Source organism: Chiloscyllium punctatum, chromosome 16 (assembly GCF_047496795.1).
Source record: "Chiloscyllium punctatum isolate Juve2018m chromosome 16, sChiPun1.3, whole genome shotgun sequence".
Lineage (NCBI taxonomy): Eukaryota > Metazoa > Chordata > Chondrichthyes > Orectolobiformes > Hemiscylliidae > Chiloscyllium > Chiloscyllium punctatum.
The window spans coordinates 12,217,946-12,636,089 of record NC_092754.1 but is presented as its reverse complement, the minus strand read 5'-3'; the positions used below and the strand labels follow the sequence as shown (position 1 = coordinate 12,636,089).

Here is a 418,144-nt window from a genome sequence, read left to right as displayed (position 1 = left end):
TGCAGCAAGACCTGGACAATATCCAAAGTTGGATGTTATGTGGAATGTAACATGTGAGACATGCAAGTGCCAGACAATGTCTTTCTCAAACAATAGAGAATCAAACCATCTCCCTTTAATGTTCAGCGATTCCCTGCAATCAACATTCTAGATCATAAACTGAACTGAATCAGCCACATAAATATTGTAGCTGTAAGAGCAAGTCAGAGGTTAGGAATTCTGTTATAACTCATTCCCTGTCCCTCCAGTATCTGTTCACCATTGACAACGCACAAGGCAGGAGTGTGATAGAATGCTCCCCACTTGCCTAGATGAGTGCAACTCCAACACGTAAGAAGCTCAACAGCATCCTGGACTAAGAAGCCTGCTTTATTTGCATGCTATTCATCACCTTTAACAATCACTCCCTTCATCAATGATACTAAGTAGCAGCAGAGTATACCATCGATAAAATGCACTGCAATAACTCACCAAGACTCTTACGGCAATGCCTTCAAAACCTATGAGCTCCAGCACCTAGAAAGACAGTAGCAGCACCTGCAAAGTCTCCTACAGTCCACACACCATCTTGACCTGGAACCATAGCACTGATCCTTCACCTTCACTTGGCCAAGATCTTGGAATTCCCTTCCAATATTGAGAATATACCTACACTCCTAAAATATCAGTGATTCCCCACCTTTTCAAGGGCAATTAGGGATGGGATGGTTTCTGAGCAGAAAGTAGCTATGCCAGAATACACTGGACTATGGTAAGTCACAATGAACAAGCTACCATGTGGAAATGCATTTATCCAAATAGCCCATTTTTCATTACAAACAAAATACAATTGTATGTTCTCTAACTCACCTACTCATGGGATGTGGGCATCTCTGCCTGGGTCACCATTCATTGTCCATTCCAGTTGCCCTTAAGGAGGTAAATGACGAGCTGTCTTCTTGAACTGCTGCAGTCTGTGTGCTGTGGGTAGACCCATTATGTCATTCAGGAGGGAATGCCAGGATTTTGATTCACTGATGTTGAAGAAATGGTGGTGTATTTCAAAGTCAGGACAGTGAGTGTCTTGGAAGGGAACTTACAGATGATGTTGTTCCCATATATTTGCCTTCCTCATCCTTTGAGATGGTCATGGTAACGGATTTGGAAGGTGCTGACTCAGAATCTTTGGTGAATTTCTGCAACGCATTTTATACACACTGCTACTGCACAGTGTAGGTCAGTAAGTGTTTGAATGCTTTGGATATTGTGCCGATCAGGAAGGATGCTTTGTCAAGTTGAAAAGCTTCTTGAATGTTTTTGGAGCTGCACTCATCCAGGCAAGTGAGAAGTCCTCCATCAGCTCCTGACTTATGCCTTGTAGATGCTGGACAAATGTAGTATTCCCATCTTCTAACCACTTTACTTAAATGGCTAGTTCAGCTCAGTTTCTGGTCAACAATAACCTCCAGGATGTTATTAGGAGAGGGGATTTGGTGATGATAATGCCATTGAATGTCGAGGAGTGGTAGTCAAATTGTCTTTTATTGGAGATGGTCATCGTCTGGCATTTGTGTGATACACATGCTGCTTGCCACCTTCCAGTCCAATCCTGGACATTGTCCAGGTCTTTCAGCATTTGGACACATTTGGGCTGCTTCAGGATCTGAGGATTCACGAATGGTAATGAATATTGTGCAATCATCAGCAAACATCCCCACTTCTGGCTTTATTGTGGAGGGAATGTAATTAGACTAGTTAGTGGAGATAGCTATATGGTCTATAACAAAACGTATCACTTTGAACAAAACTGCTCATTCCAGTATATCCCACTGTTGCCTGTCCCTGCATAAATATTGCTGACAAAATCTTAAAATGTTCACATCTTCTAAAGGTATGCATGGAAGGTGTTGTTAGTTGCTCATCCAGTATCTGTTCATTCTTTGCATGATTTTTCATTTCTGGGTATGTGACAAGCGTTGCTATGGTAACTATTATTGCTGATCCATTTCTCCTGTTAGGGACGTTGGAAATGTCCAATTGATGGTTGTTCTATACTCTGTGACATCATGTCTTCCTCATCCATTGCCTCTGCAGTAAAGGAAATCTTTTGTTAAGAAAGATAGAGTTGGGCACTTGTGAAATCTCAATGAAATTATGCAGAGTTAATTCATAAGTAATGTACATAAAGGAGAATGAAAGCAAAGTACCATGGATGCTGGAAGTCTGACACCTGGCACCAGACTGTTAGCTTAGAAAGTTATAGAGTCATGGAGATGTACAGCATGGGGAAGGTTGGACAACTTGTGCATGTATCCTTTGGAGTTTATAAGAATATGATGTGATCTTATTGAGAAAAATAACATCCTGAGAGGATTTGACAGAGAGGTTTCTCTTTCTGGAAAAAACTAGAACCAGGAATCACGTTTTAAAGTAAGGGACCTTGCATTTATGCGGGAGATATGCAGAAATATTTTCTCTCAGAGTGTCATGGGTCATTTCAACTCTCTTCCTACAGAAAAGTGCAAACAGAGTCATTGAATATTTTCAAGGCAGCATTAAATAAGATGATTGATGAACAAAGAAGGTAGATGTTATTGGGGGTTTATGGAGAAGTGAATTTGAAGCACCAATCAAATCAACCATTACCCTATTGAATGTTCTATGCCTACTTCTAGTTCAAATGTAGGCCTATGTTCCTGCACTTAGGGGGAAAGAAAGATGAATTTTACCAGGGCAATGGTTGAAGTGAGAGAGTAATAGTTTTAATGGAGAATATGGCATCAAAGGTGGAGGTGATGGTATGGTGGAGCAAGTCAATAGTTTCAAAGATATGGTGAATGGAGGGCTATAGGCTGGAAGGATAGAATTTTCAAAGCTATATTAAAGTTAGCTATGATTAAATGAGAGATTGCTTATAGTTAGGCTGAATATGGAACGTAACATTAAGGCATGATAATAGGGTCTGGACTGAGATTGACATAAAGAAGTGATGACAATATCAATGATTGATGCAATAGGAATAGTGAAAGCTTGTGACCCTTCATGAATATCAATGTTGTGTTTAGTTTTGTATGACTAAATTGAAAACTAAGAGGATTTGTGTTTCAGTTTGCAATGGCAGCCATCAATAAGTCAAAATTTATATTGTCCCGGGGCAATATTCCACTCACGAGAATTCTTATGATGTCATATTACTATCATTATCACTCCAGAGGATTCATACTGACACTAACTCAGTCTATAAATGAGTATTGTTCTTTTGTGCTGGTTTCTGGACTTCAGAAAGACTCACTGTTAACTCTCACTATACAGAACAAAATATATTTATGTTCCTGGTGAGCATGCAAATTAATTCAACAGTATTTCAAAGGAATGCACACAGAATTCTACACAGATGTTCATATCTTGTACGTTTGCCTTAATAAGTTTGTATTAATGTTACAGTTTAAAAAATAGATCATGCAGATTGATATTTATGTGGATTTTGTCTGGTTTGTTCAACCTTTTCACATTAGGCGCCACATTTCAATTTTTTGCCACCTCCAGTGGCCTAAGTGAGAAAATTTAGAAGGGTAAAGTTTGACGCAATATTAAACATGAACTTCAAAATAAAAGTCAAAATTTGAAGGAAACAGAACTTGCTTGAGCAAGAAAAGAAATAAAAGCAATGAATTGATAATTTTAAAAAGGAATATTAAGCATCAACAAAGATGACCATTACAGAGTGACAAGCAGTAGAACTAATAAAACTCTTGTGTCTTTTCATCTCAGAAGCAGAGGTGGAGAGAGATCCATTCGGCTCAAGTCCACAATACCAGGGAAGGAGGAGGAGAATGGGCTGAAAATGTGTTGCTGGAAAAGCGCAGCAGGTCAGGCAGCATGCAAGGAACAGGAGAATCGGCGTTTCGGGCATCAGCCCTTCTTCAGGAATGAGGAAAGTGTGTCCAGCAGGCTAAGATAAAAGGTAGGGAGGAGGGACTTGGGGGAGGGGCGTTGGGAATGCGATAGGTGGAGGGAGGTCAAGGTGAGGATGATAGGCTGGAGTGGGTGGGGGCGGAGAGGTCAGGAAGAAGATTGCAGGTTAGGAAGGCGGTGCTGAGTTCGAGGGATTTGACTGAGACAAGGTGGGGGGAGGGGAAATGAGGAAACTGGAGAAATGTGAGTTCATCCCTTGTGGTTGGAGGGTTCCTAGGCGGAAGATGAGGCGTTCTTCCTCCAACCGTCGTTTTGCCATGGTCTGGCGATGGAGGAGTCCAAGGACCTGCATGTCCTTGGTGGAGTGGGAGGGGGAGTTAAAGTGTTGGGCTACGGGTTGGGTTGGTTGGTCCGGGTGTTCCAGAGGTGTTCTCTGAAACGTTCTGCAAGTGGGCGGCCTGTCTCCCCAATATAGAGGAGGCCACATCGGGTGCAGCGGATGCAATAGATGATGTGTGTGGAGGTGCAGGTGAATTTGTGGCGCATATGGAAGTGTCCCTTGGGGCCTTGGAGGGAGGTAAGGGGGGAGGTGTGGGCGCAAGTTTTGCATTTCTTGCGGTTGCAGGGGAAGGTGCCGGGAGTGGAGGTTGGGTTGGTGGGGGGTATGGACCTGACGAGGGAGTCACGGAGGGAGTGGTCTTTTCAAAACACTGATAGGGGAAGGGAGGGAAATATGTCCCTGGTGGTGGAGTCCGTTTGGAGGTGGCGGAAATGACGGTGAATGATACGTTGGACATGGAGGTTGGTAGGGTGGTAGGTGAGGACCAGTGGGGTTCTGTCCTGGTGGCAGTTGGAGGGGCGGGGCTCAAGGGCGGAGGAGCAGGAAGTGGAAGAGATGCGGTGGAGGGCATTGTCAACTACGCCTGGGGGAATATTGCGGTCCTTGAAGAAGGAGGCCATCCGGGTGGTACAGTTTTGGAACTGGTCCTCCTGGGAGCAGATGCGGCGGAGACGAAGGAATTGGGAATATGGGCTGGCGTTTTTACATGGGGCAGGGTGGGAGGAGGTGTAGTCTAGGTAGCTGTGGGAGTCGGTTGGTTTATAATAAATGTCTGTGTCGATTCGGTCACCCGAGATGGAAATGGAAAGGTCCAGGAAGGGGAGGGAGTTGTCTGAGACGGTCTAGGTGAATTTGAGGTCGGGGTGGAAAGTGTTGGTAGGGCTAAGCTAAAAGGTAGGAAGGAGGGACTTGGGGGTAAATGGGGTCAAGCTGAGAATTTGGATTTCACCAACACCGACCTTCAATTTGTTTCTGATACCAAACTCACTGAAATGGAATTGATGGATATTCATTGAATCCCTACTGTGTGGAAACAGGCCCTTCGGCTCATCCAGTTCACACCAGCCCTCCAAGGAGCATCCCATCCAGACCAACCCCTTTACCCTATCCCTGTAACCCTGCATTTCCCATGGCTAACCCACCTAGCCTGCACATCCCTGGACACTGTGGGCAATTTAGCCTGGCTAATCCACTTAACCTACACTTCTTTGGACTGTGGGAGGAAACCAAAGGAAATGCACACACACATGGGGAGAAAGTACAAATCCCACACAGACATTCCAAGGCTGAAATTGAACAGAGGTCCCTGGCGCTGTGAGGCTGCAGTACTAACCACTAACCACATTAGTTTCATACAAGTGCGGTCATCGAAACAGGTTACCTGGCAGCCTAGGTATTCCTCCTTCCTGGCCCAGTGTGCGGACAGGTTTTTTGACAGAACGCAGGAGAAAGGAGAGGCTGTGCATCTCTGCATTTGTCTGTCCATTTCAGATACTCACACAAATACACAGGGACTCAACACAGAAAATATCTCTCACTCACACAGAGGATAGAATGTTCTTGGCTCATTTAGCAAGTTGAGAGGGGGAAACTTAATTGACAAAAATTCAGATTCCCGATGTCAGATTAAAATTTTGGTTTTAAGCTCTGAGAATCTTTTGAGACGGTCTAACTTATAATCAGGAACCACATTTTCATTCATTAGTATGCCATGAAAGCATTCATGGATGCAATTTTGTTGGACAAAAGGAAGAAAAATACACATACACAAATCTGACTATACAAGCCATTTACCTGATAGGGTAAGCTTCATCCTAGAAGCTCTGGTGAGTAGACACTTCTTCTGTAGCATTGGTCTTTTATAACTAAAGTGTCTCTTTGTTTAAATTGTAACAGTGTAGATGCAGATATAACATATGCAGACTGCCCAGTTCACTCTGCTCTTGAAAAGTATCATACATAACTTGTCTTGCAAGGCATAGTTGTTGTCTACCACTAACAGAATAAGTGATGTAATTACACCGGCACCACTCCCCACCTCTTCCTCCGCTACATTGATGACTGCATTGGCGCCACCTCGTGCTCCCGCGAGGAGGTTGAGCAATTCATCAACTTCACCAACACATTCCACCCTGACCTTAAATTTACCTGGACCATCTCTGACACCTCGCTCCCCTTCCTGGACCTCTCCATCTCCATTAGTGACGACCGACTTGACACTGACATTTTTTACAAACCCACCGACTCCCACAGCTACCTGGATTACACCTCTTCCCGCCCTATCTCTTGCAAAAATGCCATCCTGTATTCCCAATTTCTCCGCCTCCATCGGATCTGCTCCCAGGAGGACCAGTTCAACCATAGAACGCACCAGATGGCCTCCTTCTTTAGAGACCGCAATTTCCCTTCCCACGTGGTTAAAGATGCCCTCCAACGCATCTCGTCCACATCCCGCACCTCTGCCCTCAAACCCCACCCCTCCAACCGTAACAAGGACAGAATGCCCCTGGTGCTCACCTTCCACCCTACAAGCCTTCGCATAAACCAAATCATCTGCCGACATTTCCGCCACCTCCAAAAAGACCCCACCACCAGGGATGTATTTCCCTCCCCACCCCTTTCCACCTTCCACAAAGACCGTTCCCTCCGCAACTACCTGGTCAGGTCCACACCCCCCTACGACCCACCCTCCCATTCTGGCACCTTCCTCTGCCACCGCAGGAACTGTAAAACCTGCGCCCACACCTCCTCCCTCACCTCTATCCAAGGCCCTAAAGGAGCATTCCACATCCATCAAAGTTTTACCTGCACATCCACTAATATCATTTATTGTATCCGTTGCTCCCAATGTGGTCTCCTCTACATTGGGGAGACGGGGCGCCTCCTAGCAGAACACTTTAGGGAACATCTCTGAGACACCCGCATCAATCAACCAAACCGCCCCATGGCCCAACATTTCAACTCCCCCTCCCACTCTGCCGAGGACATGGAGGTCCTGGGCCTCCTTCACCGCCACTCCCTCACCACCAGACGCCTGGAGGAAGAATGCCTCATCTTCCACCTCGGAACACTTCAACCCCAGGGCATCAATGTGGACTTCAACAGCTTCCTCATTTCCCCTTCCCCCACCTCATCCTAGTTTCAAACTTCCAGCTCAGTAACTGTCCCCTTGACTTGTCCGGACTTGTCGAACCTGCCTATCTCCTTTTCCACCTATCCACTCCACCCTCTCCTCCTTGACCTATCACCTTCATCTCCTCCCCCACTCACCCATTGTACTCTATGCTACTCTCTCCCCACCCCCACCCTCCTCTAGCTTGTCTCTCCACGCTTCAGGCTCACTGCCTTTATTCCTGATGAAGGGCTTTTGCCCGAAACGTCGATTTCGCTGCTCGTTGGATGCTGCCTGAACTGCTGTGCTCTTCCAGCACCACTAATACAGAATAAGTGATGCCTAATCATGAGAAGAGTCATTCGTAAACAAGGTTGGAAGGCATTGTTGTTAAATATCACTGCCAATGTAAGGAATGCAAACTGTACAACACTCCCAACCTGCCCGAACAAGGCAGGCACACTGGCCAATGACAGTAAACCTGACCAGGAATGGCATAGAGTAGAGTAGAGTAATACATGGAAACAGGCCCTTTAGCCCAACTGGTCCATGCTGACCATGGTGCTCATTCAGCTAGTTCCAATTGCCCTCATTTGGTCCATATCTCTCTAAACCCTTCCCATCCATGTACCTATCCAAATGTATTTTAAATGTTGCTGGGGTATCTGCTTCAATCACTTTCTCTGGCAGCCCATTCTATATATGCAGCACTCTCTGCGTGAACAGGTTGCCCCTCTGATCCTTCTTAAATCTTTCCACTCACCTTAAACCCACGAGCGAGGCAAAATCAAAGGGTCTAAAAGCAAAAGGGTATCCACAGAAGAGGCTCAACAGAAAATCGACAAATAAAGGTGGGAATGTATAGGAAGAGTTGAGCTCAAAAGTTGTGGCTATTAGGGGAGTCAGAATTATCCTGGGTAATGCAGGTAGATAGCTGGAGAGTCATTGCGGTCAGCCCAAGGAGATAAAGATGAATGAGAATTGGATATTGAGAGTGAGGAAGAGATTAGGTCATAGAATCATAGAGTCATAGAGATGTACAGCATGGAAACAGACCCTTTGGTCCAACCTGTCCATGCCGACCAGATATCCAAACCCAATTTAGTCCCATCTGCATGCACCTGGCCCATATCCCTCCAAACCCTTCCTATTCATATACCCATCCAAATGCCTTTTAAATGTTGTAATTGTACCAGCCTCCAGCACATCCTCTGGCAGCTCATTCCATACACGTACCACCCTCTGTGTGAAAACGTCGCCCCTTAGGTCTCTTTTATTTCTTTTCCCTCTCACCCTAAACTTATGCCCTCTATTTCTGGACTCCCCAACCCCAGGGAAAAGACTTTGTCTACTTATCCTATCCATGCCCCTCATAATTTTGTAAACTTCTGTAAGGTCACCCCTCAGTCTCCGACGCTCCAGGGAAAACAACCCCAGCCTGTTCAGCCTCTCCCTATAGCTCAAATCCTCCAACTCTGGCAACATCTTTGTAAACATTTTCTGAACCCTTTCAAGTTTCACAACATCTTTCCGATATGAAGGAGACCTAAAATGCATGCAATGTTCCAACAGTGGCCTAACCAATGTCCTGTACAGCTGCAACATGACCTCCCAACTCTTGTATTCAGTGCTCTGACCAATAAAGGAAAGCATACCAAACAACTTCTTCACTATTCTATCTACCTGCGACTCCACTTTCAAGGAGCTATAAACCTGCATTCCAAGGTCTCTTTGTTCAGCAACACTCCCTAGGACCTTACCATAAAGTATATAAGTCTTGCTAAGATTTGCTTTCCCAAAATGCAGCACCTTGCACTTATCTGAATTAAAATCCATCTGCCACTTCTCAGCCCATTGGCCCATCTGGTCCAGATCCTGTTGTAATCTGAGGTAACCCTCTTCGCTGTCCACTACACCTCCAATTTTGGTGTCATCTGTAAACTTACCAACTGTCCCTCTTATGCTCGCATTCAAGTCATTTATGTAAATGACAAAAAGTAGAGGACCCAGCACCGATCCTTGTGGCACTCCATTGGCCATAGCGCTCCAGTCTGAAAAACAACCCTCCACCACCACCCTCTGTCTTCTACCTTTGCGCTAGTTCTGTATCCAAATGGCTAGTTCTCCCTGTATTCCATTAGATCTAACCTTGCTAATCAGTCTCCCATGGGGAACCTTGTCGAACGCCTTACTGAAGTCCATATAGATCACATCTACTGCTCTGCCCTCATCAATCTTCTTTGTTACTTCTTCAAAAAACTCAATCAAGTTTGTGAGACATGATTTCCCACGCACAAAGCTATGTTGATTATCCCTAATCAGTCCTTGCCTTTCCAAATCCATGTACATACTTTCCCTCAGGATTCCCTCCAATAACTTGCCCACCACTGAAGTCAGGCTCACCGGTCTATAGTTCCCTGGCTTGTCTTTACCGCCCTTCTTAAACAGTGGCACCACGTTTGTCAACCTCCAGTCTTCCGGCACCTCACCTGTGACTATCGATGATACAAATATCTCGGCAAGAGGCCAGGCAATCACTTCTCTAGCTTCCCACAGAGTTCTCAGGTACACCTGATCAGGTCCTGGGGATTTATCCACCTTTAACCGTTTCAAGACATCCAGCACTTCCTCCTCTGTAATCTGGACATTTTGTAAGATGTCACCATCTATTTCCCTACAGTCTATATCTTCTATATCCTTTTCCACAGTAAATACTAATGCAAAATATTCATTTAGTATCTCCCCCATTTTCTGTGGCTCCACACAAAGGCCGCTTTTCTGATCTTTGAGGGGCCCTCTTCTCTCCCTAGTTACCCTTTTGTCCTTAATATATTTGTAAAAATCCTTTGGATTCTCTTTAATTCTATTTGCCAAAGCTATCTCATGTCCCCTTTTTGCCCTCCTGATTTCCCTCTTAAGTATACTCCTACTTCCTTTATACTCTTCTAAGGATTCACTCGATTTTTCCTGTCTATACCTGACATATGCTTCCTTCGTTTTCTTAACCAAACCCTCAATTTCTTTAGTCATCCAGCATTCCCTATACCTACCAGCCTTCCCTTTCACCCTGACAGGAATATACTTTCTGTGGACTCTCGTTATCTAATTTCTGAAGGCTTCCCATTTTCCAGCCATCCCTTTACCTGCGAACATCTGTCTCCAATCAGCTTTCAAAGGTTCTTGCCTAATACTGTCAAAATTGGCCTTTCTCCAGTTTAGAACTTCAACTTTTAGATCTGGTCTATCCTTTTCCATCACTATTTTAAAACTAATAGAATTATGGTCGCTGGCCCCAAAGTGCTCCCCCACTGACACCTCAGTCACCTGCCCTGCCTTATTTCCCAAGAGTAGGTCAAGTTTTGCACCTTCTCTAGTAGGTACATCCACATACTGAATCAGAAAATTGTCTTGTACACACATAACAAATTCCTCTCCATTTAAACCTTTAACACTATGGCAGTCCCAGTCTATGTTTGGAAAGTTAAAATCCCCTACCATAATCACCCTATTATTCTTACAGATAGCTGAGATCTCCTTACAAGTTTTTTCTCAATTTCCCTCTGACTATTAGGGGATCTTTAATACAATTCCAATAAGGTGATCATCCTTTTCTTATTTCTCAGTTCCACCCAAATAACTTCCCTGGATGTATTTCTGGGAATATCCTCCCTCAGTACAGCTGTAATGCTATCCCTTATCAAAAATGCCACTCCCCCTCCTCTCTTGCCTCCCTTTCTATCCTTCCTGTAGCATTTGTATCCTGGAACATTAAGCTGCCAGTCCTGCCCATCCCCGAGCCATGTTTCTATAATTGCTATGATATCCCAGGTGATGAGGTGTATCAGCATCAATAAGTGTGGTGCTGGAAAAGCACAGCAGGTCAGGCAGCATCCAAGGAATAGGAGAATAGATGTTGTGGGCATAAGCTTTTCATCAGGAATAATGATGGGCTTATGCTCAAAATGTCAATTCTCCTGCTGCCTGACTTGCTGTGGTTTTCCAGTGCCACACCTATCGGCTCTGATCTCCAGCATCTGCCGTCCTCATATTCTCCTCATGAGGTGTGTCAGTGTGAGTAAAGCAGCAGGTGAATGAATAAAGAGCAGTGAAGATCACAGCCAAACAAAAACAGAAAATGCTGGAGAAACTCAGCAAGGCTGGCAGCATCTGTGAGGAGAAAACAGAGTGAATGTTGCGAGTCCAGTGATCTGGCTCAAGCCTAACCTTGATAGATTGCCCACCATAATGATGGTCTCTACGCTAATCAAGGGTCAGGAGGAACATTATGACAGTGCATCCCAGAGGGTACGAATCCTTCCTTCCCTGAGGTGGTGCTAGTGGTATTGAAAGAGATGCAGCTGTGATATAGAGCTCTTCCTCTTTTTCTCCTGGATTGCAAAGTGTGATCTGGAGGTAAAAGAGAAACAAATAGAAACATTTGTTATGTAATGAGATGCCACCCTAATTCCAGATGTTTTAGGACATTGTTGTATCATGTACAGCTGTGAGGACCCGAAAGAGGAGGCTACCTCACTTGGTGGGTTTATATATCCAATCTCCCCTTCAGCATAGACACACGCCCCTTGTTTTCCTGCCAGTTCTACTGCCTGAACCTTGAAGTGAGTGGGAATGTTGTGTTAAACATATACTTGCTGAAAATGTGTTGCTGGAAAAACGCAGCAGGTCAGGCAGCATCCAAGGAGCAGGAGAATCGATGTTTCGGGCATGAGCCCTTCTTCAGGAACCGAAACGTCGATTCTCCTGTTCCTTGGATGCTGCCTGACCTGCTGCGCTTTTCCAGCAACACATTTTCAGCTCTGATCTCCAGCATCTGCAGTCCTCACTTTCTCCTTAAACATATACTTGCCCTTCCCACCTAACAAATCCACACACATTTGTGCGTATTCACACTTCCTTCTCCTGAAGAGAAAAAGAAACATTAAGAGCTATTAGCAGGAGTACTTGAGCGCTCTCCATGCATTTATAGATGAAGATTGAGATGTCAACTCCCAGAGCTGTAAATGGTTCTCTTCCTGGTCAGAGGAATATGGTTTGAGGCATCTGAGGAGTTAAGGGTTTGAATAAAGAGTGCTTCTGCTTCATCAAAGAATTAGAACATGTGAAAGACATGTTGTGAGGGAACTTTAAAATGATAGCTTTTCTTATTCATTAACAGGATGAGGGTGTTGCTGCATTCATTACCAATCGCTAATTACCTACAGGCAATCAAAAGTCAATCATATTGCTGTGGGTCTGGAGTTACATTTAGGCCAGACTAGCTAAGGATGGCAGTTTCCTTCCCAAAAGGACTTTAGTAAACCAGATGGGCGTTTCCCTGCAATGGCTATCGTCGGACTGTTATTTCCAGACTTTTATTGAATTCAAATTCCACTGTTTGCCATGGCAAGATTCAAACCCAAGTCCCAGAATGTTACCTGGATTTACAGTTCTGCGAAAATACCACTACGGCATTGCCTCCCCAATTAGCCTCCTTTACAGGTTGGGACATGTAAGGGACTTTTTTTCTCTTGGAATATAAACTACAAAGTGGAAAGTAGATATTGTTCAAAATACCTGGAGAGATTTTCAACTCAAAAATCAAATGAGATTCTCTGATGTACACTTCAGCTACACAGGATTATATTACTTTTCGGACAAGTTGAGAAACACATGCAGCAGAGTTTGAAAAACTGCAGAACAACAGCTTTCTGATTGGCTCAGCTATCGTTTGTTATTGATCTGAGTGCCTACAAAGAGGAATCATCTCTGTCCTTTTTCTTCTCAATCACAGAAAGTCTGAATGAAGTGAAAGAGATGGAACAATTACAAGCCAAGCAAGACATACAATAAAAGGGATTCAAGAGAAAGAATTCTAATTAGGAAAGGACTGAGGTCCAGCCAATTGGTTAGTGAATTGGAGATTGACTATTCCTCTGCAGACACCACTACATTAGATTAGATTACTTACAGTGTGGAAACAGGCCCTTCGGCCCAAGAGGTCCACACCAACCTGCCGAAGCATAACCCACCCAGACCCATTCTCCTACATTTACCCCTTCACCTAACACTACGGGCAATTTAGCATGGCCAATTCACCTAACCTGCACATTTTTGGATTGTGGGAGGAAACCGGAGCACCCGGAGGAAACCCACGCAGACACGGGGAGAATGTGCAAACTCCACACAGTGAGGCGGGAAATGAACCCGGGTCTCTGGCGCTGCGAGGCAGCAGTGCTAACCACTGTGCCACCGTGCCGCCCACATCATTACTAACAATCCAAATAACTGTCGATGATACCTTCCACTTGTGATAATTGTATTGAGCCATCTGTGTTTTTCTGTCTTGAACAAATATTTCGTGCAATTCTATAGGTTACCCTTCTGTAGGAAAGATGTTGTTAAACTTGTGAGGGGGCAGGTAAGATTTACAAGGATGTTGCCAGGACTGGAGGGTTTGAGCTCATTGGTACAGGCTAAATAGGCTGGGACTTTTCTCCCTGGAGCATTGGAGGCTGAGGCATGGCCTTATTAGAGGTTTATAAAATCATGAGGGGCATGGATAGGGTGAATAGCCAAAGTCTTTTTCTGAGGTTGGGGGAGTCCAAACTAGAGCGTATAGGTTGAAGGTGAGAGGGGAAAGATTTAAAAAGGAATCTGAGGAGCAACTTTTTCAATCCAAGGGTGGTGCATGTATGGAACAAGCTGTCAGAGGAAGTGGTAGAGGCGGGAACAAGTATAACATTTAAAAGGTGCCTGGATGGATATATGAATAGGCTGGGTTTAGAGGGATATGGGCCAAATGCTGACAAATGGGACTTGATCCTATTGGGATGTCTGGTCAGTGTGGGAGAATTGGACTGAAGAATCTGTTTCCGTGCTGTATGATTCTATGACTTTATGTGTGTTCCTATTAATGACAAAACCTGGTGTGAATTAATTGTGAATAATGAGTAGCAATCTGGCACACAAGTAGATCATGTTAACAAATTACTTTGGATGCTGTAAATCTGAAACAAATGCAGAGAGAATGCTGGAGAAACTCAGTAGATCGGACAGCATCTGTGGAGAGAGAAACTGAGTTAATGTGTGGAGACTGGTATGACTCTTCTTCAGAACTGATTATCTTGGTGGTGACACATTTGAGATGGCTTGTGAAATATTGGGCTTTATTTATCAGTGCACTCTTCCCAATTGAGCCATGACAAGAGATTGGGGGTTCACCAGTAGATTGTTGAAACATGGCCAATGTAATATATGGTGTGGACAAATGGTAATTGATAAAAGATGAAAGGACAGATACCAAGTTTTACATATTATAGCAGCCAAAATCATCTGCAGTTGGAATAGATAGCCCTGACGAATTTTCAAGACTTAACAAAAACCAAGGTAATAGAATTGGTAAACAACTTAGGTGCAGAATCATCTGTTTGAGCTAAGAAGGCAGAGGAAATTGAAATATTGACAAAACATATAGAACTTATATTATATACTTCACAGGAACTGCTGGAGGGACCAGGGAAACCAAGTGGTGAGCCAATTACTGTTAAAGCAGCTTGAAAGTGAGAAAACATTTGAGGAATCTTGAGATACAGGAAGAACAAACATTGTAATCGAAGAGATTGGAGATGAAATTCTCATTGGCAAATCTGAACCTACTTTGGGAGGGAGCTACTACAGTTGGAATAGAACCTGTTATAAAGGCTTTTATAACTGATCACCAACATTGCTGAGCAACTTTCATTCGGTACTCTCTCACTCCAAGATGAAACTGAAATCTCATCACTGATTAAAACTGTAACTGATGAAGTATGAGTAGGCCAGATAAGGTTACAGTGAAAGGTGCAACAGAAGTTAACTTAAGCCACTAGAAACCATGAGGAAATACTGTCAAGTACAACAATGAGTGGAAAGTTCTACAAAATAATTCTTTGACTGAACATTACATTAACAATGCCAAATGGGGATATTTCAATTGTCATTCAATTGACAGACAGTTTATTTTACAGGCTTTGTCTGATTTAACTTGTTGACAACTTCCCAGCCAATGATCAAGGGTGTCACTCATCATTACAGAACAAATTTCCAGGAAATTACTTGAAAGAGTTTGATCAAATGAAAACCGGAACTGATGGCCAATCTGAGAAGTTGGAGATCACACAAGTAAAAGTGAAGCCCAAGATGGTGCCTCATTTCCCAGGAATGAAGAAGTAAGGAAAGCTTTAAATGATGTGGTTACAAACATTTTCAAAACCAATACTGCTCCAGCAGAAATGCTGAGAGAGTAAGAAGAAGCACAAGCATCATCAATGTGTCAGTAAGTAGCAGAAAAAATATTCCCCTCTCCCACTGGAGAAGGTGGCATAGGAAAATAGTTGCTCCTGCTGTTAGAATTGCCACCAGTGGCTGGAAGCACTGAAACATCTAAAGATTTGGCTGCTGCTGATGCTGCTGATATTGCATAGATTTCAGTAATTCCAGAAAAAATAAAAATCAGACAAATCCTTTATTACTCCTTTCACTGTAGCTGAATGTGCAAATGCAGTCCCCAGTAGACTTTTCTGTCAACTTGTAAGATCGAATACAGGATGCTGCACCTCAGGCCTGGTTAACCCTTTCCTGTTTTCTTTTTGCCTTTTTTTTTCTTCTGATTCTATAACTGCATTCACAATGTTGACAAAAGCAGTGTTAATCTTACACAGACTCAAGTTCTGATAAACACAGATTTACAAACATCCTTTGTATTAATGGAAAATGCAATAACAAAAAGCAGCAGATGATTTTGAAGAAGTCCTTCCTGTTGATGAAAAGGTACGAGTGGAGCTAAAGTTTAAAGAGTCACCAGTAGGCAGACTGGACTTTGTTGTTGGAAGTCCAATCTAATATGAAGTTGGTCAGTGTGTCGAGTCAAATTGAAGTAAATTGAAAGGGACTACACACCTTTGTTGAAGAATCAATACCAGAACAAATCAAAGCAGATAAGAGAGGATTGAAGATTAGTGAGGTCATGGGAATACATACCATCAGTTATCAGATGACGGGCGAGTTGAAGTGGAAACAAATAAGTGAGGAATAATTTCGGTGTAAACTGGTGCATATGTTACCCTTAGAGAAACTTGTTGAGGAAAAACAGTTGGTGCAGGGCATATTAATGGATTCTAATAAGCACACTATAAAAACGTGATCTTAACTTTTGATATGAGGACATTTTGGTAATAAAGGAGAGAAACGAGCTCAAATCTTCTGGTTCAGCATTAATCAGGCAGCTGTTATTGATTCTGATACCAGTAAATCCATTAATAATGTAACTGATAAGTCTGAGAGCAATGTGGCTCAAGATCAGAAAGCTTCAAAGGACCCATGTGAAATCAAAGACCCAATAGCAGTTAAGGCAGCTGGAAAGCAGGTCATGCAGACTTGGAGGATCTTGTTGAAGATACCACTGAACAAGATTAAAAAAAACTGGCTCCAACTGATGAAGTACATTTTACTGTTTCATTAGTTCCGAGTGAAGCTCTAACAGGCATGACCTATGCTACTTTGATTCTTACATAAAGTTCAGTGACATCATAACTTCAAATCAAACTGCACTAAGTTTTGCACCATACCATTTACAATGATACCAAGTCATCAGGATTAATAGGATCAGTAATGACTGAAGATGTGTTTGATATACCCATATATTCTTGATATGCTCAAGATTTTGAAAATCAATTTGAACTGCTCTTTTGCACATCTGAAACTTTTGGCAAGTCTGAGGGAGCACAAGATTTAACAGACACCTATAACAGTATAGAGAAAACATTTTGATAAACAGAACAGAATTGTTCAACATACAATGTAAATGTGACATGTTAATGACATGTTTACCAGGTAATGGAATGCATTTAAAACAGCGTTTAGTTTCCTTTACAGGTGGAGGCATGTAAGGGGCTTTTTTTTACCTTTTGGACTAAAAACTAGAAATTGAAAGCTAGACACTGCCAAATAGCTGAAAATATCTGAAGAGTTTTGCAACTTGAGTATCAAGTGGTATGGTGCACAGTTTGTCAGAAATTCATAGAATTCCTACAGTGCAGATAAGAGGCCATTTGACGCGTCAGATCTGCACTGGCCCTCTGAAGAACATCACATCTAGACCCAGTGCCCCACCCTAACCCCATAACTCCACATTTCCCATGGCCAATCCACCTGACCTGCACATGTTTGGACTGTGGGAGGAAACTCACAGAGACATGAGGAAAGTGCAAACTCCACACAGAGAGTCATCCAAGGCTGAAATCGAACCAGGGACCCTGACTCCGTGAGGCAGCAGTGCTAACAGGCCCACCCTTTTTTTTCAGCTGACCAGAGCTGAATCTTGTTTTTCTGACTAAGTCTGAGTTGCAGTGAGGTTTTGGAGGGATTTCCTCAGTGACGCCTAACAGGTTTCCAAGCACCAATGCCCATTGTTGACCCTCAGTCTGTCATTGTCCAGTAGGGGAATATCACATAAAGGCAAGCAATAGGAAAAATCCAAACATTGGTAACAGTGATTATAAATCACCTGAATACTAATGGAGTAGAAGCCCTTCCTTTTGATGAATGTTGCAGCATTGTGTAACTAGGAGTACCTAAGAGAGAGTGAGGACTGCAGATGCTGGTGCAGTCAGAATCGATTAAGTGTGGCACTGCGGAATGAGCTGGTGTGATCTTGCTGAGATGGTGTGGGTCGCTGTCCAAGTATCTGTGGCTTCATGGAATAGAACCCCTTCCTTTTGATGAATTTTGTAGCATTGTGTACAGCCCTCTCAGTAACTAGGAGAGAGTGAGGACTGCAGATGCTGGAGGAGTCAGAATCGATTAAGTGTGGCACTGAAAAAAGCACAGCAGATCAGGTAGCATCTGGGGAGCAAGAGAGTCAATGTTTTAGACATAACTTCTTCAGGACTTCTGATGAAGGGCTATGCCCAAAACGTCAATTCTCCTGTTCCTCAGATGCTGCCTGACCTGCTGCACTTTTTCCAGCAGCACACTTTATTGACAGCCCTCTCAGTAGAAGGAGCAGGAGAGTTAACATTTTGGGCATAACCGTTCAATAGGAGTCCTAATGAAGAGCTCATGCTTGAAACAATGACTCTCCTGTTCTTCACCTGCTGCCTGACTGGCTGTGCTTTTCCAGTGCCATACCTTTTGACTGACGACAGCCCTCTGAGGACCATGTATGTCCAGTCAATGCTACCCTATAGCTGAAGGATCCCAGCTGAATAACCCTACTACCCAGGGTGCTGCACTCACCTCACCATGAGCAATGAAATGAGCTGGTGTGATCTTGCTGAGATGACATAGGTCGCTGTCCAAGTATCTGTGATTTCATAGAATCCCCACAGAGTGGGAACATGCCATTTGGCCCAACAAGTCTACACCTACCCTCCAAAGAGTATCCCACCCCTACCCTGAATTTACCCCTGACTAATGCACCTAACCTACACCTCCCTGAACACTATGGGCAATTTAGCATAGCTAATCCACCTAACCTGGACATCTTTGGACTGTGGGAGGAAACCGGAGCACCCAGAGGAATCCCACGCAGACACTGGGAGAATGTTCAAACTCCACACAGACATCACCCAAAGCTGGAATTGAACCTGGGTCCCTGGTGCTGGGAGGTAGCAGTGCTAACCACTGAGCCACAGTGCAACTTCATGACAGATAGCTGTCACACAGGTCACCTGCTGCTTCCTGGGAGGAGCCAGCAGCAAAGAGGTTTACAGCAGCATTCAGCATCACTGCCACCCAAGGACTGGATGGCCTCCTTCAAATATAGGTCATCGAATCAGGATGAATTACCTCGGGACCTCCCGCCCATTCCAGGAGGAGCCCTGAACCAGTGGCCCCTTCCTCCACAGTGGTGGGCTGTTGCTGCTGCCAATGGAGTTCATGTTGGTCCTGATCCCCCTGTATCTGCCTTCACTTTCTTAGGTAGGCAGCCGCAGTGATCAACCTCCCACCAACCACAGTGCACAGGACTGGTGGAAATGGCCTACGTTAGGTAAAGAAGGAGAAAAAGAGGTTATGAGATCTCAGAAAAGTCATCAGTAGTTTATCCTGCAAGCGAGGACTGAACACATAGTGAGTCATACTGCTCCCTGAGAACAAGGGACATGCCTCCATCAATCAACCACCTCGTGGAATGGGAAATAATTACTGGCCTTACCAGCAACATCCACAATCCGAAAATAACATTTTTTTGAAACTTCGCCCCAGTTGCAAATGTTAGCTTTACGCCGTTAAAATGAATGAAAAATGAACCGGATTCTGGTGGAAATTGCAGCTCACGTGAGTTGAGGAATACTCAAGTGTATTGCTGCGTTAACCAACTATGAAATTTGAAGTTAATAAGGGGACATACAGGATGAGATGATAATTTTAATTTTTATCCACCGCCGCCACCCCCCAATGACTTCCACTGCGGCCCTGAATACCTCCAACGGCTACATACACCCAGATCGTGAGTATCTGCTAATTATTTGAGTGCAGATCATCCTGCTCTCTCCAACTATCGACACACAACTTTCCCAAACAGTGGTGCTCAGCATTTGATTCCCTGCTGGATTTCATGCTCAGCAGTTCCTTAATAGCTCATGGTTCCTAAGGTCATTCATGGCACTACATCTGACATCAGTAATGTCACCACAGGCTGAGCAAAGGCTGGTACCCACTAAGTGTATCATAGTCACATGACAGGGGAGCTGAACATGAATATCCAAAATTGGCAATATGAGACCAGTCAGCCTTTTATATTCCCTTACCCTCTCCCCAAATCCGGGGGAGTTTAAAAGAATAGATAAAAACCAAATACCATTTAGAAAGAAAAGAGACTTGTATTTATAGACATTTCCATGACTTAAGGATATCTCAAAGTGCGTGCAGCCAATGAACTAATTTTGAAATACTATTGCAGGACATGCAGCAGCCAGAAAGATTCAACAATCAGCAAGGAGAGAAATGATCAGAAAATGTTTTTGCATTGGTTGAGAGATAAATATTGGTCAGACATGGGACGATTCTCTTGCTTTCCTTTCAAATTGTGATGTGCAATCTTTCACATCCACCTGAGAGAGAGGACCAGCCTCAGACTAATGTCACAGATGAAACTCAACAGCTCCAGCAATTATAATGCTTCCTCGATACTACACTGGAGTCAACCTCGATTTTGTGTTCCACACACTGGAGTGGAACGTGAACCTCATACGATTTGACCAACAGTTGAAAATGCTATTTAAAGATCTAAAAAAAATCCTCATTGACTTCTTTAGGAATTTGAAACATGTCTGAAGACAACTCTGATCTTGCTGCTATACACTGCACTCACTCTCTTAGTCAATGTGCTTAAGTGAATTATTACCTGTTGCATAGAGTGAACAACCATGGGGCCTTTCGTACAAGCTAGACTGTAAGATCACAAAAGGATCACATTTTATCTGCTTCTCAGCTCGGGACCAGGTGATATATTATTGTACAAAATTAATTTACAAGATAAAACAAAATCTCATCACTGATGCATTGAAATTCTAAGAATTATAGAAAACTCTGAGTTCTTAAACACCACTTCAGCACTTTAGCTTCAGCTAATCAAATCTATTACCAACACAATACTAATGGTCCACATGGGATAGCCGAGGAAATCAGAACTGAACTCAGGATTACCAGGCATTTGGCAGCCAAACAAAAATAAAATGCATATAAAAGCTTTGCTGTTCCAAAGGAATTGCAACTAGAGAGTGCTGTCAACAGCTCTACTTTTGAACTGAAACACCTAATTTAGGCAAATGTTTCAGTGCAGAACAGAGACTTTTCCACATAGCTGTGAGTGCTGTCTTCTGGATAAGGTACTAAATCAAAGCCATGTCAATTGTAGATAGGTATGAAGATCACAAGCACTATGCAAAGAGTTTGGAGTTCTCCCAGCATCCAGTTCAAGTCTCTCATTTTAACTGATGCTGCCTTAAACACTTGATTTGATTGCTCATCCCATTCTTGTGTACAACATGCTTGTTTGCTAACATGATGAAAATCATTCCTCTTCAAAGTAATTCATTATACATGGAGGTTTTAAATTGCTCCTGAGAGACAAGCGAATTTTGTTTCCCCTTTCCTGATTAATTTACTTCACTATGAACTGAAAGTTTAAGGAAATAGTTAACTCTATCGCTCTCAATTTTCACTGTTTACGTTTCTCATGGTGACTCCTTCACTCATCTCTCTTCAATGAGACCTGGCCATTTCTTCGTACCCCAATCAAATGACCCATTCTACAGGTACAACTGTGTACTGACGTGAGGAGAAATTTCTTCATCCAGAGTATGATGAGTCTGTGGAATTCTCTGCCACTGAAAGCTGTTGTGGCCAAAATATTGCACGTTTTCAAGGAGTGAGATAAAGTCCTTCTGGCTAAAGGGATTAAAGGTCTACGGAGAATGGAGGAACAGCTACTGAGTTAGATAATCAGCCATGATCATACTGAATGGTGGAACAGGCTCAAAGGGCTGAATGGCCTACTCCTATTCCTGTTTCCTATCAGTAGGCTATTGAACCACAAGGAACAGCACACTCAAGCCTGATTTTGTCCTCCAACATGTGGATGCACGCTATCGAACAGGAATTGGTGGATAGCTTTCAGAAGCAGCAAGGCATCATTTTTTTCTGTCTTTTCCCATGTCCTACCCCTTCCCTTCCTGTTTCATTGTTGAGGAATTGTTGAGGTCAATTTTAACACCCCTGCAGACCCACCAGAAAACTGCAATCGGAAAATTCAGCTCCAATGAGATATTGTACCTCTCAACCTTATGCTGGGCTCAGCAGAACATCAGGTTGGGTACAATGCCCAATATGCCACTGGGAGCACTAGGAGCCGTCACCTTTTAAACAAAAGTACACTGAGCAAGATGCATTATTGCTTTTAAAACAAAAATGAATGAAGCGCCTTGACAGCAAAAGTAAACATGAGACTGCTGCAAGAGAAGATACATGCACAAGAAATTATAATATTTATTCCCCCCAGATTCTTGCTGCACTGTAACCAATTTGCAGCTAAATAATTTTTAACATTCTTTTTCATTTGCCTTGCTGTCCCCTCCCTGCAATAGGCAGCCTGGGAAAATATTACTGTAATATATGAGCTCGTAAAATAGTAAGCATTATTTTTCTAGCGTGCATCTGTATTCATGAACCACCCCTCCCCCGGCTATCCATCTTTTTTATAGTGTGGCTGGAGAAAGAAAATCTGCACTCGTCTAATGGAGTTTAGTTTATAAACCACCGAGTGAGTGAATTATGAAATGATCTAACTTTCTGAAGAGGAGACTAATCTCATCCAGTTCCCAAGTTGGACGATAACATCATACATATGGATATGTAAGCGTTACCTGGGTTTTTGTGAAGATTCATTTCATTTTAAGTGCAAAAACCATTCAGAACTAGATCAATGTTTAAGGCAATGATTAAATTTATGACTTCTCTTGTTAGTCTGAAATAAAACTTGCTTTATTTAGTAATTGCAATATGTTTTCTTCTTGGTCAAGAGATGTGGTGGTGTGGTGAAGTTGGATGTTGTAAGTGTGCAAACTGAAAATATGTTTCAATTATAGGCAGTGTATCATGAGAAATAGGATTAGATTAGAATCCTTACAGTGCGGAAACAGGCCCTTCAGCCCAACAAGTCCACACTGACCCTCTGAAGTGTAACCCACCCAGACCCATTCCCCCATATTTAACCCTGACTAACGCACCTAACACCATGGACAATTTAGCATAGCCAATTCACTTGACCAGCACACCTTTGGACTGTGAGAGGAAACCTAAGCAAATCCATGCATACACAGGAAGGATGTGCAAACTCCACACACACACACACAGTTACCCAAGGTGGGAATCGAACCCAGGTCCCTGATGCTGTGAGACAGCAGTGCTAACCACTGAGCCACCATGACCCCTTAATAAGAGTGAGATGAGAATAGCTTTTTGAGAAGAACAAAGGTCATTATGCAGGAGCGGGAAGAGAGGTAATTGCAGGTAATTCTTTAGTTACAATTGTGCAGATAACAATGGACTGGACAGGTACAGATCCACTCATCTGCAAAATGGGTGGAGAGGCATCTGAGAGGAATTATGTGGTTAATTGCCCAGAAGCTGTGGAGAGGTTATAAAGGACAAGGAAACATGGTTTACCTTTATCACAGTCACAAGGGTCTTTAGGTTCTTTGACATATGCAGAAACCTGATTGACATTGCCTGAAAGAAAAACATGGATTTGAGAACTGACAGCATGTCCAAGGACATTGAAGAGGAAAAGATGAGAGTATTTGTGGTTTAGATTACCAGTAGCTTGCAAGGATAGTGAAGGAGATAAGCAGTATTCAAGGAGGGAGAAATGCTAACAATATCAGCCAAAACAGGAAGAAGGAATTAAGTTGGGAAGTCAGCAGTTTTGAGAATGGGATCGAGGAAACAGGAGGTGAGTCTCATGAACAAGTTGAATTTTGCGGGCATGAGGTGAGCTTGGAAAGAAATGAAAGAAAGATCTGAATTTGGAGCTCGGTCAAGAGTGAGCTTTAGATAACAGTGAGAGAAAGGGAAGTGACGAGGGTAGGTGACTAGATTATTTCAATCTTAGAGTCAAAAAAAGCTTTTTGTACATTTGTACACATGAGCTTTTTGTGCACGATTGGAGGTGAAACTGGAGGAGATGGAAAAGAAGGGGTTAAGTCAATGGTTTATTGATGAAAAATAGGCCTGTATATCATGGAATAGTAAGCAGTTTTGGCAACAAAGATGAGAAACAAATAGTGCCCTATCTGATCCAGTCAGAGCGAGCAATGAATAACCATATCTGCTTAATCCATTCAAACCTGCATTTTATGGTATTAAGGGAATAGAGATGAAGGGTTATGGACTAATGAAATAGGAACTGAAGAAGGCCATTCCACCCCTCTAACTTGCTTCGCCATTCAATAAGATCATGGCTGATTCGCACTATATATTCCCCTAAACTTTGATGCTCCTGCCTAACAACAATCTATTTACTTTGTCTTAAAAATATTCAACAATCCTGCCCCCTGCTGCCTTCTGAATCAGAGTTCCAAAGTCACACAATTCTCTGAGAGACCTTTGTTCTCCTTATCTGTGTCCTAAATGAGCTACTCCTCATCTTGAACCAGTGCCTCTTAGCTCCGGACTCATCCACAGAAGGAAACATCTATTCACCTTGTCAAGATCATTCAGAATCGTGTACACTTCAGTTAAGTCAAGTACCATAGTAGGGCAATGGTCAGGGTGAGGGAGAGGAAAGGTTTTGTGGAGACTCAAGTATTGTTGCAACTGAGTTTTTTTCAGGGTGCATGGAGAAGTAAGTAGGATTGGACATGCAAGAAATGGCTGTCAAATGACAGATATAAAATGGCCTTCTCTGTGATTGAATGCTTGTCACCTTGCATAAATATGATCCCAAATTCATGTATAAGTTTGTACTTGGGAGAGTTCAATAAAAGAGTCTCCCTTAACATTTCAAGAGTTGCCATTAGTGTTTGAAGGTTCTTGTGATGGTCATTATGCTAACATTATTTCTGCAAAGATTCCATACAAACACGAGCTTCCTTTAACAGAGTAATATTCTTTTATCCTGGTTCTTGGACACGGCAGAAGACACACCATTAATTCACTACATACATATATACTTATATAACGCACAATGTGTTTTATTCCATCTGAGCCTGCTGATGGATTAGATAGCGTTTGAAAGCACAGAAGTTCACTTGCTTGCACATTTGAAGCAATAATTTGCTGTTATATAAAGCCTGAGTATGCTAAGTGATATTTACATAGCTAAAATTCTAGAGGCTAAATCAAGGGAAAATTCTGTAAATACTATGAGAGAGTCAGTGCAAGTGACTGAAAGAAAAGACTGAAGGTTTGAGGTGGTTAATCCTTTGTCAGATTTGGGATTAAACAAATCATTTTAAGAGGTGGAACAAAATGAAGGAAAGAAAGAAGAACCACAAAAAGAAGTCAAATATTGGGAATGTTGCCTTCCATTTCAGAAACCTGTTAGTGAATGGAGTAACTGGTTTTAAGCTCTAACAGCCGAGGCCAGTTTTGGATCACAATGCTGCTGTGTCTGTCATTGCACCTAGCTTCCTGGAAGTGGCCAATTTAGAATTGTTCTGTTGCTTTTTTGTTGCTTTCATACACCATTCTCCTTTCTTTGTCAGTTTCTGAGCCCTTTATTATATTGTAATATAAACAGATAACAAATCAATCTCTAGGCTAAAGGTAGGCGATGAAGTTATACTGAACAACATTGGCACGTCACATTTCAATTGATTCCCAATATGATGATGTCCGAGACCTTTATTTCGTCAGGTCACATGTTATGATACAGAGATGATACCCTGGTAAACTGACATTCTTACTGAGCTATAACATATAATCCCTTTATTTCCAAGAAAAAAGAATTATCCCAGTGAATGATAATAGGAGAAAGTGAGGATTGCAAATGCTGGAGATCAGAGTTGAGGGTGTGGTGCTATGCTTATCCAGCACCACACTCTTGACTCTGATCTCCAGCATCTGCCGTCCTCACTTTCTCCTGCCTACTTTGTGGTTGCTTATGTCTTCAAATGGTTTGCCAGTGCAATTGTCTGACATTACCCAATCCAGTCGAAAAGATTGAAAATAATGTACATCATGTCAACAATGTAAGCACTTGTTATGTTGCACTGAACATTGGAAAATGTAGAGAAATAATCCACCACAAGGATGTAATCTTTTCCATGCACTGTGAACAGGTCTGATGGTACTTTGGTCCAAGGAGTGGAACATCTTGTCAATGTAGAGGTTGTCTCTGCTGTTGAGGTTGATATATTCAGCACACCACACATTCATGAGTCATTGTACATCCTGATTCTATCCTGGTCAGTCCACAGACTCACATGCTAGCTGTGTGGTTTGCTTGATTCCCTCCTGGTCTAACGTGGACATGACGTGGACATTTGTTGTGACGTAGTAAATTTATCTCAGTATTGTCGAAATGAATGATTCCTCACATATGCTTCTTTAATACAGCCAGACCGACAATAAATAATGGTCTTTTGTAACTCTTGTAGAGGTTCAGCTTGGCAGTTTCTGATTGCAATTGTTCACACTGGCTCTGGCCAAAATGTAACAGACCAACATTAAGAACGTCATCAACTTTGTTTTCCACAGCATCAAAATGTAGATTAAAAGTATTATCTTGACTTTTGTATGAATTGGTTCATCTGCTCAGCATGTACAACAAAATCATCTTAGTACTTGATTTATATCTGACTTCTAAGTCATATCTTTGGAGATCATTGCCTGTTTCAGTTGCCTCACAGGTTGTCAGTTTCGCTATATTAGATGCAGTTTGAACCTCATCAATTGTGCCTACATTGAACTTGGTGCATACTGTGCATAAGAGCTCTTTTCTATCATTTGATTTGCAAAATAGAACTGCTTATATTGTTTGAGTCGCTGTACTTTAGTAATGGTGACACTGGATGTCCAATTCATAATTAAGTGTTTGCCTTTCAATTTGTGGATTGTTTGTATATTTCTTTAACTAGTTTTGCTTCCCTCTCTTTTTATTTTTCATTTTTTTGCTCCGGTTTCCCTCTATTATTCTTGTTGCTGCTCCTAAACTGGACCTTGGTCTCTTTAAGCGGGATGCTATAAGAACTGTAAGTTTGTTATTTAAAAGTTCCAGACCGGTGGTCCCAGGTTTCTGCCTGTAAGCGTTCATACCAAATAAGAAGTGAATCATATTACATGGGCATCTTTTTTTGCCTTTTGATACAAATTTGAAAAAAAATGTCAGAACCAACCAAACCAAGATAATCCCAGTGGGTGTGAAAATCTGCTCTTCTATATTTTGTGGCTGTATTTGCTTTTGGTAAAGATTTTTAGATATGCTGTCAGGATCATTTAATTGCTGCATACCAGCAGGTTCCTTTAGAATTGCACTTGCACTTTGTATTGCCTCTCAGCATTCTTCTTATCACCTCTCTGCATGAAATTACGTCTGACAAATATCTGTCCATTTCATCAGTCTATATCGTCCTGACGTTTAACATGACCCTCCTCACAGTTCACAATATTTCCAAGTTCTGTGTCATCTGCAAATTTTGAAATTGCATCCTGTACACACAAATCTAGGTCACTAACATATATGAATACAAATCCTCATGAACCCCATTAGTTGGGACAGCATGTTGCGATTATGGAGGATGCTGATGAGTCACCTTTGGAGTGGTGTATAATTATGGTAACTCTGCTACAGGAAAGATATTGTTAAGTTGGAGAGGGTGCAGAAAAGATTAAAAGGATGTTAATGGGACTGGAGTATTGAGTTATAGGGACAGGCTGGATAGGCTGGGACTCTTTTTACTGCAGCCACGGAGATTCAAGGGTGACCTTATGGAGGTTTATAAAATTATGAGGGCATATGTAAGATGCAAAGCAAAAGCCTTTTACCCAGGGTCGGGGAGCTCAAAACGAGAGGGCATAATTTTAAGATGCAAGAAGGAAGACTTAAAAGGGAACGGAGGGGCAACTTTTTTCACACAGAAGGTGGTTAATAGGTGGAATGCACTGCCAGGGGAAGCGATAGATGCATGTAGAGTTATAACATTTAAAAGACATTTGGATGGGTACATGAATAGGAAAGGTTTAGAGGGTTATGGACCAAACTCAGGCAAATGAGACTAGTTTAAAATCACACAACACCAGGCTATAGTCCAACAGGTTTAATTGGAAGCACTAGCTTTCGGAGCGCTGCTCCTTCATCAGGTGGTTGTGGAGGACACAATTGTAAGGCACAACCTCCACAACTTTGATGCTCCACAACCACCTGATGAAAGATAGTGCTTCCAATTAAACCTGTTGGACTATAACCTGGTGTTGTGTGATTTTTAACTTTGTACACCCAACCCCAACACCAGCATTTCCAAATCGAGACTACATTAGCTTTGGAAACTTGGTTGGCATGGACGAGTTGGACTACAAGGTCTGTTTCAGTGTTGTTTGGCTGTATGACTCTATGATTCTATCCTCTCGTCAACTGATAAAAGCATTCATGACTATTCAATGTTTCCTGTCAATCAGGCATTTTTAGGTCCATGTTGCTACTGTCCTTTTTATTCCATAACCCTCATTTTTCTGTCAAGTCTGTTTAGTGGCGTTTTATAATAAGCCTTTGGAAGTTCACGTACACTGCATTAACTGCATTGCCTTCATCATGCTCTCTGTTACATCATAAAAAGTCTCAGGCAAATTAGTTGAATACACTTTGCCCTTAACAAACAAATATTGACCTTTCCTTAATTAGTCCATATTTTTCCAGCTGCCTATTAATTTTGACCTGAGTCATCACTTCTATAAACTTGACCACCGCCAATGTTAAACTGATGACCTGCAGCTGCTGGTTCATCATTATTCCATTTTTTGAACAACGGTTAACATTTAAATTTCGCCAGCCCTCTGACACTATTCTCACATGGAAGAAGAATTGGATAATTGTTAATGGTGGCTTCACTGGATTATTGGACAACATGATTACTCATCAGTAGCAACTAATCCTTTTTCTCAAACCATTAATAGTTCATGAGTATTTCTGGCTGTCAGAATTGATTATAAGACCATAAGACCATAAGACATAGGAGTGGAAGTAAGGCCATTCGGCCCATCGAGTCCACTCCGCCATTCAATCATGGCTGATGCGCATTTCAGCTCCACTTGCCAGCGTTCTCCCCGTAGCCCTTAATTCCTCTAGACAACAAGAACCTATCAATCTCGGCCTTGAAGACATTTAGCGTCCCGGCTTCCACTGCACTCCGTGGCAATGAATTCCACAGGCCCACCACTCTCTGGCTGAAGAAATGTCTCCGCATTTCCGTTCTGAAATGACCCCCTCTAATTCTAAGGCTGTGTCCACGGGTCCTAGTCTCCTCGCCTAACAGAAACAATTTTCTAGCATCCACCTTTTCAAAGCCATGTATTATTTTGTACGTCTCTATTAGATCTCCCCTTAATCTTCTAAACTCCAACGAATACAATCCCAGTATCCTCAGCCGTTCCTCATATGCTAGACCTGTCATTCCAGGGATCATCCGTGTGAATCTCCGCTGGACACGTTCCAGTGCCAGTATGTCCTTCCTGAGGTGTGGGGACCAAAACTGGACACAGTACTCCAAATGGGGCCTAATTGTCTATCTCTAATTGCTCTTGAGAAGGTGGCATTAAGCTGTCTTCTGGAACCACTTCAGTCTACGGAGTGTAGGTACACCTTTACGATTCCAGCTGATATTACAACTGGACGAGTCAAATCCCAGAATTAAAACCAGTTTGCTTGAACTTTTTAAACATTTTGGTTATCATGTTGGTCAGTCTATGAAATATAATCATACATCGTTCCAGAGTTTGTTACATAAAAGGACAAATACATAAACAAATTTAACTAAATAAATATTAATGCTAGAAAGATATTATATAAAAAGAAACAAAATAAAGTTTCATCATATTTTTTAATTGAAATAACTCCACAAAGGCTGGTATCCCGTCACCCTTTATTTAAGCGTCCTTAGTATGTGACACGGACCCAGCAAGCACAGAGCTGCTCCTAGAGTGAGGAGAACCCCTGAGTCTCCTGTTCTTTTTTATTTTTACCCCCACACTACCACCTAACTGCGGTAGTGCTTATTTTTCCCCAGCAGCTATGTGTGTGTGCAGATGTCAGACACAGTGAAAGACACAAGGTGTACAAATATTTATTCAATTTCCACCACCAGAAGAAAAGAAACACCCAAGTGGCCAATGACAAGCACTGCCCTTCACATCAAAGGGCAATGCTGTGTGATCAAACAGTGAAGGGGAGGGCAGGGATTAAATTAAAATAGAGTTGGACGGGGAAATAATACACTCCACTCCCTGCGGCGCCCAGAGTCTCCTGTTTATTTTTTTTCCCTCTTTTTTAGAAGTGGAGGGGGAAATAATGCACTCCAGATCCCTATTTTTTTCTTTTTTTCTTTTTTTTCTTTTGTATAACCCCCACACTACCGCCTAACTGCCATTGTGCTTATTTATTCCCCAGCACCCATGGTGTGTGTGTGTGTGCAGGTGTGAGACACAGTGAAAGACACAAAGTGCACAAATCTTTATTCAATTTCCACCACCAGAAGAAAAGAAACACCCGAGTGGCCAATGACAAGCTGTGCCCTTCACATCAAAGAGCAATGCTGTGTGATCAAAACAATGAAGGGAAGGGTAGGGATTAAATCAAAATAGAGTTGGACGGGGAAATAATACACTCCACTCCCTGCGGTGCCCAGAGTCTCCTGTTTATTTTTTTTTAGTGGTTTAGGTGGGCCTCTAATAGCAGCAGCGGTGGAAATCCTGGGAGGGGCCCAAGGCGAGTCCCAGGCAGCAGCAGTGAGGCAGTACCCAAGCAGTAGCAGCTGAGGCAGGTCCGGGTGGGGTCCCAGGTCAACAGCAACACTCCCTTGATCTGCGTGAGGCCCAGGCTGCAGCTCCAAAAGCAGGCCCAGGACTCAATGCTCTCACCTACTTCTGCCTCTGCCTCATCCTCCTTCCTCTTCCCCTTCCCCTTCCCCTTCCCCTCAGAGCTCTCTGGATGTGGGGCAGCTGGTCCAGGGACAGTCCCCTTCCCCTCTGACACCTTCAAGGAGGAGAGTCCTTGCGCGCGCACACATATCCAGCTCTCTCAGAGTGAACAATACCTCTGACCTAGTGTTGATTTTTTTCTTTTTTTTGTTTATATTTTTTCTTTTCTTTTTTTAATTTTTGACCCCCACACTACCACCTAACTGCGGTGGTGCTTATTTTTCCCCAGCACCCATGGTGTGTGTGTGTGTGTGTGTGTGTGTATGTAGGTGTGAGACACAGTGAAGGACACAAAGTGCACGAATCTTTATTCAATTTCCACCACCAGGAAGATATGAAAAACACCCGAGTGGCCAGTGACAAGCAGTGCCCTTCACATCAAAGGGCAATGCTGTGTGATCAAAACAGTGAAGGGGAGGGTAGGGACTAAATCAAAAGAGAGTTGGAGGGGGAAATAATGCACTCCACTCCCTGCGGTGCCCAGAGTCTCCTGTTTATTATTTTTTTCTCCAATTTTTTCTTTTTTTTTGTTTTTTTTTCTTTTTTATCTTTTTTTTCCCAGCACCCATGGTGTGTGTGTGTGCAGGTGTGAGACACAGTGAGAAAAACAAGGTGCATGAATCTTTATTCAATTTCCACCACCAGGAAGATATGAAAAACACCTGAGTGGCCAGTGACAAGCACTGCCCTTCACATCAAAGGGCAATGCTGTGTGATCAAAACAGTGAAGGGGAGGGTAAGGACTAAATCAAAATAGAGTTGGACGGGGAAATAATACACTCCACTCCCTGCGGTGCCCAGAGTCTCCTGTTTATTTTTTTAAAGGGCAAACACTTCTGTTTATTTTCTTTTTTTTTTCTTTTTTTTCCACACTACCGCTTAAGTGCGATAGTGCTTATTTTTTCCCCAGCACCCATGGTGTGTGTGTGCAGGCGTGAGACACAGTGAAAGACACAAAGTGCACGAATCTTTATTCAATTTCCACCAGCAGGAAGATATGAAAAACACCCGAGTGGCCAGTTACAAGCACTGCCCCTTCACATCAAAGGGCAATGCTGTGTGATCAAAACAGTGAAGGGGAGGGTAGGGACTAAATCAAAATAGAGTTGGAGGGAGAAATAATGCACTCCACTCCCTGCGGCGCCCAGAGTCTCCTGTTTATTTTTTTTTAAAGCTGTGTGAAAATTCCCTGTTTATTTTTTTTTCCCACACTACCACCTAAGTGCGGTAGTGCTTATTTTTTCCCCAGCACCCATGGTGTGTGTGTGTAGGTGCGAGACGCAGTGAAAGACACAAAGTGCACGAATCTTTATTCAATTGCCACCACCAGGAAGATATGAAAAACACCCAAGTGGCCAGTGACAAGCACTGCCCTTCACATCAAAAGGGCAATGCTGTGTGATCAAAACAGTGACGGGGGAGTCTCCTGTTTATTTTTATTTCTTTTTCTTCTTGTTTTTTTTCCCTTTTTTTTTACCCCCACACTACCGCCTAACTGCGGTAGTGCTTATTTTTTCCCCAGCACCCATGGTGTGTGTGTGTAGATGTGAGACACAGTGAAAAGACACAAAGTGCACAAATCTTTATTCAATTTCCACCACCAGGAAGATATGAAAAACACCCGAGTGGCCAGTGACAAGCACTGCCCTTCAAACCACAGGGCAATGCTGTGTGATCAAAACAGTGAAGGGGGAGTCTCCTGTTTATTTTTCCTTTTTTTTTCTTTTTTTTATTGCAGGGAAGGTTAGGGACAGCTCTGATTATTTTTTTTATTTAACCCCCACACTACCGCCTAAGTGCGGTAGTGCTTATTTTTTCCCCAGCACCCATGGTGTGTGTGTGCAGGTGCGAGACACAGTGAAAGACACAAGGTGCACGAATCTTTATTCAATTTCCACCACCAGGAAGATAGGAAAAAACACCCGAGTGGCCAGTGACAAGCACTGCCCTTCAAACCACAGGGCAATGCTGCGTGAGCAAAACAGTGAAGGGGGAGTCTCCTGTTTATTTTCTTTTTGCGACGGTGGAGACCTGCCCCAGGTGACAACGGTGGTGGAGGCAGGCCTCAGGCGAGTCCCAGGTAGGCCCTCGGTCGCTGTGGTGGGGGGCAGACCTGTTGGGGAAGGCCCCCAAGGCAAGTCCTAGGCAGCCCCAAAATAGAGTCCCAGGCAGCGGTGGTGGAAGGCAGGCCTCAGGCAGCAGCAGCAGTGGAGGCAGGCCTCTAGTAATTCCTGGGCAGTTCTCAGTCGTAGCAGTGGGGGGCAGGCCTGTTGGGGAGGGTCCCCAAGGAAAGTCCCAGGCAGCCCCAAAATCGAGTCCCAGGCAGCAGTGATGGAGACAGGCCTCAGACAACAGCAGCAGCGGTGGTGGAGGTCCTGGGGGGTGGCCCCAAGGCGAGTCCCAGGCAGCGATGGTGGAGGCAGGCCTCGGGCTGCAGCAGCAGTGGAGGCAGGCCTCTCCTCAGGCCACAGCAGCAGCAGCGGTGGTGGTGGTGGAAGTCCTGGGGAGGGGCCCCAAGCAGCAACAGGAACAGTCCTTGCACGTGTACACACACAGAGTCACAGTCGCAGTCACACACTGATCCAATTCTCAAAAGGGAAAACACCTGAGTGGGCAGTGACAAGCAGTAATCCTTCACATCAAAGGGCAATGCTGTGTGACCCTCAGTTCATTTTTTTTTTTCTTCATTTTTTTCTCTCTTTTTTATTTTTTCTTTTTTTTCTTTCTCTTTTTTTTTTCCCATGGTGTGTGTGTGTGTGCAGATGTGAGACACAGTGAAAGACACAAAGTGCACAAATCTTTATTCAATTTCCACCACCAGGAAGATATGAAAAACACCTGAGTGGCCAGTGACAAGCACTGCCCTTCAAACCACAGGGCAATGCTGCGTGAGCAAAACAGTGAAGGGGGAGTCTCCTGTATATTTTTTTTTTTTTCTTTTTTTTTTGTTCCTTTTTTTTTTCGGTGGACACCGCGTGCTCCTTCTCCAAGGACACCCGGGCTGAATCTCCTGATTAAATTTTTTTTTTTTTTTTTTCCTAACGTAAATCTCCTGTTAATTTTTTTTTCCTCTTTCTTTTTAATTTAACCCCCACACTACCGCCTAAGTGCGGTAGTGCTTATTTTTTCCCCAGCACCCATGGTGTGTGTGTGCGCAGGTGTGAAACACAGTGAAAGACACAAAGTGCACAAATCTTTATTCAATTTCCACCACCAGGAAGATATGAAAAACACCTGAGTGGCCAGTGACAAGCACTGCCCTTCAAACCACAGGGCAATGCTGCGTGAGCAAAACAGTGAAGGGGGAGTCTCCTGTTTATATCTGTCAGCCAGGGCTTCCTGATTGGACCAGGTTAACAGCTTCATTAAGGGAACTCATATTCTATGCGATCCACTTGACTGACCTTGTTCCAATCACTACACTAACACTATCTGTTACAGAGACATCAATCTGAAAACAACTAGTCCTTTATATCAAATCTTTAACTTCAACTTAACTGATTCTCTCCAGTTGCTATTTTATGAAAAAGTGGTGTCTTCTTACATGAATGCTCACAAAGCTGAAAGATTGAACTTTCTCAAATTTAATACCCTGAATATTTCGAATCAAGCCTTCTTGGTTTGGAAGTTGCACAAACTAAACGTTTTGACTGAGACTCCACAAAGTACTATACTCACTCAGTGCAAATCTCACATCTTTTATTATAACACCACCGTGTTGTTAGGAAGGGAATTCTCAGATGTAACCTAATGACAGTGAAGGAACAGTGATAAAGTTCCATTTCATGGTCATTATTTGACTTGGAAGGGAACTTGCAATCAGTGGTCTTCCCTTCTGGGGTGGTCAAGAGATCATAATTTGTCGAGCCATGGAGACAATTGAAGACAAGGATGAGAATTTTAAGATCAAGACGTTTGTTCGGGAACTAATGCACATTATCAAACACAAGAGTGCCTAGGTAAACAAAACATGGTGCATGCTAAGGCAAGCAACAGAGTTTTGGCTGACCTCACATTTACTGCAGTGGGGAATTTGGGATTCCTGTCAGGAGTGTGCTGGAGTAATAATGCAAGAAATATGACAATAGATTTGCTCACAACAAGTTACCACAGACCGCTATTAGGTGAAAATTACCAGTTAATTTGTGTTAGTGAGATTGTTTGAAGTTTAAATATTGTCCAGAAAATGGGGGAAGCTGTCCTGCTTGTCTTAGAATAGTGTCCTCGAATTTCTACACCTGAGATAACAAACCAAGGAACTTTAATTTATGGTCTCCTCCAAAAGGTGACACCTTCGGCTTCACTGGATTTTCTAGCTCAATCTATATATGACTCTGAAGTGGATCACAAACCTACAATGTCCTGATTCACAGCTAAAATTGCTAATACCACTGAACCATGGCTGACAACTCAATAGTAGATAAACGTGTTCTGGCCATACTTATTGTCAGCACATATGCCAGCCCTGTAGTTGATGGCAAATTACACTGTGAGATTTGGGTAGATAAACATTAATCCATATATCTGAAATTACACTATTATTTTTTGAGGAGACATTAAACTGCTGAATGCTTCTCCAAAGACAGCAAACAAGTAGATTTCAAGTCGTGTTAGTATCTCATAATATAATTTCTGAGTTATTTAACTTAGTTATAGTTGGATTTGGTTAATTAGAACATTGAAGGAACTGTAGTCCAGTCTCACTTCTAACTATAAATGAGGCTTTGTACACAGCCATGTTTACACAGAATGATATTTCTACTCTTTTGAAAAGTAATTATTGCTTGGGCTACATGGCTAGATTTGCTCCATACACATTTAATAACTTAATCATGAATTTTAACTCCCCTAACCTGAACTGGCTCCTTATATCTATGTCTTCAATTTAAAATCCTCATACTTACATTTAAATCACTTCACAGCCTTACCCCTTTTAAACTATATATATTTGTACAATTCCCTCAAATTCTGCTTTCATCTAACTCCTGTCTCATGTGCATTCTTTGTTTGTACATTCCATAATTGCTATGATGATAGATTAGGACCCCAAAGTATTTATAGACATTTTTATTTTTAATTTCAAAGTGCATTCTTTTTTAAAACTAAATTGTGTAAGTAAATTCCAAGGAAGTCTGGCAAAGTCCTGTGTGAAGCTGACAATCTCCCTCTCAACAGAAAGTTGCCTCTTGCCAACATGCATATTGCTGAAGGGGATAAGAGACAAAAGCTGTAAAAGGCAATGTCATGATGTTCCTGCTTTCTCATTATAGAGCGATGTCTGATGGGGAGTTCAACCTGAGGATCACCGCACCTTAAGCAAGAAGTGAGGTGCAGAAGGCAGTGAAGGAACAGGGACAAAACTCCATTTCAAGCTGGTTATTTGACTTGGAACAGAACTCGCAAGTGGTGACTTTCCCGCCTGGTATGGTCAAGAGGCTAGAATTTGATGAGCCATAGAGACAATTGAAGACTGGATGAGAAGTCAGTCTTCCGAGTGACTTCAGGAATTGAATTGCCCATTTTGGCATCACTCTGCATTGCAAACCTACCGTCCAGCCAACTGAGCTAACCAATGCCCCCGTACAAAAACTGTAATTTAAAACTGACTGCAACACTCGTCTCTGTGTGTTATTGGGTGAATGTCCTAGGGCGGGGACTGTGTAGGCTACAGTTTTGGGAACAGGCATTTTAAAAACCCTTGCACTTCAGTCAAAACAGAGCAGAAAAAAGAAATATCTTATTCAGTTACAGTTGAAAGAAATCAGAACAACACTATTCCCCCAATGTGAAAAATCAGCAATCTCAGAATCAACTGCTGACCTGCTAACATTAACAGTACTGTTGCCAACCAATAATGGCCGCAGCATCAAATTATCTACTTCCTATAAATAATTCAGAGCATGATTTGTATATCTTATTTTTACTATTTTTGTGGACCGACCACACTCTGTGTTTCATTCCTACTTCTTCTTGTGTTTGGTAAATAATAAAGTCACTGTTCTTGTTGATTCAAGAAAGTCTGTTAAGTCTCACTCCTACTTAAATATTAGTTCATTGTGGTTTTGGAGAAAAGCATTCACAAGGCCTTTTCTAATCATCATTGCTATGACCAACTGAGGAGATAGCTGAACAACCAAAGTGTAGCCAGTTCATCCTTTCGAACTCATGAGCTGTAAACAATTGGCAAACCTTGCCGAAGGTGTGGTTCCAACACTTTTCAGAGGCTCTTCCCATCCTAAGCATTACCAACTCTCCAACATTCTCTCTCCTTTAAGGAGCTAATTAAAATTCATATTTTTGAACAAGCAATTGCATAATTTAACATGGCCTTTTAGGGCAGTGATCATTTTATAGAGTCACAGAGATGTATAGCACGGAAACAGACCCTTTGGTCCAACTTGTCCATGCCAACCAGATATCCCATTCTAGTCCCACGTGCCAGCACCCGGCCCATATCCTTCTAAACCCTTCCTATTCATATACCCATCCAAATGCCTTTTAAATGTTGCAATTGTACCAGCCTTCACCACTTCCTCTGGCAGCTCATTCCATACCCATACCACCCTCTGTGTGAAAAGGTTTCCCCTTAGGTCTCTTTTATATCTTTCCCCTCTCACCCTAAACCTATGCCCTCTAGTTCTGGACTCCCCGACCCCAGGGAAAAAACTTTGTCTATTTATCCTATTCATGCCCCTCATGATTTTGTAAACCTCTATAAGGTCACCCCTCACCTCTGATGCTCCAGGGAAAACAGCACTAGCCTTTCAGCCTCTCCCTATAGCTCAAATCCTCCAACCCTGGCAACATGTTGTAACTCTTTTCTGAACATTTTCGAGTTTCACAACATCTTTCCGATAGGAAGAAGACCAAAATTGCACGCAATATTCCAACAGTGCCCTAACCAATGTCCTGTACAGCCACAACATGACCTCCCAATTCCTATACTCAATACTCTAACCAATAAAGGAAAACATACCAAATGCCTTCTTCTCTATCCTATCTCACTGAACTCCACTTTCAAAGAGCTGTGAACCTGCACTCCAAGGTCTCTTTGTCCAGCAACACTCCGTAGGACCTTACCATTAAGTGTATAAGTCCTGCTCAGATTTGCTTTCCCAAAATGCTGGACCTCACATTTATCTGAATTAAACTCCATCTGCCACTTCTCAGCCCATTGGTCGATCTGATCGAGATCCTGTTGTAATCTTTGCTATCCACTACACCTCCAATTTTGGTGTCATCAGCAAACTTACTAACTATACCTCTTATGCTCACATCCAAATCATTTTTTTAAAAGATGAAAAGTAGTGGACCCAGCACTGATCCTTGTAGCACTCCACTGGTCAAAGGCCTCCAGTCTGAAAAACAACCCTACGTCACCACCCTCTGTCTTCTATCTTTGAGCCAGTCTGTATCCAAATGGCTAGTTCTCCCTGTATTCCATGAGATCTAACCTTGCTAATCAGTCTCCCATCGGGAACCTTTTCGATCGCCTTACTGAAGTCCATACAGATCACATCTATCACTCTGCCCTCAACAATCCTCTTTGTTACTTCTTCAAAAATCTCACTCAAGTTTGTGAGACATGATTTCCCATGCACAAAGCCATGTTGACTATCCCTAATCAGTCCTTGCCTTTCCAAATACATGTACACCCTGTTCCTCAGGATTCCCTCCAACAACTTGCCCACCACTGATGTCAGGCTCACCGGTCTATAGTTCCCTGGCTTGTCCTTACCACATTTCTTAAAGAGTGGCACCATATTAGCCAGCCTCTAATCTTCTGGCACCTCACCTGTGACTATCAGTGATACAAATATTTCAGCAAGAGGCCCAGCAATCACTTCCCTAGCTTCCCACAGAGTTCTAGGGTACACCTGATCAGGTCTTAGGGATTTATCCACCTTTATGCATTTCAAGACATCTAGCACTTCCTCCACTGTAATATGGACATTTTTCAAGATGATACCATCTATTTCCCTACATTCTATATCTTCCACGTCCTTGTCCACAGTAAATACTGATGCAAAATACTTGTTTAGTATCTCCCCATTTTCTGCGGCTCCACACAAAGACACTTTTGTCCTTAATGTAGTTATAAAAACCCTTTGGATTCTCCTTAACTCTATTTGCCAAAGCTATCTCATGCCCCCTTTTTGCCCTTCTGATTTCCCTCTTCAGTATACTCCTACTGTCTTTATACTCTTCTAAGGATTCACTCAATCTATCCTGTCTAAATCTAAAATATGCTTCCTTCTTTTTCTCAAACAAACCCTCAATTTCTTTAGTCATTCAGCATTCCCTATACCTACCAGTCTTCCCTTTCACCCTAACAGGAATATACTCTCTCTGAACTCTCGTTATCTCATTTCTGAAGGTTTCCCATTTTCCAGCCATCCCTTTATCTGCAGTCATTTACCCCCAATCAGTTTTCTTGCCTAATGCCATCAATGTTGGCCTTTCTCCAATTTAGAACTTCAACTTTTAGTTCTGGTCTATCCTTTTCCATCACTATTTTGAAACTAATAGAATTATGGTCGCTGGCCCCAAAGTGCTCCCCTATTGACACCTCAGTCACCTGCCCTGCCTTATTTCCCAAGAATAGGTCAAGTTTTGCACCTTCTCTAGTAGGTACATCCACATGCTGAATCAGAAAATTGTCTTGTATGCACTTAACAAATTCCTCTCCATCTAAACCCTTAACACTATATGGCAGTGCCAATCTATGTTTGGAAAGTTACAATCCCCTACCATAAACACTCTATTATTCTTACAGATAACTGAGATCTCCTTGCAAATTTTTTTCTCAATTTCCCTCTGACTATTTGGGGGTCTATAATATGATCCCAATAAGGTGATCATCTCTGTAATGTTATCCCTTATCAAAAACGCCAGTCCCCCTTCTCTCTTGCCTCCCTTTCTATCCTTCCTGTAGCATTTGTATCCTGGATAATAAGCTGCCAGTCCTGTCCATCCCTGAGCCATGTTTCGATAATTGCTATGATATCCCAGTCCGATGTTCCTAACCATGCCCTGAGTTCATCTGCCTTCCCTGTTAGGCCCCTTGCATTGAATTAAATGCAGTTTAATTTATCAGTCCGACCTTGTTCTCTGCTTTGTCCCTGCCCGCCCTGACTGTTTGACTTGCTTCTGTCCTCAACTGTACCAGTGTCAGATTGATCTCTTTCCTCACTGTCTCCCTGGGTCCCACCACCCTCCCCCCCACCTTACTAGTTTAAATCCTCCCAAGCAGCTCTAGCAAATTTCCCTGCCAGTATATTAGTCCCCTTCCAATTCAGGTGCAATCTGTCCTTCTTGTACAGGTCACTCCTACTCCAAAAGAGCTTCCAATGATCCAAAAATGTGAATCCTTCTCCCATACACCAGTTCCTGAGCCATTTATTCATCTGCTCTATCCTCCTATTCCTGCCCTCACTATCTTGTAGCTTAGGAAGTAATCCAGATATTACTATCCTTGAGGACTTCCTTTTTAAATTCCTGCCTAACTCTCTCTAATCTCCTTTCAGAATCTCAAACTTTTCCCTTCCTATATCATTGGTTCCAATGTCTACAATGACCTCCTGCTGGCCCCTCTCCCCCTTGGGAATATTCTGCACCCTCGAAAATCTGATATGCAGTTTAGAATCTTATTAACGTATATCTAAAAATATTTATTCAATCTCATCTATATATATTTTGGCTTTACCCCAGCTTATTTCAAAAGTAAGACACTGGCTACAAAACACTTTGGTACCTCCTCAGGTTGCAAAAAATGTTCGATAATGCAAGTGTCTTTCTTTCTAAAAAAAGAGACTATTTCAAAGCATATTATGAATAAATTTGAGCCTGTTGATTGGAACAAGACAGTGGATTGAGCAATTGTGCCTCCGTAACTCCTGTCCCTGCCCCAGCTGCCTTGGTTTTCAATTATCAAAACAACACAAATGAATAAACTTTACTCTCAATGTTGTAGAATGTGTCAAAACTGAATGCATGAGGTTCTTGAAATAGGTTCTAGATTAGAGTGGTGCGGGAAAAGCACATCAGTTCAGGCAGCGTCCGAGGAGCAGGAAAATCGATGTTTCGGGCAAAAGCCCTTCATCAGGAATACAGGCAGAGTGCCTGAAGGGTGGAGAGATAAATGAGAGGGTGGGATGAAAGTAGCATAGAGTACAATAGGTGAATGGGGGTGGGGATGGAGATGATAGGTCAGAGAGGAGGGTGGAGTGGATAGGTGGAAAGGAAGATAGGCAGGTAGGACAGATCATGGGGACAGTGCTGAGCTGGAAGTTTGGAACTGGGGTGAGGTGGGGGAAGGGGAAATGAGGAAACTGGTGAAATCCACATTGATGCCCTGGGGTTGAAGTGTTCCGAGGTGGAAGATGAGGCATTCTCCCTCCAGGCATCGGGTGGTGAGGGAGCAGCGGTGAAGGAGGCCCAGGACCTCCATGTCCTCGGCAGAGTTGGAGGGGGAGTTGAAATGTTGGGCCACGGGGCGGTGTGGTTGATTAGTGCAGGTGTCCCAGAGATGTTCCCTAAAGCGCTCTGGGGAGACTGGACGCCTCCTAGCAATGTAGAGGAGGTTATGTAGAGGAGGAAATAGATTATGTGACAAAGTCTGTAGACTTCCTCCATCTAATCATTCTAATCTCAACATTGAGTTTCAGGTTGTAGCTAAAGCTCGCACATGTCCTCACTCAGAAACTGAGCTCCAGGTCATTGTCAACTCCTTTACTGGCTCCAGTATCCTTGAATGTTTTGCCTTGCCTTGCCCTGACACTTAACTCTCATCTTTCTCTAGTTTTTCTCCATCTCTATCCATGTCCTCGCTGAGTTCAACTCATCCATGACACCCAGCAACTGTTGGGATATACAGTCCTAGCTATCACTTCACAATTGGGATATCATATTTAATTTGGAGATGAATTTCTGATCTCAAGTTCATGCCCTCTTAAAGTCTACCCATTTCCAGTTCCGCAACATCAGTTGTCTTTGCCTTGTTTTAAATTCATCTGCTTCTGAAACTCTTGTTCATGCTTTTATAACCTCTAGACTCAACTATTCCATCATGCTGTTGGCTGATTACTCACATTCCAACCTCCTGTTATAATTCACTGGGATAATGTACTGGAAATCAAGTCCAGCTATCACGTCATCACAAAAGTTGACGATTTTAGAAGCTTCACCTGATTTAAAGGCTCAGGTAGATAGAAAGTATTGTCAGATTTCTGTACTTAATATTAAATCACAACTTACTACAAGTGATTAGATTTTAGATACAGGTAAACAATTAAAATAAGTTAAGTAAATTCTACAAATTAAATCCCTAAACCTTATATTAATGATCCCTCATATATATACAGACAGAAAAACATAAACTGGGACAAAAAACACATGGTGGAGGGAAACTTAACTGGCAAAACAGATTTCTAGACTTCATTCCCAAGAACCTGGTTGATTCTCAGTGACCTGGAAATGTCTCCTTGATCTTCATTTTCCTGAATGCTTCTGATGTTTGCAAGAGGCACAGGGTGGCTGCTTCATTTGAGAAAGGTCACTGACTAATCCTAGTCACTACTTGCAGCATCTGCTGAAGGAACGATAATAACATTTTCTTCAGGTTTAAAGTGGCTTACTGCAGAGAACTGAAACAGGGTGTGTTTAGCTGCTACTGAACTACCAGTTTCTCAATAGATCAAAAAGATTAAAAGTACTGCAGATACTGGAAATCTGAAACAAAAACAGAAAATGCTGGAAAATCAGAGGGTCTAGCAGCATCTGTAGACAGAAATCTGTTGTGGAACACAGTCCCTTAAGATATTTTAAGAAGGTAGCTGAGCCCCTAACTTTTCTTATTTTAAAGGCAGAAGCAAGTGTGCGTTCTAGATGTGATGTGACTGGTCAAACCACTCGAGATTAAGCAAAACACAATTCATTTAAACACTATAGTTCAAGTACAAAGAAAAGAAAGAGACATTTAGAATATCGTAACTTTTGGAAAATTTAACCAAATAATAGATACCGTGCCTAATACTAATTAACTGTTCCAATATATGAACATTCCCTGAACACAGCCCTTGGCAAAAAGGTAGATTTAGACACCAATTCTTACATTCAGTTCTCAGTCCAGGAAAAAAACATCGAGAGATTTCAGAGAAACTAGTAGTTAGGAATCATTTACTGATGCTCCAACTCTTTTGGGATCCAAACAGCTTCTGACTGCTACAGCTAATACTCTAGAGAGCCTGATCTGGGAGAACTGGCCACTCTGCTTCCATTGTTACAACTGTTTTGAAAAAAACCTAAAGGCCTCCTAAGTTATGACTTAAGTCATCTGCAGTAGCCACTTCGGTCCCTCTGCCTTTAAACATCTCTTCAAGAAAAAACCCTGAACAAAATAACCTTTTTAAAATGACAGCATCATCACAAAGTGAAGAAGGAACGTTGGACCTGAAACATTAACTCTAATTTCTCTCCACAGGTGCTGCCAGACCTGCTGAGATTTTTCTGCAATTTCTGCCTTTGTTTCTGTTAGTTTCTCTTCTGGTCTAACTAGCATCTCTCTGTCTTGCCCATTGCCCAAGCTGTTTAGCTGCCTGACAATCAATTGCTATTAGGCAAAAGTGAGGACTGCAGATGCTGGAGATTAGAATCAAGAGTGCAGTGCTGGAAAAACACAGCAGGTCAGGCAACATCCAAGGAGCAGGAAAATGTACGTTTCGGACAAAAGCCCGGGACTCAAGCTCTGAAGTACCCTTCTCACATCTCTGTGCCTTGTCACTTTCCTTGATTAAGACTCTCCTTAAAATCTCCCTATTTGGTCAAGCCTTTGGTTATTCAAGGTAATACCTGCTTATGTTTCTCTTACTTTGCTTCATAATGATACTGTGAGCCAATTGCTATTGTCAGGCAGGGCAGTATTGTAATTTTTAGATTAGATTTCATTACAGTGTGGAAACAGGCTCTTCGACCCAACAAGTCCACACCGCCCCGCCGAAGCGCAACCCACCCATACCTCTACATTTACCCCTTACCTATCACTACGGGCAATTTAGCATGGCCAATTCACCTGACCTGCACATCTTTGGACTGTGGGAGGAAACCGGAGCACCCGGAGGAAACCCACGCAGACACGGGGAGAACGTGCAAACTCCACACAGTCAGTCGCCTGAGGTGGGAATTGAACCCGGATCTCCGGCGCTGTGAGGCAGCAGTGCTAACCACTGTGCCACCATGCCGCCCATTGATAATTGGCCCCGGTCCACGAACCAATCAGCTTCAATGTAATCAATTCTTCAGCTCCAAATCACCCTGCTGAAATTCACAGTTACACAAAAAGGGTTAACATTAGGGACCAAAACATATCCATTCTTGTAAACCCTTTGTTTTCATTGATTCTTTCTAGTTTAAAAAAAAATACATGGTCTTTATATTCCATATATTTGAAGTCATCTAAATCTCTGCTCACCATCTCCCAACTTGCACAAGTCCCAGTCCCCTATTAACCCGATCAACTCTGGCTCATGGTCAAGAAAGGTCCTGACATTAAACTTCTCACCCAACCCCATAACCGTTGAGATCTTTGTATTCAGCTAATTCTGGCCTCCTGAATAACCCAACTTTAATTGCCTCACAATTTTTGGCTGTGTGTTCAGTTGCCCAGGACTCGAGCTCTGAAATACCCTTCCCGTATCTCTGTGCCCTGCTACCTCACTTTTCTCAATTAAGAATTTCCTTAAAATTTCCCTCTTTAGTCAAGTCTTTGGTTATTCATGGTAATATATGCTTATGTTTCTTATACTTTGTTTTATAATGATACTGTGAAGCACCTTCTGACATTTCACTACATTAAAGGTGCTATATAATACTGTAGGCTAGTTCATGAAGGAGTAACAGTTGGCCCATTGGTAACTTTTTGCAAAGTGGGGGAGGTGTGGAGAGAGAATTTACCATCGATTGAGGTACTGCTCTGTAATTTCAGAACTACTGAATGTAAAACCCAGAGCAAATCTTTTAGTGACAGCAAACATAAAACTTTTGCACCTATAGTTGCATTTTTTTAAATAATTCACTTCCTTTTATTCTTTGCCTCCTGTATCATTTCCAGCGTAAAAGACTAGCGATTTAAGAAGGCCATTAAATCAAGTGGCCCCTCGTAAATCTGACAAACACATGCATATATTTAATAGCATCTGGGCACCATAAACTTTGCACATAGCTGAGAGTCTGGTTTAACGATGGACTAACATAAAACTCCACCATACAGCAGGTTTACATGCATCTTACAGACGATTGTTAATACTGGATTAGGGTTTAAGTAACTTATTACTTCTTTGCTTTGGCTGTTTCAGGAAACAGACCCCTCAGCACTTTCCTAATGCAGTCATTCCAACTGGTAAGTAGTTTGGATTTATGCAAATACCTACATGTGTAGCAACTAGAAATGGCCCATTTTTATCCCATCCTATTTTGGTTATTTTCACATTGATATATAGACTTATTTTAAAGAATCCAAATTTTAACAGTTGAGTAGAATGGCTAGACTGTAAATTCAATGTAAATTAGTTGTCAATCATCACACATCATATGTTTTTTTCTATCTTTTTCTGTGTTCACTGCCAAAAGTCAAAGCATTCAATAACAATAACTTGGATTGTATCCTGCCTTTAATATATGTAAAATATCCCAAGGTATTTACTCACTCCTAATTGTATTCACATTGGAAAGATCAGGATTTTATCCAATTCTTTATTTAATTCTACAGTTGCGAGAAAAGTGACATATATGTCAAATTATTCGTTTTTCAAAAGTTAGTAAAATACGGGTTTAAAGGGTTAAATTATTTGTATGTATTTGGCTTATATTCCCTTGGTTTTAGTAGGTTGGAGAGTAGGTGCAGAGACATAGTGACAGAAACTTACGACTCTGAAGGTACAGAAGATACATTTTTACATGAAGTATAGTGAAAATTTGGAACCCCTTACCAAATGCTTCAGAAGACAAAGCAATTGAAATTTTCAAGTCTTAAATCAGTGAACGTTAGAGTAAAGTTGGGTAAATGACTTTGAGATACAGACCAATCATGATCTGATGGAATGGCAGATGATTCAAAAGACTAAATGATCTACTCCTTTTCTTATGACAATGTTGCAAGATCTGCAACGTAATTGGTGACATTGGTTCATTTCAATATGATAATGTGAGGCTGCAGTGAAGAAAAAAATTCATGCTGTTTTAGTTTTGTACCACTATAATGCCAGCCGGAGCAAAGGAATTTTTGCAGTATCTAAAATCTATTAAAAGTTCAAATTAAAACATTTTAGGGCATTCATCTGATTATTTGGATAAGCTTGATCATTTCTCCCACTGTGTCTTTCTTGATGTTTACATTTTCTCTGGCATAAAGATGCCAGTGCCCACAACTCTGCAAATCTATGAGTTGAATCTCAGCGGAAATTGGTTAAGTGCCAATTTTGGAGAAGGAAGTGCGGACTGCAGATGCTGGAGATCAGCGTCGAAGAGTGTGATTAGATTAGATTACTTACAGTGTGGAAACAGGCCCTTTGGCCCAACAAGTCCACACCGACCCGCCGAAGCGCAACCCACCAATATCCCAACATTTACCCCTTACCTAACACTACGGGCAATTTAGCATGGCCAATTCATCTGACCTGCACATTTTTGGACTGTGGGAGGAAACTGGAGCACCCGGAGGAAACCCACGCAGACACGGGGAGAATGTGCAAACTCCACATAGTCGCCTGAGGCGGGAATTGAACCCGGGTCTCTGGCGCTGTGAGGCAGCAGTGCTAACCACTGTGCCACCGTGCCGCCCTCCTGGAAAAGCACAGCCAGTTGGGCAGCATCCAAGGAGCAGGAGAATCAACCTTTCAGGCAGAAGCCCTTTACCAGGAAACTGCCATTTTTGGCAGGTTTCATGGATGCGTTTGTCTCTGTAAGACTGAGTGAGTTTTCTTGCTGAATTTCCCAAACTCGCCACAATAGCCAGCACCATGGCATGTTTACTACAGTAGTCCCCCCATACCTGCGGGGGATATGATCTAGCACCTACCACGGAAGTTTGAAACCACAGAAAGGAACGAATCCATCCAATTAAATGGGAAACATACTTTCACAGCAGCTTCCTGGTCCCTGGTTCTGGAACATTCCCGGTAATATGTTCAGGCCACAGGAAACTGCGGGTAACTGAAACCCTGGAAAATGATTCTGTGAATATTGGGGTCACCCGATACAGGCATGACATTGACATTGCACAGTGCCATCAGGCAACATGTCCACTCCCTTGATTGTTCACTGCTGACCACTGACAACCAGGTCAAGCTGCTTGGCTTTGTGTCTGTGCTAAACAGCAAAACAAGCTGGAAGTACTTTGAACCTTTCAGAACTAGTTGACGTGGCAAATGCAGGGCAAAGCAGGAACATTATTGAACATCCAAGTAGGTGCCAGGTGAGTCAGTACCAAAACAGCAAGCAAACAGCTCTGAGATGCATCCATGTCAAATCCATGAGATGGTTGCATGAAAATTGTCCTGGCAGCAATGCGACAGAAGGTGCCAGTGTTCTCCAAAGTGTTGAAGACTGGATGGTAAGTGGATCACAGATGTACCATGAGGGTGTTGTAAGGCTTGGGTGTTTTGGATACTCATGTATGAGGCTATGTCTGGTCACCGCCCATAAAGTGCGCCCTGAGAAATTAGCAACTGGTGTCCAGATGGACTCTAGACAATCAAGTGGCAGGCTGGGGTAATCAGTTAAATCACTCTGACTTTCATGTTGGGAGTTGGCACCATCTAGGTGGAAGAGTGGAAACTGTGTTTAAATGAGGTGAGATTAGGTAATAATGAGATGGCAATGCATGCTAAAGCTGGCAAATAGACGGCTCACTAAGAGAATCTCGCCCAACCATTTAACATTTGGCTGGAAACTGAGACAGTTGACTCTTGAAGTCCGGAAGCTCCTTATCAGCCGTTTCGCATGATTTTTCAACTTTCCCACCAATGCCCACAAAGGCACAGCAAAATGTGTCAGCACAGGCCTGGAGAGCCAACGGACCTGTTCCTGTGGTGTATTGTGCTTTGTTCCTTTTTCAGAACCTGGAAGATTCTGCTCGATGTCACAAAGCCATGACCTCCTCCACCTTGAGGGATAAAGATGGTAGTTTCATGAGAATCTAATCTCTTGAAAGGATACAAACGCCTCGAGATCTACAGCACAGGAAAAAAAAAGACCCTCCTGTCACTGAGCCTGAACGAGTCAAAGTCAAGCCCCTAATGATTCTGGTCCTACATTCCAATACTTAATGCATAGCCTTGAATGCCTTAACATTGCAAGTGAGCATCTAAAAACTTCTTAAATATGATGAGGGTTTTCTGTCTTTACCACTCTTACAGGCAGTGAGTTCCAGATTCCCCACCACTCTCTGAGTGAATAGGTCTCCCTCAAATTCCCTTTAAACCTCCTGCTCCTTACAACTGATCCCTCCACCAAGGGGAAAAATATCTTCTGATCTATTTTATTGATACTCCTTATGATTTTTTAACATCTCAAACATTTGCCGCTCAACTTCTTCTGCTCCAAGGGACACAACTTGAGTCAATCTAGTCTTTCTTCATCATTGAAATTCTCCAGTTCAAGCAGCTTCTTGGTAAATCTCCTCTGCACCGTGTCAAGTGCAATCACATTCCTCTCAAAATGTGGATTCTGGAACTGCACATAATACTGGAGTTGTGGCCTAACCAATTTTTTTATATGGCTCCAGCATAACCTGCCTAAATGTTAACTCTCTGCCTCACTGAATAAAAGCAAGTGTTCAACCTGCCTTCTTAACCATCTTTTCCACTCGTCCCACAACCTTCAGTTTTTTGAAGAAGTAACAAAGAGGATTGATGAGGCAGAGCGGTAGATGTGATCTTTATGGACTTCAGTAAGGTGATCGATAAGGTTCCCCATGGGAGACTGATTAGCAAGGTTAGATCTCATGGAATACAGGGAGAACTAGCCATTTGGATACAGAACTGGCTCAAAGGTAGAAGACAGAGGGTGGTGGTAGACGGTTGTTTTTCAGATTGGAGGCCTGTGACCAGTGGACTGCCACAAGGATCGGTGCTGGGTCCTCTACTTTTTGTCATTTACATAAACGATTTGGATGAGAGCATAAGAGGTATAATTAGTAAGTTTGCAGATGACATCAAAATTGGAGGTATAGTGGACAGCGAAGAGGGTTACCTCAGATTACAACAGGATCTGGACCAGATGGGCCAATGGGCTGAGAATTGGCAGATAGAGTTTAATTCAGATAAATGCGAGGTGCTGCATTTTGGGAAGGCAAATCTTAGCAGGTCTTATACACTTTATGGTAAGGTCCTAGGGAGTGTTGCTGAACAAGGAGATCTTGGAGTGCAGGTTCATAGCTCCTTGAAAGTGGAGTCGCAGGTAGATAGGATAGTGAAGAAGGCATTTGGTATGCTTTCCTTTATTGGTCAGAGTATTGAATACAGGAATTGGGAGGCCATGTTGCGACTGTACAGGACATTGGTCAGACCACTGTTGGAATATTACGTGCAATTCTGGTCTCCTTCCTATTGGAAATATGTTGCGAAACTTGAAAGGGTTCAGAAAAGATTTACAAGGATGTTGCCAGGGTTGGAGGATTTGAGCTATAGGGAGAGGCTGAACAGGCTGGGGCTGTTTTCTCTGAAGCATTGGAGGCTGAGGGGTGACCTTATAGAGGTTTACAAAATTATGAAGGGCATGGATAGGATAAATAGACAAAGTCCTTTCCCTGGGTCAGGGAGTCCAGAGCTAGAGGAAATAGGTTTAGGGTAAGAGGGGAAAGATATTAAAGAGACCTAAGGGGCAACCTTTTCACACAGAGGGTGGTATGTGTATGGAATGAGTTGCCAGAGGAAGTTGTGGAGGCTGGTATAATTGCAACATCTTAGAGGCATTTGGATGGGTATATGAATAGGAAGGGTTTGGAGGGATATGGGCCTGGTGTTGGCAGGTGGGACTAGATTGGGTTGGCATATCTGGTCGGCATGGACAGGTTGGACCATGCTGTGCATCTCTATGACTCTATGACTCTATAACCAGTGTATGTGCGCACCGAGACCTATGCGTCCCAGGGACCTAACAGTCATCATGCATTCCTATCTTATGTTTGTCCTGCTCAACTGCATCACTAGACACTTATCTGGATTGAATTCCATTTGTCACTAACCAGTCCATCTGACCAACCTATTTATACCTGATTATAATCTCAGGCTAGCCTCCTCACTATTTGCCATCCCGTATCATCTGTGAACTTACTAATCAGCCCTCCTACATTTGAGCCTAAATCATTTTTATACCACAAATAACAAGGGCCCCAAGACTGATCCCTATGCAAATCTCTCTGGACACAGGCTTCCAGTCACAAAAACACTCCTCCAACATCACTGACTGCTTCCAGCCACTCATCCAATTCTGGAACTAATTAGCCAAATTTCTTTGGATCCCATGGGCTCTTATCTTCGCTATCACTCTCGTGTTGTACCTTATCAGGTTGACTATGTCAAAGGCATTGCTCTCATCTACACACACAGTCACCTCTTTGAAAAATTCAATCAAGTTGGTCAGACATCACCTCCCCTTAACCATGCTGCCTGTTCTTGATTGATCCCTGCCTCTTAATTGCAAGATAATTCTAATCCTCATAATTGCTTCCAATAGTTTCCCCACCACCGAGAATAGACTGACCAGCCTGTAATTTCCAAGTCAATCCCTTGCTCCATTTATGAACAGTGATGCTACGCTGGTTGTCCTCCAATTGTCTGGCATCTCTCCTGTGGCCAGAGAAGAATTGAAATTATTGCCAGCACACCCGTTATTTCCTCCCTGGCCTCTCTCAATAGCCTGGGATTCACTTTGCCTGACCCTGCTTTTAAATCAGCCAGATCACTCAGAACCTCTTCTCTCTCTATGCCAATTTCTTTAATTATATCACAGTCCTTCTTCCTGATTTCAATTATCTGTCTTACTGGTGAATACCAACACAAAGTCTTTATTTAGGTCCCTACATATATCCTCCAGCTCCATGCACAAATTACCACTGTGACCCTTAATGGGCTCTACGCTTTCCCCATATATCCTTTTACCATTAATGTATGTGTAAAAAAAATATAATTTCCCTTCTTTTACCTGCCATTATCCATACATTCTCCTTTTTGCTTTCTTAATTTCCATTGAAGGATTTGCCCTTCCAAGTCACTCACTTTCCTGAGTTGAAATGGATCATCATCTCACTGTCCTACCTGGGACAAATCATTCCATGAATCATAACAGCTGAAAGATTTCACAACCTGCTCAAGGGTAATTTGCAATGCTTGCCATTGCCATCAATATCCCAAGAATGTGTCAAGGAAAAGAAACATGGATGCAAATCCACAAGCAAATTCCTGCAGATGCTGGAATCTGTACTGAAAACAACAAATACTATAGATCACAGCAAGTCAAGCAGCATCCATGGAGAGAGAACAAGTTAACGTTTTGAGTCTAGAAGACTCTTCATCAGAGCTGAAGTGTGCAGGGGGCAGCATTTATGCTTGAGTTGGGGGGGTGGTGTATGTTAGTGTTGTGGTGTAGAGTGCTGAGGGGAGAAAGGATGTTAATCGTTCACATTGAATGATCGGAATGTGAGATTGGCAGAACAATGGTGTACCTATCTGCCAGGCTGAAAAAAGAAGACAGTAGAAAGTGAGGACTGTCGATGCTGGCGATCAGTCGGTTAAAATCAACCAGTAGAAAGTGAGTGTTAAAATGGAAAGAGAAGACAGTCCACTGGAGTGGGGAGAGGGGAGACAAGACCTGATAACAGAGAATGTAACAAGTAAAGCTAAAACAAACGGTAGAAATGGAAGAATATAACAAGTAAAGCTAAAAGATCACATAATCTGTAAGAGGGTATTTGATTCAGGACCAATATAGATGGAGCTTGGACACTGCTAACATTTTGAACCTGAATGAATGAGTGAAAATGTCTTTTTAATCAATATTGTAACTAATTCTTGATATAAATCCTAAACATGCTTGTAAAATCCATTTCTGAAGCAAAAATTAACGTATCTGATCAACTGAAGGTCTATTTATGACCATTCACTGAGGATCATTTCACAGTATCATGCACATTAACGGGCTCAGTGTGGTAATTTGTGAAATTCTGAACATCCTTGTTGTATCTCTCAGCCGCTGAAATGTGTTTCTCAATAATTATCATTCCAAACAGAATATTGCACTAATCAATGTTTTGTAAATTAATTCCAAGTCATTCTTCCAGATGCTGTTGAGGGTGAGCTGAGTCTGGCAAATGTTCATTTCTAAAAAGTTATTTGGAACCCATGATGTTGTACACAGAAAAGGAATAGGAGCAGTGGGAGAGGGTGGGGTTTGATGAGGAGAAGCATAGAAACATGGAAGGTAGGAACTGGCTTCAAGCCTGCTCTACCATTCACTATGGTCATGGCTGATCATCTAACTCAGTACCCTGTTCCCTCTTTCTCTTCATACCCTTTAGTGCTAAGAACTATATCTATTTCTTCTTGAAAAGATTCAATGCTTTGGTCTCAACCTCTTTCTGTGCTAAAGAATTTCACAGGCTAACCACTCCCTGGGTGAAGAGGTTTCTCCTCATCTCAGCCCTAAATGACCTATCCTGTATCCTTAGAGAGGCTTAAAAAAGGCCAGAGGTGACCATGTGAGATCAAGAATGAGAAACTGTTAATATTAATGGTGAAATGTCCAAAGGGAGCCAGATGGGACTCAGCTTTCATGCTGAATTACAGTGTCCTGGGAACGGAGAAGATTCCTGAGAATAATTTATTACTAGATTGAAAGGCACTTTTGAAAATTTGTTTTGTGAGGAGTCACAATGTTTGTGATGTGTATACAAAACAAGCTAAGCATTAGAAAGAAACTGGTTGACAATTTGCCCATTGTCATGACAACCCCTTTTCCATTTATCTATTGTGTTCTTCACCAATCTCCACCCTACTACATATCCTCTACCACCATATTCTCTACCATCCTATCCTCTACCACCCTATTCTCTACCACCCTAAACTCTACCACCAACTGCTGGCTCACCCTGCAAATCATCCCGTTCCATTCACCACCCTCCTCTGCACTTGTCCTCCATTACGGTGTCTCAACCACAGTCCCCTTCCTCTTCTCCTCACACTACCTTGTTTACCTTTGTTATTGTGAAGCCCTGAGATAACAATGGAAGTGCATACACCCCAGTCCCAACAACAGCCTTATTTCAGGACAGAGAACTCCCAAAGGATATAGAGCACCAGTCTGGCAGATGCAGGCATGCAGGGGCAAAGGTCACAAATAGACCTTAATAATGTTATGAGACCATTGGACTTGAACAATAACAAAGAAAGCTTAATGTTCTACCTTGTGGTTTCTGCGTGGAGTTTTGTCCAATGGAATCTTATAATGAAAATTAAAGCTCAGTTAATGTTGAATTTTCAAACCATGTTAACAAATGTTTGGAAGGTCTGGCACAGTGGAAGCTGACAATCCAATATATACTCAGAGAATTACCTTTATGATCTACAAAAGAATACCAAGTGCAAATCAATCATCTTTGACAATATAATCTAGTTTCACAGTTTACAACAAATAATGTGTTAAGTAATTTTAGTAAGTATATTTATCTTGCATATTTTATTCACGTAACTAATTTGTACATATAGATGTACAGAGGAAACAAGTGCAGTGAATGAGGAATAATGATTCTCATATAGTCAGGTACTTAAAGTGATTTATCATGAAACATGAATGGATGCTGCAAACTGTTTGACAAGGAATATAAATATAACATCGAGCAAATGCAGTGATATGGGAATCTTCAGTAATATAAAATTGATCTGCTGGATTTGAACAGGTTCCAAGCAGCCGCAGAAAGGTAAAGAGTGTGATTGCTATAGTCTACAAGCTTTTCTAGGGAGATAGTAATAGATTTCATTGGGTTCTAAGGAATCATTTCACCTACTATTCAAGCACTAAACACACTCTGTTCCTCGGAAACAGTGAGGTGTGCAGATGCTGGAGATCAGAGTTGAGAGTGTGTTGCTGGGAAAAGCACAGCAGGTCAGGCAGCATCCGAGGAGCAGGAGAATCGACGTTTCAGGCCGGAACCCTTCATCAGAAATGGCTGATCTTAATCTGACAGTGAATCTACCAACAGCTTTTCAAAGAAACTTACTGGACTATTTGTAATTCCTGAGGAAGGGCTCCGGCCTGAAACATCGATTTTCCTGCTCCTCAGATGCTGGCTGACCTGCTGTGCTTTTCCAGCAACACACTCACATTCTGTTCCTAAATTAATATTCACTCAGTTTGATCAGTTGTGTGGACCTGATAAAAGGAATCACCCCCACAGAACATTCAAAGTCATTGAATCAAGGTATAATTGTCCAACCACACTATATTCACAGACAATATAATAGATAGAGCAAATTCATTTACGACTGTGTAGCCTAAGTACCTGAAAGGCTTTCAATTGCTGTTCAACAATTGCTTGAATTTATTGAAATGATTTCAATGTTGTAAAGCATCCTCTGATGCTTCACTGGAGCATTATCAGACAAAGATTGATACTGAGACAAACAAGGAGCTAGTAAGACAGATGACCAATGGGATGGTTGAAGAGGTAGGTTTATACAGCACCTGAGAGGAGGGGAACAGCATTAGGACAAGCATTCTTCAGTTTAGTATCTAAGTGATGAAAATCAGGCATGCGCAAGAAATCAGCACCAGAAAAGTGCAGAAATGTTGACAGGCTGTGGGACTGGGAACCAACACCAGTTACTTCTAATACTGCAAGTAAAAGTCATGAAGGTAAAAGAACGTAACTTTCAATCTTGGAGTATCGTAAGCTGCAAGCCTAGATATAGATGTGTAACAGAAGCATGACAGAAGTCCAGCTAACACCTTTTAAGGAAACAATTAGGTCACCTCCTGCTACTGTACTGAAAACTAGCACAAAAGTAATTTATGTAACAAAAAAACTTAATCTGACAGTGAATCTGCCAACAGCTTTTCAAAGAAACTTACTGGGCTATTTGTAAAGCACAGCTATGGTCAGTGAAATGACTTGAGGTGTGAGCAGTTTGGACATCAGCAGATGGTTCAGATCAGGCTGCAATCACAGAACTCATGGATAAGATGGGCTAAATTGAAAACAAAAGCTTCTGATTAGTATTCTTTATTAACCCACAAAATTGACACAGTGTGCTGTGAGGGTTGGGAAAGGACGGATATTTGGGTCAGTTCATTTAATACAGATTCAAAGAGGGATTTGTTTTGAAGAAACCTCTAATGACTAAGTCAAAGAGCATATGTGTTTTTTTCTTGCTACCCATTTTGTCAGAGATGGAACGGAGGGGTAGTAGTTTCAACTGAAGTTGACAAGATGCAACTGAGATCCAGACATTCTTAAAATAGAAGCCAGAATACACATATTTTTGTTAGACTCGATAGCTATCATGCTGAAGGAGTAGCCCAATTTAGAGTGTACAGTGAGATGAAGTTCAATGACAAGAGCTCACTCCTTTCTGCGTAACTGCCAAGTACATCCCAGACAGTCAAGAATTCCATTAGTCAGGCAGGTAGATTACTGGATTCTCAACTTGCCTTCCCTTAACTAACTCTTGTTATAAACCAGTGATCCATATCCTCTTCGAGATTTTACTATCACCTTAAGAAAATAGCCTTGAATCCTGCCCCTCAGCTTAGTGCCTGATATCATTTAATACATTTTAGATATTCCAGGTTGAGAGTTAACCATACTTATGGACTTACTAAATATGTTTTAGATCTGGAATTCCATACCTAAACTGAAAGGTTAAACTCACTGATATTATGTTCCCAGTAGCAGTGTTTAAAGGGACCCTACTTCTAGTGGATTTCTGGCCCATATTTCCTTTATATACTGCTTCTTTCTGGAGGTGAATTTAATTATTTGAAATGTCAATTTTGGTTGTAAAATTTAAAAGCGGTCCATAGCTGGGAAAAGCCTGCAAAGAAATGACACAAAGTGAGAGACAATGGATAAGTCATAATTTCAAAGCTGGTGATGCTGAGAAGATATGAACATTTTCTGAATTTACATTGCTATGTGAAAAAAGAAGGCAGGTTAGGCTTGAGCCAGGAAATTATTTGTTAACTCTACACTTTCAAGGAGAAGAATAAAAGTGAAACAAAACAAACACTATGGACAGATTGTTTCAAAAAGTACAAATAAATGTAAAGTGGAAGGGAAAGCTGAGGAGATTTTCTTTTCCCAGACCAAAGTTTGTTCAATACTGAATGCTTTGTCACAAGGTGCTACTGAAATCAAACTAATCGCACTATTTTAAATAAAATCAGATAAAGATTTGAAATATATTAAAGATAAGGAAGTGCAACAGAGAAACTTGAGTAAGCTTATTTGACATTGAGCTGAATGACCTTCTTCTGGCATTTTTATGGTTTTGTGATGTAAAATAAAAATGGCGAATGCTCAGATTTGCTGTGCATCATCCAAGTTACTTCTCACGTTGTTCATTTTTTTTCTCTCATTAAGCTGTGATCAGGAGGCTTGCTGCAGTAGAAGTGCAGAGTAATAGGTGTGTACATCAGATACACAGGAAAATCCATGGCCCTGGTTAAAAAAAATAAACAAATCTTACTATGACAAGCAGTCAATCACTGTTAATTTCAGAGGAAAGGATGACACATGCTGCAAATTCTTTGATGTGCAATATATTGTTTTGCTTCACAAATCGACACAGGGTAGGGCTCACATGAATAATTTGAAATCTCTTACTCTGAGTAAATGTATAAAACAAGATTCCCCACTGAGAGTAAAATAAATACTCTAGACATTGACAGCATTGAGGAGAAGAGTTGCTTTCTTTCACATAAGCCTAGCAACTGTTGGCAGCACATACATGAGATAATTCATGGATACATAATAATGCTACATAATGATACCTAGCCTTTGAATCATAGGATAGTTATAGCAGAGAAGGAGGTAATTCATTTCATTGTGCCCTTGCAAGCAGTTTGGAAGAACAACTCACCCAGATACACTCAACTAACCTGCAAATCTTTTTCACTTCAGATAATTATCCAATTCTCTTCATAGTGTCTTGATGGAATGTGTCTCCACCATAAGCACAGACAAAATAATCTAGATCTCAACCATGTGCTACAAAAAGAAGTTTTTACATCTTTTTCCAATCATCGATAATTGGTGTCTTCTGTTTCTCGAACAGGAATAGCTTCCCCCATAACTACTCTCTTCAGACCTCTCATGATGCTGGAGTCAGTACTGGATTGCACTTTCACAAGTGCTAATCACTTAGTCACTCTTGCTCTAACATTGCAGTTACTCCATTTCTACATCTCACTGCCTGTAGCTCAGGAAGCAGTCTTTTCTGCCACTGGTTCACTCCTTCTGTCACCCCTGGCCCTTGTAGGCACTCTCCTGCACTCTCCTTCGTCCCAAGTACTTGGAGCCCTCAACAAGTTGTGGTTTGGCTTCCAGCTATTGCAAGCTGTGGTATTTTGGGGTTTTGTTCACACCCCTTCGTTTCATTCCATTGCTCTGTAATCCAGTAAATATGAAAAAATATTCCTTCGACTCATGGTGAGTTCAATGTAGCTGGACAAGAAAACACATTAGATGAGATTCCATACAGTGTGGAAATAGGCCCTTCAGTCCAACAAGTCCACACATACCCTCCGAAGAGCAATCCACCCAGACCCATTGCCCTACATTTACCCCTGACTAATATACCTAACACTATGGGCAATTTAGCACGGCCAATTCACCTAACCTGCACATCTTTGGACTGCAGGAGGGAACTAGAGCACCCGGAGGGGACCCACACAGACATGGGGAGAATGTGCAAACTCCACACAGATAATCACTCGAGACTGGAATCAAACCTGGGACCCTGGTGCTGTGAAGCAGCAGTGCTAACCACTGAGCCACCGTGCTGCCCATCCTCTAATTAAAAGACCAGTCTTCTGACATTTTGGAATTTTTAGCAAAGTTTTAACACTCCACGTAAACCGCTGTTATAAAGTACTACACAAACGTTCCTGAAAGAAATGACATGTTACTTTTCTAAGTATTCACCATTTTTTTTACAGGCATAAAATATTGCTGGTGTGGACGTCCCAGGCAGTACAACTAATATGCACAAAGTGCGCCCTCTGCAGTTACGGTCCTTTCCAAATCACCACACTGGTTCACTGTTCCTCGTCTTTTTAAATCCAGGTCCTGACTCTCAGGTCCCAATGTTTTCAAATCTCAGCTCTGACTTTGGCTGTCTTTCCCTATTCCATTCTTCTTTAAATTTTGCGCAAAATACACTGCACGGCTCGTTATTTTTGCATGATATATGATATTTTGAATTTGTTTAATGCAGTTTCAGAGTCTGAAACAGCAATTTTTTAATTCATTTACGAGACATGGGCATCACTGGCTGGTCAGCATTTTTATTGCCTGTCCCTAGTTGCCCTTGAAAAGGTGGTGGTGAGCTGCGTTCTTGATCCGCTGCAGGATCCAGGATTTTGACCCAATAACGGTGAAGGAACCATGATGTATTTCCAAGTCAGGATGGTGAGTGGCTTGGTGGGGAACTTGCAAGTGGTGGAGTTCCTACATTTATCAAAGAAGTGTCCATTTGAACTATGCTACATTATGGTATATATTGAGCAAAGAAACTCTTTCTTTTTTTTATATTTATCCAATTACCAAAGTGAGAGATGCTGGCACGAGTTGGGCAATTAAATGCTTTTTCAAATAGGCATCTGGAATCTGTACTACACACACCCAGGTCAAGTACAATGAAAAAATCCTCACCTTATTCGACCCTGACAACATCAGAAAAGTACGTTCACCAGTATCAGTATGTCATTTTGCCATTTCCCAGCCCAGATATCCCACACCTCTTCCACAGCGATTATGAAGTTACGAACTGCTTGGGTGCAGTTTGCTGCTTTGGACGAACATCAACTCCTGAGTTGCTTTTGTCCAAATTCATTTCAAGTAGACTATTGCAGACAGATATGAAATTTACCCTCAACATTAACCTTCATTTCATACTTCCTCACAGTCTAAGTATCCACATGTAGATAGAGCCAAAGCTGTTTTTACCCCACTTCGTCCTATATTTACAATTTGAAATCAACGTCCATGTATTTCTGATATTTGTGCAGTTGGGACACAGGCATGAGTTTCTCAGGCAAAGAGATACAGTTATTCGTATCTACACCAGAATGAATGGATATATTAGTGCAAATGTCAGTTCTAATACAAAGAGACCGAAAACTACTGGTATGGAGCAAAATATAGGAGCAGGGAGAGCCATTGACATAAGTCTGAAATTTTTCAGTCAGATTATGAGCTCAGTATTGATTGGATTAGCAGGTTGCAAACCCAGACCTCGACATGGTGGGATATTGGGCACCATCTTCATGAAAGAGGCCAATTGGAAAACTGCCTCTGGTTGGCGATCAGCCTGATGTTGAGATAGGGCTAAACAGAATACCCAAAGTGAAGGATGTAGTGATTGGAATGAGGTCAACCAGGTGGACCTTACAGGATATAAGGATCAGGTTAACAGTCCCAATTCATGGAACTCATATTCTATGAGATCCACGTAGCTGACCTCATTCCAATCACTACAAAGGGCACTCAGCAGACTCATTCTGAAGACCGTGTGTAGTTGAAGACCATGGAAACAAAGAGGGTGACACTAGGTGATGTACCATATTGTTGATTAGAATACCAGCCAATGCCTTACTATCTGGCAGATTTATCTGCAAGTAACAAGCAAACAATTGAAGGATTCGCCTATGTGTGCCATAAGGATTGTTGATTTTCCTCTTTAAAGTGACTATTGCGTGGAAATCTCATGCACTCCAGCCTCTCCTTCTCCTCACACAAATATAACTGGGTCCCATACACCTTGTAAAATTCCACAGCCATATATTCCCAAAATATTGACCATCTGCCTCTATATTACCATCATGTGCTTTCTAGGCAGGTTACTGTCACCAATCTCAAGCTGTCTTCAGAAAAAGTGCAAGGGACCAAGAACACACTGCGGGAGGCTGACCAAATGCAGGTTCTTTTGTGTTTATTATATTAGATACCTTACAGTATGGAAATAGGCCCTTCAGGCCAAACCAACCCTCCAAAGAGAAACCCACCCAGACCCATTCCCCTACTCTATATTCACCTCTGACTAATGCACCTAATACTATGGTCAACTTAGCATGGCCAATTCACCTGACCTGTGACTGTGGAAGGAAACCAGAGCACCCAGAGAAAACCCACACAGACGTAGGGAGAATGTGCAAACTCCACACAGACCCGAGGCTGAAATTGGACCTGGGTTCCTGACACTGTGAGGGAGCAATGCTAACCACTGAGCCACTGTGCCAAAGCAGTTTATTCCTGCTGCCCCACTTCCAAATTTACTTTTAAAGAGTTGGGAAAATGTTTCCAATAGTTTGAGATGAAGAAACCCATTTACCTCCTTCTTCCAGAGTAACAATCAGACTGTCATTCTGACTTGATATTCTATTTCTAAACGAGACCTGTACCCAAATCTCAGCTACCACTTATCTTTAAATCAATCCATTCAGAAATGTTATGATATATCTCTGTAGTAGGTGAGGCATGAAGCCAGACGTGGGGATAGTGTCACAGCATGACCATACCTTCCCAGCCACCCTTATTGGTATCTGATCTAATCATCATGCACCTTTACAAAGCACTACATTCCCATCCCTGTTCTAATCATGCCCACACAGCTTTGAATTTGTGCCCTTTTACCCTGAGATATTGGAGAGATTGAGCAATAATTTACTTTCTATATCCCCTTAATCGTCCCAGATAATTCCATCAGGCTCTCCCGAAGTTAACTGTTTGCAAAGTTAAAAAAAAAACCCTAGGTGTTCTAAACATTCTTACCCACGAGAAAGAGCATGGGAATATAGGACTGAATATTCCTGGCCTTGCAAAGTTTAGTTTGATCAGGCCACTTATTCAGTGCTTACCTGTCTCCAAGTAATCTTGCTGGATGTAGGGTCAAGTGCATGCAGCTAATTATACGACCACCATAGGCAGCCAACTGAAATCATTAAGGAGTTAATTTGGGATATGTCTCGAAGCCACCAGTGTTTTCCTGATAGAAGAGAGACACATTGAAGAGGCTAGAGCCTGCCAAGTAAGTGGAGGTGAAACTCTGATTGCAGACCATGCTGTATGACTATGGTGACCACATCTCCTTGAAATCTCCCACTCCTGGGGCCACTTTGACTATTGGGCCACAGCCATAGCTGCAGGCCATCCTGTGAAAGAGTTCCACCTTCACACTGATCTCTTACCAGCTGTTTTCTCAAAATGTCAAAACTTTAGAGAGAGTACTTCCATCTGCTCCCAGGAGGACCTGTTCCACCACAGAACACACCAGATGGCCTCCTTCTTTCAAGACCATAATTTCCTCTCCCACGTGGTTGAAGATGCCCTCCAACACATCTCATCCACATCCCATACCTCCGCCCTCAAACCTCACCCCTCCAACCGCAACAAGGACAGCCCCCACCCCGGTCCTCACCTTCCACCCCACCAACCTCCACATAAACCGCATCATCCACCAACATTTCTGTCACCTACAAACAGACCCCACCACTAGGGATATATTTCCCTCCCTACTCCTATCCACTTTCTGCAAAGGCCGTTCCCTCCATGGCTACCTGGCCAGGTCCAAGCCCCCCAACAACTCACCCTCCCCTCCTGGCACCTTCCCCTACCACTGCAGGAATTGCAAAATTTGCACACACATCTCCCCCCTCACCTCCATCTAAGACCCCAAAGGAGCCTTCCACATCCATCAATGTTTCACCTGCATTTCCACAAATGTCATTTATTACATCTGTTGTTCTTGATGTGGTCTCCTCTACATTGGGGAGACTGGATGCCTTCTCAAAGAGCACTTCAGGGAATATCTCTGGGACACCCGCACCAATCAACCCCACCGCCCCGTGGCCGAAAATTTCAACTCCCCCTCCCATTCTGCCGAGGACATGCAGGTGCTAGACCTCCTCCACTGCCACTCCCTCATCACCCAAAGCCTGGAAGAAGAACGCCTTACCTTCCGCATCAGGACCCTTTAATCCCAGGGCATCAATGTGGACTTCACCAGTTTCCTCATTTCTCCTCCCCCCACCTTACCCCATTTCCAACCTTCCAGCTCAGCACCATCTTCATGACCTGTCCCACCTGTCAATCATCCTTGCCACCTATCCGCTCCCACCTCCTCTCCGACCTATCACCTTTACCTCTTCCTCCATCCACCTATCGCACGCTCACCTACCTTCTCCCCAGCCCCAACCCCTCCCATTTATCTCTCCACCCCCGAGGCTTTCAGCCTTATTCCTGATGAAGGGGTCCTGCCTGAAACGTTGATTTTCCTGCTCCTCAGATGCTGCCTGACCTGTTGTGCGTTTCCAGCAAACACTCTAATCTTGACTTTAATCTCCAGCATCTGCAGTCCTCACTTTTGCCTAGTCTTCTATAGGTATGACAGGAATAAAAGAATGACTAGGGTAAGATTAGTTAGGCAAAAGTGATAACTGCAGATGCTGGAGATTAGAATTGACAGTGTGATGCTGGAAAAGCACAGCAGGTCAGGCAGCATCCAAGGAGCAGGAGAATCAATGTTTCAGGCAAAAGCCCTTCATCAGGAATGCTCTTCAAAGGGCTTTTGCCCGAAACATCGATTCTCCTGCTCTTCGGATGCTGCCTGACCTGCTGTGCTTTTCCAGCAACACACTCGAGAGTAAGATTAGTGCCTGTCAAGGACAGTAGTGGGAAGTTGTGCGTGGAGTCCGAAGAGATAGGAGAGGTGCTAAGTGAATATTTTTCATCAGTATTCACACCGGAAAAAGACAATGTTGTCAAGAAGAACACTGAGATACAGGCTATTAGACTAGACTGGATTAAGGTTCAATTGGAGGAGGTGTTAGCAATTCGGGAAAGTGTGAAAATAGCTAAATCCCCTGGGTTAGATGGGATTTATCCTAGGAATCTCTGGGAAGCCAGGGAGGAGATTGCAGAGCCTTTGGCTTTGATCTTATGTTGTCATTGTCTACAAGAATAGTGCCAGAAGACTGGAGGATAGCAAATTAGATTAGATTACTTACAGTGTGGAAACAGGCCCTTCGGCCCAACAAGTCCACACTGACCCACCGAAGCGCAACCCACCCAGACCCATTCCCCTACATTTACCCCTTCATCTAACACTACAGGCAATTTAACTTGGCCAATTCACCTAACGTGCACATTTTTGGACTGTGGGAGGAAACCGGAGCACCCAGAGGAAACCCACGCAGACACAGGGAGAACGTACAAACTCCACACAGAGAGTCGCCTGAGGCGGGAATTGAACAGGGTCTCTGGTGCCGTGAGGCAGCAGTGCTAACCACTGTGTCACCGTGCCGCCCACCAATGTTGTTCCCTTGTTCAAGAAGGGGAGTAGAGACAACCCTAGTAATTATAGACCAATGAGCTTTACTTCAGTTGTGGGTAAAGTATTGGAAAAGATTATAAGGGATAGGATTTATAATTATCTAGAAAGGAATAATTTGATTAGGGATAGTCAACACAGTTTTGTGAAGGGTAGGTCATGCCTCACAAACTTTATTGAGTTCTTTGAGAAGGTAACCAAACAGGTGGATGAGTGTAAAGCGGTTGATGTGGTGTCTCTGGGTTTCAATAAAGCATTTAATAAGGTTCCCTATGGTAGGCTATCGCAGAAAATACGGAGGCATGGGATTGAGGGTGATTTGGATCAGAAATTGCCTAGTTGATGGGAAATGTTCATCCTGGAGTTCAGTTACTAGTGGTGTCTTGCAAAGATCTGTTTTGGGGCCACTGCTGTTTATCATTTTTATAAATGATCTGGATGAGGGCAGAGTAGGATGGGTTAATACATTCGTGGAAGACACTAAAAACAGTGGAGTTATGGATAGTGCGGAAGGATGTTGCAGGTTACATGGAAAGGTGTCAGGTGATTCACTTTGGAAGGAGTAACAGGAATACAGAATGCTGGGCTAATGGTAAGATTCTTGATAGTGTAGAAGAGCTGAGAGATCTCGGTGTCCATGTACATAGATCTCTGAAAGTTGCCACCCAAGTTGAAAGGGCTGTGAAGAGGGTGTACAGTGTATTAGGTTTTATTGGTCGGGGGATTGAATTTCAGAAACATGAGGTCATGTTGCAGCTGTACAAAACTCTGATGCGGCTGCACTTTGAGTATTGCGTACAGTTCTGGTTGTTGCATTACAGGAAGGATGTGGAAGCATTGGAAAGGATGCAGAGGAGATTTACCCGGATGTTGTCAAGTATGGAGGGAAGGTCTTAAAAAGAAAGGCTCAGGGACTTGACGTTGTTTTCATTAAAGAGAAGAAGGTTAAGAGGTGACTTAATAGAGACATACAAGATGATCAGAGGATTAGATAGGGTGGACAGTGAAAGCTTTTCTCCTAGGATGGTGATGGCTAGCACGAGGGGACATAGCTTTAAATTGAGGGGTGATAGATATAGGACAGATGTCAGAGATAGGTTGTTTACTCAGAGAATAGTAAGGGCATGGAACGCCCTGCCTGCAACAGTAGGAGACTCGCCAACTTTAAGGGCATTTATAGAGTCATAGAGTCATAGAGATGTACAGCATGGAAACAGACCGTTCGGTCCAACCTGTCCATGCCGACCAGATAATCCAACTCAATCTAGTCCCACCTGCCAGCACCCAGCCCATATCCCTCCAAACCCTTCCTATTCATATACCCATCCAAATGCTCTTAAATGTTGCAATTGTACCAGCCTCCACCACATCCTCTGGCAGCTCATTCCATACACGTACCACCCTCTGCGTGAAAAGGTTGCCCCTTAGGTCTCCTTTATATCTTTCCCCTCTCACCCTCAACCTATGCCCTCTAGTTCTGGACTCCACAACACCAGGGAAAACACTTTGCCTATTTATCCTATCCATGCCCCTCATGATTTTGTAAATCTCTATAAGGTCACCCCTCAGCCTCCGAGGCTCCAGGGTAAACAGCCCCAGCCTATCCAGCCTCTCCCTGTAGCTCAGATCCTCCAACCCTGGCAACATCCTTGTAAATCTTTTCTGAATCCTTTCAAGTTTCACAACATCTTTCTGATAGGAAGGAGAACAGAATTGCACAAAATTCCAACAGTGGCCTAACCAATGTCCTGTACAGCCACAACATGACTTCCCATCTCTTAAACTCAATACTCTGACCAATAAACAAAAGCATACCAATCGCCTTCTTCACTATCCTATCTACCTGTGACTCCACTTTCAAGGAGCTATGAACATACCCTCCAAGGTCTCTTTGTTCAGCAACACTCCCTAGGACCTTACCATTAAGTGTATAAGTCCTGCTAGGATTTGCTTTCCCAAAATGCAGCACCTCGCATTTATCTGAATTAAACTCCATCTGCCACTTCTCAGCTCATTGGCCCATCTGGTCCAGATCCTGTTGTAATCTTTAAATGATCATTGGATAAACTTTTGGATGATAATGGGATAGTGTAGGTTAGATGGGCTTCAGATTAGTTTCACAGGTCGGCACAACATCAAGGGCTGAATGGCCTGTTCTACATTTGATGAGGCACTGTCTCAGTCACCTGTGTACCTCAGCAGTACCCAGCACTTGCAGTGAGCTGCTATTGCTCCTCCCATAGGGTCTGCTGTTCCTCTGATCCACCTATTGTACTTAATTTTGAATGTTTGTGAGATAACTTTTTATAGGCTGCCTCCAGAAAGATTCCAATATCATTCAACCACCAGTGTAATCGAGATAAGGATCTGCTTTTGTCCCCAATGGCAGAAAGCTTTTAAGCAGAGGATGATTGTGTCGTTAGGTGCGGGGACAACCAGAGGACAGGTTTATCCATCTCAATTCTCTTTCCAAGGACTTGCTTGCTGCCTTTTATACAGGGCACACTGATAAAAAAACCTACTCGACACATTCAATCGACATCTTGCATGTAACCCCAAACAATTTATCCTTGACACAACTAGCGGAATATTTCAGGTTTCTCTCTGGCCATCTTTAAGTGTTTTTATTCTTTTTGGCAACCAGAAGTGCTTGAACGTATTTCCAATGTGATGAGATTGAAAGTGCATGTATTTATGAAATTTTCAATATGTTTCTCATACATTCAGCCAAGCAGCGCTGTCAATCCAAACTTCTATGATTTGTCTACAAGCCTTTTACATTCACATCGTGCTGTGTAACATAGTGGAGAGACCATTAAAAATGCATTAATGACATTGTTTTCCCTGTCCTGTTTGTTCCTTATAGGCTTTTTTGCAATCTGCATTTCCCTTTATCTGGGTAAAAAAAATCACATTTTTCACTTGTTTCAATATTTATGCATAGAAAAAAATGTTGTAAACATGCAAAGTTCATTTATTATTTACTCTACCTGTCCTTAATAATATGATTTTTGTTCCGTTTCTATACTTTCTGCACAGTTTTCCTCCATTAGTCACCTCTTCAATGATTAAGTAGTGCTTTTGTACAAATGACTATCTATAGAAACACCAGCAAAACTGCCTGTGTCAAATCAATATAAAGGAGCTGAACTCCTCAAGTATGTGTCATTCTCAAAGTTCTTCTATTTTTCTACAATTTTCTCTGTGAGGTTGGGTGGATGGCATGGCGTAACTATAGTGAGTTTTCGTGAAATTGATTTCCGATGATACAATCCACTGTTGTTTCTTTTTAGGTGACTGTCTCTGACTTTTCCCAAGTAAGATAACCCCCTCAAAGTCTGTAACAGACAAACTAGTGATAGAATTTTTGACCTCTATTCATCAACTTGCAAGTTTTAAACACTGGCTGAAAGGTGACATTTGACCCAGTGCTGTAGAACAGAATCCAGGCCTCCATTTTGCAAGGTTGCACTTCACCTGATCTGACAAAGGTATTTTCAAGCAATTAAACTGCAAATTCTTCTTCTTTCTTAATGAAATGAATTCAATTAGCTTTATTGTCACATGTACTCACATGAGTACAGTGAAAAGTTTACAAGTCACCACATTATCGCACCATTTCAGGCACACAGGTATCTAGGTACAGATTCTTAAGAACAAGTTCTGAGGAAAATAAAGTGAGACAAGTAAAGAAATAAAAGGTGCAGCATTATGGATCGTAGGAATAAATTAGAAAAATAAAGAAATAAAATCTTCAGAATAACACTCTTTCCAACCCAATCCACGCCCAGCCTCCAGTAACTGAAGAGAGACTTCCATAACCTCACTCCAGCCTGTGTCAGACCCATTAAAATTGGAGTCCCACATTTCAGGTGCTATCTCTTCACCACTGGGCCCACCTCTCTGGCATGTTGAACCCACACTCACCCCACAACTTTGGGTCTACTGCCACCAGGAGTCCCTGGTTTTGCTGCCAAGCCAGGCCAGACCAGGCCAGGCCGCCATGTCAAGAGTCCCACTGCAGCAGCAGATGTCACATTGCCAGCACCGCCATCTTGAGGTGTCTGCTGCAGCCGTCACCCTCCCCTCGCCCAATTGCCCACCTTCCAGAAGGATTGAAAAGAGGCTGTTCTCAAGCAGTCATGGAGTTATAAAGCAGGGAATCAGACCCGTTGGCCCAACTCGTCCTTGCGAACCAGATATCCTAATCTGAACTAGTCACATTTGTCAGCATTTGGCCTATATCTCTCTAAACCCTTCCTATTTATACACCCATCCAGATATCTTTTAAATTGTTATAATTGTACCCGCCTCCACCACCTCCTCTGGCACTTCATTCCATATACATACCACCTCTGCGTGAAAACGTTGCCCTTCAGCTCCTTTTCAAATCTTACCCCTGTAACTTAAACCAATGCCCTCAAGTTTTGAATTCCTTAGGAAAAAGACTTTGACTATTTATCCTATCCATGCCCCTCACGGTTTTATAAACCTCTATAAGGTCATCATTCAGTTTCCAACACTCCAGCACAAAAAACCTATTCAGCCTCTCCTCTGACTCAAACTCTCCAGTCCCAGCAACATCCTTTCTTTTCTGCACCCTCTCAAGTTTAACAACATCCTTCCTATAGCAGGGTGACCAGAAGTGTACACAGCCTGGAGGAGGAAGCAGGGAGGCTTCCATTTGCCTTAATAAGCTCATTGCTATCCATTGAATAGAAGATAAGGCTCCAGCTACAGGTCTCCCCCGCTATCCAAAAGTACAGCATTCCTACGAAACCTTTTTGCAAGGCGAAATGGCATAAAGTGAAGAAGCGTTCATTTATATGAGAAACATTTCGCCATTTTGCATAAAAACGAAAATCCTCTTCAGATTTCTTTTGGTTAGCGAGAAAAGGTACTAATGCAGGTCTTTTGTAAAAGTGAAGTGGCGTAAAGCCAACTTTCAAAAAGCGAGGGATACCTGTATGAATTTCTTATATCTTACTTCAGTGTTGGACTGGCTTGTCATTTGTGACACAGGTAACTCAGTGACCAGAAGTGAAACAGTCTTCATGAGAAGTCTCAAAATAGCATCTGTATTTGCATGATCTGCTGCTAGATATTGTACTCCTTCCTTTGAACTCAATACAATCATACATTCTTACTGGGCAGTTAACAGAGTTAATTTCCTACTGTACAAGGAGTTGTGGAACTTATTAAAGCTATTTGAGATCATTAATATCATTTCCTCATCTTATGAGCAATTTTGTTCTGACTTTTTTTTGTGTGTTTCATTCTTCAAGTGATCCCGGGTTAAGATAGAATATGTAACTATTCCCATCAAGTCACATGACATGATGCATTGATGATAACACAAATATGTCTCTTAAAGGTACATTAATATACTGACAATGAGACATAATACAACACCACGCTACACCAAATTCCCATAATACCAGAATTTTGCAATAACACCTAATCAGTTTCACATCTATTTCTACTGGAGCGCTCCGAAAGCTTGTACTTCCAAATAAACCTGTTAACTATAACCTGGTGTTGTGTGATTTTTAACTTTGACCACCCCAGTCTAACACTGGCACCTCCATATCGAAAGGGAATGTGACTTAGGGATTTTGTGTACTCTGTCTATTCCCTGTGTTGTCTAACATAATGGTTCTGTAAGAGTTAACATTGAAGTTGCAATCACTCCAACCAATCTGATGATGTTATATATTGCCTTGGGTAGAGACAAGGAGTTCGACACTAACCTTAAGAGAGAGCATATATATTTTATACCCCTTACAGAAGTCCTGAGTAGTTATGCCTGACTATTAATGTGGGTTGCACTTCGTTCAGTTGGCTTAGAGAGCACTGGGATGCCAACAGCATGGGTTCAATTCCCATCGCTGGTTTGAGGTTACCTTTAAGGACACTTCTTCTCAACCTCTTCCCTCACCTGAGGTCTGGCGGCCCTCAGGTTAAATCACCCTCAGTTGCTTCTCTCTAATAAGAGCAGCCCCTGTGGTATGGTCAGACTATGGTGACATAACAATAACTTATTGTTTTCAATGCAATAAACTGCCTTATTAAAGAAGACAAATGCCTCTTCAGTTTGGAGTCACCAGTGGTCTATCTTCTACCACTGTTAATTAGACAGGCCCTTGACACAGTTTGGATAAAGGAGGATTAATGGCACCAAACTAACTTGCATTATGTACTGGCAGGTCTGACAGATACCACAAGGAGCCAGCAACCAAGTTCTGAATATTTGATTTTTATTTTTTACTATGGGTGCCAGAATGTTATCTTCAGCAGCAGAAAAGATTTAAAACAGACATAAGAGGTAAATGTTTTACACAGAGGGTGGTTCGTGTGTGGAATGAACCTCCTGAGGAAGTGGTAGATGTAGATGGATACCTAAATGGGAAAGGTTTGGAGGGATATGGGCCCAGGAGCAGACAGGTGGAACTAGTTTAGTTTAGGATTATATTCAGCATGGACTGATTAGACCAAAATGTCTGTTCCCATGCTGTATGACTCTATGACTCTAAATACAAGAGGGGCCAAACCAAAATGACTCTTTTTTTTTTACTGGCAGTCTTCTCCCCTTCCTTTCCCCCCTCTCCTTCTCTGCCCTCTCTCTTTGCTTTGCATTCCTCCTCCACTGCTCCCTCCCTCCTCCCTCTTCAAGCCAACCAGTCTAGGGCAAGGAAAATTCTCAGCAACATTAACAAATGAGCCAGAATTTTGTTGCGTGACCAAGATTACTCACAGCTCTCTTACTCCCCCTGGAGTGAATCAGTATATACAAGTTTTTAAACTGGAAATTCACTGATCACTCAACGACTTGTCAGCTGATAAAGACAGGAGTAGGTTTTATGAACTCGCACTCCCAGCGTGAAACTTTACTTGACATGAGGCTATCTTTTGAATAAAAATGCCGAATCAAAAAAACCTCCTCAATTTTAGTCAATTAAAATTAAATGAAAGATCGTGTCTGTTGTCAATCTTTGTCTCTCACAGTCTCGATATACACAGCCATTGTGCAAAACTCTGTTTGAAAAATACTCATAAAACTTAGTCAAGAGTGAATTCCCTTAGACTCATATCCTTTCATTGTAATCATGACAAAGGAAGTCAGCTGAAACAGTATTGTGCATAAATCTACAGAAAACTGGCAGTTTTAAAAATGTCAGTCCACAGTATTGTCCCCATAAAGCACAAATAAAGCCTTGGTGCTGTACAAGACCTTCTGCAATGAGCTTGGCTTTTAAACCAGAGCTTTCTCTGTTAATGAGAACAATTAACAGCACAAAATAGGCAATTAAGAGGCACATGGGACATATAAAGGAACTGCATTCTTCATCGTCAAATCGACAGAATCTCCAATAAAATACTGCAAGCTGGACACTGGCATTAAAACTGCAGAATTTAAAGTGGTCAGAGAGAAACAGGCTCTTTTTCTACAGCACAGTGAAGTTTGATTTTACAAGAATGATTTAGTCCAGTGCTCCCACAATAGCCATCATTTCCCCTTATCGCTTGCCAATAGCGGCTCAAGTTTGCAATAACTGAACTTATCCTTAGCTGCAATGCAAAGCAGCTTTCACTGTATGCTACCTTTAAAGCTATATATATTTGGAATCAGCTCAGATCAGATTCCTCAGTGGAATGGAGGGATATGGCCATGATGTATGTATGCAGCGGGGAATAAACACAGAAGATTTTGAAGTTTCCAAAAGCCGGTTTGGCAGCATCCGTGGAAAGAGAAACAGAATGGGACGATTTTTACCAGGTTATTGCAAATGGCCTGGGAGGTGGGAGGGCAGCAATATAATGAGGGCACATAACAGTGGATGACGTCTGATGGTCTTCCTGCCACATGCTTGTGGCCCAAGACAGGCATACCACCATCTCGACTGTCTGATTTCTGTTTCACTGCTGCTGGTCGATTCATACATATTAGTCAGAACACTCCAATTTTAATAAAATGGAAAGCACCAGACAGACTTTGCAACAAATTGTTTGAAATCTCAATGTAATCTAGAGTGCATTGATGGAATTCAAGGGACAAAGGAGTCTATCAATATAAAGCAAAGTTGCCATAGCCTCACTCCCTCATTACAGAGACGGATGACTGGTGGTGACTTAACTTGACGGTCACAACACCTCAGGTGAGGGGTGAGTTTGAGAACGAGGGATCTTCACAGTAACCTCAGCTGGTCTGGGAATTGAACCACCCTGTTGGCATCAACCTGCATTGTAAGCCAGACATCCAAGCGAACAAACTCCCTGATAGTCTACCCATACAATAAGTTGTTAGCAATATGTGCAAGGTCTGGAAATGCTAATCTCTGAGTTGACCCATGCGCTGTTTGTCTCAAACACCAGCTTTATAAAAATATGGACTGAAAGGGTGACATATTCAGCATGGGCACTTACCATTCACTTATGATGACCTCTGATTATAATTATGTCAGACTAATGGAATGAAAGCATCCTTCTATACTGTCTGTGATGATCTGATAAAAAATGAGTTTAGGTAGTTTCAGATTAATTATAAGTGACATCACAAGATGGTGGAAAATGGAAGAAACATATTCTGATGCAATAAGCGGGTACTGCTTGTTGATTGTCACTAAGGTACAATTTTTAGACACAGTAGACAGAGTTTTTTTCCTGTGCATAACTAACCTGGCAGGACTTGCTGCTAACACGGTGCTAAAACTGAAAAGTCTTTCCATAACCCAATGAAAATAGCACTTTGTCTTAAAAAAAAACAAAAATCCACAGGCCAACTTTGTCAATTTATTTTGTTTTCTCCGTATTGTTTTCTTCTCTTTATTTTCAAACTCTGTGCCAATGCTGCAATAAGGTCGAAAGAAAAGGAGATTCAAAAAGAATCTCTCAGAGAGAAAAATCACTCAGCAGACAGCGAGCAAATGACAATGCCCGTAATTTCACCTTTTTGCAGAGTAATTTTTTTCATAAGTAGCTTCATGACAGGCAGACAAGGGTCGCCTGTGCATTGTGAGATTTATCTAATGGCTTGCTGACGAGCTGCTGGGACTTGGGTCCTTTAATGAGACCCACAAGTCTCTCTTCCCTCCCAGAACCACCAACAAATCAACAGAGTTTGATGGCAGTCATCTGTTAACCTTAAATTTAACTGTCACCTTGCATTTTGTATTCATAACAGCTGATTAACATTTTAATAAAAATCAATACGAATGCAAACTTTCCTAGAGTATTCCAGATTAAACTGCAGGAACATGATCATCAGAACGGCATTGCTGAATTAAAAACAGCTTGGCAATGTTACCAAAAGCTGGCAAAGGGGTGAGGGTGGAATATTATTTTTTGAGTCTACATGAAATCATAGTGTTATAAGCATCAACACTGCAGATTAACATAAATCTGTCATAGCCCATGTCATTTATCTGTCAGCCAGCAGAAAATTAAAGTGAATGTATTCAAAGTCCATAATCATGTGCAAAGGACAGTCACATAAGGCTGAATAAACACTTGACAATGTACAGTACAAAGTTCAGTGGGCCATAAGTCCATAAGTACAAATATCCATACATAAGATCACAGAATCTGCACTGGCTCTCGAAAGAACAATTCACGTTGTGCCACTGCCCACCTTCTCTGTGTAGATCTGCACAACCTCTCCAATCTATCTACCTATCTGAAGTTCCTCATCCCGGGACCATCCACATGAATCTTTTGTCTCTAATTGCGTCCATAACTTTCCTACGTTGCCCAGAGCTGGACATAATACTCCCAAACTTACAGTGTAGATCAGTTTAATATAAGTTTCACGCTTTTATACTCTATTCCCATTATTAATAATCCATTGGGTGCTGCATGCCTTATGACCGTTGCCCTGTACTTCTAATGATTTGTGCACCTACTTACCCAGGTTAATATCATTTTTTGTGCACCTACTTACCCAGGTTAATATCATTTTTTGTGCACCTACTTACCCAGGTTAATATCATTTGCAGAATGTTGGAAGGAACCAGATTTGAAGAAATTGAAGGGTGACTTTAACAGCCACCACAATGCGTTTCCATCTGATCAACTTGTCTTCTTCCCAAATGATTACCTGCTGGGAAGCTCTGTGGTGTGTAAAGATTGCTTTCACAGTGGGGTTAGGAGGGGAATAACACTGGAAAGAACAATGATTCCTGCTTGGTCACCAAGATGTGGATATTTTAGCATCTACAAAGGACCATTTGCAATCCTCATTGGTGGGGGTCAATATCCTGCACTTCCAGGAGATGAGGAGCCAAATAGGAGGTGGCCCACTGCACATCTTGGCTCTTTCCACTAAATCATGGGCTTGTTTACTCCTGGAATGAGAGCAAGGTAGAGTTTGAGTGTTTTGAAATTGGGTGGCATGGGTGCAGGTGGTGGGAAAGTGATTTGATGTCCCAAGTGAGTGAGTAAGCACAGGGTGACTGAAGAAAGTTCCTGCCTGCAATAGTGGGAGTGGTAGTGCCTGGCTGGTAGGTGGGAGCAGTAACCTGAGATAGAGTGAGTTCAAGGTAGCAGACAGAATTTGGTAGCATTTCGACTGGCAGAGCAGAGAAAACATTAGCCTCCTTTTGGCGTTGCTGGGCCTTTGTCCAGGAAACTGGTGCCACACTGGCTACCCGAACTGGGGAATTGGACCTAAGGAAGAGGACAGCACTCCTCTGCAGCACCTCCCTGTCCACCAGGATCTCCAGGTCCTTGCCTATAAAGACACTCCAATTGTCTCTTGTCTGCCATGTCCAGGTTAAATGACTGAAACTGTTGCAAGTTGATTTATACATATTAGTCAGATCATTCCAATTTTAATAAAATAGAAAGCACCAGCCAGACTTTATAATCAGGTGGTTGCTATCTCAACATAATCTAGAGTATATTGATGGAATTCAATGGACAGTGGAATCTACCAATATAAAGTCACCACCTCAGGTCAGTGTCACAACTCACTGGGTTTAGTGCACTGGAAATTGGGCCTTGCTTTCTAGGAGTCATCACAAAAGTTAAAGATTTCAAAGAGTATTCAAGTTTCCTGTCAGGTTGACAGAAAATATAGACCAGGTTTCTGTTCTGAACAAAACTATTTTTTATTTGAAGTAAATCAACTTTAACTGAAGGAAAACACTTGTGAACCATCAACACATAATTCAATGGATTGAATCTAAAGTCCTCTGTTAACTGTAATCAGAGTTGTGAATGCATGGAATGCATTGCCAGCTGTGGTGGTGGAAACAGAGTCATTGGGGACATTTAAGCGACTGCTGGACATGCACATGGAGAGCAGTGAGTTGAGGGGTGCGTAGGTTGTTACTCTATTTTACACTAGACACAACATCGTGGGCCTAAGGGCCTGTTCTGCACTCTACTTTTCTATCTCTTCTATCTATCTATCTCTAACTGCCTTTAGACTCATATATACACACACTTACAAACGGACAGTTGGCGGGGTTGGGGGGGGGGGGGGGGAAGCATGGGTGTTATGGACAGATGGAACACTAGGAAAGCATTGAGTGTTCATTACTCACAGGATGTGTTGAGATGTTTCTTGTGTGGATCAGAACGTTGCTTCTTGGTCTACATCTTTCCAGATGCTTCCATTACTTTCTGGCTAGCTCGCCGATAAAATGTCTCTAACTTATTGAAAGTGTAAAATAACCACTAAAGGAAAAATAAGCTGACTTTCTTCAAGCTTAAAGTGTTTTTTTGTGTGTGTGGAGAATAAAAAGAGCTCCTGGGCTCTTCTCCGAATCTTGCTCATAGCTCCAAGCTGTTCTCCTGCTAAGAACCAATCATGTAACTGTTGGCAGGCAGAAGACCTTCGTCACTGGCAACTGGTTATGAGAGCACAAATCAGTCTGTGGCATGTTGCCAACTCAAGTCTGATTTGTACACAAATTGGGGGGGAGGGGATGGGGTGGCGTTGGTTAGCACTGCAGCCTCACAGCACCAGAGACCCGGGTTCAATTCCAGCCTCAGGCGACTGTCTGTGTGGAGTTTGCACATTCTCCCCGTGTCTGCGTGGGTTTCCTCTGGGTGCTCCGGTTTCCTCCCACAATCCAAAGATGTGCCGGTCAGGTGAATTGGCCATGCTAAATTGCCCATAGTGTTAGGTGCATTAGTCAGGGGTAAATATAGGGTAGGGGATTGGGTCTGGATGGGTTACTCTTTGGAAGGTCAGTGTGGACTTGTTGGGCTGAAGGGCCTGTTTCCATCCTGTAGGGAATCTAATCTAATCAACCCTTTGGTTCCAGCTCATCTGCAGTCACTGCTGTTATCCACAGATGTGCAGTGTTCACAATGAGTATCAAGTTACTTGCAGTCAAACCATACAGTTATCCTTGATTTTAACACAGTTCTTTTTTCATGTCAGTTCACAAATTAACAAAGAAACAAAGAGGCATAGTCTTTAAGAGCAGCTCCAGACTTCCAATGCTTTTCCTGGTGCAGATTAACCTTCCAGATATGGCACACTGGGACGAGGGATCCCGGAATATCACAGTAGCAACGAATGGGAGAATTGAGGTTAGCATCGGATGAGTGGGATGCTGCAGGCAGACTTAATGAGGCGGATTTGGGGTGAAAGTACAATAACACTAAATTGCCCATAGTGTTAGGTGCATTAGTCAGGGGTAAATATAGGGTAGGGGAATAGGTCTGGGTGGGTAACTTTTCGAAGGGTCAACGTGGACTTGTTGGGGCTGAAGGGCCTGTTTCCACACTGTAGGTAATCTAATCTAATTTAATCTAAAAATGCTCGGTCTTGTGAGGTGAAACCCTCATAAAACATGACAAAAACAACACTTAGCTGATTTCTGGTAAGACTCAGCCCAAAGTCTCTGGAGTTAAGAGAAACAGTGCTAGACATACGTTTTCAGCAGCTACAGCGGGAGAGAGTAGGAATATTCAGACCCTGCTTCAGATCCGGCAACAGGTGAAGAAACTGGTGCTGGCCTTTAACTGTCAGATTGAAGAACAAGAGCAGATTTTAGCTTCAGGGGTTCGACTGCACATCAACCAGGATGAAGTCAGAAACCTGCTACTGTAAGCCACTGCAGTCTGTCACTGGAAACATCTATTTCTTTAGTGAACTGAAAGGAAATCACAGGTGTACAATGTTTCAACACTGCATCACAAGGAAATCAAAGGTGACAAGGCAAATTTGGACTCTCAAGACCCAAGAGCATGCTACCTCTTCTATGATGTGCGTGTATGTGTGTGTATGCGTGTGTGTGTGTTTGTACATGTGTGTGATTGCACACATGTATGTGTGTTTTCACGTATGTGTGTTTGCACATGTGTGTTTGCATGCGTGAATGTATGTTTACATGTGTGTGTGCATGTTTGCGCATGAGTGCATGTTTGGACGTGCATGTGTGTTTGCATATCTGTGTGTGTGTGTGTGTTCCATGTGTGTGCGCGTGTGCATTACAAATGCATTGAGATGTTCAGTATTAAACATTGATGATTTTGTAAAACTTATGAGAAAATATGTCTGTAGGCTGTTATTGAGACACAGTGCTAGAGCTATTAAAACACTTTGTCCCTTTACAAAAGATCTCTCCAGTCAATCAAGAGGAATTTGGAAAAAGAAGAACAGTCCAAACTTCACTCCCATTGTCTGTAAAACTCAGAGCAGGAGCATGAGCAAAAGCTTTTCACCTTGGTAAGACAGCAGGTGAGGTACCCCAGCATTGAAAGCATTTCCTGTTTGTCATTTATGCTGTTTCCTCAAATGCCACTGACGATTTGCTTAACTTCCCTGGCAAGTTTCAAAATGCCCGGGAAACCTATGTATCCACCATCAATATTTGAGTCCTGAGTAAAACCAGCATCAGCATTTTGCATAATATAATTGCAAACTGACATGACACGTAACTGAAGGTCATGGTCAGGTGAAAGGTGTAAGTTGACAGATTTCTGACAGATTCTTATTGCTTTGATACTTTTACTTACCCATACACTGGCAAATCCACCCATTTCATGCAATTAAAACTTCTCCCTCCTGTTACATGAGATAATGGTTCTGAAGGACTATAGAATCATAGAGATGTACAGCACGGGAACAGACCCTTCAGTCCAATTCGTCCATGCTGCCCAGATATCTGAGATAAATCTAGTCCAATTTGCCAGCATTTGCCCATATCTCTTTAAACCCTTTCTTTCGTGTACCCATCCAGATGCCTTTTAAATATTGTAATAGTACCAGCCTCCACCACTTTCTCTGGCAGCTCATTCCATACATGCACCACCCTCTTGGTGAAAATGTTACCCCTTAGGTTCCTTTTAAATCTTCCCCCTCACACCCTGAAACTATCCCTCTAGTTCTGGACTCCCCTACACCAGGGAAAAGACCTTGTCTGTTTACCCAATCCATTCTCCCCACGATTTTATAAACCTCTAGAATGTCACCCCTCAGCCTCTGACGCTCCAAGGAAAATAGCCCCATCCTATTCAGCCTCTCCCTGTCACTCAAACCCTCCAACCCTGGTAACATCTTTGTAAATCTTTTCTGAACCTTTTCAAGTTTCACAACATCCTTCTCATAGAAAGGAGACCAGAACTGCATGCAATATTCTAAAAATGCCTAATCAATGTCCTGTACAGTCACAACATGACCTCCCAACTCCTATACTCAAATCACTAACCATTAAAGGCAAGCATACCAAATGCTTTCTTCACTATCCGATCTACCTGCGACTCACTTTCAAGGAACAATGAACCTGCACTCCAAGGTCTCTTTGTTCAGCATCTCATATTTATCTAAATCAAACTCTGTCTGCCATCCCTCTGATCAAGATCCCGTTGTACTCTGAGGTAACCTTCTTTGCTGTCCACTACACCTCCAACTTTGGTGTCATCTGCAAACTTATGAACTATACTTCCTCTGTTCACATCCAAATCATGTATATAAATTACAAAAAGCAGTGGACCCAGCACCGATCCTTGTGGCACACCGCCCGTAACAGACCTCCAGTCTGAAAAGCAACCCTCCACTACCACCGAAGTTCATATTACATCAAGCTCTATCAAATCTGTTGATGCTACAAAGAGAGTTAGAGTGGAGACAACTGAGATCCACACAAGTACCCAAAAGGGAGCAGGTGTATTCTATACAGCTCCCAAGAATCCTCAATAAGTACGGTGAGCATTTAGTGTAGACTCTCGTTTTGCTAGAAGGTAACAAATTACGTTGTAACCTAAGACAAGTGCCTCCTCTGTTTGGATTCATCGGTAGTTTATCCTCTAACATTGATAATGAGATGGGCCCTAGGGTCAGTGTAGAAAAAGAGGCAAACCACCAGGCTGGTAGAGGTAGTATCTGACAATATGACATCTCCCAACAACTATCCCTGCACTCAGAATAGGTTGAAATCCCACCATAATAAGCCATAGAAGATAATGCAATGGTCATGTGCAGACAAAGCATACAGATTGCTGCCATGTTTTTAAAACCCAACTTGCATCCACTCATTACTGAAGAATAACTGTGCACACGTTTTCTAACCAACATATTGGATGACGTCATTCTATGCCTATGGACTAATTGAAATGCTAGCCTATGATCACCGGGCTGAAAGGGCAGGGACAATGTTACTGTACTGTAAGAGCTAACCATAATGATTCTATATGCTCTGAGGGAAATTAGGAATAGAAAATAAATACTGCCTAGCTGTTCCTGCCAGCATGCTCAGAGTGGGCGGCACGGTGGCACAGTGGGTAGCACTGCTGCCTCACAGCACCAGAGACCCGGGTTCAATTCCCACCTCAGGTAACTGTCTGTGCGCAGTTTGCACATTCTCCCCGTGTCTGCGCGGGTTTACTCCGGTTTCCTCCCACAGTCCAAAGATGTGCAGGTTGGGTGAATTGGCCATGCTAAATTGCCCATAGTGTTAGGTGAAGATGTAAATGAATGGGTTTGAGTGGGTTGCTCTTCAGAGGGTCGGTGTGGACTTGTTGGGCCGAAGGGCCTGTTTCCACACTGTAAGTAATGTAATCTAATCATCCTACATACATAGGGTTATTGAATGCATTTTACATTGTTGGTCCCCAGGTTATCCACTGTCAAGAGTATTTGTTAATGTTTAAAGCTTTCAAAATGTTCTGAGTAGCTGTTACTTTCTTTAAGCTAATATCAGACCAGACAGCAGTTATACTATGGTGCATAATGCCCAATCAGTGTACAATGAGTCTCACAAATGATTGACAAGGAAGCAGAAGAGGGGAATTGAGAGGGTCCAATGAATGCAAGCAAGGGATGGGTTAAATAAAAGGCAAAACAAATGAAAGAGTTGGAGAATGAGAGACTGATCAGCCAGAAAATATAATTCCAAGTATGAGGTTTGGTATTTAGAAAAAGTGAAAGATATTATTGCAACTAAAGGGATTAAGATTCTGGCCTGAAGTCATACAGCACCAGTATTATCATTTAGATATTTAATTAAGATAATAACCCTGTAATCATAATGTCATCAGTAAATGTCATTGTAAAAACTACAAAGGAGCTAGTAACCCTGTCTTAATGCTGGTTTTGATCAGAATCACTCCAGAGTAGAAACACTGAAAGAAGTCCCAGATTGAACAATGTTTGGATCGTCAGGAATTTTGACCCAATTTACATCCTTTTGTTCATAGATGGGACATAGTACTTCAGGAATCATATATTCACAAAGCATGGTTTGCTGTATTTGAACTCATGGATTTGAGCAAGAAGGTAGAACACAAAACCCAACAGTTTATTTCTATCATAGGCCCTTACAAAAAGATGGTCATTCCCTTTCTTAATAATATATTCCCTCCCTAATGGCATTGTGGGTCAACCCACAGCAGATGGACATCAACGGTTCAAGAAGGCAGCTCATTGTCACCTTCACAAGGGCAACTAGGGACGAGCAATAAATGCTGGCCCAGCCAGCGTCGCCCACATTCCACAAATGAATTTTAAAAATTACAAATAAGATGTACCCAGTAACTTTATTGTAAGAATATCTCATACCCTTCTGAAGTAATTTTCAGGAGTATAGATGCCAAGCATAAAAGGGAAAGATTAGGAGGAATGTCGGAGCCATCAACAGAAAAGCACAGCTGAGGGACCCCAGTCTGATTCATTCGTAATGGATAATACTTTAGATTTGAAGGATTATAATGTTAGTCATCTCTATTCAAAGGTTCAACAACTAGAAAAGTTAAACATGGAAGTTAAACATTTTGGAAGATAGACCAACATTCACCACTCACATTAGTGTAATAAAATTGCCAACTAACCCCAGCTCAAGTATTTTTCTTAATCCCACATCTAATTCCAGAAATCGTTTTGCAAATCATACAAAAATGAGAATGAAAATTATAAAATGGAAACAAGAGAAAATTAATACCAGTTCTACCTTCACATTTCTGCAGCTCTCAGCACACAAACAAATTCCAAAAGTCCACATTGGGTTGCTGCTCAACTATTGCTTTCCCTTTCCTCATTTTTTCCCCAATTTCTTCGATAATGCCCTCTTATGGAGCAATGTAGTGTTCCTACTCCTAGACCAGGAGGTCCGGGTTCAAGTCTCACCTGCTCCAGAGGTGTGTGATAGTATCTCTGATTAGACAAATAGATTAAATTTTAAAAAAAGAAAATGTTTTTAATCTTAGCATACTGGTAGCCAGCTAAATACCTGTGAACCTTGACATCAGCTATAAAAGACAATATTTACACCCCTACTGAAATCTCATTACTGCATCATTTCTACTTGAATTGCAAACCATTCATCCACTCCTGAGAGCCACATCATGTGTTTTAACTCAGTACGCTTAATTTGATGGGTTTACCTATTTCCAATCTCCCACAAAAAAAAACAATATTTCAGGCTTGTTCAAAAGGATAATGCTTGCAAGGATGTTTTGGCTCTATCCTGACCTTTTTCACTATCCCTGAATTGTCAATAGTCATGACCTTTCTCTAACACTGCTAGTTTTCTTTCCCTCAATGTGATGACTATCCTCTGTAATCTCCTCTCTGATTAGTTGTACCGTCAGACAGGCACTGATTTCATGAATGCAAGTAGTCTCAGTTGGAGAGACATTTTCTGTAAATGTGCAAGTCTGATTTAACATCTGTTATTCAAAACTTTCATAGCCTGCAGGAGTCACACATGACTATACCTTCCTATCGTTCCATTAATTATTACAAAGATTATATAAGCTTATATACTTAACTGTTCACGTTTTAATTAAACTACAGTACAACTTCTTCCTCCCTGCACTGAATTCCCACTCTTATGGAGTTCATTCGGTGTGAATCCCACTTCCTCACGGACTCACAGCATACTGTATTCTCAGCTAATTGCATTACTAAATATAAACAATGTGGATGCTGTCATCCAAAACCAATACAGAAAGTGCTGGAAAAACTCAACAGCTCTGGCAACATCCGTAGAGAGGGTTAGCAGAGTTAACATTTCAAGTCCAGTGAACAGGTAAATTTTCCATAGTCCCACTCTCTCATTAGCGAGATGACTGGTGGTAAGTTTAACCTGGGGGGGCAAAGTTAAAAAGGTGGGACTGTCATGGTGACCTCAACGGGTACAAAAATTGAATTCACACTGCTGGTATCAGTCCGCATTGCACACCAGCATGCAGCCAACAGAGCTAACTGACTCCCGTGAGTGTAGCATGACCTTTCCTATGAACTAATCACATTGCTGTTTGTGTGCAGCAAGGCTTCTGTACTTGCTTTGAACAGTCACTGCACTCTGGGTTCACATCTCACTCTAGGACTTGACCAGCTGGACAAGATACATTCGTAATATGGCCTGACATGCAAATCATTTCAACGTTCACAAGTGACGGAGAGAGACTCCTGGCCAGTCACCTGTGGAAGCTAACAGCAAACTATTGCACTACATGACCTGGAACCCCCTGGAATCCATGGATTCAGGGCATGTTATCAGTCCAATCCTACAGGAAAGGTGAGTCAACCTGACAAAGAGCTAAGAGGTCACCTGCAGTGGCGGATGGTTGGACCAGTTTGAGACAAGGTAGAGTATGGTCTACCAGGGTATGATAGCTACACAGCAAAGACAGGTCGTTGGCTGCAAATAGGTCTCACATCCTACATCAATATGCGCAAGAGGCACTTTCTATAAGCTATAGGATTTAGATTGGATTATCTACAGTGTGGAAACAGGACATTTGGCCCAACAAATCCACACTAACCCTCTGAAAAGTGGCCTATTTCCCTCTGACTAATGTACCTAACGCTATGGGCAATTTAGCTTGGCCAGTTCACCTGATCTGCACATCTTTGGAGTGTGGGAGGAAACCCATGCAGACACAGGGAGAATGTGCAAACTCCACACAGATAGTCACCTGAGGCGGGAATCGAACCCAGGTCCCTGGCACTGTGAGGCTGCAGTGCTAACCACTAAGCCAACATGCCAAAGATGCCTCTACTACTGGCTTGCATCAATGTGGATGGCACTGAAAAACCATGTTGTTCTCTGAATGTGAACATTTTACCCACCCAATATAAAACTAACAAAATAGCCTGGATGACCACCGGCACTTTTGAGACGTGGATCAGTAAAATATAAATATGTATCAATAAAAGAAAAGGAAGATCATTCCAGATAAATATCTGTGCACTCCGTCATTACTGGCCCCATGAGCATCAAGCTGATGGTCTTTCCTTGCGATACAATGTCCAATCATCAGACAATGGATCGGGGATAACCAAGGGATGCAGAACAGGATGTGCTCATTTAGCCTTATGATGAGGCTCCTTTTGCATTCTTCTGGGATGCCAGCGTGGAAGCTCCAATACAGGCAAACATGGAAACTGTAGAGGTGGATGGCACCATGTGCTGCATAACAGAACTGACAGCTGAGGCAATCATGGAGACAGCACATTCTTCAGCTGAGGAGGCTGTTGACCCTGAAGAGTCTGATGAACGCCCACGTACTCACCTACCACCTTCCTGAACTGAAGCCGCAAATGGCAGAGAGGAGTTATGGGATTTCCCACTTCAGTGTATAAACACAGGAAGACGTGTCTGACCTGCAGTGACAACTTGGCAGACTGGACTGCACTCATGTGAAAACAGCAGGCTAAAATTAAGATTAAGAGCAAGGTAAACTGAGATTTTCAAGGGCCAATGCCTAACACTAAGATATGAACAAATTGAAAAATAAAATTTAGTTTTCACTGTGCTACTGTGATTTTTCATTTTTCTTTGAACTAGAGTGAGATTGTCGGCAAATCAGGTCACATAGCGATCTCTTTGGCTATCTTGAAGCTCCACTTAACATAAATTAGTTGCAGGCCCTTATGCTTTGACTTATCCTAATTTTGTTGCACAGTGAAGACAAATGTAAAATACCTGTGGGATGGTTTGTGTGGAAAATCACAATAGAATGTGACACTGATGCAGTAAATCTAGCCTCCTAAGGCTGGCTTCGACTGCATTCTTAGGACACATTAAAAGGGGTTTAACACAACATCCAACAGTGCTGTATCTGCCTTAGGATTGCTTAATACTTGGGGCTCAGTGATAGAACGTCTTTTGTTTCCCAGTGCTAAAGAAAAGCAAGCTCTTGCATTTATACAATACCTTTTACTACCTCAGGACATCCTAAAACACATCACTATAAATTAAGTACTTTTCAAAGTGTAGTCACTTGTTGAATTGTACAGAAATCCATCATTTTAATGAAAGAAAACTTCCACAAAAAATCAGAAATTGAATTATGTATGTAGATTTGGCAAGATTGAATTCTAAACCATTATTCAGTCTATAGCACCTCCAACAAAACTTATTGAAAATTTTAAGTAACCAAAAAATGTAAATTTAAGGTATTTTTGACATTATTTCTTATTGAAAATAGAAAGCACTTATTTTACTAAGCTCACCAGTTTAGTATAGTAGTAGTATAGTATAGTCATCTGTAGTTTAGTAAAACAAATTTCTTTAAATCATTCACCAAAATTGATGTTAATGATTTAGAATGATCGATACTCCTGAGTGATTATTTTGTAAATGTTTGTAAATGTTTGTCAAATAAATTGCTAATTGATTTAAAATCATTCCTAAGAAGTGTTTGATGTGCTGACAATATTAGCTGGTGATCTGCTGATTGATTTGAAAATCAATGCAATGCTTACAGTTCAGTGTTGTGAGACTAATGGGAAAAAAGTCCGCTGTCAGAAATCCGGGCTGGAATTTTCCTGCTCTTTGAAGTTGTGGGGTTGGGGTGGAAGCAGAATATTGGAGAGGAAGTCATTACAAAGCAAGGTTGATGTTTCCAAGTCAGAACTGAATATTCTAAGGGAGAAAGTGAAGACTGCAGATGCTGGAGATCAGAGTCGAAGAGTGTGGTGTTGGAAAAGCACAGCCAGTCAGGCAGCATCCGAGGAGCAGGAGAATCGACGTTTCAGGTATAAGCCCTTCATTCCTGATAAAGGACTTATGCCCAAAATGTCGATTCACCTTCTTGGATGCTGCCTGACCAGCTGTGCTTTTCTAGCACCACTTCCTGACATTGGATATTCTAAGGCCCTCTTGGTTTCTTGGCAGAATACTGATGCCACAAAAAAAGCCAAAAAAAAATTACATTTTCAATTGGAAGAGTTTTACTTTAAAATTTCCAGGAAGTGGACAGGAAACAAGAGCTTTGTCAAGTGCATGAAGGTGACAAGCAAGTGAGATACTGGCTTTGCTGGGCAGTAAATCAGGTGAGTCAGTCTAGTCTGATAACTTGGGTGGAGCAATAGGCATTACATATCACTGCCAGGGTAGGGGTGGTGCTGTTGAGCCCTTAGGCATGCTGCCAGAGCACCATCTAGAAACTGGCACTTGTTTGGGTTAAATGGGGAGGAAGTTGGGATTGTTCTTCATGAACATGAAACCTTTAACTCGCTCAGTGTACAAGTGGTCTGCAAATGGATCCTAAATGTGCCCATTCAGAAACTTTGATACGCAGACCCAAGCGTTTCAGTCCTCCCATGCACTTTAAGGATGGATTCTAGGAGATAAATGGCTAAACATATAGCTCCCTACTCCTGTGAGAAAGATACAACAGAGACCGCAGAACAGTTGGGCCCTCCATCAAGTTGCCTGTAGGTTTTTTGAAGATGCGATTCAGGTGTCCTTTAATATGATGTTGCATATATGAGGGAGTGTCAGCCATTGTCAGTGTGGTCTAATGGCCAATGTGCTGTGATGTTGCTGGTGAGAGGCAACATCAGATTGCTAAAGTTTGTCCAGGTACACTGTGGTCCTTCAAAGATAGTGCAACGGTCTTTGAGCAGATATTCAGTGAATGGCATGTTGTTCCAGGAAAGGTGCATGGTAAGATGTGGCGGAAACAGAACTTGAGCATTACCATAGGGGTGGACAGGGCAATTAATGTGGCGAGTTTGGTAAGGTATTGTGAGAGAGCTCATTAGACCTCGCAGCAACAAACCCTCCAGAAGCCTCAGGCTTAACCAAAAGAAAGTTTTAGCCCCCAAAGATCCAATAGAGGCCCAGTCATGAAGAAGAAGCACATCATTTTCCATCACAATGACGGATCAATGATCAAGGTCTATGACACAGGGCACTAGCAAAGCTAATTAAAAGAAGGTCGAGATGAATCAAAAGCAATGAGCAGACAGCAGCAAGATTAGCTTTTGAATATCTGCTGAATGCAGGATGAAAACAATATTGAGAGTTGAAAAGTTCCACAGTTAGGGCCTCTAGGACAGATAAGTGTGGAGTAGAGATGGTGTATTGTGTGTTAATTTTAACTCTCTTGCAGAAAGGGCAACTTAGAATGAGCAGAATGTAGGAATAGTGAAATACTGACATAGTAACTGGGCATGGTCGAATTGAGAAGGGTTGTGATAAAGAGACTAAACAAAGAATATCACTCATTCAGTTACAAAGCTTTACTTTTAAATATACAAGCTTTCTAAGCAGCCAAAAATGTATTATGTCTTTCTGTATCAAAAATCCAGGCATCATGTATAAAATAGTTTACATTTTCACAACAGCTAATGGCAGTCACATCACACTGAGTTAAGTAAATATAATGTCACTGGAATGTCTAGACTTCTAGATCAGTTTTTGATGGAATACAAATGACACTGTTTGGTAATGCATGCATCGCTTTCTTTTCCTTTGTGTTGCTTTTTGCACTCGGTACCCTCACCTTCGAGTCGGCCATATGTATAATTAAACTGCATCGTGCAGAATGCACAGTCTCATGCTATCTAATGCTATCAAGAGCTTGTAAAGGAAAATCCATTCTCTATAATGTATCTTAGCTGTACAACACAGTTCATTGGTCTCTTGATGAATGTGTTGCTGCTTAGTGCATGAAGGCTGGTTTCTTTATTAATGGTAGTTTTACAGGCTGAGATAGGACTGAGGACAACAGCTCTATATTCCAGTTACATACCAAACCCAGATGAGAATAAACTCCACTAACCCTTTCAGAACTGAGATGTTGGTGGCTCAAGCAAACTTCAATCCTTTTTTAAACACTTAGATTAGATTCCATACAGTGTGGAAACAGGCCCTTAAGGCCCAACCAGTCCACACTGACCCTCCGAAGAGCAACCCACTCAGACCCATTCCCCTACATTTACCCCTGACTAATGCACTTAACACTACAGGCAATTTAGCGTGGCCAATTCACCTAACCTGCACACCTTTGGACTGTGGGAGGAAACCAGAGCACCCAGAGAAAGCCCACCCAGACACAGGGGGAATGTACAAACTCCACACAGACAGTTGCCCAAGGCTGGAATCAAACCCGGGTCCCTGCCGCTGTGAGGCAGCAGTGCTAACCACTGAGCCACCCTGCCTCATATTTAAAACTTCATAACTGTACTGAAAGACACGTGTAATATGACAAGATACAACCTTTTCAGATGAAGTGAAGTTACACCGGTCTGTTCAGGCAGACATTAAAGCTTCCATTGGCATATTAGAGGAAAAGCTGAGAGTTTTTCCCAAACATCCTGATCCCCTTCCATTAACTCCATCAATATAAACAGATTAGTTTGCTATTTAGCTTGTTGCTAGTCGTGGGACATTAATGATACAAGATGTATCATTATATAATATAAAACTTCATGTCTATAATATTTTATATGAACATTCTTCAGTCATTGATCGTGTGAAGAACTAATATATGCTGTTCGTGTAACATGTTATATGAATGCAATTGATTTTTATTATATAAAGCAAATTTTGAGTACTCACAGGCTCTAATATTATAGCGTAATTAAGTTGCTAATTGATGTTTAGACAATGTGACATACGATACAATACAGCACAGACACAGGCCCTTCAGCCCAACAAGGCTGCATCAATTCCTAGTCCTTATTTAGACCAGCTACTTATTGCCTGTGAGTAGTTTCTAACCTTCTGTTCGCCTCCCATTCATGTGTCTAGCAAAATGCATCTTAGACGTTGCTAACATGTCGGCTTCCAATACCTCCACTGACAGTGTGTTCCTGGTACTCACCACCCTCTGTGTGAAAATCTTTCATTGCACTTCACCCCTAAACCTTGTCCCCTCTCACCTTGAGCTTGTACTTTGTTGTAGTTGACCTTTCCATCCTGGGGAAAAAGTCTCAACTATACATCCTGTCTCCACCTCTCACAATTTTGTAGACCTGTATAAGGTCTCCCATCAGCCTCTGTCTTTTCAGTGAAAATAATCCAAGTTTATCTAAACTCTCCTCATCACTAAATCCCTCCAGTCCAGGCAACATCCTGTTAGACCTTCTCTGCACCCTCTCCAAAGCATCCACGTCCTTCGGGTAGTGTGGGGACCAGGTCTGCACGCAATATTCCAGACGTAGCCGAACAAAAATTTTTTACAGCTGTAAACAAACTTGCAAACTTTTACATTCAGTACTCCAGTCAATGAATACAGGTGTCCTGTATGCCTTATCCACCTGTACTCCCAATTCACATGCTCCAATTCTTGCCTAATTTGCTTATAGTTGGCCTTCCCCCAATCAGGTCCAGCATGGCCCCCTCCCTTGTTGAACCATCCACATACTGTTTCAAAAACCCTCCTGGATACACCTAACAAATTGCTCCCCATCCAAACCCCCAGCACTAAGGGAGTCCCAGTCAGTATGGAGGAAATTAAAATCATCCACCACAACAACCCTGTTACTTTCACATTTTTCCAGAATCTGACTACATTTCTCTTCCTCAATCTCCTGCTGGCAGCTGGAAGGTGTGTAGCACAATCCCGGCATTGTGATTGCATCCTTCCTATTCTTGAGCTCTATCCATAATGTCTTGATACCTCCAGGGTGCCCTCCCTCAGCACAGTTGTGTATTGCTCCCTACCCAGTAATGCAACTCCTGCACCTCTTTTGCTTCCTCGTCTCTCTTGTTTAAAACATAAATATCTCTGGATGTTAAAGTGCCAATCCTGTCACTCTTCCAACAATACCTCTGTGATAGTAGCAACATCATGATCGCATGCATTAATCAGTCTCTAATTTCACCCGTTTTACCTAAACATGACTCAGTTGGTGGCACTCTTGTCTGTGAAGTTCAAGGTTCAATGTCTAAGGTGCACTCCAGATTTGAGCAACAAAAGTCAAGACAGAATCAACTCCAGTGAAGTACTGAGGTGCACTGTTGTATCTACCAAACAGTTGGTATTCTGAAGAAAGGCAGGGGAGTCACATTTGGTGTCTGGGTCAATGCTGATCTCTTAGTCACCATTATAGAAAATGGCTGTATCATCTTTCTATTTGTTGGTCACATTCCTTGCATTACAATACTGGCTACCCTTAAAAGGGATTTCATTAGTTGTAAAGCACTTTTGATACATTTAGTGGCTGTGAAAAGTGGCATACAAATGCGAGTCTTTGTTTTTTACTTTGATGTGAAATATAGATATAATCTTAGACAATTATGACATAGATATCGGACCAGACAAGCTTGTACCACTAATAAAGCTACATGATATTTCAACACGTGATGCCCAGGAATAGCAACATAGGAGCAGGAAGAGGCCATTCAGGTTCGCAGCCCTGATCCACCATTCTAGATCATGGCTGATTATCTATCTCAATGCCATTTTTTTCTGTGGCAATCCTATATGTTTGACATCATGAGTAACTTGAAATCTAGTAAGCATGAATGTGCATAATTGGGTAGAGAATTCCAATGATTTACCACCCTAGGTGAAGAGATTCCTGCTCATCTTAGAACTAAATAATTTGCATTTTAGTGTGAGACTGTACCCATTCTTTCCTGACCCCAGAATCTTTACAAGCCCTCTGTGAGTTTTACACGTTCCTATGATACTGCTTTTCATTCTTCTAAAATTTGGAGAATACATGTCAAATCTTCTTTATGTCTCCACATTAGACAGTCACATCATTCCAGGAATCTGCTGCACCCCCACTATGACAAGTATATCCTTCCTTAGGCAAAGGTAGGAGAACTGGTATTAAGCTAATCCTCAGTCATCCTCAACATATAATTGACACAGGGCAAACATTCAGAAGAATGTATGTAAAGAACAACATCATCAGCAAGAACACAATCCAAACTATCTGTTTAAGACTGTGATATTGTAGCCTTCTCAATAGTTGGTGTACCGAAGGGATAAGAAGAATAAAATTCACTAGTATTTCTGATGATGACCACACAGATCGTGACAATATTTTTCAGATGTTGTAAGATCAACTTATATTTTGAATCACTTTCAGGATGAGTTCATGCCATACCAGGTGAAACAATTCATGGGCAAGTTTTGATGCAACATTTCTGAGCTGATTTCACCAAAGCTAACTTAGATTAAAGGTTTATGGAACTGGAACTGGTTACTTGTCTCTACATCCATTAGATCCTTCTCGACAAACTCAAAGAATGTCTCTTTGATGATGCACTTTCAAGGACATAAGTCAAAAGCAATTGTAGCAAGGCAGCAATATCAGCAAGCATTTGACTCTAGAAAATATATTGCATATATTAAGAGGTTCAGTGGAACATCCAAATCTTGCATGAGATGTAGCCTGACTCAACCGTCTAGACAGTGTCCAGTATTTCACAACATGTGCAAACTGTGTCCCACAATAATAAATTTGGCTCAAATTTGTCAGAAATCCAATCACACAGGAAGTCCCAAATTGCAGCACAATTGTCCACAACAGCATATGGAGAACAATCAACAAGGACCAATGCCAAAGAAGCTCCAAGCATTCAGTCCAAGAAACATAAGCAGGCCCATGAAAGCTAACTACAATGTTACATCCTGGAAACCCTACATGTGGTAAACTTGATGTACCAAATGAACACTATAAGAAAAGATGAATCCATTATTTGTATCCAATTAGTATATTGCTAGGGCAAATATCATCCTTTTAATGCATCTTTAATTAAATTTATGCAGGAAACTGGCCGAGCATGCTGCAATCAACACAAAAGAAGCTAAATGGTTATAACAGATCTGAAGTATTGGCATTGGTATTATTCATCTTAAATGTCAATATAGATCCTTGTAGAGGACTCCTGAAATCTTCCACATTATTGAAACAGGCAGACCTCCTATCATTGGCCTACCAATGTGCACAGATCTACATGTTATCAGAATCCATGAGATAACAAATCCATCAGTTGCAACACAAGTGATTCTAGATCACAACATCAAGTCTAACCTTCACCCAAGCCATTTTGAAGATATCAGCATCTTTAATGGTGGTGCAGTGTTATAGTTAAAGGGCTGGACAAGATTCCTATTGTGTGAGAGCTTAATCCCAAGTGCTCAGGTACCAAGAGTTCACAAGTTTCAAAACTTGATGCCAAGAATGGATATTGGTCCATGCATCTGTCCCAGAGTTAAAGAAACTGACAACTTTTAGAACACCCTTCAGTAGATACTATTCCTTCAGATTGCCATTTGGATTATCCATCAGCAAAGGAAATATTCCAACAAATATGAATCATATAACCAAGAATTTACCATGTTGCCTGTGGACCACAGATTAAATTGAAGTTCTCAGAAAAATTAAACATAAGCATGAAACAAGTCCCAACCACATCATGACAGCGGCAAAGAAACATAGTCTTGTTTTCAACAGTAAAATGTGTGAAATCATCATAAGCCAATTTCTTCATCAATCTACTCATCAACTTGCATTAGTGCTGATTCCACCAAAATAGAAGATATTTAGAAGATGTCAGCATTGCAAAACAAAGGTGACTTCCAAACATATCTATTTCTTCAACTTTTGTGTCCAACGTATCTCCTTTTCAAGCTGTCCTCCACAAAATCACACCATATATGAAATAGGAAGATCACTAGTTTATTTTTTCAGTCTGTCAAAAATGATTCATGATCTAGTAAATGTGTACTTCAATATTATGATCCCACTAGACCCACCATGATATAGGTAGCTGTATTCCAGAAAGGCATTAGATTGTCAACATTGTCAAGCCTCTTGTGTTTCGATCTAAAGACCATATGACAGCTCAGGTTAACTACACCAACATTGAAAGAGAAACTCTTGCTCTGGTTTTTCAGATGCACCAGTTTCATGCGTACCTACCCAACAAGGGTTTCATTGTTCATACCAAGTACAAACTGTCAAAAACCAATCACAAGTGCACCTCCATGACTACAACATCTACAGTCGGTTCTGCTATAACACAGGTTTCTTCAATGCAAATTGACTTAACACGATTGAAGAACTTAGACCATTATTTGTAGAACACAAATTTTCCCTGCCTGTATTGGAAATTCCGGCCCCATTAGTTTAAATGGTGTAGCTATTGTTTGATTACTTCTAACATGGGATCGCACACAAATGGAAGTATCGTATTATATCAGAACTGACTGTACTTGTCAGAAGAAACAAAAGTATGATTTAGAAGTACCATTAAAACCAGGTTCCCAAATAAATACTTCCAGTGCTCTCAGCCAACTTCTGAACAGATAATCCTTTAGACCTAACAGAGCTGGAAAATAGAATTAACATACATTTTGGTAACAGCAGAGTGGAGTAAATTCAGCAAGTTACATGAAGTGATGATTAGTTGCAATATTTCAAGAAGATTACCATCAATGGGTGACCTTAACACATCCAAAAGGTTCCCAAGCTAGAATCCTCATTTTGGTCATTCAGAGATCAATTTGGGCTCTCCAAGAATGTGCTCTTCAAAGGCAAATAAATTGTGACCCATCAAGCTCTATGTCATGCCATGTTAGACCACATAAATGCAAAAAATATTTAAGCGATTGGCACAAGAATTCTTATATTGGCCCAGAATTAATAAGAGCAATTAATTAAGTTGTGTGATACATATCAATTCTATTAATCGTAACAACAGACAGGACCTCACCTTTCACATTAGGTTCCTTCAGAGCCATGGTGCATGATTGTGGCTGATTTTATATTCGAAGAGTGTGGTGCTAGAAAAGCACATCCGGTCAGGTAGCATTTAAGGACCAGTTCAGTCAACATTTCAGGCATATACCCTTCAACAGGATCTGCAGTCCTCACTTCCTCCTCTCTGATTTTTATGTTCCTATGTCCAAGGATATGATTACATTTTGGTGAAGACAGTTTGACACATTTCTTCTCTCCTACACTCAATCCACCCAAAAACACATGCATGATACATTGTTTTTAAAGAAGGGAGAAAATTGCACATTAAATGACCAACAAGCATGAAGTCGGTTATCCCAACTTGAACCAGGACAGTAAGATACATGTCTGAAGCTTTCACATAAACACACGAGTTAATGGAAAGATACTACATCATTATGTACAGCCTAGGTCATATGGCAATGGCCAAGTCCTGTGAAGAAATAGATACTGTCCAAATTGCATTTCATTAACCACTCTATGTAACATAGAATGGCAACTTGGGTGATGAAGGCAGCATGGCAAATAATAATCACGCATCTGCAACAACTGTTACACATTCCATCTGCAATGACAAATATCACACCCCACAATGTATGTATTCCACCAAATTGTGAATACTGTACAAGGACCTTGTCTGGGTCATGTTGTATCCCACCAAGATAATAGCTGAAAGAATGGAGACAATGTATCCATATGCATCCTTGTACATGTTAATGGGTAAAAGATTCCCATTCTCTTAAAGAAATGGGGCATTTTTGATTATGGCAGCCTGGCTTGCTGTGGTTTTCCAGCCCTCCTCATGCTGCCTGGCTTGCTGTGTTCTTCCAACCTCCTGCCTGTCTACTTTCGATTCCAGACCAGACAGACCTGTACCTCCATGGTACATACATAACACCACAACATGCATTGTTCTGCTATAAAAATACCCATCCGGGCTTCAGTCACTCTCAATGTCAGTGTAGTTAGCCAGTTATATCTGTATAAGCACATAACCCAGACTATATATGTCGGTCTATGACATCTTACTTTGTAAATAGTTAGTGTGGTGAATTACCTTTAAGATATCAGCCTCAAGAAGAGCCCAAGTTTCTCATACATATCACATCAACTAACATGTAGACACACTTAAAACCAAAGGCTGATCTAAAACATTGGAAATTGTTATGATGTTAATTTGCATTTACATGCTTTTAATTCAAAAATAAATCCGAAAGTACTTTACAGATGACTGTCAAAAACGAATGTCAAGCCAGAAGGGGAAAGACTTGGGAATGCCTAAAAATTTGGCCAAAGGAATAGGTTTTTGAGCAAGTTTTGAAAAGAGAAGAGGGAAGTGGAGAAATGAGGTTGTTTGGTGCGTGTGTCCCAAATGTTTCAGACAACATCTCCGGGAACACTCACATCAAACAACCTCACCACCCTGTTACTGACCACTTCAACTCCTCCTCCCACTCCACTAAGGACATGCAAGTCCTGGGCCTCCTCCACTGCCAAGTCCTTGGGACCCTACACCCACATGGCATCAACATTGATTTCACCAGTTTTCTCATCTCCCTTCCCCACACCTCATCTCAAATCCAATGCTCCAACTTAGCACTGCCCTCTTGAACTGTCCCACCTGCCCATCTTCCTTCCCACCTATCTGCTCTACCCACCACACTGATCTATAACCATCATGCCCCACTTGCATCTACCTATTGTCATGCCAGCTACATTCCCCCTTGCACCACCCCTCTCCCTATTTATCTCTCAGCGCGCACACACACACATACACACACACACACACACTTATCTGCTGTGATTTTCCAACACCACACTTTTTGACCCTTAACTCTGCACAGCCTACTGTTTAAAATTACACAAGGACTGCAATGAAATATTCATCACTTGTGATAGAATAGTCAAACCAAGGCTTCTTGGGCAGAATTGCCCAAACTCACACATTCTGAACATACAGCCAGGTGGCACATTGAAACATCACCAAGTCTCTCCAAATCACAGAATTTCCCCTGATTTGGGCATAAATTGGTGTTTATTCATTTTATTCGGGTCAAAGTCTTAGAACTCCTCACCTACCAACATAGTGAAAACATCTTCACTACGCGGAATATACCTGTACAAGAGGAAAGCTTCCCTAGGACAATTAGGAATGGATAATAAATGCTAAACTTTCCAGTAGCCCATACTACAAAATTGGGTAAAAACAATGACTGCAGATGCTGGAAACCAGAGTCTAGATTAGAGTGGTGCTGGAAAAGCACAGTAGGTCAGGCAGCATCCGAGGAGCAGTAAAATCGACATTTCGGGCAAAAGCCCTTCATCAGAAATACAGGCAGAGTGCCTGAACTGCTGTGCTTTTCCAGCACCATTCTAACCCATACTACAAAATTGATCCTATTTTCCCAAACAGTCCAATAGTCAAAACATCTTTCAGCTTAAGGTTCACGGTATCTCTATACATTAGTGTGGACTGGATTTGAACTCAAGTATGAAAGTTCAATATTTTAATGTTTCAATCATTAAAGAAAAAAACAGAAATAAACACATTGAAAATTGATCAGAATAACTTTAAAACAGGCAGTGCAGTGAAATATATTACATTTAAAGATGCTGATGGGACAGGAACCATCTAAAATATGGTTATATTTCAGTTTACTCGTACTTTATAGTTCCCATGCATATTTATATTTAAATATTTATAAAGTTTCTATTATTCTATTAACTATTTATTGATTTATTATTTAAAAGATTTATGCTCAACCATTAAAAATGACGAGGCTGGATTTCACCTATAAGAGATGTCACATACCATATATTGCAGGGAATGTCTAATGTGGCTTTTCTCTTCAGCACAGTGTGGCAATCAATCAGAGGCACTGGGTTTATTTTTTAAATCGTGTTCTATACGATTCTACAAGAAACACAGCACCATATGAATAGAATGTTGAGGTAGCTAACTTTTCATTTTAATTGTTGGTTTCTTTTCAACTATTTCACGTATTAATCTATTCCTTTAACCTTTTTATAACCAATCCAATAATTTTGAATGGCACAAGCCATTACGATGGGTTTTTGCTCTGTGGTGGGAACAATAATTCTAACATAATCAGATACATTGCCTTCTATCTGAAACTATAGGCAACTTTGCTACTGTTTCAGTTTGCATGTGACAATCCTGCTGAAAAATTTCCAGATAATTTACCTAATTGAACCTGTAGGTAATTCTACTAAGTCATTCCCTAAGTATCCCAGACTTCAGCTAACAGTCTACATCTATGCTAATTGCACCATAACTTTCATACAGCCTGAAACTCTAGACAATGTTCCTATTATGTTAACCTCAAGTCAACATTTCTCATGTCCCAAAAAAGAGGTAACTTTATCACTGTCCCAAACTTCGGTTAAGTTACTTACCGTCCCAAACTTGAAGTAATTTCTCTGCTGTATCAAATACAAAATAATTGTCCATTTGTACTAAACTGTAGACCATTCTTCTACTGCTCCAAACTGCAAGTAACGGTGCTACTGTCTTAATCTCCATGTAATCATGATCATCTCAAGATCTAGGTTACCTTCCAAAAATAGAAATTGCTGGAAAAGCTCAGCAGGTCTGGCAGCATCTGTGGAGAGAAATCAGAGTTATCGTTTACGATTGAGTGACCCTTCCTCAGAACATACTCTCCTTCTGTCCCAAACTCCACTTAACATTTCCACTGGCCCAATCTGCTGGAATTCCGTGACTAGATCTGCAAACCCCAATATTTGGATGCCAGGATTAAATACAATATTCCCGAGTTTGCAAATGACACAAAAATAGGTAGAAACTTGAGCTGTGAGAAGGGTGCAAATATGCTTCAAAGGGATTTGGAGATGCTCAGTGAGTGAGCAAAAATCTTAACAAATGGAATACAATGTGGGGAAATATGAGGTTACCCGCTTTGGCAGTAAAAACAGAAATAGAATGTACTTCTTAAATGGCGAGAGGCTGGAAAGTTTTGAACTTCAAAGTAACTTTTGTGTCCTTGTTAATGAGTCATTAAAAGCTAATATGCAGATATAGTAAGTAATTAAGAAGAGCAGCATGAAGAGAAGGAGTGGTGAAGCGAGGGCTGCTGGGAAGGGTGAGTTTTCCCGCATTAAAAGGGACTTACCTCGGGAGTCGGGCCTCCATTTGCCAAGAGGTGCAAGGGGGGAGCGAAGGACTTCTGGGAAGTCCTATATTTGTATGGTTGTGTTACCCGAAACACTACTCAGGTAGGGTCTCCCATCCATCCTCCTCCTCTAACCAAAAAAAAAGGACCTGCGCACCAGATTGGTAAGGTAACGAGTTTATTTTTTATTCCTTATTTTTCAACCGACTCTTTGGGAATTTAGAATAGTGGAAATGGAGGTTGGGGCAGGTGAAAGTTCCTCCTGCAGAATGTAGGAGGTAAGGATCACCACTAGTGTCCCTGCTGACTACATCTGCAGGAAGTGCTCCCAACTCCAGCTTCTTGAATACTGCGTTAGGGAACTGGAGCTGGAGCTGGGTGAACTTCAGATCATTTGGGAGGCCAAGGGGGTTATTGAGAGGAGTTACAGGGAGGTAGTCACTCCTTAGATATAAGAAAAAGGCAGATGGGTTACAATCATGGGATGGAAAGGGAACCGGCAGTGCAGGGATCCCCTGTGGCCATTCCCCTGAACAATAAGTATACCATTTTGGATACTGTTGGGGGTGGGGGGGGGGGGGGGGGGGGGACTTACCAGGGGAAAGCAGTGGGGCACAGGGCTCTGGCACAGAGTCTGTCCCTGCTGCTCAGAAGGGAAGGGGGAAGAGGAGCAGAGCAGTAGTCATTGGGGCTCCATAGTTAGGGGGACAGATAGGACGTTCTGTGGGGACAAGAGAGACTCACGGTTGGTGTGTTGCCTCCCAGGTGCCAGGGTTTGTGATGTCTCTGATCGTGTTTTCGGAATCCTTAAGGGGGAGGGGGAGCAGCCCCAAGTCGTGGTCCACATAGGCACCAAAGACATATATCGGAAGAGAGATGGGGACTTGAGGCAGAAATTCAGGGAGCTAGGATGGAAGCTTAGAGCTAGGATGAACAGAGTTGTCTCTGGTTTGTTGCCCGTGCCATGTGCTAGTGAGGTGAGGAACAGGGAGGGGGAGGAGTTGAACACGTGGCTACAGGGATGGTACAGGAGGGAGGGTTTTGGATTCGTGGATAATTGGGGATCTTTCTGGGGTAGGTGGGACCTCTACAAGCAGGATGGTCTTCATCTGAACCAGACGGGTACCAATATTCTGGGGGGAAAATTCGCTAAGACTATTGGGGTGGGTTTAAACTAATCTAGCAGGGGGATGGGAACCAAATTTGTAGTTCGAATATCGAAAAGTTGAGAGTAGGGAGGTCCGAAATCAAGTTTCAGGGACGCAAGGTGGCACCGGCAAGCAAGAAGTTGGTTTGAAGTGTAACTACTTCAACGCCAGGAGCAACCAGAATAAGGTGGGTGAACTTGCAACATGGGTTGGTACCTGGGACTTTGATGTTGTGGCCATTTTGGAGACATGGATAGAGCAAGGACAGGAATGGTTGTTGCAGGTTCCAGGATTTAGATGTTTCAGTAAGAACAGAGAAGGTGGTAAAAGAGGGGGAGGTGTGGCAACAGTATTACAGTTGCAGAAAGGATGTTTGGGGACTCATCAACTGAGGTTGTATGGGCTGAGGTTAGAAACAGGAAAGGAGAGATCACCTTGTTGGGAGTTTTCTATAGGCCTCTGAATAGTTCCAGAGATGTAAAGGAAAGGATAGCAAAGATGATTCTAGATAGGAGTGAGAGAGACAGGGTAGTTGTCATGGGGGACTTCAACTTTCCAAATATCGACTGGGAACACTATAGTACGAGTACTATAGATGGATCAGTTTTTGTCCAGTGTGTGCAGGTGGGCTTCCTGACACAGTATGTAGACAGGCCAGCAAGGGACAAAGCCACATTAGATTTGGTACTGGGTAATGAGCCACTTGGAAGTAGGTGAGCACTTTGGTGATAGCGATCTCAATTCTGTCATGTTTACTTTAGTGATAGAAAGAGATGGTGTATACCACTGGGCGAGAGCTACAGCTGGGGGAAAGGCAATTACGATGCGATTAGGCAAGATTTAGGAAGCATAGGATGGGGAAGGAAACTGCAGCAGATGGGCACATTAGAAGTGTGGAGCTTATTCACGGAAAAGCTCCTGAGTGTCCCAGATAAGTATGTATCTGTCAGGCAGGAAGGAAACTGTAGAGCGCGGGAGCCGTGGTTTACGAAGGAAGTGGAATCTCTGGTCAAGAGGAAGAAGGCGGCTTATGTTAGGATGTGATGTGAAGGCTCAGTTAGGGTGCTTGAGGGTTACAAGGTAGCCAGGACAACCTAAAGAGAGAGCTTAGAAGAGCCAGGAGGAGACATGAGAAGTTGTTGGCGGATAGGATCAGGGTAAACCCTAAGGCTTTCTATAAGTATTTAAGGAATAAAAGAATGACAAGAGTAAGATTAGGGCCAATCAAGGATAGTAGTGGGAAGTTGTGTGTGGAGTCAGAAGAGATAGGGGAAACACTAAATGAATATTTTTCGACAGTATTCACTCTAGTTGTCGAGGACAATACTGAGATATAGGCTAGAGACTAGGTGGGATTGAGGTTCACAAGGAAGAGGTATTAGAAATCCTGCAGAGTGTGAAAACAGATAAGTCCCCTGGGCCGGATGAGAGGAGATTGCCGAGCCTTTGGCATTGATCTTTAAGTCGTCATTGTCTACAGGAATTGTACGAGAAGACTAGAGGATAGCAAATGTGGTTCCCCTGTTCAAGAAGGGGAGTAGAGACAACCCTGGTAATTATAGACGAGTGAGCCTTACTTAAGTTGTTGGTAAAGTGTTGGAAAAGGTTATAAGAGATAGGATTTATAATCATCTAGAAAAGAATAATTTGACTAGGGATAGTCAGCACAGTTTTGTGAAGGGTAGGTCGTGCCTCACAAACCTTATTGAGTTCTTTGAGAAGGTGACCAAACAGGCAGATGAGAGTAAACTGGTTGATGTGGTGTATATGGATTTCAGCAAGGTATTAGATAAGGTTCCCCACAGAAAGCTATTATACAAAATGCAGAGGAATGGGATTGTGGGAGATATAGCAGTTTGGATCAGTAATTGGCTTGCTGAAAGAAGACAGAGGGTGGTGGTTGATGGGATATATTCATCCTGGAGTCCAGTTACTAGTGGTGTACCACAAGGGTTGGTGTTGGGTCCACTGCTCTTCGTCATTTTTATAAATGACCTGGAAGAGAGCGTAGAAGGGTGGGTTAATAAATTTGCAGATGACACTAAGGTCGGTGGAGTTGTGGTTAGTGACGAAGTATGCTGTAGGTTACAGAGAGACATAGATAAGTTGCAGAGCTGGGCTGAGAGGTGGAAAATGGAGTTTAATGCGGACAAGTGTGAGGTGATTCACTTTGGTCAGAGTAACCGGAATGTAGAGTACTGGGCTAATGGTAAGATTCTTGGTAGTTAGATGAGCAGAGAGATCTCGGTGTCCAGGTACACAGATCCTTGAAAGTTGCCATCCAGGTTGACAGGGTTGTTAAGAAGGTATACAGTGTTTTAGCTTTTTATTAATAGAGGGATCGAGTTCCGGAACCATGAGGTTATGCTACAGCTGTACAAAACTCTGGTGCGGCCGCACTTGGAGTATTGTGTACAGTTCTGGTCACCGCATTATAAGAAGGATGTGGAAGCTTTGGAAAGGGTGCAGAGGAGATTTACTTGGATGTTGCCTGGTATGGAGGGAAGGTCTTACGAGGAAATGCTGAGGGACTTGAGACTGTTTTCGTTGGAGAGAAGAAGGTTGAGAGATGACTTAATAGAGACATATAAGATAATCAGAGGGTTAGATAGGGTGTTCAGGGAGACCCTATTTCCAAGTATGGTGACAGCGAGCACGAGGGGGCATAGCTTTAAATTGAGGGGTGATAGATATAGGACAGATGTCAGAAGTAGTTTCTTTACTCAGAGAGTAGTAAGGGTATGGAATGCTTTGCCTGCAATGGTAGTAGATTTGCCAACTTTAAGCACAGTTAGGTTGTCATTGGACAAGCATATGGACGTACACGGAATAGTGTAGGTTAGATGGGCTTCAGATTGGTATGACAGGTCAGCGCAACATCGAGGGCTGAAGGGCCTGTACTGCGCTGTAATGTGCTATGTTCTATGTGTTGGCCTTTATTTCAAAGGATTTGAGCATGAAGCAACAATGTATTGCTGCAATTATATAGAGTGATGGCGAGACAACACTTGAAATATTGTGCACCATTTTCATTTCTCTTACCTATGGAGAGATTTACTTGCACAGGAAATGCAAAAAAAGGTTCACCAAACTAATTATTGGGATGGGGGACTGTCCTTTGAGGAAAGATTTAATATTAATGACTCATTGTCATCTCTTTTGATAAATGATACTCTTTACGGGTAGCACAGTGGCTCAGTGGTTAGCACTGCTGCCTTACAGCACCAGGGTCCCAGATTCGATTCTGGCCTTGGGCGACTGTCTCTGTGTAATGTCTGCATATTCTCCCCATGTCTGTGTGGGTTTCCTCCCACAGTCCAAAGATGCGCAGGTCTGGTGAATTGGCCATGCTGAATTGCTCATAGTGTTAGGTGCATTAGTCAGAGGGGAATGGGTCTGGGTGGGTTACTCTTCGGAGGGTTGGTGTGGACTTGTTGGGCCGAAGGGTCTGTTTCCACACTGTAGGGAATCTAACACAAAAATTATACAAGGTTTGAATGGGTAGATACAGGAAGGATGTTTCTCCCAGTTGGAGATGTTTAAAACTGGGGACATGGTTGGAAGAAACAATTTATGGCTGAGATAAAAAAGAATTTCTCCTTTCAGAAAGGAGGGGCAATAGAGTCTTAGCTGTTGTGCACGGGATTGATAGATTTCTACAGCTTAAAAACATCAGTGATGTCTTATAATGCAGAAGGAGGCCATTTGGCCCAAGCTTCTCTACTTTCTCTTCAAATGAGCATCATAACCTAGTGTCATTCTCCTGCATTTTCTCCACACCCTCTACATTATTTGCCTCCAAATAACTGCTCTGTCCACCTTTGCTACCACCTGATGATCTGTCCTCCGCTGTCCCTCTGCTACTGTAACTCCTTCAGAATTGTGATCCCTCTGCTACATTGGCTTTCAATGTTCTTCGTCCCAAAATGCATCACCGCATTTTTTTTATTGAAATTCATCAGCCACCTATCCACAGACTCAAACAATTTGCTAATGTCCTTTTGGAGCTCTGCATTGTCCTGCTCCCAATTTACAGTTATTCAATTGTCGCACCATCAACAAGGTAGGGGGATACTGCAAGAAAATGATGTTGAGGTAAAACATAAGCCTTGATCTCAATAAATGGTGGAATGGGTATGAGAGGCTCTTGACCTATCTCCTGCTCCTGTTTTGTATGTTCTTATATTCTCACCTTTGGAAAGATGCATTTGCTTTGGAGCAAGTTGTCAGAATGATATTTGGACTCCAAGAATTAAAAGATAGAGGAAGATTATTTAAAAGATTGTATTCTCTCAAATTTAGAAAGTACATTTTAAATTTACTCAGTACGTTCATGATGTTTAGAAGGAACAAATGAGGTAACAACTTATGTTAGAGTCATAGGCATAGAGTCATAGAGATGCACAGCGTGGAAACAGACCCTTCTGTCCAGCTTGTCCATGCCGACCAGATATCCTAAGTTAATCTAGTCCCATTTGCCAGCACTTGGCCCATATCCCTCTAAACCCTTTCTATTCACCTACTCATTCAGATGCCTTTTAAATGTTATAATTGAACTAGACTCCATAACTTCCTTTGGCAGTTCATTTCATATATGCACTATCCCCTGCATGAAAACGTTACCCCTTAGGTCCCTTTTAAATCTTTCTCCTCTCACCCTAAACCTATGCCCTTTAGTTCTGGACTCCCCCACTCCAGGGACGAGACCTTGTCTATTTAACTTATCCACGCCGCTCATGATTTTATAAACCTCTACTAGCTTGTTGTGGTTCTGTTCACCGAGCTGGGAATTTGTCTTGCAAACGTTTCGTCCCCTGTCTAGGTGACATCCTCAGTGCTTGGGAGCCTCCTGTGAAGCCTCTACTAGCTTGGGTTTTATGACTCTAAAATCACTTTTTAAGTCAGACTTTCACAAGTGAAGTTCAAAACAAACTCAAACATGCAAAGGGTGATAGACATTTGGAACTCTCTTTTCGCAAAATGGAAATTGATACAAGTTTAACTATTAATTTCATATTAGAGTTTAATAGATTTCTGAGAATCTGAGGCACTGTGGAAAATGAAGCAAAAGCAAATAAATGTAATGGGGGTCATGTATTTCCCAGGATCTCATTGAATGGCAAAACAATCTGAAGAGTTTAATCAACCCCTTCCTGTTTTTTATGTTCCTACCGACTTCAGTCAAATCTAATACTGATCCAATGTCTGCATAACTTTCCTGCTGACCCAAATCACACCTGTAGGATCAAGCTGTTTAGTTGGAAAATAATTTTTACTATTTATATTGAACATCTTAAATAAACAAATTATTTCTTTTCATCCCTAGTGAAGCTTACTCAAGTCTTCCAAAACAACTTATCTATGACTGTATAGTTATGGCCATTCATTTCAAGAAAGTAAGACATAAATTTACAGACAAAAAAATAAACACCAGCTAAATCATTTAGGTGATCAGGATCAATCTGTGACTTTGCAGTTCTGTACCACAAGTTATTTGGGTGCACAAGTCTATTTTTCTTGCTAAATTTTCACCTTGCCAGTCGGAACAGATAGAAGGGTTTAAAGAATTAACTTCTTACCACTTAAGATAGAGATCAGGCAGACTCCAGGACTTGCATCTTTAAAGAGCAGAAGACTCCCCAAGAGGGCCTGGTGACAGACAGATGCCTGATGGGACCTGTCAGCACTAATGGTCTGTAAAGTGCACAGTACTATCTGGGAGAGACACACTGAGTGTTTCCCTGTGGCAATAGTTATACCTGCATGGCTAATATCTTGGGAAATTGTCTGATCTGTCACCAGATGTTAGGAAGTCACTCTTCACAACCTGTTGAGGTTTAGTCATTTTCAAGCGAGAGAAAATGTTACTGCTGGTTATTATACAATGCAAGAATGACTTTTCATTTTATTTAAATTATTACTTTATTGTTGAATTATAATTGATAATTAAATTGAAAGAGACCCCTGTGAACTAAAAACTTCACATTGGGAAAATTGCTTGCATCTGTGCTGCATATTTGTATGTAAAGTTTCTTATTCCAACTTCCTGAATTACTTTCCTCATTATTGCTATCTCTTATCCTTTCATGTCCTCTCCAACATACATTTGTTCCCTTACCCCATCATTTGGTCATGTCCCTTTGTAAAGTGTAAAATGCCTAGAAATGCCATTTTTTTCCATTTAAGGAATAGGATATTTTTCTTTGTGAAATTGAACTAAGTACTGCAATTCATCAAGAATGGATTAAAGTGAAATTAAATGAAATTGGTAAGTTTAGTTTATTCATTGTTCATGAGAGGCAAGATCCTTGTGACGGCAAGCATAATGTGGTATTGTGTGCAATATAGAAATGTTTAATGTACATGAACAAAGCTCAGGGACAGGAATAATAAAAGTGTAGAAGTGGTTGTATGTCCCCTAATTACTGCCTAAGATCTATATTGGATCAGGACAATGGTTGGACTGGGCCAAAAGACTGAATATCTTGGCAAAATTAACTTTGAAAATAATTTCATGCTTTTGGGGAGTGGGAGAAATAAAATTTAAAAATGTGAAATATCATTTGCAGGATGATCTTTGGACTGAAATATTGTAATATAACTACAGGATTCTTACAGACAACTCAGTTTTTTTGCCAAATTCTACAATGCAAGAAATACATCAGGAAAATAATCTTTAATGAACAAAATGTCTGTATGAAAGGTTCATAAATTGAAAGCTAGAAATGACTTGTTGTCTTTTTGAAAGTGCCAATGGATTTGAACCTTGCTGCTTGTGATTTATCTGCCATTAAGTGACTCTTCACAGTGTGCAATGTCATGTCTGCTTGAGCTGTCACTCCAATAGACGATGAAAATATAATTGACTGTCACTGAATCCAAGAAAAAGTCAGCAATATGCCAAATATCAACTTCATATCAAGTTATTCACAAGGAAACTGTTCATGCTGCTTTTCTCCCTTTCTGTCCAGAAGAGACACACTGTCACCAGCTGCACTGTTCCTCAACCAAGCTGCTGCTTTTTCATCTTTGAAGTGGGACAGAGAAAATTTGGCAGGCTAAATGAACATTTAAGGTGTCACTATGGACCATTTATGTCCCACACAGACTCTTATGAGCAGCAGTCATTAGGTGACCATCAGGAATGGGAACGCAAATTGATTTTCCACCTCTTCATCCCGGCGGTTCACTTGAGTTCAACTATCTTGGAGTTACACATAAGACCCTCACACCCAAAGTTATGTCTCACACAACACACATATATAGTGCATATACTGGTCTCAGGTTACTCAATACTGGTACTTATATCAGTCACATATTCCAACTTCTGTCATTTCATCCTCCACAGGATATTCATTCCTAATATATCTACTAGTCACATTTTACATAGGGTAACCATAGAACAGATCACTAACATCTCAAGGTGGGTATCCACACCTGGTGACTGAGCCAACTGTGTCTCACACAAGGTATCCACACATTACAGTAGAAGAAAACTGACACTGGTTTCTACATGAGTCATTTTGCAGTGTCTAAAATGATTGTGTCCAATTCATTCTCTTGGTTGGGGAAGGTGTACAATGAAATAAATTCAATTTTAAGTAAAGCTTATTAAAATATAAATCTGTCCTCAAAACATCAACTACTCAAAATTAAATCGACTTGCTAAGGTTGATTTCAAAGTCAGATTCTCGACATTCAGTCTTTGTAACAGAAACTTCATTGACTACTAACATATACTTGCTATATATTCTTTAAAAGGGCCCTTTCAGAAACAATGTACTGATCACAATAGCAGATGTTCATTAATTCTGATATTTCATGGCTGTATAGCTTTTAGGACTCTTTAAATTCATTGGGAAATAAATCCTGCATTTTTAAAGAGATCGATTCGAATGCTGTTTTTTCAAAGTATTGAACAGTTGCTAAATTAAATTAAAGTTCAATCACCACAATAAGGCATGAGGGAAAGGAGAGGGGGAGCTTGGCTTATTTCCAGGATCTTAATAGAGTTAATAGGAAACAATCGTGTAATGTACTCTGACTGCGATTGCACCTAACCATGCGTGGAAGATTGAACTTGCTGGCCTGATCTATGCTGTGTTGATGGAATTAAATAGTGTGAACTTCAACTGGAGTTTTATTTTGTTGTTTTGTGCTCATTAAGGTGCAGATGTTGGTAATGGAGAGTAGAACACTTTCCATTTTCAGGCACCCGGGGGGCAGAAATTGACATGCACTGTTCTTGGGTTTCAGCTGTAGAACCAGTTTAGTAGTGTCCACTTCACAACAGTCTAGAGTCACATTAGGCTAGTCCTCTGAAATTGCAATGCAAGGTCAGCATGGTGCAAAGAGGAAATCATCTCACCCAAGACTAAAGGGAGAATCTTCAGTCTCTTCTATTCAAGAAACTTCACCTGTTGCTAATGTTTCAAGAAATTTCCAGGTCTTATGTACAGACCTTCTCTATTGGTGGGCATGTATTTGAAATTAATCAGTTTAAGCTTTCAGTGTAAATTCACTGTACTTGCAATTTGCAAATGTGTTTCTAAACTTAAATTAACTGAATATAAAGGACTAATTATATCCTTTTGAGTACCAAAGCTATACACAATGATCTACATGTCACCTCACAGTAGTATTTCAGTTGACATTTCTCCAATTTTTTTTATTTCTCTTGGATGAGTCAGTCTTGCTTGGGTTGGATCTATTCAGTCCCTCCTAAATTTCTTGAGATGTAAGTCTGGACGTCAAGTATGAGTTGGCTGTTTGACTATCGAGGGTGCATCACAGTTCACATTGCTCCTGTCATCATGCATTATCCACAATGCAGAAGCCATTGCATAGCAGCTCGGAATAAAAAGACTCGGGCTGATTTATTTCGCCTTCTCTGTCTCAAGGACAACAAGCTTCAGCATTATTATTTTGGCTATAAATCAGCATCCTGCAAATTCAAGTCCTACAATGAGTGTGGGAAGTGCTGGAGAATACAAGTTGTAAAATCAACAACTCTGGTATTGTGTAGCACAGGAAGAAGGAAATGACCATGAATTCTGCTAAATCACCATTTAGAAATCTTGTTGGGTCATTCACACCCTTCAGAGAAAGGATCCTGCCACCCTACTGAATCTGACCTCCCCATGACTGCAATTCTACTCTATCCAACTAACTCCAATGTTCTCAAGTAAGATACAATCACTGTGGAGCAGATAATCCACCATCATTTTATCTGTAGAAGCTCTTATATGGTCAGCAAGGTATTGCTAAAAAAAAATTAGCTCTTGTCAGCTTTATCCATGTCCTGAAAGCAATTTTTAAAAAAAATTATAGCACTTCTACCATCGCCCTGGCTGACATTCGTCTGTTGTATGTGATGTGCAAGGGCTCTGAAAGGGTGAACAGTGAGGACTGCAAATGTCTATGGTATCAATGTAACCTGTAGTTAGTTGTTAACATGAAATTAACTATACCTTGTTAACTATAAAAGACTCTTCCAGTTAGAGCTAGAAGTGGTTTTCCTCTCCCACAATAGACTAAGCATATCCTGTGGGTTTTTTGTGCTTAAATAGGATGGTGAGCAGTCTTCATGAAGTACTGCTGCTCATACAATGTACTGAGTTGGCATTCCATACAGCGTGGTAAACAATGATGTGGAACTGCTTATCCTAAATGGGGAGTGGCATTGTGAGATCTTAAGAGTCATCTTGGAGTTGCCTGCTCATATAGCATGGTCAACAGCAGGGAAGAACTGAAGAGTTATGATCATTACAGAAGAGAACCCTCATGACAGTCCTCAATCAGGAAGTATACTGTCATAAACGATAAAGGCATTTCAGGCCTGGTACGAAAAGCACTGCAACAGGACAGTTAGCAATTCCCTGAAGAAGGAGAATTCATAACCCCCTACACAGAAACAAGTTGGGTCATGAGGTGATGGTCTGTGGAAGCAGTCCCAAGTCAAAATTCAGTCATGAGTGAACAGACATCAGAGGTTTTGAGGGTAATGGTTGAAATTCCCAGTGGGTCAGGGAAAACTTTAAAATGGCACAGTAATAGAGATAGAAAAGTGTGAAGTTAAAAATTTACGTATCGCTCAGATGGAGTGTCACTGCCATAGAGATCAGACAGCACGAGGCACGACTACAAATGGAAGCAAAGTGCACAAAAGAAATAGTAATTTGAGATCACAGACCCAGGAAATTGTGAAGACATTAATTAAAGCCAAAAGATTAGGCAGCTTAAAGACTTGCAGCATTACACAAAGACCATTCCCTCTGCAATACCCTCGTTAGGTCTATGCCCCTCACCAACCCACCCTCCACTCCCAGCACCTCCCTTTGTTGCTGTCAGAGGTGCAAAACCTGCACCCACACCTCCCCCTCACTTTTATTCAAGGCTCCAAAGGATCCTTCTACATCTGGCAGAGATTTTCCTGCACATCCAAACATCTCATCTACTGTGTCCATTCCTCTCAATATGATCTCCTCTACACTGGGGAGACAGGACATGCTGAACATTTCAGAGAACATCTCCATGACAAATGCACTAAACAACCCCACTGCCCTGTGGCCGAATACTTCAACTCCTCCTCCCACTCCACCAAGGACATGCAAGTCCTAAGCCTCCTCACCACCAAGTCGTAAGCACCCGATGACTGGAGGAAGAGCATCTCATCTTCAGTCGTGGGACCCTCCAATGACACGGAATCAATGTTGATTTCACCCGTTTCCTCATCTTCCCTCCCCTGACCTTATCCCAGATCCAATCCTCCAACTTGGCACTGCGCTCTTGAACTGTCCTACCTGTCCATTTTCCTTCACACTTATCCGCTCCAGCCACTGCTCCAACCTATCACCATCACCTCCATTTCCATCTATCTTTCACCTTCCTGGCTATCTTCCCCCAGCCCCACTCCCATCCCATTTATCTCTCAGCCCCCTTGGGCCCCCACATTCCTGGTGAAGAGCTTATGCTCGAAATATTAACTCTCCTGCTCCTCAGATGCTGCCTGACCGGCTGTGCTTTTCCAGCACCACACTTTTTGAATAGACACTAACTAAATGTCCTTTTCAATGCTGTGGACCAAAGAAACCTCAGAAGTATGGACAGGGTCCAGCCACTCAAAGTGAATGCTTTATATATCACACAATAGGTCACTTTGAGAAAATATACAGAAGTGGGACACAGTTTCAGAAAAGCAAGATCTGAAATAGCTACTCAAGCAAAGAGGTGAAGATGGTAGAACTATTCGTAAGGGGAGAAAAACCTAAAGTATTTCAAAGAGAGAATATGTGAGTAAGACCTTACATTTTGCAAGCTGATATTTATGTCATTGGGTCATCCCAGCAATTTCATGTTAAACACTGTGTGGAGAGTCACTATATTATCAGATAGTGAACGATGATAAAAGTAACAGCATCAATAGCTGACAACAGTGCAATTATGTTCTCCAGGATCGTAGCACTTGAGAAGAAAGTTATGCAACAAATAGCTCTCCAGTATAGGCCATTAAATGATAGAAAACCTGTACATGTTTCCCAATCAGAACTTCTCACACTTGAGTAGAAAGGCTTGTCTTGACCTCAATCATCTTCAAATGACAGAAAGAAGTAAACTGCATAAAGTTAACAAGCAGCCAGTCAGGGAACAGGGGTCAAAGGACATCTGGTAAAACTTTCATTAGTATCCCAAGGCTCATAATAGAACTGAAATGGAAATAGAAATAGAATTTATTGAAATTAATTATGTTGGCACAAAAGAATTGCTTCATACTGTCAACAAGGCAGGAAGTTGTGACTTCATTGGATTGGCACTAATATTTGTCACTGCTATCAACATTGAAGAATTAGGTCTCAACAGTCAGCAAGCCTTGCAAGGAAAAACCAGCAAGGAAATATAAAGTGAACATGTGCCAAGATATAACTGAACTAACTCAGAATGCAGCACAACTTGGTGAACAAAGCTATGACACATTCAGGAGAAAGTGAGGACTGCAGATGCTGGAGATCAGAGCTGAAAAATGTGTTGCTGGAATGCTGGCATAAGCCCTTCTTCAGCTTATGTCCGAAAAGTCGATTCTCCTGCTCCTTGAATGTTGCCTGACCTGCTGCGCTTTTCCAGCAACACATTTTTCAGCTATGACGCATTCAGGTCTGATATTTGGTATTGAGTTGATCCAGAAAAGACAAGTTCGAGCTGAATATTTTAGTCCTTATTTTCCCAGGAAGTATCCTCAATAATAATAACAGAGACTGTGCCAAGCCTGAAGCAAACCCCAAATAGCAGAACTGAGGAAGTGAATGCCTAAACAATGGCTGAGGCCATACACGGAGAGTCCAAATCAATCCACAAATTGGACTAGTACATTTCTACAGGGACACTGAGAATAAAAGATCGTCAACACAGCTTGAAGATGAGGTGCATAAAACTCCACTGGAGTCACCATTGGAAAAGTGCAACCAATGTCCAATGATTCAAGATGCAGCACGGAAGAAATTGTCCTTTATAAAGTTTCAGGATCCTGCAGTGAAGAAACTGATGGTTTCAGTGGGGAGGATGTCCCCTATGAAAGAAATCCAAAGGATCAAATGACCTCCAGTTTAAAGGGAACTTTTTTCCTCAGGAAGAGAGTCAAATTCTTTCACCCAGCAAACTTTGTCTTTCAATTCCGAAGGCAACATGTTTTGGCAGAGATGTGAAGCCTCTAGCTTGCTCGAATTTATAAATTTAAAGACTTAGACAGAGAATGGGGTAGTGGTAAATGCAATTACATAAACAAATGCACAATACTGAAAATGATTAATAAGAAGCTTTGAAAGAAAATGTCATATATGAGTCGAAAAGGCTTAATGCTGAGGAGCGCCATAAGGACCACCCACTATAGTGACACCATATTGGTCTGTAGACAAAAGAATATATGATCTCAAACAGTACATCGGATGCTCCTCAAAGGCTCTACCAATGTCTATCATATCAATATAACCTGTAATTAGTTGTGAAAATTCAATAAACTATATTTTGTGAACCACAAAAGACTCTTCTCATTAGACTAGGGTCTGTTTTTTGGTTATTCATTCACAGGACATGAATGTCATTGGCTAGGCCAGCATTTATTGCCCATCCCTAATTGACCAGAAGAAAGTTGAGAGTCAACCACATTGTTGTGGGTTCAGAGTCTCACGTAGGCCAGACCAGGTAAGGATTGCAGTTTCCATCCCTAAAGGGGCATTAGTGAACCAGATGGCAGTTTCTCTGACATCAACAATGGATTTGTGGTCATCGTCAGAGTTTGAATTCCAGGTTTTTAATTAGATTCAAATTCCACCATTTGCCAAGGTGTGATATTAACCCAGGTCCCCAGAACAATACAAGTCTCTAGATTAATAGTCCAGCAATAATACCATTAGGTTATCACCTCTCCTACTTCTCCCATACTAGATGAAGCAAGCCTTGCAGATTTCTTATTTAAAGAAGATTGCTCTTCAAATTCTTTCGTGACCTTATACTTCCCATTCTGCAATCTCTTCTTGTTACTTAGCCTTACAAAACTCAGCATTCCTCCAATTCTGGAATCCTTACTTGCTTTTTCTCTACTATTGACCGCTTGCATTTACAGCCGACACAAAGATAGATGGAGAGTAACGCAGTGCGGAGGAAGCAGGGAGGCTGCAGAAGGGCTTGGACAGGCTAGACAAATGGGCAAAGAAATAGCAGATGGAATATAATGTGGGAAAGTGTGAGGTTATGCACTTTGTTAGGAAGAATAGAAGCATAGGCCATTTTCTAAACGGAGTAAGACTTCAGAAATTAGATTAGATTAGATTACTTACAGTGTGGAAACAGGCCCTTCGGCCCAACAAGTCCACACTGCCCCGCCGAAGCGTAACCCATCCATACACCTACATCTACATCTACACCTTACCTAACACTACGGGCAATTTAGCATGGCCAATTCACCTGACCTGCACATCTTTGGACTGTGGGAGGAAACCGGAGCACCCAGAGGAAACCCACGCAGACACGGGGAGAACGTGCAATCTCCACACAGTCAGTCGCCTGAGGTGGGAATTGAACCCGGGTCTCTGGCGCTGTGAGGCAGCAGTGCTAACCACTGTGCCACCATGCCGCCCACAGGCATTAAGGGACTGGCAATTCTAGTTCAGGATTCTCTTAAGGTTAACATGCAATTAGGAAGGTAAATGCAATGTTAGCATTTGTTTCAAGAGACCTAGAATACAAGTGCAGACATGTACTCCTGAAGCTGTATAAAGCTCTGGTCAGACAAATTACAAATATTATGAGCAGTTCTAGGCTCCTTAGCTAAGGAATTGGATTGGAAGAGTCCCAGAGGATGTTCACAAGAATGTTCCTGGGGTGAAGGGCTTGTCATATGAGGAGTGTGCAAAGAGCACTGGATCTGTACTTGAGGGGGTTTAGAAGGGTGAGGGTAAATTTGCAGAGTTCTGTGACACTGGGTAGAGTGAATGTGGAGAATTTGTTTCCATTAGGAGGAGAGACGAGGACTCCAGGGCACAGCCTCAGAGTGAAGGAATAACACTTTAGATGAGGAGGAATTTACTCAGCCAGTGGGGGCAGTGGGGGTGGGGGGGGGCGATGTTAAGCTGGGGAATGCACAGCTGCAGAATGTTGTGGAGGCCAAATCATTGAGGCTATTTAATCCAGAGATAGATAGGTTCTTGATTAGTCAGAGGATCAAGGGTTATGGGGAGAAGGCAGAGAATGAGACTGAGAAGCATATCTTGCCATGATCGAACAATGGAACAGACCCAATTGAGTAGACCTACTTCTACTCCTCTGTCTTATAGCCTTATGGTCTAGCATCAATCACCTGGGCTGGATATCCTTCCCTCATCCTTCCTTCCCTCTATGCTTACTACTTTACTTTTATGTTGCTGTTAAAGAACTGTATATTTGACCAAACTTCTACTCTTATCTCCTTCCATGATTTTATGTCAAACTTTCTCCAATAAAGTACCCAGCAAGCAGATTGGGACAGTTTCCTCCAGTAGTGTTGCGACTGAGAGATTTGAGTCTTTGCTGAACGTATCACTGACTGCTGCTTCTACTGGTTTATCAGCTTAACTCTGTTCCTGACCCAGAATATCATCTTTACTGCTTTTAGATTTTCTGGCATCCTTTAACCTCAACATCATCTCTCCATCTTGTAACTCTGGAAACCTCCTGGAGCCATAGTCCTACAGAGTGCCTCCCTCAATGCATCCTCCAAAACCCTAATTACAAACATCTTCTGGATTTCACTCACTTTCCTTGTGTCCAAACTTGAACAGCAGTTCATTTATGCTTATGCTCATTCCACACCCCTAGCTCATCACAAAACCTCCAGCTTTAACTCTGGACTCTAATCTATTACCACCATCAATTTCCTATTTTCCACTTCGTGTATTGTCTTTATGCAACTAGAGTTATGCAATTTGAGCATTCAACACAATTCAGCCACGTGCTTGTTTTGGTTGCCTTTCTGGTCCTGAGTCAGAGTTTCGATTTTTTACTCTTTATTTCATTGTTCTCTTTACTCAACTTGGATGTCTTTCTTTACCATGCTTCCTTTAACTTCACCTCTCTCAGATACAGTGTCCCATCTAGATCCTACTCCAACACCTCGGTACTCCTTTCCTACTCTCTTGCTGATGCCTCACTTATGATTCCCTGTTACTTAAGCACATAGCTTCCCTCTGGACCTTCCTTGGAATTATCAGAGAGGCACTGGTGTTGGTCTTCCAATCTTGTGTGGGTACCAGGGTCTACATTGCCCAAGTCACCTCCCACAGTTTAGAATTTTTTTTATCCCTACAGTGTGGAAACAAGCCATTTGGCCCAATAAGTCCACACTGACCCTCCAAAGAGTAACCCACTCAGACCCATTCCCTTACCCTATTATTCTACATTAACCCCTAACTAATGCACCGAACCTACACTTGCCTGAACACTGTGGTCAATTTAGCATGGCCAATTCACCCAACCTGGACATTTTTGGATTATGGGAGGAAACCAGAGAAAATGCATGCAGACACGGAGAGAATGTGCAAGCTCTACACAGACAATTGCCCAAGGCTAGAATTGAACCTGGGTGCCTGGCGCTGTGAGGCAACAGTGCTAACCACTGAGCCACCGTGCTGCCCATAATTGACCTTGTGCACTCTGCCAATGGATCAGCTCTCACCACTCCTCAAAGAATCCCTTTCCAGAGTTAACATTTGCCTGTTAACTAGACCCCTGTCATCTATTAACTTATTTTGGGTAATCAATATTATGGCCCAAATAGAAACTTGGCTGAGAGATGTTGTTATCTTACTCCTTAATGAAGCCTCCTTCCTTGTCTACATCATCTACCATTGCCTTCAAAACGATTGTTACAGTGGTATTGAGGCACTTATTGCCTGATCACAACATTGTCTTAAAGTTATAGAGCACAGAAAAAGGCCATTTGACCCATTGAGTCTGTGCCAGTCAGAGACAACCATTCCAATCCTTTTTTCCAGCACTTGATCTATATGCTTGTATGCCAGGGCATTGGAAGTAAACAGCTAAATACTTTCAAATATCTATATCATGTCCAAACCTCCTGCTCCCCAACATATTTTTCTTCTTTGAGCACTTGCATTATTCCACCCCTCTTACCTCTCTTTCTAAATCACTATTTTCACAAACAAGACAGCAGTTTTCTCACATAGATGTAATTTACTGCTTTCTTCCCTCATCCTCATCAACGTCTCCCTCATCTGACTTTATTGGCCTTTTATCTTCCTGAAATCTCTCCGTGTAAAATCCCCAACTCATATTCCTGGCTACCTCCTTGAAGTCGAGTGAACTTGCTGGTCCTATGATATCAATTACAGATGAATACATCTCTGATAACTCCCACATAACATCTGCATCCACATTACCTTTCCATTCTCCAATCTTACCTTTTTCTGTATGTGATCCTAAAAAGAACTCCAACAAATCGCCACAACTACACTTCCAAGTCTGGTTTTGACCCTCCAATTGCCACATTTCTGATTTATTCCACCTCAACCTCACTTCCACTTTTGACAACCTAATCTCCAATAAGACCATTTATCTCTCACCTTTGCTGTTCCACTGATATAACCCTCATTTGACACTCTTAAGCACAAGGGATGTAGATTTGAAAATATGTGGTAGAGCATTGATTTGCCATCCATCATCAGCAGTGGACTACTTAAAACACTACCAGGTTATATACTTGTTGGCTGAAACTTTTTGCTATTTCACAAAAGCCAAGTTAAATCCTGGCTTCTTTTCTCTACTGCAAATCACTTTCTTAAATCTCTCACACTGTACAACAAATGTGAGAAGCTCAAGGACTTCTTGGTCACTAAGATGATTAACAATCCAGTTGACTGCCTCTCCCACATTCCTACTGTTCACAACCATACCTATCCATACTTCCAAATGTTCTTTCCTGCTACCCCCATCTTATCCCCAAACCCAAATTTTTCTTTAGTTTCTCTCCTACATCCCCTTATGCCCTGTACCCATCCTTCAAAGAAAATCACCTCTTATTCTCCTGATCCTAGTCTTTCTAAATTGCTGACTACCCAATTCCTCTTCCTGGTCCCATATCAGTGAATATGGGACAATGGGTTTCTTTTGTTCCACTGGTGTCCCTCTCGTCTTTGGATTTGCTGTCATCACCCCTCTTCTCATGAACAGCCTGGCCCGCACCATCCTTCCAAGTTACTATCCCTTCTCCAACCTCCCTTTCCTCTCAAGTGTTCTTAAACTATCTCCCAATACCATTCCTATCTTTCCCAGAATTCCATGTTTCACCCCTCCCAGTCAGGTTTCCACCCTGTCACATGACAGAAAGAACTCTTCCCAAATTCACAGGTGACATGATATGTGATAGTGACAAAGGTAACTTTTCCGTGCTCATCCTTCTCAACCTGTCTGTACCATTTGACGTGGTTGACCATCTATTCTCTGACGACATCTCTCTTATCAACCAGCTGAGTTGGACTGCTCTCCCTGGTGCCATTCTGATTTACTTAAGTATGATAATTTGTCATGGCTTCTCTTACTATTCTATCATTGTTACCTCTCACATTCCCAAGAATCTTTCCTTGGTCACCTCTTAGTATTCTGCATTCTGCCCTTTGGTGACATCTTCCACATAGGATTTATCATGTACATTGATGACACTCAGATTCATCTCACCATTACCTGTCTCAATGTCCTTAGCATTCCTAAAGCTTCAGGCTGATTATCTGATATTCAGTATTAGAGCAGCAAAACTTTCCTCAGTTAATTACTGGGAAGAATGAAGCCATTGTTTTCACTTCTCAGTCTAACTCCATTCCTTAGCTACTGACTCAATCTGGTTCCTGGCAGTGTCTGGAACAAAGCCAGTCAGTTCACAACCTTATTATTGTGTTTGGTCCCAAGTTGAGCTTTCAACCTCATTATCATATCATTAATAAGACTGTTTATTTTCACCCCTATAACATTGCCCAGTGCCACTGCTGCTGAAACCTTCGCTCAGACTTTTGTTACCTCCAGACTCGATTATTCTAACAAACTGTTGGCTGCTTTCGTCTAAATCTGAGGTCACTCAAAACTCTTCTGTTCATGTCTTAACACGTACCAAGTCCTACTCCCCGATAACCCCTGTGCTCCCTAATGTATTTTGGCTCCCAGCCAAGCAATGTCTTAAATTAAAATTCCTACTCCTTCTTTTAAAATTGCCCACAATGCACCAACCCCCTGCCCTCCTCTTCCAACCACACACTCTGACATACCTGGGCTTCTCTAATTCTGGTCTCTTCTGAATTCCTGATTTTAATTGCTCCACTATTTGTAGCAATATCTTTAGTTACATAGGCCATAAGCTCTGCAACTCCTCCCTACACTTCTACAATTCGTTTTAATCCTTTATGACCCTAACCAACCCTAGTTCTTTGACCAGCTTTTAGTCATTTGACATTCTTCTCCTTAGATGGATTGGAGTCATACTTGCCTTTCACAATGGTCCTATGAAGTGGTTTGGGATACTTATTACATTAAAAGAGCTATTGATATGACCATAATAGTCCAGCTCACCTATGGACTCATCTAACTTTTACATTCCAACATGTTTATTAAATGATAACTGATGCAACCAAAATGATGACAGCTGTAAATCCAGTAGCTTGATTCCTCTAAAGAGGAATTCTGGAATGTTATACCTGCAGGTGTCAAAGAAGCTTCAAAAACAAAAATATATTCCAAATCGAATTGTAATCCCTGTAAGTATCTCACACTGTGAAAATAACTGTTTAAAGAAAACACAGTCTGAATGAAAGACATTTGTATTTTCTTTTTCAATCATACACAGATACAGGAATTAAAAGTAAGATTCAACTCTAGTCTATTTGTGTTATTGGCCTCACATCCTGGTGCGAGGACTAGTTTGACTACATTACAGTTTTGGAAATATCCATTAAGCATCCATACGCTGCAGGTAATACAGAGAATAGGCTCTCTTTCACTCTGAGTGCTTCCAACCAGTTGCTATCGAAAGCAATCACAATAAAAGAATTCCACGCTAAACAAAAAAAAACCAAAAGAACTGTGGATGCTGGATATCAGAAACAAAACAGAAATTGCTGGAGAAAGGGAGCATCTCTGGGCAGAAATCAGAGTTAATCTTTCAGGTCCACTGACATTTCTTCAGAACCCTGCTGAGTTTTTCCAGCAATTTCTGTTTATGTTTTAAAAGAATGTCATTCAACCTCCAAAGGCATAAATTTCACAATTGATTGTTCAAAAACACACCGATGTTACTGGCAATATCCACTGCAATGACCACAACATTCTGCTATGCACCCATGATGAATGACTCAAGAGAGAAATGTGTGTCTCTTTTAACTTTTTTTAGACTCACTTCTTATCCCTAATTTGTGTGTTTTAATACTAATATTAACATTTCATAGGATCCTTATAGTGTGAAAGCAGGCCATTCAGCCCATCAAGCTCACACGGGGCCCTCTGAAGAGCATCCCACCCAGACATACCCTATCCCTGTAATTCTGTATTTCCCATGGTTAATCTGCCTAACCTGCACATCTTTGGACTGTGGGAAGAAACCAGAGTAATTGGAGGAACCTCAAGCAGACACAGGGAGAATGTGCAAACTCCACACAGCATGTCGCCCAAGGCTGGAATCAAACCTCAATCCCTGATCTGTGAGGCAGCATGCTAACCACTGAGCCACCATACTGACCCATGCTCCTGCTTAAGAATTAATAATCTCAACGTTTTTTTTAACTCAAGAAAGCTGAGTTAAATTGGCTCCTCATAAAGCATGAATTCAATTGGTCTTGGAGAAAGGCATTCAGAAGGGAGGGATCTATTTTATTAAATTAACCTCATTGTGAACAACTGAGGGGGTGGGTAAATAAAGAAGGGGAGCCAGTTTATCCCTTTACAGCCAAGAGCTTAACAATTTGGGGTATTCCATCTGGAATCACTATACTGTGGGGAACCGTGCCCAGGGTCTGCTTGTAACACTTTATAAATGTAAGCTGTCGTTGTTTTACTGTATAAATTACACAACATAAATGCAAGTTGTTGATCTATCGAAAACACCCATAGTTAATGTAAATAGGCAATTGAGAGTGCAATTGGACCGTGCAGCACGTATAGCTTATTGGGTTAGCTTTACACTATGTTGCCTATGAAGAAGCTTTTCTTCCAAGAACGCACTTTGAAAAATTAGCCACAAGTGTGCTTGTGATCTCCCAATATAAGCACACGTCGATAAAATTAGCTTTTGTATTTGCAGTTTTCCATTTATTCTCAGAACGACTGCAGGTATAACAGTACTGAAAATCGCAGCATTGTGAAAGCCAGCCTCTATCGGCCAATAAAGAGACTTTGTGTCTTTAAGATTTGCACTGAAATATGACTCAAGCCTGTACTTCAGCTCCTAAACTGACTCTAATTATCTGCTACCTTCTGTTCTGTGGTCCCTGCTGTGATGAAAACCAGCAACGCTAAAGCAAACTAGTTCTTAATTTTCCCTGACAGCCTGCCTTAAACATAAAGGCAAATCTCTCCTCTAATTAAAAGCACATTCAAAGTCCAAACAAATTAAGTACAATTAAATCCTCTGAATTATGAGTATCTATCACTTGGAAATATTTTTGTAAAAATTACCACATTTAGATCAAAGTCTCCTGCCTCCTAGTTTAATTGCATCATTAGGAGCATTGCAACAGGCTTCATAAATATAAAGCCTGCTCGTTTCTCTGGGAATACTGAAGGGACAGCCCTCAAGCTAATTGTTTCCATATTTCCATAAGAGGCTCATCTGTTTGAGCGAGCATAATGGACAGACTGAGAGTTTCACCTAATTTGGTCCCCTATTATTTTACACGTTGATTTATCATTTTTCGAGGGTGCTTTTCTTTTATTTTTATGAACTGCATTCATCTGAACAGCCTCCTGGTTTTTCGAATTCCATCAAGTATCAGGCTGAGCCCATCTGTGAGATTACAATTTTCCTGTCTCAACGAGCGGCAATCAATTATTGATAAAGCAACAGTCTTTCATTATGTCAGCTTACTCAGCCTGCATCTTAATCAAACAACTGATAGTGCAGAGTGTTGCAGAAAGTACAACTATATTAATTGCCGTTGAGGAAATATTTAGCCATTTGCTCGGCTGGTATCTTGAATCGCTCAAGTGTTTATGCAAATAGAAGGACTGCAGATTAATTCAGAAAACCCACCCTTACTCTTTCAAAATCCAGGCTCTTTGCTCAGCCTGACTTTGTTTTGCACGGCGAGTTGCAATAATCAGGAACTCGCTGCCAGGAGCAGATTACTTACGTATTTTAAAAATGTTTTCCTAATTGTATGATCTGATATGACTGGGGAGAGTTTAACTACAACCCTGTAACAAATGATTCTGGATAACACTAAAATAGCTCTCCATTAAACCATGCAGCATATTTTTCTTTGTTTGATTCAGAATGCTAGTAGACACCCACCAATCCCATTCCAGAGAGTAGTTTGTGACCGTGCAGTCTGCAAATACCTGGCAGGAGGTGCATATCAGCTACATGGAGTGATATGAGCACCTCTCCCCATCTCGAACTGACATTTTCTCCCATTCTCCCATGGGATGATTATGATGAGAGTCATCAATTATATGGAGTCAATGAAGGAACTTAGCCATTTGTCCTTATATGAAAGCAAGTTAAGAGTAGATTTAATGGAGGTGTTCATAGTTGTGAAAGGTTTTGCTAGTGTGAAACTGTTTCAGCTGGAGTTGGTCATGACAGAGTGAATATTCAGATAATAGACAAACAAATCAGACAAGAGATGAAAATGTTTTGATCCACTGTGTTCCTGTGATCTCGCATTCACTGCTAGAAGCAAATCCAGCAGTAACTTCCAAAGGGAATTGATGAGTAATTGAAAAGAGAAAAAAAATTGAAATGTAATGGAACTAATTAGATGAATCTTTCACAGGCAAGATGGCTATTTCTGCTGTGTGGTTCTACAGCTCTGTCATTAACACGGAATTTCTTGTGAGTCCCACCATCTCACACAGCACCTCTTATGGAAACCCAGATGCCCAATCCAAAATATCGCAGCATCACTCTCAAAGTTCATGATCAACCTTGCACGGTACAACACCCATCATCCATATCTTACAAGGTCAGTAATATCAAGGAGATAAAGCCAATGGGAGACACTCAAGGAGCTTCAAAGACACTTCAGCCAGAAGAAGCCATGTCATTTCTGGAAATTAGTCTGCAAAAATAGCTGAGGCATTTCTCAGATACATGTTGTACATTGGTGGCATCATTGAAGGCACAGTTTTGGTTTGACATGTACTCAGATGTCATCCAGGTCTGACTCTAACAATATTTTATAGGCAGAAAATTTTTCCAGTTAAGTATATGGAAGACTGAAGTCATTATTTTCCAGCATTGCTTGTTTTCTGCTTGCTGATCTCTCTCTCCCTAGTGGCAATCCTGAGATTAAGCCAGTTACTTTTCAGCTTCGCTAGTACATTTGATATTGAGGAGAGCTTCCAGATTTTTACCATGACTAAGACCTCCTAGTTCCACCTCTATAACACACTCAGTGTTGCCCCTTTTTAAGCTCACCTTCTGCTGAAACCCTCATTCATGCCTACATTTCCTGTAAAATTGACAATTCTGTGACCTTGAGCCTGTTGACATACATTGACCTTAAGACCATAAGATGTAAGAGTTGAAGCAAGCCATTAAGCCCATTAGGTCTGTTCCATCATTCAATGAGATCACGGCAGATCTGATAACCCTCAACTTCACTTTCCTGCCTTTTCCCCATAATCCTTTATTCCCTTATTGATTGTCTCCTGGTCAAGTGATATTTTGATTTTAAAATTCTCATCCTTGTTTTGCAGTCCATGGCCACATTTCTCATCTCATCCAAACATCTGAGATCACTTCAGTTACCTAACTCTGACCTCTTCTGCACTCCCAATTCTAATTGTCCCACCACTGGTAACCATGCCTTCAGTTATCTGGGCCCCAAGCTCACTGCACCCCTCCAGACATTTACCAAAAATCTCCTTGAATATGTTTTGGGTCAGCTGATCTCATGAGCCGGATTGTAGTTCTCAAAGCAGGCTTGGCAGAGTTCCCAGGTTCCCAGGTTCTCTGCACCTCAGAGATATCAGGTCCAGAAGCAGGATCCTTATTGTGAAGGAGTGGAGGCCAGCCAATGACAGAAGGGTTTGGACTGCCAGCTGACGAGGTGGGAGGTTTACAAAGCTCTCCTTGATGCAATGGGACTTTCTCCCAGCCGCAAACAAAAAATAAGTGACCATGCATCCCTCACCCCTCACTCCTCCTCACCCTCCACACACTTCCCATGCCATAGCCATGCTTATGCCTCAAACACTCCCATGATCCCTCTTGCCCCCATGCCAAGGTATGTCTTTTATCGAGTCATACAACACAGAAACAGACTCTTCGGCACAACCAGTCCATGCTGAATATTATCCCAAACTCAGCTAGTCCCACCTGCCTGCTCCCTCTAAACCTTTCCTACTCATGTATCCATCCAAATGTCTTTTAAATGTTGTAATTGTACCGCATCTACCATTTCTTTAGGAAATTTATTCCACACGCAAACTACCCTCTGTGTAAAAGATTTGCATCTATGGCCTATCATGCTCCACATGCCTTTGAAGACATGCCTTTGAAACTCCACCACCTCACCACAACCTCCATTCCACCCTCCTCAAACTCCTCATGTCTCCTATGATAAGATATGGCACTTACATGCCTGAGCACAAACTAGACACTGGATACAAGCAATGAATCCTACAGTGACTTCTATACATGTAAAAAATTGATTTTTTTGAATAGCTTTTCAACGTGGTAAAACAACTGGACCAGAAAAACTCAATTCACTACAGTACAATAAAAGTCTCAATCTCCTATTCTCTGCAAAGTTTCAATACTTGAAACCACAACACACTTGAAACCACTGAAACTTACTTCAAGAAACATTGTGAAATTGACAAGGCTCAGATAGCTGGAAATGTCAGTAAAGCTGAGGAACAGTCAGAGATGCACAATAAGGCCTGGCTGAGAGAGAGAGAGACAACCATTAGAGAGCTGAAATACCTGAGCCCCTGCTTAATTGACTGCTCTGGCTGTCTGATCTCTATCATTTTCTTACGGCCAACCCAGTTATGTTTGTATCAGTCTGAAAGATCAAATACGACCTCTACCAAAATACAAAAAATGGAACTCCCCAGAGCCTTCAGTCTGTCTTTTTTACAGTCCAGATGTTTTTACCCAAGCTCGATATCACTCACTGCTAATTTACCTTCTCCCCTCTCTTGCTAATTTGATCCTTGCATATGTCTTGCTTTAGAGCCTTTGTTTTTCACTTGGGATGAAGGTCAATTCTTAATGGGGCTTCCCACATTCTTAGGAAACATGCCACAGACCCTAGTTATTCTCCAGTGCACCATTTTGCTTCAATATTTATTCAATAATGTTTCACTGAGGGCTACAAAATGAATCTTAGCCAGAACTGTCTGATGAATGCTCCAACTTGAAGGAACAGAACACAGATCCGTTCCCACAGCTATCACATGCTGAATTCTCAATCTCAGTCATGCCCATAATGAAGAATATAGTTCATGGGGCTAAAGGTATTGAAGGTTACATGGAGAAATCAGGAACAGGGAACTGAGTTGAATGGATTCTGGATTAGTGGTGCTGGAAGAGCACAGCAGTTCAGGCAGCATCCAAGGAGCTTTGAAATCGACGTTTCGGGCAAAAGCCCTTCATTAGGAATAAAGGCAGTGAGCCTGAAGCGTGGAGAGATAAGCTAGAGGAGGGTGGGGGTGGGGAGAAAGTAGCATAGAGTACAATGGGTGAGTGAGGGAGGGGATGAAGGTGATAGGTCAGGGAGGAGAGGGTGGAGTGGATAGGTGGAAAAGGAGACAAGCAGGTAGGACAAGTCCGGACAAGTCATGGAGACAGTGCTGAGCTGGAAGGTTGGAACTAGGGTGAGATGGGGGAAGGGGAAATGAGGAAACTGTTGAAGTCCACATTGATGCCCTGGGGTTGAAGTGTTCTGAGGCGGAAGATGAGGCGTTCTTCCTCCAGGCGTCTGGTGGTGAGGGAGCGGCGGTGAAGGAGGCCCAGGACCTCCATGTCCTCGGCAGAGTGGGAGGGGGAGTTGAAATGTTGGGCCACGGGGCAGTGTGGTTGATTGCCTGGAGGAAGCTCCTCGGATGCTGCCTGAACTGCTGTGCTTTTCCAGCACCACTAATCCAGAATCTGGTTTCCAGCATCTGCAGTCATTGTTTTTACCTAACTGAGTTGAATGGTCAGAGTGAATGGTGGAGCAGGCTTGAAGGGCTGAAAAACCTCCTCCTGTTCTTATTTTCTATGTTTCTATTTTTAAGATAGGCATAAACATTCTAAACCTCATGAAATCGGGTCAGTACATGGTTCAATTTACTTTCACTATGGAATCTAAGATAACTCCAGTTTAATAATATTCATTTGGTGTCTCTCATTAAGTAGAAATGAGTAAAGGAAGCACAAGTCCAAGCAAGCTATGACTCAGGAACTTTGGAAGGTCCCATATGTAAGAAATGGGGCATATGTTGGACCTGCCCTTTGGTTATGAAAAAAAGGAAGAGCAGCGTTGTCCCACTCCCTCATTACAGCAAGACAGAGAGATGACTAGTGGTGTGCTTAACCTCAGGTCATCATGCCTCAGGCAAGGGACAAGGTTGAGAAGCTAAGACTTTCATGATGACCTCAGCTGCTATGGGAACAGAACCCATGCTGTTGGCATCATTCTGCATTGCAAACCAGATGCCCAGCCAACTGAGCTAACCAACCAATATCAGTAATCCTTCATTAACATTGCCCCATCTGATGTTATTTTGTTTGAATGTTGTGTTGTTTTTAGGGCTTGTTTCTCTGAATTGCCAGTTTATTGTCATTGCCTCCATCACAGCCTTGGTTCTGAGAAATGCTTCTCCCTGCCAATGCCTGGTCTTACACCTCCCTCCACAGCAACCCTTCATTCATGTCCCTTCCTGGGGCACACCTCCCAGTGTTATCTCTTCCCTGGCCTTGGTATTGCCTCCTTCTGCCCTTGTCCTGGTCTCCTTGTCTCTGTTCTTGCTTCTGGCCACACCCTTCATCCTTGGTGCTGCTTCCTTCTCCTGGCTGTGGCTCTGAACTCACATTGAACAACACCATTACAGGTGGAGGCGACTGGGTAAGAAGTTGGTTGGTGCAGGCAATACTAAGATAGAGTGGTTCCCGGAATTGCCTGACTTCTAGGTAGAGATTGGTCAATCCAAAAGTACAATGACTTAGTGGTGCCGGTGTTGGACTGGGGTGGACAAAGTTAAAAAATCACACAACACCAGGTTATGGTCCAACAGGTTGATTTGGAAGCACTGGCTTTTGGAGCGCTGCTCCTTCATCAGGTGGTTGTGGAGAATTCTCGTCAGGTAGAAGCAGCACTTCGAAAGCTAGTATTTCCAAATAAACCTATTGAACAAAAATACAATGGTTTTTTGAGTAGGTGTGGTTACGCCAAGTTTGGTAGAAAGATTCCCATCGAGTAAGTCTTCCTCACTGTATCTGACGAAACACGTTGCATTAATTAGTATTTCATCCCTCATGACGGGCATCATCCGATTTCCATCCCTATCTAACCATGTTCTGCAGCAACTACTCACCAGAGACCCCAGCATTAATTGGCATCCCTGGTGCTGGTGCCATCTTTAAAAGCCCATTGTGCACTCAGACCTGCATAGTTAGTCCAGAACTGACCTGCATAGTTGCTGAGATTTGGTCAGACATGATAGGAAGGGGAATATCAGTGCCTCACTGTGCAGATCTGCTCCTGCAGGTCCTGATGGACAGGGTAGTGCAGAGGTGGGATTTTCACATCTTCAAGACCATTGACTGAGGCCATGACACCAGACCAAGCCCAGCCTCGTCCAGGCCTGGCGCCCAGACTGAAGCAGTCTCAGCCGTCTGGAGGAAGTCTGATTCCGCATCCACTTCCCGCCAAGATTCAAGCTCTATCATTCTCACTTCTGCCTGCAACATCATCCATACTCACCCTTACCCACCCCAACTCCCGACAGCGCTAACCTTGCATGGTCTCTCCGCTGCTTACTCAGTCTGGAAACCACTCCAGCTGCGGTGACGGTAATTGCCAAGCCACACACATTCACCTCCCATAATGCCTTTCCCTCATTCCATGAGCAAATCAACCCACAAATGGGATAGAAAGAGTCAAGGCAAATGGTGTACAGCCTATCATTCAGCTCCTCCCCTCTTCGGAGCAAAGGATTGTGACTCTGACAGCTGGAGTTGGGTCTGGACTGGTATGGACGATTTCTCTTAACTTACTGTGCTGGGATCCACTGAGCGAATGCCATTCCCCTTGAAGCCTGCTGACCATACTAGCAAACTTTGTTCCTCTGTGTCAGTGTCAGATGTAAGGCAAGGCAGAAGTAACGTGAGCCTGGTATCTCTAGCTTAAGCTTAAAAATGTAAGGCAAGGCAATCCAAAGCAATGATGATGTGAATATCCAGGTCAGTTCAGAGCAAATGAGGACTATGACACTTAGTGAAGAGCCTGGAGGTGCAGGCTGGTCCAGTCCATAAGCTGGGTGCATGTCCATGAGCACACTGTGTCCTTGTTGCAACATTACAATGAGAGTTATTGGGGCAGCCTTGAGATACAGCAATGAAGTGGTCACAGCCAGAGTGTTATGTGCAGTTCCAGAATCCACATTACAGGACAAGTGAGATTGCAAGAGTGGTGCAAGTGGAAATGGTGCAGAAAAAAATTGCCAGGAAGTTGCCTGGGTTGGTGAAGTTCAGTTATAAAGAGAGATGGGATAGACTTGAGTTATTTTCTTTGGAGCTGAAGAGACTGCGGGATTAATGATTGAGCAGTATAATGTTATGAGGGCATTAACAGTGTAGATGGGAAGATATTTTTCCCTTTAGTGGCAGTCTCAATGACCGGGGGCATAGATTTAAGGTAAGGGGCGGAAGGCTTGGGGGATTTGAGGACAGCCCTTTTACATCCAGAGATTGTATAAATCTAGAACTCACTACCTGTTAGGGGGGTTGGAGGCAGAAACCATCCAGACATTTATGTAGTATTTAGATGTACACTTGTCATGCCAAGGTATACACGGCTATAGGCCAAGTGGTGAAAAATGACATGGGACTAGTTAGGTGGTTGCTTTCTTACTGCAGACTCAATGGGCTGAACGGCCTTTTCTCTATGTGTGCCCCATAACTCTATGACTCCAAGTGTCCTGTAAGGGGAGCAGACATCAGCCAATAGGGTTCCTAGAGGCTGGCACATATTGGATGCCAATGTCCATGGCCATTGCCTATGTTGTGTGCCCAAAATATTGGAGCTCAGTCTGTAAAAGAGAAGTATTTTGGAGCAATTGGCAAGTTGAACCCACCAAGAACCTGCTCTGTTGTCCATGACGGGTTTTTTTGACAATTAGTTTGTAAGGTACGTATAGGATAATGGGTAAGTCCCTATGAAGTTAATGAAGAGCATATGTTGTCAGTGAAACCTGCTGATATGAGGGGCATGTGCCTGCAGAGTTGTAGGAATGTTTTATCCCTACCCAATTTTCCACATCATATAAATCACTGATAAAGATTGCTGTTCATCAGTTAAAGGACAGACTCACCTGTACCTGTTACCTCAGTATGATCTTACTGTGGTGACAACAGTAGCAGTCCCCTCATTTGTTAAAGCTTCCTAGATGTTCCACATGACAGCAGGAACATTCAAAGCAGTCAGCATCACAAGACAAAACTGAAACAACAAGGTACACTCAGGCTTAGACAAAGTTATGGATGAGAGATCTCCCAGAAAAGTGAGCCTGATGGACAGTCTACCACAGGACGTCCACAGCAGCAGAACACCTAGATGACTCCTAATCCAGGCCCCAGAAGGTGGTAAGCAAATGACAGTTGAAAAGACACTATTTGGTGATCACACACAAATGCATTAACTCACACTCTTTCTCAACTGCAGAACACAGAGTCACCCGTAGTGATGGATAAATCCCCAACCTCTACTCGACCCTATGAGGCTGGCCCAGACCATACATCTTAGCGGATGAGTTGTCACCAACAGATTATCTGATGTATAATACCTCAGACCGTGTCTATAAATTTGAACAAGTCAGTGGCATCAGTCACATTACTGTTGTAGCTATTGCCCAACTTTGAATAAATAGAAAAATGGCAAAATATAGTAGTCTGAATTAGAGCTCTCAACACCTATTTGGGTCTAAGGTATAACATAGTTATCTACTGCACTCAGCTTATTCAGAATAGTCAGGGACTGTGGAGAATATAGATTATTTCATGAATGACCTCTATTATTTACCAGACCACTGGAAGGCTGGGAACCTATGAGATGAGCTTAAACAAGACCACATTTGTAAATTGGAAGCCTGGATGAGGCTCGATCAGATCAGTCTAGAGAAGACCACACATTTTCCAGACCTATTCAAGTAGCCAGGCGATCAGAAATCCATACACAGAGCGGGTTCCTTCTTCAGAGAGATGGAGGTTTTCCCTGGGTACCCACAACTGAGTGTGTTCAGTTTGTCATTGTGTGAATTGCCACCAGCCAGGCCATTTGGAATTCCAAAGCAACGAGAAGAGAGTGTGGTCGCTGCTCTCATTCATGTCGTGGCAGGAAATGTTGGCCTTGCTACAAATGCAGAGTGCCTGACCTGTAACAAGAAGTAGCCATTTCCAAATAGTCTGCACTGGCAGCAGCTGTGGAACAGAATGACAAAAATAAATCACACCAGCTTATCCCTGTCTCAGAAATAGGTCTTAATGAAGACCAAGATGTACTTTTCTTCTGGAGGAAGTTATAGAACCTTGAGATGGTTTTTGGGACTCAATTGTTTTGTTAATGGCAAGAAGACTTATTTTAAATTAAATACTGGAGCCAGTATGTCTATTCTTTCTGATACTGTACCTTCTTGAACCCTGTAACATCCAATTGCGAGGTACAGGTGGTACTTCAATGAAAGTTAAGGGACAGCTGTGTGCAACACTTGCGCTGTAATTGGTGTCACCTTAAGGACCTATGTGATATTTCTAATCAACAGTATTCCTTCCTGAATGAAGAAGTTTATCTTGTCCTGTACCTTCCTTATTCTGGAGTAGCAGATCACTAAATCCTTCCCTTCCTTTGGACAAAGTCAAACAGAGATGTACCAGGGGTGAGGGGGCAGACAGTGTTAGAAAAGTTCAATGAATTGAATGTTTTAAAGGTAATATTCATAAATGATAATGATTCAGAGGGATAGAACAATACATGTAGGAGAATGTGTAGAAAGGGGAGTAATTCCTTTGATGCTAATGAATACCACACTGAGTGTACAAATAGCAGAGAGATTCCTGCTGACTTGAGGCAACATGGAATCAGGACTGAGCTTGCACAGATCTAGAAATGTTCGCCCCTACCACTTACGGATATAATGTAACCACATTATGAAGGTTGTTGCTCACCAGCATGAGACCTCTGTCCACATCCTCAGTATGATCTCACAACAAACCACACAATCTAACAAAAGCTGCAATTCAAATTAATAAAGCCATACAAAATAGCAAACCCAACACTAGGATTTGATTGTAAAGAAAGGAATTGACAGCAGGAAATGGTTAGACCAGACTATAGTTCTAGTTGCATATTAAACAAAGCATATGGAAGAATACAAATAAAGATTCACAAGGATGATACCAGAAATGCAAGATTCTTATTGATGTGGAGGTACCGGTGTTAGACATGGGTGGACAAAGTCAAAAATCACATGACACCTGGATATAGTCCAACAGTTCCAGACTTCGGGGTTGAGAGTGTGGTGCTGGAAGAGTACAGCTAGTCAGGCAGTATCCGAGCAACAGGAGAGTTGACGTTTCAAGCATAAGGAATGAGGATGAAGAGTTTATTCTCAAAGTGTCAATTGTCCTGCTCCCCAGAAGCTGTCTGATTGGCTGTGCTTTTCCAGCACCACCCTCTCGACTCCGATCTGCAGTCTTCACTTTCTTCCAGTTCCAGGCTTCACCTGATGAAGGAGCAGCGCACTGAAAGCTTGTGATTTTAAATAAACCTGTTGGACTATAGCCTGGTGTAGGTGTAACTTCTGACTTTGAGAATTATTATTATCAGGAAAGAATGAAAAAGCCAACTGTGTTACTTTGATATCATAGACACTTCAACCTGTAGGAAAGAGCACATCTACAGGCCAGCATTATTGTAGAGATGTAAGAAATAAAATTGTGAATTCAGAACAAACTTCTTCTCCTAGGAAATGCTGAGAATGTGAATTGGCTAGAATGGGAACTGTGAGGCAAATCATGTAGCTACACTTAAGTGAGGCTAGATAAGCATAAGAGGGAGAAGGGAATTCAGGGTTACACTAACAGAGGTGAACAAAAAAGGATGGACTGATGCTCAAGTGCAACAAAAATACCAGCGTTAACTAAGTGGAGCTGAATGGCCTGTTATTGTGCTTAACTCTGTATATAAGTCAGTGTAGCTAATGTAATGTTTTATCATAGATATTCAGCCAAGACTCACCACCACCACGCCCCCCCCATCTTTCTCCAGCTTTTCAAATGTGTGTGTGTGTGTATACATTTTGATATTAAGTGACCACATTTATAGAACTGTTTATAATATTCAACATAGAAACAGGCAATCTGTGCCTAACTGGTCCGTGTCTTGTTCATGTTCCCACAAGGGACCATCTGCGACCTCACATTATCTAAATTCATCAGCATATCCTTCTATTTCTCAACTTCTCATGCATTTAGCGAGTTTAATTTTGAATCATCTATGTTATTCACATCAAATGGCCACATGGTAGCACCTACTCTCTGAGTAAAGAAGTTTCTCCTGAATTCACTAAGAATTTTAGTGATTTTCTTATATTTATTGACATCAATTGACTGCGATGCATTCCACAGTTGAATAAGCTGCTCTAACACACTCATAAAACTTTGATATGAACAATAAGTCATCTAGGCAAGGTGACTGAGGGCAAATGGTGCATGCACAAACAATTTTCAGAAAAGATGGAGAGAAAATTGGAACCACAGAAGAAATCAGCAAACTGGATGGAAAATGCTTCCAGATGATCTTAAACTACTGTTACTATGAGTATTGTACATTGGTACATCTCTAAACGTACTGTTAATTGGCTTTTGTTTCCTTATGTGTTTCCTCAGAGATTATTTATGCTTACACAACTCTTCAAACACCCATGACTAGTGAAAAAGTAAACAGAACAAAAAGTACTTTCAAAATTGCTCATTGACCTCTGAACCATTTAAGTGCTGAGTTTCCTGAGCAATGTTTTGTTAAAAATATACATCTTTTCTACATAACTTCTGTAAAATTATTTTCTCTGTGTCTTTTATGATAAGCCTTAATTCATTTATTTTAAAAGGATTAAACCGAATGCTAAAACACAGCCAGAGAAATAACATGAAGGTGTTTTAACTCCTCAGCTGTACACTTACCATAGTGATTTCTAGGTCAATATTTATCTTTCAACCATCAATGTTGTCACATTGTCATTTGTGGGATCTTGCTGTGTCCACATGTGCTGCTCTATCACCATATATTACAACAGTGATCACAGTTCCAATGCACACCATCAGTTTATGAAGATCTTTTGGGACATTCCAATGTTCTGAAAAGTGCTACATCGATGCAAGTTCTATCTTTACATCAAGAGATTTAAATCTTTTGGAAGAATTTAAGAAATGCGCAACTTTATGATTCATTTTCTTGGTTTCATAAGACCATAAGACATAGGAGCAGAATTTAGGCCATTCAGCTCATCAACTGCTCTGCCATTCAATCATGGCTAATAGGTTTTTCAACCTCATTTTCCTACTTTCTCCATTACCTTTGATCCCCTTGGCAATCACAAACTTATCTATCTCTGTTTTAAATATATTCAATGATCTGGCCTCTACAGCCTTCTGTGGTAATGAATTCCACAGATACACCACTCTCTGGCTGAAGGAGTTTCTCCTTATCTCCATTCTAAAAGGTATTCCCTTTACTCTAAGACTATGCCCTTGGGTCGTCATCTCTCCTACCAATGGAAACATATTTCCAATGTCCACTCTGTCCAGGCCTTTCACTATTCTATAAATTTCAATCAGATCCTCCCTCATCCTTCTAAATTCCATCAAGTATAGTCACAAAGTCCTCAAATATTCCTTATATGTTCAGCCTTTCATTCCTGAGGTCATTCTTGTGAACCTCCTCCAGACCAGCTTCAGGGCCAATACATCCTTCCTGAGATGTAGGGCCCAAAGTTGCTCACAATACTTTAAATAGTCTAACCAGAGCCTTATAAAGCCTCAAAACTACATCCCTGTTTTTATATTCTAGTCTTCTCGCAATGACTGACTACATTGTATTTGTCTTCCTAACTACCAACTCAACCTGTAAGTTTATCTAAGAGAAACCTGGACTAGAACTCCTAAGTCCCTTTGCACTTCAGATTTCGAATTTTCTCCCCAGTTAGAAAATAGTACATGCCTCTATTCTTTGTAACAAAGTGCATGATCTCACACTTTCCCAAATTGTATTTCAACTGCCACTTCTTTGCCCACACTTCTAACCTGTCTACATCTTTCTGCACCCTCCCTGCCACCTCAATACTACCTACCCCCCCCCCCCCCCCCCACCCCAGCTATCTTTGTATCATCTGCAAACGTAGCCAGAATGCCCTCAGTTCCTTCATCCAGATCGTTAATGTATAAAGTGAAAAATTGTGGTCCCAACACTGACCCTTGTGGAACATCATTTATCACCGGTTCTCATCCTGAGAAGGATCCCTTTATCCCCACTCTCTGCTTTCTGCCAGATAGCCAACCTTCTATCCGTGCTAGCACCTTGCCACTAACACCATGGGTCCTTGTCGTACTCAGCAGCCTCCTGTGCAGGACCTTATCAAAGGCCTTCTTGAAGTCCAGGTCCTTGTATCTCCTGCCAATGGAAACATCTTGCCAACATCCACTCTGGCCATTCAGTCTTCTGTAAATTTTAATCAGATCCCCCCTCATCCTTCTAAACTCCATTGAGTATAGTCTCAGAGTCCTCAAACATTCCTTATATGATAAGTTTTCATTTCAGGAACCATTCTCATGGACCTCCTCTGAACACAATCCAGGGCCAGTAAGTCTTTCCTGAGATATTGGGCCCAAAATTGTGCACAATACTTCAAATGTGATCTGACCAGGACCATATAAAGCCCGGGAACTACATCCCTGCTTTTATATTCTAGTCCTCTCGAGAAGAATGACAACATCTCAGATTTTCATTACTCTACCTTTTCAACTCCTTAGCATTTATCCCTGCCCAACATCACTCTAGCTTCCTGTTTAATTTGCAGTCACCCTCCGACAGTACCGATCCCTAACACAATCTGCTCCACATAGTCATTGCCAATTTTGGTCAGAGCTGAAAATGTGTTGCTGGAAAATCGCAGCAGGTCAGGCAGCATCCAAGGAGCAGGAGAATCGACGTTTCGGGCATGAGCCCTTCTCCTGCTCCTTGGATGCTGCCTGACCTGCTGCGATTTTCCAGCAACACATATTCAGCTCTGATCTCCAGCATCTGCAGTCCTCACTTGCCCCTCGCCAATTTTGGTCAGTCAAATCTAAGTTGTCTATTTATTTCCCCTTTTCTGATAAGTTGTTTTCAACTGGTTCTTATTATATTACAAGAACGAAGGTTCTGTTTCCTGATTCTGCTGGATTTTCAATCTCCATCACCTTGCAGACACAAGGTGTCTGCCAAGTGCAGATAATATTCCTGAAACAGAATGAGGTTTCAAAATTTTCAATGAATGCTGAAAATATTACTTGTCTTTCAAGTTGAGAATTCAAGTCATGTTCATGTGAATGTCCATCTTTTGGTGAGGGATTTGAAAACTGAACCAGCCAAAATGTAAAAGGGATTGAAACAGGCATGTAACGTACCTTAATAACTTCTTTATCCAGATTGCGCTCAGAATGTGGAATTTCATAACAGAAGGAATAGCTTAGGCAATAGCAAAGATTCTTTTAAGGTGAAGGCAAATAATCATAGGAGGAAGAAAGGAATGAAAGGACATGTTGATAAAGTGAGCCTTAGTAAATAGGCCAGATGAAATTGCATTAGAGACAAAAAAAAACTGCAGATGATGGAATCGATAGTAAACAAACAGGAGGCTGGAGGGACACAGCAAACCAGGCAGCGTCAGGAGGTAGAGAAGTCAATGTTTCAGATATAACCGTAAACCTGAAGAAGGGTTGTACCCATAACTCTGACTTCTCCACCCCCTGATCCTGCCTGGCTTGCTGGGTGCTTCTAGTTTCCTGTTTGTCTAGATGACATTGCATGATTAGCCATGATCATACTGAATGGTGCTGCAGGCTTGAAGGCCTGAATCGCCTACTCCTGCAGCTACTTTCTATGTTTCTATGATGGCTCAGGTAGAGCATGAACACTAGTTTTGACCAACCAGTCTAAATGGTCTCTATCACTGCTGCAGATTCTCTGTAAACTTAGCAGTGAGATTGGTGTCACCCCAATATACTAACATTGGGCCATGGCTAAATTAATCTGGCACATTTCTGGGCATCCTACCATCCAATAATCATCATTAGAAGAGGATCCACAGGCACTGGGACATTACCTGAATGTTAACAATGAAGTCTGATGATCAAATTCAGGCAGTCTCACACCTATTGGTTGATTCATATGATGTCAGCACATAAATGGGTATATATGCCACAAAATACCATGACACTATTTTGAAGTGAACAATAGCTCTCCCCAGTATTCATCGAACACTAATCCAAGAACTAATATCATTGAAACAGATTATCTGGTCATTTATTTCAGTCTTTTGCAGTCTTCAGAATTTTGCAGTCTGCCAACTCCCTGCCATGTTCCCTGCATTACAACACTGACCACACTTTTAAAAATATCCCACTGCGAAGATTTTTGGGACATCCTAGGGCTACAAAAGATTCTAAACAAATGTAATTTCTTTCTCTGCTTCTTTTCTTATACGAAATACTACCTCCTGCCTCAGCTGCCATTGTGGTCTCTAACTGTTTAAATCCTAACTTGCGGTCAGTTTAGCTGAATTGAATTAAGACTGCCCAAACTCATTTCATGTGGGGCTCTTAACAATGAACAGATGGAATAAACTTCATTCCATCAGTGCAGCTGGATCCAAACCAAAGATTCAATGTCGGCGTATTATCCCATTGCAGGACTCCGTCTCGACTGCAATATTGATTTCTGACAACAAATCTTCTTAGGAGAAATAAGTTGCAACCCAAGATATCTGGATGCAATGACCCACATGGAAATGTGGTCAGTTGACTTCAATAGAAAAAATATTTGGGCAAGTTTAAGACAGATGGTCAATACACTAGTGTTCATTTTCTGACCAGCAATGATGGCACCTTTGTAATCATTAAAAACATAGAAATAGAAAACACACACCGGATCATCAACGCCACACTCACAGGAATCCGATTCACTAGAGAGGAAGAAAAGGACAACCAACTCCCAATCCTAGACGTGATGCTACAGAGAACACCGAACGGAGAATTCACCACAAAGGTATACAGGAAAGCCACACACACACAGACCTAGTCCTTAACTACGAAAGCAACCACCCCAATACACACAAAAGAAGTTGCATCAAGACACTGTTTAAAAGGGCCACAACACATTCCAGTACACCAGAACTGCAAAAAGAGGAATAAGAACACCTATACAATGTGTTCGCCAAAAATGGTATACCCCCACAATTTCATCAACAGATGCCTAAGGGAAAGACAACGGAATGAGGACATTCCACAACCCAAAGGACTAGTCACGTTACCATACATCAAGAACACTTCTGAACTGACAGCCAGACTACTACGACTGCATTACTAGGACTCATAACAGCACACAAACCAACAGCCACTCTCAGACAACAACGCACCAGGACAAAGGACCCGACACCCAGCATGAGCAAAACCAATGTAGTGTACAAAGTCCCATGCAAGAACTGCACAAAACACTACATAGGACAAACAGGAAGACAGCTAATGATCCATGAACACCAACTAGCCACAAAACGACACGACCAGCTATCCTTAGTAGCCACATACGCAGATGACAAGCAACATGAATTCGACTGAGACAACACTACTATTATAGGACAAGCCAAACAGAGAACAGCCAGGGAAATCCTAGAGGCATGGCACTCATCCACAGATTCTATCAACAAATACATCGACCTGGACCAAATATACCGGCCACTGCAGTGGACAGCTGGAACTGACAACCGGAAGAGGTAGGGACAAACCACTATAAATGCCGGAGGAAACAACACAGAAGCGCTTCACAGGAGGCTCCCAAGCACTGAGGATGTCACCTAGACAGGGGACGAAACGTCTGCAACACAAATTCCCAGCTTGGCGATCAGAACCACAACGACCAACAATAGATATGAAAATTCTCCTTCTCAGGGCTTCAGCTCATTATTTTGATGTACATGGATGTAACTCAGGTTACATCGAAACATAGGAGATAGGAGCAGGAGGAGGCCATTCAGCCCTTCAAATAAATTTAGAATGTATTTGATGCACTCAGAGGTTATTGGTTATTGCCTGATTTTGGTCTTGCATTCAATTCCACTTGAAAAACCATGTGTTCCAAGCAGAAGGTTCAGCATGATATTAATAATTAGTAACCTGAGTAATCAGCGAATTGCCAACATACTAATTAGGAGGCAAACCATAGATAGGTTGATCCTTTTTAACCTAAAAAACCATGGCAAATTACTAGATTAAAAAAAATCCAAAAGAATTATGGATGCTGGAAATCTGAAACAACAACAGAAATACGTGGAAACTCTCAGCAGGTCTGTGGAAAGAAATCTGAGTTAATGTTTTGGGTCTCGCGACAGTCCTTCAGAACTTCAGAATTACTGCCACTGTATCTCCCTCAGGTTTTTTTTAACATTTTACATTCTCAGGATAGGGACAACACTGACAAGCTTAGCATGTATCCAATCCTCCCAAGTTGCCCTTGAGAAAGCCTCCTTCGTTGTAGTAGCTTGATACAACCTGATTCCTGAGCAGTTTCCCAGCCTCCAAGAACCTCAAGGTGAGGCCAGTAAAGTCTGGAGTCAGGCACGGCATGGACTGGAAGCCAGGTGTGGGTGTGAACTGGGTTGGAAGGACTGTGGTCCTGAGCTTTATTATTTCTCTATTTACCATTTTATTCCTATACTCTGTTTATTTGTTTATTTTTCTTATATTTTTTTCTTCAGAATTTGTACTGAAGAATGTACCTAGATATCTTATAGCTAAGAAGGCACATTTGAGTACATGTGACAATAAAGTTGATTCAATTCAAAACCTCATAGCCTGGTTAAGTGGCAAGAGACTGGATAGTCACATGAAGGTCAGATTGAGTAAGGACCAAGTCTTCCTTCCCTAAAGGACATGAGTGAACCAGTTGAGTTTTATAATCATCTGATAGATTCCTGTTCAGTTTTACTGGTACCTGCTTTTTATTTCTTGCCTTTTGCAATTTTTAAAAAAAACTAAATTTAACTTTTCTCTGTGCCATGATAGATTTTGAACTCATGCCCTCTAGAATATAAATCCTTGTCTGTGCATTCTTAGTTCTATAACATAATGATAACATGCACTAACGTACCCCAGTTTCAGAAACACTGAGTGATTGAACCTTGGATTACAGCGTCGTATGGTTCAGTCTGTCTCCCGACTGAGACCTTTTCCATGAGTTTGTGCAGAAAACATAGAGACATTGTCTGAGGTTTAACATATTGTTTTAATTCAGAGTCACTCTTAATTTGCAATAAATTCAAACAAAGCAGCTGCTGGAAATACAGTAGAGTGATTCATTGCAGAGAGAAGTCAACGCAGAAATTAAAAAGTGTCCATCTGCTAGCAAGGATTAAGATTGAACACACTTCAAATTTAATCTGAATGAAAGAAGGGTAGCCAGGTGTGGCTGATTTCCAGGAAATATACATGTATGTTGGAAGCAGAACTTCCGATGGTCTTTCTTACAGGGAATGATTCTTTCAGTGGTACAGTTCCCCAGGATATTCTTCCTTGTGTGAAGCCAAGCTACTGAGCAATAGCTAGCTATTTGACCAAGTGAGGCATCACAGATTTGTTCAATTCTGATGTCACCGCAGATCAAGACCTCCTGACTGGATTAATGATCAGGAGCAGGATTTGTTACCTTAATCCCATTCTCAGAACAGTTTTGTGTTCCAATTCTTGTCCAAAAAAGACTAACTAAGGCAAAGAAGACCAAGGAACAACAGGGAGTGTTATTTCCTGACACAGTCCAGCTCCAAACTAACTCCCTCAATCCATAATAAGCAACACCGAACCTTTGCTTCATTCACATATTTATCCAAGAACTAAAATACACCTTGATTATTACAACAGATAATCCCTTCATTAAAGCTTTCTCGAAATGGTATCAAAGGAAGCTTCGTAGTTATGCTTGTGGTTTCAAAGGCAAGATTTCTTTTCTATGCCTGAGCGGCACAGTTCATGTTAAACTGTTAAGCAAAAGATGGAATAAATCTTGCACTGGTTGTGACTTGGACAGTGAAAGCTACAACAGAGAGGCTCCATTGAGATGTAAAGATGACTGATAATATGGTAATGTTGTGACCCACTGCTGTGTTATTACCCTCCAGTGCTCTCTACCCAACTGTCTCTTATCTTACTCTGACAGTGCTAATAGAATATGCATAGCACTATTAGCATATTAGCTAATAGCACCCTCGAGGAGCAAAGCCATAAAACTTTAAGTAGAGATCAAAACAGAAGGATGAAAAAAAAGAACATTGTCACAGGCAAAAAAAAACAGGGCCTAGGGCGATGTTTGTGGGAGCACATGGAGTCATAATTCGACTCCTAATAATAATGCAAATAGAAATAGTAAAGGAGAAACAAAGTCCTTTTGAAAATTAAGGCTAACAATAATCATTGAGATGGGCTATGCTTCGAAAGAGACCATATGCTGCGAGGCTTTTGAATTTTGTTGTCAGATATAACTCTGGGTTTAAACCGGTGACTGTTGATGTCATTAGGATTTCGTTACAGGATAGGAATTGTAGCAAGTCATAAAATTCTCTAGAGGAATCGACGGTACCTAAACAGAGATTCTGAAGTGGAGGAAGGATTTGTCCTTTTGGAAGCTATCATTGGCCTCGATAGGACTGAAGGTCACTGAAGCTGTACATGCTGCTGGGTTAATTTGTTCATTAATTGGTCATCAAGTAAACAGTCTGTGACCTGAACAGATGTATTGTCTTTTAGAGTAGATGAGTTTGATCAAATGAACCATGTCCCTATTTCCCTCTGATATCTAATTTCTCTGATTACACGACTTGTTTCCTGCCATTTTAGCTTCTCCCTGTGGAAGTGAAATAAATCAAAAACTTGTTTACATATTCCTGGCATAAAAATAATAATAATTAAACTCATTATTAAAACATTGTAAAAAATCTAATCTAATCACTCAGGGTGGGGAAAACCAAAGCCTCAGGAAGGGAGGAAAATAATTCACAGGATGAATTACTCCAAACCTCTTTTTTTGCAGTGCCTGGATATAGAACTACCTTCTGGATTAGAGTGGTGCTGGAAAAGCACAGCAGTTCAGGCAGCATATGATGAGCAGGAAAATCGACGTTTCAGGCAAAAGCCCTTCATTAGGAATACAGGCAGAGTGCCTGAAGGGTGGAGAGATAAATGAGAGGAGGGTGGGGGTGGGGAGAAGGTAGCATGGAGTACAATAGGTGAATGGGGGTGGGGATGAAGGTGATAAGTCAGAGAGGAGCGTGGAGTGGATAGGTGGAAAGGAAGATAGGCCGGTAGGACAGGTCATGGGGACAGTGCTAAGCTGGAAGTTTGGAACTGGGATGAGGTGGGGGAAGGGGAAATGAGGAAATTGGTGAAGTCCAAATTGATGCCTTGGGGTTGAAGTGTTCCGAAGCAGAAGATGAGGCATTCTTCCTCCAGGCGTCAGATGGTGAGGGAGCGGTGGTGAAGGAGGCCCAGGACCTCCATGTCCTCGGCAGAGTGGGAGAGGGAGTTGAAATGTTGGGCTACAGGCCGGTGCGGTTGATTGATCCGGGTGTCCCAGAGATGTTCCCTAAAGTGCTCGGCTAGGAAGCATCCAGTCTCCCCGATATAGAGGAGACTGCATCAGGATCAGCGGATACAATAAATGATGTTGGTGGATGTGCAGGTAAAAGGACATGGAGGTCCTGGGCCTCCTTCACCGCCACTCCCTCACTACCAGACACCTGGAGGAAGAACACCTCATCTTCTGCCTCGGAACACTTCAACCCCAGGGCATCAATGTGGACTTCACCAGTTTCCTCATTTCCCCTTCCCCCACCTCACGTCAGTTCCAAACTTCCAGCTCAGCACTGTCCCCATGACTTGTCCTACCTGCCTATCTTCCTTTCTACCTATCCACTCCACCCTCCTCTCTGACCTATCACCTTCATCCCACCCCCAGCCACCCATTGATCTCTTTGCTACCTTCCCCCACCCTCCTCCCCGACCTATCACCTTCATCCCCACCCCCATTCACCTATTGTACTCTATGCTACTTTCTCCCCACCCCCACCCTCCTCTCATTCATCTCTCCACCCTTCAGGCACTATGCCTGTATTCCTGATGAAGGGCTTTTGCCCGAAATGTTGATTTTCCTGCTCCTCGGATGCTGCCTGAACTGCTGTGCTTTTCCAGCACCACTCTAATCCAGAATCTGGTTTCCAGCATCTGTGGTCATTGTTTTTACCTATAGAACTACCTTCATCAGCTGAGGTCTGGAAAAATACTAACTAGTGGTTGAGGTGGACAACACAATGGACTTAAAGTAGAGGAGCGAAAACTCTGCTCCCTTTAAAATAAGGCCATAATCTTGGAATGGAATTGAGTCAGAAACAATGCAAGAGATAGTAAATGGGTCAGGGAGGTGACATTGTGTTATAATATTTTCAAGAGGGCCAGTCATTGATTTGTGTTTAAATATTGGGTGGGCTGTGCTTCTTCATTTCATTTCTGTTCCGATTGCATTGGAATGTCCGTCAAAGGGCAGTGAATGAAATGCAATGTCAGACAAGTTGGGATTTTAGCCCAAGATACTAATGATGCACCACACTCCGATCAAGTCTCAAAGAGTCACTTTTCAGTTCTGTACTCTGGATTTTCACAGAGGACCAGTTTGAAATCTTGCCCAATGTACCTAAGTGGAAGGTAAGTGGTGAATTCCAATGCTGACTGGCAAGAAGCCAATAATTGATTTGAGGAACCCACGGTGATGACAAGGAACTGGCAGTGAGGTCAAAGGTCCAGCAGCAACAACTGTCTTCCAGTTATTCACACATGAGGTTAGTGCTTCCCGAAAATTGCAGATTTCTTTAGATATTAGATTCCCTGCAGTGTGGAAACAGGCCCTTCAGACCAACCAGTCCACACCAACCCTCCGAAGAGTAACCCACCCAGACCCATTTCCCTCTGACTAATGCACCTAACACTATGGGCAATTAAGCACGGCCAATTCACCTGACCTGCACATCTTTGTGACTGTGGGAGGAAACTGGATCACCCGGAGGAAACCCATGCAGACATGGGGAGAATGTGCAAACTCCACACAGACAGTCACCCAAGGCTGGGATCGAACCTGGGACCCTGGTGCTGTGAGACAGGGAATTAGAAAATTACATTTAAATGTAAGGTTTTAAAACCATGCATGCTATCTAGATGCTAAATACAGACACACGATATTCAAAAGTTGCAAGTTTGATGTGCATAAGAGTATGATGGATTGTTAATTCTTGTATATCTAAAAAAAGTTTGAAGGTACAATACAACTGTACTGGTTTCTTATTCACCTTAACTTGCTTTGCTGTTGTAAGAAGCTGCCACTTTCACAAGGTCAAAGAATGAGAAGGATAAATCCTCCATGACATAATCTGGCAACCACAAGATGTACTCTTCACGTAGAGTAAGACAAATAGATTCTTGTTCCTGTCTCCCTTCTCTATTTCAAGGTCTCCTCGTGCATTTCTACAGACAATGCATCCATTGCTGAAGCTGAAAGCTTTTTAAACTCTTCCAGTGCTTAATCACAAGGGTCGACATTAGTGTTAGTGTTATTCACAAGTAGCATTGTAAATAGAATAGATTCAGAAATGATGTCACAAATCATGACTGGATATCCTTGAGGTGTTATCGGCCATTAACAGTAAGAGAATTGGATTCAATGACAATCTATAACCTCTTGGTCTGACAAGTCTTTCACTCTACCATTACTATCAAGCCAAGGGTGTAGTCCCTGGTTTAAGACAAAGTGCAGGTAGACCAAGAACAAAACTAGACATTCCTAAAAATAAAGCGTTGGCCTCACAGCATAGAACTTAAAAAAAATGGAAGCAACATGTAACGTACAGAGCTACATGATTCTACAACCTATGAATTGTACCAAACTTTTGCAGTCCTATAACATTTAGTCATGAATGGTGATGAACAAATAAACAATTAACAAAAGGAGGAGGCTCCACAAATATTCTTGCCCTCAATGATTAAGGAGCCCCAAACAAAAGGCAAGGCAGATCCATTTGCAACAAGAACAAAAATTACTGAAAACGCTCAACAAGTTTGGCAGCATCTATGGAGAGAAATCAGAACTGAAGAAGGGTTACAGGGCCTGAAATGTTCAATCTAATTTATCTCCACAGATGCTGCCAGACCTGCTGAGTTTTCCCAGCAATTCCTCTTTTAGTTACTGATTTCCAGCATCTGCAGTTCTTTGAGTTTTTATTCAGAAACATTTGCATCTATCATCAGCAAGATTCATCTCGGCCTCCTCCTGAGGTCCTCCATATCACAGATGCCAGTCCTTAGTGAATTCGATTTACTCCACGTGTTATCAAGAAATAGCTGACAGCATCAATACTGCAAAGTCTGTGATCCTGACAACATAACAGCAATAATACTGATGACATGCTGTAAAATGAGTTACATTCCTCTCAAAGCTATTGTGTTAAAGCTACAAAATCGACATCTACCCAATAATATGGAAAATTAGTAAGGTTTATCCTATGTCCAGAAAGCAAGACGAATCCGTTCAGACCAATTACTACCCATCAGCCTTCTCTCAACCATTATCAAAGCAATAGAAGATGCTGTTAACAGGCTATCAAAAGGCAATTACACAGCAATAACTTGCTTGCTGATATTTGGTTAGATTCTCTAAGGGTATTTGGTTCCTGACCTCCCTAAAACCGTAGTCCAAACATGGACAAGGGCTAAACTCAAAAGCTGAGGTAAGGATGACAACTTTTGACATCAAGTTAGCATTCTTGGGACCTGGAAAGTTGAAGTCAGTGTGATGTGGGGGAACCTTCCTACAGGCTGGGCTCATGCCTAACACAATAGAAGACGGTTGGTATCGTCGGAGACCAATCATCTCATTACCAGGATTTTGCTGCACAAGTTCCTCAGTGTAGCATCCAAGACCCAGTCATTTTCATCTACTTCATCAACGATATTTTGTACATCATAAGGGCAGAAATGAGGATGAATGTTAATGATTTGGTATCATTTGCAACTCATTAGATACTGAAGCATTCAGCATCAAAGTGTAAACTGGACAATTTTCAGGCTTGGGCTAAACAGTATCAAATAAGATTCACAGTTTACAAGTGCCAGGTAGTCTCCAAAGGAATTGTGATCCTGGCAAACATATCTATGTGAAGAGTTCACAGCTGAAACAACTTCAGCTGAGTTTATGAACTCAACATCAGATGACCGAAAATGTGACGGCCAAAAATGTGGAATATTATCTGGATATTTTTTACCAGGAGCTGGCCATACCTCTTAGCATAGGGTCAGTGATCAAGGAAAGTAGGGTGTGAATGTGAACCAGGAAAGTAAGGGAACAGAGATGGCAGACACGTAGGAAGCTCAGCTTTTGTATTTGTTGAAAATATCTGAGGTTCTTTCTGTTTCTTTGGATGAGAGTGAGGGCTTCAGTGTGGATGAACGAACTGACCATTGCATTGCCGTGCAGGAAGTGATTCTGTGAGGGGAGAGGAAATGGAATATAGTGCTAGCAGGGTATAGTACAGCAAGGTGGAGTCAAAAAGGTTATCTTGCCTACCCAGAGCGAGAGTTTGGAACATTTGCTCACTGCTGGACAGGAACTTAAAGTGCAAGGAGAAGGATCTAGTTATCATGGTCCATGTAAGTACAAACAACATAGGGAAGACAACAAAAAATGTTCTGCTTAGGATGAAGAACTAGGCACTAAACATACTAAAACTGTCTTCATTTCCAGGATCTGTATCCCTCTAGTCCCTTCCTATTCATGTATTCGTCCAGGTGCTTCTTGAATGCTGCTATTTTGTCTGCTTCCACCACCTCTTCTGGAAGCGTATTACAGGCACTCACCATCTTTTGTGTGAAAAACTTGCCCACACATCTCTTTTAAACATTCCCCCTCACACCTTGAATATGTGTCCCCCAGTAATTAACCCCTTCACCCTGGGAGAAAACCTCATACTTGGGGCAGCACGGTGGCTCAGTGGTTAGCATGCTGCCTCACAGCACCAGGGACCCGGTTTCGATTCCACCCTCGGGCAACTGTCTGTGTGGAGTTTGCATATTCTCCCTGTTTCTGTGTGGGTTTCCTCCGGGTGCTCCGGTTTCCTCCCACAATCCAAACATGTGCAGGTCAGGTGAATTGGCCATGCTAAATTGCCCATAGTGTTAGGTGCATTAGTCCAGGGTAAATATAGGGTCGAGAAATGGGTGGATTACTGTTCAGAGGGTCGGTGTGGACTTTTTGGGCCAAATGGCCTGTTTCCATACGATAGGGAGTATAATCTAATCTAATCAAACTTTCCACTCTCTCCGTTCCATTCACAATCTTATATCATGTCACCCCTAAACCTGCGTTCTAGTGAAAGCAGACCCAGTCTATCCAACCTTTCTTCATAGCTTAAATCCCCCATGCCAAGTAACATCATGGTAAAGTTTTTTTCTGTACCCTCAACAAAGCATTGACATCCTTCTGGTGGTGTGGTGACCAGAACTGTAGGTAATATTCCAAGTGTGTCCTAACTAAAGTTCTATAAAGCGGCAGCATAACTAGTCTATCCTTACAGTCACTGCCCATTTCAATGAAGGCACGCATGTCATAGGCCTTTTTTTACTACCTTATCTACCTGCGCTGCCACCTTCAGTGATCTGTGGACCTGCACACCCAGATCCCTCTGCTTATCAATATGCCTAAGGGTTCTGCCATTCAATGTACATTTTTACCTGAATTTGACTTTCCTAAATGTATCACCTCATTTGGCTGGATTGAACTCCATCTGCCATTTTTCTGCCCATGCCTCCAACTGACCTATATCTTGCTGTACCATCTGACAATCCTCCTCACTATCTGCAACTCCACCAATCTTTGTATCGTCGGCAAACTTACTCATTAGACCAGTTATGTTTTCCTCCAAATCATTTGCGTAGATCATGGACAGCAGAGGTCCCAGCACTGAACCCAGTGGAACAATACTAGTCACAACCCTCCATTCAGAAAAGCATCCTTCCACCACTACCTTCTGTCTCCGATGAGTAAGCCACCTCACCCCGATACCATGTGACTTCACCTTTTGCACCAGTCTGCTATGAGAGACCTTGTCAAAGACTTTACTGAAATCCATCAATCATCTTTATTACCTCCTCAAAAAACTCAATCAAGTTAGTGAGGCACTACCTCCCCTATCAAAACTATGCTGTTTATCGCTTATCAGTATAAATGCTTATAGATCTTGTTGCTGAGAATCTTTTCCAATAATTTCCCTACCACTTACGTGAGGCTCAGAGGCCTGTAGCTTCCTGGGTTGTTCCTGTTACCCTGTTGGGACAGTCTGTACCTGAACCACATCGGGACTAATATTTTAATAAACTCTATGTCCATTAAAGGAGAGAGGTCTTTAAACTAAACAACAATGGGGGCAGGGTGAGGGTTGTTAAGCTTGAGTAGTTGTAACAAAACAAGTGATAGATTCAAGGCGAGAAGGCAAAATGGTAATATGGAAAACAAACGTCAGAGTTTAGCAGGAAGGGTCAGTGACAATCAGCCCAAGAGTATGCCCCTTGTCAAGACTAAATATTACAGTGTTAACAAAAAGACAAAAGGGTCTGTATCTGAATGCATGGAATATACATAACAAAATAAACAAAAGTATTGTCTACATTGATATAAATAAATATAATCTGATAGCCATTCTTGAGACTTAGCTGCAAGATAACAGGGATTGGTTGTGAGTTTTGAGAGGTATTTGATAGTCAAGAAGAATTGGAAGCTGGGTAAAGAAGGAGGGGTAGCACTGTTAATCAAGGACAGCATTGTTGCAATTATTGGAGATGACCTTGGTTCAGGAGGTCAGGATATTGAATTGGTTTGTGTGGAACTGAAGAATAGTGAAGGAAAAAAGTCATCAGTAGAAATGGTCTTTCAGACCCCCTTATGTTAACCGTAGTGTAAGTTGAAGGTTATAAAAATAAATATTGGATGCTTGTAATAAATGTACGGTAATAATCTTGGGTAATTTTTATCCATATATGAACTAAAAAAAATCAGATTGGTGCAAGTAGCCTGGATGCAGAGTTCATAGAATATTTTTGAGATAGTCTCTTCGAGCAGCGCATTCTGGAAATGACCGACGAGCGCGCTATACTAGACTTGACATGACTTGGTGAGATGTGACAGGATTAATTAATGACCTCAGAGTAAAAGCACCCCTAAGGTATCAGCAAACACAACAAGATTGAATTTTACATTCAGCTTGAACAGGAGAAGAGTGAGTATTTCAAACTTAAATAAGTGGAAGTGTGTGGGCAAGGAAGCCGAACGAGGTAAAGTGAATTCAGATACAAGGCTGGAGGACACTTTAATAAAGATATAGTGGCAGATGTTTAAGGAAATATTTCAGACAATTCAGAATAAATCTATTCCTCCTACAAAGAAAATTCTAAAGTAGACGGCCCCCATCCAAAATGAATGAAGGATGTTAAGGAAAGCATCAAACTTCTTTACTATAGAAGAGAGAAAAAATATTCCAGTGATAACTGTAAATCAGGAAATGGAAGAAGAAAAGAACCTGGTGAAATTATAATTACTAGCAAGTAGTAAAAAGCCCTTGAAAGAACTCATCATAGGAGGTTGAAAGAGTGTGTAAAGAGGTAGTAGATACATTAATGTTAATTTTTCAAAATTCACCGTATCCGAGAATGTTCCATCATTCTGAAAAATAACAAATATAACTCCCCATATCAAGAAGAGATGGAGACAGAAAACAGGAAACCATATGTCAGTTAGTTTGCCTTCTGTCATAGGAATAGTTCGAAGCAATCTGTAAAGATGGGCACCGAAAAAGACTCAAGATAATTAGGAAGGATCAGCTTGGTTTTGTGAAAGAGAAACCATACTTTGTAAAGGGACAGAGGATTCCTAGTTCAGGATTCCCTTAAGGTTAACATGCAGGATCAATTGGCACTTAGGAAGACAAATGTGATGTGAGCATTCATTTCAAGATGGCTAAAAGATTAAGAGCAGGGATATACTGCTGAGGCTATGGTGAGACCGCATTTGGAATATTGTGGGCAGTTTTGAGCCCCATATCTACTGAAGGATGTGTTGACATTGGAAGGGATCCAAGAGAGACTTACTAGAATGATCCCAGGGAACGGAAAACTTCTCATACGAGGAGCAGTTGAGGACTCTGGGTCTGTACTCAATGGAGTTTAGAAGGTAAGGGGGGTCGGATTGAAACTTCCAGAATACTGAGAGGCTTGGAGTGGACATGGAGAAGATGTTTCCGCCAGTAAGAGAGACTAGCCTCAGAGTGAAGGGACGACCCTTTAGAACTGAAATGAGGAGGAATTTCATCAGGCAGAGGGTGTTGACTCTGTGGAACTCATTGCAACAGTAGGATGTCGAGGCCCAAACATTAAGAGCATTTAATACAGAGATAGATAGGTTCTTGATGAGTTACGGGATCAAGGATTATTGAGAAGAGGCAGGAAAATGGGGATAAGAAATATATTAACTGTGATGGGCTGAATGGTCTAAATGTGCTCCTATATCTTATATTTAACTGATTTATTGGAGTTCTTAATAGAGTTGGCAGATTAATGGGAGCCTGTGGAAGTACTGTAGTTGAATTACCAGAAGGAATCAGACAAGCTGCCACCTAAAAGGTTATTATACCAAATTAGGAGATGATGGTGTAGAGGGTTACATGTTAATACAGGTAAAAGATTGGCTGCTTTGCCTAAAAAGGAGAGTTTGCACAAATGGATTTTTTTTCTGGTTGGTAGGATATAATAAGTGGAGACTTCAAGGATCTATGTTTGGGCTACAGTCTTTTTTTTTCTGATGTATACCAATGGTTTACTTGAAGGGAGCAAAAGCATAATAGCTAAATTCCAGATGACATGAAGATAGATAGTTAAGTATGATGGGAAGCAAGCAGAAGAAGATGCAGTTTGATATAAGTCAGTTGGGTAAGTAGATAAATATCTGGCAGATGGAATGTAATGTTGTTCACTTTGACAGAAAGACTAAAAAGCAGAGTATTGCTTAAGCAGAGAACAACTCCAGAATTTTGCAGAGAGGTCTAAGTGTTCTGGTGCATGAGTCACAAAGAGTTAAAATGCAGGTACATTAAGCAATTAAGAAGGTTACGGGATTGATAATTGTTATTACAAGAGAAGTTGCATGTAAAACTAAGAATGTCATGATTCAGACAGAGGGCATTGACACAACCAAATCTTGCATGCAGTATGCTCTTTTGGTCCCATTATTTAAGGATGTAGTGCTTTGAAGGGAGCTTACTCGATTGATAGATTGATAGAATGACTGGGTTGTCTTATGAGGAAAGGTTGAACAGACTGAACTTGTGTCCACTGAAGTTTAGAAGAGTGAGGGTGTAACTTGATTGAAGTATATAAAATCCTGAACAGTCTTATCCAAGTGAACATGGAAGAAATGTTTGAGTTCAGATTTACAAGGCGTTGTTTAAAGATTGGGGGGGGTGGGGGGTCACCCTTTCAGATAGAGCTGAAGACAATTTTTTTTTCATCACCAAGGGTTGGAAACCTCTATCTCAGACAGCAGTGAAAACAGGGTCATTAATAATCTTAAGGCCAAGGTAGTCAGATTTATGTTAGATAAGACAATCAAATGTCATTGTGGGTCAGTGGGAAAATGGAATTCAAAACACATGCATCAGCCAGCATTTTATTAAAATGTGGAGCAGACTTGGGGGTTGAATGACCACCTTCTGCTCCTTGTTCATATGTTCATATGGATATGTGCTCAATAAAAGGAAGATGCAAGAGAATATGTGAAAAGACCAGAGAAATTGGATTACTGTTCAGTTGAGCCAGCAGTGATAACTTTGATAGACTAAATGATTTTCTCAGAATTATCACATCAGCCATGTTGTAAATGAATAATGGAGTGGAACAAGAAATTCCATACGTTGCTGTGCTCTTTCAGCCCTCTGTGCTTCTTACTCATTCAATGGAGACACCTCACCCAGTTCTTCTACTCCTGCATCACCACCAACTTTTCTGTCATCCATTTCTGCCATAATCAGTCACTTCCTTTATCTCATTGCAGTAAAGATTGTCCTATTTCCTTGGAGAGACATCTCCTATTGAGCTTCCTGTAATCCCAATTGGCCCTTAAATTCAGGACTAACAGTGGGCCAATCTCTGGATTGCAAAGACACAGAGCCCGGGACTCCAGTAGGAGCAAGCCCCCGACTATGGCCAAAGCCCAGATTGGAATCAGACTGATAGTAGCAGTAACTCCTGACCAACGGTAATCCACCTTTACCCTAAGGTCTGCTCCCTTTTGACCTCCAAACCTGGCTGTTTGATGGAAGTACATTCAGTATGTATGTTGCATTAGCTGCGTTTGTGATGTTGACTTAAGATGATCCTACGCCACCGACTGATTGACAGATCAATTGTTCAGTACTCCCCACCATCACAAGCTCCCTGTCTCACCCTCTACACTAAAAAATAATATAGGCCACCAAGGCTGGTAGCATATCATTGACCAATGAAGACCCTGTGCACTAAGAAAAGAATGTGACCCAAATGGCCTGGAAATTCCAACTGAAATCAGTGAGTGTTTGTTAAGTGTTGTGAAGTATGTGGAGTGAGTGGCAAAGTGAGTGAGCACGAAGAAAACAAGCTAAGAGCTGTAAGATGTATCTTGTGTAAGTGAACATGTGTCCTTGCGGGCAAAGTGACCTGGCAAAATCATAGATGCCCTGACCTCCAAGGGAAGGTGCTGAAGTGCTTAAATGGTGTATTATCTGGTCTGAGAGCAGGCATGGTGTTACAATGAAGCTGGTTTGTTGAAGCCAACTTGAGTGAATGAAGGGTCAAGGATGATGGGGGTAATGGAGGAGCTTGAGACATTGTTGTGAAGAAGGTGACCAGGACAAGCATCCAGCAAGCTGCAACAAGCAGGTACCCACTTTGATTAATGTATTTGCACGTCTAGTTTCTCAGTGGAGGGGAGACAAGAACTGGAACATCAATAAAGTAACTTGAGGCTTTAATGAGAACCTAATGCATGGAAATAAGGTTGCTGCTATTTAATGTCAAGATTCTCAAGTCACCATTTACAGTTTGAGAGAAATATCATAAACACTTCCCTCAAATTTGAGAATTGGATTTTTTCAACTCTCATTCGTTCTCAATTATTTGTATTTTCCCACCTTTCTCACCTGTGCCCACACCACACCTGAGAGGTTAGAATTCTGCCTTCTGCTGCAAAAGTATTTAACTGGCTGTAAAATACTTCAGAGCAAACAATGGAAGGTGCCATTTAAATGCAATTCTTGCTCTCATTTTATCATCGGCAGTGCTTTTTAAAATCAGGGCACCCCATCGGTCTGTTCAGATTGATGAAAAAGACACTGGGGGGGCTATTTGATAAAGGGCTGAAATGTGACCGGGTCAATAATATTGCAATGTCACCAAAAAGCAGATGCCTTGAATTGATTTGTTGTTTGCAGAATTTCACCATTTGCTGATGGGCTGCTGTATTTGTAAACATTAAAAACGCTACTGCATCTGAGAAAGACATCTATTTGTTGCATCGCATTTCAGAATGTCCTGAGAGCTGGAATGGCACCATATAAATTCAGGATCTTGTTACTGTCATATTGATGAAGTATATTGTTAGAAAGACAAAAATTAACTGGAAAACTCACATTTCATTCGCCAAAAGCTCAGATAAAATGGTGTAATTCAGGGGTGACATACATGTTATAGTGTATAAACATTGTGTTTCCTTCTGTGAGATATCATCATATTCCATAAATTTTCAGCTTTTTTTCTAACCTCGGGCATAAAGAGGGAATCCATTAACAAAAGCTTTCTTGGAGAGATGGTGGCCTGACTGGATCAAGCATTACAGTCAGAAATCCTAAATAGGTGGTGTATTTATTAAGGGACAATTTATTCCCTTTTGGCTACTAGGCTTTATCATTTAAATGAGAAAAAGAGACAGAAAAATAATGGTTTGAAAAATGTACTGGTGAAAGGCTGCTGCTTCTGGTAACGTGACCCTAGTTTTGTTGTGTCTCTCAATGTGTCCGCTGAGGCTGCAGTGTAAAAATGGTCCAAGCAAGAAATTTAGAGCATGTTGGGGTCATGGGCTGGGTCACTTGGTGGCAGAACTCAGTAAATGATTCCGTCCCCAGGCTGTAATAATAGTAACTGTCAGGGAAAGGGAGCAGTTGCAGACAAGGCCAGCTCTCCGAACTCCAGACGAAATAAGAATATCATTGCCTGAGGGGAACCCGTGTTCAAGATCTTGAGCTGAGAGCTAAAGGTGGGCAAACATGCTGTTGTGCTTATTACAATCCACACCACCCCTCCCCACCCCTGAAGAATTGTAAAGGTGCAGTCACAAGCTCTGAGGACTGCCGCAGGGGAAAACCTCAGAGTTTGTGGCAATTTTCTGCATCAAATGTTTTGATAATTAAGCAAAGCTGATCAAGAGAAAAACAACCAGTCTCCAGAGCTCAGAAAGCAAAGGCCCATAAAATGGAATATCCAGAAAATGCCAAGGGCTGCCTTAGCAGATTAATGATGCTCATGTAATAGATTTTTCCCATGCAAACTGTTAAGAAGCAAGGTCTTAAAAAATGTGCAGGTGTATTGGAGAGGTACCTATGGGTTGTGACATTGGGCACACTCCTAGCAACAGTCAAAACTGCTCAACTGGAGCAATGCAGCCAACGGAACAAATGCAACTAACATTAATGAAAGAAGTGATTATAGGTTATTCATTAATTACCTCATAAAAGAGAACCACTAATTCCCTTCCATGCCAAAACTGAAATAATATGTTTCTTAATCAGGTTGTGCCTATTTGCTTAATATTTCTCTCCCCTCCCACTCCCTACTCTTTGTTGCTTGGGGTTACAGGCGGATTACAAAATGGGTTTTCACTTCTGAAATGTTTTAAGGTTATGCTCCAAAAGGTGTCACTGATCCCTGCCGGCTCATGGCACTGGTTTATGGCCAACCAAGATGGAGATAGCTCACTTGGGAAGGTGTATCGAGAGACCTCACTAGGATCAGGCAGTGGTGAAGCTGATGGGGCCAAAGTCACAAACAACCCATTGATCCAATCCTTAAAGCACCACTGATCCCTCACACGACAAGATCTGCAAATCGTGAATGTACCATCTATGAATTTTTCCAAATGGACTGGAAGTCATCTTTGATCCCAAGGGGTTGCCTCAGAACAGAACAGAAAACACTAATCTTCCGATTTTCAGGATTTATATCTGTACATCTAATGAGCTTGATGATATTCATCTCCTATCTTTATATTTGTGTTAATACATTAATTTTAAATTTGCCAGTATCACCTCAGCAAGACACCACAGCTTGTAGTAAAAGACTATTAAACATCAACCTTGAATATCAATAATAAAGTTTGTCATCATTCATTTTCTGAATTAATGTTTTCATCAAATGGTCATTTAAGAAAATATATTCTCGAGCTATATAGGTGGCTGGTGGATGTTCTACATCTTTGAAGGGCGCTTATTGGAGGATGTGATATGCCAAGTCCAACAGCTGTCTGACACATTGATATGACAGTGTTTCAATCAATCCCTGCTGACAGATGTTGTCTCTCATTTGGGAATGCCTCAATTTTTGAAATTCTCATTCTTGTTTTCAACTACCTCCAGTGTCTTGCAGTTCCCTATTACAGTAACCTACTTCAATTCTACCACCCTCCAAGATCTAACCTCCATGTGAATTCAGCCAGTCCCGACAAAGAGTCACTGGACTCAAAATATTAACTCTGTTTTTTTCTCCATTGACCCTGTCAGAGCTGCTGAGTTTCTCAAACATTCTCTGTGGTTTCTGTGTGTGAATCTGGCCTCCAATGTGGTACTTTCCCAGATGACTATTCCTGGTCCCTTGTGGTACTTGTCACCTCAATTATTATGGCGGAAGTGGGTACTGCAGATGCTGGAGATTAGAGTCAATATTAGAGTGATGCTGGAAAAGCACAGCATGTCAGGCAGCATCTGAGGAGCAGGAAAATTGACAATTCGGGCAGGAGCCCTTCATCAGGAATCAGCCTGACCTGCTGTGTTTTTCCAGCTCCACTCTAATCATGACCTCAACTAATACGTTGGGTGTTTGAGCTAGGTCTCTGCCACCTTTTCCATGCTTCATCTTGACTGATTAGCAGTTGAGAATACACAACCATAGAGTATCGACAGAAGATACATTGTTCCCAGATTATAAGAGGTTTTTGGATATTGGCAATAAGTCTAACAACATTTGGTCAGACATAATGACTAGGACTTCAGGGAGCTGATACATATACACCTGCTAGAGTAGAGCTCTTTGGCTCCAAACGCAGGCATCAACAGGATGAGTGGAGACAATGTAATATGAAAATGAGCCCATTTGAAACAAAACTTTATACAACAATGTACACCCCAATTTTCCTCACTGCATCATTAATGATTTTCATCTTCATAAGTGCCCTGACCCCAAGCTCTGGAGTTTCCATCCTGAAGCTTTTTACATCTCTGTCTCTCTTCTCGCCCTTCAAGACTTTCCTTATAACCTATTCCTTTAATCAATCTTTTGGTCACCTATTTTATGTAGCTTGGTGATGAGTTTTCTTTGATAAACATGAAGTGTCTTGAGATGTTAGAGGAAGGATATTATGAAGCTAGAGAGGGTTCAGAAGAGATTAACCAGGTTGTTGCCGGGTATGGAAGGATTGACTTATAAAGAAAGGCTGGATAGGCTGGGGTGTTTTCACTGGAGCGTAGGAGGTTGAGAGGTGACCTTACAGAAGTTTATAAAATAATGAGGGGGTATAAATAGAGTTAATGGTAGTTGTCTTTTCCTTAGGATGGGGATTTCAAGACTCGGGGGTACATTTTAAGATGAGAGAAGGGAGATTTAAAAAAGACATGAGGAGCAATTTTTTTTACACAGACAATGGTTCCGTGTGGAATGAACTGCCGGGGAAGTAGTGAATGCAGGTATAATCACAAGTTTAAAAGACTTTTGGACAAGTACATGAATAGGAAAGGTTTAGAGGGATATGGGCCAAGCACGGGGAGGTGGGACTAGTTTAGTTTGGGATTATGTTTGGTATCAACTGATTGGACTGAAGTGTCTGTTTCCATGCTGTATTACTCTATGTTAGCTCAGTTGGCAGGATGACTAATTTTTACTGCAGGATGATACCAACAGCATGGATTCAATTCCTACACCAGCTGCAATGACCATGAAGGATTTCTGCCCTTACCTGAGGCATGGTGACATTTAAGTTACACCACCACCAGTCATCTCTCTCCAATGAGAGTGTAGCCCATAGTCTAGGAAGACTATGGTGTCTCTTATCATCAGTAGAAATATACTGGGATATTACAATACAAGTGCTGTCATAGTTCAACATGTGGTCGCTATCAATCAAAATATAACAAAATAATTTGCATTTATACGGCATATTTCACAACCTCAGTACATCTCCAAAGAGATTTACAACCAATAACATATTTCTACAATGTAAACATTGCTGTGACATAGGAAAAGCCCATGGCCATTTAGCAAGATTTCACAAACAACAACAAGATAATGACCAGATAATCTATTTTGTGGAATGTTCCTTGAGGAATATAAGCCAGACATAGAGAGGAGAATTCCCTTGCACAAGTTCAATTTGGGTCGTTATATGTATTTTTCATTTACCTTAAGATCACACATCTTATTTATTCCTGTTGATGTATTTATAATAACTTTATCAAAATTATTTAAATATTTACAGCCGGTTTCTTAAAACAAGTCCTCAATGTTCATCTCAGAATGATATTACAAGGGATTTGTTCTTTGTTCTCTATGAGTTAGCCAATGCACTGTGTCATTTGGATGTAGGTTTACTTGCTGAGCTGGAAGGTTCGCGAGCAATGCCAGAACCTCAACCAAAGCTACAAATCTTCTCAAAACTCTCTAACTGTGTTATCTATATATCCTCCATTTCTATGTCAGCTTTCACAAACACGAGTCTCTTCATGGTGCCCTTAACAAATGTGCTGTGAAAATCCTAATACAAGTGACACTGTCTTAATCTATGAACCCCAAAATGACTGATTGGCATGAACATCATGTGGTGAAAATTTCACAGGACTCTGGTTTACTGATTTGATTTGGGTGCGAAGATCACTCCTCCAACAAATGGGCCTAATCAAAATTCAGTGTCCAGCCTCAATTAGTTTACTAATAAAACAGACTGAAATAACTGTACAGAGGATGGTATCCTGTTACTGAATCACCCTTTATTTACATGTGCACACTATAAGGGCTCTGACCAGCCAGCTCAAAGCCAGTTCCTAGACTGAGGAGACCTTCTGAATCTCCCGAATTTCTTTTATTAAACAATTCACAATTTACAAATCAGTTAATATTAACAGCTGTATGCAGAGAAACAGCAATTTTACAAGGGAGAGGAACAGCAAAGCCAGGTCCCAAACCCTAACTTTCAACCGGATTTTCAGGGAAATGAGGAAACTCAAATCCCAATCTCCTGTTTATATCTGTCATCCAGGGCTCCCTGATTGGCCCAGGTTAACAGCCCCAATTAAGGATCTCATTGTCAATGAGATCCACCTGGTCCTGGTTCCAATCGCTTCATAGACTTAAGAAAATAAGAACTAAACTTGGGAATGGACCATACAGTCTCCTAAACCTACTCTTCCATTCAAATGTTATGACATAAGCTTACACATCAACTTCATTTTCTGTTTTATCTTCTTATCTGATGCTTCCCTTAGTGCCCAAGAATCTTTTAATTTCAGCCTTGAATGTATTCAACTCAGCATCCACAGAACTTTGGAGCGAACAACTTCAAAGTCTCACCATTATTTTAGTGAAGAGGTTTTCAATGGCCTTTCTTTATCTTGAGACTGTGTTCTGTATTTAGGTTCTACAGCCAGTGGAAACACCTCTCAGCATCTCCCTTTTAAAACTGGAATGAAAAAACATTGTTTACTTCAAAGAGATCATTTCTCACTCTTCTAAAATCCATAGACATATTCCACTCAAACTCTCCTTAAAGGAGAGCCTTCTCCTTTAATCAATTCTCTTGTCAAGAATTGATCTAGCATACATTTGCTGTCTTCCGTCTCAAGTAAATGAATGCTTTCTTTGATATTACACTGGGTATAATTTCACTAAAGCTCTGTGTGTCCATCACTAGCACTCAATCTCGAATTTATATACTGTTGTGTCTCTTCTTCACAGTCACCCTCAACAAATGTCCTCCATCCATCTATTCAATGCTTCCTCTTCCCCTCACTTGTTTTTTTTCTTCTTTCCTTCATTGCAGAAGATGAGAGCATGAAGTACAAGGGAGAGGGAGAAATCTGAGGGTGACGCTCCAGTTTTCTTGTAATTAAAAGTGCGGACAATGAGGCACTGGATACCACTGGAGTCTCAGTGTACCTGATTGTTGGAGATGGTTCTCCCAGCACATTAATATCAGAACTAAATATCAGACAGATACATGAGATAAACTCACTGATGCTGAATTGATGCCAGTACGAAGTAAAATAGCATGTGGATAATCATCACTTTAATTTTATTCCTCCATTGCATAAACAGGCAGAGCTAGCATTTGTTTCAGATCCTGAATGTCCTTGAACTGAGTGATTTGCTAGGGACATTTTAAAGGGCAGTTAGGAATTAATCATGTTGCTGTGGGTCTGGAGCCATATGTCAGCCGGACTGAGTAAGGAAGGCAGATTTTTGACCCCACGGAAATTAAATAAAATTTCCTTCCCTAAAGTGAATTAGGGGACTTTTTAACAGTCAATGGTACTTTCACGGTTACCGTTACTGAATTAACTTTCAATTCTAGAACTCATTAATGAATTAATTTTTAAATTCCATCAATTTCCTTCATGGAGTATGAGTCCTTGTCAACAAAGAGTTTGTTTCGGGCCTCTGAATTATCATCCAATGACATTTCTATTGCGCCAACGTCTCCCTGCATCTAAGACATAAATGCTTTTAATCTCCCTTCAAGGTTCTTGGAGAGCCCCATCGGAGGTGGTCTGGGAAGGTGATGATATCTCTTAAAGGTAGATCCTAGGAGGCCTTTCCACTGGCTATAGAATCTAAATATGGAATATAGTCTCAAGATAGGGAAAGGCCATCAAAGAATGATGATGTTGCATCTTTGAAAGGTCCACTGTCACAGAGCTCATGCAGCAGCTCAGGCACCCAAGCATCTATGGGACTTACAGATAGTTATATTTTCACCTGCTGATTTACACCTCTTTGCAGTTCCAAATTTCTTTGCTGTGTAATATCGAACAGAGTGCATCACTCCATGATTATTTAGGCAGGCTGGTTTGTAGATATTAAGGCACCTCCAGGTCTGTTCCAGCTCCCTAAGTGCATCAACAGAATTCACATAGCTTGTTCTTTTGACACAACTGGGTATTATATAGCTTTCACTCTATTGTTCTTGGTCCCTCATAGGTGTCATCAGCCACAGTTTAAATGGTGCCCCTTGTCTCCAAGTCAGCTTCAATGTGTGAAGAGTTTGGGGAAGATGAATTGTACCAGAATGAAACAATTGTGGTAGCTGGTTCTGATTCTTTTGCATATCTGCATAAAAATCTCTTTAAACACCAGTCACACATTGATGGAGTAGAAACCCTTCTATGTGAAGACTGCTCAGTGATCTGAGAGGGTGTCTGAATTGCTCTAAGTGTGCAATGACTTATAGCAATCCAACTAGGGCCACAAATCTAAGAATTCGCTCATGTTAACTGGTGTCATCATGTGAAAAATGTATATGATTGGTGGCCCTGGCAAACATACGATGATTGACCTGTATGTTGTATGTTTTTGTGGGTGGCTGACTGTAAGATCTCGTGACTATCTTCAGTAAGGGATCCAGAATCAAAAATGTTGTGGTCTGTGGTAATTAGCAATCATTGCTGAGCAAGGCCACCTACTGCCATAGTGCAGAACGTCTCCGTGTGGTAAAACTTCAAATGTTGGCCACTAATCGAGATAAGAGTCCAAGTCTCCTATGACACTGGTCCTTCACCATTTCAAGCAAATTTATCCTCTGCCTCTAAATCCTGAATGTTGCATTTCACTGCAGTTCCCCTCTGTCCTGTTGCTGTGGATCTGTGAGCAACAAGCTATTACTGTTTCAGCTGCTTTATTCCTGTTGTTGTCAGTGATGGCCATTTTGATCTTGATCTAGGATCCAAAACAACACATCATAAGTGGTGTCTATTCTGATCTGATCGATCAAAGCTCCAAAGAGCGGATCAAGTGTAAAAACCTCCAAAATGTAGATGACACCTCCAAAACTGTAAATAAAGATTACCTTCAAAGTTATTAATCTCTCAGCCCACATATTGTGAATAAAGACTTTCACTTAAGATGCCAAGAAAACAACCATGAGATGTCAATACTTACTGGCTTAATTCCCAACCAGGTCTTCAGCCACTTCAATTCTTGCTATGTTTTCACCTTGCTTTTCCCACCAAGTTCCTGGAAGCCCAGAAAACTCAATCTCAAGATCCATGAAAATGTCGCTACAACTGAGTGATTTATGTATCAAAATTGACAACTATCCTCTCATGAGGCATGCAGCCCAAGGCACTGAAGTAAAGAGCAAGTTATTGAGTTAGACGCAGTTGTGAATTGTTCTAGCATTTTTCTAAGACTTAACAACTCACCCCACTCAAACCTATGGTTTTCTGGATAAAGTTTCTACCAAAACATATGTTTAGTATCTCTTCTTTCCTGTTATGATATCTCCTTTCACTAATGTGTCACCAATGTGTCCACATTTACTTTTAAGACCATAAGACATAGGAATGGAAGTAAGGCCATTCAATCATGGCTGATGGGCATTTCAATGCCACTTACCCGCACTCTCCCCATATCCCTTAATTCCTTGCAAGATTAAGAATTTAACATCCCAGCCTCCACTGCACTCTGTGGCACTGAATTCCACGGGCCCACCACTCTCTGGCTGAAGAAATGTCTCCTCATTTCCATTCTAAATTGACCCCCTCTAATTCCAAGGCTGTGCCCACGAGTCCTAGTATCCCCGCTTGACGGAAACAATTTCCCAGCATCCACCCTTTCGAAGCCATGCATGATCTTGTAAGTTTCTATTAGATCTCCCCTCAACCTTCTGAACTCTAATGAATACAATCCAAGTTGATCTTTTGCTGGTCTCGTCTTTTCTATATACTTGTAAAGGCATTTGCAATGTGTCTTTGTAGTCATAGAGTCATACAGCACGAAAACAGACCCTTCAGTCCAACCGGTCCATGCCAAACATAATCCCAAACTAAACTAGTCATGTATCCATCTAAATATCTTTTAAACATTGTAACTGTACCTATTCCTACCACTTCCTCAGGAAGTTCATTCCACACGTGGACTACTCCCTGCGTACAAAAATTGCGTCTTATGCCTTTTTGAAATCTCTCTCCTTTCACCTTAAAAATATACCCCCGGTCTTGAAACTCCCCATCTGAGGGAAAAGACAACTCCCATCTACTCTGTCTATACCTCTCAGTTTATAAACTTATATATGGTCACTTCTCATCCTCCAACACTCCAGTGAAAAAAGTCACAGCCTATCTAGCCTTTCTTTATAACTCAAACCTTTCATACCTGGCAACATCCTGGTAAATCTCTTTTGAACCCTCTCCAGTATTCTAATATCCTTCCTATAACAGGGCAATTGGACCCAGTACTCCAGAAGAAGCCTCACCAACAACCTGAACATAATGCTCCAAGTCCTATACTCAAAGGACTGAGCAATGAAGTTAAGTAGTTCTATTTTCTACCTATTTATAGGGATTTTCCACAGTCATAAATCAGTTCACATTCTGCACCTTTTACACACAAAATATAGAGAGTGAAAACCAATTTGAACTGATGTCTTTACCTAAGAAGGGTAATTTTACAAGACATCTTTATCAGTGTGAGGTCCTAAAAATGTTCTGACCATAACGTTGTAGTATGTTGCAGAGCTACTGTCTTAGTATTTACCTCAAGAGTGAAGATTCACAACGTGCCCTCACAAAATTGAGTTTAGGGCATGATATAATTAAAGCAAACTGTCATGCACACAAGACAGGCAATGGGTACTACCAGTGTTTTAATATGTGAACACAGTTCGTGCTTCAATAGGTGAGCAGTCCCAGTGTTTTAATTGGAGAGTAGAGTCAATGATTCATTAGATGATCATTGCTAGTGTATCAATAGATGTCACACTGGGACAGAATACCAGTAAATCTAGTTGATTCATTTATAGTTTGTATTTGTTTCTTCAGTGGCTCTAACAGGATGTTGTCCAATAGGAATTAGTTGTGTTCCACAGCTGCTGCTTCAATATTTCAACTGATTCCTCTGGGACTCTTTGCCAGTGGTTGGGCTGAGTGTCAATCTTGGCAATGTCTTAATATTTCTAAAATATGCCAGTCCCAATGTTGTCTGCATTTCTGTGCCACATTTCAATATCTTTTGCCAGGATAACCAACAGATGCACATCAGCGCAAAATATCAATTAGAATCGTAGCTGTAATTCACGAAGTTCGGCCAGTACATGTCATGGCAGTAGGCCAGTGTTTCAGTAGGAGCTGTTAAGGAGCAGTTGGGATAGGACTCCAGTGTAAGAATTTTTGGATTTGATGCCAATTTCCAACGAAAAACTTCATACAAACATTGACAAACATATTAATCCCATGTTGCAAGTCTCCTCATAATACTAAATCAATATTTTCCATCCCTCATGAGCCATTTCCTTTATTGGCTTTGGTATAAGCAATTGGACTGTCATTACATGGAATTTAGTGATCCAAAAAACAAGTGATGGTAAAAATAAAAGCCTCTGTCACTACTTAATCCTTACATATGAAGCTATTTTTAAAAATCTGATGTAGCAGAATGTTTACTCACCTCAAAGGGTTGCAGAGCAGGGTCAATGGGCTAATCCTGTTCTTATGCTCCCGTCTGTTTTGAGAATGTTGGCTCGGGCTGTGTTCCAGCACCGTGGGCACCAGCTGCTCTGTGATTCCTCACTCCACTTCCACAAGTGCCTAGACAGTGCTGGCAGGCTGCCTGGCTAAAGGGAACACCACAGCCAAAGTGTTCAGATCTGCTGACTCAGCGCACATCAGGAATTGAACCAACCTTGTGCATCTACACAAACTGACAAATTAAACCTCGGTTAATGCTTCATTCAAGCAAATCATAAGTCTGCCTTCTTACTACTGAATTATTAACTCTGATTATATGGTTCAGATCCACAACTCGTAACTCCAGCTGCCAATTCCCTCACTAAATCTTGTCAGTTCCATCCCTCTCTTCCCTTTTTTTAGGATGCTCCTTAAAAACCTACCTCTTCCCACCTTACAGGACTTGGTGCCAAACACATTGTATATTTTTATGCTAAAGGTTCTATGTAAAAACGTTATTGCTGTTATCATTCTGGAATAGAATTTATGATCCACATCCTTATGATATAGAAGAAAGGATGCTACCAACTGAGTCATTTAAGGTCTGTCAAGTTCAAGCCAACCTGGGGAAGCCGATGTCATCACATAAACCAATGACCTCTATGGGGGAGAAAGTGCCTTTATATGGGAGATGATGACCTAATGGTATTATCGCTGGACCGCTTATCCAGAGACCCAAGTAATGATCCAGGGACCTGCCACAGCAGAAGGTTGAATTTAAAATCAATTTTAAAAATCTGCAATGAAGAGTCTTGTGATGACATGAATCCTTTATTGATTGTTGGGAAAAAACACATCTGGATCACTAATGTCCTTTCAGCAAGGAAACTGCCATCCTTACCTGGTCTGACCTACATGTGACTCCAGACCCACGGCAATGTAATTGACTTTTAACTGTCCTCTGGGCAATAAATGTTGGCTTAGCTACCAATGCCCTAGTCCTACTAATGAATCAATAAAGAGTTACATACTGTATTAACTATCTGCATTGGCATAACTAGCCTTCGGCTTCTCAAATGCCTGAATCTAAGGAGCTGAAAGCCAAACAACTCAGAATTTTGCTCAAGATTAAACATCCAAACACCCAACTTCCAAAGAAACAAGGAACTATTCACAGAAATAGCTCAGGAGTGAGACACTTCATTTTGGAGAGATTGGGATCGCTTTACCTGGAGAAGGGAGGGTTGAGTGGAGGTTTGTTAAGGGTATATAACATTGAGGGGCCTAGACAGAGTAGATAGGGAAAGACTATTCCCATTGGTGGACTCATTGAGAAAAAGGTGTTCACAGAATTAAGTGAATTAGCAAGGTAGCAATCACAAATTCTTTTTCACAGAGCAGGTGGTTATAATCTGGAATGTGCTGAGTAATGGTGTGGTTGAGGCATGTTCCATTAAGATATTTAAAATGAAACTGTGCTAGTCTCTTGAAAAGAAAGAAAAATTTGTGCCAGGCTATAAGGAGAAAACTGAGGAGTGACAAAAGTTAACTTGCTCAGTCAGATGCCACCAAATGAGCCTCATGGAGTTCCTCTGTGCTGTAATTCTTTTGTGATTCTGTGATTCTACTGCTTAAACTCTGAACCAATTGGTTCAAGGAACCTTAAAGGGAGATTTAATAGAGGTGTTCAGAACTATGACAGGTTTTTGATAGAGGACATACTGGCAAGAAGACCAGCAATCAGAGGCTGGGTACAGAGCATAGTGGTTATGTTACTGGATTGCAAAGCTAGCCGCAGAAACAATGATCTGGAGATATAAGTTCTAAATCTTATCAGTTCAGCTGGGTTACTTAAATGCACTTAATTTGGTATATCTCTATTTCAGAGTTAATATCAGTAGTGGTGGCTATAAAACAACAAACATTCAACTGTAATTTTGAGAGGAAATTTGTATGCAAAAAAGAAAGTTCACAGGGCCATAGGGAAAGAACAGGTTTGCGGAATGAATTGGAGGGCCCTTTCAGAGATGCAACAACCACAATGGGCTTACTGGTTTCATTCTCTACATTGTGATTATTTGACTTGCAGTTCCCTTTATATGGTTGCTGTTTGGGGCATAAGGCTGTTGTTTCTTGTGGCTTTGGTGATTATCTCAACGTATGCACTTTACAACTTCATTCTTGTGTTTTAACAAAATGTAATTAAAAATGCTGTGCCAATCTAACCAGTAAACATCTTTTGTAGTTCAACATGAATGTATCTAGTGGATGCAATTAGGTCAAAAGCCAGTTCATTGAAATGGTTCATTGAAGAGTTTGGAGTGAAAATGGCCAATAAGTACTCCAAAACATGTTAAATGTACAATAGATGAAAATTACACTGTGTCAACAATGTTTCATCACTTCACTTTGGGATTATTACCAATAGTTCCAATGTTCTTAACATGGAACCAGTATGTTGATACACTCCACAGAACCTTGCCAAGTGTTAGAAATGTCAGCCTTGGCTCAGTGTGTAGCACACGTGCCTCTTGGTCATAATTCACAAGCTTGAGCACATAATCATATGTCAGCAACCAACTATACATATACTTAAGTAAGATCAAAATAGTGCGGGTGCTGGAGATCTGAAATAAAAATAGGAGCTGCTGGAGAAACTCAGCAAGTCTGGCAGCATATGTGGAGAGAGAAATAAAGTTAAATAAAGTTTCAAGTTCAATATGATGCTTCTTTGAAACTCAGGAATACACACATTTACGTTAATTGGCAACAAAGGAGCAAAGGAAAGATAAGGACAATGTATTTTATGTACTGAGTTGTTATGATCTGCAATGATACCCAGCCTGGAAAACTGATGGAAGCAGATTCATCATGAACTTTCCAAGGGATTTGGATACATACTTGAAAAGGAATATTTTGTAATGCTATGGGGACAAATCAAGACAGTTGTATTAATGGGACCAGCACAGGCTTAGCGGGCTGAAAGGCCTCCTCCCCTGTTCTCTGATTCTACGTTTTTTTTATTTCTCATGCAGTCTACACAAGGTCCATTGCAAACAAATCTTTTATTTAGCTCATTGGTGTCTTAACTATAAATGTTTGACTTTGCGAAAAGATAATAGAATGCTAATGTTCATCTGAAATTCAAAAACTACATGGGATTAATGGTTTCAAATGACTGTCTACTGTTATTCCACAGGCCTCCATCTTCTGTTGCTTTGCAGTAACCTCATCTCCCCAACTCAGGTTATCTCACAAAGAAGGATGAGCCCACTGGCAAAATAATTTTGACAGACTATTCACCATGGGGTTGCAAGACCTCCTCCGACCTTACTCAGAAGGAGTCACTGGATGGTGAATGAGGATACAGTCTGACCTTTCTCTCCTTTCTTTCTCAATGGCACTGAGGCTAATTTTATGTTACACATTGGAATATACCAACTGGCATCACCCAACACAGTAGAGGTCAGAGAGTGAATCCAGGATCCTCTGAGGATCTATGGACTGGTCTCATGCTGCTTAATACACTAGCTTTTATGCCGATTGGTACTATCACAAATCCATAGCTGATTTCAGCTGTCTGCTGCTGAAACTGTAATCCACATTCTCTAGATTCAACGATTGCAGTCCTCTCCTGGCTGCCTCACCCTTCTCCATCATGTCCGAACTTGAACCAAGTCCTATGTACTGATTTACTTTGGTTCACATTTTGATAACGATTCAAATTTAAAATATTCATCCCTGCATTCATCATCCTTCACCATCTTGTCCCTCCCTATTCCTGTAACCTCCAACAACCCTACGATCATTTGAGAATGCTCCATTCTTCCACCTCTGACCCCTTGTACTCATAGATATTGCTGACTTGTTTTGTCCCTTTCCTTCCATGGATAGAGATTGCCTTGTCTAATCTCTAAACTCTGATCTCAAAAACAAATGACTTAAGTTTGAGTCACCTATCTTCATCTCACATGTGACTCAGGCCTGGATTTGCAATCCCATATCAATGTTGGGACATTTCCTGACCTACAAACCCAACCAGGAAAATGTAGCCTCGAAAGCTGGCTTTTCATTCCAGCATTGTGTTTGAGCTATTTAAAAAATGGTCAGAATAAAATATAGAATCCCTCCAATGTGAAAACAGACCATTCAGCCCAACAAGTCCACACGGACTCTCAGGACAGCAACCCACCCAGACTTACTCTCCTGTCCTATTCCTGTAACCCTGCATTTCCTCTGGTTAATCCACCTAACATACACACCCCTGGACACTGTGAACAATTAAGCATGGCCAATCCACCTAATCTGGACATGGTTAGACTCGTGAGAGGCAACCAGAGCAGCTGGAAGAAACCCACACCGACACAGGCAGAATGTGCAAGCTCCACACAGACAGTCACCCAAGGCTGAAACCAAACCCAGGTCCCTGTGAGGCAGCAGTGCTGCTGGTAAGATGCCAAATAATGAGGAGAGTAGCTTGAAACTCTAGAAGAATATCAATGGAGCACCCAAGTGGACAGAGTAGTGGTAAATGGAATTCAACCCAGAAATGTGTGAGGTAATGCACTTGGGGAAAGTTAACAGGGCGAGGGATTACAAAGTAAGTGGTTGGACTCTTTCACATAGTCTGAAGTCACCATTTAAGTCTTGTGGGGAAAATCAGAATGAACTTTCTACACATTGAGATTCTGATGTTTATGTTCTCACCACATCTTGCCCCCTTGCCCACCCATGATTGATGCCAACTGGCCCAAACAGACCAAATGTAGAATTATTTGCATAAATCCAAATTGCTTAATCCAGACTCTATAGGGTTAGAATACTTCTATCTCCTTGCAGAAAAAATAGTGGTATTTGTGTAAGACATCACTTTGTATAGAAATGCCAAAGAATTTGACTGTATCTTAGTAGGCTGACCATAATTGACTACAATGGTCAGAACTCGGAGTGATGGCGGCACGATGGCTCAGTGGCTAGCCCTGCTGCCTCATAACACCAGAGTCCCAGGTTCAATTCCAGCCCTGGGCAACTATCTGGTGGAGTTTGTACATTCTCTGCATGTCTGTGTGGGTTTCCTCCCCCAGTCCAAAGATGTACAGGTCAGGTGAATTGGCCATGTTAAATTGCACATAGTGTTAGGTTCATTAGTCAGAGGGGAGTGGGTTACTCTTCAGAGGGTTGGTGTGGACTTGTTAGGCTGAATGGCCTGTTTCCACACAACAGAATCTAATCATTTAGGTGCCTTTCATTGCTCTGATGAGTCAAGCTTTTTCAGCATATTGAAGAACCAAAGATTTTTTTTGTAGAAAGTGAGGACTGCAGATGCTGGAGATCAGATTCAAGAGTGTGTTTTTTCAATTAGAGTCATAGAACATGGAAACGTACTCTTCGGTCCAACTAGTCCATGCCGACCATGTGTGGTGCTGGAAAAACACAGCCGGTCAGGCAGCATCTGAGGAGCAGGAGAAGGGCATAAACCCTTCATCAGGAATGAGGCTCAGTTTATTTTTGCCATGAAGAAGTATTCAAGTGCATGGTGGACTGAAGATACCTTTTTATTTTGTCTATTTTGTTAGCAGATGAATACAGTAGGCTTGGTCTGGTGGATATGTCTCCAAATCCAGTTGACTCACAGTCGTCCTTTAGGAAAGGGATCCTGCCACTCCTACTTAGCCTTGCTTACATTTGATCTCCATCACACCATAAGTGATCAACTCTTAATCACTTTTTGAGGTAACCTAGCTGATCATTCAGTTGTGACAGCAATCACTAGAATTGACTGCAGAAGGGATATAAATGAACCTCAACCAGCATCACCCACATTCTGAGAACAAATCCTAGACACCAATGCCCTTTTTTATCGTTAGGGAGGAAGAGGGATTATTCCTAACCCACTATGTTTGGTCGAGTGGATATGGTCAAATAACTGGAAATAGCATTCAAATAGTCTAAATAACATACAAAAACATCAAGATGACATTAAATCTACATTCATATACTTATTACCAATGTGTTCATGGAAATAAAAATTATGGTATTAAAAATAGATGAGCTATCCAATTCAACTGTAACCATGTTCTGATAATGCCCTTAATAACAGTTTTCATCACCATGATTACTCTGCTTCCAGTGGCTGCTTTGATTTTAAATTTGCAGAAAACATTTTGTGTAATCCCTTGAGCCAACTTTATATTTTTACATCTTTCTCAGAGGATGATGGAAATCTGCATTTTCCATTTCATTTTTTTTTATTACTATTATGTCAGATGCAGGGTTTGGCCATGGAAGTCACCCAGCATGCAGGCAATGTCAGATGTGGACCTATTGAAGTAAGACAGTCATCTTGGCTCTCAATGCACGATTAATGTCACATTATTATGTCCTGGTCCAACACTTTTACTCTTCAGCAAATAACCATCAATCACCTGGCTGCTACCAATCAGATGTTTGTCATTGTAACTAAGCACTAATGTAAGAAGAGCTACCTCGCTATTGGATGTGACAGGAGGATATAAATCTACCTCTAGCCAGCCAATTCTGAGTGATCAAGTGTGAATGGGGGGGTGGGGGGGTGGGGGAGTTTGGGGGGGGGGGTGGAAGTGTTGGGGATTGGGGATGAGGGGGAGGGGTAGTGGGTATGGGGAAGATGAATCCCAATGCCAAAAGGCTGAAAATATATCAAAACTGGCAAAAGGCAGTTCTACAGTCTTTTAGAAAGACTGCAAGCATTTTATTACTGAATACCTGCATGCTGAACAACACAACATGCCCTGGTAGATACATTGTAAGTTGTCACAAAGTGCTTTGCAGAGGCAAAAACGGAGACAGAGCACTCACAGGAGAAAAATCTGGCGAGGCAGCCAAAGGCATGTTGAACAAAAGGCTTTGAGCAGACTTTCCGAAGGACAGAGACAGAGGAGAAAGGAGATTTGGTTGAGAATTTCAGAATTCACTCAAACTTTGAACTTTTGAACATTTACAGTACACGTGTAATCTAAATAAATAATGATCAAATGATCTTATCTCTCACATGCCCAAATTAACAATGTCTGCTCAGCCTGGCTAAGACAGCTCACTAAAAGTGTTGAGGTGGGGGTGTCAGCTATCCCTTTAGACAGAATTTTCCCATCCCCTGCGTGATGTGGATATGGGCAGGTCAGCTGGGAAAATGGAGTGGGATCAGAAAAACGAGATCCCCAATGTCAAGAGAATAAGTCCTATTTTCGGTCTGAGATTTTAACAGTAAGGTGAGAATCTAACTAACAAGTCGGGAATGCTATTTGCATGCATTGAATCTTATTAATACATGATTTCACTTTATTTATTTGCAGTACCCTATTCTCCCATGCATAGCAAGAAACTAGATGGGGAATCTGGAGCGGGTATCGGGCAGCTCTAGCTCACATCTTCTCCTTTGGGCTAGTCACCACCATGGGCAGTAATCCCCTGCATACTCCATCCACAGAGGTTGGTATCAGGCTCACCATGTCATTCTGGCACATTCCCAACTCACTTGGAATACAGCTGTCCAATTCATTGCTTTGGAATGCACAAACGCCCCGCATTGCAATAACATAAAGAACTGTGGGTGCTGGAGATCTGAAACACAGACAGAAATTGCTGGAGAAACTCAGCATGTCAAGCAGCTTCTACAGGAAAAAAGTGGAGTTAACATCTTGAGTCCAGTGACTTTTCCTCAGAACGTCAGTGTTAACCCTGCTCTGTTCCCACTGATGCTGCAAGACCTGTTAAGTTTCTGTTTGTTTCCCCTCATTGCAATGCTGTTGCCTAGCCACTTTTTCACACCCTGGAGCAGGCCTTCCCTTGCTTTCTTAGTGCTTCTCTACTGCATGCCTACTGTCTGTCTGCTTTACATCTTTGTGCTTTTCTACCTCATTCAGAATTTCCATGCTTTTTCATACAGACACAAAGTCAGGAAGCTGGTGATGTCTGCCAGCAGTGATCAGTCAACGGGATAGGCACATTGCTGCATGGCACCATACTACATCAATGTGCCAATAGCATATGCAGCAAATGCTCTGCATGTGCTTCAGCCAAATGGCCAGGTCTCAAAGTCTAAGAGGAGTAGTCCCGATTCAACTCAAGTGTCTTTAGTCAGGGATGTCAACACAGTCAGTAAAGGGCAGCATCTAATCTCAATCCAAGGACACAGGCCGCTTGGGCTATCATGGACAGGAGTTCTGTATTATGGGGTGTGTCAGTCCTACAGGTAAAATGCAACCAGTCAGGGGGTTAGTGGGAAGTCAGCCAGGGAGCTGCACAGAGATCAGTCAGGGACCTGGTCACAGATGTTTTCCTCCAAGGTTCCGTGCACTGCAATCAGCATTGGCATGATTCTGGAGGTCACTGCTTCACACCAGCCACAGAGGTTTAGTCAGCCTGGAAGAAAGTTAAAGGGAATGATGCTGGTCCCTCATCAGTCAGAGTTATCTTTACAAACTGGGAGAAGTGTGGGACATAATCAGCCCTCAATAATGAGAAGATGCTATGTTATGTTGGATATTAGGGAAAGAAAGGCACCCCCTTAGACCGAGTTTGAACATCATATGGTGAAAAGGATGAATCACTGGTGTAGCTTAGTTGTTATGGCTGCAGTTAGAAAGACAGTAATGATGTAAAGTAGGAATGCATTTACAATTGTGAGATTCTATTTCCAATGAAGTATCACCCATGCCACATTTGTGCATTGCAGAATATGTTCTGTATTATTCCCCTCACACTCCATGCTCTGTGAGAGGCTATTCAGTCCTTGCAATGATTGACTTGATGCACAGCTGGGCTATAAATGTGGCACCAGCACCTGAAATCCCTTAACTCCTTCCACACTGGGAGGGCACACATTGGGAGTGCAGTGCCATCGAGGCATGGTGCATACATAACAAAATAAGCAAAAGAGATTTGCCTTAAGTTATCCCGTGAGAATTTGTGCAGAGAAATCCTCAATGGAACTGCCACTGATTGACACTTAGCCAAATTTTTGTAAAATTCATTATTTCCAATCTCCTGGAATACATTGTTGAATGGAAAACAGTATGGATAAAACCAAATCAGATGATTAAATGCAAATGCCTTCTACTAAATCTTTCAACAATAGGATAAATGTTTTACATTCAATATTTAACACTGTTTTCTCTTCATTTCTGTGGTTAGAAAATACTGTAATGACAATCCTTTGACTTACCCTACCTTTGATCACCAATCCCTCCTGGGAGCTATAGTAAATCTACTCTACAATCCCATCCTTGGGTGAGTTCCAGTTCTGTTCATAGATTTGCATTCTGAAGTCTAAGTTCCAAATTCATTCACAGACCAGAGTTCAAATCCAGTTCACAGGGCTTGGGTTCCAAGCCCATTCAACTTCCAATCTCACTTTCAGGTTCTGAGTTCCAATAACACACACAGGTTTTGAGTTCCAATGGTATTCACAGAGCTCGGGTTCCAATCCCAACCTTGAATAACATTGAATTTTGCATTTCGGGAGTCGTCAGTTGAGTTACTAAACACAACCAACACAACACAAAGATTAGATAATCATAGCGTCATATAGCAAGAAAGGAGGCCATTTGGCCCATAATATCTTTTTTGCCTCTTTGAAAGAGCTATCAAGTTAATCCTGCTCTTCCTGTTTTCCCATAACCCTGGAAATTTCTTCCACTCAGATATATACCCAATTACGTTTAGAATATTACTGCCTTTTCAGATAGTGTATTCCAGATCATCATATTGTTCTGCATGAAAAACCTCGGTTCCTCACCACCTATCCAGCCATATTAGATTTACAATTTACAACAAGGGGCATTTATTGCAATGGATATTATGACTGTAACATGTGCCAGTCTGGTTCAGACATTCTTTAGTAATTGCAAGAGATTCTCAGAGCAACAAGGTAGGATAGAAGAATAGTCTACTTCAAAGACCCAAATAAATAAATAATCAGTGGACACTACTGAGGCTTATTTGCAAAAGTAAAGCTGTTCTGTAAGGATCAAGTAGATGAGGGGGGTCCGATACTGCTACTGTCACTGTATATGGAAGGAATACCCTTTCGAGGAAATTCCATTGTGCACTATGATGGATTTGAGATGTCTCTGGAGACTATTCAATTCTGCTAAAACAGTGATTCAGCAATATGGAGAGGAAACCTTTCTGCAGGATGGCCTGTAGCCAGGGCTGGGTCTCCCTTATTCCAGTAGCTCTCACTGGGGATGAGGATAAGCATAAGATGTCTCACAATTCCCATCCCTGCTCCGCCTCAGCCAGCCATAGAGCTACATGCTACTCCATTACCTTTCAACCCTGACTTCGATAAGATCAGCCTGAGGCTCACGGACTCAATACCACCCTGTCCTCTCTATCCCACTGTAATGCCATCTCACCAAGACTGTAAAGATCTTCATTTATTGTTGCCTTGCCAGTGTAACTTTGACAAAGTGTTTTTTATAGGTAACTGAATTATTGTCCATACCATGCCAAATATTGCTTTTTATGATGTAATGATGATTTGTCAACAAGCACCATTTTCTATTGTATTTAAAGTGTGTTCGGAAATTGCCACAATGGCTTTGAGTCAGGAGTGGCAGCAAGATCAGGGTGTTGACTTCAACACCCTGATCTTGAGAAGTTGAAGTATGTTAGGAGCAGCAAGTTGCAATGCCATATCATTATCCAGTGATCCCTGCTATGTTTGGATGTTGAAATTTGTTTTGTTCATTCTCAGGATATGTGTATAACTAGGTCTGCATTTATGGTCCATCGCTAGTTGTCCAGTGTTGCATACAGTTGAGTGATGGACTTCAGAAGATAATTAAGGACTGGAACCAGATTCACGTGCAAGCTAGACTGGGGAAGTGTGGTACATTTTCCTCTCTAATGGATTTCAATGAACAATGCCTTGTGTTGTTTCTTAGGAACATATGGTTACAGGGATTCTGAATTCTTCTCAATGAAAGCTTTCAACTGAATGTTGGAATCCACTTTTAGCACTTTGTGTGAGTATCAATTCTTTTGGGTCAGCTATAATAAAAGTGATGCTTTCTGTATCCTGACTTACAGATACGTTTTGCTTTTACTTTACTTTACTTTTGCCTTTACTGAGAATGGGGTGAGATTCGTGAAATCATTTCAGGATAATTAAACTAAGTTATGGTAACTTTTGGTGGTATACACTATTTATTTTCAGATTTTCAAACCTGAATAAAATCACCCATCAGCCATGAATATTTCAGGATGACTTAGACACCACTGTGCCCCTGTGAAGACCCTAGCAAGTTCCCTCTCATGGAAGGGTAGGCTTACAATTTAGGGTCCATCATGAATCAGGGTCAATCAGACCATTCTAGCCTCATTTAACATCTTCAGAAGGGAAGGAAAGAAGGTTGAAAGGATAAGTGGGAAATAAATTTTAAAGGAGTTATGTGTAGGGAAGGAAACAGACACACAGCTTGAAGGGGAACAGAGTTATTTTGAAAAAAATGCATGACACTTTGACTGTTAATGGAAGTTCTCCATAGATTAATTAAATAATTAATGGTAATTTGATTAAGTTCAACACTTCATGGCAATGATTGATACCCAGATATTTTTCAATTAGACTAACATTTTAGCAGTTGATATACAGTTGTTTTTAAGTTCTCCAGTACTTTTATGCTCAGGATTTTAATTGCTTTGCTGTATTGTTTCTTAGGGCCATCTTGTAGGTGAAAATTTTCAACTGCATGTTGGATTTTGTTACTTGGTGTGAGTATTGAACCTTCTGGATTAGCCATGATAAAGGTGAAATATGGGGTAATGCTCTCTCTGTCCTGATTTATAGATAGGCTTTGTGCAATAGATTTGTATTCACTGGGAATGGGATGAAATTCCTAAATTCATTTTAGTTAGGGCACTTCTAACCAGTGGAGAAGGGGAAAGATATAGCCATCAGTTTCTGATGTATTTCAATAAAATTTAAGAGCAGAAAATGCAATTCCAATAATGTTCTTCCTTGTATCAACATTGCTGGGCACTGACCCATAGTACTCCCCCTGTACCATCACTGACAGGCACTGACCCATAACCTCTGCTCCAAATCATCACAGATAAGCACTGACCCAAAGGAGTAGAAATTTGTCTTGGTTGTAGCTCCTAAACAGGCAATATCACATAATTCATCTGTTGAAAGCTGAGCTTCAAATTCAGTCCATTGTTTTGAATAGAACTGAGCATAAGCTAGGGCATAAAGACTGTGGTGCATGCACTCCTGCCTGTTTTGCACAACTGCCAAAGCTGAATTTCTATACCTACAGGTCAGTATCTTATTTCTGAATTATTCCTTGTAGTTTCGCTTGAAGTCTGCTCATTGTAACAAACAACAAACAGAAAGAGGCGCATGGGAAGGCAGTTGTGTGTTGCAACAGAATATCTGCAATGTGGTGTTGGGGATCTGCATTTACTGATCTCTCATTGAAAAGTATCAGCTCATGGGAAAATGGAGTCTTGAACAGTAGAAATATATTCCAAAATATTTAAGAACCCCCAAATGAACCTTGTAAGTCTGCATGTAACAGTGATGTAACATTTTGGAGATGCATCATTGCATATACCCATCTGTGAATATCCCTTTAAGAAGTCTATCATTAACTTCCATCAGAACAATGGATTAGTTTTGATTATTGATCTTCATTTATGCCAATACAACCACCAAGCCACAGACCATTATCGAAAAGGCAATTGTATTTCAATCACGTAGAAACTTGTTTTCAAACATTTTAAAACTTCCGAGTATCATTTCAAACATATTAGCAGAATTTGACTTCACATATAAAATCTTTTACTCCTGCTCAAAGCTTCATCAGTTCATAATATCAACACCTGGAAAAGAAAAAGCTCATACAAGTAGATAAAGAACAGAAAAACGCAAAAGAATTCTTTAACCCTGTAAATGCTGAATACAGAATAGTGAAGTAGTGATTGGAATGGGATAAAAACCTCTCTTCCAGCTGAAAAGCCTCAGTTCAATTAACTTTGAGCAGTCTTTATTTAGTTCCTATAAGCCAATGGCCACAGCAGTTAGTTGTCCAGATGCTCCGTGTGGAAACTTTATGTTCCTTGAACAATCTGGGCTCTGACAAGATGTTTGGGAAAGTCAGGTGAGATATTCAGCAAGGCCCTTCTTGATGCTAAGACCAGAAAATTGCACTCTCCAACAAAGTCCTGGACATCGAGATGAGTTTGTTGCTAGAGAGCATCAAGAGGTCCATTACTGTGGATTATCATTCATATCTCAGTATTACTTTCTCTCCCTTCATTAATGTGTACTCTCCTCTTCTCCCAGTATTCAGACTGAAACTAGATTTCAAGAATTCCTGACATAAAATCGGAGCAAGTATGTGTTAATTCCAGCTGCCTGCTTACTTCTCTAGATGTCCAACTTGTAAACAAGCACCAACATCTCAAGGCACACTCCATGGGCAGCATCCACAGAAAATTCAGGGCTATTGGCATCTGTTACATACCAGCCTTTTCACATTATCATGATGTATCTCCAATCCATTTACGTTATGCTTATGGAGTTCAGTGCTGCATCTCGGAGCACCTCTCACTACAATGCTGCAAGGATCCTGTGTGTGATTGGACAGCTCACAATTTAGACCAGGCTGCATCTTGGGGTGGCTCGATCACTCCTTTAGCCCCACTCACTGACTTTGTGACTAACTGGCTGCTCACAGCACCCTGTCCTTGCCTTGTCTTCTATTTGTCTGCTTTGGACACTCAGCCAAACTTGAAAGGGTCCCACCTCCATCGTGCCTTGCTGTTTGGTGCTGACACAAAGTTGGGCAACCTCTAACGGCTGTCGGCAGTTACCAGTGGACAAGTTGCTGCATTGCATTATCATGACATCTCAAGTGTTACACCTGCACCATGGGTCTGCCACTTACATGCCAATGACAATGCATGTGTTGCAAGCAAGCAGCCATGTTGCAAAGACAAAGGGGAGTGGACCTCAGTCAAGGTCAGAAAGTCACCCATCAGGCAATAGGGTCCTAACATAGTAAGTCAAGGGCAGCCTCCAACATCAGTCCAGGGTCTTGTGCATTATCAATCTACTACTTGGAGTGGTCAGGGTCTGGGGGTCGATACCTCTAAAGTCCAGGCAGTGAGTCACAGTAAATCCTGTCCATCCAGTGCAACAGTCCAGGGACTGGGAAGCTGTGTCATTAGCAGTCAGTGGTCTGATCACTCACTGTTTGGCGCAAAGTCCAATTCAGTCATTGAAAGGAGTGGGCAGTTAAGAGTCAACTATCAGTCAACCATTAGGAGGCTGTTCACCAAAAGGAAAGGAGAGGGTTATCAAAGGTTACTGCTGCGGGAGTGCGACTGTAGAATTTAATCGGGGGGAGGGGATTGCAATAGTGAAAGGGCAACTCAATATACAGGAAGATTTGACAATAGAGCATGGAAAGGAGAGGGTCAGTGTTGGTGTGGGGAAAGGGGTCATCAACTGTAAACACCATCCTGGTTTCCTTAGCGGGATAGTGGACTTGTAGATTGGGTATGTTTACTCAGCATGGTTGGGGCGGGGGATAAAGCGAGCAAAGGAAGGTTCAGATAGACAGGTTGGGTGGGGACTTGGGGAAGCTCAATGACAGGCATGTACTTTAATCTGTGGTGAGTGGGATAATAGGACTTAGATCGAATGAGAGGGGCACCCGAGTGTCATTTATTGTAAGTGAGGTTAGTTTGAAATGATTACATAAGCAAACTTGCTGAGCCTCACAGAGAGAAACCTCCTATGAAACTTGATGGAAATGACAGAGCTGATTTCTAGTAAGATGCAGCTCTCTTCGTCAAGAGGTTGTGCATTGAAGTTTGATCATAATATAGAATGAAAAACATTTGAAAATGTGCATCAATTTTTCTCATTAATATCTTCACTTAAGTGCAGATTACATTATTCAAATTTTCAAAATGAAACTCTTAAAAATCCTTCATGTCCTACATCCTGGAATTTTCCTCCTAAATCATTCTATGACATCACCAATTTATAAACATCCAACTTACAAACACCCATACTTATGAATGTGATCTCTTACAGGGGTTTAGTTTTAAAGATCTGACTCAAAACATATTCCATACTCATAAACAACTGCTTTATATTGTCCTGTATTGTAATCCAACTAGAGTACAACTTGATTTGCGAAAGGATTCCAGAACAGGATCCGTTCACAACCCAGGGACTACCTCTACTTTGATATTTCTTTCCTAGTTAAAACAATTTACTCTAAGTGTCCTTGACCTCACCTTTGATCACCTCTTCAGTCCTTTTAACTCTTTCTAGACTTCACTTTATCAATACGCTTATATATTTGATTTCACACTATTAAGAATAGTACATGAGTAGCTGTTATGTTGACAAATGCGAGCAGCTTTTATTTACTACAGTATGCTCTGCAATCCTTAATAATGAAGATGGGAGGAGTGAGCATTAGTTAAAATGACGATCTCCCCAATTGCAGGAGGATTGATCATGAAGTGAACATTTATCAAGCTATCTGATTACTTAGTGAATAAAGGGTCCATATCTAATACATACAGAAATTGTTTAAAAAAACTCAGCAAGTCTAGCAGCATCTGTGGAGAGAAAGCAGAGTTAACACTTCAGGTCTAGTAATCCTTTCTCAGAACTGAACTCTGCTTTCTCTCCACAGATGCTGTCAGACCCGCTGAGATTTTCTAGCAATTTTTGTTTCCGTTTCTGATTTCCAGTGCCCACACCATTTTTTTGTGTTTAGTCCCTATCCGCTACCCAATTTGCATTGACTATCTTCTCTCAAAAGTTAAAATACTTTGATTTACCTCAACATCCTTGGACAAGTGAGGCAGGAAAACCGTTAGTGAAGCCATCTGGTTCATTAATGTCATTTAGGGAAGGAAACTGTCATTCTTACCTGGTCTGGCCCACAGCAATGTGGTTGACTCTGAGCTGCCTTTGGACAATTAGGTATAGACAGACAATAAATGCTGGTCAGTGCTGCCCACATCGCAGGAGTGAGTAATAAACAAAAAGGTTCCTGGACCACTATGTAATGACGTTTTTTGGAAAGTAAACATGTGTTGATGTCAAGGCCATGCTCATGAAATTGTGATACCCAACCACGCTCCCCCCCCCGCCCCAATCAATCAAAAACCATAAAACACATACTGATTAAAATCAATGGTAAAGAATAAGTTGCCCAAAATGGTAAGTGAAGGCTCCCAGCACCTGCAGAATCATGCCCTTTCAGGCATATTCAAAAAAAGGAGAGGTGAAAATTCAGGGAAATAAGGCAATTTAACCTTTACTTAGTCGAAGTGGAAAAGGACAAACTCCTTAATACAACCTGGCACAGCAAGCAGAGACATTGAACTGTAACTCTCAAGGTAATGTATGTTTAATATTCTTGGACTGATAACATTGCTACTTTTCAGAAACCTCTGTATTTTCCACTTTGCAACATGCCACTCCCTGAGAGCTACCTTTTCCTCTCTGATACAATATGTCATCCTGAATCTAGAATTTACCAGCAATGGAACAATGTGCTTTTTTTTAATCCACTGTGAACAAATAAATAAGTAAATATGTCTTATACCAACGTGGAGTGGCAATTCATGACAATTTATTTTCATGCCAGAGTGCTTGTTTGTTAATAATTGATAGGAAATCAAAGCATTTGGGGGCCACAACAACATTTTATTTATTTACTCTGCTTTGTTTTGTGCAAATCACTGACACAAAAGTAGTGCTCAGAATGTTAAAGGAGACAATCACTGGGGGTCTGGTCAAAAAGAGCCCAGTGATATGGCCTTGTAGCCAAGATAGAGTAGTTTTTAAAGGAGTGAAGGAGACCTTCGAGTAATGTGAATGGGCAGCTTACCACCAACACAGCTTAACTAAAGGCAAGGATTCCTAGACAGAAGAATGTCACTTCACATTTAATTCATAGTAGGATACTCCTAACTACCTCCAGACCCAGACAGATAATGATTTAACAGGCATTCTGGTTTGACTTAAGTCCTTGGTAGTATATCTATGGATCAGGTTTCATAGTCAATGAGTAAAATGCTTAGGCTCATTCCTGCCCAGTAAGAGGACACTATATCACCAGAAGCATTTCCAGATGTTGAGGGCACTGTCGAAATACAGACCGAATATTGTTGCAGTAGCACATTGCCATCTGCTGTTGGACTGGGGCCCTGGTAACAATATCCTTAAGATACAACCATGGCCGATTTTTTACAATTGAGAATACATAGATGGAGAACCAAGAGTCAAGGTGCAGGAAAACATTCATATTTAAAATAGTTGACTGTTCATTATTTCACTGCTGGTTGCAGGAACTTGCAACGTGAAGATGTGTTTGCAACATTGCAGTGACAATATTTCAAAGAGTCCTTCACTGATTGTCCAACAAATACAAAATATCCTGAGCTTGTGTAAATCCTCATAGAAATCCATAGAATCCCTACAGTACACAAACCAGCCATTCGGCCCCAAAATGCATGCCTTTTCTTTCTATCACTGGAATTGGTTCACTCCATCCTATTAGAGACACTATTAATTAAAACAAGGATCTTCAAATGTTTTCATGTACTTGATAAAGGAAGCTTGTCAGTTCCATTCTCTTCAATCCTCCCAATACATTCTGCCTCATGCCTTAGATTCAATTCTTTGATTTTGATTTTGATTTTCTCCCTCCTGCAATTTGTTTTTGATGTCACCTACTTGAGATGGCACGGTGTCTCAGTGATAGGCACTGTTACCTCTCAGCGTGGGGTGACTGTCTGTGTGAAGTTTGTATGTTCTCCCCGTGTCTGCATGGGTTTCCATCCGGGTGCTCTGGTTTCCTTCCACAGTCCAAAGATGTGCAGGCTAGGTGAATTAGCCACAGTAAATGTGGCTTACAGGAATGGGATGTTGGACTGGGCTTGCGTGGGATGCTCTTTGGAGGGTTTGTGCAGATGCAATGGGTTAAATGCCCTCTTTCCACACTGTAGGGATTCTATGATTCCTCTCAGTTCTATCACTTTTTTTGTCTCCCTTCCTACTGTTCAACTTGACAGTGTTATTCAATATAGGACTCCTGGCCTCCATGACAGGTTTGAATGTTAAGCTTTCAATATTGTCCTGGAATATTCAAAAAACAAATAATAATCTCTTAGAAAATAAGGCAAGCAAACCCGGGGGAATAAATATGGTGCATTTTCTTTTCATTTATTAGTTACAAACAATATTTAAGATGGAGAAAACATTCAATTGACTGAGCAAAGCAGTTGAAGATAGGAGGTCATTTGATGAAACTTTCAGGAGTCAGCAACTTCAATTGTACCTCTCTAAATGAGATCTACCAACCAAACCGGGGATAGAACATGAACACTAGTTGAACATATTTTGTTTGAAAACATTGCCTTGACCCAGTGATTTCTTGGCTTTTACCTGGTGCCTGGGAGAAAATGAGGACTGCAGATTCTGGAGAATCAGAGTCGAAAAGTGTGGCACTGGAAAAGCACAGCAGGTCAGGCAGCATCTGAGGAGCAGGCGAATCAATGTTTTGGCCTACGCCCTTCATTAGGGCTTATACTCGAAACATAGATGCTCCTCTCCTGCCTCTCAGATGCTGCCTGACCTGCCGTGCTTTTCCAGCACCACACTTTTCAACTTTTACCTGGTGCCCCCCCCCCATTGTGGAGGTCCTATTTTATACTGGGATGGGGATGGGACTTCCTCCAGTCAACCTTCCAGTCCTAGGTCAAGTAACCAGACTGTATAGGAGTGTAAGTAGGTTCTGGTGTATGAAGCAGGGAACTCTTGAGCACCAGCAGGTGAAGACTGAATTTCTGGACCCAGCAGGGATCCTTTGTAAGCAGCACTAAAAGGACAGGGCTGTCTCAAACAAAATACACAGCAGCGTGATTCATTTGGGTCACTATGCCTTTACCCTGCACTTGCTAGTGATGGTCATGCAATGGTACAATCTGGAGATAGATATGGTGGCACAGTAGTCCCTGGCACTGCTGCCTCACAGTGCCAGGGACCTGGGTTTGATTCCAGCCTGGGGCACTATCTGTGTGGAGTTTGCACATTCTCCCCTAGTCTGCGTGGGTTTCCTCTTGTTGCTCCGGTTTCCTCCCACAGTCCAAAGATGTGCAGGATAGGTGAACTGGCCATGCTAAATTGCCCATAGAGTTCAGGAATGTGTAGGTTAGATACATTAGTCAGGGGTAAATATAGAGTAATGGGTCTGGGTGGGAGACTCTTCGGAGGGTCGGTGTGGACTTGTTGGGCTGGAGGGCCTGTTTCCACACTGTAGGGATTCTAAAAATATGGAAATATTTTACTAAAAACTGAAAGCGATTACAGGGGAGCAGGCCATCCTTGGTCTGTTTTCATGGAATACTGTCAGCATTTCCCCTCTTTTCCTGAATGCATTGATTCCCTATGGAATGCAGTGCAATCCATTGACCAACAAAACTAATGATTCTTCATATCTATGCTTGGTTTGTTAACATGACTTGTTGACCAGAGGAACCATTACTGCCACGTTAGATCCTGTCCTGACGATCTGTAATTTAACCAGGGTTTGGTTAATAGTGAAAGGATGAGCTTTGATAGATCATGCTCGAATCACAATTTGAGATTTAAACAGAAGGCCTCCCACATCAGGGCACTTATCTTCTTGATCTTTACGGATCAAACCAACATCAGTCAATTTTATGCAGCAGAGACAATTAAAAGTAAGTTACACTGACTTTTGGCTTCATTAAATCAGGAGTTATCTCAGATGGAAGTGAAACAGAATTGATTCTGAATTCTCTCTGAGGTCAGAGGGATGGAGCTGCTCCAAAAGGTCAGTCATTGTGCTGAGTCGTAATGAGTTCTGGGACCTTCATTCACAATATGCTGAGTTGGATCCCCAATCACCAGCCGCCCAGCCTTAATGTCAACATTAGCCCCATAGGAAAAAGCAGTTCTGCAAATATATCCACCATGACGGTAAATCACCATTGCTTTATTTTAGTCCCTGAGTCACCTACAGAAAGGCAGATTTTAAAAGCTTCAGTAGAAACTTAATCTATTAGTGTTTGCACATGATTTACTGCAGCAGAGATAACAGTGCCATAAAATGCCAAATAGAGCAAATTTATGACAGTAACACACAGCTACCAACTGTACTGGAATTCACACACATACAAGGCATGACTTTTTCCATCCTGTTTTAAATGGTTTAACACTTCCATCAAAATATCAATCAGATTAATTTCATACAAGCACATTAATATCACCGAGCAATATTTCATCTAACCAAACTATTTAAATCAAGGATCCAGTGATATGAATATAATGTGGCGTGATCTCACACTCCCAGAGGAGAGAAGTGTTGAAATGCTGGCAGGCATTGTATCTCAGCAACTGAGGGGGGTGCGGTCACACAGCCCATCTATACATCAGTCTCCGCTAAAAGTACCCAAATCACGCAATGATCCTTCATATTTACATACTCGCGTTATTTAAAAATATTTTGTGTACGTGTGCATTTTCTGTTCAGCCTTCAGTTGTCATGGTTTTAAATCATACACCATGTCAAATTTTAACATTAAAACCGCCTATGTAAGCATTTAGTATGGAAATTCTGTATATGATAGCAGCCCTGTAATGACACAGTAATTGCAGAGTCTAGCCAGATTCAGTGCAGTGACATCTCTCAATCCTTCTTGGAGTTTGTTTTCCCAGTGCAGGTGTTAGGATGCCCCCTGTTATAAAAGGCTAACCTGATCCATCAGCACATGTGCAGATATTCTCGAAATGCCATTTGAACACACAACCATACAATTATTCTTAGCTGGAACCTGTTGCTTATTTCATCGTCAAAATGGGCAATCTCACAATCGAGATGTGTTTCACAACTTGTAACTTTCCTTACATATAAGATGTTCCCATGTTACTTTCAAAATAGAGACTACTTTCAAACAAGATTACGATGATCATGGACTTTGGGAATCAGTTTAGCTCAGTCAGCTGCATGGTTGGGTTGCGAAGCAGCGTGACGCCAACAGTGTGGGTTTAATCTCTACACCAGCTGAGGTTACCATGAAGCACTCTCCTTCTCAACCTTTCCCCTTACCTGAGATATGGTGACCCTCAGGTTAAATCACCAATAGTCATCTCTCTCTAATGAAAGAGCAGCCACATGATCCGGAAAAACTGTGGCGAGTTAACCGATCACAATGTTACATTTCTGTATATTTGTTGACTTCTTAGTATGTGGAGACATGAAGCTAAGGGCGGCACAGTGGTTCAGTGGTTAGCACTGCTGCCTCACAACTCCAGGGACCCAGGTTTGATTCCAGCCTCGGGCGACTGTGTGGTGGAGTTTGCGCATTCTCCCCGTGTCTATGTGGGTTTTCTCTGGGTTCTCCGGTTTCCTTCCACAGTCCAAAGATGTGCAGGTTAGGTGAATTGACTATTGCCCATAGTGTTAGGTGCAATGGTGAGGGGTAAATATAGGGTAGGGGAATGGGTCTGGGTGGGTTACTCTTTGGACGGATGATGTGGACTTGTTGGACCAAATGGCCTGTTTACATTCTGTAGGGATCCTAATCTAACCCACCTGTTTAGAAACTGATAGAATTGGGTGCAATTTTACTCTCCACTGAATTCAATTAGAATTCATGTCACTGCACCTTTTTCAAATAGGTAAAGTATTATATGTTTACTATGCACAGTGACTTAACAATTTTAGCTGCGTCTATAATAGCACCTCTCAAGCACTTCCTGTCAGCCTGGGTTTATTCCGCATTTTTGTATAAACCATATCCCCAAAACAAGGGAACAACCTTGAGGGTCTTCTCTGCATTGGCCTCTGTACTTGTATAACCCCCTTTCTTTGACAACCAATAGAGAATGCAAAGGGAGTTGTCTTCCATTAATTCCATCTTGACCTCTGAACCACCTCAAGGAGTCATCAAATTGGTTTTAAAATATAGTCACTGCTATAATGTTGGAAATTTAGCAGCTGGAAATTAGCAATGAGGTTGTTGTTAGTGATGTCTGAGGGGTAATATCAAGGTGGCACAACTGGAGCACACTCCCCCCTTGCCATTAAATGAATGCTTTTGCGTAATAACTGAGAAGACAGGAACTTGGTATAATATTCCATCCAAAAGCTGGCAACCGTGGCAGTGCATTGCTTCCTCAGTACTACACAGGAACATCAGCTTAGATTACATGTTCAGATCCCTCAACTTTGAGCTGTACTTGTCATTTTCTCACTCAGAGGTGAGAGTGCTACCACTTAGCAAAGGCACACACCCAATGGAACACAGCCTTAAGGTTATGACTGGCCAACAGCTCATTTGGTCATGGTTACCACTGAAGTGCCCATAATGTCTAGCACATCTCGCTCAGTATCCTATTGGGCTTGTCAATTGTTGTTGTACATTGAGTGTTTGGTGTTGAGCTCAGTCCCTTTCACCTCAGCTATTTCAATCTAATTCATGTCATTTAGAAGAACTGTATTTGTGCTCTTTTTGTTTTATGTGCATGTTTACTTTGCAAATGTTCTTGCTGAATTGGGCTGGAGAATGAAGAGTCGTATTAGCACTAAAAGCATTCCAAGTTTGTTAGTAACATTAAACAATTCTACCCAAATTTCATCAATCAACTTCAATCCCAGAAGAACACACTTTCTTGGTCCCGGGTGACACTTATTTTCTTTTCTTTCTCACATGCACCTATTAAGATGCTAATTTATGGGGAGATTTTCCACTCTGGCCCTCTCAATGCAAGGCCTGCCCCACTCTGTGATTTTCCATCCGTTAATGTTAGTCATGGGTAGTTTCTTCATGTGGGCTTCTGGCATGCTGAGGGAATGTTAGAACAGTGAACCTCCCCATCAGTCATGTTGAACTCAAATAAAGCTTTTGAGCTGCCTTGCACTTGCTTTAGTTCCATAGTGGAGATGAACCCACCCAGAGATAAAGGATCAGTATCTAACCAACTGGGCAACCCTTTCACTCTTTAAAACAGTGTTCAAGAGACAAAAATACATTGGAATGAATAAAATAATTTTAAGGAAAAGAAAATTGAAAAAAATCAATTGCCGTTTATTTTGTCTCGTTAACGTTGTAAAACATCCCAAGGCACTTCACATGAGCTTGAGTAAACAACAAAATTTAACACTCAGCTAAGGAGGAGCAAGGTCGTGAAGGGACTGGAAGACAGGAACTCACCTAAAGGAGAGCACTTGCATTTATATAGTGTCTTTCATGATATCAAGCCAAGTAAATTGTTGTGCTGTCAATTGAATTGTGGACACATCTGTAATATAGTCAGTGAAGTAGCCTAATTGTGGACTGAAATATTCTATGAAGTCATATCATAAATGAACAGATGATCTGCTTTAGTAATGTTGCTTGAGGGTAAATACTTTCCTGGATAATTGCAACATTTTTCCCATTACTCTAAAATAAAATTTTCTCTCCCCCATCACTTTCACAACAGCAACCTCTATTCAACCAAGTTTTTGTTTTCTTTTATGAAGCTGCGAGACCAGTATAAATATCAGGCCAAATGCAGAGAATATACAGCACACTGCCCAAAAGGAGTTCTGTTTTAATTTAATATTGTGTCTCCTGGTTCAAATAAAGCAACAGACCTCTTGCTGGGTAGATTCTTCTGTTTGGGAGTTCCCTCTTTGGAAACTTTCAGTCCCACTGCTATATCTTCGCCTTTTTGCTTTGCTCCCATGTGTGCGGAGTGCCACCTGCTGGTTTAGCATTTTCTTCTCCAGCAAGTTTTTGCAGTTGACATTTTAGCAAAACAAGAGCCTATAGTGTCCTTTTTGAGAATAGAGAGTAGAGAGTAGAGTAGCTTCTATTTCTCATTTCTACCATATACAACTGATACAGTAAAAACGATACAGCGCTCCTCCAATACTGAGGGTGCTACATTGACAGCACAAACTGCAAAATCATATAAAGTGCATAAGAAGTGCAAAACACACAAATTACAGTGTAACGGAAGAATGATGAATGATAGACATTTTTCTAGCAGCAATACGAAAGGATTTCAGATGGGAAAGAGACCGATTGTATTGTGTTAAGGAGCTTGATGATTTGGGGGAAGACCCTCTTGCGCAGTCTGGCCGTGAGAGACCGTATGCTCCGGTATCTTCTGCCAGATGGCAGGAGGGAGAAGAGCTTGAGTGAGGGGTGTGTGGTGTAAATGTCTGTAATGGCAGAAAGAGAGAGACCAATGACCTTCTCAGCTGTCCTCTCTAACCATTGTAGGGTCTTACGATCTGAGGCGGTGCAATTCCCAATCAGCAGAATATTGTGAATGAATAAATTGGTGTTCACAAACAGCTCACCATAGCAGGCACTTATATTTTCATTGTATTGCCATAGTAGTGTTTGAGGTTTAAATTCTGAAAGATGACAAACAAAGATATTCAACAGGATGGAATATGTTTATATGCGTACGGGTCATGGTCATGTTCATGGCCAAGAAGTTACCATCTACAATGTTACTACATGAACACTCCACACTTTTCCCTGATATCTACATTTGTATTCCACACTTGCCTATCCACATCTCTCTTCTCTTTGCCCATAGCCGTTCAAATTGTTTCTTTTGCAAATAATGGTAAAATATAACAAAATGGGATGTAACAGGGATGGCCTTATAACTGATGGTTATAACGCAAGTGATACAGGGGACAAGCAATAAGTGAGACCCTTAAACAAAAGAACGTATTGTGAGGCTGAGATGTGGTAGAAGGGGAAAATTGGGTATTAGGAAGGTAGCGTCATCAAAGGGCAGAGGGAATAACTGGCGGGAAAAATCAATGCATTCATTTATTTAATGAAATATTGAGTTCATGTTCCCAACACAAAATGTATCATTCCCAATGGAAATTCCAGTGAAAGATTTTATTACAGCCAGGCAACTACAATAAGATCTAATAAACAGGTGAGTATTTATACAACAGCTTTCAGCAGTGAAGAATAGGCAGCATCTTAATTTTACAACTTATTCCCTGAGCAATCTTATTTAAAATTTCGAAGCCCGAGTTCCCCAAATCTTAGTCCTAGCTCTGCATGATTCAGCCCATCCCACGTACATAGAATCCCGACATTGTGGTAGCAGGTCATTCAGCCCATCGAGTCCACATTGATCCTTTGAAGAGCATCCCACCGAGATCCAGCCTGTACCCGTGCATTTCCCGTGGCTAATCCACCTAACCTACACATCACTGGAGACTAGGGGGACAATTTAACATGGCCAATCCACCTAACCTGCACACCTTTGAACAGTGGGTGGAAACACACACAGAAACAAAGAAAATGTGCAAACTTCAGACAGCTTGCCTGAGGCTGGAATCAAACCCAGGTCCCTGGCACTGTGAGGCAGCAGTATTGACACTGTGATGTTCCTCTTGGTCACAGTCTATAGAAAGACCTGGAGGAACTTCAATGAATCTCCTTCACTATATTGAGATAAATATTTACAATATGGTGCAGGATAGGCTGTTCTGCTCACTAACCAGAGAATTACATGGAGTTTAGAGTATGGAAACAGGCTATTTGGCCAGCAGATCCACCCTACAATTTATGCTTCCGTCCCATCTATTTCATCCTGTCCTATGACTAAGCTTTCTATTTGCTTTGTGCTTTTTTTTCTTGTCTTACTTTGCCTTAAATACATCTAAAGCAATTGGCCAGTTGCTGTGATGCATCTTATAGCTGGTGCACACTGCTACTGGCGTGCCAATGGTTCTGGGGATGAATGATTAAGATGGTGGATGGTGTGCTCTGTCCCGAATTGGATTGAGTTTCCTCTCAAATCCTGTTACAGCTGCACTGATACACACAGATGAAGAGCACACCATGTAGGAGACATGGCCTGCATCCCAGGGTACTGAAGGAGGTGGCTCGGGAAATCGTGGATGCGCTGGTGATTATTTTCCAGAGTTCAATAGAATCGGGGTTGGTTCCTGAGGATTGGAGGGCGGCTAATGTTGTGCCACTTTTTAAGAAGGGTGGGCGGGAGAAAGCAGGAAATTATAGACCAGTTAGTCTGACCTCAGTGGTGGGAAAGATGCTGGAGTCTATTATAAAGGATGAAATTACGGCACATCTGGATAATAGTAACAGGATAGGACAGAGTCAGCATGGATTTATGAAGGGGAAATCATGCTTGACTAATCTTCTTGAATTTTTTGAGGATGTAACTCGGAAGATGGACGAGGGAGATCCAGTGGATGTAGTGTACCTGGACTTTCAGAAAGCTTTTGATAAAGTCCCACACAAGAGGTTAGTGAGTAAAATTAGGGCGCACGGGATTGGGGGCAAAGTACTAGATTGGATAGAGAATTGGTTGGCTAACAGGAAACAAAGGGTAGTGATTAACGGCTCCATTTCGAAATGGCAGGCAGTGACCAGTGGGGTACCGCAGGGATCTGTGCTGGGACCGCAGCTTTTTACAATATATGTAAATGATATAGAAGATGGTATCAGCAATAACATTAGCAAATTTGCTGATGACACAAAGCTAGGTGGTAGGGTGAAATGTGATGAGGATGTTAGGGGATTACAGGGTGACCTGGACAAGTTAGGTGAGTGGGCAGATGCATGGCAGATGCAGTTTAATGTGGATAAATGTCTGGTTATCCACTTTGGTGGCAAGAACAGGAAGGCAGATTACTACCTCAATGGTATCAAATTAGGTAAAGGGGCTGTTCAGAGAGATCTGGGTGTTCTTGTCCACCAGTCAATGAAGGCAAGCATGCAGGTACAGCAGGTCGTGAAGAAGGCTAATAGCATGCTGGCCTTCATAACAAGAGGGATTGAGTATAGAAGCAAAGAGGTGCTTCTGCAGCTGTACAGGGCCCTGGTGAGACCACACCTGGAGTACTGTGTACAGTTCTGGTCTCCAAATTTGAGGAAAGACATTCTGGCTATTGAGGGAGTGCAGCGTAGGTTCACGAGGTCAATTCCTGGAATGGCAGGATTGCCTTACACGGAAAGACTGAAGCGACTGGGCTTGTATACCCTTGAGTTTAGAAGACTGAGAGGGGATCTGATTGAAACGTATAGGCTTATGAAAGGACTGGACACTCTGGCAGGAGGAAACATATTTCCGTTGATGGGGGAGTGCCGAACCAGAGGACACAACTTAAAAATACGGGGTAGACCATTTAGGACAGAGATGAGGAGAAACTACTTCACACAGAGAGTGGTGGCTGTGTGGAATGCTCTGCCCCAGAGGGCAGTGGAGGCCCAGTCTCTGGATTCTTTTAAGAAAGAATTGGATAGAGCTCTTAAAGATAGTGGAGTCAAGGGGTATGGAGATAAGGCTGGAACAGGATACTAATTAGGAATGATCAGCCATGATCATATTGAATGGCGGTGCAGGCTCGAAGGGCAGAATGGCCTACTCCTGCATCTATTGTCTATTGTCTATAGTAAGGACTGCAGATGCTGGAAGCCAGAGTCAATAGATGTGAAGCTGGAAGAGGACAGCAGGTTAGACAGCATCCGAGGAGCAGGAAAGTCAATGTTTCAGGGCATATATATGCATGTGCTCTTCAATCTTTACTTCTTGACAAAGAGCACACTGTCACTGTCCTGACTTGTGCCTTGTAAATGGTGGACAGGCTTTGGGGAGTCAAAAGGTTGGTATTTACCACAGAATAACACAGTCTCTGACCTGCTCTCACAGTTACAATACCAATGTGTCTCATTCCAGTTGAGTTTCTGATCAAAGGGAAGCTCCCAGGATGTTGATGGTGCGAAATTCAGAGATGGCAACTGTGTTAAGCAACAAGAAGAGATATTATATTCTTTCTTTTCGGAAATGGCCATTGCCTGGTTTTCCAGTGGTGCAAATATTACTTGTTACTTGTCAGCCCATACCCTATAGCTCTTGTTACATTTAGCAGACTGTTCTGTATTTGAAGAATCATGAGTGATACTGAACACTGTGAAATCATCAAACATCACCACTTTTGATCTTATGATGAACAACCTTGCTGAAGTTATTTCAGCTTAGTACCCTGGGAAACTAGAGCTCTTGCAGCACAATGGTAGTGCCCCTAACTCTGAGGTAGAAAGCCTAGGTTCAAGTCCCACCTCATCCAGAAGTCTGTAATAGCATCTCTGAACAGATTGATCATGAAAATATCTATCCTGGCAAATTCCCTGCAGTCATGTCCTGGGGCTGAAATAAGCAGCTCTAACATTTTCCAAAGTGTTAGTTTTGACTCTGTCCATTTAAGATTATTCCCCCCACATTCCCACTGACTGTAATTTTTCCAACACCCCTCGATTCCACATTCAGTCAAATATAACCATGATGTTAAGAGCAGTCACACTCACCTCAACCTTGGAATTCAGTTCTTTGTCAATATCTACTAAAGCTGCATTGGGGTTCGGAACAAAATACACCTAGAAGATCTTAAACAAGCAGCAGGGAATGAGTTATTGTTGAGTAAGTGCAACTTGATAATACTGTCAATTACATCTTCTATTGTTTTGTTGCATTCTGTTTTTTTGATGTATTAATGATTTAGACTCACATGTGGGAGGTGTGATATGAAAATTTGCAGATGACACATAAATTGCCTGGTTAGCTGGCTGTTGACTGCAGGGTTATGTTAATGCTTCAATGAAATGGGTGGAAAAGTGACAAGTGGAATTCAATCTGGAGATGTGTGATGTCATGGATTGAGAGAGGGTAGACAAAGAACAAAGAACAAAGAAAATTTACAGCCCAGGAACAAGTCCTTCGGTCCTCCAAATGTACTGTCTAAACCTATTGCCCAATTCCTAAGCATTTGTATCCCTCTGCTCCCCACCTACTCATGCATCTGCGTTGACACATCTTAAATGAATCTACCATGCTTGCCTCTACCACCTCTGCTGGCAATGCGTTCCAGACACCCACTACCCTCTGTGTAAAGACAAAACAAGGGAAATAAAGCAAGAGAAAGACTTTGGAAAGCAGGACCATAGGTGCCTGAAGATGGCAGGACAGGTAAATAAGGCACATGGGATACTGTTCTTCATTGGCTGCGGTTTTGAACAGAAAAGTAGGAATGCAATGTGAGAACTGTACAAGACACTGGTCAGCCCACAGCAGAAGTTGTGGTTACACTTCTGGTCACCATTCTATAACTTCTCTGGCGAATGTACAGAGAGATTTCCAAAAATTTTGCTAGGGCCTAAAAATTGCAGGTTTAAGGAAAGATTGGGTAGGTTTAAGCTACTTTCCTTAGAACAGAAGAGGGTGAGGGGTGACTTAATCAATGTGTACTGTACCTAGTAATGAGGGGATCTGATAAAATGGACAAGGAAGACCTGTTTCACTTAGCGGAGAAGTCCATTTTTTGGGAGGGACGGGGGCGTGTAGATTTAAGGTGATTGGTAAAAAGGTTAGAAAGGGCATGAGGAAAAACATTTTACCCAGAGGATGGAGGTGACTGGAATTAGCTGTCCAGTTTGGTTGCTGAGGTACAAATACTGAACTCATTTTAGAAGAACCTGGATCTGCACCTGGAGTGCTCGGAGAATAGGGACCAGACTGTGGAACATAGGATTATAGAATGTGTATCTACTTTGTTCAGTCAGTGCAGATATGATGGACCGATAGGCCTCTTTCTGTCTTACAACTGTTCTACAATTCTATAGCTTTGGCAACTGATGCCAGCACACGTAAGGAAGGAGAAAGACTGTGGCACAAAATCACAGGCGCTGGACAAATGATTTTTTGAAACATCCTCTCAGCAGGCACAGCCCAGAAGGAAAATTTGCATCTGCCCACGATAAATGAAACAATGAAAAGACTCAATTAGATTTGAGTGCATAACCTTCCATTTTCATTTGTATTAGAAACTCCCAATAGCATTAAAGTGCACTAATCTTTCGAAGGTTAATTTATTCATAGATGTCTTGACAGAGATGTATGACTGAACCACCAACCCCGGGAGAGCAAAGCAGTGAGAAGCTGTGCCATTGAAAATAGCTTTTCCACAAACCATTCTGTGATATTCTGCTACAGTCACTGTTGTGGTTCAAGATCCCCAATTTATTAATATCACTGTGAGGTCAAATTGATCTTGGGTGGGATTGCACTCAGTTTGCACCCGATATTCAGTTCTATTGAAATCAGTGGGATTGAATGTTAGGTGTGATGTAAATAAAACAGGTGTCCAATAAAATGACAGCTTCTTTGCCTCTCTGCTCTTATCTAATTTCTCTTCACCCACTCCACATGGTCACAGGAGTCACTTTGACTTTGATCAATATTATTAAATGGGTGACGTCAGTGTAAATGGTTATAGGGAAAGACATATTTAGATTAGATTAGATTCCCTACAGTGCGGAAACAGGCCCTTCGGCCCAACAAGTCCACACCAACCCTCCGAAAAGCAACCCACCCAGACCCATTCCCCTACATTTACCCCTGATTAATGCACCTCACACTACGGGCAATTTAGCATGGCCAATTCACCTATTCATCTTTGGACTGTGGGAGGAAACCGGAGTACCCGGAGGAAACCCACACAGACACGGGGAGAATGTGCAAACTCCACAGGTAGCTCATCTCAAGTCATTAGTTTAAACGCTGGTCAAAGTCACAATGATATATCTACCCACAACCCCAGCATTGCCCCCCACCCACTCTCTCCCCGACCCCAATCCCCAGTGCCTCTACAAGACAGAGCTGCTGCCTCACATATAGAAGCAGAGCCATAGGGGGAAGGAAGGCAGAACAGCTTTTTGACAACAAAGAGTTGTCATGGTAGGAAACAAACTGTTACAGGATACAGATTGAAGAGATAGTTGAGTATGTGTCTAACGGTACATGTGAGGTACAGTGCAATGTAATTATCTGTTACCAGAACAAGCACCAACCAGTTGAAATACAACAACATTTTTTCCAGTCTTGTGCAAGGGTGTCAGTCATGACTAAGTGCAGCATTCTTATCTCTGAATCTTGAAGTCATAATCCAGGCTAGCAATTCAATGCTGAGAAAGTCCTGAATTGTTTGACATGCCATCTTTTAGATAAGACTTCAGATAAATTCCTCAATCCTCGGGTAAACAGGAAAGATTCCATGACACTATTTCAAAGAACAGCACAAGGAGATCTCCTCCATGTCCTCACTAATATTGATCCTTCACTAAAAACCTAATTGCCTGATCTTTATCACAATGTTACTTAGGTGACCTTTCTGCCTGTAAATTGAGTATTGTTTCATCAATTACAGCTATGGCGGTATTCAGAAATACTTCATTGCCTACAAATGATGTAGCACACCTTGACAATGTAGAAATACACGTCTTTCATTCGTTTATGATCGAAGGTGGAGTAGTGATCTCACTCCTGCTCACTAATGCCCTCTAATCCATGTTATCAAAGAAAGTAATTATCCAACAATGCCCACACATTTAATTATTATGGTAGCGTTACTTTCCTTTCTTTTCTGAAGTCTTACTGAAGACTTTCACTGGATTCTGAGGAAGGGTCACCCGACCCAAAACATTAACCCTGATTTCTCTTCACAGATACTGCTCAATCTGCTGAGTTTTTCCAGCAATTTCTGTTTTGTCCTCACTTCATCCTGGAACTTGCTGATTACAAGGGATGTGAAAGGTGAGTCAATCAATGATCTCAAAAGCTAACTTGAGGGACATAAGCTCACAGGCCTTCAAGGATAGCTGAAGGGCTTATGCCTGACCTGCTGTGCTTTTCCAGCGCCACACTTTTCAACTCTGATCTCCAACATCAGCACTCCTCACTTTTCCTTCAAGGAAAAAGCAAGGGAATGGTGCTGATTGGATTGTTCCACAGAGATTGGTCTGCATGGAGTGATAGGCCTCCACCTGGACTGGAATGACTCTGTGGGTGGGATTTCAGGACAGTGATGGGCGTTTCTGCTGCCCACTGAAAACCCAGCAAGATTCACATATCACCATTTCTCAGGAAGGCTCACGCCACAAAGTAGGCACCGGCACTTCCAGCAATGGTTCTTCCACCAGAACCGAGGTCATCCAAAGGTTAAGTGTCATGCACCCTGAGAGTTCCCAGCCATTCTGAAACCTGAAGCTTCAGGGACAGGAACACCACTGGGGAGGAGAATGCTACTGTCAGCGTGGGGCCTGGTATTGACACCAAATCCCAGGATGCTGTTTGAACCATAGAAACAAACTAAATAGGAGCAGGAGTAGGTGATTTGGGGCCTTTGATCCTGCTTCACCATTCATGATCATGGCTGATCATCAACTCAATATCCTATTCCCACATTTCCTCCACATCATTTTCAGCCCCGAGTGCTATATCCAACTCCTTACCATACAATTGCTTCCCCACACCCCCCGCCCCCCAGCCCCCCGCCTTAGCTCAGATTCAACCCTCCAACTTGCCACTGCCCTCTTGAACTGTCCTGCCCATCTATCTTCCTTCCCAGTCTATCCTCTTCACTCTCCTCTCCAACCTATCACCTTCGGCTCCCCTCACCTCCCCCCCCCCCTCCCCCCCCCCCCCCCCCCCCATTCACTGACCTATCGTATTCCAGCTATCTTCCCCACAAACCACACCCCTCCCATTTATCTCTCAGCCACCCCTTCATTCCTGATGAAGAGCTTATGCTTGAAACATTGACTCTCCTGCTCCTTGGATGCTACCTGATCGGCTGTGCTTTTCCAGCACCACACTCTTCGACTCTGAATTCCTGCAGCTGCAGTCCTCACTTTCTCCTTGACTGCTTTCACTCAGCGAGTGAAGACATTTCTCTTCATCTCAGTTCTAAGTAGTGTACCCCATATCCTTAGACAGTGAGCCCTGATTTGTGACCCCATCATCATCAGGAACATCTTTCCTGCATCTACCCAATCTCGTCCTATTATACTTATATAGGTTGCTATGAGATTCTTTTCAACTCCAGCAAACGTAATCCTCATCAATTCAACCTCTCTTCATACATCAGTCCTGCCACCCTAGGAATCAGTCCGGTAAAGCTTCACTGCACTTCCTCCATAGCACAACATCCTTCCTCAGATAAGGAGACCAAAATTGTACATGATGCTCCAGCAGTGGTCTCACCAAGGCCCAGTACAATTGCAGCAAGAATGTAGCAAGACCGATGGTGGGAGGAGAAGGTATGGAATGATGATCAGGGGAGAGGAGTGAGCAGGAGCTACAACTGCAGCTGTAAGGGAGGTGGGGTGGGGGACTAGCTTTCATCAAGTCACCATCTGGAACAGCCATTGCATGTCCTTGAACAAAGAACACTCCAGGATCTAGCTAGCCCAGAGTGTGCTTGTCCTGTTCCCTGTATGGCCTGACTCCAGCAAAGACAGGATGAGGCCATTTAAGGAGCTGGTGCTGGAAAATGACAGGAACCCTCTTACCGTCCATTCACCACCACCTTCGCCAACAAACTCGCCACAGGGGAAACAGGGCTCATTGAACAGTGAACAGAAATAGGCACCTCACTGTTTCTTTCTGTGCATCTGGCCCAGCAGCCTAAAGGTTAATTGTAATGCACCCTAATCCCTACCTCACTGAGCTCAACTAACTTCGCGCAGGCTAGGGATTGAACCTCTGACCTGTTTGGTCTGGAACCATTATTGTTCTTAATAGAATGAGTGCTGCAAGTGAGTTATCCTTGATGTTTGAGTGAGGCCTGAAAGGGCTCGTTATGTTCACCAGCTATCAATGTGAATGTGTATGCATGTAGGCTATAACAGCTGTCATATCTCACCTACATTGATAAACACTGTCTCACAGTTCTTCCTTTGCACAGCTCCTTCGCTACATAGCGAGAGACTGGCCTGACTTCAAGAAATTGCTACAAATGTATGAAAAAAAAATTAACTCATCAAAATATTTTATCCAGCTTATGGTAGTTCCAGCATCAATGCCCAGCGATTGATTCAGCCTCGAAAAAAAAGTCAGGAAATCACTGCCTGTGAATTTCCACTCTTTCAATTTGCTGACTATTTTTGTTATGTAATCCCAGCTTGGAAAACTCTGCCACTGGAGCTCTCATTTGTAATATTTACCTCAAGATTTGAGAGGACTCCACACACAGTAGAGTTCTTCTTTCAAAGGTCTCAGAGGAATCATTTAAATCTAACATTAGAGGGAAAGTGGCTCTCACGAATAGGTTTCTAGGTAAGTTGACTAAGGTTGGACATAAGACCTCAGCAGCTCTATTAGAAGGCAAGTTCGGGGAGACAGTAACCTAATGGTATTATGACTGGACTTTTAATCAAGTGACCTGGCTTCAAAGCCCACCCCGGCATATAGTGGGATTTGAATTCAATGTTTAAAAATCTGGAGTTAAGACTCTAATAAATACTATGAATTAACAACCATGATTCCATTGTCGTTTGTCAGAAAAACCTGTCTGGTTCACTGATGGGTAGGTGCCATCCGTACCTGGTCTGATTTACACATGACTCCAGACCCCCAACAATGTGTTGACTCTCAACGGCCCTCTGGGCAATTAGGGATGGGCAAAGGATGCTGGGCTAGCCAGTAATGTCATCATCCTGTGAATGAATTGAAAAAAAATTGGGGGAGGCAGAATACATGAAAAGAACATTGGAACACGATCAGGCCATTCAAACGCCCAGAACCTGTTTTGCCTTTCAATCAGACCAGTGGTCGTGACTACACCCTAAAAAATCCAGAGTTGCTCAGTCTATCCATTGTATCTTGGTTTTTGTCATCATTGGCATAATTCATGTTTGGTCCTGTGCCAGTTACAGTGAAAATAATTCCACCATGAAAGCGAACTCCTTACGACTATGAGCTGAATAAATGGGGTTGACTCCAATACCAATAAAGACAGATCAACATTGCCATTTCAGCTGGATGTCTTCCAAAGGTCACATTGCTGGTGTCTCTGTACCAAGCAGAAAGATTAACCCAGAATGAAATCACTGTCAGGGAGAGACTTTGTGATGATTGGCCCACTTTGCTCCTCTGGAGTCAGCTGACAATGTCTTCTCATCACCAACTGCCATGTTATTGCTTTACAAGGCAGTTTCTGAAGTCAGAGCTGCAATACAAAGTCGAGGGTTACACATAACGTTCAGGTTCTCCTGCGTGTTCGCTGCGCTTCAGTTGGTACTGCGACTCTGAAGCCTATATGTTCAAATCCTTCTCAGGAGACTCGAGCAGCCAATGAAGGTGATATTGCAATGCTCTACCAGAAGATGTTTGGAGATATTGTTTATCGTAGGAGATACTAAACTAAGTCCCAGTCTAGCTCCTTCAAGTAGATGCACTATTTCAGAGGAAAGCAGCAGAGATAAAATGTCAGAAATCCTCAGCAGTCCCTGCCAATAGGGGAACAGTTAACATTTTATGTTGATGAGCTTTGATCAGATTTTGAGTGGTTGCAGTATTTTACTTTTGTGAAATTAACAAAGTCTTCTCAGGCGCCCTGGTGAACATTCATCTCTCAAGACACTTCATTAAAATAGATTATTTGGTTATTATCACATTGGTATTTGTGGAGCTACGGTGTTTGCAAACGTGCTGATGCATTTCCTACATTGCAGCAGTGACATGGCTGTAAGATTAGATTCCTTATAGTGTAGAAACAGGCCCCTCGGCCCAACCACTCCACATTGACCCTCCGAAGAGTAACCCACCCAGGACCATTTCCCTCCTAACACTAACACTAATGGGCAATTCAGCATGGCCAATTCACCTGACCTGCACATCTTTGGACGGTGGGAGGAAACCGGAGCAACGGGAGGAAACCCACACAGACACATTGAGAATGTGCAAACTCCACACCGACAGTCATCCAAGGCTGGAATCAAACATGGGACCCTAGTGCTATGAGGTAGCAGTGCTAACCACTGAGCCACCAATGCTTTGGCAATAGCCTAAGATTGAGAAGTACATGATTAAAAATGCAACCCTTTTTTTGCACTCTTTCATCTCTCTGATAGGTATTGCACTTACCCTAATTCAGCCATGCATCCCCACCCTCCGCCCCATTACACACATTTGGAGCAGGTGAAACTTGTACCTAGGCTCAGAGATAGGACACTACCACTGCATAACAAGAGTTCTCTCAGTCCCCAGCTTTCTAATGGTTCAATAATCCTCACTACCTGTGTACGTACTGAGTGAAGGCCCTGACACTTCAGCACAACGGGGAGGAGCCAGCTCGAGACCTTCTCCTCCAACTGCACCTCACGCTACAAATCAGAACCAATTTACCAGGATGCTGCCAGGAATGGAGGGTCCGGGATATAAAAATAGACTGGAAAAACCGGGGCATTTTTCACTGGAATGTAGGAGGTAAAGGGAACATTTGATGAATGTTTATAAAGTCACAAGAGGCAGAGATAAGGTGGATGAAAAGGGTCTTTTCCCTAGGGTGGGGAAGTTCAAAACTAGAGGGGGTACATTTTTAATGTGAGAGGAGGAAGGTTTAAAAAGGACATGAGGGGCTTGTGTGTGGAACAAATAGTTGGAGAAATTGGTGGATGCAGATCCAGTTACAACATTGAAAAGACATTTGGATACATTCATGAATAAGAAATATTAGGAGGGATATGGGCCAAGTGCAAGCAGGTGGGACTAGTTTAGTTTGTGATTATGGTTGGTGTGAGCTGGTTGGACCAAAGGGTTTGTTTTTGTGCTGTAAGATTCTATGACTGGGTGTAGTTGATTTTAGTTGGTTATACTCCAATAATGCAAATATGAATGCTGTATTGGTTAAATAGGATACAACATAACTGTGGGGCAAATGGAGATTATATTCCTTTCTTAGTTGAACGGAGTTTGTCTCATGTAAGACAGCTGACAGTCTAAACAAATTATTATTTTAACTGAACCTTTTTAAAGTAAGGGTGTACACAATTTGAACATGTAGGATCACATAATGCAGTTAAGGATCATTGGAAGGTATTATTAGTTTTTCAGCGTTCTACTCTGGGAATGTTAATGGTTCAGTAACTAAGTGCCAGACAATTCCAAATTCAAATCATTGTTTTTAGGGAGTTGTTTAATCTCAAGAGAGCCAAATGGTAGAGGAGTAATGGGATACCATTTTAATTGGTCTCATCACCCCTCGGCTTTGGATTGAGGTGGTAAACCAGCCATTGTTCTTGTTGATTCTTGTGGCAATGTATTCATCCACAAATTATGGGAAACGTGTTTAAAATAATGTTGCAGTTGGCCCACAAGTCAACTGTGCAGCGTAAGAAACAAGTAAAAGTGGGGGCAGTACCTTGATAGGCCTCAAAGTGTTAATGAAGCTTGAGAGGAAGCTCCACCATACCTCATAAATTCAAGGATTTCTTTGCAAGAAGTCTTTCCCGTGGTGTGCTTCGGCTGAATGTAGCTGCTCTGCGTTCCTGGACTTGTACACCAACAGCTTGTAAAATTGGACTGCAACATCTGAGAGGAATTAGCAGCCCAGATCTGGCAGAGTTTGAGCTGAAAGTGTCAGTAGTCCAGTCCAGCACCCCGCAGACAAGCACAGGCCTCTGTCACTGCTGCATCGGATTTGATATAACCCATGCCAAACCTGGAACTGATTTTTTTTTGTTACCTTCTCTCAGCTGCTCTAATGAGGATGGGTAACAACACAATTGTTGACCTGCCCATCGCTCCCATGGGGCACACTTAAAACGCAAACCTCATGCCTCATTGCTTAAGTAGCTCCATGTGAGGTTAAAGAAAAACTAGAATTTGTCAAAAACAAATAAATATAATTAGCAAGCTTTGGCAACTCATCAGGCTGCCAAGCTTAGAGTCAAACAGTGATATGGCTACAACGTTAAGCAAGGCAGAAGGAAACATGAATTTTGTTGTCTCGTGTTCAGAAATCTACTGATGTTTTCCTTTGTATCAATCATTTCTGTCATAACTCCATATCTGTTACACTTAAGACGTGTCAAGCCTATCGTTACTTAATTTGTCTGGGGTTTTTTACTGTGTTTTCAAGCACTGCACAGTTGATTGACTCTGCTGTAAGAGAAGAGGGAAAAGTAAAATTTATGGCAAATCAAAGCTTCCACGCTCTGAAGTTTTTTTTGGGCCAGGTCTATGTACTGCTATGCCTTCAATTAACATCATTCTGCTAAATCCTTCATGTCAGCCCAGGGCAGTGAATGAAAACCTCTTCCTTCTTGTTTCAATCTTTCGCCAAGTCCATTTGCCTTGAGCTCATCTAATTGAAAGTGATCTTCGGTACGAGCCCCCTCCTGCCTAATCCTTGTCTGAAGGAACTCACATGGTCCTCATTATAGCCACACCGGTCTCTTTTATTCAATTTCTCATTCGTTTCTGCCAGATGCATTCTTTAAGATGACATTATTAACTCCATGCTCGTGAGTTCCTGTCCACGACAGAGGCCAATAGATGTTATCAAGCAGCATTGATGTATACTGTTACCTCTCAAGTATTCTATAGATTACATTTTGTGCAAAAGGCAATTGAGGGCTTTATAACTTTAATAAAACTGAAATCCAAACGCACATTTATGTAAACAGTAATATAGAAGAGTGTGACTGTGTACCGAGGATTTTAGTAACATGGGATGCTGTCTGACGTGTGTAATAGACATTTACAAGAAGTGACCCAAAGGGATTTCAAACAGTATTGGTCAAGACTGATTTGCAATGTTGGAATTGTCTTTTGCCAACATTTTAATAGAATTTTATTTGAACAGTTAAGCAATTCATTAAGCAAAATGTCCAGTTCATAGCCAATCTTTTCAGGAGCAATTTCTTTATTGTTGAGAGAGAGTGAGAGGTTTTCCGAGTTGCTGTTGCTGGATATAGATTTCTTTTGTAATCTTTAATGTGACCATGATAAGGTAACAAGGATGTGTGTTCTTATACCTTAAATGATCCACTTTCTGTCAATTCCAAACAAATGCATCAATGGTCAAGATCTAAACTGGTATTGATTGAAAGTCTGCACAGTGAAATGTGAACAATCAATGGCCAATAAATCAGGAGGGAGTGGGAATCATAGCTTCATGAAATAGTTACAGCAGAGGAGGAGGTCAGGTGACTCGTCAAGTTATTGCCAGCTCTCTGCAAGAGTGACTAATGCTAAAATAAAAACTGAAAGAATTGCTGATGCTGGAAATCAGAAACAAAAACAGAAATTGCTGGAAAAGCTCAGCAGTTCGGGCAGTATCAGTGAACAGAAATCACAATTAACATTTTGGTTGTAGTGACCCTTCCTCAGAACTTGAGTTGAGTTCTAAGGAAGGGTCACTGGACCCAAAACATTCTCTCCAATTTCTCTCCACAGATGCTGCCAGACCTGCTGAGTTTTTCCAGCAATTGCTGTCTTCATAGTTAAGCCTAGTTCATTCCCACTCCCCATCCCTATCCTGTATCACTTCTGAATTTATTTTCCCCTTCAAATGCTTACCGAATTCCCTTTTGAACACCTCGATTGAATCTGCTTCCATCACCTTTCAGACACATTGCAAGCAATTACCAATGATGCACTTAAATATTTAGTTGTTCTGGGCAGACCATTTTTTTCCCAGTGTGGGGCTCCTTTAAAATTGTGTGTGAATTATTTATCACAGTAAACGGCCTGTGTGGTACCATTTAAATTGTTGTGTGGTGATTTGCCACTGGCTGCAGAAGGAAAGCTTTTCCTCATGTTTTCTTTCATCTTTTTGATGAGGGGGATGTTTTTTACCTGGTGCGTTGTTGCAATCTGGAATGAACTGACTGAAAGCGTTGTGGAACCAGATTCAATAATAACTTTCAAACAGGAATTGAATGGATACTTGATAAGGATAGTCTGCAGGAAGAATAGGCAAACCTGATGAAGGGCTTTTGCCCAAAACGTCGATTTTACTGCTCCTCGGATGCTGCCTGACCTGCTGTGCTCTTCCAGCACCACTAATCCAGAAAATGGGATTGCAGTTCAAGACGGCAGCTACCAATACGATAGCTGTTGACATTACACAAAGTGACATCAGGTCACATGTAACTGTGTAAAGAATTTCTCCACCACAATCCTGCAAGGATCTCTTCCTGCTCTGTACTTTATGAACATAGAGTCATAGAGTGCTACAGCACAGCGACAGACCCTTTGGTCCAAATTGGTCCCCGCTGATGAAAATGTGCAGCCACTCTAACCCCATTTCCTTGCACTTGGCCCATCACCTTCTAAATCTTTCTTATCTATGTATTTGTCCAAATGCCTTTTAAATATTGTTAATGTACCCACCTCAACCACATCCACTGGCAGCTCATTCCATACGCATACCACCCTCTGTGTAAAAAATTTGCCCCTCAGGCTCCCTTTTATTCTTTCCCCTCTAAACTTAAACTGATGCCCTCTTGTCCTTGATTCCCCAACCCTGGGAAAAAGACTGAGTCTATTCACCCTATCCATGCCTCTCATGATCTTATACACTTCTATAAGATTCCACCCCCACCCCCACCCCCCTCACTGCCCTCAGTCTCCTACGCTCTAAAGAAAGAAGTCCTAGCTTGTCCAATTTCTCGCTATAACTCAGACAATCGAGTCCAGCCAACATCCTTGTAAATTTCTTCTGCACTCTTTCCAGTTTAATAACATCCTTCAAATAGCGAGGTGACCAAACTGAACAAAATACTCCAAATGCAGCCTTGCCAACATCCTGTCCAACTGCAACATAACTTTCTAACTTCTATACTCAATGCCCTGACTGATGAAGGCCAGCGTGCCAAACACCTTTTTCACTGCCCTGTCTACCTGTGACTCCACTTTCAGAGAACTGTGCACCTGAACTCTAAGGTCCCTCTGTTCCACTACACTCCTTAAGGCCCTACCATTCACCATGAAACTCCTACCTTGATTTGACTTTCCAAAATGCAAAACCTCACACTTATCTATATTAAACTCCATTTTCCATTTCTCAGCCCACTTCCCCAGGTTATCAAGGTCCTGCTGAAATTCTGATAACCTTCCTCACCTTACCACCTATTTTAGTATCATCTGCAAGCTTACTAATCATACATTCTCATCCAAATCATTGATAAAGACAACAAACAGCAATGGGCCCAGCACTGATTCTTGAGGCACTCCACTAGTCACAGGCCTCCAGTCCAACAAGCATCCTTCTACTATTACCCTCTGCTTCCTACCATTAAGCCAATTGTGTGTCCAACTTACCAGCTCCCCCTGGATTCCATGTGATCTAACCTTCCAGAGCAGCTGACCATATGGAAGGTTATTAAAGACATTACTGAAATCCATATACATTATGTCTACCACCCTGCCCTCATCAACCTTCCTGGTCACTTCATCAAAGAACTCTAACAAATTTCTGAGGCATGACTTCCCACGTACAAAGCCATACCAACTACTCCTAATCAGACCTGTCTTTCCAAATGCATGTATATCTTATCTCTCAGAATCTTCTCATGTAATATATCTACCACGGATGTTAAGCTTACTGGTCTATAGTCCCTAGGTTTTTGTTTGCAGCCCTTCTTGAACAAGGGCACAACATTCCCTAGCCTGCAGTCATCTGGGACCTTGTCCATGGCTAATGATGATGCAAAATGATCAGCTAGGCGTCCCGCAATTTCTTCTCTAACCTCTTGAACAGTTCAACAAATAGGTCTGGGCTGGTTAACTCAATTGATTGGACAGTTGGTTCATGACACAAAGTGATGCCAACTGAGTGGAGTTCAACTTGCACATCAGCTATTGTTACTATGAAGGACTCTCCTTCTCAACCTCACTCTTCACCTGAGACATGGTGACCCTCAGGTTAACCCACTGGCAGTAATCCCTCTCTAATGAGAGAGCAGCTTTATCGGTCCAACAGAACTGTGGCAACTTTACTGCAGGACTCTTGCACTCTAGTGATAATGTCCTTTCTTGTGGACCAGGAGGTCGGTCTTCGAGTCCCGGGTGCCCCAGAAATGTGTAATAACACTTTGAAACAGGTTGATTAAAAAATTAAAATGAAATAAATAGCTCTGGTTGTGAAGGGCTGCTCCAGGCCCATCTTACAAAATGGTGGCAACAGTAAAGCAGGAAAACTTTCTTTGGAACAACAGGAATGGGACCATGAGATGTACAGTATTGGTGCGAAAATTTAAAACGAGAAAGATAGCAGCTGCAGGAGACTGTAGAGCACAATGTCAGAACAAAGCAGCAGTACAGCAAAGCAGGAGAACAACCAGCAGAAACAAAAACGGACAGATGAAGACAACTACACCAGAAAGAGTCACAGATGATGAGTGAAAAAGTAAAGGAGACAAACTAATGACTTTCAAAACCTCAGGGAAGGTATGCAAAACTGCAAGCAGGGACATCCAGTAACAAGTGGAAATGGCAGAAATTGTGACAAACAATACACAAGACCAGCTAAAATAAATTTAACTGGACTCCTGACTCGGTGCGTTAGAATGTAATCCTGTCATGGCGAAGATACTCTGTCACATGACAGGCCCAAACCAGGCCCTACAAGGATACTACAGACAGAATCAGGCTTCATTCAAGGGGACAGATATCCACCAGTGATTCCATGAACTAAAGGAGGATAGTCCATCAACCAGAGGAATACAAGTGAGCGGACTAGAAACTGAAGGAAAAGTGGGAAAAAGCAGTATACATCATGAGCCCATGTTCTCATTATGGTGGGAGGTATCCCCATTGGTGCAAAATGTGTCATTCCATAAAAATAGTCTGCTACCTCAGTCAGAAATGGTGCCATTTTAAAATATAAAGTGCAGAGAACAGCTGTCACATCAATACAGTACCTTGTACCATCCATGAGATAGGAGCCACCAAGAGAAACTTCTGGATATTGTGACTAATGGTCATAAAACAAATTGTAACCTGGACATCAGGGCAGGCTTTAGATCCTTTTGGACACAATGTAGCTGCTGAAAAAGAAACTTCTCCAACTATCAAACATTCAACTTCTTGGCCCAGCAAGCATATAACCAAAGGTTGAAGGGCAACTAACCACAATGCACTTCCCAGACGAAGAGAGAGAAATCACAGAAATACTCAAGGCCCTTTTGAACCAAGATTGTTCATTCAAATATGAGTACAGGCAAAATAGGAGCAGAAAATGCCCATTTGATTCCTCAGATGTGCTCCACAATTCAATAAAATCATTGTTGATCTATTTGTGTCTCAAATTCCTACCTGCCACTGATAATCTTTGATTCCTCTGCCTAAAAGAAATCCATCTTCATTTAAAAATATTCAATGATCCTTTCTCCAGTGCCTTCGAAGCATGGTGTGGAGGTGCTAGTGTTGGACTGGGGTGGTCAAAGTCAGACGTTACATGACACCAGGTTATCATCATCGAGAGTGTGATGCTGGAAAAGCACAGCAGGTCAGGCAACATCCAAGGAGTAAGAGAAGCAATGTTTCGGGCAAGTGCCCTTCATCAGGAAAGGCAGTCGTTCTCCTGCTCCTCAGATGCTGCCTGACCTGCTGTGCTTTTCCAGCACCACGCTCTCGACTCTGATCTCCAGCATCTGCAGTCCTCACTGACACCAGGTTATTGTCCAACAGGTTTATTTGAAATCACAAGCTTTTGGAGTGCTGCTCTTTCATCAGGTGATGAAAGGTAGCACTCCGAACGCTTGCGATTTCAAACAAGCCTGTTGGACTATAACCTGGTGTTGTGTGAGTTCTGACTTTGCCTGATGAGCAAGATAATTTCAAAGGCACACAATCCCTGAAGAAAAAATGAATCACACCTCTGTCCTGAAAGGATGACCCTTAATCTTTAAACAGTGTCCCCTATTTCTAGACAGACCCTCAAGAGGAAGTAAGCTTTCCATTTCCACCTTGTCAACACCATCCAGGGTCACCCCTCACTCTTCTGTACTCCTGTGGAAATAAGCCCAGCCTATAAGAGTACTTGCTCATTCCAAGTATCCAACACACTTACATCTGTCCTTTAATCAGGAGTCCGAAACAGTACACAGTATTTAAGATGGAGTCTCAAATATGCTCTGTATAGCTGACTAATAACTTTCTTACATTTATGTTGAAGTTTTATCATGATAAAGGATAACAATCAATTAGCCTTCTTGATTATGTCACTGCACTGGAACCAAAATCTCTCTGCACCATGGAATACTGTAATCATTCTCTATTTAAGCAATACTCTTTTTTTTATGCTTCCTGCCAAAAGAACAGCTTCACGTTTCCTGTATTATACTCCATCTGACAGTTTTTTGTCTGCTTACTCGACCTATTTATACCCATCTGCAACTTCCTGATGTTTTCTTTACAACATATTTTTCTTAAATACCTTGGTGTTATCTTCAATTAGCTACCACACATTCACTCTCCCCATGTAAGTCATTGATGTAAATTGCAAAAGGATAATGCCCCAGCATAGACCTCTGTTCAGTACTAAGCTGGTGAGTTTGCTCAAATCTCCAACTCATTTTCAAAGTGGGCAAATTGTGCAACCAGGTCAATTCAGTATAATTAGATCAGAATTCAAAACAATATTCGCTGTTCTGAGAAAACTGAGCATGCCTTACCACAATACACTAAGAGAAAGTGAGGACTGCAGATGCTGGAGATCAGAGCTCAAAAATGTGTTGCAGCATCCAAGGAGCAGGAGAATCGATGTTTCGGGCATAAGCCCTTCTTCAGGAATGAGGAGGGCGTGCCAAGCAGGCTAAGATAAAAGGTAGGGAGGAAGGACTTGGGGGAGGGGCTTTGGGAATGCGATAGATGGAAGGAGGTTAAGGTGAGGGTGATAGGCTGGAGAGGGGGTGGGGGCGGAGAGGTTGGGAAGAAGATTGCAGGTCAAGAAAGCGGTGCTGAGTCCGAGGGTTGGGACTGAGATAAGGTGGGGGGAGGGGAAATGAGGAAGCTGGAGAAATCTGCATTCATCCCTTGTGGTTGGAGGGTTCCTAGACGGAAGATGAGGCGCTCTTCCTCCAGGTGTCGTGTTGCCATGGTCTGGCGATGGAGGAGGCCAAGGACCTGCATGTCCTTAGCGGAGTGGGAGGGGGAGTTAACTCCCCCTGCATGCACTGCAATAATGCCCACACACAAGTGTTGTATTACCATTCTGTAGACAAGGGTGTCAGTCCTGTGTTAAATGGCTCCTGTTAATGCATCATTAATGGCAAAAATCAACTAGGAGAAAGTAAGGACTGCAGATTCTGGAGATCAGAGTCGAGAGTGTGGTGTTGAAAAAGACAGCATCTGAGGTGCAGTAAAATTGATATTTTGGGCATAAGCCCTTCATCAGGAGTGGCAGGCATTGTCCATGGAAGGTTTCTGGTGCAGATATGATTCTGAAAGGTAGCCAATTGACGCAGTATCCCCTAAATGGTACAATGAATGTTGCCAGCAAAAGCCGGGCTCTTCACAATCTTTGCCTGGCTGTCATCAGTGGACAGTAATACAACACTTGAGTGTGGGCATTATTGCAGTGCATGCAGGGTACAGCATTCCCATGTAATCATAATTATAAATTCTCTAAGCCTACACTCAATATTTTGGGATACATTGTCCATGAATCAAGCACCAGAGCTGACTCCCAGAAGACAGGCTACCTGGGAGTTTCCTCTGCCTCCTCCACCTGACAGTGTTATGAAGCTCCAATGGCCTTATGTGCATGGTCAGACAGCTGAGGACATCCCTCCTCAGTCAGGTGTAGCACTATGGCAATTATTTGAGCAGGATTGCTCCTGGTATTGGGATGAACAAACAGATCAAAGAGTCAGGGAATCCCTATCGTGCAGATAGAAGCCATTTGGCCCATCGAGTTCACACCACCCCTCCGAACAGTATCCCACCCAGACCCATCCACCCCACCATATCCCCATAGCCCCACATTCACCCCTGACTAATCCACCTCGCCTCCACATCTTTGCACTGTGGAAGGAAACTGGAGGGTGTGTGGTGCTGGAAAGGCACAGCAGGTCATGCAGCATCTGAGGAGCAGGAGAAACGTCGATTCTCCTGCTCCTCAGATGCAGCATGACCTGCTGTGCTTTTCCAGAACCACACACTCTCTACTCTGATTCTCCAGCATCTGCAGTCCTCACTTTCTCCAAGGAAACTGAAGGGCCCAGTGGTAACTCACACAGACATAGGGAGAATGTACAAACCCCACACAAACAGTTACCCAAGCCTGGAATTGAACCCGGGCCCCTGGAGCTGTAAGGCAGCAGTGTCAACCACTTTGCAGCCCAATGTGTTGCCCACAATTTTCAAATCAAACAGAAGCTGTCAGCATATACTTTGACACTCAAATTTACAATCCAGACAGACCATAAACCATGGATCATCTTGCTCAATAGTCAGAAAATAGCAGATATGCCACCCAAATACAAAGATCCCACCCACAATTCATGAGCTAAGATGTCACCACAGAGTATGTGCAAGGTAAACATTAGACTGCAGCATTCTTGGAGGACACTGGTACCACAGAACATCAATTTTGACAAGGATGAGGAATCCTACATTTCTTGGACTAGCAATTTTTTATTTGCAACAACACAAAAGACTCAAGGAAATTTGAACAGTGCAGCAAGTGTACGCACAGAGCTCACAACAGGAGAACACTACCTCAATGACGAGCCCATGTTCGCTTCCAACAACTTCATTCTCAAGCAGTGCAGAATAGTGCTCACATCTTCATGCCATGGCCAATTTGCTGATAATCAAACCCGAAACCAGGACATCAGGGTACCACCAAATAGTAAGAACCCAAAAGTCAGCTTGATGGCCATTGAGCTCCAAAACAATCAAAGACATGACTTCCATTGCATTACCTGCTCCATGCATGCACAAGACTGAAAGAAGGGATTGATGGCCTCTTCATTCCCATGTAACCATGGGAACACCTCAGATTGGATCTCTTTGCCTTCAAACAGAAAACCTCATTGTAGTTGATTACAGCTCTCACTGAATTGAAGTTAAAACAACCACAAGATCCCATCTTGGCTGCTGTCATTGGCTTGTTCAAGGAATTTTTTTACAATACATGGCATTGTAGACTTAGTTATTTTGGATAAAGACTAATAGTTCACCAATGACTGATATAAACATTTTACAAAGACTTACAGTTTTACATAGACCACTAATTCATCCAGATATCTACAGGTTAATGGGATCTAAGAGAAGGTTCTGAACTGTAAGGTTTTATGGAAAAATAATAATGATTTTAGCTTAGTCTTACTAAGGTATCACTCTGCACAATACATTAATTGTCTTGCCCTATTAGAATATCTGATGCTCACAAATCTCTGTACTCAGCTCCTAAATATCCCATCCACCCTTCAGCCATGCCTGAAGGTGACAGAAAGGGAGAAGATGGGGTTAAGTGTCGTGTAAGGCAGCAACTGTTAATGGGATGGTTGATGAAATCACAGGAAGTGACCAGATCACATGAGACTTAGTGTAAGGACTTACTCTAACACAGTGAAGGAGTGAAGGGATCACTGCCTGCGGCATGGTGGCTCAGTGGTTAGCACTGCTGCCTCACAGCACCAGGGTCCCATGTTCGATTCCAGCCTCAGGCGACTATCTGTGTCTGTTTGTGTGGGTTTTCTCCAGGTGCTCAGGCTTCCTCCCACAGTCCAAAGATGTGCAGGTTAGGTGAATTGGCCATGCTAAATTGTCCATAGCACTAGGTGCATTAGTCAGAGGGAAATGGGTCTGGGTTACTCTTCAGAGGGTCGGTGTGGACTAGGTGGGCTGAAGAGCCTGTTTCTGTACTGTAGGGAATCTAATCTCATGTACACAATATGCATAACTCAATGAAAACAGTTCTGGTTACCAAGACCCATCCACAAGCACATTTACAACAGGGATTCATTGGACAGCTTTTTCAAAGAAGCTTTAAAGGCTAAATTAACTCCTTTCGTGCTCTGTGTTCCTAAGATTTCATGAAGAATATGAATGTACATTAAACAGAAAAAAAATTGTACGTTAAGGAGAACCATAGTGTAATACGAAGCATCAAATTGCAATGAGCACAGAAACATAGTGAAGGGAATAATAGCACAATAAGAAAAGTAAGACTTGCATTTATAGCACCTTACATCACCATGGGGCATCCTAAAACACTTTACAGCTAATTAAGTGCTTTTGAAGTGTAGTTATTGTTGTATTGTCAGCAATGTGGTAGCCAATTTTCACACAGAAAGCTCCATGTTGTAAAATAGCTCTTTAATTTTTTACATTCATCAAGAGCCTGCAAAATGAGGCCACATTTTCCTGCTTCTAAATAACAATTGTGCTTGTATCTATCACTAACCCCCGTCATTCTTTTGCTTTCTCTCAGTGGTGAGCATGAGAAAAGATATAGTAGGTGATCCCAGTATCTATGATAGCTGAACAAGAATGAATGGGACCGGCAGTCTTAGTGAAGGGGTTTCATCACACTAAAGGTACTGAGAGAGCCAGACTTCCAATTGATTTCATTTTTCCCTCAGGCTCTAGCAAGTAAAGAAATTGCAAATATCCCACAACAAGACAGCTTTGAAGGTAAAATGTGAAATACACAAAAAAGACAGAAGCAAAAGGAAGAGGAAAGAAAAAATGAGGAAGGGAAAGACAATGGAAAGAGTTATTTTTATAAGTAGCGTAAAATTAGGCTAGGAATGGAAAATTGATGCCATTTGACCATGGCCTGTGAAGCTTTCAGACTCTACCATGTTTTATGTCTTTAGTGCTAGCTATTGCCTCAGGTGAATAGCTCACAAGTGAAAATCTCACACCTAGGGTTTGTGCAATGCTGACAGCTTTGACATAAAAGCCCCATCTGTGTACAATCAGCACTTGTTACAGTGTAGGAGTAGTAGAACCAGCTGAGAAAAAGGAAAGCCAATTCCAATTACAAGGAGACAAACATGTTGACAGCACTGGACTTGCATGACTGAAAAAAAGTTACTGAATTTGGGGGAAAGAAAGCAGTAAAAAAATACAGTGCATTGCTGGAAAGGGTTGGATAGGGTAGATAGAAATGAATTATTTTCAGTTGGTGTGGAGGTAAGAATGATGAAGCCATAGCTATAATATTAAGTGTAAAAGTTTTAGAATGGAAAACAAGATAAATGAAGAATTGAGAGACTTGGATTCACTTCTGGGCTAGTGGGTTAAGACAGTAAATATATCAACATTCAATATTAGACTGGATAGCTGGGTCAACACAAAAGGGTATAGGAACATGACTGGGTGATTATGAGTATTTGTATGTATGGTGACGAAACACCAACGTCAATTGTGTTATGACTATGACATGGACAAAGTTCTCAAGTTGTTATGGCTGCAAACAGGATCTCCCAAATTGTTAGGCTTCTGAGTGAGGAAGATGAACTAGCTTCTCGTCTTTATTTACCTGTCTCATTTATTGGTAGCAGTAAAATTAGTTTAGAAAGAATCCCTTCCTTTCATCGATATTTTTCTCTCTTACCAATTGAGTTTATGTTTTGAAAGAAACCAGTTTAATCAGGCTTTCCTGAATACACAAGTAGTGAGTTTATTAGTTACTAGTTATGATAATAAACAACAATAGACATACATACTGGAATAAGAAATAAACTCCTATAAAAAAACTAAAGTTAAAGATCAGTCCTTGACTCATTCATGAAGAGTTACTGGCAGAATGTCATATTATAGGGGATGTTACCAGCAATATCTATAGTTAAACTGTAAATTTCAAGATTCTTTTTTTCATAAGTTGATTAAAATTCTTTCATCATGATTTCTTTCGACATTAGTTGACTGGCAGTACTAGAGTAAAAGTCTGCTTCCTTTTCCTTACCTGCAATACAAGTGTGTTTAATAGCTGTGTGTATGAGTTTTCTGCATGATTCTCTTTGGCTCCAGCTATGCTGAGGCTCCTTTATTCTACCCTCAGTCAAATGCTACCTTGATGTCAAGGGCAGTCCCTCTCACCTCACATCTGTAGCTCAGCGTTTTTGTTCATGTTTGGACCAAGGCTGTAATGAGCTCAGAAGCTGGGTTGTCTTGGCAGAACCCAAACTGAGCATCTAGGAGAAAGTGAGGACTGCAGATGCTGGAGATCAGAGCCAAAAAGTGCGGTGCTGGAAAAGTACAGTCAGACAGGCTGCATCTGAGGAGCAGGATAGTCAATGTTTCGAACATAAGCTCTTCATCAGGAATGAAGCACCAAACTGAGCATCCATGAGCAACACATTTCTGAGCATGTGTCACTTAATAACACTGATAATGACTTCCTTCTAAAACTTTGTTATTGGTCTAGGATAGGCTTATAGAGCTGTAATTATTTCACATATTATCAGTGAGCTGTTATGTTCTTGGTAAGGAGCATAAAGTGTGTGAATTTCACTTCACTGTCTTTAAAGGTACATTCATCTCAATTCACCAGCTACATCAATATACTACAACCGAGAAATGTCATTTCATTTGGTCATCAATGTGAAATACAATTTTGTCAATTGCTGTCGGCTATTCTGGAGAGGAAATGGGGTCCATCGCATTCCGACAAACTGACAAATAAAAAGAGCTACCTCTACCCCTTTCACTGTGAGCCTTGTGAGCTTCCTGCAAGTAAACAAGAAATAAATACTTGTGAACCCAAGGAAAATGACAACTCAATCAAGCAGGTTCATGGGGATTTCCATGGAGATTTCTTTACAACAAGCGACAACTCAAGCAAGGATGTTCTTATCCTTATTTTCATTATGGACTGCAAGATAGTCTGGACCTCTATGTGTAATAGAGAAGGAAACTTGTGTGGCTTGAGTACAGAATGGTAGTAAATTCATTCTATAGAGGATATAAAATAATTATGAATTGTTTTGCTTAGAATTAGTTTCAGGAAAATCCTTAGGAAATTGAAAAGAAATGTTGACACCAGAGATCCTTTCTTTCAACCCACTACTCAAACTGAGTGTCCATATCACTTCCTGAATGAGACTGACAGTTATTTTATACACCAACATTGATGTAAGTGAAAAACACTAGTAGCGGGATTCATGAAACATGCCAAATCTGGTTTCCGTGATTCTGCAACTAAATAATCAGCTATTGAAAATAAACACGGCAGTGAGATAGAGGATCCAGGGTATAATGTGACAGACAGGTGTTTTATATTTAATGTTAATAACGCTAGGTTTCAAGGAAGCATGAAAAGTAAAAATACTATTGGTATATTTTCAAGTTGAATTGACTTGCAATAATATTGTCAGAGCCACTTTCAGATACGAAAAGTAACCAGTCGACCTCAAGTTAGCTTGAGGAGCATTATATTTCAAAAATTTGAATAACAGGTGAAGTAAGCCAATAGGTCAGGCAGCATCTGCAGACAGACAAACAGAGTTAACATTTTGAGTCTAATGTGAAGTCTTCTTCAGTTCAGACTCAATGCATTAATTCTCTTTCTCTTTCGTAAAATAGAACCTTAGATCTGCTGAATTCTCCAGCATTTTCTGCTTTTATTTCAGATTTCCAGCATCCGCAGCGTTTTGCTTTCATTGGGTTGAACAAGCCATTTTACAAGGCAGTGGCTTACTCAAGTGGGAGTTTCCTTTAATAGGATGTTGTCGTCAACCCAAAAGAAGTTCTACATACCACTCAACTGAACCACAATATGTATGAATTGTAGAGCCACTACAATGTCAGATACATAGGCCATATACCCCAACACATAACTTATTGATCCAAATAGCACGTTCCTTCAGTTTGTTTGTAATATACAGAAAATAGGCCATATTCAAGCAAATTGTATTTGTGAAAAGCAATCCAAACCAAAACGCTTACATTTAAATATGAGTCCATGGTAGGCAGCATGTGCTGAATAATCATGAATGTGTTAGTAGCCATATTAACAGCCAAATTACTAGAATTAGTTGAGCTCATAATGTGGCTTTTTTATAGCTGCTGGAAGTGATAGGCATTCAGCACAGGGACACACTCACTTCAAACTAAAGGACTGTTGTTAAGCTTTGAGCATTTGTTTTTAATTAAACAGGAGCCCTGTTTATTCCATGGCCACAATTTGGACAATCAGGATTGACTTATCAACCAACCAGCACCCTTCTGTCCTGTTGTAAAATTTGTGATCAATTGAAATTTGACACTCTTGCTTTTGTCCTGATGAGTGCCAGATGATAAATGTTGGCAATGCGACACTCTGTTCAGCAATATGAAAGTTTTGTACCAGCCAGTAAAGAGAAAAAAATCCTGTTAAGTTAGGCATGTTGCACTTATGAAATACAGTTACCAAGGATATTGTATGTAGGAGGTAAAAACAATGACTGCAGATGCTGGAAACCAGATTCTGGATTAGTGGTGCTGGAAGAGCACAGCAGTTCAGGCAGCATCCAAGTAGCTTTGAAATCGATGTTTCGGGCAAAAGCCCTTCATCAGGAATAAAGGCAGAATAAAGCCTGAAGCATGGAGAGATAAGCTAGAGGAGGGTGGGGGTGGGGAGAAAGTAGCATAGAGTACAATGGGTGAGTGGGGGAGGGGATGAAGGTGATAGGTCAAGGAGGAGAGGGTGGAGTGGACAGGTGGAAAAGAAGATAGGCAGGTAGGACAAGTCTGGACAAGTCAAGGGGACAGTTACTGAGCTGGAAGTTTAGAACTAGGGTGAGGTGGGGGAAGGAGAAATGAGGAAACTGTTGAAGTCCACATTGATGCCCTGGGGTTGAAGTGTGCCGAGGCAGAAGATGAGGCGTTTTTCCTCCAGGCATCTGGTAGTGAGGGAGCGGTGGTGAAGGAGGCCCAGGACCTCCATGTCCTTGGCAGAGTGGGAGGGGGAGTTGAAATATTGGGCCACGGGGTGGTGTGGTTGATTGGTGCGGGTGTCTCGGAGATGTTCCCTAAAGCGCTCTGCTAGGAGACGCCCAGTCTCCCCAATGTAGAGGTGACCGCATCGGGAGCAACGGATACAATAAATGATATTAGTGGATGTGCAAGTAAAACTTTGATGGATGTGGAAGGGTCCTTTAGGGCCTTGGATAGAGGTGAGGGAGGAGGTTTTACAGTTCCTGCGGTGGCAGGGGAAAGTGCCAGAATGAGAGGGTGGGTCGTAGGGGGGTGTGGACCTGACAGGTAGTCGTGGAGGGATGGTCTTTGCGGAAGGCGGAAAGGGGTGGGGAGGGAAATATATCCCTGGTAGTGGGGTCTGTTTGGAGGTGGCGGAAATGTTGGCGGATGATTTGGTATATGCGAAGGTTGGTAGGGTGGAAGGTGAGCACCAGGGGCATTCTGTCCTTGTTATGGTTGGAGGGGTGGGGTCTGAGGGCGGAGGTGCGGGATGTGGACGAGATGCGTTGGAGGGCATCTTGAACCACGTGGGAAGGGAAATTGCGGTCTCTAAAGAAGGAGGTCATCTGGTGTGTTCTGTGGTGGAATTGGTCCTCCTGGGAGCAGATCCGATGGAGGCGGAGGAATTGGGAATACGGGATGGCATTTTTGCAAGAGGTAGGGTGGGAAGAGGTGTAATCCAGGTAGCTGTGGGAGTCGGTGGGTTTGTAAAAAATGTCAGTGTCAAGTCGGTCGTCATTAATGGAGATGGAGAGGTCCAGGAAGGGGAGGTAGGTGTCAGAGATGATCCAGGTAAATTTAAGGTCAGGGTGGAATGTGTTGGTGAAGTTGATGAATTGCTCAACCTCCTCGCAGGAGCACGAGGTGGCGCCAATGCAGTCATCAATGTAGCGGAGGAAGAGGTGGGGAGTGGTGCTGGTGTAATTACGGAAGATCAACTGCTCTACATAGCCAACAAAGAGACAGGCATAGCTGGGGCCCATACGTGTGCCCATGGCTACCCCTTTGGTCTGGAGGAAGTGGGAGGATTCAAAGGAGAAATTATTAAGGGTGAGGACCAGTTCGGCCAAACGAATGAGACTGTCGGTGGAAGGGTACTGTTGGGGACGTCTGGAGAGGAAAAAAATGGAGGGCTTGGAGGCCCTGGTCATGGTGGATGGAGGTGTAGAGGGATTGGATATCCATGGTAAAGATGAGGTGTTGGGCGTCAGGGAAACGGAAGTCTTGGAGGAGGTGGAGGGCGTGGGTGGTGTCTCGAACGTATGTGGGGAGTTCCTGGACTGGGAGGATAGGACAGTGTCGAGGTAGGTAGAGATGAGTTCAGTGGGGCAGGAGCATACTGAGACAATGGGTCGGCCAGGGTGGTCAGCACTCCTCAAACATTCCAGAACATTCCCCTGGCCTCGGAACCTATTCCACCATTAGCCAGGTGGCTGATGCAGCTACCACCCCCACGCTGATTGATGATGTCACTTCCGCCCCCATCATGGCCACTCCCACAACCACTTCCACCTCTCACAATTCCTCATGCATCACACCTGACATCACTTCTGCCCTTCACATCATCGCTGATGCCACATGCTCAGTGATTTCCGCCACCCCTACTGCCATGGTCACCACCACTTCCGCCCCCACCAGCGCCACTCACCTGCATTCTGCTGACATGCCCCACACAGACCCCACTGTCACTATCCCCACCCCCCAGAACCCCAAAGGGAACACTACCCCTGCTCATGACTCCACCCCCATTCCCCCCACCATCACACCCACTCCAGTTACAGGTTCCGCCCCCACTCCCAGCTCTACACCCACACCAGATCCCAGTTCCCAGCCCTGCCGAGTTTTCACCATCCCCCCAGACCTCCCCCTTACTGAGGACGAACGATCAGTCCTCAGCAAAGGACTCACCTTCATCCCCCTCCGTCCACGCATCAATGAATTTAATACACGCCGTGATGTCGAACAATTCTTCCGTCGCCTCCGCCTCCGAGCTTACTTTCACAATCAGGACTCCCGCCCACCTTCTGAGGACCCCTTCGCCCACCTCCAACACACTGCATCCACCTGGACACCCCGCGCTGGCCTATTACCTGCCCTCGACCTCTTCATTTCCAACTGCCGCCAGGACATTAACCGCCTCAACCTGTCTACCTCCCTCCCCCACTCCAACCTCTCACTCTCACAACGCACAGCCCTCCAATCCCTCTGCTCCAATCCCAACCTCACCATCAAGCCAGCGGATAAAGGGGGCGCAGTGGTAGTCTGGCGCACTGACCTCTACCCCGCTGAAGCCAAACGTCAACTCGAGGACACCTCTTCCTACTGCCCCCTTGACCATGACCCCACCCCCCATCACCAAACCATCATCTCCCAGACCATATAGAACCTCATCACCTCAGGAGATCTCCCACCCACAGCTTCCAACCTCATAGTCCGGGAACCCCGCACTGCCCGGTTCTACCTCCTTCCCAAGATCCACAAGCCTGACCACCCTGGCCGACTCATTGTCCTTCTTTAGAGACCGCAATTTCCCTTCCCACGTGGTTAAAGATGCCCTCCAACGCATCTCGTCCACATCCCGCATCTCCGCCCTCAGACCCCACCCCTCCAACCATAACAAGGACAGAACGCCCCTGGTGCTCACCTTCCACCCTACAAACCTTCGCATAAACCAAATCATCCACCGACATTTCCGCCACCTCCAAACAGACCCCACTACCAGGGATATATTTCCCTCCCCACCCCTTTCTGCCTTCCGCAAAGACCGTTCCCTCCACGACTACCTGGTCAGGTTCACGCCCCCATACAAAGCACCCTCCAATCCTGGCACTTTCCCCTGCCACCACAGGAACTGTAAAACCTGCGCCCACACCTCCTCCCTCACCTCTATCCAAGGCCCTAAAGGACCCTTCCACATCCATCAAAGTTTTACTTGCACATCCACTAATATCATTTATTGTATCCGTTGCTCCCAATGTGGTCACCTCTACATTGGGGAGACTGGGCGCCTCCTAGCAGAGCGCTTTAGGGAACATCTCTGGGACACCCGCACCTATCAACCACACCGCCCCGTGGCCTAACATTTCAACTCCCCCTCCCACTCTGCCAAGGACATGGAGGTCCTGGGCCTCCTTCACTGCCGCTCCCTCACCACCAGATGCCTGGAGGAAAAACACCTCATCTTCCGCCTCGGCACACTTCAACCCCAGGGCATCAATGTGGACTTCAACAGTTTCCTCATTTCCCCTTCCCCCACCTCACCCTAGTTCTAAACTTCCAGCTCAGTAACTGTCCCCTTGACTTGTCCAGACTTGTCCTACCTGCCTATCTTCTTTTCCACCTGTCCACTCCACCCTCTCCTCCTTGACCTATCACCTTCATCCCCTCCCCCACTCACCCATTGTACTCTATGCTACTTTCTCCCCACCCCCACCCTCCTCTCGCTTATCTCTCCACGCTTCAGGCTTTATTCTGCCTTTATTCCTGATGAAGGGCTTTTGCCCTAAACGTCGATTTCGAAGCTACTTGGATGCTGCCTGAACTGCTGTGCTCTTCCAGCACCACTAATCCAGAATATTGTATGTAGGAATCTGTGTGTAGTACTGCAAATTTTGAATTACAGGCATATTGTTAGCTAGTAATTGAATTTTATATGACAGTTTTATAGAAAAGCAGTCCAGGACATTCGACCTAGGACCTTCGGGTGACCATCCTCCAAGGCGGACTTTGCGACAGGCAGCAGCGAAAAGTGGCCGAGCAGAGGCTGATAGCTCTGTTCGGTACCCATGGAGAGGGTCTCAACCGGGACCTTGGGTTCATGTCACACTACAGATGACCACCATTGCACTATACATACACACTGACATTCCTACACATACACACGCACTCCTATACACACACACACACACACACACACGGACACACATATACACAGAGACGCACACAGACGTACACAGACACATATATACATAGACACGCACACAGACACTCACACACACCCTTACAGATACACACACTCCCACACTCACACATGCATCCTCTCAAAGACTTAGACCATTCTACACTCACGCACACACATAAACACTCTCTCACAGACACTCACAACCCCCCACCCCTGACACACACACTCCCACACTCACACATGCACCCCCTCACAGACTTAGGACACTCTACACTCACTACACACACATATACACTCTCTCTCACACTCACAACCCCCCAACCCAGACAGACACACACACACAGACACAAAGACCTACATGCACACATATACATATATTTTGTGGAGTGAATTTGTATTTGCAGAGTTACATTGAACTTTGCTCAAAAACTTCATGAATTCATGTAAAACTCTGTTATCTCACTTTTTAGATTAGAATCAATCTAAATATTCTGGCAAAGACAGAGAACACAGGGGGCTAACACCTTCAACATATTGTATAGCTAACACCAATTGTTACAGTTAACCTGAGAATGCAACTTTTAACAAAAAGCTTTGTAATTTACACATGAAAGAAGTGAAACTATCATGGTATTCGAACAGATGAAAGACTCAACAGACAATCAAGGTATTTTTCAATGTATAATTTCAGTTACATCACACTGTAAACTTTTGCTATAAATTCTGTGCCTTACAATTGTGTATTGCACAACCACCTGGTGAAGGAGCGGCGCTCTGAAAGCTAGTGCTTCCAATTAAACCTGTTGGACCATAACCTGGTGTTGTGTGATTTTTAACTTTATAGAAAAGGGACAGTATTTGTTCAATGCTGTCTGTGATTGGGCACAGAAAATCGAGATATTAAGATCTAATTCACTGAGTACCTACTGTCATCTGTACTGGGCAAAGAGTGCCATGCAGGTCTGGTGCCCATTACCAGTATGTTCACTACTTTCCAAATGTTATCCAGTTACTACTTACACAAGATTAGGCCAAGAATGTGGAAGGAGTATCTCAGCATATATCAGGGTCTTCAGGATGAAGAAAGACAATAGGTGATGGGAAATAGGGAATTTTATATCAGAATGAATGGCAAGCTGTGCAGAGTCATCTGCTTGTCTGGTTTCTCTAATTTGTATGGTTACGTCTTTAATCCATGGTTGATTCAACTTGATAAGTCTAACTCTGTGTCCCAAATTGCTTTGAGTTTGGATCAACATTTGTCAATATGTCAGGAATTACTTTCTCAATATATTGACTACCAATTGCCAGCTATTAATTCTGTGGGAAATCCATATATGTGTCATTGAGTCTCTTTGCTGATGGATGAGGCTCCTCATCAGCAACATGCATGCACTTGCCGGGGTCTCTGCGCAATTCCATTTCTGGTTTCATGCATCTCTCCAATTGTCTTTTTTTCTGCCCATTCCTGACAACTGCAATTTGCACTGCCAAGGCTATAAGTTCTGGAATTTTCTCCCTAAATGTAACAGCCTTTCTAACTATCTATTCTCTTTTAAAATGCTCCTTAAAACTTACCATTTTGACCAAACATTTAGTAAACTGTCCTTATATTTATTTATGTGTTTGAATATAAAGTTTTGCTTGATAACACTTCTGTGAAGTGCCTGGGGGTATTTTAGCTGATTTAAAATGGAGGTTTCTGTTGTTAGGGTATTATCCCTACACTACAAATTAGGCCCACACCAACCCTCCAAAGAGCATCCCTCCCTACCCTATCCTTGTAAACCTGTGTACTCCATGACTAATCTGCACATTTCTGGACACTATGAGCAATTCAGCATGGCACAGTCACCTAACCTGCACTTCTTTGGACTGGGGGTGGAAACCCACATAGACACAGGGAGAATGTGTAAATTCCACATTGACAGTCACCCGAAGGTGGAATTGAACCCAGGTCTGTGGTACTGTGAGGCAGCAGGGCTAGCCACTGAGCCACACCTAACATTTGCTGTACTTATCCGACTGTCTCAGGCATGATACCCTACGGCAGTATGAAAAGGTCTTAAAGTTAAGGAAAAAAATGTCAATGTTAATATTCATCTCATTGATATACATACATTATCCATTTTGATGCAATTTATATGTTCAGGTAACTGGAATGAGCAATTTCTCAATATTTACTGATAAACTGGGCTAGATCGCAAATGAGGTATTTGATAATTTGATTCAACTTCTATACATCGTTTACGATGATGGTGGTGGCCAAATCAGTTGTCATGGTGATGATCTGGACACCTGGCTGCTGTACTGTGCATCTCATACCATGTCTGTCTTTGGCATCACATACTAAAGTGGACCTTGACTGAAGTAGCAGTTTCCTATTTCTGAAGGCAGTTTAACTCTCTGCAGGAATGCCAATCTGAATACACTTCAGGGCAACGAGAATGCATGACATTCCATCAAGACAAATACAAAATCGTGTGTCAGTGTTGCAGAAGATTAGTTAAGGAGACTAATGGCATTGCAGAATTCTGAAATGTGTATTAAAATAGATATCTGACAGATTGTTGCAGTATCAGATGAGGATATGTAAAGAAACCTGACCTTTGTAGTGCTAACAACAGGTTCACACACAGTGTGGTGCCAATTTCCTGTCTGTTCCATTTATAATTCCCTTTGTACTCTGATGTCAATTTAACATAAATCCTGATACAAAACGCTGGTGCAGCCACACTTGGAATATTGTGTACAGTTCTGGTCCCCACATTTCGGGAAGGATGTGGAAGCATTGGAAAAGGTGCAGAGGAGATTTACCAGGATGTTATCTGGTCTGGAGGGAAGGTCTTATGAGGAAAGGCTGAGAGACTTGAACCTGTTCTCATTGGCAAGAAGAAGGCTAAGAGGGGATTTGATAGACACATAAAAGATGTTCAGAGGATTAGATAGGGTATACAATGAAAGTATTTTTCCTAGGATGATGATGTCAGCGTGTACGAGGGGGCATAACTACAAATTGAGGGGTGATAGATTTAAAACAAATGTCAGAGGCAGGTTCTTTACGCAGAGAGTGGTAAGGGCATGGAATGCCCTACCTGCTAATGTAGTCAACTCAGCCACATTAGGGAGATTTAAACAATCCTTAGATAAGCACATGGATGATTTTGGGATAGTGTAGGGGGACGAGCTGAGAATAGTTCACGGTCGGCGCAACATCGAGGGCCAAAGGGCCTTTTCTGCACTGTATTGTTCTATGTTCTATGTTCTATATTGATTCCATGTATCTTCCTGATGCCAATTGCATATACATCCAAATTCACACGTGGAATTTTTAAAATTTATCACATTAATAGTACTGTGCCTTCATAATTCCACGATATCCCCAGCATAGTTGTTCAAAGGTGTACGTCATTCATTTTACTTTCAAGGCTCAAGGTGTCAAGTTACACTTTCCCTAAAATAATGTTTTCATTGTAACACAGATTGTTACCGATAAACTACAGTTTGTGTTCCACTTTTCCAAACTTGGAGCTGAATCATGTGTCCAGACCTCTGGTAGGATTGGTGAGGAGAGGATTGAATAAGGTGGGACAATGGCAACTGGACACTCCACTAGCTTTGCACTTCCACTCCAATTAAGTCTGTGGTGTGAAGGAAGGATCGTTCTTTATTGGCCAGGTGTTGGGAATTTAAGACTGACAAACTTAATGGTAAGGTGTGTTGCTGAATAAAGAGAGTGCAGGTTCATAGTTCCTTGAAATTGAAGGCATAGGTAGATACGATATTGAAGAAGGCGTTTGGTATGTTTTCCCTTAATAGTCAGTGCATTGAGTATAGAGGTTGGGAGGTCATGTTGCGGTTGTACAGCACATTGATTAGGCCACTTTTGGAATATTGTGTGCAATTCTGATCTCCCTCCTATCAGAAGGATGTTGTGAAACTTGAAAGGTTTCAGAAAAGATTTAAAGAATGTTGCCAGGGCTTAGAGGGTTAGAGCTATAGGGAGAGACAGAATAAGCTGGGGCCGTTTTCCCTGGAGCGCCAGAGACTGAGGGGTGACTTTATAAAGGTTTATAAAATCATGAGGGGCATGGATAAGGTTTTTTCCCTGGGATGGGGGGAATCCAAAACTAGATGGCATAGGTTTAAGATGAGAGGAGAAAGATTTAAAAGCAATCTAAGGGGCAACTGTTTCACGCAGAGGGTGGTGCATGGATGGAATGAGCTGCCAGAGAAAGTGATGGAGGATAGGACAATTACAACATTTATAAGGCAGCTTGATGGGTGTATGAATAGGAAGGGTTTAGAAGGATATGGGCCAAATGCTGCCAAATGGGACTAAATTAATTTATAATATCTGGTCAGCATGGACAAGTTGGACCAAAGGGGCTGTTTCCATGCTGTACATCTCCATGACTCTATGACTGATGTTTACCACATTGCAACAAGCAGCACTGAAGGAAAATAATTTGGATATTTCATTTTCTTTGACCAGTTTTTCAAATAGTTAGAAGCAAAAAAAAAATTGGAACAAGAGCCATTTAACTGGAGTTGAGAGTAATCTAGTCTGTTAGTGAAAAGTCTTTTGGCTTTTTAATTGATAGTGGCAAGGATGCACATTTATTTGGATCAAAGCCAGAGAGAGGGAATTTGGAGAAGAGAGGAGATGTTAAGGCGAATTGTGGTGTCCTTTTTAACTCTAACCAGCTGAGATTCACCAACTCAGCACAGAGCTGAAGTCAGAGCTTTGTTGATCGCACTGTTCCACACTGAAAAATCCACTCACTGGCCAATCATTGGGACAGATTAAGGAATCTTCCATTTAATTTCAGACAATATAATGAAGTTTAATGAAAGTTTTAAAGCCAATGGGCATAATTCATTAAAATACATTAATTATACAAGCACCATTTTTCGAACCAGTGATAAAAATACTTTATGTAGACATGCAGATCTTGTGCACATTTTTGTTGCTGAATAATATCATATTTGCATAATTTATTCAGGAATACTCAGTGTCAAGAATTGGCCTACGTTATTTTAATAATTTGCCTCAGTTTCAGCCTGAATTTCTGTCTCTGCAGCTCATTGGCACAGTAAACCTCTTAAGACAGCAATTTGGGAAATAACTGAAAAAGTGGCCAAGTTAACAGTGGTTAGTGTTATGGCTGCCTGGTGACAGAGCAGTAAGTATCCTTGTGCCAATGTGAAAAAAAACAAAGAGAGTTGGAGATTTAAAGGGATATTGATTGTCCTTGTCAGTATTGAGAAGACACCAAGTGAAAAACAAAAGAGCAAGTTTGTTCCTGCTTGTTTCTGGAAGCTGCACAGAATGTCTACGATGCTTTCCTGCATGCAATAGGTTGCTTACTCCCTATTGTATGTATTGAGGACCATTTTATCAGAGCATCCTGACTCCTTAACTCCACCCAGACAAACAGCTCTTTTTCCTTATTTCCAATACCTTATCACTACAAACTGAATCGTTCAAAGAAGTTTAAAGTAAATGCATCCGTTTCAGATTTGGGAGATCATGTTGGAGCTGTACAGGACATTGGTTAGGCCACTTTTGGAATATTGAGTGCAATTCTAGTCTCTCTTCTACCAGAAGGATGTTGTGAAATTTTAAAAGGTTCAGAAAAGAGTTTCAAGGATGTTGCCAGGGTTGGAGGATTTGAGCTGTAGGGAGAGGTTGAATAGGCTGGGGCTGATTTACCTGGACCTTCGGAGCTGTGGGGTGACTTTATACAGGTTTATAAAATCATGAGGGGCATGGATAAGGTAAAAAGACACTCCTATTTCATAGACCTCCAACAATGCAGAAAGAGGCCACTCAGCCCATTGAGTCCGCACTGACCCACTGAAGAGCATCCCACCCAGACCTATCCCGCTGCCCTATCCCCATAACCCCTTACCATGGCTAACCTGCCTAGCCTGCACACAACTAGGCCAATCAACATTACTGCACATCTTTGGACTGTGGGAGGAAACCGTGGGAGAGCAGCCAGTGGAAATCCACACAGACATGGAGAGAACACGCAAACTCCACACAAACAATTGCTCAAGGCTGGAATCAAACCTAGGTCCCCAGTGCTGTGAGGTAGCAGAGCTAACCACGGTTCAGAGTACAGACTCAATGGGCTGAATGGCCTCTTTCTGCACCGTAGGGGTTCTATGAAATCGGAGCAGAAGTAGACACTGAATTTGCCTCACCATACATTAAGATCATTATTGTTCTGTTTGTTTTGAATTCCACATTCCAATCCACCCCAAAAATATTCAATCCCCCACCCTACAATAATCTATCCATTGCTCTCTTAAAATATTCAATGAATCTGCATTCACTGCTTTTAAAGACAGGGAATTCCAAAGTTGCACACTTTCTAAGAGAAATAAAATTCTTCTCATCTCTGTCCTGAAAGAGTGACCCCTTATTTCAAATATTTCCTGACCCAGAGACTACAATCAGTGAAGATGGACAACTGCACCTCCTCCACAATAACACTCAACATTGGAACCCCCCCCAGGAATGCATTCTCAGGCCCATACTATACACCCAAGAGTTCAGTCAAATTCCAAATGAGCACCATCTATGAGCTTGCTGACGACACCACCGTGGTAGGATGGACAATCAAACAACAATGAGTCAGGATACAGAAAGGAGACAGAAGGCTTGATGAGATGGTACAGTGATAACAACCTCTCTCTCATATCGGCAAAACTAAAGTACTGAAAAAAAGGATACACCCCACCAACATCAACAGAGTGAAGGTTGAGAGGATTGAGTGTGTAGAGTTCCTAGGAATGGCGATAAATGACAACCTGTCCTGGACTTACCATATAATTGCAACGGTCAAGAAGGCATAACAGTACCTGCAGCTCAGGAAATTTGGCATGTCCATATGGACCCACACCAACTTCTACAGATGCACCATTGAAAGACTACTGTCTGGATGTATAATGTCTGGTAGGGCAACTGCTCTGCCCGAGAGTGTAAGAAACTACAGAAGGTGGTGTGCACAGCCCAGACCATCACAGAAGCCAACCTTCCATCCATGGACTCCATTTACATGGCTTGCTGCTGCTGGAAGGCTGCCAAAGACTTGTCCTACCCCGGTAATGATCTTCTACAACCTCTTCCATCAGGCAGAAGATACAGAAGCCTGAACACATGCACCATCAGTTTTGGGAACAGCTTCTTCCCTGCTGTTATTAGACTAATGAATGGACACTCTAACTTCAAATAATGCTGATCTTGTTAATGTTAATCTTGCCCAGTGCACATCCTGTGCAGTATAACCTGTATGCCTTAGTCTGTCCAAGTATTTTTTTCACCTATTATCTGTACGTCCTTGCTTACTCTGACTTGCCTGTACAGCTCACAAACAAAGCTTTTCATGTGACAATAAATCAAATCAAATCAAAAGTCCTGGACAAACCCACAAAAGCAAATGTCTTTTCCATTTCCAAATTGTCAAGACCAATCTGGATCTCATACACTTCAATCAAGTCACCTCTCAATCTTGAAACTCCAGTGGAAACAAGTCCAGCCTGTGCAACCTATCCTCATAAGACAGCCCACTGATCCTAGATGTCAATCTAGTAAACCTGTTCTGAGATACCTCCAGTACTTTCTTCCTTAAATAAACAGATAAACCTGCACACAGTGTTCAAGATGTAGCCTTACCAATGCCCTGGATAACTAAAGCATAAGATCATTACTTTTATATTCTTTGGCAATTTAGTGCTGGTGAGAAAGTCCACAAGTGACTTTCTTGACTCATTTGCAATTAAGACACTGAACTTATCAATTAGTGGGCACTTAAGGGCCTCACGTCACCAACTCCTTGATCACTTGCCTCTCTGATGGATGAGGAAGATGGCTAGTTTCCCGACTGGGAAACCATTGTGACACACCTGCACAGATGTTGGGCAAGAGATGGCCTTGGAAAGATCCATTCCTACCCTTGCCTCTGAAATTACTGAGAAGAGGATAAAAATTACTTAAATGGATCCTTTGACCAGTCAACTTTAAGACCCTTTTGGTGATCTGTGTCGTCAGTACCGAGATCAGCCATGGAGCAAAATAACTGTCCTTGCTCCTGTCTCAGTTTTTGATTAGATTTCCTACAGTCTGGAAACAGGCCCTTCAGCCCGACAAGTCCACACCAACCCTCCGAAGAGTAACCCACCTACACCCATTCCCCTACCCTATATTTAACCCTAACTAATGTACCTAACACTATGGGCAATTCAGCATGGCCAATTCACCTGACCTGCACATCTTTGGACTGTGGGAGGAAACCCACGCACACACAGGGAGAGTGTTTTCAATTCCACATGCCTGAGCCAGGAATTGAACCCAGGTCCCTGGCGCTGTGAGCCACCATGCCACCCCTAATGAGCTGGTTGGTGGGAAATATAATGTTATCTCACTGGCAGGGGTAGCATGTTAGTTGCCTTCTAAGCTACTTGAGCTCCACAGATAGAAGATTTATCAGAAAATCATATGTCTCCCAATAGCCTTATTAGCATTGTCAAACTAAAATAACCAGTACTTAATTGCTATTATGCAATAAATGAGATCTCTTGAAGACTAGAGTCTTCTCTTGTTAAGGCTCACTTTTGATTGTTCCTCTATCATTGTAAACCAAATAGGCCTCTTCACCCAGTCAGGGAAAGGGAAATAGTGACAGCTTGCTCCATGCACAAAGACCACATGACCATATTGAATTGGCACAGAGCTGTGTCCAGATGCAACTCACAGAAACTAAACTGACACTAAAGAGAGGCAACTGGTCTTGCTGGACACACACTCAGTCAGACAGAGACCTAAAGAGGAAGACTGAAAACAGTGGCTGCTATTCGAAACCAAAGGAAAGACCATAATGGGAGATTTATTGTGCATTCATACTTTGATATAGATGAGCTGGGAATATTTGATGGGAGATTTACTTCAAACCTGAACCATTCTATATCTCATTTGGGAGTACTTCATCAGACATTGCTGAGGGAGCTTTATGCTACATCTAATATGTGGCGTATTTAGCCTGGGAGTGCATGTTGCTGACACTGGATGCAAAAAAAGCTTCACACTCCTCAATAGTGAAATACTTTATGCTTTGATCTGCCTAAGACTCACATAAAAGAAAATCAAATTTCAAGGGAACATTATACTGTGCATTCTAACATCTAATGGGCTGAGTTCACACATGCTCAGCTTCTGCATTTGATAGAAATCTATTAAACATACAATTTCAAAATAAAGAACTATAAGCATGGAATGTTATTGTACTTCATCTGAGAAAAATTGGAAGTTGTATTATATTTACAAATCAGTTACATATCATGTGCTTAATATTACAAAAATAACAAATTTGATATGACTAAATTTTGAGCAGATGATAATTACATTAAAAAGGGGAGCAGAAAGAACAGAACCAGCAAACTGACTAGATGGCATTATTCCCAGTTAAACATGTTCGATGAGCTCCATAGTTATCTTCCTCCATCCTGTGTAAATCTATATTCTTCATCCAGAATCTCTGGCTTAAAGTATGGGATGCCATTACTGGCTGATGAGGAACACTGCTGTGAATGTTTTCATTCATTTTGATCCATTACGCAATGACATCAGGTTCTGACACCAGGTTCTTTTTGCGTTTCATATACTTTGATGGTATCGCGTCTCGAAGCTCAACTGGTGCAAGACATTACTTTTTGAAGCAATTCGTAAAACAGAAGGCAAACCAGAGCCGGAGTGAAGAATGGAAAATCTCTCACAGACAGCAACACACAAGCCTTACCTGTTAAACTAAGACAACAGTAGGGAGATTTCTCTGTCTCCTTATATTAGTGGAATTTCAGTGAGAGAGCGAAGTGGGCATTAGTGAGTGTAGGAAAATATGACCTTATAACCGATGGGATTTTGCCTCCAGCTAGGTATTTTAACTGACTTGGCAATGCTTAAGTCAGCCTTGTAACATAAACTGGACATGGATATCATGGTTTTGATGAATACAACAGATATTTATTACAAGTGTATATTAGATATAGACATTACATTCACACTCATATCAGTGTCTGGGCTGACATTAAGTTAAGAAGTTATACAGAATGCCATCGAACGCTTCAAATGCTCCTGACCTAAGCTGCAATATGAGACCTTTATATCCTGAGGTCACATGCTCTGACACAGTGATCACATCATGAGTTTGTTTCTTAAAGGTGTACTGCCATACTGATCATGAGACATAACACAATATCCCTCTTTTTCCAAAAATAAAACCTTATCCTAAACTGTTGAACATGGTTATACATAGGCACTTGCAGTCAATTCAATAATTACACAAAAAAGTAAAACTGGGTTTGCAAGATTAATATTTGAAATTTTGAAGTAACACTTTGGCATTTGACATCTTATCCTGACCTGGTGCTTGTGTACTTTTCTGAAGGGTTATACATTGTTCTTGGTTGCATTTAATTAACAACTTAGTTGTCTTGCTGCTGGTTGCTATCACTCAGGATCACCACACAATCATTATCGTCAGAGTGGTCTTCCTCATTCTCTTTGTGCATGATTGATGTCCCATATACTGGTTTCGGCTGCTTTCTGTTCCTTCACAATATATCATCATGAACAATAATTGATTTGTAAGGCTTCGGTTGCTTTTCATAGTTTAGAAACTTTGGTTGGTGTCCATGTATTTGGATTTCTAATTTACACTCTGCTCAGTGAACAGTTTTGGTTTTCATTCTCTTCTGTCTTTAAAGAAGAATGTTCTGTGTCTGGGAATGTTTAGATGGTTGGTTGGGAGGCAGCCTCATTTGCATTTGCCTACTGAGCATATGGTGGTGGCTCCTTCTCATTGGTGTTACACAAAAATGCAACAATGTAATGTTAAAATTTTGCTCCACACTTAATGATCATTGATTTGACAGTAGTTATCATTCATTCTGCTAGACTGTTTGAACAGAGGTAATGTGGTGACATTGAGATATGGATTACTTCCCATAAAGTACATACATCTTAAAATGGTGTTATGTGTACTGCAGCCTGTTATCTGGTGCTATCACTCCAGAAAATGGAATGGACTGAATATTGCACTTGTTGCATTGGGGCTAAGGCATCAAATTTCAAGCAGTAATCTGTCACAAGGGTGTAATTTTTCTCAAGCGCCATCCCCTCTGCTGCTAGTGCTGATACCTCTGACTTACATCACGTGAATTGATGGATCATTGAAAATCTTGATTTATCCCTGGGCAGTATACAGACTCCTGCTAGTCACCTTATGCATTCAACATAATTTACTATAAACCAACAGACACCCACAGCTACCTAGACTACACATCCTCCCACCCTGCCCCCTGTAAAAACGCCATCCCATATTCCCAATTCCTTCGTCTCCGCCGCATCTGCTCCCAGGAGGACCAGTTCCAATACCGAACAACCCAGGTGGCCTCCTTCTTCAAAGACCGCAAATTCCCCCCAGACGTGATCGACGATGCTCTCCACCGCATCGCCTCCACTTCCCCCTCCTCCGCCCTTGAGCCCCGCCCCTCCAATCACCACCAGGACAGAACCCCACTGGTCCTCACCTACCACCCCTCCAACCTCGTACATCGTATACATCGTATTATCCGTTGTCTTTTCCGCCACCTCCAAACGGACCCTACCACTAGGGATATATTTCCCTTTCCTCCCCTATCACCATTCCCTCCATGACTCCCTCGTCAGGTCCACACCCCCCACCAACCCAACCTCCGCACCCGGCACCTTCCCCTGCAACCACAAGAAATGCAAAACCTGCGCCCACACCTCCCCCCTTACTTCCCTCCAAGGCCCCAAGGGATACTTCCATATCCGCCACAAATTCACCTGCACCTCCACACACATCATTTACTGCATCCACTGCACCCGATGTGGCCTCCTCTATATTGGGGAGACAGGCAGAGAACACCTCTGGGACACCCGGACCAACCAACCCAACCACCCCATGGCTCAACACTTCAACTCTCCCTCCCACTCCGCCAAGGTCATGCAGGTCCTTGGACTCCTCTATCGCCAGACCATAGCAACACGACGGTTCTGCCTAGGAACCCTCCAACCATAAGGGATGAACTCAGATTTCTCCAGTTTCCTCATTTCCCCTCCCCCCACCTTGTCTCAGTCCCAACCCTCAAACTCAGCACCACCTTCCTAACCTGCAATCTTCTTCCTGACCTCTCCGCCCCCACCCCCACTCCGGCCTATCACCCTCACCTTAACCTCCTTCCACCTATCGCATTTCCAACGCCCCTCCCCCAAGTCCCTCCTCCCTACCTTTTATCTTCGCCTGCTTGGAGAAAGTGAGGACTGCAGATGCCGGAGATCAGAGCTGAAAATGTGTTGCTGGAAAAGTGCACATTCCTGAAGAAGGGCTCATGCCCGAAACATCGATTCTCCTGCTCCTTGGATGCTGCCTGACCTGCTGCGCTTTTCCAGCAACACATTTTCAGTTATGCTTTCAACCCCAGTGTAACATGCCACGATATCTTGGCATAGTACCTTTGGTATTAGGACTTGTAAATCTGTCTTGTATCTTACTTCAAAGGCATACCTTTGGAGATCTTTGCATGATTTGATTGTGACGTGCATGATTTATTCTATCTTAACGGGTATGATTTGAATCTCAATGAATTTTAATTAGTCCAAAATCTGTGCATATCTATGAGGTAAAAGATCCTGGGGAACCAATATATCAACTTGTATATTGGCACTGCACTGTGATTCTGCCAATGCATGGAATTGGTGATCCACTGTACACTATGAGACAGTCTCTCATTGGCTGTATCATAGGAAGCTATATACTGAGAGACCTTTTAGTGTCGTAGAGTCATAGAGATGTACAGGACAGACACAGACCCTTCGGTCCAACTCATCCATGCCAACCAGATATCCCAACTCAATCTAGTCCCACCTGCCAGCACCTGGCCCATATCCCTCCAAACCCTTCATATTCACATACCCATCCAGATATCTTTTAAATGGTGCAATTGTACCAGCCTTCACCACTTCCTCTGGCAGCTCATTCCATACACGTACCACCCTCTGCATGAAAAAGTTCCCCTTAGATCTCTTTTATATGTTTCCCCTCTCGCCCTAAACCTAAGCCCTCTAGTTCTGGACTCCCCCACCCCAGGGAAAAGACTTTGTCTATTTATCCTATCCATGTCCCTCATGATTTTATAAACCTTTATAAGGTCACCCCTCAGCCTCAGCCTCCGATCCTCCAGGGAAAACAGCCTAGCCTATTCAACCTCTCCCTATAGCTCAAATCCTCCAACATCCTTTCTGACCCTTTTCAAGTTTCACAACATCTTTCCGATAGGAAGGAGACCAGAATTGCACGCAATATTCCAACAGTGGCCTAACAATGTCCTGTACAGCTGCAACATGACCTCCCAACTCCTGTACTCAATACTCTGACCAATAAAGGAAAGCATACCAAACGCCTTCTTCACTATCCTATCTACCTGCAACTCCACTTTCAAGGAGCTATGAACTTGCACTCCACGGTCTCTTTGTTCAGCAACACTCCCTCGGACCTTACTATTAAGTGTATAAGTCCTGCTAAGATTTGCTTTCCCAAAATGCAGCACCTCGCATTTATCTAAATTAAACTCCATCTGCCACTTCTCAGCTCATCCTGGTCAAGATCCTGTTGCAATCTGAGGTAACCTTCTTCGCTGTCCACTACATCTCCAATTTTCGTGTCATCTGCAAACTTACTAACTGTACTTCTTATGCTCACATCTAAATCATTTATATAAAAGATGAAAAGTAGTGAACCCAGCACCGATCCTTGTGGCACTCCACTGGTCACAGGCCTCCAGTCTGAAAAACACTCTCCACCACCACCCTTTGTCTTCTACCTTTGAGCTAGTTCTGTATCCAAATGGCTAGTTCTCCCTGTATTCCATGAGATCTCACCAAGTAATTTCAGAGAGGCCGGTATCCTGTCACCAAGTCACCTTTCATTTACACGTGCATAGACGTTGGTCCAGATTTCTCAGAGCCAGCTCTCAGAGTGAACAGAACCTCTGATACTCCTGTCTCAATCTGTCAGCCAGGACCCTCTGATTGGACCATAAACAGCCACAATCAGAGAATACATATTCTATGAGGTCTACCTGGCTGACCTCACTACACCTTACTTTCAAGGATGATAATATGGTATTAAGGTAATATTGTGGTAATATGTTGACACAAACTCCCGTGTCAATTTTAGCTTCTTGTGTCCAAGGCTAGCTGTTTCAGGACATATGATAATAATGGCTTGGAAAAGCTCCTGGTCAACTTACACCATTGGCATCGTGTGTGAGGTTAGCAACATGAAATTTAAAATTTTCCTTCCGCTTGGTTGACTCTGAACCTCATGGATGAGTTTACATTCTTACACCTTCTTAAAACGTTCCTTGCTGCCAGTGCTATGGTGTTGTACCATCTTGTTGATTGCCTGAATTTTGTTCTGGAATCTAAGTATGGTCTTTTGAACCAGATTTCTTGCACATGCATGGCCAGTATTCATATGGTGCCACTTGCTTTGCAGATACCAAAAAAAAACTTGACAGTTTTTGGGTAGTTGGAACAAAATGCATCTCTGACAGATCATGTTTATAGAATCATAGAGATGTACAGCATGGAAACAGACCCTTCGGCCCAACTCATCCATGCCGACCAGATATCCTAAGTTAATCTAGTCCCATTTTCCAGCACTTGGCCCATAAACCTCTAAACCCTTCCTATTCAGATATTCTTTTAAATGTTGTTATTGTCCCAGCCTCGATTCCTTCCTCTGACAGCTCATTCCATACATGCACCACCCTCTGTGTGAAAACGTTGGCATGCCTCCCTGTTGTAATGCATTGGAAATCAAGCTCCGCTATTCCTGGAGATGAAAATCCTAGTAAACCAACAAGTTACCCAATTTTACCAAACTGTCTAATTCAAATTACAAGAATATGCATACCAAGCTTTTATGATTAACAAGCAGATCATTATTTATTGCAATCAACCATATTTAACCAATGACACGAAAGAAACAAGAATTATAAACAAATAATTCTCTACAACTTAAACTGTACCCTTTATCCATAAATATACAAACAGACACACAAAGAATCAAGACATCCATACCAGGCAACATCCTCGTAAACCTTCTCTGCACCCTTTCCAAAGTGTCCAAATCCTTTTGGTAATGTGGCGACCAGAATTGTACACAGTATTCTAAATGCGGCCGAACCAATGACTCTCAAGCTGGACATTACTGCTGTATTGTCCAAACACAAAGGTGCAGCTACTCACCAAGGGACCAATAAAAATGTTGTTACTATGCTGAGTGCTCCCAAACACACACAACTGGTTCTGGTTGAACAAAACAATCAAAAATCTGGACCACTGGGCAAAACTGCCCTGAAAACACATCAACAGAGTTGAGGTATAGAGCATACCTCTTCTTGAATTAGGCAACACCGTAGATACAACTGACAATGAATTCCATATTTTAAAAATTGCAACATTTTCTTTCACCTTAGTTTAAAGCAGTACCTTTCCCATTTTTAATCCACATTCCATGAAAATAGATAAAAGCAGCCTTTCGATTGGCCGCTCCACTTGACTATAACAATAGTTTTAGATGCACCTAAAAGCATGTGATTGGTGTTTACCTGCTATGGTGCTTTTATACTTGCAACTATTCTCAAGTAAAGTGACAATGATAGGACTCTAAGAGATTCTTCCTAAATGTACTTGCTATAGAGGTGGTGACTGACTAAATGAGTCTCTCTGAATCTCTTTCCTATTTGAAGAGATGTTGCCTGTTGCTGCAACATCTTCTGACAGACAAACCATTAGACTCTTGCCATGGCTATGTGTTTTACTTGAGTTGGAGTTTGTTGTTGATAGAGTTAATCCTTATCTTGCACTGGTTTTCAAGAACTTGCCGGATCTTGTTTGGATATTTCCAACTAATTCTGCAAAGCCCTCCTTGCCAATAGCAAGCAAGAGTTTTGGAGCTCTTTTGTAATGACTTTCTATCAATTGATCTGTAAAATAAAACTGTGTAAGTGTTCTGAACTGTTCCAATTCAGGAAAGGGGTCACTGGATGCCCAACTAAAAATCAGGGTTCCGTTATCCATAATTTTGCTTTATAAACTTTGCATTGTACTATTTTAAGTGCGTGTCACTTACTGTGACAGGGTAAATTAAAACTGCTGATCCACAGGCCTTGGTCTTTTTAAAACTGTTGCTTCAGGAATTGCAGGCCTGTGGTTTCAAATTGGCAAGTTTGCAGTTGCTGACTTCTGCCTAATCATGCTGTTTACATTATGTAAGGGGTGCCAATATCACACAAACTTATTTTTATTTTCATGCCAATTTGGAGAAAGAAAACAGCTAAACTGACCGAGGTCTGAACGGAGGCAAAGAATGTTAATGGTTTTTTTAACCTATATTTGCTTCTAGGTGAGCTTTGGAGCTGGACTTTCAAGGTTAGTTAACCACCTTTTTAAAATTGGATCAGTAATTTGTCATGTTTGTTTCTTGCCGTATTTCTGTTCAGGTCTGTAGCCCTTGTCTTTTATTATATTTGTATCTTCAGACTTTTAGTTTTTAATTAAGTATGACACTGTTTGGAATTTCTTATATTTTGAAGAAACTTACAGTCTAATTCAAAATTAGTTCTGTTTTTCGGTGGTCAATGACCTAGCTACAGATCTTTATGGAGGGCCAAATTCACAGAACTAATGTTGCTGAATGTTCAAATTCTCTGATGTAAAGGCTGTTGTCCAGATTGTCTTCAATTAATTTCCAAATATCTAGTACCAAGGTATTGGAGACTTTTCACAGATGGCCACCATTGCTAAGTATAATACGATTTTGCCTCCAGCAGAAATGCAGCAATGCTAATCTTATCCCTCACGAAACAGGACATGGACCTCATGCTATTGAAGAATGCTACAGACATTTATTAGCCTTGAGGAGCATGCTTCCAGTAATGTTTCATGCTTCAAGTAACCCCCCAAGTATGATGGAGTATGAGATCTTCATACCCACAGGTTGCATGCTCCTACATAGTAATTATATCTGAACATGTCTCTGAAGGGTATATGACCATTATTGACAGTGAAACACAATATAATAACATATTCTAAAGTATACCTTTTGATTGCATTCTCCATGTGGGAGGACACCAATTTCAAATTATAGTTTACATGTAAGTCGTTTCCCAATGTACTGGACCTTGCATCAGCAGCCTACAATCCAATTATTTACCTTTAAATATTGTTTGACTTTGTGAGGTTTTTCTTTAAATGCTTGATTTGTATTTTGTTTCTCTTCTATCTTCTGGTCCTGAAATTGCTGGCTCATTTAGGAACATTTTTCCAGGATAGTAGAGGCAGGATTTTCCATGTGAGATTGAGAACTGACATCAGAATCAAATGCAGGATACAACCTTGCTGTGTCAGGAGTAGTCATTAAACAACAATTAATGGTCAGAGCATCCTTACCATCCAATTAGAGGCAGTGGCTCACAAGCCATGAGGATTAACAAGAAGCCCTCCAGAAATGATGTATCAGCAACCCCATCTGTCAAGGTAAGTGTACACATGAGTAGGTGTACAGAAAGCAAGAGTCGACTCAGGCGACTCTCTGTGTGGAGTTTGCACGTTCTCCCCGTGTCTGCGTGGGTTTCCTCCGGGTGCTCCGGTTTCCTCCCACACTCCAAAGATGTGCAGGTCAGGTGAACTGGTCATGCTAAATTGCCCATGGTGTTAGGTAAGGGGTAAATGTAGGGGCATGGGTGGGTTGCGCTTTGGCAAGTCGGTGTGGACTTGTTGGGTCGAAGGGCCTGTTTCCACACTGTAAGTAACCTAATCAAGCATGGTGCCTTATACCCAGTATCATTTCATCATACCTTTCTATTGGCTTGTATCATCCTTGCTGAAGTCTTGCACTGTGAAATTATCATATTATTCAAATTAATTAATAAAAATTAAAAGAAAATTAGATAACCAATGTGGATACAGGGCAATAATTGAAACAGGAATAGGATATTCAGCCCTTCGACCCTGTTCTGCTGTTCAAATACGTGATGAATAATCCATAGCTCAGTTTTAAGAGCTCCATAAGCTTAATGCCTTTGCTTAACAAAAATCTATCAATCTCAGTTTTGACATCTCAATTGGTCCCCATTTTCAGGAGGATTAGAGTTCCAGATTTCTGATAACTTCTGTGTGAAGAAGTGTTTCCTGAGACAAATGACCCAGTTCTACTATTAGGTACTGACCATTATTTGACTCTCCAACAGCAGAGGATACGGCTTTTCTTCATTAACAATAACTATTGTAACCATCTTAAACACCTTGACAGGGGACTCTCAGTTAGGTGTAGAGAAATTTCACTGGGTAGAAGGAATCTTTTATAGATTAAAGTGGAAAAAAACAAAACACTTAAAGACCTATTCATAGTCATATGTCAGCATCTTTGTGTAAACAAATCCCATTGACTGCAACCGTGTCAGTAGTTCAGTTGCATACTGCCCTGTATTCAAAATTTCAATATCAAGAAATATTTTAGAGTTGAAGCAGAACACGTCCAACCTGGCATTATTACTTTGTTTATCTCTTTGTGAACGCATTTGAGGCCTAATAATGAATGACTGTTAAAAGAGTGAAATAGTGCACAATCTTGGATCCTGTATTATGAAGGTGTCGAGGAGAAAGTGAGGACTGCAGATGCTGGAGATCAGAGCTGAAAATGTGTTGCTGGAAAAGCGCAGCAGGTCAGGCAGCATCCAAGGAACAGGAGAATCGACGTTTCGGGCATGAGCCCTTCTTCAGGAATGAGGAAAGTGTGTCCAGCAGGCTAAGATAAAAGGTAGGGAGGAGGGACTTGGGGTAGGGGCGTTGGAAATGTGATAGGTGGAAGGAGGTCAAGGTGAGGGTGAAAGGCCGGAGTGGAGTTGGGGCGGAGAGGTCAGGAAGAAGATTGCAGGTTAGGAAGGCGGTGCTGAGTTCGAGGGATTTGACTGAGACAAGGTGGGGGGAGGGGAAATGAGGAAACTGGAGAAATCTGAGTTCATCCCTTGTGGTTGGAGGGTTCCTAGGCGGAAGATGAGGTGCTCTTCCTCCAACCGTCGTGTTGCTATGGTCTGACGATGGACGAGTCCAAGGACCTGCATGTCCTTGGTGGAGTGGGAGGGGGAGTTGAAATGTTGAGCTACGGGGTGGTTGGGTTGATTGGGCCAGAGGTGTTCTCTGAAACGTTCCGCAAGTAGGCGGCCTGTCTCCCCAATATAGAGGAGGCCACATCGGGTGCAGCGGATGCAATAGATGATGTGTGTGGAGGTGCAGGTGAATTTGTGGCAGATATGGAAGGATCCCTTGGGGCCTTGGAGGGAAGTAAGGGGGGAGGTTTGGGCGCAAATTTTGCATTTCTTGCGGTCGAAGGGAGTGGAGGTTGGGTTGGTGGGGGGTGTTTACCTGACGAGGGAGTCACGGAGGGAGTGGTCTTTTCAGAACACTGATAGGGGAGGGAGGGGAAATATATCCCTGGTGGTGGGGTCCGTTTGGAGGTGGTGGAAATGACGGCGGATGATACGCTGTACATGAAGGTTGGTGGCGTGGTAGGTGAGGACCAGTGAGGTTCTGTCCTGGTGGGAGTTGGATGGGCGGGGCTCAAGGGCGGAGGAGCGGGAAGTGGAAGAGATGTGGTGGAGGGCATCGTCGATCACGACTACGTCTGGGGGAAATTGCAGTCCTTGAAGAAGGAGGCTATCTGGGTTGTACGGTATTGGAACTGGTCCTCCTGGGAGCAGATGTGGCGGAGACAAAGGAATTGGGAATATGGGATGGCGTTTTTACAGGGGCCAGGGTGGGAGGAGGTGTTGTCTAGGTAGCTGTGGGGAGTCGGTTGGTTTATAGTAAATGTCCGTGTTGATTCGGTCGCCCGAGATAGAAATGGAAAGGTCTAGGAAGGGGAGGGAGGAGTCTGAGACAGTCCAGGTGAATTTGAGGTCGGGGTGGAAGGTGTTGGTAAAGTGGATGAACTGTTCAACCACCTCGTGGGAGCATGAGGCAGCGCCGATACTGTCATCGATGTAGAGGAGGAAAAGGTGGGGGGTGATGCCAGTGTAGCTGCGGAAGATGGACTGTTCCACATATCCGACGAAGAGCAGGTATAGCTGGGACCCATGCAGGTACCCATGGCTACTCCTTTGATTTGGAGGAAGTGGGAGGATTGGAAAGAGAAGTTGTTCAGAGTGAGGACCAGTTCAGTCAGTCGAAGGAGGGTGTCAGTGGAAGGGTACTGGTTGGTACAGCGGGAAAGGAAGAAGCGGAGGGCTTTGAGTCCTTCGTGATGGGGGATGGAGGTGTACAGGGACTGGATGTCCATGGTGAAGATAAGGCGTTGGGGACCGGGGAAGCGAAAATCATGGAGGAGGTGGAGGGCGTGGGTGGTGTCCCGAACGTAGGTGGGGAGTTCTTGGACTAAGGGGGACAGGACCGTGTCGAGGTATGCAGAGATGAGTTCGGTGGGGCAGGAGCAGGCTGAGACAATGGGTCAGCCAGGGAAGTCAGGTTTGTGGATTTTGGGCAGGAGGTAGAAACGGGCGGTGCGGGATTGTGGGACTATGAAGTTGGAGGTGGTGGATGGGAGATCCTCTGAGGCGATGAGGTTATGGATGGTCTGGGAGATGATGGTTTGGTGGTGGGAGGTGGGGTCATGGTCAAGGGGGCAGTAGGAGGAGGTGTCTGCGAGCTGGCGTTTAGCCTCAGCGGTGTAAAGGTTTATGAATGTGTCGCCCAAGTCATTTCTTTCACTATGCATTAGATCTTCCTTTATTCACTCAGTGTCAATTTTTTGCCTATTCCTCTGAGTACCTTGGGAATTTACGGTGTCAATTCTGTGCTGTCTGTTCTTTATGATTACTGAGTTCAGGCACCATTAACCATATGGTAAATGACTGCCCGCCTCAGTAGGGAACTCAATATCATCAGTAACCTTTCTTTAATTAATTCACAGGATGAGGTGTCACTGTCTGCATCAGCATTTATTGCCCATCCCTAATTAAGAGTCAAACACATTGCAATGGGTCTGGAGTCATCTGAGTCCAGTCCAGATAAGGATGGCAGTTTCATCCCCAAAAGGATGTCAGTGAACCAGATGGATTTTTCCAACAATCAGCAATGGATTCATGGTCATCATTAGACTCTTAATTCCAGATTTTTTTAAAAATTGAAATCCCACCAGCTGCCATTACTAGATTCAAACCCATGTCCCCAGAACAGTGCCTGTGTATCTGAATTATCAGTGCAGTAGTAATACCACTAGGCCACCACTCTCCCTTAAGTTGTGCTACCCAAAGCCATTGACCACTGCTTAAAATGCAGCTGCATTTCTCAAGGAGGAGGTTGGGGGTGGGGGGTGGGGGAAGGGTGGTGGATGGGGTCACATGCTTTAAACCTCTGTTGTGGATAAATCAGGCCTACACAATCATCTTTGAGATTCTACAGAACACAGCAAACTGCAATTTCCACATCCATGTAAATGTAAAGGTTTATTCAACATTCTCATAACATGATTGATCAAACCATAAATGGGTTGCTGAGAAGTTCATCTTCCACCCACCCCAGCCTGCATTCATTCCTTGCCTTCCTCAAAAACAGGAAATCATGCTTCATTTCATGAACGTCTGGGCTGTGGAAGAAAAACAAAGGCAAAAGTTTTTTTTGCTGTAAACATGTGTTGGTAAAGGAACATTTGGACCATAGGTAAATAGCCTGTCAACACTCATCAAAGAATAGACACTTCAGTGAGGTTCTGACAGGCAACCAGAAAGTCATATCTCAACATGAGTCAACATCTTTTGCTGAACGTGGATATGACACAGTGTGATATAACTAAATTGGGCAAATATCCTTTATAATTAGCAAAGTGTCTGCACTGGGACTTAGAGATAAAGCATCTAGCAGTTGTCTTTGTTTTCTATAATCTTGAACTGTTTAAAACAAGAGTTTAAAACACTAGCTACACCTCTCTTTAAAGAACAGCCAAATGTAAAACCTGAGCACTATCATAGATACTGCTTTCTTTAAATGGATTGAATTCTCTGTACAAATCAACTTAAATGAGCAACTCCTACTCTCTAGTCCACATTTCTTAGTGGCCAAAATAGTGGCTGAAAAAATGTGTGGTGGTGTACATAAGCCTCCAATCCCTTTGGGAATCTGAGCCTGAATATAGTTGGGAACATGTGCATCCTATTGCCAAAGAATCACATAACACATGGAGTGTATGTGAAGGCACGGTCTACAAGCAATTAAACAAATGCTAAGGTGAATCTGAGCAAGACACTAGTTCTCTCTAATCCATGTCATATCCATTTACTTCCATCGGATTTTTAACTTTGGCTGAATGTTGAATCTGTCTGTAATATACCGACCTGACACAGCAAGGGAATGCATGGTTTTGATGTGAAATATCCAACCCTACAGGCTATTTGATTTGATGTGCTAAACCAAACAGGTTCTCCAGGCGTGTAGTGCTGGGTTAAGGCGCTGCAAGGTATGCATCACTGTGACATTAGCACCAGCCTCTTCCAGTTACAGTGGGTCACATATTTTAAACCTTCACTGACATTAAGGTCACATGATTTGCCTTTCTAATTCTGCGCAGGGAACAAAGAGAAAACCAATTGCCATATTCACTAAAGTATAAAGGCATCTTTTTCAATATTCAGAGTGGAAGAAATTAGAAAAAAACAGTTATATCTTACCTGAAGCACATTGAAAATATTGTGCAATTCAACAGGCCTTCAGAGTTTTAGGGAGTGAGACTCACAATATTATTTTTTATTCACTCACAAGATGACGGTGCCACAGGCAAGGCCGGCATTCATTACACATCCCTAATTTTCTCAAGTGCACTGAAGAGTCAACCTGTGGATCTGAAGTCACATGTAGGCCAGACCAGGTAAGGATTGCAGTTTCCATTTCTAAAAGGGGATTAGTGAAGCTGATGGGTTTTTCCAACAAGTGACAATGGATTTGTGGTCATCATTAGATTCCTAATTCCATATTTTTATTGAATTCAAATTCCACTGTCTGCCATGGCAGGATTTCCTGGGTCCTCAGAGCATTAACCTTGGCTAACAGCCCAGTGATAATACCACTAGGCCTCCGCCTCATTATTGTTCATGATAATGGCAATATACTGGTCCATAGGATTTTCCAACTTTACAAGTATCAATGACAGTAGACAAGCCAGTGATTCTACTCAAGCTTACATAGAGGACAGGGAAACCTGGGATGTATTCCAAGATGTGTACCAATATATCATTGAGTTAGATTCATCAAACCTTCTAATGACAGTCTTAATATATTGATTGCTGAGGCTTACTAAATCTCCCGGTCCAAAAATAATATGTTGCTTCGTGAAACACCCTAAACTTTCAAGATCTCTGGTCAGGATTCTTCTATCTACACATGATGATGGCCATGTAGCAAATTAAATCTATAGGGTATGGGGTTGCTTTAAATGGTGGACTTGTGCTAATAGCTAAAGAGATCAATCTGCAAGAAACAGGTTCTGCGGAAGAAGTAGGTGGCTCCATGGCTATTTTTGGTGTTGGCACCCACTGCCAAGCTGCTGTAGATATTGATCATCATGGTGCTACATGCCAACTCACAGATTAAGTCAACATTGTCCTCCCTTGTCAAATAGGGGCACCTAGATACAAAATTCAGTTGTTAGAGCCTTCATGTCAAGCTTGAAAGCATCCTTGAAACTACCTTGTCATACAGAAAATAATGAGGTGTGTGACCATCTTCCATCCTGGGAACATGTCCAAGCCAGTGAACTTGTTTTTGTTTGAGGAATACTGTCATACCTGAGCAATTCACACCTAAGAGGACTGTCACATTGGTTATTATATCTTCCCGTTGGATTACCAGAATATACTGCAAACAATAAAAATAAAGGGTGTTGACATTCCCTTCTTGATATCTGTAAGTTTTTCACAGTCATACATCAAGACCCTGAGAGCACCAGCCTCAATCGCAGTGACGTGGTCCTGAAGAGTCAGCTTGATGATATCCTTTGTATGTGAGTTGGCCAGTGCTGGTAACTACTTCCCCTATGAATGTATCGAGTTCTGGATCTCGAGACAGCCTGTCTGTTACCGTGCACCCAAGGTAGCAGAATGTGTTAACCACTTCCAGCATGGTTTTATTTAGTGTAATTGGGGGTGAAATGTGATACCCTATCCCAAAACCACAATTTTCTTAAAGCTCATAGTAAGGGAGAACAAGTTACTGGCAAGGGAGAGACAAACCATGAATCTTTGCAGCTGTGTTTCCATGTGAGAGATATCATCAGCATACAGGAGTTCTCCAGTTAAGATGTGGTGTATTCGCTTTCAGTACAAACAGGTTATAGAAATTGCCATCTGATCTAGTATGGAGCTAAACTCCTTCAAAGCGGAGGTTAGGGCACAGTCCTATTTAATTCCATTCTTCACTATGATGCATTTGGAAATGGTACCATTACACTATACAGTACAATGCAGACATTGTCAGAAAGAGGCAGATCGGACCAGATCTTTGGCGGACAGTCAACACTCCCCAAGATCTTGCTGAGTCCCATCCTGCTGATGGTACTGATTAGTTCAATGAAATCTATGAAAGTCAGGTAAAGAAACAAGTACTAAAGAGTGATATATTGATGAGTGAAAAGTGGTGGAACTCCCAATGATAGTACTTTGGTGGCTGAAATTTACTTGCTCTGCTAAGACCTACAGCATGTTATTGATGACCAAGACTTGTCAGGACAATCGGGAATTATATTCTTCTGAATCACATTCACTATGACTGACTGTGTGGGTTAGATGTTCAAAATATCATCTGGTAGAAAATTGCTTGAAGATTGGTCATTTATTTAAAAAGACTACCACAGTTCTTACACCCAACCAATTTGCCAGTCTAATACATGGTATTCATGCCAGTAAGGTAGACATGGTGGACAAAGGAAATTGATGAGGCAGTAGGTACAACTGCTAATTATTATTTTCAGTTTAATGTTTTTTAGCTTGTTCCATAATCATTGTCATCCATCCCTCTCTCAAGGAACATTTATGGAATATACTACATATAGGAAATAATATAATGAAATACACAGAATGAAAATTACATGAGGTAGATCTACTGGAATGGTGTAAGTTGAAATTGAAATGAAGGGGTGAATTTTACAGGGGCACAGTCCTCATCTTACCTCTGATTGAACGTTTGGTCAATAACTTGATTATAAATTTGGCTGCCTCTTCAGGACAGGAAGTCCCTCCTTTACAAATTATTGATCAAACAGACTGCTTGAGAATTGACCAAGGTTCAAGCAGCCTCAACAGAATCAGAAGCAGGTAATAGCCAGTGCTAGGACGACAAAGATTCCTGAGAAGAAGGACAGACCCTAGGGTAAATCATGTCATTTCGGTCAGAGAAGGATTGGGCACCGAAATGAGGGTGTACATGGGAGCGGGGGATGAGATGGGGTCAGGTTTTGGAGGACAGAGAGGAAAATGGTGGGGGTGTAGTTACTATCTGAGGGAAGTGCCCCAAATTGTACAGGGCACTCACCCCACACCAAAGTGGTATTCTTGACTTAACCCATTCTTGAAATTGCCAGGCTGACTGTATTCCTTCCACATTGCCAGCCACACATACAATTACAGCAAAGGTGGCACCAGGTCCTTGAGTAGGCACAATTTGTCCACTTACAGGCCACAATAGACCTAAGGGTGGCTGGGCTGCCTGTCATCGTCACTGTGCCTCAATAATATGGGGGCAGGTCATGAGTAGAAGGAAATGCAGTTAGCTGGCTACTAACTTTAATTGGACATACCCTCTACCATCAAATAGCCCAATGGGAGGCTGTTAGGCTTACTCTAGAAAGCATGGTTGATCTTTCTCACCCATCACACAAAACATTGAGGGGACAACTGGACATTTAAGCATTATAAAAACCCATAGAAATTTGGCCCTTCAAATCTGTTCTGCCATTCAATAGGATCATGGCTGATCATCCAACTCAGTCCTCTGTTATTGCTTTTGCCCCATACCCTTTGATCCTCAGTTCTAAGAACTATATCTAACTCCTTCTTGAAAACATTCAATATTTTGGTCTCAACCTCTTTCCCAGGCAGTGAATTCCACAGGCTCGCCACTCCCTGGATGAAGAAATCTCTCATTCAAGGAGTCAGTCTGGAAAGCTATTGTCCTTCCATGACAAGAACATCCTTTCTCAAAGAAGGAGACCAAAACTGCCATAATACTCTGGGTATGGTCTCACCAACGCCCTGTACATTTGCTGCAAGACATCCCTGCTCCTGTACATGAAACTGCTCACTATGAAGGCCAACATATCATTTGTCTTTTTCACCTGTACCTGCATGCTTACTTTCCATATCTGGTGATCAAGGACACCCAGGGGTCTCATTGCACCTCCCCCTTTCCCAATCGATCGCCATTCAGATAGTAATCTGCCTTCCTGTTTAACTACTCACATTATCTGCATTATAATTCATCTTCGAGGAGAAAGTGAGGACTGCAGATGCTGGAGATCAGAGCTGAAAAAGGGCTCATGCCCAAAACGTTGATTCTCCTGCACCTTGGATGCTGCCTGACCTGCTGCGTTTTTCCAGCAACACATTTTCAGCTCAGATTATAATTCATCTGCCAAGTATTTGCCCATTCACACAACTGTCCAAATCACTCTGAAGGATGTCTGCAAACTCCTCTCAGCTCACCCTCCCACCCAGCTTTCTATCATCTGCAAACTTGGGGATATTATAGGTGAGGAGGTTTGGGATAGGGGCAGTCAAGCACACAGTTTGGTAGAGTTGATCACAAGAGCAAGGTTCCAGATGTGAACAGGATGAAATTGGTTATAAGTGTCTCAGATGAGGATGGATTGATTGGACATTTTAAAGGACATGTTTGATTTCTATATTTTGGGTTAAAGCCACTTCAGACTAGAATGTGATCCAGCTTGTTGCTGTGAATGGACAATCTGACTTGGTTTATATGGGAAAATTAGGAAATTAATCCAAATGGTGAAATTTGACATGAAACTGACGTTTCATTACCATTGGAAGCATTCATATTTAGATCTGAAGCTTTTTTAAAAGTAGCTCAGATGACTAAGGATTTCTGGATGCAGAACTCTTTGTGAATAAATGACAAAATAAGATTTAAGTTCAATGGGAGCAACCATTTTCATTTAGCATCTCAATACTGCACACAGGCTGTGAGCACAGCTCCTGCAATCCTTCACAGAATGTTTTCATAGTCCAGAGGTCACCCCATTGAGGGTTTTCAGCTACATGACTATGTGACTCCACCCCGGGGATGAAAAACTTCACCAATCTGCGACATCCATCGGAATCATTTCTATTCTTTGTTGAGCAGGGAAGCACAAGCCTTGTCTGATGGCTTCTTTAATTGTCAGTAGCAGAGAAAACTTGACAAGAAAGCCATCGTCAATGGTGTTCCATGCCAGCAGCCGCAGGGTGGGCTGTACCAGACTGGGCACTGCCCTTCAGGAAGCAGGCAAGTGGAAGGCAGGCTGGAACCACAGCAACCAGTCAAACCAAGAACCTCAGGGCCTCACACTCTTTAAGGGAAGGAGGAGGGGCCAGGTGGGGTGACTGGAAGATACCTTATGGTGACCAACCACAGGAAGAAACTCTGGAGCTTGCACAGCTCATCAAGGACAGCACGGGATGGGCCAGGCAGCCACAGAACAACATTCCAGAGAGCCCAGGAATGTTGAGAATGTCCCCATTTGGGTAACAAACTACATCAGCTTCTGGAAAATAGCTCTCAACCACCTCTCTCACTGGACAACTGATGCCAAGTCCACCCCATGCTTGAGCAGAACTGAAAGATTCAAAGATGGATTCAGCCAAATGATGGCCGTGGGATCACCTTAAACAGTTCACCCCATCCACAAGAGCGGCACAGTGGATACTTCTCCATGGTAAAAGGAATAGCCAATGTTCCTCTTTGCTCCTAAGAAGACCTCAAGCCAGTCTTATCCATCCTCTAAGGAAACCAAGAGAATGGTCAACAACTGAAGCTTCACTGCAAGAGACCTGGTGCGAGGGTGGGGTTGAGGGATGCAAGTTGATAATGAATAGAAATGGAACAATGTTGGGAAAAATGCATACATGCTGATGACGGGACAGGGTTAACACACGGTCAAGATGAAAAGGAAAAGGGTGGTACAAGGCAGCAGCGTGACATCAGAGGAAGTGGTTTTCTGTCATGTGACCCTCTGTGATGAAGGACTTGCTTTTAGATAGTCATGCAGGGAGCTCTCCCTTCATGGTGTATAATATCAATTGTTCAGGATACAGTTCTGGTTGCCAAGATCTGCTGCATGTCCATCTGTAAGCACATTTAATTATGAGAAGAGTCCAGGTTTTTGACCCAGCAACAATGAAGGCGATATGATTCCAAGTTATGAGGCTGAGAGACTTGAAGTGGACCTTTCAGGTAGTGATGTTTCCATGAATATGCCTTGATGTTTTTAGGTGGTGGTTGTAGTGTTGTATGAGGTCAGCCAGGTAGGCACATAGAAAATGAGCCTACCCCTGACTGGGGCTGTTAATCTGGTCCAATCAGGGAGCCCTGGCTGACAGGAGTGTTAGGGGTTCTGGTCACTCTGAGAGCTAGCTCTGAGGGAGCTGGATCAGTGTCAGGGACTCTCTATGTGTAAACAAAGGATGACTTGGTGACGGATACCGGCCTCTGTGGAGTTATTTCAGTGGAGATGAAAGAAAAGCACTCTCCTGAAGAAGTTCACTCACAATGATTGTCTTTGAGTTGGGGTAAGCATTTCTGACATCATGTTGTTATTTGGGAAGCTTGACTCATTTGGTCCTGCCTTTGAAGACTGGGCCCAGTATGTGGAGAGAATGTGTTTTTTTTTCAAGCAAATGACATTGGGGCAGATGAAAAGCAACAAGTATTTCTCCTGACAGCTTGTGGACTCTCAGCTTTTTTGGCTGTTGGGAGCCTAACTTTCCTTCAGTCACAGGACACTAAAATCTTTCAAGAGTCGATGGATTTGGTTGAGGAATATTATGACCCCAAGCCTCACCTAATTCTGAAATTATTGGTTTTACTTGGCAATTTGAGAACTAGGTGAATCCATATTGGGATTTCTGATGAGGATAAGATAACTGGCAGAAGCATGTGACTTTGGTTTAACCCTTAATGAGATACTGAGAGAATGTATGGAATGTGGGATAATGATGTAACCATGTAAAAGTGCTACTAGCTGAAGCTCAACTGGACTTCAAACAGGCACTACAACTGTTAGAAAATGCAGCAAGTGGAGCAGATGAGTTATAGGGTATGCCAATGGAAGTGGACACACTTGCCAGAGCAACTAAGTTTGGGGAACACCATCACAAGAGAAGGCAATTGCACAGCCTCTCTCAAGACATATCCTGAGCAGAGAGTCTCTAGGTCAGCCATCAGCAAAACCCCAAAATAAAGCAAAGTCTCAGCCAAATTATTAAAATTTTCTTCCAGATTTGGATCAGCAAACCGTTGAAGTTGCTGTTGATATATGGAGTTGAGACAGCAAAAGAGTCCCATTAGGCCTGAATTGCATAAGAACTCATAGGCTTTCCAAGGAGCGTGCACACCTTGGAAAGCCCACCTACATCTGGTTTGGAACAATTAAATTGTTGAGCAACATCCAAATCAGAACCAATCAAAATAAATATCTGGTTAAATGGTCACGCAGTTCGGATGGAGGTTGATAGCGGTGCAGCTGTGTCAGTGATTGCAGAACCAGTCTTTAACAAAATTTGCTCTTAAGTTTGCCAAAGACTTTGACTAGACTGAGAACCTATACCGAGGCGAAAGTGAGGACTGTAGATGCTGGAGATCAGAGTCAAGATTAGAGTGGTGCTGAAAAAGCGTCAGGAAAGATAAAGGGCTTTTGCCCGAAATGTCAATTTTTCTGTTCTTCAGATGCTGCCTGACCTGCTTACTTTTCCAGCACCACTCTAATCTTGACTGAGAACCTATACTGGGGAACCTTTACAAATTAAGGGTAAAGCTGTAGTTCTGGACTCATATGAGAAGCAGCTGGTTCAGTTACCACAGATTGTAGTAAAAGGCTCGGGGCCCAATCCTAATAAAGCAAAATTGGTTGAAAAAGATTCACCTTGATTGGCTCTACATTTTTCAATTAGAAAATGACTGCCTGAGTGAAGTCCTAATTAAATACCAGGATGTATTTCAGGATGGTTTAGGGTTTATCAAAGGTGCCAGGACCACCTTACATGTTGACCAGGAAGCAATTCCATGATCTTGCAAGGCCTGCCCAGTGCCATTTGCCTTACGGGCAAAAGTAGAGACAGAAATCAGAAGGCTGGAAAGTGAATGAATCATCAAGCCAGCATAGTTTGCAGAATGGGCAGCACTGGTTGTGAAGCCCAGTGGGTCAGTTCACCCTTGTGGGAATTTTAAATAAACAGTAAACCACTTTTCCAGCTGGATAAATACCCAATCCCTCACATTGAGGATTTTTATGCAAGGCTGGCAGGGGAGCTGTCCTTCACAAAGCTGGACATGAGCCATGCGTATCTGTAATTGTGGTTAGATATTCCCAGAAATATCTTACATTTAATACCCATAAGGGTTTATACCAATAAAAGACACTGCCATTTGGGGTATTGTCAGCTTGTGGAATCTTTCAGTGAATGAAGGAGAACACTTTACAAGGTCGACTCCAGGTTGCCATTTATCTGCATGATGTGCTAATAACAGGGAAGACAAATAAGGAGGACATGAAGAATTTGGACATAGTCCTTAGGCACATGCTTTAGCGGGAAAAATGTTTTCTAGGCACCCCAAGTGGCCTAGGTGGGCTGCAAAGTCGACAAGACCAGGGTACACCAATTGGAAGACAAAGTAAGGGTGATCAAAGGTGTCTCGGGTCCAACAAGGACAAAAATTACCCCCAGCAGCTTCCCCACATTTGTGGGAATGGCTGGGTAAACCCTGGACTCAGTTACGTGGACAGTTTGTTTCATGAGCTCAATGTTATTAGTCATTGTGGACACCCACACAAAACGGCTGGATATGCATTCAGTTGATTCATCAAACATGGGAGCAATGATAGAAAAACTGTGTGCATCTTTTTCAATGCATGGCTTCCAAGTTGGTCACAGATAACAGGCCGCAGCTTACAGCAGGGTTTATTTCCTAAAGTTGACGAGTGCAGTGCTGGAAAAGCACAGTCGGTCAGGCAGCATCCGAGGAGCAGAGGAGTTGATATTTCTGGCATAAGCTCTTCTTTGTCAGCTCCATACACATCCATCATCCAATGGTCGGACAGAAAGAACAGTCCAAACATTGAAGGCAGGTTTAAAGAACCAGCCTGTAGCTTCACTAGATTCCAAACTATCCCAGATCCTATTTGATACTCACCACCCCTCATGCAACTGCAGGGATAGCTCCAGCAGAGTTGCTAATGGGGTGAGGACTTCATACCAAGTTAAATCTGACATTCCTGGACCCAAGCTGGGGAAGGTGATTTACATTAGGAACGCCAATACAGGACCCAAGACTCCACTAAGTGAGAGACAGTTTACTTCAGGGGAAGTCTGGTGTAGGAACCAGTGGAATGGCCCTGGATAGGTAAGAGGCATGGTTGATGTGAGGTCAGGTCCAGTGATTGTATAAAGTGATTGTCGGGTAGGCACGACAGTCTGCAACAAGCTCATGACCATATGAAAGCTGCAAACTCGCAAACAGGCGCGGGAGCAAAACATGCCTGGTCCCTCAACTGCACTTCCAACTGTTCCAGCACCTGTGGGTTCTCCCTGTCTGTCAAGCATTGAGACCTCGGAATCTGAGATAGACGGGGCGAATATCGCTACCTCGATGTCTTTGCCACCTGAAGACAAGATGAATTTCTTCCGAGATGCTGCAGATGCAAGAAGTAAATTACTGTGTGTTACATACCACCCACAGCCAGGTAGATGCATGGAATAAGTTCCCTGATTGGGGCTGTTAATCTGGTCCAATCAGGGGGCCCTGGCTGACAAATAGAACCAGGAGGGTCAGACGTTCCATTCACTCTGAAGGCGATAGATCAGTGTCGTGTGTGAATAAAAAGTGACTTGGTGATGGGATACCAGCCCCTGTTGAGTTATTTCAGTGGAGGTCGGATGTTTTGACGATGCTATAGCAGCCTGAGGGTGTTGTTGCAGTACATCTCATAGATGGTATCAGTCGCTGTCACTGAGCACCAGCAGTGGAAACATTGAACATTTCAGGAGGTGGCTGGGAGTCGATTTGTTCTAGACAGTGTTGAGCTTCTGGAGTATTGTTGAAGCTGCTCTCATGCAGGCAAATGGAGTACATTCCATCACACTCTTGACTGAACAGCAAGTCGTGGAGAGTCAAAGTGTGTTTCTCACTGCAGAATTCCAAACCTCTGAACTGTCATACTTTCTCACAACAGCTAAAGACTAGCTAAGCACTTTCAAATGGCAATTAAGATTCAATCACGTTGCTGTGGACCTGAAGTCACAAAAATGCAAAACCCAGTTTAAAAAAACAGTCGCTCACCTTCCCTAAAGGACATCAGAGAACCAACTGAGTTATAACAACAGTCCAGTTGTTTCATGGTCATTACCACTAGGACTACAGTAAATCCCCTGTATCTGCAAAGTCATGAATTTACCTAGAAGCACCAAAGAAATTTAACAACAAAGATCAATATTCGTGGGCAAAACTCGTATATCTGCGATTTTAACCTATTTTTATCAAGTGCCACACCCGTCAATTTTAATCATTCATGGGGGGTTCTCAGGAATGGATCCAGCGCAGGTACAGAGGAATGATTGTAGCTTTTTATTCCAAATTTATTTAATCAACTAAATTTTAAATTCCCAAGCTGTTCTGTTAGGATTTAAATGTATATAATCCAGGCTTCTGGTTCAGTAACATAACCACTTTGCTGTTGCAATGGTGTAGTGACTCTCTCTGAATTCCCTGTTGATGATCTAAGGATGCTGCCGAACAGATGAAAGATGATGAAGTAAGGTGTGGTTGGGTACAGCAGGAGGACAAAATTGTGAACGCTAACCCTTTAAGACGTCATCAGGGAAACTTCGGTTACTTAATTGTTGCTAAAAGAAACTCAGTGAATGATGACAAATTAGGTAAAGGGGATGCAAGCACACTCATTAGCTTCAGTTTGTTTACAAAAGAGAAAAAAAATGACTTGGTTTCTCTCTAGGGATTACTGACAGAAAGCTACGTTTGTATGAATGGCAGATGAAGGCTGAGTAAAACTCTGTCATGATAACTTACCCCCCTGACAATTATTGCATCGGCTGATATTAATAATGGCTACTTGAATAAGGTTTTCAAGAGAATTCCCTTGTGGATCCAAGTATAGACCCAGGGCAGAAAGGCTGTCCAGGAGAAAACAAAACTGGGCCCACTTTATTTGGGCATCTGGGCCCAAAGATACCAGCGAACTGAATACAAGGATTGGATGTGGCATTTTTCTGATCGGCACCACTTTCAGCTCTACAGTACACTTGCCACCTGGCCTATCAGAGGAATGTATCAGTAGAGTATTTTTATTCTGTTATACAGACCCACTGACATATTTGCACAGTCAAAGGAGTGATGCAGGTGCTGGGGAAAAAAAAGAATTTATTAAACATCCTTTGCTCTTGCTCATTGAAACTACAACGCCCTGATAATAGGTCTGTTTGCTTGGCAAGCTGTTTCTCATTCCTGCCTGTCATTCTCTATATGAATCAGACTGGAAAACATAAACCATTTTGACATTGTATGCAGCAGATATTTTCTCTTGACTGGTTCATTAAAGCGTATTTACTTCTGGGGTCTGCTGTTTGAGCTAAACTGATCATTCAGTCTCTTTTACTGCGTTGGAAGACAAACATGGGTTTCCCTCTTCAGTCTGGTGAGTATCAACAGAGAGGGCAGGTATTGTTCCTCCCATTGCCTATTCAGATTGCAATGGATGTCGATATGCATAAGTCGTGACCGTTGCTCTTTTCATCTGTGACCAGAGCCGTGGTGATTCCCTTTGGCCTCCTGACTCACTCGTTCTGTTTAACATTTACACTGTGCCAGCACAATAATCAGATGCTCTGCAAGCACTTAAATGTACACCATATAATTTCTTCTCACTACATCTCAGGTCCAGCTCTTCAACAACCATTCTTTGTTACCTTGGATTGAAATTGTTGGTTTGGTGTTTAAGTGCAATCTGCCTTAATAAATCGTCTGTGGAATGAGAAGAAAAAACCTTGTCATTAGTTCTACAGGCATTGAGACTGATAAACACCATTTAACATCAAATTATATGTCCGATAACGTAATCCTCTCCATAAGCAAAAAGCGTGCTTTCTAGTTTAGCAAGTCAAAGCTCACTGGGTAGTGGATGGTGACTGCTGTCTATGGGCTCACACACAGGACAAAAGGAGGAAAATTGAAAGAAAAATTCCTGGCCAGTTTTATCGTAAATAGGGCTGCTCTTGGTAAGTGGGCAACAAGGCACTATTTATACTCTCTCTTCATACAGTTTCCTCATTGTCCAAAGGCTGTTCATTATCATTCAATGATGTCATGGTATATCTGTGGGACAAGTGGAAGAAGGGGAACAACAGGAACTAACTTACCAGGTATGTAGTTTAAACACACATTGTCATTATCATTAAGCCCCATGCTCTATCTATTGAGCTAACCAGTCCTGCCCTGTGCTATCTATTGTCATCACCATTTACCCTGTAAGTAGAAGAATTCAGCCACGCAGTGTCACAGTGGAGTCACATGGAGGTCAGACCAGATATAGAGGTAGCAGAATCTAAATCCAGCCCTATTTTTTCTGCTGCTGGTCCAATTTAAAATCAAAACTGTTATGGTGGAATTTGAACTGTTTTACTGGTTCAGTATCATAAACACTAGGATACTTTCTTCCTTGCTTATTGTTGTCTTTACTTTAGTTTATTCCTACACTGCAGCTTTCCTTCCATTATCCTTCATTTAGCCCTCTCTCGTCTTCTATCAGTGGATTGAGCAAGATGTGAAATTGTCTTGCTGATTTTTGATTCCCTATTGTGCAGTCTTTCCAGAAAAATTACCCCACAATTTGTCCTGTGACAGTGTGAAGAGAATTGCATTTGCAGCACTGTGTTTTATTGCAACATTATCATTTTATTATTTTACTGGTAAAGGAAACCACAGAATAAATTCACTGCAGTAAAGGGCAGAATATCTCTGTTTTCCCTGTAGGAGCAAACACAGGAATCTCCAGACATGTAAAAGAGAAACAGCCTTCTTTACTTTGAATGAACATCAGAGGTTATCATTAGTACTGGCAGTTAGTGAGCATGTGGCATTAATAAGGTTCATTTATTTTTCATGGGAGGTTTCATACATCGCCATTTTTATCAGTTCACTTACTGCCCTAGTTTCCAGAACAGCCAGTTAAAATTAACTGAAGCTGAGTTGATCAACTTGTTTAAAAAGGAGCTGGAAAGAGATCTGATTGAAAACAGGCTGGGAGACATATAAGTTGGACATAAAGACAACAAATATGTTGTTCCTCTGTTCTTGGCCAGGGAAGGGTGGGGTAAGGGTGATGCAAATGCTGTATAATCCTGTTGTCTTTTGCATATAATATAAATAAATGAATATCCTTGTGTTTTGCTTGATTATTTTTGAGGTTGACAGCATGTATGTAGAATGTGTACTTAGGGAAATTGAATGTGTCCATGATTTCATGGACACACTTAAAGGACTGAATGCTCTCTTATCTCTCCATGCTTCAGGCTCACTGCCTTTATTCCTGATGAAGGGCTTTTGCCCGAAATATCGATTTCGCTGCTCGTTGGATGCTGCCTGAACTGCTGTGCTCGTCCAGCACCACTCATCCAGTATTTGCTCTCTTATTCAGCTCATTCCTTTGCATTCAAGTGATTTAATTCAGTTTAAAATAAAATCTTTTAAGTTATGCTGCAAGCTTTTTAAACTTTGTCATGATGTTTTGTGGGCCCGGTGCCCAGCAGATAGAGACATATTAATTGGTTTCCATAGGATTGTTCCAATTGCATCTCTCTCAATTCCAACAGAGTCATGTGTTGAGAGTGTGGGGTGGATTTTGACTGCTGAATAATCAATTGGACGTGCGGCTGGAGGACCTGGTCCATTTGGTGATCCAAACCTCATTATTATGATGTCTCTGAACTGATCAAACAAAATGAGCACCCAGTGCAGACTATCTGGTCTGAGCCAGAAGCAGGCTGGCCCAGGAGGCGAAGGAGCCGCTTTGTCTGGACCACCAGCTGACACTAGGGGGAGCAATAGGCTTCTCCCAGTTAAAAAGATGGTGCCTTTATGACCTCAGGATGTTTCAAAGCATTTTATAGCCAATGATTTAACTAGAGGGACATAGGCCAAGTTCTAGCAAATGGGACTAGATTTGGTTAAGATATCGAATTGGCATGGTGGACCAAAGGGTCTGTTTCTGTTATGTACAATTCTATGCCTCTAGAAGAGTGAAAGTACTTTTTAATGTAAAAAATTGGGGTAAAAACAAGACCTAACAAAAATCTGATAATAAGAAGACTATCTGAGTGATAAATAGTATCCAGTGCACCGAGAATGCATTTGTCCATCTTAATTTCTATCTTCCACATCCATCTGAAAAGGACATCCAGGCTTTTGAGTGTCAGCCATGACTCTGTTGTAATGTGTTCACACTGTGAGAAAGAGAAGGTCAAGGGTCCAAGTTCTACTTTAGGAATGAAGCACAAAAATCAAGGCTGACTCTCTACTACAGAACTGAGGGAGTGCTGCCCTGGTGGACATGTTGCCTTTCAGAGTAGGCATTAAACTAAAATCCTACTACTCACTTGGAAAAATGTAAACTATTCCAATGACATCATTTATAAGAAGATCTAGGGATTTTCTTGATATCCAGTTAATATTGATCCTACAATTAAGATCACAAAAAAGTACAGCATATCTGTTAAGGTAGTGCATTTGTGTTTTGGGGCAATGATGTGCATAAATCAGCTCAAATATTTTGAGACATTTTACATCCTGAAAAATACTGTATAAATTTTTGTTTAACTTCACTTTGAAATACCATACTTATAATAGTGCAGAGCTTCCTCAATATTACATAGATATGCCAGGATAGGTCATCTGTTAAAGTTACTAAAATTGGGATTGGAATCACAAATTTCTGATCTACACCTAGGGGTTCAGGTACACAATTCTTTGAATTTTGCAACACACATGGACAGGTGGTTAAAAAGGCATTTAGTAAATGTTTAGATTAGATTACCTACAGCGTGGAAACAGGCCCTTCGGCCCAACAAGTCCACACTGACCCTCCGAAGAACAAACCGCCCAGATCCATTCCCCTACATTTACCCCTTCACCTAACACTACGGGCAGTTTAGCATGGCCAATTCACCTAACCTGCACATTTTTGGACTGTGGGAGGAAACCGGAGCACCCGGAGGAAACCCATGCAGACACGGGGAGAATGTGCAAACCCCCACAGACAGTCACCCGAGGCTGGAATCGAACCTGAGACCCTGGTGCTGTGAGGCACTGAGCCACTGTGCCACAGGTACGTTTGTCTTTAGTGCTCAGATGTGTGAGTACAGGGGTTGTGATGTCTTGTTGAGGTTGTACAGGATATTGATGAGGCCTCTTCTGGAGCACTGTGTCCAGTTCTGATTGCCCTGTTATAGGAAGGATATTATTAAACTGGGTAGGATTCAGAAAAAAAATTACCGGGATGTTGCAGTGAATGGAAGGTTTGAGTTATAAAAATAGATTAGAAAAGCTGGAACTTTTTTCACTAGAGCATAGGAGGTTGAGGGGTCACCTTGATAGAGTTTTATAAAATCATGAGGGGCATAGATACGATAAATAGCAAAGATCTTTTCCCTAAGGTGGGGGAGTTCAAAACTAGGGGACATATTTTTAAGGTAAGAGGAGAAAGATTTAAAAAGGACTTGAGGAGCAATTTTTTCTTAGTGGTTCGTATGTGGAATGAACTGCCAGAGGAAGTGATGAATGCAGGTATAGTTACAACATTTAAAAGACATTTGGATAAATTCGTGGATTGGAAAGGTTGGGAGGGATATAGACTAAATGCAGGCAAGTGGCATTAGTTTAGTTTGGGATTATGGGTCAACGTGGACTAGTTGGACCATATTGTCTGTTTCCGTGCTGTATGACTCAATGACCTTGAAGTAAGATCAATAACAGAGCCAATTATTCTGTTAAAATGGCTAACAGGATGATTTGTGCAAATTGTATTTCATATGCATCTCTTACCCTGAATTGAGGAAGAGGAGTCCAGCCTCCCTTAGTAGATCCTTGGGAGAGGTTGGGAACTGAAGTGGTGGTGGTGGATTTACACAGTTCAAGGAATGATAGGAACTGGGCAGTAAATGCTTCTCCAACATCTATGCCAGCAAGAAGGCCTCAATGTACTCGTATATATGTGTCTTTTGTCCCCTTTAGTAATCAGCTATTTTTATCAAAAAAGTTTCAGAATCACTTTAATCCTTTCTCAATATGTTTTCTGCCAAGCTGACTGTAATTCATAACTGCGGAAGTAAATTAAGACAAAATGGTTTCCTTTCAATTAAGTGTGCAGTAGCCTCAAGTAACCAGCTGTAATTCTATTTAATGAAAAAATTAAATTATTCTCTTCACTTCATTGCCTTTTTGTGACAGACACAGAGCGTGTGTTCATTAAATGGAGTGGATTTATTTAATACCTCCAAAAATGCCATTTTTGTCTGATAAAAGAAAAGGTCTGGTAATTAATTGAACATTAGAGTTGATTACTCCTGGTGGATAATCAAGTGCATTTTTAAAAGTATCGATCCAATGATTTGACAGGCGGATTCATAAAATGAATCGTTAACATTAAAATTCATGTCAGTGCAGCAAATCTTTTATAAAGTAATTCTGTTGAGGGAAAATGTTGTGTAAATGGGCTGATGACTAAATTGCTACAAATCCTCTGTGTAACCAAGCACAGTATACTTATTGTTGAGAGTGTGAGTTTAATATTTGGCATCACTGAGGGCCAATCTTTGTGTCTTTCTCCTGTATGGGTCCTTCATCCAAACTTGATGAAGTGACAGGGTCAAGTTCAGCATGGAGAATCAGGCTATGACGTACCAAAGATGCCTGTTAGAGATATACAAAGACTTCAAAAAGATTGACTCAACCCAATTCTTGTGGAAAATTTAGAGTTTGAATTTGAAGGATTGCAATGTGTTTTCTTTATAGAGATGCTTATCTAGAGTTAGATGTCATCAAGTTTGAAATTATTACTTGCTGCAAATTCTTGACAGCTACTTTCAACATGTTCCCCATGTCAGAGAACAGTTAGTATTGAACCACATTGCTGTGAGTCACAGAGTCACATGTAGTCCAGACAAGGTAGAGATAATAGATTTCATAGACTTTTAAGTGAACCAGATGGATTTTCACAACAATCTTGAATTTTATGCTCACCATTAATGACACTAGCTTTTTATTCCACATTTATTTAATAAACTAAATGTAAATTTACCAGTCACTGTCATGGGATTTGAACTCATATTTCTAGAGTTTCTAATCCAGGAAGTTAGACTCCTGCATTATAACCATCATGCTGCCATACACCTCAACCAAATCATAAATATTAATGAAAAAGTAAGTAGCTAGGACAAAAATTTCAGAATATTCTTCAGGAATACAAATAAAATACTGGCTCCTATAGGAACAAGATGTTTTAAAGGTAAGCAGGACATAATAGACTTTACAGAAGGTAAATTCCAAAAAATGCAATATTCGAAAATCCTACTAATTGCGATGGCAAGTTGTCATTGGCAAAATACAACTTTGAGGTTTAGAAGCTGTGTATAATACTGGAAATAATGACCTGTGTTCTGCCATATTAAACTAAGACTAATCTCAGCTGGATAGTCTCAGTAAAACCCAACAATTGTCTCAATGACAAGGCGGATACATACCCCTAATACTTCAGCATTGAGATATTCCAAGCAAGATCTGAAGAACCACAATGAAAATAACACTGAAAAAACAACAGATCAGTCACTGGGAAGAAGCTAGCTAACACGGTCAGGTTGATAGAGTGACTGGTTAAAGAGACAGTTTGCATTTGCTGGAGTTATACTAAAGGAAGTGGACCAATTGTACATACAGCTATTTTCATTTTAGTTGTACCAGGATAGATACTAAGCCTTCATTACAGTTTTCCTTGGCTTGCTCGTGACTCATGGAGAAAATGGGGGTCTATATTCTATACATTTATTGTTGCTTCTATCATGTAATTGTCAATTGGTTCAAACTTGCTCAATTGTTTGTATTTCAATGTGCTTAAGCAAGACAAAGAGAATGTGTATTGTTGAATGTGATTCCAACATTGTATATGCTCTGTTTCTGATCACTGGCAGACTATTTGATTGCAACAAACTGCTTTTGTTTCAGTCAATTACCCCACACTTCACCCAAAATTGGTAAAATAGAGTAGGATCAAATTTACCTTGAGAGTTGGATTAGGAAATCACAAAGACCACTGTTAGAAATATAAAGAAACTATTGGCTGATTTTTTGGCTTCTGTCCTCATTCATATTTGTTACCTTGGTCAATTTGTTTCATTTCCAAATGCCAATTTCTTTTTGACTTTTTTTTTTGTTTCTGGCTTCATGGTCTGATTGGGGTAAAATACCAACCTGTCCCAAAACGCAGGACCTCAAAATATCGTGGGTTAATTCACCATCACTATGCTACAGAGCAGTGCAGACTGTAAAGGATCCTCAGATTAAATCACTGTTCTTTGACAAATTAATGAGCAAGTTTGAGGGTGATGTTTGTTATCTTGCACCCCTTTTTGAGTTAAGGAACAGAAAAATCAGCGAAGGTTTTAGAGAAATATATGTGTGAGGACATGAGGTCAGCAGTAGATCAAGTTCAGCTTCAACTGAATATCCTGCAAATGTGTGAATAATGAACACTTAAGCAAGATATTGAAGAACAACTGACATCTGTTAAATAATACACAAAAGTCAGTGCCTTTAGGAGAATATTAGAGTGGAAAAATAGTGTGTCAACAAAATGTAAGACAGATTTGATCAATCTAGAACTGTAGTCCATTTATTGTAGAAGATTAAACTGCATATACATTCCTTATAGCTTCCAATCCTTTTCCAATGTACAGCGGACTGGAAAGAACAGCAGTAAAATTTATTCCCAAGTCAAGTGCTCGGCACAAGGTAATGCTGTAAATTAAAACAGTATTAGATCTTATCGTAAGGGTTTGAATTTCCTCAGGGCTTCCCCTGTTCTACTATTGTAACTTTGAGGGAAAAATCTTTTCACACGCAAAAAACAAGTTTTTGACAAGGTGATACCAAGATGAAGACAGTGGAGTTGGAGAACACATTAGGGCATGTGTCCCTTCATATTTCAGTCTTTCATTGATGTATCCTATCTACACTGACTATAGTATCCTCTCTGGAGATAGTTATGTGGACAGTTTAATTCAATTTTCATTCATTCTTAGCCCACAGCAAAAACATTGACACTGTCTACACATCCCACTGCCTCGGAAAAGCAGTCAACATAATCAAAGACACCTCCTATCCCGGTTAAACTCTCTTCCATCATAGAAGACACGAAAGTTAGAAAACTCATACAGACAGATTTAAAAACAGCTTCTTCCCTGCTGTTATCAGACTTATGAATGGATCCCTCGTATATTAGAGTTGATCTTTCTCTGCACCTTCTCTGTAGCTGTATTCTATATTCTACAATCTGTTCCATTACTCTGACATATTTATGTAAGGTACGATTTATCTGGTTAGTATGCAAAACAATACTTTTCACTGTATCTCAGTATATGTAGCAACAATAAACCAAATCAAAAAAAGCCAGTCATATATTGGCCATTTACTTCAAATTTCCAAGTTATACTTTATTCATAAAAGATATCTATTATATACACACATACCTAGTCACTAAGGCAGGTCTGTTCTGTACAAGAGCATATGAGGAAAATAAACAAAACAAACACATCCCTTACTTGTGCAAGATTATGTTGACATTTAATTGAGGTACCGGGGAAGTCCGGTAACTGAATGGACCCCCATTTAACTTCAGCAGAAAGACCTCATATGGTGATCTTTCCCCACTGCATCTTGGCTGCAACTGGCCCAAGCTTTATAGCGTCCCTCAGCACATAGTCCTGGACCTCGGAATGTCATTTCACTGCTTACTCAAAATTACTTCATCAGTGGCTGCTTTGCTGAGGCACGGGCGAAGCCACATATTGGGACAGACTGACGAACCTTTACAATGCAACTGACTATCCTGTTAATCAACTATGCGTGCCCAAATTTTGACACTGAATGGGGAAACCTCTTTTCATTCTCAGCTTCGATGTCATGCACTGAAATAGGAACAATTTTTGGAATGCCACTGGTTGGCCTAAAAGTTGGAGACGGGGCTCCTCCCAAATAAACAGGAGATGAGGTTAAGGCAATGTCAGGTTTTGGGAACACTGGAATAGTTAAGTGCACATCCCAGTTGATGTAGTTGATATGCCTGTAAAGTTAGCCCCTTTTCAAGTGTGTAATCCCCTTTCCATGGATTTTATGCATTTATCAGGAACATATGTATAAGATAATTCCTTCTGAAGTATTAAAAGCTATTATATACTAATAGCACCAGTGTAACAAAATATATAGGGAGTCTCACAACTATGACACATTACTTGACAACCAACTTAGGCCTTTAGGGCCTGCACCTATGCTTATGATGTTAAAGTTTAAAATTAAAATACAGTTTCTGAGATTATGATTCTTTCTGAGACATTTTTTTCTGAAATTATTATCTTTCTGTCAGATATTAAGACTATGAATATGTGGTTTGTTTTCAAATAGACTGACTTGATAGTGGGTTAATTTGGCATCAAGATGTCCCTTGATTGAATTGCGCTATAACCTGCAAAGTGACCTGCCACATAACTCATCTACACACAGTCCTGAATGCTTTATGCATCTGGATTACTGCAAGGCATCAACAATAACTTCATCCAAAGTAGTCAAAGTGGAATGCACAGAAAATAAAAAATAAAAAATAGCAGCAGGAACGAGCCATTCAGTCCCTTAAGTCTGTTGCACCACCTACTATTCCATAAGATCATGGCTGATTTGCCCCAGGCTTCAACTCCCCTTTCATGCTACCTTAACATAGCCATCAATTTCCTGATATTTCAAAAAACTGTCCACCTCCTCTTTAACTACTTGCAGTGATCTAACTTCTACAACTCTCGAGAGGTTGGAAAGGTCCAGACATTTACTTCCCTCTGGGCAAGGTAATTCCTTGGCACCTTCAATTAAATGAGCAGTCCCAGTTCAAGATTCCCTTGTAGTGGAAAATAGACACATAAAATAAATGATGAAATTTATTTCACTCAAGCGAACAATTTAATTTCCACCTCTGTGGGAAGCAGCATTAAAGAATTTTACAGCCTCCTATGGTTAGGAGTTTGTAGATTGGACCTGGTGTGACCCGATCTGTTTCACTACAAGTTGTGTATTTCCTGTTATCTGAAAGTTCAGCAAGCACCGTGAGATTATGTACACCATGACATGACTCAGGTAGCTCCCATAACGCTTTCATTTTACAGTAGTTCATCAGCACAGTAGAGTTGGCCAAGAAAGACAAGTGGCAGGGTGACTATGATACCTTCTATGATATCCAAGAGCACCAACTAAAAACAGTGATAAGGATAAGCTGGCAGCTACCAATGCAGCCATGACAACATTTTCCAGCCAACCTGCTCAGAGATGTTATTACACACCTCGAGAATGGGTGGGACTTTAACCAGGCCTCCTAGTCCAGGCATAGGGACATTATCACTGCACCATAAGAACCCTTCACAGAGCATACCACTGACACTAGAAGCATCAGGTGTGTGGTAAATCTGCATCATCAGTTCACTGATGTGACCACAATACCACTATGCTAGCTGTGTACACAGCACAGGGAAAGGCCACTGAGTACATTGAATCTGTGCAGATCCAATGTTTTCTCATGATATGCCACTTGTTTTAACCACTTCTTTTCTGTTGGATCCCCACCCTGTAATATTCCTTATTACAATTATCTAGGTCCTCCCCCAACACTTAAAACATTTTATGGACTCTGTTTCCAAAATGTTTAGGAGCGGGATCAAATTGTCCCGCGTGAAAGGATGTCTTTCTGACTTGCCCTTTTATTCGTCTTGTGGATATTTGAAATGTCTGCCCTCCCGGTTGCTGCCGAACTGAGCAGGGAAAACCAATCATACTATTTAACTTATCAGAATCATTCACAATCTATTAGACCTCACCTCAACGAAAGCCCTGTCACGCCCCAAGCAACTTGCCATTATGGGAGCACTCCTCATCCCTCACAGCCTGTGAGCAAATCTTTCCCCATTGCGTTCCCATCCTTCCTACAGTGGGTTCCAAAATCTATCAGTCAGTCGGGAGCCATCTTCCATTGCTGTTAAAAGGTCATTGATCTGCAATTTCTGAGGAATTCAAAATCTTGCTCCCAGAACGAGTCTGAGAGCTCACACTGGCGATCTCATTTTGCTAGCTGAAAGACGACAACCGAGCTTTATCTTTGGGGATTTTGGGGTAGAGCCAAGGCCACGCAGGTGGATACTTGACTGGACCTGAAGAGGGGTTCCTCAGAGCACTGTACAGGGCTGGACATTGCAGTCTGGGACCCCTCCAAGAGCCTCAATGCACACCACAAGGAGGAGCACCTCCCCACCACTCGCCAAGAACTTGCTTGGTGGTGGGCAGGCTTCACCTGCGCCAAGGTGGACAATGTGCCAGTGGCCCCTGCTTTGGGCCTAAATTTATGGGAAGGGGTTGTTGCCCTACCGATGGGGTTACCATCGTTGGCAGTGCTTTGTACTCACCTACAACCACCACTCCCATGCCCACCCTCCCATGCCTTAGTGCCACCCATCACCATGGGGCCAGGAAAATCCAGCCCAATCATTGAATATAGAAGCAGAAGTAGGCTACTTGGCCCTTGGTCCATGTGATCATGGCTGATCATCTAAATCAGTATGCTGTTCCCACTTTCACTCATGTGTTTTGGTTGCTTTTGTCCTAACAACTATATCTATGTGGGTGGCATGGTGTCTTAGTGGTCAGCACTGTTGCCTCACAGCGCCAGGGACCCAGTTTGATTCCAACCTTGAGTGACTGTCTGTGTGGACAGTCTCACCGTGTCTGCATGAGCTTCCGCTGGAGTATTCTGGTTTATTCCCACAGTCCAAAGATGTGCAGGTTAGGTGGATTAGCCATGGTTAATACCAGGTTACGGGAATCGGATGGAGTGCTGAATCTGGATAGGATCCTCTTCGGAGGGTTAGTGTGAACTTGATGGACCAAATGGTCCCTTTCTGCATTGTAGAGATTCTATGATCTTTCTTGAAAGTCTTCAATGTTTTGGCCTCAACAGGTTTCCTGTGGTAGGGAATTTCACAGGATCACCACTCTCTGGGTAAAGAAATTCCTCCTCATCTCTGTCCTAGCTTGCTCCCCCACCTTATCCTTAGACTGTGATCCCTGATCCTGGGCTCCCCATTCATTTATGAACTCTACCCTTGTCTCAATCATTGCAGAGGCTGCCTGACCTACTGAGTGCTTCCAACATTTCCTGGTTCTGTTTCAGACTTCCAACCCTCAGGCTACTTTGTCATTATTTTCCTGCATGTGTGTGGAAAACTTCAATAACTTTAATACAGGCTCTCAATAACTTTTATTTTCCATTCTGGATGATCCAATACAAGTTCCAGGTTGAAATATTTCGTCTTGTCGCAAGTAATCTCAATGCACCAGCGCCCTCTAAAGGGAAATGTAAGAATTACCTATGATTTAAAATGGGAGTCCACAGTCCTATTTTAATGTTGTTGCAGCAAAGTGTTTTGATCAGTCAAATGCCTTCCAGTGAAAAGTCTTTTCACCAGGATTTGACCAGAAAGCTGATGGATCTTTAATTGTGGGTTTTCTGCGAAACTGAAGTATTCTGCTCTCTTGAACATGAGATGACTGTAATGGCTTTCCTCAGAGCTTCTCCTGTCCCACCACTGTAAAAGCAACTTTCAGCTTAAGCAAAGAACTAAAATTCTTGTGTATTTCCACTCCCAGCCAATTCTCTGTTGTGTTGGAGGCAACAGAAGAGAGCGCAGCCCATCTGATGTTGTCAGAATTTAATCGCCACTCATCGGTCCAAGTGAAAGATACGTGCAGGGTTTCACCTTCCAGAGGCAGTCATCCAAGTTTCCCACTCTCCAATGTGAATCAAAATTGGTCAGGCAAGTGTGGCAATACCTCTGGACTAGTAATCCCAAGACCCAGGTGAGTCTGAATCCCAACACAGTGGTTAGCACTGCTGCCTCACAGCGCCAAAGACCCGGGTTCAATTCCCGCCTCAGGCGACTGACTGTGTGGAGTTTACACATTCTCCCTGTGTCTGCGTGGGTTTCCTCTAGGTGCTCCGGTTTCCTCCCACAGTCCAAAGATGTGCAAGTCAGGTGAATTGGCCATGCTAAATTGCCCATAGTGTTAGGTAAGGGGTAAATGTAGGGGTATGGGTGGGTTGCGCTTCGGCGGGTCGGTGTGGACTTGTTGGGCCGAAGGGCCTGTTTCCACACTGTAATGTAATCTAATCTAATCGAATAAAACTTAATCTGATTTGGTTAGATTTGATTTGATTCATTATTTTGCTTGGTGTGCAGTACAGACAGATCATAGCTTACCAAGTGCATAAGGTAATAGAACAGATAATATTTGTTATAATTTGAGTTACAATTTGAGTTCAGTTAATAAATTAAAAGCTAGTCTCAGTAATGATAACCATGAAACATTGTTGATCATTATAAAGCCCCTGAGGTTCCTTACTTAGTCCGGCCTACATGTGATTCACGGTAATGCAGCTGACTCTTAAAATGCCCTTGGAAGTTATCTAGCAAGCCACTCAGTTGCATAAATTACAAGAAAGTCAAGCAGATATGAAACCAGACTACGCTGCAGCACCCATACTCTGGAAATTGCAATGGTAAATCCATCCCTGTCAACTTTGCAAAGTTCTTCTTCTTAAAATACAGGGGCAAGATTTGAAGAACTGCTCCAAGCAAAGGCTGAATCATACCCTGTGAATGACGCACAACCAAACACTGCTATCACCATCCCTAGGTATATCCTGTCCCACCAGCAAAATGGAACCATCAGAAATGCCAGCACAGTGGTTTGCAGCTATACGAACATATAATCAGGGAGCAGAAGGGGGCTATTCAGCTTCCTCCAGCCTGCTTTGTCATTCAATAAGATCACAACTGATCTGATCGTAACTTGAAATTCACTGCCCTGACTACGCCTAATAATCTTTCATCCCCTTAACAAGAATCTATCCACATCTCCCTTAAATATACTCAGGGTGTTTGCTTCTATTGCCTTTTTCACAAAGGGAGTTCCAAAGAAACATAGCCCTCTGAGAGAAAATAAAGCTTCATCTTTGTATTAAATGGGCAATCTCTGGTTTTAAAACATTGAGTCCTAGCTCTTGGCTCTCCTAAGCAAGGGAACATCCTCTCCATATCCAACCTGGTAACAGCCTTCTTGATTTTACCTGTTTTGATCAGAATGTATATTGTTCTTCAAACGCTCAGTGGATACAAGTCTAACTTGCCCAAATTTTCCTCATGAGCCAACTCATTCATTCCCAGGTATTGATCTGTTAACTTCCTCTCAACTGCTTTCAATACATGCAAAAGGTGACCAGTGCTGTACACAATACTCCAGATGTGGTCTCACCTGTACTCTCAACCTGAAACATAATCACCCTATTTTGCATTCACTTCTGTTTGCAATACACTATAATAGTCTATTTGTTTTCCTACTTACTTGCTGTAACTGCATACTAACCTTTTGTGAATTATGCATGAGGACACCCACCACGGCATGAGGACACCCACCATGGCATGAGGACACCCACCATGGCATGAGGACACCCACCATGGCCCTCTGCATCTCAGAACTCTGTAATCTCTTATCATTTAGATAATATGCTCCCTTTTTATTGGATAATTGCACATTTTCTCAAATTATACTCCACTTGCCAGTTCTTTGCCCATTCATTTAACCTATTTTTGTCCTTTAGTACCTCCTTATACCATTTCCACAATGTACTCCCCTAGATGTCAATGTGTCATGAGTAAATTTCCATCCCTTCATTCTAGTCATTTATGTAAGTTACAAACAGTTGAGGTCTCAGCACTGACCATGCCAATATCAAAAAAGAACCGTTTATTCCTATTCTCTACTTTCTGGTAGCCAGCCAATCTTCTACCTATGACAGGATGTTTATCCCTATGCCATAAGTTTTTATTCTTACTAATGCCCCTCTTCTGAATGATGGGGAAACACAACAGATCAGTAAAACAAAAGGCTGAAACATTTGCATCTGTGTTCACCTAAAAGCATTGAGTGGCTGGTCCACTTTGATCTTCACTGGAAGTCTTCAGCATCACACCCAACTCACTGAGGCTGCTTTGACAGTACCTTTTAAAGGGGCACCCACTACCATCTGGAAAGCATGGGAGGACAACCATCTATAAGTTGTCCTATAAGCCGCAGACTATCCTGACTAGGAATTACATAGCCATTTCTTCACCGTCACCTGGGCACAATTCTGGATTTCCCTTCCTAACAGCATTGTGGCTGTGTTTATATCTCATACAATGTTGTGGTTTAAAACTCTGCTCACAATCACCTTCTCCAATGCAATTCAGAAAGGGCATTAAATGATGGCCTCAACAGCAATGCCAGCAAAAGAATAAAAGAACACAGGTGCCAATCTTCAATCAATTCCATTCACTTCCAATGATATCCAGAAATGCCTGAAAGAATTTGAGACTGCATAGTTTGTGAGCCTGACATGATCTTGGCTATAGCACATGTAAACATGTTCCAGAACTAGCCATGCCCTGAGTTATTCCAGCGTATCTATAATATTAGCATCTGCAAGCAATGTTGAAAATTACCCAGCCAAGTACTGTCTCCACAAAAAGCAGGACAAGTGTAACTGAGCCAAAAGCATCATCAGTCAACTCTTGATCATCAGCAAAGTGACAGGAGGGATTGTTGGCAATACAGTGCTATCAAGTGGCCCTTACTCAGCAATAACATGCTCACTATGATCAACTTGGGATCTGCCAGAGTCACGTCACTCAGCTCAAGATCTCATTACAGCCTTAGTCCAAAGCATGACCAAAGAACTTAAGGTAAGAGGTAAGGTGAGAGTGACAGCTCTTGACATCAAGGCAGCATTTGACAGTGTGGCACCAGGAAACTCTGACAGAAATAGAGACAATGGGAATTGGGGAAAACACCAATTGTTTCCGGTCTTGTCTAGCACAAAGGAAGATTGTTGGGTTGATATAAGTCAAACTCCACTGTCAGATGACATCACTGTAAGAATTCTACAGATTGGCGTCCTTGGTCCAATTATCTTCAACTGCTTCATCAATGACCTTCCCTCTTTCAAAAGTGGGATGTCCACTGGTGATTGCAATGTTCAGTACCATTTTCTATTCCTCAGATACTGAATAAGCCCATGACAATAAGCAGCAAGACCTGGATAACATTCAGAGCTGAAAATGTGTTGCTGGAAAAGCGCAGCAGGTCAGGCAGCATCCAAGGAAGAGGAGAATCGACGTTTTGGACATAAGCCCTTCTTCCCTGGATAACATTTAGGCTTGGTGTGATAACTGGAAAGTAACCTTCATTACCACAGAAATGCCAGACAATGACTGCCTCCGACAAGAATGAACCCCCTTTTCGCATTCAATGACATTATCGTAAGAATTTGCTGTTACTAACATCCAGAGGGCTTACAATTGACTTGAAACTGAACTAGACCCATCATATAAATGCTATCACTTCTGAAACATGTGAAATGCTGGGTAATTTGCAATAACTCATCTCCTGACTCTACAAAGCCTGTTCATCATCTACAAAGCACAAGCTAGGAGTGTGATGAAATACTCCCCATTTGTCCACATGAGTGTAACTGCAACAACATTCAAGAAGCTTGGCGCCATCCAGGACAAAGCAGAGATAGCAGTTGTTCCACCACCTTAAACATTCACTCCAACCACCACCAACATGAAATGCTGTAGCAACTGACCAAAACCTCTTCTAACAACACCTTCCAAATACTCAACCTCTTCCACCTAGGATGGACAGATGCATAGGAACATCACCACCTGCAAATTTCCCTTCCCTTCACCCACCCTGACTTTGAAAAATGTTGCTTTTCCATCATCGCCACTAACTTAAAATTCTGGAATTCCCTTCCTTGGAGCAATTGGTGCACCTACACTACCTAGTTTACAGCAGTTCAAGAAACCAGCTCAGTACCATCCTCTCCAGGGTAATTAGGAATAGGCAATAAATGGTGGCTAAGTCAGTGATACCCACAGCCAGATATGCAATTAGGCTTCATTGTCTATTTGCTTTCTCTTTGTATTCACCATTAACAACGTCCCTCCTGTTACATGAAAAACATTTGCACTCTAAACACCAAGGCTGAGTATCACAGCTTCCAAATGCAAAGTAGCCCTGGTTAGTTTTGCAGAAGAGCATCCAGCAATATATGTCTCTTATCTTCAGGAGTGAGCTCCCCATTGCAACAACGTAACATCTCTACTTCCCACAGTGGTCATGATCTCAGAGTGAAAATGAAAATTCTGCGTAAATCTGTACCAAATTTAGGGCAGCCTCATGTTTCATCTTACCACTGCCCCAAGTCATTTTATAAACAAAAAAAAAGAGTCAAAGCTTTCAGTCTCACCTATTTGGACTGCCAGAGATCCCAAATCTGTTTCCAGGGAAAGTTAATTCAGTGACTTATCTATATACTGAATGACCAACACTCTGATCCATCTTCAACTTAATCCATTTCTACCCTGATACACTAAACTATATGTGGATTGTTTGTTTGCTAAATAAATTCCTAATCTAAATCAATTTGGTTTTAATATAAAAGGAAAATACTGAAAATGTTGAAATGGAAACAGAAAGTGTTGAAAATACTCAGCAGGTCTGACAGCATCTGTGGAGAGAGAAACAGAATTTAAGGCTTTGGTTCAAATATGATTCTGTTCTTTGCCTTACTAATTTCTCTGTATATGCATAATCTTCATTTCCACAAAGCAGTAAAATAAGTTGGGTTATTTTTGAACGTGTTTATTGGAACATAAATATTAAACAACTGCCATTAATTTCCACTACTTTCCATCATAACTACTTGCTTTTCAACTCAACATAGAAATCAAAGCACATAAGCATTCATTATCTTATTTTAAATTCAATCCCAGTGAGCTGTAATTACAACTTTTCTGATGACATTTTGTGATAATGTGGGAGGGAGGGGGTAACAACTGTCTTTGCCAAGTGTCTGGCCCCTAACCTCTCATCCAAGATATCAGATCTATTGTATGATTGTGATTTAGTTTGGAATTTGCTCTTGGGCAGTCTGGGAATTTGCTCCAGAATTTACTCCTTTTAAAGCTTAGTGATATTGAAGCTTTGAGCAACCAATTATTTAAAGCCTTCATTATGGTCAATTGCATAGAGCTGGCAGGGAACTGAGCTTACTTTGCATGATCTGCTTGTGGCCTGATATGTTATAAAGCAGTGAGTTCTGAACAAATAAAACCATTGTATTTACATCTACCTTTTACTGTATAAAAAAGGCTGGCTCCCTTAATTAGGCTGAATAATATCCCTTTGATTGCTGCCAAGATTGCCTTGCTCAAACCTGAAAGACAGCCTGTCCATTTTACTCAGAACTGGAGGCATCCTGTCCCTTCTGTTACTCATTATGATTAAATACTTACTGATACACAGACTGCCTGTTTGGTACATGGAGGAAAGACTAATTTTAGTTGTAGCAGCATTTGAAATAAGTAACTTGCTGCAAAATCTACATTGGTGTGATGTTATCAAAAAGATTGCATTGTGGTAAAAGGGAGGCTAATCTGGGACTGCTTAAAGCTATTTACTGGCTCCTAGAGGAATATTCTGGTAATGTAGCAAAGCAGTCATGAGTCGGCACTGCTGCCTAAATGCCATTGGGGTGGAAGTGGAACAGTGCCTGCCTGTGGATCCAAACTGAGAACAGAATTTCACTGCATCAAGCAAGCCTGAACAAAATTGAGTGCCCTTGTCTAAATTAGACTGGCAAGCGACAGATACTCTTTGTGCATCTCGAGGCAACTCACCAGTGATGCATCACAGTTGAATCAGCAACAAACCACAGGTAATTCCCACAAACGAGGTTAGAATGGCTTATGGCCATGGAGTGAATTGACATGTTGACCATCATTAAATTCATGCTTGGTTGGTGGTCACACAGAATGTGACCTGCTTATCAATGCCAAGCTTCTCCAAAAGATTCTTCACCTAGCAAGACTATCTTCTACCACATACCAACTACCTCCAAGAGGTTTCATATTTCCTTTAGGCCTCTACCTAGCTTGTATAAAAATTGGCCTCACAAATCTAGCAGCTGGATCAACACCAATCTACATATTGGACATTGGCCCTCCTACTGCTAAATTGGTTACTTTAAAAAATAGACACAATGTATTCTCTCCAGCTGCCCGAAATGGATTCAATTAGAAATGGTTAAACTCAGCAGAACTAAGACCTATTAAGTCAAATACAGCATGGAATTTTTATTTTAATCGAGAAACTTGGATTATGGACTCCATGACACAAGTTTAAAACATAAAAACAACCCAGTGTGTATTTCTTATGGCAGTACATTGCAGAATATACCCAGGAACAAATTATTTTCGAACTAGCAACCTGTAAGGATTAATAAGAGATCTCCAGTTAATATTTCTCTAGGGGTAGAGTTTCATGTCGAATTTCAATTTCAGTTTAAGGGAGGGAACCAGTGTCCTCAACTTAAATAAGGGTAATTACGGTGGTATTAAGATGCTGAAATCAGACTGAGAATATAGACTAAGGGAAAGGTCAGTGGATGAGTAATGGTATTCACACAGATATTTCAAACACTCAGGTCAAAACGAAAGACTTGGTGCAAAACATTAATGACCTGTGTTTAACAAAAGTGGTCAAGGAGGGTATTCAATCAAAGACTAAGGTACATTTAAGCACAAAAACTAATGGTAGGCGGAGGATTGGAATATTTTTAGGAAGCAGCAACAGCTGACTGAAAAGTTAGGAATGATGTAAAGGTAAGTATGGGACTTTTGGAAGATGCAACTGGGGAATATTAATATTGAGGAAGAGGAAAATGGCAGATAATTTAAACTAACATTTTGCATCCATTTTCACAGTTGAGGGTATCATACAAATCTCAAAGAAAACAGATAAACAACATGCAAATGGAAGGAAAAGGGTTTATGACAGTCTTTATCATACGGAACAAAATATTTGATAAACAAATAGGATTACAACTAAACAAGTTGCCTGAACCTGATGACCTGCTTCCAACAGTTTTAAAGGAAATGGCTGTAGAGTGGAAGCATCGGTTGAAATATTCCAGATTCCAACAGGGTTTCAGTGCAGTGGAAAACAACTAATGTGACCCCACCCCACCTTGTTTAAGAAAGGGCAGAGGCAGACAGCATAAAACTGTCGGCCAGTCAATCTAACATCTGTTGTTAGGAAAATGTTCGAGTCCATTGCTGATGAAGAAATAGCAGTTTGTTTAGAAAAGCTGAACAGAATCAAACAGAATCAACATGTTTTTGTGGAAATGAAATGATGCTTGGTAAATTCGCTTGCCTTTAGGTACAAGTAGAGTTGAGTAAGGGGAAATAATATAGTGTATTTAGATTTCCAGAAGCCATTTGATAAGGTGACACATAAATGCTTATTGCACCTGATAAGAGTTCACTGTGTTGGGGCTAATATATTGGCATGGATTGAGGATTACCTAACACATAGAAGATAGAGAGTCAGAATAAACAGGTCTTCTTTCAGGTTGGAAAGTCAGAACTAAAGGAATGCAATAGGATAAGTCCTAGGGCCTCAATTATATATTATCTATGTTAATGACATGGAGTAGGGAGTAGAGTTTACTGTGTTCAAATTTTCTGATGATATGAAAATACATGGGAGGACATGTTGCGATGAGTACACAGGAAACCAGCAAAGGAGTATAAATAAGTTGAGTAAGTGCAAAAACATAACAGATGGAGTTTAATATAGCAAAATATGAGGTCATGCGTTAAAGTGGGAAGAATTTAAAAATAAATAATTAATGTAGAGAGACTTCAAAACCATACAGCATAGAGGGAGCTGGGTGTTTTTGTAAATGAAACACAAAAGGCCAGCATGCAGGTGCAGCAAGTAATTAAGAAAGCAAATGGAATTTTGTCTTTTATACTAGGGGATTGGAGTTTAAAAACAGGGAAATCTTGTTACAGATACGTCTTCTTATCTGGAATACTGTTTGCAGTTTTTCTCATTGTCTTTAAGAACAGTTCTGACGAAGGTCACTAGACTTGAAACATTAACTCTGCTCTCTCTCCACAGATGCTGTCAGACCTGCTGAGTTTTTCTGTTTTTGATTCCGATTTCTAGCATCTGTAGTTCTTTCAGGTTTTTTTTGTTTAAGATTCTGAGGGGACTTGACATGGTACATGTTAAGAGAATATTTCCACTGTTAGGGGAATCTCAAACTAGAGAATATCATTACAGAATAAGGGACCTTTATTTAAAACTGTTTTGTGAAAGAATTCCTTCTCCCAGAGGGTAGTGATTGTCAGGAATTCTGGAACTCAGAGAGATGATGAAAGATAGATCATTTAAAGAGACAATAGATAGATTTTTAAAATATCAGGGTGTTGGAGGGTTATTATGAGTTGGCATGAAAGAGGATTTGAGATCTGGAGTAGATCAGCCAGGTTCTCATTGATTGGCAGGGCAGGCTGTGGGGTGCCAAATGGCTTACTCCTGCTTCTATTTGGGATGTTATTATGAGTTCCATAAAGTGAGAAAACCAAGCTGCTTGGGGATAGCATTATCAGTGGAAGGAATTGGTGCTATCCCTTGGTTGAGAACAAGTTGAAGGTGGAGTGCCTTAACTCACACTGAGTCCCATTCTCCTACCACCTCAATACTTACCTACCTATAATAACTTCTGGTCCACCAAACACTTGGTTTTAAAGTTGTCAAATCATTTTCAAACTTTCCTATGCCTTCACAGTCCTTATCTCTATAAAGTCCTCCAGTCACCCACACAATCTATGTTCTTCCAATGTTGACCACTTGTGCATCCCCATATGCACACCACTACAGGCTGGAGCCTTTAACCAACTGGGCCAAAATCTTAAATTCCCTTCCTAAACCTCTCTACGTGTCCACTGTTTTCATCCTTTAAGCTGTTTCTTAAAACTTTCCACTTCTACCTTCCACTTTCAACAAGCTTTTGGTCATTTAGTCAATTTTTCTTTGGTTCTGTGTTTAGTTTAGTCTTGGACATTTCATTATGTTGACAGCACCATATGACTGCAAGTTGTTAGTATTCATGTAGTTACAAAGGGGAAAAAAACCATCAACATGTGCTTTTGCTGCTTATAAACCCTCTTCCCTAACAGACTGTGAAGACATAGAGTCATAGAGTCATAGAGATGTACAGCACAGAAACAGACCCTTTGGTTCAACCCGTCCATGCCAACCAGATATCCCAACCCAATCTAGTCCCACCTGCCAGCACCCGGTCCATATCCCTCCAAACCCTTCCTATTCATAGACCCATCCAGATGCCTTTTAAATGTTGCAATTGTACCAGCCTCCACCACTTCCTCTGGCAGCTCATTCCATACAAGTACCACCCTCTGTGTGAAAACGTTGCCCCTTAGGTTCTTATGCCTTCTCGTACTGGACTCTCCCTCAGAAGAGTCTTTATCTATTTATCATATCCATGCCCCTCATGATTTTATAAACCTCTATAAGGTCACCCCTCAGCCTCCAATGCTCCAGGGAAAACAGCCCCAGCCTGTTCAACCTCTGTCTATAGCTCAAAACCTCCAACCCAGGCAACATCCTTGTACATAAATGAAATAAAGGAAGTAGGGGTAGAAATTCATCTGATATTTAACACTGATTATTGATATTAAATTCTGTTGATTGCAGTGGAGCTGAATATCAGGCAATGGTTTTGCGCCACAAGATGTGACAAATTTTCACCCCTTACAATTTGGGAAGAAATTGAGACTTGTTAACTGAAAGTCAAGTCCAAGCCACAAACAATGGAATACGAATAGAACACCAATGTGTTTCCAATCCATGTCACTAAGTGTGTGGAGGCTAAACCAAATATAAAAGTCAAGAGTGCGGCGCTGAAAAAGCACAGCAGGTCAGGCAGCATCCAAGGACCAGGAGAATCACTGTTTTGGGCATAGGCCCTTCATCAGGATTTCCTGATGGAGGGTTTATGTCTGTAACGGCTATTCTCCTGCTCCTTAGATGCTCCTTTACCTGCTGTGCTTTTTCCAGCACCACACTCTTGACTCTGATCTCCAGCATCTGCAGTCCTCACTTTCTCTTTAATCAAATATAAGTCAATTTCTCAGAAAGACTGAAAAGATAATTAAGAACACTGAACTCAGATATTACCAAAATCCTTGTACAGGCCTTCAGTACATAGATTGAAGCCCTTTTAAACACATGTAATGATGATTTGTAAACGTTAAAATTGGCTTTCAACCACAAGCAGGTTCATGTGTTGATAGGAATAGATTTGGTTTGTTTACTACACATAGACTTTAATACAATGGACAGCACACCAAATTATTTGTGAGACAAGGGCATCCCATTAAAATTAGTTTGTTTATAATTACAGGTTTCATTCTATTACTAATACTGTAATTAGTAATACTTCACGCTATTATTAATACTTACTAATTATTGTATTATCATGTACTTTAAATTGATTCAAAGATTATAGAGCTACTATTGCAATACAACCCAGATGATACAATGCTAAAATATTTTTGATAAACTGCATACTTAGAATGTCAGATTGGATTGGCACATTTTCATACACCAAATCTGCACAGGAAACAATGAATGGAGCAAGAGGTGAACTTTGCTTTATGGTATGGAACATCAACTTCACATGAGTATACAAATTTCTCCCCTTTCCAATTTAGATATCAGCACTTGGGAAGAACTTAAAACAATAGAGGAAATTTGTCGATGGAAATACCTTGAAAAGAATGTCACAAATGCCAAAACTTCAGCAAGGTGAACCAGATCAATCTCTCATCTGCAACAATTTCAGAGGGCAGTTATGTTTTTACATATCAATTACTGAGCAATCAATGAATTAATTGCTTTTGAAATTTAGTCACTGTTATTAAGCCAGCAAACACAGCAGTCACACAGCAAGCAAGATGGATGATGAGTAAACCTGTTTAGTTTTGCTGCCATTACGTAAGTCATTGGGAGAACCTCAAATGGTGGGAACTTTTATAATCACCTGAACATACAAATAGGCTGTTGTTATCCAGCACTTTGTTCAAAATATTTTGTAACAAAACAAGTTTTGGTCAGCTTAGTCAAGACACAAATTGTTCAGTTCAGAATCTACTTCAGTGTCTAATTGTGATAAATCAGGACCATTTACTGCACGAAACCTTACTTAAATTAAGCAATATTTATAAAACAGTGTATTAAGAATTTGGTGGTAAAACTTTAATCATTTGAATTCAGAGACTTGAAGAAAGGGGAGTAAATGTATCAGGGTTTCTGCACTTAGTGTTTGCTTTAATGAACTAGTTTCATTTAACCCTTAGACTTAGTGATCTGTCAGTATTTCCTCTGCACAATTGCGCCAGGATGATACATGGGCACGTTGCCTGTAGTGAATGCATAAAAATTCTAATTATCTGCTAAGTCACTGGATTCTGGAATTATTATTTTAATGATTTTTCAGCAAAAGCTTTGTGAGTTGAGGGCTTATAGTCAGCCATCTTGTCACCTCAACACTGTGTTGAAGATTTAACATGAGCATCCATGCTGATCTGGCTTAATTTTATGCATACTAATGTATCATGGTGCTTTGCAATTTCTTGTAAAAATGATTAAGCTGCTAATTAAAGCTGTTTATAACTTGTTTCTCTCGATCTAAGCCATCAGCCACCATGATAATTAACATGCAAATTACCTCAGGGGAACAAAGGCGCAGGGGTCCTCCACTCCCAAAAGTCTGCAAACTGATTTAATTATTGCCTGAATACCAAAACATCACAATTATGAATGGTGGCATTTGTTTTAATGGGCAATCAGATAATTATCCAAATGACATTTTGGGAAAAAAAACTTGTTTTAGTTTAATTTTTATAGCTTGTGGCTAAGATGATGAAGTTACATCAAACATTTTGATGTCCAATTTACTTTATCCAATGATGATAGACTCAGTGGCATAATAATTGGGCTTCAGATAACATCCAAGGGGCACAGATTGATTGAGATTAAATACATTACAGCTACATATGGAATGAAAGGCAATTAAATACTCCAGCATACAAAGGCAGAAGAAAACTATCTGAAAGTTGAGAGTTTGATGATGAGCGCTATAAAAATGACATTGGTGAACTATGTAAATAATTGTGGCTTGTAATTTAAAGTGTTTTTTGAAGTATCGTGTTTTTTCTCTTGAGTCCTTGTAATATTTAGAATATAAACAAACTGTTTATTTACTCATTAATTCTGAAAACTAAGGATGACAAACATGGCTAAACTTCTAATCCACAGCCAACATTATTAAACATTTATTTCCCTGCATATGAATTTGAACAAAAGAAAGAAAAACTCCTGAATTGTAATGAATTATTTCAAAATAACTATAGAACTTCATATCACAGAATTTAGAGCTCAGAAATTAAATACCAGGTGGCTAGTACATAAGGGGAGTTTGATTTAAATTTAGACTTTATTGATATGTGTACTCAAGTACAGGAGTACAGTGAAAATTGTATAATGTTGTCACGCATGGTGCCACCATAGGTACAAAGGTACCTAGGTACAAAAATCTTTGGTACAAAGTAGTAAAATAAACAAAGTTTAAAAAGTTAAGCAGGAAAGTAAAGAAATAAGGTAATAGTTAACATTAAAAGAATGGGGGGCCATAAGACCATAAGACTTTAGAGTGGAAGTAAGGCCATTCAGCCCATCAAGTCCACTCCACCATTCAATCATGGCTGATGGGCATTTCAACACCACTTATCCATACTCTCCCCATATCCCTTAATTCCTTGCAAGATTAAGAATTTATCGATCTCTGCCTTGAAGACATTTGACGTCCTGGCCTCCACTGCACTCGGTGGCAGTGAATTCCACAGGCCCACCATTCTCTGGCTGAAGGAATGTCTCCTCATTTCCATTCTAAATTGACCCCCTCTAATTCTAAGGCCCACGGGTCCTAGAATCCCCACCTGATGGAAACAAATTCCCAGTGTCCACGCTTTCTAAGCCATGCATTACCTTTTAAGTTTCTATTAGGTCTCCCCTCAACCTTCTAAACTCTAATGAATACAATCCCAGGATCCTCAGCCATTCATTGTATGTTATACCTACCATTTCAGCGATTGTCCATGTGAATCTCCGCTGGACACACTCCAGTGTCAGTATGCCCTTCCTAGATGGGTACAATGTTGCTGAGCCCAATCCTATCCTCACCTGAGGTCCACATGGCCACAACTGTTGCAGGATGGCCTTAGGTGCATTGTTTTCTTCCTTTCTGGAATGTGGCAGTTGAGGAAAACTTTCATCTCCAAACAACCCAACTGAGATCAACTAACACAGCGTTTGGGTTTGAACTCCAGACCTTTGGTTATTTACTATGCTTACTGACTAAGCAATTGGAAGGGCTTCCTAGAATCTACTTAATTAAATGTTAAATATTTACTTTAGATCAGAACCCACAGCATAAGTGAGTTCCACACTTTGTGTAAATAATGATGAAGACAAAGACTTCCTGTCACTGGCTGACTTTAGATTTCTCTAATTCTGTGATACCACATAAAGAAGCCTATGATGTCATCATGCACAAGGATTTAGTTCCAATGATGAAACAATCTTAAACAGCGACATCATGAACATATATCAGCTGTGAATTTTTTGTTGTGAGTCACTGCAATCAGCTTTAATTGCACCAGTTCAATGTGATCATTATTGGATTTTTGGAAAGGGCAGGGAGTAAGTCAGTTGGTCAGCGGAGAGCCAGTAAGGACATGATGGGCTGAATAGTCTCCTATGTTGCAACCATTCTATGATTCTATATGGATTCATTTCACCAGGTAAGATCAATACTTAAAGTGTAATAAGATGATTTAAAAGGTCAGTTGCCTTTTTAAAAAAAGGCTTGAAATAAAAGTTTGGCCGGTTTTTCAGCTTGCGTTGAAGAAAAGCGATTGGTCCTTTTGGTTACAATGACATCATGTGGAATTGTGTGATGTTACAACATGCTTCAGACCACATGTCATAAACATGAGGTTAAAGAAGGTTTTTATTTAGGTGGTACACATTTTAACCACTCAAGAAAACTACACAATTTAATTTTGATGAAGAAATCTTATCAAATTTTACCACTTTGTACTGTCAGTCCAGAATGTCACACAACAGGAGCACAAATCAAAATAATGGTCCCCGTGAACAATGTCCTGATCAATGATTGCTGCAACAGTGTGACAATCATAGGGTGAGGGCAAGAGATAAATAAGGAACAACTTAATACTGGATGATGATGATTCAGAGGAGAAAGAGGTGAATATTGACACAAATACCTCCTTGTGTACTATGATGAGAATCAGGAAGCCAAGGAGGAAGATAATGAACAGGAAAGTGAAGAAGGACAATTTGGAATGAAGTCAATCCATAACTTCCTTCAAATCTCCTGCATTGAAGTTCCTCTGCTCAACCTCTCAAATTTTTATTGTGCATCCTATGTTTCATTGTTCCTATGAACAAACTCAAATGTATTCAACTGCTGGGGAGAAGTTAGTTGTGTTTACTGAATGTGGTAATCAAACAGATTCACAGAGTATGAGGTGGGAGTAGAAGATGGATCAGTGTGTGCATCCTATAAGTGAAGGCTAGAATAGTAGTTCTCATGTAGCTTCAGATTTGTGACATTTCTGCAATTGAAACATTTGGCACAGTGGTGAGACATTTGTGATCTACTTGATATTTCATGTTGACATTTGTGGAACAATCTTAAATGAGGGAATCCCAATGGTGGACAGGTCTTCAACTGCCAAGCCATATCTACTAGAAATCATTTTCTAAACCTTTTAACCTCTCTCTCATTCTCACAGAGTCTCATTAAAAATTAATTCTTACTGAGCTTTAGATAACTGTCCTAATTTCCCCTTAAGTAGTTCAATGTTAAGTAATATTTGGTAATGTCCACTGAAAGACCTTGGAACAGTTTACGATTTAACAGTGCTTTATAAATGCAAGAATCTGCCATTTGGCACATTGAGGTCATTTGCTCTGAGGAAGCACAACAACAATTTCAATTTGGGACAAATTCAATGTGGGGCAACACCTGGGCAGCTTATTTATAAAACAATGTAGACATCAGAAGAATCTTCAGTGGAATCTAAATTGGTGATTAAATCTGAGAAATGATCAAGGATCTTTTGGTACATGTAACACCACTGAAGAAAAGATCACAACACTGGTAGATTAGCGAAGAGAACAATTATCATTCTGAATGTGCTCGTCATAAAGTCTTTCATGTCTTTCAACATTACACTGTTCTCTGGTCTTTATACTTGATGGTTTCCTGATAGAACAGCTTTAGCAATGCTCAGTGAAGACATACTTAGAGGACCTAGGAGTGGTAATGCCTGGGGCCCTTATGTCAGATACCGTTAAAACACCACCAGTAGACCACAAGAGGAAACATCAGGCAGGTCATGAACATGTTCCAGAGATGTTGATGGCAATATCCTACTGCCAGGGCCAAGCAACCACAGGAAGAGGCCTGGCCTTCTATACAAAACAAGCAATCTGATGTAAGAATTGGAATAAATGAAAGAAAGGCACTTGTAGATACCCAAAGGAAGCACAATGTTAGGAAAGAATACATTGGCTTGTATTCATTTATGTATATTGTTGTGTTAAAATATTCAACCAGATAATAATTATTGGTGAGCTTATGCAGAAACATAAAGGACTGTTTTGTGCACATTTTCTACAATGCATTGAAGTATTATTCCTTTATTTGAAGGTGAAGATGAAGGAAATAATGCACTGGTAACAAGAGTAGATTGTATTAAACCCAAAAGAAAACCAGGATTAGTCATGTTGTAATGTCCCATGGAAGAAATCACTGAGAGTTCTATGTGAATGAACATGATGATGTTCACTTGCATGAACTCCTGCTTCAAAATCAATTAGCCTCCTCCCTGCAAGTGTTCTGGTCAAGAACATTTTACGTAGTGACTTCAAAAAGTGCACATCAGGGTTCATCTATGCACAACATACAAGCTTTTGCGTATTGCAGAGGCTCTTCTAATTTAATGGGACACCAGAAGCACTCTTTTCAGATTCTATGCATTCACTGTTGACCGCCTTTTAGAGACAAATGCTTTGGTGTAATGCATTTCTGTTGCTATTCGGTTTACTCTTAGTGGAGTTATCTATTTTTCTTATGAGCCTTTAAACCAATGATATTTGCCCCTCGGCTCGATATAAAAGAGGTTGTGGCACTATTCGAGAAAAAGCAAGGAAGTTCATCCTCCTGAACATCATTTGTCTATCAACTGGCATGATGTGATCAGATATTCTAGTCATTAATATCTACCTATCAATCTATGCAACTTTCTTGCAAGTCAGTTTTGTGAGTTTTTAAAAATTATATTGTTTGGGGAATGGACTAGCTGGAGGGTAAGGGAATAGACCTTTTTGACTGCAGATATATCACATTATATCACATTGGGCAGGTAACCTAGCATTAAAGTCAATGCTTTCAACCTCATACGCAGTGTGTATTGGATTTTCTCATATGTATGCACTTGTGAAGTTTTTGTTGACAATGTAAGGTTGGAATGTTATTCCCAGTATTTGTGATTTGTTCATTAGATCCCAATGGCATAGGCGTGATGGGCCATTTGTCCTCATTCTGCATTCTGTGATTCCATGTGGGTTTGAAGTCAATTTTACGTGGTGTTTTTTCTTGTAATTCAGTTTTTTTTTCTCTTCTGCAGAGTAATGTTACTCACAGGTGCTAGCAACTTCCCTAATATGATGCATGCACAGTGATTAGCAGTGAGATTCCTGACTGATTTTTCCTCTTCACTTAATTAGTCCATTGTTAGAATAGTATGACAGCCATAGCCCTGAATGATGTCAGTTGGTTCATTTCAAAGTTAGTTGTTAATTTTGCTTTTTTCTAATATTAACTATTCGTCATGCAAATATCAGCAAAAACATGTCAATGAAAAACTCCCAGTCATGTATCAGTCTCCATATAAATGGCCCGGGAAGCATTATTTTCGAGCCAGAAGAGTGTAGAGGTGGAAAGCAATATGGATATTGCCAGATGAAAAGACATGCCACTTCTCAGTTATATGAAAAGCTTTTAGCTCTCACCTCACCAACTGGTTAATGCCCAATCATTCCCCACATTTCCTCACTGTCCCCAATGCCACAGCCATGCCCCATGTCACTTCCAAGTTTACCCACCCCAGTATGTAATATGTACAGTACCAATGAACCATATAATAACAATGTCAAGTATAGATATGGAATAAAGATCAGAAATTGCTTTGAAAAGGCTACTACCTTCATGACATTATAATAGTGTCAATCAGACACTCATTCATATTTTCAGGAACAGAAGCTTTACCCCACTTCACACAGATCAAAGAATGGATGACATATTATAGCCTCATTAAATAAAAGTACATGCTTATTTTCAGCCTGTGAAAATAAACATCAGCAGAGCTAATACATTAGTTAGTCTTGGAGTTCAGCCATGCATTCATAAAGAGGACATTTGGGGACATCAGGATATCTGGCCATCTGTTTCAATTAACACAATTCCCACATTGCAATATCCTCATTTTCAATAATGAGTGAAGTCCAACATGTCAGTGCAAAAGATAAGGCTGAAGCATTCATGATACCCTTCAGCCAGAAGAGCCAAGTGAATGATCCAGCTCAGCCTCCTCCAGAGGTCCGCACCATCACCACTGTCTCTTGAGCCCACATGGTTCACTCCTTGTGATAATAAGAAGTTGTTAGAGGAATTGGATACTGTTAAGGCTATGGGTTCTGACAGTATTGTGGAAATAGTACTTAAATGGTGTATCCCTGAATTTGCTGCCCCGTAGCCAAGCTGTTCCAATACAGCTACAACACTGCTGTCTATCTACTAATGTAGAAAATTGCACTGGTATGTCTGGTGTGCAAAACTCCAAGCTGGCCAATTAGCCATCATCAGTCAACTCTCAATCATCTGTGAAATGATGGAAGGTATCATCAACAGTGCTGTCATGCAGCACCTGCTCAGCAATAACTTGCTGACTGACATTCAGTTATTGCTAAGGCCACTCAGCTCCTGACCTCATTATAGCCTTGGTTCAAATATGGACAAAAGAGCTAAATTCCAGAGGTGAGGTGAGAGTGACAGCCCTTGTCATCAAAGCCACATTTGATTGAGTGTGGCATCAATGAGCCCTCGCAAAACTACAATGAATGGGAATCGGTGGGGGGGGGGAAACTATCTGCTGCTAGTTGGAGGCATGCCAAGCTCAAAGGAAGATGGCTGTGGTTATTGGACATCAATCATCTCAGCTCCAGGAGTTCCTCAGGGTAGTATCCCAGACCCAACAATCTTCAGTCACTTCATCAATGTCCTTCCCTCCATGATAAGGTCAGAAGTAGGGATGTTCACCAATAATTGCACAATGTTCAGTATCATTTGTGACTCCTCAAATATGGAAGTAGTCCAAATGCATGAAGACCTGGTCAATAACCAGTTTTTTTCTTCAGAATACCTACAGTGCGGAAACAGGCTATTTTGGCCCAACAAATCCACACCAACCCTCCAAAGAGTATCCCACCCAGACTATTCCCCTACCCTATTACTCTACAGGCTGAAAAGTGACAAATAACATTTGCACCACGCAAATGCCAGGCAATGACCATCTCCAACAAGAGATAATCTAACTATTGTCTCTTGCCATTCAAAGGTGTTAACATCACTGAATACTCACTATCAACATCCTGGTGGTGAACATTGACAGGAAACTGAACTAAACTCACCATAAAAATACTATAGCTACAAAAGCAGAGCAGAGACTAAGAGTTCTGCAGGGACTAACTCATCTCTTGACTCCCCTAAGCCTCTCCACCAACTACAAGGCACAAATCAGAAGAGTGATGAAATATTCCCCACTTGCCTGGCTGAGTGAAGCTCCAACAGCACTCAATGGATTTGACACCATCCAGGACAAAGCAGACACTTGATTGCCATCACCTCCACCAACATTAACTCCATCCACCACCCACAGTCAGTAAGAGCAGTGTGTATCATCCACAAGGTGGACTGCAGAAGTTCACCAAGACTCCTTAGACCACACCATCCAACACTACGAACACTCCCACTAAGAAGGAGAGGGGCAGGAGACACATAAACACACCACCACCAGTAAATTCCCCTCCAAGTCACTCACAATTCTGACTTGGAATAATGGCACCTCACTACTACCTTCTCGAGGGCAACTAGAGATGAGCAATAAACACTGACCCAGCCATAGATGCCCATATCCTATGAGTGAATTTTCAAAAATGCTCAATAGGGCTTAGTGAGCCTGAATCCTTACTCCAAACCAACAAATTCTGGTAGCATTGGAGGTGGGGAGGATTCCTGGAATCGGTTCTACCTGCAATTTGTAAACACTTCCAAAAAACCCCTGCCCCAAGTCTTACTCAAGGCCTTAAGCTCAAGATTTGAGACTCCTGTGCAATATTGTTGGAGATATTTTTTATGGGACCTTAAACTAAGGCACTCTTGTCCTCTCCCAGGTTGCTATAAGGGATGACATGATACATGGAAGAAGAGTAGGGAATTATCCTTTGTGGCCAATAGCTGTCCCCAAATTGCCATCACTAAATTAGATGATCGCATAATTATTGTCATATTGGTAGTTTTGAGAGTTTATTGCGATTTCCTCCACTAGAATACTTCTACAGCTCAAAAGACTTGGTTGCTTAAAGTGTTCTTGCCAGTCTTTTGGTAATGAAAGATGTATCTAAATACAACTCCTATTCTTTATCATTCTTTTCTGATTGGCTTTTAATGACAGTGTAAACTGTTCAATAAACAGTCATCTAAAATCTAAATGCTCAGCAAGTGCTGTATACAAGCAGTCTTGTGATTTTTGTCATCCAGCCTTGTGGACATTTGAGGAACAGCACAGCTACATAGAGAAGGGAGATTATTTAAAGGGGGGAAGACTTCAGAAAAAAAATTAAAAGATCTCAAAGTGGAAGTCGGCCTTCAAGCAGTGAGGGCTTTCAGTTGTGGTACTGATCAGCTCACCTTATACTAATTTTGCTTTGATTATTACTTTGTGAATGACTCTTAATGGCAGTGTAAATCTTTCAGTAAGTATTCACCTTAAGTCTATGTGATCAGTACCTTTGAGGATTAAGGACTATTAATAAAGAATTTCTACAGAGATTAGATGGGTGGTGCACGGAAGTACTTTGATGAGCCTTTCTGTGCTGTTCTATATATGGTAGTGTTCTTATTATAATCCCTTTAAACCAAATATATGTGACTAAAGGACATTTTTCCCATGACAACTATGTTTATTTACAGGTGAATGGTGGAACATATGGGAAGGTAAAATCAAGGTGGTGGACAGAATCGTTGAAGCTATAACAATCAACAGGATCATGAGACTACTTCTGATTTTCTACCTATTGTTGCAGTTCCAAAACACAAGAATGGAAACCTTAAAGGATTTGATTATTGTTAGGCATGAATCAGTTGTCGGAGTGAAAGAAGGTCATCGATTTACAGCATTCTGCAGACTGAGCAACATTGTTTCTGAATCAGGTACCTTTGATATTGAATGGGAACGAACCACAAATGGCCATACTTTGGAGAGAGTACTCCATCACTCACTCACACCTAATGAAGAAGTAGTCCAATATCTGTCTGAAAAGGTCAAAACAAGAGTGCGTGAAAGCTATCTCAATGCAAGTTTTTCCATCTTGCGCCTTAACCCAACATTACTTGAAGATAGTGGAAAATATTTTTGCTCTGTCAATGGTCTCAAAAGTCTCACTATCACTCTCGTTGTTTGTGTACCATTCAAGGATATTTTTGTAGACTATGAACCAAAGGAAGTAGTGGAAGGAAGTAGAGTGTCAATAAACTGTGCTGCCAAGAAAGGCTTTCCCGAGCCTTTGGTTCAGTGGATTGCTGCAGATGATGACATTACAAAAGAGGCAATCACTGTCATGGAAAAACTACCTGACAAAACATTTGGTATAAAAAGTTCTCTTGTGGTCAATGTTAAGAAGGGAGTAAAGTACATCTGCAGCATTTGGAATAAATACATTGAGAATTTGCTGGTGGACTGGGTATTGCCTTTGCCAGGTGTCACAGTTGCTACACCATATAAAAACATGGTAGGACTAGCTGGAAGTAGTGTTGAGCTGATTTGTGATGTTTCTATTCCGGAGAATGATCCAGTCACCATTGCTAATTTGGGTTTCTACTGGGTCAAAAAGAATTCAAATAGTAAGGAGCATTTGGTATATGCTTTCATAAATGAAGAGGAAGATCTAGCTAGTCAAGATCCAAGATTTGTGGACCGGGCTTTCCTGTACTGGGAAGATTTTTTGAATGGGTCTCCAGACTTGAAGATAAAAGATGTTACAATTGAGGACATGGGAGAATATATTTGTAGGGTTAAAAGAAATGATAAGATAATAGATGAAGATCTTTTGGAACTTCGAGTGGCAGCACCCTATAGTGAACCAATAATCACGTATGGACAACATTCATCCAACTTCCGTAACGTGTTCCTCATCTGCACAACTAAAGGAGGATTTCCTCTGGGAAACATCAGTTGGTTAGCAGATAATGGCAAAGACATCACCTCTCGTGCAAAAACAGTCATTAAGTTGTCAGATAGGTATTTTGATTTCAGAAGTGGCCTGCATGTTTCAGTGGCTGAGGGAACTCGGTTCACCTGTGCCATATCAAATCCTTGGCTGCCAGACAAATCAAGCTCAACAGTAACTTTTATTAATGAATAAACGGTGAGTGCATCTATATTTACTGGCTTGTGGTGTACATGTATGAAAAAAAATTGTATGGTTTTTTAAATAAATGATTGAAAATGCTACTCCTTGTATAATAAGACTATTAGGTACCATTGATTCATCCACTAACATTGCATTCCTCCAGTGGATATAACCATAAATTCTCTTTCAATGTACTCACTCAATCACCACATTTGATCCTACTGATGCCATTCCATGGACAATGAAATTCTTCTTTTAATTCTCTAAACAGTGGAATATGAAATTACTTACCACTTTGGCATGAAACAGATACGGCAGATCAGAGGCTATTATAGCAACTATCCATTTCCATTCATTGCAAGTGACAATTGGTAAGTTTCCATAATAGCCAGCCAATTCACTTTGTCAGTTCACATCAAAGCGGCAAGTTGAAAATCAACCCCAGTGTTTTTTTGCACCTCTTTATTCAAACACCATATTATCTTTGATGGTTCCACTTTTAATCATGCTTAACCAGTTATTGACTTTTTTGGCCTCATTTTGTCCTCTAGGTACACCTCTACATTGGCAATGCCTAATTTCATTTTTTTTTTTGCCCACAACATCCTTTAATTCTTTGTAAATCATCTATTTACGTAGCATCCAGAAATGACCCAAGACACTTCATGGGAGAATTATAAATCAAATTATGATTCCAAGCCATATAAAGAAAATTAATATTTGGTTAAAGAAGTAGATGTTAAGGTTTGCCAAAAGTGGAAACATGACCTAGAGAAGCAGAGGGGAGCAGAGGATTTATTCCACAGCTTGAAGGATAGGCAATCAAAGACATACTCAGTGTGTGTGGAGTGATTAATGTCCGGAGTGGACAAGAGGCCAAAATTAGGGGAATGCAGACTCTCTAGAGGTTGCAAAGCTGGAGAAGAATACAGAGCAAGCCTATGTTGAGAGTTGAACAAAGATGAACATTTTAAAAGCAAGATTTGTTTGAGCAAATATAGATCAATGAAGACAGAAGTGATCGAAGAACTGCTGTGAGGTATGGCACAGGTATCAGAATTTTGAATGGCTTCCAGGTTACAGAGGCTAGAATATAGAAAACCAGCCAGAAATCCATTGAAATAGGAGATTCTGGAGGAACAAATGCATGAATGAGGGTTTCAATTGTAGAGGAGCTGTGGCATGTACAAAGTTGGAAAAGAAATAGAGGAGTTTAGTGATGACACAAACATATGGTTGGAAGCTCATCTTGGAATAAAACGTAGGATTAAGATTGTGAACCAAATGTCTTAATATCAAATTTTTGTCAGAAATAGAATTGCTAACAAGGAACATAGTTCAAAGTGAAACCAAAAATATTGGCCCCAGTCTTTCCACACTTAATTGAAAGAAATTAAATCCAAATCTTAATACGTCATCCATACATGGTAAAGTGTTTCTAACATCTATCTCACAATACAGGATGCAAGTAAAAGATTTTTCTTCATAAAAATTATCTTTATTCATGAACCATTCACTGCAAAACATTATAAATTTAAAATTACAGTAAGTAGAATAGAATTAAGCTTTTCTCCACAGAGAATGTTCCACTCAGAGTTGCTTCAATACAATTGAAATACTCTTAATATACATATATACCAATATACATTCAGGTGTACTGATCACCAAATAAAAGCTTAATAATTTTCCCAACCCTCCCTGCTCCCCACCAGCCTTGCATTCTCTATTTTATTAACATTCGCTGTCAATTGTCTTCTGAATTTCCTTTATTGTTCCTCCGAATCTGCAAATATAGTATCTTCCACTACCCTATTTCTGCAAGTACCTCTTTTGAAGATATTACTTAAGACAAAGTGTGCATTTATATAGCAACATTCATGGTTGCAAGCCATCCCAAAATACCTTCCAACCAATGAAGTACTTTTAACTATGATCACTGATGCAGGAATTTACCCTCACTACATTCTCATTTTGTTTCATGATAGCACCAGTTACTCTTTGCTAGCCTCTTAAATTGGTGGAAACACTAAATTCCAGGAATTTATCATCTCTAAACCTTTGGCTTTTAATTCAAAGATGAGATAACAATCACTCAGTGACCATTTATCCTTTCATTTCCTTCACTCCTCTCACTGTTGTTGATGTACTTAGACCTTGAAATACAATTTCTCAAAATAATTTTAAAATTACAAATGAAAGAACTTCAACCATAACGATTTGTAGCATAAAATATAACCAAGCAGCTAAACTAAACAGAAATGGGAGTACAGTTAGCAATGGTAGCAGCTGATAGGAAGAATTGCCAAGAGGAGTCAAGGTGATAACAGAAGTAAGTGTAGCTAGTAATGATACTAATAAAAAAAGTGGACAGGAAATTATACTAAAATGATGGTCAATAAGACAGATAATTATTTTAAATAAATTAATCCTCAATTCTTCTGAATATTTAACAATTTCTCATAAGTCTAATATATTATTATAGTTTATTTACAAGTCCATTGCAACTTCTTCCAAATTTATTACACAGTTCTTACTCATAGAGTCATAGAGATGTACAGCATGGAAACAGACCCTTTGGTCCAACCCATTCATGCCGACCAGATATCCCAATCCAATCTAGTCCCACCTGCCAGTACCCGGCCCATATCCCTCCAAACCCTTCCGATTCTCCATACCTACTAGCCTTTCCTTTCACCCGAACAGGAATATACTTTCTCTGGATTCTCGTTGTCTGGTTCCTGAAGGCTTCCCATTTTCCAGCTGTCCCTTTACCTGCGAACATCTGCCCCCAATCGGCTTTTGAAACTTCTTGCCTAATACCGTCAAAATCTTCAGACTCTGGTGCCTTTTCCATCCTACCACTGGTACAGCTTTCTCCTTTAACAATTGCCAGTAGAATAAATCACAAAAGAAAGACATTAGAAAAAATGGGACTGAATTCAGTTACCAGTGAAAAAACTCTGCCATCAGAACTAAAAAGGAGAGCCTAACGTATGCCATGAGTGGTAGAATCCCAGGGCAGCATTTTCTCAACAGCAGACAATTAACAGACCACCACTGAGACAACTGGCCAAGTTGGCAGCTCAACACACTGCAGCCTGTCATGATTGAAGGAGAAAATCCCTCAATATTGAACTGTCCTTCGAGATGAGGTTTGTTCTGTTGAATAAGCTGCGATCAGGAGTGTAAGGCACATAACTGCAGTGGGATCATAATCATGGGAGCAGCTACTGGCACTGTGGGAGGGTCTCATTTTGAATGAGCTGTCTTTATGGAGAAATGCTATCCCGGGAATTTACTGAGAGATTTAACCTGTCAGACTTCCAAAGCTGCTACAGCCACTCCTAAACCTTGACTCTTAATTGGACATTCAAATGAGGCATTTCGCTATCCAGTGCACAGCTATGCTGCTGAAGTTCCCGCTACTGATAATATATAACAGCAATGAGAAGACATTAAAATTTTCTCATCATATTAATACTCACCCACCTCCCAACCATAGAAGTAGGCAATGTAAATGGCAATAGAGAATTGAGGGATACAGTAAGAAGAAAGGTGAATTGAATCATTTTATTAAATGATTCTTTCATATTCACTTCAATTCTTTTTTACTTATTCATTGAATGTGGATATTGCTGGCTAATCCAACATTTATTGTCCATTGCCTAGTGGGCAGATAAGAGTCAACTGCATTACTGTGGGTCTGAAGACACAGAGACCAAACTGGGTTAGGATGTCACATTTCCAACCCTGTAGGACATTAGTGAACCAGACATGTTTTTGCGATAATTGACAAAAGTTGTCATTAAGTTGAATTCAAACTTCATTATCTGTCACCTACAATTATTCATTTTTCATTACATTTTAATATGAAAACAGTTTTCAATAAGTAGATTGAATCATACAGTTCAAAACGAAAAGTTTTATCTTCAACCAGTCAAAGATAGTGAACAAAACTTTGTTTCAACTTCAGGATTTTAAGCAGCAAAGCAACTGAAGACCAAACGTCCATGGTGACACAGCCTGGGAGAACGCTGATCTTTCTATCCCTGCTGGTCTCTAAGCGAAAGGAGCCTCTGTATGTTTGGCTTTGTCTCTGCCTCCAGCAGAATCTTCTGCTTTTCAAATCACTCCAAAACAGAATCTTCTGCTTTGCAAATCACTCCAAGCAAGTGACAGTTAGTTTGGTTCAGAGTGACAGAAGTATGGCAGAGTCTGTGAGAACCTCTTAGGAGACCTCCTGTAGTAGTGAAAGAATCCCACCAAACTGTAACCATAGAAAACTGCTGCTGGCAGACTGTGGCTCCCTGCAGTGCTGAATCTGCATGATTACAGCTAAGAAGTTGTTCAAATTATAAAAGTGGTTTTCCATTACTATTTTGATTTCACCTCACTGTCTGGGTAGAATATTAAATATCCTTAAAGTAACATTTTATGTTTAGAAAGTAGATTTCATGTCATTCTTTCAGGGTTTTTAAACTAATAATTCAATTACATAATTGTAAAGCCAATCATTTTTTCCAATAAATATTTTGCAGTCTTCTCAGTTTCTTGGTATTCATTTTTTAAAGACATTAGTTCGTTTTGGTTATACTTGTACTGGAATTAGTTACTCTGCCATACCTCAAATAAATAGCCATTCTTCTCATGAGTTTAAATAGTGTTTATGGAGAGGCTTTCAAAATCAAAACCAAGCGGAATTCTGTTGTCAGCTGTCACAGTGCAACTTTTACAGTGATGCACGGAGTGCTGAAATTTAAAGGGACGTTTTCTTCATTCAAACGTATTTAGCAAAATTTATTTTGGACTATGATTACTGCCAACTCAACTGTAAGGGTGCATTCAGCACATGTGCAGTTCCAGTTCATGATATCACAGCATTCCATCAGAAATGTTGGATTAACAACTTGTGGAACACAATGATTGTTCACTTAGTTGATGGCCACGGTGGCTCAGTGGTTAGCACTGCTGCCTCACAGCACCAGGGTCCCAGCTTTGATTCTGGCCTCAAGCAACTGTCTGTGTGGAGTTTGCACATTCTCCCTGTGTCTGCGTGGATTTCCTCCAGGTGCTCCGGTTTCCACCCACAGTCAAAAGATGTGCAGGTCAGGTGAATTGGCCATATTAAATTGCCCATAGTGTTAGGTGCATTAGTCAGAGGGAAATGGGTCTGGGTGGGTTACTCTTTGGAGGTTGTGTGGACTGGTTGGGCCAAAGGGCCTGTTTCCACACTGTAGGGAATCTAATCTAATTTAATATACATAGTCGACATTTGGCTCAGTGTGTGCCCCAGGGAACAGACCCAAGAGCATAGAGGTAAAAACAATGATTGCAGATGCTGAAAACCAAATACTGGATTAGTGGTGCTGGAAGAGCACAGCAGTTCAGGCAGCATCCAACGAGCAGCGAAATCGACGTTTCAGGCAAAAGCCCTTCATCAGAGCATAGAGTCCTGTGTCGGGACAAACCTTGACAAAAATCATTGCATCTCTCTCCAGACTTTCTTTGCAAAGACAGATTCCAGAAAGAGATCTGCGACAGTGTCAAACCATTTCTCCCCACCAAACACCCTGCAGCTGCTTTGAGGGCAGACAGAACATGAAGGATTTCACAGGCAATACCCTTCTCACCACCAGCCAAGTGATGTCTTGGCGCTTTTGTGTAAGAGATATCTTTGGTTTGTTTGGATAAGAGTCAAATTCAAATGTTTGTTTGTTTCCTTGATATGCTACTACAGAACCAAACTGCATTTGTGACTATGTATATACATAGAACATAGAACTTAGAACATTACAGCACAGTACAGACCCTTTGGCCCTCACTGTTACTCTGACCTGTGGAACCAATCTGAAGCCCATCTATCCTACACTGTTCCATTTTCCTCCATATGTTTATCCAATGACCATTTGGATGATTATATACACAAAGACTTTATTTATGAATAAAATATATTTTGGACATAAATACAGTTTATTTTTTCCCTAAACTTTTGCACTGCTAAAGACATTGAGACTACCAATCTGCCCACATTCTTCACCCTTTAAAATGTGTAGATGTGTAAGTAATATTAAAGGTGTAGGAATTACAAAGATGTATAGATGTGCAAGTAATATTAAAGGTGTAGGAATTACAAAGTTTAGCTGCAGGAGCTGTGCTGGAATTTGTACACACCATGGCCATCAAATGAAGCAAGAAGAAAGTGGAGAACGGGCAGCAAAAGGATTGAAAAATGGAATTGACATGGAAAGGGGAAATGGGTGGTGAAGGAGAGGTAGCAACAAGACTGGTCTTTTCTAATTCAAGTTCCAACTTTGGGTTGCTGTGCAGGAGCATAATGATGAAGTTAACAGCACCAAGTTCCTGTTTCAGTTGTTGGCTGGAGTTAAAAAAAAACCTATTTGGGGAAAGAGTATAATGTGAAGATGTAAGTAAACCTTTTGTGCCACAGTGATACTAATTCATCAATGAGGGCTTGACCTTGCAACACAAATGATATAAAGTGATTGAGGATCTTATCTCTCATTTCACAAAAATACTTTTCTTTTAATGATCTGTCATTCTTCCTCTTTAACATTGGAAATAAAATTCTGTGGATGTTGGAAATGTGAAATAAAAACAAAATCATGGTAGAAATATTTAACAGGTTAGCCATCATCTATGAACAGGAAAACAGAGTTCATATGATCTTTAATGATCTTTGGCCAGAACTTAATGTTTTTCTGACAGTTTAATGTAATGTAAGCCGTTACATTGTAAGCTTTAGATTTTTATCTGCTTTTTGAATATTTTAGAATAAAAAAAACTGCTTTATTTGATTATCACCTACATAAAGCTGATGTATAATCATGTGTAGTGGATTCCAGTTAAGAATAGACACCACGATAATAAAATCTGTCAAGTGATATATGGAAACACTGGTGTCAACACTTATGTCAATACTTGTGGAGGTATTTTTAAAAAAATATGTTTTGTATTCCTCTTCCTACATCCCTAAACTTCCCCAAGGAGATTTTTTTTTACAATCCTACTGGTACATGCAGTTCATCATTTCCCAACTGCCCAGACTTTATGTGTGGGTCCTGACAATGTTCTGGAATAGTACTGAAGACATATGCTCCAAGACTTGCCGTGCTGCCAATTAAGCTGTTCCAGTGCACCATGGCACTGGCATCTAAGCAGTAATTTGCACAGGAAAAGTTCAACTGGGCCAATTACAGCCCCATCGATCTGCTGTCAATCATCAGCAATGTGATTGAAGGGGTCATCAATGATGCTATCAAGCAATACTGGTTTAGCAATGACCTTCTTACTAACACTGTTTAGGTTCTTCCAGGGTCTCTCAGCTCCTGACTTCATCGCATCTTTAGTTCAAACATAGACAAAAGTATTGAACTCCAGACATGAGAGAAAGGTTGTCCTTGACTGAGTGTGGCATCAAGGAGACCTAGCAAAACTGGAGTCAAAGGGTAACAAGGGAAATCTTCTCCACTAGTTGAAATCATAGCTACACGTAGGAAGATGGTTATTGGGCCCCAGTACTGATCCTTGTTGTGTAACATGTTACATCTTGGCAATCAGAAATTGACCCATTTATTACTACTTGGTTTTCTGATACTAGCCAATCTATTTTCCATGCCAAAATGTCATCCCCTATGACATAAGCTTCTACATTTTGAAATAACCTTTGATGTGATACCTCAACAAATACTATCTGGAAATCCAAGTTCAGTATACTCCTTTCATCCATTTATGCCTTTATCCATAATTCTTCAAAGAATATCAGTAAATTGGTTAAACATGATTTGCCCTTCAGAAAACCATCTGACACTCCAGTGCAGTACTGAGAGAGTGCTATACTATCAGGAGGCACCAACATTTGGATTGGATGGAAATCAAAACCCAACCAATTGAGTTGTCATAGTCTGATCAGTCATCTCTCTCACCAACCATCCAACTCTTATAAGGAATTAAATATCCAACAATATTGTGAGAAGTGAAGGAAAACTCCTTCCTTTGTCCTGGTCAAAATGAATCCCTCAATCAACATCACCGAAACAAATTACTTGGTTATCATTGTTTATAAGATTTTAAAATATAACAAGTGGCTGCCTTGTTCTTAGATTATAACTACATTTCAAAAGAATTTCATTGACTGCAAAGTGCTTTGGGTATCTGAACATTGTGAAAGGTGCTATATTCATGCATTTTTTTTCCTTTACCAACAATAACAGTCGAGGAAAAGGTTTGTTATTATTAATATAGAGGGTATGATCTTGACCCATTTGGATCTGATGACAGACTCTGAACTGGGCAATCAGGAGAGCCAGCGCCGCGTTGTGTTTATCTGCAACCGTGGCAACGGGAGGCACGTGATACTGAAATCGATCAGCTGGCTTGTTGCAATTATGTATCGGAACGAAAGGGGTTACAGCAAGACAGGGGAAATCCCGAGAGGGAGACAGTTTACATCGGATTAGATTCTCAATTAAGGCATAAGATTGCATATTTTTAAAAAAAGTAAAGTTGCATACTACACGTCTGAAAAGAAAAAGGCGGAGCTTATTCTATTCGAGTTTGAGGGAACAGCTTCAGTTGATCTGCTCTAGAAAGGTGAGTGTTTATTAAGCTAAAACATTATCAGCAGCAGTTGGACTGCAGAAAGTACACCGTTCAAAGGAAGGTGACTTCAAATTAAACAGTGCTTTTATTCCTCAACTTGCATTTGCCACACTATTTACTCATAAAAAATTTAAGGGAAACCCGTTACCTGATCTAACGAAATTAAATGGTGGAGGAGACTTGCAGTGGAGACGAGGGAGCAATAGGATAACAGGCAGGATATAACACTGTTGGTGTTCACTGTAATTTAATGAATGTATTCTTTATTGTCAGGATAGTGGTAATATCAAGGAGGCCCGGCTTTAAGTCCCACGTGATCCAGAGGTGTGTTATAACATTTCTGAACAGTTTTCTTTAAAAAAAAATCCTGCTTTATGGATAGTGGCTGTTTTATTGGTCATTGAGTTGGAACTTTTTAAAGGGACAAGTTGGATTCTTCACTGATAAGGTTCTACTTAGTATAGACACCTCTTGAGAATGCGCTTTAAGTTGCCCTGTGCTTAAGTATCTGACTGTTCCACAAGGTTAGAAAAGCTAGCAGGGCATTTATTAACTAAATGCAAATATTTAAGCATGTCTAATTTGGTAAATATTTTATAAACTTTGCCCAAAAGCAACATAATGGGAGGTCAAAGCAATAACTCTGGTTTCTCGCCCCCGGGCTGAGAGTCGGTCTCCTGTATTGATGCAGTTAAAAGCATGAATGCTGCTGCTGTAATCTGTGTAACAGTTTAAAAGATTTGCCAATCATATGACAACCATTCGGTGGTTATAAAGGGATTTTATGTTATTCCGTTGCGTGCTGCTTTTTTGTAAATACTCATTAAAATGGATGAACTGCAAAGTGGCTTCTGACTTGGAGCCAAATTGGAATCTCTCCTATTTGTGTGAATTGGGCCTATTTAATTAGCCCGGTTAGGTACTTCTACCACACAAGGGCCAAGGCGGCTTATAAAGAGTGTACTGTGCTCAACTTGAGTGTAAACTATTGAATTATATCAACGACATTCTGTCCTAGATTAGAAAATGGACAGATGCACAGACGAGGATGAAAGGAGATTTGATGAAGGTCTTGATTTGTTATGCATATAAAAATAACCAGTCCCCAAATTCTTTCAATTAATTATTTCTTCTGAGCTATTCTCCTCCTTACACCGCTCCTTTCCAAACAAACCCTCCTGTCCGATCTTGGCTTTTTGTTCACCATCTTTCAGACTGCTGATTTTCAAGGGCCGCTGTAAACTGAACAAGAATGCAATTTTTTTCACACTGCTGTCGCTATTGAGTTCGTCTTCGCGAATCTGCTTCTCTAAACTGAAGTGAGGGAGATTCTGTAGTGAATCTCTGACATGCCCTCTTTTTTTAAAAAAAAAATTAGCTGATTTTTTATAAAAGCTTTCTGCGGGAACGTGTTAGTTATATTTACTTGAGGTAGGGCCGAAGATGACAGCGATTTTGAATTTCTGCAAAAAAAAATAGAAATCTCCATCGAATAACCAGTTTTGAAAGTATCCCCACAACTCGTTTAATTTGCAGACGAGAAATAATATGGGCTATTTGTTCAACAAACCACCTGTCTCTTGTAGAAATTGAATACTGTAGCGACGTCTTGGATGAGTTTGAGGTGCTGAAGGGATTTGTACCTTTACCCAAACATGAGTTTATTGCGAAGAAACAAAATGCGGATAGATGGTGTTTACAGTAACTGAATTAGCGTTGCATACATCTGGGGGTCGGATTTTAGAATACACTATTCAAGAACTAAGATTTGCGTCCAATTGTCTGAATCTGAAGATATTAATTAACCTCTTTTACGGGTGGGGGAGTCATAAGCTTTAATGCTCAAGTTGTTACTTCGACATATTATTTTATGCAGTTAAATATTTGACCTCTGTGCCTTACACTGGGGGTTGATCAAAGTTAGAAAGTAGTTAAATGGTGATGAAAACTGGCTTGTTCTGTTATTCAGGGTTCCAGTTCAGGCTCTGAGAGGGGGGATCTGAATGAAATTAATATTAGTAAGAAAATGGTATTGGAGAAATTGTTGGGATTAAAGGCAAATAAATCCTCAGTCTGATAGTATACATCCCAAAGTACTTAAGGAAATGGCCCTAGAAATAATTGATACAATGGCGGTCAACTCTGGAACAGTTCCAATGTACTGGAAGGTAGCAAATGTAACCCCTTTTATTTTGAAGGAGGTAGAGAGAAGAAAGGGAATTATAGAGCAAGTAGCCTGATTTTGGTTGTGGGGCAAAATGCTAGAGGCTGTTAATTTAAAAAAAGTCATAGCTCTTGGAAAACCGTGACAGAATCAAACAGAGACAGCATGGATTTAGAAAAAGGAAATTTGATACTTGACAAATGTCGAACTTTTCAAGGGTGTAATTAGCAGAGTTGATGGTAAGCCAGTAGATGTGGCTTGCTTCAGCTTTCAGAAAGGCTTTGGTGAAGCACATGAGATTGGGGGTAATATACTGACATGGATAGAGAACTGGTTGGCAGACAGGAAACAGTAGAAGTAAGTGGATCTTTTTCAGTGTGGAAGACAGTGAAGTGGTATATCACATGGATCAGCGCCAGAATCCTAACTCTTCACAATATATATTAATGATCTAGATGAGGGAACAAAATGTAATTTCTCCAAGTTTGTAGCTGACACAAATCTGGATGGGAGGGTGAACAGTGATGTGGATGCAGAGATGCTTTAGTATAATTTGGACGAGTTGAGCGAGTGGTTAAATGCATGGCAGAGGAAGTGTAATGTGGATAAATGAATTACCTACTATAGTAGCAAAAACAGAAAGGCAGATTATCATCTGAATGGTGATGGATTGGGAACGGGAGGTACAAAGAGACCTGTTCATTCTTGTACATCATTTGCTGCAAGATTGCATACAGGTGCAGCAGAAGGTAAAGAAGTCAAATAGTATGTTGGCCTTCAAAATGAGAGGATTTGAATACAATGGCAGGAATGTCTTGCTGTAATTGTATAAAGCCTTGGTGAGACCGCACCTGGAGTACTGTGTGCAGTTTTGATCTCCTTATCTGAAGAAGTGTTCTAGCTATATAGGGAGTGCGCTAACAGTACAGGCAAGGACTGATTCGGGATAGTCAATGTGGCTTTGTGTGTGGGAAATCATGTCTCACAAACTTGATTGAGTTTTTTGAAGAAGTAACAAAGAAGATTAATGAGGGCAGAGCAGTAGATGTGACCTATATGGACTTCAGTAAGGCATTCGACAAGGTTCCCCATGGGAGACTTAATAGCAAGGTTAGATCTCATGGAATACAGGGAGAACTAGTCATTTGGATACGGAACTGGCTTGAAGGTAGAAGACAGAGGGTGGTGGTGGAGGGTTGTTTTTCAGACTGGAGGCCTGTGACCAGTGGAGTGCCACAAGGATCGGTACTGGGCCCTCTACTTTTTGTCATTTACATAAATGATTTGGATGCGAGCATAAGAGGTATAGTTAGTAAGTTTGCAGCTGACACCAAAATTGGAGGTGTAGTGGACAGCGAAGAAGGTTACCTCAGATTACAACAGGATCTTGATCAAATGGGCCAATGGACTGAAGTGGCAGATGGAGTTTAATTCAGATAAATGTGAGGTGCTGCATTTTGGGAAAGCAAATCTTTACAGGACTTATATACTTAATGGTAAGGTCTGAGGAAGTGTTGCTGAACAAAGAGACCTTGGAGTGCAGGTTCATAGCTCCTTGAAAGTGGAGTCACAGGTAGATAGGATAGTGAAGAAGGCGTTTGGTATGCTTTCCTTTATTGGTCAGAGTATTGAGTACAGGAGTTGGGAGGTCATGTTGCAGCTATATACAGGACATTGGTTAGGCCACTGTTGGAATATTGCGTGCAGTTCTGGTCTCCTTCCTATCGAAAAAATGTTCTGAAACTTGAAAGGGCTCAGAAAAGATTTACAAGGATGTTGACAGGGTTGGAGGATCTGAGCTACAGGGAGAGGCTGAACAGGCTGGGGCTGTTTTCCCTGGAGCGTCAGAGGCTGAGGGGTGACTTTATAGAGGTTTACAAACTTATGAGGGGCATGGATAGGATAAATAGACAAAGTATTTTCCCTGGGGTCAGGAAGTCCAGAACTAGAGGGCATAGGTTTAGGGTGAGAGGGAAAAGATATAAAGGAGACCTAAGGGGCAACTTTTTCACATAGAGGGTGGTACGTGTATGGAATGAGCTGCCAGAGGATGTGGTGGATGCTGGTACAATTGCAACATTTAAGAGGCATTTGGATGGGTATATGAATAGGAAGGGTTTGGAGGGATATGGGCCGGGTGCTGGCAGGTGGGACTAGATTGGGTTGGGATATCTGGTCAGCATGGACGGGTTGGACTGAAGGATCTGTTCCCATGCTGTACATCTCTATGACTCTACTGGACTGATTCCTGGGACGGAAGGACTGACATATGATTAAGATTATATTCAGTAGAGTTTTGAAGAATGAAGGGGGATTTCATAGAAACCTATAATATTACAGCGGGATTAGGCACGGTAAAACCAGGAGTCACCATTTAAGGATACTTGGTAGTCGTTTAGAACGGTTGAAGAGAAGTTTCTTCACCGAGGTTGAGCCTGTGAAAGTCTCTGCCACAAAGTGGTTGATCAAAGTTTGTGAGAAGATTTGTAGCTTGGGTGCTCGTTGTTGTGGTTCTGTTCGCCGAGCTGGGAATTTGTGTTGCAGACGTTTCGTCCCCTGTCTAGGTGACATCCTCAGTGCTTGGGAGCCTCCTGTGAAGCGCTTCTGTGATCTTTTCTCCGGCATTTATAGTGGTTTGAATCTGCCGCTTCCGGTTGTCAGTTCCAGCTGTCCGTTGCAGTGGCCGGTATATTGGGTCCAGGTCGATGTGCTTGTTGATTGGCACTCATCCACTGATTCAATCAACAAGCACAATCAACAAGCACATCGACCTGGACCCAATATACCGACCACTGCAGCAGACAGCTGGAACTGACAACTGGAAGCGGCAGATTCAAACCACTATAAATGCCGGAGAAAAGATCACAGAAGCGCTTCACAGGAGGCTCCCAAGCACTGAGGATGTCACCTAGACAGGGGACGAAACGTCTGCAACACAAATTCCCAGCTCGGCGAACACAACCACAATACAAAGTGGTTGAAGCCAAAACATTTGATGTTTTCAAGGAGATATAGTTCTTGGGGCTAAAGGGATCAAAGGGTCTGGGGAGAAAGCAGGAACAGGGTACAGAGTTGGATGATCAGCCATGATCATGGCAGAGCAGGTTCAAAGGGCTGCATGGACTACTCCAATTTTAATGTTCTTTATTTGATCAGCCTGAAGGATGGAAAGCAGTAAACCACAGCAAAGCATTCCGGAAATAGTGAAGACCTCAGTCTTATGAAACTAGAGGTGAAACCTGCATGGCAATTGCCATTTTCTTTTGAAAACCATGCTACTGAGAATTGTTTTAATGCAATGGGGACATGAAATGCATCACCATGATAAACATTGCATTGTTTTAGTTTCCTTATTTTCCCAAAGGGCTGCATATTTTCTGTGGGGTTGCGGTGGTTACAAAATAGTGCCCAACTATTTTGATGTCAGATATGTCATATGGTATGTCCATTCAGTACACTGAGCTGATGCTCAATATGAAGTTACTGCCATTATTCCCCCTCTTTAAAAAAACAAATGTAGGAAACTACAGGGCCTAGTGTGGTTGAGGAAAGCCAATTATTGGTCTAATCAAAAAGGATTCTTGTAAGTTAACAAATATAGTTCACTGCAACTAGTTACAGGCTATGTGCTAGTGATAGATGTTGTTAGAGACTTTGAGGACCAGTTTATTTGGTCAAGACTCCAAGCTATTCAGCCCACCAGTCCAATGACCTCATCTTAGGTGGTACTTCTAACACTGACACTGATCATTTTTCGTCATATACATTCCATCATTATTTACACAGTTGTATAATAATAACTAAATTTACCAATATCACATTTCCATCAGTTCCCTATGAAAACTACTTCTTCTTTTACAAATTCAAGGAATACAGAGTTATCTTCAGACTTGAGATCTGAGGTTTGGTGAAAGACTGTTGTCTCTGATATTGTTCCTAATGGTGTCTAAGACATACAGTTTGCTTTGAGCTGGAGGATATTGAATCTCCTGGAATTCCTTCAAGGAAGACACTCATCCTGCCTCTTTCAGTGCCTGATTCCCTGAAACAGGCAATTTCTACCATGCGGTCTCTTGAAACATTGAGTATTGGTCATCCCTTTCGGTGACAACTTCTTTAAAATTGTGCACACATCATCTTGAATTTGTTATCAATATCTTTCTTTCTCAGTCTGCTTATAAACTTTTCTAATTCAACATGTTGATTGGCTTAGATTCTCTTTCCATTCAGTAATTTGCATTATTGGTGAAACCAACATGTTTGCTTTTTCAACTCTGCAATTTTAAGGACTTCTTGCAGCTTGGCATGATCTCTCTCAGTTGCTGCATATTCTTCCTGGGAAAACAATCAAATAATTTGCTTGAACATGTCCTATTTGAATCACATCTGACATCAGATTCAAATGTCATAGCCATTTGTTCACAAAGCTGTGTTGCACTCAGTTTCTTCAGTTATAGGTTTGTCATATGGAGTATGCTGTTCATTGACTATTGTATTGAAAACCTTACTGGCTCTTGCAGTCTGAGTACTCTACACTGTTAGTACCAATGTTTCCCACTCCCAGTCCAGTAAAGTCACAGGTTCACACCTCATTTCTTGTGCCAACGTTTTGTTTAGGCTACGCGATGAGTCTAGGAAGACTTATGTAATATTCTGCCAGCTGTCCTATGACCATTTCTCGATTGGCTGTTCCATAACTTTTCATTATTTAACTTGCATTATTTGATGATTAAGGGCAAGGTATGTTTCCTACTCAAATAAATACTTAATAGTCAAGAATTTTTATAAGTTCTCTACTATTTGATATCCACTGGACAGTTGCTTGTAGCATACCATTTAATCTTGAGTATTACATAGTTGCATTTTGACTGTAAGCAGTGTTTTCTTAACTGTTGCTCGCAATCTGACTTGTCTCACTCACCATTTATCTACTTGCCAAAATGCAAGACCTGGATCCTCTAATTTTGAAAAGATAATTTTCAGTTTTCTTCTGTCTTGCAGACTGTTCTACCTTATTAACCTCTGTGTGGATAGCTATTTGATTTCTTGCTTTTCTCAATGTTCCACTTCTGCCCATTTTCTGAAAGCCCTATTGTGAAAAATAATTCACTTTTTAAATTGCTGACAGTGCCTTATGCCTGTCCTAGTTACTTTATTGGTTTTTCATGTATCATTTGTGATTTTTATCTTAACAATCAAGTGGAATTTGCTGATCTCCTACATCATGGTCGTTCTTCTCTTGGGATTGTCTTTAGAGTCATAGAGATGTGCAGTTCGGACACTTCGGTCCAACTTGTCCATACTGACCAAATATCCTAACCTAATCTAGTCCCATTTCCCAGCACTTGGTCCATATCCCTCTAAACGTTTGCTATTCATATACACATGCAAATGCTTTTTAAATGCTGTACTTTTACCAGCATCCATATACGTACCACCCTCTGTGAAAACATTGTCCCTTAAGCCAATTTTATATCTTTCTCCTCTCACACTAAATCTATGCCCTCTAGTTCTGGACTCTCCCATCCTGGGGAATAGACCTTGTCTATTTGTCCTATCCATGATTTTATAAATGTTTATAAGGTCAGCCTCCAATACTCCAGGGAAAACAGTCACAGTGTATTTAACCTCTCCTTGTAGCTCAAGTTCTCCAACCCTGGCAATATCGTTGTAAATAATTTCTGAACTTTTTCAAGTTTCACAACATCCTTCTGATAGGAAGGAGACCAGAATTGCATGCAATATTCCAAAAGTGGCCTAACCAATGTCTTGTACAGCTGCAATATGATCTCCCAACTCCTATACTCAATTCTCTGACCAATAAAAGAAGCATACCAAACTCCACCTTCACTATCCTATCTACCTGCGACTCTATTTCAAGGAGGAACTATTATTGACCATCTGAATGACCTTCTCTAGTCAAGTCTTCTTTGGAGTGGACTATGATAAATTTGACAGAATCATCAGCAACTCCAAAACAATTTTCTCTATGAACATAATCTTAGTCACCATAGTTACAGTTCTCCATTTATCTGTAAAAACTTTTAATGAAAACACCCTTCAATTCCACTGAATCCTGAATTCTTGTATAAAATATTTGCTCTTTCCAGCATTTTATTTTAGTTCATAGACTGAAATAATTGGCAAAGGCTTTTTGAGACTCTTCATGGGTACCTGTTGCTGTTTTTAATTCATGGTGAGGTATGACATCAATAAGACTCCCAACTGTGTGTAGCACTGAATTTCTTTGTTCTGCTTCTGATTTATCTTTATAATTTAGTAGCTGTTCCAGATCTCAATTTTTTCTTCTCCCTACAATGTCCAATTCTGTTTTATTTGGCCCATTTCTGAAATTGTCTTGTCAACACTATTTCTGATGTTAAATCCAGTTTTAAATATTAATAACCAGTTACAGGTTACTTTGATATTGATGTTATTAAACATTTTGATGAAAAACTAGATATTTGGTCTCACTCATTTTGACAACAATGTTCTGCTCATATCACCTCTTCATAATGAGTGGACCTTCTGACCCTGTATGAGTCTGAAATTGTTAATACCATATAAGAAGTGTAGTTTGCCAAATTACATTAAAAGTTACCCGATCCACTGGTTTATGGAGATGTTTATCTAATGCTAATTTTGAAGAACAAGTTCGCTGGGTAATAGTCAAGGAAAGCATCAAGCAAATAAATATACCTTATTTTATGCACTCCCTACCCCCAAAAAGTTTTCATTGACTTTTCAAAATGATGTTCATTCCAGTTATTTTGTGATGGTGATGGTAACAACCCAAATTTTCTTTCAATGTATGACTCTATGATGCAACTGACCTGGAATTGTTCCCAGTCTTATCACTAATAAGTTGTAATTTTAGAATTTAATGTGCTTGACCACATTATAAATGCATCCTCGGTGGCCATTGAGTCCTGGCTGGAACCTGAACAGAGATTTTCTGGCGAAGAAGTCAGGATACTACCCAATACACCTCAAGAGGTTCCACAGTTGAATAGATTAGGATATTCACTTTTTTATCTCTTCTATAATTAGCAATCATTGAGCAACATTTTGGAGACCTGTTGAATGTAAGACCATTCTTCAGGTCCTGAGGGCATGCTATTGGGAAAAGAAAATGTTTAAACAGATTTTTAAACTAGCTGGCCACCAGGGAGTTAAGGTTCTCTTGAACTACATCATTAGCTAGGTTCTCTTTGGGTCTTCAAATATAATAAATACATTAGCAGGGGCACTGTCTTTACAAAACATGTGGTATGCTTGCATTTTAATTGGAGGTAGAAAATAAGTGGAAGAGATCTGTGTAAGCTTCAGCCTAACAGCAAGAACTTAAACTGAGTGGTGCAGAAAGAATGTATGACAAACTCTGAGATGTTGACAATGTGAACACTTTTTTTTTTGGCTATTCCTTGCTGAACTCATTAAATGCCTTTTTTCATAAATATAGTTACACATTCATTTCTTTAAATGAGCAAATATTATAATGTCAGTGTGACTTTTTTTTAATGATTTGAAGCATCTGGCTCATTTCTTACTAGTGAAGATTTTTTCCAAATTGTATTGCTTCACTACCATGGCTACAAATGTCAGTGATAGTATGTTAATACTCTACACATTAATGAATCATAGTGTTACTTTCACAAGGATGTCTTGTCTTTTATTGGAGAACATTTTTATCTTTTCAAAGGAGGGGACTGATGTGGATGAATCACGAGCAAAATTTTGTTTTGCTCATGTCTAATTGTCCTTCAGAACTTCTTGTGAGCCGCACTCTTAAATGTCTGCAATCCAAGTGGTGTAATTAAGCCTACAAAACCGGGGGGAAGTTTGATCCGGCAACCATAAAGGAATACCATCGTGTTTCAAGTTAAGTTGGAGTGTGACTTGAAGGTGGTGATAATGGTGCTTGCACTGTCCTCAACTTTCTAGGCAGTACACACCATGATTTGGATATTGCATATGACATGCACTACCACTACTGTATATGCATGGGGTGCTAATTGAGCAGAGGTGGAACTATTACAAATCGGATGGTCGATACCTGGGCAGGACTGGAACCGACGTCCTAGGGGGTGCTTTTGCTAACGCTATTGGGGAGGCTATAACAAATGTGGCAGAGGGATGGGAACCAAATGAGGTGGTTAGTGGACAGTAAAGAGGTAATAACTAAAGCCTGTAAGGAGCTAGACAATGAAGTCAGTGACTAAGGGGAAGAGTAGGCAGGGAGCAGAAGATGAACACAGAGGGACAGTGTTAAAGTGGAGATTTGAGATGGCCCAGGGAATCCCTTGTGGACTCAAACCTGTAAGCCTCTCTCTTGGTTTGTCCCAGAGATCGTACACTTTGGAAATGTGAAATAAAAACCTCTTACAGTTTTTAGTTTAGTTTTAGTCATCCCCTTTTATGCACTAATCATATCACTATTACAACATAACACTGATACCTATAAGCTAAACTAACTAGGTTCTAATAACTTAGAAGAGTAGGGTACCAGCTGTTCAAGTGCCTCAGTAGGCTACTCCAATGTACTGATATAAAGTGGCTTCCTTTACACAAAAGTTTACAAAAACATTGCATGTTCTTAATTAGACAGATAATTATTGAAAGATAATAATTTGTAAGGAAGGAAAGTTAATTGGTACATCTGTGTGCGCTTGACAGATCACTCCTACAGGCCTTGAGCTATCCATCAGGTGGGAGAAACAAATCCAGCTGAGTTAGGCATCTGCTGGCGACATACGTTCCTATAAAGAAGTACCAGTCGAAATTAAATGGGAGATGTCATAAGGTAACTTTACACAGCTCGCATGTATGATATCATTGTTTTACAAAATGGCTTCTTAGCAAGGTGCAAACCTTTAACCATAAAATGGCTTCCTGACAGATTGTGTCAGAATCTCTTCAATGTTAGGTTTAGAATAATTTTAAGCTGGGAGCAGATTCTTGCTTTTTATCTTAAGCACAGAATCATTCTGTACCTGAGACTGAAATGTTACTGCAAGGTTGTATTTAAAATGATTAATTAGTCTCAAATTAAACTTCTTATTTAAATTTGAAACATAAAATTGAAATTAAGACATAAGATCGGACGAGTTAGAGTTGACAGTGGGGTGGTCTGTAGAGTCTGCTGCAAGAACAGCAAGTAAGTTAAGGCTTCATCAATATTACCTTTTAACAGAGTTTGTATTTAATAACTGGTAATGGCTACTCAATATCATCATAAAGTCCCATAATGCAATTAAATTCAATCCATAGCAGCTAAGCACTAAGAGTTAATTTTCTACAGCCTCCAATGGCCTTGGCACTAAAATGGTCTCTCTCTCTAATGTCCTTTTGAACCCTCAAGTCAGGGTTTTGTAACAGCAAAGATTTTTTTATATCTGCCTCGCTTGCAAGGGGTAAAAAGAATCCATTATAATTAACAGCATCTGACCATTAATTACAAAGCTTTTGATAGTACCGAATTTCGTTTCAGGGTCAGAATCAAACAGTCATTAATTTCATAAGGGAATGGCTGTGAATGTTATCAATTGTTGTCCTGTTCACACAGATTCACCGATGCTAAGGCATCCTGTTATCACTTAGTGAGCCCAGGTGTCCCAATCTTCTGCATTCCTTAAGTTTCCCCCTTTTTCTGAGCCTTCCTGCCTAAGTGTGTTTTATTATTCAGTATTACAGTTTAGTCTAAATGTTTAAAGACCAGTTTTAAGGCTATAGACTTTCTCAACAGGTGGTCTGAGGTGCGCTTGTTTTAATGGGTAGTAGGTAAGGCAGATGAACTTAGAACTTGGATTAGTACCTGGGAGTATGATGTTATTGCTATTGCTGAGACTTGGCTGAGGGAAAGGCAAGATTGGCAACTAAATATCCCAGGATATAGATGCTTCAGGTGGGATAGAGAGGGAGGTGAAAGGGGTGGACGAGTTGCATTACTGGTCGGACAGGATATCACAGCTATCCTTAAGAAAGGCACTATGGAGGACTCGAGCAGTGAGGCAATATGTACAGAGTTCAAAAATAGGTAACAATGTTGGGACTGTACTACAAGCCTCCCAAAACAGAGGTGCAATTTTGTAGACAGATTATGAAAAGATATCGGACCAACAGGGTGGTGGTGGTGAGAGATTTTAATTTTCCCAACATTGACTCGGATTCACTTAGTGTTAGAGGTTTAGATGGAGCAGAATTTTTAAGGAGCATCCAGGAGGGTTTTATAGAACAATATGTAAATAGTCTAATTCAGGAAGGGGTCATACCAGACCTGGTTGAATTTTCAGTAGGGAAATACTTTGGGAATAGTGATCACAATTCGTAAGTTTTAGAATACTCGTGGACAAAGATGAGTGTGGTCCTAAAGGAAAACTGCTAAATTGAATTAGGCCAACGAGAGCAAAATTTGGCAGGAACTGTGGGCTGTGGATTGGGAGCACCTGTTTGAGGGTAAATCCACATTTGGTATGTGGGAGGCTTTGAAAGAGAGATTGATTGATTGGAGTCCAGGACAGACATGTCCCTGTGAATGAGGGTTAGAAATGCCAAGATTAGGAAACTATGGATGTTAGGTGAAATTATGACATCGGTAAGAGGAAAAAGGAAGAATACGTAAGATTTAGATGACTGAAAACAGACAAAGCTTTGGAAAAATATTGGGAAAGTAGGACTAATCAAACTAATTAAGAGGGCTCCAAGGGGTCATGAAATATCTTTTGCAAACCGGGTTAAGGAAAATCCTTAACCCTTAACCAAGAGGGTAACTAGGGAAAGGGTTGGCCCACTCAAGGACAAAGTAGGGAATTAATGCGTGGAGTCGGAGAAAATGGATGAGATCCTTAAGTACTCTTTGCTTTGATATTTCATGAGGAGAGGGACATGCTGGATGTTGAGGTTACAGATAGATGTTTGATTACTTATGGTAAAGTCAGCATAAGGAGGGAGGAAGTGTGGATATTCTGAAAGGCATTAAGATGGACAAGTCCCCAGGTCTGGATGGGATCTGATGTAAATTCTAACTTTTGAGCTTCTACTTTTTGCACTTTCATTGAATAGCTAAGCTTGCTCTTCTAAAAATCATCACCAAACGTCCAGTTTCTCATTCCCAACAGTCGTCAGAACTGTCTTGAATTACTTCCTCCTCACAAATTTTGAAATCAAATGTTCACTTCAAATGTTCCCTGCTTTGTCCGATATCCAACACCTGTGCAACCTTCTTTTAAATCAACTTTTCTTTCCTTCCTGGTGGTGGAAAGTGATTAAAAATTTATTCACCTGTTGTCTTTCACTGTGTGTCACATCTGCACATACACATCATAGAAAAAATAAATAAGCCAACTCGTTCTGTCGTTGGGTTTCTGGTATTCTTGACTTGGTGTGATGCACTATGGGCTTGTACGAATGGTCAGTTCATGTGTGGGCCAGGAAACTGACAGGATCATGTGGGAAGTCAGTTTTATACTTTCAAACCTAAAGAGTTTGATGGTGAGTCAGGTGGTAAAACTTGTGTTATATCCGGTCCCCGTCAGGTTAAAATTGCTTTGTCGTGATGGCTCTTAGTCGGTCTAATCCGCAAATTTTGCATTTCTCGTTTTTCCTAGGTTTGGTTTCATCTGCACGTATGTAAATCCCTGGCATGCTGGTTTGGTGTTGGTGATGTCTGAAGAGGAGCTGCCCGCCTGGCTCTGCATCAAAGGGGACCAGTACCTGGCCAGTGGCTCCCTGTCCGATGCCGCTGCCTGTTACACCTCCGCTTTCAGCCTGAGCGCTGAGGCAACCGTGCAGCATGTCAAGTCCTTGGGGGAACCGGGCCTGGGTGACCTGTTGACAGTGTTGGAAAGCTGGTGCGCCAGCCAGAGCTGGGTGCCAAGCCAGGGCAGAGGAGGAGGTGGCACCGGCAGCGAGCTTGCAGTCGAGGCCCCCGTCAGCGCCAGAGTGGCCGCCATCTTCCTGTCGGCGCTAAGCCCGGGCAACTTGACGGCTTCGGTGCTGAAGATGGACATGCTGCTGAGGAGTGGGCGACACCAGGAGGCAGTGAGCCACTGTAATGCCCTGCTCAACGCCCATCCGAGCCACTCGCTGGCATTGCTGCTGACCAGGGCCCTGGCCTGGATCCTGTCCGAGCGGCACTCTGCCAACGGTGTAATGGACTACATGCAGGCGTTTGGCAAGCGGCGGGAAGAGACCGTGGCGTTCGTCGTCCACCACCAGAAGAGGGACTTGCCACAGATCGTTCGTGCCTTCGCCTGTTACCTCTCGCTGCACGAAGGGAGGCCTCAGCAGCAGCAAGATGGCCGCGGTGCCGAGCTGCTCGCCGATTGCCGCCGTTTCCTCGAGCTCGTGGTGCCTCGTGAAGTTGGCGCGCGCCCCTTCGAAACGCGGCAGTTGGAGGAAAGCGTGGGAATCCCAGAGCTTGCGCCGCCCGCGACCGTTGACAGGATGATGCCTGAAGAGGACAAGGAGGCCCTCACCACCGGGGGCGACCCGGACTGGGAACTGGTTCACAACTTGACGTCGGCCTTCGGCAGCGGAGCCTCATGGCAGCCCCGGGCACCGCACGGCGTGCTGGAGCTGGCCAAGCATTTTGTCGAGGCCCGCTTCTCCGAGTACAGGCAGGCGGTGCGCCGCCGCCCTAACCTGCGATCCGACGGCGGAGCCGAACTCCTGGGTCCCGCCCTCCGAGCGCTCCGGCTGTTGGCCAGCATGGAGCCAGAGACCAGACGGGAGTCGGAGATACGGCTGGCCGACTGCATGCTCCTCTGCGGGGATGTGCAGGGCGCGCTGCGGCTGTGCCAGCGCCTGATCGCGGCCGACCCGACCAACTACCACAGCACCCTCCTCGTCCTCCGCGGGTTCTGCCACCTACACGCCGGGGACTTGGCGCAGGCCCTCGAGGACTTCCAGTCCACCCTGGGGCACGGCCTGCCGCACCCCGGGAGCTGTGTCAAGGCCATGTGCGGCCGAGGCCTGGTGCGGATGTTATCCGGCAGCCCTTACCTGACGGCCCTGGACTATATCACCGCCAGCAGGCTGCGGCTGGAGGAAGTGGCCCTCCTCGTGAAGTCCTACGTGCCCTGGAACCAGCGAGGCCTCCTTTACAAGGTGCTGCAGGAAGAAGCCCAGAAAATCCTTCAGAAGAAATCCTCCAGCCCCTTGGGGGCCGCTGCTGCCATAAGGAAAAAGAGATGTGGGGAGCATGGAAGCCAAGGCTACCCTTTCAAAGAAGGGTACTGCTGTCTCTTAGTCAAAAGAATACTGTCTCTAAAGTTGTACCATTAAGTTGTATTTCTTTCTTGTTGGTGTGTCTACATATACGTAGGACTTCTGCTGTAGAATACACACCTGGCTCTGAAGTGAGATGCCCATTGCTTTCATGCTGAGATTCCAATCAAAGAATCTAAAACATGGGGCCATAGTCTTCCCAATAACATAACAGAGTTCATCATTTAGGAAAGAAATGAAACAAAATTCCTTTGGGTGGCACGGTGGCACAGTGGTTAGCACTGCTGCCTCACAGCGCCAAAGACCCGGGTTCAATTTCTGCCTCAGGTGACTGTCTGTGTGGAGTTTGCACATTCTCCCCGTGTCTGCATGGGTTTCCTCCTGGTGCTCCGGTTTTCTCCCACAGTCCAAAAATGTGCAGGTGAGGTCAATTGGCCATGCTGAATTGCCCGTAGTGTTAGGTGAAGGGGTAAATGTAGGGAATGGGTCTGGGTGGGTTGCGCTTCGGTGGGTCGGTGTGGACTTGTTGGGCTGAACGGCCTGTTTCCACACTGTAAGTAATCTAATCTAATCTACTTCACTCCATAAGGGTTTGTACCTTTTTGGAAGTTATTGATTCATCTTCAAAAACATCAACAGCTGGATGGACTTTTTGTTTGAATTCCCAGCAAATCCAAGGAGGGGGGGAATTGAGGGAGCAGGTAGGAGAGTGGAGTTGAACCCCCCCAAGATCAGCCTTGTTCGGAAAGAATGGGCCAAATGGTGTGCAGCTCGTTTCTTTCATCTGAGTCTGTTATAAATTAATTCATAGAAATTTGACTAGTCGGCAGCTTTTTCAGAGCTGAAAATGTGTTGCTGGAAAAGCGCAGCAGGTCAGGCAGCATCCAAGGAGCAGGAGAATCGACGTTTCGGGCATGAGCCCTTCTTCAGGAATCCTGCTCCTTGGATGCTGCCTGACCTGCTGCGCTTTTCCAGCAACACATTTTCAGCTCTGATCTCCAGCATCTGCAGTTCTCACTTTCTCCCAGCAGCTTTTTCACACAGTGAAAGATAACAGGTGTACAAATCTTTATTCAATTTCCACCACCAGGAAGGAAGGAAACATCCGAGTAGTCAGTGACAAATAATGTCCTCCTTAGAGGGTAATGCTGCGTGATCAAACAGTGAAGTGGTGGGTGGGGATTTGATCAAAATAGAATTGGAGGGAGAAATAATATACTCCACTCCCTGCGGTGCCCACCTATCCCCGAGCAGCTGAAGGGTGTTGGTGGACACCGCATGCTCTTTCTCCAAAGGCACCTGGACTTGAACGTAACCATGGAAGAGGGGCAGGTAGTCAGCCTTAATGACTCCCTCCACAGTCCACAGCCTGGACCAGTTTAGCCAGGGCCAGGAGCATAGTCAGCAGCTGTTATTTTACTAAAGGATGATTTAGATGGTGGATGTTTCAAACCTGTGGATTCCAACATGTAGATCGTGATTGACTGGTTGATCACTGATTTTCTGACAATTGATCTTATCACTCTCGTGTTCCTTTTGCTTTGTACATGTTGATTGTCATGCCATGCATGACACCTACTTCCTGATACTGCACAACTAGAGAAAAAATATGATGCAACAAGCTGGCATGCATTCATTGCAGCATAAAGTAATTACTTTTGTGATGGCAATGCAAACAAAAGGAATCCATGTGTGAAGCCTGGATGTTACAGTACTCGAAATATCAGAAGTTATCTAGTTTGCTGTGTCCATGCAGATTCTCTGCAGAGCAACTCAAGTCTATGATTCAGTTTTTCAGCTGGTTGTCTAATGGGTCTTTATAGGGTGAAGGAAAATTAGGGGGAACACTACCGCACTTCCTATATCCTAGCAAAGCAAGCTGACCGAGAGCCCTGAAAGCAAATAGAGACGACAAAAATGACTTCCCATGTCCCCACTCTTGAAAGCAGCCAGCTATGTTCTGGATGTTCCAGAAGCATGAATCCAGAGGCCTAACTTGCAGTGTGACCAATGACCGAGGGATGTCACAAATTACAAGATGATACATTTTTAATTCATTTGTGGGATTTGGGCATTGCTGGCGGGCCAGCATTTATTGCCTGATCCTCGTTGTCTTTGAGAAAATGGTGGTGAGCTCTGTCTTGAACTGATGTTGTCCAGTATTGTTAGGGAGGAATTCCAGGATTTTGACTTGAAGACATTTAAAGGAATGATGATCCATTTGGAATGGTTAGTGGCTTGGAGGGAAGTTTGCAGCTGTTGGTGTTACTATGTGTCTGCTGCCCTGATCCTTCACGATGACAGTGGTTGAGAGTTTGGAGGGTCCTATCTAAGGATCTTTAGTGAATTTCAGCAGTGCATCGGGTAAATGGTAACAAACTGCTGCTGCTGACTCTTGGTAGTGGAGGGAATGAATGATAAGCACCACAATTCACAAACAGTTAGGCTACTTTTTGTCCTGGATGATGTTAAACTACTTGAACATTATTGGAGCTGCACTCATCCAGGCATCACATGCTCCTGACTTGTAGCTTGTAAATGGTGGACAGGTACTAGGTGAAGAATGATGAACCTGGATAATATATATAAAAAAAAATGTAGAATTTCTATGCAGAATGGGGAAAATGAATTTCTATTCACAACTGTAAAAGTTAAGATTCTCTGCTATATATGTCACCTGAGTATATCGATAAAAGGAAGGATTTGTAATAATATTATATCACAACAATGTACCTAATTCAAATATCGTTTTCCCTCCTTCAACATACAAATACCCAACAAGAATTCTCTTTATAAATGTGGCAACAAAAGGAAAGGCCTGCACTGAAGCACAATTTCACATTTACCATATCCTGGCTAAGCATGAGAAATCATTCACAGATGGCGCAATAATTAAAGAAACTATGACAGTGATCACTGATTCTTTATATGACCTTATAAAGGTTTACAAAATTATGAGGGGCATGGATAGGTTAAATAGGCAAAGTCTTTTCCCTGGGGTCGGGGAGTCCAGAACTAGAGGGCATAGGTTTAGGGTGAGAGGGGAAAGATATAAAAGAGACCTAAGGGGCAACTTTTTCACACAGAGGGTGGTACGTGTATGGAATGAGCTGCCAGAGGAAGTGATGGAGACTGGTACAATTTCAACATTTAAGAGGCATCTGGATGGGTATATGAATCGGAAGGATTTGGAGGGATATGGGCCGGGTGCTGGCAGGTGGGACTAGATTGGGTTGGGATATCTGGTTGGCATGGACGGGTTGGACCGAAGGGCCTGTTTCCATGCTGTACATCTCCATGACTGTATGACTTAAGAACAAAGAAGTAGTAATAATGGCAACCACAGCATGTCACTTCTTGTTTCCACAGTGGCATGCTGAATGGAATCTCTGTCCAGAGGTCTTACAGCAGCACTAGAAGGATCTGAAGGGCTATGATTGTTTCTTGCTGTGAATCCATCTTGCAGTTCAGTGAATCCATCAACATGACAAGCTGTCTGTTTGTTTTATGTTTGTGCATATGATCTTTAAGAGCACAACAAAAAAAATCATAATTTGGAGGTGCCGGTGTTGGACTGGGATGTACAAAGTTAAAAATCACACAACACAAGGTTATAGTCCAATAGGTTTATTTGGAAGCACTAGCTCTTGGAGAGCTGCTCCTTCATCAGGTGGTTGTGCCTGATGAAGGAGGAGCGCTTCAAAAGCTAGTGCTTCCAAACCTTGTGTGATTTTTAACGTTGTACAACAACGAAAAAAAATCATCTGGGCGGCACGGTGGCACAGTGGTTAGCACTGCTGCCTCACAGCGCCAGAGACCCGGGTTCAATTCCCGCATCAGGCAACTGACTGTGTGGAGTTTGCACGTTCTCCCCGTGTCTGTGTGGGTTTCCTTCGGGTGCTCCGGTTTCCTCCCACAGTCCAAAGATGTGCAGGTTAGGTGAATTGGCCATGCTAAATTGCCCGTAGTGTTAGGTAAGGGGTCGATGTAGATGTAGGGGTATGGGTGGGTTACGCTTCGGCGGGGCGGTGTGGACTTGTTGGGCCGAAGGGCCTGTTTCCATACTGTAAGTAATCTAATCTAATCTAATCTCTCCTTAAGGAGAGAACAAGAGGTGAGGATATTCGCATTGAAATCAAAATGTATGTGCTTGAGGGAAAACTTCCTGATCAAGATACTGGCTTTCATCATGAGTGATGGTGCACCAGCTATAATTGGTGTAAATAGGGGCTTTGATGAATTTACCGGAAATGAACCTGATTTTCCCACTTGTCAATTACCATTGGATAATCCACTATGAGCATTGGACTTTGCTCATGGAGTGAAAATTGCTATTATGATTGTAAATTCAATTCAAGCAAGAGTCTTTCAACATTGTTTATTTAAGTCCTTATTTCAGTGCTACCTTTAGATAACTATTCCTCCATATTAATTGGAATTAGTTAAGTCAAGGTAAGGTCCTGCAAACCTTAGATCTGATGCCTACAATTGGTACTTAAGTAAAGGAATGAAGTGTGCAATGAGCTGTCAGACAATGTATGGTTGCTCAGTTTCTGGTTCCTTGCAGACCAACATCAAAACTGAACAGGCTGAAGGAAAACATTAGAGGCTTAATATATAAAAGACCATAAGAAATCGGAGTGGAAGTAGGGCCATTTGGCCCATCAAGTTCACTCCACCATTCAATCATGGCTAATGGGCATTTGAACGCCACTTACCCACACTTTCCCCATATTTCTTATTTCCTTGCATTATTAAGAATTTATCAATCTCTGCCTTGAAGACCTTTAACGTCCCAGCCTCCTCCACGCTCCGTGGCAGTGAATTCCGCAGGTCCACCACTCTCTGGCTGAAGAAATGTCTCCTCACTTCCATTCTAAATTGACCCCCTCTAATTCTGAAGTTGTGTCCATGAGTCCTAGTATCCCAGCCTCACGGAAACAATTTATGTGTCCACCCTTTCTAAGCCATGCATTATCTTGTAAGTTTCTATTAGATCGCCGCTCAACTCCTAACGAATACAATCCCAAGATCCTCACTCTTTATCATATGTTAGGCCTACCATTCCAGGGATCATCCATGTGAATCACCGTTGGCCACGCTCCAGTGCCAGTATACCCTTCCTGACATGTGAGGCCCAAAACTGGACACCGTATTCTAAATGGGGCCAAACCAGAGCTTTATAAAGTCCCAATGGCATCTCACTGCTTTTACATTCCAACCCTCTTGAAATAAATGACATTACATTTGCTTTCTTAACCACGGACTCAACCTGCAAGTCAACCTTTAGAGAATCTTGTACTAGCACTCCCGGATCCCTTTGTACTTTGTCTTTATGAATTTTCTCACCATTTATAAAATAGTCCTTACCTGTTCTTTTTTACCAAAGTGCAAGACCTCACATTTGCTCACATTGAATTTCATCAGCTGTTTCTTGGACCATTCTCCTAAACTGTCTAAATCTTTCTCTAGCCTCCCCACCTCCTCAGAACTACCTGCCTGTCTACCTAACTTTGTATCATTGGGGGCATTCTGGCAAAGTTCACCAGTCTCTTCATCCAGATCATTTATATATAAAAGTGAACAGCTGGGGTGTCAACACTAAACCCTGTGGGACACTACTTATCACTAGCTGCCATTTTGAAAAAGAACCTTTTATCCCAACTTTCTGCCTTTTGTCAGACAGCCAATCCTCAATCCATGCCAGTAGCTCACCTCGAACATCATGGGCCCTAACTTTACTCAGCAGCCTACCATGAGGCATTTTATCAAAGGTCTTTTGGAAGTCTAGGTAGATAACATCTACTGGGTTTCCTTAATCTAACCTACTTATTACCTCTTCGAAGAATTCTAACAGGTTTGTCAGGCACGACCTCTCCTTACTCAATTCATGCTGACTTGTTCTAATTCAACTCTGCACTTTCAAGAATTTAGAAATCTCATCCTTGACAATAGATTCTAGAATTTTACCTACAACTGAGGTTAGGCTAATCAGCCTATAATTTTCCATCCTTTGTCTTAATCCTTTCTTGAACAAAGGGGTTACAGCAGCGATTTTCCAATCATCTGGAACTTTCCCTGGATCCAGTGATTTCTGAAAGATTACAACCAATACCTCTGCTATTTCTTCAGCTACCTCCCTCAGAACAGTAGAATGTAGCCCATCTGGGCCAGGTGATTTATCAGTTTTTAGACCTTTAGCTTATCAAGTACTTTCTCCTTTGTAATGGCCACTCATAGTCACTAATAGACTCACAGTTGTCAATACATTTAAATTGAAACTGAGATGATAGTCCTCCCAATTTAAACAAAAACACTACAACGCTTTCCGAGTCTAGATAAAATACTAGAAAAACTCAAACAAGATGTAAAATGGTTCCATCTAGAAAATCTGTTTGCACATTTAAGGTTAGCAGGGGAGTTCAAAGGGTGATTTCAAGAATTTGATGGACTGGAACAAAACTGATGTTTGACTCCAATCCATTCCTTCAAGTAAATATTGTTGGGTTAGCTACCAAAATCCACTAGGAGTTGGATTTGCAGAGCAGTGGAGTTGATATGAGGATAATTACTATGCAAAACAATATTGAACTGAAAAATGCAATCAGAGCGTCAGACTGAGGAAAAGCTTGCTTTGCCTCCACCTACCTCCAAGAGACAACATTCTTCAAAATGAAGATAATCAAATCCAAGCAATATAGCGCTTCACAGTCATTTGAACTGCATATGACAAGCAGTCTCAAACTATAATGCAGACCTCCAGACAAAGGCAACACTTGTAAGTGCACTGATTTGGTGAATAGAGCACAACTTGAATATATGTACTTGGTTTTAGAATGATAAAGCACTGCAAATAAACTTTGTTTCCTTAAAAGTAGATCCTGTGTTGCACTTAAATTAAAAAAAGATCATGTGCTTAAAAAGGTTGGAGACCACTGCTTTACAGGGATCTTGGTCTTTCTTACATCTTTGAAGACCTATCTTAGTAGACTTTAGTATAACTTGGACTGCAATGGGGTACATTGGTTGGTTGTCCAAATACAATTAGACTTCTAAACTGTGTGATTTGTAAGCTGAAATGGGACTACAGATACAAAGAACAACAGAGCTCGACTGGTGACTAATTCATTTTGAATTAGCAACCTCTGCTTTGCACTAATGCTAATTAAAGTTTGTGAAGTGTCCTGGAGTCTGTTGCACTGAGGTTGAATTGTACTGGTTTCAGTATAACTCTTTTGGTTCAGGCTTTCACGTAAATGTACCTGAAGCTAATGCAAAAATATGTAGCTACTCCTGCACGCTTATCATAACTTTGAATATTTACATCACTGCAAGAATTCAGTTATTCTGATTTTTGGAGAGTTTAAGGTTAATTTGAATTTAGACTGTCATAGGGCTTGAATATTTGTGCTTAAGGTGTAATCCTGGAATATAATAGGTATTGTGTACAATGTGATTTATATTAAGTTTGTATTTTTGAATTATTGATATTTAGGTTTTGTGTGTCTGAAGAGGTTAATGATTTACTTGTAAATATTTCTGTGCTATAGTGATTTTGTTTTAAAACAAGTTGATAGATAAGTAACCTCAAGGAGTTTTTGCTTACATTAGGAGTTTACCACAGGTAAGATAAATAATTGTGCATTCTGATTTCAGTCAGATAATTCTTTATTTAGGGTTTTTTTTAAAACTTGGGCAAAGCTCCAATAAGCTGGGGAGAGAAAAGGCTGTTTGGTTTCTGGCAGTTCAGAAATATTTGGGTGAAGATGAATGAGTAAAGAAGTGCTCCAAAGAGATGGTGTAGATAGAAAAATGGATTGCCTTCAGTTAGGAGTTTAGTAGTAGCACCAGACTAGGCGTGTTTGGATAAAACCTTGATTGTGTTATTTGAAGTTGAAACTCAAATATACGAATACCCCAGGGAAAGGTTTATCAGATTTTCCAGCCTGGGTGTTGAAGTCACAATTAGATTAAATTTAATGAGATGTTAAGAAATGGAACTTTGTCTGTTTTAAGTACTTTATTGAGGGGGCTTTTGGGTACAGTACAGGTGTATGAAATTAATGGGATTGCATGTTATCATTTGTTTTCAATTGTTTGTTATATTAAGTAATCTGGTTTAGTCTATTTTACCTGTTAACTTTACTGAGCAAAATAAATTGTTTTTTTTGTTAAACCTAAATCTGTAACCTTGCATGCTTACCTTTTTATTGAGGTACCACTTTGTTAAAGCTAATGAAAAAGATCATGCCGTATCTCAGTCTGCGATCTGACATATCCAGTGATGGGACCATAATCGTGTGTAACTGGTCATTTTAGTTTTCAAAGATCAAAGTGCATCAATTGCAAAATAACTGTGCTTTTTAGTGACATCACCTTTATTGTACACCAGCCAGTGGAAATATTTCCACGTGCTTCACCTAAATTATTTAGTTACCTCTAGAATGTTTCAGCAATTCTGCACCAACATGCCACAGTAGCCTAGTGATTTATGAACTAAATGATCCAGAGTTTGAGGTCAGTTGCACTGTGACAATTTGAGAACTTGGATTTGATTTAGAGCTGGTAACTCGAACACTGTCACAGATAAAAATCAGACCCACTATAACAGACCAACTTGTTCACTAATGCCATTCAGGAAGGCGAGCTTGTTATTCCGGTGTGGCCTGAACTACATGTGACTCATGTCTCGCTTTGCATTGGTCAACTCTTTCTTACTTCCCTCAGAACAACAAATGAAACTTTGTTGTGACACACAACTGAAAAAATGTGTGTCAATAAATTGTAACAATGTGTTTTTGAGGGTCAAGGCCAACTCTACATTGTCTTCTCATTACGTGATCAATGGTTCAATTGGTAGCACACTTGCCTCTGATTTAGCTCATGGGTTCAAGACCTTTCAAAAAAATGTTTTTTTAAAATTTAATATACTTTTATAATCGGGTGTGTGGTACTGGAAAAGACCTCATTTCTAATGAAGGGCTTATGCCCAAAACTTGATTCTCCTGCTCCTCGGATACTGCCTGACCTGCTGTGCTTTTCCAACACCACACACTCGACTCTGATCTCTAGCATCTGCAGTCCTTACTTTCTAATACTTTCCTAATCAACCTTTTCAGAGATATTATACAGCTTTGGAGCAGGTGGACTTGAACCTAGTGTCTCAGTCCAGCAGCAGGGATTGATTTCAGTGTTGTCACATGTACTGAGATACAGTGAAAAGTGGCGTTTTATATGCTATACAGGTAGATCATATCATACAAAGTGTGTCAGGGTAGCAGAACAAAATGCAGAATGCAGTTAGAACTGCAGAATAGATGCAGAGAGTGAGAGATCAAAATTAACATTTGAGAGGTCCGTTCAAAAATCTGATAACAGTGGAGAAGAAGCTGTTCTTAAATCTGTTCATACATATTTTCAAACTTCCTAACGTTCTGCCAGATGGACCTATACCCCTCTCAATGTAAAGCTCAGAGCTAAACTGATACACCTGCTCATAACTTAGGCAGTGTCACATTTTCTGAGGTGCCATCTTTCAGCAGAGGCCTTAAACTGAGACCACCTTCAACTTTCAAACGTGTGTTAGAAAAGTCTTGTGGCACTACTTTGAAGGAAGAGGATTAGTTAGCCCCAGATGTCCAAGTTGGATAATAAGCATTTGCTGGAATCTGGACCAAAACAATACACCAATGTATTCCATGCTTCCCTGTTGGTCAATACTATGCAAAGTGTACAGTTGGTATAAAGCTTTGACAGCTGGAGTCCAGGGAACATAGCATGTTTTTTTGCCTTATTCACTCATGGGACATGAGCTTTGATGCCTGGCCAGCATGAGGAACCAGTGGCATTATAACTGAACTACTAATCCAGAGAGACTAAAGTGAGTACTGCAGATGCTGGAGATCAGAGTCAAGGTTAGAGAGTGGTGCTGGAAAAGCACAGCAGGTCAGGCAGCATCCGAGGAGCAGGAAAATCGACGTTTCGGGCAAAAGCCCTTCATCAGGAATGAGGCTGAGAACCTTTGGGGGTGGAGAGATAAATGGGAGGGGAGTGTGGGGCTGGGGGGGATGTTTGCTAAGAGTGCAATGGGTGGATTGAAGTGGGGGGGTGAAGGCGATAGGTCGGAGAGGAGAGGAGGGTGGAGTGGATAGATGGGAAGGAAGATTGACAGATGGGACCGGTTATGAGGATGGTGCTAAGCTCGAAGGTTGAAACTGGGGTAAGGTTAGGGGAGGGGAAACGAGGAAACTGGTGAAGTTCACATTGATGCGATGGGGTTGAAAGGTCCTGAGGGGGGGAGATGAAGCATTCTTCCTCCAGGCATCTGATGGTAAGGGAGTGGCGATGGAGGAAGCCCAGGACCTGCATGTCCTCAGCAGAGTGGGAGGGGGAGTTCAAATATTCAGCCACGGGGCAATTTACTGTATCCGTTGCTCCCGATGCGGTCTCCCCTACACTGGAGGGACTGGACGCCTACTCAGCGCTTCAGAGAACGTCTCGGGTGCAGGTGTCCCAATCAACCCCACCGCCCCTTACCACCCAACGTGGAGGAAGGCCGCCTCATCTTCTGCCTCAGGACCCTTCAACCCATTGGCATCAATGTGGACTTCACCAGTTTCCTCATTTCCCCTCTTTTTCTCCCCCCCCCCCCCCCACCTTACCCCAGTTCTAACCTTCCAGCTCAGCACAGTCCTCATGACCTGTCCCATCTGTCAATTGTCCTTCCCACTTATCTGTTCCACCTTCCTCTCCGACCTATCACCTTCACCTCCACCCACCTATTGCACTCTCAGCTACCATCCCCAGAGCCCCACCCCCCTCCCATTTATCTCTCCACCTTGGAGGCTCCCAACCTCACTCCTGATGAAGGGCTTTTGCCCAAAATGTCGATTTTCCTGCTCTTCGGATGCTGCCTGACCTGCTGTGCTTTTCCAGCACCACTCTAATCTTGACTATTAATCCAGAGACCTAGGTGTTCTGGACACCTGGTTCAAATGCTGCTACAAACTTGAATTAAGACACTAATGTTGATCATAAATTCATTATCTGAAAAGCCTATCTGGTTTATTGATGCCCTTTAGGGAAGGAATTCTGCCATCCCTACCTGGTCTGGCCTATGTGTGACTCCAGACCCAATGTGGTTGACTCTTTATGCCCTGTAGATAGACAACAAATGCTGGCCTAGTCAGCAAAGCCCACATTCTGTAAACAATTTTTTTTTAAAGCAGCCCATCGCTAGTTGCCCTTGAGAAGGTGGTGGTGAACTGCCTTCTTGAACCACTCAATTCTAAGTTAAAGGTTGATCCATAATTCCCTTTTGGGCTTTGTTGAGACTTGGTAGAAATTAATACAAATGAGTAGTTTGCTGGGCCATGTCACAGAGCAGTTGAGACTCTGTCAAGTTGTGGAGTCACATATAGGCCAGACCAGGTGAGTATGGCAGGTTTCCTTCCCTGAAGGACATTATTGAGCCAATGGGTTTTTCTGATAATCAGCAATGTTTTTTTTAGTCATTGATAGATTCTTAATTCCAGATTTTTAAAAACGAAATCCAATTCATCACCGTCTGCCAAAAATGGATTTCAGCCCAGGTCCCTAGAACAGTAGCTGAGTTTCTGTATTAATAGTCCAGTGATAATACCACTCAGCCATTGCTTCCACACTGTTACAAATATTCGACTTTTATTCTTGACCCTAGGCCAAAATGATAACTTCTCATTTGATTTTTAAAGGTAATAGTCTTTCTAATTCAATCCACATATGTTTGTTTACTCCTAGAGATGCAATGGGCGTTCATTATTTGGCTTTATTGCTGCTTGAGCTCGAGCCATCCGATGAGATTTCCCAAATTCTGTCTGCAGATGCTCTCTACCAGCTTGGTTCTGTGGAAGAAACTCAGAAGTCTTTGCTGGGTTCTCTTGGCAAGAACCCTCAGCATTCTTCAATCTTGGCTCGGCTTGCCCTGCTTCAACTGAAGAAAGGCTTTCTGTATGACGCCAATCAGGTATGATAACCAGGAAGCTGGAATTCAGATGGTTATTGTGAGGTATTCTCCAGCTTTGTTACGCTTGGTATTGTGATTTGTTGTTGTGAAAGAGAAAAATTGAGTTTTAAAGCAAATTGTTGATGAACAGATCTGCAGATATGTAGAGCAACAAAGTGATTATTTACTGCTTCATATTTAAAAAAGATTATTCTGAGATTTGAGTATTGTTGGTAGCGTCAGCAATTTTTGCTCATCCCTACTTTGCTTCTGAGAAGGTGGTAGTGAGCTGCTGCCTTGAGCCGCTGCAGTTTACGTCTGTGTTGATATGTTGCTCAAGCAATCTGAAGATAATTGTTAAAAATGACACAACACCAGGTTATAGTCCAACAGGTTTAATTAGAAGCACTAGCTTTTGGAGCACTGCTCCTTCACCAGGTGGTTGTGGTTTGGCTACAACTACCTAATGAAGGAGCAGCGCTCCAAAAGCTAGTGCTCCCAATTAAACCTGTTGGACTATAACCCGATGTTGTGATTTTTTTTTTTAAAAAAAAACTTTATACACCCCAGTCCAACACCGGCATCTCCAAATCATGAAGATAATTGCACTCACTCCCTCACTCTCCCTATGGTACTATGTCCTCCTCTGTTTCAATATTTATTTGTCCTTTTAACTATGTTCTCTGCCTTTCACTGCATAACTTACATGCCTTAATGAATTGTAATGCGGTTTCCCAATCCCTTTTCTCATCCTCCAATTTGAATGAGATGTTTTAATCATGGGAACACACAACTTAAACTTTGTATAACAATTGAGGGTGGGTGGCAGGGGGTTATTTCTTCATCAAAAGGACTATCAAAACCTGGCCTATCGAAGCAGATAGTATAAAAGTGATCAGAGTCACTGAGACATCTTTGGAGAGAAACAAAGGGTTGATTGATGTTAGAAGAAGAGACTGTGTGGGGTTTTGTCTATGAACATTTTAAACGTCTTTCATTTTCTGGTTCTCTGATTTTTACCTATACCAAGGTTGCTAGTTAGATTATTTTTGAGGAAATTTCTCATATTTTCAAAATTTGAAATTTAAAAAACCCTTGGCGTAACATTTGCTAAGTAGAGAAAATCCCATAGCTTCTAAACCTAATTTTTTTTTTTACCACAAGATGGCACCAAAACCACAGATTACAGAATTTCTACAGTCAGCCAAAAATGTTTTTTTCCACATTACTTCAATGGAACATTTCAAATGGTCTTTGACAGAATTTGATTATGAAATATGCTGTAGAGAATTACAGTTTAAATCTTAAGCCATTTGGGACGGATTTAAGCTCACTAGAGAGAAAGCCGAACAGTGAAATGGATATAGATTGGAGATTTTGTTCAAATAGTCTGCAAAGTAGCTGGCCCATATCCTTCCAAACCCTTCCTATTCATATACGCATCCCAGATGCCTTTTAAATTGTACCAGCCTGCACCACTTCCTCTGGCTTCCATATACATACCACTCTCTTTTTGTGAAAAGGTTGCCCCTTAGGTCTCTCATATCTTTGCCCTCTCACCCTGAACCTATGCCCTCGTTCTGGACTCCCCCCTCCCCAGGGAGAAGACTTTGTCTCCTTATCCTATCCATACCCCTCATGATTTTATAAATCTCTATAAGGTCACCTCTCCGCTTCCAATGCTCCAGGGAAAACAGCCCCAGCCTTTTCAGCCTCTCCCTGTAGCTCAGATCCTCCAACCCTGGCAACATCCTTGTAAATATTTTCTGAACCCTTTCAAATTTCACAACATCTTTCCAATAGGAAGGAGACCAGAACTGCGCGCAATATTCCAAAAGTAGCCTCACCAATGTCCTGCACAACTTAACCTCCCAACTCCTGTACTCAATACTCTGACCAATAAACGAAAGCATACCAAATGCCTTCTTCACTATCCTATCTACTTGTGATTCTACTTTCAAGGAGTGATGAACCTCCACTCCAAGGTCTCTTTGTTCGGCAACACTCCCTAGAACCTTACCATTAAGTGGATAAGTTCTGCTAAGATTTGCTTTCCCAAAATGCAGCACCTTACATTTATCTAAATTAAACTTCAATTGTCACTCCTCAGCCCATTGGCCCATCTGATCAAGATCCCATTGTAACCTGTGGTAACCTTCGCTGTGCACTGCACCTCCAGTTTTGGTGTCATCTGCAAACTGTCTAACTATACCTCTTATGCTCACATCCAAATCATTTATATAAATAATGAAAAGTAGTGGACCCTGCATCAATCCTTGTGGCACTCCAATGGTCACAGGCCTCCAGTCTGAAAAATAACCCTCCTCCTCCACCTTCTACCTTTTGAGCCAGTTCTATGTCCAAGTGGCCAGTTCTCCCTGTATTCCATGAGATCTAATCTTGCTCACCAATCTCCCATGGGGAACCTTGTCGAACGCCTTATTGAAGTCCATATAGATCACATCTACAGCTCTGCCCTCACTAATCCTCTTTGTTACTTCTTCAGAAAACTCAGGCAAGTTTGCAAGACATGATTTCCCATGCATAAAGCAATGTTGACTATCCCTAATCAGTCCTTGCCTTTCCAAATACATGTGCATCCTGTCCCTCAGGATTCCCTCCAACAATTTGCCCACCACTGACATCAGGCTCACTGGTCTATAGTTCCCTGGCTTGTCCTTACCACCTTTCTTAAATCGTGGCACCATTTTAGCCAACCTCCAGTCTTCTGACACTAGAGTGCTAACAGTGCTTTTCTGCTGAACTTCCAGCCCAAGAATATATGAGTGTGCAGCTCAGGCCGCCAACTCCAAACTTTCCATTTTGGTCAGACTGTAGCACCAAATTTTCTACATCATTGGATCAGAAACATTAAGCTGTCGTCTAGTGGACTGCTCAGACTGTGTACCAAATGATGTACAAGTTCTCTATTCTCCTTGATGTTAATGCATTCTCTCTACCCCACATCTCATTCATCTTCCACCAACTCTGTTACTTTGTTTATCTGCCTTTTAACTGTCTTCCCCCCGTTAATGATGATCTCATCTACAGATTCTTACTCTCTCTCCTTCCTCCACACCATGTTGATTCCTCGTATGCATGAAGTACAAATACTCCATTAGTTCACTTTTGTACCAAATCATTGATTTTTTTTCTCTCTTAAAAACAACTGACCGTAAGTTGTCAACAGCTCAACTGTATCTAATCTGAAGGATCATCGCTATTGAAATGCAAAACCTATACTGAGTCTGCAGTATTGTTACCAGTACTGCTACTCCCATTTTAACACCACCTCATTGCATGCTTTGTAACGACCCCGGTCGTCAGTTGTTCTGTCTTCTCTTTCCTATTTGAAACACCTTTTATTTTAATAAAAAAAGCTGTGGTGATTCCTTGCACTAAATTTGTAGTTATAGTTCAAGGATGTAGGCATTTAGTCGTAGATAGCCATTACTTAAAATTTTCCTTCCTCCCATTTTAATGTACTTTTGCTCTTCTTTTGAAATTTCTTTAACTCTTCAACCAATTGATTCTTTCCCCATTTTTTAAGAATTAAATTGGAATTGTTGTGGTAGTGGACGGCACTGTGGCACAGTGGTTAGCACTACTGCCACACAGCGCTAGAGATCCGGTTTCAATTCCCGCCTCAGGCGACTGACTGTGTGGAGTTTGCACGTTCTCCCCGTGTCTGCGTGGGTTTCCTCCGGGTGCTCCGGTTTCCTCCCACAGTCCAAAGATGTGCGGGTCAGGTGAATTGGCCATGCTAAATTGCCCGTAGTGTTAGGTAAGGGGTAAATGTAGGGGTATGGGTGGGTTCCGCTTCGACGGGTCAGTGTGGACTAGTTGGGCCAAAGGGCCTGTTTCCACACTGTAAGTAATCTAATCTAATTCCTCACCCTGTGCTGTCCTTTTTACAAAGCAGCACATTTTCTTCAGTAAATGACTGATTCCTTTTGAAAAAGGAGCATTAACTAATTTTTGGAATTAACTGAAAGTACATTTTGTATTCATCAAAGGAAGGGCAAACTAAATAGGTCTCTTCTTCTAGAGATTGAAAGCTCCAAAGAAAAGTTATTTGTCTTGAGCCTTTCAACCTTTGGGCTTTCCTAATGTGTTTTTATTTGCAATCAGTTTGTATTTTAATAATCTCTCATTACTGCAAGGCAATGATATAAATAACTGGTTAATCTAGTGAAAGGGATATTAGGTCACAACTTAGTGCCTCATCTGAAACAACGTGGCTCAGTGGCTAGCACTGCTGCCTCTCAGCACCAGGGACCTGGTTCAATTCCCACCTCAGGCAACTGTCTGTGTCGAGTTTACGCGTTCTCTCCCGTGTCTGCATAGGTTTCCTCCGGGTGCTCCGGTTTCCTTCCACAGTCCAAAGATGTGCAGGTTAGGTGAACTGGCCATACTAAATTGCCCGTAGTGTTGGGTGCATTAGTCAGGGGTTAAAAAAAAAAGTAGGGTAGAGAAATGGGTCTGGGTGGGTTGCTCTTCGAAGGTCAGTGTGGACTAGTTGGGCCGAAGGGTCTGTTCCCACACTAGGGAATCTAATCTAATAAACCTAAATTATGGGCTTTATATGACAATGGGAATGAAGGCTTGCTGGCTCTAGTCCTGCTAGGACCATGGGAAGGTCACCTTTCAAACACAATGACATGGTGTTAAATTGATAGTTTTATGTTTTTTGGAAATGAGAAAAAAAAATCCAGTTTCTTTTTGAAGGGGGAGTAATTTGATGGCTTATGGTCATTCACCCTTTTTGGGGAATTTACATCAATAACAAAAAGATTAGATTCGTAATAAACACATGACTATGGTTTTATTTTGCCTATTGCACTGTACAAAAGTGTATAAATATTGTGTTAACAAGTTTGGTTTAATCAGCAGTCAGGAAATTGATTAGGAGAGTCATTACAACCTTTATCTAAACTCTCAATGCAAAGACTGATTATGTACGAAATAACTCCACAGACGCCCATATCCTGTCACCACATGCACAGGACTTGTCACAGGCCCAGCTTCCTCGGCCACTGAGTGAACAGAACTTCAATCCTGTTTATAAATGTCAGCCAGGGCTCCCTGATTGGGGCTGTTAACCTGGTCCAATCAGGGAACTCATTCTATGAGGTCCACCTGGCTGATCTTGCTACAGTGATTGCATCTGCGCACACAGCCCCCACCCCACCAAGTCTGGGGACGTAGGCTGCTCTTTTTCTTGTAGCCACTCCTGGGGTGTTTTTGCACCAGATCTGGATCCTTCGGACTCCGCCTCAGATACGGGCGGTGTGTACTGGACTGTAGCCTACCTTTTGCACCCAGAGCATCATAGAAGAAAATCATTCTCCACTTCAAGGAATAAATGCTTTGAAGTGGCGACGTCTGCTGTGTTCATCCCAGACTGTGAAATTTCTTCGAAGATGACAAAGGGGGAGAACCAACAGGTTCCGACAGCCTTTCCAGCTGTTCTGAGAAACTGCGTACGTATTGCTCCTGCCCTGTTTGCAGCTTTTTTGATCTACACACGGGTTCAGGTCCACATTATCTACCTGAACTTTGTACGTCATGGGACCTGACCCCTCATCGACCATGCTTGTACCCATGCAGGGATGATTCAGTTATTTTGGCACCACATTTGTTCCCTGAAGTAAACTGTTTAACTCGAGTAGCAGAATCTCGTCTCCTGATGCTGTTTCATCACTACCACCACACCCCTGGCCCCCAGATCTAAAAAGATAAGATTTATCCTGATGCAGAGTCTTCTCCCCATTCGCAACTCTGCTGGAGCAATCCCCGTAGTTACATGAGGGATGGTCCAATAATCAAATAGGAACCATGACAGTTTGGTATCACGTGAAGCTGCAGGCTGTTTTTTTTAAGGTTGCCTTTAAAGTTTAGGCTGCTCTTTCCACCAGACATTGGACAATAGATTGTATGGAGCTGTCCTGAATGCCATTCAACTTCAGGAAATACTGAAATTCCTTGTTGGTAATTGATAGTCTGTGACCAACACTCTGGGAATCCATGTATTGCAAAAGATGTTTACAGCTTCTCTGTTGTTGTCCCAGTGTTTGACGAGTGAACTCTGCATGTCCAATCACTTTGAGTGGGCGTCTACAATGACTAAGAACATTGAGCCATGAAAGGGTTGGCATAGTCGACAAGTAACTGAGTCCAGGGTTTCCCCAACTATTTCCACGAAGATGGGAGAGTTACTGTCGCGAATTTTTGTCCTTGTTGGCAATCTGGGCACGGCCCCACCAACGTGGTTCTATCTGCATCCAGTCCTAGCCACCATACAACTTCTTGCCAACGTCTTTGTTTTGGACACTATTGAATGATCCTAGTGGAGATCAGAGCTGAAAATCTGTTGCTGGAAAAGCGCAGCAGGTCAGGCAGCATCCAAGGAGCAGGAGAATCGACGTTTCGGGCATGAGCCCTTCTTCAGGAAGGCTGATGCCCGAAACGTCGATTCTCCTGTTCCTTGGATGCTGCCTGACCTGCTGCGCTTTTCCAGCAACACCTTTTCAGCTCTGATCTCCAGCATCTGCAGTCCTCACTTTCTCCTAGTGGAGTTCAGCCATTATCTGACAGTGAGATTTATTGGGACAAATACTCTTGCTCCCCTTACTAAAAAACTGTCCACTATGGTGATCTGGTCTCATTGTGTCCAGAAAGGTTTCAGTACTAGTTGTGATGACCCTTTTTGTTTCAGCCACACCCCAAGGAAATTTCTCATGAATGCCTTTGTGACATCCAGCCTGCTTCCATTTTCATTTGGCTGAGGCATGGGCTTTGTTTTGGGGTTTTGCTGATCGCTGACCGAGAGACCCTCCATTAAAGGATATGTCCTGAGTGAGGCTATGCAATTGTCTTCTCTTGTGATGGTGTTCCCCAAGCTCAGTTAGTCTGGCAAGGGTGTCCACTATCATCAGCATACCCTCTAATTCATTTTGCAGTATTTTTTAATAATAAACCCAGCTGCAGTGCCTGTTTGAAGTCCACTTGGGCTTCAGCTAGTAGGTACTTTTGCATGGTTATATCATTTAATCCCGCATACCAAATGGTGTCTCAGCCTCTCAGTAAGGGTTAAACCAAAGTCACATGCCTTTGCCAGTCACCTTAACCTCGTCAAAAATCACAACACTGTTTCCCTAATTCTCAAACAGCTGAGTAATCTCATTAGTTAGAAAAAGCTTAGGGTGATAATATTCCTTAACTATATCCTTCAACTCTTGAAATGTTTTATTCTCTGGTGCTTAATAACTGAAAAAGCTGCAGGTCCACAAGCTGTCAGGAGAATTGCTCTGTTTTTCATCTGCCTCAATGTCTTTTGTGTGGGGAAGTGGAAAATGCATTATTTCCACACATGGGCCCAGACTTCGGCAGGATGAAACAAGTTAAGTTTCCCAACTTCATGGCAGAAATATTCACTCCAATTCAAAGATGACTGTTTGTTTGAAAGTTAATTTCTTCAGGAGTATATATTGTTTTCTCTTGTTGCCACTAAAGCAACTCTACAGAAGCCAGTATCTCATCATCCAACTTGCCCTTTATTTACCTGTGCATAGTGCTTGACATTGGTCAGACTTCCTCTGAGCCAGCTGTTAGAATGAACAGAATCTCTGACACTTCTGTTTATATCTATCAGCCAGGGTTCCCTGACTGGACCAGTTTAACAGCCCCAATCAGGGAACTCATTCTCCGAGTCCATATGGCTGACTTCATTACAGTCACAACAATCTATATATCTTGGTTATCTTGGCAGGCACTGAGAGTCCACACATAACGTGAGACCAGAGTTGCATGTAGGCAAGTGTGGCAGATTTCCTTTCATTCCTTTTGAACATTGAGTGAATTGGTTTAATTTTCACTGTTGCAAATTTTATTCTGTAACTCAATGAGACAGGATTTGAATTCATGATCTTAGGTTTGTAAGTTATACTGTAAATCACCACTTCACACTATTTAGCCAGCTGTGTATTATGACTTTCAGATATGGATATATTATGGAAAGGACATACAATCAAATACCAACTCTGGGCTCAGCAAACTCACCAAAATGAGACCAGTTAGCAAAAGAAAGATTTCAGAGAAGCTTATAAGGGACTTTGTGATTAAAATTGTTACTGCATACTGGGGCTGACTAAAGAGTCTTGTCTTTCCAGGTACCGTATTTTCCAGTAATTAATTGCTGAGGAAGGGTCAGTAATTTAAAGGGCCTCCAATTTTTGAGGTCTCACCAAACATTTCTTCTTTTTTAAAGCTAATAAAGAAAGTCATTGAGATCGGGGATACTTCCTGCCTCCTGCCCATAATGGACATTTTCAAGTCAGAAGATCGAGACCTAATGCAGAAACATTGCCATTCCAGTGCAATGTCAATCCTACAAAATAAGGAAGGTGACACATATGTAAAGGAAGCAGTGGCCTATCTCTCTCTGGCTATAATTTTATCAGGTTAGTGGCGGAGGTTTGTTCGTTAGACTAGATGTGATCAGTGAGATGAAACTTTGATCAGGATTATATTAATATCCTAAGAATGACATGGGGGGAATGATGAGACTTAAACACTCAGTGAATCAGGAAGACTGGAAATCTCTGCGTTTGTACACAATTCATAAACACTGAGACTGCTATGACAAACTTATCCACATTTATTAACATGCAGAATTTTATTCTTACCATTAGATTTTGAGCACTAAATTGAGTAAGAACAAGAAATAGTCAGATCATTCACCACTTGAGCCTGAATTGGCATTGGCTTGGGGTGTGTGGCTGATTTGAACCTCCACTCCATTTGTCTGATACTGTTTGCCAATATAACTTTCACTTTCATTCTTGAAGGTTCCAATTATCCTAGTATTTACTGCCTTTGAGGTTGGGGTAGAACAGCTTTTGATATCCAGTCCACCAATTCGTCATCTTCCATCAGGGAAACATTGCTATCCTTAACCCTTTGCGAAGGAAGTTTCTCATGAGTGTCTTTGTGACTTCCAGCCTGCTTTCATTCTAAATCCAAGTTCCACCCTACAGAAACTCTTGACTCAAAATGACCTCTGCTGTATATGATGCTGCTTGTTCAGTATTCCCATTCCTCTTGCCTACTTCCACTGGAGCTTCCACATCTCTCGTTAGCTTGTGCTCATTTTCAAGTCTATTTCAAAGCTGCATCCTGAGCAGAAACAGTCAATTCTATCTATATTTTGCGTGAGGATGTAAAAATAATCCCTTTGTTTTGTAATCATACAATGGTTACATTCCCAAATAAGGTCATTTGTCCCAAAATGTGCAAGAGAAATTCAGCTATTTTCACTCCCTTTTGTTTCCTTGTAGTATTTCTGCTTGTCTAATTCCTGTTCAGAAGCCAGAATTGAGTCTGCCTCCACCAACCTTTTAGGCAGTATCTCCCAAATTGTAATTGCACGTTGCATACAAATGTTTTTCTTCACGTGTCTGGTTCTTTTACCAATCACCTTTTAAAAGTGTCCCCTGGTTCTAGCCCCTTACAGGAGTGGTAATAGTTATTTCCAATTACACTGCCTGAATCTCAATAACACCATAAGACATAGGAGCAGAAATTAGGCTATTCAGTCCATTTCAGTGTGCTCCACCATTCAAACATGGCGGATAAGTTTCTCAACCCCATTCTCCCACTTTCTCCCGGTAACGCTTGATTCCTTGATAATCAAGAACATGTCTGTCTCAGTCTTAAATATACTCTGACCTGGCCTCCACAGCCATCTGTGGTAATGAATTCCATAGATTCACCACTGTCTGGCTGAAGAAGTTACTCCTTATCTCCATTCTAAAAGGTCTACACTTTTATTCTAAGGCTATGCCCTCTGGTCCTGGTACTCCTACCAATGGAAACATCTTCCCAACATCTACTCTGTCTCGGCCATTCAATATTCTGTAAGTTTCACTTGGATCTCTCCTCGTCCTTCTAAACTTCATTGGTTATAAACTGAGTCCTCAAACATTCCTCGTTTGTTAAGCTTTTCATTCCTGGGACCATTCTTGTGAACCTCCTCTGAACACGCTCCAGGCCCAGTACATCCTTTCTGAGATATGGGGCCCAAAACTGCGCACAATACTCCAAATGGTGTATGGCCAGAGCCTCCGAAGTACATCCCTGCTTTTATATTCAAGTCCTCACAAAATAAATGCTATTATTGCATTTGTCTTCCTAACTACTAACTCAACCTGCAAGTTTACCTTGAGTTCCCAAGTTTCTTTGCACTTCGGACTTCTGAATTTTCTCTCCATTTTGAAAATAGTCCATGCCTCTATTCTTTCTACCAAAGTGCATGACCTCTCACCCTCTCTATTTCTGCGAGTGTGAGTACGTGTAAACTTAAGCTGACGGAATTTCTGTTTTTGAAGAAACAGAGGTGAAGAGCTGAGGTCAGTTAGAACCACATCTTGGAAAGATTGAGGAGAGTAGACAGAAGATAGGACAAATCTGGCAGTGGCATTTAAATGACCGAGTTTGTGTTTCAATAGTCCTGCCACAATTACAATCTCCTGCAGTATTTTCACAACTTGGCATGTGCTGTTCGCGTTGGAACAATGTCCATGGAGAAGCATTCCATGGCCCTCCTTGTCCAAGTCCTCCCTGCCTCATTGTATGGAGGACTATGCTGGGAACTGTCATCAGTGTGTGAGGTGAATGTGATTGCTCCGAATATTAAGAACATATTTTATTTCTAAAATTCCTCACAGAGGTTCATTAGATCTAGCCACAGCCACAGGTTATCATCTCTGTGAAACTAGACTTGGAGAAATTGATGAGGAACAAATTCTAGCCAGCCCAGGACCAGCAATAATCTCCAGAGACTGATGAACAATCTCCACGTGAGGAAGTTGTAGCTGAAGGTCCCTTCAGGATGTGAAGGAAATTACAGAAATCCAGAGCCTATTGCCCTCACTGCTATTTCCTCCAGATGGAAGAGGTACATTGTAACTGCAGACTGGGATGTCTCTGAACACTTCACAGAACTATGCCGTCTAAAGCAGGATTTGAGACGGTTGTCAAGGTGACAGTTGTACTCAATTTTTTGAGTAGCTGGATGCTTCTAAGGATGCGCTGGGTATCTGTGAAGAATCTCTCCATCCTCAAATGTATCAAGATTGTTATATCACAGGGTTTTATCTTGTTTCCCCATAATGAGGTCATTGTAGCCTAGGCAGTAGGCTTTGCCAACATAGCTGACTTACCCAGATACAGGGTGCTGTAAACTGTACATTGTGTTGAAAGCACCATATTGTAATGCAACTAACTTTATCAACAGAAAAAGGATTTATCAGTGCACAAGTTAACTGTGGTCTTCAGTAGACATCTGAGTTTGCATTGGGTACCTTGGAAGCTGCCATGGTGCCCGTATCCTGGAGAAATCTCATGCTGTTTAATTTTGAAAGGTCAAATGCCTTACAAGGGTGGTTACTGGGGTGCATGGGCTAACGTCTGAAACCATGATTGACTCCTTTGTACAATCTCCTGACTGAGGCAGAGGATAGATACTGTGCTGCCCAATCTTTAGTGAAAACTATCATGGAGCAGATGGTAGTCCTTCTGAAGATGAGGTTCCAGTGCTTGTATTGGTCTCAGGATGCCTTGTAGTAACATCTGAATGTAGTGTACTGCATAATCCTTTCATGCTGTGCCCTGCACAACAAGAGCAATCAAAGCGCAAATGTGATGGATGCTGAAGAGCTAGAAGAACGGCAGCAGTCTTCCAAGATGTAAGGTGAAACCTTACATTTTCAGTAAATGCATACATTTTTGTTAAATGGCCTGCTTTTACTTCCTGAATAATTGATCCTAGGATTTTTCCCATGTTAGGTTGAACTAACTAGCATAATGTTTCCTGATTTCTATCTGCCTGCTTTACTTTTTTTAAGGATATTTTTATTTTTAGAAAAAAGGTAATTTTTTTCTTTGGAATATTACAACAAATGCAAAACTGAAGAATTCAAACCAATATTAAAAAACAAATCCACTAATTATATAAATAACAACTAATAACTAAGTTACAAAAGGAAAATCTTAACAATAATAATAATGATAATAACCATAACATAGCTTAGCAAAACAAAGCAATAGCCCTCGATCTTTGAGCACATTAGTTTATATATATATTCATATGCTCGTAGATCCTCCCCTCTGGATCCCAGATTCATTATGTAGAATTGCCATGGCTATATAAAGGCTCTTATTAGTATGGCGGACAAATCTGTACCCAGGTAATCCAAAAAAGGCCACCACGTCTTATAGAAATTCTCCATACTTGTAGGAAAGTTCAAGAGGATGTGCTCCATGACAAGCTTATGCCAGCCCGCCAGCAACCAGGGAGATTTTCTGACACCCACCCTAATAGAATGTTCTTTCTTGCACAAAAAGTGAGGATACTGAAAAGCCTTTTTTTGTGTGTGTGTGTGTGCATCTAATGAAAGTGCTTTAACAAAGCAAAGAAGAAGAGACGCAGGGTCCCCCTCCACCTCCGTCCTCAAAGCTTTCTCGATTTCACCTATCGCAGCGCTCCAGTATGCCCGCAGTCTGTGGCAGGACCAAAGACTTGCTTTACTTTTAGGACACGTTGGAGATGCTTCCACTTTAAATTTAGTGAGGTGGTCTGGGGCTAGATAACCCTGTGGAGAAGCTCCAATTGCAGGGTGTGGGTCCTGTCATAAATCAAGATCCTTCTTGCATTTTCCCAGATAACTTCCCATATTTCAGAAGAGATCTCAACATCCAACTCCCTCTCCATACCTTTACAGAGCCATTCGGTTTCATCCGAGGGAGCCTCCCCCAGTAGATGATAAGCGTTGCTTTCAGATAATGTACCCTCAGTATTCAACAGGCTCTTCTCCATGTCAGACCTAGAAGGATCCATTAGAAGTGTGGTCTCTTTTTTTTTTGTATGAAATTTATAACATGAAATAAACGAAAGCGGTCCCTACTGGGCAATTCGTTATATTGAGCCACCTGGTCAAAGGACATCAATGTGTCCCCTTTGAATAAATTGTCCAGGCAAGACACACTGCCCACAGTTTAAACCCAGAGTCCATCATCCCTGGCTGAAAGCCCGGCATACCAACTATGGGTGCCAACAATGATGTTTTGGCAATATTGCCTTCCCCCTGATGCATTGCCCTCCACACCTTGACAGTTTTGCAAATATTTGGGCTACGGCAATATTTCTTTATTATTCTCATTTTGTCTAAGAACAACAGGCTAATAAGGGGGCATCTTGCCTGAGATGTTTTGATGTCTTACCAAAGTGAGTGAGGGCCCCACCCCCACTCCGGGCCCAACCATTCACCTAAGATTGCAATGAACTTACCTGGTAGTTTTTGATGTTTGGGAGGCCCACTCCTCCCAGTCTGTAAGATAAGTGCAATTTAGTCAATTTAATTCAGGGCCGCTTGGGATACCAGATAAAAGAACTGAACCAGGCGAACTAGCAAAAAGCAGAGGAAGCATTCACATGGGACACAACAGGTGGGGCAAAATGCTCATTTTGTCGACTCCCCCTACAAAAATTAAAACTGCTTGACTGTACACCATTAGTGAGGAGCATGGCAAGAGGTTCACTTCACAAAACCTCCACCCACCTGATGAGGGTCTCTCCCAGGCCAAATCACTTCGAGGTATGAAAAAGATATGGTCACTTGCTCCTGTCAAATGCCTTTTCCACATCTAAGATCACTAATCTCTGTACTGATCACTGTTGACATACTTGGATCATGTTAAGTAATTTCTTGACATTGTCTGTCGATCTGCAACCTTTTATGAACCCTGTCTGATCCTCCTTAATGGTTGAGGGCAATACAGCTTCGAGCCTTAATGCCAGAGTCTTAGGATTTTGAAGTCAACATCCAGGAGTGAAATGAGTCTATAGGTAGCACAGCCCTTTTTTAAGAATGAGAGATGTTTGCCTCTCTTAGTCATGGCCTCCTCCCACCATCTCTGTGAGTCATTAAACAATCTAAGCATCAGCCCTGACAATATACTTATAAATTCCTATAGAACTCACTGAGGAGCCTGTCAGGACCTGGCACCTTTCCACTTTGGAGCTGCCTCACAGCCCCCTTCAGCTCTTGCTATGACAATGGGACATTGAGGAGAGACTCTTGTTCAGGTGTCACTCCCAGAAGGTCCAAATTCTTAAGATTCCATCCTAACCTGCCCATTCTCACAGCTTTCAGATTGGTGTAATTCAGTGTAAAATGTCTGGAATGCTGCATTAATCTTTTAGAATTGTAGGTCAAATTTCCAGTGTCCTCTCTGATCAAGGTAATGGCTTGGGGGGCACTCCTTTTCCTAGCAAAGTACGGTAGGTACTTGCCTGGCTTATCCCCATGCCTCAAACAGCCTTTAACTTGCAAATGTAAGATCTCTGTTGGCTGTCCGTGTGAGCATGGAGTTCAGTGCATACCAAAGCACCGTGATCCTCTGCAAATTAACCAGCAAGGCCCTTTTCAGCTACTTTCAGATGCGTTTCAAGCTAATGTTGCTGCTCACTCGTCTGTCACTTCTTACTGGCTGAATAGGAAATAACCAACCACCTAGTATAGACTTTAGCTGTTTCCCAAAAAATGGATGGGCTATGGGTCGAACCTAAATTAATATCTAAAAAAGCCCTGAACTCAGTAGAAAAGAATGCAATAAACTTGCTGTCCTTGAGGATGAAGGGGTCTAGTTGCCAGTGCCTTGAGCCTACCATGGTATCCTTACACTTAACCATCAAATACAGTGAGGCATGATCGGAAATAGATATTGCCAATTGTACGTGATGCCACCGAGCCCAGATTTGCTGCAGGCATCAGAAAAAGATCAATCCTGGTATGGCATTTATGTGGGTTCAAAAAGAACGTGAAGTCCCTGCCAGTAGGGTGAGGGTGCCTCCAAACATCTACCAACCCCAATTCAACACACAAATCCCTTAATTGTTTAGATCGCAAGGAAGATATTGGCGGGCCTTTGGGCAATCTGTCAACTGTGAGATTTTTGAGACAATTGAAATCCCCTCCTATGATAATATGTTGAGATGCAAGGTTACCCATTCTAGAAAATGTTTCTGTCAAAAATTTAAGGGGGTGGGCCGGGGGTCAGTGAACACTTAAGATCCTGTATTCTTCCTCGTGTATCAAAGCTTAAAGGATTACAAGACTTCTGTGCGTTTTTAATGCACTCTAATAACTTAAACGGGAATTCTTTCTAACTAAAATTGTTACCCCCTCTACTCCCCGTATTGAAAGATGAAAAATAAACCCAGTCATACCCGTTCTGTTGCAGCTTCAATGCTCTGCAATATCCAAGTGTGTTTCTTGTAATAAGGCAACATTCACCCTATCCTTTTTAAGCCTGGAAAGTGCCATCTTCCTCTTGACAGGAGAATATGTGTGGAGTCATTCTCCCCGTGTCTGCGTGGGTTTCCTCCGGGTGCTCCGGTTTCCTCCCACAGTCCAAAAATGTGCAGGTTAGGTGAATTGGCCATGCTAAATTGACCATAGTGTTAGATGTAGGGGTAAATGTAGGGGAATGGGTCTGGGTGGGTTGCGCTTCAGCAGGTCGGTGTGAACTTGTTGGGCTGAAGGGCCTGTTTCCACACTTAAGTAATCTAATCTAATCTTCCAGGTGCACCACTTAAACACATCCTTAGCCATAACCTTCTATAGAACCATTTAGACTCCAGAGAGGAAGAACCTGAACTATGTCACCCATCCCTTTAACATAACTTAGAGATTAAAGATAAATACACTATCCATCTCAGGCATCATTTCACACAACCTATTGCCAGAAAGGAGACTCCACCAAATCCTTTTTAAAGAAAAACAAACCCAAACAGCTCTGTCCTCTACGCCTATTCGGTTGTTCAACTTAAATCAATGTGTCAGTAAAGTTCTTCGCTTTCTCTGGCAAGTTGAACAAATGTATGGATCCATTATGATTGATCCGAAGCACTGCTGATATCTTAAAGAATACTGGATCCCAAGTGCTCTCAATCTCCCCTTGTTGCCATTGTAGGACTTCCTTTTCTGAACCACCACCACCACCACCGAGAAGTCTTGAAAAAGCATGACCCTTGAGCCGCCATATACCAATGCTCTTGAATCCCTCTCCTGGGCTGTAGAGGCTTCCATGACCCTCTGCTTGTCTTTGTAATGATGGAAGCTTACCAGGATAGTGCACAGGCGCTGATCTGCACCTTGCTTTCGTGCCACAATCTGGTGGGCTCTTTCAATTGCTATCTTTCCCTTCTCAACCTCCAAACCAAGGAATTCCAGGAACCACGTCACTAAGAACTCCAATGGCTGCTCACCTCCTGTCCCCTCTGGTATGCCAACAATGTGCAAATTCTTTCTTCTGCTCCTGTTTTTGAGATTGTCCACCAGACCTAACAGACCATAGATCTGTATTTCCAGGGCTTCAATCCGGCTCTTGGAGGAGTCAATCTCTGCCTCTACCCCTGCAGCCTGGTGCTCGAGCTCATCCAGTCCTTTTTCCCAAGTTTTGCAGCATCGCAGATGCAGGAGCCAGCTTCTCCTCAGTTTTATTTTTCTTCTTTTTTCCTCCCTGGATCTGCGTCCCCAGGACCTCACGAGATTTGGCCAGCTCCTCAACCAGGGTCTGGTGAGTAAGCAAGCCCTCTGCTTCAGAGGACTGGGCCAGGTGAGCTTCCTCTTTTTTTTTTCAGCGTTCCCTAGCTGTAAGGGCAAAGGTAAGTCGTTTCTTTCTTTTTTTAGGTTTCTAGCTCCTCTACTGTATTTTTACTCACTGTTAAGTGTTTGGGATGGATTCTGACTCTGTTGGGTTGGTGTTGCAGCACGGGGCCCAGCAAATGTGATCCTAACAGGACGCCACCATCCGGGATCCCCCGCCTCCTTTCTTAAATGGTGTTTATATTTGTTGTTTTCCAACCTACTCAACTTTCCAGAAACTAAAGAATTTTGAAAGATAACCAATGTTAATGGTATCTCTGCAATTATTTCTCGGAAGACCCATGGATACACGAAACCCGTCAATCTTTAGCCCAGTAGTTTGTCAAATATATTTTTTTTCGCCTTGAGTGATTTGTTTTAAATTTCCTCCCTGCCTTTTCCCTCTTGGTTTTTCAAATATTTCTGGGATACCTTTTGTGCCTTCTACAGTGACGAATCGTTCAAAATACCTGTTCAACACTGACTTGTTTCCCATTACGAGTTCCCCAGTACCATCCCTACAGGGGCTACCACTTATTTCAGCTACTCTTCCTTTTCATATGCTTGTAGAAACTCTGATCCAGATTTTCCAGGGAATGGCAATCTCTCACAGATTGCAAGTACACTCCTTTTTATAAAGAGAAGGTCTGCATTTCTGATCAGATTCCAATCCGAGTGCCTTTTGACATGCAGAACTGTACTTCCATTCTGACAAGTCCCACATAGCATAGAACAGTTGGGGGAATGCAAATCATACCCCTTTGGCACAACAGTCAGTTTCCATTTTCTGAAACATAGAAGTCCAGCATCACAGCTGTTTTGATAGCTGTAGTGCAAAGGGTGCTTATATAAGATAATTGTGTGCGTAGGCTGCCAAATGAGTGGATCCAAGGTGGTAAGGGTGCCAGGTAGATGATTGAGTGTTTTTAAGGGTAAGTTGGGGTGGGTGGGAGATGTTGGTACGTGTGTAGTATAAGTTTGAGGGTCACTTTTAATCGCTGTCCAGGAACTAGAATATGAAAGAAAACCATAAACTTAGTAGAACCCTTCATATTTTCTGATTTTTAAAAGGATATTTTGAGAGTTTTGTGTTCTAGGAATTACCCAGCAGAATCTTCAATTTCTTGGGCAATTCTTTTGGCGTTATCTTTTTTTCATAAACGTCACACTTTGCTGGATTCTGAAAGGTTCCAATCTTTTGACCTGCCACTAATCTTCACAGAACTGAATGTCGTTAAATTCTATGCTTAAATTATAAACATTGTACATATAATAAATTCCCCATCTGTCTCGAGCCATGAGTTGCTCTGGCACTGAGTTTTTCCTTTTACAGAATTCATATTGGTGTTTGTCAACCTGACCTCATGTTTCATAACAAGTTGATTAATTAGCCTGAAAGTAGGCTCTTGCACCCTTAACTCAATTTTAAATTTTGTATTGTTGTTGTATACGGTTTTTTTTTCTCTCCAGTGTATTATCCCTCTTTTCAATGAACTATTCCATAGTATGAGGAACTAACTGAGACCTCACTAGGTTGATGCGTGAGTCTAGATGGCAACTGTCAGCAGATCTTTTTTTAAACCCATTCTCTCTATGGGCCTGACACTAATTGAGCTTTTAACATTATGCCCTACCTTCTGTTAAGGTATTACCCAAAGACAAATCTCAAACCTCCTTAAGATGCTTGTATTGTGGTGAATTTACCAAGTTGAATTTACTTAACTGTGACTGTTTCTTTGTTGTGATTTCCACAATTGTTAATACTGATTTCTTGTGCAAGCTCCCAGCTAGTTAAAAGTTATTGCTGATTTATACTGTTTACCCAATCATATCTTTGCAAAATAGCTGTGTTGTTCTGGTTGACCTGTTTGATGTGAAAGATTGTCCGTCTAATTTAATACCCTTCTAGTCGATGTGCTTATAAATATAAAGGCAATAAATGAACTCTAAATGGATCAGTGAAGATGAACACTGGCACCCTCAATGTTGGAGATAGGCAGCACAGTGAAAGCATTTAAGGATTTGAAATGATGTTATTAATGGAAAAATATCCTTTATCTATCTTTATTTACATAACCATACAAGGCTAGGTAAGAGATTGCAGAGATATTGATTAGAGTTCTTTTTTTGTTGTTAGCTGTATTTTACACCAAAGCTCGAGAATGTTGAACACATCACCTCCAAGTATGATCTCAATCACTTGAGGTGTTTGAAAGAGAACTAGACAGTTAGTTTAGAAGTATAGGTTTCTAGCAATTAAAGGATGAGAACTGAGATGAATTGATATATAGATGCAGTTTGAAGGGCTTTATTAGGTATTTTTACCCAGAATCAGCTATACCAGCAGTTTTATGAAGGATGATAACTATTCTATTGCCCTGATTTTCCTCTGCTTAAAATACTAATCCACATTTTTTGTGCAGTCTTGCAGAGGATGTAAGTAATGCTGTCTGGCCCTTGACTCTACTACAAGGGGCAACAATATCTCCACATCTACCCTGTTAAGACACTTAAAATATCTTAAGTTTCAAAGGAATTATCCATTCATAAACTCAGTGATTTGCCAATTCTCATCACATTTCCCAAATGTTGTTACGACAGCAAAATCATCAACCATATTAGTATTTTTTTATGTCAAAAGAATAGCTTTTACTTTTTTGTCAGATATTAAAGTCCCCATGATTAACAGGAATTGATTGTGCTAAATTGTTGAGATTCCATACTTACTCATTAAGTTAAAAGTCTTGTCAAGAGCAAGCATGCAGGTTTATATGTTTTCTCTTTTAAAATTGGGCTACATTAATCAAGCCAGTGTTTAAAATTAGAAATTGGAAAGGATAGCAAAGAGAAAATAATAAGTTCTAAGTTACCTAATTATGTGAAGCTTGATTAAGTGGTTCTCGAGCTGCCTGTTTTATACATTTTGCACTGAAGGTATTTTTACCGCTGCTGGTAGTGTTGCTGCTAGTGTTGTATTCCAATAAAGGCAAGTTGTCGGAAATTCTGTTTTGCAAAAGGCAAACCTTTCATAAAGATACTCTCATTTCTGCATTAATCTTGCTCAGCACCATAAATATATGTGTACATTGATCGGTCTGTTTGTCTTTCAATCACATTGTTTTTGTATGTTCATGTTGTGAGTTGATTTTTTTTTTAATCTTCTGGTTCTCAGATCTTGGAAAGATGAGACCTCTTTGATTAATTCTAATTTTCCAGTTGCATTGGTTGAAAACTGCCTACAAGCTAGTGTCATATTATACACATAAACTTGACATTTGAGTGTAATTGTGCATGTAGCTCCACTGGCACACTTTCCCCACATTTTGGTTCCTATCTAATTCCTAGCTCTTTTCAGACAACACAGCAATATATAACAACTTCCATCCAATGGTGCTAACGTTTTTCTCTGTTCCTTCTGTTTGCAAGTTATATGCTGAGAATTGGGCACAATTCTAAATCTGTGTAGAGCTTTAAATGGGCCTGGCACTGGGTAGACGAGGCTTTTGCTTGCTTCACTTCTGACCACTTGCAGTAGAAAGAGAGGGAAAGGAAATCAGACAATAGATTTTTCTTTGTGGAGCCTCGATGACTACAATTGAATCAGCTGCATAAATGCTATGTTACTAAAGCAGATCAAAAGACTTGGAACAATTATCAGCTGTGCCTCTAATCAAGTGTTCCAGTACAATGACAATACTGGCATCTAGTTAACAACTTGAAAAATTGCCTAAATGTGTCCTGTCCATTTAAAAACTAGGACATATGCAATCCAGCCAATTAGAGGCATCAGTCCACTCTCAATCATCAGAAGTGATGGACGTTGTTCGTGATGTACCATCACATAGCATTGAGTCAACCTGCTCAATGACATACAGTTTGGGTTCCACCAGGCCCCCCTCAGCTCCTGGCCTCATTACAGCCTTGATCCAAATATGGACAAAGGGGTTAAATTCACGGGAAGGATAAGAAGGATGTCTTTGACTGTAGCATCAAGCAGCCATAGTAAAGTTGGAGCTCGTGAAATTCTGGTGAGAAACTCTCTGCTGGTTTGATTTATACAGAGTACAAGGAAAGACTGTTGCAGTTGTTGGGAGGTCAGTCACTCAAGCATAGGATAATACAGTGCAGGGGCTCCTTGGGATAGCGTCCCAGGCCCAACACTGCTTCATCAGTGACCTTGCCTCTACAATAAAGTCAGAAATTGGGATATGTGCTGATTTCACAAGATTTATTGTTGAGGATTTCTTGTTTACTGATGATGTGTCCAAATAGCGCAAGACCTGGGCAACATTCGTGCTTGGGGTCATTGTGACATGAATTGTTCTTGCCAAATAAGGACCATCTCCAACAAGAGAGAACCAAGTGCAAATCCATCTAGGACAAATCAAACTGTGTGATTGCCACCCCAATCATTATCTTGCATTTACTGTATCCACAAATGAGAGACAGTGACAGAAGTGTGTGCAACATACCAAATGCACTGCAGAAATCTGCCAAGCCTCCTCCTAAAACAGCATCCTGACTTGGAACCATATCATTGTTTCTTTTCTGTTGTTGGTTAATAAGTCTTTACTCCCTAACAATACTATGAGATTAACTACTCTAGATAGATTACAGCAGTTCAAAAAGGCAGCTCATATTGACTTTCTTGAGGATAGTTAGAGCCAGATAGTAAATGCTAACCTTGTCAGACATGTGCATATTCCTGAAAAGAATATCTTTTTAAAAATTGAGTGCTGAAAATATGGTTCTCAGAAATTTTAGGGGTTAAGAGGAGGTTAAGCACAGTGCAGGTGGGGTGTGAGGCAATGGAAGGCTCTGAACAACAAGATAACTGTTTAAAAATTGAAGCACTAGTGGATAGAGAATGAGTGCTATTCGGCAAACAATGTTGTTGACTGAAATGAACTTGTTGCAAGTCGTGGGAGCATAATTTGTGGTGAACTCCAGTTTATGTAGGGTTAGAAATGGGAGGCAAGTCAAACAATCACTAGTAGTCAAATAAGCAACTCAATGCAATAATCAGTTCTGTGCTAGAGCAATAAGTCACCCAATGTATAGTGGCTGGGCTGTAATTTGCTGGTTGAACTTAAAACAAAAGAAATTATTAGAATACAACAGAAGTGACATTATGGAAGCAAATTGCATTCTTAACTGCCAGTCCTTGTAATTATTGCCCTCCTCTGAGAAGAAAAGATTAAGAGGAGATTTGAATGAGGTTTTCCAAGGAGAAAGTGAGGACTGCAGACACTGGAGAGTCAGAGTTGAGAGTGTGGTGCTGGAAAAGCACAGCAGGTCAGGCAGCATCTGAGGAGCAGGAGAATCGATGTTTCTGGCATAAACCCTTTATCAGGAATGAGGTCTTCCAAATTGTGAGAGGTCTTTACAGAGTAAACAGAGGAACTGTTCCTGCTTGTGAAAGGGTCAAGAATGAAAGAGCACATCTAAAATGATTTGCAAAAGATGTAAACGAATGTGAGAAAGCACCACTTGTGCACACCTGTTTTGCATATGGTAGAGACATTCAAGAGGGCATTAATTGATTTTTTTTTAAGAAATAGAAATAATATGCATGATTATAGGGAGCGTACAAGAAAATAGTACGGAGCTGTGGTCATTTGGAAAACTGTTATAGACATAATGGTCCAAAAACATCTTCCATATCTTAATAATTCTGTGATTTCTGAGCAATACTTCTCCCAATGAGAGAACCACTTGCCAACCAATCAGTACTTTTTTCTCTTACACAGTGAAATACTGATTTCAGTTTACATTGGTATTTCTTGCGAATTATCCTGATGAGTACAAGATGGAAAGTTCCAGTAGAATGTTGGTTTTGTTTTAGCCATGAACCAAAATAATACAAGGAATCACAGGTTGCATATGATGCCATTAATGTGTTCTACAGGTAATGACATAAGACCTAGGTTATCTGAACACTTGCTGCATTGTAATATGTTTTGCTGAATCCAGTGTGGGTCTCTTGAATTGATCGTGTTGTCTAGAACTACCATGGAAATCTATGAAGAGGTTTAATGGAATTCTGAATTCACTTATACTGGTTTTGATGTAGTAAGTTTTTTTTTGTTTAAATCTTCACCGCCAATTAAAAATTTGAGAAAATTACATTTCTTATGAACAAAGTTCAACTGTGCCAGTATCACTTTTTTATTTCAACATATGCGTTCTAAAAGACTTCCACTATGTGTGTTTTGTACTTTCTTTACATTGGATCATCTATGGACATTTTCCACTTTAAATTCAAATATGAAATTTTTTAGAGGACTGACTGCATACATAAGTTCAGTGACTATCTGGTAGAATGGACCCATAGTATGCCTCACATGTGTAGCATCAAGGGAACTTCAATTGGAAAGACTAAAATGAAAGGAATGAAAAAAGACTGACTACCCAATCTGCTATCAGCAGTAATCCATCTCCTGCAGACACATTTGTGTTTTAATCTTTCCAAGGATATACAAAATCTGGGTTAGAAACCAGCTTCAGCTTCAGCGCTAGGCTCTATGTGGCCTTCTATCCTGGAGTGTATACTAATGTACTTCAGAGATAGACTTAAAAAGGAAAAAAAACCATGCCATCACTGAGTGGTGTTAGCCAGCCACTCTGAAAAGGAAACAAGCCAAAAGAATTTTAATTGACCTGCACACCTAAGTGTTTCTCAATCAACTATTCATCTACCAATGTCAGCACCACTGGTAATATAATGAGTGCAACATTCTATTATGAGCTGCCAGAGGAAGTGGTGGAGGCTGGAACAAGTACAACCTTTTAAAAGGCATCTGGGTGGGTTGATGAATAGGAAGGGCTTAGAGGGATATGGGCCAAATGCTGGCAAATGGGACTAGATTAATTTAGGATATTTGGTCAGCGTAGACTAGTCCGACCGAAGGGTCTGTTTCTGTGCTATACATCTCTATGATTGTGAGGAGAAAGTGAGGACTGCAGATGCTGGAGATCAGAGCTGAAAATGTGTTGCTGGAAAAGCGCAGCAGGTCATGCAGCATCCAAGACTGTCTAATCTTCAAAGAAATCAAAGGCTCATCTGTAATTTGTAAACTTTTTTTGTATTCACTTTTGACCTTATCTGTGTGTATGTTCATTGCATTGTCATGTGTTCTCATGTCTTTAGTGACTAATAAACTTGCACTTGTTAATTCAAGAAAGTCTGGTTAAATTGGCTCCTTTTTAAACATCGATTAATGTGGTCTGAGAGAAAAGTGCCCCTGCCCCAGGAACTTAATGATTTGTGATTTCACATCTGGGGAATTGGGGAAAATTGTTCAGGGATTGGTGTAACATTTCAAAGAAATGACTTATGAGTAGTTTGAAGCAGAGGGAAAAGGTACGTGTATGAAATGAGCTGCCAGAGGAAGTGGTGGAGGCTGGTACAATTGCAACATTTAAAAGGCACTTGGATGGGTATATGAATAGGAAGGGTTTGGAGGGATATGGGCCGGGTGCTGGCAGGTGGGACTAGATTGGGTTGAGATATCTGGTCAGCATGGATGGGTTGGACCGAAGGGTCTGTTTCCATGCTGTACATCTCTATGACTCTATAACAGTTTAGTATTTAATTCCTGTTGTAAAGCTGTTTTAAGTATTTTATTGCATATTTATTTTTGTCCTAGGAGGCACTGATGAAGCTTCACTCCTCACCAGGGCACGATGTTATGCACATCTTAACCAGAAGAAAACTGCTATCTTTGATTTTGGCACAATTCTAAAGGCAAACCCAAACCATGTACAAGCACAATGTGGACGAGCCTTCATGTATATGATCCTAAATAAAAAAGAGGTAAATGCTGCTGATGTTATCATAAACTTTGAGAATAATTTCACCCAATAGAAATAATTCATATTTCTTTTGATTATTGCCACAGTTGGTAACATCCAATATGAAACTGAAATCTTGAATTGAGGTATAGAGTTAACTAGCCTTATCTGCTCCAAGCAACCACTTACACCCAAGTTTTTCCATTTTTTTTAAGAACAGGGTGATTTATTTTAACTACAGGTTTTTAAATAATATAAATTATGTTCTTTGTTCCAATACTAGTCGAATTGTTCAGGTAAATTGACTTGCTTCTTTTAACTTCATTTTTATATTTTTTGCGATTAAAAATCTGGATCATTTTGTCAGTCTATTTTCTTTGAAAATAGGTTTAGTTGCTTGAATTTTTCTTCTTAACCAGTTTCCAAAACTTGTAATTATTTTTTTCCTTCTCCGGCCATGTCTGCTGCATTTGCATCCTTTTTGGCTCAGGGTGAGCAAAACTGCATACCACGCTTCAGAATGAGCCTCTTTAGAGATTTGTTCTGGCTTGTGCTCTAACAGTGTACACATAACATCAAGGACAGTGACTGAATTCTAAATACTACATTTGTAATCCTTATATGCATCTAATTTCAATACAACTACTTAAGCTTTTCTTATGGAAAGAAAAAAAAAAGAGTTGTTTTGAACTCTTAGTTTTCTCACCTCTTGATCTGTGTTCTCACTAAGATGTGAGCGGTACACTGTCTTTATCTAATTCCATTACGTTATGAATCACAAAAAAAATTAATTCTTTAAACAAATACCAATATGACCAATGGTATTTTTCTCAATCTTAAAGAAACCTGCTTGATGGATCTTATTTCACTTTAAGACAAAATTCCTGAAGTTCTGGCAGAGGAGATGTTGACACTAGACCCTGGCTGCCTGGTCCAAAGGTTATCAGTTAACAGCATTCCCTAACATGGAGAAGACAACAGTTAGAGATTTCAATCGACTGACAGCCTCACTCTGTTCCCTTAGAACTCCTCTTCGGTATCCCCTGAATTCTCATAAGTAATCTATTGAACATTTTGAAACTGGCTCCTCCCCTATTACTGAGCAGAATTGAATATTACCAATCAGAATCTCTTGGAATGGTGCTGTCTATAAATCATAGAATCCCATACAGTAGGGAAGCAGGCCATTCAGCCAGTTGAATCCACACCGATCGTCTGAGGAGCATCCAATCCTAACCCCAACCCTATCCTTGTGACGTACCCTGCATTTCCCATGGCTAACCCAAATAGCCTGCATATCACTGGACACAGGTGAACAATTTACCAAGGCCAATCCACCTCACTTGCCCATCTTTGGACAGTGGGAGGAAACCATACTGATGTGGGGAGAATGTGAAAACTCCACACCAGCCTTAGGGTGGAATTGAACCTGGGTCCCTGGCGCCGTAAGGCAGCAGTGCTAGCCACTGAGCCACTCTGCCCGTCCTATCATATTATCAATAATAAATTGCTGACTTGCTCAGTACAAAAAAGGATACAAATAGAGGCTTTCATCACAGTGGATTGACTTAACGATGACTACTATTGTGTGACAGCATATAATGTAGTGTCACTGGACTAGTAATCCAGAGTCTCTAGCTAATGTTTTGGGTGCATGGGTTCAAATCTTATTGGTAGTGAAACTTGAATTCACTAAAATTTTGGAATAAAAAAGTTAGCCTAATGTTAACCATGTAATTATTGTTAATTGCAGTAAGTAAGAAAGGAGAGACTATGGACCAAGGGCAGGCAGACGGGATTAGTTTAATTTGGCATCATGTTCAGCACAACATCATGGGCTAAAGGGCCTGTTCCTGTGCTATGCAGTTTCTATGTTTTTAATCCCACCTGGCTAACTAAATCCTTTAGAGAGGAAGGTCTGTCATTCTACATGTGACTGGGGACACATTACAATGTATTTGACTCTTAACAGACCTTGGGGCAATTAGGAATGGGCAATAAATGCTGGTCTCATCAGCCACACCTACATCCCATGAGCAAATTTTTAAAGTTATACAAACATGCAAGGTACCCACGATGCGTTTTGTCTGTGGGACTTGTGTACTAAATGTGTGTACACATCAGAGATTTGTTTTGAATGTGACAGAACCCAAACATGTGCATGACATTCGAAAATCATGTCCCTGAACTCTTCCACGTACACTACTCACATTCTGGTGAGCGAAATAACATTGATTTGTTTTGTAACAAAAATCAAATGACCACAAGTGTGATTTTGACACATACTATTAGGATGAATAGGAATGATTTATACTATTGTAAGGCTGCATATCTTGACAGCACCTTCGACAGTATAACATATCAGGCTTTTTCTTCAGACTTCAAATTTCAGTATAATTTAAGTTTGGGCATGTCCATTCTCAACTGATATCTGCTTCAGTTACTAATTTATTCTTCAATGCTTCAAACCTTTAAGATACAGATATCTATAGTTGCCTTGATAAATGTTTCAAAATGCAGACAACAGCTGGAACAAAAAAGAAAGAAGCTACCCTACTGCTAAAGGCATTAATTAACCGTTCAGGCAAAGTAATAGAACTGACACCTTGATGGTTCATTTAATCCACATTTACAAACCAAGTTCTTCTTAATTTTCATTTCATTGGTAAAGAACTGAGAAGGACATGAAGACCTGCACAATTTGTTCCCTGTTGATGAAAATAAATGCTTTATTTTGACCTTCATGCCATCCTTTCCCCATCTATAACTTCCTTGTGTGTGGGGTGCAGTTTTACAGATAGATGATACTAATGCTTTGCTTTTCTTTTGATATACGTTGGTCAGCTGGGTGTCTGAAGTGTACTGATACTTTTAACAGTCCTGCAGAATTCCCAAACAGAGTAATTTGAGATATCTAATTCAAGTTTTGCTTTGACTGATATTGAAGATATCATTGCCCAAAGCTCCACTCCATCCTCAGAAGTACACTTAGTCCAGAGAATTTAGACACAAATTACAAATACTCATGGCTTACTAATGAACAAGTATAAATACATAGTGTACTGAAATTTATAGTGTTCAACCAACTAAAATCATGCAGTTTATCAGCAATGAATAACATTGTCATTACTTGTCCAGTTGATATTAGCCAATTTGTTAGGTTCCAGCTAATTCTTTGAACCAGAATGAGAAGTATTTAGTCCTGATGACACTTTTTTTTTATATATAGATATTTTTATTGAAAATTTAACATGTTTTTACAAGTTTACAAAAGAAAACTTTTTTAAAAAAGTATAAACATTCATCTACAGTTAAATCTTAAATAAATGATAACCAAAATCTGTCAAACAAGAAAACAGAAATACCAAGAGGGAAAAAAAAAGACAAAACTCAATTAACTACTCGTCTAACTTGCACTCTGGTTAGTTGTATCACTAAAATTCTTACATTATTCAAGAGGGAAAAAAAAGCAATGGATAACACACAAATTGAGCAGTGATAAACATGCTCGGAATGTGTTAACATCAAATCACAGCGAAACCCGTATTTATCCAAAACATCCCAAGCATAGAGCATATAAAATTCACAAAAATAAAAGCTATTTAGTACATTCAGATCAATATAATAAAAAACTATTTCTAAATAGTAAAAAAAAGTATAAAATGTATTTAAACGGAGATCTTCCCCCTTATTCCCAGGGGGTATCACTTCCTTTCCAAAAAAACCCATCATAACCTCTCCCAACCAGTGCCCCACCCTTGATCCAGGCACCCCACGATAGGATAAAGAAAATTCAAGTATACTGCTGAACTAGAACTAACAGTGAGCACCCTATCTCCCACCCCCACCCACACCAACACCTGGATATATTTGGTAATGTTAATACCATATATGAACATATATGACTATAAAATTACAGTCTCAGCAAATAATAATAAAATATATTAATACAAAATAAGAGGGGAAAACAACCAACCCTGCTCCCAAGGACAAAGATAAAATAAGATAAGGTAGCCACCTTGTCCCTCCGTGCCCCCCCCCCCCCCCATCTGCATTAACTAGCATTAACTAGACCCCCTGGCCTATATATAAAAAAAAGAGGAAGGAAATTGCTAAGTAAAGGATGAATAAATAAACCCTTCTTCCCACCCCCCGGAGATAATATTAAACGGTAAGTTATGAAAGGGAAAAAAAAAGGGGTTAAACTGAGGTGGGTGTAGGGCAAAACACCATCAATTAACTCTCATTTGTCTAAGAGAGTCCAAAATTTCCTTGGCCTTCTCCAGTGATCCGAAGTTAAACACGGACCCTTCATGGCCGAAGTGTATTATAGCTGGGTAGCGCAAGGAGTATTGAATGTTTAAATCCCTTAAATGCTTCTTCGCTTCATCAAACGCCTTCCTCTTTCAGACCAAAGCTGGGGAAAAGTCCTGAAATAACATAATCTTGGATCCTTTATAAGTCATGGCTTGGGGATCTTTCCCAAGATTTCTGGAGGCATCCAAGAGCATCTGCCTCACCTTATAGCTCTGCAGCCGGTACAGGACCGGGCGGGGGCACTGGTTCGAGCCGGGCCCGCGTATTGTAACCTGGTAGGCCCATTCCACCCTTACCTGGCCTGATCCAGCCTCCAGATTCAGTAACTGCGGAAGCCACTGTTCAAGGAACCTTGTAAGCTGGCCTCCTCCTTCCCATTCGGGAAGGCCCAGCAAACGAATATTTTTTCGACGACCTCAATTCTCGAGGTCATCAATATGATTCTCTAAGGTCTGGACTTGCTGCTTGACAGTCCGGACCCGATCCACGGCCGATTCTGCAATGGCCTCGGAGGTCGAGGCCTTTAGCTCCGCACCTCCGACTTGTCATTCAATTTCTTCGATGTCTCGGCCGTGCTTTTGTAGCGCGGCCGAGAGTGAATTCCATTGACTTCAGGACTCTTCAATGAAAGCATCGATCTTCGCATCGAGTTTGGAGATTATTTTCGCGAGGCTCGCCACCGTAGGTAAGTCCCCCGGGGCGGCTGTGGACGCCTCTGCTGCAGCTGGGGAGGGTGGGGGAGGGGGGGGAGGGGCTCCTGCCTGCTGAGCTCCTTTTCCCCCTAGTCATTTTCACAGGAGACTGAACTGTTAAATTTAGTACTGAACCTCTAATTACGTTAAGTAAAAACTATTTTTAAATGATTTGGTGAGTGTGGTGGACGACGGTGGCCCACTTTGCCTAGGTCTTGGGAGGAGCACTATAGAGTCAGACTTGGATCTCCCCTAATGACCCATTTAATGATTTGACAATATTTAATAATAATTTGAGAGCTCTTGTGGCATAGTGATAGTGTCTTTACCTTGAGGCATAGGACTCAGCTGGGTTCAAATCCATTTCGTCCATGTTAATTACAAATATCTGTAACATTACAATCTAGTACCGTGCACTGCCCAGTTCATGTTAGGTTGCAGCATATGCGATAAATGTGACTTTTTTTGTTCTAACTTTCCATTATTGAAGCATTAGAGATATTTTGACCCCAAAGGCACAGAAATTATCTTTGTCCCCTATTTACCCACCCAGCTGTAAGAAGGAGGTTATTGTAGGTTAAGCAACTAAGATGTGAATGTGAACCCTTCCACCCAAGTTGATAGGGTTGTTGAGAAGGCGTACGCTGTTTTGGCTTTCATTAGCAGGGGGAATTGAGTTTAAAAGCCACGAGGTTATACCACAGCCCTATAATGCCCTTGTTGGACTACACTTGGAATATTGTGTTCCATTCTGGTTGCCTCAATATAGGAAGGATGTGGAAGCTCTAGAAAGGGTTCAGAGGAAATTTACCAAGATGCTGCCTGGACTAGAGGATAGGTCTTATGAAGAAAGGTTGAGGGAGCTAGGGCTTTTCTCAGTGGTGTAAAGAAGGATGAGAGGTGACTTGATAGAGGTGTACAAGATGCTGAGAGGCATAGATAGAGCGGATAGACCAGATACTTTTTCCCCAGGGTGGGAATGGCTATCACAAGGGGATATAATTTTAAGGTGATTGGAGGAAAGAGGTTCTCTACACAGCGTGATGGGTGCGTGGAATGCACTGCCAGCAGTGGTAGTAGAGTCAGATACATTAGGGACATTTAAGCGACAGTTGAATGGACACATGGATGATAGTAAATGACTGTGTGTCAAGCACAAAGTCTCCAGGTAACTTCATCTAATAGTTTCCCACAAAACCTGAAATATCCTCAATAACTTTAGATTAGATGGCTGCCTCAATATAGTGTTCATACCTACAATCAGGATACAAATATGAAGCCATCTCAAATGTATTAAGTTCATCATCACATGCAAATATTACTTTTAAATCAAATATTTTTAAGATGCTTTAACAAATTGACATGCTGGCTCAGAGACTTATTCCTCTAACACAGTTACAAATGAAGTCCGTTAAAATATCTGATAGGAGAGGTCAGCTAATTCAGCACACTAGGTTTCAAACATGGACCTGTATACATTGTACAGCTCAGAACTACACCACCAAGGGTCACTCAACATCTGAGTTATCAGAAAACAACCATATCCTAAATCAAAGAAAACATAGTAAGCATTCTGAACAAAAATGTCAGTATAATGTTTTACTTTTAAGTCTGAAAATTAATATGCAAACATGTACTTGAGACAACATTTGCTATTTTAAACAGCAAGGTAATATCCAACTTCATAAGTCATGTCACTTACACTTTCTTGTCCTCACTTCACTTTCTCTGGGGTCGAATTGTGTGCTTCTTGCTTTTTAGAGCCTGTATTGCTGAAAGTAAGTTGCAGAGATTTGAAATGAAAGCAAATAACACACTTAAATTACTGTAGAAGAGGAGAACTTGAGTTGTTGAGGATCTTTTAAGTGGTGACTTTGAGTACCATCTTGGGTCCAAATCAAAGAAACACTGTCTGGTTGGTTGCTGTAATTCAGCTGATTCAAATTGAATCAGTTGATCTTAACAACTAGTTATTGCATCTTGGGCTAAAACACAAGAGGAATTTTAACAAACTATTTCTGTTTAAAAGTGTTGACATATTTTGGTTAATAATTGCATATAAGTATTGCCATAAGTATTGCTGGGTTACAGATAAATAAGCTGGTGGATGCCTAATTGAGCACATTGACTCAAGTGCAATGTAATAAATTGGGATTGATATTTTGAGATCTATTTCATGCACTTCTTAATTTTCAAAAGTGGTATCCTAATAGAGGAAATTATAGATTAAATAAAGTTTGTTTCTGAAATAACAATTTATGTTAAACTTACTGAATGTCAATGTGAGAACATGAATGAGAAAATCCTGCTCGGCTAACATTTAAATTGGTTGGCTCGACTTGAGGTATCCAACCATTTCATTGATAGCCTTTCCTACCCAAAATACTTTGCAAAGAATTGGCAATGCAGATTTGCATATCATGTACTATTACATTACTGCTTTGTAAAAGTATATTGATGGAGTAATGTCAGTGATCGGGGTTTTGTAAAATTGCTGCCTGTTCAAATTGTTAACTATTCGAAATTTGGCAATGTTTGTTTGACTTTCTCTGTACATGTTTTTTTCTATGAATGCTTACAAATCCTGATTAGGATTTAGTCTTGAGCAGTCATTTTCTTTTCAGATTGACAGGTTAGCACTGCTGCCTCACAGCGCCAGAGACCCGGGTTCAATTCCCGCCTCAGGCAACTGACTGTGGAGTTTGCACATTCTCCCCGTGTCTGCGTGGGTTTCCTCCCACAATCCAAAAATGTGCAGGTTAGGTGAATTGGCCATGCTAAATTGCCCATAGTGTTAGGTAAAGGGGTAAGTGTAGGGGAATGGGTCTGGGTGGGTTGCGTTTCGGCGGGTCGGTGTGGACTTGTTGGGCCGAAGGGCCTGTTTCCACACTGTAAGTAATCTAATCAAAAAAAACTGTAAGTAATCTAATCTAATCAGTCTGATTTTGGTTAACTCAGTGTATTTTCTTTTTGAATAGGCATTCCATTTTGTTTTTAATATAAATGATACAATAGTCTTCCAGGTTCAGGTGCAGGTCATACATGATGCCATGTTTACACTAATGGATTTATATTACAAATTTTGAATCAGTTCAAAGCAATATTAACTTCATAACAAACATTATAGATAAGCTGAATAAATCTGGAGATGGCACTCTACCAAACACCAGAACAAAACTTAATGGGGTTGGTAGTTTAGCATTATGTGGAGTAGAAATTAGTGTTTTGTGTAAAAACAGATTTACAGAATACTCCAGGCAAGTTTACTAATACTCCTGGCAATTTTTTAAATGTATCTGTCCACAATTGTCATGTTTATAAAACAGATATTGTGCCTTTTCTGCAATGTAAGCATTTAACTGATCAGATCCTCTCTTTCAGGATAGAAACACACAAGTTTAAGTTTAAACATATTTCTGATTGGCTGATATTTAAACTTAAGCGCCAGGTCACCGATCTAATAGCTGCAATACAAATTCAACCCGTAATTTAAATACTGATCCCATTGATGCTAAACTGCCAAGCTTCATAATAAGTTTCATTAATTTCTGTTCATTACTGATGATGATCAGTACATTTCCACCACACAATGATTGTAAGACAGTTCACCAAGCTCAATTTGGACATTGAAAACTGCTTAAGCATAGACCGTGGAAAAAGGCTCTTGTGATAGTGTCCCTACCTCTGAAGCAGGATGGATGCATGATATCATCACTGAACAGGTTAATTAGAAAATGTCTAGTCTGTGGGAAAACACCATGCTGTTTCTGAATATTTTTACCAGACTGAAAATAGTTCTAAAGCTTAGATTGTGCCACATGCATATTGTTGTTTATTTTCTTTTTGGGTTTTTTTGGGTCAGTTCACATAAAATTAATTTATCTGTTGTTTTTGCAAAATGTAACCAGTCTACAATCATACTTTTCAAATCGGGTAAGTAACTTGACAAATATATTCAGTGTTTAGTTGCTAACATTGTGCCTTAACAATAATACCGTGGATCAAATTGAATGACTAGGGTAGATACATGAATGAAATGCATTAGTAAAAACCCTTTTATTCCATTTTTTTTCTCTTATCCAGGAGTCTTAAGACAAGGCTAAATGGATATGGTAGTTGAGCTTTTGTGCAGTCATCCTACTTGGAGCTCCTCAATATTATCTAACTCTGCTGATGCTAAAACCTCCCTGTTGTTTCACCTAGACTTGACCATTTCAATAATCTCCTGCTCTTGCTCACATAAACTTCAGCACATCCATAATGTCTGATGTCCGTTTCCTAACTTATATTTATCAATCACTGCAAAGTGACTTATATTAGCTCCCAGTCTGGCCAAGCCTCTAATTATCCTTGACTTCAAATCACACCACAGCCTCTTTATAACTTTATATTGTCTCTCTTTATAACTTCCTGCAGTCTGCCCCAGCCATGAGCTTTGGAATTCACTCCTTAAATCCCTGGCTCTCCTCCATAAGATGCTCATTAAGACCTGTTATGGGTTTTGGTCATCGACATCATTATCTTCTTACATAGTTTTGTGTCAAATTATTTAATGTTCTTGTGAAATCCCTTGGGATATTGTACTGCATTAAATGTGCAAATACACTTTAGTAGTAACACTAACCGAGCACAAGGATATTTAGCTACTTATAGTTCTGTCAAGATCTGTGCAATGTTACCTCTTAGCTGCCCCCAACGCTCAGAATTGGAGCATGCTGATATGTGTGAAAATGCATGGACTTTCAATTCTAGAGGTCATTATAGCACACAGACATTGGAGATCCACAGAGCAACAGAAAAAAAAAACTCGAATGAATGTAGAACATATGCAGTCTTTTGGACTCATTGCCTAAGGAATAATGTATTTGCCTTGAGTACAATAAGATTGCACAAAATTAGTTATTCCTGATGAAGGGCTAATGCGTGAAACATTGACCCTCCTGCTTCTTGAATGCTGCCTGACCTGCTGTGCTGTACCCACGCCACATTTTTCAACACTAACAGAGAGACTAATTTTAAGAAATCTACATCTAACTTTACAGTTTACATTTCAAAGTTTCTGAAATTGGTAGACCTTTCACTCTGTTTCTACTTTTTTTCCCGAACAGGAAGCAGTACAGGACATTGTATTAGCTCTGCAGATGGATCAAAAGTTGGCAATTGAAGAAATCTCATCTCTGAAGCTTGAAGCGCAAAATCTAATTAGCTGCTGGCTGCATGATCACTGTATTAGCATTCTAACTAGAATGGCACAAGCAAAGGCAAAAGTCTCCCGTGAAGAATTTGTTCATCTTCTTGCAATTGGCCAATCTCTACTCCAGATAAATGGGAGAGATTCAACCTGGCACATCCTGTATATTGATATATTGATTGCAGAAGGTAAAGCTCACAAGTTTAAAAGTATTAAGCTTAAAATGATACTTGTTTTGTTTTTGTTGTCTTTACAGTCATACATCTTCACAAACCAAACAAAGTGCAAATATTGTAGTTAAAGGGGAGGAATGTGAAATATTAGATTAAGCAAGCATCCTGAGAAGGACATCACTGCAGGGGATGACCTCCATGAAGGTGAATGTATCATTATTCAAAAAGGATGTGCGGGATAGGCCAAATAATTTTGGGCTAGTTATGTTGACCTCCCTAATGACCAAGGTGACTCTATAAGTTACTGGAATCAATATTTGGAGATAGAAGTGGCATTTACTTGGAAAGACATGGACATTTGTGTTGCTAATTAAATTGATTTTTTTTTGAGTAATTACAAGCAGGATCGATGAGGGTAATTTAGTAAGATGGATTTTAGTAAGGCTTTTAACAATGCCCCATATAGACTAGTCAGAAAAAGTTAAAACCCATGGAAGACAGAGGATGTGGAACCATAGAAATGGCTCAGGATCAGGAAACCAAGAATAATGGTTGACAAATGGTTTTTGAGTGCAAAGCTGTGTTGAGTCAGCTGCTGTTTGTGCTATGTAGTAATAATTTAGATACACATGTAGGGCATATGATAGGGAATTTGCAGACGGCACAAAAATGAGGCAAGTCGTCAACAATGGAAAGGATGGTTGCCGACCCCATGATTATGGGCAGGAGCCTTTCATCAGAAATCATGCTCCTGCCCAAAATGTCGATTTTCCTGCTCCTCGGATGCTGCCTGACCTGCTGTGCTTTTCCAGCACCACTCTAATCTTGATTGTAATCTCCAGCATCTGCAGTCCTCCCTTTCACCTGACTGCAGGATTATATCAATGGTATGATTGAATTCCATTTGCCACTTTTCCAGACATTCTATGCATTTTATGCATTTGGGGAGGGCAAGGAAATGCAAGCTAACTGGGAGGAAATCAGGAAAGGTAGAAAAATTGAGATCTTGCAGCACATGTCCACAGGTCCATAAAGTTACATAACAATTAGATAAGAGAGTACACACAGCATATGAAATCCTTTCCTTCATTAGGTGAGGTATTCAGAAGCAGAGGTGTAATTTGAGAACTATTTCAGACACTGATTAGATCACAGATGGAGGTTTGTTTTCAGGTTTGGTCACCACATTAGAGGAGATGCAAGTGCGAGGTGAGAAATGCTTTTTTTTGTAGAATGGGATGTATGGGCTTCGAATGCACTGCCTAGAAGTGTATTGGAAGCAGGTTCAGTCAAAGTATTCAAGGGGACATTGGATGATTAGTTAAATAGAAACATGTGCTGGTGACAAACTCATGTTTTTTCCAAGTCAACATGTTCAGAGCAGGTGTACCGAATGGCATCTTCCTACGTTGTACCAATTCCACGATTCTCTGATTTGCTCCAGAGAGAGTACAGAGAACATTTACAACAAAGTTACCAAAGCTTGAATATTACAGGTAAGGAAAGATTCAATAAGCCAGGCTTGTTTTTCTTGGAATAGAATTGGCTGAGGGGTGAATTAATTGAGGGACTTGGATAGAGTCAACAGTAAAGACCTACTTTCCCGAACAGGAAGAATGGGATTTGACTATGTGACTCCTTTATTCAGCCAGTACAGGCACAATATGCTTATGTGACCTCTTTCTACGTTATAACTTTTCTATGATTCTGTGGTTTATCTAAAAACAATATGAACGGACAGGAGATCAAAAGGATAGAGAATATCTTGGATGTTTTTTCCTCCATATTCTTGAAAGAATTCTTTTATCTGATGAGCATAAATCTTCCTTTGTTGAGAAAGTTTGCTTTAATCATAGCACTAATACAATGATATACAAATTTAGACTAAATCTAATGTACCATATATGTTCCTTGGAACTTCTATAATATTTCTGAAATTGGGCTTCAGAACAAGCAACTTTGTAGCCACGAAACCTGTCCAACATGTTGCATTTTAAATGCCCTTATTTTGACATGAACTGTAATCCCAGTTTCAGAAACAGCATCTCATAAATGTATTCTTTCTGCAGAAATGTATGATGATGCCTTAAAACATCTGCAGGAGAATTTTGGACCAGTTCCTAACGATGCTGCTGCCTTGGCCAGGTATGGGCTCATTCAAATGAAGAGAGACAATGTCCAGCAGGCTGTGCAGAATCTGAGCATCCTTGCTGAAAAGGACAACAAAGACTTGCAGTTTCTATTGCTATTCCTGGATAACAAATCACGTTACCGTATGGCTCAGGTAATATTTTATGATTCAAGACACCAGACCATCACCTGCTCTGGAGCATATGGGGAAGCGCATTGAATGCTTGTCATGCAATGAATTGTACAAAAATAATTGCACTGTGAGAACAAGGATATTTTGCTATTAAGAGTTCTGCAGAGATCTGTGCAATGTTAACTCTAAGCTGCCCACTCTGCTTAGAATTGGAGCATGCTGATATGTGTGAAAATGCATTGACTTGATTCCAGAGGCCATTATAGTACACAGACATTGGAGATTTATGGAGCAACAGAAAAGAAAGTTGAGGGAATGTAGAAGATATTCAGTCTTATGGGCTCATTACCTAAGGAATAATGTATTTGCCTTAAGTACAACGAAGATCGCATGAAATTGGTTATTAGGATGGCAGGGCAGTCTTGTGAGCAAAGATTTCAAAAGGACCCAAGTTATCTGGAGGTCAGAAGAATGAAGAATATTTGAGGACTCTGGGTCTATACTTGGAATTTAGAAGGATGATGGAGGAAGGATCTTACAGCGTACTGAATGGCCTGAACAGAATGGATGTTGGGAAGATGTCTCCATTGGTTAGAGAGACTAGGCTCCGAGACCACATCCTTAGAGTGTGGGGAAAATCCTTTAGAACAGAGTTAAGGAGAAATTTCATCAGCTAGAGCGTGGTGAATCTATGAGATTCCTTGCCAAAGAAGGCTGCGAAGGTCATTGAGTATATTTAACACTGAGATAAATCGGTTATTCATTGTCAAGGGGATCATGGGTTACAGAGAGACGTGGTTGAGAACTTATCAGCCATGATTGAATGGTGGAGCAGATTCGATGAGTTGAATGGCCTAATTTCTGCTCCTATGTCTAATGGTCTTTGTTTAGGTGAAATGTGTAAATGTTTTTTCTCCTTTTTGAGAGGGCTTAATGGGATAGGTGGTGAGAGGCTGTTTCCCTAGTTTGAAGAGTGTCGAACTAGGGATTATAATAACAGGACAGGGGGTTGGCCATTTCTCCACTGCCATGAGTAATTCTTTCACTGACAATAGTGAATCCTTGAAATTCTGTATTCCAGAGAGCATTGGTGCTCACTCATTAAGTTTATTTAAGATTTAACGTATTTGATTTTTGGACATTTGAAGGGAGTTGAGGCATATGAAAATGAAGTGGGAAAGTGGAGTTGATGAAAAATGGTAGGTGTGATCTTGTTGGAGTAGGTTTGAGAATTTATTTTGATATTTTTGATCCATTAGAATGGAATCGTTGCTACACTTATTATATAGTCTGTGCAGCCATCAATTTTCATGCAGTGATCAGGCAAATAATTAGGTTAATTTTAATAAGAGATGGTTGAAGAATTTTGGCTAAAAACACTGAGCAAAAGTTGTAGGAGTTTCTGCCTACATTTTGATGCCTTAACAGAAAGGTGACACCTAACCAATGAGTATATCTTCGCTACTGAATTGAAGAATACATTAAGTTGAAGGGTAGGATTTTCCTATGACCATCGTGAACCCTCTCCTGAAAACAAAACTTCAGGCTGAAATGGGGCCAGAAGCCCACTGTTTGGAATGTTCCTCACCTATGATTTTATTTTCCCTCTGAATTGATCAATTATTGTTTGATGGATGGGTTTACCTAAGGCTGGAAAGACCGAAAAAAAGGAATTCCTGATGAAAGGCTTATGCCTGAAATGTCTGCTTTCCTGCTCCTCCGATGCTGCCTGACCTGCTGTGCTTTTCCAGGGCCACACTTTTTGACTCTGACTCTCCAGCATCTGCAGTCCTCCCTTTTCTCCTAATCAGTAACACTTGTAGCAACTTCAGACTAAGTTGGCATTGTTTGGTGTTCTGGCCCCCACTGCAGGTGCTGTGGGAAGAGTGCTTTCCTCTTCTGCACCACCCTGTCCACTAGGACTTCCAGATCACAGTCCCTAAACGAGGCTCTAGTTTTCCCCTTATCTGCCAAGGTTATGGCAAAAATTATGAACCATGCAAGGCAGCTCTGGGCTGACCATGCTTGACGGTACTTTTTTTTAAAAAGGTGACACTGGTGCTAAGGATCCCAAAATATCCCAGGAGAGGCAAATACATCAGCTAACATCAGTGGGAGAATTTGTGGGTGCAAAGTCAATGGGGCGTGATAGGGAGTTAATGAGCCAAGCTTGAAGAATAACACAAGATAACTCACTGGGCCTCATGAGAGAAAGTGAGTTAAAAATTATACTCTGCAAAAATGGTAAAAATTCAGCTGCAGGCTATAGAATAAAAATTTTAGTATGGACAAATTTAAATTTTTAAAGTTATTAAAATCAGTTAATCTCCAATCTATACTGAGCTGAATGATCTCCGTCAGAACTGCAGTGCATAACAGTAGGATATTTGTGGATTAGGAGAAAGTGTTACGACACTGCTGTAATAGGTAAAATTTTCAGTGGCCAAGAACTATGTAAAGTAAAAATTAACAACTTTATTTCTTAAAGTATAATAAAGCATAATTAACTAACCACTGTTTTCAATTTCGTTCTCTATCTTTTACCTTTCCTTCTGTATATACTAGTCAGATAAAACTTCCAATTAAGATTTACAAAACAACACTTCTTATCTCAAAACCAGGCAGCTGTGGATTCTTGTCTTCGGATCTTACTGTGCCTTCTTTTCTCCTTGTTAGGAATTTCTGCGTCACAGGTTACTGATCAAAACAACAGTACTTTTAAGAGAGAGCTATTTTCAAGCAGTCTGTTTACATGCTGGGTCGTGGCAGTTCTCCTCTCAACTGTTCAATTTTCCCCAGTCTTATACTCTAGACCATCTGATTGTGTCATTGGCTTTTAAGATTGTCAATATACTCAGTTCAAACTTGATTGGAGTTTATGTTTCTGGTATAATTTAAACTGATTGGCTGAACTTGAATTTGTTTTTGTCTCCAAGCAATGAACTAATTGAGTGATTCGACCCAATGTTACATTGTTACCATTTTTGAGTACACTTGCTGCCGGGTCCAGTAGTTCTGCTTTTAATTCTCTTAAAGGTATACCCACATCTTCATAACAAAAGACATCAGCAAGATTTCAAATCATTATATTGGCAACTCCTGCTGGAAACAGAGTGAATTACGACAGCCTTAAAGATGATGTTTTAGTAGCCCCTGTGTCCTTGTGCACCACTCATCCAATAGTCTTTGTAAAAATTTTATATCTGGGTATTGGCTCTTGGCCATGCTACTGTATTTGATGAGCACATCTATATCAGACCCTATAACAAATTGGAATTCCCAAGAGAAAAGCTTACAGGGAAAACAAGATAAAAAGTGAGAAAGCATAGATACAGAGAATGGAAGAATGGGTGCAAGATGTGCAGAAATCAAAGCTGGGATTTTGAAGTTAAAGTATGGCATTGAGTATGTTAGTTAGTATCATATCAGCTAATGCCTGGCTAAAATATCTCATGCGATCACATGTTTTTCAGCTTATTATCTGTGCGAGTGAAATGTTGTGAGTGTTATTCAAAGGATCCAATATTGAGATGGCAGGCCACTGGTGGGATCTTCTGGGTTAAAGTTTCTGGTGACTTACTTAAAGACCAGCTGCACACCACTTCATTTGCTGCAAGCCAAGATCACCCCTTGGCCTGTAGTGGTCACCCTTCAATTCTCAGAAGTTCAGGTGAGCCCTCAGGTTTGTCAGTGAAGCCCACTTGACACTGATGGACAGAGTCACTAGTAGGAGGTGACTCTTCCCAGGTGACTGTGCCAGGATTCCATCTCATTAGAGTTGTCCAGCCTGGAACAAGATCATCGCAGATTACTGAAAAGGTGCACAGTAATAAACGTCAATGATCACCTATTTCTGCAAAGGTAAATGCGCCATCACCTTTTTACTACCTCCCAGTCATAGGAGCATAGCATTGTGTTCTGATCATCTTAGATTTGCAGGAAGGTAAACACCTTATTCTGCATGACCTGTTCTTCATTCCAAATTAGTTCATTGTTCTGTAGGCGCTAGTACAACACATGATCCTGCACAACCAAAGTAGCCACCGTCTGCGCCCTTCTGCACCAGCACTGCCCCTGATGAGGAAGATCTGTGAATCCTTCAAGGATGCATCGGTAAGGCAAGACACTCACTTTCACCCTCACCAGTGCAGAGACCGTAGTGGATACCTAAACAAGAGGACACTAAGACATAGTCCAGTGACATCACTACAAACTTGTCTGTCCTCTGTGGAGAAAGAAACTGCCAACTTCCTGGCACTTGGAGGACTGCTGGAGAAAGGACCAATGTAGATGATGAGCATCTGTACCCAGCCACAACCTGCAGAAAGAAACACTGGTGTGTCAGGCAGGTATGCCAGAAATCCTGAGAAGGCTTGCCCAAACAATGGTGAATCCATTGTGACAATCTAATAAGAGTACACTGGAAATTGAGTTCCAGGTTTTGATCATACAGAGTGGTCACCCTAATAATGACTTTAATTTTTATTTGGTGCAATAGAGTTTGTTTTGTGAATCAGTTCCCTACATACTCCAAGATTTGACCCAAGCATTTGGGATAGCCAAACATCTACAATACAATGACGTTATAGCATACCGATGTGCTACTCATATGGGTAGGGCCAACATATAAGGGCTTCAAATGTTGTATTCCTTCTTTAGTAACACATTAAGCCAGTGAAGTGAATGAACTAGTGATTGCCCTGTTTCATTATACAGATCTTTCTAACCAGATTTCTACACATCTTGCACCCTTTTGAACTAGGTATTTGGCTGCTAACAATTTCTTAGCTAGCAAGGTGATTGCAGATGTAAGGAAAATTGAGACTCATTGCATCTAATTACAGGTCAATGACTTCTCCAGTACATCTGATTGCCATTCCAAAAGATACACCATTGTTTTCAGTTTTGATTTCTTCTTTGTTAAATGGAAATGGCTTAGCCAGTTCTAAACGAGATTTCATAATGAAGATGTTGCTACGTTGCCTTTTGTAAATGTCTCCCAGCAATTGTATTCGTCCGGTAAACATTTCCTTCTGTATTACAAAAATCAGGCCTTTGTGTTGAATTGTTTGGATAGGAGCTTTATGTAATGTTTGATCTTTTAAGTCAGTAATCTACAAAAAAAAGTTTCACTATACTGCAGAATGCATATCTTGTTATGTGTACGTTTCAAACTCATATATGTGTTAGCCTTCAACCATTATGCTTTTGTATTCTCTCTCTCATCCCAGGGACTTTCGTCAACAGCTTACAATAAACAGAAACAATGAAAAGTGCATTATCTTGCACAGTGGCTAAGCACATTAATAGAAAAGCTGGCACAGATTTGATTTCTATAACTGCAGTAACTCTTTAAGAGCTGTATTCCATAATCAGATGACAGCAATTCAGCCACTACTGGTTGAAATTAACTGAGTTATGTTCGTTTTATTGAACTGGACTGATCTGCTTCCAAAAACACATCTCATGACTTTTTGTACTTTGTTGACATAGCAATAACTGTGAGGTCAAATGACTGTGCAGTAAATCAAAAGTAAGATGTATATTTGTAAACTCTTATACCTCAAGAATTGCACGAGTCATGTGCAAGTTAATATGTTTCATATTTGACTGGTGGAGTTTAATGCTACTTATTTTACTGAAATGAATAATTTGGAAGCATAAGTAGTAAATTTTTTAAAAAGATCCCTATGTCACCTAACCCTTACCATTGTCATTTAGAAATGTCTTGTGTTTAAGTGCTGGATGGTTGTACATTGGAATTGCCACCTAAGCTTCTGATTGCAGCCAACAATTTATTTTACTACATTTCCTAACATTTCAATTAAGATTGGTTTCTCAGTGCTAAGTTATGAAAATGGATGAGATATTATTGCCAATCTATTTGATCTAGGTTGCCTACTTATCTTTAGAGGAGCTTTCTGGATGAACTTCTGAGACAGGCACCTTCCAAGCAGAAGTGATCTAGTCACACAATCCTTGCAGGTAGCAACAGAGTGGATGAACACTGAAATCAAGCCTCTGTTTTATAGCAATAACCATATTCCTTGGTTTAAAGGTCCTAAAGCTTTTCTTCCCAGAAGGTTGACCATCGTTTCTCTCTGTCTGTTCTCTGCAACCCTTACATATCCCACAGGCCAATTCCATCTGTATTCATTTTCTCTTCTTTCTCTCTCCTTTTCACATTTTTCATCAATCTTTCCTTTCATTAACTCTACCATTTACTCTAATGTGATCAAAATATTCTATTTTTCTCTCCTTGAGCTTATGCATTAATTTATTATTCTCTCCAGTTATTTCTGGAACTTTAAGTTTTGTGTCTACGTAAGATTTGTGGAACATGGTTCTCGAGGCCCATTTCTGAAATGTATTCAGGTTATCAATCAAATTTATTTATAATCCATATGTCTGAGGCACATACCATAAATGACAAAATGCAACACATCAGCGTTCATTTCCTAAGATTACAATTCATTTTCTTTGATATTAAACTCCAGCTTCATTCTGTCAAAGCTGCTGTCGAATTCTCCCCAATCTTACATTTGCATCTCTAATCATCTGTGATAATCTGCCCAAATCATGTGAGCTTTTCATTTGTTCCAGGACTTTAACATTTAATGTAATGTTTACTTTTTTTAGTCCCTGTAGATTGATACAAATAACAAAATATAAAAGACATGGTGTCGACCTCTTGTAGAGGGTGTTTTTCACGAAACCTTCTGGTAAATAATCAGTGCAATGAATAGTTTGAATTCCAACAGTGGCAATTGTCCTAGACTGTATCAGTTATTTTTGGATTTACCCAAGTTTCTTGCCCCGGCCTCTTGCAACCAGTAAACCAGCCTGCATCACTGTTACTTTTGAAGAGTCTAAGGACAGTTCAACCTACCTCAAACAAGAACAGGTGAATCCGTCCCCATTTACATGATGTATTCAGGGCAGTTGGAAGAGAGGACTTGGTATTAGATCATAAGACAGAAGCAGAAATTGGGCCATTCAGCCCATTGAGTCTGCTTTGCCGTTCGGTCGTGGCTGATAAGTTTCTTACCCCCATTTTCTCCTCATAACCCTTGATCCCCTTGATACTGAAGAACTTGTCTTGTCTCAGTCTTGAACATACTCGATGACCTGCCCCTCCATAGCCTCTGTGGCAATGAACTCTGACTGAAGAAGTTTCTCCTTTCTTCTTTCTAAAACGTCTTCCCTTTGCTCTAAGGCTATGCCCTTGGGTATTAGTCACTCCTACCGATGGAAACATCTTCCCAACATCTACTGTGTCAAGGCCATTCAGTATTCTGCAAGTTTCATTTAGATCTTCCCTCATCCTTCTAAACTCCATCAGTCCTCAAACATTCCTCATTTCTGGGACCATTCTCATGAGTCTCCTCTGAACACGCTCGAGGGCCAGTACATCTTTCCTGAGATATGGGGCTGAAAACTGCATACAATACACCAAATGGGGTCTGACCAGAGCCTTTTAGAGCCTCTGAAGTAAATCCCTGCTTTTATATTCTAGTCCACTCAAAATAAATGCAATCATTGCATTTGTCTTCCTAACTGCTGACTCAAACTGCAAGTTTACCTTCAGAGAATCCTAGGTTAGAACTCCCCAAGTTTCTTTGCACTTCAGACTTCTGAATTTTCTCCCCATTTTGAAAGTACTCCTGACCTCCATTCTTCTTACCAAGATGCATGACCTCACACTTTCTTGCATTGTACTCCATCGGCCACTTCCTCTTCTAACCTGTCCAAGTCCTTCTGCAACCTCCCCGCCTCCTCAATGCTACCTGATATATTATAAACACATCTGGCAGACTGGCATTTCCCATTTCCCCACCCTGCCCCACTTTCACCATCTATTCTTTTAGAGCAGACGTTCAATTGATTGGGTGACCACAGAAACATTTTACTAAATTACACTCAAGCTACATCTGAAATTTTGATATAGCGGTTTTAGTCTGCTACCAGTATTACATCATCCTCATTTCCGTCACATTCCAAGCAATAAATACACTTCAGAAAATTATAGGAGCAAATTTATTTATCTTATTTGATGCGATGAATAAGCCTTTTCATAGAGAAACACAAACCTCAGATAATTTTCATGAATACCTTTCAATCTCCTATTTCCTGTTAAAGTGTTTGCCAGACAGGTTATTTTGTTGTAAACTTTTGCATGCATGCATTTGTGTTTCCTCCGCATTTACTTCCCTTTCAGATGTCATTCCTTCCTAAGGTTAGGTTTCATGGATACTCAGCAGTTATGTCAAATTACTATTCTTTGTGTGCAGGAAGCTGTGATAGTGAGCAGGCTATTAAAATATGCAGTGTAAATCACCTGAACTCCCATGTTTCATACTGAACACTTACATATGCAATTTGTTGATCAGTGGCTACAGTCTAAACTGACTTTCTCCTTGTTGCATTTCTATAATTGACTTTGAGTGAAGACTTTTATTATTTTTAATTCAGTGGAGCTGAAGCTATGCCTTTTCACACTCATGGGCTGACAAATCTCTCTTTTACAGAGATGGGAGAAGGTGTGGTTGAAATGCACCACTGAAGAGAGTGATGGATCGCGATTTCATAGGAACTTTTAAAAATTGGTTTGAAATTTGTTGGGAAAAATAAATACAGAACTATAGGGAAAAAGCAGAGAGACTAATTGGATAGCTTTTGATTCGGGAATGTTATCCTGTGACATTTTTAAAATGTTGTTTTGTTATTCTAACCTCTTATTACAGTCTTATTGCCATTTCATTTTTATTCATGCTCCTCTTAAAACAAATGCAGAGGCACCATTCATTTACACATAGTTAAAAGAGACAAAAGGGTAGATTATTGCTCCGAGCTATAAAGAAAGTAAGCTACACTGGAGGAGTTATGAAGCTTTCTCCTTTTTTGGAGAAATGTCATGTTTATTTTCTTTAATTTTTAAACAGAATGGAATCTTTCGTCAGGAATATGTAAGTTTATTGGATTAATTGCTCCCTAAGCAGTAATTAATGTTGTTCAATTTGTGATGCAGTAATGGACTGTGGGCCACTGTGACTTTTTTATAAACATTGAATTAGAACACCATCTGTGATTTTTGAAATATTTATAAATTTGTTGATTACGATATATCGCATAATCATAATTTGGTACTGATAGCCGCATTTGTATATGTCACACATGTAGTCATTTTCCATCTGTCAACACGGTAGAGTTGACAGATTCTTGGTTTTGTCTGATATCTTTCTTGCATGTCTACAGTAGAGCAGTAGACATCTATGAAGATCCACTGCTTGATTAATCACTGCTTCCAATCAGAGTTTGCTAGCTTCCAGAGTAGAGCTGGCAGTTGCTTTCGAAATCTAACAAAGAATACCAGCTTTTTACTTGAAAATAGACATGGGATTCAAATTGAAGGAAATTGCAATCTAGAACACCAATTTTATTTCAATTTACTTTCTAACCAAACTTAATCATGGACAAGGCCTTTATGATACTGCACTGTGCTGAGCAAAAGCTGCCAGGAAGATCCATACCAAAAAAAGTAGTGAGACTAGCAGTAAAATAGTGCCTACTTTGGGAGTCTTAGCCTCCAATTGGTGGGCAAACTTCATCTGTTTGTTTGGGATAATTAGACATGGAACCTTGAGATACAGATACTACGTACCATCCTTTTTTCATCTCCCACTTGACAATATTTATAATTCATGGAACTCTAATGGCACCTTTTTGGCTGTTCTCTTTTACAGGTGGCCTCACAGGAAGCTGATATTTTGACAAAAGGGAATCAGCTGGAGAAGGCAATGAGTTACTACACACTGGCTGTCCTTTCAAGTAAAAATAAACCTAAGTACATTCGCCAACATGCAAGGTGTCTGATCCAATCAAAGCAATACGAGAGGGCATTAAAGGACCTACAGGGGATCATTAAGAGAAGTACCTCCAGCAATTCCCCAGAGCTAGTACAAGATTACTGTTCTGCTGGGTATGTCCAACTCCTTATCCTGAAGGAAGAGGAGGCATGCAACAGTTATATAAAAGCCCTACAGTTAGATCAGTCTGTGGCATTAACCAATATCTCCAGTAGGCCAGGACGGCTCAACTTGGCTCAACACTTCCACCAAAATGCTCGTGATTACTTCAAGCAGCAACATTATGAAAAAGCATGGAATTTAACAGAATACGGATTAATAATTGATGAAAGCAATACTGAATTAAAGAAACTGAGAGCTAGGATCAAACGAGAGACATCAGGGTGTGTTGTTCATTAGTACTGTATGTCACCGTTAAGAATTTGCCAAAGTAATGATGTGGAAAATCTACCTGTGAAAAGTGAGGTTCAGAAAAATAAGTGGTCTAGGGCTGCCAGGAGTAGAGTGACTTGAACAGTAATGTGGACTGAGGAAAAGAGCAACTACTTAAAGGGACAGTGTCTCTGAAATAAGAGTCTCAAATACTGAAAGCACTCAGCAAGTCTATCAGCATCTGTGGTGGGAGAAAGGGTTAATGTTTCAGGTGTTGATCATCGGTCAAAACAACAGCTACAGTGTTTTGCTTTCAGATTAGCGCATAGATTTTCCTTTAAACTATTGCAATACTGCTGCTATGTCTGAATTGAATTTCTGCTAGTTATGGCAATGGAGGTCCATGATAAAAATTTAAAATGTTACAACAATGACAAAAGGCAAACGGTTCAGCTTCAAAATGTTTTATATCTTGGTCAACAATCAAGAGGTTTATTTTGAAGTCAATAATTCTGTTTGTGCTCTGAATAGCCCAAGGACATTTTGATGTCTCTTTGTGTTCGCAGCCTTTGTTAGATACCTGACAAATTGAGATCCATTGCTGTTCTCCTTTGTCTCCTTTTTTCTGCAAAGCAAAAGAATGCCATAAACACACCGAGTTACTCGAGCCTTTATAGAGTAGATGGAAAGCTCTTTTAAAAATTTTATTAGGTTTTGTCATTTTTAATTATTTCTGTGTTCAATGCCAGATCACTTTATAAGGATTTTATTGGTATGATTTAAATCAGAGAACTCTATGGATATGTAGTCTTTACAGAGAATACTTGGGATTACACCATGACTATAAATTAATGAGTAATACTTCATTTGAATGGATCTCATAAGTGTTTTCTTCCTAAGTGATAACTACCATTTTGTAATGTGCAAGACTTAATAGAAGTCCAACATAGCCCTGACCAGCCTATTTTTTCAGGAGGAAAATAAGATTGTGCGTATTGCTATTGTGTAAATGGAAGTTCATTTTTTCTTAAATTATGTATTTAATATTGGTATTTATTTTATATTAAATTATAATTTGTATAGAATTCATAGTTGGATTCTGACATTCACTGAAACCAACACGCGTAATTTGACAAGTATTAATTTAATGTCTGACAATCAAGCTACAGGAAGTTAGGTGATTTGAGATAAAATTGAGAATGGCATTTAATTACGTGTTGAATGTTTAAATATAAAAATTGAGTTATCAGAAGCTCCCGAGTTATTTTGCATTATCCTTCCTTTAGTTTCCCTTCTTGCTCGCTTCAATGCTCAGAACTCTGAGGGTGAACTCCACAGTACCAACTACACTGAATGAAACACTGCGCATGGTCACTCTTCTTGTGCATGCAAAAGTCCTGGCATCAACAGGACTTTCTTCCTGACCAAGACCAGTCTTCACCAAGATTTACATCTCTGTGTACTTTCCAGAGGGGTCACTGGCAATCAATTAGTCATCCAACTGACTATCTGCAACATGGAGAATTTCTGAGTACCTTAACTTGAAATATTTATCTCCAATTTGTTTCCAGATCTTGAGATCCAAATAAATATGATTGAATCCATGTTGAGAATGTGTGCAGTAAATGGTGAGCAGAAGTAAAGATCTTCATGGACCTAATAGTTTCATTTAGATTGGCATTTCCTACAACTATCTCCAGCAAGTTTTACAAAGGGTTTTGGGAGTACAGCTTTTATCCAAAAACTGCTGATTTACTTTTCCACCGAGCTGTTCACTAAAGGCTGGCCAGAAGTTTACTCTGTAACTTCAAAACCCAAGGAAAAGTGGGTGTCTGTTGCTCTGGAACAAGGCTAGTTGGGTTGATTGCTTTCCTAAATCCCACTGGTAGTGGGAAACTTTGGAAATTCCTTTGGCTGTTAGCAATGTAAATGTAAATAACTTGCTTTGTGGCATGATAGATTTACTTTTGTTTCCTTACTGTCAGCCTAGAATTTAAATATATACAGCCTATTGTTATCACTTTACTTTAAACCCAGCTTCTTCAGCATCCTTATCAGCCCTTCAAATACCTCCCTATATAAACTTCTAACTTGCCTGCTACTCAATCTTCAAGGAGAAAGTGAGGACTGCAGATACTGGAGATCAGAGCTGAAAATGTGTTGCTGGAAAAGCGCAGCAGGTCAGGCAGCATCCAAGGAGCAGGAGAATCGACGTTTCGGGCATGAGCCCTTCTTCAGGAATGAGGAAAGTGTGTCCAGCAGGCTAAGATAAAAGGTAGGGAGGAGGGACTTGGAGGAGGGGCATTGGAAATGCGATAGGTGGAAGGAGGTCAAGGTGAGGCCGGAGTGGGGGTGGGGGCGGAGAGGTCAGGAAGAAGATTGCAGGTTAGTATGGCGGTGCTGAGTTCGAGCGATTTGACTGAGACAAGGTGGGGGGAGGGGAAATGAGGAAACTGGAGAAATCTGAGTTCATCCCTTGTGGTTGGAGGGTTCCTAGGCGGAAGATGAGGCACTCTTCCTCCAACCATCGTGTTGCTATGGTCGGCTGAAGATGAGGCTCATCTTCCGCCTAGGAACCCTCCAACCACAAGGGATGAACTCAGATTTCTCCAGTTTCCTCATTTCCCCTCCCCCCACCTTGTCTCAGTCAAATCGCTCGAACTCAGCACCGCCATGCTAACCTGCAATCTTCTTCCTGACCTCTCCACCCCCACCCCCACTCCGGCCTCACCTTGACCTCCTTCCACCTATCGCATTTCCAATGCCCCTCCCCCAAGTCCCTCCTCCCTACCTTTTATCTTAGCCTGCTGGACACACTTTCCTCATTCCTGAAGAAGGGCTCGTGCCCGAAACGTCGATTCTCCTGCTCCTTGGATGCTGCCTGACCTGCTGCGCTTTTCCAGCAACACATTTTCAGCTGCTACTCAATCTTGCCTGGTGATTTGGAGTTGCTTAATATAAGCCACTAACTAGTTGTAGGAAATTTTTCGAATGATTTGAGTTTAAGAAGCAGCAATTTAGATATGATACACTAGTTGATTATACTGAAAAGTATACAACTACAGCAGTTGAGAATAGTTTACAGATACCAGATGAAAAGCAGGCTGTTGGCACAGGCTGTGAAATATTAGGGTACTCTTCCCTGGGTTGTCTTCCTCTTCTGGTTCATCTACCATCTAGAGAAAATAGATCCCTGACATAGTGCCTAACGCCAACTCGAGGACACCTCTTCCTACTGCTCCCTCGACCATGACCTCACCCCCCATCACCAAACCATCATCTCCCAGACCATACAGAACCTCATCACCTCAGGAGATCTCCCACCCACAGCTTCCAACGTCATAGTCCAGGAACCCCGCACTGCCCGGTTCTACCTCCTTCCCAAGATCCACAAGCCTGACCACCCTGGCCGACCCATTGTCTCAGCATGCTCCTGCCCCACTGAACTCATCTCTACCTACCTTGACACTGTCCTATCCCCCCTAGTCCAGGAACTCCCCACATACGTTCGAGACACCACCCACGCCCTCCACCTCCTCCAAAACTTCTGTTTCCCCGGCCCCCAACGCCTTATCTTCACCATGGATATCCAATCCCTCTACACCTCCATTCGCCATGACCAGGGCCTCCAAGCCCTCCGTTTTTTCCTCTCCAAACGTCCCCAACAGTACCCTTCCACTGACACTCTCATTCGTTTGGCCGAACTGGTCCTCACCCTTAACAATTTCTCCTTTGAATCCTCCCACTTCCTCCAGACCAAAGGCGTAGCCATGGGCACACGTATGGGCCCCAGCTATGCCTGTCTCTTTGTTGGCTATGTAGAACAGTTGATCTTCCGTAATTACACCGGCACCACTCCCCACCTCTTCCTCCGCTACATTGATGACTGCATTGGCGCCACCTCGTGCTCCCGCGAGGAGGTTGAGCAATTCATCAACTTCACCAACACATTCCACCCTGACCTTAAATTTACCTGGACTATCTCTGACACCTCGCTCCCCTTCCTGGACCTCTCCATCTCCATTAGTGACGACCGACTTGACACTGACATTTTTTACAAACCCACTGACTCCCATAGCTACCTGGATTATACCTCTTCCCACCCTATCTCTTGCAAAAATGCCATCCCGTATTCCCAATTTCTCCGCCTCCGCCGTATCTGCTCCCAGGAGGACCAGTTCCACCATAGGACACACCAGATGGCCTCCTTCTTTAGAGACCGCAATTTCCCTTCCCATGTGGTTAAAGATGCCCTCCAACGCATCTCGTCCACATCCCGCACCTCCGCCCTCAGACCTCACCCCTCCAACCGTAACAAAGACAGAACGCCCCTGGTGCTCACCTTCCACCCTACAAACCTTCGCATCAACCAAATCATCCACCGACATTTCCGCCACCTCCAAAAAGACCCCACCACCAGGGATATATTTCCCTCCCCACCCTTTCCGCCTTCCGCAAAGACCGTTCCCTCCGTGACTACCTGGTCAGGTCCACACCCCCCTACGACCCACCCTCCCATTCTGGCACTTTCCCCTGCCACCGCAGGAACTGTAAAACCTGTGCCCACACCTCCTCCCTCACCTCTATCCAAGGCCCTAAAGGAGCCTTCCACATCCATCAAAGTTTCACCTGCACATCCACCAATATCATTTATTGTATCCGTTGCTCCCGATGTGGTCTCCTCTACATTGGGGAGACTGGGCGCCTCCTAGCAGAGCGCTTTAGGGAACATCTCCGAGACACCCGCACCAATCAACCAAACCGCCCCGTGGCCCAACATTTCAACTCCCCCTCCCACTCTGCCGAGGACATGGAGGTCCTGGGCCTCCTTCACCGCCGCTCCCTCACCACCAGACGCCTGGAGGAAGAACGCCTCATCTTCCGCCTCGGAACACTACAACCCCAGGGCATCAATGTGGACTTCAACAGCTTCCTCATTTCCCCTTCCCCCACCTCATCCTAGTTTCAAACTTCCAGCTCACTTACTGTCTCCTTGACTTGTCCGACCTGCCTATCTTCTTTTCCACCTATCCACTCCACCCTCTTCTCTTTGACCTATCACCTTCATCTCCTCCCCCACTCACCCATTGTACTCTATGCTACTCTCTCCCCACCCCCACCCTCCTCTAGCTTATCTCTCCATGCCGCAGGCTCACTGCCTTTATTCCTGATGAAGGGCTTTTGCCCGAAACGTTGATTTCGCTGCTCGTTGGATGCTGCCTGAACTGCTGTGCTCTTCCAGTACCACTAATCCAGTAGTGCCTACAAGGGCAATCTGATCAGAACTCCTTCTGTACTTTCCACCCTCATTACATTCCTTAGTTTTCTCAGTTTCAATGTTGAACTCTCCCCAAAAGGTATTTCACACTTAAAATTTAATAACCTTCTCAATCTAAATTTATGGTTTTTCATTTAGTCAGATAGAGCTCTTAAAGATAGTGGAGTCAAGGGTTATGGAGATAAGGCTGGAACAGGATACTGATTGGGAATGATCAGCCATGATCATATTGAATGGCGGTGCAGGCTCGAAGGGCTGAATGGCCTACTCCTGCATCTATTGTCTATTGTCTATTGTCTATTGTCAACTTGCCAGAGTTCTCTGTTGCTGAGTCTGCTGCTTTCTCTTGAATTCTCAATTGCTTTGTTGTTGTCTTGAGTATAGGAGTTGGGAGGTCATGTTGCGGCTGTACAGCATGTCGGTTAGGCCATTTTGTTTTAATTTTGTGGTCAATTCTGGTCTCCCAGTTATAGGATGGATGTTGTGAAACATGAAAGAGTTCAGAAAAGATTTGCAAGGATGTTGCCAGGGTTGGAGGATTTGAAGAATAGGGAGAGGATGAATAGACTGGGGCTATTTTCCCTGAAGCATTGGAGGCTGAGGGTTAACCTTGTAGAGCTTATAAAGTCATCAGGGGCATGGATAGGATGAACAGCCAAGATCTTTTCCCCAGGGTAAGGGAGTTCAAAACTAAAGAGCATAGGTTTAAAGTGGGAGGGGAAGATAAAAAGAATCTGAGGGGCAACATTTTCACGCCAACTATGGTATGTGTATGGAACAAGCTGCCAGAGGAAGTGGATGGTACAATTTCAACTTTTTAAAAGGTATCTGGACAGGTATATGAAAAGGAAGGGCTTAGAGGGATATGGTTCAAATGCTGGCAAATGGGACTAGATTAATTTAAGATAACTGGTCAGCATAAACAAGTTGGAATGAAGGGTCTGTTTCTATGCTGTAAATCTCTCACTGCATTGTGAGATGCCTTTGCCTTTTGTGGTGTTAATACTATGCATAGTAGACTGTTTTGACTAGACAGTAAACTAACAAAGATTGTAATTGTATATTATGTAAAATGCTTAAGCAATTATGTTATCAGTGGTACAACGTACATTTATTACAATAAATGATCATTTGAGAATAAGATCAAATTCATCCAGGTTCTTCATTACAGCCTATTTGATCGAAATTACTTTAGAGAAATAGCAATTAATTTCAGTTGATGTAGTCTTAAAACACAATCAAAAACAAGATTGACAACTTTGTTTTTTTATGTTAGTGCTTGATTTCACAATAATACACAACTGCATTCTGTAAACTAATTTTTGTTTTTTTTTAAATGTGGCAAAGATAACAGGAATTTTGATTGGATAGAATTATATTTAGAAAGAGGCCATATAGCCCTTGCCTATGGCTAGTGTGTTGGTACAGGCTTGGAGGGCCAAAGGGCCTGTTCCTGTTCTATATTATTCGTTGTTCTCTTTGAGAGAACTATTCAGTTAGGACTATTCCTCTGCATTCACTTTTAACATTGCAAATTTCTGCTTTTCAGGTATATAAGCAATTCCCTTTTTAAGAATTTGTTATTAAATCTGATTCAAAAATAGAAATTGCTGCGGAAACTCAGCAGGTCTGAATTCAGCTCTGAAAAAGAGCCACTGGATTCAAAACACTAACTCTTTTCTCTGCTGCCAGATATGCTGAGTTTCTGCAGCAATTTATGTTTTTGTTTCAGATCTTCAGCTGCAGTTGCTCGTTCTATCAAATCTGTTAACTATTTATATTCTGAGGAGAATAATCCCAGTTTCTCTAACCTTTTCACAATTTCTAAAGTATTGAAATAATTTAAGGGTTTTCTGAAAGTTTTCCTCAAATCTTTATCCAAAGAATGCTGAAAGCAAAGTCATTCCTGTCAAATAATCTTGACATTTGACAATTTCAAGTTTAACTTTGCTGCCACTACCATCTTTTCTAATCATGTACCTGTATTTGGCCAATCACCTGCTTCTCTTTCCCTGCAGAGTTTGATTGGTTTTCTTTGCTTTTCAGGGTTGCAATGTGCAAGCTTATTTTACGTATATATTGTGCTTTTTCAGCATTGTGTCTTTTGAAGGGTTTTCCACTTAGCCCCTACTGAAATTTTTTGAACAAATCCCCAATCAATTTGCCCAATCTATTCCCTCAACAGTGTGGCTCCTTTCCAACAGGAGCTAGATATATAATTGTCTAAGTTCCTTTCCTTTTGAGAGTTCATCTTTTTAAGGACTCCATGTGCTGTGTGTATACAATATTAGGACTCTGTCTGGCAATTAGTCTACTGGGTTTGCAAACTCCTCACAAATACACAGACACCACTCGCCCCCCCAGCCTCCACCCCCAAACTGGTCTTCTGTAATGTCTGCTTTGTAACGTTATTATCTGTTTTACTCCTTTTCAATAGTGAGTCAGTTCCTCACAAGCAATTGAATATTAGGTCATTATCACTAACATGGCAGTTCCTAGTTCTCAGCACTGGGATTTCTAAATCATTGGCAAGGAGAACTCAGGAGAATGTCAAAATTTCCCTCTATCTCAATTCGTAGCTTCTTTTAAAGATTTATTGTACAACACCATCAGTATCTCCACCTTGGATTAGATACTGCTCCAACAAAAATATTACACAATTCTTTGCTAGAGTTTGAAACCTAGCAACATCCATTTATTTCTTTCCTTTCTGAGTTGCAAACCAATCCATCTATCATTGGTGTTTGATGGAAAAGCGTATGTACTACCTACAGGGTGCACTGCAATAACTGTTGAAGCCTTCTCTGACAACATACCCAAACCCATGTATATCTAACTGGTAAAATTCAAGAGCTGCTGGTGCATAACCATGCTGAAATAGACAGATGCAACAATTTAAGATGGTGGCTCCATGTTTCCAAGGTAGCTGGAATCAGGATGGTTTTCTTATTTATTGCTAAGTTTTCTTTTAGAGAAAGAGAAGGCCCTAAGTTCTGATTCTGTCATGAGTTACCACAACAGAGGTGATTCTGCATTCACAGAAAGACAATAGGAGTCACTAAATACTGATCAGGAAAAAAAACTGTTTCCTTTGTTTAGCTGATGTTTTTTGAGGCCAAGTATAAGATTCTAGATAGGCTGAAATTATTTATGGTATAATAGGGAATTGAAACTGTGACCTTTCTGGCTATTTTCACAATTCTTTACCAGTCAAGATATTAGAAGAGCCATGGGAATATAAAGAATTGCTAAATTACTCAAGTCTGTAGCTGTGTCTCATGATGTCCGAAAACATGTCACATTTAATGAATTATGTATGAATCACAGCACAAGGGTTTAGCAGTCAAATATGGCAGCTGAGGTAAGCACAGCAAACTTCTAGAAACAGAATGTACAGGCAGCAACTTCTTATATAGCATTTGTTAGTTGAGGGAAGTGTAGTGGGTAGAGCAAAATAACTTGCATTTGTTCAGTGAACCAGATGGTCTTTTACAGCAGTTGACAGTGGTATTAAGGTCAACATCAGGCCAGCTTTTTAATTCAAATTTCACTTGCCATAGTGGAATCTAAGCCCATGTTCTCATGACCATTAGCTTGGGTCTCTGGATTACTGTCAGTGAAAATATCATTATGTTACTACGCCCCCTTTACCAAAGCTGAGAGGCAATACCTACTAGGAAATACAAAACAGGCTGGTTATATCCTCTCCAAAAATAGAAGGGTAGCCGACTAAAGATCCATAAAATCATAAAGGGTCTTGATAATGTAGAAATATTGAAGTTGTTTTCATTTGTGGGAAATAACAAAACTAATGGCCAAAGATATGCGATCATAAGTTCAAGAAGGAATTCAGGAAAAATAATCTTACCCAAGAGTAGTAAAGAATAATTCAATAAGAAGAAGCTATGAAAAATATCAAAAACACAAGTCAGAATAGAAATGCATTTTGATAGGGTTGGGTGAACAGAGTTAGAAGAAGGTTTGTAAGGAGCATAAATACTGGCATCAATCAGTTGGGCTGAATGGCCTGCATCTGTGGTGTAGATACACTGCCTACTATATGCATGTGTATGCTTGTTTGTGCATACTTTATGCATATTTATATGTTTATTATTTAAAGCAGAATTAGTCATATTTACCAAGTATTGATCTTTAATTGACCTTCTCAGCATCTTGCAGGCAGCTATGGAGCCTTAGTATTGCAATTTAATTACAGTGTGTAGTAAATGGGGCTAATGAGTTTTACAGTCTCACCACAGGCAGGAAAAAGGACAAATCGGTCACATCACAGACAGCACATGTGCTGATGTTCTATAATGTCATTGTTGGTAAACTGACAGCGAAAGAGAGATCTTTGTCTAAAATGAATCTGCAAAAGTGTAATTATACTGCCAGCTGTGAAGACGGTGCATTTTCAGGTGAGTCCAAGATTCTGTTCTGATTGCTGTAGGATTTACTGATGCTATGCAAGGTGGTAGTACCCTCAGAAATACCATCTTGCACCAGTTCAGCATGATCCCAAGTGAAGTAAAACTCCAGTGAGTGGTCGAAATTTTTTTTTAAATCACATGGACATAAACATGATTTGTGGCCCCTTAGTGGGCAGGGTTTAAGTATGTCTTCTATTTTGAACAGTTCAATAAGTTCTTTACCGATCAAGAGAAACAAATTGACGATGATTCAATAAGCAACAGCAATAATGTACCATTGTTAGATATCTTATCTACAATGACAAATCAAAATGCAGAGGGGAGGTAGAGGGCTTGGTGATGTGGTGCGATGAGAATGACCTGTCTTTCAATGTCGGCAAAATTAAAGAACTGCTCGTTTACTTCAAAAAGAAAGGAGGAAAACATTCGTCCCCATCTACTTCAGTGGAACTGAGGTTGAAAGGGTGAAGAACGTTAAGTTCCTCGGAATGATGATAATTGACACCCTGTCCTGGACTTCCCACCTAAATGCAACACTCAAGAAAGCACAACTCTGCCTGTTCTTCCTCAGGTGGCTCAGGAAATTTGGCATGTCCATCGGGACCCTTACCTACTTCAACTTCTACAGATACACCATACTGTCTGGGTGCATAACAGACTGGTAGGGCAAATTCTCTTCCCAGGACTGTAACAAACTACAGAAAATGGTGTGCACAGCCCAATCCCTCACAGCTTTCCATCTGTTGACTCCCATTTGCACGGCTTGCTGCCACGGAAAGGCTGCCAATATCATCAAAGACCCATTGCACCCTGGTAATGATCTTCTACAACCTCTTGCTCCAAAGCACTGAAGATGTCACCTAGACAGGGAACAAAACATTTGAAAATCACCTTCCAGCTCAGCGAACGTGCCTACAACCACGACAAGTGGTTAAAGTATTAATAGTCAGACGAAGGGGAATTGGGAAAAGGTCAGACCGGACACAGGAGAAAAGGAGCATGGCATCTACAGTTATGGGTGAAAATCCTAGAGGAGAAGGATAGAGGTTGAAAAAGTCACAGGAAACATTTCAAGCACAATTTTTCTCTAAATTGGTTTTCAAAATAAGGGCTGTCAGAGAACCCACTGTGCAAATTGGAGAGGACCCAGATCAGTTTGCTTATGTTCCTGCCCAGCACAGAAACACTCAACTGAGGAAATCAAAACAGAAACTGAACAATACTATTGTATGAGCACTCTGCTAAGAGCTTTGCACTGAAGGGAAACACTCCCTGCAGAATAAATCTAAATTAAACTCTTGCAGCTCCAAACATCTTCTCATTCACATTTAACAAGATGGGCACCAAAGAATCACAAGCTTTCTTGGAACAGTATAGCTGATTGTAAGTTCAAGGAGCAACTTTTCATTTTCCGCTTAGGCGTTTTATATTCTCTCTGATTCAAGATCCATTGGTAAACTATGACAGCTGTCTTCCGTTTTTCTTAAATCTCCATGCTTCTCCGGTTGTGTCTTGTTGACTTTACTCCCAGTAGAGTTTACTCATTTTCTCCTTTTCACAATGTAATTTGCAGAAGTTTTCCATCTCTATCTCTCCTTTAACATCATTATCACCCCTTTTATCTTTTGCTCTGGGCATCCTCACCACCTGTTCCACTTGCTCCTCATTCCTCTTTTCCCACAGCATATCTTTTCCAACTCCTTTCAGTTCTGAAGAAGTCATACTGACTCGAAACATTAACTTTGTTTCTCGCTCCACGGGGCCGCCAGATCTGTTGAGACATTTGGGTCTCCAGTAGAGAGGACATGGTGCAACAGGGAACCGCTGGCATGGCCAGAGACGATAATCCCTTGGTGCTTTGCTATTACCCCTCCACCCTGTTAGTTTGAAATGGCACCCACCCATCTCATGAAGGATAAGTACCCAAAGTAAAATTGTGATCTTCAAATGCTCCTCTTATCCAGTCAGGGACCTTGCATACTTCTAGCAGACATTGACTGTTCTGCTGAACATGACTCTCCACAGTGGTTACCATCTAATCAGTGGAGCGAGCCATTCGCTTGCATGCTGAAGCATAGTCTCAGACAGAACCTAGGCAGACTTCTCTGCTCAGTTGGCTGGATGGCTGACTTGTAATGCAGAACGATGCTGACAGCATTGGTTCAATCCTCACACTGAAAGTCTCTCCCCTCACCTGAAGTGTATTAGCCCTCCAGGTTAATCTGCCACCATTAGTCCCTCTCTTATGAGAGAACAGTCCTATGGTCTAGTAGGACTACGGTGACTTTACAATTGATGACACGGGTGATTACTGGTGGTGGTGGTTAATCGTTAAATAAATGAAAGAAGAGTCACATTGATTTTATACTGGGAAAGCTCTTCGGTTGTGTGTGGTAACATCTCAGGATATTAAAAAAACAGACCCAGAGATTGTCTTGTAGCACAATGGTAATGTCCCTACCTCTGGAACAGGACACCAAGGTTTAAGTCCTACCTGCTTCATAGGTATGTTATAATACTTCAGAACATCTTGATAAGATGATACTACAAAAGGATAAAACAGAACGAGGTGGCCTCTTGTGGCACAGTGGAGTGTACCTATCTCTGAACCAGGAGACCTGGGGTTCAAAACCCACTTGCTCCAAGAGGTGTATCATAAACATCTCTGAGCAGGTTGATGAGGGGAAAAAAAAATCATTACAGCAGACCTGAGATATGGGCCTTGTCGCTTCGCAGTAATTCTTGATGAAGGGCTTTTGCCTGAAATGTCGATTTTTCCTGCTCCTCAGATGCTGCCTGACCTGCTGTGCTTTTCCAGCACAGCAGTAATGACCTACTTCTGAGGCAGGAGATCCAGATTCAAGTTTCACCTGCTCCAGAGGTGTTTAGTTCCATCTTTGAACAAGTTGAACTCTGGATGGGTGTGCTGGACTGTCTGTCCCAGGCTGTAACTAACCTATGTATGCCATGAGTAGTGGTTCTATTTTGGTGTTCAACAATGAATGAGGTTCCTTTCTTGACAGGTTTCCTGAGTTATCACAAGTGTGAACCTTGATAATTGTAAGAGACCCAGTAATACAATGGAAGCTGCAATGAAGTGACAGGCATTGTTATACAAGTGTGATAAGATGGAGATCCAATGCATTGTGCACTGGCAACCTTACAATTCTTACTTGCACCCCTAGAACCATGAAATATTGAGCAGACAATGGTCCATACCTGATAGATCATTTATCCTCTTGCATAGAACCAGGTTCATTTAAGCTGCCCCCGGCACTGACCTCATCACCCTCCATTTAAATGAAATGAATGTCTATCTATGCAATACTGTCAGACAGTCAATCAATCTGGCAACTTAGAGGTAGAGGAACAGGTCAAGAAAGGTGGGTGATACCACCAAAGAACAGCATGAAGCTGAGAAAGGAGCCAGAATTATACCCCTCGACTTATCAAGAGAGGCACAGGAGCAGGGAGAAACGCTCTTGCAGCTGAACTTCTGGCTATGACAGGAGTAGTAAGAATTTAATCAGGCAGGTCCTACCTTACTGGATAATGGAGAAATGATGTTGATAAAGGATAGCGTGCATCATGTCAAAGACTGCAGGCCTGTGAAGAGGAGAATGAAGGGATGGTTTCCAATGTACATTTGTGACTTAAATAAAGCTTATTTCAGTATTGTGGCAGAGATGGAAACCTAATTAGAAGGATTCACACAAGAGCTTCCAGGAAGGTAGGTATGAATTTGGGAAGCCAACAGCACTCTGCAAGAACTTTGAAGTGGAAAGTGGGGTCAAAGTTAGATCAATGGTTTACAAGGAAAGAGGGATTATGTGTTGGTTCTTAATGGAGACATTGAAAACAGATTTGAAGTATTTCAGTCCTGCACCTGAGGGGTTAATTTGATAATCACATTCTATTTTATCAGTTTAAACGTGCCACTGATTTCATCCAAAGCCAGGTATTCAAGCAGCCATGACAGCTGCTCGTATAGTTAACAATTACATGTTTGCCAATAATATTTTGTGTTCTTCAGCCACTGGTATCAGAGGGTAGAGCAGCATGGGAGACTGTTTATCAATTGTGTGGTGTAAAACATTTCAACCCAGCTTGTGTTCCTCATATTTCAAAGTGTCAAGAGCAGGAGAAAAAGAGAAAATCAGTCATTTATGTTGGCTGCTTCTTATTTGGAGCCAGGAATTGATGAGCCTCTGTTAAGCTGCCAATTTTCCCTCGTCAACAGCAATTAACATCAAATTGGTGCTGGCATATATTTACTGAAATAAGGCTTAGAGGTCTTAAAGGGAGAGATTAACTTTAAAACAATTTCATTTTCAAAATAAATAAATACTTACTGTTATTAACCTATTATCTGGCTGATCATGAACAAGGCTGAGCAAGAGCCAGAATAAGATTATAAACAGATCATTGGATATACTCTATATTTTTCATCTCCCAGGGCTTTGATTAGGACTGCATCAGCATCAGTCTGGTACATCAGCTGTTCTCTAGGTATGGATCAATGAGTGCCGATTGATTACTTATTCATTACAGAGCACCAATACAAAGCCCAAGCGTTCCTGGTCTGACATCTACAAGGGAGATAAAGTTACATTGCTTTTTTTTTAAACAGTATAAGCTCCCATCTATGTGAAAAGGTATAAAAAAAATTCTGAGGAGTCTAACTTTTACATTCCATCTTTAACCATTTCAATGAAAGCAGGGAATTAATTTTCTAATTGGCTATTTGCTGATGTGAACATACCTGAACCAAAAGCAAAAACAAAATCTCTGAAGAAGGGTCACAGGATCCAAAATGTTAGCTTTGGTGGCTTAATGAGTAGCACTGCTGCTTCGCAGCGCCAGGGACCTAGGTTCAATTCCAGCCTCTGGCGACTGTCTGGGTGGAGTTTGCACATTCTCCCCATGTCTGCGTGGGTTTCTTCTCTGGTTCCCTCCCACACAGATGTGCAGGTTAGGTGGATTAGCCATGCTAAATTGCTCATAGTGTTCAGAGATGTGCAGGCTAGGTGGGTAAACGTGGTAAGTATGGGAATAGACTGGGATGCTGTCCAGAGGGTCAGTGAAGACCCAATGGGCTGAACTGCCTCTTTCTGATTGGTAGGGATTCTGTGATTCTATGCTTTCTCTCCATAGATGCTGCCGGACCGACTAAATTTCTGTTTTTATTTCAGATTTTCAACATCCACAGTGTTTTTTTTAATGTTAGCACGTCTGATCTGTTATTCAGAGTTAGTACAGCAACAAGTATAACTTGAGTAAATCAGTGTTCATTCTCTAAACAAGTATTGAGCAAGAGCCAGAATAAGATTATAAACAGATCATTGGATATACTCTATATTTTTCATCTCCCAGGGCTTTGATTAGGACTGCATCAGCATCAGTCTGGTACATCAGCTGTTCTCTAGGTATGGATCAATGAGTGCCGATTGATTACTTATTCATTACAGAGCACCAATACAAAGCCCAAGCGTTCCATATAACATAACTGTTTTGATCAATTAAATTTTTTTTTAAGAAATGCCTAGCAGAGATAAAGATACCATTTCTACTTAATATTTAATTATTTTCTTTTCTTTTATTAAAATATGTAACACATTGAAATAATTTGTGTATCAATATGTTAACTGTTTAATACTGTGACAGACCAAGGAACCCGCTCACATTCAATCCCTAATGTTTGTTTAATTACACAATTGAGCTGTGGCCATGCTAAGATTCTCAATGTCTCCAGGCCAAGGGACTATGCAAAATATTAACCTGGATTTCCACTGTTCATCATCACCCTACAACTCCTGTTGGAAAGAGTACATATGTGGATATTAGGTGAGGGCAGAGTCAGATGTGATTCAAACCTTACTCCTGTTGCATAAACATACAGTCATTGTCTGGATTTGTGCATGAAGAATGGCTACTTTGGCAGTGATTGCTCACTCCTGCTCAGCTAAATCCCAGTTTCATGAGGTAAACATGGATAGAGGGTGTAAAAAGCTAAAAGAAAGTTTCTAAACTATATGCCGTTAAATAATTTTATTTGTGTATTTTAATACAAAAGGGCTAGATGCATTTGAAAGTTTAGTAATAAAGCTTTAAGTATGTGCAGGCAAGTCTGACAGGCTCTGTAAACCACAGTACTTATTACCATGTGTGCATACCATCAGCTGAGCCCAGGGTCATCACTTGGCATTCTGATCCACCTGACTGGAGCTGGTAATTTCCTTCTCTTCTTGGCCCCCACCCCTACCTGCACCCCCACCCCCACCCCCACCCCTCCACTTGCTCAGGCAAGGTTGTTAGGGGATTTACATTTCAAGACTTGTGCCTAATTCATCATCGGCTGAGTGCAGCATCAAAGAGAACTGGGCTGTTATACCAAACACTCAGATACATTGTGCTGGAAGACAAGCCACTCTCCTCACCTGCAGACGATTCCTACTGGCAACACAAAGGCAACCTGTGTAAGTACATAAGTTTGCCTCGCTCTTCGACTATCCACTTTTTCTCTGTTAAGCACTGCTTCCTTTCCCCAGCCTTTTGCTATATATGTGAACTGTCTGTGCCTTGTTTCCCAGATTGCATTGAATAGCAAATATGTACATTCTTGTGTAGTTTTTCTCAGATGAAGAATGTACAAACTAACACTGTGTGGAATGAACTTGAAAGATGGATTAGTAAATCCTAGAAGCTGTGCAGAGAAATTGGCACCATTGTATAGATGGCCTTGAGAGATCTTTAAATATAGAAAATGTTATCAATAAAAAGAAGCAAAAATGCATTAGACAGGAGCAATAGCAGAAATCTGGCTGCTGATAGTACCCATCGTTTTGCAGTACTGTTAATCTGATAGTTACAGGAATAAAGCTACAATATTTTATGGTCAACAAAAGTATACTTAACACAAATATTATAAGGTCGTCTGTCATGTTGTGGAAGTTCTCATCTGTCACAACTGCAAATGGCTGCAAAAAAGGCTCAGCGCAGAGGAGTTAAAGTGCTTCATGGATACAGGGTTCAACAGAGAAGGGACATTTTCTCAGGCATTGATTTATTTTTCATTTACTGCACTCGGTCTACACAATTACAATTACTGCAGGAACCACTGAGACCAAAACACACAGGGAAACCTTGACTAATTTCACTCTATCCCAGCCCACGGACATTGAAGATGAATGTAGCAGCTTTTAGAAAGTAATTCCTTCGTCCTGGTGGTCAGGCATGTCTCATCTCTTAGTACTCTGGTCTAAGAGTCAGGGGTTGTCAGCTCTCTCTGCAGAGACTTCAGTACAAAATCCAACCTGTCAGAGGAGCCCTCTTTCAAATGAGACATTGGATGAGGAGAAAGTGAGGGTTGCAGATGCTGGAGATCAGAGCTGAAAATGTGTTGCTGGAAAAGCGCAAGTCAGGCAGCATCCAAGGAGCAGGAGAATCGACGTTTCGGGCATGAGCCCTTCTTCAGGAATGAGGAAAGTGTGTCCAGCAGGCTAAGATAAAAGGTAGGGAGGAGGGACTTGGGGGAGGGGCATTGGAAATGCAATAGGTGGAAGGAGGTCAAGGTGAGGGTGATAGGCTGGAGTGGGGGTGGGGGCGGAGAGGTCAGGAATAAGATTGCAGATTAGGAAGGTGTTGCTGAGTTCGAGGGATTTGACTGAGACAAGGTGGGGGGAGGGCAAATGAGGAAACTGGAGAAATCCGAGTTCATCCCTTGTGGTTGGAGGGTTCCTAGGCAGAAGATGAGGCGTTCTTCCTCCAACCGTCGTGTTCCTATGGTCTGGCGATGCAGGAGTCCAAGGACCTACATGTCCTTGGTGGAGTAGGAGGGGGAGTTGAAGTGTTGAGCCACAGGGTGGTTGGGTTGGTTGGTCTGGGTGTCCCAGAGGTGTTGTCTGAAACGTTCCACAAGTAGGCGGCCAACAGAGATGTTGGATGAGGCCACTTTTGCCCTTCCTAATGACTATTAGATCTTACTGTATTATATTGAAGAAAAGATACAGAGCTTTCCCTAGTCAATATTTATCACTCAACCAACTTCATTTTAAGCAAATTATTTGTTTACTATAACATTGCTATTTATGGAATCTTGCTGTGCACAGTTGGCTGATGCATTTCCTCCACAACATTTGTGACAAAATGTGCTAATTACATAAGTAATATTTTGGAAATTTGGATTCTAAGTTAGTGGCCGAGGAAATTGGTCAGTTCTGTGAATTTTTTTTTACAAGATCAGAAAACCATTCTTGAACAATGACCTGAATACATCATTGCGAAAGAAAGCTTGTAGTTCCAAACAAACATCTGGGGATAAATCTTGTTGTGTTAATGGGTAGGTTTTTTTTAATATAGTGTCAGAGTAATTAAAACAAAGCCATTAGTATTGTTTTGACCCCGAGAGAAGAAAAATTAACATTTTCAGTTTTGTCCAGGAGAAGGAAATATACTGTTCAATTCAGGGGAACCAGTCACCCTCAATAGAAGAATTTCCAGTCTGTAGGGTTTCCAAGAGTGCAGCACTTGTATTGAAGTCTTCAAGCTATTTCAACTGAGAAAGTTTAGGTTGTCAGATTTGTGAAAGGTTCATGACAACAGACTCAGAAAAGAATCATAAACTTGTTTTTGTAGTCCACAGAAAAGAAACTGGAAAGAGTCAGTTAGTGGAAGCTTAAAGATTTTACATAGGGGTATAATTTCACTGGACTTGAGCCTCTGTAATGGTTACTGTTGGGCAATAAGTTGAAATTCTGCTGCTTGTGCTCAGATCTTTCTGAAGGTTCTCCTATATCTGCATCACTTGCTCTTTTGTGTAATAAAGTTTTATGTTCTGTTGTGAAAGAACTGCTGCTTTGTGTGCATTTGTTTCAGTGACTAATCACCATTTTAAATAATTAAACATCTGATCAATCAAGCCAGGTTTCATTCTGGGATCTCACTAGTCCAGTAGTACATCGGAGGTTGTGGAAGGTGCTCACAAAGGGCACACTTTCTTTTTCAGCTTTGCTTCTTTATTTCAGTCAGTACTCCTGAAAAAGAACAAGAAAGAAAGAGGGAGTAGAGCTTGGAAAACTACTGGCACTCCGTCTGTCAGTATCCAGGATTTGATTTGGAGATGCCGGTGTTGGACTGGGGTGTACAAAGTTAAAAATCACAACTACCTGATGAAGGAGCGGTGCTCCGAAAGCTAGTGCTTCCAATTAAACCTGTTAGACTATAACGGTGTTGTGTGATGTTTAACTCCGTATCCAGGATACTTTCCCAAACAAATGCTCCCTGTTGAGATCATTAAGTTACCCCTCTAATGCTGATTATTCTGATATCAGCTGACTTAGCACAAGTCAAGGAATTAATCAACAGAACTCCATACCGTCAGGACAGTGGCTTTACTGAATTGTCTATGGGAGCATAGCAAGGGATTTTACAGATTAAAAGGTGAAGTACACTGACTAATGGATAAGAGAATTCTCAAGAAAAGTGCAAGGCAGCTTAGATACTGGCTCACGTCGATTCACAATTAAGTAGGGCTTTTCTAAGATATTACAGACTTGAACGCTTTGCAATTTAGACCGTCAGACCATAAGACATAGCAGCAGAAAGTAGGGCATTCAATCATGGCTGATAAGATTCTCAACCCCTTCTCCCACTTTCTCCCCATATCCCTTGATCCCCTTAATAATCAAGAACCTTTCTATCTCTGTCTTAAATATACTCAGGACCCGACTTCCACAGTCTTCTGTAGCAGTGAATTCCATAGATTCCCCACTCTCTGGCTGAAGACGTTTCTTCTTATCTCCATTCTAAAAGGTTGTCCCTTTACTCTTAGGCTGTGCCCTCGGTCCTAGTCTATCCTACCAAGGAAACATCTTCCCAACATCCACTTTGGCCAGGCCTTTCAGTATTCTGAGAGTTTCAATCAGATCTCCCCTCATCCTTCTAAATTCCATGGAATACAAACGCAGAGTCCTCAAATGTTCCTCATTTGTTTAGCTTTTCATTCCTGGGCCCATTCTCGTGAACCTCCTCTAAACACATACCAGGGCCAGTACATCCTTCCTGAGATATGTGGCTCAAAACTGAACACAATACTCCAAATGTGGTCTGATCAGAACCTTAGAAGTACATCCCTGCTTTTATATTCAAGTCCTCTTAAAATAAATGCCATCATTGCAATTGCCTTCGTAACTGCTGACTCAACTTGCAAGTTTACCTTCAGAGAATCTTGGACTAGAATTCCCAAGAGTCTTTGCACTTCAGACTTCTGAATTTTTCTCCCCATTTAGAAAATATAATCAGGGAATCCTTACAGTGTGGAAAAAGGCCATTCAGCCCAACAAGTCCACACTAACTCTCCAAAGATCATTCCACCCAGACTCACCCCTTAACCCTATATTTCCCATGGCTGATACACCTATTTTACACATCCCAGCAGTCTATGGGCAATCCACCTAATCAAGCACATCTTTGGACTGTGGCATGAAACCCACACAGACAGTCACCAGAGGCTGGAATTGAACCCAGATCCCTGGCAATATAAGGCAGCAGTGCTAACCACTGAGCCACCATTCTGCCCAATTAGCTGATTTGTCTTAATGGGAATATGCATTCAAACGTGAAAGAGAAAAATTAAAATGTTTACCGAAAGTAACAACAATTCTCCTTGACATAGTGCCTCTCACAAGACACAAAGTAATATTTTCTGCAACCAAAACCTGGGCCAAGGAAATAGCTTTTGTAAGCTGCAAAGGAGGAGGGAGAGGAAGAGAGATTTGGGGAACACAAACTTGCTGTAATGCTCCTAATGGCCAAATCTATACTTTGCAAAATTAATAAAGAACCCAATACTTTCACACATTAAGAGTCAGTGGTTAGATTTCTGTGCAACTGATGTCATTATTTTTAGTTCTGTTGTACAGACAAAATGTGGATTCAAAATTCACTTTGATACTGAGCCACAACAAACTAAAGGTACTACCTTCAATTCCTAGTCTCGGTTGAGTTCTCTGTGACAGCACATGGAATAGTACAATTGGCCTCAATGATCCGAAACAGGCATCTTATACAGTTAAAATTCACAGACCTCTGCTGCAAAATATAAGTCGCAATTATTGGAATTTTGCAACTTTAGGACAGTGTGATAGCCTCTCTCTAACCATGTGCAGCCTTGGATCATCACAGACAGCTACTTCATCAATGATCTTCTCTCCATCATAAAGTCAAAGGTAGCAATGTCCACTAATGATCACACAATGTCCAGCCCCATTCATGACTGCTCAGACATTGAAGCAGTCCACATTCAGATGCAGCAAAACCTGGACAACATTCAGGTTTGGGCTGATAGGTGGCAAGTAATATTTGCATCACACAACGAGGGTGTATCCAACCATCAACATTCCATGGGATTGCCCTCACTGAATACCCCACTATTAGCATCAAGGAGGTTACCATTGACCTGAAATAGAGCTGAACCCACCATATAAATACTGTAGCCAAAAGAGCAGGTATAAATTTGGGAATTCTGTAGTGAGTAACTTGTCTCCTGACTCCTGAAAGCCCATTCACTAATCTGCAAGGCAGGTGTGTGATGAAAACCTCTCCACTTGCCTGGATGAGTGTAGCTCTAACACTACTCAAAATATCTAACATCATCCAAGACAAAGCAGCTCACTTGATTGGCATTCCCATCTAATGCCTTAAATACTTACTCCCTTCAAGCTGATGCACCTTGACAGCAGTATTTCCCATCTAAAACATGCACCAGTGACTTACCAAGGTTTCTTATACGACACATTCCAAACCTACTAGAAGGACAAGGCCAGTAGATGTATTGTAACACCAACGCTTGTAAGCCCCTCTCCAAGTTACGTACCAACCTGACTTGGAAACATCTTGCTGTTCTTTCAACATTGCTGGGTCAAAGTCCTGGAACGACCACCTACCTCGAACAGCATTGTAGGTGTACCCAAACCACAAGATGGCAGTTTACCACCAAGGGTAACGACGGATGGACAATAAATTATGGCTTAGTCAATAATGTCCCATCCCCTGAATAAGTAAAACAATGTGGTGAGGGGGTCGTTAGGGCCGACTGCCTGCCCCTCTTCCGGGGTTACGTTAGATCCTGGGTGTCCTTGGAGAAGGAGCACGCGGTGTCCACCAACACCCTGGAGTTGTTCAGGGAGAGGTGGGCGCCGCAGGGAGTGGAGTGTATCATTTCCCTCTCCAACTCTATTTTGATTTAGTCCCTACCCTCCCCTTCACTGTTTTGATCACACAGCATTGCCCTTGGGTTTGAAGGGCAGTGCTTGTCACTGGCCACTCGGGTGTTTTCCTATTTTCCTGGTGGTGGCAATTGAATAAAGATTCGTGCACTTTGTGTCTTTCACTGTGTTTCACACCTGCACACACACACACCATGGGTGCTGGGGAAAAAAATAAGCACTACTGCAGTTAGGCGGTAGTGGTGGGGAATCAATAAATAAATAAATAATTTTTTTTAATAAAAAAAATAGGAGTGTCGTGTCTCACACCTGCACACACACACACCATGGGGGAAAAAAAATAAAACAATGTGGTGAGGGGGTCATTAGGGCCGACTGCCTGCCCCTCTTCCGCGGTTACGTTAGGGCCCGGGTGTCCTTGGAGAAGGAGTACGCGGTGTCCACCGACACCCTGGAGTTGTGACTGGCCACTCGAGTGTTTCCTTCCTTCCTTCTGGAGAAATTGGCTCAGTGTGTGACTGTGACTGTGTGTGTGAACACGTGCAAGGACTCTCCCTGTTGCTGCTTGGGGCCTGCCTCACTGCTGCTGCCTGGGACTTGCCTTGGGGCCCCTCCCCAGGACCTCCACCACTGCTGCTGCTGCTGTGGCCTGAGGAGAGGCCTGCCTCCACTGTTGCTGCTGCCCGAGGCCTGCCTCCACCTTCGCTGCCTGGGACTCGCCCTGGGGTCCCTCCCCAGGACCTCCACCACTGCTGCTGCTGTTGTCTGAGGCCTGCCTTCCACCACTGCTGCCTGGGACTCAATTTTGGGGCTGCCTGGGACTTGCCTTGGGGACCCTCCCCAACAGGTATGCCCCACACCACTGCGACGGAGGGCCTACCTGGGACTCGCCTGAGGCCTGCCTCCACTGCTGTTGTCACCTGAGGCAGGTCTCCACCATCGCTGCCTGGGACTCGCCTTGGGGCCCCTCCCCAGGACCTCCACCACTGCTGCTGCTGCTGTGGCCTGAGGAGAGGCCTGCCTCCACTGTTGCTGCTGCCCGAGGCCTGCCTCCACCTTCGCTGCCTGGGACTCGCCCTGGGGTCCCTCCCCAGGACCTCCACCACTGCTGCTGCTGTTGTCTGAGGCCTGCCTTCCACCACTGCTGCCTGGGACTCAATTTTGGGGCTGCCTGGGACTTGCCTTGGGGACCCTCCCCAACAGGTATGCCCCACACCACTGCGATGGAGGGCCTACCTGGGACTCGCCTGAGGCCTGCCTCCACTGCCGTTGTCACCTGAGGCAGGTCTCCACCATCGCTGCCTGGGACTCGCCTTGGGGCCCCTCCCCAGGACCTCCACCACCACTGCTGCTGCTGTTGCCTGAGGCCCACCTCCACCGCTGTAGCCTTGGACTCTATTTTGGGGCTGCCTGGGACTAACTTTGGGGACCCTCCTCAACAGGCCTGCCCCCCACCACTGCTGTGACTGGAGGAACTGCCCGCGACTTGCCAGAGCCCTGCCTTCCACCACCGCTGCCTGGGACTTGCCTTGGGGACCCTCCCCAACAGGCCTGCCCCCCACTGCCACTACCGAGGAACTGCCCAGGAATTGCTAGAGGCTTGCCTCCACTGCTGCTGCTGCCTGAGACCTGCCTCCACATCCGCTGCATGGGACTCAGTTTTGGGGCTGCCTGGGACCTGCCTTGGGGACCCTCCCCAACAGGTCTACCCCACACCGCTGCGACCGAGGGCCTACCTAGGACTCACCTGAGGCCTGCCTCCACCACCGTTGTCACCTGAGGCAGGTCTCCGCCGTCGCTGCTTGGGACTCTCCCAGCAACCTCCACCACTGCTGCTGCCGGAGGCCGAACCCAACACCCGGCAGCAGAGTATGGAGAGCCCGAAGGTCGCGGGGCCCAGCCACACCTACGCCGGGGTAGCCGCTGCCTTAGGCTCGGCTGTCCCGACCCCGGCCGCAACCCAAACCCCCCTTCATGCACCTGACCAAACGCCTGGGGGTAAAGGCCTATCCTCACCCCAACATGAGCATCGAGGCCTGCAGCAAGGCCATGGCTAGTGTGGTCAGCCCACTGGCCATTGTCGTTGCGGCCCGATTGTATGGGAAGGCCGTATTTTTCCTGAAGACCGAGCAGGCGGTCCACCTGGCCGTGGAGAGGGGGCTCACTGTGGGCGGGACACATTTGCCCGTCGACCCTCTGGAGGTTACGGCCCAGAGGGTCGTGATCTGCAACGTCCCGCCCTTCATTGCCAGCGAGCTCCTTCTCCCCCACCTCACCACCTTGGGGGAGATCCGGTCAGGGATCCAACCGCTCCTGCTCGGTCTGAAGGACCCCGCCCTCCGTCACATCTACTCCTTCCGTCGCCAGGTGTTTATTTGCCTGGCCCGGGAGGAGGTCACCGAGGGCTCATTCACCCTCCTCCACGAGGGCGCGGCCTACCACGCCTTCTGGACGGCGGACGGCGTGCGGTGCCACCTGTGCTGCGAGGTGGGGCACATTAGAAGAAACTGCCCCACCCAGAAGGCCACCCAGCCCGCGCCAATGGCTGACGGTGGTGCCGCTGCACCCACTCCCCCTCCCCCTCCCCCAAAGTCAACACCACAGGCCCCGGCACCGGAGCCTGAGCCGGAGGCTTCCAATCCTCCAGCCTCCGGCAGGGAGGGGGGTGAGCATCCAGCCGGCCGGAAGGCGCTCAGGAAGGCACGACGCGTCAGGCCCGCCCACGGGGAGACCACCCTATCCCCTTCCCCGACACCCAGCCCACGACCTGCCCCACCCCAGCACGACAATGCCCCTGCGGCCATGCCCACGTCGCTCCGGTGCGGGAACCCAGACCCCCAAACCTGTACCCGACCCTGACCCCACTGACCCCGCTACCCCCGACCCCCGTAGAGAAACCCCTGGGGATTCAACACCCACCCCTGGTGCTGCAACGCCTGGCACAGGGGCGCCCGAGCCTAGCCACACCCTGGCACTAACCTCGGGGGGACCACCGCTGCTGCCCAACCACCCGCAGCAACCGTGTCTCCGGGCCCCGGAAAAGGAACTGGGCCCCTGCCCTGCCCTGCCCTGCCCTGCCCGCCGTCACCTGATAAACCAGGGGCAGGGCAGGAAGTGACACGGTTGACCCTCCCCACTTTGGCCACGCCCCCTGTCTTCCCCCAGCCAATCGTATTCCGGGTAAGGCTGGGGGGAGGGGCCTCAGGCCCCATGACCACCAAGGCGGGCGGGGAGGGAACGGCCCATAAATCCCCCCCGTCTCTCTGGGGAAGAGGTGCTGGCCCTTGGAGGGGAGAGACAGTCCTGCAGTGCGCCGACGGCACTGCCCCTCTCCAGGGGACGGGCCCATGCTACCCCCCAACGATCCCGCACCGCGGCCTGACCTGCCCAATAACAACGACGAGGGCCGCGGTGCGGGTGTCGACAAAGGACCCTTTACTGGGTCGAAGAGCGGCGGAGGAGAGGAAGGTGTTATCCTCGCTCCTCCCTCCCAGACTGTTTTTCCGGGGGCCTTGGCCCTGGGGGATGATCTTTTCCCCGAGGAGCCAGGCGTCCCGGTGTCGGGAGAGGAGCGGGGCCCCGAGCCTCCGCCGCCCGACGACCCGAACTTGGGGCGTTCCGGGACGGGGTGCGCCGAGGAAGGTACCGCCGGTGACCCTGGGGGTGGGGTCGCAGGGGGTTCGAGGCAGGTTGGCGGCGCCGGACCAGCCCCCATCCTCTCGGTGGGGGAGGGGTCGGTGACAGAGGGCGACCTCCAGGAGGAGGGTTCGGGTTTGTGGCGGACACCGGGGACGACGCGGACTCTGTCTGCAGCGACGTTTTTGGGTCCCAGGTGCCCCCCGCCGATCTCCCCCTCATCCCCCTCGAGGAACTCCGGGAATTTGTTGAGGAAACTTGAGGTCGCCGGGATAGAGCCCAACTGGCTCTCGACCGCTGGAGCTCTTATGAAAAAATTTATTGGTCGGCCCACGCTGCTCGCCAGGCGCCTGGGCTCGACATCAACAAGCGAAAGCGAGTCAGGAACTTCTTGGGGGCACTCCTGGTGAGGGCGAGGGACTCCTGTGCCCCTCCCTCGTCCTCCCAGTAATTGTATTTGTTTTTAACTGTACTGGTGGTGGTTGCACAACGCTTCCGACATGGAGACGACTATAGCCAGCCTCAACATCAACGGCAGCAGGGAGTCAAAGTGCAGATTCCAGACCCCCTCGGTCCTTCGGGACGGGAGGTATGCGGTGTGCTTCCTGCAAGAAACCCACACTACCCCGGGAGACGAAGCCACCTGGCTCCTGGAGTGGCGAGGGGGGGGGGGTCTACATGAGTCACCTCACCCGCAGATCTGGCGGGGTGGCTATCCTGTTGGCCCCGCATTTTCAGCCGGAGATCTTGAGGGTCAGGGAGCCAGTGCCAGGCCGTTTGCTTCACCTGACGGTTCGGCTGGGGGGCGCGGTGCTTCCCTTGGTGAATGTCTAGCTCCCCTGGCCGGGCTGAGGCAAGCGAGCTTCTTCGAAGAACTGTCCGCTCATCTCGCTTCCATCGACGAGAACCTGTGCGTTGTCCTCGGGGGGAGATTTTAACTGCGTCCTCGAGGGCAGGGACCATGGCGGTGTCCGCACTGGCTGTGCGTCGGGAGGAGGTTGGGGGACTTGGTCAAGTCCTTGGACGTCTGGCAGAATCTCCATCCCGACTCCATCGCCTTCACCTTCGTGAGGCCTGGGGTCGGAGCGTCCAGAATCGACCGCCTGTACGTTTCGCGGGCGTACGCCTCCTGTTTTCCGAAGGCCTCCACGCGGCAGGTGTCGTGCACGGACCATCACCTGGTGTGGGCGGAACTCCTTCCGTTCGGCGCCAGGCTCGGCTCCGCGTACTGGCACTTTAACAACCTGCTGCTGGAGGACGAGCGGTTCCGGGACTCGTTTCGTCGTTTCTGGGCCGGCTGGAGAAGCTTCCCCTCCCTGAGGCTATGGTGGGATATGGGCAAGGCTCACATCCGCGTCTTCTGTCAGGAGTACGCGAGGGGGTCGACCAAGAGGCGGAAATCCAGGATCGTGGAGTTGGAGAGGGAGATGCTCGACCTGGAGTCGCGCCTCGGTCAGCCCGACGCGGACCCGGCCCTGCGCGGGGTGTACGAGGAGAAGAAGGCCGCGCTCCGGGACCTGCAGCTCGTCGGGGCTCGGGGCGCGTACGTGAGGTCGCGGATCCAGCTCCTGCAGGACCTGGACCGCGGCTCCCCCTTCTTCTACTCGCTGGAAAAAAGGCGCGGCACCCGTCAGCAGCTCCTTGTGCTGCTGGCCGACGACGGGTCCCTCGTCTCGGATCCGGAGGCCGTCAGGGCCCACGTCCGAAACTATTACACGGCTCTGTTCTCTCCGGATCCGTCCAGCGAGGACGCTCGCAGAGTTCTGTGGGAGGACCTGCCGCAGCTCAGCCCGGAGGACGCCGGAAGGCTCGACGCTCCCGTCACTTTAGAGGAGCTGACCGGCGCCCTCGAGGGGCAAAACCCCGGGGCTGGACGGGCTGACTGTGGAGTTCTTCAGGGCGTTCTGGGACGTCCTGGGGAACGACTACGCAAAGGTCCTGGGGGAGTGTCTAAATGCCGGACAGCTGCCCCTTTCTTGGCGCAGGGCGGTCATCGTCCTGCTGCCAAAGAAGGGGGACCTTCGTTCCGTAAAGAACTGGCGTCCGGTCTCCCTCCTCAGCACGGACTACAAAATCTTTGCCAGGGTGTTGTCTTTTCGCCTGGCTTCCGTGCTGGCCCACATGATTCACCCGGACCAGTCCTACACGGTCCCGGGCCGGAGGATACACGACAACGTCCACCTGGTCCGGGACCTGATCCATTTCTGTCGACGGGCTGGTCTGCCAAGCGCCTTCCTGTCTCTCGACCAGGAGAAGGCGTTCGACAGGGTCGATCACGAGTACCTGCTCGGGACTCTGCGGGCGTTCGGGTTCGGGATGCGGTTCGTCGCCCGGATCCAACTTTTGTACGCCGCCGCAGAGTGTCTGGTTAAAGTTAACGGGTCCCTGACGGCGCCCCTTCGCTTCGGGAGAGGAGTGCGTCAAGGCTGCCCCCTGTCCGGCCAGCTGTATTCCCTGTGCATGGAGCCTTTCCTGCGCCTCTTGCGGAGGAGGTTGTCGGGGCTGGTTCTGCGCAGCGCGGGCACGGGGGTGGTCCTCTCGGCCTACGCCGACGACGTGCTCCTCACTTTCACCGACCCGGCTGACCTGGGGAGGATGCGCGAGTGCCAGGCCGTCTACTCGGCGGCGTCTTCCGCCAGGATCAACTGGGCCAAGTGTTCCGGACTACTGGTCGGTCCGTGGCGGGTGGACTCTCTGCCGGAGGAGTTACGGGGGTTCAGCTGGAGTACCACCCATCTCCTCTAGCTGGGGGTCTACCTCAGCCCGGCTGAGGAATCCTGGCCGGCCAACTGGCAGGAGCTGGAGGCCAAAGTCTCGGCTCGCCTAGGCTGCTGGACGGGACTGCTCCGAGTGCTATCTTACAGGAGTCGAGTGCCGGTCATAAACCAGCTTGTGGCCGCCATGCTGTGCTACCGGCTGGTCACTTTGGTCCCTCCTCCTGGCTTTGTCGCTGACATCCAGAGAACGTTGGTCGACTTCTTCTGGGACAAAAAGATGCACTGGGTCGCCGCGCAGGTTCTGAGTCTCCCTATCGAGGAGGGCGGTCAGTCGCTGGTGTGCATCCGCACCCAGGTCGCGACGTTCCGCCTTCAGACCTTGCGGCGATACCTTTACGTTGAGCCTCCTGCTAGGTGGTGCGCCCTGGCGACGTACTTTTTCCGCCAGGTGCGTAACCTCAACTACGACACGCAGCTCTTGTTCGTCGACCGCGACGGTTTGGAGGTCGCCCTCAAGGTGCTGCCTGTCTTTTACCAGGACCTGATCACTGTCTGGAACATGGTCGAATCGCGTCGCGCCTACCCTCCGGCTGGAGTAGCGGCTGTCGTCAGGGAGCCGTTGCTCAGGAATCCGCACCTCCGAGTGGCTGTCGGAGGGGAGGGCCGTAGCGGCGAGGGCGACCAGGGTCGGGGACGTGCTGGGTGCCGGGGGCCTGGGCTGGACGCTGCCGCAGGACATAGCTAGCAGGGCAGCGGTAGACGTCCGGTACGTGGCCACCGCCATCCGACGCCTTAAAACGGCGGTGCTCGGACCCGACGTAGTGCATCAGTTGGAGGACGCTCAGGTGTGCGGTGGGATCCCGTCCGCGCTCACCCCGGCCCGGACGGAATTTCACATTGGCCCCAAGGTCCCGTACTTCCCGCGGGAGCCTGTGCCCCACAACCTGAGCCACCTCCGGAATTTTAATTTTGTTGCTTTTCAGGGATGTAAAAATGAAGACCCTGTATCGACTGCTGCTGCACACCGTCCACCTCTTCTCCCTCATCCACCGTCCGGACACGCCTTGGCGTGCCCATTTGCCACCGGGCGGTGAGGATCCCCAGTGGAGGGCTCTCTATGCGGGAGTCCTCCCCTTTCTCTCGGGGATCTGGGGTGGAGGGTGCTGCACGCAGCAGTCCCCTGCAACCGCAGATTGCGGTGGTTCACGGACTCCCAGCCCAACTGCTTGTTCTGTGGCGCTGTGGAGTCCGTGGACCATGTATATATTGGGTGTGGGGGTTTGCACTCCCTTTTTGATTTTCTCAAAAACCTTCTCCTCCGCTTCTGGCTGCACTTCAGTCCCACGCTCCTGATCTTCGGGCACCCGGTACGGAGGAGGGAGGGCAGGTCCGAGGACCTCCTCGTGGGTCTGCTCCTGGGCCTGGCCAAACTGGCCATCAACAGGTCCAGGCAGCGGGCCGTGGAGGGGGTCGTTAGGGCCGACTGCCTGCCCCTCTTCCGGGGTTACGTTAGAGCCCGGGTGTCCTTGGAGAAGGAGCACGCGGTGTCCACCAACACCCTGGAGTTGTTCAGGGAGTGGAGTGCATTATTTCCCCCTCCAACTCTATTTTGATTTAGTCCCTACCCTTCCCTTCACTGTTTTGATCACACAGCATTGCCCTTTGATGTGAAGGGCAGTGCTTGTCACTGGCCACTTGGGTGTTTTCCTATCTTCCTGGTGCTGGCAATCGAATAAAGATTCGTGCACCGTATGTTTGTCACTGTATCTCACACCTACACACACCATGGGTGCTGGGGTAAAATAAGCACTACCGCAGTTAGGCAGTAGTGTGGGGTTAGAAAAAAGAAAAAAAAAACTGGAGTGTGCTGTTCAGAGGGAAAAAAAAGAGAAAAAAAATGTGGTCGCCTGCGCGCACGCACATCCCCGCACCCCTACACACCATGGGTAGGGAAATAAAACCAATGTGGTGGCCATTTATCAACAAGGCATATTCCACCTGTTCCCAGATGACCAATTCATTTGATTTTAGTGATTATTAGTTCAGTAAATGCATCGGACAGGAAATTTCTCTATCCACCAAAGTTGTCATCCACCTGCACAGTCAGGAATGTGGGCTAATATCATAAGTCTGAGATCAATATACTTATTTTTATTTTACAGATTTCTTTTGTCCTCAGCCCAATCATCCCTTTCTCAAACCTGTTGTATTGTTTACGTTTCCTACATATGACAAAGGGTCGTCAACCTGAAACAAAGGGTATAATCTTCTGCTTCCACTGGTGGTAAATCTGGAGGCAGGAAGGGCATGTAGTTAGGTGGGATGGTGTCATACTTGAAACCCATTGCTTTGCCATCTCTGCCATGGACATCTTGCCACCCCACCACCAATCAAGCCCCTTCAGTGGCCAATTAATGACCACCTAAGAGTTTCAATGAATGCCAGCTGTGCGACCCTTTTTAATGGCACTCAGTACACGATTAAGGGATTGGATGTTGGGGAGGGTGGGTAGTGCCTGAGAGAATCAACTTTATTGGAAGTTTTTCATGGACAATAGGTGTCACTGGTTAAGTCAGCATTTATTTTGGTGGAGAAGGTGATGATGAGTTGCTTCCTTGAACCACTGCAGCTAATTATGAGCCCAATTCTGAATTCTGTCCAGGTCTGGCTGCATATGAACAGAGACTGATTCAGTATCTGAGGAGTCGTGAATGGTACTGAACATTGTGCAATAACTAGTGAACATCCCCACTTCTGCCCTTATGATGAAGGGGACAGGTTAAAAATCACACAACACCTGGTTATAGTCCAACAGGTTTATTTCAAAGTACAAGCATTGTCTGAGCTGAGATGTCATTTTTTTTAATAAAACCTTAACTTATCTTGGGAATGTGACTTGAATGAAGTTCTGGGATTTACATATTAATACATTGAAACCTACATCCCCGTTCTAAACAATTAAAGAGTTAACAGCAATCTAGGTTTGTTCAATACATTGCATCAGTTGTATGACACTTTGATCTTCTACTATAAATTCTGTATCTTGATACTAGCTACCTGATGAAGGAGCAGTGCTCTAAATGCTTGTACTTCAAAATAAACCTGGTGTTGTGTGATTTTTAACTTTGTCCACCCCAGACCAACACCAGCACCTCCACATAATGGAAAGAAGGTTATTGATGAAGCAAGTGAACATGGTTGGGTCTAAGACACTACACTGAGGAACTCCTGCAGAGATGTTCTAGACCTGAGATCATTAACCTTCAACAACCACAACCATCATCCGTTTTGCCAAGAATGACTCCAACCAGTGGATACTCTTTTCCTTGATTCCCATTGACTTGTTTTGCTAGGGCCCCTTGTTGCTATACTCAAGTGAAATGCTAACCTAGTGTCAAGGGGCAGTTGCTCTCACCTCATGTGTGCAGTTCAGTTCTTTTGTCCAAGAGCCAAAAGGCCCTGGTAGAATCCAAACTAAGTTTCAGTGATAAAAACAAAACTTTCTCTGTGAAGAGAAAGCAAAGTTAATGTTATGGATCAAGTGACCCTTCCTCAGAACTGACAATAGCTGGGAAAATGTTGATTTGTAAGCATAAGATAGGATGGGGGAGGACATAAGGAGTAAACCACATTTCGGGATAGAGCCAAAAGAAAGAGAAGAAGAGTTGGACAGACAAAGGAGTCAATAGCGATCTGGCTGGATTTGGAGATGCCGGTGTTGGATTGGGGTGTACAAAGTTAAAAATCACACGACAACAGGTTATAATCCAACAGGTTTAATTGGAAGCACACTAGCTTTCGGAGTGTCACTCCTTCTTCAGGTAATAGCGGAGGGCTCAATCCTAACACACAGAATTTATAGCAAAATTTACAGTATGATGTAATTGAAATTATGCATTGAAAAATTGATTGTCTGTTAAGTCTTTCATCTGTTTGAATGCCATGATTGTTTCACTTCTTTCATGTGTCAATCACAAAACCCTTTTTAAGAAGTTGCATTCTCAGGTTAGCTGTTAACAATGGCTCATAGCTAGACAATATGTTGAAGGTGTTAGCCCCCTGTGTTCTCTGTCTGTGCTTTGATATTTAGATCAATCTGAACATCACAACATAGACAGAGAAGACAGGGGGCTAACACCTTCAACATATTGTCTAGCTATCACCCATTGTTAACAGCTAACCTGAGAATGCAACTTCTTAAAAAGGTTTTGTGATTTACACATGAAAGAAGTGAAACAATCATGGCATTCAAACAGATGAAAGACTTAACAGACAATCAATTTTTCAATGCATAATTTCAGTTACATCATACTGTAAATTTTGCTATAATTCTGTGTGTTAGGATTGAGCCCTCCACTATTACCTGATGAAGGAGTGACACTCCGAAAGCTAGTGAGCTTCCAATTAAACCTACTTGACTATAACCTGGTGTTGTGTGATTTTTAAATCTGGCTGGAGGGTAAATAGCTGTTAATGTTTCAGTGAGCAGTTTATTCTTTTGACAGATGTCACTTGATAGCTCTATTGATGACCATTTCCTTTATGTTGCTGATAATGGAGAGTAGAATGATGGGGTGGTAATTAATCCTGCTTTCTGGTCATAGGACATACCCAGTCAATTTTCCACATTGTCAGGTAGGTGTCAGTATTGTAGATATCGCAGGGATGGGTGTTGGTGTAGTGGTAATGTTACTGGGCTAGTAATCCAGAAACTAAGGCTAACGTTCAAAGTTTGTGAGAAGATTTGTAGCTTGGGTGCTCATTGTTGTGGCTTTGTTCGCCGAGCTGGGAATTTGTGTTGCAGACGTTTCGTCCCCTGTCTAGGTGACATCCTCAGTGCTTGGGAGACTCCTGTGAAGCGTTTCTGTGATGTTTCCTCCGGCATTTATAGTGGTTTGTCTCTGCCGCTTCCGGTTGTCAGTTCCAGCTGTCCGCTGTAGTGGCCGGTATATTGGGTCCAGGTCGATGTGCTTGTGCATAGAATCTGTGGATGAGTGCCATGCCTCTAGGAATTCCCTGGTTGTTCTCTGTTTGGCTTGTACTATAATAGTGTTGTTCCAGTCAAATCTTCGAGGAGAAAGTGAGGACTGCAGATGCTGGAGATCAGAGCTGAAAATGTGTCGCTGGAAAAGCGCAGCAGGTCAGGCAGCATCCAAGGAGCAGGAGAATTGACGTTTTGGGCATGAGCCCTTCTTCAGGAATGAGGAAAGTCTGTCCAGCAGGCTAAGATAAAAGGTAGGGAGGAGGGACTTGGGGGAGGGGCGTTGGAAATGCGATAGGTGGAAGGAGGTCAAGGTGAGGGTGATAGGCCAGAGTGGGGGTGGGGGCGGAGAGGTCAGGAAGAAGATTGCAGGTTAGTATGGTGGTGCTGAGTTCGAGGGATTTGACTGAGACAAGGTGGGGGGAGGGGAAAATGAGGAAACTGGAGAAATCTGAGTTCATCCCTTGTGGTTGGAGGGTTCCTAGGCGGAAGATGAGCCTCATCTTCCGCCGAGCATAGCAACACGACGGTTGGAGGAAGAACACCTCATCTTCCGCCTAGGAACCCTCCAACCACAAGGGATGAACTCAGATTTCTCCAGTTTCCTCATTTCCCCTCCCCCACCTTGTCTCAGTCAAATCCCTCAAACTCAGCACCGCCATACTAACCTGCAATCTTCTTCCTGACCTCTCCGCCCCCACCCCCACTCTGGCCTATCACCCTCACCTTGACCTCCTTCCACCTATCGCATTTCCAACGCCCCTCCCCCAAGTCCCTCCTCCCTACCTTTTATCTTAGCCTGCTGGACAGACTTTCCTCATTCCTGAAGAAGGGCTCATGCCGAAACGTCGATTCTCCTGCTCCTTGGATGCTGCCTGACCTGCTGCGCTTTTCCAGCAACACATTTTCAGCTTGTTCCAGTCAAATTCATGTTGCTTGTCATCCGCGTGTGTGGCTACTGAGGATAGCTGGTCGTGTCATTTTGTGGCTAGTTGGTGTTCATGGATATGGATCGTTAGCTGTCTTCCTGTTTGTCCTATGTAGTGTTTTGTGCAGTCCTTGCATGGGATTTTGTACACTATGTTGGTTTTGCTCATGCTGGGTATCGGGTCCTTTGTTCTGGTGAGTTGTTGTCTGAGAGTGGCTGTTAGTTTGTGTGCTGTTATGAGTCCCAGTGGTTGTAGTAGTCTGGCTGTCAGTTCAGAAATATTCTTGATGTATGGTAACGTGGCTAGTCCTTTGGGTTGTGGAATGTCCTCATTCCGTTGTCTTTCGCTTAGGCATCTGTTGATGAAATTGTGGGGGTATCCGTTTTTGGCAAATACATTGTAGAGGTGTTCTTCTTCCTCTTTTTGCAGTTCTGGTGTGCTGCAGTGTGTTGTGGCCCTTTTGAACAGTGTCTTGATGCAACTTCTTTTGTGTGTGTTGGGGTGGTTCCTTTTGTAGTTCAGGACTAGGTCTCTGTGTGTGGCTTTCCTGTATACCTTTGTGGTGAATTCTCTGTTCGGTGTTTTCTCTACCATCACATCTAGGAATGGGAGTTGGTTGTCCTTTTCTTCCTCTCTAGTGAATCGGATTCCTAAGAGTGTGGCGTTGATGATCCGGTGTGTGTTCTCTATTTCTGTGTTTTTAATGATTACAAAGGTGTCATCTACATATCTAACCCAGAGTTTGGGTTGAATTTTCGGTAAGACTGTTTGTTCTAATCTTTGCATTACAGCTTCTGCTATGAGTCCAGAGATCGGTGAGCCCATGGGTGTGCCATTGATTTGTTCATATATTTGGTTGTTGAATGTGAAGTGTGTTGTGAGGCACAGGTCCAGTAGTTTGAGTATGCAGACTTTGTTGATAGGTTCACCGTCTTGTTGTCTGTTCTGTATGTCCAGCAGGTTGGCTATTATTTCTCTGGCTAGGGTATTGTCGATAGAGGTGAACAGTGCCGTTACATCGAATGAGACCGTAGTTTCTTCGTTGTCTATATGTATATTTCTGATGATATCCAAGAATTCCAGTGTTGACTGTATAGAGTGGCTGGATCCGCTGATCAGGTGTTTCAGTTTCTGTCGTAGTTCTTTAGCCAGTTTGTGTGATGATGTCCCTGGTAGCGATACAATGGGTCTGAGTGGGATGTCTGGTTTGTGCCTTTAGGTAGCCCATAGAATCTGGGGGTGGTGTTGCTTTCAGGTTTCATTCTCTGTAGGTCAAACCTGGTTTCTTGATATCATGGCAGAATGAATTGAATTGGTTCAAGATTGGCATCCATATGAGGAAAACTTCAAGAGGAGGCCAAGATGGATCAAGTACTTGACACTCCTGCCTGAAGTTGGATGCAAATACTTCAATAAAACAATGAACTAAGAGGTGTCATGTTTCAGGTTAGATGTTCACCCAAGCTCTGTGTGCACTCTCAGGTAAATGGAAAAAATCCCATATCATGAAACAGAGAAGAGAAATTTTCCTGGGTGTTCTTGCTAATCTTGTAATCTAGCAAAATTGTCTGGTCATTAACAAATTGCTGTTCCTCGGTTGCTGTTTGCAACATTGGTTTCTGTGTTTCCTACATACAGCTGTGACTACAATTCAGTTGTACTTCATTTACTGTAAAGTGTTTTGGGGCATTCTGAGGTCTTGGAAGTCACTATATAAATGCAATTATTTACTTCTCATCTTAATGCACAATAATAAAATTGAATTACAGCTGCATTACAGTGCCTCCAACTGCAAGCTTTCTAGTCGATTAAGGAGCTCATCATGGAAGAGGCTGTGCTCTTAATGAACTCCACTTGTAATAATGAGGGGTTATTAAGCATGAATATGTGATTAAATGTTGTCCTTCTTGAGGCAACATTCTTTGTCAGCTCCAGCTAAAAATGACCAAAGAACTAATGAAGTTCTCCATTACCAGACTCTGGAAAAGATCCCAAATGAAAACTCTGTGATATTCATTGCTTAAACTCCGTAAGAAGCAGACTAAAATTTCCTGAACTATAAGTTTCTTAAAAGAGTTGTGATCAAAATGACAAGTAATATTCCAAATTATGATGTTACATGGACTGCCAAGAAATAAACAACATTGCATACTTACTGGGTTGGCTTTAGGGAGGAACCTGAACAAATGCTAAGATTCCTAATTATTAAACTTGGAGCAGCAACGCTAAACATTCCATATTCACTGAACTCTAAGGGTTTTGAATGCTCTATTGCTCTGGTAATGATGAATAAATAAAGAAATTCCCTTTCACAGGACATCCTACAGCGTCCAATCCAGCCAGAAGCTTGACAGCTGAAATGTAAGTAACACTCTCCTGTTACGTGGTCAGGGGTGACCTTAGACTGCAGTATTGGAACATTTGCGGCAGAAAGTCAAGAGCCTCCCAACATTACTCTGTGCTTTAATTAATTTTTGATCAGTCTTTGGCATAAAGCCTTTTTGTGTCAGAGCCTCCATGTAAAGTCTTCTTTGAAATAGTTTTCTTTTGTTCAAGGGCCTGAAAGCATTTATTGGGAGCAATGCAGGGACCACAGGAGCTGGCACGCTGCTATATTTTAAGCCTTCAAGAGGCAGCATTCAACTGGCCAAGTTTGTAGGGGAGCTGTGTCATCCGTACCATGGTCTCTTGATATTTTGTGTTGGATCCTACTGCAGCCATACAAAAGAAAAGATGGATAAAGAACAAACACAATTATGCTTAGTTGTTTTAAGAATGCAGTGCATGAAGGAACTCACTGTCATGCCCTGCCCAGAGGCAGGCCAAGACTCCCATGAAGTTGCAAGTACAAAACTACTAAACTGCTCATGAGCCAAAACAAAATAAACAATCAACCATAAACTGCAACCTCACATGCTGCCTGTACCTCCAGCACTGTCACAGGGGCGGATCCTGTAAAGCCATTCTCATTATACTCAGCAGCCTTTGGGATCAAGAGGCAAATCCTCAGCAGCTAAACAAAAGACGATATGTTTAATGACGGGCATCCACTGTTCTCATTTTCTACCCTCCCACTCCAATGCTTTTGTGACTGCTCCTATCAATAAAAAAAACCAGAAGAGTACAATGAATGGGCAAAGTATTTTGAGAATCAATTATGTAATATTGATTATTTACAGATTTGTTGATGCTTTTATTTTACAGGGTCTGTGGCATTAGTTTCATAAATGGACTACCCACTTGCCTCTTCTGTGCAAAATGCAGCTTGTATGTTAGGTTTATCTATGATATGGTTAGGTTTATCTTAGGTACAAACATATGGAACTGATTCCCCTTGTTTGCGGCACTGCTGCCTCACTGTACCAGGGTCCCAGGTGTCTGTGTGGAGTTTGCACATTCTCCCCGTGTCTGTGTGGGTTTTCTCCAGGTGCTCTGGTTTCCTCCCACAGTCCAAAGATGTGCCGGTCAGGTGAATTGGCCATGCTAAATTGCCCATAGTGTTAGGTGCATTAGTCAGAGGGAAATGGGTCTGGGTGGTTTACTCTTCGGAGGGTCGGTGTGGACTGGTTGGGCCGAAGGGCCTGTTTCCACACTGTAAGGAATCTAATCTAAAAAATTAGTGGGAGGTCTCTTATGGTGCAGTGTTAGTGTCCCTAGCCTTTGTTCAAGTCCCACTTGTTCCAGAGATGTGTTATAACATATGAACAGGCTGATTAGGAAATTATCTACAGAAACTAGTGAACTTAACCAAAGAGCACATTCAAATATCACCACACATCAATTCCTGAAGCATTATTAAAAATAATAGAGAAGCATTTACAACTAATATCTCACATTCATTATAGCACCTTTCACAACTTCAGGGTGTCACAAAGAGTTTCAGAGTCAATTAAACACATCTGAAGTGAAGTCGTTGCTGCAGTGTAGAAAGGACAAGAAACAAATTGTCACAACAAGATCCGACAAATGAACCAAATCATCTGTTTTACCAACACTGGTTGAGGGATAGGACCAGGCCATTGAGAAGAATTGTACAGTTTTTCCTTCACTCGAACCTTTGAATCATTTACATCCATCTGAGAGGGCAGACAAGGCCTCTGGTGAACATTTCATGTGAAACACTGCACCTCTGGCAATGAAACACCTTCACTCCTCACCAGATTCTCAGCCTTGCTCATACGCTCAAATGTCTCGAGTGATATTGGAATCCAAAACCTTCTTTCTCTGAAGTGTATATGCTACCCAGAGGTGTGCAACTGACACAAATACAAAAGAGATGCACAAAGGTAAATGAAGGGTGGCAGCTATGAATCCATCTGGTTTGTCTTCTAACATGTGAAAGCATCTCAAGAAAGACAAAGCTCTACTCAGAAATGACAAGAATAAAAAACACGTCAACTAAACCTGACTATTCAGTTATTCTATCAGTGATGAAACTGCAACTGTGTTGGCCATCTATTGACAAAATGCATTACTTCATGGTCATTTAAATCAACCTGTTCAGAAATGTTATGACACACTCAAAGGCAGATCTCCTGGTTCAGAGGTAGGGACACTCTCACTGCACTGCAGGAGACCCTCATTACATTTGAACTTCACTTCAGGCCCAGCCTTATCGCACAGACTCATTATTTTCCGTTCTGCTCCTAACTGGTTAAAATCTTTGAAAGCTTTCGAGTTAATTTACAAGATAAAGTCTGAAGCTGCAGTAAATTTTCATCTCACTCCAGTCAATTTCCATTAATGACTTTCTAAATTACAGCATGATGTCTTTCACAGGACAAGATCATGGTACCTTGAAAACCAACTTACGTTCTGTACATCTCTTTAATGAGTTTGGCGAGCAAGCTTTTTAAGAACCTTGGAGGAGTTTTCTGGACCACTTGATCTCTAAAGTTTAGGAGATTGTGAGTTATTTGTTATACTAAAATGTCTTTTAAGAGCAAATTAGTTCAATTTGTACTTTAAAACCATCCTTTTAACCAATTTCATTTCCCTTCTGCTAAAGGTACTGCCTTTTTATTAGTGCCCAGCTCCACAGCTGCTGACACAGTTCCAGTTAACATAGAACATAGAAAAATTGTTCATCCATTGGCTGTTTCTCAGGCTATTGGCAGGATATTGAACTGCAAGGGGCATCATAATCTGTCCAGTTGTGTTCTCAGCAAAAATACTCACAAATCTGCTTTTTCTGCAGAACTCACTGAATAGTAATCAGGAATGGAATCCCAGCTGGATCGATTTTGACCTTGGTGAAGTGGAAGGATTTTAGGTGTTCTTGTGGTGCAGTGGTAGTGCCTGTATCTCTGAACCAGGAGACCTGGGTTTGTGTCCTATCTGTTCCAGAGATGCATAATAACACAGCTGAGCAGGTTACTCAGAAAATATCTAGCCGGGACAATTTGGTTCAGTTACAGAGTGCTAACCTTTAAGACTAGATGAAAAGCAAACCACAAATTCTGATCAGCTGGTCCAGATGATGCTGGTCAATTTCCACAATCCCAGATTTGCTTCTAAATTTTGTGAATATGGAGCATTAATGGAGACAACCTAATTCAAAACACAAACATCTCTCAGCAACCATACTTTAACAATGACACTATTTTGAACTGTGTCTGCACTCCTCAGGCCCTGGGTCATTACATGACACAGACAAAATGTTCGGATTTCTCATATGAACCCAATATGAACTAATTCTGTTCGTACCTGAAATCAAAATTAATATAACTTTTAAACCAAAGCAATTGTTTTAGACCTAAGAAGCTTCTTACACAATGGAAATATTTCCCGCTCATTTACAAACCCACTTTAATCAAATCAATTTCCCAATGTTTGTTTTATTTACACTAAACGCATTTTAAGATAACCATAGATGGATGTATTGCATTACTGCCACAACCAATTGTGAATAGTAGTGGACAATCGAACAACTAAGCAGAGGAGAAAATACTAAAAACATCCCGAAGGGTGGTGTGGAATCCAACATCTTGGTGCCAGAAACAAAGCTGAGCTAAAGGATCCTCAGCCAGTGTCAACATTGTGGGTCTAGCCATGGAATATAGACTGCAGCAGCAGCTCAAGCAGGCAGGTCACCTCTGTACTGATTGTAACAAGGTCAACCTCATAGCATATGAGTACCCCGATTGGGGCTGTTAATCTGGTCCAAACAGGGAGCCCAGGGTGGAGCCTAAACAGGAGGGTCCGACATCCTGTTCACTCTGAGAGCCAGCTCTGAGGGAGCTGGATCAGCGTCAAGGACTCTCCATGTGTAAATAAAGGGGGACTTGGTGATGGGATACCGGCCTCTGTGGAGTTATTTTATCCACCACCTTCTCAAGGGCAACTAGCATAGGCAATAAATTCTGGCCAGCCAGCTAACGGTGTCCACGTCCCACAAGAGAATACTTTTTGAGAGGTGCCGGTTGAATGATCTGTCTCAGCTTCCTCCTGAGATCTCCAGCATCACTGATTCCTAGTCAATTCAAATCACTCTAAACAATCTTTAAAAATATATCTGAAGGTACTGAATACAGCAGGACAACATCCTGGCTGTAGCCCTTAGTTTTAACACAGCTGCAACACTGGCATATACCTGGTAACCTGGAAAATTACCAAGCTGTGTCCCATGCACAAAAAGCAAGACAAATTCAAATCAACAAATAAGTCCTCCAACAGTCCAGTTTCAATATTAGCAAAGTTAGGGAGGTATCAACACTGATATCAAGAGGCACATACACAGCAACAACCTTCATACTGACACTGAATTTGGATTTCACCAGGATCATTCCTTTTTAAAATTTTGTTCACAGGCTCTTGTCATCAATGGTACGCTGCAATATATTGCGAATCCCTAATTGTCTTGAGAAAGTGGTGGTGAACTACCTTGTTGCACCTCCACCATCCTTGGGGTATAGATACATCCATAGAGCAGTTAGAAAGGGAATTTTACAATTTAGCCCTGTGACAATGAAGGAATGGTGAGATGTTTCCAAACCAGGATGGCGTGTGCCTTGGAGGGGAGCTTGCAGGTCACAGTGTTTACATGCATCTACTGCCCTTGTCCTTCCTAATGATAGAGATAGTGGGTTTGGAAGGTGCTGTGTGAGATATCTTGGTGAGTGATTTCAGCACATTTTGTACATGGTATACCCTGCTGCCATTGTGCACCACTGGTGATGGGAGTGAACATTGAAGGTGGTGGGTGGACTGTCAATCAAGAGGGCTGCTTTGTCTTGGATGGCGTACTCAGTATGACTCCAACCAGAGCAGAATTTTCCCCCCCGATTTCCATTGACTCCAGTTTGGTAGGGCTCTTTGATGCTACAATTGATCCAATGTGGCCTTGATGTCAAGGACAGTCACATTCACCTCCTCACTGGAGTTCATCTCTTTTGTCCACGTTTGGGCCAAGTCTGTATTGAGGTCAGGAGCTAAGTGGCCCTGGCAGAACCCAAACTGAGCTTTAATGAGCAGGTTATTCCATTGTTAAAAGCTACTTACTAGCACAATTGATGTGCCCTTCCAACACTTCACTAATGATGGAGAGTTGACTGATAATGGTAGAAATGGGCAACTTTGGGTTTGTCTTACTTTTTCACAGGACGTACATAGGTAATTTTCCACATTTTTGGGTAGATGCTAGTACAGTAGTTGTTTGGGAACCGCCTAAGCAGTGTCATAGCAGGTTCTGGAGACTAGTCTTCAGACCTGTTACAGGAATGTTGTCAGGGCCCATAGTATCCAATGCCTTTTGCAGTATCCAAAGCCTTCATCCATTTCTTGATATCATGTGAAGTGAATTGAATTAACTAAAGACTGACTTCTGTGATGCTGAATTTTCAGGAGGCCAAGGTGAATTATTCACTCGAGATTTAGATTTTACTGTCAGTTGTACTCGAGTACAGGAGAACAGGGAAAGGTTTGTACAAAGTCACCATTCTCAGTGCCATCTTATTTTACTAGAGGCAGGATTAAAAACCGAAGCAGAAATAAAAGAGACAGCCAAAAGGAAAGTACATGTCCGATCACACCCTTGCCTCCAGCATGAGTCCTCACCGCCAGAAAAACAAAGCCATAAAGTCCATCCCTCAGTCTGTGAGCACTGAGGTGCACCGCGTTCCCACACACTACTGCAGCAGGAATGCCAGCATCTCTGCCATCAGGTACTCTGGGCCCAGCCATAACCTGAAGACATGCCACCATCGCTGGAACCGTGTCATCATTCTTCAGCGCCATTCTGTCATCACTGATCTCGTCACTGCCATGAGTCCACGTCAGGCTGATCTCAGCAATACAGCTGCTGCTGGAGCTGCCGGGACCCGAACTGGCCTCAGACTCAAAGCTGGGCCCATCACACTGAAGCAGCCAATGCCATGTTCTGATTTACGTTAGTGCTACTGCCACTGCCTCCTCCCGAAAGGGCCATTTCAACATAGGAACTAGCCAACACTCCAGGAACGAACACCTCCCATCGCTGCCAACACTGTGGGAAGGAACAGCTCACTCCACTGCGGACACTCCGGGAAGGAACAGCTCCAATCGCTGCTGACACTCCGGGATGGAAAAACTGCCTCTACTGCCAATACTCCGGGAAGGAAAAGCTTCCATCGCTGCCGATAATCCGGGAAGGAACAGCTCCCATCACAGCTGACATTCCAGGAAGGAACTGCTCCCATCGCTGCCCACACTTCAGGAAAGAACAGCTCTCTCCATTGCCGACACTCCAGGAAGGAACAGTTCCCGTCGTTGTCCACATTCTGGGAAGGAACAGCTCCCATCGTTGCCCACGCTCTGGGAAGGAACAGCTCCCATCACTGCCCACACTCCGGGAAGGACTAGCTGCCATCGCTGCCCAGACTTCGGGAAGGAACAGCTCCCATCACTGCCCACACTCTGGGAAGGAATAGCTCCCATCCCTGCCCAGACTTCGGGAAGGAACAGCTCCCATCACTGCCCACACTCTGGGAAGGAATAGCTCCCATCGCTGCCCACACTCTGGGAAGGAATAGCTCCCACCGCTGCCCACACTCTGGGAAGGAATAGCTCCCATCGCTGCCCACACTCCCGGAAGGAACAGCTCCCATCACTGCCCACACTCTGGGAAGGAATAGCTCCCATCGCTGCCCACACTCCCGGAAGGAACAGCTCCCATCGCTGCCCACACTCTGGGAAGGAACAGTTCCCTCACTGCCCACACTCCAGGAAGGAACAGCTCCCATCGTTGCCCACGCTCTGGGAAGGAACAGCTCCCATCACTGCCCACGCTCTGGGAAGGAACAGCTCCCATCACTGCCCACACTCCAGGAAGGAACAGTTCCCATCGCTGCCCACATTCTGGGAAGGAACAGCTCCCATCGTTGCCCACACTCTGGGAAGGAACAGCTCCCATCACTGCCCACACTCCGGGAAGGACTAGCTCCCATCGCTGCCCAGACTTCGGGAAGGAACAGCTCCCATCACTGCCCACACTCTGGGAAGGAATAGCTCCCATCGCTGCCCACACTCTGGGAAGGAATAGCTCCCATCGCTGCCCACACTCTGGGAAGGAATAGCTCCCATCGCTGCCCACACTCCCAGAAGGAACAGCTCCCATCGCTGCCCACACTCCCAGAAGGAACAGCTCCCATCACTGCCCACACTCTGGGAAGGAACAGTTCCCATTGCTACCGACACTCCAGGAAGGAATAGCTCCCTCCACTGCCAACACTTTGGGAAGGAAATGTGCACATCGCTGCCAACAGTCCGGGAGGAACTGTGCACATCGCTGTCGACACTCCAGGAAGAAAATGTGCACATCGCTGCTGACACTCTGGGAGGAACTGTGCACATTGCTGCCGACAGTCCGGGAAGGAATAGCTCCCATTGCTCAAGGAAAGGGTCCGTGCTGCCAAAAAGGAAAAAAGAGAACCAAAGCAAAAGTAGGAGAGAGATGAAAAGAAAAACAGATGGACTGGAATGTGCCCTGGGCTCAGGACCCTGGTACAAATGCTGCTACTGACTGGGTCTTCTGGCTAAAGATGGATTTGAATACTTCAGTCTTGTCTTTTCCACTAATGTGCTAGGCTTTCTAATCAGTGAAGATGGGGTTATTTATGGAGACCCCACCTCCTGTTGGTAGATTAATTGACTTCCACCATTCATAACTGAATTTGGCAGGACTGTTGGCTGTTGTTGTTTAGCCCTGTCCATCACATGCTGTGCTTGCTGTTTGGCATGCAAGTAGTCCTCTATTGTTAGTTCACCAAGTTGGCACCTCAGTTTTAGGTATACGTGGTGCTGCTCCTGGCCTGACTTCCTGAATTCATCAGTGAAGCAGTGTTCATCTGCTGGCTTGTTGGTAGTGGGTGATTTGCCAGGCCATGAGATGACTGATTTTGGTTTAACATGACTCTGGTACTGCTGCTGAATACCCAGAGTGTCATGGATATTTTGAGTTGCTTGATCTGTTCTAAGTCTGGCCTATTTGGCATAGTGATAGTGCCACACAAGATGCTGAAGGGGTATCCTCAATGTGGAGATGGGACATCATCTCCACAACAATTCTGTGGTAGTTACCCTGGCAATACTGACATGGATGGATACCTCTGTGACAGGCAGCTGAGTAAGGATGAGGTCAAGTAGATTTTTCCCTTTTCTTAGTTCCCTGCTGTGGACCCAGTCTAGCAGTTCTGTCCTTTCTGACACTGCCAGCTCAGCCTGTTGTACTGCAAAGCCATTCTTCATGATGGACATTTAAGTTACCTACCCACAGCACATTCTGTGCCCTTGTCACCCTCAATGCTTCCTACAAGTGGTGTTCAACATGGGGGAGTAATGATTCATCAACAAAGGCAGTGCAGTAGTGGTCATTAGCAGAATGTTCCTTTGCCAATATCTGACCTCATGACATGGGATTTCATGGAGATTTTCAGTCAACACTGGGGAGTTCCAGAGTTGCATAATCTTAACTATGAAGTACGGAGAACTACATCCAAGACATTTTTCTCCTGTTGGAATCCTTCGATCATGATATATACTTAACAGCTGCCTCAAATATTTAATGCGATGTTTTAGTTTTGAAAACATATCTTAAGAACGTTTAAAACTACAATGGGACCTTTCCCATTCCAGATGTTATTTTTTAATGTTTACTCAGGCCATAAATCACCATGTCACAAGCAAATTAGAAGTATCTACAAACAGTCTCATTAAACTTCGAGGTTAAATGTAAGCTTCTGGAATGGTTCAACAGTCTTTGTTTTATGGTTCTTCTTGAGAACACTCGAGAGTGGTGACCCAGATCACTTGTGTGGGCTCATTTAATGTTTGCGCCTGTCTGTCTCCCATATATTTCCTTCCTGGCCTGCAGTTTTCTCTATGGAGATAATAACAAAGGGTGTAGAATTGCTCCATTTGCTTTTTGTGCCAGCATCCTGAATGTGTTCAAAAAGTACATGTTTACAACATTCACTACAAAACAGCAACCAGAGTGCTTCCTCCCTCCGTCAGCCCCCAACTCCTTTCACTGATTTTTGGTGATTTATCAGCCTTGTGAAATCTTAAATCAAACATAGTTATGATGAAGGGCTTATGCCTGAAATGTTGATTCTCCTGCTCTTTGGATGCTGCCTGACCGGCTGTGCTTTTCTAGCACCCACACTCTCGACTCTGATCTCTAGCATCTGCAGTCCTCACTTTCTCATAGTTATGACCTCTAAAACTCTGTGCAGTTATTGATTTCGGGCAAAATGGGAGGGATGTTTCAATTTGTTTCAGGGCAAGAGAATAGAAAAATCAATGAAGATGGGCTGAGATGTGGCAGATGGAGTTTAATTCAGATAAATGCGAGGTGCTGCATTTTGGGAAAGCAAATCTTAGCAGGACTTATACACTTAAGGGTAAGGTCCTAGGGAGGGTTGCTGAACAAAGAGACCTTGGAGTGCAGGTTCATAGCTTCTTGAAAGTGGAGTCGTAGTTAGATAGGATAATGAAGAAGGCGTTTGGTATGCTTTCCTTTATTGGTCAGAATACTGAGTACAGGGGTTGGGACGTCATGTTGCAGCTGTACAGGACATTGGTTAGACCACTGTTGGAATATTGTGTGCAATTCTGGTCTCTTTCCTATCGGAAAGATGTTGTGAAACTTGAAAGGGTTCAGAAAAGATTTACAAGGATGTTGCCAGGGTTGGAGGATTTGAGCTACAGGGAGAGGCTGAACAGGCTGGGGCTGTTTTCCCTGGAGCGTCGGAGGCTGAGGGGTGACCTTATAGAGGTTGACAAAATTATGAGGGGCATGGACAGGATAAATAGACAAAGTCTTTCCCCTGGGGTTGGGGGTGTCCAGAACTAGAAGGCACAGGTTTAGGGTGAGAGGGGAAAGATATAAAAGAGACCTAAGGGGCAATTTTTCACGTAGAGGGTGGTACGTGTATGGAATGAGCTACCAGAGGATGTGGTGGAAGCTGGTACAATTGCAACATTTAAGAGGCATTTGGATTGTTATATGAATAGGAAGGGTTTGGAGGGATATGGGTCGGGTGCTGGCAGGTGGGACTAGATTGGGTTGGGATATCTGGTTGGCATGGACAGGTTGGACCGAAGGGTCTGTTTCCATGCTGTACATCTCTATGACTCTATCAGTCTCATTCCACTAGCCAATAGCTGCTATTGGCAATAGTTACATTACTAGGACCAAGTGTAGAGATCCAAACTGACTTTACAGTTTTCTTTCTCTTTGTTACATTATAAAATGTGTGTTTAAAATGTAAAAGGTGGATTTGCCAATCTACTGTGTGTAATTAAGTTTTTACATGCTAGTTGGAGAGAATTAGTCAGACAGGCTTTCTTGGGTTTTTAACAAAAAAGGTCAAGTTAACTGCTCAAAAAAAGACTTGGATAAAAACAGTAAATGCAACACGTGTACACAAAATTCACACAATTTCAGGTTAAACATCAAAATAGGTCAATTTGGCAAATCCTAATGTGGGAAAAACGAAAGTGACACTCGAAATACACAGGGAGGCAGTGGTCACATTCATTCCAGAAAATCTCTTTCAGTCCCACAAAAGCTGACTCAATTTGTGGAACAGTTAGAATCTCTGAGGTGCTGCTCCACCAATTACAGGCTGATACTCTCCAACGCTTGCTGTTCATTGGTTCAAAAGTGAGCCTATTAACAGCAAATATGAAAGAGCCTGTGATTGAGGGTGTAGTGATAATGTAAGAGGCTGTTTCGGGGGCACAGAAGACTCAGTTGCCAGGCCAGGGAGGGTATGTAAAGTGCAGAGAGAGAGATGAGTTAAGGGTTATACAGGAGAGGGAAGATGGATGGAGGGGAAGGGAGGCTGCAATGAGGAGAAGGAAAGCGAGACTACAAGGGAAGTGGGAAATTTCATGGAGGAGAAGGGAATCTGCAATGGGGTCAGAGAGAAACTGCAAGGGTGAAAGGAAGGTTGCAAGGGGGAAAGACAGAGGCTGTAAGGAGAGGGGAAGGGAGGCTGCAATTAGGTGGACGATGACTGCAAAGAGAGCGAAAGCAGCCTCAAGGAAGGGAAAGGAGACTGCAAGAGAGGGAAGGGGAGGCAGGAGAGGGATGCTGCAGGAAGGCTGGCTACAACTGGGAGATGGAGGAAGTTTGTTGAGAAGGAACCTGCAGGGATAGTTGAAATCTGGGCTGCAAAGTAGAGAGAACAATTTTGAAACAGGCAAAGGAATACATTTTTAAGTAGGAACCAAGACTAATTGAAATCATCGAGA

The 418,144-nt window shown here is 42.1% G+C and overlaps 2 protein-coding genes across 3 annotated transcripts; both read left to right on the top strand.

The window, feature by feature from the left end:
* Positions 1 to 77,293: 77,293 nt before the first annotated feature.
* Positions 77,294 to 286,875, top strand: LOC140486969 (butyrophilin-like protein 2). Its single transcript, XM_072586241.1, has 2 exons — positions 77,294 to 77,306; positions 285,407 to 286,875. Exon 2 carries the CDS (start codon positions 285,484 to 285,486, stop codon positions 286,855 to 286,857), a length of 1,374 nt encoding a protein of 457 aa, XP_072442342.1. The 5' UTR covers positions 77,294 to 77,306; positions 285,407 to 285,483; the 3' UTR covers positions 286,858 to 286,875.
* An 8,387-nt stretch (positions 286,876 to 295,262) lies between these two features.
* On the top strand, positions 295,263 to 372,372 carry ttc34 (tetratricopeptide repeat domain 34). Of its 2 annotated transcripts, XM_072586238.1 has the most exons (9): positions 295,263 to 295,455; positions 306,305 to 306,431; positions 309,235 to 310,860; positions 322,634 to 322,859; positions 331,108 to 331,300; positions 347,197 to 347,363; positions 357,459 to 357,729; positions 359,784 to 359,998; positions 369,721 to 372,372. In XM_072586238.1, exons 2-9 carry the CDS (start codon positions 306,415 to 306,417, stop codon positions 370,240 to 370,242), a joined length of 3,237 nt encoding a protein of 1,078 aa, XP_072442339.1. In that variant the 5' UTR covers positions 295,263 to 295,455; positions 306,305 to 306,414; the 3' UTR covers positions 370,243 to 372,372. The 2 variants fall into 2 exon arrangements, with proteins under 2 accessions (XP_072442339.1, XP_072442341.1); XM_072586240.1 differs by lacking the exon at positions 306,305 to 306,431.
* The last annotated feature ends 45,772 nt before the right edge of the window (positions 372,373 to 418,144 follow it).

Excerpts from the sequence above, each read along its gene's own strand:
- LOC140486969 (XM_072586241.1), top strand. The coding sequence starts at position 285,484 with ATGAGACTACTTCTGATTTTCTACCTATTGTTGCAGTTCCAAAACACA.
- ttc34 (XM_072586238.1), top strand. Across the intron at positions 322,860-331,107 it reads TTCTGTATGACGCCAATCAG|CTAATAAAGAAAGTCATTGA; the intron begins GTATGATAACCA and ends TCTTTTTTAAAG. Across the intron at positions 331,301-347,196 it reads TCTGGCTATAATTTTATCAG|GAGGCACTGATGAAGCTTCA; the intron begins GTTAGTGGCGGA and ends TTTTTGTCCTAG.